The sequence below is a fragment of the Hippocampus bargibanti genome, linkage group LG04 (genome assembly GCF_051943395.1).
Source record: "Hippocampus bargibanti isolate YZ-2025 linkage group LG04, ASM5194339v1, whole genome shotgun sequence".
Lineage (NCBI taxonomy): Eukaryota > Metazoa > Chordata > Actinopteri > Syngnathiformes > Syngnathidae > Hippocampus > Hippocampus bargibanti.
The window spans coordinates 14,474,448-14,961,399 of record NC_142737.1 but is presented as its reverse complement, the minus strand read 5'-3'; the positions used below and the strand labels follow the sequence as shown (position 1 = coordinate 14,961,399).

Here is a 486,952-nt window from a genome sequence, read left to right as displayed (position 1 = left end):
AAAGCGCTTAACATGGGCAACTATCATATACAGGAAATAAAGCAGTCACAAAGATAGTAGAAAGCACCCGGAATGAAGAAGGTCTGAATCATACTGAGTCAAATGCCAAAGGGTACAAGTGAGTTTTGAGGTGGGTTTTAAGTCGGACCAGCAACATAAAAGGCTTGATCCCCTCTGAGCCTCCATTTAGTGAGTAGTTTTGCTAATCAGTGAATTCCCTTGGGAAGCAGCATTCTACTTTTGTGGAGCATTTTTACAGCTTAATTCCACAAGGACCTGAATCATAACAGGGTGTCCGCCTGTGGTCGACTGGTTGCACGTTACCACCTAAATTAATGTTAAACTGACTCATGTCCAAAGTCACCAAGTGTCTAATAATAATCCATCCATGAATTTTCCAGACCGCTTTATCCTTATTAGGATCGCAGGGGATGCTGGAGCCTATCCCAGCCATCTTCGTGCACTAGGCGGTGGACACCCTGAATTGATTGCCAGTAAACAACCATTAGGACAATTTAGAGTGTTCAATCAGCCTGCCATGCATGTTTTTTGGAACACGGGAGGAAACTGGAGGACCCGGAGAAAACTCACGCGGGCCACGGGAGAACATGCAAACGTCACACAGGGAGGCTGGAGCGGAAAACAACAACAACAACAACACTAATAATACGAGTTGCTTGTTCTGTAACCACAAAGGGACATAAGTCTTCTTGTGCCGGTCCCAAGCCCGGATAAATATATCCATCCATCCATCTTTTGCCGCTTATCCGGGGTCGGGTCGCGGGGGCAGCAGCTTCAGTAGGGAAGCCCAGACTTCCCTCTCCCCAGCCACTTCTTCCAGCTCGTCCTGGCGGATCCCGAGGCGTTCCCATGCCAGCTGGGAGACATAGTCTCTCCAGCGTGTTCTGGGTCGTCCCCGGGGTCTCCTGCCAGTGGGGCATGCCCGGAACACCTCACGAGGGAGACGTCCCGGGGGAATCCTAATCAGATGCCCGAGCCACCTCATCTGACTCCTCTCGATGTGGAGGAGAAGCGGCTCGACTTTGAGCCCCTCCCGGATGACCGAGCTTCTCACCTTATCTCTAAGGGAGAGCCCGGACACCCGACGGAGAAAGCTCATTTCGGCCGCTTGCATCCGGGATCTCGTTCTTTCGGACACAACCCATAGCTCGTGACCATAGATGAGGGTTGGGACATAGATCGACCGGTAGATTGAGAGCTTTGCTTTTTGGCTCAGCTCCTTCTTCACCACGACAGATCGGTACAAAGTCTGCATCACGGCAGACGCCGCACCGATCTGCCTGTCGACCTCTCGATCCCTTTCACCCTCACTCGTGAACAAGACACCCAGATACTTAAACTCCTCCACTTGAGGCAAAATCTCCTCCCGACCCGGAGAGGGCACTCCACCCTTTTCCGACTGAGAACCATTGTCTCAGATTTGGAGGTGCTGATTCTCATCCCAGCCGCTTCACATTCGGCTGCGAAACGCTCCAGCGAGAGTTGGAGAGCTCCACTTGAAGGCCCCAACAGTACAACATCATCTGCAAAAAGCAGAGATGCTATACTGAGGCTACCAAAACGGAAACCTTCAACGCTTCGGCTGCGCCTAGAAATTCTGTCCATAAAGGTTATGAACAGAATCGGTGACAAAGGGCAGCCTTGGCGGAGCCGAACCCTCACTGGAAACGGTTCCGACTTACTGCCGGCAATGCGAACCAGACTCTGACATCGGTCATATAGGGACCGAACGGCCCGTATCAGCCGCTCCTGTACCCCATACTCCCGAAGTACCCTCCACAGAACTCCACGAGGGACACGGTCAAACGCTTTCTCCAAGTCTACAAAACACATGTAGAGTGGTTGGGCGAATTCCCATGCGCCCTCGAGGACCCTGCTAAGGGTGTAGAGCTGGTCCACTGTTCCGCGGCTGGGACGAAAACCACACTGTTCCTCCTCAATCTGAGGCTCGACTTTCCGACGGACCCGCCCCTCTAGGACCCCTGAATAGACCTTTCCAGGGAGGCTGAGGAGTGTGATCCCTCTGTAGTTGGAACACACCCTCCGGTCCCCCTTTTTAAAAAGGGGGACCACCACCCCGGTCTGCCAATCCAGAGGCACTCTCCCCGATGACCACGCAATGTTGCAGAGGCGTGTCAGCCAGGACAGCCCCACAACATCCAGAGCCTTTAGGAACTCCGGTCGGATCTCATCCACCCCCGGGGCCTTGCCACCGAGGAGCTTTTTAACCACCTCGGTGACTTCAGTCACAAGGATCGGAGGGCCCACCTCGGAGTCCCCAGACACTGCTTCCTCCAAGGAAGGCGTGTTGGTGGAGTTGAGGAGGTCTTCGAAGTACTCTGCCCACCGGTTCACGACGTCCCGAGTCGAAGTCAGCAGCACCCCACCCTCACTGTACACAGTGTTAGTGGTGCACTGCTTTCCCCTCCTGAGACGCCGGATGGTGGACCAGAATTTCCTCGAAGCTTCCATGGCCTCACCGAACTCTTCCCATGCCCGTGTTTTTGCCTCGGCGACCACCGAGGCTGCATTCCGCTTGGCTAGTCGATACGTGTCAGCTGTCTCAGGAGTCCCACAGGCTATATAAGCCCGGTAGGACTCCTTCTTCAGCTTTACGGCATCCCTTACGACTGGTGTCCACCAGCGAGTACGGGGATTGCCTCCACGACAGGCACCAACCACCTTACGGCCGCAACTCTGATTTGCCGCCTCAGCAAGGGAGGTACGGAACATGGTCCATTCGGACTCAATGTCCCCCACCTCCCCCGGGACATGTGTATAGTTCTGCCGGAGGTGGGAGTTGAAACTCCTTCTGACAGGGGATTCTGCCAGACGTTCCCAACAAACCCTCACAACACGTTTGGGTCTTCCAGGTCGGACTGGCATCTTCCCCCACCAACGGAGCCTACTCACCACCAGGTGGTGATCAGTTGACAGCTCCGCCCCTCTCTTCACTCGAGTGTCCAAAACATGAGGCCGCAAATCCGATGATACAACTATAAAGTCAATCATCAAACTGCGACCAAGGGTGTCCTGGTGCCACGTGCACATATGGATACCCTTATGTTTGAATGAAGTGTTTGTTATAGACAATCCGTGTTGAGCACAGAAGTCTAAGAACAAGACACCACTCCTGTTCTGATCGGGGGGGCCATTCCTCCCAATCACGCCCTTCCAGGTCCCACTGTCATTGCCCACATGAGCATTGAAATCGCCCAGCAGAACAAGGGAGTCCCCAGGGGGAGCGCTCTCCAGCACACCCCCTAAGGTCTCCAAAAAGGATGGGTACACTGAACTGCTGTTTGGTGCATATGCACAGACAACAGTCAGAACCCGTCCCCCCACCAGAAGGCGGAGGGAAGCAACCCTTTCGTCTACTGGGGTGAATCCCAATGTACAGGCGGCGAGTCGGGGGGCAATAAATATGCCGACACCTGCTCTACGCCTCTCACCGTGGGCAACTCCAGAGTGGAAGAGAGTCCAACCCCTCTCGAGAGGGCTGGTACCGGAACCCAGGCTGTGTGTGGAGGCAAGCCCAACTATGTCTAGTCGGAACTTTTCAACCTCGTGCACCAGCTCAGGCTCCTTCCCTGTAAGAGAGGTGACATTCCACGTCCCCAGAGCTAGCTTCTGCAGTCGAGGGTCGGACCGCCAGGGTCCCCGCCTTTGGCCGCTGCCCAGCTCACATTGCACCCGACCCCTCTGGCCCCTCCCATGGGTGGTGAGCCCTTGAGAAGGGGGACCCACGTTTCCTCTTCGGGCTGAGCCCGACCGGGCCCCATGGGTGTAGGCCCGGCCACCAGGCGCTCGCCAACGAGCCCCATCTCCAGGCCTGGCTCCAGAGAGAGGCCCCGGTGACCCGCGTCCGGGCAAGGGAAAACTGAATCCATTTATCTTTTTCATCATATGGGGTCTTCTGAGTCGTACTTTGTCTGGTCCCTCACCCAGGACCTGTTTGCCATGGGTGACCCTACCAGGGGCATGAAGCCCCAGACAACCTAGCTCCTAGGATCATTGGGACACACAAACCCCTCCACCACGGTAAGGTGACGACTCATGGAGGGGGATAAATATATTATTATTATTATTATTATTATTATTATTATTATTATTATTATTATTATTATTATTATTATTATTATTATTGTTTCACGGTAAGATCAGAGCATTGTCATCAAATGGTGAGTTTTGCTTTTTTGAATGTCGCTGTGCCGATGACCATTTTGTGCTTGGAAGACTTTTACTGACCATCTTCATCTTTATTAAGTTCATAGAGTTGCTTGTTCTGTAGCCACAAGGGGACATCAGCCAGTGTCTTCTTGTGCCGGTCCCAAGCCCGGATAAATTCAGAGGGTAGAGTCAAGAAGGGCAACCGACATAAAAGCTTGGCCAAAACAAACATGTGACTCAAACCTTTGAAGATGGAGGACACTGATTCACTGTGGTGAGCCTTGAAGGGAAAAGCCAAAAGGAAATTATTATTATTATTATTATTATTATTATTATTATTATTATTATTATTATTATTGAAGGTTTGGTAAGCATTTCCTTTAAAAAATAACACAAAGCCTCATTTTTTGTATGAAAATGTTACATCAACTTACCTCAAAATCAGTTCAATGGTATTGCTGCCAATCTTAATGCAGAATCAAATGTGATTACACCGCTTTAGTTCACGGAAACTGCGGTTATTTAAATTGGCTCCTTCTAGTGGTTAGGATGAGAATTGTGGATATGGTATGAGGAAAGGGCATCTTACTCAGAGGGGGATCTTTACCTTGCTCAATGCCCGGGCTCCAAATTTTCATCCATCCACCCACTTTCTGAACCGCTTTATCGTCAAAAGGGACGGGTGTGGGAAGGGGAGACAGGAAAAATCAATTTCATTCAATTTCCCAAATCACCCAACTAGCATCAGTTATTACTTTGAGTAGAACAAGAGGTTGACAATCTAAAGTGGGCCATTCCATTGTATCCCAATTTTCCCCGAAGTATAATGAACATCATGAGTCAAAATAAATCTGTGACATGAATTAAAGTTGACAGTTATTCGGTTTGTCGCATACAACAGCCATTGAAAGGCAAATGTGTGTAGAAATGCTGTGACGTAGGATTGTGACTCATTCTTCAAATACGAGCCCTTATTTTTGATTGCTGCACTCCTACTCGTCTCATTTAAAATGACTGATGACAACACCGCCAGCGTCATAAACTTGACTACGAATCAGACGAGTTCATGAATAAGATTCTTCAATTTATTTTTGGACAAACTCCAGAGCATTTTGGAACCATAATTATGCTCTGTTCGACAGATTTCATGGTGGCTGGCTTTGTCATGTCAACCATCTTTCACACGCTACAAATACATTTGTGGGTTTTGAGTGACACTGCCACACATACAGTATAACAAGGGGTCTCAAACTCCCGCCATGGAGATGTTTCCTTCCTCCAACGCATCTAATTTGTATATGCACAAGGCATTTGTGTTCTGGATTTAAAAAAGTCAGACTATAATTGAGAATTCCGTCTTTTATTCCATACATTTTGATGAGGAACAAATTGGATTGGATTGGATTGGATTGGATTGGATTTGCCTTTATTAGTCTCGCAGTGGAGAAATGTACATTTCACAGCAGCAAAGTTCAAATCATTACACAGAAGTTATTTTCTAGAAGGTACTCATTTAGGTATTGGAATCTCCATTGTTAAATTAAAATGAAAATTATTTTGTATTTGGTGGCACAACCCTTACTTGCAAGAACTGTAGCAAGTTGGCAACTCATTGACTTTTCCATCCTGTTGCATTCTTCATTTGAAATGTTTTTTTTCAGGCCTCCACTCCAGGTTCATCTTTTGTTCAGAAACCTGATTTCTCCATGATACTGTTCAACAAAAACAAGAAATTAACTGTGTGGACTCGGCACACAGATAATGACTGTACCTTGACATCATGCTTAAAATTCCCGTTATTTCAAGTCAATGCTGTGCCTGTTATTTTGTACCAAAAAGACACCATTTCAACTCATCAAAATCTTTACTGCAGTTGATTTTATATACCCCTTTTTTGATTTTCAATCATTTTTTTAAATGTGGTTGTATTTTTATCTAATTGAGGTTGAAACACGTAACAAGCCTGACAAAGTAATGAGTAAAACACTGTGGCGGACCGTCAAGGCAGGCAAAGCCTTCTCTGCTGGCCTAAAAATATCTGAATCACAGACTGATGTTAATTATATTTTGTCCACGAATTCTTAAGAAATAATTGCAAATTGTCTTTGAGCTTCCTTTCATGACTGCTTCCAGAAGTGTGTTTTCATATTTAAGCATTTAACCAATCACATTTCAGCCATCATTGGTTCCCAGGGTCAGAAATCTTCCTGGACGCCTTAACAATCAGTTCTACGGGCCACGTCTGTCAAATCAAACTGTTGCTGTAACCCAGGGGTGTCCAAAGTCGGTACTCAAGGGTCGCTGTCCTGCGTGTTTTCCAGCCCTTCCAGGAGCAACGCACCTGATTCAAATAATCAGGACCGTTTTGATGTTGCTTCAGAGCTCGCTGATGAGCTGATCATTTGAATCAGGTGTGTTGCAGCCGGGTCATATGGAAAACAGGCAGGACAGTTGCCCTCCAGGCCTGGAGATGGACATGTCTGCTCTAACCAATCAGATTTTGAGTTGGCAACCTAAAAGGTAGTTTCGAAAATTATGATTGGCTAGGCACATGATTGGCTTGTCACTAGCCAATCATAGCTTGCGAAAACTTGTCTGATCACAAGCCTTGTGATAAGAGCATATACTGGCCAGAGATAGCACATTGTATCGGTAGCGAGCTGATTGAGCAAATATATTGTCTTGATTTTATAGCAGTTTCTCAACCCACAATGGCTGAAGGAGAATGTGACGAACGCTCGAGTGCTAGGAGGCAGACCTCGAGCGACGGAATCTTGGTGATAGGGAAGGACCCGAAATACACGGCGTGACAGGCTTGGATGGATCAAGAGTCTTTACTGGAAACAGCATCAAATAATAACAAACAGGGAAGAGTGGAGGAAGATAACTGAATGACAGCAGACCTGGCAACACGGAAGTGGAAACGGCAATGACCAAAAATACTCCGACGGAGACGGTAGTGAGCGGGAGACAGATATAGTCAGAAGGCACCATCAGTGAATGACACTCAGCTGTGGGAACCCAGGTGAATGACGATTGGAGGGGCCGTCTCCCAAGATAGGCGGAGGAGGTGACAGGAGGGGGCGGGGCGCGCCCCGGATGGCAACGAGATGTGACAGTGCCCCCCCCTCAAGGGACGCCTCTCGGCGGCCCACCAGGCTTGGATGGGTGAGCCGCATGGAACGCCCGGGTGAGGGATGGGTCGAGGATCCAGGAACGTGGGACCCATTGACGTTCCTCAGGTCCATAGCCCTCCCAGTCGACCAGATACTGCACTCCTCTGCCCCTGCGCCTGGAGTCCAGTATCTCCCGCACGGTGTAGACTGGTCCGTCGTCCAATATCCGGGGGGGAGGTGGGGGGGCGGGCGTGGGGGCTAAGGGGCTGGTCTCCACTGGCTTGAGGAGGGAAACATGAAACACGGGGTGGATCCGCATGGTGGGTGGTAGCCGGAGCCTCACCGAGACCGGGCTGAGGATGGCCTCGATGGGGAAGGGACCCGTGAAGTGTGGGCCCAGCTTGGCCGAGGACCCTGCCAGCCGAAGGTCCTTCGTGGATAGCCAGACCTCCTGCCCGACCTGGTAGCTGGGTGCTTGCCGCCGATGGCGGTCTGCCACCCGCCGGTTCCGGGATGCGGTGCGTGACAGGGCGTCCCTGGTCTCCTTCCAGACTCTGTGGGCCCGTCTGAGGTGATGATCGATAGACGGGACCTCCACCTGGCCTTCCTGTGTGGGAAACAAGGGCGGCTGATAGCCACAGGCGGACATGAATGGGGACCGACCTGTGGCTGCGGAGACCAGGGAGTTGTGGGCGTACTCCACCCAGGGTAGGTGCAGGGCCCACGACGCCGGGTTGTGGAGGCACACGCACCGGAGGGCCGCCTCCAGGTCCTGGTTCTTCCTCTCCGTCTGTCCGTTGGTCTGGGGGTGGTAACCAGACGACAGGCTCGCCGATGCCCCTAGGGACCGACAGAAACGCTTCCATACCTTGGACACGAACTGCGGTCCCCGGTCCGACACGATGTTCATCGGAATCCCGTGGAGACGGACGACATGGTTAACCAGGAATTGAGCCGTCTCGGTGGCGGACGGCAACCTGGTTAACGGAACGAAGTGGGCCGACTTGGAGAATCGGTCCACTACGGTGAGGACGACCGTCTTGCCACGGGAGGGGGGAAGGCCTGTCACGAAGTCGACGGAGATGTGGGACCAGGGTCTGGACGGAACCGGTAGGGGCTGGAGGAGTCCGGCCGGGGGCTGGTGGGAGGCCTTTCCACGGGCGCAGGTTGGGCAGGCCTTCACGAAGAGGGTGATGTCCCTCCTAAACCCCGGCCACCAGAACCGTTGGGCGATGAGTTGGATCGTCCTGTTGACCCCCGGGTGGCAAGCTATCTTAGATGTGTGCCCCCAGATAAGCACCTCAGTGCGTAGAGGGGGGGGGACGAACAGGCGATCCTTGGGACAGCCCCTGGGGATGGTGGTAGTTCCCTGGACTTGTTGGACTTTTCTCTCAACCTCCCACCTCAGGGCGCCCAGGATGCGCTGGGCCGGCAGGATGTTGGCGGTGGTCTCCTCCCTTTCTGCCGGCTCATGGATACGGGATAGGGCGTCGGGCTTGGTGTTCTGTGACCCTGGGCAGTAGGTGAGAGAAAAGTCAAAACGGGTGAGGAAGAGTGACCATCGGGCCTGCCGTGAGTTAAGTCTCTTGGCCGACCGGATGGCCGCCAGGTTCTTGTGATCCGTGTAGACAGTGAAGGGGTGTTTAGCTCCCTCAAGCCAGTGTCTCCATTCCTGCAGGGCCAGGACGACCGCCAGCAGTTCCCGATTGCCGACGTCGTAATTGGCTTCGGCGGGGCTGAGCCGGCGGGAGAAGAAGGCGCATGGGCGTAGCTTCTGGTCGGTGGGAGAGCGCTGGGAAAGGACGGCCCCTACTCCGGACTCGGATGCGTCAACCTCGACCGTGAACGGGAGCTCCGGGTCGGGATGACGCAGAACAGGGGGGTTGGTGAAGGCACGACGGAGGCGGTTGAAAGCCCCCTCAGCATCGGGAGTCCACCTGAAAGGGAGCTTGGTGGACGTGAGGTTAGTGAGGGGGAGTGCCTTCTGACTATACCCGCGAATGAAGCGGCGGTAGAAGTTGGCAAACCCCAAAAACCGCTGAAGCTGCTTGCGCGTCTTTGGGATCGGCCATTCCACCACCGCCTTGGTTTTGGCGGGGTCGGCCCTGAGCTGCCCCTGCTCCACAACAAACCCCAGGAACGACAGAGAGCGGACATGGAAGTCACACTTCTCTGCCTTCACATAGAGCCGGTTTTGCAGGAGCCGCGCCAGGACCCGTCGGACGTGTTGCCGGTGTTCTTCTGCAGAGCGAGAAAAAATAAGAATGTCATCCAGGTATACAAACACAAAAACATTGAGGAAGTCCCTGAGCACATCATTTATCAAATTCTGGAATACGGCAGGCGCGTTCGTGAGCCCGAACGGCATCACCAGGTATTCAAAGTGCCCTAAAGGCGTCTTGAAGGCTGTTTTCCATTCATCCCCCTCACGGATTCGGACCAAATGGTAGGCGCTGCGAAGGTCTAATTTAGAAAAAATGGTGGCGGACTGAAGGGGCGCAAAGGCCGAATCCATGAGGGGGAGAGGGTATTTGTTGCGGATGGTGATGTCGTTCAGGCCCCGGTAGTCAACGCATGGGCGCAGGGATCCGTCCTTCTTGTCGATAAAGAAAAACCCTGCGGCCAGCGGGGAACGCGACGGGCGAATGAGTCCTGCCGCTAGAGAGGAGTCTATGTAAGTGCTCAGGGCTTCCCGTTCCGGTTGTGAAATGTGGTAAAGTCTGGAGTCCGGTAATGGAGCCCCTGGCTGCAAGTCAATAGCACAGTCATACGGTCGGTGGGGCGGCAGGGATTGGGCGTTGTCCTTGCTGAACACCTCCCGCAGGTCGTGGTAGCAATGTGGCACGCCTTTGAGGCAGATGGCCTCGGGCGGGCCACCGCGGGAGGGGTTACGCCCTGCCGTAGCCGACCGCAGGCAGTTAGCGTAGCAGTAGGGGCTCCAGCCCTGAATGGCGGGGCCCTCCCAAGAAATGGATGGGTCATGGGCCTTGAGCCAGGGGAGACCCAAGACCAATGGCGCGTTCCGGGAGGGCATAACAAGAAATTGGCGGTGCTCCACATGGTTGCCTGCCACTCGGAGCTTAAGTGGGGCCGTGAGGTGGGTGACCCGGGCTAATAATCGGCCATCCAGGTCGACGATCTCCTTAGGGGGAAGGAGATCTAAAAGTCGGCAGCCCAGCAGGTCGGCCAGGTGGGGGTCGATGATGCACCCGTCGGCCCCCGAGTCCACTAGTGCCCGCACTCTTTGGGAGCTGGAGGGGCCAAATAGTTCACTCTCCAGCTCCAACCGTGTGACTCGTGTAGTGGACTTAGCCCCCAACGGATTCCGTTTCGGCGGGGACTTACATTGGCCGTGGGTCCTAGGCTGGGGGCCTCGGGTGCGACGAGCCCTCGGGTTGGCGCGGTCGTCTCCCCCCCCTATCACCATCGGTTCAAAGAGTCCCTCCTGGGGCTGCGCGCGGTCGCTGCCGGGTGTGGTCGACCGAGGTCGGCTTCGGGGTACCTCGGGCCGTCGGTCGCTCAGCTCCTTTCGCCGCTCTCGAAGACGATGATCCAAGCCGATGACAATCCCGACGAGGTCGTCGAAGGTGGTGCCGGCGTCGCGGGTAGCCAACTCATCCTTTAGGTCGGAATTCAAGCCGCGACGAAACACCCCCCTCAACGCTCGGTCGCCGTAGCCGCTGCCAGCGGCCTGGATCCGGAAAGCGACGGAGTATTCTGCGGCCGAACGGGCCCCTTGGACGCAGTCGAGGATTCTCCCTTCCGCCTCGACCTCCGTCACTGGATGGTGAAACACCCGGCGTATCTCGGCTACGAAGTCCGGATACGAGGCGCACAGCTCCGGTCGGGACTCTCGTACCGCCAGCACCCATGATTCGGCTTCACCCGCGAGCAGGCTGGTGATGAAGGCTACCTTAGCCTCATCGCTAACGTAGGCGTCAGGATGTTGTTCAAACACGAGCGCACACTGCATTAGGAATTGAGCGCAGCGCTCGGTTTCGCCTGCGTAGCGTGAGGGTTGGGGTAGCGGGGGCGTGCGCCTGCCCACGGGCGGGGGGGAAGGAACAGAGAGGGTGGCGATGCACTTTTCCATCTCCTTGAGGCGTTGAGCCAGCGAGGTAGTGGCGTAGCGCATTTCCTCAATCGCCTGGGCCAGCTGGCTCGAACGCTCCGCCTCTTGTACAAGGGCGGTAAAATACCTGTCATCGCCGGCGGGGTCCATGGGTGGTCGGAGTATTGTGTGACGAACGCTCGAGTGCTAGGAGGCAGACCTCGAGCGACGGAATCTTGGTGATAGGGAAGGACCCGAAATACACGGCGTGACAGGCTTGGATGGATCAAGAGTCTTTACTGGAAACAGCATCAAATAATAACAAACAGGGAAGAGTGGAGGAAGATAACTGAATGACAGCAGACCTGGCAACACGGAAGTGGAAACGGCAATGACCAAAAATACTCCGACGGAGACGGTAGTGAGCGGGAGACAGATATAGTCAGAAGGCACCATCAGTGAATGACACTCAGCTGTGGGAACCCAGGTGAATGACGATTGGAGGGGCCGTCTCCCAAGATAGGCGGAGGAGGTGACAGGAGGGGGCGGGGCGCGCCCCGGATGGCAACGAGATGTGACAGAGAAGAAATGTATTTGGTTGGAGATTTACTATTAAAGCTGTTTTCAAGACGGACCTTTCAATAAAAAATGGACATAATTAAGAAAGGCTGGTCAGTTATTTCCTGGCTAATGGCACCCTCTAGTGGACGTGTAGTAAATCACACCCCACTTTTTTCAGTCTGGATTGATTCAGACGGAGCACTACTGAAGGCCTAGGGATGAAATCCACAGTGGCCACTGGAAAACGTTGTAGGGGTGAGGGAGAAAAAGTTGTCATAGAAACAAATACTCAAATAGAGTCAATCTAATGTTCACTGAAAAGCGACCTAAATGGTGCCAATGTTTCTAATTGTGTTTCCGGTGAAGCTTGACTTCCCAAGAAAGTTGGTTACTAACGCCTCCAAAAGACACGCCTTTTGAGAACCCAGTGACGTCACTGCGGAGGACGGTGCGTTGAGGTGCTCACAGTTGGATAGTGACACGCTGCTCGTGGGAGGAAGGCGATATCATTATTTGCAACCACATGTGGAAAACTAATTTATGATCCACTTACAAACGTATCTTTTTTTCCCTCGTTGTGACGATAAATAATAAACACCGCCTGCAGCTCGGGCGCGCAAGAGCGGCGCAGAAATGATGCACCCATAGAACCGTGTGGGGGCGTAGCCTGTGAGCCAATGGTAAAAAGGGAGAGGGAGGCGGGTGGACACTGTGATGCTGCTCTGTGTTATCAACCGCCTCTGGTTTGTCTTTCCCCGTCCACGCAGCGGGGCTTGTCCACCTTCCTCTGCCTCCCCTACTTCCTCCTCCAGCTCGGAATTGGTCATTGACGCCACAGTCTCGCGGGTACCTCGTCGGTTCTCCAGCTCCAGGTGGGAGCAAGAGCTTCGTATTCGGAGCCATGCGCACGGCGACGTTTCTGCGTGGGTCGGCGCAGTGACATCCAGCCGCGGGGGATGGAACGCTTGTCATCACATTCCTGCAGACGCTACCGACGGTGATCGAGCAGGAGGAGGCTGCAGTGTGGACACAACACCATCGTAAATACGCAGCGTCTGATCCGAGGGAGATTGCTTCTTGTTACCAGAGGTGTCGCCTTGCGTTTCAACCTCAACAATGGGGTAAGTGATCATTATCGCAGCTGGGTTCACACTACCCTCTATGGACATGCAAAACACATGCAACCATTTGCCTAGTGTCTTTTCTTTGGGGGAAAATAATACAATGCACCTTCACATTGATGTTGGAGCGTTGTGTTTGATGACAAAATGTTGTCAAATTGGATCTTATTCCTCTTAATTAGGCATGTTAGTGAGCCAGAATTGAGGCCCAACACTGAACGTTGTATTCATTATCTTTAACTTCGTGTATTCTAATTGAATTGAGAATTTGTTGCCAAACTACGCAAGTCCAAAAGTTTTTTCATATAAATGACCTCGTGACAAATAAGTCTGCACATTGAATTCCACTACAAATCTGTAACAAATACTAATGCTAGCTTATTGATCCAAACTATCCAATTGGGTATTTTGTGTGTAGAAGCTTTATTACTGTGGTTATAGTTTTCAGGTGTGTCAAACTGCACCGTACCTTAATAAGGGCTTTCAGAATATTTTGATCCATGTAGCTCCTATGTGTCAAGTCAAGGCCCGGGGGCTAAACCTGGCCCGCCACATCATTTTATTCAGCCAAAAGCGAATCATGCATGTAGATTTCAATGATGCTTGCTAAAGCCCGAACCAAAAGTTAAAATGGTCGTATGTAAAACCCAATAACAGTCATTATTCTTGACTTCAGATTTGAAAAGTAGTTTTTCATCAATTGGATGTGCACTCTGTATCTAATATGTGGAGGGGATGAAATATTATATAATAAACGGCTACCCCAAATTGCTAACGCCCCTCTAGAGGAAACCGTAACTACAAAGTGGCACATGGCAAAAAAATGAGTTTCACCCTTGATGTAGCAAAATAAGGTTATCAAAAATCTGAACTAATTCGCTGCCTTTCCCAAATTTGGATTTGGATTTACGGTTATTAATCTCGCAGTGGAGAAATTTACATTTCACAGCAGCAAAGTCATAAAAGGAAGATAAGAAAGGGACAAAAACACAAAGTGACAAAAGAAAACGCAAAAATAGGACAAAAACAAAAAAAAGCAAGGCTCACTTGCTGACGACTGCCTACTCGAGCGCCATCTTGTACTTAAGTTATTCAAGAATTGAAAAGTGTGACATTGAGCGCCATTCCCGAATTTGTTTGGGTTTTTGTTTTTCTTGCGGGGGTGCCGACAAAGTGCTGGTCAGACCTCTGGCACTGTTTTTTCCTTTCCACGAGGGGGCAGCATTTGCCTTTTATCCATGTTCACGCTTTGTTCCAGCTTCAACTGTTGTTAGAGCGCTATATAAACCAATATGTATGTATTGCATTGTATTTTGGACAGTCGCCCTTATTTCAAGCTCATATAACTCCATACCCATATAATTTGGGAATTACTTCTTTTTTTCTGATGAAAGAAGAGAGTCTAAGGTTTCTGACACTGTCTTGAATGTTTATGTAGTCCTAAAACGGAATATTCTGTGGTTCCTGCAATTTCAGTGAAAATGACAAAAACCCTGGAACTGGAGTGGACACATTTTTGCACATCATCTGGCAGTAAATGAGTTAATGTAATGGCTGGTCCGTGGGGAAATAAAAAATATACAAGAGACATCAGTGTGTAACTGCACAGAGAGCACAAACCTCTGCCTGCCAAGGCTTCATCTCGCACACTGTAACCCTGTAAAAGTGCCTAAATGTGTAGTTGGTTTGAATGTCAACTTTAAAGGACTTTTTTGTTTTTTAACTGACACCAGAAAAACGTTTTATAGCATCTAAAATACCCAAAACACGCAGTATGATATTTTTAGTCAAATGCAAAACACCAATAAAAATGACTTAAAGTGTCCAAAATCTGCAAAAAATTGAGCTGCGAATTGGGCATTTTCAGAAAGTCCCGCCCCCAGTTCGTGACGTCACCCCAAGACGTCTTGCATTGCTAGTGAATCAAAACAATGGCTTCAGATTCGGAGAATATGCTTTCTTGTTACACATCCAGTTATGAATATGATTCAAATAGTTCTGAAAAGGAAAGCATACATGTTTGCAATCGATTAAAGAATTTATTTTTGCCATTTTGAGGCAACATTGGGGGAAAATCTCTCACCCAAAAAAAGAGGCACAAAATGGCGACCTCCTGTGGCCACCTTCGTTTCCACAGGCTGATAAATTCCTTATATGGAGCTTGGACGCCCTCTTCTGGCCTCTTGGCGGCTTTTGGGTGCCACACGAGGTCCCCAGACCAAACAGGTACAGCAAAATACATTGACGTGATGGAAGGACCGCTAAAATGCGTCTTTTTTTACGGTGAAGGGCGGTCCCTTAGTGACGTCACGTACGGACTGGTCACCAACTCAAAAACAAGACTACCTGAATATTCAGCGCGAGTCTTAAACGTAAAATATAGCTATATGCGGTGGAATCTTTGTAAAATACGCTCAGAAGAAGTCATTTGAAGCCATTTTACAAATTATGGACATAAGTTGTCCGGAGACGTCGGTTGTCCTTTAACTACACTGTCATATGACCAATTTGGATAAAATAAATGTATTACAACAACACAGGTTCTGATACTGTGTGCATACACAGCACATTTAATTAAATTTCAATGTTAAGAACTTGACGTGATGTAAAATGTCGATTCACCCCATTTTCTTTTCTAACCATATTTAATTGTTTGTTGTGGTAATTGCTAGAATCATTTAAAAAATGTAGACAGGAAGTGCCAGAAGCAAACACGAAAACTCCTTGGCGGTGGTAATAATGGCGCCTCACCATCACGCTGTGTGCTCCCAGCATACATTACAGAGAGTTATGTAAGTTTTAAACTTGGGCATCAGTCACAAAATGATTTCTTCTCCAATGTTGTCAGACATCTGTGCTGCGATTGGCTGTACATCCTGTTCCGGGCCTTTAAATGCTGGAAACACAGTCGCAACAATGCTGAACACTATTTCTGCGACTAAGAGTGGCATCGTGTCTCCATGGTAGCAACGGTGATCTTAAATATCTCCCGCAACATGCGCCCACCAGCGAGATGTACCTGCTTGGTGTGCATCAGGGCTCATTTTCATGGCTCCCACCCGCCCAACTTGAGCCCAGTGCTCCCAAACCCCCACCAGGCCTTGCTTTCATTAACAGATGTCTCCCACAGTTTAGTGGGATTAATGACCCACCGGGAGGTTGATAATATGGTGCAAGGCAAGGTGCAATTTCTGCCAAAACCCCTGCATTAGCTGTGATGCACAGAAGGCTTCTGCGGACCGCATTCACACCTCACACAGTGTGGGCAGCAGCACATCATCCATCCATCCGTCTGTCTCCCACCTAGCGGCAGCGCTTCCCGAGTTCTGTCACGCTAGTGAATAAGTTACTGTTATGCAACTGACTCAGTGAGTCAATTGATCCACAATGGAACATATCAAATGCGTTTGAGAGCACAGCGAGGCCTCATGTGTTGGTATGTACCTGCGTAAACAGGTGGAAGGTGTCTAAAAATGTTTTGACCGCCAGTTCGAAGCCCATTTTGTGTTTCACAGCCAAGCTGAATACGGTTTGTTGTTGGGAGGGTCACATCATTGCTTACATGTCAACCAATGACAAAGAAAAAAAAAGTTTGTTGCCATGGCAGCATGTGAGTATTGACGTTAGGAGCATTAGCTACACATCAATCCACAACGCTTGTCCTCATTGGGACAGCAAAACCTGAGTAGTCATCAGCCAATCACAAATAGACAACTAATTATTTACAATCAAATTCACACGTCCGGCCAATTTAGTTAGCAATACACTTAATTACACAAAGGACTCATACTTTGTTTATCAACTTTTTCAATCTCAGCCATTTTTTTTCCAAAAAGTGCAGTTTAGATGGCGGCCTTCGTGCATCTTGTCACTGAGTGCGTGCAGTACCCCCAAAACCCCTACCCCAATTCCAGTGGCGAGCCGTGCATGTCAACCCTCGGCCTTCAGTAGTGCTACGTCTGAATCAATCCACAGCTGCGAGTGGGGTGTGATTTACTACACGTCCACTAGAGGGTGCCGTTTGCCAGGAAAATTGTGACTTGAAGAAACTTAAATCCTGTCATTAAACTGTTTGAATTTTTACTATGAACGTGTGGATTCATGACAACCTCATAAAATTGCAATATTATTGGCCATTTTTGCATTTTTGGAGCTGTCCAACCTATCAACACAACAATATATTTGCTTATGCAACTCGCTACAGACACTCGCTACAGTGTGCTAGCTCTGGCCAGTATGCTCTTATCACTAGCGGGTAGTGATACTATGATTGCCTAGTCACTAGCCAATCATGTGACTAGCTAGACTAGCCTTACAGTTTGCGAAAACACTGCAAGAAGGCCCTGGGTTGCCAACTTGAAATCTGATTGGTTAAAGCAACAGTTTTATTGACACTTATTCTCTGCTCCAGGGCCTGCAAAACTGATTGTGAAGGCTATCCAGATAGATTTGTGACCATGGTAACAAATGATGGCTGAAATGTGATTGGTTAAATGCTTAAATAAGAAAACTCACATCTGGAAGCAGCACAACAGGGGAAAAGCAATGAAAGAAGCTGAAAGACAATTTGGAATTATATAATAAGAATTCATGGACAAAATATAATTCACATTAGTCTGTGATTCGGATATTTTGAGGCCAGCAGAGAAGGCCTTGCAGGCCCTGACGGCCCACCACTGCCTAATTCATACATTAGGAATTCATATCTATTTCTGGCCTTTCTAAGCATTAAGTTCATTCTTTATAATAATAATAATAATAATAATAATAATAATAATAATAATACATTTCATTTTTACCTTTCAAAACTCTCAAGGACACTTTACAGTCACAGGATATTTTTTTATGTGGGTGAGCAGCGGCAGCCACACGCGGCAGCGTTCACTCGACCCGGAAGTAACATAAAGTAAAAAAAACAGTTAACAGAAGATTATAAATCTTCCTGTGGAGTGAATGTGAGTGTGAATGGTTGTTTGTCGTTTGTGTGCATGAGCTAGAATTAGATGGCGACCAGTTCATTGTGTAGCCCGGCTCTCACCCAAAGTCAGATGATGTAGTGGAGTCAAAAGCAACCAGAGCGGGGACAAGTGGTAGACAAAATAGAGAGATGGCTCGATATTAGCAGTGGAACAAAACATATATTTAATCAATGCGTCTGACCTGCGATCAAGCTACATTGAGAGATACTGGACTGCTACACATGGGATATCATGGTATATATCAATGTAAATACAGTAAAGTCTCAAGGGAGTCCGAAAAAATATAGATATAACCGGGACTATCGATATATCCGACCCTGTTTGCATGTAATTTTCTCTGTGCGTGCATAGAAATAGTATCGATATAACCAGGACTATCGATATATCCGATATCGATATAACGAGACTTTACTGTAACAAAATAATATTGGACTCCAAAATCCATGTTATCCTTTTAAACGCCCTTTATTTTGCATTTAGGTTTGAATGTTTTTTAATGAACTTGTAATAGTTTGCATACAACATAGATGATGAGAGATCATGGTGGCGAAGAAGGAGGAGGTTTTTAAGATAAATAAAAACATTAGTTTCACATTCAAAAAATGAGTGATACATAACTGACAATATTTCTTACTTTCCAAAAGCAAGCCAAACTCCTCAATGAGCCATTCTCCTGTTTGCCGAGAGTCCTTTTCAGTGAAATTTGACTCACCTGACGAGTCCGTCATTACTCTTGGTTTGATGACGAGCCTCTTTCTGCTTACTGTTTTGAAATACAGTAAAGTCTCGTTATATCGATATTCAAGGGAGTCCGAAAAAATATCGATATAACCGGGACTATCGATATATCCGACCCTGTTTGCATGTAATTTTCTCCGTGCGTGCATAGAAATAGTATCGATATAACTGGGACTATCGATATATCCGATATCGATATAACGAGACTTTACTGTATTTGGAGAATATCAAGTTATATTTCTGTCAACAACTGATAAGAAACTAGTACTCTCTCTCTCTCTCTCTCTCTCTCTCTCTCTCTCTCTCTCTCTCTCTCTCTCTCTCTCTCTCTCTCTCTCTCTCTCTCTTTCCCCATGATTTCAAGTATGTACTGTCGGGGGAAGGTCATCTAAGACACTTTCAGTAAATACAGTAACTTGAAGCGCACTCATTAATAACCCCATTCCGCTTAATGTGAGCTCAACTCTCTCTGATGCCTTTCTCTGTGGAATTAATAATAATTTAAAAAAAGCTCTCCAAAGAAGCAAAGCCTCTTGGGTACTGAGTGGGGTTCAAGGTGTCGAAAGAATGTGTGTGCTCCTGGGGTGAATTGCTATTATGTAATGTATGTTTTACCCCCTTCAGAAGTAAGAGCAGCTGCATAGTCAAAGGGGGCAAGACTGAAGTAGAAAATAGCTTGCAGCCTTTTGCATTATATCGTGAATCGTGAAGGCAGTTTGGTTCCACAAGGAATATATTCTAAGCCCTTGCAGTGCATCATATTGACAGCACCTGTCACTGCTGCTACAGCTGTAGAGGTGGGTGTTCATATTCATGTGTGTGCGCCAGTCTTTCTGGCATGCTTTGTAGGCGACTCTCCTTAAGCCCCCAACCAAACAAGTACTTCATCTTTTGGAGGTTTGAACAAAGTGTTGCTATTTTGATTTCTTATGTAATGCTCCCACCCCGCCACACAGATTTTTTTTCCCATAGGTTCATGGATTTTTTTAACAAAAAACAAAAACAAACAAACACACAAACAATAAATAAATCTGGATGTATAAACAACTGTTTTTTCGATGAGAAGGTTTCTTCAGCCGTCATCTGTACAAAAGTGAAGGTTTCGGACGTTTCGCCTCCTATCCAAGAGGCTTCGTCAGCGAACTAAAGTCTGACTGGTCGTATCGGCCCCATATATATAACCCTAATGTCCAGACCTGGTGGCGCCGGACACAGCTATGATAGGTCCCTACTCTCAGGTTGGGGGGGGCGCGAGACCCCCCCCTGTGGCCCCACTGATTGTTCCTACATTCCTGACTAACGATTGGCCTATTACCCCCACTCCCCCCGGTATCACCTCATCAGCATAACGACCCTCATCAGCATTGCGAAAGTTGGCTAACCTGTTTTGCCTGAGCAGGCTATTGTATGAACGATCCAAATTGAACCTCACACCACCAGACCGGTTTAATGAAGGATTTTGTTGTTTTATAAGAATCGCCTCTTTTACCCCCCTTTCAAACCATCTATGTTCTTTCGCTAAGATTTTAACCTCATTGTCGTCAAATGAGTGGTTGCTAGCTTTTAGGTGCAAATGTACTGCCGATTGAGGCCCACTAGTATTATCCCTGCGATGTTGATAAAGTCTTTTTTTGAGAATTTGTTGAGTCTCCCCAATGTACTGCTCTTTACAATTTTCATTCTTACAATGTATGGAATAAACTACATTACTTTGTTTTTCATTTGGTAGCCTATCTTTTGGATGCACTAATTTTTGCCTTAACGTGTTTATCGGTTTGAAATAAGTAGGAATTTTATGTTGCCAAAGGACTCTTTGTAATTTTTCCGAAACTCCTGCAATGTACGGTACTGCTACTCCTCTCCTTTTAGAATCTTGAGAATTATTGGTTTCGTTCGCCATTCTTTCTTTCTGACATTTGTTGAATGACCACTGAGGGTACCCACAGTTAGTGAGTGCCCTCCTGATATGTTTTGACTCCTTTTCTCTACCTTCAGTGCTAGTTGGTATTAGTTTAGCCCTATGCTGGAGGGTTCTGATAACTCCTAGTTTATGTTGTAAAGGGTGGTTAGAGTCAAAAAGTAAGTATTGGTCAGTGTGCGTAGCCTTCCTAAAGACTTCTGTTTTTAGCGCTCTGTCCTCTTTTATAATTACTTTACAATCCAAGAAGGCTAGTTGGTTCTCTTGAATGTCCTCACGAGTAAATTTAATGTTGAAGTCTACAGAGTTGAGATGATCTGTGAAGGATTGAATTTCTTGTTTCTTAATTATGACAAAAGTATCGTCCACATATCTAAACCAGTGTCTAGGTTTTGTCCCTGGGAAGGATGTGAGGGCCTGTTTCTCCATCTCTTCCATGTAAAGATTAGCCACTATGGGTGAAACTGGTGAGCCCATAGCACAACCATGGATTTGTTTATAAAATTTTTCCCGAAATTGAAAATACGTAGTATTGAGGCAGATTTCTAATAATTGGCAGATGTGATCCGGTTTCAGTTTGGTTCTTTCATGCAGAGAAACATCCGCCAGCAGCCTCGTCCTCACCACTGAGACTGCTGCTGGGGTTGGGACAGATGTAAAGAGAGAAGTCACATCGTATGATGCCAAAGTTTCCTCAGGTTCCAATATGAGGTCTTTGATCCTCTCTACAAACCCTGTGGTGTTCTCTACGTGGTATTCTGTGTTACCAACCAACGGAGCTAAAATAGTTTTTAAATATTTGGCTACATTGTATGTAGAGGAGTCAATGCTACAAACAATGGGTCGGAGGGGGAACCCTTCTTTATGTATTTTTGGCAGGCCATAGATACATGGCGTGGCCTCTCCCGGGTATAATCTAAAATACATCTGTTTGTCTATATGTTTTCCTTTCTCTAGCTTTTGGAGACAGTCAATCATTTCTTTCTTGTATCTATTGGAAGGGTCCCTTTTTAGTTGCTCATACGTGTTAGAATCACTGATTAACCTATTTATTTTGTCTTCATAATCCAATGTGTTGAGCAGCACTGTGCATCTGCCCTTGTCTGCTGGCAAAATAGTAATATTTTTGTCTTTTTGTAGAGTAGTTAACGCCTTTCTCTCTTCTAATGTTATGTTGGACGGAGGAAGTTTGGCACTACTGAGAAGAGCTGATATTTTAATGCGTAGATCATCTGCCTCTGCATACGAAAGTTTGTTATTTTTAATAGCCGATTCAGTAGCTGTGATATAATCTATTGTAGGTATTGTTTTAGGAGTCACTGAGAAATTTAAACCTTTGGTAAGTACCGCCTTTTCTGTCTCTGAGAGATCTCTGTCTGACAAATTTTTGATCCAATTCTCCCTTGCAAACTGTTCATACCTAATTTTACGCGTGTTTACCAGTAGCTGAGATTGTTTCAGTAAAAGTAATTTTTGAAATTTACCCTTTTGTCTCTCTTTGGTTTAGCTGTGGTGCCTCATATAACCGGATTTAGTAAATTCACACACTTCCTGATAGATTTTGTGGGTAAGATTAGTTTGTAATCGCTGATAATAAGTTTCTATTTCTGACTGTTTGTTTTTTATCTCTATGTTAAGTCTCCTAATTCGCAAATTTAGAATTTTCTAGTATAATTTTGTTGCATTTTATCGGCTAAGTATCCGGGTTCCAGGGGTGCTTGCTTCAAGCATTTAGGAATTAACCGGCTCTGTCTACATCTAAGATTGAATCTGAGGTGGTTCTTTAAATCAGCTAATTTAAAGGTGGCCTTTTCTAAGTTACGTACCAGCAGAAGGATGTCTCTCCCAAAGTTGGCAGCAATACGTCTGTGTAAGCTCTCAGTCGTACAGGAGTGGTCCATCCAACTGTTTTATTTCAGATTGAGCTAAAATGGAGGGCAAAATGAACCATGATTCTATCTCCAACAATTTATTATTTTACTTGAATCTGAATCAGAAAGCTTTCAATAGTCCCACGATGGGGTGATTTGCAATTAGCTTTGTTAATTTCCCCAAATATTTTGACAACAAATCTTTGAAGCAACCATCATGGCAAGTTCACAAAATTCTCCCTAACGAGTTGTAATGTCAACAGAAATCTGTAAGTCATAAATTAGATGACAAAAATTTTTCATGTTGTCTGAATATGACATGAATAAATATGAAATGAATATACAGTACTTATATACAGTACAGTATAAAATACCTCAACAAATGAATGAATAAACAAATATATAAATAGATGGATAAATACATACATACATACATTAGACGGATTCAGGTAAAGGTACAGGTTTTATTTGCTCTCCCAGGGATAAAAATGGAGCTTGATCAATATATCGGGTAGGGAGACTGAGAAAAGAATGTATTATATTATTTTACAATGAAATGCTGAGGAGCATAACTGGGGCCTCAATGAGCGTCTGCTCCCGGAAGCGCCGTCGGTGTGTGTCTGATTCAAATGAAACTTTTTTTTAATTAAGTCTTTTTTTATATGAAAATTCCGTTCCTTGCAAGCTCTTTTGCAATTTTGAATTGTTCAACCTCAATCTTTTATTTCTTAGTTTGAATAATTTCTAAAGAAATCAGAGAAATACCTTTTTCTTTTGTCAATTGAAATGCAATCACACAAAATGAACATTCCACACTTATCCGCAATTGGTTAAACTATGCACAATACAGACATATTTTTTTTTCTTTAATAGTTGTACCTTTACCACACACCCATTTGAATAAATCAAAACACAATTTTGCCAGTATTCACTGGCGTGTTGCAACCCAACCTACATCGAAAACACGCAACTCTATATTCAGACTTATCGAAGTATTTAAAAATGCTTAAACTAACATAGAACTGCTCAGATGTTCAAAAAGTTTCATGCTCACCCTGGAAGATACATTAAGAAAAACTATGAAATTTAAATTTTCTCTATATAGTTCACATTCATCATATCAATCTAAAGTTTTATGTTCTTTTACTTCCCTTGCGTTGTATATTCGTGCAAATTTACTCATTCTTGCAGCCAGAAAGTATCCGAGCAGTTTATGGAATCCTTCATACCTCAAAAATGACTGCATCATCTGCTCTCTCTCTTCTTTGCATTCATCACATCACCCGTTTTTTCCCCTCCCTTCACCACACTGCCTTCAACACTCTTGTAGCATCACCTGCTCTTGTGTCACGCACTGCATCCTGCACGCCAACCAAACTCCCTCCGCACTTCCTTTTCAAAATAAAGCCATTATTTTGATTCATGAAACAGGCAAAACAAAACACCTCTTACGTGATGCTTGCGTGTAGAAAAGCATCATGTAGAATCTACACCGTGTTAAACTGCAACCGTAGTAATTCACTCAGATTTCAAATAATATCGCTGTGATTGTTCCAGTCGGAACGAAGCAGATATTTTATGCATCTCTTGTATGTGAGCTGAATCGCCTGCTTCTAATGAAGTGTCTGATGAGTATATTTTACTACTGATGACCAATGCAAGGTCATCGTGAGTGCAAATGAGGTCAGTTGTGATTACAACAGACCTCCGGGAAACTATTAGGTACTTTGGCTAGTGATTTAAAATGAATGAAAAACTGTTAAATTCAAAAGGGCACGTGATTTCTTAAAATAAAAAAAAAGATGGAGGAGGGCTTGTCCAAATCAATCCGTCATTTGAATGTACGAGTAGGTCGTTATAGCAAAACACTCGGGTGATTGCATTCATGTGTGAATCAAAGCGCAGGAATGTTGCGCTGTTTGATACGTGCGCACATGAACAGCAAGCGATGCCAAATTAGCCTGAGATTTTTGCCGAATTATGCAATGCGATAGGATGCCAGTTGCCAAGCAGCTATTGCACAGATCACAGACAGGCCGCGTTTGTGTGATTTGTGCACAGTGCAATGACTCACAGTTCCGCCACTTGCACTGCTGTCCATGATTATGATAATTTGCACTCCACAAGCAGCTTTGTGGAAGAGCGATAATCAGTTCAAATTCACTCCCGCACTTCCGATGCGCTCCCCATTTCGCCCCATCTTGCGCCTCCCGACGAACTTCCCTCTGTTTTGCTGTTGTTCTGTCTTTCCTAGTCTGGGCTAATCACACACAGGAGGGGTACTGCCCATAAATTTTAATATTCATTTATACACCAAGCCTTTGAAGTCCCCCATCAACCCCTCAGTGCAGTGTAAGCACTTCTCTATCTCCCGTTCTGCCTGCACTGCCAGCTCAGAATATCTCCCCCAGCACCCTCTGCTTTGACTGGATGTGCGCGTGACTGTGTACTGAATGTCGAATCTACTCGAAAAATCTACACAATGCTTTACAGTAGTGTCAGTGGTTCACACAACGAAACAACGTGTACATATGAGACAGATAACTGGCAGGGGTCAATCCAGACTCCTCTTTGGGCATCACTCAAAGGTCGATAAGGAATTAAATCCTGTCAGCTGAATGCATGATGGAGCTTAGATCATGCATATATAAGCTACACTGGTATAAATCCATGAGCAATATTTTTAGAAATCTAAGGTATGGGGTTCTGTGCATAGTGTCCTTTAACTCATTCACTGCCAGACGATGTGCAAAAATGTGTCCACTCAAGTGCCAGGGTTTTTGCCATTGCCACTTGAATTTAAGGACTACATAAACATTCAATGCAGCGTAAGAAACCTTAGACTCTTCTTTCATCAGAACAAAAGAGTTAATTCCTAAATTATATGTGTATGGGGTAATATGGGATGCAAGTGGGGGCGACTGAACAAAAAAATGTCCCATTTCAACTTTGATAGTTCAAAAGCAGAGTGTAGACTGGAAGGGATCAATCAGGTTCCACAAATAACCCATTGTGTAATCCACAAATAATAGTTTCAGCTGTTGTTAATGCACTATATAAACAAATATGTACAGTATGTATTACATTGTATTTTGGACAGCCACCCTCATTTCAAGCTCATATAACCCCAGACCCATATCATTTAGGAATTAACTATTGCTTTCTGATGTAAGAAGGGAGTCTAAGGTTTCTAACACTGTACTGAATGTTTATGTAGTCATAAAACTCAAGCTCCCGGAATTCAAGTGACAATGACAAAAACCCCGGCACTGGAGTGGACACATTTTTGCACGTCTGGCAGTGAGTGAGTTCAAGGCTTTCTGATTCAGATTTTAATGAATAGTACTATGATGTTTATCTTATTTTATTAGTGTTATCAGGTTTGAGGTTTCTTTTTTATCTTACAATCATCATTTTGGAGGAAAGAAAAACACTCTTATCAAGCTGACACTTTCAGCTGTCACTTGAGTCTTCGTCTGAGCTGTCACTGCTTCTTTATGATGTGTCTAAAACAGCTAAAGGGGTTGGTAAACCGTCAAAATGAGTCTGCCTGACCCGTTCAAGGCTGCGAACCAGCCACTTGCCGGCGTTGATGCAATGTCTCCCTGTTGTTGCTGCCATATTTGTGGACGGACAAGCGGGCTTACTGTACATCCTCACACACACCTGGGATGCATTGCTTTGGCAGCAGGAAATGGTTGATTGCGCAACTTCAACAGTAAAAAAAAATAAAAAAAATCGCTTAAACAAACCCGACCCGGTCGGAAGTGAGACCGAGCGGATCCCCCGGCCCCGGACAGAGCGAACGCGACTCCCGCAGCCGTGGCGTCCAACGCCGGCCTCATCTGTCGGCATCGGGCGAGGTCGCGCGCCGGGCGCGGAGCGCGGGATGATCGGCAGTTATCCAGAGTCGCCGAAAAAGCCCGGGTCGGTCGTCCACTTGGAGCCCGTGACCGGCGCTGGGGGCGAGCCCCCCTACGACCTGGCCGGCGCCCGTCGACGGAGCCGTCCGTGAGGTTTTCGGTTTCCCGGGACAGAGCGAACGCGACTCCCGCAGCCGTGGCGTCCAACGGCGCCTCATCCGACCCGTTGCAGTTTATGCTCGGCCAACGAAACAAGGGTTAACGGGCTTCGCTGTCTGGCGGCGCGAGTGAGGTCGCGCGCCGGGCGCGGAGCGCGGGATGATCGGCGGTTAGCCCTAGTCACCGAAAGCCCGGGTCGGTCGTCCGCTTGGAGCCCGTGACCGGCGCGGGGGGCGAGCCCCCCGACGACCTGGCCGGCGCCCGTCGACGGAGCCGTCCGCGTGGGTTTTGGTTTCCCGGGAAAAACCGGACGCGACTCCCGCAGCCGTGGCGTCCAACGCCGGCCTCATCTGTCGGCATCGGGCGAGGTCGCGCGCCGGGCGCGGAGCGCGGGATGATCGGCGGTTAGCCCTAGTCACCGAAAGCCCGGGTCGGTCGTCCGCTTGGAGCCCGTGACCGGCGCGGGGGGCGAGCCCCCCGACGACCTGGCCGGCGCCCGTCGACGGAGCCGTCCGTGAGGTTTTCGGTTTCCCGGGATAGACCGGACGCGACTCCCGCACCCGTGGCGTCCAACGGCGCCTCATCCGACCCGTTGCAGTTTATGCTCGGCCGACAAACGGGTTCCAACTCGGCCGTCGGGCGGCGAGTGAGGGCGCGCGGCGGGCGCGGAGCGCGGAAGGGTAAGACGACTAGCAGACCCCCTCCCGCGACGCGCACGACGCCCGCCTCGTACTCGGCCGTCGACGAGCGGGTTACTGGGCTTCGCCCAACAGACTCGGCCGTCGGGCGGCGAGTGAGGACGCGCGGCGGGCGCGGAGCGCGGAAGGGTAAGACGACTAGCAGACCCCCTCCCGCGACGCGCACGACGCCCGCCTCGTACTCGGCCGACGAACGGGTTTACTGGGCTTCGCCCGACGGACTCGGCCGCCGAGCGGCGAGCGAGGACGCGCGGCGGGCGCGGAGCGCGGAAGGGTAAGACGCATAGCAGACCCCCTCCCGCGACGCGCACGACGCCGGCCTCGTACTCGGCCGCCGACGAACGGTTCCTGGGCTTCGCTCAACGGACTCGGCCGTCGGGCGGCGAGCGAGGACGCGCGGCGGGCGCGGAGCGCGGAAGGGTAAGACGCATAGCAGACCCCCTCCCGCGACGCGCACGACGCCGGCCTCGGCCGCCGACGAACGGGTTCCTGGGCTTCGCCCGACGGACTCGGCCGTCGAGCGGCGAGCGAGGACGCGCGGCGGGCGCGGAGCGCGGAAGGGTAAGACGCATAGCAGACCCCCTCCCGCGACGCGCACGACGCCGGCCTCGGCCGCCGACGAACGGGTTCCTGGGCTTCGCGCGACGGACTCGGCCGTCGGGCGGCGAGCGAGGACGCGCGGCGGGCGCGGAGCGCGGAAGGGTAAGACGCATAGCAGACCCCCTCCCGCGACGCGCACGACGCCCGCCTCGTACTCGGCCGCCGACGAACAGGTTCGCGCGACTGACTCGGCCATCGAGACGGTCCAACGGTCGGGCGTCGAGCGAGGACGCGCGGCGGGCGCGGAGCGCGGAAGGGTAAGACGCATAGCAGACCCCCTCCCGCGACGCGCACGACGCCCGCCTCGTACTCGGCCGCCGACAAACAGGTTTCTGGGCTTACAGCAACCGACTCTCGCCATCGAGACGGTTCTCAACACTCGTGGCCTCGTGCATTCCGGCGACCAATACACACGCGCTTTCCTGCCGAGGTTAGACCGGGCCGATGCCCGACCTCGCGCGCGACGCCGGTTGGTGAGGGAGCGCCACGCCGCTCGTCCCGTCGCGCGCTCATCCGCCTCCTGGCGGGCTTATCTGCCGGTCGGGAGCGCCGAGGCGCGTCGGGCGCGGAGCGCGGAAGGGTAAGACGCGTAGCAGACCCCCTTCCGCGCCCAAGGCGACTGACGCCCGACGCCGCCTCGCGCTGAGCCGCCGACAACCGGACTCTTGCCATCGAGCCGGTACCCGGCCGTCGGGCGGCGAGAGCGAGACCGCGCGCCGGGCCTGGAGCGCGCGGAAGGGAAAGTCGCATAGCAGACCCCCTCCCGCGCCCGCCGCGCCCGACGCCGCCTCGCGCTCGGCCGCCGACAAACGGGTTACTTTACTGGGACCGACTCCGCCAGCGAGTCGGTTTCTCAACAGTGATCCTAGTCCAAGTCCTAAACCCCCGGGCCGCAGAACGGTACCGGTCCGTGGGTCATTTGGTACTGTGTTGCGCAGAAAGAATAATTTACACAATTTCTGTTTTATTTATTATCTGAGTCTGAACTATGTTTTATTTTGAAAAATGAAAAATTACCAGATTACATCCGTCTATGACTGACTCTCAACGCATGTCAAACCGCTTGTCTGGGTCACGTGATACATACTGCTAAAATTAGCCCACCGTAAGCTAGCAAAATAAGTAAAAAACAAACTCTGTATTTATCCGCCGGTCCGTGAAAATATTGTCTGAGATTAAACCGGTCGGTGGCGCAAAAAAAATGTTGAGGACCACTGTTCTACACAATACTGAGATCCAGTCTGTAAGACAGTCATGAGGCGTCACAAGGGAATGTGCTTAGTGGGGCTGCCGTGATGGGCAGTTAATCAACTCGCACGATAAAAACACTCATGCTCTCATTGTTCAATGTTGCGATGGTAAACAATCACGTGCCTTGAATGAGTGACAGTGGCATCGAAAGTACAATACAGACAAATACAAAGTCGTTTGGCATGCAGGGAGAACTTCTCTCTCACGCATCAAAATGAAACAATGCATCTGTTCACAATATGGCTGCCGACACGGATGCGTCTATCTATTTTATTATTTTGTTGATGAACGCATTATTTTGGACAAATCCGTAAAGCACTGAAGCCGCAAAATGTAACAAACAGCCAATTTGTATTTTCAAAATGGACTTGCTCTCAAACTAGAACTACAGTCAAACCTCAGTTTTCAAACGTCCCAATTTTCGACCAAAAAGTTCTTTTTTTTTATGCCTCAGTGTACAACTAAAAATCGGTTCGCGAACAAACAGAGTGCACTTAAATGGCCCACTCGTTTACCCACTGCTTCCTTATATGTCACTTACTCGTGTTGCGTCTCGTGTTGCGTCTCATTGTGACCGACACATTATCCTCGTGTAGTGTTTTATTGTGAGTAGGAGAATGGCTGCCGCAGCTCACCCGCACAAGAAAATCCAGTGACTGTAAAGTGTCCTTGAGAGTTTTGAAAGGCGCTTAGAAATTAAATGTATTATTATTATTATTATTATTATTTGTATTGTTCAGTCATAATAAAAAAATAGACATTGATCATAATGGAAAATGTTTTGGTTTTCGACCAAATCGGTTCTTGAACAAAAAGTTTTTTGAATGCCTCGGTATACAACCGAAAATCGGTTCCCGACCAAACTGAGTGCACCTGAATGCACTCTCCGCTTTCTTATATGTCACTTCCTTGTGTCGTGTCTCATTGTGACCGACGCAATTTCCTTGTATAGCGTTTCACTGTGAGCAAGCGCGTTTGTATTGTTCAATGGTGATTTAAAAAAGCAGATATTGATTACCTTGATTATATTTTTTTGGTTTTTGACCAAAACTGTTTTCGAACAGGTTTCTGGAACGGATTGGATTAGCCTTTATTAGTCTAAAAGTCGAGAAATTTACATTTCAAAACAGCAAAGTTATGAAAGGAAGTGTAAAGGAAAGGAAGAAATAGAAAACCAAATTACAGGAGCCGCTGTAAAGGCAGCCACTCTCGCGGCACCATCTTGAAGTTAAAAAAAAAACTAATAATGTGACACAACACAAAAGACACAGACAGTCATTCAATCTTAAGCACTTTCTGCTCTGCACCCTCTTTGTTACATAAAACATTTTTAGATGAAAGAGGAGAGGATCAAAGCGTCCTTTTCACCAGTGGATCAGGGACGCCATTTTGAAGTGAGCATGTCTGCTACAAGCTAAATGTTGAAAGAAAAAGCAAAGCTGTAGCATATATTGTCAGAAAAAAAAATGTCTCGCATATCCTGTCACCCGTAAATCTGCTTCAATTCTTCAGTTACAGTATATTAACCCTTTCAATTCTATGCCTTCGTGCTCTGTGCTGACGCTCCTTTCTTCTCATCGCGGGCTCCTCAACCCATGCATCCAACCAGCCCCAGACTGCTGAACAAAGTGGGGCTATGAAAAATACACCCATTAAATGTGAAAATTCAGCAATTTTGAAAAAAAATCCCAAAATGGTGAAGTTAAATGGAAAAGAACGTTAAAGTACAAATCAGTAAATAAATATAACTGTTTAATTTATTTTTTCATTTGATATTTCCATGATGACAGGTGAGGCACGGCCTCACCTGCCTCACCTGACTGCACGTCACTGGGCATATTCCTGCTGCCGAAAAGGTGCAACCGCTCAGCACAGTCTCCTCCTTGATGAATGTCATGGCCAAAAATGCTGAAAAACAATCTGTTCAATCCATTACACACGATGGACAACAACACAATGTGACAAAAGAAAACACAACACAACAAAAAAAGCAAGGCTCATGAGAGCACTTGCCTACTCTATTATGGTAAAAAAACGGAGGTATGACTGTTTTTTTTCATACAGATATTAGATTTGCTGTCTGTGGTCTTACCACAACTGCCAAGTCGGATAAATATGACTCCAGTATGGACCTTTTGATGAATGAAGCATATAATTAGAATGCGCTTCTTTGACAGGTGTGCTTTTTTTCCCCTTTGAGAGTGTTCCACAGAATCTGTTTCCATATGCAGAAAAGTTAGTCCATGTGGAAAGTGGTGTCCAGTGTGGTGTGTCTTTGGCAGTTAAGCGTGGCCTTCTGTCTATATTTAGCCCTAAACGCTGTCTTTTCTCCCCCGTGTGACCCTCAGTCCGTGATGCAGACATTCCCATATCGGCGCATAGAGAGACACCACTGAATGCAAAAGAGGGCGAATACTGCGCGGGTGTATGGTGGCGATGATGGCAGAAGTACTCTCCGCTCGGTGCACGCTTTTCTAGTCAACAGTATCTCTGCACGTACTGGACGATGCACCGTCATTGTTGATCGAGCCGGTACCCGGCCGTCGGGCGGCGAGAGCGAGACCGCGCGCCGGGCCTGGAGCGCGCGGAAGGGAAAGTCGCATAGCAGACCCCCTCCCGCGCCCGCCGCGCGCGACGCCGCCTCGCGCTCGGCCGCCGACAAACGGGTTACTTTACTGGGACCGACTCCGCCAGCGAGTCGGTTTCTCAACAGTGATCCTAGTCCAAGTCCTAAACCCCCGGGCCGCAGAACGGTACCGGTCCGTGGGTCATTTGGTACTGTGTTGCGCAGAAAGAATAATTTACACAATTTCTGTTTTATTTATTATCTGAGTCTGAACTATGTTTTATTTTGAAAAATGAAAAATTACCAGATTACATCCGTCTATGACTGACTCTCAACGCATGTCAAACCGCTTGTCTGGGTCACGTGATACATACTGCTAAAATTAGCCCACCGTAAGCTAGCAAAATAAGTAAAAAACAAACTCTGTATTTATCCGCCGGTCCGTGAAAATATTGTCTGAGATTAAACCGGTCGGTGGCGCAAAAAAAATGTTGAGGACCACTGTTCTACACAATACTGAGATCCAGTCTGTAAGACAGTCAACAGCATGAGACGTCACAAGGGAATGTGCTTAGTGGGGCTGCCGTGATGGGCAGTTAATCAACTCGCACGATAAAAACACTCATGCTCTCATTGTTCAATGTTGCGATGGTAAACAATCACGTGCCTTCAATGAGTGACAGTGGCATCGAAAGTACAATACAGACAAATACAAAGTCGTTTGGCATGCAGGGAGAACTTCTCTCTCACGCATCAAAATGAAACAATGCATCTGTTCACAATATGGCTGCCGACACGGATGCGTCTATCTATTTTATTATTTTGTTGATGAACGCATTATTTTGGACAAATCCGTAAAGCACTGAAGCCGCAAAATGTAACAAACAGCCAATTTGTATTTTCAAAATGGACTTGCTCTCAAACTAGAACTACAGTCAAACCTCAGTTTTCAAACGTCCCAATTTTCGACCAAAAAGTTCTTTTTTTTTATGCCTCAGTGTACAACTAAAAATCGGTTCGCGAACAAACAGAGTGCACTTAAATGGCCCACTCGTTTACCCACTGCTTCCTTATATGTCACTTACTCGTGTTGCGTCTCGTGTTGCGTCTCATTGTGACCGACACATTATCCTCGTGTAGTGTTTTATTGTGAGTAGGAGAATGGCTGCCGCAGCTCACCCGCACAAGAAAATCCAGTGACTGTAAAGTGTCCTTGAGAGTTTTGAAAGGCGCTTAGAAATTAAATGTATTATTATTATTATTATTATTATTTGTATTGTTCAGTCATAATAAAAAAATAGACATTGATCATAATGGAAAATGTTTTGGTTTTCGACCAAATCGGTTCTTGAACAAAAAGTTTTTTGAATGCCTCGGTATACAACCGAAAATCGGTTCCCGACCAAACTGAGTGCACCTGAATGCACTCTCCGCTTTCTTATATGTCACTTCCTTGTGTCGTGTCTCATTGTGACCGACGCAATTTCCTTGTATAGCGTTTCACTGTGAGCAAGCGCGTTTGTATTGTTCAATGGTGATTTAAAAAAGCAGATATTGATTACCTTGATTATATTTTTTTGGTTTTTGACCAAAACTGTTTTCGAACAGGTTTCTGGAACGGATTGGATTAGCCTTTATTAGTCTAAAAGTCGAGAAATTTACATTTCAAAACAGCAAAGTTATGAAAGGAAGTGTAAAGGAAAGGAAGAAATAGAAAACCAAATTACAGGAGCCGCTGTAAAGGCAGCCACTCTCGCGGCACCATCTTGAAGTTAAAAAAAAAACTAATAATGTGACACAACACAAAAGACACAGACAGTCATTCAATCTTAAGCACTTTCTGCTCTGCACCCTCTTTGTTACATAAAACATTTTTAGATGAAAGAGGAGAGGATCAAAGCGTCCTTTTCACCAGTGGATCAGGGACGCCATTTTGAAGTGAGCATGTCTGCTACAAGCTAAATGTTGAAAGAAAAAGCAAAGCTGTAGCATATATTGTCAGAAAAAAAAATGTCTCGCATATCCTGTCACCCGTAAATCTGCTTCAATTCTTCAGTTACAGTATATTAACCCTTTCAATTCTATGCCTTCGTGCTCTGTGCTGACGCTCCTTTCTTCTCATCGCGGGCTCCTCAACCCATGCATCCAACCAGCCCCAGACTGCTGAACAAAGTGGGGCTATGAAAAATACACCCATTAAATGTGAAAATTCAGCAATTTTGAAAAAAAATCCCAAAATGGTGAAGTTAAATGGAAAAGAACGTTAAAGTACAAATCAGTAAATAAATATAACTGTTTAATTTATTTTTTCATTTGATATTTCCATGATGACAGGTGAGGCACGGCCTCACCTGCCTCACCTGACTGCACGTCACTGGGCATATTCCTGCTGCCGAAAAGGTGCAACCGCTCAGCACAGTCTCCTCCTTGATGAATGTCATGGCCAAAAATGCTGAAAAACAATCTGTTCAATCCATTACACACGATGGACAACAACACAATGTGACAAAAGAAAACACAACACAACAAAAAAAGCAAGGCTCATGAGAGCACTTGCCTACTCTATTATGGTAAAAAAACGGAGGTATGACTGTTTTTTTTCATACAGATATTAGATTTGCTGTCTGTGGTCTTACCACAACTGCCAAGTCGGATAAATATGACTCCAGTATGGACCTTTTGATGAATGAAGCATATAATTAGAATGCGCTTCTTTGACAGGTGTGCTTTTTTTCCCCTTTGAGAGTGTTCCACAGAATCTGTTTCCATATGCAGAAAAGTTAGTCCATGTGGAAAGTGGTGTCCAGTGTGGTGTGTCTTTGGCAGTTAAGCGTGGCCTTCTGTCTATATTTAGCCCTAAACGCTGTCTTTTCTCCCCCGTGTGACCCTCAGTCCGTGATGCAGACATTCCCATATCGGCGCATAGAGAGACACCACTGAATGCAAAAGAGGGCGAATACTGCGCGGGTGTATGGTGGCGATGATGGCAGAAGTACTCTCCGCTCGGTGCACGCTTTTCTAGTCAACAGTATCTCTGCACGTACTGGACGATGCACCGTCATTGTTGTTTGGATTGGGAGTTTGTTTTCTCGTAACGATGGAGGACGGCCAGCTCGTTATTCGAATGCCCAGCCGATCCGGCTCTCCGGTGGACAACAGGAGTTTCAGTGCCGGAGTTGGGTTTGGAGAGACGTTGGTGCTGCGTCACAAAGAAGTTCATAACTTTTTTTTCGTCCCTTTCAGGGAGCAGCCCATTTATAGCACGCGGGCCCACGTCTTCCAAATTGACCCCAACACCAAGAAGAACTGGCTGCCCACCAGCAAGCATGCCGTTACCGTTTCCTACTTCTACGACAGCACGCGCAATGTCTACCGCATAATCAGCCTGGATGGGACCAAGGTGAGCTCAAGTCTTCTCCCTGCATTTTGCCCTTTCTTCAACTTCTGATCACTCATTTGCTTTCGTTCTCCCTTCACACAACCTTGCTCTCAAAGACGCGTGGCTCATGTTTCAGTGTGTGTGTGTGTATTTATATGTGTGTGTGTGTGCATGTAAGCACAATTTGCACACGTACTGTAACTGCAAGTCTGTCTGACTGTTGTGAGCATAAATTTACCACATTTTAACAAAATAATAATAATAATAATAATAATAATAATAATACAGTGATACCTCAGCTTACAAACTTAATTGCTTCCCAGAAAGTGTGTGTAAGGTGAAAAGTTTCTTCCAAACATTTATTTCGCATAAGAAACCATTCAAAATTAGAATAATCCGTTCCCAGGTCCCCATAAAACATAATTTTCTACTAAATAAGCCTTAAAGCTACACACAATATTCCTTATTTTTATCTATAATAAATGTTCTATTGTATTGTAATTAAAGAAATGCTGTATAATAAAGTCATTTTATTTACCTTTGTGATGGCCGTTGTTGTACAGTAGTTGCCTCTTTATGCTATCCGAGTGAAGTTGTCGTGCTCTCTCGCCGATAATACCCTCCCTCACTCACACTGTCCCCTGCTTGCTGCTTTTTGTTAATCCAAATCAACAGAAGTTTTTCAACCTCTTCTATTGCCTGAGACCGTTGCTTAGACAACACAGAAACACCCTTCGCCACACGTAGCAATGGTCGACTTAGCATCCTTGACCATAACTTGATGAAAAATGGATGCTATTTGATACAGCCAATTTCTTATACCTATGCATCCTGCAACTCATGTGTTATAAGCTGTGAAATATCTAAATAACATATTAATCATCAAATTGGCATTAAAATACTACATGTATTATTACTATTAAATTTCTTCAACTTTTGAAATTCCCGAAAGTCTTTTTACAAAATTCCCATGTGATCAGTAGGTTTATGTATATGGTTGTGAAGCTCCTCAAATGTCAAAATAAAATGAACATTGCTTTCAAAATAATTCCACTAAAGTGGCTACAAATAGCGATAGGAGGGACCACTAAAACATGGATCGGACCTTTTTTTGGGACTGTTATCTGTGAAATCCAACCACCAAGACGATCTAAATGTGGCTCTTATGTGCTTTTCATGAAATATTCGTCCATATTTTGGTTCCAAGAATCATATTGCGATCGAGCTGAGCGATGTGGTGGGACGCTTTAGGGAATAAGAAGAGAGAGGGTCAAGAAGAAAAGACACACTTAACATGTTGTGTTGATGGAAATGCAACTTCAACATTTTCTCTAGCACCTCACATCACATTAACCCGAGCAAGTTAATTGATTATGTAACTCACTCGATGTGAGTTAATCAGAATATTCCACATCACCACTGATTGATCTGCCGTTAATTAGCCCTGCTCTAGAGATGTCGGATTACAGTATGGAACACTTGAATGATTTTTCACTCTCAACGAACTGACCCAAGTGTTCTGTGTAAAGTCTTTAAATAATTCATGTCTCCACCTCCTAGCTTCATCGTGAGATATTTTTTGAGGAATCATTCCCCACTGATTCTCATAGCGATCGTTAATAGCGATAATGTTGTTATTTCCTAAATTGACTCGTTGGTTAAACGCAAGATGATACGTTCACCGTCCACTTATCAGCGGCAGCATCCATCCATCCATCCATCCATTTTCCGTACCGCTTATTCCTCATTAGGGTCGCGGTGTACTTTGTCACAGAGTGAGAGTTGTTTCCCATATTTTGCCCTTCTCACACACATTTACTGTGTTCTCTTTTTAATAAATTTGTTTCTTAATGTCTTAAATTGTAACCAACGGAGGGTGCAGTAAACGTACGGGTTCGGTACCTCCAATTTTAAGCCCAAACCATTGGAGTAGCTGGTGTTTCTTGATAAAAAAACGCACCAAAACTTGAGATACAACTCTTACATTTGATTGCTTTATATATTAGGGATTATTTTTGGGGGCGGGCCACATTTTAGTTACCATTTCCATACCTGTCAACCTTGGCTGATAATTGGCCTTATAAATGAATACAATTCCCGTATAAAAGTTGCAGTATGTCGTATATTATTTGAAAGGATAAAAATCACTACCCCAAGCGGAAATGCAGACAGCTCACCGCACATGTGCGTGTTATGCTTACATACGATTGAAGATTACTTTACTTGAGGATTACTTTTGCTGGTTTGTCGTGACAATAGTAGCGATGATCGGCGGCAGCATTGTTGTTGGCTACCAGCAGTTGAGACGAATTGGATTTGAGACAGAATGGTCTTTGGAAGATTAGTTCACAATTTAAAAAATCATGTATAAAAGTTGTAGTACGCCGTACATCACAGGTGTCAAAGTCAAGGCCCGCGGGCCAAACCCGGCCCACCACATCATTTTTTTCGGCCCGCAAAAGCAAATCAAATTTGTTAAATTCCATGATGATTGCTAAAATCTGAGCCAAAATTTCATATTTTTGGATGTCAACCACAATAAATTATTGTTGATTATTCTTGACTTCAGATTTGAAAACGAGTTATTCATTAATTTGCTGTGTGCTCTATATGTAATATTTGAAGGGATTTAAACATTCTAATGGGTTCCCCAAATTCATAACGGCCCTCGAGAGGAAACCATAACTACAATGTGGCCCGCGGCAAAAAATGACTTTGACACCCCTGCCGTACATTATTTGAAATGCAAAAAAAAAAACATAAAATACGGGGAAAACGTATACATTGACAATTATGCGTTTCACTTGGAAGGCTTTTATGAGCGGAACCACATAAAGAAGTGAGGAATAACCTTTGATACAACAAGTATTTCAGTTACTATCATGAAGGTTTTGATGCTATTAAAATATTTAGAATATATCCCCTATTACATATGAGAATTGAAAATGTTTTTCCAAAAATTTTCCAAAAAAAAAAATAAAATTTTTTTTTTCAAAAGGATCATGGAGTTTGAGATCTTTCAGATGCTCTTGCCGGCCATATATAATGCTGTGGCGGGCCATATCTAGCCCCTTAGCCTTGGGTTTGACACCTGTTATATATTGTTCAGGTGTTCCTAAAGAAATAAGAGCTAATCTTAAATCGCTTTCTCTGCTTCTCCATCTGACCCACACATGCATTCAACACACCGTAGTAAGCTCATGAAAAATGTATCAAGTGGCTTTCCTCTGTGCCGCAGGCAATAATTAATAGCACCATCAGTCCCAATATGACCTTCACAAAGACCTCGCAGAAGTTTGGCCAGTGGGCGGACAGTCGAGCCAACACGGTCTACGGCCTGGGATTCTCCACCGAACATCATCTGTCCAAGGTAGCTTTACCAACTAATACACACACACACACACACACACGCGCACACTGTCTTTCTGCTCTCTTTATGATTCTCTCTCTCTCTCTCCCTCGTTCTCTCTCTCTCTCTCTCTCTCTCTCTCTCTCTCTCTCTCTCTCTCTCTCTCTCTCTCTCTCTCTCTCTCTCTCTCTCTCTGGCTTTCTGGCTCTCTCTGACTCTCTCTGTCTGTCTTTCTGTCACTCTCTCTCTGTCTCTCTCTTTCTGTCTCTCTCTCTCTCTCTCGCTCTCTTTCTGCCTCTCTCTCTCTCTCTCTCTCTCTCTCTCTCTCTCTCTCTCTCTCTCTCTACCCGTCTCTCTCTGTCACTCTCTATCTCCCTCTCTTTCTGCTTTTCTGTCTCTTTCTCTGTCTCTCTGTCTCTCTGTCTCTCTTTGTCTCTCCCCCCTCTCTCCCTTCTCTCTGTCTGTCTCTCTCTCGCTCTCCCCCCCCCTCTCTCTGTCTCTCTCTCTGCCTTTTTTCCTGAGCCTGTTTGGCAGTTACAGTATATTAACCCTTTCAGTGACAGTGGCTACAACAGTGGACAGCTTATCACGTTATGCAGGTTACATAGGATGCATGAAATGGTTAATGAGGATTTTCTCCACATGGAATTTATGTATGGTATCTGATGATGTGTTTTCATGTGTGTCGGTACCCGGTTCTCTCCTCTGCAGTATGATTAAGCTTTGACACACTTAGACCATAAACACACTCAACAGTCTGGCCACATGCTATGTATCAGACAAAGGTACTTGTAACCAAAGCTGGACATTTTCTGCCTCATATTATATATTGTGTATTAGTAGCAGGTACGACGGTGGCCTCTCCCCCCTTCCCTCAATAGTTACTCTAAATCATTCCATAAATCCCTTCACCTTTTTTTCTTTAAATTATTTATAGCCAATGGCTCACTTGTAAATACGAGTGCATGATTTTATACACGTTGATGTGATTTGGTCAGCTGCCAGATGCTCAATTTTAATGTATGGTCGACATTTACAGCAGGATAGTATTTACGTTCGGCTTTCTTCCTCGGTAAAGTAGTAATTGATAATTCTCCCTGTATCTGAGTATTATTTTCAAATAGAATCAGTGTGGCGTGTGATCTACCCTTACACCTGACACACAACCGGATTGCAATAAAATGGAGGATAAAGCCATTGATATTCGCAATAAATTACTACTTCTACGTTAATGGGGCTTCTATTAATGATCAGCCTCTGGAGGATGATCACTTCACATACCAATCATGGGTTTCAAAATGTTTTTTTCGACACTGAATTATCCAGATGTGACTTCTCCGTGTTCACCTTTCCTGATACAATACAATCAAAATACACCCGGCTGTATTTGTTACTTCTAAGGGGGCAAGGGCATTCGGGGAGCAGGTTTGGGCACACCTGCTTTCAAAGTTACTTGGAATGGAAAGCTAATTTATGGCATTGTTATTGTGTATTAATGTGTCGCATTACTGATTGTGTGACTACTATCCAAATGCCTGCTTTGAAAAAGATAAATACAGCTGCTGGTGGACTACAACGTGGTGTACACCTCTTGGTACAGCTCATCCAACGTCTCTACGTTGCCCACTGACAACTCTAGCAATCACTTGAAAGAAAACGGAGCTATCATGTTACGCCAAAGTGGAATCCTATTGGGTTACTAGCAGCCTTTCTACCAATGGCAGACATGAGAGTAGCTCCAGCAGAGGTGTCGGTTACAGTTCTAAACCAGACTGTCCTTCACATGACTGTAGACGTCCAACAGGATGGTTGAAATATTTTCCCTAATGTCCTATGTAAAAGTCGCTCTTGTTCATTAGGAACTGATTTTTTTTCAGCTGGATTCTTTATAGCCTTGCCCGATTCTTTTGCTTCGGACTAAAATAGGCTTGTAGATCAAGCCAGCGACAAGCTGTGATTATAAAAAAATGGACGCAACACTGAATGCCACTCATCAGAACAGCTCCCAGTTGATACTGTATATTGTATGTCTAAATTTTTTTTCATTAGGGTGCATTCATTATTCACAACGAGATTGAAGAAATGGTGGACCGGTGCCATGTCTTCTTTATATTTATAGTATATTTATCTGAAATGCTTCCTCTCCCTCATACTACACCCTTTCAAAACATTGCACTGAAAAATAACCTCCTTAATGTTATATGCCGTCAAATTCATGGCCCAGGTGACCAATCTGGCCCGCCACATCATTTTCTGTGGCCCGCAAATGACACTCAGACATTGGATTGGATTGGATTGGATATGCCTTTATTAGTCTCACAGTGGAGAAATTTACATTTCACAGCAGCAAAGTGATGAAAGTCAACTTCCATGATTGATGCTTGTGAAAATCTTGCAACATTTGAAATTTTCATATGTAATAAATAACATATTGTAGTCGCCGTCATCATCATCATCATTATCATAGAATCGCAATCTTCTTTATTGGCCAAATTTGTAGAACACAAAAGGATTTTTTTCTCCGGTAGACACCCGGCACTCATATCATCATCGAAAAGACATGACAAAGAAGTATGAAGGACACTCATTACGGCTAATCTAATCTAATCTAATCTAATCTAATCTAATCTAATCTAATTCCTTTAAGTAAATTGTACTTCTCAGGAACAACTGTGAGATAATACAGTAATATTGATTTATATAGCGCTTCATCAACAGCTGAAGCTGGAACAAAGGGCTTCACATGGACAACTATCCTATACAGGAAACAAAGCAGTCACAAAGATAGTAGAAAGCACCAGGAAGTGAAACCAAGATCAAGTCGGAATCATGCTGAGTCGAATGCCAAAGAGTACAAATGAGTTTTGAGAGGGTTTTTAAAGGTGGGCAGCAAAGGGGCTTGCTGAATAACTGCACATACTGTCATGATCTGGTTGGCGACCAACGGGGGGCGCTGTCGGCCCCGCCTGCACCTGCACAGGTGCTGGTCGTCCCGATCAGATTGGCGACCAACGGGTAGCGACGTCAGCCCTGCCTGCAGCCTCGCAGGTGCTGGTCGTTTTAATCACTGACACTTAAAAGGACACCCGGCACGACCATCCGGGGTCGGTTCATTGTTTGCTGCTTGTTTGTTGCATGCATTGTGTATGTGTTTGTTTAACCTTGGCGGACTTTTACTTTTGGTCTTCTTTTGTTACTTTGTATTTTTTCTATTCAGATGATTTTGATGTTTTACATTTTGTTCCTGCTGACTTAATTTTAATAGAATTTGTCAAACAACCTCCTGCTCCCTCCTGCCTGCTTTTTGGGATCCGCACCCGCCATCACCACCTCGCAAACCGTGACACTTACAGTATGTTGTTTTAAATTTGATAGGCCTATTTTCTGTGTGTGTCTAGTTTGCAGAGAAGTTTGCAGAGTATAAAGAAGCAGCACGGCTTGCTAAAGAGAAAAGTCAAGAGAAGATGGAAATGGCCACCTCGCCCTCTCAGGTAGGTTCGATCTGTACGCAGTCATAAGAATCACAAAACAGAGATGCGTGGCTCTTGTGCCTTCTCATGAAGTGTGTTGCATCCATTTAGACGGTTGCTGGCCTTTTACAGTGCATCCGCAACACTATTATCCCCTGGGAGTGTTTAGCTCTTCTTAACTCAGTATAATGGGCGCCTTTATATTCATGAACTGAAATAAACAAAGCTCTTCCGGATGACAAGTAGCGTTCATGTGAGGTTTTTCTGCTGACTATTGCATAACAGAAGTTTGTGGGTGGAAATGAGAGAGTTTTAATGGAGAAATTGTCATTAACAGGCCTTTGTGAAGGAAGCTCGAGAAGGACAATCATTGCCGGCACCAGCATCACAATCTTGTGGAGAAATTAAAAAAAAACTCCCTCTCTGAAATGTTCCAATTTTCATAATAAAGCCTCAATTTGAAGGATTTACGCCTTTCAAAAATAAATAAATAAAACCGAGTGTGATAAAGACAATCTGAATGTGAAATCCCAATCGGTATGAAGAGTGGGAAGTGTAGCATTAGACATAATCTCTTATCTCTGACTTCCTTCTTGTCCATTACGGATGCACAAGCGAGGCCATTGTGTTCTTGCCATAAGTCCCTAATAGCTTTGTTTCATGTATGTGTAACATTTAAATGATTTGTCTACGCTTGCGTGGGACATAAAGATAAGCTGCGCCTGTTCAATTTTCCCAGCGTTATAGTTAATGACCTATCAGCATGTACAAGTGCTCATAAAGAGTTCATCAGTGTTTGAAGCAGGCGAGAAAGCACATACAAACACACCTCCATCATTTCCCCGGTGAACTATTTATGTATATGCGAAAGATTATTCATTTATGAGGTTCTCTCCTTGTCATCTCCTATAATAAAAGACCCTGGAGATTGAGTTTGTTGTTCTAGATTTTTCTGTTGTTGCACAAAGCCTTGATGAAATCCATGAATTGTGAATGTGTTCCCTTTCAAAAGTTTTGTGAACAGCGGGGCGTTTTTTTTTCCAGAGTGAAAATATTTGGTTTTGACTTCCAAAGAAGAACATGTGAGATGGAAAAATATCACAAGTTCAGCTTTTATTGTAAGATTCTTACATATGGATCTGGTACACAACTGATTGCACCTTTAGTTTGAACCCACCCATTTTCTAATGGAGCAAAATTACCGGAACACATGACAGGTATTTAAATACTCATACAGATACATGTTTTATGAATTATACAAAAAAAACAAAGCAAAAGAATCTGAGAAACACTTTGGTAACTGTAGACAATGCCACGAGTCGCGTTGCGTACCTCATTATTTAAATCTCTCAACCATTGGGCTTTTGTGAGGGGGTGGTCCTGTCTCATGAATAGGTGAGGTGAGCATGGTTTGCGTTACCGTGATGTCAGTGAGTAGGCGGATGAATGACCCAAGCCGCTTCTACTTTTTGATATAAATCCCATAAAATAGTTTTCACTTGATAAGGCAGTACTTCATACACAATAGTTCAAAGTATTGGTCAGTTAGTGGGCAGACAGGCAATCAGTAATGTAGGCTAATATTTAGCATTTCAGATCTTTATCCAAATTCGATGCTCTGCCACGGGCAAAGAAATAATTTTAATTTTAATTTTAATTTTAATTTTAATTGTTCTGTTACTGTTACTGTTACTGTTATTTTACCTTCAACACTGACCTGCAGCGTGAAGAAAAAAAATGGCTCATGCTGGAAACTTTTCTTTCAAGGAGTCTCCAGCTGGGGATCTGTCATCACCGTTGACTCCTGTGACTCCTCCCATGGAAAACATCAACGGGACAGATGAACTCTGTGACACGACCCCCAACTCAGACTCCAGACCTGAACCATCACTAAATGCGCTGGCCTTCGCTCATAGGTACGTCTCCCAAGCTGGTGTCCGCCATGCTGCACCAGACACAGGCGCCCTACTTCCCCTCTTGTCACGTTGAAACACACAATATGCATTCTTCTTTGTTGTTGTTGGGTTTTTTTTTTTGCTTGTCCGAGCCAATAAATGTTGTTTTTTAAGTTGTTGCCTTGTCAGCAAGGTGTTGCTGATTTTCCTCTATTCATCAATGCTTTCTCATGTGTTTCCCCTCAAGGGAGCAGTTTAAGACTTGTCGGGTGTGCTCTTTCTGATAGGGCAGTCATTACATGGCTGACTACTGCTGTACAGAAATACAATAAATATTCAGGTTAAAAAAGAGAGATGAGGCTAAACACTTATAAATATGCATGCCATGACTTTTGGATATGGTGATATTTGGATGCATTGATTGAACTTGTCGCTCATGGACCAATATGACTCTAAAGTGGGTCTCAAGAAATTTGGGGTGGGTCAAATATTAGATGTATACTTGTTGAGAAACTTGTATTTCTTATCATATTAGCCAACTTCAATGCGTTGTTTTTGACATCCAACTCTAATGATGTGTGTATTTATGACAGTGCATGCTGTTTTATTGTTCTTCTCTGTAGTGGTTTATGTGATTTGTGACAGTGCTAATCTGATCCAGTTCCAATGTTGTGAGATCAGATATCAAATATTTGAGTGGGATGCACTCATGAGGTTTCTGTCCAAAAAGGTGGATTGTTTTATAAGACTTATACAACATAATGTGGGCAGTGGGTGGATGGAAAAAGGCAGATCTTTCTCTCTTCTCTCTCTCTCTCTCTCTCTCTCTCTCTCTCTCTCTCTCTCGCCTCTCTCTCTCTCTCTCTCTCCCTCTCTCTCTCTCTCGCCTCTCTCTCTCTCTCTCTCTCTCTCTCTCTCTCTCTCTCTCTCTCTCTCTCTCTCTCGCTCTCGCCCTCTCTCTCTTTCTCACCCTCTCTCTCATGACAAAATTGAGCTGCTCTCTTTGTGAGGAATGTATCATTTTCTGTCACCTCACTGTAATCTTGTACCAATCTTTTCAATTTCCCTCAGTCATCTGAATTAAAGGTGTCAATCTTGTAATGTATTATCATTCAATAGTTCCAAATGAAAGTACAGGTCGGAAGGCTTTGGTGGGGATTTAATCATATGCTTCCAAATGGGTTTAAAATCTTAAAGTGTGAATGCTTTGGAATTCCCAGTATTCCATCATGAATTCTTTATAGCTCCAGAGAAGCTGTGTGCCGAGAGGGAGGCTTGTAGTGAGGTGTATGTGTGTGTGCGTGTGCGTGTGTGCGCACGTGTATGCGCATGTGTATGCGCATGTGTGTGCGCATGTGTGTACGCATGTGTGTGTGCGTGCGACCTCACTCTGGAACTCGCCATTGCAGGCTTGATGGACGTAACAAGCTAACCTCATTTTAAAGACATACAAGATGCAAAAGGTGTTGCTGCAGTATTCTACGCTTGTCTCTTTACATTACGTGCTGCACTGAAATAATTTGTTGAATTGACATGTTAAAATTCTGTAGCGACATTGGTTGCATCCATTCAAATAAGGTTTCATCAGCATGAATACGATTTTATTTTGTGAAATATTCACATTTGTCAAATGTGATTTTAATATCTATAAATAGTTTCTATACATTTTTAATGTAAATGCCTTTTTGGGATGGTCTCAGTAATATTTTAGATCAGTCAACCTTGTTTGCGCCACGGACCGGTTTAATGTCAGACAATATTTTCACGCACCGGTGGATAAATACGTTTGATTTTTACTCATTTTGCTAGCTTACGGTGGGCTAATTTTAGCGGTATGTATCACGTGATCTAGACAAGCGTTTTGAGATGCGTCAAGAGTCATAACGGATGTAAGCTGGTAATTTTTCATGTTTCAAAATAAAACATAGTTCGGTCTCAGATAATAAATAAAACGGAAATTATGTAAATTATGTATTCTTTCTGCGCGGCCCGGTACCAAATGACCCACGGACCGGTAGTGGTCCACTGCCCGGGGGTTGGGGACCTCTGTTTTAGATGATAGTTCAGCAGGGTATATGACATACTGTATTTTCTCATGTATAAGACGCACCCAGAAGCCTTCATTTTCTTCAAATCGCAATCAGATGATGATCCTGCGCCTTATACACAGGTGTGCCTTATATGTGAAGAAATATTGAGCCACAACAGGTCTCGCAACTACTGTCGGCAGCCACCGACTCTATTTTCCCCTGTAGAAGAAGTAGTGCGTCACCCCACCCTCTCCTGCAGCGTCTTATACTGTGGTGTCCCTTATATTTGGAAACATTTTATATCATTGCACATTATATTTGGAAAACCTTTCTTATCTATCTATCTATCTATCTATCTATCTATCTATCTATCTATCTATCTATCTATCTATCTATCTATCTATCTATCTATCTATCTATCTATCTATCTGCATTTCATTTCTAAACGCCATTCAAAACTCTCAAGGTCACTTTACAATCACATAATCAGTTTTTCTGTGGGTGAGCAGCGGCAGCCACACGCGCCAGCATTCACTCAACCCGAAAGTAAATACATAGAATGCTAGCTAATAGATAACTAGCTAGATAGTTAGCTAGATAGCTATATAGCTAATCGATAGCCAGCTAGATTGCAAATACATAACAAATAGACAGCTAGGTCGCTAATAGATGACAAATAGATAGCTAGGTATATATGGAAACATTTTGAAAATATACCATTCATTGGGGTGCGCCTTCTACTCTAGTGCGCCTTATATACCGGGAAATACATCCGTGTAAGCTCTCAGTCGTACAAGAGTGGTCCATCGATGAGAAGGTTTCGTCAGCCGTCATCTGTACTTCTGTACTTTAAAAAGTACAGATGACGGCTGACGAAACCTTCTCATCGACCGGGAAATACAGTCCTTCATTACAGTGTGGTGTGCTATAATGTAGACTGCAGAGGAAAAACAACTTTCATTTTGTTAAGACCAACTTTCATCTAGTTAAGACAGAAAACTGGTGAAAAAAAGCTTGTTTAAATTGGTTTATTTTGACAGAAAGAAGGAAGCCTGAAATATATATTAAAAGGCAAAATTAAATATACAGATGTCATGATTTTAAGTTATGGCGAGGAGGTTAATTGAAAATTAGAAATTTTATGTATGTATGAATGTGAGTGTGAATGTTATTTTTTGTTATTTTCTTGTTGATTGGATTTTGGATTGGATTCATATACCGTCTAATTTTTTTCCTGGTGTCTGTCAAAGGGCATTCTTCATTAATCCGCACTGATAAATAATTCATGATACAGATTCATCAAATAAAAATTTAGTTTACCCTAACTCTAAATTTTGTTTTGGATTTTATTTTTTCATTATCACAGACACTTTTTGCTAGGCAATGGTTATCGGGTTTAGTCAAAAGTCAAAGTCAAAGTCAGCTTTATTGTCAAATATGCTAATATGCATGACATACAGCACAGATTAAATTAATGTCCTCTCGGACCCAGCGTGCAAGACATGCAAGGCACTTATAACGTGGCTAAAAAGACATACAATTGACAACAGACAATACATGTAATTTCTGTATATAAAGTGAGGTAGTGTCGTATGGAAAGTGAGGCAGTGACGTATGTAAAGTGAGGAAGTGACGTATATAAAGTGACGTCATGTAGTAATGCAAAAACGAACAACAAGAAAGGGTTGAAGTGAGGTCTTGCAGAAAAAAATGAGAAAGAAGAAAAAAATAGAGTTCAGGGTGATCGTACAGCATGTAGCGTGTACTCAGAGTTCGGTGAGTGTGGCAGTGGGAAGGGGCAGGCTGGGCAGGGCTGAGAGGGAGTTGAGTCTCCGGACTGCCTGGTGGCAGAAACTGTCCTTGAGCCTGCTGGTCTTGGCTCGGAGACTCCGCAGTCTCCGACCCGATGGCAGCAGGCTGAAGAGGCTGTGGGAGGGGTGGGTGGGATCGCCAGCGATCCGGATGGCTCTGCGGGTGAGGCGGGTGTTGTAGATGTCCTGAAGGGGGGGGGAGAGAGACACCGATGATCTTCTCAGCTGTCCTTTAGGTATAAGGCCTTACACAAAACTGCAATATGTTGCAAAAACTCTGGGCTGTCCCACTGGACAGAGAAATAACACACACAAAGAAAACAATTGTAAAACAACGCACAAAATGACACCGGAAGAATATTTTATTTCGACACACTTGAACCACTGCTCTGTATTAAATATAATACAAACAAACAGAAAGACAACTGCCCCTTTTGTGTATAATCAGCATTGTATATACAATATAATACAATACATATTGATTTATATAGCTCTCTAACAACAGCTGAAGTTGCAGGGTTTTACGAATGTACTTTTTCAACTTTCATATCGAAATGGCACTCGTTTTGTGTTTGCGTGTGGAATCAGATGATTTTTTTTTAATCCAGCGTAGGCCCTTGTGTGTGAGTTCTAGGGGCAGAAGCAGCTAGTGGAGCATGTCAGACATCTTTTATACCGCTTGATGTGTTGTAGGGCTCCGAGGAGTTTCATTTCATTTTTTTTCCCCTGCCGTGGTCTTGAGTGAACGGGGGCGTTGCGTATGCCAAACGTCACGGCGCCTTGAGCGCCTTCCTCCGCTGCTGCCATGGCAACTGCTTCTTGAAAGGTGCGCAGCGAGGGGGAAGAAGTAACCTGACGATGCAGCCACGTCAGGGCACGGGTGACGCAGAAAAGAACTCCGGAATCACACACATTGAGTTGATCCTTTGAGGGTATGCCTATATAGGAGATTTAAAACACAAGACAACAATAATTGGTTGGATCAAGAATTATGGAATCACAGCAGTGTGTACAAACCATGCACGTGGTTAAAAGTGATGAATTAAAAATAAACAAATAAATAAATACCCACACAAATAACTACATAAATAAATAAATATAAACAAATAAATACCCACACTAATAAATAAATAAATATGTGAATATGTCGATAAATAAATATAAACCATACTAATAAATAAATGAATGAATAAATACATACATAATAAATAGACAAAAATAAATAGATACATAATAAATGAATATACAAACACATAAATACCCACACCAATAAATAAATAAATAAATAAATATGTAATTAAACAAATAAACAACCATACTAATAAACAAACAAACAAATGAATTAATAAATAAATATGTAAATACATAAACAATCATCCATATGAATGAATGAATGAATAGATAAATAAATAAATAAATAACCTTTTCCTTTCGGCTTTTCCCTTCAAGGGGTCGCCACAGGGAATCAATATCCTCCATCTTCAGAGAGAGGTTCATAGCTGCTCGCCCACAGAAAAACTGATCCTGTGACTGTAAAGTGACCTTGAGAGTTTTGAAAGGCGCTTAGAAATGAAATGTATTATTATTATAAATCAATCAATCAATCAATCGAGGGAGAGAGAGAGAGATACAAATAATTAAACTTTTCAAACTTTTGCATCAAGCCTGGTCCGTTGAAAATAACTCTATAACAGACAAACAAACACAACAACAACAATACAATTGAGTCAAAGTAAAACAACATCACCAATGTTATTAAACAATTCCCAAACAATAAAGAACTTACCCCCCATTTGCCCTACACGCTTCCGACATTGTTCAGAGCTCAAATTCAGCCTCCAGTCACAGTCAATTAATGGTGATAACCGTCATATTTTGCCATTTATTTCTCCATCGCTTGCTTTTTGCCTTGTCCGTCTGACTCCGTCTTTACTTCTTGACGTCCCGCCTAGCTCTCCTGTTCTCCGAGTGCCTGTGTGGGGTTTATACGTTGACTTGCCTCGGTGACAGCATGTGTGTGCGTGTGTTTCTGTCTGTCGGTTCAAATGTGTAGGACGGCGTGTCGTCTCCCTCCTATGCGTCACACAGACGCGCTCGCGCTCTGAGAGGGGGCGGCTGTTGTGTAAGAAGTGAAGGTGCCGTAGGAGTGTTGAGTGAATTAGATCAGGGATTTTTCTCCTTTACTGTTGACAGACTGGGTGCTGATGGAAATACAGTAGTGGCATTCTCCACATACACACAAAGTTATTGGACTGGATTGGATTAGCCTTTATTAGTCTCGCAGTGGAGAAATGTACATTTAATTGCTAAAAAAAAAGTTGTGAAAGGAAGAGGAAGCGAAAGGAAGAAGTAGAAAAACAAAATACTGGAGCTGCTATAAAGGCAGCCTCTCTCCCGGCGCCATCTTGAAGTCAAAACAACAACAAAAAATAAAAATAATGTGGCACAACACAAAAGACACAGACAGTCATTCAATTTTAAGCACTTTCTGCATCATTTTTGTTACATAACACAGTTCTAGATGAAAGAGGGGAGGATCAAAGCATCCTTTTCACCAGTAGATCAGGGACGTCATGGTGAAATGAGCATGTCTACTACAAGCTAAATGTTGAAAGAAAATGTGAAGCTGTAGCATCAATTGTAAAAAAAAAAAAAGTTTCACATCTCCTGTCACATGTAAATCTGCTTCAATTTTAAGCTGCGACCATTCCACATATGCCTTGGCGCTCTGCGCTGACGCTCCTTTCGTCTCATCGCAGGCTCCTCAAGCCATGCATCCAACCAGCCGCAGAGTGTCTGCTGAACAAAGTGGGGCTGTGAAAATGCTGCCCATTACAGGCGCAAAAAAAGTCCAATCACCCCAGAGCTGTCCAGCGATGGCATAGAGACATTCCTCCCAATCAAAAACGGTGCTGGCATATTCGTTCTGCCTAAAAGGCACAACCGCTCAGTAGAGTCTTCTTCTTGATGAATGTTGTGGCCAAAAATGCTGAAAAACAATCCGTATCCGTTCCACACGACGCACAACAACTCAAAGTGACAAAAAAAAAACACACACAAAAAAAACACAAAAACAACAAAACAAGCGGGGCTTGTGAGAGCACTTGCTGACAGCTGCCTACTCGGGCGCCATCTTGGACTTCTTTTAAGTGCTTTTTTTGTGCTGAGGAGAGGGTAGAACAGAAAAACTCTATTCTGAATTTGCAATTTTGTCACCCAAAACTGTTTTTCCTTCTCCCACGAGCAGGTCATTTGCATGAAAAGCTGATTCACATTTCTTCACTTTCTCCCCTTAGTTGTTTTTTTACTCTCCTAATGGATCTGGACCAGATTAGGCCTCAGACTGTCTGGGGATATAATCTCAGATTATAGTAGATTTGTCAGATGGCTACTATATGGTAGGGTTGCTTCCGGTCGTGGGGGCTACTGAAGTCTTTGTTCGCATGGATAGAGCATTAGATGTGTATTTGAATGGATGAATGAATGGTTATGGTGAGCGGATTGGATGGTTGGTTGGGCGTGGGTGGATGTATTGGTGCTATGAATGTCAGTGTCCAACTCTATCTTAATATATAAACATAGAAGGGCTGGATGACGGATGGTGGGTTAATAATGGACGGATGTAAAAATCTGTAGGTTGAGTAGATAGATGGATCATCGGCACAAGGATGTACTTATAATGAATGGATGCATTGATGGTAAATGGAATGGCTTAATGTGTACAGATGATTAGTGGATTGATAGATTGGTCTGTAGCTTGCTCAGTGGATGTATGGGAAGCTGTTGGATGGATTAAGAGAGACAGCAGATGGACAATAGAATGAAATCAAATTGGTGGATGGATAAGTGGATTGATGCAAGGAAGTCTGATAGATTACATGCACCCCCTGCGATGTTTGACTGTGCCATGTGAAATTGTAACGCTTGCTATTGACTGCCAGACTTTGTTTGAGTCAATTTGTGATTGCCGTGTATGATTTTGTCCCGCAGCCCAGCCATGACAAAACACTGGGAAGCCGAGTTGGAGGCACTGAAGGGGAATAATGCTAAGCTAACGGCAGCGCTGCTGGAGTCGACTGCAAACGTCAAACAGTGGAAGCAACAACTGGCTGCCTACCAGGAGGAGGCAGAGAGGCTACATAAACGAGTAAGCAAGGCAAGGGGGTTGGGGGGGGGGGGGGCAAGGTGACTTGTTCTTTTTTATAGGCAAAATATATTTGGTACAAGATAAAACTCTCATCGTGTGAGGCTTTGGAGAGGGAACTAAAGAAGTGTTTTGGCGTTCAGATGAAGAGCAGCTAGTCATGATAATTTTCATTAAGTTTCATTAAACCCGTGTCTCTCTATGGAGCTGAATTATCAAGTTGGTTCTTTTAGATGAAAAGGTTTCTTCAGTCGTCATCTGTACTTCTTTGAAGGTGCCGGACATTTTGTTCCTCATCCAAAGAGCTTCGTCAACGAAATAAAGTGGTGCTGGTAACTCTGGCCTTAAATATATCACTAATGGACAGAGGTGACTGTGCCAGACCTCTGCTCTGATAGGTCCCTGCTCGAAGGCTGGCAAAGCAGTAGACTACTCCCTGATGCTAATCAGATTACTCCTTGTGTTCTATCTGATGACCTCTAATGTTCTATGGCTCTGATTGCCCCATTAGCTCTAGTATCACCTCATCAGCATGACTAAGCCTACGTGGTAATGCCCTAAGAAGTTTGTTGTAAGAACCTTCTAAATTAAATGTCACCATTGTGGGACTATTAAAGGTTTTCTGATTTTAATTAAACCTCAAACCACCTGTCGTGGCGACAGTGAGGTTGCAATCTTTGAAAGGGGAGTAAAAGATGCAATTTTTGTAAAACAGCAAAACCCTTCACTACATTGCCATGGCGGTTTAAGGTTTAATTTAGACCGTGCTTACAACAGACTTCTTAGGTCATTACCACCTAGGCTTAGAACAAGGTGAAACCAGAGCCAGGGTCTGGCACCGTCACCTCTGTCCATTAGGGATATATTTAAGTCCAGAGTTACTATGACAACTTTAGTTCCCTGACGAAGCTGTTCGGATGAGGAGCAAAAAGACCGACACCTTCAAAGATGACAGCTGAAGAAAGCTTTTCATCGATGCACCACTCCTGTACGACTGAGAGCCTACACAGACATTTTGTCCTTTTAGGTGACAGAACTCGAATGCCAGAGCAACCAAAGCCCAGCCATCAAATCCCAGAAGACAGAACTCAACCAAACCATCGAGGAACTGGAGGCGACACTGAGAGACAAAGAGGAGGCGAGTTTGTGTCCAAAACCCACACGTTACTGTCTTGTTTTCCCACCGTTTTAATGTCTCTTGTCATTTTCCAGGAAATGGAAAAATTAAAAGAGGAATTGGAAAACATGAATGACCTCATGGAGCAGAAAGACACCCTCTCTCAGAAACTGGAGGTGACCCCTCGTCCTTTTGAATTATAGATGCTCATAATGTCCCAAATGTGCCCATTTGCTTTTGCTTCAAAAGGAGACGGAGCTCCGCAGTCGCGTCCTGGAGCAGCAACTGGCCGGGGCCGAGCAGCGACTGGAGGAGACACAAGAGGAGCAGGAGAATTTCAGGAAGGGTCTCCGAACGATGCTGGAGTTGCTGGATGGCAAAATCTTTGAGCTGACGGAGCTCAGAGACACCCTGGCCCGACTCATAGAGGAAGCCAGTTAAGAACAGGAGCTGCCACACATCTCCATTACAGAGCCATACAACCATTCACACGACCTTCCTCATGCACCGTGACCACGATGACGCTTGAGAGCCACTGACCAGCTGAATGAGGTCCTGCCCCTCACAGATTGGATCAAGAGAGTCATTGAAACTGAGTATCATTCCCTCTTTCCATTTTCAATTGGACATATCAAAACATCCTATATTATTCTATATTCTTATATATATTCTAGATTATTAACTGTACCGTATTGTCCGGTGTATAAAGCACACTGGAGTATAAAGCGCACCGCCAATGAATGGTGAATTTTCAAACCTTTTCCATATGTAAGGCCCACCGGGGTATAAGGCGCACCCCTAATTAATGGTGTATTTTCATTTTTTCCATATATAAGGCGCACCGGACTATAAGGCACACATTCAATGCAGTACGTAGGGGTTACGCAAGACTTCTTCTACAGGGGGAAATGGAGTCTGGCTGCTGACAGTAGTTGAGAGACCTGTTGTGGCTCAATATGACTTCATATGTAAGGCACACCTGCGGAAAAGGCACATCTTTTGAAAAACAATCAAGGCTTTTGGATGCGCTTTACACACCAGAAAATACAGTAATTTGTTATGAGTAGGTCCACTCTGTCGCCATCCACTGGTCAGTATGAGGAATATTGGCGCGACAATATCCGATAATTTAAATCAGATAAAATGTTTGGATTTGAGTCTTATGCGTCGTTCTATTTTTATTTTATTTTATTTATTTATTTATTTACATATTTAGTTATTCGTTTGTTTGTTTATTTATTTATTTGTAGGGATTTTCGATGTGCAAAATAATACAAATTCTTCTTCTTCTTCTTTATTATTATTATTATTATTATTATTATTATTATTGTTGTTGTTGTTATTTATCAGTCACGTTTTAATTTCTTTTCTTTTTTTATTGCCAATCGATAATGGAAAGAAGAGACGGTACTTGCGTTTTAAAGGGCATCTCGTTGAATTACATTTTTGTGAAGCAAACTCCAAGGCACTCTCACACACCCACACGCCCTCTCCCACACTCCCACTTACTGTGCCTCAGCGCCATCTGTTTTTTGACTGCAAGAACTACACAACATCGCAGCTTGCAGCAGCCGCATCGTGATTTTTCACTCGGCCCTGACAAACGTGGGAAGTCATGAGGAACAAAAAAACGTTGCCAAAGTTGCCAGATCTTCTCAAACAGGGACTCAGCGACACTGATTCAAAGTGACTCGACTGTACAAAGAAGCAACAGTCACCAGAGAGTGAAAGGACAACGTTCCACAAAAATGCATAGGAACATCACAGAATGCTTTCAAGTGTGGACACAAGAGCTGTCAGCCTGTCACCAAACTCCATTACGATAAGTTGATGCGCCACCAGCAGTTCTTGGTCATACTTGGATAGCCGTGGCCTTTCATATGAAAAACAAACAAAAAATATCAGTGGGGCATTGATTGACCTTTTACAGTAGATGGACACCTCGGCGATCAGAGGGGTTGATTAAAACTTCTCCATTAAAATGTAATGCAAAATTAATCATTAAAAATATTTAAATACAACACACACCACATTTTAGTGAACATTTTGGGTTCTGTCGTTGTCAATTAATTGTAAAATCTGTTTTGTTCAGCTACACAACCACTTTCTTCTTTGTCTGATCACAGACCCCCTTGCAAAATATGATACAGAGGGAGAGTACAGATTTGTGTTTTTTTTTAATCACTCCTCCATTAATCCCTGATAAACTCACTTATTCCATTTTGTTTGTTTGTTTATTTTATTTTGTTTTTGCACAAGTCACAGCCCCAAATAATATATATTCTAAGTCACGGGTGTCAAAGTCATCATTTTATTCGGCCCGTGAAAGCAAATCAAACTTCAAATTTCATGATCCTTGCTGAAGTCCAAACACACATTTCAAATTTTTAAACCACTACAACAGTCATTATTCTTCACCTCATATTTGAACACTAGTTATTTGTCAATTAGTTGTGCATTCTGTTTGTAATACGTGGAGGAGATTAAACATTCTAGTGGTTTCCCCAAATTAATAACGGCCCCAGAGAGGAAACTGTAACTACAAAGTTGGCCCAAAGCAAAAAATGAGTTGGACACCCCTCTACTAAGTATTGCTTTGGCACCATCCTGTGGAAATCAACTATGTTGAAGTGGGTTGAGGGGCTTCATGTAATGTTTTTTTTTGCCATCTTGTGACATCGATGAGAAGGTTGGATGGACCACTCCTGTACGACTGAGAGCTTACACAGACATCTTGTGACATCTATAAGTATTTTTTAACTTTTTGAGCGGGTGTCAATTACTTACACTGCTGAGCTATTGTGTGATGGACAGTACTTTTACTTCCAATTCCTCTTTTGACAATTCAGAAGGAAAAATAACACATACAAGTCCGAGAACAACCAAATTGTAACCTTAACAAAGGCTGAAATCATATGTCATCAAGCACAGCAATGAACGTGGATTAAGTAGATAGCTGGGATTCTGGGATTGTGTAACGACTCGTTGCCAAGAAGAATTCATGAAAAAAAAAAACAATCACGTACAGTGGCACTTTGGGCTAGGGGGGCTCTAATGCCCCACACAGCAAAAAAGGATGGCAGCAACATAAGATTTTAAGAAGTTAGGCTTTAAGTTATATTTTTATTTAAAGGACAACCGACACCATTTTTTTGTTTCCTGACATCAGAAAAACGTTTTATAGCATCTAAAATACCCAAAACACGCAGGCTGATATTTTTAGTCAAATGCAAATGCAAGTGTCCAAAAACTACTTCAAAATGACCTCACAGAGTTTCAGTTTCAGAAAGTCCCGCTCCCTTGTTCGTGACGTCACGTCAGGACATCTTGCCTTGCTCTAGAATCAAAACAATGGCTTCAGATTCGGAGAAGACGCTTTCTTGTTACTCATCCAGTTATGAATATGATTCAAATAGTTCTGAAGAGGAAAGCATAAATGTTTGCAATCGATTAAAGAAGTCCTTCCGTATCATTTTGAGGCATCTGGACTCCAATGTAGTGTCCCAGAAAATGCACAAGATGGTCATTTGAAGCGATTTTACAAATTATGGACAGAACTTGTCCAGAGGCGTCGGTTGTCCTTTAAAGCAGTGGTCCCCAACCTTTTTTTGCACCATGGACCGGTTTAATGTCAGACAATATTTTCACGGACCGGCGGATAAAGAAACTTTCCAAAGATGTCTGTTTTTTACTCATTTTGCTAGTTTACGGTGGGCTAATCTTAGCGGTATGTATCACGTGACCTAGACAAGCGTTTTTGCACGCGTCAAGAATAAGTCATAGACGGATGTAATCTGGTAATTTTTCATTTTTCATTTTGTGTAAATTATGTATTCTTTCTGCGCGGCCCGGTACCAAATGACCCATGGACCGGTACCGGTCCGCGGCCCGGGGGTTGGGGAACTCTGCTTTAAAGTATAAAGAGGTACCTTGACTTCAAAGTTGTGTTTGTTTCACTCGTAAATCAAGGTACCTTTGTATACATAAATTACATTCTGGAATCATTACTACGTGTCTTAGTTTTTTTTCCACCACAGTGCCATCTGCTGTTTCTGGTGGTCATTGCCCCCAATTGCCACTTGCTTGATCAAAGATGTAAACCACAGGTGTCAAAGCTAAGGCCCGGGGGCCAAATCTGGCCCACCACATCATTTTATTCGGCTTGCGAAAACAAATCAAACGTGTCCAAATATTCCCATGTAAACCACAATAACAGACATTATTTTTAACTTCAAATCTTAAAACTCGTTATTCATTAATTTGTTGTGCACTCTATTTGTATAATGTGGAGGGGATGGAACATTCGAATGGCTTCCCCAAATTCATAACGGCTCCTGAGAGGAAACTGTAACTACAATGTGCCCTACAGCAAAAAGAATGAGTTTAACACGCTCAATGTAAACCTTCCATCGCTGTTATTGTGCCACAAGGACATTTCGGAAAGCTGGATGGGGCTTCGCATCCAGACTGCTTCCGCCATCACAGGCAACTGAGCTAGCTGTCTTCCTGCCAAACTCAGTGTGTGTGTGTGTGCGTGTGTATGTGTGGAGCTTTTAACTTTGAGTCCTTCAGTTGAAAAGTGTGCCTTCCAAGCACACGCCACCTAATATACCGCATCTTTTTACATACAATGTGTTTATTTGTGCTATGAGAGTGCATATTTTTAGGGGACACCCCCCCCCCCCCCCCCCCCAAACACACACACGCGCGCATACACACTGAGCAATACCAGACTGGCTCTGCTCTATAGAACAAGTATATGTCATTCTATCAGGTACTTTTATTTCTCAAATGGACTGCACACATCATTGCAGCTAATCCACACCCGACCAACAGGAAGTGAAACCGCTGTTGACCGCTAATCTGTGTGGCAGCCTTGCTGGTCAAAGCGGTGCATCTCGAAGGGCTTTTCGAGTGTTCAATCCACTTGTTGTATCAAGTGACTTTACACCTTCGGTGAAACTGGCCACATCTGTGGGAGAACACAGAACTTTTTCCCTCTTTTTTTTACACTGGAAATACAGTAGTCGTGATGACATTAGAGATCCATATACGACAACTTTGTACTGGTGTAAATGAATGGACGGTGACTTATTGTTGTGTATTAACCCATGGAAAAGTGTTACTGTAAATTTGACTTTTTAAGCAACCCTCTTGTCTATATCGAAACTGAAAAAGCTTAACAGTGCAATACTCTTATATTTACTGGGTTAATTATGATGATTATTATCTTCTGAAAATCTTTGCCTTTTGACGTTCTCCATTTTTTTTTAAACTACACACAAAATGCTGCAACTTCTACAGTCACATCATGTGTAACCACACACTTTTTAACCACATGATGTAACTTTCACATGAGAATTCTCTATTTAAAGTAGTTAGTTGCACAGGTTAATACACTGGAATAAGGCCCATGTATCAAAATGTTCTTTTGTACTAGAACACCTAAATATAACATGCTTAAATTGCTGACGAATGCCTTTGTACAGTAGTGGATATAAGAAGCTTTTTGTTTTGTAATGTATGGTATTTAATGTAGGTGACATTATTGTATTTAGAGGTGTGAGAAGACTGGCAATATTTTTGACTATTTAAAGTAATTTTGAACTCATGATATTAAAAACATACCTCAGGATAATGGTGTTTGTACACTGGTCAGGACTTAATGAAAATGAAGAACTTTTTGGAACAAACTCAGTGGACAAACATGGAATTTGGATTCAGAGACACACCGATCAAATCGAAGAATGTATTTTGCATTGCAAGGTTTTATTTAAATGCAGGACAAAAACAAACCATCAAAATGATTTGTAAGTTTAACAGCAGAAGGAGAGCATTTGGGGCAATATGTCAAAGCATTTAAATCTTGCCGTGTGAGATGATTATCCACGTTTGAGTGCTTTTCTTTGTACTAGTATAACAAATCTCAAATGGGGGACAAATAGTCAGGCCGCACGAGTCAACGTAGAAGACGCTCACGTTTGGCTGAAGAGGAAGAGAAAGGATAATGTAGGCAATGACATGCAAAGCAAAGACATTAGCGACGTTACATTAAAAAAGTTTGTTGATAAGGAAAAGTGCTTTATAAGCCAAACCGCAAAGAATGGTTTCTGTTCCTTGACGAGTACATTTGGTGATCCTGGTCAGTTTTATGTGAGAAGAAGTTATGGAATACTTCTTGCACATCAGGTATAAGATTCAAAAAGCAGGTTGACCTCATGCATTAGATAGTGTGCTGGCTGGGACAGACAAGCCTCTTTCTGCCATTCTCGAATGCCTCAACATGTTTGGACTTTAAACGGCTTTATAATGAGAAAACTGAACTCCAGAATGGGCAACAAGCAAGAGAGGGCATGAAATGCACTCGGTTAACAGTCACATTTGTCGCAAAAGGTCATGATGAACTGTTTCAACATTGGAGATTGAAATGGATTTAACCCACTATGTCTGTGTTGTACAAGAGTGGTTCATCGGTGGAAAGGTTTCTTCAGCCGTCATCTGTACTTTTTTGAAGGTGTCGGACGTTTCGGTGCTTACAACAGAATCATTAGAGTGTTACCATGTAGGCTCAGTCCTACTAATGAGGTGATACCAGGGCTAATGGGGCAATCAGACCCAGGCACGAACATTAGAGGTAATCAGACAGTGCAAAAAGAAGTAATCAGATTAGTTTCATGGAGGAGTCTACTGCTCCCCCAACCTCAGAGCAGCGACCTATCAGAGCAGAGGTCTGGCACCGCCAACCTCTGTCCATTAGGGATATATATATAGGGACATATTTTACCAGCACAACTTCAGTTAATTGATGAAGCTCTTTAGATGAGGAGCGAAACATCCGACACCTTCAAAGAAGGAAAGATGACGGCTGAAGAAACCTTTTCATCCTTAACCCACTATACGCATAAATTAAGTCAGCATACTAAAGTGCTGAAAAGAAGCAGTGAAACTACATAAGCCCCGACCACCTTAATTTGGAGATACACGATCCTTTGACAATTGATCTGTCCATGCCATCTTGCTCTAAGCCAGTCCTTTACATACAGTCCTGCTCAAGAACATATTTTGTCGGTACGCACAGAAACATGTCCCAATAATTTTGCCCATTTCATATAGTTTCAGTCTTAGTACAATACGCGACGGAGATGCCTCTTTTAAGTAATATACAGTAAAGTCTCGTTATATCGATATCGGATATATCGATAGTCCCGGTTATATCGATACTATTTCTATGCACGCACGGAGAAAATTACATGCAAACAGGGTCGGATATATCGATAGTCCCGGTTATATCGATATTTTTTCGGACTCCCTTGAATATCGATATAACGAGACTTTACTGTAGTTACACCACATAGCCACAAATATTTTTTTGCGCACATTGGCTAACAATTCAGCGTGTGGGTAGCGTGTGAGTAACCGACTTCCAACTGAGCGTGCCTGCCTACTCAAGTGTGAGTGTGTGTGGAGAAAGAAACGAGGATTTACGTGGAAAGCCTCCCACATTCTATACAAAGATCGAGAATCTCCGACTGCTTTTCATGAAACACGTTTTGGTCCGTGAAATGACACGCCGTGTTTCTATCATGTAGCATGCAGCAGTTAAGCGGATGGTCATCCTCGCTGCTTGAGGAACATGCGGGTGATGAATCCAGAAGGCGACAGGAGAGGGGGAGGGGGGTGAATTTAGTGAGACATACTAAAGGATTTACTGCTTATGTGCAATGTCACATTCGACAAGTGGCGCGGCTCCACTACAGTGTCTGCACTACATCACTAACGTGTGACACCCACGTGCAACACCCGCTTATGAAATGCAGGGAGGAAGAGGCGACAATGATATTGTTTCATGGTCATGGTTGATCATGTGATCCTATTTTAAACCTCAGAGGGATTTGTATTCTTATAATCCATATGACCCCAATTTACAAATTGTGTCCATGGACATTTTGTTATAATGGCAAGCATTCTGTAAGAGGTTTTCATTTCATATTAACTCATTCACTGCCAGACGTGCAAAAATGTATCCACTCAAGTGCCAGGGTTTTTGTCATTGTCACTCGAATTCGAGGACCCACAGATATTTGAGTTTTAGGACTACATAAACATTCAAAGCAGCATAAGAAACCTTCTTTCATCAGAAAAAATAGTTAATTCCTAAATTATATGGGTCTGGAATTATAGGAGTTTGAAATGACGGCAGCTGTCCAAAACACAATGCAAAACATACATGTTGGTTTATATAGCGCGTGAACAACAGCTGAAGCAGGAACAAAACGCAAACATAGAAAGAAGTGAAAAACTGCCCCCCCCCCTGTGGAAAAGAAAAAAACATTGGAAGAGGCCATGCTCACCGCTTTATCGGCATCCAAGCATGAAAAAACAAAACCTGAACAAATTCGGGAATGGCGCTCTACGCCATATTTTCTATTCTCAAATAAATTCATGAATGTAAGTGAATGAGTTAAGGTTCAGTGCAGTGGGTTCATAAAACGACTGAATAACCACAAAAAAATACAGCTAAATTCCAGTTTGAAAGAATAGTATACAATAATTTGAAGCGAAATGGACGATTATGATAAAAAATAAACAGGGTGATCTATATTTGGTGACTCTTCATACAACCCCCCCTGTGATCCCCCATATTTGTGGTGTCATTATTGCTGCTTTCCCATTGGAAAGGTTCTGCCAATTCATTTCACAAGTGGTAAGTCTTAAACATTGTCTTTTACAGTTATTAAAAATGTGAATTCCGGTTACGTAATGTGGTGATGTGGCAAAGTCAAGCCCATCAAGGCACAAAAGAAATCAATTCTCAGGTTTAAGTCACCGGTCGATCTACGTCTGAACCCTCATCTATGGTCAAGAGTTATGGGTCATTACCAAAAGAACAAACGAGATTCTGGATACAAGTGGCCGAAATCAGCTTTCTCCGTAGGGCGTCCGGGCTCTACCTTCAAGATAAGGTGAGAGGTTCGGTTATCCGGGACGGGCTCAGAGTCGAGTCGCTTCTCCTCCACATAGAGAGGAGCCAGATGAGGTGGCTAGTCTGGGCTTCCCTATTGAAGCTGCTGCCTGCGTGAAGATAATGGATGAATGGCTGGTTTAAGTCACCAACGCTCAACTAGCCTGCCGTTGGGCCACCATAAAGACAACAATATATCTTGTACACACCGCTTTACATCACCAATGAACCATATTTCCAATTTCATATGTCCCATGGATGCAATATATGAGAATGATTTCGCAAGTGAGACACAAAGCTCACCGTCAACACGCATTCATTCTGAATGTCGAGCTCAATTTCATTCATTTGGCTGCCTTCATCATGTACGAAGCCATCAAATGACCATCAGTTTCTGGAGAACTCCATTTGAAATGAATGGGAACTAGTGAGCGGTGCATGCTTACAATTAATCATCAAATAAAAGAATCCGTTAGTCCATAAAAAAGTGTAAATAAGGCTCCGCGTGATTGTAAAACACTATTTACTCGAGATACTACTGTCAGGGAATCAGATGATAGGGCTTCCATTGGGACCGCTACACCACAAAAACATCGAATGGCAAAGCTACCACTTCTGGTCCAAAGCCATGCAAGCCATCTTGAAGTGGAACCGAGCCAGTGGTGCACCGTCAAGGCTTGCAAAGCCTTCCCTGTTGGCCTAAAAAAATATCTGAATCACGGACTGATGTGAATTCTATTTTGTCCATGAAGTTTTATTATTAAATAATTCCAGATTGTCTTTCTGTTTCCTTTCATTACTTTTCCCCTGTTGCGCTGTTTCCAGATGTGTGTTTTCGTATTTAAGCGTATTTAACCAATCATATTTCAGCCATCAATTGTTACCAAGGTCAGAAATCTTCCTGGACGCCTTCACAATCATTTCTGGAGGCTTTGGACCTTAAAAATCAATGGCGGTGAAGCTGTTGCTTTAACCAATCACAGTTTGAGTTGGCAACCCAAGGCCTGCTCAAAGGCGCTGACAACGTCAGTTTTCGCAAATTATGATTGGCTAGTCACATGATTGGCTAGTCACTAGCCAATCATAGGATCACTAGCTGCTAGTAATAAGCGCAGAATCTGTAGTCAGCTGCATAAGAAAATACATTTTTGTGTTGATTTAATAGCGGTTTTCTCAACCCACTATGGCTTAAGGAGGAGAAAAAATTGATTTGGTTGCAGATTTACTGTTAAAGCCATTTTCAAGACGGACTTTTCAAGAAAAAAATGGCCATCATTAAGAAAGGTTGGTCAGTTATTTCCTCCCTCTAGTGGACTTGTAGTAAATCACACTACACTTTTTTCAGTTTGGATTGATTCAGACTTAGGACACTGATTTGCTGTGGCGACCCCGAAAGGAAAAGAAGAAGAAGATTGATTCAGACTTAGCACTACAGAAGACCTAGCGATGAAATCCACGGCCCGCCACTGAACCAAGCTAATGGAAAAAGCGCCATTGGTGTATCGTGCTATCAGGTACAGAGTCAAATATGATCCCAATAGGGTGCAGCGGTGTAAGAATGTACCTTGAGGGACAGAAATCCACTCCTATTTGTGATTTGCATTTTGAGTGTCGAACATTAGCTTTCCCAGTCCGGCCCGCTCGGGCAATCCTCATCGGAGTCCGACTCCGGTGATGCCTCCTTTATTCGTCGAAGTGCTTCATAGATACTCCTGGTCAGAGGGTCTCTAGAGGATGCGATCTCCTCCTGGCCTTTCCTTTCTTGAGGGGGGACTTGTCGCAGTTTGACACCTTTGCGGATCTGGGCTAAGATGCTGTTGGAGTCGTCGTCACTCCCGGTAGCGGGAGGGACGGCACGCTGGTCGACCTTCTTCAGGTGGAAACTGCCTCTCTTTAGGGAGGCCAGCACTTCGTCCATAGGGGAACTCCCTGCGTAGAGGAAGACAGGAAACAAAGGTCTGAATCAGTCCTGACCGACGTCCAAAATGTACCAACTGAACACCAAATATGGTGGCAGTACCTCGTCTGCTGTGGGCCTCAAAGCCTGGAGTCTTCCTCAGTTTTTTCCGAGCGCTCACCAGCTGGCTACTGTCAAGGAAGCGAGGATGGAAGGGCCCGAGTGGGGAGTGAGGACGTTCCTCTGACAAACTCTGCTCCTCAGCCTTCTGTGCTTGCCTGCCCGGGCTCTCTGAGGGGGACACCTGTTCTCGTATTGGCAGGAGAGGCAGAGGAGGGGGTGGAGGTGGAGGCGAGGCCGGGGATGCCAGCAATGACGACAGGGAGCAAGGCGAGCAGAAGGAATCTGCGGGACTCGGCGCGGGCAAAAGAGGAAGCGAATGTGTTGCCAGGCCCGTGACGGGCTGGGCGGTGAGCGTGGAGCTGGGATCCGTCTGCACGCTGGTGCTGAGGCGCAGGGGCCGCTGAGACGGATCTTGTATAGCGGTGGGGTTGGAACGCTGCGCCCTTTCACCATCGCCGTCCGTTTGCATAATCCTGCCCCGGTCTCTCCTTCTGCCGTGGGCCGCACGCAAACGCGCGGACTTGAGAATCACCTGACCCGGGTAGCGCTGGACACATGGGCATGAATCTCAGATGGGAAAAGGAAGGAGAATTCCGGCTAAGGTCGTCAAATGTACCTGCTTGAAGGTGCGAAGTCTGTCAAGAGTCCTTTGTCTCTCTTGGCGCACTCTGCTACTTTTGATCTCATCTTCCTCTTCATTATATTTCAACTTTGAAAAAAAAAACATATACATACATGTTAATTCATTTACACTCAGACAATATGCAAAAATGTATTCACTCTAGCCAGGGTTTTTGTCATTTTTCACTCAAATTCCAGGGCCCACAGAATATTGAGTTTCATGACGACATAAACATTCAATGCAACGTAAGAAACCTTAGACTCTCTTCTTTCATCAGAAAAAAACAGCTATTTTCTTAGTTATATGGATCTGGAGTTATCTGAAATGAGGGCGGCCGCACAGAAGGCAAATGCTTCCCCCTCATCGGAGCGGCAAAAATTGCCTGAGGTCTGATTAGCTCTTTATAGGCAACCCAGGCAAGAAAAACAAAAACCCGAACAAATTCGAGAATGGCGCTCCATGTCATGCTTTTCAATTCCCGAATAAATTCGGGAATGGCGTTGAATGAGATAAGCAAGCGGTCGAAAGGGAAAGAAATGTCTACCTGTAAGATCTGATGAGAGTCTTTCTGTGTGCTTTGACGCATCTGCTGTTTCTTAAAGTGGTTTGCTACGCAGATCTCCTGCACAAGGACAAGTTTATTTGCACCTCTAAAAAAATTAGTAACCCTTTCAGGGCCAGCGGCCACTACAGTCGACAATTTATGATTATTGGTGCATGAAAGGGTAAAACCAGGAAAGGCTACACTTGGGATGTTGTTAGTATGTGCGTAGCACAGGTGTACACACCCTTTTGGTCTTCAGATAGGAACGCTTGGCAGTGATGCGTCCCCTTCGTACTTCCAGTTGGCGCACGCTGCCCTGAAGCCGGTGCACTTCTTCGATCTCAGCAGTGTCCTCCTCTGTTATGTCATCGGCGGTTTCAAAAGTGTCGTAGTATACCACCTCATTCTGGTGTTCTGCAAACACATACATATTGTTATGTATTGTTTTGATTCAGATTTTATTTGTTTAATTTCTTTCAGAATCACAATCGGAATGAGAAAGCCTTTAATAGTTCCACAATGGGGAAATTTGCAATCTATAGCAACAAAATTAATTGAAAGGGGTCGGTCAGGGTGTTGGGGACTGCATATTCATTCTATGTACAAAAGAAAATGTCAGGAGACTGAAATGTACCACTGCACAAAAAAGAAGATAAAATATGGAACTTTAGACCCCTTTAAATAAAGAAGATAAAATATTGAATTTTTGACCCCTTTTAACAAGAAAATTTCACTCCGATACTTATTTTCACTGCTTTAATTCAAAATTGCGGTATTTTGTGTGCACTGTACTGCTACCATTTTTTTTGTTTTTTGTTTTTTTCATTTTTTTGTTTAATATTCATCGGTAAGATAGCTTATTGTTTGACATATTATATGATCATCTAAATCATGTAAATGTAAAATCTTGTATTTAATTTTTTTAAAGCGTTAGAGCGAGGCAAAGTATAGTCCGGTGGCCACATCTGTCAGTCTCTGACCGGCCCTGACAATATCCATAAAGTCAAAGTAATTTTGAAGGTAATGTTTTTATTTTAACTCATTCACTGCCAGATGATGTGCAAACATGTGTCCAATCGAGCACCAGGGTTTTTTGTCATTTTCCCTCAAAATGCAGAATATTGAGTTATTACTACATACACATTTAATTCAGCGTAAGAACCCTTAGACTCTTTTCTTTGATCAGAAAAAAATAGTTAATTCTTGAATTATATGGGTCTGGGTTAATTCCTAAATTATATGTGTCCAGGGTTATCTGAGCTTGAAATGGGGGCGGCTGTACAACATACAATACAATATATACATAGTGATTTATATAGTGCTTTAACTACAGCTGAAGCTGTAACCAAAGCGGACATGGACAAAAGGCAAATTACACCATCTCGTGGAAGGGAAAAACATTGCCAGAGGTCTGACCAGCACTTTATTGTCACGAAGACCCGAACAAATTCTGGAATGGCGCTCCACGTCACACTTTTCAATTCCCGAATAAATTCAGGAATGGCAGCAAATGAGTAAAGGGCGTCCCAGTAGTCAAATTCCTAGTGGGGAGGTCTTGGGTTCAATCCCTGCTCCAGCTACCCTGTGTTCAATTTGCATGTTCTGCCTGGGCATGCGTGGGTTTTCTCTGAGTACTCCGGTTTCTTCCCATGCACGGTTGTCTCCAACATTCCAGAAACGTGTATGGCAGGCTGGTTGAACACTCCAAATAGGCCCTCGGTGTAAGTGTGAGCGTGGATGGTTTGTGATTGGTTAGCAACCGAATGAGGGTGCCTGTGGCAATTTACTGAAACAAGGTTTTTCATGTGGCCCCTTTGCAGAATCACAAACCAGATGAGAACAGCTTTTGCAGCAAAGGAAACCACCCGTACCTTTTGGAATGAGGACATACCTGTCATTTGCCTTCGTACGCTGTCGAGCTGAGCAGTGAGAAGCAGCTCCTCACACTGAAGGATCTCAGCTTGGATATCATAAAGTTGAAGCTGTAGCTCATAATACTGTGACTCCATCTGGTCTAATAGGGTCATCGCATCGTCACCGCTACACAGGCTCTGCATCTGAAGGAAAGCGCTTGTATTCGTGCGCGGCGAAATATTCTGGACATTTTTGCACCTTCATATACCTCCTCTCGAAGGGTGTGTTTCCTTTGCTCCAGGCTGATTTCACGGGCTCTTTGCAGCTGCAGGGTTTCCTTGGCGACAGAGTAGCGGATTCTCTCCATGCGCTCCACTGCTGCTGTCCACGAAGCTTTCCCAAACTTGCGCTGGTCCACCTTCATACGCTCATAAACACCTGCAAAAAAAACAAAGAGATCAAATAAGTAAACAGTGATTACAAGCAAACATTATTATCAAATAACAAGATCACGTTTATCGGACATATTTCACAGTGGTTTAAGGATGGTACTTGAGACATCTAGTGGTCATTTTAGGAAAATTATTTCAATTGGTGGTTGAAAGTGGTTAAAATGCAGAGGATTCAGAGCTCCACTCAAGTCTAACATCGGTATGTAACATTTTGGTTGGGCATCTTGCATCTAAGTAGGTTTTGGTAAGTAGGTCAAATTCTGCTTTTTGTCAAAGTCTCTGCCTATCCACACACACACACACAAACGATGCTGACAAATGCCGCCCAATCCGAGGGGGAGGGTGACATTGTGACGTTAACCCTGGACAATCTGCTTTGTGATCAATTGGGTGCCCTTGTTCTCAGATGCCCCTGTCAAAACATCGCTGCTGTCTGCACTGCCTCATTAAAACGCATTTGTCGTTGAAACCAGGCAGGGGTCAACCAAAGTGTAAGGTTGGCATCCCATGTGAGTGCGCACGCGTGGTATTTGCGATGTTCAACTGAGTTAATTTGATTTAATTTTAAGTATTATTTTTTTAAGTTAAATTTTTAGTAGTTATCAGAGTGGGGTTGGTCAAAAATGTAGATAATCATTTATTTATTTTTACACTTCCTGTATTTCTTAAAAAAAATAAACATGGCAAAAACTATGGGAATATTATTTTCTAAATATTTCATGTACATTCTTCCACAAATGCAGCACAAATATGCCAGCACAATTTTAGATTTAGGAGGAACCATGTGACTGTCATCACTGGACAGCTCTGAGCCGATTGTGCTTTTTTTCGCCTATAATGGGCAGCATTTTCACGGGTCCGCTATGTTCAGCGGAAAGGTCGGTGCTATTGGACAGACTGCAGCTGGATGGATGCAAGGCTTGATGAGCCCGTGATGAGAAGAAAGGAGTGTCAGTGCAGAGCCCCGATGCGTATGTGGAACTGTTGTGGCTTGGAATTGAAGCGGATTTACGTGGGACAGGAGAGGTGAGGCAATGTGTTTTCGTCAATGGATGCTGTTTTCAACAATTAGCGTGTAGTAGACATGCACATTTCAACAGGACGTCCGTGATCCACTGGTGAAACGGACGTTTTGATTTGCTCCTCTTTCATCTAGAACTGCTTCTTACAACAAAGAGGCCGCAGAAAGTTTTTGAGATTGAATGACTGTCTGTGTCTTTGTGTTGTCATATTTCTTATTTTGTTCTTTTGACTGCAAGATGGTGCTGTGAGAGTGGGTGCCTTTACAGCAGCTCCTGTATTTTGTTTTTCTACTTCTTTCTTTTCTTTCTGCTTCCTTTCATGACTTTGCTACTTCTTCTTTTCCTTTCGGCTTTTCCCTTCAAGGGGTCGCCACAGCAAATCAGTGTCATCCATCTTTGTTATATGTAAATTTCTCCACTGCCAAACTAATAAAGACTAAGCCAATCCAAATCAAATACAGGTCTTGTATGAACTGTCCACAGACTTTGAAGTACATTAACTTATTCATTGACAGATGTACAAAAATATGTCCACTCCAGTGCAAGGGTTTTTTTTGTCATTGTCACTCGAATTCCAACTTTGAATGTGCCTATGTGACTTGAATTCCAGTTGCAGCACTAACACTACTTCGGTCACCTTGTAACGTCATTCGTTGGCACTTTTTGATTGTCTGCCACCCGATAACATTGCTTCTTCGCAACCCACTGTTAATAAACCACAACCCGCAGACTATAGTTAAACCTTCCTTATTTTGCTCATTTCATGCTCATACAGACTTAAATACATTTAAAATAAACCACAAAGGCTCATTTATTCCTGTGACTGTAAAGTGCGTTTTGAAAGGCGCTTATAAATGAAATATATTATTATTATTATTATTATTAACTTCTTTTTCTGACGAAGAAGGTCAAACGTTTCTAACGCTGTATTGAATGTTTATGTAGTATAAAACTTTATAATAATAATACATAGAAATAATAATAATAATAATAATAATTATTATTATTATAAAGTTTTATACTAAATAAACATAAACATATATTTTTATTTTATTTGGTAAACTATTTTTTTTCTCAGTTTTATTCTTTTCCTCGCCAAGTCTTCATATGTTAATCTGCTTCTATAATTTTAATGTTGTGTGTATTTCAATTTCCTGTATATGATAGTCATCCATGTTAAGCGCTTTGTTAGAGCTTAAGCCGTTGATAAAGCGCATTGTATTGTATTGTATTGTATTGTATTGTATTGTACACGCGAGTTGTTCCAATGCCTTAATGATTTCGCAGTGACTTTAGCAGTGGTGCTACATTACCTTTCTGCGCTTTAGCTGTTGTCTCAAAGTATTTTACAGTGAATTCCTGGATAATAAGCACAGCTTCTTGAGCTTTCCTCTGCCAATCCGAGTCCTCCTGTTGGAGGGCATAAATTCGCCTTGGGCCCAGGTAGTCATTTTCCATGGAGATCTGAAGAGAGAAGGATAAGATTAAAATGTTATCTATTCAGCAATCAAACACATTTTATTAGGTGAAAGCAGTAGTCCATCAAAGATAAATATATTAATTTTGGATTAACTGCACGGAATAAAAATTGTTCATGCTGAAAGATAGTATGATGTCCCTTGCTGATACTACTTATCTCAGTGGCTGTGACACAGGGAAAGCATTAGACAGGGAAGTGTTGTTTGACTGAACGAGAAATAGACAGCAACAACCCCCGTATGTATCCCAATTCCTGATGGCCACCACGCACTTGCCAATAGCGTAACTGTGTCCCGTTGCTTGTACTCAGGCTGACTGCACTCATTTCCCCGAACAGTTTTCTCCTGTGTCAGTGTCACCAGAAAGTTTATCATCATAAGGGCGCGGAAAATCCTACTGGACCCTCCGCACCCTGCCCACCACCTTTTCCAGCTACTCCCCTCAGGCAGGCGCTACCGATCCATGCGCACCAAATCCAGCAGACATTTAAACAGCTTCTTCCCCCAAGCCATTAACTCTTTGAACTCTTCAACAGTAGCCAAAATGGAACTGTATAGTGCCACTTAGCAGTTTTTTTGACGACGATACTAGTGCAGTGTGTTCTACCGGAGACAAATTCCTTGTGTGTTCTACATACTTGGCAATAAAGATGATTCAGATTCTGATTCTGATTCTGATAATGTAAATAATAGCCATAAATGTGTATAATTTTGCAAGGAGCGTTTAGAAATTGAATGTAAAGCAGTGAGTTGTGTTTTAGGATCTAACACTTCTGGACAATTAAAGTATGTTAGAAAATTACACACTTCAATACAAAGCAGTTTTTGTGCTTTTAGTTTTGCATATTTTAGACTGACATTAATGATACGAAGTAACACATGCAAGTGCGTCGGTTCATGTTCCATTCCACCGTGACATATACTGCTGAGCGCAACGACTGAACAGATGGTTCCATGGTGTAATGGTTAGCACTCTGGACTCTGAATCCAGCGATCCGAGTTCAAATCTCGGTGGAACCTTGGTATTTTAAATGTGGTCGTTTTTAAGGTATGATTTTGTCATTGAAATGAAATGAATGTGCATGGTTCAATGTTTCTTTGTCTACGACTGGTTGTCAACCAGTTCAGGGTGTAGTCCGCCAATTGCCTGAAGTCAGCTGAGATAAGTTCTAGCACACCCGCCACTCTCATGAGAATAAGGAGCTCAGATAATGGATGAATGGCTCTTGAATCAAAATGGAATGGCATTACTGCAACCTGCACAGGCCTTGCTTGCTTGAATGTGAATAGCCTCTTATATACTTTGAGTACATTGATTAAGTAGAAACACTTATCAGGCTCCAGTCGTTACCTTGATCTGTTGTCTGCGCAGCATGGCTAGTTCCCTCATGTCTCGGAATGGCTGCAGCAGGTACTGATATAGTTGCGTGGAGGCTTCCAGCAAGCATCCATAGGCCTGGTCCTCCTCCTCATAAAGCTCCAACAAGTCAACCATGCTTTCCATGCTCCTATGTTTATCCAGAAGCTACACACAGACACATACACACACACACACACACACACACACGCACGCGCACGCGCACACACACACACACACACACACACACACACACACACACACACACACACACACACACACACACACACACAAGTGAAAGAAAATGTATCAAGTCATTCACTGCCAGAAGATGTGCAAAAATGTGTCCACTTCAGTGCCAGGGTTTTTGTCATTGTCACTTGAATTCCAGGACCCACAGAATATTGAGTTTTTGGACTACATAAACATTTAATGCAGCGTAGGAAACCTTAGATTCTCTTCTTTCATCAGAAAAAAAGAGTCAATTCCTAAATTATATGGGTCTGGAGTTATATGAGCTTGAAATGAGGGCACCTGTCCAAAATACAATGCAATAGATACACATTGGTTTATATAGCGATTTAAAAACAGCTGAAGCTGTAATAAAGCGATAACATGGAAAAAAGGGAATGCTGCCCCCTTGTGGGAAAAAAAACTTTGCCAGAGGCCATGGACAGCGCTTTATCGGCACCCAAATAGGAAAAACAAAACCAGAGCAAATTCCGGAATGGCGCTATACGCCATATTTTCAATTCCTGAATAAATTTGTGAATGGCAGTGAATGGGTTAAAAATGTAAGAAAACATTTATGAACTGGTCTTCTTATTCCAGCTATATTTGATCTTATGACAAGTGTGACTTTTAAATATGAAAGTCACAATCCATTCACAAGCTACCATCACATGGCTGCCTTTCCAGCAGCTCATGTATTTTGTTTTTCTACTTTCATTCCTTTCATCACTTTGCTGCTGTGAAATGTAAATTTCTCCACTGTGAGACTAATAAAGGCATATCCAATCCAATCCAATCCAATCCAATGATAGCCTACAAAAGCCATTGTGAAAAAGAATAATGTATTATTTGTCCATTATTGGAAACACACATTCCACTGGCTAAACGAAGGATCCTTTGTGTAACTGTAAATACTGACAGCACAATAAAGAGCACTCACTGCTGAATGTGATCTACTGCTGGGAATAAGATCAATAGCCACACATTTTGTTGCCAGGCTGAACAGGCTAAATGAATCCTTCAAATAAATCAACTCTCATACAGCATCGATAGGACAGCGCATGTGTGTGTGTATGCATTGTAAATTTTGTGGCCTAAATTACACTGCCACAAGTTGTACAGAAAGCAGGTATGAACAATTAATATTTGTAAAAATGTGTCTACTCCAGACATAAATCAAGCATGCCAAGTGCCAAGATGCTTGCTAAAGTCCAAACCAAAATTTCAAATTGTCGCATGTAAACCACAATAACAGTCATTATTCTTGACTTCAGATTTGAAAATTACTTCTTCGTTAATTTGTTGTGTGTTCTGTATGCAATGTGGAGGAGATGAAAGATTCTAATATTCTTTTCCTTTCGGGTTTTCCCTCCAAGGGCACACAGGGAAAGATTCTAATGTTTTCCCCAACTTCATAACGGCACTCGAGAGGAAACGGTCACTACAACGTGGCCCACAGCAAGAAAATGAGTTTGACATCTCTTGTCTAAAGCATCATGACCAATTGAATCAAGCATGTTGGATGAGGGGGAGCTCTAAAAGAGCTGGCCATGGCTCTGGAGGAACCAGGGTTCTCTGTGCCCAGCTCGCTCATCCTATTTCATCTGATATAGACTGCAGCTCCCCAGTGACACTAATGAGGATAACCAGTATAGAAAATGGATGGATGTGGGGAGTTAGACTGTGGGAAGACAGCAGCAGGCAAATCCCATTATGGAAACAATTAGAGTGAGAACAGACCTCTGCAAATGCCCAACAATCAATGTAGATCAAATACCCACTTCCTACATATACCAGAATGTTTAAATATGATTCATGTATACATCAAAGTGAAAAAAAAAAAACATTTAAAAAAAGAATTCCAACTGTTGCTCAGCCCAACGCTTAATCAATAAAAATAAATACATATCAATACACTGCATATGGTTAACTTATTCACTGGCAGACGTGCAAAAATGTGTCCACTCCAGTGCCAGGGTTTTTGTCATTTTCACTCAAATTGCAGGACGCACAGAATATTGAGTTTTACACTAAATAAACATTCAATACAGCGTTAGAAACCTTTGGCCTATCTTCTTCGTCAGAAAAAAAGTTAATAATAATAATAATAATAATAATAATAATAATAATAATAATAATAATAATAATAATAATAATAATAATAATACATTTTAAGCGCCTTTCAAAGCTCTCAAGGACACTTTACAGTCACAGACAAGCATAGGTGCTATAATAAATAAAATACAATCACAAATAGAATGCAATAAATAAAATACAATTATAAATAGAAACAAGTTAATTCCTAAGTCTTATGGGCCTGGAGTAAAATGCGGTGCAATTGGGCGCGGCTGTACAAAAGGCAAATGGTGCCCCCTCGTGGGAGGCAAAAAAATTGCCAGGGTTTGACCAGCGCTTTATCAATCCCAACCCCCAAGAAAAACCAAAATCGGAAAAAAATTCGGGAATGACGCTCCATGTCATAGCTTAAATTTCTGAATGGCAGTGGATGAGTTAAATAACTTAAAAAATATGATTATTAATTTTATTATTATTGTGAAAGCCAGTGGCCCAGTGCATTGTTATGTAAAATGATCTACAATTTTGGACAATGTTTTTTTACACACTCTTTCCATTTGGTCTTTGGCACGTACGGACGGTCTACATTGTTGCAGGTGGATGGATGGTTGGTGGAGCTGATGATGAGGAGAGAAGAGTGTCGCTGTGAATGTGTATTTGGATGTTAAAGTTGTTGGTTGCACTTGAATGCTGGAACAGCTGTTATGATTGTATTATTGTCATTGTTTCATGTAATGTGTTCCGTTGTATCATTGTTATTTAATGTTAAATGTTGTGTAAAGCGCTTTGCTACATCTGCAGCTGTTGTTAAAGAGCTATATAAACAAAAAAAGTATTTTATTTGTACAGGTTTGGATGCATGAGTGTAGAAAAAACATTCATCCATCAGGAAAAGTGGTCAAAATTTTCCACTTATTCATTTAAAGGACAACCAACACCGTTTTTTTTGTTTCCTAACTGACATCAGAAAAACGTTTTATAGCATCTAAAATACCCAAAACAAGCAGGCTGATATTTTTAGTCAAATGCAAAACACCAATAAAAATGAGTTAAAGTGTTCCAAAACTACTTCAAAATGACCTCAGAAAGTTTCAGTTTCAGAAGGTCCCGCCCCCTTGTTCGTGATGTCACGCCAAGACGGCTTGCCTTGCTCTAGAATCAAAACAATGGCTTCAAATTCGGAGAAGATGCTTTCTTGTTACTCATCCAGTTATGAATATGATTCAAATAGTTCTGAAGAGGAAAGCATAAATATTTGCATTCGATTAAAGAAGTTATTTTGTATCAATTCGAGCCGTCAGGACTGCAATGTAACGTCCCAGAAAATGCACAAGATGGTGCCCAAGCTTCGTTGGAAATGGGCTGATTTGTCTGCTGGGAATTTATGTCAACTAGAATCAAATAGTCTTGGTGAAACACAATGATTCAACGTCGCGTTATTTATGTGTTTTCCGTCTAATTTCGTCATCAACACGGATCAACACAAAGTTTTCAGATCAAACAAAGTACCCAAAAGGCGTTGTGTGTCGCTCTCTCGGTCAGGGGTGTTCCAGACGTGACGTCACGGTAGGCAACTCGAAAACAAGACTTCCTGAATATTCAGCGTGAGTCTTACAATGTAAAATATAGCTATATGCCGTGGAATATTTGTAAAATACGCCCAGTAGAAGTCATTTGAAGGGATGTTACAATTTCTGGACACAACTGGTCCGGGGGCGTCCGTTGTCCTTTAATCATTTTAGTCCAACTTTCTTAACTCGTTCACTGCCAGACGTGCAAAAATACACATTTACACAGTGCCAGAGTTTTTGTCATTGTCAGTCGAATTCCAGGACCCATAGGATATTGAGATGTAGGACTAAATAAACATCCAATGTAGCGTAAGAAACCTTAGATTATCTTCTTTCATCAGAAAAAAAGAGTTAATTCCTAAATTATATGGGTCTGGAGTTATATGAGCTTAAAATGAGGGTGGGTGCCCCAAATACAATAATATACATATTGGTTGATATAGGGCTTTGACAACAGCTGAAGGTGGAACAAAGCGCTAACATGGAAAAAAAGGGAAATGCTGCCCCTTGTGGAAAAGAAAAAAACATTGCCACAGGCGATGGCCAGCGCTTTATCGGCACCCAAACAAAACTTGAACAAATTCGGTAATGGCGCACTATGTCATACTTTCAATTCCCGAATAAATTTGTGAATGGCAGTGAATGAGTTAACATTGATATGACAGCATAAAACAATAATTATTCTTGGTTAGTCAGGTTGTCAAAGCCGTCCAGATTGGCAGCAATGGAAAAAACAAGAAAGAGTGAAAAGAAGCTCACTCTCACCTCCTGCAGGTGTTTACTTTCACGGAGAAGCACCTCTTCGTATCCACACTGCCTCAGTTCACTCAGGCTCTCATAGTACTCATCTGGGTCATCATTTTCCGTGAATAGAACCTGAGAGAGGATTTTCCAGCCGCATATATCAAGCGCATGTCCAAGGTAGAGCTGCAACTTAGAACACAGCTCATCCATCTCAGTCTCTGAGATCTCAGCCTGTCCAAACAGCACGGTCCACACCCCACTTGGCTCTTCTGGGAGGACGGGGAGGCAGAGCTCCAATGCCGAGTTGACAGAGCACAGATGCTGATGGACCGACCGGAGGTCTTGGAAGGAAAAGAGGCCTGCCCAGCTGCAGTCCTCTCTGCTTAAAGCATCCTCCAGGTCCATTGTGTCCACAGGGGGCAATTGCGGTTCTGCATCACACTTGACGTGAGATGATACATAATTGACTACTGTTTTAATCTTAACAGGGCTTAATTTGGAACCTGTGAGCTTGCTTTTAAGGCTTTTTAATGCAGCATCCCTGGCTACTGAGCCGGGGCTCCTAGACACTTTGTCCCCAGCGGGACTTCCGGGCCATTTTGTTTTGTCTCCATCCTCCGACGGGGGGTCTCTGCTGCTGGCGCCGAAGCTTTTCCTTTGCGCCGTCCTGTTGTGACATGTTATGGCAAATTTGCCTTCCACTTCGTTCCAGGCTACGATAAAGACAAATTTATTTTTCTCCTTCTCCTCGAAAGCATTTGGACGAACCGCGACCCAGCCCGACTCAAAATTATCTTCCATTGTGAATGACATATCTGCAAAGTGACGAAACTAAACCGCTATGCGTATGAAGGCATCGCCGCGGCTCTGGCGGAATCTTGACCATTTACCAAAAACTGAATGGTTTGTCCGACTATCCGTCGCTTTGGCGATTGTTTTGGGTCATTTTCATCCACTTGGATGTCAAGCAGCCGGTGTAGCTTCATCATTAGCGTAGCAGGGAGTCATCTCACGCAAGTGCGCGCAGTTTAATCACCGGGAACCGCATTAAAGACCGTGTTCCTGATCTTTCTCGCCGTAAATTTATGCTAAAGTGCTCACCACACAACCTTAAAAAGAAGAGGAATGACGCCGGTAAGAATATAAAAATAATCGCTCTCCCGTCCCGTAGACTTCTGTGCGGTTAACGTTGCATCCGAGCCAATAACGTCGACATGTTTACCTATCCAGTGCACACCAGCTGACCACCACACCACAGACCTGAAATGATGATGCTTTCAATGACGGTGGAAAACGTGGCAATTAACTTAAGTCAATAAATAAACGAGAAATTTTGACAGCGTGGAGTTGTTTTTTATTATCAATCTATAAGAATTGTAATAACAATTATTTTTGGACGCATTCTAAAAAAACACAATTTGGCTCACACTTAGTGTCTACTGGTCACATTTTTTAATCATTTGCATTTCTTTCAGATTTAAATGTATTCTTTTTTTTTCTAATACTGCTCTGGGAAACTGCAAAATGAACAAACTGCATTTATTAACTTATCTTAAAGGAAACTAACCAGTCCTTCTTAGACAGTGGGGCGGTGAGTGTCTGGCTGGTGCAATGAGACACCAGGCCCCCCAAGTGAGGATAAGAGCGCTTTGGTGAATGGATGGCTGGATGGATGAAATTAAATGCAATTGCGCATCTACTCAATAGGTGGCAGTGTCACACAGGGCAAATTAGCTTTAAGGTTTTGGCTTTTCTGCACAGCATCTTTTACCCATGCTTCCTTTTGGTGGTTCTTGAACTGGGTTCGATCTAACCCTCGGGGTTCGGTGAGTCGGTCTAAGGATCCTCCGTCGCAGAGGTCCACCGCTCAGTCCAGTCTGCAGTTAGTGAGCAAAGTCGTTGAAAGAAGGATTTGTTGAATGAGCATATAAAACTGGTGGGGTTCGGTACCTCCAACAAGATTAAGAACCACTAATTTAGATGTACTGTATTTTGATTGCAATTATGTATGTTTGTCTTTAGGTGTACATTTTATTTTGCATTTTAAGCTCTTGTCAAGTTTCTTTGAGTGTGATGAAAAGCGCTTTCAAATAAAATGTATTATTATTATTATTATTATTATTATTATTATTATTATTATTATTATTATTATTATTATTTTTTATTATCAAGCATGTGCACACAGCATAAAGCAATCTGTATGAGTGAACCTTGAATAAACGACATCAAACAGCTTTAACACGAATGAAAAGAAAAGCAGGGAGACTAAAATAACATAATTAATACAGTAAAGTCTCGTTATATCGATATCGGATATATCGATAGTCCCGGTTATATCGATACTATTTCTATGCACGCACGGAGAAAATTACATGCAAACAGGGTCGGATATATCGATAGTCCCGGTTATATCGATATTTTTTCGGACTCCCTTGAATATCGATATAACGAGACTTTACTGTAGTTATTGTTGTCAGTCGATTTATAGTTTTTTTTGTTCATAGGAATATAATGTTATCCAGAGGGCTACGTATAACAATTTATAGATAAAACAATACTATCTGCAATCATGTGGGAATGGGAAATGATAATAATAATAATAATAATAATAATAATAATAATAATAATAATAATAATAATAATAATAATAATAATAATAATAATAATAATAATAATAATAATACATTTAATTTACAAGCACCTTTAAGAGCACCCAAGGCACACTGCAAGAATCCAAACTAGGGCGCGGAAAATCCTACTGGACCCTCCGCACCCTGCCCACCACCTTTTCCAGCTACTCCCCTCAGGCAGGCGCCACCGATCCATGCGCACCAAATCTAGCAGACATTTAAACAGCTTCTTCCCCCAAGCCATTAACTCTTTGAACTGTTTCAACAGTAGCCCAAATGGAACTGTATAGTGCCACTTAGCAATTTTTTGATGATGATACTAGTGCAGCGTGTTCTACCGAAAACAAATTCCTTGTGTGTTCTACATACTTCGCAATAAAGATGATTCTGATTCTGATTTACAATTAAAAGAACAATTAACAACAGAACAAAAAACCGTAAATAAAATGATAAATAATAAAAGAGCTGATCAAACTAAACTGTGAATGCAATTTTAAACAGATGGGTTTTGAGGTGGGATTTGAAAGTTTGAAGAGAGTCAATATTACGGATGTTGTGTATCACTATGAGGGCGGAACAAAAAACAAGTTGAGACATTCCGTGTTGATATTTTTATAAACGCTAGGTGGCAGCAACTCAACTTTACGCCTGCAACGTGTTCTCGTTTGGTGGAAATTACGATATTTCATCATTTCCGGGCGGTTGAATTCAACCGAACTGGCCTATGCGGATGTTTGTAGTTGTGAAGTCGAGTTCGATGGTGTAGTGATTAAAAACAGAACGTAGTACAAAACGTTCAATAAATTGTTTACGTGAGTTGTTGCATCAGTAACACTTGGTGGCAAGTTTTTTTTTAGATTTGATCCGACTCCAAAAAGCAAAGGTAACTTTGATTCTATCTTCTTGATTCAACGATACACTTTGGTGATTTGTTTCCAGCCTGAATGTTTTGTAACGAAACAGTGATTCTCGATTCCCGCCGCAGTTATATCTTGCTTTTATTAAGAACAGCAAAATGCAAAAGATATGATCTGATAAAGCGCGCACTAACACAATGTATGATTAATTACAGTAAGTATAGTATTAAAATGAAAAACATACAGGCCATAACTATAAAACTACCGGTCGTCATTGAAAACACTGTACACATTGGTAAGATTTTATGCTGCATGACGATTTATTTGAGGCTTTCTTCACGTTAAAATGGTCGAAATATGAGATTTCTTTAAAAAAAATTAACCTTCAGTCCGTGTACTCACTTTTGGGCATCCACTAGTTGAAAATGACCGTGTTGTTCAAAGTTACTCAAAGAAAGACAATTTTCAAACTCAGTGGAAATGGTGAGTTATGGATAGAAATAACTTTGTATTTGTTTCTGTGAAGCTGTGGCACAATGGAGTCATCTGACGATATGGGAAATCAAAAGGAGGACATGCCCCTGAGCAATGGCTCCAGCAGCCAGTCAGGCACCTTACCGGATCTACTGGAGTATGCTATTGCTTCTGTTTTAATCATAACAGTATCATGCCTCATATTTTTATTATTGTTATTTACTGGAGTGTCTTTCAGAGTCAGAGAGCAGCTGTATAACCAGTGCTTTGAGATGGAAGTGCAACTTAGTAGAGGTACAGGTGTAATATTCAGCCCCTTTTGTCAAATTCCTGTTCTGAGGGGGGGAAAAGTGAATATCATCTCTTCTCTTTCAGACAAGAAGCTGAGATTGTGCTCTACGGCTGACGCGGATGCATTCTTGTGCGGGCTTGATTTCATATCTCGTCGTCCGATTGTCGAATTACAAATGCGTTTTAAGATATTTGTCTTGACAGGGCAGGCAATGTCAGCAAGCTGGAAAGAATCAAGGCACACCATTTTAACAGCACACTGGCATTGCACAGGTAAACAACTAGCTCATATTGAACTGCCAATTTGATATTCATCTCACAATAATTTTAACTATATGTAGTAAATTAGACAATCCAAGGCGGCTTGACTTTGCATTATCCATCCATTCGTCTGTCCGTTTATTTCTAGATCTATGATTTCCAAACTGTAGTGTGCAAAAGCATCATTGCCCATGTAATGTTCCGTTTTATTTTACTTTGTAAGTGACATACTTTTGCACTTGCGGCCTGGCAGTTGTGTGGTTACCACGCCGACTTCACAATGCAGAGGGTGCAAATCCTGTTCCGGCCTCCCTGTGTGGAGTTTGCATGTTCTCCTGGGCCCGCGTGGGTCCGGTAATTTGTACTGGATTCCATAAGATTGTGCAGCTGGAGCTAACAAACTGCCCTGATATTGTAAATGGCTGAAAAAAAGCACTGACCTGACATGTGTTTTAGAATGCAGATGTGGCATGCCATTGGAGAAAAGATGAAAGAAAGCAATTCAGAGACTGAGTAAGTTAACAGAAACAATAAAGTTCAATTGTGTAATGAGAAAAAAAATGCTCTGTCAGCTTCATAAACTGTTGTGCCATTTTCAGTGCATTGAAAGCCATCAGTGACCGTTGCATGATGCTTTGCTCGCATATTAAAAAGGTTCAGAAGGTAAACACATTACAGCATTTTTTAAATGGTAATATAAAGTGGAATAAGACAATGTATGAACAGGAATACTAAAAAGATAATATATACTAATAAAGGCATATCCAATATCCAATATCCAATATGTTTTCTTATTTTTCTTTCTTATTTTTAAAGGAATCAAGGTCTCTACAAGATGAAATCACAGAACTCCAGAAAAAAAGGCTTGGTTCGTCAATATGGTTGAGAACACATTTTATTCACAAAACGTGTTAGAGAAAATGTTTGTCTTGTGTTTAGAGCTGAAGCGTCTCACGCATGAGAAAATGAGGGAAATTGAAGACATGAAGCTGAAAAAAGTACACCCAAATGCAGAGAAATACAAATCTGTTTTGGAGAAGGGCTTCACTAACCTGGAAGAATTAAAAAAGATGGTCATCATTGGACAGAATGTATTCCGGGTAAAAAAAAAAACCGACTGAATTTCATGTAACTAATTTAAAATTTATCAATCGTGAAATATGCATTTTTTGTCATTTGCAGGGACTTCTGTTGGCATATAAAGTAAACTGGGTGGAGGATCCACAGCTGCGAGACATAGCCCTGACTCTGGAGGAATTCCCCATCTCTGACTAGACTAAAGGAACCCACTTGTTTATTGTGTATACGTGTATGTTTTATGTTTTTACGATTGAATAAACCACATTAAAATATACATACGGTCGTGTACATGTACTGCTGAATTGTTGTGATTGTCACATCGACTACGGCCACAAGGGGCCCCCCCCCCAAAGAATCTGAACACATCCAGCGAAGAAGAGCATCCGATGGTCACACGTGTTTACAAAATCACTTGGGAATATTTACTGTAGCATTTCTATCTACAAACGCAGCAAAATGCCGAAAGTTAAAGCGGAAAAGAAAAGCAGGAAGCATCAAGAGGTTAAAAATCAAGGTACGTTTACCCATGTTTGAAGTTAGCAGCAGCATGTTTCAACGCTAGAGATCATTCTAAAATGACGATCCTGCACTTAAAATTTGTTGACCATAACTGAGTACGATGCAGCATTAATCGTAGGCTTTATCCGAGTGATAAATTACACTATTTCAACCGTCATGTTGGAAAGATTCGCGTGTTGACATAAACGTTGAGTAATGTATCTATGGTATTGAAAAAAAAGCAGACGGCAAATGTATTGGTTTATGCGGTCTCAATGACACGACAGTACAAACTACAAGTAACTTTTGCTGTCTGATGCTGTTTAAATGTAATTCAAAGTTTCCATATCACTTTTTAAAGATGCAATTACATTTGCTAACTAGCGCCTTCGCAGCCAGAGGCTGTGCTCCACTGTTTGTCTGCAAAGTTGACATGGCAGTAGCCCATTTCCTACCCTTACAGAACACGCTCTGAGTGGGAAGACACAAGATGTACCAAATACGACTACAGTACACGTACTGTTACGATTTTAATGGTGTATCTACTTGCGGTCATGTTGGAAAAGGTAGTTTTTAACTTACCTGCGGTGACAAAAAAAACAAAACATCGGAGAGGTGTAATCGATAATCAAATGAATAAACTATTTTATGATCCAGGTTATTATTTCGGTACAGTGTTTATCTTTAACATTTCCAGATTCTGATTTCAATCTCAACAGTAATTATAATCCCATTCTAATGTAGGTCATAAAAGCAGACTGATTATGGTATCTTTTGTTTCATTAAAATGAGGCAATTGCTTCCATCAGCTTTTAGTCTAGGTTATTGCGTCCCACTGGTAACCTGAAATTGTGGCACCGTCTTGAAATAAGCTCCCCTTAAATATTTTACTACTGCTCCACGACCCACCGGCGGTGAATCACGATTGTAAAACTGAATTATGGCTCACAGCTAACCTCTGTGTTGCAGGTATTATGTTCAATACAGGAATCGGTCAGCACATTTTGAAGAATCCTCTGGTGGTCAACAGCATCATTGAGAAGGTTAGCTTGACCACATTTGTAAATGTGACAAGTTTGTTTGATTGAAATTATTATTTGACATTATTTTCAGGCTGCCCTCAGGCCAACCGATGTTGTTTTGGAGGTGGGACCTGGAACTGGTAACATGACAGTTAAACTACTAGAAAAGGCTAAGAAGGTAAGAATATTCATTTGACGTCTTCATAATATCATTCACTCCTGAAATTCGTTTTGGAAAACAATACACCGTGCAAGCTGGGATGAGGCTGACCTTGGTGCGTTGCAGGTGGTGGCGTGTGAGTTGGACAGCAGATTGGTGGCTGAACTGCAAAAACGAGTACAATGCACGTGAGTGACTGATTTTCTGGAAACACTTAAAAAGCCGATGTGTGTTTAGTAAGCATATCGTGTCTTCTGACAGACCCATGCAGATCAAACTTCAGATATTAGTTGGGGATGTTTTGAAAACCGACCTCCCCTTCTTTGACGTGTGTGTCGCCAATTTACCATACCAGGTAAACACTTTTGCATTGAGCTGAATTTTACATTTAAAAGTTGATATTTCATGTGTCATCCCAAAGATTTCATCGCCATTTGTCTTCAAACTGTTGCTTCACCGGCCATTTTTCAGGTAGAAAACTTTACTCTAAGATTGTCAAGTCACGTTTGGTAGTCGTCTGCAGCTCGTCTGTATGTGTATGTGCGTGTGTGCTTGTCCATTTCAGGTGTGCCGTTTTAATGTTCCAACGGGAGTTTGCAATGCGTCTGGTGGCTCCGCCTGGAGACAAACTCTACTGCCGGCTGTCCATCAACACTCAGCTTCTGGCTCGTGTGGACCACCTTATGAAAGTATGATGTGGACTTTGGTAACTTGATGTCTTACAGAGAAGAAACTGAAAATGTTTTTTTAATCAGGTAGGGAAGAATAATTTCCGCCCTCCTCCCAAAGTTGAGTCCAGTGTTGTGAGGATAGAGCCCAAAAATCCTCCTCCCCCAGTTAACTTCCAGGTTAAGAATTTTCTTTGTTGTATTTGGAATGCTCAAAAGTGGACATTTTATCATGAGGTCTGTTGTGTTCAGGAGTGGGATGGCCTGGTCAGAATCGCCTTCGTAAGAAAGAATAAAACTCTCAGTGCTGCATTTAAGTGAGTATGGTTGAGAAATGTTTCCAGTTCAACGTCATACTATGTTAAGGGCACAATTTACCTGTTTCCATTTTTGTGTTGACTAAAGCATTGCATATCCTTTGCTTTTCCTTTCTTCAAAACAGTTCTAAAATAGCCAAATGGAAATAGGAAATATGTTGTCTCTCTTTTCAAGTACCTTTATAACATCTCACAAACAGTTGTTGCTGATGTCACTTATTTGACTGTTTTGTGTGGATTTTTACATATTACATAAAATGACCCACAACGTAATCAACATGATTTTTTTAACATAATATGAGGTTTAAGGTACTGTTCAATTTGGTCTCGAGTTCAGCAGGAAAATCCACCTGGTTTTGTCCATCTCATGCAGCCATGCCTCCTCCTTTACTGTCGACTGAAAATGAAAATCACTGTTGCTTTGCGTTAAGGTAAAAAGTGGGCCTCAATTAGTCAATGTGACGTCGTAAATAAAGTTCTTCTCTTGGTTCAGTTCTTCATTTGTGTAGGTCTAAATATTCAATCAGCAGGAAGTAAGGTGATATACAAAAAATAATATTTATTTTTTGCTCTTCACGGGAGAGAAGGAAGCAAAAAAAAAGAGAGAGAGAGAGAGAGAGAGCGCGTCTCCAGCAGATATAGACAACAGGAGTGATGTCATTTTGAAAATGACCTATCATCTGCTAGATTCAATCATGAATATTATATTAGACTGAAACAAGATAGCTTAGAGGACAACCAACGTCACTTTTTTGTTTCTTAACTGACGTCAGAAAACCGTTTTATAGCATCTAAAATACCCAAAACACGCAGTATGATATTTTTATTAAAATTTAAAACACCAATAAAAATTACGTAAAGTGTCCAAAATCTGCAAAAAAATTGAGCTGCGAATTGGGCATTTTGAGAAAGTCCCGCCCCCTGTTCGTGACGTCACGCCAAGACGTCTTGCCTTGCTGGAGAATCAAAACAATGGCTTCAGATTCAGAGAATATGCGTTCTTGTTACACATCCAGTTATGAATATGATTCAAATAGTTCTGAAGAGGAAAGCATACATGTTTGCAATCGATTAAAGAATTTATTCCGTGCCATTATGAAGCAACATTGAGGGGAAATGTCTCACTGAAAAAGAGGCACAACATGGCGGCCTCCTGTGGCCACCTCCGTTTCCACAGGCTGATAAATTCCTTATATGGAGCTTGGACGCCCTCTTCTGGTGGCTTTTGGGTGCAACACGAGGTCCCCAGACCAAACAAGTACAGCAAAATACATTGACGTGATGGAAGGACTGCTACAATGTGTCTTTTTCGGTCAGGGGCGTTCCTTTAGTGACATCACGTACGGACTCGTCACCAACTCAAAAACAAGACTTCCTGAATATTCAGCGCGAGTCTTAAAACGTAAAATATAGCTATATGCGGTGGAATCTTATTAAAATACGCTCAGTAGAAGTCATTTGATGCCATTTTACAAGTTATGGACACAACTTGTCCGGAGACGTCGGTTGTCCTTTAAGGTTTTAACTGATCTACGTACATGTATACTAAACTAACAAACTAAACAAATAACTAAACTACATACATATGTAGAATAACTAACTGATAAGAATAAGTAGAAATGAAATCACATTGGATGTTTTTAGGGTGTGTATCTAACAGTCACTGTGGTGACATTTTGAGTTAGGAGAAAGTGGTAAAATGTCCACCCACTGAGTTAGCTAGTAAAAACAGATGGACTTTGCTGCTGAACTCATATTCACACAATATTCATCCGAATACTGTGTTTAGACTATTGGAAGCACATGCATCAGTGTAAATCCAAAACCTGCTGCACAATGGTCAACTATTAACTCATTCGCTGCCATTCCCGAATTGTTTTGGGAATTGAAGTGTGACGTAGGGCGCCATTCCCAAATTTGTTTGGGTTTTCTTGGGTGCTGACAAAGCGCTGGTCAGACCTCTGGCCATGTTTTTTTCCACGTCCATGAGGGGGTGACATTGGATAAAACCAGACAGAGGCGGCAGCTGTTGTTAAAGCGCTATACAAATCAATATGTATGTTTTGTAATGTATTTTGTACAGCCACCCCCATTTCAAGCTTAGCTAACTAGACCCATATAACTTAGGAATTAATTGTTATTTTCTGATGAAAGAGAGTCTGAGGTTTCCAACGCTGTATTGAATATTTGCGTAGTCCTAAAACTCAATATTCTGTGGGTCCTGCATTTTGAATGAAAATGACAAAAACCCTGGCACTGGAGTGCACACATTTTTGCACATGGTCTGGCAGTGAATGAGTTAAGCGGCTCAAGAGTAACACTGGATTCTTGGGTGTCCAGGTCGACCGCGGTGGAGCAGCTCCTGGAGAAGAACTACAGAATCCACTGCTCCGTGCACAATGTGGTGAGTGCACGGTGAACATTGTGCCTTTGTGATGCGCTGGTTGGAATGATAACACAGCTCATGCTTCACATCCCGACAGGAAGTGCCCGTTGACTTCAGTATCACCAAGAAAATTGAAAGCATCTTACAAGAGGCAAACTTTAGTGAAAAGAGAGCGAGGTCGATGGACATTGACGACTTCATGGTGTAAGTTGACTATTTCTCCCATTGAACTCCTTTTGGTCATCAGGTAAATGACATTCCTGCAAATCTGGACGACCTTCTTATTGTCAAAATATCACGGCTCAAAATAAGAGCTTCAATTGTAGGTCATTCCAATGGCTAAAATAGCATGTTAAAAACATTGTTGGCAATGTGTGTTTATGTCTCGAATGTGTTTCATTCATTGAATCCACTTCTATTCCTCAGATTGCTTCATGCGTTCAACTCAGCTGGGATCCACTTTTCTTAAAAGCAGACATACAAGGATTCATACCACAGGACTGCAGTATTTTTCCTGGAGCCCTGTCATGTTTTTTGTTTCATTGACAAGATATGTCAAGAACTCATATTGAGATTCTAATGCATCATCGACTGAGCATACAAGATTAATGTATTTGAGATTGCATCCATTCATTCATTTTCCAATCTGCTTATCTTCTTCACAAGGGTAGTGGGGGTTGTGGGAGCCAACCCCAGCTGTCAGGCAGTAGGTGAGGGACACCCTGAACCAATTAACTGCTAATAGCAGAGTACACAAAGATGGGCAACCATCCACTCTCACAATCGGACTTAGGGATTTTTTTTAGAGACATGTGTTTGGAATGTGGGAGTACCCGGTGAAAACCCATGCAGGCCCTGGGAGAACATGAAAACTCCACACAGGGAGGCCAGAGATGGAATTGAACCCGGTACCTCTGCACTTTTGAGTTCCACGCGACACTGGATCACTACATTGCATCTATTGGATTAATAGATATCAATACTCCTTTACAATGTTTAAATATTGTATCAGTTGTGTTTAACACACACCCCCAACACCTTTCAAAAATGAATGAATACTTAATATGCAGTATCCTATCCAGAGTTGAATATATTAAAAGTTAAAGCATAAGCAAGCTAGCTTTCTATCTATTTGAGTTACTTTCTGTTAGCGCCATCTATCTGTCTATGTATTGACTATTAGCTAGCTTTCTATCTATTTGTATCTATTTTAGTTACTTTCTGTTACCTATATAACTGTATAGCTAATCTATCTAGCTAGCTATCTATTGGCTATCTATTAGCTAGCTAGCTTTCTATCTATATGATGTACTTCTGGGTTAAGTGAACGCTGGCGCATATGGCTGCCGCTGCTCACCCACAGAAAAACTGATCCTGTGACTGTAAAGTGTCCTTGAGAGTTTTGAAAGTCGCTTATAAATGAAATGTATTATTATTTGTCTGTTCAGTCCCTCACCCAATGAGAATACTGTACTTAAGAGAACCAGTAAGGAATTTGATTGGCAAGCATTAGTAAAAATGGAGTCAGTAGTTTTTTTTTTCTTTCTTCGGGACACCCTTTGCTCTTTGCCACAACACATTACAACTTTAATGGTGTTCTTCACAATACATTTATTGTCATTTTCCCATTTCCAGTTTTTTATAACAAATTGTAACATCGGTGGAAAACGTTGGGACATTGACTTTGGAAACTATTGTCACGTAGCATGAAATGGCACATGGTGTTAGTGAACCCTGTCAAAATATTTTTTTCAGGGACACAAGCGTGAGAAACAGTTTGCTCTCGTGCATGTTCCTCATAAGTCAAAAGTGTTTGTGGGGGAAGCGGGTCAGACTGCATATTAGACATGACTATATAGGCCTATATGGCCTGTGGGACCACAGAGACGACTGACAGGTATCGATTAGCCAAGTGGAGTGGAGGCAATAACTCAGGCATGGCAGGAGTTCGGTGAGGCCATGAAAGCCGACTTCCGGATGGCTTAGAGGAAATTCTGGTCCACCATGCGGCGTCTCAGGAGGGGAAAGCAGTGCACCACTAACACTGTACAGCAGGAGTGTCAAACTGTTTTTTGTCACGATCCACATTGTAGTTACGGTTTCTCCTGGGGGGCCGTTATGAATTTGGGGAAATCATATACAGTAAATGTTCAATGCCGTTCACATATTACATACACAACACACAATAACTAGTTTTAAAATCAAGTCAAAAATATTGATTGTTATTGTTGACATGGGACAATTTAAAATTTTGGTTGGGACTTTAGCAAGCATCAAAATTTCACAAGTTGGATTTGCTTTCGCGGGCCATATTTGGCCCCAGGGCCTTGACTTTGACACCTTTAATGTAAGGGATTAGTCAATTAGCTGAATAGTGCTAGCTATCTCGCTCACTAGCTAGCTCGATAGATGAGCACAGAATTTCACAAGTTTGATTTGCCTTCGAGGGCCGAATAAAATGTGGAGGCCAGATTTGGCCCTTGGGACTTGACTTTGACACCTGTGATGTAAGGGATTAGCCAGCTAGCTGAATAGAAAAAGAGCTAGCGAGCTAGCCAGATTTTGCCCCCGGGCCTTGACTTTGACACCTATGGTGTACAGTGAGGATGGGGCGCTGCTGACCTCGACTTGGGACGTTGTGAGCCAGTGGCCAGAGTACTCCAAAGACCTCAACTCCACACATCTTGGAGGAATCAGAGTCTGGGGACCCTGAGGTGGGCTCTCCGATCTCTGTGGTTGAAGTCACCGATGCGGTTAAAAAGCTCCACGGTGGCAAGGCCCCAGAGGTGGATGAGATCCACCTGGAGTTCCTCAAGGCCATGGATGATGTGGGGCTGTCTTGGTTGACACGCCTCTCCAACATCACGTGGTCATCGGGGTGAGTGCCTCTGGATTGGCAGACCCCCTTTTTTAAAAAGGAACCGGAGGGTGTGTTCCAACTACAGAGGGATCATACTCCTCAACTTCCCAGGTAAGGTCTATTCAGGGGTTCTAGAGGGGAGTGTCCGTCAGGAAGTCGAGCCTCAGATTGAGGAGCAGTGTGGTTTTCGTCCCGTCTGTGGAAGTGGACCAGCTCTACACCCTGAGCAGGGTCCTCAAGGGTGCATGGGAAATCGCCCAACTAGTCGACGTGCTTTGTGGACTTTGTGGAGAAGACTGTGTTCCTCGGGGAGTTCTGTGGAACGTGCTTTGGGAGTATGGGGTACAGGAACGCCTACTACGGGCCGTTTGTTTCCTATACGACCGATGTCACAGTTTGGTTTGCATTGCTGGCAGTAAGTCGGAATCGTTTCCAGTGAGGGTTGGGCTCCGCCAAGGCTGCCCTTTGTCACCGAATCGTTCAAAACCTTTATGGACAGAATTTCTAGGTGCAGCCGAAGCGTTGAAGGGTTCTGTTTTGATGGCCTCAGTATAGCATCTCTGCTTTTTGCAGATGTGGTGCTGTTGGGCTGTGTGTGTCTGTGCGGCGTCAGCTGTGATGCAGACTTTGTACCGATCTGTCGTTGTGAAGGAACTGAGCCAAAAGGCAAAGCTCTCAATTTACCGGTCGATCTACGTCCCAATCATCATTTATTGTCTTGAGCTGTGGGTCGTGACTGAAAGAACGAGATCCTGGATAAAAGCGGTTAAAATGATCTTTCTCTGTAGGGTGTCCGGGATCTCCTTTAGAGATAAGGTGAGATACTCGGTCATTCGGGAGGGGCTCAGAGTTGAGCCGCCACTGCTCCACATAGATAGGAGCCAGATGGGCTGGCTCGGGCATCTGACTAGCATGCGTCCTGGACGCCTCCTTGGTAAGATGTTCCGGGCATGCCCTACTAGCAGAAGACCCGGGGGACGACCTAGGACACACTGGAGAGAATATGTCTCCCAGCTGGCCTGGAAACGCCTCGGGAACCGCCCGGATGAGCTGGAAGAAGTGGATGTGAAGAGGAAGTCTGGGGTTCCCTACTGAAGCTGCTGCCCCCGCGACTCGGCCTCGAATGAGCGGCAGAAGATGGATGGATGGATATATAGTGACACAAATCCTGACGTCATAACATCAGTGCACATGCAGACTGTACATAGTAGCCAACCGTGAATCGTAAACTGGTTTCCTGTGGCAAAAGTGGAAACCATGTCCAGAAAAAAAACAGTTCAAAAGTACAAAGAAAATAATTTAATGGGGAATGGTTAGACGACTCCTAAACATTCTCCATGAGAAAAAAAACCAAAATTAATCTATTCCTTTCCCAAAGTGTTCTTCCTAAATTTCCTAACAAGACTGTAGCGACAGGAGTCTTAACAGTTGCAATTGTTTGAGCCGGTAGGGAAGTCAGTCCTTCAATTTGGCCTTTAACAGACAAGTCGGTCTAGTGGTTCTCCTTCCACCTCCTCGGTCTTACTAAAGGGCACGTGGCCTCTTGGGGTTGATCTGCTTGCTGGCTTTCTCCTCCTCTTGGAGAGCACAGCGGAACGATTTCACTTTATCTGAAAACAAGCAAACAGGATATGAGATCAGTGATAAGTAGTCAGGGTTTCATGTGCGGTAGCTTCGGTCAAACCTCGAAGCTCGGTGAGGATGTCTATCTTCTGATCTAGGATCTTCTCCAACTGAGTGGCGTAAGATTCCACATCGTAGTCCACCTCCTCTTCTGTCATCTTCAGGAGCTCCTTCTCATCCTCCAACCACCGAATGGACTCCTGGAAATAGGAATAAAAGTGTGATGACTCATAAAGTACTTGACTTTCGTGGATGTTCTGACCTGGAAAACAGCCCGGTGGTCCTCCAGGACCTGCTCCTCCATTTCCACCAACTGAGAAACAGCCTCGTGGAAGGAGAAGAGCTGAGGAGACACTTCCTCTTCCTAGGTGACATCGCAAAAACATACCCAGATTGAGGAGATTGGGATTCACACAAAGTAACACGACAACAAAGATATGAAATGTTGCAAATACCTAGTTCAAGGAGGGTAGATAAAATCACAAGAACATGTACTATATGTCCTTCTTAGTTACATAAGTTGACTTCTCTCCACTGTTGCTTTTGTTACAGCAGATTTATAAGTCATGCATGCACTGCCAGATGTGCAAAAATGTGTCCACTCCAGTGCCAGGGTTTTTGTCATTTTCACTCAAATTTCAGAATACAGTGATGCCACGGCTTTAGCTCACAAACGTTTCGCCTCCCGAACATTAAAGTTGCGAGCATATAGTCTTGGCTAACAAAGTTGTTTTTGGCGCACGAACCAAAGCGCACAGCGCCACGGTGGCTAGCGAACAAATTTTCAGCGGATGAACATCAAACCAAAAAGTTGAACAGCGCCACGGTGGTTGGTGAATTAATTTTCATCACGCTCTTCGAGTGCGGACATGGTTTGTTATCGAGTGGAGTACTTTTGCTATGATGCGACCGAAAAAGACCCCACCACAAGATAGTGTTAAGCCTGAAAAGAAATGAAAGAAAATTACGATCGAGCAGAGGGAGATCATCGAAAACACAAACAATATCGGTCCTTATTTATTTATTCTCAGTTTTAATGGTTTCTTATGGGAAATAAATGTTTGTCAGACAAACCTTTCGCCTTACACACACTTTCTGGGAACCAATTAAATTCGTGAGCTGAGGTGTCACTATTGAGTTTTAGGACTACATAAACATTCAATGCAGCGGAAGAAACCTTGACTCTTCTTTCATCAGAAAATAAGAGTCAATTCCTAAGTTATATGGGTCTGGAGCTTGAACAAAAGGCAAATGCTGCCCCATTGTGCAAGGGGAAAAAACATTGCCAGAGGTCAAACCAGCGCTTTATCGGCACCTCCCGCAAGCAAAACCAAAACCCGAAAAAATTCGGGAATGGCGCTCCACATCATATTTTTAATTTCCGAATATATTGGGGAATGGGATCATTTTAAAATCCATAGTGCACTTTGTAACTGTTTTGGTTCAAATCTCATATTGCCTTCATTGTACGAGCAAACAAACTACAGTAAAGTCTCGTTATATCGATATCGGATATATCGATAGTCCCGGTTATATCGATACTATTTCTATGCACGCACGGAGAAAATTACATGCAAACAGGGTCGGATATATCGATAGTCCCGGTTATATCGATATTTTTTCGGACTCCCTTGAATATCGATATAACGAGACTTTACTGTACTTACATTCTGCTCACAGAGCAGTTTGAGGTCGTCTCTTTGTGGCGAACTGTTCTGCCAGTCCTCATCTAAAAAGTCCAGCTGGTTGACAGCATGGATGTTGGCACGGCCTCCTTCTATCACCTGGTTGTGGTCCACAGTAAGCTCCTTCACCCTAAAAACCAAAGCAACATTGATTTCACCGAGATTCATCATATTGACTGAGCAGGTGTTCCTCTTAAACAAGTTGGTGGCTTTTAGATGGAGGGGGTGGGGATGTTTTGGCCACATCACGTGAGCAGTGACACCATGCATGGGAAAAAACTGTTTGAAGATCTGTGATTTTGGTGAGCGTTGCTCTGTCCTACAAAGTTCATGCATACATTTTCACACCCTGTTTATTCGTGAGAGCAACAGATTCCCAACTTCCAGTTCCACTCTCATGTCATATGTGACCAGAGATGGTGACGTATGATAATCAAAAGAAAAGGAGAGGAAAAAGATGTCGCCATCATAGGCAGAAAAAAAGTGGGAGTCACAATTGGGGAAATAAAATTGTGAATCACATGCAGATGAAAGGAAAAAAAGCGGAAAGATGGATGTGATCAGAAGAAAGGGTTGGTTATTAAAATTAACCCACGTATAGAAATCTTAATGCCTATTCACTTCATTGGTTACACTTTCATAGAAAGATCGAATACAAGCACTGTGTCCGAGTAATAAGCAGAATGTCCATCAGTTATAAAATGATCATTTGACTTTTTTCTTTTATTACTGAACAACACAATTACTTAGACGCATCAATACAAAAAGGGCCACCAACAGAGACAAATGTGAGTAATTCATTTGAATCATTTTGCAAATTTCCCCATTGTGGGACGATTAAAGGTTTTCTGATTCTGATTAACTCATTCACTGCCATTCACAAATTTATTCGGGTATTGAAAATATGACGTAGAGCACCATTCCCGAATTAGTTCAGGTTTATTTTCTTCCTTGGGTTCTGATAAAGCGCTGGCCAGACCTCTGGCAATGTTTTTTGCCTTCCACAAGTGTGTAGCATTTCCCTTTTGTCCACATTAGCGCTTTGTTCCAGCTTCAGCTGTTGTGATAAACCAATATTTATGTACTGTATTGTATTTTATTTTGGAGAGCCGCCCTCATTTCAAGCTCATATAACTCCAGATCCATATAATTTAGGAATTCACTCTTTTTGATTAAAGAAGAGAGTTTAAGGTTTCTTACGCTGCAGTGAATGTTTATGTAATCCTAAAACTCAATACAGTATTCTCTGGGTCTTGGAATTTGAGTGACAATGACAAAAACCCTGGCACTGGAGTGGACACATTTTTGCACATGTCTGGCAGTGAACGAGTTAACTTTTTGTCTCGGACATCAGAGTTTCCTGATATTATTAGTGAATATATTTAGTATTTATAAATGAAGGGTATGGTTCCACTTTTTCCAGAAACATCACATTAACACATTACAATGTGTTGTTTAAAAAACAAAAAATGTCAATAAAAGCTGATGTGTTGTTGATCAGCATTATACAGCGACTGTGTGGTAGGTAAAAACCCAGTTATCCATTAATTTTGATGATAAAGGACAAAATTGAATGGCAAAAAAAAAAAACAAGAAAGGTGCAACGAAAGCACCATTATATTTTGTCCCATTTCCTCTTTTACTTAAAAAAATGCTGTTGCGATGGCATGCTATTTTTCTTGACTGTCAACGGAAAAGAGATCATTTTAACATGTATTTTTATACCGTCACATAACACCAGTGCAAACTACTGAACATATTTTTGATTTAACTGCTATATTTGATCTCATTATGCCAGTGTAACATGTATGATTAAAAGTGCATGCATTTATGTTTGTGTAGTGCAGTGCAAGCGCTTGACCTGCCGGGGGAAGTAGCAACAAAGTCATACTCAAAGGTATTGGTCGGAGAGTGCTCAGGGCGACTCCCCTGACCACCCTGAGAGAAGGGGATGTCGGACGGACTAATCCCAAACTCCTTCACTCTACGCCAGGGCGTAGAGGGGACACCGTGGGAGATGTGGGAAAAGGAGAGAGGCGAGAAGAACAAAGGGAGCAAGAGTCAGTAAAAAGCTCAGTCAGCGACTACCAAACTAGGTAAATAAAGGCAACAAGGGATAGGATCCCGCCTCCCCATGAAAATACATTAGTCGTTGGACATGAGCACCTGTTGGCGTAACGGAGCGTGTTGAGGGTATTCTCGCAGGATGTCATCCCGGGAGAAATTGTTGCAATCTGCCCATACAAAGAAAAAAAAAATCCGATGATGGCTGTGTGATGATACAGGAAGACATCACGATAGAGAGGTTACTAAATGAACTCACCATGCACGTTCGGGAATTTTCACCAATGAAAGAGTCTCGCAGGACCTGGGTGAGCTTACTAGCTCGGAATGGAGTGTGGGGCTTGTTGCGGCCGAGAGCCCTAATGCACTCCTGGAAGAGAAGGAGGGGACACATACATTTTCATTCATTCATTCTCACGAGGGTCATGGGGACGGAGCCTATCCCAGCTGTCTTGGGCACTAGGCGGGGGCCACCCTGAATTGGTTGCCAGCCAATCGCAGGGCACACAGAGACAAACAACCATCCACGCTCGCACTCACAACTTGAGACAATTTGGAGTTTTCAATCAGCCTGACACACGTTTTTTGGAATAAGGGAGGAAACCAGAGGGAAGAACATGCAAACTCCACACAGGGAGGACGCAGCGGGATATGAACTCACAACCTCTACACTGTGAAGTCAGCGTGCTAACCACTCGACTATCTGGCCTCCTATGTTGTAAAATACCACTTAAAAAAAAGAAAACAAAACAAAAAACAAGATTGCAAATTGAAGCACATTCAAAGCAAACACATCCTATGGAAATCTCCAGATACCAAGCAAGTCTGACCGCAAAAGTGAACAGCGTGCCACCGGTGTCTAATGAAAAAGAGGAATCTGTAATTGTTTTGAAGATTCCTCGATTTAGTAAGTTCAAGTATCCGGTCTCAACACTCCAATGAAAACCAAACGATTCCCATGTGACCCGGCAAACCTTGAGCGCCAGCAGACTTTTGTTGATCTCCGCACCCTCCAGGCGAGTCTGGCGGTCAGCACTTGAAGTATCAGCGCCCCTCTCGTTGCCGGCCAAGTCGATGAGGGAGAATTTGCCGTGCAGCTTGCCTTTCCTTCGAAGAATAATCTGGAAGACGGCGTGGCTCCGAGACGAGTGGGCATTGGCTGACGTCTGCCCTGATGTCCTACAGAATACAAAATCGGGATTGTTATTATGAACAAGGTCCCATATTTTGGAGTACATAAGGCGCACCCCCAATGAATTGTGTATTTTCAACCGTTTTCCATATATATGGCGCACCTTCAATGAAAGACATTTTCCAAATATAATATATAAATATATACAAGTTTTCCTAATATAAGCCGCACCACATTATAAGGCACTACAGTAGAGGCTGGAGTTACGCACTACTTCTATGGGCAGGAAATTGAGTCGTGGCTGCCGACAGTACTGTAATTTCCAGTGTATAAGGCGCACCCGCAATGAATGCTGTATTTTCAAACATTTTCCATATACATGGCGTACTAGACTGTAAGGCAAACCTTCAATGAATGAAAAAAGTTTTCCAAATATATTAATATCTAAAAGCTTTCCTAATATAAGGCGCTACAATATAGGCTGGAGTTACGCACTACTTCTACGGATGGGAAATGGAGTCGGTGGCTGCTGACAGTACCATATTTTCCGGTGTATAAGGCACACCCCCAATGAATGGTGTTTTTTCAAACTTTTTCCATATATAAGGCACACCAGACTACAAGGCACACCTTCAATGACTGAAAAAATGTTTTACAAATATAATATAGAAATATATCAGTTTTACAAATATAAGGTACACCACACTCTAAGGTGCGACAGTAGAGGCTGGACTTACACACTACTTCTTCTACGGGGGAAAACTACTTCACATATAAGGCGCACCAGCGTATAATGTGCAGGGTCATTTTTTGAAGAAAATCCAGGTTTTGGGTGTGCCTTATACACCGGAAAATATGGGGGAAACATCCGGATGGCTATTTGATATCATCGCCATAAACGGTTTCAACTTTGTGCACCTGCAGCTGTTGCCCACTTCTATGAGTTTCAGGACATCATCTGTGCATTTGACTTCTTTCTCTTGTAGCCCCACAACCTGTACTTGTTGTTTGCGGTCCTCCAAAACCCTCAGTTTAGTTTTGCGATTCAGCAGGTCAAACACCTAACACAAGATCCACAGTGGAAGGAAAAGAGTGATTAACTAGAAAAAAAAATCCAAGCGAAAAGACCAGAAAACAAATTTGTTCTCACCTTTCCACTGTAGATTTCAAAAAAGGTTGCGTACACTTGCAGCTCTAACTTTTTGTAATTGGGTTTCTTCAACATGAGAAATACATCCCGAGCTGGATATAAAGAAAGATGTTGAAAGCCAAAGTAGATATCTTTGAAGCATTGAGCCACAAACATTATGCATTCACGACTTGTGACTTACCAGCCAATGCATAAATTCCTTTTGAGCAGTCTTGGTTCTTCCCAGAAAAATCTCCTCCCATTGTCTAAAAGACAAAAGCTCTTTGAGAAATTGAAAAATGTCTTGAGATTTCAATATGTAGTCGACATTACAAGTTACTCACGTGAGTTTTACCACTTCCTGTTTGCCCATAAGCAAAACAAGTGGCCATGCCCCTTTCAAATATGGTTTCCACTAATGGTCTGGCGGTGAACCTTCGGAAAACATCATACGGACAATTTCATTATATCATTCACTGCCAGATGATGTGCAAAAATGTTTTCACTCCAGTGCCAGAATCTTGAGTTTTAAGACTACATAAACATTCAATGCAGCAGCGTAAAATTTCCGCATTGCGGGACGAATAAAGGTATTCTGATTCTGATTCTGATCTGAGCGCTTTAACAACAGCTGAAGCTGGAACAAAGCATGAACATAGAAAAAAACTGAAATGCTACCCCCTTGTGGAAAAGAAAAAACATTGCCACAGGGCATGGCCACCGCTTTATCGGCACCCAAGCATGAAAAAAGAAAACTCAAACAAATTCGAGAATGGCGCTCTGGGTCATATTTTCAATTTCCGAATAAATTCGCGAATTGCAGTGAATGAGTTAAGTACAGCTGCCATTTTCATGAAATTTTATCGATGTAGACGTTGATCATGAATGAATATCCATTAGCGGGACGAGCAAAGGAGGACGAAACCCAACCTGTAAACCATCTCATTGGTGGTGGCATCGTCAAAGGCATAATCGAAACGGAAGGTTTGGTTCTCCAGGAAGCGAGTCAGGTCCACCTTTTGTTTCGGTTCGTGTACCATCACCACATCCTTGCTGGGAATTGTGATCACATCCAAATCCTTCATGGTGAGTTCTGAAACCAAATGCAGGGAAAAATGAGTTGGCCCAGTCAACACGGTATCCACACATCGGATATGAGACAGTATACCTTTTTTATTCAGGGGACGTTTCCTCACACATACGCATATTCTATGTTCTTCGATCTGAGTGGCGCGACATGAAACATTATATTATTGAAGGGGGTGTCATTATAATCTACGTCCTTAAATCGAGCGCTTTCTTCTCACCAGATCTGCGGTGGTCAGAGGTCGGTAATCAAGACTTGCCCGGAAATCTCGAATCATGCACATGATCTCGTAATTAGGAATAGTCGTGTCCACCTCCTGCAAGAATATTTGGAGAACCAAAATGAGATCAAACCTTACATCACAAAACTGCAAAAATAAATGACAAGTTGGTCGGCATCAATTTACCTGAGCCCTCTTTTCTCTCAGCTCCTGCTGCTGAAGTCGACGCTTCTCTCTTTTCTCCTGCAGCTTCTCGACCTCCTTCACACAGTTTGACTTCCTCCTAGCTGCCACAAGAGCAACAGGAACATTTCCATTTCCCATGACGATACTTGTTTTGGTCAACCACTGCTATTTGTAAGACTCCTCTCAGACTATGTTGTCCATTTCAAGTATTTCTCTCTCTTTCATGCCCATTCTTAACACAACTCTCAGGAAACAATGAATACTATTCAGGGATCACAACAAATAATCCATCAAAATAAAATACTTTGGGGTTTTTGATCTCAAACACTGAGATCACCAGAACTCTGTCCACACCCATACATAAAAACACTGTACTGTATTTTCCGGAGTGTAAGGCCCCCCACGAATGGTGTATTTTCAAGCTTTTTCCACATATAAGGCACACTTGAGTATAAGGCACGCATTCAATGAATGACAAAAGTTTTCCAAATAAAATACTGTATGTACATATATAAGTTTTCCAAATATAAGGTACACAACTATAAGTAGAGGCTGGGGTTACACATGACTTCTACAGGAAGAAATGGAGTCGGTAGCGGCTGACAGTAGTTGTGAGACCTGTTGTGCCTCAACATGACTTCACATATAAGGTGCACCTGCGTATAAAGTGCAGGGTCATCTTTTGAAGAAAATCAAGGCTTTTGGGTGCGCCTTGTACACCGGAAAATACGGTAATGAATAAGAGGTATGTTCCAAAAGGTTTGTGTCCGTAGATAAAAAATGTTCACAGGTGTATTCGTATGAAATTTGCCTGAGATCCCCCCCCCGGCGAAAAATATCAATACATATACACAGTCAATCAGGCTTGCGTTAATAACTGTTCCCAAATTGTAATGGTTTGTGCCTGTATGAGTGTGTAAAGCAGAGGTGTCAAACTCATTTTTCATCTCCTCTACTTATTACATACAGCCTTGACTTTGACACCTATGGTCTACAGCAAGATCCACAACCATATTAACCTTGATATGAACAAGAAGTTCTTTCCTTGAATTAACTAAATCACTGCCATTCCCGAATGTATTCTGGAATTGAAAAGCAGTACGGGGCGCACCATTCCAGTATTTGTTTGGGTTTTGGTTTTTCTGGCGGGGGTGCTGATAAAGCACTGATCAGACCTCTGCCAATGGTTTTTCCTTTCAGGGGGGGGGGCAGCATTTGCCTTTTGTAGAGCTGTCCCCATTTCATGCTCAGATACCTCCAGACTCATAACTTAGGAATTAACTCTTTTTTGATGAAAGAAGAGTCTCAGGTTTCCTACGCTGCATTTAATGTTTATGTATATTATAAAACTCAATATTCTGTGAATCCTGCAATTTGAGTGAATGAGTTAATTTAGCAAAAAAAAAACAACTGCTTACTATGACTACCTGTGTTTGCCCGCACCGTTTGTTGACAGATGGCACTATTTGGTACTACTGCACTTGTGATATTCTTACGCCGCTTCACGACACTGTATTTATGGCGTCCCAATTTTTATTTTTGAATGACTTTCTCGTTGCTTTAACAGCACTGTGTCTCAAACTACTGGAAACAAACTCCTTGTGTGTTCATGCCAATAAAACAAGATTTCTGATTCTACTGCCTGCCCCTCACTCTAGCTGGCTACCTAGCTAGTTATCTATTAACTTTCGAGCTAGCTATAAGCTATCTGCTAGCTGGCTAGGTAGCTTTGTAAAGTGACATTGACAATAATAATAACACATTTGATTTCCAAGCCACTTTCAAAACTCTCAAGGTCACTTTAGTCACAGTATCAGTTTTTCTGTGGGTGAGCAGCGGCAGCCACAGGCGCCAGCGTTCCCTCAACCCGGAAGTAACTCAAATAGAATAGTAAGACAAATAAATAGAACGCTAGCTAGCAAGCCAATAGATAGGTAATAGCTAGCCAGCAAGATAGCCAACCAGACAGATAGCTAGTGTATGGTATTACAGAAAAGACAAAGAGAATTGACTTAACACAACTGAGTTGTGAAAGATGGTGATAAATGAAATGTATTCTTATTAAACTTCATTTGTGTGTGATACAAAAAAGTAGAAGAGTAATTTAAATGTGTGTGTAAAAAGGTGAGACAACATCCCGTTCTGATAACCGGAAGAGGTGAAATTAAAGCAATGGCCCTGCTTTCCTGCAAAGCACCACATTCCCGCTCCATAGAAAGCGCTGTAAAAGAGTCTTGGCCTCCTGATAGCTCCATTTCCCAAGAAGAACAGACTATCAAAGCAGAGGGATGAATAATCTCCACTATGAAATGAGCTAGGTCAGCAGCACCAAGACAAAGAAGTACAACAGCGAAGCAGCACCATCCCTTGTGTACTAATAAGATGCTGTTGGTGAAGCAGCACATGGCTAAAGGTCAACAGCAAAATAAATACAGAGGTTACTTATTTTATTATTTTTATTTCTTGCTATGCTATGCCCAAGACAATTCACCAAGTGCTTCAGAGACCCAAGAAGACCGCTCAGTGAACCAACACAACACATTCAAGTGTTTGACTGACACCCACAAATCCTCTCTGCGGGATGTGGTTTGTACAGTATCTGGGCTACATCACCAAACACCAATGACATCACATGTCTGAATAGTACCTAGCAGACATTTTGGGCATGTGTAAATAAATGTACTTTAAAGGCAAGAGGATTGTCAGATTCTATTGGGAACTATCATAGAACAACAACCAAAAATAAATACATCAATCACTGAGGGCAATGAATGGGTGATACATACAAAGTTGTCCAATTTCCTTTCTGGTTAGCAGGTGATGGTAAGACTCTGGAATAAATGTGGTCAACAAATATAACTTATTTAAATTGAAAAAAATGTAGGCAACAAACTTAACACATGAAAGCTGTATCAAGGACATCAGAAAAAAGTGATCTGAGTAAAACCGATTTTAACACCTGCAAGCCGAGCAAGGTAGCTGTAAGGTGAAAGAAAACTCCCACGTTACCATTCTGCAGCTGCTGCTGTGTGGGAGCCTGGGGGGGCTGAGGCTGCTGCGATGGAGGGGGCACGACTGATTCAGCATGTTGAGACTGATGCGGTCGCGCCTGATTCGGAATGACTGCAAAGTGAAACAAAATGACAATTAAAAACAAAGCCTAACTTTTTTTTTTGTTCGGTCTTTTCAAAAAAACTAAAATATTTTTTTTTTCTGTTTTTTTTGTTAATACTATACTCAAAATGAGAAGATTAGACATTCATCAAGGAGACGCTGCTGAGTGGTTGCGCCTTTTCGGCAGCACGAATATGCCAGCACTGTTTTTGATTGGGAGGAATGTTGATGCCATTTGACCGTCATCACTGGACAACTCTGGGGCCATTGTGCTTTTATGCGCCTGTAATGGGCAGCATTTTCACAGCCCCACTTTAGTCAGCGAAAAGGTCGGTGCTATTGGACAATCTGCGGCTGGATGGATGCATGGCTTGAGGAATCCGCAATGAGCAGAAAGGAGCGTTAGCGCAGATCGCCGATGCAACTGTTGCGGCTTGAAATTGAAGCAGATTTACGTGGGACAGGAGAAGTGAGAGTCTCTTTTCGTCAATGGATACTACAGCTTCATGTTTGCTTTCAGCATTTAGCTTGTAGCAGACGTGCACATTCCACCATGACGTCCGCGATCCATGGTAAAGAGGACACTTTGATCCTCTCCTCTATCATCTAGAACTGCTTCAAGCAACAAAGATGGTGCAGAAAGTGCGGAGATGTCTTTGTGTTGTCATATTATTTGTTATTTTGTTTTTTTGTTCTTTTGACTTCAAGATGGCGCCATGAGAGTGGCTGCCTTTAAAGCAGGTCCTGTATTTTGTTTTTCTACTTATTTTCCTTCCATCTTACTTTCATCATGTTGCTGCTGTGAAATGAACATTTCTCCAGTGTGAGACAATTAAAGGCTAATCTAATCTAATTTCATCTAATCTAATATTTGGCCTTGGCAGACAGATTATTTCTCATGACAAAAGTTGTTTCTAGTAAATGTATTCATCAGCAGACTGCAGGAGTTGGCTACTGATACCGTACGTTTGAATCCTGCATGATTTAGAGCAGACGAATACAACATCCAAGATGCTGGCTTTTGGAGGACCAGAATTGCCCACCCATGTTCTAGGAGGACACCCAACAGGTGTATATATTGTAACTTTCTCATAGATGTAATCATTTGGTTACTGTTTAAGAAGAGCAAAATAAGAAATTCACATTACAACTTAAACTATAAAATATCAGTTTTTGTCAGTCTAGGAAAAGCCAAGATGGGGGTTCTCTCAATGATTCTCAGAAACAAACCTCTGCTGTCCCTGGAAGGAGTGTCAATCTTGGAAGGTGCTATCGTCCCGCGGTTCTGCAAGCAGAAACCAAATCTTGTCAGTGAGCCATTGAGTTTTTAATGTCTGAGCCACATTCCGTTTTGATCATCTTCCGCGTTCCTCGTTCACTACCTTAATTACATACCCAGTTAAAGCCTGTGAGACAAGATTAGTGCTGATTAGAACACAGGCCTCTTTTAATCACGCCTCACCATTAGCGACTTTGTCAATGCAACAAACTGCTTTGTCATGTCGCGCCTACTTTTTTCAAACGAGTTAGAAACTCGATTACGCAAATGGAATCATGAAGAGAAAAAGGATGTTGGTTCTCACATTGGGCTCTCTCAAATGTTTTTTTTATTTGCAGGGTTTAGGAATAAGCACACACGACTCACCTTTGCTATTTTATTAACCTTCACCCCTGTGGTTGGGGGAGGGGTCTCTGGACTCCGGACAATTTCTTCGTCTGGACCCATGTCTGGGTTAAGTGTAAATATACTCTCCAAATCAATCTGACAAGAGAGGACAATTATGAGTGAAATATGAGCAAGCCAAAGCATCAAAAGCCAACCCTGGCTTTACAAGAAAGTGTCTTTATGATTTAGTTCATGCGGTTTGGTTGTATAATCATCATTAAAACTCTGACATCGTCTCCTGAATTATTCAGCTTTAGAAAACAAGGCCTGCGATGTGGCCGCTAGCAGTCACAAATGGCGGTTTACCTCTTTCCCTTTTGTGTCTCCATTCTCTATCCACTCCACCGTGACACTCTCGTTGTCATCGTTCAGGGACGTCACCATTGCCTCATGTATGCGTCCTGTACAAGAGTTAAATATAAAATTGTGACCAATTGTTGAGTATGTGACACTATAGTGGCTACTATGTTTGTTGCCGACGGGTTCTGTGAGCTCAAAATCGTGCCACATTTGTGAAGTCTGGTGTCGGTATTGGATTAATTTTGCCCTTCTGCCACCATTATACTGTATTCAGAAATTTCGAGACAATTGTGGCAGAAACAACTACTGCTGCTCCTGCTACTTCAATGACTTCTGGTATGGATTTTCAAAGTCTTTTCTTCTACTGACAGTGTTCTTTCAAAAGTCGGTCACCCAGAGATTACAATGGGGATAATGAAAGAATGGAAACTAGCTTTCCACAAAATTCCCCTGCAGGTGTTTATGTACATCGTGCAAATATAGGTCACACTCACTGCTATTGCTTCTTTACCGTGGACGGCAACCATACTCATACATGGCGCGAACTATGATTTTAAGATTGGTAGAGGCCTTACTCTGTGCTTTCATTCATCACCTTTGTGATGCATGAGGACATGGTATTCCCATTGGGCAATAAATCTTCTGCCTGAAAATTGCTATGAATCAGCTTGCTCCAGTTTTCACACATTTTCAACAGGGCTTGAGAGCTGAGTTAATTCTCATCCTATTTGAAATGATTCAGTCCTGTTCAATAATTTCAGCTCTGTATTCAACCCCATCATCCCTAAACTCCTCTTCTCCAAATTGTCCTAGCTCAGTGCCTCTCCTGTTGCTAGCCGGTAGATTATGGCTTCAAGACTGGCAGGACACAGTAGACGAGGTGGAGAAAAAACACCTCATCCACACACAATCAGCACCTCTGAGACTAAAGTTCCTGGGAATCACGGTCTCCCTGGACTTGAAGTGTGAACCCAACACGAAATGTAAATTTCTCCACTGCAAGACTAATAAAGGCAAATCCAATCCAATCCAATACAGCAAAATTCAACTGAGACGAATAATTAAGACTGCCGAGATGTTCATCGGTTCGCGGCCCTTATCTACTCATACTCATAAATCAACATAGTCGCAGGAACTAAGACAGTGACATTGTGCCAATTTTGATAATCTCTGCACCATTGTCACAACAAGTCGTTTTAAATGGTTTGGCAACGATCATCATCATAATCATTATTATAAAAAAACATAATCCTCAACAATCCATTACCCGAGCAAACAATTCTCATGACCGCCACTGAAAATGGTAAAACACTTAATAGAACTTCTTTCTGTTCACAGATGCAAATGTGTCCATGAGTTCTCGATAATAATCCGGCTCCGGCTAAGGTTAGCTTTTACCTGAATCATCTGTAATTTATAGGATCTAATTATTAATTTTACCGATACATTTTGAGCAATTTTGTTTCAACGTGCAAAATGAGACACAGCTATCCATGCTTTATTGAAATCTATTGATCAAAGCAGGCTCTCTGATCAGTTACCTGACCTCTCAAATGGTTTGAGTATTAAATATACATACACCACAAGTCTTCCCAGAAAAGTGGAAACTGCTGGAGGGAAGACAACAACAAAATATAGTCTAAGACATTATGAGAATCTTATAAAAACCATTACTGTACTTTTCTTAATTTATATTGCCATGAGCTACATCGCAAAGTCACACACTGGGCTCTGTCATAGCAGCTTATCTGAAAGGACCCCATTGTGACCACTGTGTCCCACTTTAATACTCAAACCAGGCTGATACTTGCCAGCGGTTGAAGGGGCTCAAACGAATGGGTGTATTTAACAATGATAAGACAGAGCAACAAACAAAAGGCTCGTCAGTGGCAGTTTAAGCGTCAATCGATGGCAGAAAGCCAAAATGTTGAATAAATGCCACCAACATGTTTCTTTTGTATACTATTTTAGGATATTTGTTGTTCTCAAGAATAAATATGTAACAAAAAAAGCACAGGGGGTGGTGTCAGAATTAAGGATACTGGCTACAACAGATGGGGTAGTGGCCTGAATCTGGCAAGAATCTGCCCGAGCCTCACCATCACCCCCTGCTGAGAGAGAAATCCCTGGTCAGGATGAAAAAACAGCTAACTGAGAAGTGTGCGGACGGAAACGCTTTGCTCCTTGTGCCTGCGCACCACTGCTGACACATTTTACACTTTTAAGGACTGACTGTGAGAACATGTCATTGTATTCTAAGAACAAAAAAAGATTTGAACCTGGACATTTGTGACACTAAAAGCGCAAAGATTATTGCGCTGACACCTTTTTAATTTTTCAAATATAACATTTAGATTTTCTTTTACTACGGGGTGCGGCGGGAAAAAATGCTCCTGTGCCAATTTGTACTTTGCCACTGCAATGTACGTCCCTAACCTCTTTTATTGAGGATTGCATTTGGTACAGCATGAAAGGTTTAGGAAAAAGACACGAACAAAAAAGCAAGGGATATGTACCGGTATTAGTATATTGCCTTTGACTTTAAGAATAGTCCGACTTTAATACAATTCCACGTTTTACCTCAATGTTCTGGTCATCACTAGGTTCCCATAGCAACTGCCATTTACAAGGTCGAGCTCCCTCAATTAAACAAGCAAACAGAGTACGAAAACTGCATTTCAAAGGGACGACTCGTACGGTTCAAAAATTGACACGTTGACAGATCAATGACATCCCGTTTCGGATCTCCGGTAAGAAGCCGGTCGCGTTAGCATTAGCCATTAAACTAATCCTCCGTTAATGCTGCGTAATGAAGCATTCCCCAGTTAGACTGAATGTGAGACTGTTTGAATAAAATGCGTTAAGAACACAAGTTTATGCCGGTTAATATTCTGATCGTGCTATATCCTTATCATGGCGTATTTGTTGTGATTTTGTTCAAAAGGAGGACTCCGTCTGACCGCCGTGCGGGATGAATCAAAATCACGAATGAATGAGTCTTGATGGGGAAACATAAAATATTCCATCGTGTTGTCATTTTCCCACGGCGAGCGTTAGATGTTGTTCATCAGCTGCACTCAGCAGCACCACAGCAACAAAGATCCCCAAACAACTTGGGCTAGACACTGCGTCGAAGACAAGAGCGCTCGCCTCAAACTTACCATCACTGCGCTTTATTTCCACATACGTGCCAACGGCGAGCTTCCCAAACGCCACGGCCATTCTACATTCCCCGTACAGATTCACAAGTAAATGGCTATGAAGCTGTTAGCAAGGTAGGAGAAGCCACCGCTGGGCAAATCGGGAGGGAGAGCAACAAGAGTGTTCGAAGAGACTCCAGCGCTAGGCAAGTTCCGGTGCTGCGTTAGTGCACTTCCTGTGACAACCGGAAGTAAACAAAAACAGCGCTGTCCGGTTTAGTTAGTTCCGACTTCTCACGGCACAACGTCGGTAAGTGGCTGTTCTGGTCTTTCTAAAGCACTTTATGAAATGACGCCAATGATACTGTTTAATCACTTTGATACGCTTATCAGAGGGAGTTACGAATTTTGGCAAGCGTCATGCGCCGTTTTATTATGGTGCGGTTAAAGCTAACCGTCATCATGAACTGGACCTCTATTTCTGAATTGACCTCATTTTAGAATGGGCGAGATAGAGCATTGGTCTGTATTTATTATTTGTTTAGCATGTGTACTTTTGTTGTTGATTATATTTTACAATGAACACGCTCGAAAACACATTTGTCATGTTACCCCCAAACAGTAAAAAAACCCAGGTGATTAAAAAACTTGATTGATCAAAGCTCAAATATTACATCTACATCATGTTGGACTTTTTTTTGCTTACTAATGCTGTCAAGCAGACATTAATTTTACAAGTGATCCAATTGCCACTGGTAGTTACATTCAGACTCCACAAAGATGTCAATAATAATAATAATAATAATAATAATAATAATAATTATTATTATTATTATTATTATTATTATTATTATTATTATTATTATTATTATTATTATTAATTTGCAGACTAAAGGGGGAATAAATGTAAGCAACATTTTGGACATATGTTAATCTGCTTCCAAGCTACTGTCGACTTTGCCAACTCCTCGTTGCCACACTCAATAATTGCTGCAATGTGTGCCCCCTTTCTGATCTCTCCTTCAATGGTTGAGTGTGATATAGTTCTGTATGTGATGTGACAGAAAACAAAGCCAGGGTAATTTTAACTTTATTTTGAGGCAATGCAATCAGTACAATAAATAAAAACAAAGTAAATTGAGATCAAGTTAGAAACACTGAACAACTTTATGTTGTGTGTTTAAACACCACTGCAAACTGCAACATGGTGAAAAAAGATTGTTAAATTACCATACTTGTGACAAATTATTCATCTGTAAATTAATATAATTGAACAAATCCATGTTTTATTTTCTACTCTTAATCTTTTGTGACTGTGCTTCATCTATTCAGATGCAATCTGAAATTCTTCAAGCAAGTGAAGAACATAAATTGAAGGATGGCAAAAAAAATCTGTCATCTCCCAAATCAGATATTGGATGTTCCAAATCTGTCCACTGGAAGTCATCTGTTTGTGAAAAGCACTACGGCTGCCATCCTTGTGAACAGGCTTGTATCTCATCTACCTCAGACTCATGAAGATTTTCTATATTTTGTGTTTGGTAGGCTGTCAGTTTAAAGATTTTGTCATTGATCTGTGGTCACATGTATTATTAGATTTAGCCAGTGGAGGGCTGTCTGGGCCTGCAAAGGCTTCTCTACTGGCCTAAAAATATCTGAATCACAGACAAATGTGAATAATATTTTGTCCATAAATTCTTTTTAAATAATTCTAAATTGTCTTCCACCTTTCTTTCATTGCTTTCCCCGTCTTGTGCCGCTTCAAGATGTGTGTTTTCATATTTAAGCATTTCACCAACCACATGTCAGCCATCATTTGTTACCAGGGTCAGAAATCTACCTGGATGCCTTCACAATGAGTTCTGCAGGCTCCGGAGCACAAAAATCAATGGCGATGAAGCTGGTGCTTTAACAATCAGAGTTTGAGTTAGCAACCCAAGGCCTGCTCGAAGGCGCTAGCAACGTCAGAGGGTTCGCAAATTATAATTGGCTAGCCACATGATTGGCTAGTTACTAACCAATCATATTATCACTAGCCGCTAGTGATAAGCGTATACTGGCCAGAGCTCGCACACTGTATCTGTAGCGAGCAGCATAAGCAAATATATTTTTGTGTTGATATAGTAATCATTACTACAGTAAAGTCTCGTTATATCGATATTCAAGGGAGTCCGAAAAAATATCGATATAACCGGGACTATCGATATATCCGATATCGATATAACGAGACTTTACTGTATATCAACACAAAAATGTATTGACAAAACCATTACCAAGTAATGGTTTTGTCAACCCACAATGGCTGAAAGAGGAGGAGAATAAATGGATTTGGTTGCAGATTTACTGTCAAAGCCATTTTCAAGACGGACTTTACAAGAATAGATGGGCATCATTAAAAACATTGGACAGCTCCTAAGCTAGCAAAAATAGCAAATAATATTGCAATTTTAGAATCAGAATCAAATTATTTTGTTTATGGGGCTATCATGAATCCTCATTTGCTTAGTAAAAATTCAAACAGTTTAATGACAGTATTTCTTAGGGTTCTTCAAGTCACAAGTTATTTCCTGGCCAACAACATCCTCCAGTGGACGTGTAGTAAATCACACCACACTTGCAGCTGTGGAGTGATTCAGACGTAGCACTACTGAAGGCCTTGGAGTGACATGCATGGCCCGCCATTGGATTTAACTATATTTTTCAATACACTTTGGCCAAATTTAATTTGCATGACTTTTACATCAAGCAGAATGCTGCTGTTTCTTCTTCTTTTCCTTTCGGCTTCTCCCTTCAAGGGGTCGCCACAGCAAATCAGTGTCCTCCATCTTTAGAGGTTTGATCCGCATATTTGTTTTGGCCAAGCTTTTACGTCGGATGTCCTTCCTGACACAACCCTCTGTATTTACCCGGGCTTGGGACCGGCACAAGAAGATTATGTCTCTTTGTGGCTACAGAACAAGCAACTTGCTCAGTAATCATCCCTTAATTGAAAATTTAAAACAGAATAAAAATAATTTAGTGATGAAAATCAATGATTCTCTTAGCCCTTGAGTGTAGTTGAGCTGGTTTAGTAGTTTTATGTTCCGTGGTCATGCATTTCATATGTTTTCCTGTTCCTGCTGGCATCCTAGCTTGATCTGATTGGACCTAATTTTCAAAGGACATTTTTAAACTTCCATATTGAGCATAAGGCTGAGGCATACCAAACAAAACCTGTTGCAGCCGAATTTTTGCCTGAATCTCACCTGATTTGTAATATGTTTACAATACAGTGAATCCACACCAAAATACCAACACTTCATGGTTCTTGAAGTTCTTGTAGGTCTTACGATGACCACCGTAATCGGCCACACTATGCTATAGGCCACAAACAAATTATCAACAGACACATATTTAACACTACTTATTACACTCACAACTGCCCCCCTCCCTCCACACTTGTCTTTCTAGAAGCTACTAGGTTACTCTGGTGGTCTTCCAGCTGTCAACCCCCACCCCAACACACACACACACACACACACACAAACACGCACACACGCGCGCGCACACACACACACACACACACACACACACACACACACACACACACACACACACACACACACACACACACACACACACACACACACACCCCTCCTACTTGCATCAGACTTCGCTTGGCAGTTCTCAGCTGTCTGTGCTCTAAATAAACCTTATCAGGAAGAGACCATCATTGAGAGTGGCGTTGCATTCGTCAGATATGCCTAAAATATTTGCTTTACTTCAAAGTTCCTGTGGTATTATTTTCTGTAACACAAGTACTTATAAAAGTTTGAGAAATCTTGATGTGGAGCATTTTTGTTTGGTTTTGTTTTCACAGGGAAACTTTCATCTTGGCACCTCCTGCCCCCCTGCGTTTGATATGAGTGGGCCACCGTGAGTTCGCCCACCTCATTGTGACACCAAACATAAATGGGTGTCCGAGTGGCGGCAGCGTCACATGGCACCAGCATCATTTGACTGAACTTCTACAAGAGGCGATTGGAAGAAACGCTGTCTTTAAAGAGGAGCATGGTAAAGGGTGTTGCCTATATTCCGTTTGTTTGCGTGGGGGGGGGGGGGGGTATATACTGTTAGAATGAGATCAGGAATGCAAGAGGTGTGTACATGTCCATTCGGTCAGCAGCATTTGTTTGACTGCTCCCGGCATCGTGCCCAAAAAAGGTATTGGGGTGGCCATTTAAAGTTACAGATAGCATGTGCATGTGCTGAGCCATTTGCTACTCAAGACCCAAGTCAGTAGGACACTGATTACAAGCAACGGTGAGACTCAATACATTAACCAAATCTATTGAAATAATATATTTGGTCAATTTGGATTCATATTATATTGTTTGCTGATTATTGCATTGAGTTTTGGAATGCTTGATGATCGCATGATTGTATGCGTTGTAACTAAAACTATTCTCACAGATGGGAGATCCAGTTCAGTTAAAAGATGAGGGGAACAAACATTTCCAAGCAGGCGATATTGACAAGGCGATCGAGTGTTACACCAAAGCAATCAGTCTCTGTCAGGACAAGAAAGTGCTGGCTGTTATTCACAGAAACAGATGTGCCTGCTATTTGAAAAAGGTAAGAAACTTTGTTACTACTGATATAACACTCTTTTCAAGTGTGTACTTGTTTGCAAATCAGTCTTACACATGTGATTATTTTAATATATTGCCAGGAAAAGTATTCCAGTGCAGCCTCAGATGCATCCAAAGGTATCAAGTAATAATAAATGAACATTAAAACATGCAAAAAAGCTCTACACAAATATCTTAAACCTTTGTCCTCTTCATTTTATGCAGCGATTGATGTTGATGCGGCTGACATTAAAGCCTTATACCGGCGCTGCCAAGCTCTGGAGAAGCTTGGAAAACTCGACATGGCGTTTAAAGATGTACAAAGATGTGCCACCATTGAACCCAAAAACAAAACTTTCCTGGAGACTCTCCGGAGGCTGGGGGCTGAAATCCAAAGCAAGGTCAGCATTGAATGAAGCACACTTACACGTATCTATCCTGCCACAATACATGCATTCTAAAAGTATATAAAAGTAAGCTAGATAAAAATATTTCATATTCTAATAGTGCCTTTTTGGAGTGAGATAGTTTGGTTGTGTGTACAAGATGGTGTATGCCTCAAATTGTCAATAACAAAATGAGATATGATCAAAGATTCATTTCAATCTGTGTTTCATTCACAGCTCAAAACAACATTCTCCACAGATTCAAGGGTACAAAACATGTTTGATATTCTCCTTGATAAAGAACTGGAAAAAGACAAGAAGGAAAAGGTGCATTATTTTTACTGTCAGCTTAAAATAAACCTTATCTTCACCTGTTCCTTCGATTGAATGAACACAAGATTCTCTGTTGATTTTTAGATCACAACACATACAGTACTGTTTTTCAAAATGAATAATATTTTTTTGTTGTGAAGGCTGCCAACAACCTGATCGTACTATCCAGAGAGGATGCAGGAGCAGAGAGAATCTTCCAGAATAATGGTGTGCCTTTGCTCCTCAACATGATTGAGACAGGAAAACCTGAGATGATCCTCGCTGCTATTCGTACTCTTTCGGGAATGTGCACAGGACACAAAGCTCGGGTGAGTATGAAATATGATCTACAGGATTGCTGACCATCTGAAAATAAAATTGTTTAAAGGTCCGTTCTTTTCACATTGTACTTTACAGACAATGGCCATTATTCACATGGTGGGTATTGATAAATTGTGCAGCATTATGGCGCTTGAGAATGAGGAGATTGCGTTGGCAGCTTGCAATCTTTTCCAATGCATCAATGACTCCCTCACGGGTGCTGATAAAAGAGAATACGGGAAAGAAGAGTCCTTGGTTTTAGGTGAGAGTTATAATAATAATAATACATTTTATTTCTAAGCGCCTTTTAAAACTCTCACGGTCACTTTACAGTCCTAGAATAAGTTTTCCTGTGGGTGAGCAGCGGCAGCCACACACGCTAGTGTTCACTCAACCCGGAATAACTCAAATAGATAGAAAGTTAGCTAGCTGGCTAATTGATAACTAATAGATAGTTATCTAGCTAGAGAGCTATCTAGCTAGCTAATAGATAGCTATCTAGGTAGCCAGCCACATAGCCGGCTAGATAGCCAGCTCGATAGCTAGATAGCGCAAGTGAGCAACATATCAACAAACTGGGAAGGAATTGTCTCAATGGGACATCATTTTATGCATTTTCTCATGATAGTAACTATTAATGTTTTTTTCCTGCTTGAAAAACATAAAATAAAGTTACCCGTAATTGTTATTTATCATCAATTGTAAAAGAGGATACATAGTCGTTAATGGTCTTGATGACTGCAAACACAATCCACTTGCCACTTGGAATAATAGCAAATCTTTTCAAGTTTGCAGATGAATGTTTGCATGAAATGTTGAATCTTTTTTTTTCGACACAGATGCCTCAAAAGATCTGAAGACTATTCTCCTGTCTTTGCTGGAGATGGTTGGCAGTAAAAAGGTGTCTGGCCATGGCAGAGACCAGGCACTAAACCTCTTGAGTAAAAATGTCCCTCGCAAAGGAAAGAAAGAGCAAGACAACTCAAGGACCCTCTTCACCATCGATCACGGTAAGCCAGAAGAGATTTGACTATCTACAGCACAGGTGTCAAAGTCAAGGCCCGCGGGCCAAATCCGGCCCGCCACATCATTTGTTTCGGTCCGCGAAAGCAAATCAAACTTGTTAAATTCCATGATGATTGCTAAAATCTGAGCCAAAATGTCATATTTTTGGATGTCAACCACAATAAAAGTCATTATTCTTGACTTCAGATTTGAAAACGAGTTATTCATTAATCTGCTGTGTGCTCTATATTGGATTGGATTGGATTGGATTGGATTTGCCTTTATTGGTCTCGCAGTGGAGAAATTTACATTTCACAGCAGCAAAGTTATGAAAGAAATGAAATATATATGTAATATTTGAAGGGATTTAAACATTCTAATGGGTTCCCCAAATTCATAACGGCCCTCGAGAGGAAACCATAACTACAATGTGGCCCGCGGCAAAAAATGACTTTGACACCCCTGATCTACAGGGATAAAGAAAACATGTACAGTGGGGCCTTGGCTTCTGAACTTAATTGGTTCCCAGACAGAGGTGTCAGGCGAAAAGTGTGGATCCCAAAAATTAATTTCCCATAAGAAACCATTAAAATGAGAATAATCCGTTCCCAGGTCTCCATAAAATATAATTTTCAACTAAATAAGCCTTAAAACTACACACAACATCCGTTATTCTATGTATAATAAATGTGCTATTGTATTCTAATGAAAAAAATCCACTGCACTGTATAATAAAGTCACTTTATTTACATTTGTGATGGTCGTTGATGGCTCTTAGTTGACACCTGTTGCTTTCTGACTTGTAAGGTCTTACGAAACTGAGGCATCACATTATCATTCATCATGTTGATGATTCTCATAGCCTTTTCTGGATGGAACTGTTCAATAAAAGCCTGCACATCATTCCACTTAGCCAACATTGCCTTGATGCTCTCACTTGATGCTGCAGCCATCTCTTCCTCCTCGCCCTCAGATGACAACTCCTGAATGGCTTGCTTCTGCTTGTCCTCTTGAAGGCAAATCAAATTCTCTGTGTTGAGGACCTCATTATGGCCAGCAACAAGCTCCTCGATGTCATCTGCATCCACTTCGAGTCCCATGTTCTGTCCAATGGAAACAATGTCGTCCAAAACAACAGAGTCATGAGAATCAAATCCTTCAAAGTCCCTCTCAAGGATTAATGCGGGCCACAAATTCTTCCATGCTGCTTTCAAGGATCGAAGGGTAACATCATGCCAAGCCTTGAGTCACCTGAAAGCATCGAGTAAAAAAAGCCTTTGTGTAAAGCTTTGTTGCAAAGGATGGTAGCAATGGTGGACTTCGCATATCGGTACTGGGCCGCTAAATCAGACAAACACACACCTCGTTCGTGTTTCTCAATGATCTCCTTCTTCTCCTCGACTGTAATTTTGTTTTGTGTCTTCTTCGTCTGAACACGAGCCTGTGGTGGGTTTTTTTTCGGTCCTATAACAGCAAAAGTATCTGTAAAAAAGTCCTTGGAGGCGATCGACGTGTGCATTCAGAGAAAGGGGGTGTGGAAAGGTAGGCCGGAAGGGGCGCTGTTCGGTCGTGTGCTTTGGTGTTCTTCCGCCGAAGATTACTCCTCCAGCCGTGGTGGGGCGGCGCTCGGTGTGTATCCCAAAAAGTAGTGCTTAATCCAAGGTTTAATTTTTACACAATTAATGTTCGTAAACCAAAAATTTCATAAGGGAAGGTCGTAAATCGAGGCCCCACTGTCCAGCCTAATTAACTCATTCACTGCCATTCACAAATTTATTCGGGATTTGAAATTATGACGTAGAGTACCATTTGCAAATTTGTTCTGGTTTTGTTGTTTCATGGTGCCGATAAAGCGCTGTCTCTAGCCATGTTTTTTTCTTTTCCTTTTGGCTTTTCCCTTCAAGGGTTCGCCACAGCGAATCAGTGTCCTTCATCTTTAGAGATTTGATTCGCATGTTTATTTTGGCCTAGCTTTTACGTCGGATGCACTTCCTGACACAACCCTCTGTATTTATTCGGGCTTGGGACTGGCACAAGAAGACACTGGCTTATGTCTCCATGTGGTGACAGAACATGCAACTAAAAATGCTCAGTAAAAGGCTCCCAAACACAAAATGGTAATCGGCACAGCATCATTCAAAAAAGCTAAACTATACTCACCGTTTAATGACAATTCTCTGATCTTACTGTTAAATGGGTTATGATGATAGCATGTTGGTTTAAAAAATATCAAGCAGCTAAAGCGCGATATCAACTAATATGTATATAAAGTGTTACATTGTATTTTGGATAGCCACCCTCATTTCAAGCTCATATAAGTTCAGACCCATATAATTCAGCAAATAACTTTTTTCTGATGACAGAAGAGAGCCTAACGTTTTTCATGCTGTATTGAATGTTTATGTAGTCCGAAAACTCAATATTCTATGGGTCCTGGAATCAAGCGTCAATGACAAAAACCCTGGCACTGGACACAAAAAGTGGACACATTTTTGCACGTCTTGTAGTGAATTAATTAAGCCCTCAATTTATTATCGCCGCCTCCCCAGGTCTTAAGAAGATCCTCAAGGTATGCGGTCAGGTTCCTGAACTACCCGACCAGTTGCCCTTGACCGAGAACACGCAATTGATTGCCAGTGTACTCCTCAATCGACTCTATGATGACCTCACGTGTGACCCAGAGAGAAACAACTTCAGGGACATTTGTGATGAGTACATAAAGTATGTTCATAAAATCTCTCATATCAATTCACACACCAGCTGGTTGATATATTCTGGCCTCGACTGACATCTTCCTCTATTCCACAGATCAAAAATTGACCCTAACGACATGGACAAAACCATTCATGCCATCAACGTGATCTCGGGGCTTCTGCAAGGTCCATTTGAGGTTGGGAACGCTTTGGTTGGAAGGCAAGGCATCATGGAGATGATGGTAGCGCTGTGTGGCTCTGAACGTGAAGTGGACCAGATGGTCGCAGTGGAGGCGCTCATCCATGCCTCGACAAAGATGAGCCGTGCCAGCTTCATCATCACCAATGGCGTGTCCTTGCTTAAGGACATCTATAAGAAGACCAAAAACGAAAAGATTAAGATACGATCTTTGGTGGTGAGTGGGCCTGGAACTGAAAGTAGAAAAATTACACTGTATCGAACACCTTTCACACGATTACAATGATGTGGAGTAACCCCTTGTTTTTCGCGGTTAATGCGGAGCGGGACCACACGTGATAGACGAAAAAACGCGATGTAACGAACCCTATATGCATTGGTAAATTTACATGTGTATGAGTACAAAAAAATATTTATAAGGCCATATTTAGTGGAACATAGTACAAGACATGCATAAAGAAGCACAGTAAATGTTTGTAGTACAGTACAAAACAGTAATGCAATAAAGTTAACAGTTCACTATCAACATACAATATAATATTTACAGGTACACTAGTTGTCTTTCTTGATGTAACGCAGCGTACATTCATTGAGGTTGTAATGGTGTGGTACAGCGGCATAACTTTCGCCTTCCCTCAGTTTGTCAAGTAATTTTACTTTTTCAGTCACTGTCATCCTTTTCCTCTTCTTTTTGGGTTCGCTGGATGATTTTGAACGCACAGAGCATTTAGGAGCCATTATCGGGGGTGGGAGGGCGTATTAAAGATGAATTGAAATACGAGAATATGTACACTACATAACTGTACTGTACTTTCGCGGTCTTTTTTTTTTTTGTTTGAAAAAAAATCTGCGAAGCATCAAGGTCCGCGACAATCGAACCGCGAAGTAGCAAGGGATTACTGTACTCTTTAGGCATTGAGAAAATATTTTTTCCCTTTGTGTTCGAGTAACTATTTCTCTTTTATACATAATTCCCCTTTCGTCTGCAGGGTCTCTGCAAACTGGGCTCAGCCGGAGGTGATGACTACAGTTTAAGACAATTTGCTGAGGGCTCCACTGAGAAGTTAGCCAAGCAGTGCAGAAAGTGAGATTTCACACACATCGAAGTAAAGAAAGTGAAGTCACTGGCTGTTAAAAATAATAATAATAATATATATTTGTGAAATTCATTTCATAATAACATGGACATACGATGTTGATTAAGACCTGGACAGAAGTATTAGGATACCTGACACATAAAGGAGGTAAAAATGGAAGCCATTGTGCGGCTAGTCTTCTCTACACATCACAAAAAGTTTGAAGTGTTGAGAATTTAAAGGATCCAATAGTGTCCCTGTTATTGGTCAGCAAATGTTTGCCAAAATGTTTGATAAAATCACATATCAGATAATTTAGACATAAAAACTAAGGGTCATTATTTTATTTTCCAGGTGGCTTTGCAATCCTATGATTGATGGCAAAACAAGAAAATGGGCTGTCGAGGGTTTGGCTTACCTGACTAACGATGCTGATGTCAAAGATGACTTTGTTGAGGACGAGCAAGCATTGAAAGCCATGTTTGAATTGGCCAAGGTTAAACATTGACCAATGAAACCTACGTAGATGCTAATGCTCATATGATTTGACATCTTTTGACGTCATTTGCTTCCTTGCCATGTCAGTCTCAAGATAAGACCATCATATACGCAGTTGCCTGCACCTTGGTTAATTGCACCAACACCTACGATAAGAAAGAGATCATTCCTGAACTGGTACAGTTGGCAAAGTTCTCCAAACAGCATGTGCCGGAGCAACATCCCAAGGTACCACAAACCATGACCCCTGATACACGCATTATCAACGCACACACTCTACATCCTGACTCCAAAATGATTTCAGGACAAGAAGGACTTCATCGAGAAAAGAGTGAAGCGCCTTCTCAAGGCTGGAGTCACATCTGCCCTTGCTGTCATGGTCAAAGCAGACAGTTCCATTCTGACCGACCAGACCAAGGAGATGCTTTCGAGGTATGAAAAGAATACTTTAATATTTTCTTGAGAACTTAGAAAAGAATCATCAGTCAAAAAAAAGGGTCATGGTTCCTTAACTGTAGCAGGGATGTATCTGGGCTGCGCCCTTGCGCCATTAGTGCGTTTTGACAGCCACTGGCGCAACTTTGGAACTCCACAGCGCCAGCACCGGCGCATATGTATTACGATTAGCGCATATTGCTACATGGTCTGCGCCACATATGACATACTGTATTTCTGTTACAATAGCTAAATAAACAAATGTAGTTATACAGCAATTGCAAACTGTTCGTTTTCCTTCAGAGGTTTTAAGTTTGGTCGTCTGCCATCTTGCTTTACCGATACCTAGCCATAATCACCTTGCATTTGTTTCAGTGCGTTCCAAAGTCGTGGTTGAGGACATTTCGGGCTTTTCCGTGATCCGACGGAAACTGTCGAAAGGGCTAATCAAATATTCATTTACCCATGGTGCATTGCATCATTTACATCGAACATGAGGATGGAGCATTAGAACAAGAACTCTAAAACACATTAAAAACAGCCAGCAAATGAACATGTTCTCGTTTTTTAAGAAACAATTTAATAAGTCTGCGGAGATTAGTGACAATTTGTCGCAGCAAACTGCTGTTAATTATAAATTTAGTGGATAATAGGAATTATTTCAGAGCTGTTTAAGCGCAATGGAAATCTTCAAAGCAAATACATTGGTTTAAGTAGACACTAGTAAGAAATATTGTGCTCAGTGTTTTCTCTTTGGCTTCTCTGTAATACCTCAGAATATCAAAATTGCACAGGATTGATTGTGCAGTAACTAAAGAAAACAAAAAAAGTTTGTTTAATGTATACAATCTTTCACTTGAATTAAAATTTGACATATTATTAGAAAAATAGATTTTAGTCAAATAATGGTTTTTCATTTGCAATTTAGAAATACAGTAAAGTCTCGTTATATCGATATTCAAGGGAGTCCGAAAAAATATCGATATAACCGGGACTATCGATATATCCGACCCCGTTTGCATGTAATTTTCTCTGTGCGTGCATCGAAATAGTATCGATATAACCGGGACTATCGATATATCCGATATCGATATAACGAGACTTTACTGTATCATGCTCCGATTTATGTATTTTGGTTTATTTGAATCTGTTTTTTATACTACGGCAATCTAGTTAAATCGGGCCCATTATCTTTAGAATTTGGCTCCTTTTTCAGACATAAGGGGGCCAACTGGCCCCCTTTTTTAATTTCTCAGATGCATCTCTGCTGTAGGAGTCCAGATGACAAAGAACAGACAATGAGAAATGTTGTAAAATGGATGTCATCCCAAGGTTCATTTTTATACAGCACATCAACCCACTTATAATTTTGGCCTGGATGATTCTATCCACAGGTTTCAAAATGTCTTCTTTTGTTGTCGTCTTTACTCTTAAGGGTTTTCTTGGCATTGTCAGAGGACCCCAAAGATCGTGGTATCATTGTTGCCCACGGTGGAGGAAAGGTGAGTTAAGATTTTTGGGTGGTCAACATATAAAAAGCGATTGAGATGCGCGCACACACACTTTTGGCTCTGCCCCCAGGCTTTGATCCCTTTGGCTCTAGAAGGCACCGAGGCTGGAAAAGTGAAGGCCTCTCACGCCCTTGCCAAAATTGCATGCATTTCAAACCCAGAGATCGCCTTTCCCGGTGAACGAGTAAGAAACATGCACACAATGATTATTGATACACTCTTGGGAAATGGACATCAACCATTTTTTGTATCAGGTGTATGAGGTGGTGAGGCCTTTAGTCAACCTTCTTCACACAGACAGAGATGGAATCCAAAATTTCGAAGCTCTTCGAGGCCTCACCAACTTTGCTGGCTTCAGTGAAAAACTAAGGTATTGCTACATCTTCTACCCCTTGTAATATTGTTGGATCTATTTCTTGATTACAGCTTTTATATAACGATGCCTTTTTCTTTGGGTCACTATACGGCTTTTGCAGGACAAAGATTGTGAAAGAAAATGCGCTACCCGATATTGAGAGCTATATGTTTGAGGAGCATGAGCAGATCAGACAAGCTGCCACTGAATGCATGTGCAATCTTGTGACATGTAAAGATGTAAGAGCAACAAGTAGATAATATCAACCCAGAGGGGGTTTGTTTTACATTTCGACATTTACACGACAAGATGTTTTTGAGTTTACCGACACGTAGCACGTCTTTCTCTTGTAGGTCCAAGAGCGCTACCTGGAGGACGGGAATGATAAACTGAAGCTACTGGTCCTACTTTGCGGGGAAGATGATGACAAGCTTCAAATCGCCGCAGCCGGAGCCGTGGCTATGTTAACTGCTGCGCAGAAGAAGCTTTGCACCAAGATGACTCTTGTAGTATGTTTCACAAGTGAAATGGCATGTCCTAATCAAACGCTATATATGTCTTGTGGACAACATGGCTCTGCTCACAAGTTTCTGTGCTCTTGCTGTTGTGTGGTGGATGTCATTGTACAGTAATCCCTCGCTACTTCGCGGTTCGATTATCGCGGCTCTTTTTAAACCGAAAAAATAGGGCTGCAAATGGCAGCTGAAGTCACCACAGTACAGTACTGTAAAACAACAGCGGGTCACAGAGAGCAGCCAACATAACTGTTTAATGACGTTTAATGTAAACAAAATGTTCATCACTTTGCTTACTGTACATTAATCGTCTTGACTTTGTTTACATTCATGCAATGCTGCACTGTCAACTTTTTATTTTTTCATTTGTTTTCGTGCTGACTCAGGCCGAAGCTGATTAGCCGAGAGACGACACTACTGGACTGCATTCAACCTCCCTGAATGCTTATCCCTCCTCCTGTTCTTGCATCGCGTTAGTTCAGGTTACATACTCTACACATTATCTTATATTCATACATCCTTAATACGCCCCCCGACTATGGATCCTAAATGCCCCGCGCCTTCAAATTCATCCAGCGAAGACTAATCAAGGCATATCCAATCCAATCCAATCCAATCCAAAGAAGAGGAAAATGATGACAGTGGGTGAAAAAGTAAAATTACTTGACAAATTGAGGGAAGGCGAAAAATATGCTGCTGAGGAACGCCATTAAAACGTCAATGAATCTACGGTGCGTTACATCAAGAAAGACGAGTAGTGTACCTGTAAATATTATACTTTATATACTGTATGTTGATAGTGGACTGTTTACTTTATTGCATTAGAGTTTTGTACTGTACTACAAACAAGAGTTTCTGTATATATGTCCTGTAATGTGTTCCACTAAATTTGGCCTTATATTTTTTGTACTCATACACATGTAAATTTATCAATACATGTAGGGTTTGCTACATCGCAGTTTTTCGTCTAACGCGGGTGGTCCCGGTCCGCATTAACCGCGATAAACGAAGGATTACTGTATTGCATTTGTAAAAAATTACAAGGTGCGCCAAACCCTCTGAATTGCTGCAATAACATTAAACAAGTCTCCCTCTCAACAGACCGTCCAGTGGCTCGAGATCCTACAGAGATTGTGTCTAAGCACCAACCCAATGATCCAACACCGTGGCCTCGTAACGGTGCACAACATGCTCAATTCGGACGATGGTGAGCTGGCCAAGAAACTCATAGAAAGTGAGCTGCTGGAAATCATGTCAGTGATCGGCAAGGAAGCAGACAATCCCAAGAGGCAGGAAGCCATTGATGTGGCACGGTCATGTCTGGTCAAAGCGATGGATCTGGGTCTCATTAAACCCTTCTCTACTCCTTAAACATTGACCATACACACAGCCGCGGAAGTAGATGTTGTTCTTTGTTTTGTTCGTTTGCAACTGATTTTTTCACATAGAGTTGATTAATGCGCTAAATATTGCATACATTTTTAAATTATGAACAAGAGTACACAAAGCACTGAGCTTTGCTAATGTTTAAACATTTATCATCTTCAAAATCACCTGGTTTTTATTCTTTTTGTATTTACTTTTTATTATTTTAGATTCAAGAGAAGTTCAGGATATGTATAGAATTCTAACTTGTTTACCTTGTGAGTGATTGGTTCACCTACATAGAATCTCAATACAGAATTACATAATCTATGTTGCAACGTGTTTAAATTGTGTTCAATCCATTAAACTTCTCTCATGTGACTGCTACATCTGATTATTTGAATTATCTAAAACAATTAAAGGTTTGTTCTAGTTTTCTTGTATCCTTGACCCCACACCCCTTGACCACACACACGTACGCACGCACGCGCGCACACGCACGCACACACACACGCAGCTTCCACAAAGCTTGCTGATTTTCACAATACGTAATACAAATTTTATGTATTATGAACTTGGCAATATTAACAACGTATTTGAATGTTTGCCATTACAGTGATACTTGTCGGTTGATGTTTTTTGAGATGACACTTGAAGGAAACAACAAATATTTTTTTTCATAATGTGAGAATGAATTTGCATTTCAACCCCACAGTTGAATTTTACCTTTTACGACCAGCAGGTAGCGTTTGTGAGTCTTTTTTCAAAGTTATGTCGCTTTGAATGGCACCGCGAGTGACATTCGGCGCGCGCGCACACACACTCTGTCACATGCACGCGCGCGTACGATTACATACCCACTGGTCAGACTGCCTGATGTTATCGTCAGATAGTTTGTGACAGTAATAGTTAAGTCTGTCTGATCGCGTTGGACGTACACTTGACTCAAATTTATTCATATTTTTTGGATTTGACTGAAGCGAAAGGTAGCACCAACGCCGAAGACGAAGAAAACATCCAGCCTTTTTTTTCCTGCTCTTCTGCTCTCGGGAAAAGTCGACTCGCAGGTAAGGTTTGTTTGGATCCAATAAACCAAGGAAATATTTTAACCAGAGTTGACAAAAGGTGCACGTACGTTTGTATATGACATTGTCATTGTCTCGTTTCTTCTTAATGTTTTTAGTATGGGGAACTGGGGGGAGTAGGTGAATTTACTGCTCATCAACTCTACGTATTCATATTCAATATTAATGCATCGTAAACAACATGTGATTGTTGGTGATAATCTAGAACAAACTATTCCACTTCATTATTTTTCACCTTGCTCTCGTTGAATTGAACCCATTTAGTCACTGTCCATTTCATTCAAGTCTGATTTAAAAACTCACGAGAATACTAAAGCTATCAATTTTCTCCCAAGTAGTCATTGACACTGTGACAGGGGTGTTCACAAAACAACGTTTCCTATTTATTCATTCAAACAACGGTAAACGTGTTTTATACTCACACAAAACACAAAAAAATGACTAAATACAATACGTCCCTCTCAATTTCTGTTCCAAATGTGTGTTTTTATTACTCTGCTGTTCTTGTGGATCTCCTTCGACTTTGAAGGTGTACCCAATGATGTGCTGGATGGGTGCGTTTTCTCTTATTGCAGCATCATGATTTATTCACTTAATAGTAATTGTGAAGTCTTCTCTTTTGCTTTATGTAAATGTAACGAACAGTCATGAAAACTAGTTATTTGAATTGCTTTCCCCATCAAATATAATGTCTTGCTACGGCTAATAGGATAGACAAGCTAATAATAGCAGATCGTCCAGTTCACTAGTATTTGTTGTTCACTCTCCTTGATTTCCATGTAATACATTTCGAAGTTAGATTTGTCAGAAACTGCAATTACACGGTGTCCACTGTGATGAGAAATAGTGATGAATGTTTTAGAGGAAGCCAAAGAGAAATTTCAAATTGTGCTGAAATAACACAAGGGGCTTTGGTTGCAGTCTTTACTTTCATGCATAACGACGATAATAACTTCAATTTGGGGCCAGGTAAGATGGCCTTGTGTGTTCATATCTTCTGACAATCAGAAATTATTTGTTTGCAAATGGATCGTGTAGCCCAGGAAAAGGTGTACATAATTTGAGAGGATATTTTTCTTTTACAAGCTTGTGATTCATTTGCTGCTGTGATCGTTCATATTTTCACAATGTAATGTATTCTGTATGTATATATTTATATGGTCTTGGATTCGTGTAGGACGGCATGTCTGTGGTTTCCTTTCGGAAGTTCCTGTGTTTCTGCTGAATTTGCCTGGGAGACAACAAAGTTATTCCACACTGGCTGAAACTATTTGAAATGGAAATTAGTCATGCAAATGCTCTGCTGTGTCTTGAGGGGTAAAATCTCACCTCCTGTGCCCAGCCTGTTACTCTTTAAACTCAAATGTAGTCCTTGTAAGCAGCATCTGTGGGTTATGCAATTCTTCACAGCGCAGAAAGATGTGCCACCGCATTGCGAGGCGACTTTTTTGATAGCACTAATCTTGTAAACAGGATTTCAACATTAATTTGTGTCTCAGACACATTAAATGACACTCCCATCCCTTTATTTAATTAGTTATTAGAAATTTGATAACCTTTATGAGTCTCACAATTGAGAAATTCACAGCAGCACTATTATGAGAGGAAGAGGAAACGAAAAAGAAGCAGAAGAACAAGTACAGACACTCTCCTACTTCTGGACATTCGAGTTATGAACAACGGTACATACAAGCATTTTTGCCGGTATGTTTGGGCAGATATGCTGTAAGTTAGATTTTGTATTGGGCACCTTTTTCTGAGTAATGCTTCTTTTCAACGTGAGGCACTGTGAGAGCTCTCTCTCAAACATATGTAGTATTCTCTCCAGTTGTACATGTCTTATTCTTTTCCTTTCGGCTTTTCCTTTCTGCTTTACCCATCAAGGGGTCGCCACAGCGAATCAGTGTCCTCCATCTTCATTCGCAGGTTTCATTCGCATGTTTGTTTTGGCCAATCTTGTACATCGAATGCCCTTCCTGACACAACCCTCTGTATTTATCCGGGCTTGGGACCGGCACAATAAGACACTGGCGTGTTTCCCGTTGTGGCTACAGAACAAGTAACTCATTTGTATAGAGCATTTATTTTATTAAATGTTTATTTTTCAGGACAAACCAATACAGGTTACTTATACAAGCCTTAAACATATATAAACCTTAAACATACATTCCATACAAAATATAACACAGAAGCAACTTACGAACAAATTCACCTTACGAACGACCATTCGGAACGTATCTCGTTCGTACGTTAGGGAGCATCTGTATAGGAGGTGTTGTAAAAGCCAGTCACATTCGCGGCACCATCCTGAAGTCAAAATAAATAATATTACATAACACAAAAGACACAAACAGTTATTCAATCTTAACCACTTTTCAGCAGCCTTTTTGTTGTAAGCAGTTATATATGAAAGAGGAGATGATCAAAGTGTGGATCAGGGACACCATACTAAAAATGTGCACACGCCAGCTAAGTTTTGAAAGCAAACCCGAAGCTGAAGCATCCATTGATAAAAAGAACAAGTATATTGTTAAGCCTATACAGTTAATAATAGGTGTATTTTATTTCAATTGCTGTACGTACACAATAAACATGACCAAATTTGGATTGGATTGGATGTATCTTTATTAGTCTTTCAGTGGAGAAATGTAAATTTCACAGCAGCAAAGTTATTAAAGGAAGAGGAAAGGAATGAAAGAAGTAGAAAAACAAAACCAATGTTCAAATTGAATCGTACTACATCATTTTCTCTTAAATTCACTAAAAATTCACTTGTAGCTTTGAGCTAAGTAGCTAATGTTGTATCTTGAGTTGCAAGTCACCAAACCTAAGAACCTTTTCTATTAATTAATTATAATAATACATTTTATTTATAAGCACCTTTCAAAACTCTCAAGGACACTTTACAGTTGCAGGATGAGAACACCAAATTTTTTGGGGGCAGGTGAGCAGCGGCAGCCATTCGCGCCAGAGGTCACTCAACCCGGAAGTAACACACACTCGCCACTAACTCTTTATTTATTTATTTATTTATTTATTTATTTATTTATTTATTTATTTATTTATTTGTGTGTTGATGTAGTTGTTTGTTTATTTATATGTTTGTTGATTTAGTTGTTTATTTATTTATTTGTTTGCTTATTTATTATTTGTGCACTTTTGGGTTGCTAGCCAAAATTAGCATGAAGACCAACTTTCTTTTCAGATATTACAGTAAAGTCTCGTTATATCGATATCGGTTATATCGATAGTACCGCTTATTACGATACTATTTCTATGAACGCAAGGAGAAAATTACATGCGCACAGGGTCGGATATATCGATAGTCCTGGTTATATCGATATTTTTTCGGACTCCCGAGAATATCGATATAACGAGACTTTACTATATATGAATTGGGGTGAGGGGAAGGAGATTCACAGTCCAACATCATACAAAAAATGTTGGTTGCTGAGGGATTGAGGAACTGGAATGGATTCATAAAATTGTAGTTTGTTTCGATGGTAAAACTGTTTTGGTTTGTCGTAGCATATCTTTGTCCACAGACTAAACGTCTTGCCAAGAGCCGGCACAACTATGACAAGCTGGAAGGATTTCAGTCTTGTGATTGTCGGTCAAAGAGCGCTCTGTGTGTGTACAGTGCTCCTTGGGATCTGCTGGTGATTGCAGCAAAATAACCAGATGAGAACCATTTAAGACAGTTACATACTAGTTCCCAGCGATGACCCTCATGCTTGATAATGGTGTCAGTGGCTGACCTGACTCGTGTCTCCACGCAGGGGTGTGCCCCCATGATGGGTTTTGCTTACACTGATAAAAGTGCCTCACTGTACCGTGATAGTGAAAATTTGTCATGTCATTCCATTTCTCTCACTCATCTCCATGTGTTTAGGACAAAAGGGAATGTCCATTTACTACCAGTACCTACACCAGCTCGCCATGTTCCTTGTCTTTTCTTTGTTATGCCGGCAAGTCCTTCAAAGCAGCTAAATTGGAGCCCGTCAATAAATTGGAGCTCCAAAAAAGTGACTGGATGAAGTGGATGAGCAGGCTTTGCCGTATTTCCTTCCCAAATAATTTTAGATTTCTTAGAGTACTTAATTAAAACCACGGAAGTCATTTGGCATTAGAAGCAGGACAAATTGGCTTCTAGTGCAAAATACAGTGTTTAGCTATAATTAACTATGCGCAGTGGTGGCTGTTGGAAGTGCTGTCAGCAGTTTGTGATTGGTTAATAAGTGTTGGATCTGCTCTTAAGATTGTGGCAACTCCTCAGGCTCTGCTTCCAATGATTACTCTCAAACTGGTTAATCTTGTACGGCTTTCGGTAAAGAGTACAGACACTTAAGTTGTCAGACTAAAATTATCCAAAAATGTATTTTGCTGGAACTTTGATAACAGACTTGTTTGGATGAGCTGACTAAATTTCATTTGTGAGCCCATAAATTACTACCACCCCACGAAATCATCCGCCCTCCAGCCTGCGGTGAATCTCCAAGAAGACACTTGGCAGGTCAAGTAGGGCTGCAAGAGCTTCATACATGAGTTGATAAATCGCTCCAGGCTAAGTTAGCACACATCTGTTCACTTCTGTTGTTCATCTGCAAGAATGGCAAGGTATGTTCCCTCTTATCAACTTTTATTGTCTTTATTTACTGTTGGCAACAATGGCCAAATCTTGTATAAGATATGGCACATCACAAACTACAGCAGGTGTTGAAAATGTGAAGTCACCAAAGGGACGATGAATTCCACCTTGTGACTTATTACCATTTTTTATTTACAAGTAAATGTTGAGAAAATATGCAACCTTGACTTTAGTGGAACGTTTAAAGGACAACCGACGCCTCTCGATAAGTTGTGTCCATAATTTGTAAAATCGCTTCAAATGACTTCTACTGAGCGTATTTTACAAAGATTTCACCGCATATAGCTACATTTTATATTTTAAGACTCGCGCTGAATATTCCGGAAGTCGTGTTTTTGAGTTGGTGACGAGTCCTCACGTCACGTCACGGAAGGAACGCCCCTGACCGAGAAAGGACACATTGTAGCAGTCCTTTCATCACGTCAATGCATTTTGCGGTACTTTGTTTGGTCTGAAAACTTCGTCTTGATCTGTGTTGATGGCGAAATTAGAAGGAAAACACAAATAACGCAATGGTGAGTCGTTGTGTGTTGCACCGAGCATCTATTTTGATATTCGCTGACAAAAATTCTCAGGAAAAAAATCAGCCCGTTTCCACGGACTTTGTCGCCATCTTCTGCCTCTTTTCGGTGCTACATTCAGTGCTACATTATATTCATAACTGGATGAGTAACAATCTGAAGCCATTGTTTTGATTGTCGAGCAAGGCAAGACGTCTGGCATGACATTACAAACAAGGGGGCGGGACCTTCTGAAACTGGCCACTTCCGGTTTCAAATTGAAGTAGTTTTTAGACACTTAGTCATTTTTATTTGTGTTTTGCATTTGACTAAAATATCATCCTGCGTGTTTTGGGTATTTTAGATGCGTTTAAAACGTTTTTCTGATGTCAGCTAGGAAACAAAAAAGTGATGTTGGTTGTCCTTTAATAGCAGAAGACACATTTTGGCTCTAGCATACATGTTTACAAACAAATCTATTCAAAGCACTGTCTAACATTATGCCTAATCTTATAATTTGTAGTGCAGTGGTACACTATTGCAAATATTGCAAAGTGTAAATAAAATTTTACATTTACAATTTGTCAAAACTGTGTCTCACTACAAAGTCAAGCTTTATTGTCAAATATGCTAATATGCATGACATACAGGACAGATGAAATTACTGTCCTCTCGAACCCAGCATGCAAGGTACTTATAATTACTTAACAAACATAAACATGAAAACGGCAATTTGCCGGGAGAGGGGAGCCGCTGCGTGTTCACGCGCCGCGGCTCCCCTCGTATTCTCTCGTATTGAATCTGATCAATCAATTTGCTTGCTCAGATGCGCCCATGTACTAACAATAATTTGTCCGTGGCTTGTCAGTGTGTATAAAAACATCACTGGCACCACATGACAAAACAGCACAATGGTCTCAGTTTTTTTATGCTTCAAACAACTCTCATTTGGATTTTCCCAATAGCTCGTGCTGTCATGTGGAAAGTGATTTGTGCAGTCAGGCGATTCAAGTGAATTCTACCGCCGCCAAGAACGACTCGCATTATGTAACTTGTCAAAGAGGGCTGATACACGTGAAGGAATTTTTTTCTGCTTCATGGAGCTCTGTTATGGTGCGACATGGGCATGAGAATTGTAGGACTGCTCCTTTGTCAACAGACCTGTGTCACAATTTGGAAGGAGCTGAATCTGGATGTAAAATTCGCCTTTATAATTCAACCATTTCATCATGCCTCCCTCCCTCCCGATTGTCGATTGGGTTCCTTATTAGAGCATTGATGGCTTGCTGGCATGGTGAACAGTTGGCAATGTCTCCCAATTATTCAACGGCAGTGATGTTTGTTGTCACTGTTGTCCTGTTGGTTGTTTTGGTCCTGCTGAGCCCACATGGCCAGCTTCCCTGCCATGACAGTGATAAGGCTCAGAGAGGCCCACCCAATGGGGGCCTGAGATATATGGATGACTAGTGAAAAGACAGAAAAGAAGACCCAATATAGGAACAAGCAGTAGGTAAACAATGTCAAATGTCAGCAGGGTGTTTGTATGGCATTTAAAAGAAAATCCTGGAGCTTGTGTTCTTTTCAGCAGTTACATTTGTAAGACAGGGACTTGAACACATTTTCAGGAAAATAAAACTTTCACAATTAATTGAATTTTGACATCATGTGACTTTGGGATGTCTTGTATATGTGTATATGTCAGTGGGGACCGACAATTTGGGGGGGCTTCTATGTGTTGCACTCCATCCATCCATCCATCCATCCATCCATCCATCCATCCATCCATCCATCCATCCATCCATCCATCCATCCATCCATTTATTCTCCAATCTCTTTATCCCCATGGGGGGAAGATGCTTCAGCCGATATTATTTGTTATTTAGTTTTTTTGTTCTCTTGACTTTAAGACGGTGCGGCAAGAGTGGCTGCCTTTCCAGCAGCTCATGTATTTTGTTTTTCTACTTTCATTCCTTTCATCACTTTTCTGCTGTGAAATGTAAATTTCTCCACTGCGAGACTAATAAAGGCAAATCCAATCCAATCCCAGCTGTCTTTAAGGTAGGAGGACACCCTGAACCGGTTGCCAGCCGATCACAGGGCCCAGGGGAATGAACAACCATCCATGCTCACACTCACTCCTAGGGACAATTTGGAGTGTTCAATCAGCCTGCCATGCATGTGGGAAGAAACCGGAGAACCCAGAGAAAATCCACATAGTCACGGGGAGAACATGCAAATCCCACACAGGAAGGCCAGTGCTTGAATTGAACATGGTTGCTCTGCACTGTGTGGTCGACGCACGAACCGCTGGTCCTCCTAGCTGTCCACGGAAAAGTGTATGTGATGGAGAAAAAAAAACACAAAAAAACGTAAGCATAAAGTGACACAAACATTTTTATGATGGTGACAGTTTGACCCTGATCTAGACTAATTCAATTTCTATCATTTTAAACAGAAACAAATTTGTTTACAAAATTTGTTTGCAAACGTGTTTAAAAATCAAATCAAAGGTAGACCCATGTTCCAAAACGGATTTTGTTTGACCCACTAATATGTGGCTGTAAAACAAAACAAAAAACACCTGTCTGTGATTAAAAGGTTTAGAGTAAGCTTGAACAGGGTGTTCTTTCATCCCCTTTCATATCATTGGTTAGTATATGATGTTTGACATGATGTTTTTCATGTCATGTTAGCAACTGAGACAAAGTTGTAAACGGCACATCACTGATGTCATTACTCAATATAGTTAGTCCACTCTGCAATCCATGGAATTTTCTTTTGTGTCACTTGTCTTTTTAGACAATCCTGTCTCTGTTTTCGCTCAAGTAAGCATCTGTAATTCCTCACCCTTATGCCCACGGCTTGGTTGAATTCATGTGACTTGCTGAACCTAACCCTTCCTCGTTGCTGGTCGAGCAGAATGGAACTGGAGAGGAGAACTCTGCATAGCGTATCCACTGCCCTCGCTTAGGGTTTGTTGCACTTTTTCTTATACCAACAGAATGAGTACAATCAATGGATCGAGTGTGCATGATTGTGCTTGTTAAAATAGGACCTCATTGTTTGGAGGGTAGACGACACAGCAGGGCTTGTTCTCCGCAGTGGCTTCGCTATGTATATCATCTGATGGTAGTGGTATGCAAGAAGCTAACCACAAATGAAAGACATTTTCTCCCATCTTACTCATTACTCCGAGCTCACCTATCTGTTCATATCCCTAGTGAAAGGTTAACTCTTAAGTCTTGTAAATGTCACACAAATAATGGTGGTTCAGCACATTCAGGTCTGATATGATGTTCACAAAGTCTTTTTGGTTGTTCTTGACTTGCACATTACTCACTTAGATGCCCCGTGATACATTCTGTGTAATATTGGATGGTAATTTTCAAGACAACGTGACAGCCAGTCTTCAATGTGAAAAGAACAAATAGGCTGACAGGAGCTGTTCTTGCTTAGTTTTAAGGACAGCCATGTCAATGGCATGCTTATTGCCTAAAATTGTTCTTCTTGCACTTCCTCCTGCTTTTATTTACTTTTTTTCATCTCCATAGTGTAGTCAATAAATACCAAAAACATAGAGTGCACCACGTAGAGGTCCAAAGTCCGCTAAGCCTGGATAAACCTATTGTGAACCTCCCCAAAATTTGACCACCAAACTGTTGATTGTGAATGCATTTAAAAACCGTATGTCACAGGTGTCAAAGTCAAGGCCAAGGGACCAAATCTGGCCCGCCACATCATTTTATTCGGCCCGCGAAAGCAACTGAAACGTGAAATTCCATGATGCTTGCTGAAGTCCGAACCAAAATTTAAAATTGGACCATGTACACCACAAAAACAGTCATTATTTTTTACTTCAAATTTGAAAACTACTTACTCATTAATTTCTTGTGCGCTCTATATGTAATGTGTGGAGGGGATGAAATTCCAATGGCTTCCCCAAATTCATAACGGCCCCTGAGAGGAAACCGTAACTACAATGTGTCCCGTGGCAAAAAATGAATTTGACACCCTTGCCATATGGAGATCCTCACCAATATAACGTGTTTCCTAATTGCTCCATATAAAGTAACTCTACTCCACAAAAACAATGAAGTGCCGTATTATTGTTGATTTTTTTCTGAATCTTGCTAGTCTAAACTCTGTTTAAAAGTTTAAACTGTCTCTCTCAGCATGTTTACAAGAATTGCATGAGATACAGTATTTTACTTCTGCTAATTGTATTTGTGACTAAAAATCTCTCAATTTTCAGATCTGTTTCGCCACACGCAAGGTTCGAAATTACAAAAAAAAAAAGATCAGTATGATGCAGTGCAATTCCTGTAATCAATAACTGCCAAAAAATGATTTTGTGAAATAATGATTTGGAACAACAGCACTCAGAACCAATTGTTGTTATCTCTTGGTAAGCAACGTTTTTCTCAATTCTGACTTTTTTCTCATCATACAACATTGTGCTCTTGGCCAGTGAGAGTTAATCCATCCATGTAATCCCCATGGCCACATATCATTTCATGTCAGTTTGGAATTTACTGTATTTCCAGCTAGTGTAGTAGGGCCACACACACACACGGCACCTTGTTGCTTGCTCTGTGAGCCCCAACAGAAGCACCTGTAGTATTTTCCACCGCAAGGGTAGTAACTAAGCTACTGACACACCAGACAGTGACAAGTGTTTACCCAAGTTGACAGTAATACAATGTACCGCTGCACTCAATGTATACACATTGCCTACATCGGGAGGGACGCATTGTTTGGATATATTGCACCTGCTTCATTTGCACATTTAATTTGGCCGTGGTGCTGTGGCCATGGAACTAGACCTTGATTATTTTTGGAAATAATATAGCCGGTGACCCTGAATGGGGGTTGAACACCAATGGACAGATGGAAGGAGGGAAAATTACTGTCAATTAAATTGATTTTGAAATGCTCCAAAGAACGCAAGACTCAAATCAAAGCAATTTCATTGGATTATCACACAAACGAGACACTTGTCATTACTGTGACATCTTTCAGTTTTCAGGCCACAGTGTATTTTATTTATCAATGTATTAGTTTCTTGAAATGTCAGGTGTGATGTGTGATAGAAGAGTTTCAGCTAGGATGAAAGGAAAAGTGTATAAAACGGTGGTGAGAGTAGCCATGATGTTTGGACTGGAGACAGTGCCACTGAAGAAAAGACAGGAAGCAGAGCTGGAGGTAGCAGACATGAAGACGTTGAGGTTTTCTTTGGGAGTGACCAGGTGGGATAGGATTAGGAATCAGTATACTCGATGCACAATTCATATTAGAGGCTTTGGAAAGAAAGTCAGAGAGGCCAGACTGAGATAGTTTGGATATGTCCAGAGGATAGAGAGTGACTATATCGGGAGAAGGATGCTGAGCCTTGAACTGCCAGGCAGGAGACAGAGAGGAAGACAAAAGAGGAGGTATATGGATGTTGTCAAAGAGGACATGAAGGGTGCTGGTTTGCACAAAACCGGGTTAGATGGAGGACAATGATTCGCTGTGGCGATCCCTGAAGTGAAAAGACAAAAGGAAAAGGAGAAGATTAGTTTCTTTGTTTGTTTTTGCACAATCCTATTAGCAAACAAAGAAATAACTTAAGTTAAGCAGAAACCCTGAAGTAGTTCTTGCGTAACTATGAAAAGTAAGTCAAGTTTTAAGGCGATACTCTTATCAGATTTGAATCGGGGGATTCATGTCAAAGCAAACCAATTCCTGCTTTTATTGTCATTCCCAATGATCAGCTGACCGCCAAAAGGTTATTACATTGACTTTCAGATTTCCGAAAACATTACATTTTTATCATACCAGAGAGTACATTTTTGCTCAGAGCGCATACTTTCCTTGGCAGGACGAGTTGAGCACAAAGTGGTTTTTGGACTTCAATTTAGACTGACTCAACGCAGTAGCTTTGTCTGGAAAAGCTCTGTGCAAATCTTACTTCATCTGCGTTTCAGTACATGTATTTATTTTGGAGGCTGGGCGATTTATATACAGTGGAACCTCGGTTCTCTACCAGAACCCTGTTCGAAAAGCGATTTGTTCGAACACCGAAATCATTTTTCCCATTACAAATAATGTAAATCGCGTTAATCCGTTCCAACACCCTGAATGTTTACCTTTTTAGTATTTCATACATTATTTTATGCATGAAATTGCACATTAAAATGCTCACCAACACATAAAAAGCAATGTATATCTCAGAAAATGTTAAGCAAAATGGCAAAGACACAAATAACATAAACATAAATGTAACCCAGGCTAATCGTACGTTCGCGTTATTGTAATATTCCGTACGAAGATTACGCTAACATGAACGTGTAAAAATAAAAAAAAAAGGATAAAGAAAAGAATTATGAATAGGATTTTTTACCTTTGTGGTAGTCAGCAGAAGGGGGGGTGGATGGTGGATCGTAGGTTTCGCCATGCTGTATTCCCTAGCCAGATCAGACACTCACACACCTCCTTCATATTTTGCTATTATTTCTTTCTTAAATGCAATAGTTGTACGCACTACTTTTCTTTTTTCACTTGTAGCAGCTTTGCTGCTTGCACTGACTTTTTGGAGGCATGATTAGGGGCTAAAACACTTCGTACACCTATATTAAACGCGAGAGCAAAACGCAGCACATCCGCACGCGACAACAGTTGGTCACGAAGAGAGCGATCTACACCAGTACGCCGCTCAGCATCTCACCCTCGCGCACGCACTCACGCGTCGTACCGGCGTTCGAACTCCGATATTTGTTCGAACTACGAAGCAAGAATTTCTAGAATTTTTTTGTTCAGACTCCGATTTTTTCGAACTGTGACTCGTTCGAAAACCGAGGTTCCACTGTATATTTATTTATTTTTTGTTTGTTTTGTCCAAAGCAGGTTGAATTCAACCTGGAGTGTGCATTGGGTTACATAATTACAATGAGAACTGTTGGGATGATGCGGCCACTGGTCTTTTCTTTTGTGTTGGCAAACAACAACAATGTGATGTTTGCTACAGCTTCGGGACTGTTCTGGAAAACTCTGTTTGTGGTTAGGTGAGGCTGACCCACTGAGCGAGGGTGAACAGCACTATAGAACCGCCTCTTCGCCCCGTCCAGAGAGCAGACCGTCAAACAGGCCTCTGGGCTTATTCACATTTCTCACAAATATACAATTCCAGTATGAAAGACTGGTTTAAATGTCTGTGTAAGCTCTCAGTCGTACAGGAGTGGTCCATCGATGAAAAGGTTTCTTCAGCCGTCATCTGTACTTCTTTGAAGGTGTCGGACGTTTCGCTTCTTATCCAAGAAACTTTGCTGACGAAGTTTCTTGGATAAGAAGCGAAACACCTTCAAAGAAGTACAGATGATGGCTGAAGAAATCTTTTCATCACTGGTTTAAATGTCAACCTCACCATTTTTAGAACTATCTTGATGCACTGAACGAGGTGTCATAGTGGAAAAGTGCTCTTAAGCTGCAGCTTTATGGAGCATTTCTATGCAGGTGGGGAGGTCGTTGCAGGCTCAGATTATCAGAGTTGGCTAAACCTTTCTATTTTTTATTTTTTTTACACACCTCACCTCATCCCTCTTCTACTGCAGTCCTTGCTCACTCGGATAACAGCGAGCCACATTTATCAAGCCCTTTATCAGCAAAAGTGTTCTACAACCTCTGAGCTCAAACACAATTGATACTGTTCAGACAATGGTTGCTCCAAAGTCAAATCCACATTTAAAACCATTATTGTTACCTGGATGTAAAAATCGTCTGCACGACCAGACGTAACTATCAAGTCATTTTAACTTATCAGACATGGTGTCCCTTTTTCGTAAATGACTCATAGGCTATATCAAACACCCACAAATGAAAATAATAAATAAAAAAAATCTGTCGTGTGTGTGTGTGTGTGTATACTTTATATGATGAAAAGATCCTGGCCATTCTTAGTTTGTGTTTACGCAAAAGATCAAAAATGTAGTTGTGCTTTTCAGCTTGTAAAACTGCTTCTAGTATGTCGCTCTGTAAACTGTTTAATGTGTAGTACATGTGGAGCCCATTTACAGCATTCACTGCTCCTTTATGAACTGTTAGCTTTTAATTAATGGAAACATTTCTCTTCGCCCTCGTGCTACCATTTCCAGTGGCTGTGAGCATGATCCCCCCAACAAGATCCCCCTCACCATATCCTAAGTCCACCTAACTACATCTCTGTTTTTGTACATCTCTGTTTTTATTCAGGTTTCTGACATACGTCACAACCAGTGGATCGACATTCAATTCAGCAATCCGGAGATGTTGCCTTAATAGCTTTCAAATGGCCGCATCTTTTCTTTAAGAAAGGTACTCTCAATATTTTGCATTATACTGTATGATCGTGCTACACAACTGATAGTGCACTGATAAAAAATGACCAAGATGTGATTGATTTCACAGTGGTTGGGATTGTACTGGGCGACATTCGTTCATCGACTCACTTATGAACTTTACGATGGATTCAGAACTATTGTCATTTTAATTAAACAGAAATAATTTGTAATCGCACAACCATTGATGATAAGGGGTACGTTGAAAGTAGAATGAAGACTACAAAACATAAACAACAAAACAAAACTAAAATAGGAAAAAAAAACATGTTCTTCCGTGGCCCGTGTAGCAACACTACATAAGAAGAATAGGCTCTTAAACCTCCTTAGTGGAAGTATTGGTTGTCAAAAATTCATCTGTAAAATGATCTGGTCTCAAATTGTTCGTTTCACGTCTTGTAGCAAGGCAATGAAGTAAGCGGTGCTTACCGACTTTGTCTATCTTGTGATTGAGATGTAGCCATGGCAACCTTGTCTTGTGTCACTCAGAGCCACTCTTTATTTATTTATTTATTTATTTATGTTTCTTTCCGGTTCTACCAGCTCATCCAAAGACAGTCCCACATATTAACCACAATGATGGTCCATACTCAAATAGTAATGGTCTACAACAAATGATTGAATTCATAAGTATTACTAGATATTAATATAAATATAACCTAATAGATTATTTTTATATTATAGTAACAGTTGCATTTGAATACCCTGATATGCCATAGCTAAAAGGAGAGCACATTCAGAATAAGTACCCCCCCCCCCCCAAAAAAAAAACAATTTAATAATCTAGAAAAGTTACCACAGTCTCTGATCTGAAATATTTAAAGATTTGCTGAGCAGTGTAATAAGATTCATGCTGAGTGATCCTTTCTTTCAGATGTCAACCACAATGGAAAATGGAATTGGGGCTGCTTGGAGTGCCAATAGAGAGAAAACATACAAGAAGGTAAGACCGTTTAGCTTCTAATTCATGAGCCTTTCTGTTTTGTTTTCTTTAACAAGATGTGAATTGACATCTTTATTTTTGACTAAAAACATCCAAAAGTATTCTCCCTATGCACCTGTGATTCACATCAATTTGTAGTAATGCTTTGACAACATATAATGTCCCCAACTTTGCACTGCTCTCACGCCAGAGGTCAGTCGGGCCATGTGCTGGTCACACTTTTGACGTCACCGCTGATATGAACCTTTTTTTCTCTCAAGATGCCACTCTTGCAAGGCTTCCCTCAGTGCCACTGCTTGCACACAACATATTGTAAAAAGTGGTCAAAGGTCATCTTGTTACCCGAGCAACAAAACTGCTTAATTGTTTGTGTACCATCCTCTAAAGCAGTTTGGCCTTTTAAGTGATAAATCCTCCATGCAAACAAATTCGCTAAATGTTTTTGCACAAGGTCATTTACGATGGACAACAAGTCTAAATAATAAATACGGAAATTAGAACCATAGTGTTCCAGGGTAAAAATGACATTATCGCAACACTTTTGAGGAACATTTTCACATTCTTCATGAAATAATCATCAACTTCACTGAAATTGTTGATTTGTTCATTGTGTCCACTATTATGCAAAATTCAATGTTGTTTACCAATTTTTGTCTCCATACGATTGTGGCAAAATGGAGTGCACCACTAGTTTCTAGTTTTGAAAAGAGATATCATGTTGATCTCTTCTTTTTAGCCAGAAGAAGTTGAGATACAGGACTCAATTTACTCAATCGGATTGTCATTCAAATGAAATGACCAGAGACCAAAAAACAAATCAACTGATGAATCAGAAACATGAAAAAATGATAATGCACTCCGAAGAACATTTGTGGCATTGATCGCGAACTAATTTCACTTCCAACTCCCCCACCCCCCACTTGATTATACGGTATATGGTTATGCGTTGTGCATGATGTATGTCCCACAGTTCCAGTCCACACTGTTTTTTTGATGTTTTGCAATTTCGTCTTTTCCTGTTTCACATTTTCGACAATTTTTCTTGGAGTGCAGTTTTGTAGTTCTGCTTGCAAGACGGGGGACACCAGTGCCAGGGTGCAATAACACACTTGTTTTCTCTTGCAAGACGACGTCATCTGCCTTAAAAGGCGCCATTCAGCTGGGCATCGGCTATACAGTTGGAAACCTCACCTCCAAACCTGACAGAGATGTGCTTATGCAAGACTTCTATGTAGTGGAGAGCGTCTTTCTACCCAGGTCAGCGTTTGCATATTACCAACACAGGAACTTACACCCGTAGAAGAGTGAAATTTTCTAACACAATCTTTCTATATTCTTCATGAAAAGGTTCTTGCGTAACAGCCAGACAATTGTATGAACCCAAGGTTATGTCTTTATAAGAGCCAATGAATCATACAGCTCCATTAAATTGTGAGTAGGTGGTAACTGGCTGCTCTCTGGCTGCATCAGTTTTCTATTGCAAAGTAAAAGAATGACTGCGAGAAAACCTCGATACTCCTCTCTGTGGGTTGATATTAATCAAATAAAATGTGACCTAATCATATTCAATTGAAGATCTACATAATTTGTTTGGTTTTTTTTTTTTTTTTTTTTTTTGGTGCCGACATTCTTTCACATTTTTGCACGTCTGATAGTGAGTTAAACAAAATAGACAAATTTGTGTGGAGAAAAATGGTGCCTGGAGGTTTTACTACCGGTGTGTGTGTGTGTGTGTGTGTGTGTGTGTGTGTGTGTGTGTGTGTGTGTGTGTGTGTGTATATATATATATATATATATATATATATATATATATATATATATATATATATATATATATATATATATTCACACACGTTTATATGTGCGTATATGTATATATGTATGTGTGTCTGTGTATACATGTATATGTATATATGTTTATGCCTTTATGTGTTTATATGTATATGTGAATGATGTGTAGCACCACGGTTTTACCTGGAAATGTTTTCCCTTTTTGTGGTTGCACCTGCATATGCAAACTCCATGCAAACATCCTGTCAGCTAATGTCCTTCTAAATATTGACCTTGATTTTTTGCCTCATCAAGACGCATACTTGGAACACGAAGACATTAGCTGCCGAACACAAATAGTTTGATGCGAACAATAAAGCTCTGCAGTTGAAAAGACAACTATGGGAGGCACGCGGGGGGGATGGTTTTATTTACTAATATGTGACCGTCTCAAGAGGGAGCGGACTGATGGATGTTTTTTTTCATTTCTTCTTTCCAGCTAACACTCTTTTGTGGGCCTTGTTGTTTCAGGCTCTGTCAATCTCGCTCTGGATCACTCTAAATGATACTTCACGACTAAAAAACACCCACCCACAGAAATACACAGACTCAATAATTAGACTGAAGGAAGTATTTCAATGTGTGTTGCTCAATTGTTTCCATGAGAGGCATTTGCTGACTTTTTGTCACTGCCAATTGTTCTTGTCATGACACACCAAACAGAGCAGCTACATAACACTTGGGAGTCAGGTGTAGTATTACACAGCCGTGCCTTATTTGTCCTCTTAGGGTATAGAACACCAGGACAAAACAGCCACTTACCAAGTAGTCGATTGAATTGAGTACAATATTTGAAACCACTGTGGAAGACAAATGCTGTACATTTTCCGATGCACTCATTTCAGCCTAAAGTACTCGAGAATAGTACATAAATGGTAGCATTTTTTTTCACGGTTGCATTTCCTTGTCATTCAGGTTAGGTTAGTTACAAAACAGGATTGAGCCACATTTCTGGGAAAGGTCAGCTCTAGTATTACATTTGAGACACGTTATCATGTTTTTGTGTTGTTTTGTCATCCCTGCGGGACACAAGACTCATATTAAACTGTGACAGTCGGTGAAATTGGAGAATACACTCAATCCAAATGAATGACGGTTCCTCATAATTGAGCTAACTTGCTTGTTGACTCGTGATCAAAAAGCAAAACAATGTCCACATGATGCGGTTGGAAACGCCTTGAATTCTCATCTGATTCTCTTTGTGTATCTCGCCTTATGAAAATGAATAAGACGTATTCTTGTGTTGTTGTTTTTTATTTTCTTGGTATCTCGGCTGTTTTGTTCGAATCCCAGTGAAGGAAGCAACTTGACCCCGGCACACCATTATCCCGATTTTCGCTTCAAGACGTACGCACCGCTGGCCTTCCGCTACTTTCGGGACCTGTTTGGCATCAAACCTGATGACTACCTGGTAAAGATTTGTTGTCATCCCACTAAATTCTAATTTACTACATTATTTTCCCGACTATAAGGCACACCGACTTATAAAACGCACCTTCAACGAATGACATTTTAAAACTTTTCCTTATACTGTGTAAGATGCAATGAATGACATATTTTAAAACCTTTTTCCATATATTGTATAAGGGGCTTTGGATTATAAATCACATGGTCAGCTTTCAAAAAAATTGAAGGCTTTTAGGTGTGTCGTATAATGCAGAAAATACGGTAATTTAATGACAAATTGCACCAGCTAATTCTACAGTAGAGCATTACAATGTTCATTCAAGCCTTCATGAAAACTTGTAGCATTAGTCCAAAGCTTGTATAAAGTTCCTATTTTCTGATCAAATGGACTTTTTTGTACTATGTTGTTATTTAAAAAGAAAGTTGAGATATTTAAGGTATAACAAATGCCCAAAAAAACATCCATTACATCAAAGTTCTGCTTGAAATGGATTCTCACAAAAAAAGCTCGTTTTCTAAGAATTGTTCAAATACGTATTTCACAACAAACTTACCAATGGACAGCTGCTGTTTACTGTTTAATACTCGACTGTAACCACTGTCACTATCCAATTTTGATACTTTGGCTTCACATATTTTATTTTGACTGTCGTAAATATTCCAAGACCTTGGATTTGTTTTTCAGATTTTGCAACCACCAAAATGACAACTCTTAGTTTGGCCTGCTCGCAAATCCACAAACAACTCATTTTGTTGATGTTTTGTTTTCCTTTTCAGTACTCATTAGTCAATGAGCCTCTAATTGAGCTGACCAACCCCGGAGCCAGTGGATCTCTCTTCTACTTAACCAGCGATGATGAGTTCATTATTAAAACAGTTCAGCACAAAGAGGCTAAATTCCTCCAAAGGTTACTTCCTGGTTATTACATGGTAAGTCATACACAGATTTAGTTAGTGTTACAATTGAATTACAATGTAAAGATTAAAAAGTAAAATAACTCAAAAATGTAATGTACAATCTTATTTGCATTTAAAAAAAGTTCTTATTGAGCTTTTTACTCAGTTTCATGCAGAATGTATCACGATATGCTTCCTATACTGTCATTAAAAGTACATTTAAAAACAGTTCCGAAACGAGATTTAACTCATTCACTGCCGGACACTTGCAAAAATGTGTCCACTCCAATGCCAGGGTTTTTGTCATTGTCACTCGAATTCCAGGACCCACAGAATATTGAGTTTTAGGACTATGGTACATAAACATTCAATACATCGTAAGAAACCTCGTCTTTCATCAGAAAATAAGAGTTAATTCCTAAATTATATGTGTCTGGAGTTGTATGATCTTGAAATGAGGGTGGCTGTTGAAAATACAATGCAATGCATATATATTGGTATATATAGCGCTTTAACAACAGCTGAAATTGGAACACAGCGCTAACATGGAACAAAGGGAAATGCTGCCCCCGTGTGGAAGGGAAAAACAATGCCAGAGGTCTGGCCAGCGCTTTTATAGCACGCCAGCAAGAAAAAACAAAAACCCGAACAAATTCGGGAATGGTGCTCCACGTCATATTTTCAATTCCCGAATAAATTTGTGAATGACTTAAAAGCAAAGAAAATAATGCTGACTAAAATGAAAGCGTGTGCAGTGCAATTACAAGCATGCTTTTAAAAACATTTGAATGAACCTAATGATAGTTATGGGAACGCAACATTAGATTTTAAACTGTGTTTAAAACGTGATAAATGTAGATATGTCGATGAATACTGTCCTAACCCATAGCTGTCACTTAATTTATGGATGTCTGTCACTTCTCAGAACCTGAACCAGAATCCACGCACCTTACTCCCCAAATTTTACGGACTGTACTGTATCCAGTCGGGAGGCATCAATATCCGCCTGGTGGTTATGAACAATGTGCTGCCTCGCTCAGTTAAAATGCACTACAAGTATGATCTGAAAGGATCGACGTACAAAAGACGAGCGTCTAGGAAGGAGAGAGAAAAAGCCTGTCCCACCTTCAAAGATCTCGACTTCCAGGACATGCATGAAGAAGGGCTTTACTTTGATGCAGAAACCTATACCAATCTGATGAAGACTCTGCAGAGAGACTGCCGGGTAAGTGGAATTCCTTCCACATGCCAAAGCTTTTCCTCAGTGAAAGGAATGCTGATTCGGATATCAGGTGATTTTTTTTTTTTACCAGCAGCATAATCAGAATTTCTTCTTAAGTGAAGTAATTTCTGTTGAAATAACTAAAAAACATTTCACCACATCAGACTTCTACCAATATCAGGCTGGACCCAGCTTAAGGGGGCTATCCCATTTCAATAAGTCACACTAAAAAACATATATCCTGAATGTTTGTGAGCCAAATAGTTATAGCATTGGAATACGAAAGAATCAATTAGTTTGAACAATATATCTTACCACGACAACACCATACCTACAGTGAAGCAAGCTGGGGGCACTGTCATGCTTTGGTACTGGATCTGGACGTGGGGCCTTAAAATATCAAGAAAAGCCCACTAGAACAACTGGAGTTTATTTAGGGTTAGATCAAGACGCATACAATTATAAGCCGTGTGTGCTGACTACCATTCAACCGTAGTGAACACGTTTGGTTAATTTTGAACACACCCACATCCATTATTCACAGCTTCTGTGCATACAGGATGTACAACCACGTGATTTCTGTCGTTTATTTTTATTTCCCCTCCCGAAAAGAAAAACTAATTAATTCACTTTACATTTACAGGTTGCGGGCGACATTGATTGCGGAAAAAGTTTGAAATAATTTATCTTGGTCACATATGTATCTAATCTGGTATTTGAAACGGGTCGTGTAGACTTTTTAGACCCACTTTGTTCATCCGTTCGTTTGTTCGTTCATTTTCATGTTTGTGTATTTAAAGTAGAGCATTATATGTCTTTGGTGGTTATTATTTATTTATTTATTTATTTTGTTGTTGGAGGAAAAGTACTCCACATGCTTGGGAAGTACTGTATGTGCTGATTTAAGATCCCAGTTTTCCCTCGACCTTGTGCTCTTGTCGTTTTGTGGTTGTGTTTCACCAAATGACATCTAGGCAAACATGGAATAAGATTAAGACATGAGCCTGGTAGCGTAAGGTAACTTGTGCAGTGGCAGGGAAAGTATTCATAGATATGCTACCAAGGTTTGAGTTGAATGTTATGAAAAAAAAATGTTATAGGGGTTAAAGGACAACCGACGTCTACGGACAAGTTGTGTCCATAATTTGTAAAATGGCTTCAAATGACTTCTACTGGGCGTATTTTAATAAGATTCCACCGCATATAGCTATAGTTTATGTTTTAAGACTCGCTCTGAATATTCAGGAAGTCTTGTTTTTGAGTTGGTGATGAGTCCGTATGTGATGTCACTAAAGGAACGCCCCTAACCGGAAAAAAGACACATTGTAGCAGTCCTTCCATCGCGTCAATGTATTTTGCTGTACATGTTTGGTCTGAAAACCGTGTTGCACCCAAAAGCCGCCAGAAGGCCAGAAGAGGGCGTCCAAGCGCCATATAAGGAATTTATCAGCCTATGTAAACAGAGGTGGCCACAGGATGTCGCCACTTTGTGCCTCTTTTTTTGGGAGAGAGATTTTCCCCCAATGTTGCCTCAAAATGGCACAAATAAATTCTTTAATCGATTGCAAACATGTATGCTTTCCTCTTCAGAACTATTTGAATCATATTCATAACTGGATGTGTAACAAGAAAGCATATTCTCCAAATCTGAAGCCATTGTTTTGATTCACTAGCAATGCAAGACGTCTTGGCATGACGTCACGAACTGGGGGCGGGACTTTCTGAAAATGCCCAATTCGCATCTTAATTTTTTTGCAGATTTTGGACACTTCAAGTCATTTTTATTGGTGTTTTGCATTTGACTAAAAATATACTGCGTGTTGTGGGTATTTTCGATGCTATAAAACGTTTGTCAGTTAAAAAACGTAAAAAAAAAGTGATGTCGGTTGTCCTTTAAGTAATCAATCTTTTTTTTCAATGAATTGGATTTCAACATTGTACGTTACAACTGATTTCAGGCCATATCGGGGCAAGTTGTTCCATAACTTAACATTTTCATTTTGTGTGCAAGTTTGAGAACTGTCACATTTATTATCAACTAACGTGAATAAACTCCACAGTCAATGTTTAGTCGTTCATAAACAGAGTGACACTGCTGTTATGTTGAGTGGAGGTTAAGCACAAGTGTCTTCGGGCTTCGGTCTTTGCGAGGAAACAAATATTCAGGTGACGAATGTGAGACAGCTTCTTATCTCATGAAGCTTTCCGTGGATCATTAACAGCATCACGCTGATTTTGTCCACACACTTTATTTCTCTTTTCAATGTTTTTGAGCCAGAATGACATTCTCCCCATCTTGCATAGTCAACGTTTTCTGAAAGTTCAACTTGACATGTACAGTGTACATGTCAAGTTGAACTTTGTACACGCATGCGCACATACACAGTGAGGCTTATGGTGCCCCAAATTAACAGCACTGACAAGTGTTTTTTTTTTCCTATCATGATCAATGACTTTTCCAATTTGCTATTTTACAAAACAAAAAGAAAAAAGGCTTCATTTGAAATTGTACCGTATTTTCCGGAGTACAAGATGTACCGGAGTATAAGGCACACACCCAACGAATGGTGTATTTGCAAACGTTTTCCATATCTAAGGCGCACCGGAGTATAAGGTGCACCTTCAATGACTGAAAAAGATTTTCCAAATATATATAAATAAACAAAATGTTCCAAATATTAGGCACACCACATTATCTTGTGACTGTAAAGTGTCCTTGAGAGTTTTGAAAGGCGCTTATAAATAAAATTTATTATTATTATTATTATTATTATTATTATTATTATTATTATTATTATTATAGGGCGCTACAGTAGAGGCTGGGGTTACGCACTACTTCTTCTATAGGCTGAAATGGAGTCGCTGCTGAAATTAGTTGCAAGACCTGTTGAGGCTCAATATTACTTCACATGTAAGGCACATCTTTTGAAGAAAATTAAGGCTTTTGGGTGCACCTTATACACTGGAAAATACAATAACTTGTATTTCCTCATTCGGCCTGAACAGCAAAAAAGTCACAGTTAAAAAATAATTTGGAAATGGTTTTATCCATTTATTTTATATTTATATCTGTGTGGGCATGCATCAATGTGCATACATACCACTTGTCAGGGGCCACACTCCTGGATGCAATCTATCCATACAAACAAATATAAGGCCACAGGCTCTTCGAGGCGAACCACTTTTTGTTATGTTCACCTCTTCCTGTTCTCGCCTCCTGAGCGGGAAACAAAATGCGATCTAAGCAGAATGTGTGTGTCCATTTCCATGAGTAAGCAGCTCAGCCCCTCAGCCCAGGAGAGTCTAGTCGACCAAAACACAGAGGGGAGGTCAGCGGGCACCTAGCAACAAGAGGGACGGGGAGGGCGGGGGTTATCGGGGGGGGGGGGGGGGGGGTGCAAGGAACCAGGAGGAAAGGCAGACTCTGTTTTCCTTTAAAGTGAATTACTGATAACACGTGAGGTCTTTGTGCAGAACTAGAATGAACTCTGGAGTCACATGTCCAGATATAAAATTGTAATACGTATATTGAATTACTGTATAACCCCCAGATACGCCTGTCATGCCAAGAGAATTAATATAATTCATGTTAAATGTGAATGTAAAGGTCATGTGACTATTTAAAGGCACATTTTGTGCTATTGGCAGCGATTCATTGATGGCGGCTGTGTAAACTCTCTCAACAGCGCTAACACCCATTACTTAGTTATCCCGTCTACCAAAATGCCCAAAAGACGTCATTTTCCGCTAGATTTCAAGAGGGCATGAAACAAAGGCCCAATATCTCAATCTCAATTGTTATTTTATATAGTTATTGATTTCTTTGCGAAATCCATCCATTTACAGTAAAGTCTCGTGATATCGATATCGGATATATCGATAGTCCCGGTTATATTGATATTTTTTTGGACTCCCTTGAATATCGATATAACGAGACTTTACTGTATTTCCTAAACCACTGATCTTCACTAGGGTTAGCGGGCATCCTGGAGCCTATACCAGCTGTCTTTTGGCAGTAGACAAGGAACACCCTGAACTGGATCACAATTTTATGTTCCATTAACCTGCTGTGCATGTTTTTGGAATGTGAGAGGAAACCAGAGTACACGGAAAAAACCTACACAGGGATCAGGAAAGCATGCCAACTCCACACAGGAGGGCCTTCTGGGAGCCAGAATCGAACCCTGTATCTCTGCAGTCAACCACGCCACCCTTACAAAACCCAATTCAGTAATTTATCGCTTATGTAGCATTTTACGGAATCCTTTTACCAGGTGAAAAATTGCACCTGATCCAGTTTCATTTATTATTTGAAACCCCCCAGTCAAGAGGATATTAAATTCAGTGCTTCCCTGAACAAGAGGCAGATCGAATTCTAATGAATAATGAATATCTATATTTTTCGAACACTTTCCTGGGATTGCATCTGCAGACCGTGTTAGCACATCCTCATTTTTGTGGCTTCAGACAGCCACATTTGCCCCAGACGCAAGGCAAATTTAAGAATGTGAGCAATGACAGAGGGTTGTGTCAGGAAGGGCATCCGACGTAAAAGCTTAGCCAAAACAAACATGCGGATCAAACCTCTAAAGATGGAGGACACTGATTTGCTGTGGCGACCCCTTGAAGGGAAAAGCCGAAAGGAAAAGAAGAAGAGCAATGTATTCATGCCCATGCGAAGCTTGCAGAGGCCACACCAACCGGCATAACTTCTTAATGGATCATCCTTCCTCCTTTAGACGTTGAAAACTTCTTTTAGAATTCTCTCTGCCACGCTGAATGTATTGGAAGTGACAGAGACACCGTCCGAAGCGCAAAAACATTGATATGTCAAACACAGGTACACTCTCTTTGTGTTATCGAATCATGTCTTCAAAACTAATGCTGTCTGATGATTAACTCATTCACTGCCAGATGTGCAAAAATTTGTCCATTCCAGTGCCGGGTTTTTTGTCACTCTAATTCCAGGACCCACAGAATATTGGGTTTTAGGACTACATAAACATTCAATGCAGCGTAAGAAACCTTAGAAAAGAGTTAATTCCTAAATTATATGTGTATGGAGTTATATAAGCTTGAAATGATGGTGGCTGTCCAAAATACACTGCAATACATACATATTGGTGTATATAGCACTTTAACAACAGCTGAAGCTGGAACAAAGTGCGAACATGGAAAAAGGGAAATGCTGCCACCTTGTAGAGGGGAAAAAACATTGCCGCTCTACGTCATATTTTCAATTCTCGAATAAATTGGTGAATAGCAGTAAATAAGTAAAACGAGGCCTTTCGAAGTACCGTGCACAAAAAATAGGAAGGTTAGCATTGACAAAAGTTGTCTTAACTTCATATTATTATAAAGCTCGAAAGATTTTCAGCTGGTGTTTCTGGGACAGGGACAAAAAGTTTATAGATGAAAAAAAATCACAAAAAGAAATGATCGCGGTTTACTCACAAATTACTTCTTTCTCAAGAACCATTTACCTTTTCTCTTTTATAAATGTCAACAGATGCATACACCACTTTATTTCATCTTCCGCCCATTCATGTAAGAGTATTGAATTGCTTCGCTCCTTTATATATATACTGTATAAATGTTGCTGGCATAGATCAAAGAACAGAGAACTATTTCTCATTAATAAATAATTCCCATGGCACTCGGGATAATCTCTCACAGCACACTAGTGTGCAACAGCAAAAAACAAAATGCTGACTTAAAGGACAACCGACGTCTCCGGACAAGTTGTGTCCATAATTTGTAAAATGGCTTCAAATGACTTCTACTGAGCGTATTTTAATAAGATTCCACCGCATATAGCTATATTTTACGTTTTAAGACTCGCGCTGAATATTCAGGAAGTCTTGTTTTTGAGTTGGTGATGAGTCCGTATGTGATGTCACTAAAGGAACGCCCCTAACCGGAAAAAAGACACATTGTAGCAGTCCTTCCATCACGTCAATGTATTTTGCTGTACATGTTTGGTCTGAAAACCATGTTCACCCAAAAGCCTCCAGAAGAGGACGTGGACAGTTAAGAAACAAAAAAAGTGACGTCGGTTGTCCTTTAAGTCAAATCTTATTTCCAGAATCGATGAGAAGGTTTCTTCAGCCGTCATCTGTACAATTTTGAAGGTTTCGGACGTTTCGCCTCCTATCCAAGAGGCTCCGTCAGCGAACTAAAGTCTGACTGGTCGTATCGGCCCTATTTATATACAACCAGTCAGACTTTAGTTCGCTGACGAAGCCTCTTGGATAGGAGGCGAAACGTCCGAAACCTTCAAAATTGTACACATGACGGCTGAAGAAACCTTCTCATCGATGGACCACTCCTGTACGATTGAGAGCTTACACAGACTTATTTCCAGAATGTAAAATTGTTGCTGTAGTTTTTTTCATCCTTCATACATCAACATTATTTATTAAAATCTTGGCAATAACTACTAGACAAACAGAGTTCTGCCATTCCTTCTTGATTGTGGGCCTGGCATGTGGAACATGGCCTTTCGTAGGCAAACTCGTGTGGATTAGTGTGTGTATGTTTCAGTGTGTTTCCAGCACAGCTGCAATTTGAATGAGACGGGGGTGAAGGGATGCAAATCCTTGATATTGAAAAGTTCAAAGCTTAGATAAAAGCCTGACCATTTGTTTTTCACTCATTTGACCTATTTTGTAATTGTACATGCGGGCAGGTGCATGTGCGCGTGGACGTGCGTGACCTACAAATCCACAAAATAAGTTTGCATTCGCATGCATGTGTCATGGTCTTAAAACGAAATAGGTGCTCACGGGAAAATTAAAACAGTGGCGGACCGTCAGAGCCTGCAAGGCCTTCTCTGCTGGCCTAAAAATATATGAATCAGAGACTGATGTTAATTATATATTGTCCATAAATTCTTATTAAAAAATTCCAAATTGTCTTTCAGCTTCCTTTCATTACTTTTACCTTGTTGCGCTGCTTCCAGATGTGTGTTTTCGTATTTCAGCATTTGACCAATCTCATTTCAGCCATCATTTGTTACCGTCAAATGTGTTGATCAAACTGTTGCTATAACCAATCAGATTTCGTGTTGGCAACCCAAACGGGGTGCCAATGCCTTCTTGTAGGCGTTGGTCAATGTCAGAGTTTTTGCAAACTGTGATTAGCTAGTCACATTATTGGCTAGTCACTAGCCAATCATGGTATCACAAGCCACTAGTGACAAGAGCATACTGGCCAGAGCTAGCTTACAGTATCATTCACGAGCTGCATAAGCAAATATATTGTGTTAATTTAATAGCAGTTTTGTCAACCCTCAATGGCTGAAAGAGAAAAAATGGATTTGTTTGGAAATTTGCCGTTAAAGCCATTTTCAAGACGGACGTTTCAAGAAAAAATGGGCATCATTAAGAAAGGTTACTTCCACGCAGGTACCCTCTAGTGGACTTGTAGTGAATCACAACACACTTCTTTCAATCTGGATTGATTCAGATGGAGCACTACTGAAGGCCTAGCGATGAAATCCACGGCCCACCACTGGGGAAGTTGACTTAAAAACACAGAAGTGAAAATCTGCGACATGAGTGTGTCACTTTCTTTTGTTTCTTCCAATCCGAGTGAGTAAAAGGATGTGGTCTCTTCACAGAAAGTGACAAAAGCAGTGTTGTTTTTCTTCCAACTTCCTCATTTGGATTTACAAGGGAAAAAAATATACAAAAGGAAAAGACCCTCCAAACGACCTCTTCACTAGTTTGGTCAATCATTATTAACCCCAACAGTATCTTAAAGTGGGTCAGCCACCTGATTGTGATGGTATGGATTTACCTGGTCGTTCTTATCGCGGTTTCACGGTGTAGCTCCCACCTCTTACCTCCCTCACTCACGGTTGGCTCAATGCGCGCTCTATTTTAGCCTCTCCAAGCCAAGCCTGAAGGAGACGAGATGTCGGGAGACTTTGGGAACTGGGTGAAAGGCTCCTCACAAGGGTCGCTGTGTAACACTTTGTGGAGAAACACCTTGTTTATTTGGCCCCAATCCGGTTTGAACAGAAATTTCCTCAGAGCGGTCTCGCCGCCCTTTGAGGTGATGACGCATGTAGCTGATGTTGATTTATGTGTGACATGATATGCTGTGGTCATAAATTTGTCCCATTTTGAGAATCTTTATAATAAGAATCTCTCTCTCTCTCTCTCTCTCTCTCTCTCTCTCTCTCTCTCTCTCTCTCTCTCTCTCTCTCTCTCTCTCTCTCTCTCTCTCTCTCTCTCTCTCTTACTTTATTTTAATGTATTTTACTTTGTTTAACTTCATTGTATTTTATTATATTTTGTTATATTTAATTTTAATGTTAATTTTTGACGTTATATTTTTTTATTTTTTTATTTATATTTCTTTATATTTATGTCTACTTTTTTCTCATTTTAGGTGCTGGAGAGTTTTAAGATCATGGACTACAGTCTGCTGTTGGGTGTCCACGTCCTGCACCAGAACCAGAGAGAAGGGCTCGAGCATGGCCAAGCGGGGGGTGACCGATCCAGGCCTGTGGGCCAGAGAGTTCTCTACTCCACCGCCTTGGAGTCCATCCAAGGGGACGGAAAGGCGGCTGAAGCCCTTACCACAGACGACACGTGAGTGGGCTCAAATGCAGAACGCACACATTCATACTATGTAGCCCCACGTCTGTGTAAGCTCTCAGTCGTACAGGAGTGGTCCATCGATGAGAAGGTTTCTTCAGCCGTCATCTGTACAAAAGTGAAGGTTTCGGACGTTTCGCCTCCTATCCAAGAGGCTTCGTCAGCGAACTAAAGTCTGACTGGTCGTATCGGCCCCATTTATATATCCCTAATGTCCAGACCTGGTGGCGCCGGACACAGCTATGATAGGTCCCTACTCTCAGGTTGGGGGGGGGGGGGGACCCCCCCCCTGTGGCCCCACTGATTGTCCCTACATTCCTCAGGAATGTAGGGACGAAACCTTCACTTTTGTACAGATGACGGCTGAAGAAACCTTCTCATCGATATGTAGCCCCACCCTTAATTGCCACCACTGTCCTTATATTTACACTTTTTTGTTTGATTAGTACCCAAAAAAGAAATGCCAAGTCTTTTATCACAATGTTCTATGTCTCCAGCATGGGTGGCATCCCGGCCAAAACGCACAAAGAAGAGAAACTGCTCATCTTCCTTGGCATCATAGATATTCTGCAGTCATATAGGTACGGTGGTTAGACATTAGATAATTACAATGTCTTCTATATGTATATATCTATTTTTTTTCAAATGTCATATTTTCTATTGTGTATTTTTTCATGCTGTTTTCTGGGGTTTCAAGGTGTGGAAAATGTTGTTTATGATTTAGTTATAAAGCAGATGATTCAAACCAAGCCCTTTGGCAAGAGTAATAATGCTCCATTTTGATTAAAACTACCATTGAGCAGTATGTTTATTATTCTAGTTTCTAGTTTAGTCTAGCTAGCGAAAATATTAAAATTTTGCACCACTACAAAGGACATAAATAAACAAAAAAAAGTTTCTGATAGTCAATGAAGACTGAACAATGAGTATCCAAAAGGTTAACCCTTTTGAGCAACTTTTCCCCTTTTTTCTACTACACACTGGTTTGTTTTAATTGGGGAGGGGAGTGCGGTAATGGAGAGTGACGCCTTTTAGCTCATAGGACGTCTGTGAATATAAAAGTGGCACTTGTAGTATTGGTTGCTTGCTGAGGTGAGATCAGCTCCAGTGGGATAAATACTCAAGACCCAATTATTTTTGAAAACAGACCCTTAAATGTAAAAACGTTACATAATCCCAAACAAGGTTGCACTTTAGCTAGTGGTGCCAAAAGGGGGTTGGGGGGTTTATGATTTCATGAAATGTCAAAGATTTTTTTTTAATTTTTTTTTACAATAAACTGTATTGTTGGGTCTCTGCAGATTCATTAAGAAGTTGGAGCATTCATGGAAAGCTCTGGTGTATGATGGCGTAAGTCTATGACCTCATCATACTGCCTGAAAGAGCAGCTTTTTCCCCTGTTTTGTTTAGTTTTTTATTTGAAACAAGCCTTCTACTGTATACGATCATAAAATCAACTCTGACACATTTTTTTTCTACCCCAGGATTCCGTGTCGGTGCACCGGCCAGGTTTCTATGCCAGCCGCTTTCTCAAGTTCATGAGCACTCGGGTCTTCAGGAAGACTCAGCGTAAGTTTGCCTTTCCTGTCACAAAATAGAGGAAGATGCTTTTTTTCGTAAACGCAGTCATCCAATTGACCAATGTGGCGGAACGCTATTGTGAAATTAAGCAGAGGAATAGTTCCTTGTATTGTCTTCCTGATCATGTGACTTGCTTGTGCTTAGGAAAAAATGTGAAGCATTTGGCCAACGGCATGCTGAACCCTCCCATCATAAAAATAATGTCATTTTTAGTCAAATGAATGGCTATAATTTACCATGTATGGCCAATGGACACCTGTTCAGGAACTGTTCGGGAGATATTTATGATAGTAGTTATCGCGGTTGTAGTCTGCAAAGATTCTTGTCATATTTTGGTTCCCTCATTTGATGAAATTAGAATAGTGGCAAAATTGTCAATATTTGGCAAGTACAGTGATACCTCAGCTCACGAACTTAATTGGTTCAGAGAAAGTTTGTGTAAGCCGAAAAGTGTGTCTTCCAAACATTAATTTCCCATAGGAGACCATTAAAAATTAGAATAAAAAACTACACAAAAGATACCTTATTTTATGTATAGGACAACCGACGTCTCCGGACAAGTTGTGTCCATAATTTGTTAAATGGCTTCAAATGACTTCTACTGAGCGTATTTTACAAAGATTCCACCGCATATAGCTATATTTTATGTTTTAAGACTCGTGCTGAATATTCCGGAAGTCTTGTTTTTGAGTTGGTGACGTCACTGAGGGAACGCCCCTGACCGAAAAAAAGGACACATTGTAGCAGTCCTTCCATCACGTCAATGCTTGTTTGTTCTGAAAACCTCGTGTTGCACCAGAAAGAGCCAGAAGAGGGCGTCCAAGCTCCATGTAAGGAATTTATCAGCCTGTGGAAACGGGCTGATTAATTCCTCACAGGAGCTTAGTGGCCATTTTATGCCTCTTTTTGGGTGAGACATTTCCCCCCAATGTTGCCTCAGAATGGCACGGAATAAATTCTTTAATCGATTGCAAACATGTATGCTTTCCTCTTCAGAACTATTTGAATCATATTCATAACTGGATGTGTAACAAGAAAGCATATTAACCGAATCTGAAGCCATTGTTTTGATTCTCCAGCAATGCAAGACGTCTTGGTGTGACGTCACGAACTGGGGGCGGGACTTTCTGAAAATGCCCAATTCGCAGCTCAATTTTTTGCAGATTTTGGACACTTTAAGTCATTTTTATTGGTGTTTTGCATTTGAATAAAAATATGACACTGTGTGTTTTGGGTATATTAGATGCTATAAAACGTTTTTCTGATGTCAGTTAGGAAACAAAAAAGTGACGTCGGTTGTCCTTTAAAACTACACAAAAATATACCTTATTTTCTGCATGATAAATGTGCTATTGTTTTGTAATTAAAGAAATAAACTGTACTGTATAATAAAGTCGCGATGATACCCTTACACACTGTCCCCTGCTAGCTGCTTTTGGTTAATCCAAATTAACAGACGTTTTTTAACCTCTTGTATTGCCTGAGACCGTTGCTGAGACGAGGTATCACTGTAAGTGGATTTCGTCTAAATGCATATTGCAGAAATATAAAACCAAAAATATTGACAATATCTCTGCAGATCTTATCATGTTTTTGCATCACTTCACAAAACTGTGTTTCACCCACCTTCCTTCAAAAGTACAATCATCAATCCAATGATTGATTGCCCAGCAAGTAAAAATAGTGTTTCTAATTTCAACCCCGATGAGAGCTTTTGAAGTCGATTTAGATTGAGCCACTCTCATGTGAAGATTACACCGGCTATAGACATATTTGAGATTATAAAACCACCCATCCGGGCCCCCCTGCGGGAACGAACGTGGTCGAAGTGATGATGTGAGAACTTAGCAAAGGTATTAGTCTGCACTTCAGTCTGATTCCCCCCTGACCCCCTTTTTTTTGCATTCATGTGCAGAGATTCGATTTTCCCCTTCAAAGAAGACTCGCACATCAATCCATGCTCTGAAGTCGTCCTCTCAGGAGATCCTTTCATCGCAGGTGGATGAGAGGGATGAGGGCATGAGCAGGGGGGATCGGCGGTGGGGGGCTCGCAGTCTGGCAAGTCTGGATGGAAAAGGTACATTAAAAAAGCCTAACGTTTTGTCGTTTCATCATCTGCGCACCCTGTGGTCAACTTTTATGGACCATGACAAGCACTTTGATGACACATCAGCCGTCGCTTAAAGGACAACCGGACAAGTAGTGTCCATAATTTGTAAAATCGCTTCAAATGACTTCTACTGAACGTATTTTACAAAGAATCCACCACATCTCGCTATATTTTACGTTTTAAGACTCGCGCTGAATATTCCGGAAGTCTTATTTTTGAGTTGGTGACGAGTCCTCACCCTACGTCACTGAAGGAACGCCCCTAACCGAGAAAAGACATACCTTGCATCACCTCAATGCATTTTGCGGTACTTTGTTTGGTCAGAAAACTTCGTGTTGATCCATGTTGATGACGAAATTAGAAAGAAAACACATAAATAACGCGATGGTGAATTGTTGTGTGTTGCGCCAAGATTTCTACAGTCTATTTGATGTTCGCTTACAAAAAAACGTCCCAGGAGACAATTTCGACGGAGCTTTGTCGCCATCTTCTGCCTTTTTTGGGTACTATGAGTACTAAAGAGTTTGTCACCACATTTGGATTGGATTGGATTGGATTTGCCTTTATTAGTCTCACAGTGGAGAAATTTACATTTCACAGCAGCAAAGTGATGAAAGGAATGAAAGTAGAAAAACAAAATACATGAGCTGCTCTCGGGGCGCCGTCTTGAAGTCAAAAGAACAAAAAAACTAAATAACAAATAATATGACAGCATAGAGACAATATGACAAAACAAAGACACAGAGAGACATTCATTCTTCAGGACTTGCTGTACCCTCTTTGTGATGACATGCAGCAGTTCTAGATGAAAGAGGAGAGGATCAAAGCGTCTTTCCACCAGTGGATCAGGGACATTTCTCTCCAGACGCATCTAAATGACCGGAATAAATTCTTTAATCAATTGCAAACCTGTATGCTTTCCTCTTCAGAACTATTTGAATCATATTCATAACTGGATGTGTAACAAGAAAGCATCTTCTCTGAATCTGAAGCCATTGTTTTGATTCTCGAGCAAGGCAAGACGTCTTGTCGTGACACCACAAACAAGGGGGTGGGACCTTCTGAAACTGGCCACTTCTGGGTTCAATTTGAAGTAGTTTTTGGACACTTTAAGTCATTTTTATTGGTGTTTTGCATTTGACTAAAAATATCATACTGTGTGTTTTGGGTATTTTAGATGCTATAAAAGTTTTTCTGATGTCGGTTAGGAAACAAAAAAGTGATGTCGGTTGTCCTTTAATTGGCCTGTAAAAACATTGAGAAGCTTGCATAAGAAGTGACTATTTAGTTGAATAACCTCCCCGAGTCATTTGAAGACCACTTTTCAAGGGGAGCAGTTTAGGAACATTAAACACCTCACGGCCAACTTTAGGCAAACAAGCATTCGCTTTTCACATTCAAACCTATGGAAAGCATTGAGTCTACGATGAACGAAACGTTCCTGCTATTGGAATAGAAAAAAAGGTGAAATGACAATGTATTCTTATTTATTTTAAATTAAACCTCTACTAAATATATTACACAAACACGACTTCACGTTCCAGCAATTATCCTTGCGGAATTAATGGAGCGCTCCATTGTGGTCCGCTAATAGGGCTATTTAGCTGGATGACCGGATAGATAGCTGACTATCTATTAGCTAGCTAGCTAGCTTTCCATCTATTTGAGTTATTCCGGGTTGAGTGAAAGCTGGCGCGTGTGGCTGCCGCTGCTCACCCACAGAAAAACGTATGTGACCTTGAGAGTTTTGAAAGGCGCTGTATTATTATTATTATTATATGCTATTATTATTATTCTATTATTATTATATGCTAGCGCTCCACAATAGAGCGCTAACACGCTAGCGTTACAAAAGGGGGCGCTAGCGTGGTGTCGGTCAATACTGAGCACTACAGAAATAGCACAGTCAAATAATTTATCCTGGTTTATTCATGGTTAGAATAATTTCTTGACACAATGTAAGATTTTCTACACTCTATCCTGTGATTCAATGCAACCTTTTATGTGAATACTTCTCCTTCCTGTGATCATTTCCATTGTGTGACTTTTGTGTTTCCAGCCGTGTTGGGTTCATATCATCATAGTGAGCTGGTCCCCACCAACTCTTCTTACTTCAATGACTCCTCCATGGGCACGCTGTCCTCCTCCTCCGTCTTGGTGGGCATGGACAACCAAACAGATGAAAGGTAAGGCGCCGTGAGGTTGGATCAATTTTGCTTTTGGCCAATGATGTCACTCACGTCAGCCATTCATTTTCTATTGGGCGCATCGTCATTAGGCAATGCAGCGAGGTATTCTCTAGACAACCGATGGTGCGGCACACATGCTGATAGACAACCATCCACAACTTCATCTACTCCAAAATGCAATTTAGAGTCTTCAACTAATCTAACAATAACGCCCAACATTGAATCTAATTTATAAAATAGATTAATATAGATATACAGTGCTACCTTGGCTTAGGAACTGAATTGGTTTCCAGACAGAGTGTGTCAGGCGAAAAGTGTGTATCTCAAAAATTATTATCCCATAGAAAACCATTAAAATGAGAATAATCCGTTCCCAGGTACCCATAAAACATAATTTTCCACTTTCTAATTTTCTAAACCTTAAAACTACAGAAAATATAACTATTTTATGTATAATAAATGTGCTATAGTATTATAATTAAATAAATAAACTGTACTTAATAATAAAGTGGTTGTATTTACCTTTGTGATGGTCGTTGATGGCTTGATGGAATGGAGTGGCCGGTTTCATCAGCATTAAACACTTGATGAGGAACATAGCCATCTTCTTTCACTATCTTGAGAAATTATCCCTTGGAGGTGCTTTCTCTGCGATAATTTTACCTTTTTCCTCATCAATTGTGTTCTGTTTAGCTGGGTTGATAGCTTTTTGCATCAAGTGTACAGATGGTTTGTGCGGGTTATTTGTGGAGCCTGATTGATAGGATATTTTAACCTTCCAGTCTACACTCTGCTTTTCAACTATCAAAGATGAAACGAGTCCAAATTTCACTGTTTTCTATCCATTTTCTCACCATTTCACTTTTTTTTCAGTTTTGTTTTTTTGTTTTAACCTTTGTCATCTCACTTTCGTGTGTGTGTGTGTTTTCTCACTCTCTCTGTCGTCTGCCTGTCTGTTTAATGTTCAACCCCCTCCCCTCCCCTGCTGCGTTCTTGACCAATCACGTGGCTTTAACCGAAAACTGGGGGCAGGGAATATAGTACAAAACAGTCGGCCACCATTTTCTTGTTAGGAGAACGGGCTCGTTCGCGAATAACACATCACTCATTGTGGCTGCCCCGTGTGTATCCCGAAAAATAGTTTGTATGCCAAAGTAAAGTTTTCATAAATGTAACGATCGCAAAACGAAGTTTGTAAGCCACGGGGTTCGTAAACCGAGGTATCACTGTACATTAATTAATTCATACATGAATTCATCATACCTTCAAAAACGTTCTGTTTGCCTGCGACTGCACACACCTTTCACGACATTTGTCAATTGTGACTGCATAAACAAGTTGCCACGTAGCGGTAGATGAGTCCAAATGTAATAATCATGATTCACCTCTAAATAACTGACATAGCTTAATTGCATTTGCTCCTGGTTTTATTCTGCTCTAAATTACCACACCTAATAATTATTTTGTGGATTTGGAATGACATGCAAGACATCCTGAATAATATTAGTATAGTATTTTTATGGTTTCAATCCTTTTTTGTTGAAGGCTACATTGCTTCTACATATATTGAGCATAAAGTGTGTGACACAGGCACCGCCTCTTCTAAATACTATACAGGTGTCAAAGTCAAGGCCCAGGGCCCAAATCTGGCCCGTCACATCATTTTATTCGGTCTGCGAAAGGTAATCCAACTTTTGAATTTCCATCATGCTTGCTAAAGCCCAAACCAAAATGTCAAATTGTCAGATGTAAACCACAAATTTGAAAACTAGTTATTCATTAATTTGTTTTGCGCCCTATATGTAATATGTGATGTGGACTAAACATTCTAATGCCCAAATCCATAACGGCCCCCCTAGTGGAAACCATAACTACAATGTGGCCCGCGGCAAAAAAAACAAGAATTTTACACCCTTGCCACAGTGGATAAGTGGTTCTTATTGTCATGGCGAGCAAGATTAGAACACCAGCCAGGACACCTCTCACTTTAGTTTGTAGAGAATATCATCTTAGCTTCTTTGGCTCGTCTCTATCTCTCCACTGATGCATGTTGACCACATTTGCAAAGAGTGAGTGAAAAAAACAACACGCTTCCTCCTCTCTGTTGCTTTAATTCTGTCACGGCTGACTGGCCCGCATAAGTGTAGTCTAGTACCGGTATTTGAAAACATAACACCGCCAGGCCCTGGCCTTGAGGACCAGAAGGAGGTCATGCACATGTGTGCGCAGGGGGTGCGGGTGTTTTAATAGGCGCGGCCGCACATCGACATGTCTCGTTCCCACGCCACGGTCGCTTTTGCCTTTAAGTTACACGCTTCTTATTGGCAATAAATACGTCATAGAAGAGATGACTCAGTGCCTCCACAATACGTGAGCAGTGCATGGCACTCGGTTATACGTTTCCTCCCTGCGAGCATCCGTGAAGGTGTCGTCGCTCTATTACAGGGTTTGGATTACCTCACTGGGTTTTAGTGTACATCATGAAATATTCAGGCTCGTGTTACATCAGTGGCTTCAAACTTCCCAGTGGATGGCTTCACCTCTGGCCTTTGAGAGGCGATAATGCACATTGATCCAGCAAGCCTCTTTTTTGAAAAGAAGTAGAAGCTTTTTGAGAGCCGTGCATAGAAATAAAGGATGGCACATTTTAAAGTGTAACACTTGCATATGTGAATATTGTTACCCTTGGTAGTTTTACTTTTGTAGGCAAAATTATTCGCAGAGCAAAATACAATACTGGAGTGTTCAGCTTGAGCTCTTGAAAGCAAAACAACTCATCTGCTTTCCCCGAGTGGAGAAAAGTAAAATTCATATGTTGCAGTTGAATAATAATAATAATAATACAGTGATACCTCAGTTTACAAACTCAATTGGTTCCCAGAAAGTGTGTGTAAGGCGAAAGGTTCATCTGCTGAACATTTATTTACCATAAGAAACCATTAAAAATTAGAATAATCCGTTCCCAGGTCCCCATAAAATATACTTTTCTACTAAATAAGCCATAAAACTACACAAAAGATACCTTATTTTATGTATAATAAATGTGCTATTGTATTGTAATTAAAGAAATAAACTGTACTGTATAATAAAGTCGTTTTATTTACCTTTGTGATGGTCGTTGATGTAGTTGATGATATCCAAGTGAAGTTGCCGTGCTTTCTCGGTGATAATACCCTTACTCACAATGTCCCCTGCTAGCTGCTTTTCGTTAATCCAAATCAACATACCTTTTTCAACCTCTTCTATTGGCTGAGACTGTTGGTTAGACGACACAGAAACACCCTTAGCCACATGTAGCGTACTGGGACACTAAGTCATACAAACGCACACCTTGTTCGTGTTTTTCAATGATCTCCTTCTTCTTCTCGACTGTAATTTTCTTTTGTGTCCTCTTCGGCTTAACACTAGCCTGTGGTGGGGTCTTTTCCGTTCCCATAATAGCAAAAGTACTCCACTCGCTAGCAAACCACGTCTGCATTCAAAGCGGGTGTGGAAAACTAGTCCGCCAGCCACCGTAGCGCTGTTCGACCGTGTGGTTTGGTGTGCATCCGCCAAAAACTAGTCCGCCAGCCACCAGTGCTGTGTGGTTTGGTTCATCCGCCGAAAACTAGTTTGTATGCCCAGATTATCTTCTCACAAATTTAATGTTCGGAAAGCAAAAAGTTTGTGAGCTAAAATGCTCGTAAGCCAAGGTATCACTGTACATTTTATTTCTAAGTGCCTTTCATAACTCTCAAGGACACTTTACAGCCACAGGATACATTTTTTTTTTTTCTGAGTAGAAATTAAGGGTAGCAAATATGACAAAGGGTGGCGGGTGGCGCGGTGAGGCAGTGGTGGCGCATCAACCTCACAACGCACTGAGTGCAGAGGTCGTGGGTTAGATCCCAGCTCTGGACCTACTGTATGGGGTTTGTTCTCCCTGGGCCTGTGTGTGTTTTCTACGGGTACTCCAGTCTCCCGCATGACAAAAACATGCACGGCAGGCTGATTGAACTCTCTGAATTGATCCTCGTGTGAGCGCGGATGGCTTTTTTTGTATGTGTGTGCCCTGCAATTGGGTGGCAACCGGTTCAGGGTGTCCCCCGACTACTGCTGGAAGACAGCTGGGATTGGATCCAGCACCCTGTGGCGACGCTTGTAAGGTTGAAGCGGATAGGAAGTGAAAGTGTGGTGTGGATGGATGGATGGATGGATGGATGGATGGATGGATGGATGGATAGGTGTTTTGGATGGGTGGCTGGATGGATCGATGGGTGGGTGGAAGGATGGATGGGTGGGTTGTGTGGGTTTTGGGTGGATGGATGAATGGATGGATGGGTGGGTGGGTGGGTTTTTGAATGGGTGGATGGATGTTTTTTTGGATGGGTGGGTGGGTTTGGGTGGAAGGATGGATGAATGGGTTGGGTGGGTGTGTGGGTTTTGGGTGGATGGAAGGATGAATGGGTGGATGGATGGGTTTTTTGGATGGATGGGTGGGTGGGTTTGGGTGGATGAATGGGTGGCTGCAAGAATGGATGAATGGGTTGATGGATGGAAAGTTATGTGCATGTATTCAGGTTGCACAATTTAATCCAGGTCTGCATCACATTGTAAATTGGAATCTGGAATATTAATAAACGGCGGCAAAAGCCCAAGTTACATAAGAAAACCATACAAAGTTATTACATTTTATTTTTATCAACGGTCCAACTAATTTCTTTGGCCCCTAATTAATAGTACTTGTCAATGTGTGAAACCTTCCAAAGCTGACCTCGCTGCCCTGAGTCTTGTAGATGTTCATCCAAAAGTGTTGACACAGCCGCCTGCTGGCATGCGTGCTCTGCACTTGTGGATGTGACAGGCGAGCGTTTCTTGTGTTTTAGAGAGGACGCTGGCTCAAGTTCCACATTCACGCTGGAGGACAGCGCCATCTGCCTGACGTCCGAGCAAAGCACCATGGACGTGGACCTGGACCGCGATGACGGATCGGTTCTCGACGTCTACTTGGTCAGTTGGGCCACACATAAATTGATGCGACCGCATCGAAAGTGGCCGTACAAGCTAACGTTGCCCTCGAGCTAAATTTTGTTTGGTAATAGAGCCCAAACAAAATGGCCGATTTCCATTTCTCTCAAAGACGCTTTCGATTTGAGAAGCAGAAACGTTGCTTTTGACTTTAAAATTCTATTTTGACGTTTTGAAGTTAAACAAGTTCAGTTTGTACAAACAATTGTACATTGTATAAATATTTAACATTTTTCATCTATATATATTGACAAAATACATTAAGATTCGATGACAGATGTTAACGTTTTGGTAAAATCGCTCATTTGATATTTATTTTTCTACATAAACTAAATTAAACAATCATTCAATTTGATAAAAAGGATAATTATGATAATAAACTAGTTATTTTATTATTTGATTTACATCAAACATTTTTAATATTAATATTACAATTCACATTTTTACACGTGCGTGTCCATATGAACACATAAAAAAATCTATTTCAAATGCATTGTTTCTTGCCACATTAATTATTGTCAATTATATATAATCATATTATTGTTCATTATATACTCTGAACTGATTTGATAATCTGTTTTTATTTTATTTTATTTAATACATTTATCTGCGTTCATATGAACACGCTTGGCGTAAATGGGTTAACATTCAACCAATTGTAAAAAAAAAACAAGTAAAATCATTTGTATATACATTTCACACATTAATGATGATATAAACTTAGTTTACTATAATATAGATATCTTATTTAATTGATCATATACATTGATGAAAAGGTTTCTTCAGCCGTCATCTGTACTTCTTTGAAGGTGTCGGACGTTTTGCTTCTTATCCAAGAAACTTAGTCAGCAAACTAAAGTCTTACTGGTAGTTTAGGCCCTATATATCATATATATGAGATATATATGATCATATATATTGAGAACATTTTGGAAAACATTTATTTCCATCTGGACATAATAAGCGAGTTAAGTGAGAGTGCAAGTTTAAAGTTTGTTATTTTGTGGTTCCAATATTCATTCTTTTTTTCTTCTTGTGTGTTGCAGTGAACTGAGGCTCTTCAAACCCTCCACAAGCTTCATTCACAGCCTCCTCCTCCATTTGTTATGCTGCTCCGGCAGTCATGTTGCCACTTTGATTGCCACCGCGAGGTTGACAATGAAGAGACGTCACCCGAATTGACATCTTGTGACATCACACCGTGTGAAGGCACTTTTAAGACGTTGCGTTTCATATATTTTATCATGATCTCCACAGGAACCTGCTCAATAGTATATTTATCGACTATATATTTTAGTCTGCCGAATACTTTTTTCAGCTCCGTTAGTTGCTGATCTGATGAAATGTTTACAGTAGAGCCACAGTAACAGGTCAGATCGTCACATAGTCGAAGGTGACAGAATCCCAACCACCTGAATGCCAGGGGGAGGAAAAACAGAGGAAGACTACACCATCTCCGATGAAAGAAAACAATAGTTTGGAAAACAGTTTGGACTTGAGCAAGAAGTGATGCATAGCAAGGTGGAATGGTTCACATTAGGAAAAACATTATTTTCCTTCTGGACTCTTGACTGTGCTCAGTGACCTCAGATTATTTTGATAGTTTTATTTGTATCATAGAAGGTCTTTTCATACAGAATAATGCCTCCTCTTACTAATCAGTAAGATGCAGTCCGATAACTCATCATCAGCGCTTTCCAAATGTAAATGTTGAATCACTGGATTTTGTGAGTCAATGCTATTAATTTATTATATAAATCAACATTTTATCATTTACTGAAAATCATAAATCACATGAAGACAATGCATATTTATAGACAACCCTCTGAATAAAGTGACATCAACAATCAGCATTGAGCTTTTTCTTTTCCTTAGCCAATTTTTTAAAGACCTCATGAATAAATTGAGCTTTTATTGAGTATCAAACTTGTAGAACATTGCATTTCTAGAAATCCAAAATCACTACAATGATCACGACAATGTTGCTAGACGATCACAATTTCCCATCACTGGTAAACTATTTTCAGAATGGGCCTACAGGCTACTCATGTAGTCCTGAAGGGGCGACTGGTAACCCCTGCTAAAGAGTTTTGGTCAACTTTCCTTCCACCATGGAAAAAAATGGGACATGCTGCAGCAAAATTCTGTTGTGTAGCAATTTTAATTTACATGACATTGGCAACTTGCGTTACATTTAGTGCAAATAATAACACTTCTGATGTACAACTTACACACATACAAAGTGTGTGGATTAGTGACACATTATCAAAATTAAAAACAAGCTATATTCTTCGGTGGACATGGTGCGTAGATCTTATAAATTAGTCATCCAAAATCCTTCTTAACATCTGCCAACTAGAGGGCAATTGCCCTCACAAGATGACAACATTAACAAATGCAAAACAACCCAGAGCTGTTTTGAATGTTGAGGTATGATCATGATGTGAAATGCTGAACCTCCCATCCGCACCTTCAACCACACAAAAACTCACTCACTTGCCGTCACTGATGACAAATGCACATGTGGTGGTCGTATAGTAACAATGACCAGAATCTTGCTGGTGTCTAAGGCATCCCCAGGTGTAGTTAATCATTATCAGTCACTGTGCGCTGTAGTATGCCACACAAAATTAAATAGTAGCTATGGAATGCTAAGTGTGAGGTGATATACTCAAATGTGCACTGAGACAAACTGATAAGAGACATTTCTTAGGCTGACTAAAGGTCACTGGGGATGCATTAAAAATCAAGAAACCGGCTTAACTCTTGATGAGAGAGGATTCTAAACTGGCCACCAGGTGCGAGCTGGTAAGCTGCGACAGCATCTGTTGTCAACAAGACATCTAATTCAAGCGTTTTAACAGTCAATTCACATTTGTCACTTTGGTAAACTACGTGTGTGGTTTGTCCGTACAATACGTCGTGTCCCACGAGTTGCTCTCTGGAGAAGCCATACAAATATATAGATTTCGGAGAGGAACACACAGTAAAAAAAAAAAAAAACAACAAAAGCTTGGTGGTGCTCACCCTCCAACGGACCGGCGAGCTGGGTTGACAATAGAAGGGTGGGAAGCGAAAAACACTCACTCACTCGCTCACCTCTCTTTAGCAGCAGCAAACAAGTCACGTGGATGCTATTGGTTAACCCCAAAAGACAACAAGTATGGAATCATAAGAAATGTACAAAAAAACAATGAATAACGATCATTTGAAAACCACAGAGAATGGAAACCTTACGTATAAAAGGACCCACGGATGTTAAGCTAAAAGGACAAATACTGATGGACTCAAGCCACACAAGCAGTCTCTCGTGTTCAAAGGGGGTCCTTGGTTGTCCTAGTCGGGACACATGTCTCACGCTGTCGTCTTTCAGGGCATCTGATCCAGGCTTTACCACCTGAAGGAAGTCAACACAACAAAGAACAAAATTGATGATTGAAACTGTCCAAATCGGGATGGTCAGCCCTAAGCAGTTGTGGAACTGTCGCAGCTTGGAATTGAAGCGGATTTACGTGGGACAGCAGATGTGAGACAATGGATGCTACAGCTTCGTGTTTGTTTTCAACATTTAGCTTGTAGCAGACATGCATCATTCCCTACATTACATCACAAAAGGTTGAGTAAAGGCCTAGCTAGCTATCTGTTAGCGATCTATTAGCGAGCGAGCTTTCTAACAGAGTGACTTTGCTAAATGTTAGCTGCCTATTAGCTAGCTAGCTTTCTATCTGAGTTACTTCCGGGTTGAGTGAAGACCTAGCTAGCTAATGATTAGCTGTCTATTAGCTAGCTAGCTTTCTAGCTGAGTTACTTCCGGGTTGAGTGAAGGCCTAGCAAGCTATTTGTTAGCTAGATATCTTTCTACCCGAGTTATTTAGCCAACTATTAGCTGTCTATTAGCTAGCTAGCATTCTATCTGAGTTACTTCCGGGTTAAGTGAAGGCATAGATAGCTATATGTTAGCTATCTATCAGCTAGCTAGCTTTCTACCCGAATTATTTAGCGATCTATTAGCTGTCTATTAGCTAGCTAGCTTTCTATCTTACTTCCGGGTTGAGTGAAGGCCTAGCTAGCTGTCTATTAGCTAGCTAGCTTTCTCTCGGAGTTACTTAGCTATCAAATTAGCTGTCTATTACCTACCTAGCTTTCTATCTGAGTTACTTCGGGGTTGAGTGAAGTCCGAGCTAGCTATCTGTTAGCTATCTATTAGCTAGCTAGCTTTCTCACCGAGTTACTTCCGGGTTGAGTGAACGCTGGTGCATGTGCCTGCCGCTGCTCACCCACAAAAAAAACGTATCCTGTGACTGTAAAGTGACCTTGAGAGTTTTGAAAGAAGCTTAGAAATGAAATGTATTTATTATTATTATTATTATTATTATAAATCTTCCCCAATACTGAAGATTTGTCAATTTGAGGTTAGCGTGGTCACGTGGCTCTGTAGGAGCAAATACAGAGGATACAGTACGTAGTTGAGTTTAATGAGCATAGGGAACACGTGCCATAAATGCAGCCAGGAAGTGCACATTGTAATGCAGTTTTGTACGGACGTAGCGGCGTTACCTCTCAAAACAAAATGGTCTTCCCTAAAGTCTTCTCCTGGACGTAGGAGGTGAAACGTTTGAGGAATTTCGGATATTCTCTCTTCGCGACTGCTCTGAGCACAGAGGCTGGCGCCCAACCACCGGGATTTACTGTGCGCAAGCAGAGAAACATCAGCATCAATAAATACCCAAAATGACAAAAATATTTAGGAGAGAGAATTCTGCATGTAGAGATGGGGGGGGGGGGGGGCTCTTACCATTGGCCACATAGGTGATTTTACACAAGATGTTGTCCCTGCTGATCTCTTTATCGCCCTCTGGTGGACTGACTAGAGTTTGACAGATCATGGCAACGTTGATTTTGGCTCTTACGCACCTATTGGAAGGCTGAAAAGATGCACAAATATTGAACATTAAATAAGACACGGGTACTGTTATTCAACTAGTTTATTTGATACTTTCTATCCCCGATGATATCGAAAATCACAGAGTCATTGTATTTGCAGATGGATTACCGGTAAGTCAAACCAAACGGCGATTAGGCTTTTACTTGATTAGCATTTTTCACCGATGAGGCTCGCAAAGTGCTCCACATCAAATGCTCATTTATCCACTGATGCTGCAATATCTGAGGGAACTGAGCGTTTGGAATCATGCTCAAGAAAATTTATTTGGTCTGCAGAAAGAATATTCTGTGACTGTGTCCTTAAGAGTTTTGAAAGGTGCTTATAAATGAAATGTATTATTATTATTATATAACTTTGGATATGACAACACAACCACATGAAACATGTCTCTCAAGGTAATGAAAATTAAACAGACATTTCAAAAAATTGTGCATACGTTTTAAATTTGAGTTGAAAAAAATATCTCTCTACATATTTTTTTTAATTTTCAACCGAAATTTAAAATGTTTGTGTAACTGTTTTACAACTTTTTGAGCCAAGCTTTGACAATGCAGTGATATCCAGTGATACCTAGGTGGCTGGCGGACTAGTTTTCCCCACTTACTTTCTTTGAGTGCAGACGTGGTTTGTTATTGAGCGGAGTACTTTTGCCATTATGGGAACGGAAAAGACCCCACCAAAGGCTAATGTTAAGCCAAAGAGGACACAAAAGAAAATTACTGTCGAGTAGAAGAAGGGGATCATCGAAAAACACGAAGGTGTGCGTTTGTGTGACTTGGCGTCCCACTACCAGTATGCTACGTCGACCATTGCTATGTGTGGCTAAGGGTGTTTTTCTGTTGCCTAAGCAACGGTCTCAGGCAATAGAAGAGTTTGAAAAACGTCTGTTGATTTGGATTAACGAAAATCAGCTAGCAGGGGACTGTGTGAGTGAGGGTATTATTGCAGAGAAAGCATCAGAGAAACATCAACGACCATCACAAAGGTAAATAAAAGGACATTATTATACAGTACAGTTTATTTCTTTAATTACAATATAATAACATTTATTATACATAAAATCGGGTATATTTTGTGTAGTTTTAAGGCTTATTTAGTAGAAAATTATGTTTTATGGGGACCCGGGAACGGATTACTCTCATGTTTAATGGTTTCTTATGGGAAATAAATGTTCCGCAGACGACATTTTCGCCTTACAAAGACTTTCTGGGAATCGATTACGTTCGCAAGCTGAGGTATCACTGTATAAATATCTTTTTTTCAACTGAAAGTTAAAATGTTTGTTTTAGAACTTCTTGAGCAAAGCTTTTAACGGAGTTTATGATGGGATCAGTTGCACTAGTGTGCAGTCAACTTACGGCTGCATTTTCATGGTCCACTGAGAAGTTACACACCAACCATGTGTCAGGATCGTTTTCATTGGTTGCCAGAATCTTCCTGATGGCCGACAGGTAGAGCACATCTCTCTGAGAGGCCGGCCACACCCTCTACGGCGCCAACACAAGCAGTCAATGTCAGGATGCGTGTGAATTGCGGGCAATATAAGGCCAGAGAGGAATAAACAGGATGGCTCGAAAGTGGTCAGGTTTACCTTGTGTGTCTGATAAACGATGATGGCGTTGTCGGAGAGCGTTTCCACCACATTGAAGTTCTCAATGGTAGCTAATGAAAAAACACGCAGTTGAGAATCGTGCATGGGTTGACTTGAACAGAATAGATAGTGGTGATTTGAACTTACTCTCCCAGTCCAAGCGCACTGCAGTGTCCCAGAAGTAGTGACACACCTCATGTCCCGTCACCCCCTTGACAGCATGCGTTGCTTTGAGGGGATCCAACACTATCCCGTTTTCTTCCACTTCTCTTCTGTACACCTGGAAAATATATCAACGCATAAGCTAAGTACCATTTACACAGGATGGGGTGAAATTTGGTACAGCATATGGGCACTAAGCCCAAAAATGTCCTTCCATCCACTTTTTAGAATGCTTACACTCAGTTCTGGCACAGCTGATAGGCAGGTTACGCCAATCATGGTGTCAGAGTCAATATAAACGGTTTAAAGGACAACCGACATCACATTTTTGTTTCCTAACTGACATCAGAAAAACGTTTTATAGCATCTAAAATACCCAAAACACGCAGTATGATATGTTTATTCAAATGCAAAACACCAATAAAAATGACTTTAAGTGTCCAAAATCTGAAAAAAATTGAGCCGCGAATTAGGCATTTTCAGAAAGTCCCGCCCCCAGTTCGTGACGTCACGCCAAGACGTCTTGCATTGCTGGAGAATCAAAACAATGGCTTCAGATTCTGAGAATATGCTTTCTTGTCACACATCCAGTTATGAATATTCATTTCAATTTCAAATAGTTCTGAAGAGGAAAGCATACATGTTTGCAATTGATTATAAAGAATTTATTCCGTGCCATTTTGAGGCAACATTGGGGGGAAATGGATCACCAAAAAAGGGGCAGAAAATGGCGACCGAGCTCCTGTGTGGAATTAATCAGCCCGTTTCCACAGGCTGATAAATTCCTTATATGGGGCTTGGTCGCACTCTTCTGGCTCTTTTTGGTGCAACACAACGTTTTCAGACCAAACAAGCACAGCAAAATACATTGACGTGATGGAAGGACTGCTACAATGTGTCTTTTTTCGGTCAGGGGCGTTCCTTCGGTGACGTCACGTACGGACTCGTCACCAACTCAAAAACAAGACTTTCGGAATATTCAGTGCGAGTCTTAAAACGTAAAATATAGCTATATGCGGTGTAATCTTTGTGAAATACGCTCAGTAGAAGTCACTTGAAGCCATTTTACAAATTATGGACACAACTTGTCCGGAGACGTCGGTTGTCCTTTAAATATAACCATATACCACATGCTTCTTTTTGCGCCTGTCATGGGCAGCATTGTCACAGCCCCGCTTTGTTCAACGCAAACGTCGGTGCTGTTGGACAGTGTGCGGCTGGATGGATGCATGGCTTGAGGAGTCCGCGACAAGAAAGAAGCGTCAGCGCAGAGCGCTGATGCGTAAGTGCCGCGGCTTGGAATTGGATTTACGTGGGACAGGAGATGTGAGACAATCTCTTTTCGTCAATGGATGCTAAAGCTTTGTGGTTGCTTTCAACATTTAGCCTGTAGCAGACGTGCACATTACACGATGATGTCCCTGATCCATGAGCGAAAAGGACGCTTTTGATCCATTCCTCTTTCATCAAGAATTGCTTCATGCAAGAAAGAGGGTGCAGAAAGTGCTTATGATCGAATGACTGGCTGTGTGTTTTATGTTGTGTCACATTATTTGTTATTTAGTTTTTTTTATTGTTTTCACTTCAATACGTCATCCTTTCATTTCCTTTTACTTTCATCACTTGGCTGCTGCGAAATGTAAATTTCTCCACTGTGAGACTAATAAAGGCATATCCAATCCAATCCAAAATATGCAAAGTGTGATCCTTCACGATATCTTGAGAGCTTTGATGGCTGGTCGAGCGCAGAATAAGGCAAGCGGTGGGTCTGTGTGGAACCGCGAATGTGTGTTTGGCACTGACAGTCGCCGATTGAAAGACAGGAGGAATGATACAATCTCTGCATTCAGCAGCAATTCAGGAAGCAATACAGCTTCCTGTTTACTCTCAGTCAAAATACAACCTTATTTTTTTATTATTATGTTTATAAAACCCTTTTATAAAAGCGCACGTTTAGACATTGTTGTGTGCATTAGCTAGCTGGCTGTGCGTGACTTCTCAGGTAAAGAGAACGACTCCACGGAACTTCTCACCTTCATCTCTCCTTCCTCGATGACCAGCTGCCAGTTGGCATCTCCGCCCACATCCTGAAGCGAGTACGTCATATGATTCTGCACCATCTCCTCCACCTGGGAGACAAGATTCATAATTGCATCCATTTTGATCCATATTTCTTGTTGTACAAAAACTAATAGTAGTGGTGGGATCACAAACAATAAAATAATGTTCTCATTGCATATACACTTAAAGCAGTATTTTATGCTCACTTGGGGTTTCTTTTGCTAGTTTTGGGTTTGAAGCAGTGTACAATAAACACGGTAGCTGACACCCAGTAGCTGGAATGTTATCGCAGAGGTGTTAGGAATTTGTTAAGCAAACAGTCAGTGAGCAGGAACCAAATATCACAATATTATGCACATTGAGTTTTTTTGGGGGGGTGGGGGCTGAACACTTGAACGTGTTGAAGGTTCAACAATTCATCAACTCCGCAATGAGACCCGTTTGCCAATGCAGTTGCACACAAATTAAGCAGTAACAGCATGGGAACGACTTTTTATTAGGTCAGACGATCAGTCTCGATTGTTCGACGGATTGGAATGAGGTCATGTTGTGAACATAGATTTATCATTCCTGGAAAGGGAGGTTGAGTAAAGAGAGTGATGTTTTTGTTTTCCGCTCATGCTCCTTTGGGATTATTAAGTGTACGAGCCCTTGGAAAATACAAGGACCCTCCAAATTACCTGAGTGCTGAATCTGTGAATGTCATCTGAGGCACTGACAAGCTCGACAGAGGAAAGGGAAGAGCAATGACTACGTGCCTGTGCAGCATGGAGATATTAGAAAGAGAAAAGGAATAACAAAGAGAGTGAAGCACCAAAAGCAGAAAGCCAAGAGAATCAATCATTTGCTGCTCGCGTAGGAAAAAAAGTTATAGATGATTTAAGCTCAATTGTATCCACACCAAGATAAGATGGATGTAAGTGATAGAGGCGCTTTAAAGGCGTGAGACAAGATGAGGATGAGTGGGTGTAGAACCTTGGCAGCGAATCTGTGTGTGCTGATGCTTGAGTAGATGTCGCCGGCAGGAACGGGAGTCAGTCGTGGGAGCCGGACCTTTTCAGCCTGGCACTGAAGAGCAAAAGTTTCGTCAGCGACAAAAGCAAGACATTTCGGTTGAAAAATATTCTGATTTGAAATATCGACGAGGTGGACATAGCAAGTCAATGACAGCGGGCACACGTTGGAGCAGGTCAATAAACAAAGGAAATGATGTATTGTTTAAGTCTTAAACTTTAAGAAATGCACAAGTGTACATTACTCCATCCTACAATTATAAATACCATATTTTCCAGTGTATAGGGTGCACTGGAGTATAAGGCGCACCCCCAATGAATGGTGTATTTTGAAACTTTTTCCATATACGAGATGCACCTTCAATGAATGAAAAACGTTTTCCAAATATAATCTATAAATATATAAAAGTTTTCCAAATACAGTACTGTATAAGGCACAACACACTATAAGTCGCTACAGTAGAGGCTGGGGTTGCACACTACCTCTTCTCCAAAGGGAAATGGAGTCAGTGGCCGCTGACAGTACAGACGCTTCCCAACTTACGAACGAGATACGTTCCGAGTGGTCGTTTGTAAGGTGAATTTGTTCGCAAGTTGCTTTAGTGCTATATTTTGTATAGAATGTATGTTTAAGGTTTATATAAGTATATTTAAGGCTTGTATAAGTAACCTGTATTGGTTTGTACTGAAAAATAAACATTTAAGAAAATATATGCTCGGGCACTGGACCGAACTGGGCTGGGGTGGATGCTGGGCAAGCTCTCACAGCGCCTCACGTCGGTATTAGCGGCGGAAAGAAGCAATACTCAGAAAAAAGCGCGCAATACATCATCTAACTTACAGCATCGCTATCTGAACATTTTTCGACATACCCACAAAAATGTTCGTATGTACCGTTGATCGCAACTCGGATGTTTGTAAGTAGGGGAGCATCTGTAGTTGCGAGACCTGTTGTGGCTCAATGATACTTAACATATAAGATACACCTGCATATACAGCGCAGGGACATATTTTGAAGAAAATGAAGGGTTTTGGGTGCGCCTTATACATCGGAAAATACGGTATTTAAACAATAGTCAATATGTGTTGATTCAAGGAGGAGCCTGATGTCTTCGGTCCACCTTTACAGTAGAGAAGGAGAATGCAGTGGGGGGAAACATTCCCTTCTCTTGCCTATACAACATTTGTACCCGCTGTTCAATCGCACACTAAATTTGACATATGTATAAAATACACAGATTGCAGCAAAGACAGAAACGTGAGTACAACATGAACTAAGATTGTCTCAAAGGTGATGTCACTTATGTTATCGAAAAGGGTGACATGGACCAAAACATCACACCTGCTCTTCTATCTTGTCTTGTCTGTCAAGCGCAGCTTCAACCGCATCAAAGAACTCATCCTCGTTGATCAAACTGTTGGGCCCCTCCTGAAATCAGTCAGTCCGCCAACAATCAGTAGTGCGGCAAGTATATAAGAAACATCCACCGCCAGGCACAAAAAAAATGTTTAGCATCAATATAATTCTATCTCGCCTCATAGTCCGGGCCTCCATAGTGGGACTTTTTCTTCAGTTCGTGCACAGCAGATTTATAGGCATCTTCTACCCTCCTCCTTTTCTCCAGCTCCTGACAACAAAACAAAACAAAGTATTTGTATAGGGTTGAGCAATACATGGACAAAAAATGTGGATGAATCATCTAGACATGATACATCTTTTGACTTGGTAATCGGAGCATGTTTGGGGGTGGCCCTGTCTGACACCCCTCAACAGAGAAGAGAGCTTTTGTCACCATGACAACTAGGAGAAGAGGTGGGGGTGGCTGCCCTTTGAGCCGTTGATTCCGGGAACATGATTGCTAATCACAAAGTACACATGAACCCATTTTAGAGACAGGATTTCATTGCCAATTGCTCGCCAATTGCTAAATTAAACTATCGACCTCTGTTTGTGATACGCAAACAAATATGTCCCCGTACTCACTGCATTGACAATGTCACAGAGTATTCAAGGACTTGCCGCTGATCAGAAACAAACACTGATGTAAAACAATAATAATAACAATAACAAAAATAATAATAATACATTTCATTTACAAGCGCCTTTCAAGGACACTTTAGAATCACTGGTTTATTTGCACATCCAACAAATTCAATTCAGATCTACTTAATTTCTACCTGTAGACAGACATGCTAGCGTTTCAAACAGTGTCACCAAGCACTGAACTTTGGCTGTATGGCTTTATTTTGAATGTTTTCCTAGCTTAGCCAACAAGTATGGGAATGCATTTCCATTTCTAAACAAAGGTACATGTAAAAACATAATTACATGTAAAATTGGGAAAAATATGTAGGTATCTCAAATTGTGGTCGATGAGGACAGGTAAAATTTCATTGTTAATGAAACCTGGAGACCTTTTTTAAAGTATAAGAACAATGGCACAAAAGCATGAATGAACAATTGAACATAAAAGTCAAGGCACTACCTAACTACACACCGAAGCCGTAAAGCTCTTTTTTAAGTTCATGTTGTATTTGTTTGGGGGGTAGCGGGGGGGAGTTTCTTCATTGCGTAACCAAAAAAGTTTTTTTTCTTTTCCTTATCTTATGTCAGAGGCTAACTCGTAGACTTTGGGCAAACATGTGAAAATGTCACCACGCTACAATGACCCACGTCAGACATCACAATACTGTCTGAGTTGGCGCTCTGAGAACATGAGAGGAACCTGACAAACGAGTCACATTATTTATTCTTCTTAACAGATAAATCAAACAGTTAAAGAGGCTCATACACTTACTGTTACCCCAGCATGGCTAAACAACTAATTTAAAAAGCAGTTTACCTTTTAGATTTAAAAAAAATGCATATTGTGCATTAAAAATGCAGCTAGTGCCATCAAGCACTCCGCAACTAAGCCGCCATAAAAACAGTGTGTTTGTTAGAAGGTGTCACAACTCGCCACAAATAAAATATGCACGCTTTGCTGTTCACTCGTTAGTCTCAGCCATGAGGCGACCTACTTTGAAGAAGAGGCTGCAGGTTTGTAAAGGTATCCAGTGTTGCGTCTGGTACTTGAGCACCTCTGACCGCCGTTGCGCTTTCCACAAATTTAACCAAGATGTCCGAGAAGTCATTTTTCCAAGTCGGTTTCTCTTATGGCCGCCCTTAGCTAATTTATTATTTTCCCTTAACACCCAATGGAATCTAAATCTCACAATTAAAACAACATTTGGATAAAATGTTGGTTAGTTTCACTTGAGCAGTCGAAGGTACTCCGATCTCTTCTCGGCTCTAGTACTCTTTAGGGTTGGGCAGCAAGCCATTGCACAGGAACTGGTTCGACAACATGAGCTGAGTCGATCAAGAGCAAAGAGCATTCCTTACTAAAATACACACACACACAAAAGCAACAAATGTGTGTCTTATCGGCACACAGCTCACGCTGCTGGCTTGATGGTAACTAAGGGCTTGAATTGCACTTGCATTTTTGGGTAAATGTGGGAGTTTTTTTTAATCAAAGTCCCGTTAGCAAAACATTGACATGTTCCAGCTTCATGTCATCGAATCATGTCAAAGCCCAAAGGCGTTACATCAGTTTTATCGGCTCAACACAAAGGCCAATGACGGACGGGTGAGAGGTGTTTCACACCTTTCACTTAGCAATGGCGGCTGAAACGCCCATTCAGGAAATGGTGCGCCAATGCACTCTTACAATTTGTGCACAAAAACATTGGGACACCTTATTCCCATCTGCAGAATGTGGAAAATCAAGTAAAAGAGTATAAATAGCTCGTACCTGGTCACCTATAGTTTTTACAGGACTTTGGAAAGTGGGAAATGACGCGAAATCAGCAGTCGCTGCTGTTGGCACTCGAATGTGAACTTCTGTTCCTGTTGTAATGGACCTCACAGAAAAGGAACTTCCTCAAAGCATTACTAAAAGTAAACAGCAGCTCAACATGCTTTAATAAACTTAGCATCCATCCATTATACCAACCACCTTATTGTCCTCACGAGAGTCGCAACACTTTTCAATGGAATTGAATGATAAAGTGTTTTGACTGGAGACTTCTGTGCAGTGCATCAGTACCTTGTCCAACCTTTTCTGCCAGCTGTCCTCACGTTTGACCATCAGCTCAATGCAATGTGACAAAGTAGACAGGATGCCCGCTGTGGTGGCCTTGAAGGTGATGGCCTCTCCCTTGAAGTCTATGCCATTGATGCCTTTGGGACTAGACGGGGTGAACACTGAAACAGGAAATACCAAAAACAAACAAACAAACAACAACAAGAAATGATGAAATGTGACAGATCTCTCACAATTTGATTGGATGACATTTTATGATTAACTCATTCGCTGCCATTCCCGAATTTATTCGGATTGAAAAGTGTGACGTGGAGCCCCATTCCAGAATTTGGTCGGGTTTTGGTTCAGATGCTGTTAAAACGCTATATAAATCAATATGTAAGCATTATATTGTATTGTATTTTGTACAGCCGCCCCCATTTCAAGCTCAGATACCTCCAGACGCATATAACGTTAACGGAATTAACTTTTTATGAATTATTTTTTTTTATGAAAGAAAAGAGTCTAAGGTTTCTAACACTGTATTGAATGTTTATGTAGTCCTAAAACCCAATAAATATTCAGTGGGTCCTGCAAATTAAGTTAAAATTAAAAAAAAAAAACCTGGCACTGGAGTGGACACATTTTTGCACATCGTCTAGCAGTGAATGAGTTAAATTCAGAGTCGGTTAACTTGAAGAGCACTAACGTTTTTCTTTGCTTCCGTTATTGTAACAACATTCACCGTCTGCCCTTGAGGCCGCAGGGAAGTCATCTTCATCCTCCTCCACTATTGGGACCAACAAGGTTATTAGTAGAAAATTCCAGTATTGAGTTGCCAAAATGTGCAGTGTTAGACAAGATTCAGAGAGCAACGCAACAAACTGCATGGGCATGTTGGTATTGATTTTAGTCTTATTTTTCTTCTTGCCAGAAACTCCTTTGTTGTATGTCCCATTGCAATATGAAGTCACAGTGTCATTTTTGCAAACATCGTGAAAATGAGATCAATTAAAACTGAAATAATCCCCAAATGCCACATCTTACCTCTGTCCCTGTGAAACTCATCTTTGGAGACAGCATCAGCGCAGGAGTCAAAATATTTTTGCAATGTGTCCACTTGTCTGCAAAGAATGTCCCGGAAGGTCTCCATTTCTGCCAATTTCTCACACAACCGGTGGCCCTTCTGAACAAGACGACACCATTTTAAGTTTCAGAGTAATGTGTGATTTTGAACAACCTGATGGAGCATGCAAGTGCCTACCTTGAAAGAGGATGTGGAGGTGGCAGACAAGGCACTGGCTGCTGAGGTGAGAGACAACATGGAGCCATGACGCCTCAGACTAGATTCTGAGCCATACCCAGACTCCGCCTATGGAAAGGGAAAGACAGAAACAAAGAGGCGGGGGAAAATACAATTACAAATTGAGAAAAAAAATGTCAGACCACTGGGGAAGGCAGAGGAAAAGAGATTGGACACTTTAGGTGATGTGTTTCCAAAGTCTGCAGCTTACAGAAAGACAGAGAGTGAGGGTGGAAGAGTTTTAGCAGTCAGCAGGACTGAGCAATGCTGAGTTGGACAAGAGCAGAACCTCCACCTACACAGCTAAACACTAGAGAAACAATGGGAATGACAAATATGCACAATTTGAGCCGCACCAGTGTTACCATGTGAAAATAATACCCACTCTGTCCTTTCACAAAACATCTCATCTTCAGTTACCAATGAGAAGGGGGGGCGGGGGGAAGACGACATTGGGGAGTCGGTCTGAAAACAAAATGTGTTAAAAAGGACAAAATATAGTAAATTGGCCATTTTATTGTGTTTACCAATACGTGTGCTTTTGGAGTGCCTACTTGCCGACCAATTAGAAACTTAACAAAGCAAGTCGTTTATCTGCTCCGTTTTCTAAAAGTGTCTGGAAACTCAGTTCTGCATTTTCAGTTTAAATGTAAATTAAACCACGTACATGTATGTAGAACACACACGGTAAGATCAGAGCATTGTCATCAAATGGTGTGTCTAGTTTTGCTTTTTTGAATGTTGCTGTGCCGATGACCATTTTGTGTTTGGGAGCCTTTTACTGAGTATCTTCATCTTTATTAAGTTCATAGTTGCTTGTTCTGTAGCCACAAGGGGACATAAACCAGTGTCTTCTTGTGCTTGTGCGGTCCCAAGCCCAGATAAATACAGCGGGTTATGTCAGGAAGGGCATCCAACGTAAAAGCTTGGCGAAAACAAACATGCAAATCAAAACTCTGAAGATGGAGGACACTGATTCGCTGTGGTGACCCCTTGAAGTCAAAGACGAAAAGTAGATGTAAATTAAACCTACTCATACATAATATCGATCGCGACACGAATTTCGACAAGATTAGCTCAGCACACTTTCAAGTCACGTCCTAACTACAATCTACAATGCTATGCTACTGTTGTAAAATAAGCAGCGCTGCACCGAGGTTTGCTGGACGCACAGATTAGCATTAGCTGAGAGTTAGCATGTGGTTGTGTTTGTCAAACTATATGCTGCATGATAAATTAAGAAAACCCTTAATTTGTTTCTCAATGAAGAAATGGTGCCAAATATGCAAATCTGAGTGCTAATTTCACTAGCAGAGTGTTAATCCAGTAGATTGCCGATAAAAAACAGGAGAATATGCAATCCTCACTGTCTTCCTATATGCACGTAGTCTACAGAATTCTGATTTACTTTCAACTTTTAGTTTTACACGAGACCGAACTGGCCCTTTGAAAAATAGGCTGCGTTGAGAAAAATTAAGGTGTATTAAGTAGATGTAATTTTTGGTCCTGAAGTAAGACTGACAAGAGGCATGCCACTAAAATGTTATTAGGACACAGAGAACCATTTTAAACCGCGAACAGAATATCTAAAGTCTCTTTTAAATCTGAAATCAGCTATCCCAGATGGGATGCCAATACCTTCATCCCACATGCTGCCACTGGCTGCAATATGCAAATAGAAAAGTCGTGACACATTTTGCACACGCATGCATTGAGTGAGGAGCAATTGACACTAAGTAGAAAACACACCACAGCGTTGCCATAGTGATCCTCTGGATTATTTACACGAAAAAGAGCTTTCTAAATTGTTGATGACATTTTTCACATTTGGCTGTTATGCACAGAGAAAAAAAGACAATAGATAAATTTGACTTGTGATCTAAAATCTGATAAGCAGAAAGTTTTGAGGTTTGTACTTGGAAGTGTTGGAACTGCTGTAAATGTATTAATTACGTTTTAAGGGCGGAAAGCCTGCATTTGTTTAAATCAGAATATTCAGCCTTTTTTTGTTACAGCCTGATGAGTTATTTGAGATTTAAGAAAAATCATGCAACGTAGTACGTCTGTGTAGGGTCTGGTCAATCGATAAAAATGTTTCTTCAGCCCTCATCTGTACTTCTTGGAAGGTGTCGGACGTTTCGCTCCTTAGCCAAAGAGCGTTGTCAGTGAACTGAAGTTGTGCTGGTAACTCTGGCCTTATATATATATATATATATCCCTAATGGACAGTGGTGGCGGTGCCAGACCACTGCTCTGATAGGTCCCTGTTCTAAGTCTGGGGAAGTAGTGGACTACTCCCTGAAGCTAATTTGATTAGTTCGTTTATTCTGTCTGATTACCTCAAATGTACTATGCCTGGCTCTGATTGCCCCATTAGCGCTGGTATCACCCTATCAGCATGACTAAGCCTACGTGGTAATGACCTAAAAAGTCTGTTGTAAGCACAATCTAAATTATGTTGTAAGCACGAACTACATTAAACCTCAGAAGCACCGCCACCTCTGTCCATTAAGGATCTATATAAGGCTAGAGTTACCAGCACAACTTTAGTTCGCTGACGAAGCTCTTCGGATGAGGAGCGAAACGCCCGACACCTTCAAAGAAGTACAGATGACGGCTGAAGAAACCGTATCCATGCAAAGTAGAGGCTACAGGAAGAATATCCTCAAAAGAGAAGTAACTAATACCTGCACAGCAATATTACCTTTGAGGGTAACATGCCAAATTACACACAAAACATTTGGAATTACTAGACAGGGACTGAGGAAACTGCTCAAAGCTACTTCCTAAAGGGATTACAGGGACAACAACAACATCGATGCATTTCCAAAGATAATTGAGTTCATAACTCTAAGGATGAAGACATGCAGAATGCACACAATTCAAGAGTACTGTCAAGAGAAGAGGATTCAGCATGAAACGAGCCCACCATTCGACTATTCCAACAGCCAAAGCAGAGCAGGACACTGCTGCAGTCGTGACAGCTGGCTGACCCCAACATGGCCCAAGACAGTTAGTCCACCCACACCCCAGTTTGTTCTGACAGTTTAGATGCTCCGGTCCAGTACTCCAGTTACCAAGGACACACCTCAAGAAGCAAGAGGAAGCGGTGGCGACCAAGAAGGCAAGCAATAGAATCAGCCGAGCTTATTAAATTGAGACAGCATCAACACAGCAAGCAGCAAAAAAAAGGGGGGGTGGGTTGCTTTTTCTCAGCAGAGACGTATAGGAGGCTGAAATGATGGATTCCTCAGGAGATGAAGCAGACCAGCTTTTTTTTGTCAGTTCGAATGGAGCCACACTCGCATGCACGCAGTCCACTCAGAGAAGACCACACACCCTGATGTGGGAAGGCTTTTCATCCTGCCCAGCTGTGTGTTGCAGCATCTAGTGCTGGCCCAGCGAGTGTGTGACTGCATGAGCGCAAGCCAGGGAGGAACTCCATTTGCAAGAGGAAGATGAGAGCCGTCCGGCGTTGTTTGAGTAGTAAAACCTGTCATGGGTGGGCGCTGGATGCAGCCTGCACGGTTTGTGCAGAAAGAGGGAGAGGCAGGCAATATTCTTCTTTTGCTTTACTTGTTTCACTCTTTTCGTCTGTGTTTGTTCTGATTAGCTCAAATCCAATCTCAACATGGAATGCGTGATAGCCGGCCGGCATCCTGAAGCAATGGTGGTTTAAAATGAAAAATGTTAATAATAATAACATAACAAAGGGTATTGACCAATCTTTGAGCCACACTAAAATGTAATGGTCGGATGAGTTTTATGTGTCCCTTTCGATTTGGATCGCTAGAAGAACAATAACTTAGAATGTATTATTCAACAAGAGGAGCACAGTCGTTTAGCACCACCGTTCATACGACCAAGACAAATTCTTGCCCGATTTTGACAAGTGAACAATCACTTCAAAGAAAAAAACATTGTGAAATTAGACTGATATGAAATGGAATGTCAAATAAGACATTAATATTCGCTGGTATTGCATATTTAAGATGAAACGATGAGAACAGTCCTCGGAAGTATGATGCAAATCTTGTTTTGTCCAGCGCGCGGCAGTGCAGACAAGCTTCACCTATCTCAACCTGCAAGTAATGACTAACTGAGGTTATTGCAGGGCACAGTTCAAACACAACCCAGGACTACTCGCACACTCCCACTAATAGACCAGAAACCTGCCGGCAGTCGCACTCAGCTGAAATACCAAAAGTCAGCAGCAATATCAGCCACCCGCACAACGTTTTTTTTTTTTTTTTCTTTTTTGAAAATAACTAGTAAGTGAAGCTGACCTGAGGTGAATTCACAAAATAAGCATCGCTTTTGTATATGATACTTGGCTTTTTTTTCAGACGTTATCTTAGGTGTACAAAAGAGATCCAACACATGTTGTCATGCCAAATGCAAAACACCAATAAAAATGACTTAAAGTGTCCAAAATCTGCAAAAAAAATTGCTGCAAATTGGCATTTCCAGAAAGTCCCGCCCCCAGTTCGTGACATCACGCCAAGACGTCTTGCCTTTCTTGAGAATCAAAACAATGGCTTCAGATTCGGAGAATATGCTTTCTTGTTACACATCCAGTTATGAATATGATTCAACTAGTCCAGTTATGAATATGATTCAAATAGTTCTGAAGAGGAAAGTATAAATGTTTGCAATCGATTAAAGATCAATCTTCCGGGTCATTTTGAGTGATCAAGACTGATGTGTAGTGTCACAGAAAATGCAGAAGATGGCGGCAGAGCTCAGTTGGAAATAGGTTTATTATTCAGCTTGGAATTTTTGTCAACGAATATCAAAGAGTTGTCTCGGTGTAACATACGATTCACCATTGTGTTATTTCTGCGTTTTTTTTCTAATTTCGCCATCAAAACGGATCAACATGAAGTTTTCAGACCAAACAAAGTACCGCAAAATGCATTGGGGTGATGCAAGGTATGTCCTTTCTCGGTGAGGGGCGTTCCTTCAGTGACGTAGGGTGAGGACTCGTCACCAACTCAAAAACAAGACTTCCGGAATATTCTGTGCGAGTCTTAAAACGTAAAATATAGATATATGCGGTGGAATCTTTGTCAAATACGCTCAGTAGAAGTCATTTGAAGCCATTTTACAAATTATGGACACAACTTGTCCGGAGACGTCGGTTGTCCTTTAACTTATGCATTCATTTCTTGCCTTTTCTCAAATCCTTCAATGAGTACATACACGTTAAAAGATAAAAGGTATACTGCAGATGATTACTGTATTTTAATGAGGTTCCAGGCACACAATGTGAAAACGCAATGTTATCTGAGAGTACAGTTTCAGAAAGAGATCTCAGCCTGAGTGAATGAAATTTAATTACCAATTAAAAATAACCTTTGACACACCCACAACAACAGCAACACACCACATATTTAGGTGATTCATTTTGTATCTCTTAAGGGATCCAAGTTCAGGACACAGTTAGCTATTGCAACATACTTTACAACAGCGATGTTGGCAAACTAACTGTTAGGGAGCAGCTGCGGAGACTCCAAAAATGGGGGGATACCCCTGTCTAGCACACATTTGCATTGCTTGCATTCCAATGGAAAGGAAAAGAGAGAAACGCAGAGTCTCAATGCAAGCAGGCATCTGTTTGCCACACCCTTCTCAGTGATTAATTGGACAGCCAGTGCTTGGGTAGAGTATGAGGAATAAAAGAGTATGACTCATGCAGAGAAGAGAACCACTATATATTCTATACATGTGTGATGTGAATATGGCTGGGAGACGACTCCTCTGCTTTCTGTCAACGCCCCTCCTGAAGTGTTGATGCAAAGTCTCCAAAAGTGCTATGAGGATCTGAACCATGAATCATTTTCGCAGGGCGTGACAATTCTGAGGCTTTAAACGCAGCCAATGAGCAGATAACATATTAGCGTAAAGGATTTGGAAGATCAAGAAATACAAGGAGAAAGAACATGCCAAAATCAAAGCCAACAAAGATCCATCAGTCACAGCCATGCATTTTCAAGGCGGAAAATCCAATATTGTCTGCTGTTTTTGAGAATGTTGACTGATCTATTCGCAAATATTTTCTTCTGTGACATTATATTCACAAAATTCCCCCCCCCCACAAAAAAAAAAGAAAATAAAAGACACTTTGGGACTCTTACTAGGAACAAAAAATATTGTTTCATTCTTTAATATTGGTAACCAAGTGTAGAATATGGGTTGGTTTTTGACCAAAGAGCAGAGAAAATTTGATTTTTGTGAAAAGAAACATAGCAAGAACAGTACCGTATTTTCTGGTGTATAATGTGCACCAGAGTATAAGGCGCACCCCTACTGAATCATGTAAAAATATATACAAAATTATAAAAATATATACACAATTTCCAAATATAAGGCACACCACATTATAAGGGACTACAACAGAGGCTGGGGTTACACATTACTTCTTCCACAGGGGGAAATGGAGTCAGTGGCTGCTGACAGTAGTTGGGAGACCTGTTCTGGATCAATTATTACTTCACATACAAGGAGCACCTGCGTACAAGGCGCAGGGCGATCTTTTGAAGAAAATGAAGGCTTTTGGGTGCACCTTATACAGCGGAAAGTATGTTAACTTTTGACTCAAATTGTCTGTTTTTGTTTTCGTCACAAATTTTCAAAACAAGAACAAGAAGAAAAGCCTAAAGTGGGCTTCTAAAAAAATATTTGCAAATGTAAAACTACAAAATATACTAAATAAAATATATATGCTGGTGGCAGTCCATGGTCAGATTCATTTTTTTTAATGCAGCATTGTAAGAGTCAATATAAAAAAAGCCTTAACCCGTTAATTTATTATTCATATGCCTTATGGTGAGTCTAACAAACGAGCAATTTCAAGATAGCAAAATACAGCTGTCGAGATATCTTGGGGCAGAAGAAAATTGGAGAAAATGCGAGAAGGGTAGGTCGACTCACACTAACCTTGTGCAACTCAATGGACTCGATCCACTGGAGTCTGTGCTCGGGATCTTCAGCTCGGAGGTACCACACACTGTCATTAACACTGATGTCAAATCGACACTCGTCAAACTCATGGGGCTGCAGGGACAGATCCAAAACAGAGATGTGAGAAAGTCATAAACCACATATTTAGAGGCATCAAAGACCATATATGTAAAGTGTCTGTTCATGCTGGCAGTTGCGGAATGATCGCATAAAGGCCTGCTATGATGTATTCAAAGTGGTCTGTTATGATAATGGATGCCTAGCAATGACATGTGGATTCAATTTTTCCCCCCTTTCACTGCACAATAAACAAGAATGTTAATGAGAACCTGATGTCTTATTCAGTGAACACAACTTTAAATAATAACAGAGAAACTTAGAGCTTCCTTTTGCCTGACCACGGGGTCGTCACAACCTTACCTCCTACATTCAGCCCAAATCCTGCAACTATTTCACTCCCCATTCCTTCAGTGTGCCCCACCCACCTCCAGACACCAAGCAGACAAGGCACCGAACCAAACACATGGACAGACTTCCACCGTTTCATCTGTGATTGGAATTTGACCGTTGCACTCGCCGGGCGAGAGATGCGCTCCGTGGAGGCTCCTGGTGTGAAATCAGACGCAGAAGACTAGATTCTCCTCGGCTGACATGGCCGTCAGCTGACACGACCTCACGCTGTCCACGTTTAAGTAGATTTGCTCAATAGGCACACACTGTGCTTTTTTTTCACCAACAGTTGCGCACACATAAACAGAAACTCTGAACCTGAGTATTTCTTAATCTAATCCTGCTGTAACAGGAACCCATAGATATCCATTAGCAGCAGGTCGAAATATATGATCTGTCCGCAGGCGAGGGGCACGGTAGTCACATCGAGTGTATCCAGCCGTAAAGCCATTTCAAGTTCAAAAGATCTAACTTGAGTTTTATCCGACACGGCCCATAAAGCCCTGCTTTTATAGTGCACTTTATACATCTAGCTGGGTATTCACATTCCTCTTGAGAGAACTCTACTAAACTCCACTTGTGTCTTGTGTACATTACTAGATTGCTGCATTGGATTTGCCTTTATTAGTCTCGCAGTGAAGAAATTTATATTTCACAGCAGCAAAGTTATGAAAGGAAGTTACAATTAGTAGCGCTAGGATTAGCCACGTGGGGTCAAGAAAAGCGGAAACTACACTTGATAAGAACATATAAAAATATGCACAAATATTTGTATTGTAGGTAGAGAAAAATCATTAAAATATTTTCATCTGTTGTAGACACCTGTCAACATCAATGTTACTGAGTGTACTGACTCATAGTACCTTACTGTCAATATTACCGGTATTATAATTGTAGTGAAAATGGTAAACAAAAATGTATCACATAATAGTTTCATTTGAGCAATAAAAGCGGAGCCATTTAATTGTGCAGGGTGGCGGCATGTTCATTAAAAAACACCATACTTTTTTCACCAGGGTGTGGAATTGTACCTAATCTGACAACAAAAAAATGTAAGGGTATTGGGAAACAATATGGACAGGGTGTTTGTACATTACAATAAGGAGCATGTGATTGACAGCTAACTAGTCTGTTTGTCAAATCTGAAGAAGTTGATCTTTACCTTTCCGTCTTAAGAAATTGATTAAGCAATAAATAACTTCATAGCATACTTACTGTAATGACAGCCTTACTGAGGCATAAAGAGCCCCTGCAGCCATATTCCCGTTCATCCTCTGACTTGTAGTAGCTCAAAGTGTTGTTCTTCAACACGACCCATCGGTCTTGCCATCCGTGTATGTAATTGGTCCACTACAATCAAACAATCCTCGTTAAAACGTTTAGAGTCTGCAACCACGACGAACGTACATGTAAAATTGTACTAATTAAAAAAAAATATCTGACCTTGCTCAACACGCCTCCGAACTCCACAGGTTGTGAGGATTCTGGTTCCACATCTTCGTCTGAACCGGACGCTGAGCTCTTTTCGGACATTTAAAATCCAATATTCAGAAGAATGTGTGTCTTCTTTTATAAACAGCTGAGCACTCTAGCTCAACGCCAACTTAATATAAGTCCCGAAACAGCACAACTCAAACCGAAACTGCTTTCTGTCAGATATAAACACAAACCGAGCCTCCAGCCAATAGTATGGCGTTATTTGCCTGTTAAGATTGAGGGAAAATAGGCAAAAACAGTACTTGTTGAGAATGGTGACAATCCCACCTCGACCACAACGATTTGCGAGATATGTTTTGAGAATGACGTCGACGAGCACTGTCACAAGCTAGTTAGCGTCAACGGTTAGCTGTCAAATGTTAACTTGACTTGTAACTTGTGACTGTTCCCACGCGCGCCCTCCGCAACCGACTTGCTACCAAGAGAAAGGTCGATTAAAGCCTCCGCATTACCGCCGTTGCGTGACCTCCACTAAGAAGCTACAAATGACGATGAAAGAGGCCGCATTGCTGCTTTATATCCGTGGTTTTGTTAGCAACAGCGGTACAACTCTACTAGCTTGCTAGGGGGGAGGAGCCGCAACCACGCTTGACTGTGTACCTGAAAAAGACAAGTGGCAAGCTAGCCTGGATATGTAGCGAAAGCAGATGCAGTGTCTTTCAAAATAATATTTTGCAATTTCCGTACATGAAAATATTTCGTATGCAGTTTTACAATAAAATGTGTTTTAATATGGTTTAAATCAAGTCATATTAAGGGGGAAAAGTGTGGCTAAATCCCTTAGCAGTAAAACAAATGCAATAAATAACACATAAAAGTTGCTAATGTATCAATCGCAGGCACATTTTAATCGCCCTACTCTGACCGTTACTAAGTAACAAACTACTATTTGAAACACAAATTACCGTTCATCAATATTCGACTTTATCTTGTTGCCAATGGTAGAGACTTCTGAAATGTTATTCTTGTACTTGTGTTTCAGTTTTTAATGCATCCACGAAAACGTTAAGCTATTTTACACTCAAAAATATTAATTTTGATGTCCAGCATTTCCACCGGAAAAGGAATCCTCCTATTTCCGATTACGTTTAACGTTCACGGAAGTGCTATAAACTGCGAACTGCGCCTCTGTTGTTTACACAATGTTGCATATTTTGACAGTTACCCTGTTGGTGTACTGTAAGTCCGTGATCTTGTATAATTGCTGATTAACATGAATCATATATACAAATAAGACTGGCTTTATAATGGTCCATGTACCTAGCTATACCACTGAAATGTATTATTTTTGTTAGAGTAAACAAAATACTATTTCCACTTGACGGATCAGATCATCGGGATGGAAAATGAAACCGCAGCTACTAAGGGAGAGGGTTACCTCTCCAGAATGGCCCTCAATGACAACAAAGCTGGAATGGAGGGTCTTGACAGAGATAAAATCAACAAGATCATCATGGAATCCTCAAAGGTAGTGTCACTAATCCCTGTTTGTGGTGACGCTCTTAATAGACCATCCACTAATTTCCATATTCAAAATTCGGAGTAGAAAAGTAAAAGTGTAGTGAAGTGTAAATGTTTTACAATGGTGGCTTTTTTTCAAGTGAGAGTTCTCCTTTTCAAGACTGTGTCCAATCTTGTGTAACCATGTCTTATCTCCAAGACAGTGATATATCTAGCCCCGAAAAGATTATAATTCTGTTCTTGCCGTTCACTTGAAGGGATCCAAGTTTTATGAGAATGAGCTGAAGAAAGAGCACCAGTTGAACCAGCGCATCGAGAAAATGATGCTGCATAAAGCAGATATCACAGAACAGCAGTTAAAGGCAGCCCGAGCTCAGGTAACATAATGGAAGCACTGTAAAGATTTGAATACATCACGACACAAGGCATCACTGCCCTCCTGTTAGGTGGAGATGACGGCCTCTGAGCTGGAGAAGAGTCGTGATCTGAGCCGAGTCATTGTGCATGTGGACATGGATGCTTTCTACGCCGCCGTGGAGATGAGAGACTGTCCTGACCTCAAGGACAAGCCCGTGGCTGTTGGATCTATGAGCATGCTGGTCAGTGAAAAGATTGTTATTTATGTCTTCATTCCTACCATTGGCAACTTTGTTTGCCTTTCCTGCACAATGAGATCAAAAACTAAATCATTCATTATAGAAATAATTGATTGACTGACAGCGACAATAATTTAACAGAATGCATATAATTGGGACTATTTTGTGATATCTTATAGTTAAAAGATATAGACAAAAATATATGCATTACAGTTTTGCATCCCAAAAAATTCAACCGCAATAATAATAATACTACATTTCATTTATAAGTGACATTCATAGTTTTAAAGTGCCATTCATAGTTTAAATATTGTTAAATTGTTGTATCAATCACAACAAAACCTGATTGTCTTTACTTTGGCACGTTTTTGATGCAGTTTGACTGCACCACACAAAATATGCAGATGTATATCATATTGTGGCTGCTACTTGTTATCTAATACACATGTGCATTAGTTCCATATTTTAAATATGAAATGTACTGAAAAGTAAAATATGACCATTCTACAACACAATGAGATTGAATACCATAACTGTTTGAAATTTGATGCCCCATTCAAAGCACAGCTTTTTAGATGCAGTCGTCACAATTTATTTGTTTATTTGGTAAATTTATTTCACACTTGTGTTTTTTCAGTCCACATCCAATTACCATGCCAGGAAATATGGCGTTCGGGCCGCTATGCCAGGATTCATAGCCAAAAAACTTTGCCCTCATTTAATCATTGTTCCATGCAACTTTGATAAATACAAATCAGTGAGTAATGAGGTGAGGGCGACACACTCACAAACCGTCATAAACACAACTCCCCTGCCTAAACCACTGCCTCATCAGTTTTGTGTCTCTATGTTAGATCAGAGAGATATTTGCAGACTACGATCCTCAATTCCAGCCAGTGAGCCTGGATGAAGCCTATCTGGATTTTACAGAGCACCTGGAACTGAGGAAGAGTTGGCCAGAGGCCTGTCGGACACATCGCTACAGCTCCTGGAGCATTGACATAGGCATGGATAACTATGTACTGGATATGCGATGACAAAATATGACATCTGAAATGTATACTGTTCTTTCAATGTATAGAGCAACCAGAACACCAACAGGAATCAGTGGCGAAAGGCTTCTCTCCTGTGCTGTTTGAGGAAAGCCCAAATTCCTCTCAATCCACGTCAAATTTCCAAACTGCTGATGCAACGGATAAATCCACAGAGATTTTTGGTACGTCTGTTGAAGAGGCTGTGAGAGAAATGCGCTTCCGCATTGAGCAGAAAACCATGCTGACTGCCAGTGCAGGTGAGAAGACACTAACCCTTAGATATAGTCCAGTGGAGCCTGCAAAAACTGCTTGATGTAGAACTTTGAAGGTGACCAATGAAAAATAACGACATTTAGCTCCTCATCCAAAAAGCTTCGTCAGCGAACTTTGGAGGATGTAATCATCCCAAATGGCATTGCTCATAGTGTACTGATCCTTTCCTCTGTCACATAATATTCAATTACTGGTTCTTGGTCATCTGTAAACATGATTAATTTGCCATCAAAATGTTACCCTTGTATGGCAGAACCTCGAAAAAAATCAACACAGAGTTGAATGGTGATATTTTTCCTCAAATTTCAATTTTCTTTGGATGTTAGGATTTATTAGCTGTTCATTTACTAATCTGCCATTTATTTGTGTCCCTCTCCAGGCATCGCTCCAAATATGATGCTGGCCAAGGTATGCAGCGACAAAAACAAGCCTAACGGACAGTACAGACTGGCCTCCAACAGAGAGACCATCATGGCCTTCATCCAAAACCTTCCAGTTCGCAAAGTAATAATAATAATAATATGAATAATTACACATTTCATTTATAAGCGCCTTACAAAACTCTCGAGGTCACTTTACAGTCACAGGATAAGTTTTTCTGTGAAAAACTTTTTCAGAATAAAAATCGATATAACCGGACTATCGATATATCCGATCCTGCGGCGTGTAAATTTTCTCATTCATAGAAATAGTATCGTAATAAGCAGTACTATCGATATAATCGATATAACGAGACTTTACTGTGTGTGTGTGTGTGTGTGTGTGTGTGTGTGTATATATATATATATATATATATATATATATATATATATATATATATATATATATATATATATATATATATATATGTATATGTATATATATATATATATATATATATATATATATATATATATATATATATATATACACAGTAAAGTCTCGTTATATCGATATTCAAGGGAGTCTGAAAAAATATCGATATAACCGGGACTATCGATATATCCGACCCTGTTTGCATGTAATTTTCTCCGTGCGTGCATAGAAATAGTATCGATATAACCGGGACTATCAATATATCCGATATCGATATAACGAGACTTTACTGTATATATATATATATATATATATATATATATATATATATATATATATATATATATATATATATATATATATATATATATATATATATATATATATATATATATATATATATATTGATAGATATATTGATAGATATATTGATCAGATAGAAATTATCCTGCGACTGTTATTATTAATTTATTTACTTATTTATTTATTTGTGTGTTTATTTATTAATTAATTTATTTATGTATTTATTTATTTTGAGCGCAGGTTTCAGGGATAGGGAAGGTGAGCGAAAAGATGCTGAATGCTCTCGACATCAGTACCTGTGCTCATCTTGGTCAGCAGATGGCGCTGTTGTCATTGTTGTTTTCCGAGACAGCCTGGCGTCAGTTCATTCGGGTTTATCTGGGTCTGGGCTCCACATACATAGTGAGGTAAATTTATCACTCCATTTCCTGCCCACTGAAAGTCATCATACCGTAATAGGCTTGGAGAGGAAATAACCCGCTTTTCTTTCATGTAGGAACGAAGAAAGAAAAAGCATGAGCACAGAGAGGTATATTTTGCATGATGAGTGAGTCATTTCAATCCACTTATCTCCTTGTCACTCTGTCTCCATCCTGTGTCACTATGAACAGAACATTTAAAGAACTAAACAGGCCTGATGAGCAGATATCTTTATGCAGAGAGCTGTGTGAAGACTTAGCAAAAGACCTGAGGAAAGAAGATCTTAAGGTATTGCTTGTCTGATGAGCTCATTTGATCCCCTTCGTTGCTCTGGGATTTTATTTGGAGAACACCGTGGCGCCAACATTGCTGGAAGTAACACAATAGGCATGGAAGATTAAGTGTTTTAAAGTTTTAACATTAGCTTTTGTTTCTCATTAGAAATAGTATTTGAGGGAATCCAATTGATTCTTGGGGGTGTCTCCCCATTTGTAATTCAGCATTGTATTTCTTACTACCTATTAAATTGATAAAGGAAGAGTTGGATGTTAGGCATGGTCATCACCCCCCTGCCAGGGCCCTGATGTAGTCTTGATAGCTTCAGCAAATGGATGGCCATTAAGGAGACAGCAGGAGCCACTGTCAGTGCTTGAAAATGTCTCCTAGGGAGCGACATGTTGCTGTAAAAGTGTGTGTGTGTGTAACTCACTTCCCTTTCAACTGTGTTCTCACTCTCCCAAAGGGTAAAACTGTCACACTAAAGCTGAAGAATGTGAACTTTGAGGTGAAAACCAGGGCTGTGACGCTACCGTGTGCCATCGCCACTGCAGATGAGATCTTTGCTTTGGCTAAAGATCTTCTTAAAACAGAAACAGAGAATGAAAGTCCACAGCCACTCAGACTGAGGCTTATGGGTAATTACACATTGCAATACAATAGCACTCTGACAGCAAATATCTTCGCTACGGCTTAAACATTTCAATGATTGGCTTTCTTGGATTATAAAAACTCAACACACGGGAAAATTATAGTCGGAATGTTTTTCCTGGATCCATGGGAAGAAAATGAGGAGACCTTACACAAGCACAACAACTGACAAGTTAATCCTCAAATATAAGACTTTAAACAAGTTACATTGATTTTGTTTGGGATTGATTTAATGGAAGCGTACTACCACATGTGAAAATTGTATTAATTGTTGATGTAGTGTCATATCACATGATAAAGTCGTATTTTCAGTTTATATTGCTGTCACCTTTGCCATCTCGATCACACTCTAGTTTTAAAGGACAACCGATGCCACTGGACAAGTTCTACCCATAATTTGTAAAATCACTTCAAATGTCTTCTACTGAGCGTATTTTACAAAGATTCCACCGCATATAGCTATATTTTACATTTTAAGAGTCGCGCTGAGTATTTAGGAAGTCTTGTTTTTGAGTTGGTGACGATTCCTGACGTGACATCACGTCAGGAATGGCCCTGACTGAGAAAGCGACACACAATGCATTTTGGGTACTTTGTTTGGTCTGAAAACTTCGTGTTGATCCGTGTTGATGGCGAAATTAGAAGGAAAACACATAAATAATGCGATGGTGAATCGTTGTGTGTTGCACCAAGACTACTATTTGATACGAGTTGACACAAATTCCCAGCAGACAAATCAGCCCATTTCCAACGAAGCTTGGGCGCCATCTTGTGCATTTTCTGGGACGCTACATTGGTGTCACTACCGGCTCTAATTGATATGGGAGGACTCCTTTAATTGATTGCAAACATTTATGCTTTTCTCTTCAGAACTATTTAAATCATATTCATAACTGGATGAGTAATGAGTATGTTATGTGCTTTGTTTTATTGTTTTTATTGTGAAGTGTCCTTGGGTGTTTTGAAAGGCGCTTGAAATTAAATGTATTATTATAACAAGAAAGCATCTTCTCCGAATCTGAACTCCGTGAGCCCATTGTTTTGTTTCTTGAGCAAGGCAAGACGACCGGGGCGTGACGTCACGAACTGGGGGCGGGACTTTCTGAAAATCCCCAGTTTCGAGCTGATTTGTGGCAGTTTTTGGACACTTTAAGTCATTTTTATTGGTGTTTTGCATTTGACTAATTATATCAGCCTGCGTGTTTTGGGTATTTTAGATGCTATAAAACGTTTTTCTGATGTCTGTTAAAAAACAAAAAAGTGACGTCGGTTGTCCTTTAAAAAATAGCTTTTAGTCACACATGCATACACACGGTCTTAATGTGCAATCTGAATCAAATGTGCTTTGACAATACAGCATCTGGTGAATTAACTCATTCACTGCCAAAGTGACTCCATTCCCGAATTTGTTCGGGTTTTGGTTTTACATGGGGGTCGGGGGGATGCCGATAAAGCGATGGTCAGACCTCTGGCAGTGTTTTTGCCATTTGCCTTTTGAACAGCTACCCCCATTTCAAGTTCAGATAACCTCAGACCCATATAATTTAGAAATTAACTTTTTTTTCTGATGAGAGAATATAGTCAAAGTAATTTTTCGCCGCGGGCCACATTGTAGTTATGGTTTCCTCTCGAGGGCCGTTATGAATTTGGGGAACCCATTAGAATGTTTAAATCCCTTCAAATATTACATATAGAGCACACAGCAAATTAATGAATAACTCGTTTTCAAATCTGAAGTCAAGAATAATGACTTTTATTGTGGTTGACATCCAAAAATATGAAATTTTGGCTCAGATTTTAGCAACCATCATGGAATTTAACAAGTTTGATTTGCTTTCGCGGGCCGAAAAAAATGATGTGGCGGGCCGGATTTGGCCCGCGGGCCTTGACTTTGACACCTGTGGTCTAAGGTTTCTTATGGTGCATTGAATGATTATGTAGCCCTAAGAGATGAAACGGTTTCTTCAGCCGTCATCTGTACTTCTTTGAAGGTGTCGGACGTTTAGCTCCTCATCCAATAAGCTTCGTCAGCGAACTGTGGAGGAGGAGCGAAACGTCCGACACCTTCAATGAAGTACAGACGACAACTGAAGAAACCTTTTCATCGATGGACCACTCCTGTACGACTGAGTTTACACAGATGCAGTCCGAATACTCAATATTCTGTGGGTCCTGGAAGTTGTGTGAACATGACAAAAACCCTGCCACTGGAGTAGACACATTTTTGCACGTCTGGCAGTGAATGACTTAAGCATGTTGTATGTTGTCTTATTTTCTACATCTTTTTGACCAAGTACCCAATCTCGATCAGACCATATCAGATATGATTGATGAAATGTCAAATATCCCTGGTGGAAGGTAATAAATGGCATTTTAATGTCAAAAAGAAAAAAATCATGTAGAATTAACTGTGCACAGGTGAGTAACACATTGCTATTCACTCATCCAACTCCTTCTCGTGTAGGTGTTCGTATCTCTGCCTTTGTCAGCCGGGATGATAAAAAGCCTCTGCAGAAGAGCATCATTGGTTTCCTCCAATCGGGAAAGGGAGACATCCGAGGATCCACCCAGGAATTACGTCAACAGTTTGAAGGGGATGGTCTCCAATCTTGTAGTCCTACAACACAAACGTGTCAGATTAAAGGGGAGGTTACTTGGCAAATCAAGAAAAAGGGCTTACTGGAGGACCAGCCTGTTGACGGGCCTCGGTTGTCTTTCTTTCAAAGAGCGCATGCCAAGAGATTGCAGCTTCAGGTTTGCTCACAAGAACGACAAAATGAATCATCTGTTCTTACGTTCCGAGACGAGGGTGAACATGAAAGGCCGGAGACACCAAAAAAGGGAATGGGGCCAAAACATACGACCTCACATCTTTCAGAAACAGATCCCCTTTGCCCTTCTGAGGCTGGACCGTCTACATCAAGCTCAGCATTGAATTGCCTCACCTGTCCTGTGTGTTTCGGCCATGTGATCACAGACGATTTGAATGTCTTCAACAGTCATATAGATCAGTGTCTTAGTAAAGGAGAGATCTGTATATTGAACTCAAATGCAGATATAAAGGAGAACCAGCCAGAAATGAAAGAGCAGAGGACTAAGGTACATAGGGACCAAGTAAAATATAATCAACGACCGGACCAAGAGCACTTGACAAATGATTATGTTCACACCACCACATTAATCAACGACGACAGCGGAACAGTGACCTCACACAGGCCTCGGTCAGATCATGACAAAGGTCCCTTTCTCGTCTGCCCGGTGTGTCAGCTGACCCAGGACACAAATGACCTCACTATTTTCAATTGCCACGTTGACCTCTGCCTGAACCAGGAAGTGCTGCATGAGATGGCGACCACACCCTCAGTTGAAACTGCAAACAGCAATTTCAGCGGTGAGTTCTCGTTCATTCAAATTCATGACAAATTACGATGGAATCTTCAAAGTCAAACGCAAGGTTTTCAGGGGCACCAATTGGTGTTGCCTCCGTCATGTGACAATAAAGGTTCCCGTCATTTACATATTATACTGGGCAGACTGGCATTCCAATATCACATTAAGTTCAATTTGGTTCTGTGGTAACTATCACACTTTGACATCACTAGTCCCATATAGAAAAAGCACCATTAATTCAAAAGAATAACAACAGGGTTGTTGTCCCACAGGATTTGAAGAGATATCACATTTCAGTTGAAATCTAAATAATACACTACAATACACTACACTACACTACAATACAATACATATAGATTTATACAGTGCTTTAACAACAGCTGAAACTGTAACAAAACGCTTGACTATAGACAACTATGATATACAGGAAATAAAGCAGTCACAAAGATGGCAAAAAGCACCAGGGAGTAAAACTAAATTATACACCAGGTGTCCAAGTCAAGGCCCGTGGGCCAAATCTGGCCTGTCACACCATTTTATTCGGCCCACGAAAACAAATCAAACTTTTGAAATTTCATGACGCTTGCTGAAATTCGAACCAAAATTTTAATTTGACCCATGTAAACCACAATAACAGTCATTATTTTGTCCTTCAAATGTGAAAACTAGTTATTCATTCATTTGTTGTGTGCTGTATATGTAGTATGTGGAGGGGATGAAACATTCTAATGGCTTTCTCTAATTAATAACGGCTCCTGAGAGGAAACTGTAACAAAAATGTGTCCCACGGCAAAAAATGTATTTGACACCCTTCTCATACGCCATTAGGTATTTCAATCTTTTTTGTTGTTGTTGTGTTCTCGAATTAAATATATAGATATACATCCTGTTCATGTTGAAACTGCCAATATCACTTTGGAAGGGGACTGTGGCCAATGACCTTCTTACTTATAGCAAGCCACACTGATGTGAAGCTCTTGTATTGATTCCCATAGAGAAAAAACATCTTATTTCACCCTGTGGGGCTTCTTCTTGCCAGTCTTGGAATTGTCCAAATCGCTTTTTCGCCTTTGTCTTTTCTTGTTCAAAGAACCAATTCTGGGACCGCAATTTCCTCTTAAACAATACTATCTCACAGATTGGATGCTTTATGTTTGGAACGAGTTGCTGCATGTATGGCAGTCCTTAGGTCATTTTGAAAAGTTTTATTTTTATTTCCCCCAAAGAGGAGAAAATAAAATTTGGATTGTCTGTGTTCACAGATACATGCATCCCCCCACCAAGGCAGGCAGGTAGTGGTAAAAGCAAAAGGTAAGACAGTGTGTTGTGGATAATGTCATACATTAAACCAAATAAAACAAAATGGCACAAAAAGTAAGGATAATTGTTTTTAATATATAATTTATTTATTGCTTCTTGACAATAATCTTACACCATTGGAAATGTGTATTACCCTTTTAACTCATTCACTGTCATCTTCTTTTCCTTTCGGCTTTTCCCCTCAGGGGTCACCACAGCGAATCAATGTCCTCCATCTATCCCGGTTTTGTGCATCCTCTTCTCTCACACCAGCTCCCTTCATGTCCTCTTTGACCACATCCATAAACCTCCTCTTCGGTCTTCCTCTCGGTCGCCTGCCTGGCAGTTCAAGGCTCAGCGTCCTTCTCCCGATATAGTCACTCTCTCTGTCCAAACCATCTCAGTCTGGCCTCTCTGGCTTTCTCTCCAAAGCCTCTAATATGAATTGTGCATCTAGTATACTGATTCCTAATCATATCCCACCTGGTCACTCCCAAAGAAAACCTCAACGTCTACCTCCAGCTCTGCTTCCTGTCTTTTCTTCAGTGGCACTGTCTCCAGTCCAAACATCATGGCTGGTCTCACCACTGTTATATACACTTTTCCTTTCATCCTAGCTGAAACCCTTCTATCGCACATCACACCTGACATTTTTCTCACGCTTCTTCACCTCTTTTCCACACTCTCCATTGCTCTGGACAGTTGACCCCAAGTACTTAAAATCCTCCACCTTCTTTATCTCTTCTCCCTGTAGCATCACTCTTGCACTTGGATCCCTCTCATTCACACACATGTATTCCGTCTTGCTGCGACTGATCTTCATTCCTCTCATTCACTGTCATCCCTGACTTTATTTGGGAATTGAAAATATGACGTAGAGCGTCATAGCATCATTTGTTCGGGTTTTGTTTTTTCATGCTTGGCTGTCGATAAAGCGCTGGCCATGGCCTCTGGCAATGTTTTTTTTTTCTTTTCCACAAGGGGGTAGATTTCCTTTTTTTCCATGTTAGCGCTTTTTTCCAGCGTCAGCTGTTGTTAAAGCGCTATATAAACCATAATGGATGTATTGCATTGTATTTTGGACAGCTGCCCTCATTTCAAACTCATACAAATCCTGACCCATATAATTTAGGAATTAACTCTTTTTCTGATGAAAGAAGAGAGTGTAATGTTTCTACCACTGCATTGAATTTTTATGTAGTCCTAAAAGTCAATATTCTGTGGATCCTGGAATTCAAGAGACAATGACAAAAACCTTGGCACTGGAGTGGACACATTTTTGCACGTCTGGCAGTGAATGAGTTAAGAGGTCCCACATTTGGAAGAAACATGCAACACACATATTCTGGCATTCATCAAATGTATGTAGAATAACATGACATTTTTGTGCTTGCCTGTCACCTCCAGACGAGACTCACCCTCATATCTGCCCTCAAAAAAGGCCAGAGGTCAGAGCCCTCACAACACCATTGACAAGTTCTTCAGATGATAGCACATCATACACAGGAAGTTGGAAGTGTTGGGAAAAAAATATTGCACTTCAACCTCAACTGAGATACAGTTCTTGTTGGAACCTATTTTTATTCACCTGCTCTTTTACTGTACAGTAGTCATAAAATGAATTCAAAACAAGGAAAACAATTTGACTATGTAAATATTTACGAATCATGTTTTATTCTACACAAGTGAAAACCTTGTATCATGCTGAAGTGATCATATATATGCTGATATAGTAATATTTATAACTTTTGTTTTGAAAGTGTCCTATGTAATGTATAACAATAAATTAATGGTGTCCTTCTATAAATGTGCTTGCAATAACTCTTTTTATCATTTTGTTGATATCTTTGATTTGTAAAATGTGATTGTTTATTTATTTATTTATGCATTTATTTATCCATTTATGTATTTATTTATTTATGTATTTATTCATTTATGCATATATTCATTTATTCGTTCATTCATTCGTTTATTCATTTATTTGTCCGCCCGTATGTATGTATGTATGTATGTATGTATGTATGTATGTATGTATGTATGTATGTATGTATGTATGTATGTATGTATGTATGTATGTATGTATTTATTTATTTATTGGTATTTTCTGTGTTAGATGAAAAATACCGTGAGAAACAATGTGTAGCCAGAGCAGAGTCGACCTTTGGGCCCCATTAACAGAATAGTTGGTGTGCCATGCTTCATGGTGGATAGAAAGTGCAGTACTGTAGGTAGTATCATACATGTAACTTATAGCTTTGTCTGCATAATGGGCTGCACTTCTTTATCTTCAGAATAGATTCAAATGTTTTTTGTAGAGCAGGCAGAGGTCCCCAGACAGTTTCTTCCACAGTCACATTAAAAAAAAACAATACAAACCCACTTTATTATATAGTTTATAATCTGCGTTACCTGTAATTATTTAAACACACTCCAAAGTCATTCCATGGGTGTAAGTAGATATATGTAAAGGGATTATTTGGATTTACTTATTCTTTTTAGTAAAAAATAAAATAATAACAGATTGGTGAGAAAGCAAAAAGGTCTAAAGATTTCTAAAGAAGTTTGGGGTTGCTCCCAATAGAAATGTGATTCCTATTTGTTGTAAATAGCTTCTTTGCATTTCTGCTCAAAAAGCTCTATAAGTCCATATGATCTACTTCTTCTAATTTGCACTCATTGTACAGATTCAGTCGCCTTCTTTTCCTTTTCGGCTTTTCTCTTCAATGGATCAGCGAATCAGTGTCCTCCATCTTCAAAGGTTTGACCCGCATATTTGTTTTGGCCAAGCTTTTAGGTCGGATCCCCTTCCTGATACAACCCTCTGTATTTATCTGGGCTTGGGACCGGCACAAGAAGACTTATGTCCCTTTGTGGCTACATAACAAGCAACTTGCTCAGTAAAATGCTCCCAAACACAAAATGGTCATTGGCACAGCAACATTCAAAAACACGTAGTAGTAAAAGAATCTAACTGAATTTGTCAGTGAGAGTGGCAACGCAAGATTAATGCCCTCTGACTTCAACCGCAAGCGTCCAGGTTCATTGTAGATTCAGTCGCCTATTGTGGTGAAATACACAAACAAACAATCAAAAGAAACAGTATTTTCTGCTTATTTTTTCAGATAAAAGAATAGGCCTTGGCATTTGATTAGCGTCCCATAGTGATGTGGGGGCAAATTCAGCAAATAACTCACAGGAGGTGGACCAACTCTAAACAACAAATACCTCTCGCAAGCAAAACTTTCAAGGCATTATGGTTAATCTTACACTCTTCTTCTTCTTTTCCTTTCGGCTTTTCCCTTCAAGGGGTCGCCACAGCGAATCAGTAGCCTCCATCTTCAGAGGTATGCACTAACTGTGTTTAAATATAGAGCATGCACATTAAGGCTCCTCAGGGCTCGGAACGCTGCCTACAAAGCTGGCGATGAGCTGGGCCTGAGGACAGACAGGGCCAACCTGTCACGTGGCATCAGGATGGCCAATAGACAGCACTCCAGGAGGATCGCCAACCACTTCAAAGACAGCAGAGACACCAGGAACCTGTGGCGTGGGATACAGACCATCACAGACTACAAGCCTACTCCACAGACCTGCGAGAACTCCACCACTCTGCTGAACCAGCTGAACGACTTCTTCGCCCGCTTCGAGGCAGACAACAGCACTCCAGCACAGAAGACCCCACCACCTCCCAGCGAACAGGTGCTGACACTGTCCCAGGACAGCGTGGGGCGATCCCTCAGAGGGACCAACGCACGAAAAGCCCCGGGTCCCGACGGGATTCCTGGCCGTGTTCTGAGAGACTGCGCTGTGGAGCTCACAGATGTCTTCACGGACATCTTCAACACCTCTCTGAGCCAGGCTGTTGTGCCCACGTGCCTCAAAGCCACCACCATTATCCCGGTCCCGAAGAAGTCGACCCCCACCTGCCACAATGACTACCGCCCGGTCGCACTCACTCCCATCCTCATGAAGTGCTTCGAGCGGCTAGTTATGAACCACATCAAGGCTGCCCTCCCCCCCAACCATGACCCCTTCCAATTTGCATATCGGCCCAACCGCTCGACCGATGATGCCATCTCCACTGCTCTCCACACAGCGCTCACCCACCTGGAGACCAGAGACTCCTACGTCAGAATGCTGTTCATCGACTTCAGCTCAGCATTCAACACAATCTTCCCCCAACAACTCACCGATAAACTGAGCAAACTGGGTATCAGCACCTCCCTGTGCAACTGGCTGCTGGACTTCCTGACGGGGAGACCACAGGCAGTCAGAGTTGGCGACAACACTTCCAGCACCATCACGCTGAACACAGGGGCCCCCCCAGGGGTGTGTGCTGAGCCCCCTCCTCTTCACTCTGCTCACGCACGACTGCTCACCATCATCACCCAGCTCCAACCTCTTCATAAAGTTTGCGGATGACACGACTGTGGTGGGCCTCATCAACAACGACGAGGAGACAGCCTACGGGGACGAGGTCAGCCGCCTGGCCACGTGGTGCAAGGACAACAATCTCCGTCTGAATGTGGAGAAGACGAAGGAGATTGTTGTGGACTTCAGGAGAGTGCGCCCCCAGCATGCTCCACTAACCATCGACGGTGCTGCAGTGGAGAGAGTGAGCAGCACCAAGTTCCTGGGAGTGCACATATCCGAAGACCTGTCCTGGAGCCACAACACGGCATCAATGGCCAAGAGATCCCACCAGCGCCTGTACTTCCTCCGCAAGCTCAAAAGAGTTGGAGCCCCGACACCCATCACGACCTCCTTCTACCGCGGTACCATAGAGAGCATCCTGACCAGCTGTATCACCGTGTGGTACGGCGCCTGCACCGTGTCCTGCCGTAAGACTCTGCAGCGCATCGTGAGGACAGCTGAGAAGATCATCGGTGTCTCTCTCCCCCGCCTTCAGGACATCTACAACACCCGCCTCACCCGCAGAGCCATCCGGATCGCTGGCGATCCCACCCACCCCTCCCACAGCCTCTTCAGCCTGCTGTCATCGGGTCGGAGACTGCGGAGTCTCCGAGCCAAGACCAGCAGGCTCAAGGACAGTTTCTGCCACCAGGCAGTCCGGAGATTCAACTCCCTCCCAGCCCTGCCCAGCCTGCCCCTTCCCACTGCCACACTCACCGAATTCTGAGTACACGCTACATGCTGTACGATCACCCTGAACTCTATTTTTTTCTTCTTTCTCATTTTTTTCTGCAAGACCTCACTTCAACCCTTTCTTGTTGTTCGTTTTTGCATTACTACATTACGTCACTTTAGATACGTCACTTCCTCACTTTACATATGTCACTACCTCACTTTACATACGTCACTACCTCACTTTCCATACGACACTACCTCACTTTACATACAGAAATTACATGTATTGTCTGTTGTCAATTGTATGTCTTTTTTAGCCACGTTATAAGTGCCTTGCATGTCTTGCACGCTGGGTCCGAGAGGACATTAATTTCATCTGTGCTGTATGTCATGCATATTAGCATATTTGACAATAAGCTGACTTTGACTTTGACTTTGACTTTGACTTGACGTAAGAATACGTAAGTGTACATGTGCCATACATCTGCCAAGATGTGAAATATAGGTCAAATCAATTCAAGTCAGTTTTGTTGTCAAATATGCTTTATGTGCAACATACAGCACAGCGGACATTTTATCCTCTCAACCACAGTGCAAACATACATTCAATTGAAAACAGTTAAAACTAAGGCTAGTAAAACTGAATTGCATGAAAATACATAAATATAGCATGGAAAGACATAAATATAAACAAATAAAGCAATAAATAACAATCAAAAGACAACCAACTTGTGATTGTTGCAAGTTAAAGTGAGGTAGTTCATTGTTTGATAAGATGTTTTCAAGAAACATGTTACTTTGTGTTGACGTTGAAGGGTGTGGATTTGCTCAGCAAATATGGATCAGCCCTCCAGTGTTGTGCACCTTGTCTCAGGTTGATCGTCATATCAGGTGTGACCCGTTTCTTCTGGCATTTGTTGGGTTACTGATCCCGGGACACACACAATAGAATTCTTCATTGGCTACTTTATTACATGAAGTGGTTGAAAAAATGGAGAAGAAAGCTTTGGTTTTGAAGGAAATGTTGAAGGCGCATGTTCCCAAGAGAGAGAATTTGGACCCTCGAAAGTGGATGACACAGGGATCAGTTAAGACATTTGCTGATTTAGCTCTGAACAAGAAACCAGAAGACAAGATGGACAACAGCTTTGACAACAAAGAGATGTGTGAGTACACAAGAAATGCAAACAGTGTGAGCAGATGTCCGAGTTTTCCTCACTGTATGGTGGACCGAAAAATATTCGCTTTTCTCAAAAGCCGACAGTGTGCCTTATAATCAGACGCGCCTTACATGTGGATGAATCTTTGGATATTTTAGACACAGTATTTTAAATCTTGAGTAAAGCGCTTTGTATCAGCTGCATCTCCTGTGAAAGCTCTCCATATATAAAAAGCTGTATTGTATTGTATTGTATTGTATTGCATTGCATTGTATTGTATTGTATTGTATTGTATTGTATTGTATTGTATTGTATTACATACAGTACATACACGCACACATACATACATACATACATACATACATACATACATACATACATACATACATACATACATACATACATACATACATACATACATACATATTGATTTATATAGCATTGTATTGTATTGTATTGTATTGTATAGTATTCCCCTTAGCCTAGCTCTATCCAGCGGATATACAGTATATTGTAGTCTCTAGTTTCTTCATCTTATTGTGCAGTAAAACGGTTATAAAATCGGCCATTTGTTGAAGGTAAACCTTGTACTGCGAAACGGCTTATAGTGTGGAAAATGCCATTGTGGTACTAATACGGGTTGTAGACCCTACAATACAATACAATACAATACAATACAATACAATACAATACATATTTTATTTATTGGGCTCTATTTTGTGATTGTATTTTACTTATTATAGTACCTATGCTTGTTTGTGACTGTAAAGTGTCCTTGAGAGCTTTGAAAGGCGCTTAAAATATAATGTATTATTATTATATTGATTTATATACCTGTTGTGTTTATTATTTTGCTTTGTGTTGACTAATATGTGAAGCGCTTTGTTACAGCTGCATCTGTTGTGAAAGCTCTATAGAAATTATGATGTATTGTATATAGTGCTTTAACAACAGCTGAAACTGTCATATACAGGAAATAACGCAAACCCAAAGAGCCACTGCATTTGTGTAAACTAGTATTTGTGTGTTGTGCAGTACTGCAAACGGAGAAGCTGTTTATTGAAGCAGCTAAAAGCAATGATGTCGCTGCAATGAAGACACTTGGAAAGGGGTTAAATCCGAATGCAAAGAATGTGGTGAGCCCATCTCACAATAGAGTTGAAATAACATCGCGTAGAATTCCATTGTAATTTTACTCACGTGCCATCCAGCACAATAGGACTGCTCTTCACTATGCAGTCGCTGGCAAAAACAAAGAAGCGGTTGAGTTGCTTCTACGGCGCAGGGTGGAAGTGGATCAGAGAGACAAGGTGAGGTGATGTTGTGAAGTTAAGAGTAGGGATCTCAGAGTGCACAAATATAATTGTGTCATTTGAACACATTGTTTGTGTGTGGCAGTTTGGTGTGGCACCCATCCATTTAGCTGCTTGGTTTGGCAGCTTGGATATCCTGAAATTATTAGTACGGGCTGGAGCAGAACAGAAGATTGAGAATGAGGTGATTAGAAAAAGAAGATATTTTACACCCATATCCAACATTGGGGCCGATTGTTGTTTCCAAAGACAGAAGTATTTAATGGCCCCTGTCATTACGGAGATGTAGTTTCAAAACATGCCTTTTGATTTCTATTTGCAGGAAGGACTGAACATCATGCACTGTGCTGCTATCAACAATCATACTGACATTGTAGAATACATTGTCAATGACCTGCAAATGAAAGAACTGGATAAAGATGATCAGGTATTCCGTGCGATACAAGTTAGAGCTTTTTAATAGTGTAATGAATGCAAATTAAGGACAACTTCAACATTTTTCGACAATTTCGAAAATACGTATAGCTTAGTATCCAGTCCATAAGGGCAAAACACATACGCAGATGTGTAATTATTTTGTCACGTAAAATTAAGTGCGTGGTAAGAGTGTCTCAATCATTGCCTTTCAGTCAGGCCATTGCACATTTTCCATGGCAGCAGAACATGGCTGCGTGCTAATGCTACAAATGCTAATGGAGCCGGAGTACAACATGGCCACTATGAAGGCCAACAAGGTAGGTTTGCGCGTGCATGCGTGCGTGCGTGCGTTTGTTTGCGCGTGCGTGCGTTTGTTTGCGCGTGCGTGTGCTTGTTTGCGTGTGCGTGTGTTTGTTTGCGTGTGCGTGTGTGCGCTGATGTTTGTGTGTGTGCGTGTGCCCGCGCGATTGATGCTTTCATGTCTGGGTGGATCATTGCTGCACCACAGCTCAAAGTCAAAGCCACTTTGATGCAATCAGCTCTCCTCCCTCTCCCCCCTTCCCCCACCAGAATGGAGACACGCCCCTGCACTTAGCTGCCAGGAACGGCCACTTGGATGTTGTCCAACTACTGCTGCACAGTTTTGATACCCGGGATGAAATTAATATGGTACACCATCATACAAAACACCTTTTCTATCCCAGTTTGTAACTTTGTGGTCTCAGTTGATAATCCATTTGAGGTTGGCGGGCTATTGAAGGAAAATCCATTGACAAATCTGTGCTTTCGTTTTGAATCATCAGCCCGTTTGCAACTTTCAGAATTGCAATGACTAAACTGTACAACTGAAATAACCAAAAACTGGGATTTGCATTTACTGTAGTTTTTATCCAGCCCGGCCAAATTTGACCCATTCGCTCTTTCATGCCATTCACTAACGTACGTATTTGGGAATTGAAAATATGACGTAGAGCGCCATTCCGAAATTTGTTAGGGCTTTGTTGTTTCATGCTTGGGTGCCGATAAAGCGCTGGCCATGGCCTCTGACAATGTTTTTTTTTCTTTTCCACAAGGGGTCAGCATTTCCCTTCTTTCCATGTTAGCGGTTTGTTCCAGCTTCAGCTGTTGTTAGAGCGATATATAAACCAATATGTATGTATTACATTCTATATTGGACATCTGCCCTCATTTCAAGCTCAGATAACTCCAGACCCATATAATTTAGGAATTATTTTTTTACTGATGAATGACGAGAGTGTACGTTTTCTAACGCTGGACTGAATGTTTATGTATTCCGAAAACTCAATATTCTTTGGTTCCTGGAATTCAAGTGGAAATGACAAAAACCCTGGCACTGGAGCGGACACATTTTTGCACGTCTGGCAGTGAATGAGTTAATCGCTTTAAATACACATAAATGAAAAATAAATTGTAATTAAAATATCCACGTTACCAGAAAAAAAACAAAATCTGAAGTTCAGCCTCAGTTTGTCATTGTTGTACATTCTTTGTGTGTCAGGACGGCGAGACCGCTCTGTACCAAGCTGCCGAGAACGCTCAGGAACAGTGCGTCCTGGCTTTACTGGAAGCCGGCTGCAACCCCGACATCCAAACAGCAGTACAGTTACACACTCAAAACACTTAAATCACTGCACGGGTGACATGTTTTTCATGATGCCATATAGTAAGGGAGAGGCTAACTTTTTGCGCTACATATCATTTTGTCAAATGCTTTGAAAAAAAAATCCTCTCTTGTAGACCAAATGCAGTGCCCTTCATCCAGTTTCAGAGCAAGGAGACACATCTCTTGTCCAACTTCTCCTAGAATATAAAGCCCACACGGATTTTGAGAATGAGGTGAGTAAACGGATTATATGCATTCTCGCTTCTTTGCAAGTGAATGCCATTATCAACCGATAAGTCATACATGCTCAAGGACTTGGAGGTTCCTCTTCACCTGGCAGTGAAGAACAGCCACCTTCCTGTCATCCATTTTCTATTGGAGGCAGGATGCAACTTTAATGTCACTGATAAGGTAAAATGTAATGACTGACATAGAGGATTTGTTTTTAAAAAAATGCTTACAAGAACATTCTTTGTAAACTGTCTTGTGTTAGAGGTCTCAGACGGTCTTGCATCTTGCTGCTGAACTGGCAAGAATCGATGTGGTGGAAATGCTACTGAAGGTTGGAGTGGATTTGACACTCGAAGATCGGGTAAGAATTGAAATAATACGGCGTCCTAGGGCACACACCTTAGTGGCCTTCACCTCAAGTCTCTTTCCCAGAAATGCGTGGAAACGGCGCATGTATGTCATTTACTCACACGCATGGTGAGCTAATTTGATTTCTACGTCAACACGCTTTATTGACCAAACCAGGAGCAGCTATAACAGATATAACAGTCTTTCATGTAAATCAAAGTGTCTTACTCTCACTCTTATCGACGACGCAATATTAACTCATTCACTGCCATTCCTGAATTTATTTATTTAAAAATGACCCCAAAAAAACTTGCACTGGAGTGGACACAATTTTGCACATCGTCTGGCAGTGAATGAGTTAAAAAAGACAATGTCACCATATGTGAAGACAGACAACGATTTTTATGATTTCATTTAGTTTGAACCCTTTCAGGGATGGTGGTAACTACAGTGGACAGATGATCATGTTATCAGGTTATAGGGTACATGAAAGGGTTCCCACTCGTATCCTCCTCAACACATTGCATTACAATTTTTGTTTTAACTAAGCATCCTTAAGTATGCCAACAAATTGTTTTACAAGAATGTAATATTTATAATTACTTCATACGCATTAATGATATCATCCCAGTAATTGTCTGGCACTCAAATCAATTGAGTAAATAATCACCTGCTACAGCCACTGTAGAGTACAAATGTGGTACAATAGTAAAAATCTTCAGAGTGGAAGCTTATGGCAACAAATGAGGAACATCACATCTGGTGGGTGTGTTCCCCAAACTTTATTGTGTAAAGACACTCATTCTATCAAAAAAAAAACTTGCCATCTAATGGCTAATCATTTTGTTGTTCTCCCCGTTTCTGTATTTTGCTGGTATTGATTAACTCATTCACTGACATTCACAAATTTATTTGGGAATTGACAATATGACATAGAGCGCCATTCTCAAATCTATTCGGGTTTTGTTTTTTCATGCTTGGGTGCTGACAAAGCGCTGGCCGTGGCCTCTGGCAATGTTTTTTCTTTTCCAAAAAGGGACAGCAATTCCCTTTTATCCATTTTTGCGCTTTGTTCCAGCTTCAGCTGTTGTTAAAGCGCGATTTACTGTAAACCTATATGTATGTATTGCAGTGTATTTTGGGCAGCCCCCTCATTTCAAGCTCATATAAGTCCAGACCCATATAATTTGGGAATTAACTTTTTTTTCTAATGGAAATTTGAGTGACAATGACAGAAACCCTGGCACCGGAGTGGACACATTTTTTTTGCACGTCTAGCAGTGAATGAGTTCAGAAAGATATATTTGTAATGATTTAATTATTCATAATTTTCTGGAAAACAGTCCCCCTTATATCTCACGGCACATTTGTGCACCCTGGTTGGGAATTGCTGTCTTATACAGTAGTTTAATGGTCACATCCTCCAATCAATATAAAAACTACAAATTAACTTTAAGTCAGTGATCATTCTGACACTTTCCGATATTCATTAGTTGAGGAATATCCTCCAAGGTGGTGTTGATGTTTGGATGCATCTGATTTGGTGCTCGTTTTGGAGCAGCAGGGAAAGACAGCACTCGGCGTGGCGGCCAGAGCAGACGAAGTGATTATTGTGGACATGATCATCAAGGCAGAAAGATATAAAGCATGGAAGGAAGTAAGATTTTTTTTTGTCTCTGATTACATTTCAGGTGAATTGCACTTCTGAATGGAAAACTGGTTTCATTTAAAGGACAACCGACGCCTCTGGACAAGTTGTGTCCATAATTTGTAAAATCACTTTAAATGACTTCTACTGAGCGTATTTTACAAAGATTCCACAGCATATAGCTATATTTTACGTTTTAAGACTCACGCTGAATATTCAGGAAGTCTTGTTTTTGAGTTGATGACGATGCCTGACGTGACGTCACATCTGGAAGCCCCCTGAGCGAGAAAGCGACACACAATGCATTTTGGGTACTTTGTTTGGTCTGAAAACTTCGTGTTGATGGCGAAATTAGAAGGAAAACACATAAATAATGCGATGGTGAATCGTTGTGTGTTGCACCAAGACTACTATTTGATACTAGTTGACACAAATTCCCAGCAGACAAATCAGCCCATTTCCAACGGAGCTTGGGCGCCATCTTGTGCATTTGCTGGGACGCTACATTGGAGTCCTGACAGCTTGAATTGATACGCAAGTACTTCTTTAATCGATTGCAAACATTTATGCTTTCCTCTCCAAAACGATTTGAATCACATTCATAACTGGATGAGTAACAAGAAAGCATCTTCTCCAAATCTGAAGCCATTGTTTTGATTCTAGAGCAAGGCAAGACGTCCTGGCGTGACGTCACGAACAAGGGGGCGGGACCTTCTGAAACTCGCCATTTCAGAGGTCATTTTGAAGTAGTTTTTGGACACTTTAAGTCATTTTTATTGGTGTTTTGCATTTGACTAAAAATATCAGCCTGTGTGTTTTGGGTATTTTAGATGCTATAAAACCTTTTTCCGATGTCAGTTAGGAAACAAAAACATGGTGTCGCTTGCCCTTTAATATATCAATGATTTTCAAATGTAACATATTGCAAATGTTTTTTCCTTGTGTCTTCCAAAGCTGGTAAGTACTTCATCAACCCACTGACAGGATTTAATAACTCCCTCCAGGCCCATCCAGAGTGTCATGAGAGTGTTCATAGCAAGTATCCGCTATCATTCAAACTGGACCACCGCAATGAGACCAAGCAGCTTCGCTCGATGACCTGGCACCTGGCCTACGAGCTCCTAAAGCCAAGAGACTGGAAACGTCTTGCTGAACACTGGGGATTCACTGAAGAACAAGTGATGGCCATCGAAAGGCAGTGGACGGGTAGCCCTGATTTTATTCCAATTCAATTCTAAAATAGAGATGCCTCTGAGATTACAGTTACACCATTTTCTTCTGGAGGGGGAAAAAATATGCCTCTGACCTATTTATACTGCACATGACAAAGGATAAATGTCGTGGAGTCAATATTATTATTATTATTGTGGGAAGACAAAGAATACAATTTGTGCTTGTTCACAGGTCAACACAGCTATAAAGAACATGGCAACAGGATGCTGCTGATCTGGCTCCATGGAGAGGAACTGGCAGGCGCAAGTCCTTTGATAGAACTCCATCAAGCCCTTGTCCACACAGGAAATAGCAGAGCTGCAGGTATTTTATTTTGAAATATTTTAAGTGGATTTACAGCGAAAAATCCAAATAGTTTAAGTGTTGTCACATTTTTTTTACCTGTCTTATAGAAAAGATTCGGATGGAGTCAGATAATGTCCACAGTAAGAGCTGCCAAGTATCATGATTGAGGGTTTGACACGCAACATTGTTTAATCACTTTCAAGACACACTTATACAGACATGTAGCACTAAAATAATTTATTATGTTAAAAGAAAGCACCAGGTCATATACAAACAACAGAGCTTTGGTTTGATGTTCAATGACACAATAAAAAGAACAATATGTCTTTATACATGCACCTGTTTCTAAATATTCAAGTAAACATTAAGTTCAATAAAACTCCATTTTGAAAACTGTACCTTAAAAAAATGTGTGGATGCCACCATACTTGTCAGTGAGGTTCTCAAGAATGATTGTTCAATTTCCCTTCATCTCAAAATAAAAACGAGTAAAAGCGACATCCACAATAAGAATCACAGTTGTTGCATAGTAGGTAAAACTTCATCTATTCAATAAGGTGTGGGTGTTGTAATTAGTCGACTACTTTGATAGATTGTACATTACACGTGTTGGTGTTTGTTCTGGAGGAAGTCTTCACAACAGTGGGTGTGCGAGAACCCTGTTGGCAGGGGCGAACGGATTTGGTGTGCTGTGAGAAGAGAAAATCGTTTGGGAATGACACATGAGATTCCAACATGAATGGAGAAATGCTTCATATTGTTCAGCTTCCGTACCTGTGCAATTGGTTGATGGCGTTCTACCACAATGGAGGTCATGGGCGGAGTCATACCCATCACCTGGAGGTTGCTGCGTACGCTCTTACCAGCAATTGGTTTGGCCGTGATGCGAGCCGTGATAGTTTTTGCCGGTTTCTGTTGGCCAGCTGTGACTGTACGCCCAGATCCCTAAAGAGACAATTTGCATTTAGTGATGCCATGACTGCACCGAGGCGATGGTTCAAGTCTGTGCAATAAAACAATATTACTGACAAACCCAACAGTTTTTTCCATGGGACGTTTTTCATAATTTTTGCAAACAAAAGGAGCCAGCATGCACGGCAGAACGTGAAGCACTTTTAAGTACCTTATTTTCTGAAATATAAGGCGCACCTTCTACAAATGACATATTTACAAACCTTTTCCATACATAAGGTGCAACGCATTATAAAAGGCACCTTCAATTAAATACATTTTAAAACGTTTTGTAGACATAAAGCATTATTAAGTATTATGAGGTGCAAGGTCAGCTTTTGAAAAAAAAATAGTCTTAGGTGCGCCTTATAGTGCAGAAAATACTGTAATTAAATCATTCACTGCCAGACGTGCAAAATTGTGTCCACTCCAGTGCCAGGGTTTTTGTCATATTCACTCAAATTGCAGGACCCAAAATATATGCAGTGTAAGTTAATTTTGGCCTCAGGGTACACCCTTGAGTGGTTGCCAGCCTATCATAATTAGTTCAGAGAATAGGTTGCATTATGATGCTACTTTGGGAGAAAATTAAATCTCTGAAAAAAATCATCATTTTTTTATTAACTCATTCACTGCCAGACATGTGCAAAAATGTGTCCACTCCAGTGCCGGTTTTTTTGTCATTGTCACTCAAATTCCAGGACCCACATAATTTTGTGTTTTACGACCACATGAATATTCAATGCAGCAGAAGAAACAGTCTCTTCTTTCATCAGGAAAAAAATAGTTAATTCCTAAATTACATGGGTCTGGAGTTATCGGAGCATGAAATGGGGCGGCTGTACAAAATACAATACAAAACATTGATTTATATAGCACTTTAACAACCGCTGAAGCTGAAATCTGCCACAGGGTGAAAAGGCACACCTGTTTGTGGAAACCAGTGCTGCCCCCTTGTGGGATTGAACTGTGACCTGCTGAAGGGGTAGCGAGGACTTCACCGGTGTACCACACTCCCATCTGAAGAAAAGGAGTTCAAGGTGATGTTATAAGGTTGAGAAAAGATTGAACAAATACGACATTTCTGCCATACCCTGCTGTCGTCTTCGTGGGGCCCAGGAGACTCAGGATGGTCAAAGTGAACCGGGCTACCAATAGGACCTTGAGCCATTGTTGCCGAGCCAGGCTCATCCCAAGGTGGTGGGGAGTCTTCAGAGAATAAAATAGAGACTGAAAACTCAAAACGGCAAAATATCCATCTCCTACTCAATAACTACATTTCTACCAATCGTATTTTGCATGACACTCGAACGTATTCAAATAATGGAAAATTATTTTGAGCAAATATGACAAAATTTAGAATATTCTAAAAACACATCATTGCCTCCTCCTAACTGTATTTAAGTAAATGGAGAGCACTTTTAAGAAAACTGCAAACCCTCCCATATGTTTGTTTGTTTTTTTTTTCTCCAATAAAAAAAATCAATTGTCCGATGACAAATGATTCTTTAATACGACATTCAAATTTGAGTTTGCAATTGTCATTTGTCAACTATTTCAACAAAGTGTACTAGTATTACATGTGCTGGTGTGCATTCCGGACAGAGGCCAGCCTCCAGTGGTGCAGGGAGCCTGTTGAGAGGAGCGAGGGTATTTGGAGGCGGTTGCCTGACCAAGAGTTTGCTGGTAGGAAAGAAACAAAGTAAAAATTATTCAGATTTTATACACACCATCAATATTGTTAAAGATAAAGTGAGAAAAGCAAATGAATGAAAATGAACTCATGACAATGATACATTTCACCAACTAAATGACAAGTAATTCATAGGAACCTTTGGGACTATCATAACACAGTTCTGCTGAGAGAGTTAGTGATCACTGCGGGTTTGTTTTCATTGAACAAAAGGGTCCCAACTGCCGTTTCCACTCTCAACTTACCTGTGTGAGAGGATGGTGGTAGTCTACAGAAGTGGAGCTCATAGGTGCAGCCACACTCATAGAGTCTAAATTGCTGCGTATACTCTTGCCAACATGCTGCGTGGAGCTGCGAGCTGTCAAACTTTTTGGAGGTTTTTGTTGGCTGGCTATCACCACACCACCACTGGCCTGTTAAAACGATGGAAGTATTTAGATGGAGGGGGAATGTGCAAAGCCTTTCTTTGAGACAAATGTACTCGATGTTATAATGTTGAAAATCATTTTATTACTACTTTTGGTTCTAAAATTGGGTTTCAGAAGAGTAACTGAGAAAAACGATGACTCTGTGTTACCCACCTGTTTGTGGAAGCCAGGGCCTGCCTCGTGTGGGAATAAGCTGTGCCCAGATCCAGCATACCCGGGTGCAGTGTGCCCAGGTGCGGTGTGCCCGTATCCAGCATGCCCGTTTCCAGCCTTCCCCGTTGTGGCATGCCCATATCCGGCATGCCCGTATCCAGCGTGCCCGTATCCGGCGTGCCCGGATCCAACGTGCCCAGTTGCGGCATGCCCGTATCCGCCGTGCCCGGATGTGGGATGCCCTAATCCAGTGTGCCCGGGTGCAGCAGGCCCAGTTGCGGCGTGCATGGATGCGGCATGCCCGGATCCAGCGTGCCCGTATCCGGTGTGGCCGGATCCAGCATGCCCCGGTGCTGCATGCCCAGGTGCTGTATGCCCGGTAGGGGCGAGGCCAACTGAAGCAAGCCGTGATGCAGGATGCCTTCCTGCTGCCCCTTTGGCTGCAGAGTGCCCACCTGCAGTGTGTGCAGTTGAAGTCGATGGAGAGAATTCTGTTTGTGGCCTTGGTGCTCCCAAACCCATCTGAGGAAAAGGAATGGAAGTGATGGCATATCGATCAATCCTAAACATTTTCAGAAGTCAGTAGAATAAACATTTAACATGTCTGACCAATGCAAACTATGGTACAGATAAAAGTCTTAAAGTCCTAATTCACATGAATTTAATCTAAAAATCAAAGCAAAACACGATGACATTTACAATTGGGTTACTGTATGTTAATTCAAATTGCTTTAAACAATGTCGTTGTTCCCTTCAAAACCTCAGGTGCCTTACCCTGTTGTTGCTGTCAGCATGGTGGGGAGGAGATCTTGGACGGTCAAAATGCGAGGGGCTACGGGCAGGACGTGGCTGGACCTGCGCCGATGCAGAACCATCAGGATGATGATCATTATCATCATCATCATCATTATTATTAGGAGGTAAGTTGAGATCTGTTAGTGAGCAAAAGTAGACATTTAGACAGTTAACTCATACACTGCCAGACGTGGAAAAATATGTCCACTCCAGTGGCAGGGTTTTTGTCATTGACACTCGAATTCCAGGACCCACAGAATATTGAGTTTTAGGACTACATAAACATTCAGTATTGCGTTAGAAACCTTAGACTATCTTCTTTCATCAGAAAAAAAGATGTATTTCCTAAATTATATAGGTCTGGAGTTATATGAGCTTGAAATGGGGGCGGCTGTCCAAAATTCAATGCCATACATATTGGTTTATACTACAGTATATAGCGCTAACATGGAAAGAAGAGAAATTTCCTTGTGGAAAACAAAAAACATTGCCAGAGTTCATGGCCAGCGCTTTATCGGCACCCAAGCATGAAAAAAACAAAACCCGAACAAATTCGGGAATGGCGCCCTATTGTCATATTTTCAATTCCTGAGTACAGTTGTGAATGAGTGAATATATAATGCAGTACAGTATTGCTGTGTGGGAATTAGACTGAAACATATTTTATTCATAAAACATTTAAACATCTTTAACCAAAACCAAGCAAAAATGCACCACAATACATCCTACTCGCCATCTGTGACATTTTCTTATTCTTTGCAATGTGCATCAAATACTGTCAGAATCAGAAAACCTTTAATCGTCCCACAATGGGGACATTTGCAGTCCACAGCAGAAATTTGAAAAGGGATGGGTTGGGGTGAAAGGATAGAAAAACAAGATATTCTAAACATAGTAAAAATGTCAGCAGACTGAGATATATACTGTAAATGTGCAAAACCGTTTCATAAAAAAACCGCACATAGTGCAAGTATCAAGAAAAGGTATATTGGCATACCATATTCACCCGGGTCCGCGGGTGCTCCGTCTGTGGGATTAAATAAGTGGAGTGTCTCCATGTTGAGAGCGCAAACCCCCCTCATGAGCGCTTTCCTCATACACACTTCTCTGCGTTCTCGCTCAACTTGCAGTCTCTGGATCTCGGCCTGTGCCTTATCAAGAGCCTCGTTGTGTTCTGAGGTCAACTAAATAAAGGGAGAATGGTTTCAGTTATCTGGTTCGACCAACATGAAGTAGCGTTAAGATCCTTAACATAATGATCTACCTCGACATTCGTCAAGTGCAATTAATTAATCTACAGTACTTAAGAAATGTCACCATGACCAAAGTACTACTATCCATAGCCCATACTTACCGTCCGAATCTGTGCCTCGTAATTTTCCGAAAGCTGGGTGCACACTTCCTCTGCCTTTGCGCGACATGCCTGCTCTATCCTGATCTTCCACTCTTTTTGAGTGAAGCAGTGCCATGCTAACAACATCTTCCTTTTCAAACGCATATTGTAGTGCTGCCGTGCCGTCTTGAAAGCTTGGGCCTGAAAAGGAATCCACAGGACAGCAAACAAACGATTCAAAATTTTCATCACAACCATATTTCATTTTTAGTTTTATCGAACAACGTGAATGAGGTCACCAAAACAAATACTCCCAACATTATTCAGATTGGTCTGTGTAAGCTCTCAGTCTTACAGGAGTGATCCATCGATGAAAAGGTTTCTTCAGCCATCATGTATGTAAAAAGCTAAATCCTTCATTAAACCGATATGGTGGGATGAGGTTCAATTTGGATCGTTCGTATAGCCTGCTTAGGCAACATAGGTTGGGCAACATTAGTAATGCTGATGAGGTGATACCAGAGGGAGTGGGGCAATCAGGCCAGTCGTTAGTCAGGAAGGTAGGAACAATCGGTGGGGCTTCAGGGAGTGGTCCTCTGCTCCCCCCACCCTGAGAGTAGGGACCTATCATAGCAGTGTCCGGTGCCGCCATGTCTGGACATTAGGGATATATATATTTAGGGCCGATACTACCACTAAGACTTAGTTCGCTGAAGAAGCATCTTGGATAAGAAGTGAAACGTCCGACACCTTCAAAAAGTACAGATGACCGCTGAAGAAACCTTTTCATCGATTATTCAGATTGATTTTTCTGTACAGTATTTAAATCTGCTCAGTATTAAATATGGATAAAGTAAGAAAAGGAAGACAATTGTGAATATTTCCTGTTTTGGCCCTGCGTGGACATGGATTAAAAGTCATCTTGAATGTATTCATGCAAAATTAATTTTCAACTCATCAATATACATCATGAACATGGATGAGATTGAAGGAGAGGAAACCAGTTTTGACCCCATTTCTATTCAGTGAAATGTTCCATTTGAAAATGACTTGTACACAAAAAAGTGTGAATGCTGTGGACAAAAAAAATACATTGAAAAGAAATTTATAGTAATGGTGACATAGAGTAAGTCTGTTTACCTCCTCTTTGGCGTCGATGTGCTGAAGTCTCCATTGGGTGAAGGCTTTCATCTTTTCAAGCTTCTGTTTTTGTCTGCTCAACACCACACCCAAATTTCTAATCATCTAGAAGAAGAGACAGTATGGAACAATAAGACCAAACAAAGCTGTTGCTCTTCATCTTTATCATACAAACAAGGAAAAGGATGCAGGTTTGCAAAAAAGAAGCCATTATGGTAGAATGTTATCATATGCAATGCTCAGTGTAGTCACCTCGTCCTTTCTCTTGTTGGAAGTATCATACGTGTGTATCATTTCCTTTAGGCTGTCCATCTCACCCTTCAAGTTGTCTTTTTGGCCTAAATGAATCTCCCTCTCCCTCTGCAACTCTCGCTTGTGTTGATCTACAAAGGCCACCCTCCACTTCCTCAGCTCCCTCAGCACATTGGTCTGATTGACACAGAACAGGAGGAAAGAGTATATGTCAGTTGTAAGGAAATTCTGTCAATGGCGACGCTAGAGTGTCTTTAGTAGTCTTGCAGTGAATCGGGTATGCTTCAAGTCTTGCCTGATAGATTATTTATTTTTGATAAACACAATTTTTCTTCCATTTTTTTTAAAAAACAGGTATTTTTGGGTAATGGATCTCTCTTAACTATCCACGGATGTGATATTGAGTGTGTATAGTGGTTTATCGATACAGTATGTACACTAATGCCACTGATTGACTGTCGACCAGTACAGGGTTTACCCTCTATAAATGGAATGGCCAAGCTATTTACTAGAAGGATCTATCTATCTATATATATATATATATATATATATATATATATATATATATATATATATATATATATATATATATATATATATATATATATCCTGTAACTAATTTACATTTACTTTACATAACTTTGTATGGGGGGTGGTGTGTAAACATCTTGGTTGTTGAAAAGAAATGTTGACTTTGAAGGGTCCACTGGATTAAAAAAAACAATCACTTCTGAAATGACCTTCACAAATTGTATGAATGCATCGCAACAATGCATTCTGAGACCCATTTGGAAGGAAGAAAAGGAGCAAGCTGTGTCTCAAAACTGACCTTCAGTTTTTGGGTCCAAGTGTCAAGAATGTTTTCCATTTTGCTAATTTTCTCGTCTGAAATGAAAAGCTCCACTTCGGTGCACCCAGTGTACCCTTGGTTGTTTGGCTGCGCACTCTCAAAAGCATCCTGTAGCCTGTCTGGGCTTTCGAAACCTCTGGTAGTACTGATCCTGGTCTTCTCTATCAGCCAAATCAAACAAAAACAGAACAGTCAAATGCTAATATCCCGTCGCAATAGGTAAAAGTCCAATGAGTGAAACTCGTGCTAGTGGGTGAAAGACGACAGTGCAATACCTGCTACTTGTAAATTCATCTGTGAATTGAGATCCTCTGAAGACAAACGTGAGACATCTCTCCCCACCAGGCCAGCAACAGCCGCAGCCTGAAATCTTGGCGAAGCCACTGCACTTTGTAGCAGCTCCTCATATTCATCCTGTTGAAGCACAGAACAGAGAATCGACTGATTGCTATTTCCGTGTTTAATTTGTTTTCATGCCTACTGAAATGTGAATTCTCATTAATAAAAAAAAATATTAGAATACATAGCTGTTTTACATGAAGCTCAGGGGAGGCAGAGTTGCTACGGTATGTTGATTCCGTAGGCAACACTGGGACGCTGGCCTCTTCATCTGAAGACATCTAAACGGAAAAGTAAGCCGCAGGAGGAGGATAACTTCATCATTCTGGTAAACCTGTGCCGTAAATAGCAGTCAAATATGACTGCTATTTAGTAGCTTTAGTAGCTTATTTCAGAGTGAGGATCAAAATGACTATGATCTATTCAATCATCAAGAAAGGGGAAGAAGAAAATAAGATGACTAACAGTACAAAAACTTAACACAAAGTGAAATGAACGCTCATTAATTACTTGTATTCAAAGTGCCACAAATCTTGTGGTTTATTGTTTCCCGGACTCGCTGTTCAGTCTTGACAACGCAACGTACCCGAAGAGAGGGAAATAAATGAATATTTGCGCTTTCATTATGGCGAACCAATATGTATAAAGGATAAGAGAATATTTCCGAGTTTTACCTCCTGGTTCTCCCGTCCGTTGATACACGCTTGCTAAGTCGTTTGAAATCGAGCGACTCCTCAATAACAGAATATGTGATTGGGCTGTCTTGGATCAAAGCTCAATACGCGTACCTCTGATTGGTTGCATTGTTTCCTGGTAACGATAAGCGGAAATACGCTTGCGGAGCTCAAATCCGTCAGACGTGTCCTGTTTGGGGCAGGCGCTCCTTCGTGCATTGTACAACAGTATGTACTATAATTGTAAAACAAAACAAAAACAGATAGGAGCGTTTATTGTCCCCGCAGCCACTAAATGAATTACACTCAAAGGAAATATTTGACCTCGAATTTTTATATATACTTCACTAGTGCGCCTATTAACAAATATCGCCCACAAGATTGGGAAATAGGCATAATTGGATCTGAAATTGGGAAAGGGGAGAACACGTATACTGAATACTTGACGATTTACACTTGAGAATAGGGGGAAACCAAAACACGCCTTGGCTCCTTTTGTAAAAACAAAAACACACACAAACTACACAGGAACGGAGGGACCCAGATTCAAAGACACGACCTCTGAACTGTGAAGCACTATGAGACATGCTCATAAGTCGATCACACTGTTTCACAACTGGCGAGTCGTGGATTTCATCGCTGGACCTTCAGTAGTGCGACGTCTTAATCAATCCACAGCTGTGAGTGTGATGTGATTTACTACACGTCCACTAGAGGGTACCGTTGGCCAGGAAATAAATTGTGACTTGAAGAAACTTAAGAAATACTGCCATAAAACTGTTCGGATTTTTACGATGAACGTGTGGATTCATAATAACCTCATAGAATTGCAACATTATTTGCTATTTTTGCTAGCTTAGAATCTGTCCAACCTTTCTTAATATTATATTGTTGAAAAGTCCATCTTGAAAGTGGCTTTAACAGTAATGTGCAACCAAATCAATTTCTTTTCCTTCAGCCATTGTAGGTTGACAAAACCAATATTAAATCAACACAACAATATGTTATCTTATGCAACTCTCTACAGATACAGTGTGCTCGCGCTGGACAGTCTGCGCTTATCACTAGCGGCTAGTGATACGATGGTTGGCTAGTGACCTGCCATTCATGTTACTAGCCAATCATAATTTGTGAAAACGCTGATGTTTCCAGTGCCTGCACGGAGGCCTTCGGTTGCCAACTTGAAATCTGATTGGTGGAAGCAACAGTTTCATTGATATTGATTTGTATGCTTCAATGCCCACAGAACTGATTGTGAAGGCCTCCAGATTTCTGGCATCAGATTTCTGACCCTGGTAACAAATGATACATGAAATGTGATTGGTTAAATGCTTAAATACAAAAATACACATCTTGAAGCAAAACAATGAAAGGGAGCTAAAAGACAGTTTGGAATGATTTAATAAGAATCCATGGACAAAATATAATTAACATTAGTCTGTGATTCAAGTATTTTTAGACCACCAGAAATGTTTATTTCGAAAATTATAACTGCTTTCAAGGCCTTGACGGCTCACCACTGCGCTTCACCATATTGCTGCTGGCATTAATTAGTGCAATTTGGATCTGGTTAACACGCAGTGGAACAAAGATGCTCAGTATCAAGTCCATTCCAATCTGTGTTCAAAAGCTTTTAGTATATGAACCAAATTTCTACAGTTTAGCTGGTGTATATAATGTACAGTCACTGTATATTATAAACACTGTACTACAGTGTTTATTTTATTTTATTTTCATCAAAACTGTGTGCATAGGTGAGGCACACAGTTCTCCTGCCTCATGACAGGGGGCGCTGGTGATTACAGATTCTTCTTGCGACTCCTCGGCTGCAGAATAATAGAATTAGTGACAGCAAGCAACAGTAAACAGTTAGCAAGTTAAGTGCAACCATCCAGTCATTTTTTCGTGTTGCTCGGCCTTATTTTCAGAATGGTGGATTACATATCTAAATTGAAAGAATTTTCTAAACTGGACTTTCAATCGAAGCAGGAGATAATAATCAAAGGAAGACCAACACCGGACTGTATAGCTCACAAACGGTGAGGGATGAATGTAAATCTCCTGGACAGCTTCTCAACTTTTTGGCCAAGAAGGATCTCATTGAAACTATTCCTGAAGCGACAAAGTTACTCCAGCTCATGCTCACTGTTCCAGCTACTACAGTATCAGTGGAGCGGTCATTCTCAGCACTGAAAAGACTGAAAACATACAGTCGGAAGAGTGATCTCCATTGAAACAGAGAGACTTGGACTTCATTTATAAGTAAAGGTAACACGATAATAACGTTTTTTTTAATTCTTTTTTTCTATGCTACAGTTTGTATACAGTATATGAAGAATGCTGACATGAAATTTTAAACAAAATGCGTTAACTGTTGCCAATCAAATGGTGAATAAGCTACTCTGTGGAGTTCATATGTTTGTAAATCTGACTGTGATGACGTCAGTGCCTCACCAGCCATGAACCACACGTCACTGAATGTCGGTGTGTTCCAAATGGAGCATACTCCACTTCTCAGAGTTGTATTATCATGCAAAACTCTGAGGTCACCTTTAGCTTTGTTTTAATTAAGTAAATGGGACTTAAAATATTAAAAGCAGCCACAGTTCAGCATACTTATTTTTAAATCCCCTGTTGTGATGATCTGGACACAGTTGTATTTCTTTCCACCATGTGAATCAAAATGGTACTCTTTAACTTCCAGAGTCGTATTGGAATCCCCAGTGTTTCTTCATCCACCATTAACGAGGAAGTCTGCTGCTATGTAACAAAATGTATAAACAAGCCCAAATGCAATGTTCTTGGAATAGCTTTTATTTTAAGGTCATAGGTCAGCGTTTATGGTAGTGTATGTTCTCTAGTTCAGTGTTTCACAACCAGGTGGTGCGTGGAAGTATACAAATGTTTATTTCCAAAATTATAACGAAAATATCCTAGTCAGCCAGTCAATAAAGCTTTATTAGTATCGTGACATCTTTATTATTTCTTTTGATTTCCTATTTTTAATTTTATATTATTCATATATTTTCAAGGCACCATATTTACTTTTTATTTAAAGTTTTATTTAAAGTTAAAAAGGTATTGCCCGAGAGGTAAATATTGAATTAAGGTGATAAATTCTAGTTATTTTCACATAATGATCTGGTATTTAACATTTTCCTTTTGGGGAATCATCAAAATGTCTGAGTGATGGGGGAGGACAAAAAGGTTCAGGGGTACGCCGGACAAAAAAAAAAAGGGAAAATTGATCTTCTTAGTGTCCTTCTGTAGTTATTTTTGATTCCTGTTGCACTGCTAAAATAACAACTTTGATGGGGGGCCTTTGTACAGATCCATATTTCATCTGTCAGTATGATATGATTTATGGACGTTGGATTTGTTTAAAAACAAAAATAAGATTTCTGAATCACCAAGTCAGGATCTTCATCCCAGAACACGTTAAGGCAATATCTTAATTAAATCCTGCGGGGGGTGGGATTACGTGAGAAGGAGGGGCGGGGGGTATCGGTTCTCTAAAAAGCAATATGGGAAACGAGCCAGGGAGATCATTACCAATCAGCCCGTGTGGTTTTTACATCCCTGTGCATTGTTCCATGACAGTTAAAGCGCTCAAACTCAAATGAGAGCTGCAGATGAAGTCAGGGGCCTTGGGGTTCTGGTTTAAAAAAAATGACTTGCAATTTTTTTTTCGTGTTTTAAAGCTAAATCCATTTTGACAACAGACCCAGTGATGAGGTCAGAGTTTGGAAGGGCACGTGCCATGTTTCTGACAGAAAGGCTTTGTGAAATGGGCAGCATATTAGAGAAACCCGACAATACCTGCTGCCTGCTATAAATTTGATTTACCATCTCTCTGAGTTGCTAGCAGCCGAAAGGGATATCGGCTCGAGTGTTCAAGATTGCCACACACTTGTGTTGTCTCTTGTGAAGGATCTCGACAAACATACTGTGTCTCAAAAAGTGAATACTCCCCATCCATCCATCCATCCATCCATCCATCCATCCATCCATCCATCCATCCATCCATCCATCCATCCATGCATCCATCCATCCATCCATCCATCCATCCATCCATCCATCCATCCATCCATCCATCCATCCATCCATCAATCTTCAACACCTCTTATCACGATTTACAGTGCTGGAGCTGACTTCGGGTGAAAGGTCGACTACAACCTGAACCGGTTGTCAGTCAGTCGGGCAAATATGGAGTCGCACAACCATTCAGACCCACACTGGTGGTGAGTGGTAATCTGACCTGTGCTCGCGCACAGGTCAGGTTGGTATAGCACACTGGTTCTTAACCTGGGTTCGATCGAACCCTTGGGGTTCGGTGTGACGATCTCAGGGCTTCGGCGGAGCTTCCGCTGACACACTTCCGTTAATTACGGAAACGCAACATTTCGTCCGGCCTCAGAGGTCGTTTCGTCCATTTTTATGTCCGTTTAGCAATCGGTAGAGCTCCGGGAAAAACAGAGAAATACCACAGGAAATCGTGGGAGCAGTATAGAGTCAGAAGCGTACCAAATCGGAAAAATGAATACAGAGCGAGAAGAAGAGAGGCCAGAGAGAGAGAGAGATGGAGAGACAGAGAGAGATACAGAGTGAAAAATAGAGACAGAGAGAGAGATAGGGAGAGAGACAGAGACACAGCAGAGAGAGAGAGAGAGAGAAGGAGGGAGAGAGTGGGTTAAAGGGAGGGTGAGAGAGAGACAGAGAGAGGACGGTGAAGAGAAGCAGAGTGAGAGGGCGGTAGAGAGAGGGTGAGAGAGGGGAGAGAAAGAGACTGAGATAGACACAGAGAGAGAGAGAGAGAGAGAGAGAGAGAGAGAGAGAGAGAGAGAGAGAGAGAGAGAGAGAGAGAGAGAGAGATTTTTTACGTTCTTAAAATCATGCCCAGGTGCTCACAAATTGGGAATATCTCCATTGTGAGACAAATAAAGGTTTTATTACCTTCAAAAAAGAGGCCAACTGGTCATGTGCATCCTCGTTGAGCCATGCCCCTCAAAATATATTAGATCCAGATATAAATTCCAAACAATAAAATCAGAAAATTTAATCTGCTATGTCATATTTATAAATATTTTCAGTATGCAGCAAAAATTGAGTAGTTGTAGGGGATTGTACTCACTTGAGTTCATGAGAAGATGCAATGTTTTCATATTTTAATCCTGCATAATCTCATACCAAACCATTTTTGCTTCACGTGCAACTCCAAACACGATAGACATTCTCTCACTTACTCATGACATTATATGACATCAACATCAACAGTTTTTCATGCCTATCACATCCAATGTAGAACTCTGGAAATCAGAAATGGAGTGTCTTTTCACAAATCAAAAGACAACTCATCATTGCATTATGCCTGTATTATTATATGACAAAAGATAACACAAAGATTTATGCGAAAGGACGGGAAATTGCCTGCATTCACATTACATTGTACAAAGTGTGTGTGTGTGTGTGTGTGTGTGTGTGTGTGTGTGTGTGTGTGTGTGTGTGTGTGTGTGTGTGTGTGTGTGTGTGTGAGGGTCATTCTGCTGTCCTGTACATTAAGCTAAGTGCCTCTCTGCTCTCCAGCAGTACTAAATGGAGCCTTATGGCTTGGGGGCTTGGAGGAGTGGGGGGTGCCCCAATCTCAGGTCACTGCATCTGGCAAAGGGAAAAAAGGAGGAGGGGAAAAAAAGATCCTTTTTGTATTTTTGTATTGGGTGAATCTTTTTGTTTATTCTATGTGATGTTTATAATCCTCCCCAGCATGCCTAATATGATGGAAGCCAGAGCAGAGAAGCATTTAAATAGCCCATCCAAATTCTTACATACTTTGAATTATTCACTGCTGTGAACAATTGACTTTTTTTTATGGATAACTTGTATGATTTTTATGAATAATGTGTATGATTGTACAAGTCAGGCAAGAGTTGGGATATCCTGAGTTATTTATTGCAGGGAACATAGACAAACATTCACGTTTTCATCCAAGGACAATTTAGTTTTATTATGTGTAAAAACAGTACCAGTAATTTTATAAAGATAACAAATCAATCAGATTACCAATTAAAAAAAAAAACTTGAAGCAAATGAATGAGCTATGGTTGTCATGATCTGGTTGGCGACCAACAGGTGGCGCTGTCGGCCCCGCCTGCACCTGCACAGGTGCCGGTCGTTTCCAATCAGTCACACTCAAAAAAAAGGACACCTGGCACGAACATTCGGTGTCGGGTAATTGTTAAATGTCATTGAATGCTGTTGAACACATTGTATGCTGTTGGAAGCAATTGTATGCACTGTGTGCAGTGTATGTGTTTGTTTAATCTTGGCGGACTTTTAATCTTGGTTTTCTTTTGATATTTTTTATTTTTTCCATTCAGATGATTTTGATGTTTTACATTTTGTTCCTGCGGACTTTATTTTAATACAATTTCTCAAATACAACCTCCTGCTCCCTCCTGCCTGCCTTTTGGGATCCGCACCCGCCATCACCACCTTGCAAAACCGTGACAATGGTAACTGAAATCAAAAGCTCAAGCTGATGGGGTCTGTTGCTAGAGGTGCTGCGAATGGCTCAGGGTTATTTAACTCTGGTAAGAGACCACCACGAGCTCTATTGGTAGGCTTCTAATGATAACGTTAAATCGTGTCAATAGAATGAAGAGACTCACAACATTAAGTGATCAATGATCTTTTCTCTTTTAACTATCGGCCGGACGTGCTGTCTCAAAGGGCTGCGCTGGCCGGCTTACATCCCCCAAGTGTCACATCAGGAAATTGTCACATGGGGACTGGTTTAATGAGGAGAAATTCTCCCCTGAGGTATGACACTTCTGTTGTTCGACCACTTAATGGCCAAGATTTGATCAAATGTGTTAGTTTTGCACATTAGGCATTACGGATTATTCAAAATTGTTAGAATAATCCCATTTACATAAATTCTGCATACTAGGATAAATGCATACTATAGGATAAATCCCCCAACCCCTTTGTTGTTATTATTTAATGGCATATTCAAGATGTGTACGCTGTGTATCTATTCTTTCCTCCTTCATTTCACACCCTATCGTGCTCATGGCACGCCCAAGGATGAAACTATTGAACACAAAACTTGAACTCACCAATTTTTAAATCATTCACTTCCATTCCCAAATTTATTCCGGAATTTTTGAAGCATGACAGAGCGCCCGAATATGTTCGGGTTTTGGTTTTTCTTGCGGCGGGGTGCAGATTAAGCTACGGTCAGACATTTGGTAATGTTTTTCCCTCCCACAGGGGGCAACATTTGCCTTTTGTACAGCAGCCCCCACTTCAAGCTCAGATAACTCCAGAGGCAAATAATTTATGAATGAAGTCATTTTTTCTGATGAAAGAAGAGAGTGAAAGATTTCTTACGCTGCATTGAATATTGATGTAGTCCAAAAACGTAATATTGGATTGGATTGGATTGGATTTGCCTTTATTAGTCTCGCAGTGGAGAAATTTACATTTCACAGCAGCAAAGTTATGAAAGAAATGAAACTATTCTCAACTCAATACAGTTACATATATCACATATGCTTTTTATACTTGCACTATTTACAGTTCTTTTTAGGAAACATTTTTTGCACCATTGTACATCAAAGTGTATAAAACAGTGGTGAGACCAGCCATGATGTTTGGACTAGAGACAGCGCCACTGAAGAAAAGACAGGAAGCAGAGCTGGAGGTAGCAGAGCTGAAGATGTTGAGATTTTCTTTGGGAGTGACCAAGTTGGATAGGATCAGGAATGAGTACATTAGAGGGACAACTCATATAAGAGGCTTTGGAGAGAAAGTCAGAGAAGCCAGACTGAGATGGTTTGGACATGTCCAGAGAAGAGACAGTGACTATATCGACAGAAGGATGCTGAGCCTTGAACTGCCAGGCAGGAGACCAAGAGGAAGACCGAAGAGGAGTTTTATGGATGCGGTCAAAGAGGACATGAAGGTTGTGAGAGAAGAGGATGCACAAAACCGGGTTAAATGATTGATTCGCTGTGGCGACCCCTGAAGGGAAAAGCCGAAAGGAAAAGAAGAAGTACATCAAAGTGAAAAAGTCAGTCAGCTTTATTGTCAAATATACTAATATACATATACATATATATATATAATATACATATCTTCCCCCCCTCCCAACCCCATCACCCTTTCAATTTTGCTGCTGTAGATAGAACATTTCCCCATTGTGGGACTATTAAAGGCTTTCTGATTCAGTAAATCCTGCAATTTGAGTGAAAATGACAAAAACCCTGGCACTGGAGTGGATACGTTTTTGCATGTCATCTGGCAGTGAATGAGTTAATGTGCGTATATTTTTACTTTCTATTTTATATTTATACTTATATTTAATGATATACTTTTTGTCTTAGAATGGCTCACTAGCTCCTGTAAATTGGGAATTTCTCAATTGTGAGACAAAAATAAGGTTTTATTTTATCTTATCTTATATCACGTATTTTCATTCAAATGTCGACATTTTTAAAGCAGTCCTCAACATTCATATTTAGGGGCATTACTGAGTAATTTTTTTTCAGTGGACCACTTCCAGAGATCCAGATTGCCATCTCTCTTGGATCTACCATCCATCCATCCATCCATCCATCCATCCATCCATCCATCCATCCATCCATCCATCCATCCATCCATTCAAACCTCCATTCCAAAAATATTTTGGATGTTTTCAAATCCAAAGTGTAGTTTTGATTCGAACGCAATATTATGCCAGTTCCAACCAGTTTAAATGAAACCTATTTTTATGTGCTTCGCGTTTGCCCACGTCATCTCGTCACCTAACTAGATTGTTCCATCAAATGGAATTACCAGCATCACTCAATGAAATGCAATTATTGATTACGTTGCTCTCTTCCCTGCATCCATCCCTGTATCCCACCCTCTGCCTCCCTCCTCCATCCCTCTGCTTCTGTCTCCTCTTACTGAAGTACTGCAGCGAGAGAGCACTGCGTCGGGGAGGGAGGGAAGGGGGAATCACGTTGTTCACTTCATTTACGTCGGATCCACTTCTTTGTTGAAGAAATACCCAGGAGATTTAGTCAAGATGTATCAAACAACGGCTTTTAGGAAGCTCTTGCTACTTTTGTTACCATAAATGAAGGTAAGTCTTTTTTTTCATCATCTTCAAGTTGATAATCCCACTCGTCTTATGTTTTATCCTATGCAGCCAAATAGTTAAAAGAATAGCAAGTATTTCTTTCTCCCCCTATCAGTGTGATAGGGGGAGATTTAATCCGTAATAGAGGGGATTTTTTGTTTGTTTAAATAAGAGAAATTGTTTAAGATTTCGTGAATCATTTGTTAAAAGTTGCATGCAACTGTCATCATTTGTGAAAGTGAGCTACGGTTTATTTAATTTGACACCTGAAAATTTGAGTTTATTTACGCTTTTCATTCCGGGTTAAAAGGATCATTATGACTCAGTCTCGGAATTGCTCGTGTCTGCCATCGTGTAAAGTTTAAGACTGTCTTTAATTGGAAAGATTGTTGATGGGTTTCGCTGTGTATCGGTCCATTCTCTGATTTCGGTGAGATTACGATACTTCCCGCTTGATCGGCGCAGAGTTTTTCGGTTGTAGACCAAAGCAATGCAGTCGCCTGCCCTGGGGCAGTTGGAGCACTCTGCCAAAGGAGGATAGGATCCGCGTGCGGGGAACTGACTCATCCATGAATTGCACCTTGTGAGGCAACAATTGACATCCTTGCGATCGCTGAACTGGAAAACCTGTGGCAAAGTGCATTGTGAGCAATGGGAACATTGTGCTCCGGTTGTATTTATAGTTACAATGTTTCTTCGACAAGTGTCATTGTATAAAATCTCACACTGGATTTGGAGTTTTAACATTGTGTACAATGTGTGCAAACAAAACCAAAAGCATTACAATTTTATACAAATCTAGAAGAGAATACCGATTGCATTTGAGTCACAGCGGAACCGTTCCTCCCCATAACACAAATGTTGTATCCCATCCATTTGCTTTTTGCATTTTACATTGTCTCCATGAATCAGACTCCAGCCTACCAACTACCAAACACAAATACAGCACTCGACATTTTGTCCCGGTTTGCGGTGGATTGATTTTCTACATTTTGTATTTCAAGTCGTGTCCCCGATCCAAAATGGCCGCCCCCCAACCCCCTGGACCCATTATTTCATAGAGGAAGATTACTAATATTCTTCCCAGTTTGTTACTGGTTCATATCAGAGACATTTTTCCACTTGCACAATCAACATGGCTAACTGGAATTCAGTTGATCATACCTGACCTGTCCCTTTTTTGTCTTCTTGAACTATAAGCATCATAAAAAAAAACTCACAAGCGACTCACTTCTCATTTCACTCATGTTGATAGCACACTGCCGGTAATGCGATGAAGCAGAAACAAAAGCACCAGGAAAATAAAAGATTGTTTGACAGAATAATGGAGAGAAAAAAATCTCGAGATTCAGCAGATGTTTCATTATTTTGTTTAGATCCTGCTTAATGACCCCCTTCACCAAATGGCTTGAAGAGTTCTTGCATTTATTCTGAAAATGCGCCATGCCTTAAACCTAAAATGGAAAGAAAAAGACAATGGTTCACCAATGCGGTCCACATGGACACCAGGCAGCCCAACCCACCAAGGACCTCATGAATAGCTGACAAGTGACGGGCCATTGGGATTTCTGATTAAAACTACAGAAGTGATCGTTTGACAACATGAACGCAGACAGCCATCCATTTTTTTTTCAGATTGTGTTGCGTAATAATTTTTTACCTGTTTTGTAATTGTCAGACGAATCAAGTGACTTTGTGGAAATGACAATCATCAAATAATAAAAATAGCATATAACAAGAATGATTTTAGAGATCATTTATGTTGAAGTGTGCATCAAATTGGCATGAGTCAGTACCCAAGATGTACGCTAATCAAGAAGGTCCTTTTTTTGTTTCAAAATGTACCAACATTATAAATACAGATTTTGCACATTTGTACTTGCGTAATCAGCAAAACACATCTCATGGCAGGCACACGGTCTTCATTTCTCAGCTCATTCACTCATTCATGACTTTTTAATTCATCTACATGATGGATTGGCATGTCATGTGAGATATATGTGTATGACTATTTATTTAAGCACTCAATTTTCTCATGGGCGGTTACTGATTTAACAGATTTTTTTCAGCGATTTTAGTGAAACATATTTTTACATGTCACTGTTTAGATGTACATGTATCTCTTTTGTTTGTGCCAAAACCCCTCCAAGGCCCCTTTGAACACACAAACACGAACATGCTCATGCAGTAATGCCATCACCGTTTGATGAAATCTCAAAATGGAAGACGTTCTATTCTCGAAGCGCCTTCTCAGATGTGGCCACCGCTTTTCTCCATTGATGAGATTACTTGCTGCATTGCCCACTTAGAGATTGGAACTGCTCCTAGCTGATACTAATAGAGCAAACCAGCTGTCAGGTGTTCGCGCTGGTTGGTGAGTGTTTTTCAAAGGTCAGGAGTTGTACGAAAAAAGATGCATTTGAAATTCCCCAATGAGTTATCTGTAAGATTGGTGAAATACTGTAGATCATGATAGATGTACTCTGTCTATCGTCAATTTAACTAATTCACTGCCATTCATGAATGTATTCGGGAATTTAAAATATGACGTTGAGCGCCATTCCCGAATTTAGGTACCGATAAAGCGCTGGCCATGGCTCCAGGCAATGTTTTTTCCTTTTCCACAAGGGGGCAACATTTCCCTTTTTTATATTTATATATATATATATATATATATATATATATATATATATATATATATACAGTAAAGTCTCGTTATATCGATATTCTTGGGAGTCCGAAAAATATCGATATAACCGGGACTATCGATATATCCGACCCTGCGCGCATGTAATTTTCTCCTTGCGGTCATAGAAATAGTATCGTAATAAGCGGTACTATCGATATAACCGATATAGATATAACGAGACTTTACTATATATACACATATATATATATATATATATATATATATATATATATATATATATATATATATATATATATATATATATATGTATATGTATGTGTGTGTGTGTGTATACATATATATATATATGTATATATATATATACATATATGTATATATATACAGTAAAGTCTCGTTATATCGATATTCAAGGGAGTCCGAAAAAATATCGATATAACCGGGACTATCGATATATCCGATCCTGCGCCGAACTGCATTAAACAAAAGCCGCCAAAAGAGGGCAGCCAAGCGCCATATAAGAAACGGAGCTGGCCATTAGCTCCCCTTTTTTTTTGGGTAAGAGATGTTCCCCCAATGTTGCCTCAAAATGGCACATCTAATTCTTTAATGATTGTAAACATGTATGCTTTAATCTTCAGAACTACAGTGTATTTGAAACATATTCATAACTGGATGTGTAACAAGAAAGCATATTATCCGAATCTGAAGCCATTGTTTGGATTCACAAGCAATGCAAGACGTCTTGGCGTTAAGTCATTTTTATTTGCATTTGAATAAAAAGTGACATCGGCTGTCCTTTAATACACAGTATGGAATGTTAATAATTTTCAAAATCATCGCGCTTCAGCAGACAAAACAAGAAACATTGTTGCAAAAAACGATTGCATTCATATACAGTACAGTGGGCATGTACATTACACAACAGGGAAACTGCAACACTTACATCTTACTGTATTATGTATACAATTTAAAAAAGTCATCAATCTTCTTCTGCTTCCCATTTTTACCTTTTAACACAAACACTTCAATCTCATCTGCTACACACGAGCTAGCGTCTGAAAATGAAAATGGCTCTGCTACACGGGTGCTGGGCACGTAACCAAGTCACCTGACCAAGTTGACCAATGGCGCGACCGATGGCGTGTCACGTGACAAAGTCACACGGCCAAGTCGACCAATAGCGCGACCGATGGCGGCTCATGTGACCAAGTCGACCAATGGCGCGACCGATGGCGGCTCACGTAACAAGACACGTGACCAAGTTGACCAATGGCGCGACGGATATATCGATATGAACAACAAAAATGGCCGGCGGGGGATGAAAAGGAGCACCGTAATAACCGGATTATCATAATAACCGGGTATCGTACTAAACTGTAGTATATATACATAAAAAGACTAGAAATGTGCAAGGGAAATGAAAATAGTATCGTAATAAGCGGTACTATCGATATAACCGATATCGATATAACGAGACTTTATTGTATATCTCAGAATCATCTTTATTGCCAAGTATGTAGAACACACAAGGAATTTGTTTCCGGTAGAACACGCTACACTAGTATCGTCGTCAAAAAAACTGATAAGTGGCACTATACAGTTCCATTTTGGCTACTGTTGAAGAGTTCAAAGGGTTAATGGCTTGGGGGAAGAAGCTGTTTAAATGTCTGCTGGATTTGGTGCGCATGGATCGGTAGCGCCTGCCTGAGGGGAGTAGCTGGAAAAGGTGGTGGGCAGGGTGCGGAGGGTCCAGTAGGATTTTCCGCGCCCTTGTTCGGATTCTTGCAGTGTGCAAGTCCTCGAGAGTGGGTAGGGCGGTGCCAATGATTTTTTTCCGCCGTCCTAACCGTCCGTTGAAGTCAGATTTTGTCCATTTTTGTGGCGGCCCCGAACCAAATGGTGATGGAAGAACACAGGATGGATTCGATGACAGCTGTGTAGAAATGTTGCAGCACCTCCTGTGGCAGGCCATGCTTCTTTAGCAGCCTCAGGAAGTACATTCTCTGTTGGGCCTTTTTCAGAATAGAGTTGGTGTTGACCTGCCACTTCATGTCCTGGGAGACTGTGATTCCCAGGAACTTGAAGGTCTCAACGGTTGACACAAGGCAGTTGGATAGTGTGAGGGGTAGGTGTGGTGATGGATGTTTCCTGAAGTCCACGATCATCTCAACTGTCTTGAGCGTGTTCAGCTCCAGGTTGTGACGGCTGCACCAGAGCTCCAGCTGCTCCACTTGTTGTCGGTACGCAGACTCGTCGCCGTCTTTGATGAGACCGATGACCGTGGTGTCGTCTGCGAACTTTATGAATTTGACAGCTGGGTGCGTTGAGGTGCAGTCGTTTGTGTAGAGAGAGAAGAGCAATGGAGAGAGGACGCATCCCTGCGGGGCTCCAGTGCTCGTGGTTCGTGTTGTGGATGCTATATTTCCCAGTCTGACCTGTTGTGTCCGTCCTGTCAGGAAGCTGAGGGTCCACTGGCAGATCGTGGGGGACACACCAAGCTGGAGAAGTTTGGGGATGAGGAGTTCTGGGATGATGGTATTAAACGCAGAGCTGTAGTCCACAAACAGGATCCTTGCGTAGGTTCCTGTGTTGTCAAGGTGGTCGAGGATGTGGTGCAGTCCGATGTTGACTGCATCCTCCACAGACCTGTTTGCCCGGTAGGCAAACTGAAGAGGATCTAGCAGAGGTCCGGTGATGTTCTTTAGGTGGTTCAGCACGAGGCGTTCAAAGGACTTCATGACCACAGACGTCAGAGCGACAGGTCTATAGTCCTTCAATCCCGAGGGTGCTGGATTCTTTGGAACTGGGACGATAGTAGACTGTTTGAAGCAGGATGGGACTTCACACTGCTCCAGGGATCTGTTGAAGATTTGTGTGAAGACCGGAGCCAGCTGGTCAGTGCAGACTCTCAGGCAGGAGGGGGACACTCTGTCAGGTCCTGCAGCTTTCTTGATCTTCATCTGCTTGAAGAGCCGTCTAACGTCCAGTTCGTGGATCTGTAGGGCAGAGGGCGGAGATACCGTAGTTTCTGGTAATGGTGGGCAGACCGCGGAAATGGGGGTGTCCTTTTCAAATCGGCAAAAGTATGTATTTAACTCATCAGCCATACCATTGTTGTACACTGCTTGGGGGGAAGGTAAACGATAATTCGTTATTGCTTTCAGGCCATTCCACACCGATGCAGAGTCGTTAGCGGAGAACTGTTTGTTAAGCCTCTCCGCATAACTTTTCTTTGCAATGTTAATTTCCTTCGTCAGCCTGTTTCGGGCGAGTTTGTAAACTGCTCGATCGCCGCTTTTAAATGCGGATTCTTTCTCTTTCCTAAGCTGCCTGAGTTTGGGAGTGAACCATGGCTTGTTGTGCGTTAGCATTAGCTTGTGGCGCGATGTACACGGCAACGAGAATAAAGGAAGCGAACTCACGTGGCGAGTAGAATGGCTTGCAGTTGAGAGACAGCGATTCCAAACCAGGGCTGCAGTGTGCGTCGAGCATCGTGACATCGGTGCACCATTCTTCGTTGATGTGGAAGCATAGTCCACCGCCTTTGGATTTCCCCGATTGCTCCGTGTCACGATCGGCCCGAAGGAGACGGAATCCGGGTAGGTGTAGCGCGGAATCCGGGTGGCGGTCACTGAGCCAGGTCTCAGTGAAGCACAGCGCAGCAGAGCGGGCAAACGTTTTATTGGTCTTTGTGAGAAGCAGAAGTTCGTCCATCTTGTTTGGTAGTGAGTGTCGATTAGCGAGGTGGATCGATGGGAGCGGCGTTCGAAATCCACGCTGCCGTAGCTTGACGAGCACGCCGGCTCGCTTCCCCCTCCTACGCCGGCGTCTCAAAGCTCCGTACAGAGCTGCTACGCCGCTAGCGAGCAGCCCCGAAAAACCTTGTAGATTTTGGTGTGTCGGTGAAAATAGTCCAAGAGTGGATTCCCCAATGCTCAGTAACTCTTCCCTCGTGTAACTGAGTCGCGTAGGGTCGCAAAAAAACAAATGAAAATGACAAAACCAGGAACAATACTAGGGAGCGTGTGACCGAGGCTGCCATCCGCGGCGCCATCTTGTATATATATATATATATATATATATATATATATATATATATATATATATATATATATATAGTAAAGTCTCGTTATATCGATATCGGATATATCGATAGTCCCGGTTATATCGATACTATTTCTATGCACGCACGGAGAAAATTACATGCAAACAGGGTCGGATATATCGATAGTCCCGGTTATATCGATATTTTTTCGGACTCCCTTGAATATCGATATAACGAGACTTTACTGTATATGTATATATATGTATGTATATGTATGTATATTGTCACGGTTTGAAGGTGGTGATGGCGGGTGCGGATCCTAAAAAGCAGGCAGGAGTGAGTAGGAGGTTGTTTGACAAATTGTATTAAAATAAAGTCAGCAGGAACAAAATGTAAAACATCAAAATCATCTGAATGGAAAAAATACAAAGTAGCAAAAGAAGACCAAAAGTAAAAGCCCGCCAAGGTTAAACAAACACGTACACGATGCATGCTGCAACCAAGCAGCAAACAAACAATGAACCGGCACCGGATGGTCGTGCCGGGTGTTCTTTTAAATGTCAATGATTAAACGACCAACACCTGCGAGGCTGCAGGCAAGGCTGACGTCGCTACCCGCTGGTCGCCAATCTGATCGGGACGACCAGCACCTGTGAGGTGTAGGCGGGGGCGACAGCGCCCCCCGTTGGTCGCCAACCAGATCATGACAGTACCCCCCCTTCAAGGGGCTGCTTCCAGAAGTCCCAACAGTATCCCAAAAGGTCCACTCGCCAGGGAACGGTCAGTGGAGAGGGCAACCGCTGCCTCTCCAGCAAACGACGGGCGGCGGCCTGATGGGAACGGGACTCGGCCTGGGGTGGACGAAGACGCGGCACGGATCGTCGTGGGCGTGAGTGCGATCCCTCTCGCACGTTCACGCGACGGCGCATGGCTCTGCGTGGACGTCGAACTGCCAGGCGCAGAATGGCACCCCGTACGGCCGTATGGGACCAGGTCTCGGTCGGACGCCGACGTGGGCGTGAACTGCCCGGCTCCGGGGGAACGAGACCAGTCCAGAGTCGCTCCGGGATCCAGCGGTGAGTGGGGTCTCGGACTGACGTTGACGCGGACGTTGCACGGCTCGTCGTGGATGAGACTCAAATCGTCATGCACGACGACAGCGTGGCTGGACGTGGGCGTGCAATGCCAGTCACCCAGGGTCACCCTGGACGGCCACCTGGAAAGAGGTCTCGGCCGGACGTTTACGTGGACGTTGCGGCTCGTCGAGTGACGCGATTCAAACGCGACGAGGCTTGCGCTAACGTGGACGTAGCAATGCCAGGCACAGGGTGGAAATGAGACGGGTCCGATGCACCTGCGGGATCCGATAGTTGGCCGGTTCATTCTGTCACGGTTTGCAAGGTGGTGATGGCGGGTGCGGATCCCAAAAAGCAGACAGGAGTGAGTAGGAGGTTGTTTGACAAATTGTATTAAAATAAAGTCAGCAGGAACAAAATGTAAAACATCAAAATCATCTGAATGGAAAAAATACAAAGTAGCAAAAGAAGACCAAAAGTAAAAGCCCGCCAAGGTTAAACAAACACGTACACGATGCATGCTGCAACCAAGCAGCAAACAAACAATGAACCGGCACCGGATGGTCGTGCCGGGTGTTCTTTTAAATGTCAATGATTAAACGACCAACACCTGCGAGGCTTCAGGCAGGGCTGACGTCGCTACCCGCTGGTCGCCAATCTGATCGGGACGACCAGCACCTGTGAGGTGTAGGCGGGGGCGACAGCGCCCCCCGTTGGTCGCCAACCAGATCATGACATATATGTATGTATATGTATATATATATGTGTGTGTGTAAAACCTCCACATTAATTGCGACTAATTCATTACAACCTTGTCATGTGTTACGTTTTTTTCATCGCTATTAATCTCTTTCATGTTTTGGCTTTCTGGAGATTGCATGTTCTTCCAGCAGCTGCGTGGGTTTGCTCTGGGGATTCCAGGTTCCTCCCACATTCCAAAAACATGCGTAACAGGCTGATTGAACAGATCCAATTGTCCCTAGGTGTGCGAGTGAACGTGCATGGTTGTTTGTCTGTGTGTGCCCTACGATTGGCTGACAACTGGTTCAGAGTGTCCCCTGCCTACTGCCCGAAGACAGTTGGGTTAAGGTCTATGTATAAATATCTAAACAAAACAACCAGACTAAACTAACAAATTAATATAAAACAAGGCAATATATAGTACAGCTGTCACGTTTCGGTTTGCAATCAACGGGTGGCCGTGTAAGGCCCCACCTGCAGGTGCACAGGTGTTTGTCATTTTAATCAGTGGCAGTTAATAGGACCCCCGGCACGACAATCAAGTCTCGGGTCATTGTTTGTTTCACCCTGTCAGGTTTTTTCTTGTCATCTTTTATTCTTTGTTTTGTTTGTCACTTTGGATCTTTTTTGATCTGATGAATTAGTTGTTCGAGATTTTGTTCCTCCTGACTTTATTTAATACATTTAGTCAAATACACCCTTCTCCTCACTTCTGCCTGCATTTTTGGGTCCACCACCACCCACCTTGTAAATCGGCAATGAAAATATAAGGCCCCCTTGGTGGTGGGAATTATAGGTGAGAACATGAAAGATGGCAAATCTGCCCTACTGCCCTGCTGTCTTGTTTGCAAGTGTTAGTCTGATTGTGATTGCCCCTGTTGCTACGCGCGCAGTCGGGAGCCTCTTCTGCTGCGGTCAGGTGGTCTTCTGTGAGCTCTGGTGTCTTCTGAACTACATCACGCCTGACAGCACACCTCACCATGCACTCCATTGATTTTCTGACAGGCAGACACCACCAGGAGCCGTGTGAGCATGCTTATCAATGTGCATAGACTCAAGGGTTAAAAAAAAAAAATACAAATAAAGAACAGTGAGTTTAAGTGACTTGGCCTAATCTTGCAGCAATCTATGCAGCGTGACCATCATGGGTTTGACACAAATTCAAGATGACTCTCTGGAGACATTACATTTGATATTTTGCCAGAAGTTTTCACCATGTACACATGCTCAGAAGTAAAAGCCCATTTACTCTCCTCTTTTAAATTGATAAAAGAGCACGAAATTGCTTTTTGTTGACACAAAAACTGCTGAAATTCGATAATTTCTTGAAAATGTGATCATTTTTAGCATTTTTCCTTTTTTTTCCTCCGTCACTGTATCTGGGATGAATTAGATTGAAAGTTTGTCTCACTGTGAGACACGTTGAATCCATTTTGAACACTTTCGTTATAATAATGTATTTGCTTGATTAATTACACCACACCAATTTCCTAAAAGCTGCCCTTTCTTACGACCATTCAAACCATCGCCGATGCCAATGGCGACATTAAAACAAAGATTGGTCCTTGGTCATAACCACAGAAGTCATCCAATGAGCCAAAGAGATTAGTGGAGTCACCTTGAATCAGCAGTGTCATTTTGTCCAGTAAAATTGCATTATGGGAGCTGGAGCTGGCCCAGTGATTTGTGTTCTCCTGACAGGGCTTCAGTGTTCATTAGAGGCTGTGGTGAACAGCCCTGAGACGCAAGTGGAGGGGGCCCTCTGGACAGCTCTGCATGCCCTACACTTAAGTCAGTCCAGAAATGATTTAGCCTTATGTCAATTCAATGTAAATAAGTGAAGAGCTCTTTTCCAAAATGCTATAAATCCATATTCTGAGAATAAAAATACCCAGACCAGCTAATTTTTAAACCTAAAACAATTGTGTGTGTGACTCCAAATGCTTTGACAAATTTGAATGGAGTTAATACACAGTCACTTGGTAATATTGACCTTTTCAAAAGCGTGTGGGTTGTGTGTGTGTGTTTCTTTTTATGACATACAAAAAAACCTGTCAAGTGTTTTAGTTTAAAACAAGCATGACAGGTAGGTAAATGGCAAGCTCTCCCCTTGCGGATGGTGGAAACAGATGCATCCACGCATGTGTTGTAGACAATCTTGTAACCTCAATTGGGTGTCTATGTGTGACCAAATTGTCAGATGTGTTGGGGGCGAGGCAGCCCGGAAGTGCAAAAATAATCACTTTTCAGGAGACCCCATAACAGCTTGTTTGTTCAACCCTAAACCAAAACTTAAGATTGGTTGAAAAGTGTTTAAAATAGGAACACATTCGTATATATTGATTCAACATGTGAATTTAACCTACATTTGACGTAGGAGGTTTTTGGCCTGACACCAATGAGATGCTATGAACAACCTGTGCACTTCTGTATGGGAATGCAAACAAGTCCATTCACACTAATAGAACGAACAACTCATCAGAGAAGCAACAACCTCTCAATGTATTTGCTAAACAGAGAAGTACTGTACAAAAAAGGTGCATCCCCACCCGAGGCGTATTTCCATTCAATTACACTGTAATGTAATAGACACCATTACAACTTCAGTTTTTATGTATGCGTTCATCTGCCATAAGGTAATAAGAAGGTAACAGTAGGCCAGACCTCCAAAATTGAATTTTAAATTACGATTCATTGTGAGAGTGAGCATAAAATTACATTACACTGGGGTGTCCCTCTCAGTTGTATTGACTCAGAAAGGACCTGTCCTATTTGGGTTATTATGAATACAAATATGATGTCTGTTTGAAATGTACTGTTTTAAATGACAAGCGTTTTGCAACATGAAATCGTAATTCAACCTCAGTGGTTTATGGTTATGGTTGGATTGTCACTCCAGTCAAAGTAAACCTTTTCGTTATTTATTTATTTATTTAAATGACAGAGAACAAAACATGAGTCAGCAAATTCTGCATTCTTTGTTTTGAATGCTTTGTTGTTTTTACCAAAAGGCAAAGCATGAAATAAGGAAGAGCCATCCATCCATGCATCCATTCATCATCTGAATCGCTCATCCATGTGAATCCTGGATGACATGACATTTTCGGAGTGATATCAAATCCAAAATTATCTTGTCTTTGAAAGGCCTTTGAGAATGTGAGTGAGGTTTCACAGTTATGGATCGGAATGGGGTTTGGGGAATATGAATTTTTTTTACTTCTGTTCAAATTAGCTTCACTGTTTTCTTTTAAATGACATGTCTCTTACACTTGTCCACCGCTCTGAGCTTACTTTATGATTAGAACAGTGTTTTTTTTCCTCCTGTGGTGACAGCGCACTAATGAGTTGTGGTCCTTGCTGCTTTTTCAGACCTACTGAGCTGAGCATTCCCAGTGCAAACCTGTTCTTCTTCCCTGTACACAACTGCTTTAGCCAGGATGGAGGACACTTACAATAACAGGAGTTCCCTGGTTAAAGGGGCCAAGGATATGGTCAAAGAGGCAAAGCGGCAGGCGGGAAAGAAAGTCAACAAGGTGGTCGACCGCGCTGCCGATGGGTATTCATCCCACCACAACTATTCACGATTCCAAGATGATGCCGATGATGACGATGAGGATTTCTATAGGAATCCACCCAGGCAAGATGGGGAGAGTTACCATGACAATGACGAAGGTTCCAGTGACGCCACGGAGGGCCACGACGATGAGGATGAGATCTACGAGGGCGAGTACCAGGGGGTTCCCTCCACAGGCGACAGGAAGCAAAAGGAGGGCCAAGTGGCTATTGGACAACCGATGTCGGACGCAATGATGGACAGAAAAGAGCTGGAGCAGGAACGACAGGCTGATGAGGAGGAGCTGGCACAACAGTACGAGCTCATCATCCAAGAGTGCGGCCACGGGAGGTTCCAATGGCAGCTGTTCCTGGTTCTCGGACTGGCCCTCATGTCAGATGGTGTCGAGGTGTTTGTGGTGGGCTTTGTGCTTCCGAGCGCCGAAACAGACATGTGTGTACCTGACTCCAGCTCAGGATGGTTAGGTGAGAAAATCTGTGTGTCTATTTATGTGTGTATACTGTATATGTTTGCATTTTATGTCTCTTACATTTGCCAGCTACAAACAAAAAACATTAGAGGGATGGATGAATGGATTAGATTGGATTTTCCTTTAATAGTCACGGAGTGGAGAAATTTACATTTCACAGCAGCAAAGTTATGAAAGTAAGAGTGCGCGGGTCCGAGTGTACGAAAAATGCGCTGCCCCTCACTTCCCAAGCTGTGCACTAGCATAGCCGTTAGCCGTGCGTCGCTTGCCTCGTTTAGTCCGATCGCCGTCAGATATGTCGTGAAAGAGTCATACCAGCGGGACCATGGGACTGGTGGCTGACCGGGGAGCGCGGGAAACAAAAGGAGGGGGGCTGTGTAGAAAGGAAGAAGTAGAAAAAAAATTACAAAACCTGCTGTAAAGGCAGCCACTCTTGCGGCGCCATCTTGAAGTAAAAAAAAAACCTAAATAACAAATAATGTAACACAACTCAAAAAGACACAGACAGCTACTCAATTTAAGCACATTCTGCACCCTCTTTGTTCTATGAAGCAGTTCTAGATGAAAATGTCAAATCAAACTGTCCTATTCACCAGTGGATCAGGGATGTCATCGTGAAATGTGCATGTCTCCTACAAGCTAAATGTTGAAAGCGAACACAAAGCTGCATTCCTGTCCCATATTAATCCGCATCAATTCCAAGCCGTGACAATTCCACATACACATTGGATGAATCCAGTAGGGGAATATTGAGTTTTAGGACTATATAAACAATCAATGCAGCGTAAGGAACCTTAGAATCTCTTCTTTCATCAGAAAAAAAGAGTTCATTTCTAAATTATCTGGATCTGGAGTTATATGAGCTCGAAATGAGGGTGGCTGTCCAAAATACAATACAATGCAATACATACATTTTGGTTTATATAGCGCTTTAACAATAGCTGAAGCTGGAACAAAGCGCTAATATGTAAAAAAGGCAAATGCTGACCCCCTGTGGAAGTTAATAACATTGCCAGAGGCCATGGCCAGTGCTTTATCGGCACTCAAACAAGAAAAAACAAAACCCGAACAAATTTGGGAATGGCACTCTACGTCATATTTTCAATTCCCAAATAAATGTGTGAATCACATTGAATGAGTTAATAATCAAGCCACACCTCCCTTTGAAAAGAACCAAAAATATTACTACCAATTGCATGTACTGTGTGCAAGCATGTCATGCTTCAGTCTACTGTAAATTTGTGTCACGTATGAAAAGAAGTTTTCCAGTCCACAAATCTGGTATCAGGCTTAAGAGGGTTGCAAGTATTGCTGCTGTCCTAGTGTGTTGAGCAGCAGCCCCAGCAGTCTTGATGACTGTAGGTGTATAATCCATCACCACAATGTCGTGCACAGGGGATGACTCACTCACTCACTGAGTCAGCGTGCCAGAGTGGCACACATAAGAGTTTGGGATGAACTGTACATTGAGGATGTGCTGTCGTTTGGGTCCTCACGCATTGCGGTTAGGCTAACATTCTACATTTTATGAATCCAAAATCAATGAATGAATCCAATGAATCAATCGAGCACTTCATTCATCGCAATTCTTTGTGTTTAAACAATTCTGCCGGAGTCCTCAAATATATGATTGGGTGAGTTTGGTATTGAGGCACATGACCTCAACCCCCTTAAACAAGAAGTAAGACATTACAGAGGTATGAAATAACTCAATCTGGGCTCTTTACTCTGTTATGTGACCTACTATCGTTTGTGAGCAGATTGGATTTGGATTGGATTGGATTGGATTGGATTTGCCTTTATTAGTTTTACAGTGGAGAAATTTACATTTCACAGCAGCAAAGTGATGAAAGTGATTCTTTATGGCTTTTATTCTATCCCTGTGGTTGAGATGTTACATCTTTAGTTGTCTGTCCCTTTTCCAAGTATCCATGCAAGCTCTTTTCTTTCTCTCTAGTCAAGCGAGGTCTCGTAGGCATTCACGCTGGATGCGCTCAGCTCGCCCTTGTTCGTGACTCCATCCCTCACCCTCTGTCGCTCCCTGTCACCCTCCTTCCTCATGCTTTCTCTTTTACCCCATTTGCCACTCTTTGTCCCCTCCGACCGATTGCCTAGAGGCTCCTTCCTGTTGAGGTGAACAAGAGTGGTGTATGTTTATGTGAATATATTGTCATAGTACATTTTAACATAGGTAACCTGTGTTACATGATTAGTAGCACCCGGATTTTCAGTGTAAATACACTTTCAAGCAACAAAAAAAGCAAGATAATTGTTGTGCTGTATGTAATAATAATAATAATAATAATCATCGTCATCATAATCATACATTTTATTTCAAGCGCCTTTCAAAGCTCTCAAGGACACTTTACAGTCACATACAAACATAGATACAATAATAAATAAAATACATTGGATGGCTTTAAATGTAAACAGAAGTATTTTCAATTCGATATGAAGTTTAACATGGAGCCAGTGGTTTTAGCGATGATCCGGGCTGAGGAATTTTGGACTAGTTGGAGTGTATGGAGAAATTTTTGATTGACACCGAAAAGAAGTGAGTTACAATAGTCGAGACGGGAGCTGACGAGACTGTAGATAAGGATAGCAGCGGTGTGAGGGGTAAGAGGGGGACGGAGACAATTGATATTACGGAGGTGGAAATATGCACACCGAGTTATGTTATTTATATGATAAAGATAGTGAGCTATCGATGATGACACCCAGACTCTTGATCTGAAGAGACGGGGACACGGTTGAACTGTCAATGGTGAGAGAGAAACTGTTTGCTTTGTGTAGGGTGGATTTGGTACCGACAAGGAGAAGTTCAGTTTTTTTCACCATTAAGTTTGAGGACGTTATGGGAAAACCAGGATTTCATTTCTGAGAGGCAAAGTTAAAGGGATGAAGGTGGAAGAGAGGCGTTGGGTTTGCTGAAGAGGTAAAGTTGGGTGTCATCCACGAAGCAGTGGAAATTAATGCCAAAATTGCAGAAAAAAACACTTTAACAACAGCTGAAACTGTAACAAAGAACTTAACATGGATAGCTATCAAATACAGGAACTAAAGCAGTCACAAAGATAGTAGAAAGTCAAATGCCAAAGAGTACAAGTGATTCTTGAAGCGGGTTTTAAAGATGGGCAGCGAGGGGGCTTGCCGAATGTTCACTGGCAGGTCATTCCAAAGTGTGGGACCAGCAACTGAAAAGCCTTGATCCCCTCTGAGACTCCGTTTAGTTTTTGGCACATCTAATGTCTGGTCAGCAGACCTGAGGCGTCGGGAAGAGGTGTAGGGGTGGATGAGCTCGTAGAAGTAAGGAGGAGCAAGCCCATTTAAAGATTTGGAGACAAATAGTAAGATCTTGAAAAGAACTCTAAAATGTATAGGGAGGCAGTGAAGGGATGCTAGAGTATGAGTTATGTGCTCTATCTTATGAGTACCAGTCAAGAGGCGAGCAGCAGCATTCTGGACCAGCTGGAGACGCTTCATGGAGGATTGGCTGATTCCAATGTTAAGCGCATTACAGTAATCGAGCCGAGATGTGACAAAGGCATGAATGACTGCATCGAGGTAATGATCAATGATCAACACCTTTGCCTATTTTCAGATATGTTACAGATCTGAATCAGAATGAATGATTTTCTGTTTCCTGAAGTTAATGTTTGAAATTATGATTACACGCAACCAGTCTTAATCCCATTTATTCATTAATCTGCAAAATAATCAACGGATGAATCAGTCATGAAAATAATTGCTTGTTACAGCCCCACAGTAGAGCTCCATGTGACTACCAATGCTATGAGGATGCAATGCAGTTCTACACTAAATTGAACATATGAATGTTAATTGTATTTAAATAAGAGTATGATCAGATACGAAAAAGTTAAATGTACACCATGAGTTCATGTTTGGTGAACAGCAGGAGGAAGGCTTTTAGATTGAGAGATTTACCCAGTTAAGAGAAGTCATGGAGGAGGGAGAAGTGAGAATCAGAGCAGGATGGTGGCACACTGGTCCTATTCAGCACACCACCATTGATAGTGAGAGGCTTTGCCATCATCTCAAGCACAAAAAACAAAAAAACTCACCGCCCTATCATGATTTATTGGTTCTCGTGAGCTATATTTTTCACCATGATATACTCCCGCGCTCCTCCCTCATCTTTGTTGTCACTTCAGAGCCCCTTCACTCCACTCATTTTCAGAATATCGTCTTTTCATCCTGTTTTTCTCTCTCTCTCTCTCTCTCTCTCTCTCTCTCTCTCTCTCTCTCTCTCTCTCTCTCTCTCTCTCTCTCTCTCTCTCTCTCTCTCTCTCTCTCTCTCTCTCTCTCTCTCTCTCTCTCTATCTATCTATCTATCTATATATATTTTTTTCTGTCTCTCTATCTCTCTCCCTCTCTCCCCCCCCTCTGTCTTTCTCTATCTCTCACTTTCTCAGTTTCTCTCTCTCTCTCTCTCTCTCTCTCTCTCTCTCTCTCTCTCTCTCTCTCTCTCTCTCTCTCTCTCTCTTTCTCTCTGTCTTTCTCTTTCTCTCACTTTCTCTGTTTCTTACTTTCTCTCTCTTTCTCTCTCTCTCGCTCTGTCTTTCTCTTTCTCTCACTTTCTCTGTTTCTCTCTCTCTCTCTCTCTCTCTCTCTCTCTCTCTCTCTCTCTCTCTCTCTCTCTCTCTCTCTCTCTCTCTCTCTCTCTCTCTCTCTCTCTCTCTCTCTCTCTCTCTCTCTCTCTCTCTCTGCCTCCATCTGTCTCGCTCTGTCTCTCTCTCTGCCAGCCCCTCTGCATGGTGCTCCAGGGTCCAAGACCATCTGAGCATAGCTAAACTGCGGTAAAACCGACAGTGCCACTGCAGAGATTACCAGCACTTGTGCACTGCAGCTGCCCCAACGGGTGGCATTGTATCTATGTGTGGGTGCAGAAGGCGTCAGGGTGGTGGAGCCAAAGGGGATTGGCCATAAATGTCAGTCGGTAGTCAACCATATCCAACAACTCTCTCCTATTAGGGCATGATTTGATTAAATGGAAATTATTCTCACCTGTTATTGGAATGGAGTCTGGACCATGGCCGATGCTGACAAATTATTTTTTTTCTTTTAGACTCTGCATTCAAGGTCCAATAGAGAGCGACTGTCGTGTGGATCCCATTCCGCAGTGGTGGTAGGGGGTGGAAGCTGGGAATCCAATGCATGACCCATGATGCAGTGCAAACATAATTAATTTTCAGTTTGATAATGTTTATTGTAAATGTTGACAAAGAAAAATACTGTTTCAAGTCATCACAGTGGTTGATTGGTGAGCACGTCCATCTCACAGTTTCGAACTCCCAGGTTAAATTCTGGCTTTGACTTTCCTGTGATGAGTTCTCCAAGTACTCCAATTTCCTCCCATATTTCAAAAATATACAAGACACTCGGTTTGAGTGTCAATGCAAATGGATGTTGGTTTATTAGTGAGCCCTGTGATTGGCTGGCAAGCAGTTCAGAGTGTCCCCCGAAGACAGCTGGGATAGGCTCAGGCATACCCATGGCCTTTGTGAGGATAAGTGAATTAGAAAATGGATGATTGAATGGGTGTTTCTGTTTAGAATGTTAAACTCATATTTGTTTCCAACATGTCTCAGTGTATGGAGATATTAATGTATATCAGTGGTTCTTAAACTGGGTTCGATCGAACCCTAGGGGTTTGGTGAGTCGGTCTCAGGTGGATCCACTGCCGTAGAGGTCCTCCCCTCATTCTGCCCTGCAGTTCGTGGGCACAGTTATTGAAAGCGTCCTGCTCTGAGATTTCCTACCGATCTGCTTTAAGGTCGCTGGTTTCTGCAGCAGAGTGAGACCTCACTATCAGGCCGCTTGAAGAGGGCTGTATATGTCTGAGTGAGACTCCCTTCTTGATATTTTAATCCATGCTATGTCGGGCAAAAAAAAAAAAGAAAAAGACAGTGGTCAGACAATATCATATTTTATTTTTTATTAAAGAAGGGTTCGGTGAATGAGCATATGAAACTGCTGGGGTTCGGTGCCTCCAACAAGATTATGAACCACTGATCTATATCATTCAGCTTTCATTGATGCTGATTTATTCAGACTTGTCCTTTTATTAAGTTGTTGCTATATTTTCCATCATTTGCATCAGACTTATTTTTAACTCCACACTGGTGTGAAGAACAAAAAGTAGAATTTTATGGGGTTGAAACGGATTCTGTGATTTTCCATTCATTATAATGACAAATATAACCTTGCTTTAATAACGGGCACATGGAACCACTGTTCCATTGTATTTTATGTCTTCACAAAATGGTACTGGTAAATGTTTACATTTGGCATTTCCGGACTAATAATATCAAAATAGATCTGGAAGCAGACGCGCAGAGAGAAGAAAAGGGAGAGAACAAGCACTGCATTATATGATGTATTAAAATTATGTACATATGAATAAAGCAAGGAGGCTGTTTTGCATGATGCTGAAGCACTTCTTGATGCTGAGAGCAATGAGCATCAAAGCATGAAATAAGAGAAATATTGAATGCAACTCAATTCTCCCAACAACCTCCCGGGGAATTGGAGGATGTTTCTCAGAGTGTATTAGGTAGGCAAACATTAGAATCCATTTTTTCATCTCATTTGTCATTCCGACTTCCTTCATACCCATCATTACATTCACAAAGATGCTTATATTTAAAGGACAACCGACGCCTCCGACATGTTGTGTCCATAATTTGTAATCACTTCAAATGACTTCTACTGAGCGTATTTTACAAAGATTCCACCGCATTTAGCTATATTTGACGTTTTAAGACTCACGCTGAATATTCAGGAAGTCTTGTTTTTGAGTTGGTGACGATACCTACCGTGACGTCACGGGAGGTATTGTCACTGACCGAGAAAGCGACACACAATGCATTTTTGGGTACTTTGTTTGGTCTGAAAACTTCATGCTGATCCGTGTTGATGAAGTTGAGGAAAACACAAATAACGCGATGGTGAATCGTGTGTTGCACGAAGACCACTATTTGATACGAGCTGACACAAATTCCCAGCAGACAAATCAGCCCGTTTCCAATGGAGCTTGGGCGCCATCTTGTGTATTTTCTGGGACGCTACATTGCAGTCCAGATGCTCCAAAATGACACGGAATGACTTCTTTTATCGATTGCAAACATGTATGCTTTCCTCTTCAGAACTGTTTGAATCATATTCATAACTGGATGAGTAACAAGAAAGCATCTTCTCCGTATCTGAAGCCATTGTTTTGATTCTCGAGTAAGGCAAGAGGTCTTGGCGTGACGTCACGAACAAGCTGGCGATTTCCGGCTTCAATTTGAAGTAGTTTTTGGACACTTTAAGTCATTTATATTGGTGTTTTTCATTTGACTAAAAATATCAGCCTGCGTGTTTTGGGTATTTTAGATGCTATAAAATGTTTTTCTGATGTCAGTTAGGAAACAAAAAAATGGTCTCGGCTGTCCTTTAAAGTTGTGTCTTCCCTTGGAATGGATTCTGTAATATTCATTCATTGTGCCTCAGCAAATTTACCAACGGACAACCAATTATACCAAAAAATGCACACACAAAAACCATTCGGAGTCCCGGCAGATTGTCTGAAGCAAATCTAAGTTCCCTGATTTTTTGTTTTGTTAATAGAAAATATATAATATCCTGTTAATTTTAACCATTACAATATTAACAGTGGACATTTTTGTTAAACTCATTCACTGCCATTCACAAATGTATTCGGGAATTCAAAATATGATGGAAAGTGCCAATCCTGAATTTGCTCGCGTTTAATTTTTTCTTGTTTGGGTGTCGATAAAGCGCTGGCCATGGCCGCTGGCAATGTTTTTTCCCTACCCACAAGGGGCAGCATTTCCCTTTTTTTCCTTGTTAGCGCTTTGTTCCGGCTTCAGCTGTTGTTAAAGCGCTATATAAACCAATATGTATGTATTGCATTATATTTTGGACGTCAGTCCTTATTTCAAGCTCATATAACTCCAGACCCATATAACTTAGGAATTAACTCTTTTTTTTTCTGAGGAAAGACGAGAGTCTAAAGTTTGTTATGCTGCATCGAATGTTTAAGTAGTCCTAAAACTCAATATTCTGGGGGTCCTGGAATTAGAGTGACAATGACAAAAACCCTTGCACCGGAGTGGACGCATTTTTGCATACATTTAACACGACCCAACTTCACGGGATGGGGTTTATGAAACAAAGGCAATCTTTTTTAACTCATTCACTGTCAGACACGTGCAAATACGGAAGAGGATTAGGGCCACTGAAGAAAAAAAAAATACGGTTGGCAAAATTCTGACTTTAATCTCAGAATTCTGACTTTAAAGTCAGAATTATTTTCGTTGCGACTTTAAAGTCAGAATCCTGACTTTATTCTCAGAATTCTGACTTTAAAGTCAGAACTCTGACTTTGTGACGTTCGTGGAGCTATTCAATTTTGGCCCTGTCAGCGTGTACAGTACGTTAAGTGTGGCTTGGAAGACAAGACATACAGTAATGTCATCACCTATCGACTTTTTGCGTGGCTGAGGAGTGTCGGAAGACATCCTTTCTCTTTTGGAGGAGCAGAGGGTGAGTAAACTACGGAAGAGGATTAGGGCCACTGAAGAAAAAAAAATACGGTTGGCAAAATTCTGACTTGGAAGTCAGAATTCTGAGAATAAAGTCAGAATTCTGACTTTAAAGTCGCAACGAAAATAATTCTGACTTTAAAGTCAGAATTCTGAGATTAAAGTAAGAATTTTGCCAACCGTATTTTTTTTTCTTCAGTGGCCCTAATCCTCTTCCGTATTTGCACGTGTCTGACAGTGAATGAGTTAAAAAAGATTGCCTTTGTTTCATAAACCCCATCCCGTGAAGTTGGGTCGTGTTAAAAGTAAATAAATACAAAAAGAATTCAATGATTTGCAAATCATGCTCAACATATATTTAATTGAATGCACCCGAAAAGAAGACGTTGAATATTCAACCTACAACATTGGAGACCCAGACCGTTGATCAGCTGATGTTAAAAGTTGATTGAATTGCTAAAAACAATCAAGTTCGCTGTTTTATGAATCAATAGAAAAATTGCATTTTTATGCAATGGTTGCCATGTGTTTTCCATTGCACCCTTGAATCAGTTTCACCTTCAACTTGAGCTCACCTTGACTGATGTGTTTTGACACACCGACAGAATATCATCAGCCAAAACCAAGTTTTTTGATGTCGCACCAAGGCTAGGCTAAATCAGAAGTTCAGCTTTTGTTTTTCTCACGTCAATGATGCTTGTGCATGAGCTGTTCCATTCACACAGTTCTCTAAATATATTTTTTCTCTCTGTGGTTTTCCAGTCAGCTGCAATTTGTCTTTAAAATACGCTCAATTGAGCTGATGTGTATCGATTTTGTCTCTGTTCTTTGTCTGCGGACTCATAAGACGTCTGGGATTTGTTCTAGTTGAAATCAATGGCGGAGCAGTAGTTTGTAACCGGACAAAATGCTGAAGTTTCATCAATTAAAATGCCTTCCTGTACGCCTTTATCATTTCAAATATGTTCTTCATTGATTAGCTGACTATAGACAGAATGTCAGCTTGAAGCAATACTGCGTTATTTTATGCCCCATCATGTGCACCATGGGAAGAAGACTCTTCCCAGTCACCGGCTGCAACTTTAGGAACCATGATTTCATCGAATAAGTGGAAAGTAATATTACTACAGTGAACAGGATTTATTTTTAAAATTCTGGTGAAAGAATTGTTCCATGAACCCAGTGAGTACTGCTGATGTGGCAGCTCAAGGAGTATTTTGCTACTATCTTTGTGACTGCTTTATTTCCTGTCCATGTTAAGCGCTTTATTACAGCTTCAGCTGTTGTTAAAGCGCCATATACTGTAAATCAATATGTACTGTATTGTATTGTAACTCATCAGTACTCGTAGCTAGATTTTTACATTTTTCAGTTATTTCGTGCCTTCACAAGAGTTTTTTTTTCTCTGTATGTTATGACTTTTTTTGTTTTAGAAACTTATTGTGGAAGTAGTTTGCAGTAGCATATCCAAGATGGCGCCCGAGTAGGCAGCCTCAGCAAGTGCTCTCATGAGCCTTGCTTTTTTTTGGTTGTTTTTGTCTTGTTTTGTGTTTTCTTTTGTCACTTTGAAACCAACCAAAAGAAAAGTCAGTGCTGTTGGACAGTCTGCGGCTGGGTGGATGGATGGCTTGGGGAACCCGCGATAAGAAGAAAGGAGCGTCAGCGCAGTGCGCCGATGCGTATGTGGAACTGTTGCGGCTTGGAATTGAAGCAGATTTATGTGGAACAGGGGATGTGAGATAATCTCTTTTCGTCAATGGATGCTACAGCTGCGTGTTTGCTTTCAACATTTAGCTTGTAGTCGACGTGCACATTCCACCATGATGTCCCTGATCCACTGGTGGAAAGACGCTTTGATCCTCTCCTCTTTCATCTAGAACTGCTTCATGTCATCACAAAGAGGGTACAGCAAGTCCTGAAGAATGAATTTCTCTCTGTCTTTGTTTTGTCATATTGTCTCTATGCTGTCATATTATTTGTTATTTACTTTTTTTTTGTTCTTTTGACTTCAAGACGGCGCCGCGAGAGTGGCTGCCTTTCCAGCAGCTCATGTATTTTGTTTTTCTACTTTCATTCCTTTCATCACTTTGCTGCTGTGAAATGTAAATTTCTCCACTGTGAGACTAATAAAGGCATATCCAATCAATATATTAGTTGCACTACATTATACAGGGACAGAGAGCCGTCAATATTTCCCTTTTCACTTTTTTAAAGAGGTAAACAATATTTGTTTATAGATATAGCATCATCGTTGTCGAGCACCGGTGTCAAAGTCAAGGCCCGGGGGCCAAATCTGGCCCGCCACATCATTTTATTCATCCTGCGAAAGCAAATCAAACGACATTTCAAATTATTGTATGTATACCACTATAGCAGTTATTTTTTATTTCATATTTGAAAACTAGTTAATCATTAATTTATTGTGCGCTCTAATTGTAATATGTGGAGGGGATTAAACATTCTAATGGCTTCCCCAAATTTATAACGGCCACTGAGAGGAAACCGTAACATTGTGGCCCGCGGCTAAAAAGGAGTTTGACACCCTTGTTTTTGAGGCAATGCAGCCACTGAGAAATCGCAAGACTCTCAAGCCATTGCTTGTGGCCACAGAAAACAATATTAGCTTGCCCTGAGATGACTCCCAACCTTTCTTTTGGCCATTTAGCATTTAGCGACTGACCTCTCTTTGTTCCGTGATGTTGTTTTTTTGAGTTACAGTATACGTGACACTACAGTGTACTGCCCTGCTCTTTATTGGGGCCAGCATTGCTGACATCATGCGCCGAGATGGCGTGCAGCAAGCTGGAGAGAACATCGATAAATTCGTTGCATAATTGACTGTCCTGTGTAGGTTTGCTTTCATTTGTCAACTGCTTTTAATGCACTGCATGTAGGAGGCAGCGCAGGTGCTTTCTTCTTCAATTTGGCGTCTGTCTGCCTATACCACTAAATCCTTTGATGAAGATTCAAGGATGCAAGATATAAATGATGTTTTCTTTGAAATTATTATGCACAGTTTCTGCATTGTTACGAATGCATCACATGTAAAATTTGGCACAATAAAGAGTTTGACGGGGGCAGGACAGATATTGTTCTCAGTTCAGGAAAGTATCTCTGCAGACGGTATTGAGAGTATCATCATATCAAGCAAGACGTGATGTTTGAGACCCACACTATCCAGATTAAGTAATTCTCCGTTCAGTTGGTTATCATAATGATCAATGGACAAATAATCTTGGAGTGAGAATCCCATTTTTTTGATAAGGGTTATTGAACGAGTCTTAATGTATTGCTTCCCTCATTTTTTTCATTGATTACAGTTTTACAATATAAACAACATCAAAGTCAGCCTTGAGTTTCCTTTTGGAATCAATATTTTGTGTGGCATACTCCATAAAAATACACAGTTGAATGCCAATTAGGTTTGTCAATGTGCAAAAACAAATTTCATTTTTCTCGAAATGTCATTTCATTCTGCAATGAGAACACACACACACACACACACAGACGCACGCACACACACACACACACACACACACACACACACACACACACACACACACACACACACACACACACACACACACACACACACACACACACACACACACACACACACACCAGCATAATTTCATTTCAAAAAAAGGAATTAAAAATCACCAGCACCCAACTACAGGTGAGAATAACCACAGAAAATTTGGGACTTATTTTCAAAGAGGCATCCTTATTCATATAGGCATTGTTTATTAACTCATTCACTGCCATTTACAAATTTATTCGGTATTTGAAAATATGATATAGAGCGCCATTCCTGAATTTGCTCAGGTTTTGTTTTTTCATGCTTGGATGCCTATCAAGCGCTAGACGTGGCCTCTTGCAATTGTTTTTATTTTCCACAAGGGGCAGCATTTCCCTTTTTTCCACGTTAATGCTTTGTTCCAGCTTCAGCTGTTGTTAAAGCGATTTATAAACCAAAATGTACGTATTGCACTGTATTTTGAACAGCTACCTTCATTTCAAGCTCATATAACTCCAGTTTAATATAATTTAGGAATTAACTCTGTAAAGTTAACGCAAAACGCTGTATTGAATGTTTATGTAATCCTAAAGCTCAATATTCTGTAGGTCCTGGAATTCAAGTGAAAATGACAAAAACCCTGGCAATGGAGTGGCCACATTTTTGCATTGGCAGTGAATGAATGAGTTAATTTAAATTATCTGAAATGCAGGATACGATGAAAGGTTATCATGTGAGTACTCACACAAAAAGCACTTGAAATAGGATCCAATTTCAGCATTAACGGCTCTTTGTTCATAGACAGCACATCTGCTCTCGGGCTGAAGAAGTGGTGCTCTACATCATATTTTCACTTCCCAAATAAATTTGTGAATGGGTTAAGTGTTGGATGGATTCAGACGTAGCACAACTGAGGGCCTAGGTGTGAAATGCATGGCTCTCCACTGCTTTTCATGCACCCTGTAACATTATAACGCGTTAAGATGTCCACTGTAGTCACTGCTACTCTTTTTGAAGATGCCCTTAAAAAGAAACTCAAGTTTTGTCTCTCTGCTTCTCATTGCAGGGAGCATTGTTTACCTGGGAATGATGTTTGGCGCATTCTTTTGGGGAGGAATGTCGGACAAAGTTGGCCGCAGACAGTGCCTCCTCATTTGTATGTCTACAAATGGCTTCTTCGCCTTCCTGTCATCTTTTGTCCAGGGTTACGGCGTCTTCCTCGTTTGCCGCCTCGCCGCAGGGTTCGGGTAAGACTGCTGAGTTTCGGGGTCACGCGAGCGTCAATTCATTTGCTGAAATGCTTTGGGAAAGTCAAGACAGGGATGTGTGCATTTTCGTGTTGATTTTATATCCCTTTTGTATCAGGTTTTGCGGTTTTTATCCTCATTATTACTCACTTTACTGGCAAAAAGCTGCAATCGAACTATGCAGCAGCACAGGGACTTCAAAACACTTTTAATATACATCAGTTGTTTTGCCCTGAGATATGTACTTTGGTTGCAGGTGCAATGCAATGTGAATTATATAGTTTTATTGCGAAGAAAGTACACATTCTGCTGCTGTCATATTTTTTTTCTTTTGCAGATGTCGGAAACAAATTCATTTATTGTCGCTATGTATAGTATTCTGGTTGAGAAACAGTTGTGACTACATATCACAATCAATAACCACAACAACAACCACAATAATAATAAAGTATTAATATTATTGGGAATAATAATAATAATAATAATAATAATAATAATAATAATAATAATAATAGTTATTATTATTATTATTTATTACATAAACGACATGGTGTATTTTTCAAAGATTGGTTGCTCAGAAGACTTTAAATGGTTTGAGAAATCTACTCTCGCTACAATAGTAAATATGTGTACTAAGGTAGTGATGTTGTAACTGTACCTTTGGGATTACTGCAGTGATTATAAGATACAGTATTGCTTACTGTAATTAAAAAATATCACTACAACCTTTAAAGGACAACCGACGTCACTTTTTTGTTTCTTAACTGACATCAGAAAAACGTTTTATAGCATCTAAAATACCCAAAACACGCAGTATGATATTTTTAGTCAAATGCAAAACACCAATAAAAATGACTTAAAGTGTCCAAAAGCTGCAAAAAAATTGAGCTGCGAAATGGGCATTTTAGCAAGTCCCGCCCCCAGTTCGTGATGTCACTGCAAGACGTCTTGCATCACTGGAAAATCAAAACAATGGCTTCAGATTCGGAGAATATGCTTTCTTGTTAGACATCCAGTTATGAATATGATTCAAATAGTTCTGAAGAGGAAAGCATACATATTTGCAATCGATTAAAGAAGTTATTCCCTGTCGTTTTGAGGCAACATTGAGGGGAAATTTCTCACCGAAAAAGAGGCACAAAATGGCGACCTCCTTTGGCCACCTCCGTTCCACAGGCTGCTTTTGGGTGCAACACGAGGTCCCCAGACCAAACATTACAGCAAAATATATTGACGTGATGGAAGGACCGCTACAATGCGTCTTTTTTCGGTAAGGGGCGTTACTTTAGTGACGTCACGTACGGACTCAAAAACAAGACTTCCTGAATATTCAGCGCGAGTCTTGAAACGTAAAATATAGCTATATGCGGTGGAATCTAATTAAAATACGCTCAGTAGAAGTCATTTGAAGCCATTTTACAAATTATGGACACAACTTGTCCGGAGACGTTGGTTGTCCTTGAAATTAAGTCAGGTTGCATAGTGTGTGTCATGTTAAGGTGTAATACAAATTATATTATGATAGAAAAGCCTTTTAAGCCCTGTTCTTTCATTACGGAACACGAGGAAATCACATCATGAAATTAAGGTTGAAAAAAAAAAACATGTAGCTACACTGTGCATTGCAAATCTCTAATTTGCACTTTTCTGTGCTTCTTGCAGGATAGGAGGTGCAGTGCCTATTGTCTTCTCTTTCTTTGCAGAGGTTTTATCCAGGGAGAAAAGAGGAGAACATCTGAGCTGGCTATGTATGTTTTGGATGATTGGTGAGATCTACGCATCCGCCATGGCCTGGGCCATTATACCGCATTATGGTGAGTTTTTCTGATCACACTCACTGCAATAAGTTAGATTGAAGATACACTGTAGATTAAAAAATGGTTAGAGACTCGCCTACTCACGATCTGAATTATGAGTTTTAAAGATAGAGACAAATCTGATTTTAACGGACCGGTCATCACACATTTACTTCCATACCTTGATTTATTTATTTTTTAATGTAGGAGCATTTGTTTGCGTAATACTTTCTTTCAGAAGAGACAGGAACATAGGGTGACCTATAAGAGTAGAGGCAGAAGTACACAGGTAGACTACATTTTGTGTCTACGGCGCCATCTGAAGGAAATCAGTGACTGCAAAGTAGTGGTTGGTGAGAGTGTAGCCAGACAGCATAGGTTGGTGGTGTGTAGGATGACGCTGGCAGTGAGGAAGATGAAGAACCCAAAGGCTGAAGTGAGGACAAAATGGTGGAAGTTGAAAAAGGAAGAGTGTTGCATAACATTTAGGAAGAAGGTAAGACAAGCACTGGGTGGGCAAGAGGTCCTTCCAGATAACTGGCAAACTACAGCGAACATAATCAGAGACACAGGTCGGAAAGTACTTGGTGTATCGAGTGGGAGAAAGGTAGATAAGGAGACTTGGTGGTGAAATGGGGAGGTGCAGGAGTGTATACAGAGAAAGAGGTTAGCAAAGAAGAAGTGGAACACCGAGAGGACGGACGAGCAGTACAAGGAGATGCAGTGCACGGTAAAAGTAAAGGTGGCAAAGGCCAAACAAGAGGCCTATGATGACTTGTATGCTCGGCTGGACAGCAAGGAAGGCGAGACTGATCTTTACAGGCTGGCAAGACAGAGAGACAAAGATGGTAAGGACCTGCAGCAGGTTCGGGTGATAAAGGATACAGGTGGCAATGTATTAACAGGTGCCAGTAGTGTGATGGCAAGATGAAAGGAGTACTTTGAAGAATTGATGAATGAGGAAAATGAGAAGGAACAAAGAGTAGAAGACGTGACTGTTGGGGACCAAGACGTAGTAAACATTAGCAAGGATGAAGTGAGGGGGGCGCTGAAGAGGATGATTTACCAATTGAGATATGGAAGTGTCTTGGAGAGGTGTCTTGGAGAGGTGGCGGTGGTGTTCCTGACTGGGTTATTCAACAAGATCTTAGATGGTGAACAGATGCCTGAAGAATGGAGACAAAGTGTACTTGTGACCATTTTTAAGAACAAAGGAGATGTGCAGAGTTGTACTAACTAAAGAAGAATAAAGTTGATGAGCCATACAATGAAACTCTGGGAAAGAGTAGTTGAAGCAAGACTAAGAGCAGAAGTGAACATTTGTGAGCAGCAGTATGGCTTCATGCCAAAAAAGAGTACGACAGATGCAGTGTTTGCTTTAAGAATGCTGATAGAGAAGTACAGAGAAGGTCAGAAGGAATTGCATTGCGTCTTTGTAGATCTGGAGAAAGCGTACGACAGGGTGCCCAGAGAAGAGCTGTGGTATTGCATGAGGATGCCTGGAGTGACAGAAAAGTATGTCAGAGTGGTGCAGGACATGTATCATGACTGTAAGACAGTTGTGAGGTCTGCTGTCGGTGTGACTGAGGAATTCAAGGTGGAGGTGGGACTCCACCAGGGGTCAGCTCTGAGCCCCTTCTTATTTGCTATGGTGATGGACAGGCTGACAGATGATGTTAGACAAGAATCTCCTTGGACCATGATGTTTGCAGATGACATTGTGATCTGTAGCGAGAACCGGGAGCAGGTGTCAGAGAAACTAGAGATGTGGAGATATGCCCTGAAAAGGGGAGGAATGAAGAACAGTCGCAGCAAGACGGAATACATGTGTGTGAATGAGAGGGATCCAAGTGCAAGAGTGATGCTACAGGGGAAAGAGATAAAGAAGGTGGAGAATTTTAAGTACTTGGGGTCAACTGTATAGAGGAATGGAGAGTGTGGAAAAGAGGTGAAGAAGCGTGTCCAGGCAGGCTGGAGCGGCTGGAGAAAAATGTCAAGTGTGTGTGATAGAAGGGTTTCAGGTAGGATGAAAGGAAAAGTGTATAAAACAGTTTATTTTTTAGATACACACTTTTCGCCTTACACACTCTGTCAGGGAACCAATTCAGTTCGTAAGTTGAGGTCTCACTGTATTTTTTGTAGAGATGCATTTTCTGGCCTAGTAACTGGCCTAATCCCGTTCCGTAACTTGACAAACAAACAACATTCACGTAAAATCGCATTACACTGCCAAAACAACGCTTCCAGACAATCCTTATCTTCCTTTCTGTCACTTAGTCACATGTTACACGTTTCATGTTCCCAGGCATTAAATAAATTTGAAATTGATGTTGGTTTTATAATTATTTCAATGACTGTCGATGATATATTTTTTATGAAAATAAGTAAAAATGTCTGGATAATTTCCGACATTGTCGCTCAGCTCTAACAGAAACACGCGTGTGCCGTGGTGTCCTGCTTGTGAAACGTGGACTAAAAGCATCAAGCTCAGGTGATACGTGATGAGATATTACACAGCACTGTTGTCTCTCTCGACACAATCAACTAAATAGCATTGATTTGCTCAGAGGGTACAAAGTACAGAGGTTTCAAAGGTTAACTATATGCATGAAAGCTTCGGAACGGACATTTTGTCAGTGCGGATGATATGTTTCATTAGTGCATTGTTGCATTTAATCTCACACGTTATAATTCAGTAAATAACTGCAAGAGCTTTCTCACTTTCTCATTTATTTTCAGACTTTTTTGAAACATTTTATCTTCCAATGAGTCCGTCCTCTCCTTGTTTTGTTGGCTCTGTCAAACTCTGTCCTTCCTTTTATTACCTTCTCCTCTCTTTCTCTGTCTCCCTCCCTCCCTCTCTCTCTCTCTCTCTCTCTCTCTCTCTCTCTCTCTCTCTCTCTCTCTCTCTCTCTCTCTCTCTCTCTCTCTCTCTCTCTCTCTCTCTCTCTCTCCCTCCTACCCATCTTGACAAAGTGTTCTTCTTGATCAAGCATAATTAGGTTTTTCTCCTTGCTTGACCAGGACAAAGCTCGGGCTCAAGATGATTTATGGCCAGACCATGCTTTGGCCCGCCTGTGATATATGTGTGTGTGTGCGTGTGTGTGTGTGTGTGTGTGCGTGCGTGCGTATGTGTGTGCGCATGTGGGTGTGTGTGCATTTGGTAACTGTGCCTCTTAATTTCACGATACTATCACATCAAAATAGAGTACCATGAATACAATACAAACAATACAACTGGATGAAAATGTGACACATACTGTACTTCATCTACATTTTTTTGGCATTTTACTCAGCATGATTCATCTTAGTTTTTATCCCGGTGCTTTCTACTATATTTGTGACTGTATTTCCTGCATTATAAGATAGTTGTCCATGTTAAGCACTTTGTTTCAGCTGTTGTTAAACGCTATATAAAGCAATATGTATTATAGTTGTGTTAAGTTCATCCTGTCTACTTGATATCTAATTTACAACAGATTATTTTCTTACAGACAGTGTTTTTAAGGTGTTCAATTACCTGACATGTTTCGGCGTATGCTTCCGCCTCCGTCAGAGTGTCACGGATGTTGTTGTGACGCGCCTTTTTCAGCTCAAAGTATACGCCAAAAACATGTCAGGTAATTGAACACCGAAAAAACACTGTCTGTAAGAAAAGAATCTGTTGTAAATCATGCATCCATTTTCCGTACCGCTTATTCCTCATTATCGCGGGGGGTGCTGGAGCATATCTCAGCTGTCTTCGGGCACCAGCCAGTGGACACCCTGAATTGTTTGCCATCCAATCGCAGGGCGCACAAAGATGTACAACAGTCACCCTCACACCTGCCATGCATGTTTTTGGAGTGTGGGAGGAAACCGGAGGACCCGGAGAAAAGCCACGCGGGCCCGGGGAGAACATGCAAACTCCACACAGGGAGGCCGGACCGGGACGCGAACCGGCGACCTCTGCACTGTGAAGCTGGTGTGCTAACCACTCGACTACCAGGCCGCCTGTTTTAAATCAATATGTATTATTGTATTTTATTGTACTGTATTGTATCTAGAGCAGTTCAGAGTCACTGTTTGTTTTAAATAAAATGACAAATCATATAAGCTCAATACATAATACTCAACAGAGGCAGAGTTATATGTGCAGGTTGATACAGTGTTTTGCTAGCTAGTTAGCGATAACGAGTTTTGACCTAACCAGTCATCGAGAGGACAGAAAATGCTGATGTCATGAAGATGGTTGAAAAAACAGATCATTTGCTAATATTGTTTAAATTAGATTGCTTTGTGTTAGGTCTAAAATGTAAAAATCGGGCAAGAACAAGGAATGATGCAGAAAGATGCTTGAATCTTCGGACAAAATGGGGACTGGCCTGCACCAAGATGGTACGGGCAGGCGCGCCCTGCTCCCGCAGTGACGGACGGTGGGGGCAAGAGAGCGTTGTAGCTGTTTGAGAGAGCTTTTATTAAGATGTGACGCAATCTGGGCGGATGTGACATAATATAATGAAACGAACGTTTAAGAAAATAAAATGATGTTTACAATGTGTATGTATTGCGACTTCCCTTAACAGCTAGCCTATCTGAATGTGAACGTCCTGGGCAGATTGGATTAAAATGGCAGCACATAAAAGCTAAAGTCTAATAGGACATTTACGTTCACATGCTGAAATTCAACGCAGTTAAGGGTCAAGTGAAGACTAGTAAAGTCACATGTATTTACTGTATATAGCCTTGAATAACAAACAGTCCCAAAGGACTTCACGTGGCCACAGTTGACAAATATTCCCTGATCTTAACCCGCCGGAGGATAGAGAAAAACTCCCAAGAAAACACATACAAAACACATCTGGAGGAACACGTGAGAAATGTTGAGAGAGAAATGTAACAAATTGAAAAAAAAGGACTATCTATAAATGTAATTGTAAATAAAGCAGGATTGGTAGTGGTGAAGGAAAGCCAAGTTGGTCAACCAGTCAATTATGTACAGAATCCTCGTAATGAGATTTCCAATAGCATTAGTGAAACACAAACCCCGAGGGTGAAAGAAGATAAGCTTCATTTCTGTAGAAAAGCCAATCACTGTTGAACAGCTCCATCCTTTCTGGGATTCCTCCGATCATACGCCCTGTGCAGGCTGAAGGAGACAATCATGAACTCCAAAATAAATCATTCCTGTGTGTTTGTCAATCAAAAGGTGAGATTCAGCCAGTTTGACAATATTTTGTTGAAATAAATCTCAATCATTTTTATGCATCCACTCAAATTCTATATAAAATCATGAAATGTTGAAATAATATACAGTAAAGTCTCGTTATATCGATATCGGTTATATCGGTAGTACCGCTTATTACGATACTATTTTCATTTCCCTTGCACATTTCTAGTCTTTTTATGTATAATTAGTACCGTTTAGTACGATACCCGGTTATTACGATAATCCGGTTATTACGGTGCTCCTTTTCATCCCCCGCCGGCCATTTTTGTTGTTTATATCGATATATCCGTCGCGCCATTGGTCAACTTGGTCACGTGTCTTGTTACGTGAGCCGCCATCGGTCGCGCCATTGGTCGACTTGGTCACATGAGCCGCCATCGGTCGCGCTATTGGTCGACTTGGCCGTGTGACTTTGTCACGTGACACGCCATCGGTCGCGCCATTGGTCAACTTGGTCACGTGTCTTGGTTACGTGTCACGCCATCAGTCGCGCCATTGGTCGACTTGGTCAGGTGACTTGGTTACGTGCCCAGCACCCGTGTAGCAGAGCCATTTTCATTTTCAGACGCTAGCTCGTGTGTAGCAGACGAGATTGAAGTGTTTGTGTTAAAAGGTAAAAATGGGAAGCAGAAGAAGATTGATGACTTTTTTAAATTGTATACATAATACAGTAAGATGTAAGCGTTGCAGTTTCCCTGTTGTGTTATGTACATGCCCACTGTACTGTATATGAATGCAATCGTTTTTTGCAACAATGTTTCTTGTTTTGTCTGCTGAAGCGCGATGATTTTGAAAATTATTAACATTCCATACTGTGTATTAAAGGACAGCCGATGTCACTTTTTATTCAAATGCAAATAAAAATGACTTCACGCCAAGACGTCTTGCATTGCTTGTGAATCCAAACAATGGCTTCAGATTCGGATAATATGCTTTCTTGTTACACATCCAGTTATGAATATGTTTCAAATACACTGTAGTTCTGAAGATTAAAGCATACATGTTTACAATCATTAAAGAATTAGATGTGCCATTTTGAGGCAACATCTCTCACCCCAAAAAAAAAAGGGTGCTAATGGCCAGCTCCGTTTCTTATATGGCGCTTGGCTGCCCTCTTTTGGCGACTTTTGTTAAATGCAGTTCGGCGCAGGATCGGATATATCGATAGTCCCGGTTATATCGATATTTTTTCGGACTCCCTTGAATATCGATATAACGAGACTTTACTGTATATGAAATAATCGACTGTTTCGAAAAGTAGCAGTGAGTGTCTCACTATTAAAGCAGATTATATTTTGTGATTAATCCTCAAAAGACATTTTTGTCAAACCCCCCCCCCACCCCCCCCAGTGCACCCCCGCTACTCACCCCCCACCATCCCCCTCAAGCTTCCTGACTACCACCTACGCCTGGTAATGGATAATGGCACTGTTCCCCGTGGAGAAGCATCTCCATGAGACACGATGTGTCAAGAGACGTGGGAGGTCATGGCTGGCACTGCTGCATGATTTTTTCCCCCTGACTTCCTCACAAAACCGATGGCAATAACAGCACATTTAAGTTGTTTTTACATTGTGTCTAGTTGTTGGTTTTTCGTACAGTTTACACACTATGTTTGGTTTGAACAATTTATCTTAACATTCTAAGCAATGGATATTCATTTTTGTCAGCTGGTAGAAGCTCCAACCTGCCGATGATCCTCTTGATAATAAAAGCGGTTCAAATAATGGATGGATGAATGAACGGAAAAGCACTTTTATCAAATCAACAATTTGATAAACATTTTTTCTGTATCAATAGGTCCCTATGCCTTCTATATGCCTATCTATATTTTGTTTGTTTTTAATAGAGTAGTACGTCTGATTACAAACATCTCTTTATATGACATTTATACGAAACGGGATGAGGTCATTTACATGGGAAATGCATCTCTACTTGAGAAAATAGCATATTTTCCAGTGTATAAGGTGCACTCAAAATCCTTGATTGTCTTCAAAAGATGACCCAGCGCCTTATAAGTAGGTGCGCCTCATAGATGAAGTAATATTGACCCTCAACACTGAGAGTTTTGAAAGGTGCTTCTAAATTAAATGTATTATTATTATGAACAGGTCTCGCAACTACTGTCAGCAGACACTGACTTCATTTCCCACTGTAGAAGGAATCGTGTGTAACACCAGCCTTTACTGTAGCACCTTATAATGTGGTGTGCCTCATACTACTTACATTTTTTATATATTATACATTATACTTGGAAAACGTTTTTCATTCATTGAAGGTGTGCCTTTTAGTCCGGTGCGCCTTATATATGAAAAAGTTTACAAATCCACCATTCATTGAGGGTGCACCTTATACTCCGGTGCGGCTTATACACCGGATAATACGGTAATTGAGAAATTAATTTTATAAGCAAAGGTACCACTGTAGATCATTTAGATATCTGCATGTGTGTGTGTGTGTACCAATAATACATGAGGTAACGGCTAACAGGCAAAGATCAAGTGCAATAAAATGTAACTCAGCTAAAAGCACTCAATTTCTTTCCGACACATTCAATTAACGGATAGCAATTCACTTCTTGGATCAGACATTCATCCGTAGTGCTAAACAGCTCTTTCACATAATTAATGGTGCGTCCATGTTTGCAATATGATCTTAGCAGATAATGCGGAGCCTCTTAATTTACAGCCTTTTGCCATCGTGACGCTTGGCAAAATAAACCCAGTCCATGGTTGACTTGTCTCTGTCTTCAGTAGACACCCACAACCTTGACTGTGCTGTGTCAAATGTTCATTTTTCCATTGTCTCGTCATATATTTCCCCATATATGACCTATAGGGAAAGAAAGCCAATTAAAAACACATGCAGCATACAGTATTTAACTCATTCACTGCCAGTTGTGCAAAAATGTGTTTTTGTCATTGTCATCCAAATTCCACGACCCATAGAATATTGAGTTTTAGGACTACATAAACATTCAATGCAGCGTAAGAAACCTGAGACCAAGGGTGTCAAAGTCCTTTTTTTGCCACGGGCCGCATTATCATTCGGCTTTCCTCTTGGGCGCCGTTATGAATTTGGGGAAGCCATTAATATGTTTCAATCACTCCACATATTACATATAGAGCACACAACAAATTAATGAATTACTAGTTTTCAAATTTGAAGTAAAAAATAATGACTGTTATTGTTGTTTACATTGGACAATTTAACATTTTAGTTCGGACTTTAGCAAGCATCATGAAATTTTGATTTGCTTTCGCAGGCCAAATAAACTGACGTTGTGGGCCAGATTTGGCCCACAACGCCTTGACTTTGACACCTGTGTCTTAGACTCTCCTCTTTCACCAGAATAAAAGTGTTAATTCCTAAATTTATATTTTTATATATAGTTTATATAAGCTTGAAATGAGGGCGAGACTGCAACACATACATATATGTTGGTATATATAGCGTTGTTGGTATATATAGCGTTGGTATATATAGCGCCAACAGCTGAAGCTGGAACAAAGCGCTAACAAGGAAAAAAAGGGAAATGCTGCCCCTTGTGGAAAGGAAAAAAAACATCGCCAGACGCCATGGTCAGCGCTTTATCGGCATCCATGCAAGAAAAACCAAAACCTGAACAAATTAGAAATGGCGCTTTACGTCATATTTTCAATTCCCAACTAAATTTGTGAATGGGAGAGAATGAGCTAATCGTGTAACTTAGTTGTTGTTGGTTGATATTGTGTCATGTCCTAATCCCCAAGATTCTTCTTTTAGTCCATTCTGAGTGCCATTGATGCCGTGCGTTGTTTGCAGGATGGAGTTTCAGCATGGGCTCAGCATACCAGTTCCACAGTTGGAGAGTGTTTGTAGTCGCCTGTGCTCTGCCATGTGTGGGTGCTGTCATCACCCTTACCTTCATGCCTGAAAGCCCCAGATTCTACCTTGAGGTACCTCAAAGCTTTGCATTTCTGCAAATTGGTTACAAACCAAAAGTTCAAGCTTGAAATGATTCCCGAAAATCTTGCCGACACTGCAATATGTTTTACTATCAACATTTTCATTCAACGCAATATCAGTGTAGCAACGCTCCTACTCTACTCCAAACTGTTGCTGTTGCTTAGTAAGCTGCTGCTGATGCTGCGAATGTATTTTCTGTTTCTCTGACGCGTTGCCTGCTGACAGGTGGGGAAGCACGACGAAGCCTGGATGATCCTCAAACAAATCCACGACACCAACATGAGAGCGCGTGGACAGCCAGAGAAAGTCTTCAGTGTGAGTTTTATTTCTTGCTGTGGTTTAGTTTCTTGATGCTTGAAAGGAAGCAAAGAGGCTTATTTTCCACCACAGCTGGGACAGGTTTTACCACCCTCTGGCTCTCTTGGAGGGATCACATCTGCTTGATGACATTATTTTTAAAGCAGTTCTGTGTCATTCAGGCTTATTTGCAAACAGAAGTTTATGTTAAGTAGTTGATGCAATCAGCTTCGGTGGCATCATTTTCATTTTACAAGCGAGAAAGTCCGAATCAGCCAATGTTATTATATATTCAGCGTGAAATTTTGAGTAAGCTGAAAAGAAGTTCTTAAAACAAGTGAAGGTTCAAGTTAAATTAAAAATTCCCACTACAATTACAACTCAGAAAGCAGATCTACATATAGGTAGGTTAGACAAATGTGAACCTTATTCACTCATTCATTACCATTCACAAATTTATTCGGGAATTGAAAATATGACGTAGAGGTTTTTTTTTCCTTGCTTGGGTGCCGGTAAAGTGCTGGACAGACCTCTGGCATTTTTTTCCCTTCCACAAGGGGGCATCATTTCCTTTTATTTCCATTTTAGCGCTTTGTTCCAACTTCAGCTGTTGTTAAAGCACTATATAAAGCAATATGTATGTATTGCATTGTCTTTTGGATAGCCGGCCTGGAAGCTAATATAACTCTAGAACCATATAAATTAGGAAATAACTCATTTTTCTGATGAAAGAAGAGAATCAAAGGTTTCTTACGCTGCATTGAATGTTTATGTAGTCCTAAAAATCAACATTCTATGGGTCCTGAAATTCGAGAGACAATGACAAAAACCCTGACAATGGAGTGGACGTGTCTGAAATTGAGTTCTAAAAGAAAGCACACAGGCATGGGAGAACATACAAACTCCACATATTTGAACCCACAATCATTGAATTGCGACGCTGATGTACTAACCAGCTGCCTATGATGCACAACATCATTTTTTACTAAGGTAGAAGAAATGATCCCATAAAATATGAAGAATCAAAAGTGATTGATGATGGTTATTTATTTATTGCTCAGGTTAACAGGATAAAGATCCCCAAGCAGCTTGATGAATTGATCGAAATGGAGTCGGCATCTGGAAATCCAGTTTCCAAGGCTGTTTTCCGGATGAAGGCTGAAATCCACGGCGTGTGTTCTTACAGCGGTTTATATTCTGTCCATTTTTTGTCCCCATGTCAGATTTATCTTTGAGCTGACGTCAGAATTCATTTCTTGTCCTTCTTCAGATTTACTTGAATCTCATGAAGTGCATCAACTACCCAATGCGAGAAAATATGATGCGACTCGCCATAGTGTGGTTCACGTTGTCTTTTGGGTGAGCATTCGAATGGCATTTGTGATGGAGAAAAATTTCCGAGCTCAAATAAAAGCAATTGCATATCTGTCGTCTTGAGTTCTCTCCACACTGAAAAGATGCACGTTGGCCAAATCAATCACAGTCTTGGGATCAATGCGTATCAATTGGAGCTGAGAAAGATAGTGTTGAAGGATGTCGGGGAGTAAAAACAACATAAGATAGTCAATATAGTTCTGATTTGCAGGTATTATGGTCTGTCTGTCTGGTTCCCCGATGTCATCAAACACCTCCAGGAAGATGAATACGCCTCCAAAGTACAAATCCACAACAACGAACGCATCGAAGACTTCACCTTCAACTTTACCCTAGAGAACCAAATACACAAAAATGGTCTTTTCATCAATGATCGGTAAGCCAATGAGATTCGAGGGTTTATAAGGTTTTCTATTTTCCTCAATGGCAGTAGTCGGTTTTCTCATGTGGGAATGATCTTAAACAGTTCTGTATATTAGCACCGAAGCAGTCAAGAACTGATTGTCCTCCCTCACTCCACGTCAGATTTACCAACATGAAACTCAAATCCGTCACCTTTGTTGACTCCACCTTTCGCAACTGCTTCTTTGACGACGTCACGTCGGTGAGGTCCCTTTTCCATAATTGTACTTTTATCCACGCATTCTTCTTTAATACAGGTCAGACTCCTCAAGCGGTTCTTGTTGTCTGATTTCGGGGTGACACTGTGATTTGATAAGGTGTTATTTATCCGTGCGTGTGCAGACATTGATGACTCAAAGCTGATCGATGGCACCGAGGTGGTCAATAGCACGTTCACCCACAACAAGACCGGATGCCAGATGACATTTGATGATGATTACAGCGCTTACTGGGTTTACTTCATCAACTTCTTGGGAACTTTGGCCGTTCTACCGGGGAACATCGTGTCTGCTCTTCTGATGGATAAAACAGGCCGTCTATCCATGCTAGGTATGTCAGGTGTCACGTTTCGGTTTGCGGCCAATGGATGGCACTGTAGGGCCCCGTCTGCAGCTGCACAGTTGTTGGTCGTTTTAATCAGTGGAAGTTAAAACGAGTCCTGGCACGACCATTCAGTGTTGGGTCATTGTTTCTTTCACCCCGTCAGGTTTGTTTCATCTTGTCATATTTTACTCATGGTTTTGTTTACTATTTTGGACCTTTCTGTTCTGATGACTTTGTTCTTTGAGATTTTGTTCCTGCTGACTTTATTGCATACAATTTGTCAACTGCACCCTGCTCCTCCCTTCTGTTTGCATTCTTTGGGGTCCACCACCACCACCTTGCAAATCGTGACATTGGGCAGGTTTTTCTTAGTCAAACTATGATCACCCACCCTCCATCATGGGGAGTGAAGAGACGTGTTGATTCCAAACCCGGATCGCAATAAACATTACTTCTTAACCCATCAAAGTACCTCGTGGTTCCTTACAATGTGTTTTTGTGCTTTAGGTGGCTCCATGGTGTTGTCGGGGATCAGTTGCTTCTTCTTGTGGTTTGGCACCAGTGAGTCCATGATGATTTTCATGCTGTGCCTTTACAATGGCCTGAGTATCTCTGCCTGGAACTCTCTGGATGTGGTCACGACTGAATCTTTTCCTACTGCTAGGAGGTAAGTCATCCTGTAATACTGTATATGATATCTGCCACATTGGACATTAGGTTTTACACCAAATGTATGTATTTATTTCTGTATTTATGTTTATGTATTTATGTGTGTATTTATTTGCTTACATGTTTATTTATTTATTCATTGACTCATTTATTTATTTATCTATCTGTTTATTTAGTTAGTTTATTTATTTATTTATTATTTATTTATTTATTTAGTGGGTCATTCATCCATCTATTTTTATTTATCTATTTATGTATGTACTTATTTGTCTATTTATGTATCTATTTGTTTACTTTTTTATTTATTTATCTAATTATTGATTTATCTATCAGTTTATTTATATAAATATACATCTATATGTATTGTATTTTATTGTATTGTACTGTGTTATTTAGTTATTTATTTATTTTGCCTAACACAAAAAAATCAGAGGTAAAGTCAATGGTTTGAATCTCACAGGAAGCCTCATATAGGATCCAATGCTTCTATTGAGTGGTTGAAATATCATCTGTTGAAATATCAAGCCATTTATACATTTTGAAAAGGATCTGAATCCAAAATGTAGAGTCGGCGCTGACACAGATTACACACAGTACACGTCTCTTATTCTTTCCATGTTTTTTCCCATCTTTTCCCAAATCACTCTGCAGGGGAACAGGCTTTGGGTTCTGCAACGCCCTGTGTAAGATGGCTGCAGTCTTGGGGAACCTGATTTTCGGTTCTCTTGTTGGCATTACAAAAGCCATCCCTATCCTGATGGCATCATCAGTTCTAGTGGGGGGAGGTCTGGTTGGCCTTCGGTTGCCTGATACCAGGGCAAATGTCCTTATGTAATACGAGCTTTATAGGACAACTTAGATAAAACATAGAGCTTACTTGGCTAAGAGATCATTCTGGCAAAGGAGATTAAGCGGCTTCGATCTTTCATGCAGTGGATATAAAAAGTCGGCACACCCAAATATAAATACAGTACTATCATTTTTGTGATATAGATAAAAAAATAGATCAACCTATGTCATTTAAAAGGTTGTTCCACAATTAATGTAATAACTTTAGCAACTCCGTTGACAAAAAGGAATAGTTTCAAGAGGGGAGGTAAAAGTAAATGATTAACATGATAAAAAATGAAAAGAGATTGCAGTCGGCACTGGCCTACACCTATTTGTAATTAATCTGATTTCCCCCTAGTATATTTCAACTCTTCTAGTAAGCTTTTTTGTAGCCACTTCTTCGCGCATATGCAAAGAGCTTCCATGACATTTTTCCAAAGCTGTCAGTCTAGAAAAGGGTGCAAAAGAATTTTCCAATGAAGGCTTTAATTATACAATAAAACATGCTGAAGATCCTCTACCAGTGGATCAAACATTCTGGCAATCTAGTTAATTCTCTACAAAGCCACATCGCCAGTTGCACCAGAAGCTGTAACCACATTGAGTTGTTTATTTGTACTTCTATTGCCCCAAAAAATCAACCGGTTTTGGGGTTGTGTTAGTGGTTATATTAATGGTGTGAAAATTTTGAAACGATTGATATTCGCTTCATCCTTACATCAGAAAAACAAACAACACCATTTTAAACGGATAACTAGGCTATTTTGTACAGTCAGTCAAGCTTTGCAACAATTTAAGCAAAACCTTCATAAAGACAAAATTCCTCACTGGTTAATTTGTAATTTACTCCATGTTTGTTTGGGGGCATTTAGCAAGAGCCAGGCTAATGTATTCACATTTGAGAATAAAAGTTTGGTTTAATTTTGTTGAAGGAGATATCCCAATTCCAGCCAGCATCTTCTATGGTGTTAGCGCGTCACTTTGGCTAAAGGCTTTTAATATTAGTAGTCTTATTACGAGGAGCCAGATGGGGAGAAAAGTGCAAAACAGGCTGTAATGAGCTCAGCCATCCTGCTGTGTGATAACGGGGGAATAGATGATCAGACAGAGCGGACACGCAACGCACATGTGCGGCAGCTGGTTTTCCCGCAAACACCTAACATGTTGCAGATGGTCAGGCACAGTGCAGACAGGTGCAACATAAAAATACATGAAAGCTCACACATTGACACACCTTCAGCTTGGAGTGTACCCAACATTTGCTGCCATGGTCTGAAACTTCTGAAAATAGATGTACCAATCGTATTAAACAAAAAAAGGCATAAAAACGATTTTTTTTCTTTCCCTTGTTAATTGACAATAGAGTATCCACTTGTGTCATTGGAATGATTGAGCCATACGGTGAAACCAAGCCATGTGTAATTATTATTATTATTATTATTATTATTATTATTATTATTATTATTATTATTATTATTATTATTAAAAATAAGAAAAAAACTCCAGATTTTGCTTTGTGTAGCTCTGTTGTGGCAGTTACCCACAATCATGACAACAAATACTAAATGCCTTTTTAAATGTGCCTCTCCTGAGCTGGAGCAGTCTGCCCACAGTCATGTGGTGTATTGAGGTTGTACGACAAATAATGAACGAGTATATATACATTAAAAGCCATTGTCACATGTCTGTGGTTTTATGTTTTATCCTGTAGGACACAGGTGTCAAAGTCAAGGCTCGCGGGCCAAATCCGGCCCGCCACATCATTTTTTTCGGCCCGCGAAGGCAAATTAAACGTGTTAAATTCCATGATGATTGCTACAATCTGAGCCAAAATTTTATATTTTTGGATGTCAACCACAATAAAAGTCATTATTCTTGACTTCAGATTTGAAAACGAGTTATTCATTAATTTGCTGTGTGCTCTATATGTAATATTTGAAGGGATTTAAACATTCTAATGGGTTCCCCAAATTCATAACGGCCCTCGAGAGGAAACCATAAGTACAATGTGGCCCACGGCAAAAAATGACTTTGACACCCCTGCTGTAGGACAAGTCAATTCAAATTGATCTAAGACTACTAATATTTCCCAATAAAACTTTTTTACTTTAATTTATGGTCATTCCACATGATTACATTTGTACCTAAAGATGGAGTCATTAGATTCACTTAATAATCAACAAAATGTGTTTACTTATACACAAAGTGTGCTCTCATATGTCACTATATGTTTTAAATTTTAATCCACATAAAATAGCTTCCCAAATTGTTACATCAATCCTCTTATACAGTTTCTTCCATTATGGCTCCACTATGTTTAACTGCAAGATTGGATTGGATTGGATTGGATTTGCCTTTATTAGTCTCGCAGTGGAGAAATTTACATTTCACAGCAGCAAAGTTATGAAAGAAATGAAAGTAGAAAAGCAAAATACATGAGCTGCTGGAAAGGCAGCCACTCTCGCGGATAAGCCACATATGTTCATGCCATGACTAGTCGCTGATCAACCTGTTGGAGAGAAATTTATTTTGTGTAATTTCTTTTATTTGATGTATCGGGGTATTTATTAAATGTACTGTATCTATCTATGATAATGTGTGCGCGTGCGAGTGTGGAAGCATGCATGTGTATGTATTTCATCATCGTGCGTAATTGTGTGCATTCCAGAGTGTAAATAATGTACATAATCAAAGCTGTTATTAGTGGAGGTATGGGATTAATAGGGTTTTGATTGCATTATGTGCCGGCTGCTACGTCCATGATGTGCACCCATTGTGAGTCCTTGGCTTCAAATCTGTAGAAAATTGTGATTCTCTCCCACTCTTATATCCCTGTGTGTGGGTGTGTGTGTATGTGTGTGTGTATGTGTGTGTGCGTGCGTGCGTGCGTGCGTGCGTGTGCGTGTGTGTGTGTGTGTGTGTGTGTGTGTGTGTGTGTGTGTGTGTGTGTGTGTGTGTGTGTGTGTGTGTGTGTGTGTGTGTGTGTGTGTGCGTGTGTGCGCATGTGGGTGTGCGGTTACTTGCATGTAGAAAGTCTATTATGTGAGATTTTTGTTTTTATTCTGACTCTTTCACCAGATAAAAGCTGGAAATCAATGCTTGTTCAAGAAAAATGTGAATGTATCAATCTTGTGAGTTCTGTCCAGCCATTTCATTAAGGCAATCAAATATATGTGGATAATAAAGTTGTGTGTATCATTGTGACAACTGGGCCTGACTCATTGCTGCAAGTAGCTGTAAAAATATGTCACAAAAAAGGATGGAATTGCAGTCTGTGTTGCTTTTGAAAATATATGCAATAAAATTTAAGTTCTCTTGCAAATGATGCTTTGTACACCCCCAACCCTCATCAATCAGTATGATTCAGAAGTACATGACACAATTTTAGATTTGATTGGAGTACTTGCCAAATGGAGTAAGAGTAAGAGTAAGAGTAAGAGTAAGAGTAAGAGTAAGAGTAAGAGTATAAGAGTAAGAGTAAGAGTAAGAATAATAATTTATTTCTACGCGCCTTTCAAAACTATCAAGGATACTTTACAGTCACGGACAATATTTTTTTATGCGGGTGAGCAGGGGCAGCCATTTGCACCACCGTTGACTCAACCCGGAAGTAACACAAACTCACGCCACTAATGTGTGTGTACTGTATATAGACAGACAATACAATACAATACATCCTAATGTAGTTACAGTATTCCCTGCAGGTGGTTTGGAGTATAGTTCATGATCCATTATGAAACCCACTATCAATGTGTTTCGACTCGTGCACTATTCCATATGGCACTGCTACTGTACTGTATAGTATTTAGAAATGGCATCCAACAGGAAATGAAGACATTTCTATCACAACTGCCATCAGCAGTCCGGCCTTTACACGACACACACGGAACTAGAGATATTACAGCGTTATAGATTTATCACGTTCCGCCACTATTATGTCACTATTTGCACAGTAAGAGTCACAATTTCCAGCATGTAGGGCAACATGGCAACAAAAACGCCAGGATTCGGCATATGGCTTTGATTTTAATTAACAAATGCTGCCACCTAACGGCTACACATTGCATAGTTGAGAGTGGCAAATTGAAGGATTTTGTACTATGGTTATTTAAAAAAAATATAATTTTAAATTAATAATTCAAATGCTCACGAAAGCATTGTAGTCCTTTCATTTACATTTATGAAATTGGTATCTGCATTCACTCTTAAAAAACAGTGCAATTATAAATTAATTGGGTTATGTTTGTTTTCTGGTGTGGTAGAAGTAGAAGCAGTTATTACACTAAAACATAATGTGGTAAAATTGATTTACTATTTTGGCTATGGAAGTCCAGAAGTAAATGAATAACTAGGATATCCTAGGAACTAGGATAACTTTAGGATATATTTTTTTTAACTGAATGACTCCAACACTGATTTCAGGATATTTGGCCATTGTCCTGATCGCATTCTATTGTAGTGCGGTGTTTCCGTATTTTTACGAAGGCTTTGAACGCAACATAATGCCACTTATTGACCACGATGTGGCGCAAAAGAACTGTCACTTCCTCTGCTGTCTGGTACACACACATGTATGTCTGAACCTTTTACGTTACTTTCAACATCATAGTCACTTTATAGAGGAGCCACTTAAAAGTGGCGCACACAATGGGAACTGGTGGTCACAAGGGAAGGTTGTAACGATTTTTAGCTGTTTATTTGGTTTGTTTCATAAATACTTATAATTCGGCGTAATTTAAATCGTCTGGCACACCTTATCGTGCGTTTGGACTTTTTTCTGAATTGTTGGATCTGCGCGTTGACGATCCTTGGGGGGGAAACGAGGCAGGATGAATAATGAAGAAGCGGCTGCTCCCCACAAGCCACGCTATGGAAGTAAGTGAATTTTCATTCAATTGTATTTTATTTTTCTATTTACAAACATTTCGGTGAGGAATTGGCGAGGGTTGTCTTGTTTGATGAGCAACAGGTGGTTGAGCAGCGCCTGCAACAGGGGGTGTGTCTGCACAATAAAAGTAAAATTCAAAATAATGTTTAATGCAACGTTGGAAGAATCAAGAAAGACTTATGCCTCTGTTGCGTATTGCGTTCCACTGTATTTTGTTTAAAAACGGCAACAATACACGTGCGGCGGCTACTGGGCTCGATTTCGAGTTCACTTCAACGTCTTTTATAAACTTTTGCACCATATCAGCCATTCCGCACATACGGTCTGTTCACATAGTTTAAACATTAACTTTGCTGGACTGTAGTGTTATGTGTTTTTTAATAAAATCAACACATCACATGGCTTCGTGGCGCCGAGTAAGGTCTGACTGTAGTTTATCTTGTCAGTGTAAATAGGAGGGCAAAGTGCAAATTTTAAGAGATAAGACCAATCAATTAACACATCAGCTTAGCGGTGGAGGTTTGCATCATATATATGCTACGGGGGTTGTGCCTTCAACGGAACAGCACAAATGTTAGTTTAACAGAAGGGTAGCCGAAGCTATCTAAAACTTCACATGCGTCGTTCTAATTTGCATGTTGTGTCAAGAAACAATGAGAATGGTCAATCAAAATGAATATAATGATGAACAGCCAACCACTTTGATTGTATCGATCGCAAAAAAAGACAATAATCCATTTTCTTCAGTGCTCCACTCACTATTAGCTAAAGTGACGCTGCAGCTGAAAAACAACATGAGTCAACAACATGGAGCCAATAACTGAAGTCCCATGATGATGTGCACACAAAGGCAGCAAACCTCATCCTGTGGGTTAAATATAACAGTATAGTAAGTGCAGGAAGTGTGCACATTAGTCAGTGTGTAATAGGTTCCCTTGGACCTTATTTCCACTTTAAGAATTAAGTACAAATACATACATTCACTTCCTAATCACCCGCAGATGTACACACTGTGGAATATCCAACATGGACACCCCGAAGAGCGATAAAATGTCACTTCTAACTATTTTTTCTTCATGAAACTTCACCTCAATAAGAGACAAGGCATGTGGGCCAAATACGTTATGTTGCCTCTGACCGCGATTTATTTTTCCCTGACTTCAAACCAAAATCATTCACCATACAAAACATGACTGGGAGATGACCGGGGCTCGCCTTGCAACTCGTCTTTAAACTGCAGCACACCTTTTTCCTGATGGACATCTGTTTTATTTTAGACTCCGTTATCTGTTTATGTTTATACAAAAATACTATGTGTTGTTCTTCAGTCCCCCTCTTTCTTTTGTTACTTTGTTGTGGCAAACATTTTTACTGCTCCCCCATTGTGATAGGGTATTTATGATCATCCTTCCGTTGTGCTATACCCCAACTCCCTCCATACCTGTGTTTCAACCTACAGTATACCTGTCTCTCTGCTGTCATTATAATTAGTTTTTCTCAGCATTGAATCATACTCAATGTAAATGTGAGTGGCTGCCTTTCCAACAGCTCATGTATTTTGTTTTTCTACTTTCATTGCTTTCATAACATTGCTGCTGTGAAATATAAATTTCTCCACTGCGAGACTAATAAGGGCAAATCCAATCTAAATCCAAATATGAAACAAAAAAGGTAAAATATTCTTACATAAAGGACAACCGACGTCACTTTTTTGTTTCTTAAGTGACATCAGAAAAACATTTTATAGCACCTAAAATACCCAAAACACGCAGTATGATATTTTTATTCAAATGCAAAACACCAATAAAAATGACTTAGTGTCCAAAATCTGCAAAAAATTGAGCTGCGAATTGGGCATTTTCAGAAAGTCGTGACGCCTAGTTCGTGACGTCACGCCAAGACGTCTTCCATTGCTGCAGAATCAAAACAATGGCTTCAGATTCGGAGAATATGTTTTCTTGTTACACATCCAGTTTTGAATATGATTCAAATAGTTCTGAAGAGGAAAGCATACATGTTTGCAATCGATTAAAGAATGTATTCTGTGCCATTATGAGGCAACCTTGAGGGGAAATGTCTCAATGAAAAAGAGGCACAAAATGGCGACCTCCTGTGGCCACCTCCGTTTCCACAGGCTGAAAAATTCCTTATATGGAGCTTGGACGCCCTCTTCTCGCGGCTTTTGGGTGCAACATGAGGTCCCCAGACCAAACAATACATTGACGTGATGGAAGGACAGCTACAGTGCGTCTTTTTTTCGGTCAGGGCGTTCCTTTCGTGATGTCACGTACAGACTCATAACCAACTCAAAAACAAGACTTCCTGAATATTCAGCACGAGTCTTAAAACATAAAATATAGCTATATGTGGTGAAATTGTAAAATACGCTCAGTAGAAATCATTTGAAGCCATTTTACAAATTATGGACACAACTTGTCCGGAGACGTCAGTTGTCCTTTAACGATGGTTACTTCCTGGTTTTTGTTGTTCCATTTCCCTCCCGTTGTGATCATACAGTCCGTCTCTGTTGAGGAGAGTGTGCCGGCATTCTTCTTAGTTTTTTTTTTTCTGCAAACAAGCGATGCACTGGCACTTAGTTCCCGCTAATTGTTACCATGGGCCAGCAGCTCAAAGGGGATGTGTCATATCTGCTTGTTGTTCATATATGTGGTACAAGTGATGGCAAAGATTAGATACAGGGTAACCATAAAACCGGAAATGAAACTTGACATATTTTATGCAGTTATGAACACTAAATCTCGATTCCCACATCTCAAGGGGTGAATGGTTTTACTTATTTGTGGTATAATTTTGTTTTATTAAGTTTTCTCTTTATGAAGGGTCAACTGTTAAGAATGTGAAAATACAATCTTCTGTGATTGATTTACAATGGTAAATGTTTGACCTCGCGGTCAATTGATCAGTTTTCCATTGTTTCCACTGAGGTAAACGTAAAAATTTTGATTTCACTTGAAGGTTAAACTGTAATTGACATGTCAGCTATGACTGTTGTTTGCATGATTGAGTAGTGATTTGCGTGTCTGGCTTGCAGATGACTTTTCAAGGTTTACTCAAGCTTATGTGCGGTTTGTATGCTTTTCCTCATGTGTGTCTGGGTTTTATCCAGCTACTCCACATTCCAAAAGCATGTATGTTTAATTGTGTATTAATTGAAGACTCCTGCCAACTCTCAAAACGTTTATGAAAAAAGCTATCTTTAAAAGAATACACTCAGTTCAGAAAAATATGTTTTCTTATATATGTACAGGAAATATAAAACAAAAGTTGATTTTACTCTTCCGTGGGCCATTTCATTATTTAGGCTAATTAGTGAACTGGTTTTACCTATGTGTCTTGCACCAGACAGCAGTGAGCACACAACCAGTGTATGACTATCCCAAATGTGAAATTTTATGTGTACATTGTGCTGACCTGGCAAAACATGAGGTACACCGACCTGCCTGCGCAACCTAATGACTGCCAATGAAATAATATTTTTTGATGTGAACATTCTGATTAACTCATTTACTGCCATTCATGAATTTATTCGGGAATTGAAAATATGACCTAAAGCACCATTTCCGACTTTTTTCGGGTTTTGTATTTTCATGCTTGTGTGCCGATAAAGCTAAAGCTATATCCTCTGGCAATATTTTTTTCTTTTTTACAAGGGGCAGAATTTCCGGTTTTTCCCATGTTAGGGCTTTATTCCAGCTTCAGCTGTTGTTAAAGCGCTACATAAACCAATATGTATTTACTGCATTGTATTTTGGACACCCACCTTCATTTCAAGCTCATAACTCCAGACCCATATAATTTAAGAATTAACTCTTTTTTTTTTTGGTGAAAGAAGAGAGTCTAAGGTTTTTTTTTACGCTGCATTGAATGTTAATGTAGTCAAACTCATTATTCTGTGGGTCCTGGAATTCAAGTAATGACGATTAAAAACCATGGCACTGGAGTGGATACATTTTTTTCACGTCTGTCAGTGAGTTGAAAGATTAGTATATTAAAAGTCCAAGAATTCAGGAGATAGATCAACCCATTAGATTTGGCCTTCACTAACCCAAAGGTGGTTGTATTACTGCTCTGTAAGACACACTCATTAAGATTCAGGTAAATAAGGTCAAGTCTCAGCAGAAGTCACTTGTTAGTGAAGGTGACTTGGCTCCGCCCATTTTGCATCCCATGCACAGCAGTTCACTAAATTGTGGGATGAAACTGACTTCTCCTGTGCAAATCCACAATCCACTGGAACCTCTTTTGGCAAAGATTGATCAGTCACTTCTGTTAGTGTCCCAAAAGTGTTCTGATATGCATTGATTTTGTTCAAAAGATGACACTGCACTTTATACTTGGGTGAGCCTTATATGTTAAGTAATATTGAGGTCTTGTAACCACTATAAGCAGTCATCAACACCATTTCCCCCTGATGAAGAAGTTGTGCGTAACCCCAGCATCTATTGTAGCTTTATAAAGTGGTGTGCCTTAAATTTGGAAAACTTTTATATATTATATTTGGACAACCTTTTTCATTCTTTCAAGATTCACCTTATAGTCCAGAGCGCTATATATTGAAAAAAAGTTTGAAAATACACAATTCATTGGGAGTGAGCCTCATACACCGGAAAATGCTGAAATCAGAAATGAGAAGAAAAAGCGGTCACCAATTTATCACTCAAACATTAAAAAAACTACAATTAAAACTGAAAAATACTGCTTTAAGTAACTGTTTTTGCTGAGACAAATATCTTCCAGACAAAATGAAAATGTAGCTTACGTAACCTCTGGATTGTTGGGATCTCTACAGGAACTTTTCCTTCCTGACTACTGAGCAGAAGTGCAGCTTTTTAGTGAATGAAAGACAGCAGAAGCAATATGTCATCATATGTGGGAAATAAAGGGTTGATTCATACTTTGGTGCTTCACTTGGCCCATTGTGGATGTCAACCCAGCCCTTTTCTCATTATTTTTACGATTAATGTCCAGGAAGCACACCTCCCCTATATACATGATCAATTAAATTTTAGTCACTCACAACTGTGGTTCAGTATAATATCTGGCAATTTTGTTATAAGAAAGTGAGGTAACAGCATCATTTGATTTTTGCAGCCATTCAAGATGACGAAAGGCTGTCGGCCGAGGAGATGGATGAGAGGAGGCGGCAGAACATTGCCTACGAGTACCTGTGTCACCTGGAGGAGGCCAAACGGTAACATATCAATCGCAACTGTGTGAGCTGTGCAAAGTCGCTCAAGGAGAAAGCATGCTTGCATGAAGCTGTCGGAACAGGGAGGCACAGAATTAGCATCCATGTGAGATGATTAAACGCGACTGCAGACGCTAATGTGAATTGTGATGACTTTGCGGAACAGATCTCTTTAACAACACACCAATGGTAATGTTTGTTGGGACATGTACCACTTCTTTTCATGCCATTCATTTCCAAACAAAAAAACTTTAACCAATTTTTGACATTTGTCATTCTACATTTTACAATAACTCTTGACTGAACATACACTTGGACTTTGCCTTTCTGACTTGCCTTGTCATCAGATTGTCAGTTTTCTGCGACCTTGCCTATGAGTGCAGGCGTCATTAGCGGTCTTGTGAACCTAGGTCAGTGTTGTCCAAACGTTTTGCCAAGGAGGGCCAGATCTGGTGTGTTAAAAATGTAGGGTGTGGGGGCAACCTTGGCGGTCGTTCGTTACATGTAACATCTTCTTTTCCTTTCGGCTTTTCCCTTCAAAGGGTCGCCACAGCGAATCAGTGTCCTCCATCTTCAGAGGTTTGATTCACATGTTTGTTTTGGCCAAGCTTTTACGTCGGATGCCCTTCCTGACACAACCCTCTGTATTTATCCGGGCTTGGGACCAGCACAATAACGCACTGGCTTATGTCCCCTTGTGGCTACAGAACAAGCAACTCTTATGAACTCAATAAAGATGAAGATGCTCAGTAAAAGGCTCCCAAACACAAAATGGTCATCGGCACAGCAACATAAAAAAAACCCAAACTATACTCACCATTTGATGACAATGCTCTGATCTTACCGTTAAATGGCCATCTCTTTACATATATAACATCAATTAATTTAAATACATTTCAGCCAGCCATTCTGCGGCTCACATTTGCTTTTTCATTTTAATTTCAGCTATCTTAACTCATTCACTGCTAGACGATGTGCAAAATTCTGTTTATTCCAGTGCCAGGGTTTATGTCATTTTCACTCAACTTGCAGGAGCCACAGAATATTGAGTTTTAGAACTACATAAACATTCAACGCAGTGTTAGAAACCTTAGACTCTCTTCTTTCATTAGAAAAGAAGTTAATTCAGAAGTTATATGGGTCTGGAGATATTTGAACTTCAAATGGAGGCGGCTGTCCAAAATACAATGCAATACATCGAGATTTATATCGCGCTTTAACAGCTGAAGCAGTGACAAAGTGCTAACATTGACAAAAGGCAAATACTGCCCCCTCATGGGAGGGAAAACATTGCCATAGTTCTGACCAGTGCTTTATCGGCACCACACGCAGGAAAAAACATGAACAAATTCGAGAATGACGCTCTGTCATACTTTTCAATTCCCAAATATATTCGGCAATGGCAGCGAATGAGTTCAGCATGTGTTTCGGTTCATTTGAAACATGCATATCAAAATGGAATTGACATTGAGAATTTAAATTAAATAATTTCTTCACTTCACTTTTTTTAATAACATTTTTGGAACAGTTGAACAGAAGTAATGGTTCTTTTTTGATTGTCACCATTTTAGTAAATTGGGGGTCTCATTAACTCAATATACTAATTTGCTGTTCTTAATTGAGCCTCGAGAAGGCGGCACTTAGCACACACAGGTAACAGGGCTACTGCTTGCTACTCTACATGCGTGCCAGACGTTATTGATTTTATGACGTAGGCTGTGGGCTGGATGAAAATCGACCATGGGCCAAATTTGGACCCCGGGCCGGACTTTGGACATGTCTGACCTTGGTTATAATTTTGTTTTGAGTGCGCTTGATCAACTTTGTGGGAGTCTTGCTTTGCTGTCCCGAGAGGCTTTCAACCATAACATCTGCTTCCTTCCAACGCGACGGTTCCATTCTCTAACTTCCTCTACTACTCACTTAACTTCACTCCTTGTCATTCATAAAACGGAAGAATTGTTCCCTTATTCAAGGGTGTCAATTCGGATTAGGATTAAGATTTCGAATGAAGCGAGGAGAGCAAGGGATAAAAAAAGGCTTTACACTTTGGGGTCAGCAGTCGATGTACTCCGAGTCAGACTGGACTCCACCCGTCTCCAGTATAATATATAGTTCAGATGAGCATTTGCAAGAGGGTTTTCTGAGTTGCAAGTTTCCATAGGGACCTGCCCTGATGCACAGATTAATTCTAGAATGCTCGCATGGTCGAAGACCCGCGCCTTGCTTTTGCCCAATGGAGTCATCGAAAATGATTTATCTTGGTTGATTTATTTTTGCCAGCTTCATGTAAAAATTTAACAATGAAATGTTCCATTGCATGGCACAAGGTACAATTACCCCTGGATTGGCTTGCTGCAGAATAATAGCCTTGAGTTGAGCTAAACACATCCAGATTTTCACATTTTACTTCGCAAATGTGTCCCTAAATTATCAGGTCATCATTCTTTCTGTGTCTTTACATGACATCGTGTGCCTTTTTTGTTTTGTGTGCTGTCATATTGTCCCCTCGTGGAAATATGTGCTTTCAGTGCAACATCATTGTGGTTGTGCCACTGAGAGGAAAAATCTTGTGGCACACAAATTGTTGCTTGGTTTTTCTTGCTTCGCCACAGGTTAGACAATGACAGGAAAGTCTGCTCAGATAGCTGCAAACTCGGAATTGGTTCGTCTTCCTCGGGGAGACGTGCTCCCTTGCTTTGTTTTAAACACAACACGTGATCTTTCACAAGCAGGATGCCCTTTTTTGACTGTGTTCCTGCCAGACGCGATGCCCTCAGAAATCTTGAGTGTCTCTGTATGTGCCTTAAATTCATTTGTTCCATTATTTGATTTCTTATTTTTGACGTCTGTCATCGTAATAATTAGGAGAAAGACAGCATACAATGTTCGTTGCGCCGCAACCATGAACATGATGTTTTCATTCGTTATTGTTGGATTGATCCTCTCGTTTTCAGACATCTTGGGTGCATCCATTTTGATATTATCCAGCCCTCTGGAGTTGACGCCAAAGTACAGTGGCAGACCGTCAAGGCCTGCAAAGTCTTCTCTGCTATTTAGGCGCCGTCACAATCACTTCAGCAGGCTCTGGAGCATAAATTAAGTGTCGATGAAACTGTTGCTTTAACCAATCAGATTTCTAGTTGGCAACCCAAGGCCCGCTGAAAGTTGCTGGAAATGTCAGTTTTCGCATACTATGATTGGCTTGTCACTAGCCAATCATAGTGATAAACATATACTGGCCACAGCTAGCACACTGTTTCGGTAGCAAGCTGCATGAGCAAATATATTGTGTTGATTTAATGGCAGTTTTGTCAACCCACAATGGCTGAAGGAGAAGAAATGGATTTGGTTGGAGATTTACTGTTAAAGCCAATTTCAAGACTGTCTTTTAAAGAAAAAATGGACATCATTAAGAAAGGTTGGTCAGTTATTTCCTGGATAATGGTACTCTCTAGTGGGCTTGGAGTAAATCACACCACACTTTTCGTTGTGCGACAACAAGGGCACTTTGATGATGATTCCAGTTGACGGCAGAGGTCAGGAAATCTCAATGTTTGCACCATGAGGTGCCTGAAAACAGCTTGATTCGTTAACTGAATTCTTTATCCATTCATGCCAAATTTATCAAAATATTGTTTTTAGACTAAAACATATTGCAAAGAACACGTATGACGTGACTTCCATGTTAATTAATTTTCATCCGGCACATGTACAACTTACACATTTGGTAAAATTTGTAAAAAAAAGTTCAATTTTGACAGTACCTCTGGTAACTTAAAATCTTTAATGTCAATTTAAGATATAGATATATTAACATTGTTTTTTGAGAAAGTTGGTCTTCAAGCAATCATGTTATCAACGCGTCATGTCATCAACCCGTCACTTCGCTTGCTATCGCGGCATGCCCAGGAAGCCCGCTAACCTGGTTTTTGGGTTTGGTCACATGATCTCGCACATATGGCAGATTAACCTTTAGTGTGGGAGTAAAGGCATGATTGCTAAGTGACAAAGAGAAGAGATGGTTCGCCTGAGGCAAAGCCACTGAGCACTGTCCAAGTTTCCATTATTCTGTTGCGCCAGGAGGTGGGGAAAATAGACATAAGTCCTCGCTTTCAGCTGCAAAGGTTTGCAGCTCTGTCTTGAAATATGGCATCACTCCAGCCAGCCTGATAATGTGTAACAGATTTTCAAACCAGCATCATTCACAACTTAACAAATCATTTACCAACCCTTTAAAAGAAAATAGTCACCGGTGCCAGGGGAAATCTGCTGTTCACATATCAGGTGAAACACAGTTCACATATCTTTTACTTCAATATTTCTCCTTGGGTGGTGACCACATTTGGAAACATCACAAGAAATGATGGAACCTCTCAGTTCCACAATAACTGTAGCCGACATCTTGGATAAATTACCAGGACATCTTTCTTGCCTAAATGATTTATTATTTTCATCTCAAACGAATGCGAACATTCAGGCTACTAAACTGTACATAATGCAATCATGGTGAACATTCTAGCTTCTCAACAATATTAAACAAGACTTTGACCAAAGCGTCAGTTGTGTATAACCCCTCCCAATACTACCACTATGTTTTCTGAACGTTTACATCCCGGGTGTCAAAGTCAAGACCGGGGGCCCAAATCAGACCAGCCATATTATTTTCATAACGGCCCCTGAGAGGAAACCTTGACTACCATGTGGCCCGTGGCATGAAAATTAGTTTCACACCCTTGATTTAGACTACAATTTTTGTGTGTTAGGTGGATGGAAGCTTGCCTGGAAGAAGAGCTCCCCACAACCACAGAACTAGAAGAGGGACTGAGGAATGGTGTCTACCTCGGCAAACTTGCCAACTTCTTTGCACCCAAAATGGTAACAGTAAAAAGGATCTATGACAGAGATCAGGCTCGGTACAAGGTATGTTAGTATTTTTTTTACTGCCCTACTGTAGAATATTATAATTACATTTCAGTGAATTTGGGTCACGTTCCTTTGTATGAGATCCATTTTTCCCTTTTTTCAGAGCACAGGATTGCACTTCAGGCACACTGACAACACGGTTCAGTGGCTCAGGGCTATGGAGTCAGTGGGCCTACCAAAGGTCAATAGTGTGCACACCCAAACACTGTTTTCCTATTCTTATAAACACCCACATACTTTACCTCCAGAATAGAAACGGTCTGTCCAGTACACAATCTGAATTGACCCCAACGTCTTTACATAAAGACATTTATTACAATCGGTTGATTTGTTGAGGTTGCAACAAATCCAAAAGCCTCATCCAAAAGTAATGGAGAACCTGTGTGTACGTGTTCGATGTCGGGCACATGCACTGCATATGTAAATGGGAAACATAACATAACATTATGCCAGCCATTCGGCGAAGGGGGATTTCTGTGTTGTGTCACACGCACTGTAAATAATTCAACATGTTGACAAGGTGATGAATTGTCATGACAGAATGGAAAAGTCCCTGATCAGTGCAGAAGTAGTTGATTTTGGGCCATGTTTTTTTTCTTTTGGCAGAGGAGGCTCATGATCTTTTGCTCGCCAATTGTCTGAAACTTAATGTGTAATGCATAAGAAGAAAATGAAATCTGAATAATTGATTCATTCGGGCATTATGTGGCATAAAGCCCCGTCTTTTGATGGGTTGCCGCCCCAACTTGGTGCAATAGAACAGTGGAACATTATTTGGAAAATACATCAACTACTCAGAACAATAAATTGCTTATGTTTTCAGATTTTCTACCCAGAAACAACAGATGTGTATGATCGCAAAAACATGCCTAAGGTGGTCTACTGCATACATGCACTAAGGTAAGAATTCATTGGAAACTTGCCACTCATTAAGGCACTAAATCAAACGTTAAGCCGTCACACGCTAGGTGTCAATTGATGTCCAGAACAGGATGTATGTCACATATAGCAGACCAATGAGCAAACACAACTACCTCCCTATATTCCACCAACATCTTGACTGAGCCATCAACTAATCCGAGACAGGATTGTATCCAGCAATACTGTAATCCATTCGAATAGCATACGTTTTTGCTTTCAATGTGTTTGGATGCCCACTTGAAAGTGGATGATCTTCACCTAACCCGGCTGCAAAGTCATAGGCTGACAAATTTGAAGTCCGGTGTTTGTTTGTCCGCCATGTTGCCGTATAAGATTGGGAGTACACTTCCTGCAAACATTTGTAACTATTCACCACCCGCTCAGGTAAAAACAATGGACAATTTGTGGTTACTGGAAAACTATCGATTACATAACAACGGGGTTGGAAATGAACAATGTCAAACTTTTCAAAAACTGGCAAATAAAAGACCCACTCAGTTGTTTAATTTCTTGCTTGATAGGTTGCAATGTCTTTTTTAAAATCTTTTCCACCTTTTAGTTGGGTGCAGTAACGTAAAGGACAACCGACGTCACTTTTTTGTTTCTTAACTGACATCAGAAAAACGTTTTATAGCATCTAAAATACCCAAAACACGCAGTATGATATTTTTATTCAAATGCAAGACACCAATAAAAATGACTTAGTGTCCAAAATCTGCAAAAATTGAGCTGCGAATTGGGCATTTTCAGAAAGTCCCGCCCCAATCAAAACAATTGCTTCAGATTCGGAGAATATGCTTTCTTGTTACACATCCAGTTATGAATACGATTCAAATAGTCCCGAAGAGGAAAGCATACATGTTTGCAATCGATTAAAGAATTTATTCCGTGCCATTATGAGGCAACATTGAGGGAGATGTCTCAACGAAAAAGAGGCACAAAATGGCGACCTCCTGTGGCCACCTCCGTTTCCAAAGGCTGATAAATTCCCTATATGGAGCTTGGATGCCCTCTTCTGCCGGCTTTTGGGTGCAACACGAGGTCCCCAGACCAAACAAATACAGCAAAATACATTGACATGATGGAAGGACCTACAATGCATCTTTTTTTCGGTTCCTTTAGTGACGTCACGTACGGACTCGTCACTAACTCAAAAACAAGACTTCCTGAATATTCAGCGCGAGTCTTAAAACGTAAAATATAGCTATATGCGGTGGAATCTTATTAAAATACGCTCAGTAGAAGTCATTTGAAGCCCTTTTACAAATTATGGACACAACTTGTCCTGAGACGTCGGTTGTCCTTTAAAGCATGTAAAATAAGGTTCCCTGTCAATGCTGCTCCACCGTTGAGTAAATTCTATGTTCAAATATATTTGTAATCTTCAGGTTCATGACTTGAGTGAATGAAGTGTTAAATTTATCTGCCTGCCCATCTGGTCAACAGGACAGATATCAAGATAGATTACGTGAGCCGTTTGGATTGTGTTTCTGTCAGGTCCTTTGAGATTTTAGTTTCCTTCCCAATTTATGCACACACGACTTCTTCCTTCCTGCGACTCCAGTAGGAGTCCCAAACGGCTGCTGTGCTTCGTTGTGCACAAACACGTGGATATATGGAGTCAAAGCAGCAGATGCGGTGAAGGAAAAAAAAAACGTTAAAGAACAACAATGTAAATATGCACAAAAATGATTTCATAATAGAACAGATGTTGCTGGTTTATAAAAAAAAACAAAACGGCTTGATGAAGAGAAAAAATACCATTAGGATGCGTCGATTTTTGGGGCCAGTTGTTATGAGCGATTGATCACGTTCCAATCTTCCCAGTCACTGTTTTTAATGCTGGTCAGCTGTTTCAGTGTTTGTCTCTCATAATGAATGAAATCATGTCCATGTGTCAGGAACAGAGGCCATTTCATGTTTGCTTAGACTCTCCAACCAAAGTGCAGAATAATCTGCCTCTGCTGCTATTGTGTGAATGTCCGCACTTGCCTTAAGTATCCATAATTCATTCGGACTTATCAGGTACCTGCCGGCCGATGAAAATTTGATGATGGTTGCAGGGACCCACCTGTTGAAATAATTGACCAGGCGACAAGAAGACATGACTGAGTACCTGGTGTCCTTGTTTTTATTGAATCCCGAGCCAACACTACCTCCCTGTGGTATTTGTGTGTTATTGGCTGAAAAAAATCTCCATAATATTGCCAACTATGAATAATCTTGATTAGTCATGGAAAAGAATACAAATCTTTCCGTTATTTATTGCTGCTGTTCGTAGCTGCAGATTGTCATAAGCTTGGAGCGCTTGCTCAAGTTTAAGGCTAATCTTGTGCACATTGTTTGTTTCAGCTTGTACTTGTATAAACTAGGCATTGCACCACAGATCCAGGACCTTTTAGGGAAGGTGGCTTTTACAGGTAACAACAGAAATATACTGTGCATAAAATGGAATAGAATTGGTTGTTTTGAATTAGAATCTTAGTCCTGCTCTTGAGTTAATTATAATGTAGTTGTTTTCTTTTTTCAAATTCACACGAATTGCTGAACATCTATTGGTCTGTATGCGTTTCCCAGAGGAAGAGATCAGTAACATGAGGAGTGAACTGGACAAGTATGGTATCCAAATGCCAGCTTTTAGTAAAATTGGCGGAATCCTAGCCAACGAGCTCTCAGTGGATGAAGCAGCGTGTAAGTCATTGACCTCATGTCGCCATTTCTACCCAGTGGACATTGACTGCTTTGTTATGCACACACAAATATTGTTTTCTTGCTCTCGTCCTTAGTGCACGCAGCTGTGTTTGCCATCAACGAGGCAATAGACAAGGGTCAGGCATCAGCGACCATGTCTGCACTGACAAATCCAAACGCCATGCTGAGGAACACCCAGGAAGCTCTGGCACAAGATTATCACGACACGTTGAGCCAAGCCAAGACTCGTAAACAAGATCAGTCCTCAGAAAGTGTAAGAATAAGAAAGTAGTTGATTGTAGTTAGTGATTGCATTTTTTTTTAAAATATGACCTAAAGTGAACATCCCTCTGTAAATTTTGAATCTAAACAACCCTATATTTGATCAGCAACAAGTGTGATTTCATGCATTCGGCTGAATGCGTTATTTAATGAGAAGTGATATAATGCTAAAATGTCCTGGATCAATAAGGGGACACAAAAACTGCATCCGCACTTTTGTTGTGTCCCTTTTATCCAGATTACCGTAAATGGAATGGATTTAGCCCATTTACGCCACCCTACTGATTGATGAGTTTACAGCTGCAGAAAGTGAATTTCTTAGTGGTTGTTGAAACTATCAATGTTGTCTTTTGCTTCTGTTTGCTCTGTCTTCATTCGCCAAACAAAACTCTGCTTACTCAGGGTAGTGTTTGAACATAAGACGTCACAACTTGAAAGTCTTCAAACACAAAGCAAACGATTCCAACGGCACTGTCGAATGGAATCGACTGTAGTGGCCCAGAAATCGGTTGCCCGCAAAGACTCGCTCGGTGAGCCTTGCCAGCACATTCCAGCTGCTGCAGTGTCAGCTGTACTTCACCAAATATTAATACTTGCACTGCAAGGCAACTTGTCTCCGTTTTCCTTTTTATTTTTCAAGACACCTAAAAGAAAGGGAGTTTATATTAAAAAATGATATCTCTATATAATATAATAATATATACACACACACACACAACCATGCCAAACTGATTGGTATGAAAAATGTCATTTTGTTTTCTTTTTTCCCTAGTACTCCACATTTTCTAGTGAGGAAAGGGATGTTTATGAGGAGCTGCTAACACAACAGGAAATCCAGAGCTGCATAGACTTTGTCAACAGTAAGGACCTCCATGATCATAAATGCTGCTGCATCAGCCTATTTTTTTAACATTCAGTGCTTTATACGCAAAAGTACATGCAGCTGTTTCTAAAAACATGAACTGGGCATGTGTTCGAAAATTCTGTTCCATTTATTGTTTTTGTTTGCAGTCCAAGATGCCGTGAGGGAGGTAAATCAGGCAGTGTGTAGCCAGAATGGAGCTTCTCTTATGGCTGCACTGAGGCTACAGGCGCTGGCCTTGCTCGGTGTGCAGGACATGAACCACAGATGGTACTTGGAGCAATTCACCTCATATTGTCTGCACAAATCCAAGGTGCCCTGATTTTGATGGTCTTTGCCACACAGTCTGCAACTTCACATAGTACTGTATTTAATGTCCAGACCATACACACTGTTAAATAAAAACATGAAACGATATGAAGGATATGATCTTCCAAGCAGTAATTCAAAGTAGGACTGAATTACCGGTAATTACAATTGCATTAACATCACAGTGTAGTTGAATACTATGTTTTGCTTTTCTACTTTCATTTCTTTCATAACTTTGCTTCTGTGTAATGTAAATTTCTCCACTGCGAGACTAATAAAGGCAAATCCAATCCAATCCAATACAATTTTCAAATCACAAAGGGTACACAAATTCAAATTGTTGCAAAGCATTAAGGATTTTTTTTTTATTAAGGATGTACCTACCACAAATGCTCCCTTGCTTAATTTATCGTAAATATCCCTTGCTGATGATTTTGCTCCAGTTGTCGCTTGTCCATACACTGTTCGTCATGTTGCACAATGCAATGTTTGCCTTGCGTCGTCTGCTGCAGGCCACATGAACTCCTCTTTCCACGATGCTTTTAATAATAATAATGATGCATTAATTTCTAAGCGCCTTTCAAAACAGGGCACTTATAATGTACGTTTACGTTTTGTAGCGTCATAAATTTTGTTAGCTTCTTTTGAATCTTTCTTCTGGGGCTTCTGTGCATCTACTTTGGAAAATGATATGCAAATGCACAACCTTATAATGCTCGGGAAAGTCCGGAAGCACGAAGCAGGCTTCTGATTGATGAGAACGTTTCTTCAGCCGTCGTCTGTACTTCTTTGAAAGAAGTACAGATGACGGCTGAAGAAACCTTTTCATCGATGGACCACTCCTGTACGACTGAGAGCTTACACAGACGCAGGCTTCTGATTGGCTGCCGTGCCGAGTAACCAAATTGCTAAACGAACCAAAATTCCAAAATTTCCAAACCGAACGAGGATTTCAAAAATCTGAATAATTTATTCAGATTTCGAAATCTTCGTTTAAACGTTTACTTTCTTGAATAAAGCAAACGTTTGATTTTGATCTTGAAGTTGTTGGCCACCCGGGCGGAGATGTTTTGTAAGTTGTACGCCCGACGTAAAAGTTGCACGCCTCGGGCGTCCGGGCAGACGATTTTTCAGACACTGCTGTTACACAGTAAAAAATGCTCAGACATGTAAAGGGATTTATGCGGCATGAAAGGTATTTGTGCCCCTCATTATACATTACAGTGAATCTGAAAAAGGGTACATTACAAATAAATAAATAGGATATGGAATCTCTATATTGAGGAGAGAACAATTGCAATATGGGTTCTTTTCTGACACATCCTTCAGCCTCGTGTTATCTGCTGCCACTCACACTAATCGATTCAGTAACACTAATGCTTTGTAAATGGCACAGCCACCTTATGGCGAGTCAATACATTTTCATATATCAAATATATTTGTATACTTTGCACTAAGTACAGTTCTTTTTATGAAACTTTTTTTTTGCAATTTTACATTTCAGTCTCATGACATTTTCTTTTGTCTTTGGACACCCACCCACCTCCTTTAATTTTGCTGCTGTAGATTGCTAATTTCCCCATTGTGGGACTATTAAACGGCTTTCTGATTCTGGTTAATATTCCACTCAAACTTAAATTTAGACAACGCTCCATTCATGTTAACCATCATTTTGATATTCCTGTAAACAATTTGACTAATTGCAGGATGAAGACAAGGCAGTTCTGGTGGATAAGGAGGAGATTCAAAGAGTTTTAAACTCTTGCAATGACTTTGCAGAAGCTGAAAGGCGAAGTAAGCACCAACACACCTGTTCGCGCAGAAGAACTTCTCAGGTCTCCCTGTGCCCACAATTCTACGTCTTATCATTTAATCGCCTTGTTTTTCTGCGCAGAACTTGAAGCGGTTTCAACAATCAATACTGCCATCCGCTTTGGCGATGCGGCGAAGACTGTGCAGGAACTCATGAACCCCGAAGCTCAACTGCCAATCGTTTACCAAACTGCTGCCAGTCTCTATCAAAATGAACTTTTTAGTTTGCAACTACAAGGGGGGAAGGTAAGACATGACTTTCTTGCTCTGACGTGGATTCGTCGCTACATGTCGTTTGTCTGTCAGTGCGGTTAAATGTCAATTCATGTGTTTGATTCCAACAATGTATGTTGCATTCAGTCCGGCCTAGGTCACGAGGAGTTGAATGTGGCTGTGGAAATGCTGTCGGCTGTAGCTGTGCTCAATGAGGTTCTGGACACCAATGACACGCAGGCTGTGATCGAGCAACTGACAGATTCGCCGCTGGGGTTCACAAACATGGATCAAGACAACCTAAACAGGTCTGTCAATGGGTACATGATTGGTAGTGGCAGCGAATGAGTTAAATGTTGAAATTGTGCTGAGGGCCAATGAGGCAAAATTGAATGAAATATTTATTGGAAATTCTACAATGGTCTCTTTCCTCAGGTATGCTGACGCCCTCGCCAAGCAACGGGCGGAGTCTCTCGCAAAGGGCCTAGAGTTCCTCACTTGGAACGACGTTCAAAAGTGCATTGACGCTGTCAACGTTCAGGTCCTAGAAGAGCACGAACGTAAGAACCTCAGACAATTTTCTGATTGCTAAACAAAGTAGTATGTTGCACTTGATTAGAAACTGACACATTCTCGACATGAGCTAATCAATAAGGTCTTCCATCTTTCCATCCTTCAAGGAATCATAGCAATAGCTGAGATCAATGAGGCATTGAACTCCGGTGATCATCAGCAGACACTTGTAGCCCTGCTCCTTCCCACTGCCAAGTTGACGGGGGTCAACCCAGTCACAGCCAAACACTACCACGATGTCCTACACAATATCAAACAACGCCTCTGCCAGGTAGTATGTATTATGTATTTATACCAAAACTTGAAACTAGCAATTTTTGAGTTGTTTTTCTTACCTGCAAGATGACGGCACCAAACATCACTGTTGGATTCAGAGCAGCTCTCATTATGAGCAAATGTTATCTCCTACTTTGGGTTTAATTTTTTTGGGAGATTATTTGGAACATTTATTATTTAAAGGACAACCGACATCACTTTTTTGTCGGTGAGGGGCGTTCCTTCAGTGACATAGGGTGAGTATTCGTCACCAACTCAAAAACAAGACTTTTGGAATATTCAGTGCAAGTCTTAAAAGGTAAAATATAGCTATATGCGGTGGAATCTTTGTAAAATATGCTCAGTAGAAGTCATTTGAAGCGATTTTACAAATTTTGGACACAACTTGTCCGGAGACGTCGGTTGTCCTTTAAATTCCAATTCCACAATATTAGTGTGTCAAGCATAGGTCAGAGCTTCAATCCACGCTAAGGCCTTCCTGTGTGGAGTTTGCATGTTCGCCCCGGGCCTGTGTGGGTTTTCTCCGGGTACTCTGGTTTTCTCAGACATTCCATAGACACTCCAAAAATTTCTCTAGGTGTGAATGTGAGCGTTGGTTTGTTCGTCTCTGTTTGCCCTGTGATTGGCTTTCCCCCCCCCTACTGCCCAAAGACAGCTTGGATAGGCTCCAGCAACGCCCCCAAGCGACCCTTGTGAGGATAAGTTGATGGGAAAGTGAATGGATAACTGAATATTACAATACTTCGGACTTTGTCGGCATGCAAGAAAGAAACTGGCAAGATATTCAGTGTTTGTATCACAAAGGTTTTTGTCATCCACGACAATGAAACTGCAATTATAAACCAAATCTAACCCAAATCAGTAAGTATAGTTGTCACATTTCAAATGTATTTAGTCTAAAATATTAATGTGGGTGTGTTTGTGTGTATATACAATATTTCTATTTTAAATAGTAAATCAATGTTTTGCATTTATGCCATCTTACCACACAATTATCATTTGGTTAACTTGAGAAAGAAACTATTCTTTCAACATTCCAGTCGAAGTGCTGTACATACAGTACATTTACTAAGAGACTTTAAACAGTCTATCCTGTTTATTTCCCAGTGCGGGATGTTTCCAAGATTGTGATTCCCCGCTGTGACCCAACAATGGTTCTGTCGGGCGAAGCCGTTTCAGTCGCATATCTTAACAGCCAGCCTCTCCGGGATCCTGCGGATGGAACTGAATTGTATCTCTGATGTCGCCGATTTAGAAATGAGCAAACACAGGAAGGGGTCCAAACAACTATGGAAGCAGCAGAGACACACAACAAATCTGTAATATCCATACAGTTTATCATCCCCGATGGAAAGCAGGCGGGCGTAGTGTGCGATATGCAGGATCCCGCTGGGCAAGAAACACACCACAAATATGATGAAAACCAGAGTGCTGATCTTGATAAACGCTCTCCAGTTACCCCCGGATTGTCCGAGATGGTGGACCACCGACACATGTGCATACATGGATATCAGAAATGGGATTACAAAGCCCAGAAAAACGAGCATCAGTCTGTAAGGCACGAGCAGTGAATGTGATTTTTCTTCCAGGGGAAGTACGTCGTGGCAGGTGGTAACTCCCACCTCAGCAAGCCAATAGCTCTGCCTCACTAGTAGCTCTGGTAGGATAGCCGCTCCAAATAGGAACCACACGATCAAGCAAGCCCAGACCGCAAGCACGGTCTTGGCCAGCCGTCTGTACAAGAAGGGCTTGACTACAGCCAGATAGCGCTTCAGACTGATGCAGGCTATTGTCTGTGCTGAGCAGTAGACGTTGCCGTAAAACAAAGCTGTCATCAGCCGGCACGAGACTTCCCCGAATGCCCAGTTGTTTCCACTGAAATGATAGTGAATCCGCAATGCCAGAGAAAGCAAGAGCAGCAGGTCCGACAAGGCCAAGTTCAGATAAAGCACAACGGTGGACAAGGACTTTGCTCGAAGTCTCAGACTGAGGAAGGTCAGAATGTAGGCATTGGAGGGGATACCCACAATCATGGCCAAGATGTAAGCCATAGGAAGGACCCAGGTGCTTAAGAACCCTGTGGTGTAGGCCGTTGCGGCGCCGTCTGGGTCCACATCCAGCCAAGGATCTCCACTCAGGTGGACACCAGCGAACGGCTGCTTTGTGAGATTGCGTTGATGTAACTTGCCCTTGAAAGATTTTGGGGACACTTCAGGTTGTGTGCTGTTTGTGGTTCCAGTTCTATTCCCTACATGGGGGGGAAAAGGCTATATTTATTAAGAGCTCCAACAATCTTTTTTTTAACTCATTCACTGCCAGACGTGAAAAAATGTGTCCACTTTAGTGCCAGGGTTTTTGTCATTGTCACTTGAATTCCAGGACCCACAGAATATTGAGTTTTAGGACTACATAAACAATCAATACAGCCTTAGAAACCTTAGACTCTCTTCTTTCATCAGAACAAAAAGTTAATTTCCAGCTGATTTGGTTCTGGAGATATCTGTGCTTGAAATGGGGGCGGCTGTATAAAATACAATAGATTACATACATATTGATTTAGATAGCACTTTAACAACAGCTCAAGCTGGAACAAAGGAAAATGCTGCCCCCTTGTGGAAAATAGAAAAAAAACTTTGCTAGAGGTCATGGCCAGCGCTTTATTGGCACCTAAGCATGAAAAAACAAAACCCCAACAAATTCGGGAATGGCGCTCGACGTCATACTTTTAATTCCTGAATAAATTCGTGAATGGCACTGAATGAATTCAACAAATATTTCTCGGGACAAAAAAAATAATAACAAAAGCGCTATCCTTGAACCATTTAGTTTGTATAACTGGAGCTCATGAGTAACAAAGAAATACAATTTATGGTTGTCATTTTTCAAAAAATCTTATTTAAAACACAGTAGGTTGTTTTAACCATAGTCACTTATATTTTTAGAGTTATCACAGACTTAATGGTTTGCGTAAAATAGTCCCAAGGGTAAGCAGTTTCCAATAAACAACGGAGGGTAAATATAAGAATATACTTACCATCAGCCTGGACGGTCTGCACAGCCATTAGACAAATGATAAATCCAACTAAAATATCCGCCATATTTACAGAATGCAGAAAAAAAAGGAATATTGTTGGATTTAATTTTCCACTAAGTTATCCACCGATAAACTTTGTTTTGACGCATCGCCATAGCACAACTGTCACTGATGCCTACTCAAGCTTGGCTATTTCAGAGAAGACCAAAGAAAGGTCCGCCTGTTTGTTCGCTCCTGCATGCACGTTTCCTGTCCTGCCTTGAAAACAAAATACCCTGCTGCCTACGTCAGCAACTGACTCACTGGAGTGGGACGGTACAAGTTCAGAGTTTAGCATCTGCTGCGATATTTCAACATGTCATTAATATAGTTATTATGTAATTTATGCAAAGTTGTGCTTTCTGATTTAGCATTAGTGATGAATATTGTGTGACAAAGTATGTGTCACTTTGATTTAAGTTTCCTGATGCAGTCATTGAATTACTGTCTTTTTGTTTGTGTTGCAATAGAAATCGTTTTGCAGAAAAGACAATTAGCTTTATTTCCCTCCCCATATTCTATTGATGAATAATGAATTGTGCTTCAAATATCCTGTACGTGGTAAATCGTGAGGGAAATTTCAGTCACCGCAGTTTTATAAAAAGACCCAAGCTAATGACCATTTCCTTCCTGCCAGTGGTCAGGGATAGCTTTATTCCCGCTCGGGAGTTTGCTAAATTTAGCATCAAGAGTTCGGCCCCGTAAATGTTTTTTATTGGATTGTTACCAAGTAGTAGAATGGGACAAAGATGGTTTCATTTCAGCAAACGGGTTGATTATGCAATTGTTTTTAACGATGACCACACTTGGTTGAAAATGTCGCAATTTATGGTATTTTGTTCAATTGCAGAACTCGGGAGATGAATCTGCCGTACTGTGGCTGGATCAAATCCAAGAGGCAATACATGATTCCAACCAGGATGCCGAGGAGGCACTCACAAGTGAATCCTTATTTTTTTATGTTTGCTTTTTAAAATTGCCGCTCTTTTGTTTCCCCATTTATTTAAAGTTATGCAATTTTTTTTTTAGGATTTTGCTCTGCCTGACCCAAAATATCAGTGTTTTTTTTTTTTTTTGCATGAATGTTGTGACATGCGTTTGTGGTATAAAGCGTTTAATTTGTCTGCTGGTTGTGACTTTTCTGTCCTTTTTCCACATCCACCCCATAGAATAGAGCATTAAACCTCCTATTCTGTGAAACGTTCCTTCTGCCCTTTACCGATGCTATGTTTGATGTAACTCCTCCTCCTTTGACACATTCATCCTCTGTTTTGACAGTGGCTGAAGCAGTTGCTGACATAAACGAATTGGTGGCCGAGGGTGACTCCCAAAACACACTGCAGGCTCTGCGATCACCAAATGCAGGGCTGAGATTGGTACTTGCCGAATGCGCTGATCTTTACCAGGCTGAACTGGAACAATTACAAGGAAAGATGGCACCTCAAGGTAGTTAATCTTAGAAATCTGCATTTGGGTCGGAACCCCTTTCTCCAAATTCGATACATTTTTCTCTTAAGCTGGCACTAGGAGCGTGTGGGTGAAACATCGCATCAATGATAGATATGACTACTACTATAACCTGGAGACTGGACAAGGTGCTTGGGAGGAGCCAGAAAACTTTGAAGACAATCATGGCCACCTCAGTAAAGAGGAAATTCAGGTACTTTGCCGCCCACCCATGATGCAAGTTTGTTCATTTGATGTTGCTATTAACTCATTCACTGCCAGACATGTGCAAAAATGTGTGCACTCTATTGCCAGAGTTTTTGTCATTGTCACTCGAATTCCAGGACCCACAGAATATTGACTTTTAGGATTACATAAACATTCAATCCAACCTTAGAAACCTTAGACTTTCTTCTTTCATCAGAAAAAAAGTTAATTCCTAAATTATATGGGTCTGGAGTTATATGAGCTTGAAATGAGGGCAGCTGTACAAAATACAGTGCAATACATACATATTGCTTTATGTAGCCCTTTAGCAAAAGCTGAAGCTGGAATGAAGCACTAACATGGAAAAAAAAAGGAAATGCTGTCCCTTTGTGGAAGGTAAAAACATTGCCAGAGATCTGGCCAGCGCTTTATCGGCACCCAAGCAAGAAAAAAACAAAACACAAGCTAATTCGGGAATGGCCCTCCATTTCATATTTTCAATTTCCGAATAAATTCGTTCATGGCAGTAAATGAGTAATTTTTTCCCCCCACATAGATGGCAGTCAGTTCTGTGACTGCAGGATATCAGTGGGAACAATTGTGGTTGGCCAATGAGTCCTTAGTAACGCGGATGCAGGCGAGGATCCGAGGTTTTCTGGTGAGACAAAGACATGCTCAAAGGATGGAGTACCTGCGTCAACAAGAACCTCATATCGTCAGGCTCCAGGTAGTGCCCATGATCGTTGTTGGGTCCTGTTTTTCCCCCCTAGGCAATTCACATTCAATTATAGTGATTTTTAAATGAGACTGCTGCCATTACCTAATAAGTATTGCATTTACACTTTTTATTTTTATTTTGCTTTTTTTTCCAGGCATGCTGGAGAGGTTACAAACAGAGAAAAATGTACACGGACAGGATGAAACTGCTTCATACAAGTGTGACCTCAGTTGTCAAGGTGATGCTTTGATTAAATGCGGCCTTAGAAATTGCAATTCGCCTCAAATACATTTTGAAACATTGACTAACGTGTTGTTTTCCTTAGATTCAATCTCTGGTTAAAATGTGGAAAGCCAAACGTGAATACAACCAGCGTTTGCAATACTTCAAAGATCATGTGCGTAACACCTGATTCCGTGTGTGTTCCTCCAGTCAGCATGTTTTTTTGTTGTTGCTATTAACCCTGTTGAGGCAATGCATTTACTAGGATTTTTGCTCATAGGAGAAGGACATTGTGACTATACAGGCTTTTCTCAAGGCGAATAAAGCAAGGGAGGATTATAGAACCCTGAGTAAGTCAACATCACAGCATGCATATCGGACTCTTCGCAAAATATGTAGCTTGAATTGTTATTTGAATGGACACTTTTCCACGGATTTTTGGTTGTATTTCATTTGTTTCTGTCTCATTCCCATGTCCACTAACTAAGCTGGCGCCAAAGACCCGCCCCTATCAGTGGTGCGCAAGTTTGTCCACTTGCTAGAACAAAGCGCTTTGGATCTGCAGGAAGAGCAGGATGTGACACGACTCAAGGAAGAAGTGGTCACCAAAATTCGCTCCAATCAGCAGATGGAGCAAGATTTGAACCTGATGGACATCAAAATCGGGTTGCTCGTGAAGAACAGGATCACGCTGCAGGTGAATAAATCTCTTTACTATTTACGCAGATTGGAGGATATGTGTGAAATATTAAGTGGATATCGCCATCTGTCTTGCCGTTTGTGCTGAAAGGATGTTGTGAGTCATAATAAGAAGATGAAGAACATGAAAAATCAAACCAGTGATGATGACGTTGCCACAGCAGACAAACTGGGAATAAAGGGGTTAAATAAAGGAAAGCGGAAGAAACTGGAGGCCTATCAACACCTCTTTTACCTCCTTCAGGTAATGCGTCAGCCTTTTCCTGTTCGGTTATCTCGGTTTCTCAAACCCAACAACCGTGTTCGATGCACCCTTCTATTCCTTCCACAGACCAACCCGTCCTACTTGGCGAAGCTCATCTTCCAAATGCCCCAAAACAAATCGACAAAGTTTATGGACACTGTGATCTTCACCTTGTACAACTATGCCTCTAACCAGCGAGAGGAGTATCTGCTGCTCAAACTCTTCAAAACTGCTCTCGATGAAGAAATCAGGTAATGCATGCGATAGTCTCACCTAAATTTGGGTTGTCAGTTTGACTGATTTTCCATCCATCCATCTATTTAGGTAGCTACTTAGCTCGCTACTTAGCTAGCCATTTATTGGATTGGATATTGGATTAGCCTTTATTCGTCTTGCAGTGAAGACATTTCCATTTCACAGCAGCACATTTTGGAATTTAATTTATTTATGTAGCTATTCAGTTGGCTATTTATTTATATAGCTTTTTATCTATCTATTTATTTATGTACCAAAAGCTATTTCATTATGTATTTGTTTTTGTGTGTTTATTTGTGTATGTATGTATGTATGTAATTATTTATTTGTGTTTTTCTTCATGCGGTTTCCCAGGTCTAAGGTTGACCAAATTCAGGACATCGTGACAGGAAATCCCACTGTCATCAAGATGGTGGTCAGCTTTAACAGAGGCGCGCGAGGCCACAACACTTTGCGACAACTTTTGTCTCCTGTTGTTAAAGACATCATTGACGACAAAAATCTTGGCATCAACACCAACCCTGTGGATGTTTACAAAGCCTGGGTCAACCAGCTGGAGACAGCCACTGGAGAAGTCAGGTTGGAAAAGAACTATAGTCATTCGATGGGTCAATGACAAGGATGGGATCAATTGTTGTTCTTTAAAACACGATGAGATTACATCTGCTCAGAATATCAAATGTTTTACGGGTTTACAGGAATGATTGCCACTTCTACATGTTCGCACTCTCATTGAATCCAAATAGTTTTCCTGTTAAAGCAGATGTTGGCACATTCCGCAGATGTACATTCTCAACATTATAATCTGCAACAAAAATGTTCACAGCTGTCCGTGTGTTGTTTTTGTCTCAGCAAATTGCCTTATGAAGTGACTCCCGAGCAGGCTATGGCACACAAGGAAGTATGCAACAGACTCGAGGCTTCCAGTCTGGCACTTCGCTCTGCAACAGATAAAGTTCTTAACTCAATTGTGTCCTCGCTGGATAATATTCCGTAAGTTTTGACACTGGGAAATGCTCAGTCTATGTCCTCCAAAACTATTGTGTGTTGCCAAAATAGCGTTTTCAGTTCATACAAAACTAATTCCAATGATTTTTGTTACGTTGTGTTCAACATACAGTAAAGTCTCGTTATATCGATACTCAAGGGAGTCCGAAAAATATCGATATAACCAGGACTATCGATATATCCGATCCTGCGCCGAACTGCATTAAACAAAAGCCGCCAAAAGAGGGCAGCCAAGCGCCATATAAGAAACGGAGCTGGCCATTAGCTCCCTTTTTTGTTCCCCCAATATTGCCTCAAAATGGCACATATAATTCTTTAATGATTGTAAACATGTATGCTTTAATCTTCAGAACTACAGTGTATTTGAAACATATTCATAACTGGATGTGTAACAAGAAAGCATATTATCCGAATCTGAAGCCATTGTTTGGATTCACAAGCAATGCAAGACGTCTTGGCGTGAAGTCATTTTTATTTGCATTTGAATGACATCGGCTGTCCTTTAATACACAGTATGGAATGTTAATAATTTTCAAAATCATCGCGCTTCAGCAGACAAAACAAGAAACATTGTTGCAAAAAACGATTGCATTCATATACAGTACAGTGGGCATGTACATAACACAACAGGGAAACTGCAACGCTTACATCTTACTGTATTATGTATACAATTTAAAAAAGTCATCAATCTTCTTCTGCTTCCCATTTTTACCTTTTAACACAAACACTTCAATCTCGTCTGCTACACACGAGCTAGCGTCTGAAAATGAAAATGGCCCTGCTACACGGGTGCTGGGCACGTAACCAAGTCACCTGACCAAGTTGACCAATGGCGCGACTGATGGCGTGACACGTAACCAAGACACGTGACCAAGTTGACCAATAGCGCGACCGATGGCGGCTCACGTGACCAAGTCGACCAATGGCGCGACCGATGGCGGCTTACGTAACAAGACACGTGACCAATGGCGCGACGGATATATCGATGTCAACAACAAAAATGGCCGGCGGGGGATGAAAAGGAGCACCGTAATAACCGGATTATCGTAACAACAGGGTATCGTACTAAACGGTACTAATTATACATAAAAAGACTAGAAATGTGCAAGGGAAACGAAAATAATATCGTAATAAGCGGTACTATCGATATAACCGATATCGATATAACGAGACTTTACTGTATAAACAAAATACAATGATTTTAGAATCATGTTTATTATTGAATAAACTACAAAAACAATATTCCATGTTTGCACTGACAAACGTATTTTTTTTAGCAACTAATCAACCAACCAATCAATTTAGAAATTTACGGCTGCAACATGTTCCAAAAAACCTTGTCAAAAACAGTTGGCAAAACCGACCCATGTCTTTTTCGAAGTGTACCACTAGATGGTGGTCATGTTCAAACAGGAATCTGTCTGTGCTTCCTTGCCTTTTTGAATTGTGCAAAATTTGGCATTGATAGCCATCGGTAATGTTGTAATTTTTCTATGTATGAATACCTGGCAACAATTTTGAGCTCTCATCGTCACTTGTTTTGCATGCAGTTATGCCATGAGATATGTAGCAAAGGTCCTGAAGAACTGCCTCCACCAAAAGTTTCCAGACGCATCAGAAGATGAGCTGCTAAAGGTAGAAGCCTTCAGTTATTTACTTGTAGCATTATCTTAGCATGCCTGTGACAATTGACATCGTCTTCCCAACCCAGGTCGTCGGAAACTTGCTTTACTACCGTTACATGAATCCTGCGATCGTCGCTCCCGATGGCTTTGACATTATTGACCTGTCAGCGGGAGGGCAGCTCCACGTGGACCAGCGACGCAATCTTGGATCTGTGGCAAAGATGCTCCAGCATGCTGCCGCCAACAAGCTGTTTGAGGGCGAGAATGCGCACATGACACCCATGAATCACTTCATATCGCAGACATATGAGAAGTTCCGGTGAGAATGTAGAATTTATTTTACCAAAGGAGTAATGCTGAATTCTTACACATGTATAAATGTGGACTTTTTTCCTCAACCATAGCCATGAGCCCTTTCATGCAAGTGTTCCAGTCAGAAATATGTTTATAACTGACAGACAGAGACGGAAATCAATACGCACTTGCTGAGTCAACGTTTGCAAGATTGGTACTTAAAGAAATCTGCTTGAAAAAGATGTGAAATTTGCCCGATGGATGTGACAAAAAGTCGCTAATTCAAGCACAGAAGAGTGCGAAGACAGGAAATTGATTGGGATTTGGAGGGTGATTGGGGGGGGGGGGGGCAGTTCTTGTATATATATAATTGGCACCAAATTATAAGCCTTCAGAGATCTCCGTCTCTTGCATATTCTCCATAATTTACCATCAAATAAACAAAAATCACGTTATCCACAGGTGTCAAAGTCAAGGCCCGGGGTGCAGATCTGGCCTCTCACATCATTTTATTTGGCCGGCGAAAGCAAATCAAGCATGTCAAATGCAATGATCCTTGCTAAAGTCCAAACCAAAATTTCAAATTGTCGAATGTAAACCACAATAACGGTCATCATTCTTAACTTCAAATTATAAAACTAGTTATTTAGTAATTTGTTGTGCGTTCTGTATCTAAAATATGGAGGAGATGAATTCTAATGGTTTCTCTAAATATGTAACGGCCCCCGAAAGTAAACTGACTACAATGTGGCCTGCCCCTGGCAAAAAATGAGTTTGACACATATGTGTCAAATAATAATTTAATCATATAATAATAAAAATAATAATGTAAAAGCTGGACAATTTTGCATCAATGCAAGTTCTATCTGTTCCCTAAGTAGGCCTATTCCTGATTTCTGTTTTAGGGTGTTTTTCCAGTCTGCCTGTGATGTCCCTGAACCCGAGGAGAAGTTTAACATTGATGAATACTCAGACATGGTGACCCTGAGCAAGCCCATCATCTACATCTCCATAGAGGAGATCATCAACACACACTCTGTAAGTTTCATATATCAAATCAAAACTGCCGTTTGGCTAACAACATCCTCAAAAGTACCTTTCACATCTGTATCAATGTAGCTTCTTTTGAAACACCTCGGAGCAATCTCACCAGACCCCAACGACTTGTTGCACGAGCTCTTAGAGGATTTGGGAGATGTCCCCGACGTAGAGACGTTACTTGGTACCTCGCGTTTATACTCCCCATTTGGATACTCAGTGTCTCTTCTCCAAAATGTCAGTGTCAAATACTTTCTTCTTCAAATGAGGCGAAGGAGCCACTCAGAGCAGTGACGCAAACAGGGATGCCGTCCTCAATCAGCTGGCCAAAACGGAGATCTCACTCACTCTGACCAGCAAGTTCGAGCTGCTTGAAGGGGATGACAAAGATTTGAAGAGTCTCATGACCAAGTGAGTTGTTTTCAAAATTTACATAGCGAGTATGAGAGAAAATGGACATGTCACAGCCTCTCATGCGAAAATGCGCAAATTATTTATCCGGACGGTGTTATTGAGACATGCTCCAATGTTTGGGACTTTGGGGGAGGAGAGGTAGGGTCCTTTATTGTTCTACCATGACAATTTCTCAGTGCACAAAACTAGGTCCAAACGATGATGTCACGGAAGAACATGACAGCCACATAGTCAAACCAACGAGACCAAGGAGAGTAAAATTGATTTAGACAGAGAAGATTGAAATCTACTTAAAATAAAAAGGGTGGTGGTCATATTTCCTTCAATTTTCACAACTGTATTTTCTGGAATATAAAGCGCACCTTCAACAAATGACATATTTAAAAACCATTTCCATACATAAGGTGCACCACATTATAAGGGGCACCTTCAATGAATGGCATATTTCAAAACGTTTTCCATACAGAAGGCGCACCGGATTATGAGGCGCATGGTCAGCTTTTGAAAAAAAATATATGGGTGCACCTTATAGTGCAGAAAATACGGTAATTTGTCAGATTCTTGCGTACATGAAATATAGATTCCTCATGGACAGAATGATGCTATGATGAAGTTGTTGTTCTGTCTTTGTCCCTTATATGGCTTTTTTTTAACATCACCCCCACCATCCTCACCACAATATCGCTTTGTGACGCAACGTTGTCTTTCCTGCATTTGAGTCATTTCCTGTCCAAACAGGAAGAAGCTCGCCGGAGGCACTTATCATCCCCATAAACATGTATCCATGTATGTGTGTAACACGCTGCATTAGAAAGATGATTTCATCATAGCCTTGAGATGAGGACTTTTCATTCTGTTTGGAATCCATATGTAGATTTGTGTATTCAAAGTAATAACAACCACTATAACCGAGTTATATGGAACCTTTTAACAGACTCCAGAGCGTATTTCATATCCAAATGAAACATGGTTGGTTATCTTTAAAGCTGTAGTTCTCGGTTAAAAAAATTCTTCTGCATTGCTAGAAACCTAAAACCGGGCAAATCAGCAAATATCAGAATCAGAATCATCTTTATTGCCAAGTATGTAGAACACACAAGGAATTTGTTTCCGGTAGAACACGCTGCACTAGTATCGTCGTCAAAAAAAAAAAAAAAAAAAACTGCTAAAATAATAAAATCGTGTTTTTCTTTGTTGGCTTCTTCAATCTGGATGAACAAACATTTGGCGCGTTTTCACATAATTGCATCAGTGCAGAGCGCCGATGCGTATGTGTGGAATTGAAGCGTACGTATTTACGTGGGCCAGGAGATATGAAACAATCTCTTTTCGACAATGGCTGCTACAGCTTCGTGTTTGCTTTCAAAACTTAGCTTGTAGCAAATGTGCACATTTCACCATGACATACCTGATCCATTGGTGAAACGGAGGCTTTGATCCCCCCTTTCATCGAGAACTGCTTCATACAACAAAGAGGGTGCAGAAAGTGCTTCAGGTTGAATGACTGTGTCTTGTCACATTATTTGTTACTTTTTTTGTTTTTTTTATATCAAGATCGCGCCGTGAGAGTGGCTGCCTTCATAGCAGCTCCTGTATTTTGCTTTTGCTGCTGTGAAATGTACATTTCTCCACTTGAGACAAATACATGCTAATCTAATCTAAATGTCTGCCGCTGTCTTTGTAGGACGAAGAAACTTATCGTGGACGTAATCCGAATTCAACCCGGAGAGACTTTGGCTGAAATTTTAGAAACTGTGGCCACAGCTCGTCAGGTGCCATTTTTTTGTGCCATTATTTTTTCCATTTTTGTCTGAATGGTATTTTATTTTTACGATAAGAACCTCAAGAAGAAAGTAGTAAAACAGTATAGTATTTGCATGCACAAAATACATTTTAAAGATGTACAGAATGCATGATAAAATGTAAATGATAAGATATTAGCATATAGGCAACTGCATATATGCTGCACAAGATGGCAGTGCTATTTAAAATGCGTGAGTGGGGGATAGTTGATGTTTTCAGGTGCGTATATCTAGTAGCCTGACACCAGTCGGTAGGAATCGGCGGTGTATTAATCTCTGGCTGAACGGGTTGCCCAGTGCTGTCAGGATGGCCTGGAGGGGGATGGGAGATCTGTCCATTGTCACTTTTAGATTGACTAGCAACCTCCTGTTGCCTAACTCCTCCAAAATGTACAGGGAGAAGAACTGGCCCTGTTGGGCTGAGATGCTTTATCAGCAGACGGTGCCGTAATGAAAGGCTGAAGCCACCGCAGAGTCATAGAAGGTCTGAAGGAGTGACCCTTGAACCCCATTACCGTAATGTTTGAATTTTGTTCCACAGGAGTCTGAGCATACCAAGATAGCGGTGCGACGGGCGGTTCAGGACGCTCAGACCCCTGATGGGCTAAAGAGCAGCCCGGCGGTCCTGGAGGACAGTCAGCTTCCTCTGGAGCAGAAGAAACGGAAGATCCTGAGGAACCTTCGGAACCTGGAGCAAGCCAACCTCGTCGCTGCCACAAACAAATACCAGGACGTCATCAATGACATTGCGAAGGTGTGTAAGCAGCTTACTTAGAAGCAGCTACAGAAGCCACTGAAGTCGTAGTCATCCTTTCAACCTCTGATCGCCAGGATATTCGCTACCAAAGACGCTACCGGCAAAGAAGGAAGGCCGAGCTTGTGAAACTCCAGCAGGCGCTTTTGGCACTCAATTCGAAAACGACCTTCTTCCAGGAACAAATGAACTATTACGACACCTACATCAGGACATGCCTGGACAACCTCAACCGCAAGTGAGCCTGACGACCTGCGTGGATGGTGCGGCGTGGTTACGGTCACACCGCTTATACGTCACTGTGTTGTGCCTGGCTAGGAATTCTCGCAGATCCATCAAGGTGGACAGCAAAGCGGATGAAAAGCCCGGCAAAAGGGGGAAGCCACAATCTTTGAAGTACACCGGAGCGAGGCTGCATGAGAAAGGAGTCATTCTGGAGATCGAAGGGCTTCAGACCAACCAGTAAGTCGAGAAGTTCAATCATTGTCATCCATTGGGAGATCATCAAAAGTCACTCGAATGGTCTGAAAATGGATTCATACAAAATGGATCGTGGATAAATGGATCGTTATTCAACTCCCCATGTCTGTGAGATATTGACATTTGATGGCAGGTTAAGCATCACCTCCCTATTTCTCCACTGTGAGACTAATAAAGGCATATCCAATCCAATCCAATCCTATTGGAGATCAGTCAAAGCCCCTCTAAAAAAATCTTTGCATTTAATACGCCTTTCATTTTTATTGCTTGACACTCTTGACATTTACGTTAAATCAGACTGAGCTGTGACTTTTGAATTGTCTGCCCAGATCGTTCATCTACAAATCAAATCCAACACCGTCGTTTTGAATTTCCTTTTTCCTTATAACTTATTCACCGCCATTCGTGAATTTATTTAGGAATTGAAAATGTAACATAGAGCGCCATTCTCAAATTAGTTTTGGTTTGGTTGTTTTTTCTTGCTTGGGTGCCGATAAAGCGCTGGCCAGATCTCTGGCAATGTTTTTACCTTCCACACGGGGACAGCATTTCCTTTTTTTTTCATGTTAGACATTTGTTCCAGCTTCAGCTGTTGTTAAAGCACGATCTAAACCAATATGCATATATTGCATTGTATTTTGGACAGCCACCCTCATTTCAAGCTCATATAACTCCAGACCCATATAATTCAGGAATTAACTTTTGTTCTCATGAAAGAAGCGAGTCTAAAGTTTCTAACGCGAATTGAATGTGTCTGTGTAAGCTCTGTCGTACAGGAGTGGTCCATCGATGAAAAGGTTTCTTCAGCCGTCATCTGTACTTCTTTGAAGGTGTCGGACGTTTCGCTTCTTATCCAAGATGCTTCGTCAGCGAACTAAAGTCTTTTGCTGGTAGTTTCGGCCCTATATATATCCTTACTGTCCAGATGTGGCGGTGCCGGACTCTGCTATGATTGGTCCCTGCTCTCAGGTTGGGGGGAGCAGGGGACTACTTCCTGCGGCTCCACTGATTACTTCTATTGTCCTGATTGATTACTTCTATTGTCCTGCCTGAGTATGAGGTCTACGACTGGCCTAATTGCCCCATTTGCTCTGGTATCTCCTCATCAGCATAACTAAGCCTATGTTGCCTAAGAAGTCTGTTGTACGAACGATCAAAACATGGCGGTTTAGTGAAGGATGTTGCTGTTTTATGAAAATAGCTTCTATTACTGCCCTTTCAAACCATCTATTTTCTTTCGCTAAGATTTTAACCGCATTGTCATCAAATGAGTGGTTGCTAGCTTTTAGATGCATATGTACTGCAGATTGAGGCTCACTAGTATTATCCCTGCGATGTTGATAGTCTTCTTTGAGAATTTGTTTAGTCTCCCCAATGTACTGCTCTTTACAATTTTCATTTTTACAATGTATTGAATAAAAGCAAAGACTTTAGTTCGCTGACGAAGCATCTTGGATAAGAAGCGAAACGCCCGACACCTTCAAAGAAGTACAGACGGCTGAAGAAACTTTTCCATCGCTGGATTGAATGTTTATATAGTCCTAAAACTCAATATTCTGTGGTCCTGAAATTTGAGTGACAATGACAAAAAACCCTGCCACTGGAGTGGACACATTTTTGCACATCTGGCAATGAATGAGTTAAAATGGGAAAGTGTTGATGAAATTATTCCCATCAGGAACGCGTCATCGTATCATCCGGAGTTAGATGATTTTACGGGAAACCATAAGTCCATTCCCCCTCCAGTGTTACTGCCTTGACATTTTTTTCATCGGTTATCTTTTGTTGCCAGGTTCAAAAATGTCATGTTTGAAATTTTACCAAGTGAGGAAGTTGGAGATTTTGAGGTGAAAGCAAAGTTTATGGGCGTTGAGATGGAAAAGGTTCAGCTTCATTTCCAGGTAAGCAAAATTCCATTACCTCACATTCACACTACACACACAATGACTTTCATGCAGACAGCTTGATTTATTTAGTTATTTATGTATTTATTTGTTTATTTATTTATTGTGCTTGTAAATACTTGTAGCCGAGAAGAACCTGTTTGTCAGTTACTACGAATGCAAACCTGTTTTTTTTTTTTTTTTTTTTTTTACCAGGACCTTTTACAGCTTCAGTATGAAGGCGTGGCGGTTATGAAGATGTTCGACAAAGCTAAAGTCAACGTGAACTTGCTCATCTTTCTCCTAAATAAAAAGTTTTACGGAAAATAAAGAGAAATACGGAATATAGGGAAATATTTTGTGCCTTGTGACAGCGCTCTGTTTGTTCAACAAAATTAAGTTTGTTGGAAAATGTACATGATGCTTTTTTTTTCTTTTGAGTAATTTAATGAAGCTGTTCATTTCTTTTTTCCTTTTTTGTGAGAGCTAAATTTAACGTATTTTAATTAGAAATATATTGTTTTCTTGGCAAGAGAAACACTATTGTTTTGTTGTTACTTGTATGTTGACCATGGAGTTGTATTGTTGAAATGTTATAGTACACCAGTGCCTTTTTAATTAAAGCAACTAAATAATCATATTTTAATTAATAAAACTTTTAAATGTTGCAACTAATGCTTTTTTTCATATGTGTTGTTGGTGGATGTGATTTTGACCACCAATGTATAGAAACCATTTCTATTTAGCGGGAAACCCGCAATTCTACTGTTTTATCATTCAAGACAACCGACGTCTCCAGACAAGTTGTGTCCATAATTTGTAAAATGGCTTCAAATGACTTCTTCTGAGCTTATTTTACAAAGATTCCACCGCATATTGCTATATTTTACGTTTTAAGACTCGCGCTGAATATTCCGGAAGTGTTGTTTTTGAGTTAGTGACGAGTCCGTACGTGACGTCACTAAAGGAACGCCCCATGACCGTAGAAAAGACGCATTGTAGCGGTCCTTCCATCACGTCAATGTATTTTGCTGTACTTGTTTGGTCCCGGGACCTCGTGTTGCACCCAAAAGCCGCCAGGAGGCCAGAAGAGTGCGTCCAAGCGCCACATAAGGAATTTATCAGCCTGTGGAAATGGAGGTGGCCACAGGAGGTCACCATTTTGTGCCTCTTTTTTGTGTGAGATTTCTCGTGACACATCCAGTTATGAATATGATTCAAATAGTTCTGAAGAAGAAAGCATACATGTTTGCAATCGATTAAAGAATTTATTTGTGCCATTTTGAGGCAACATTGGGGGGAAATGTCTCACCCAAAAAGAGGCAGAAAATGGCCACCAAGCTCCTGAGAGGAATGAATCAGCCCATTTCCACAGGGTGATAAATTCCTTACATGGAGCTTGGACGCCCTCTTCTGGCTCTTTCTGGTGCAACACGAGGTTTTCAGACCAACCAAGCATTGACGTGATGGAAGGACTGCTACAATGTGTCCTTTTTTTCGGTCAGGGGCGTTCTTTCAGTGACGTCACGTACGGACCACCAACTCAAAAACAAGGACTTCCTGAATATTCAGTGCGAGTCTTAAAACGTAAAATATAGCTATATGCGGTGGAATCTTTGTAAAATACGCTCAGGAGAAGTCATTTGAAGCCATTTTACAAATTATGGACACAACTTGTCCGGAGACGTCGGTTGTCCTTTAAATGACACCCCAAGGTACATTCAGTATTCATGTCAGAATTTATGTAGTTTTGTTAATGAAGTTTGCTATAAAGTAGAACTGCTATGTCACACCTTGCTGTTAATATACTGTTCATATATATATATATATATATATATATATATATATATATATATATATATATATATAAATTGGTTTAAAAACAATATAGAAACAACCCGGAACAGTTTGTATTCATGACAAGTAAGAAAAATATATAGAATCACATGTGACATTGTGGTAGTGTGCTTATTGTGAGGGTTTATTGGGGAGGAGTCAAAGGGAGTGTGCCAGCACTCTTGACTGGACTATATTAAAACACACTCATCACACTTGCATCACTCCTGGTTGACTGGACCAGTATTATTACATTAAAAAATGCTTCGAGGCAATGCTTCACCCGCAGGTCACTTGTTGGTTTGGCTGTTGGTGGCGTTTTCACTTCAGAGCTCTGCACTAAGCATGCACAATGGTAAGTTACATTTTTATTTACAAAAAAATGTGCCTGGCCTACTATCAGTGGCTTATGGCATAATTCATGCAAATGCATATATTATAATGCCATGTTAGTATATTGTGCTTTCAATGAAATTCTAGCCTTAATATTAGATAGCCTTGGCCAATGACACGAAATTGAAACAAGCTGCAATCTGTCTCAAGTAAAGATAATGGATGTTCATTCAACACTTGGTTACCTTCTTTTATTTTGGCTACAAATTGAACCAAAGAGTTTTTAGTATTATCCATTGCAGCAAATTCAACCAGGACTAGGAATTAAATTGTCAAACGCACTACAGTACTTGTTTGCAACCAGAAGCGTTGTTAATTCCGTTAAATGCTGAGTGGTCAAAGGACGTGACCTTTACTATGGGAAGTTAGATGCGCACACATTTTGGCGCTGTATTGCCACTCGGTGTCAATGTTCTACTCAATATAACAAGAGTATCAAAATAGAAGTTGAGAAAGTTCCGCCACATCCTTTTTAATGCCAATAAAGTAAAACACAGGAAGTCACTGGTGGATGGTCGTTTTACAATACATTTTATATTTGAGTTAGTGATGTGTGTGAGTGTGTTACTTCCGGGTTGAGTGAAGATGGCTCGTGTGGCTATCGCTACTCACCCGCAGAAAAAAATATGCAGACTGTAAAGCATCCTTAAGTGTTTTGAAAGGTGCTTGCAAATTAAATGTATTATTATTATTTGAAGTTGTCTACTTCGATCCCAGCTGTTTTTATTTCCTTTTTTTTTCATGTGGCAGAGTAAAGAGGGGAAGAACAAAAAGCAACTCATATATTCTGTTTTTTCTACATAGTGTTTTTTAATAAAAATATGTATGTTTACTTGTATAAAATAAATTACACACCACATTCTACAAAATGGTAAAGAAACAAAACACTTGCACCAGGCAGTATGACCACTAGAGAGACCCCAAGAGCACCAAACGTTTGATGGATAATGACGTACAGCAGTGGTCGGGAACCTATGGCTCGCGAGCCATATATGGCTCTTTTGATGATTGTGGCTCTTTTGATGATTGCATATGGCTCTCCGATAAAACTAAAATATGTATTTACTTTTTCGTTTCGTTTTTTTCCCCCGTTCATTTCCCGTTGGCGCTGCAGTTGGCAGAAAGCGCAATTTTGATTGGATGACACTGACCTAGAATGGCCGAAAGCGCCATGTTGATTGGATGATAGTGGCCGTCATGTTGAAACAGGTAAACGCCCCTTTAAATGAGCCCAACGAGTGCACTTCAGCGTGAATGCACTGGTGTGTGTGCGGGGAACCGCATCGGGTGGGAGTGAGCTGGGGGGTGACGCAGACTCCCTGGAAGTGTGACAGCGGGCGTCTGCGAAAGTCTTCAAGCCGACTTTTCGATCACCGAATGCGGGCGTGCACGGGGGAATCTCGGCCTGTTCCTTTTGAAATATTTTCAAAGTGTTTGAGCTCCAGCAAGACGGCGAGGAGAGAAAATGTTCTGATTCTTATTTGCAATGAAACAGTCGAATGTCAGTGACATTTTAACAAGCCCCATGCTAACGTTAGCATCGACATACTTCTGTGAAAAGTGAAGTAGATTGCAGATAGCAAGTGTGGAAGCTTATGAGCAGTGTGCAGGCTAACTAGCAGTAACTTCGCCTCTGGATCGGCAAATTGAATTTCATTCCGATCGTTTTCCTGGAATTTTACCAAACACGAGGAACGGAAAACCATTCATGTTAACGGTGAGTACTATCACAGTTATTTTAAATAATGCATTCTGATATTTTGTTGAAAAGTGTCCGCGCGCACGCGAGCGCTTGTATGTGCGCGCGCGAGCGTGTGGCTCTCGCTGAAAAACATTTCTAAATATTTTACTTTTATGGCTCTCTTAGTCAAAAAGGTTCCCGACCCCTGATGTACAGTATTTGTGTTAAGGTTTTCCTAAAGCTTGTGTACACGTCATATAATTTTCAGACCTTTTAACTTTTAGCATTTTTTTTTTTACTCCGGATATAATAATCTGTTTTTAAACATTTTAACTCAATATATTTGTGGGACTGTATGTTTTGTTGCACGTTGTTTACCCTTCATATAATTTTTTCGAATTATATAATAATATATAATGGAACAAAAAACCTCAATGCGTGCTATTTTTCTTCCTAACATTGAAGAATCTGGGTTTTACCCACGGACCTTCTCTGGCGGCACTAAGGACTACATGGACCTGTCCGTATTTGACGTCTTCGGTGATGACACCGGTTCCGGCTCGGGTTCCCAGCCCGAACCCGTGAGACGACATCGCGTCTCACATGGTCATCCTCACAAGCACTACTTTGTCTCAGAGGAGGCAAAGCGTTTCCTGCGCAGTTGCCTAGCCACTGCCTTCGTCCCGACGGTCTACACATTTGTCTTCATCATCAGCGTGCCCCTCAACCTTGTTGCCATGGTGATGTTTGTGTACCCTGTCCGTCCCAGAAAACCCGCGATTATCTACATGCTGAACCTAGCATGTGCTGATCTACTCTTTGGCCTGCTTCTCCCTTTCAAGATAGCCTACCATTACCAAGGCAACAACTGGACCTACGGCCCGTTCATGTGCCGGGTTGTGACTGCAGCCTTTTACTGCAACATGTACTGCTCGGTCCTGCTCATGACGTGCATCAGCATTGACCGCTTCCTCGCCGTGGTCTACCCCATGAACTCACTGACATGGCGCAGCCGTCAGACGGCGTGGGCCGTGTGCGCAAGCATGTGGCTGCTGGGCCTCACAGGAGTGGCGCCTCTCTTGGCCTCGGATCAGACGGCGTACTTACCCCAATTGGATATCACGACCTGCCACGATGTGCAAGATTCCAAGAGACTGCAATCCTACTATCGATACTTTTTCCCCATCTACTGCTCCGTTTTCTTCTTCGTCCCGCTTATTTTCACGGTAGCTTGCTACGTGTGCATCATCCGGGCCTTGGCGGCCTCCAATGTGGAGAACCGGTCCAAAAAGACACGAGCAGTGGTCATGGCTGTGGTCGTGCTGGTCATGTTTGTGGTCTGCTTCACCCCAGCTAACATTATCTTAATGGTCCATTACATCAAGGTCAATCACAAGTCCAACGACAGCTCCTACCGGGCCTACCTTCTTGCTATGTGCGCAGGGAGCCTCAGCTGTTGCCTGGACCCAGTCCTCTACTACTTTGGTTCATCTCAATGCAGGAAACGGGTCGTGGCGCTGTTCAGATGTCAGCGTCCGCATCAGATCCCGAGCAGTTCGCGAACGCAGAGCAGCAGAACCAGCGGGCGTAGCGACAGCAGCAAGCCGTGCAAATTAGAGGTTGTTCAAAACGGGTCGGGGGGGCAGTACTCGAAGCTGGACATTTAAGGCTTCTTCACAAAGGAAACTGTAATTTGTCACAAGATCTGTTTTATTGTACAGTTGGTGGTTGTTGAACAATGGATTTGTTATGTATAGGCTTTCTATGTATCGCGTATCAATCTTTCATTTTGTATCATAAACATAGCTTCGCTCGATAAAGCTTAGCTGGGAGATAAGGTCAAACTGTATTACAGTCAAATTGTATTACAGAGTAGCTAAAACTAATCGGCTCGGAAGAGATACACTTGTGTAACAATGTGATTTTATATATATATAGTGATACCTCAGCTTACGAACGCATTAGCTTATGAACTTTTCGCCTTACGAACATTAAATTCGCGAGACTAATCTTGGCATACGACCTACTTTTCGGCAAACACACGGAGCGGCACAATGGCTGGCGGACTACTTTTCCACACCCACTTTCTTTCTGTGCACTCAGTGCAGACGTGGTTTGTTATCGAGTGGATACTTTTGCTTTTTTGGGACTGAAAAAGACCTCACATCAGGCTCGTGTTAAGCCGAAGAGGACACAAGAAAATTACGGTAGAGCAGAAGAAGGAGATAATCGAAAAACACGAACGAGATGTGCGTTTGTGTGACTTAGTGTCCCAGTACCAGTATGCTAAGTCGACCGTTGCTAAGTGTGTTTCTGTGTTGTCGAAGCAACGATTTTAGGCAATAGAAGAGGTTGAAAAACTTCTGTTGATTTGGATTAATGAAAAGCAGATAGCAGGGGACAGTCCTTATGGAAGGTGACTCTCCTTCCAAACAGTAACTCCCTCCTCCCACTCCATTCCATCAAGCCATCAACGACCATCACAAAGGTAAATAAAACGGTAATTGTAATTCGGTAATTACAATGCAATAGCACATTTATTATACGTAAAATAAGGTATATTTTGTGTTGTTTTAAGGCTTATTTTGTAGAAAATTATGTTTCAGGGGCACCTGGAAATGGGTTATTGTCATGTTTAATGGTTTCTTATGGGAACGAAATGTTTGGCAGACGAACATTTTGTTGAATGTGTGTGTGTGTGTGTGTGTGTGTGTGTGTGTGTGTGTGTGTGTGTGTGTGTGTGTGTGTGTGTGTGTGTGTGTGTGTGTGCGTGTGTGTGTGTGTGTGTGTGTGTGTGCGTGTACGTGTGTGTGTAAACAGACTGGTCAACAGCAAATTTTCATCGGAGGTGGTTAAACGGATTTTTAACACTGATTTTAAAAATGTCTATTTTTTCTGGCCTGTCAAATAAAATACAACTCATAATTATGTTTAAAAAGACAGCGTACAACATTCAACAATTTTCTATCCTTTTTTTGTCTAGGAGAAATCACATGGCTCTACCGACCAAAAGTCAGGTGTCCATTTTTAATGTGCCAAACATGTTTCTTTGACCTACAAGGAGGAATAAAAGTTTAATTATGGATAAGAGTCTACAATTTGGGGTCTAATTATGTTATGAAGGTGTATCCAATGGTATGACATTCACCCATGCTATACACATGCTCCAGGACATGTTCATGGAGGGGAGCTATGAATAGATCATACATTTGATAGGAGCAACTATACATTTCCAATGTTTCCCCTCATCTTCAAGTGTCTCACTCTGTGGTTTGCTTGTCATCAGGACATAGCTCTGGAATAAGAAGACAGATAAAGACAAAAGGAACAAAAGTCAAAACAAGTCATCTCCATCTTATCAAAAACAAAAACACTCACCTGTGATTCCGTCATATTTATGGAAATTCTCCGGGAAGTTCAAACAGCTAATTTGTTTCTTAAACACTTCGACATCTTGGGGATCAATTGCTCCACTCCGTGCTGGAAAGGTTGTTATTATTCATTTTTAAAAGTCACTTTGGATTGCCTCATGAACGAAGGAGGGAGAAATTGGGAAAGTTGCATGCTTACTGAACTGCAGGATGAAGCGCCCGGTGACATCGAGGTTTCGGAAGCTGCCTTTCCACAGGAGGCAGTTGGAGCATGTCCTCAGGATGTAACCTTTGTGGTCGGCGAGGTTTTCTTTGGAAAATATGCACATTGTGGTCATGATCCAAAATTATTTACTTTACGTCTGTCACAACAGATAAGATATTTTCAGCTCATAAAGGAGGCATGCCATTACTGTGAACTAATGAAAGAGGTGGATTAAAAAACATGTTATACAATAGAACACAATAGCATGCAACAGAACAAATTAAAATACATGGTGGTTCTCAAACAATATCAGTACTTATTTACACAATGCTTTATTAACGGGAAAAAAATGCTTGGCCAAAACAAACATGCGGATCAAACCTCTACAGATGGAGGACACTGATTTGCTGTGGCGACCCCTTGAAGGGAAAAGCCGAAAGGAAAAGAAGAAGATGAATCCATTTCTTTATTAATTGATTAACATATCGATGTATTTATTTGTGCATTTATTTATCCATTTATTTAGTCATTTATTAACTTATTGAGTTATCAATGTATTTGTCCATTTATTTATTAATGTCGACATAATTGTTTATTTATTTTAATTTACTTCTTTCGCATAACAAATTACAAAAAGCGATTACACAGTATTGACCCAATGCTTTAGGTAATAATTGAACCTTTCCAACCTCTATCCATTTTTATACAGGATGATATCCACAATATAATGTAACAAAATTTTTTATCTGTACTGCTTTTTCGAATAATTCGGTCACCTCATTTCAAGGTCACGTTGTTTTGGTTTGAATTAACCACACTTTCAGCCATCTTGCAATCCTCACTTACTGCGAAATGTGGTGGCGAGTTCAACAACAGTTACGTTGACTTCCTCGAAAATGCACCGATTGCTGCGAGACGACAATCTCATTATTACATGCATTTTGTTTTTCAAACCAAGTCTCGCAACTGCATCAAGCAACTTACAAGATGTAATCGCCAAATCGCAATGACACCATGTTACTTTCTGATGTCGGTGACAAGTCGATCCAGGAGCTTTTCAAAGAGGCTAACGCCTGGTGGTATGGCAGGGGGTCACCAGCTCCCATCACATACACCCATTTACCAAATACCTGCAGTAAAAGACATACTATTGTGTCAAACACAAGGTCCTTGGGCCACATCCGGCCCACCGCTTACATTTTAAGTGGCCCACAAAAGCAAATTAAAGATTACGATGTCCATGATGCTGGCTATAATCTGTACCAAAATGTAAACTGCTATGTAATGTAATAAATCTATTACCAAACCTTCATTGCAGTTACTTAAAATTTAATTTTATTTTGAACTCATTCACTGACGATGTGCAAAAATGAGTCCACTCCAGTCCCATGGTTTTTGTCATTTTCACTCAAAATTGCAGGACCCAAAGAATATGGAGTTTTAGGATCACATAAACTTTTAATGCAGCATAAGAAACTGTAGACTCTCTTCTTTCATTAGAAAAAAAAGTTGATTCTTAAATTATATGGATCTGGAGATATCTGATCTTGAAATTGGGGTGGCTGTACAAAAGGCAAATGCTGCCCCCCTCGTGGGAGGGAAAACTTTGCCAGAGGTCTGACCAGCGCTTTATTGACAACCCCTGGCAAGAAACAAACAATGGTGCTCCACGTTATGCTTTTCAATTCCTGAATAAATTTGGGAATGGCAGTGAATGAGTTAACGTAAAGGACAACCGACGTCACTTTTTTGTTTCTTAACTGACATCAGAAAAATGTTTTATAGCATCTAAAATACCCAAAACACGCAGTATGATACTTTTATTCAAATGCAAAATACCAATAAAAATGACTTAAAGTGTCCAAAATCTGCAAAAAAATTGAGCTGTGAATTGACCATTTTCAGAAAGTCCCGCCCCCAGTTCGTGTCTTCACGCCAAGACGTTTTGCATTTCTGGAGAATCAAAACAATGGCTTCAGATTCAGAGAATATGCTTTCTTGTTACACATCCAGTTATGAATGTGATTCAAATAGTTCTGAAGAGGAAAGCATTCATGTTTGCAATCGATTAAAGAATTTATTCCATGCCATTTTGAGGCAACATTGGGGAGAAACGGATCACCAGAAAAGAAGCACAAAATTGCGACCTCCTGTGGCCACCTCCGTTTCCACAGGCTGATAAATTCCTTATATGGAGCTTGGACACCCTCTTCTGGCGGCCTTTGGGTGCAACATAAGGTTTTCAGACCAAAGAATACAGCAAAATACATTGACGTGATGGAAGGACTGCTACAATGTGTCTTTTTTTCGGTGTGGGGTGTTCCTTTAGTGACGTCACGTACGGACTCGTCACCAACTCAAAAACAAGACTTCCTGAATATTAAGCGCGAGTCTTAAAACGTAAAATATACCTATATGCGGTGGAATCTTTTTAAAATACGCTCAATAGAAGTCATTTGAAGCCATTTTACAAATTATGGACACAAGTTGTCCGGAGACGGTTGTCCTTTAAAGGAAAATGGAAATTATAATATTGCCCATGACAACAAAGGAGTTTGACACCAAAGTACAGCATGAGTACAAAATACAAAAGTTGGAATTAAAAATAATCAAAAATAGCCAAACTCAAAATATCAAGGCAAAAGCTTCAATTACAATTTTTGTTGGGGGATTCAACAAAATTATTTGAAGCTTTGCTGTTATGAAAATTGTACTGTGTTTATAAAACGGTTGTAACAGTGGTCAGTACAGTCAAGAGCCTATCAAGTTAACAGATTTACAGCTTTAATAGTACTATTAAAAAAAAAATATATATATATATATATATATATTCATTTTTTTCTGGTGTAATATGAATTGAAGCTAATCCTATCACAAGACATTTGGATACAAAAACTTCATTTACCATCTGCGGGTCCTCCGGCAAGAAAGGTTGGACCAGGTCCTCGCAGTCCGGTGCGGAAGCCCCACAAAGTGTAGCGAGAGCGAACAAAAAATGAAAAATAGGCCAAGTCATGGTCTCACTGCCGTACGAGGACTGTGTCACTGCCCAATACTGATCTCTCTCCGGGTTCTCAAAAAGTAAAAATGGGGTGGAAATTTAAGCACAAGAAGGAAAGCAAGGATGTGTCCTCCATGCACAATGAACTATTCACCAAGCGTTCAATGACCATTTCAAAGGTCCTCTGTCGTTCTTGAATGGGCTTCTGGGCAAAGCGCCACGACTCCATTTTGGATTAATGGGGGAAAAAAATCTCATTTCTGTTGTGTAACGAAGGTTGTTTTCCCGCAAAGGATTTGTGTTTGGGTGATAATGTGGCCTGGATTACCAGGCAACGGTTTTTGTTGAAGTTTCTTGTAAAGAACAATGTGTCTGATAGAGATTAGACAGAATAAGAAGTTATCATATTTAAAAGTTTCATGATGTTATATGCTTAGCCAACATGTGAGACTGAATAGACAATTGAAGCACAGACACCCTGGTCAACAGATACAGCAAGTTAAACTGTCAGAGATCTGGCCTTGCACAGAATTTAGTACTTGGGATACTCCTTTATCACTAATGTTATTTACAACTTGAACATCCTGCACAGGAAGTGCTCATTAGCCAGGTTACAAATTTATCAGCTCAAGGAAAAGAATGTTTTATTGCTTACAGCTGTTGGGGCTCTGAACGTTCCAGGGGCGTGGTATTATAATCAATAAAACTATGTTTTACTAATGTATCACTTTAATTTTCATGTACTCTCAATAAATAGCTTGGCAGAGGGCCGCAGAATTCAGACGTCTGTCATGAATGGCTGCGTCTCATGCCAGCAGCAGGGACAATCTTTCTGGGTTTGAGTCTTCGTCCACAGTGTCTGACTGTCGTATCTCCGACAGTGTCATGTATTTTTTTTTTCATACAGAATCTGTTGAGAAGAACCCCACAGAGAGGAATTGCATTTGTTTAATCCCACGACAATTAACCAGTGTTCTCTGCCATAATATGGATGCGGAGGTCCATTTAGCGCCTACCGCCCGAAAAGATAAATCAACAAAACGTTTTACATAAGATTATTCCACTTCACAGAGTCACATGTGAACATTTAGTTTGCTTAGTATGATATATTTGTCTGATCAAGTGCTACATTTTACTACGCAGAACCGGTAGGCTCTTCTCCTTCACTGGTCACACCAGTCTTCCTGTCATCCGGACAGAGATCTGAAACCAGACCGACCCAGCTATGATACAGGAAAGTTACTTAGAAGAGATGATATAAATGTAAAACAACAACAAAAACGTACCTGAGTCCAGCAGGTAGAATTCTGGGGGGAAATTCAGACACACGGCCTGTTTCTTGAAGGTCTCCAATTCGGATGGTTCCAGTTTACCAGTTCGGGCTTTGAAAGGTATCAACAGAAAACAGGGTTGATTCTTTTCTACAGTAATAAGTGATGGCACATTTGAATAAAGACATACTGAAAAGGAAAAGATATCGGCCCTTCGATTTGCCATCTGGGAGGAGGGTGGTGTCTTCGGACAGGAGGCAATCGGAGCATGTTGTGTAATATTTGCCCTCATGGTAGGAAGTATGGTTATTGATGTTAACTGTGCGGACATGAGGAGAGAAAAAAAATAGCAGCAAGCATTAGCCTTCATAAGATACGGTGAAGTGCAGAAGTATTTGGAGAATGGCACATTTTGCTTTGGCGCACCACACCACATTGAAATGGGTACAATGGGTACTTTTGAATATCAATGGGTAATTTTAAAAAATTTGAATGGGTACTTTTGAATATGTTTCACAAACATATATAAACATACATCTTGTTAAATATTTGGAGAAATGTACATAATGGTATGTAGGAACGTATGAGAGCAGATATAAAAAAATCCTCACACAAAATCTAATGCCAATTTTTGCCATTTTGGAGGAACTGCGTTTGAGTGAGATGAAGCGCCTCACAGTGAGCTTTGCCACCATTTGGTGACCTCTATTAGGCAAACATTCTTTGTAGTGTTGTGTCAAATATTTTGATTGTCAAGGCAAAAAAGAAAAAAAGGAGTGCACATAATGATTGACTTTATATGCGCCAAATGCTTCTGGCTGCAACACAAAAGGAATAAGAGATGATGCATTCAAGTACCGCATTTTCTGCACTATAAGGTGCATCAAAAATATTTTTTTTCAAAAGCTGACCATGCGCCTCATAATCCGGTGCGCCTTATGTATGGAAAAGGTTTTTAAATATGTCATTTGTTGAAGATGCGCCTTATATTCCAGAAGATACGGGAGATATGGACGATCCTTACATGTGGCGTGACTGGTCATTCCAGAGACGGTGACATCAGCAGACCCCTGAAGGCATTTATTGTCATTCCTGGATGATCATAGGGGAATGCGCAATAAGAATTGATCCGTTTGGAAGCAAATATTCCAGCGAGTGTGCTTACAGACGGTCAGCCCAGTAGAGGGAGATGGTCCCACTCTGGGAGGATGGCGACAATTCGATCCAGGAGCTGTTCGCTGCCAACAGGTCACTCTTCAGGCCCGGTTTGTCCCATGAGCTCACATGAAGAATCCATTTCCCGAAGATCTGAAACAGACCACATACTGAGCTAAGTAATGTTTTTCTAATGCGTATTACAAAACAACATTCACAGATGTAAAGAATGTTAATCATTGGGAACCACTTCATCATCAATGGGAAAAATTAGATCATCCATCAGCTCTCAGGACACCTATTTGTCAGTCCAACCTTTTTTTTTCCCACGCCGGACATCACCAGTCGGTCAGCTTGTCATGTTGTTTTAACCGTAGTACTTCTTAAATTTCACTGTTCTAGTAGTCCATCTATTGTCAGTATACTCAGTCCGTTAAAAAACACACAAAGAAGCAAAAATTACCTAAATTAATACCCCCCACCCTAAAAAAGTCATAGTCCAACAAATGATCGATCTAATTTTATCGAAATTCGTATTGGCTTCTTCCTTTTTCTTTTTCTTCTTTTACGTCTTCTTCTACTTCGTCAGGAATAATATCACCAATATTTACAAGAAAATCATAACTATAATGTTTTATATGCAAATGAATACACAAACAAAATATTAGTCTCAACGATGTTTTTTTAAGTCAGTGGTGTTATCAAGTCCCGCCTTCACGGACATCACAATCCCCATAGAGATCCTACAAAATGACATGAGTTCCCGCTCGGACTAACATAGACAATATTGTCAATGTAATATTCCTAAAGAAAAACGCTGTCCATCAGCGACAAAGTGAGATGTCTGTTTATAACTAATCTTGTGGTGACGTTTATACCGGGGATGAATCTCCACTTCCGTCACTGTCAACCTTCCGTCAACCTTCGTTCTCTGTCAATCGTCAGCAAAACAGGTGTCCGTCATTAACCTACTGACGGACCTTTTGTTACCACTGCCAAAATTATATATTAATTATAAAAAATAGTAAAGTAAAATGGGAGCGTGAAACTACCAACACTAAATAACTGACGACCAAAATGCAAACCCTCCCATCTGACACAAGGGTGTCAAATCGTGGTCCAGAAAGCAAACTCTGCCCGAGTTTATCTTTCGCCATAGGTGCTGCTCCTTGATTGGTCTGGTCAGCAGCAAAAGTGCAATTCGACAATATTTTCTCAATGAAATATTGACAACAACTTAAAATAATCTTCTTCGTGTGTGACATCGGACAAGATGTCAACAATGGAGGAGCTTATAAATGAAGTCAATATATTTTCGTCGTTTGACTTTTTTTGTTTCGTTTAAAACTTTCTCCTATTCCAATAACTCTTGAAGGGTGAGTAGTTTTACTTTATTTTCGTTTGATTCATTTTTACATTACAATATCAAACTTCTTTTTTTTCCCATTACATAACAGTAAACGATAACAAAATGTTGCAGATTAATTTGCAGTTAATATAATTTTTAACACGGACAATTACAGACAGCCGCAATTTAATTAACTTAACATTATTTACACTGGGAAAATTATTTTTCAAGTCAACCAGCATCTTAGAAGTCCGCATGTTTCACTTTTTGGGTTCCACTACAGAGACTCATTACCACTAATATAGTGTGTTATGATAGGAACATAATGTTATTTAACCACGGACACAAAGAACACAAAAGTTAGCTCTTTCACAAATTGAAATAAGATGATTTTCATTTCAAGATGTCATCAACAATTACTTACATAATCCTGCAGTAAAATTAACTCTTTCATCCACTCTGCAACACGATAACATGTGCATGGTGGTAATTGCTGTCCTTGAAAGGGTTAACGTTGATTTAGTTAATTTAAAGTAACTCATTATATTCTGAAAGTGTACAACATGTCATGGCTGGTAATTACTTCCTTGCAAAGAGTGTGTATTTGAAATGAAGACAAATAACCAAAGACCTTAACCATACGTGAAATTAAAAATGAGAACAGACGCAAAAGCTGTGAAAGACCACCGGACGCATTGTTCCAGTTTTGAGCACACTCAAATACTCACAGGGCTGTGGGTGTCCAGCTGCAGAGGTTTAACAAGCTCTTCGCAGTCAGGTTCAGATGCAGCGCACAGGGAGGTGAAGACAAGCAGAACGGCCAGCAACTGGGCAGACATGGCTCAAGATGCGAGGTCACCACGGACTGCGAGGATCTTAGAGAGGCTGCCTGTGAGTTGCCTCTCAGGGAGTTGTTGTATAACGGTGGGCTGGAACACACACACACACACACACACACACACACACACACACACACACACACACACACACACACACACACACACACACACACACACACACACACACACACACACACACACACACACACACCATCACCTCTCACATTTGATGGCCAGTAGCCAGGAGTCTCTTGTGTCCTATTCATCTTGTTGTGTAACAGCCGACTGACAGTGTATGAATAGGAAGCCTGCTTGCAACAAACACACTGTGTTGTGAAACAGTAAGCCCTTTTGGACCCCTGGAGGGTGGGGAGGGTCAAAACTACATATCAAGCATTAAAAAAATGCAAAAATATATCTATCTATCTATCTATCTATCTATCTATCTATCTATCTATCTATCTATCTATCTATCTATCTATCTATCTATCTATCTATCTATCTATCTATCTATCTATCTATCTATCTAGACAGACGTGTGTGAATATGTATGGAGAAAAAAATGGTATTACACTCTAAAAATTGCAGTAATGCTAATAAAGACTACAAAAGGCATCCATGATATTGGCAGAGACACTATACTCAATACCTTTAGAGACAGTGTAGCATCCACATTTTTGAAGTAAAATTGCTTTCAGGCCAAATTTCCTTTTTTTCTATTGCAGTTTAATGGGACAATGAATTCAGTGCATGCTCCGACGTTGGCGATCACGTTCACATAGTGATGCGATAATTACAGTCCAAAAGGCTCAGTCATTATACGTAATAATTTTGGCTCTCAAGTGCCAAAGTATTCCATAATATCCCACATCAGGTCACATGGACCACTGTAGTCACAACACATGAGGAAAATTAATCACTAAACACACAAAAGAGACATTGGCCGAGGGAAGAGAAGCTTTATAACAGCATATCCAAAACCATGAAATACTTCTCTGTATATTTACAAAAACTGAAATATAAGAATAAAAAAAAAAGAAGTGAACACATCACAATTGGAATTCAACATACTGCCACCAAACATGGTTCGATTTACAAATGTGCCATCTTGTACCTGCACCTATGGCTTCATACTTGTTAAAAAAATGTTGTCACATTGCATCATCGTCATTATCATCATCAGACCATCTTTTCCAATAGCAGTTCGAATTTTCATTAAATAATCTGAATCATAATATCAAATACACAAACAAGACAGAGAGCTACATTTGTGGGCTGTACACTTTGCAGTTAGGAATGAGTAATCCAGGATGTTCACAGGCATGTGGACCTTTTGTACACCATAAATAAAATATTTCAAAAAACGTATTTGAAACAATCCCACGTTCTGTACCAATGCAGCCTTTTCGTCCACACTGATGTCACAGTTTATCGGATGATGAGTTGAAGTTTTCAATACGAAATATTTTTGCGTTCTCTCATATACAAATAGCCAATAGAAATGCACATGCGCAGTTGCAGCCATGAATCAACTTGTAGTGAATATTGTTCATTATTTGGCATCACAATTCAGAAAGCACACGATCGGGGCCACATTAAATAAAAAGAATTACCGATTAAGACAAATTAACTCATTCACTGCCAGACGTGTAAAAATGTGTCCACTCCAGTGCCAGGGTTTTTGTCACGCTCACTCGAATTCCAGGACCAACAGATTATTGAATTTTAGGACTACATAAACATTCAATGCAGCGTAAGAAACCTTAGACTCTCTAATTTCATCAGAAAAAATGAGTTAATTTCTAAATGATATGGGTTTGGAGTTATATAAGCTTGAAATGAGGGCGGATGTCAAAAATGCAATGCAATACATACATATCGGTTTATATGGCGCTTTAACAACAGCTAAAGCGAGGACAAAGCGCTAACATGGAAAAAGGGGAAATGCTGACCCCTTTGTGGAAAGGAAAAAAACATTGCCAGAGGCCATGGGCAGCACCCAAACAAGAAAAAACACAACCCGAACAAATTCGGGAATGGTGCTCTGTCATATTTTCAATTCCCGACAAATTCGTGAATGGCAGTGAATGGGTTAATATTACATTATTTTTATCTAAAGCTGCTTTTTAGAGTTAAAAAGGAAAACACATCTTGGTATGTTACATTTTGAAGTACACCGTGTGACTGTAGGACAAACAAATAGAGAAAAGTCAACATTCAAAGCGGCAGTAAATCAAATAAACGTCGAGGCAATGTGTCGTTAATTCTCTTATGAGAAACACTTATTTAAAAAAGTTATTAAAAAAAAACAAAAGTTGATGGTGGAAATCAGATACAGAAGAGTTAACCATGTGAACTGCGTTTAAATTTTCAAATAAATAGGACGCTGGCCGTCTTGTCAGCAGGGTAGGAAAGGTCCACGCTCAAACAACCTTAAATGTTCCTGCATGCGTCTCCATTGTTTCCTTTATACAGTCGCATAGTTGCAGAAAGGGGAATCGATATTTGGCCAAATGGTTATTTGGAACGGGGCAAGATAGATAAGACAAACATTGGGAAAAAGCGGGGTCGTGTTCGGGCAAAGGCCACCCCGTGATAGGAGAGGTCAAAGGTGAGGATGAGGAGTCACAGGTCGACGTGACATCAGATGTGATCCGTTGCTTTTTGCTCAAAGGCTGGGAGCAGGTAAGCTAGCGGGCTGCTGACCTCATCTTCACACGCTCATGGTCATGTTTGGAGAATACTGTGGAGAGGCATGAAAGATATCCTGTCAGACAAATGGATCTGATGTTGCTCTCAACTGGGGTTCACCACTACGGTGATTGTGGCTTTTTCTGTGTACTGTCTTTCTTTATAAATACATCTCATGTTTCAATTGGGGCACATGCGTGCAGTTTATGTATGTACAAAATGTTTTTTCCTTTAAAAATGTACTGGGTGAGGCTTATAATAGGTGCACTCTATAGTCCGGAAATTGGTTCAAGTTTGACTTCATGTAACGAGAGCAAGAACAACTTTATTGTGTGACCACTCCAATCCGTTTTTTATTTATCCCCACGAGGATCGCGGTGGTTGCTGGGGCCTGTCCCTGAACTGGTTGCCAGCCAATTGCAGGGCACATAGAAACAAACAACCATTCCAATTCACAATCGCAACTCGGGACAATTTTAAAGTGTTCAATCACCCGGAAAAAAACCCAGACAAGCACAGTACAAAGATGAAAACTCCTGCAGAAATTGAACCCGGTATCTTTCTACTGGGAATTCGATGTGCAAACCACTCAATGTACAGTATATCATAGAAATGGATAGATGAGAAGGTTTCTTCAGCCGTCATCTGTACAAAAGTTTCTTCACTTTTGTACAGATGACGGCTGAAGAAACCTTCTCATCGATGGACCACTCCTGTACGACTGAGAGCTTACACAGACGCATAGAAATGGATACAATTTTAGTAGCCTGAGTTCATATAGGTCTGAGATGGATTAATGTTGTCAGAAAAAAACAACCGTGCTTGTGGCATTTTTAACTCCTTTCATGCACCCTATAACCAGAAAACACGATAACCCTTCCACTGTAGTAACCGATGTCCCTGAAAGGGTTAGCATTGTTGCTCTCTGACTTGACAAACTCACACTTTCACTCTGAAAAGGGTTGAGGAAGTTTCCGGTCATCTCTCCATCCTCTCTGGGGGTTCCTGGCTGGTTACTCATACTCAGATTACCTGGCGAGTTCTGAATAGACACAACAAGCTAGATAATAAAGAGCACTTGCCTTCAGTAACCGTCAGGGTGTTTAAAATATTATCTTACCTTTGGGAGACTGTCCATATCGCCAGACCCTGAGTAAAGTACATGACATGAGTCATTAACATATTTCTCAACTAATTATTTGATAAATGACATCCCTTTGTTCTTGTACCTAATGATCCATTCATGTGATGAGGCTCCATTCCAGCCATTCCCCCTAATGAGCCGTCGCCTCCAGCCCCCATCGGGAACTGGGGACACGCGTGCAGCGGAAAGTGACGCTCAGGTCACAAAGATCACAAAGTGACAATAATAGCTTCTGCAATCTGGTGCTAAATTGAAGCCGGGATCACACAGATGTGGTAAAAATAGCAAGAACTCACATTTGGTCGACTGCCACCTGGGGGACCTGTGCTGATCATAGTGTACATGTTGTCTCCAGAGTTGGTTGAATCTGTTGGGGGGGGGGGGGGGTGCAAAGTGATGATAAAAGGAGGAAGTGACAAGTACACAGACGACTACTTGCATATCTTACCTGCTGGACTTGGCATGATGGGGGTCCCGGGTGGTCCTCCTCCTCCCGGAGGTCCCTGAAATGTGTTTTTAAAAAAACGATGAGAACCATTTCGGTATGCCTCAGAATTCAGGAATGCCTGATTAGTTATTTTCCATGCATATCTTGAGCTCAGGAAAATGTTTGTAATGATATAACACTATTTTGCATAGATGCCAACCTGCCGATGGGTCACGAGTTTCCAGGCACTCCCCTAATTACGAACATTTGAGTTGCCAACAACGGTACATACGAACATTTTTTAGAGTCACAGATGGAGTATTCTCTCCAGTTGTACATGTACATATTTTTATAGAGCATATATTTTATTAAATGTTTATTTTTAAGTACAAACCAATATAGGTGGCTTATACAAGCCTTAAACATACTTATATAAACCTTAAAGGACAACCGACGCCTACGACGCTTTGGTGCATTTTCTGGGATGATACATTGGAGTCCAGACGGCTCGAATTGATACAGAAGGACTTCTTTAATCGATTGCAAACACTTATGCTTTCCTCCTCAGAACTATTTGAATCATATTCATAACTGGATGAGTAACAAGAAAGCATCTTCTCCAAATCTGAAGCCATTGTTTTGATTATAGAGCAAGGCAAGACGTCCTGCCGTGACGTCATGAACAAGGGGGCGGGACCTTCTGAAACTCGCCATCTCCGAGGTCATTTTGAAGTAGTTTTGGGATACTTTAAGTAATTTTTATTGGTGTTTTACATTTGACTAAAAATAATAGCCTGTGTGTTTTGGGTATTTTAGATGCTATAAAACGTTTTTCTGATGTCAGTTAGGAAACAAAAAAATGGTGTTGGTTGTCCTTTAAACATACTTATGTAAGCCTTAAACATACATTCCATACAAAATATACAGTAGCACTGAAGCAACTTATGAACAAATTCACCTTCAGAACATATCTCGTTCGTAAGTTGGGGAGCGTCTATTTCAAAATCAGCAAATAAAATGCATTTGGTCGATTTCGCTTGGTTCAGAATGACTAACCTGGAGCGGCATTAATTTTCATTCGGAGTCAGACATTTTTATGGAACTATTTGACATGAAATCGATCATACACACATTTGAAAAAAACGTGTGGTGATTTATGTTTTGTTTGACACAAAACTCCAACTGACAGTGCACTAAGCGGTTTTTCAACTACTTTTAACTCATTTGATGCCATTCACGAATTTATTATTTGTCTTTCATACAGCCACCCACCTTTCAAGCGCAGATAACTCCAGACCCATATAATTTAGGAATTAACTATTTTTCTGATGAAAGAAGAGAGTCTAACGATTCTTACGCTGCATTGAATGCTTATGTAGTCCTAAAACTCAATATTCTGTGGGTCCTGTGATTGTAATAAAAATGACAAAAACCTTGGCACTGGAGTGGACACATTTTTGCACATCATCTGGCAGTGAATGAGTTAAAAAGTGGTCATGATTGACCAGGCTGGCGCTTATTGTGAAATAAGACTAGTTGTAGTGCATGTGTATTTATGTTTTCTAAATTTCTGGGAGAAACAAATAAAACTTACAGCATATTTACATACTGTAAAAATCGAACCCTCGAGATTAACAATACATACCACATAACTACCTGGAGATGCGGACGAATAAGGAGTCTGGAAAGACATGCAACAACGGCGTAAACAATACAAAGTCATACATATTTATTTATACCGTGCTTTCACAACAGCAGCAGGTGTTACCAAGTGCTTTAACAATTTAAAAAAATGTTCAATGAAATGTGAAGATGAGTGGAACAAGTGGAACACTCACAGAGTTTGAATTTGGAGGATTTGGCCAGGGTCTCCCACCTCCCGGCCCCCTGGAATGCACAGACACACTTGAGTCTCAGTCATTGCTTCAGACACATTGGACTGACTTGGCAAAAACACACTCATTTATAGCCAGAGAGAACACACACACACACACACACACACACACACACACACACACACACACACACACGCACACACACACACACGCACACACACACACACACACACACACACACACACACACGCACACACACACACACACACACACACACACACACACACACACACGCACACAAGCACACACGCACGCACACAAGCACATACACAATGAAGAAAAAACAGCTTAGCTTTTTAGCTGTTTAGCTTTCGTATTCAGTAATTAATGATTCAGTAATTAATATTAATATTAATATTAATAACACCAAATATATAAATGTTACACAATATATTACAGTTTGAAATCTATTATTATTATTATTATTATTATTATTATTCACTGTATTATGTTCATACTGTATGTTTATTGAATTCATATATTGTTTATTAAACAAATCAATAATAATAATAATATGAATATGAATGTGAATATAAATAGCACTAAATATATAAATGTGACATAGTATATTACAGTTTGTAATCTATTATTATTATTATTATTATTATTATTATTACAGCGGTGCCTTGGCTTACTAACTTAATTGGTTCCCAGAGTGTGTAAGGCGAAAAGTGTGTATCCCAAAAATTAATTTCCGATAGGAAACCATTAAAATGAGAATAATCCGTTCCCAGGTCTCCATAAAATATAATTTTCAACTAAATAAGCCTTAAAACTACACACAATATACCTTATTCTATGTATAATAAATGTGCTATTGTAGTGTAATGAAAGAAATACACTGCACTATATAATAAAGTCACTTTATTTACATTTGTGATGGTCGTTGATGGCTCTTAATTGACACATGTTGCTTCCTTACTTGTAAGGAAGCAACTTACGAAACTGAGGCATCACATTATCATTGATCATGTTGATGATTCTCATAGCCACAGACTTTTCAGGATGGAACTCTTCAATAAAAGCCTGCACATCATTCCACTTAGCAGCCATCTCCTCCTCCTCACCCTCAGATGACAACTCCTAAATGGCTTGCTTCTGCTTGTCCTCTTGAAGGCAAATCAAATCCTGTCTTGAGGACCTCATTATGGTCAGCAACAAGCTCATCGATGTCATCTGCACCCACTTCGAGTCCCGTAGGTGCTGGCAGAGATTTTATTTCAACAAAAGGCGCGAGTCCGATGATTCCACGGACCCATAATGACAGGACAAAAGAAGGCGGGCGGGGGCGATCCGTCCAGCCTATCAAGCTTGGCAAAATAAAATGGCACACGGGGGTGCAAAAACTCGCGATCCCAGAAAGCAACAAACTTACGCCCGAGGTGTCATCATGTCACTGGTGAGGTGATTAGGGGATTGACAGCAGCTGGCGGAGGTTGGGAGCGGCGGCCCCACCCCAGCTGTCAACTCGCACGTGACAAGTTCGGTGTCATTAGTCACATGAAAGCATCGAGTAAATAACGCCTTTGTGTAAAGCTTTGTTGCGAAGTATGGTAGCAATGGTGGACTTAGCATATCGGTACTGGGCTCTTTATTTGTAGAACGGTAGTAGAAATTTACTCTCAGGGAAGTGACACACAGTGTGGGAAATGTGTCAGGCTGAGATTCACATGAAAGCCGCAAAACGCCCACCTTGTTCGTGTTTCTCAATGATCTCCTTCTTCTCCTCGACTGTAATTTTGATTTGTGTCTCCTTCGGCTGAACACGAGCCTGTGGTGGGGTCTTTTTCGGTCCCATAACAGCATAAGTAGCGTTGAAGACAATCGACGTGTGCACTCATAGAAACGGGGTGTGGAAAGGTAGGCCGGCTGGGCGCTGTTCGGTCGTGTGCTTTGGTGTTCTTCCGCCGAAGAGTACTCCGCCAGCCGTGGTGGGGGGTGTGTATCGCGAAACGTAGAGCTTAATCCAAGGTTTAATTTTCATAAATTTAACGTTCGTAAACCGAAAAGTTCGTAAGGCAAGGTGTTCGTAAACCGAGGCCCCACTGTGTACACTGTATTATGTATTATTATATGTATTATGTATTATGTATCATTTTGCTGCTGTGAAATGTAAATTTCTCCACTGTGAGACTAATAAAGGCAAATCCAATTCAATCCAATGTTCATACTATATGTTTTTTGAATTCATATATTGTTAATGAATTAAGTAATAAATAAATCAAGAAGAAGAAGAATAGATTAAAAACTATTATATACTGTATTACGTTCATATATTTCGTGATATTCATGATGTGAGGGTTAAACTCATCAGGAGGTAGACTTTTTTTCTGAAACATCCTAACTATGAATCTTTACAAAATGAGAATGAATAATTATTTTATGATTAAAACAACTATTAAAAATATTCGACACATTTATATTTTTGTAAAACATCAATACAAAAGCATGTCTGTTTGATTTGTACAACTTACATGTTGAGACCCGGCATTCCAGGCCCAACAAGTGCATTCAGTGGCGGCCTCATTCCTCCTCCGTAGCCCTACAAACATGAGAACCGAATCAGTGTTTAAGACTAAAAGAGAGCCGCCAACCAGGGATCACACACACACATACACACCTGCGGCCCGAGGGGCACCATGCCCCGAGGTGGCGTCATCCGCTGCATTGGCCCCCCCATATTTGGGTGACCTAGAACACAGAAAATACAATTTACAAGTGTCCTTCCATGCATGCTTGGATCTACCTGGACTCACCTTGCTGTCTTGTGGGGTCCATGCCACTGGGCAACATAGGCTGACTTCCTGGCACACCACCAAGCCCCTGCAGACGAGATCCAATTCGTCATTCGTATCACGTCCACGAACGCAGATTCCCTTTTCGTCTTTGTCGCTGCTGTGTTTGAGCCTACCAAGAGAGGGCGCTGTGCCACGTACCTGATTAGGTAATCTGAGAGGTGGTCTGGGTCCTCCCGGGTATCGAGGGGACATAAAAGGCTGTAACAAAGAGATGCGAATTGAGGTTGAAACCAAAACAATGGCAAAGTTGAAGTGCCATGCATTTTAGTAACTCTGCTCTTTTCGTTTGCCGCAGTGTGACGCCAGAGGTATGTATTGTTTGCCTTTAACTGAGAAAATGACACCAAAATGACATAATCACACACGAAAAGTATTGCAATCAATGACACCATTAAAGTAATAACGCAATTCAAGACAGCAAAACACAATATGAACATCGAATCATTATTTTTAACCATTCTAAAATGATTGACAGTCGGTTTGTTAGGAAAACAAACTGAACTCATTATTTGGGAACGTATGTGCAGGCCAGCATACCCGTCGAAAACCCAAATTGAGACTCAAAACCCGACCAAACTCCAGGACATCGAGATGGACGTGCTAACTGGCAGGTCGCTATGTTGTACAGTGAAGGAAATTATTTCTCTTACTTTTATTTCATTTGGTAAAGGTGACCACGAGGAATGCCACTCACACCATAATGCCGTGTAGTACCACACGAGAAGTAGTTTTAGATCTTACCACAAGGAGGCGACAAAGCTTTTGTGTTTGCGATCTGGCACTCATGTCACCATCAATGCACTGGTTGATACATTTCCCTGAATTCAATGCAGCCAATGTGGGTTTCGTTACCACTCTGAAGGTGTGAATGTTTGTATGAGTGGTTGTCTGTTTCTTTACGTGCCCTTTGACTGGTTAACGTGCCCTGTGACCAATGTCCTGCATCTTTTCCAAATCTCTTTGTAGCAAAACACCTGATTCAAATGATCACATCATCAGCAAGCTATATGGAAGCATGGCATTTACCTTGTTCATTGTAATTAGGTGTGTTGCAACAGGAAGACCTGGAAAACATCCAGGAATCGAGTTTGACACTTACTGTCTTTGCTAAGGTATAGTCGGTCTTTTTCCAAGCATTAACTGGGGTACACCTTGCAAATACACAAATGGAGTGGTGTATATTTATCTCTATCTTTTCTCATTATGCTATCAACAAATGAATAGTAAGTCGAAAGATATTAATAGTGAAGAAAAAGAGTAAATGAATCAATCGTGCATCTTAAAGCACAGGCGTCAAAGTCAAGGCCCGGGGGCCAAATCTGGCCCGCCACATAATTTTCTTCGGCCCGCGAAAGCACATCAAATTTGTGAAATTCCACAATGCTTGCTAAAGTCCGAACCACAAAGTCTAATTGCCCCATATAAACCACAATAACAGTCATTATTTTTTACTTCAAAATTTAAAAGTAGTTATTCCTGAAATTGATGTGTGCTCTACATGTAATATGTGGAGGGGATTAAACATTCTAATGGCTTCCCCAAATGCATAACAGCCCCCAAGAGGAACCCGTTGCTACAATGTGCCCTGTGGCAAAAAAATGAGTTTGACACCCTTGTCTAAAAGTATATATAGTAGGTGGAAATGACGTGGTTCACTCTTTTGTGATGAACTGCATGAGAAAATAGTTAAACAGTTAATGTACAATGTTACAAAATCAAGCAATTTGGGGATTTTTTTTAATCTGTGGTCTGTAATATCAGAATCTGGAGTTATGACGACATATTAAGTGGTAAGACCGAAAGCCAACTTTGAATGCCCTTGACCTACAATCCTTCAGGCGGCACTGCATCGAAAACCAACATCAATATGCAAAGGATATCACCACAAGGACTTCGGAACACTTCAGAAAACCAATGTGAGAAAATACATCCGCAAGTGCAACTTAAAATTCTACCATGCAAAGCAAAAGTCATTTATCAACGTCTCCCAGAAACGCCGCCGGCTTCTTTGGGCCTGAGCTCATCGAAGATGGACTGATGCAAAGTAGAAAACAGTTCTGTGGTCTGATGAGTCCACACTACCAATTGTTTTGGGAAAGTGTGGATGTTGTGTCCTCCGGGCCAAAGAGAGAAAAGAACCATCCGTACTGTTCTGGACGCAAAGTTCAAAAGCCAGCATCTGTGATGATATCGTGCTGTTTTAGTGCCAGTGGCATGGCTAACTTGCACACAGTCAATGCGTTATTAATGATGAAAAGTGCCTTCAGGTTTTGGACAAACATGTTGCCATCCAAACAATGCCTTTTTCAATGAAAGACGATGTCAGCAACATGACTTGCAAATCATTGTACTGTATTCTGTTGTAATTTATTTTTCAACACTCCATTTCAACTTAATTGGGAACAAGTTTGTAATTTAGTCAATACACACAAAAAAATCCTGGGTCTTTGTCATTGTCACCTGAATTCCAGGACCCACAGTATATTGAGTTTTGGTACTACATAAACATTCAATGTAGCGTTAGACACTTTAGACTCTCTTCTTTCATCAGTAAAAAATTGTTCATTCCTAAATTATATTAGTCTGGAGTTATATGAGCTTGAAATGAGGGCGGCTGTTCAAAATACAATGCCTATACATAGATATTGGTTCATATCGGGTTTTAACAACAGCTGAAGCTGGAACAAAGCGCACACCTGGAAAAAAGGGAAATGCTGCCCCTTTGTGGAAAGTAAAAAAAAATTGCCATCGGCCATGGCCACTGCTTTATCGGCACTCAAAGAAGAAAAAACAAAACCCAAACAAATTCGGGAATGGCGCTTTACATCATATTTTCAATTCCTGAATTAATTTGTGAATAGCAGTGAAGGAGTTAACTTCAACAGCTACTTTTTGAAAGTTGCAACTCAAGAAAGGCCCGTTACAGTTACTGAGCTGCATGTCAGATGCTAGCATCAGAGATGGGTTAATGAAGACAACTAATCAATGAGCACCTGGCACACTCACCATCATGTACTCACTGTATAATTTTTGCAATACGCTCACCTGAAAAAATCCTGGTGGGACCGGACCCACGGACATGCCATCTCCTGGGGGAAGGTTCCCGAGTACGGGACTTGGGGCTGCTGCTGCACTCTGAAAAATGAGAGTAAATAACGAGATACCTCGTTTATAGAGTGCAAGGTACTTTTGGATTGGATTGGCTGCAATATGGAGTCGGATGTCAAATTTACTCAAGCATGAAAAAACAAAACCCGAAGAAATACGGGAATAGCATCCTACGTACATATTTTCATTTCCTGAATACATTTGTGAATGAGTTAAAGTCACATACATGTATACGCACGGACGCTACATTTTATGCTTAGCATTTTGTGTGTGTTCACTTCTAAACATTTAAATATGTTAAAAGTTACACGTGTTTAAAGTATGAGTTCAGGTATTTTTTTTTTTATTGTTCAATATCTTCATTTTTTTTAATCACAGTTTCACCTGGTTCTGGAATGTATATCTGGAATCGGGAAATAAAAACAGTTTCTCTCAGTAAGAGAATAGTCATAATAGTCAAATAGTTAACAAAACAAGTTCATTTTTGGATTGGATTTGCCTTTATTAGTCTCACAGTGGAGAAATTTACATTTCACAGCAGCAAAGTGATGAAAGGAATGAAAGTAGAAAAACAAAATACCTCTTGCGGCGCTGTCTTGAAGTCAAATGAAAAAAAACAAAACAAAACAACAAATAATATGACAGCACAAAGACAATATGACAAAACAAAGACACAGACAAAGACAATCCATGCATGTTGTTTTTTCTACCTTGTTTGCCACATTTGAGCCCCTGTCAACCTTTTCAACCAATGCCCTCCTACCATCTCATCTTGACATGTTACTACAATGTGAACAGTTACATCTCTGATGATGACATTGGAACATGGCGTCTGGTGTTTTTTTTATCAGCAAGTGTCTTCCCACTCCCCTTTTGTTCTTCAGTGATGACTTTCCCTCCTCACCAAAGGCAATGGACGGAGGTGGAAGTCACCCCGATTCTCTGAAGTTACGGCCTGCTGACTTTGCAGGTCGCAGAGGAACAGGGTTTAATCAGGGCTGAGATAAAAGCAGACTGACGACACACTCAAATTCTCCTCGGCTCCACCAACCACCCGAATTTGCTATTCCCTCATTTTTCCACATTTTCTTTCACATTTCCTCACACTGTTCACTGCTGATGCAAACCAAGCTTTGGGAGAAAATGTGGATGTGGATACAGACGTTGTGGAACACGTAACGACATCAAGAGAGTAGCTTTTGTGAGTTTTCATCCATTTCATTCTCATTTTCTTGCACCCTGGATTACCCAGAACGCATCTGCACCGTGGCAGCCTGGAGGTTCGCTGAGTTTGCCTTCATGCTCAGAGAGAGAGGCAGAAAGAAAGAGAGAGAGACAGAAAGACAGACAGACAGAGAGAGAGAGAGACTGAGAGAGAGAGAGAGAGAGAGAGAGAGAGAGAGAGAGAGAGAGAGAGAGAGAGAGAGAGAGAGAGAGAGAGAGAGAGAGAGAGAGAGAGAGAGAGAGAGAGAGAGAGAGAGAGCAAAATAAGGACAAAGCGGAGAGAAATTGTGAGTTTGCAGCCTTGTTGGTGTGCACTTTTTGTTTGTTAGTGTACCTATTTGTGTGTGTGTGTTGGTTGGTGAAGGAGAAGAATATCTCTCTGACCCGCTGACAGTGAATTTTGTCTCTTCAAATGTGTGAACAAAGAGAGAAAATAAGAATAAAACCAAGATGTCTGCCTGCCCCAAAGACAAGCAGCAACATTCACCAAAATCCAAAAATTGTACCCTTTAGAATTAAACCAAAAATTCTTGTGCTTTTAAAATAAAAGTACTGTATTTTCAGGTGTATTAGGCGAACCCAAAAGCCTTATATGTGAAGTAACATTATGCCACAACAGGTCTCACAACAACACTCAGCAGCCACCGACTCCACTTCTCCCTGTAGAAGAAGTTGTGCTTAAACCCAGCCTCTACTGTAGCGCCTTATAATGTGGCATACCTTATATTTGGAAAACATTCGTATATTTGGAAAACTTGTTTTCATTCATTGAAGGTGCGCCTTATAGTCCAGTGTGCCTTATATATGGAAAAGGTTTGAAACTACACCGTTCATTCGGGGTGTGCCTTATACACCGGAAAATAAGGAAATATTTGGGAAAATGCAACATTTACTGTCCACCGTCTCAAACGAATTTATTCATCAATAATTTGCGTAGATGTGCTAAGTCATGTGAAGCAATTTTACATTTAGCGTATTTTACATACTATAAGTCTTGTAAAACTATGAAATTCTATTAAAATCAGATAGTGTGCCTTATGTATGGATCAATATTCTGTTTTCTTGGATGTAGTATTTTAAATATTCTTTAAAGTGCTTTGTTTCAGCTCTAGCGGCTGAGAAAGCTTCATTTTGTATTGTATTGTATTCCCTTTACGTCTGTGTAAGCTCTCAGTCGTACAGGAGTGGTCCATCGATGAGAAGGTTTCTTCAGCCGTCATCTGTACAAAAGTGAAGGTTTCGGACGTTTCGCCTCCTATCCAAGAGGCTTCGTCAGCGAACTAAAGTCTGACTGGTCGTATCTTATATGTTAGTCAGGAATGTAGGAACAATCAGTGGGGCCACAGGGGGGGGTCCCGCGCCTCCCCCAACCTGAGAGTAGGGACCTATCATAGCTGTGTCCGGCGCCACCAGGTCTGGACATTAGGGATATATAAATGGGGCCGATACGACCAGTCAGACTTTAGTTCGCTGACGAAGCCTCTTGGATAGGAGGCGAAACGTCCGAAACCTTCACTTTTGTACAGATGACGGCTGAAGAAACCTTCTCATCGATGTATTCCCTTTAGTGTCGTTCCATCTGAAGCCAGAATTGTAGCTTCCATCAGAAGTGTCATACTATTCCGTGTGCCGTATATATGAAAACCATTTTTAAAAAGACCATTAATTGAAGGTTCGTCTTATACTGTGAAGCCCCTAATAGTGTGTAAAATGCGATATTTTCGGTTCACTGTTAAAAAGGACTATGTCGGAAACCTGAATTACAAAATGTGTTTGGCATTCATCCATTACAGTATCACAATCATCGGTTTCTATGTTGAATTCTTAAAGCTCTAATCAGAAGAAAATATTTGTTCATTTCAAGCACTTGTCAGATCATAACACGAAGTAAACTGCAGTCACTTTTTATTGCTGTGTTTGTGAGTCATAACAATCCTTCCTATTCTACTAAAAGCGTAATTGTTTTAATAACATTCACACCAGTAAGAAGACACTCGAGGTGCCTCAAGAAGAAGACAATGGAATATTGTATTATATTGTGTCTGTTGACGCTAGAATCATCAATATGTAAATTTGGCCATCACCAATGGCTTGTGCAGCTAAGGTTAAAAACATTCATTTGATAAAACCACATCCCTGCAGCAACGTTACTGAGGCTCACTTTCCAGAAGTGATCAGATTTTACCTTTATTAGCCATTTAAAGGTAACTTTTGGTGCAGAGCCATTAAAGAAAAGAACAAAAAACAGGGCTACGGTAACTCTTTTTCTGTAACTTAATCAACTCCTCCTATTTGCTAACCTAATTCAAAACAGCCTAAGGGAAACTAAGCTCATCAGTTAGTACAAAGCGAAACTGCGGCTTACAAGGGGCGCTCAAGACAATCGACACTGCCATACAGACAACGGTTCTTTTTAAAAAGTTTGGTGGAATTGTACAAAAGTGATATTTTTTGAGGGTATCCTTTGAATGGATTGGATTAGCCTTTATTAGTCTCGCAGTGGAGACATTTACATTTTTACAGCAGCAAAGTTAGGAAAGGAAGATAAAAGGAAAGAAAGAAGTTGAAAAACAAATTACAAGAGCTGCGAGTAGGGCAGCTACTCTCATGGCGCCATCTTGAAGTCAAAAGAACACAAAAACTAAATAGCAAATAATATGACAACACAACACATAGACACAGTCATTTAATCTGAAGCACTTTATGCACCCTCTTTGTTGCATGAAGCAGTTCTAGATGACGGAGGAGAGGATCAAAGCGTCTTTTTCACAGTGGATTAGGGACGTCATGGTGGAATGTGCGCGTCTACTACAAACTAAATGTTAAAAGCAAAAACGAAGCTGTAGCCTCCATTGACAAAAAAAATTGTCCTGCATCTCCTGCCCCACGTAAATCCGCTTCAATTCCAAGCCGCGACCGTTCCACATACGCATTGCCGTTGCGGGCTCCTCAAGCCATGCATCTATCCAGCCGCAGACTGTCCAACAGCACCGACCTTTCCGCTGAACAAAGCGGGGCTGTGAAAATGCTGCTCAATCGCCCCCCAGAGCTGTCCAGCGATGACAGTCAAATGGCACTGACATTCCTCCCAAATCAAAAACAGTGCTGGCAAATTCGAGCTGCACAGTCTCCTCGAAGAATGCCGTGACCAAAAATGCTGAAAAACAATCCGTGACCAAATCATCATCCCTCTGTCCTTATTCATGCAATCATCCTTTGACGTATGAGGGACGGAATACCCATTTCTGACTTTTTCCTCTGTCGGTATGCAACAATGTTTTTATATTCCACTGAAATATGGCCATTGTAGTTTTATGGGATTTGGATATTGTTGTATTGCAGCCCTGTAGAATGATTGTAGAAGAGAAAGCCGTCTCTTCATTAGAATTACAGTTTGTGGCACAAATAATCTTACGTACCATGTAGAACCCAACTTGCTGTTATATTGAATCGGCTTGATTTCAAAGCTGATCCCGTGCTCCCCCGTGGAGGATGCAAACATTTGTTAGGGGGAAACGGGAGCGTAATTATACAGTACGGCACTACAGGATAAACTAATCAGACAGCACACTACATTCACACGGCACTAATGCAATCACTGCTATGTCCCAGTAATACATAATGAGATAACACATGCTATATGTTTAACACTTGTGTACCATAGTGATGTGTGTGCATGTGTGTGTGTAAGAGCAGAATCATTTCCATTCTGCTTTAGAGAGTGAGCAACACTATGAGAGACACTGCGTGAGTGGAATGTCAAATATTTTTCTCTCATGTCTCTTTCTGCATCTCCATTTTGCCTTTTTTTCTCTCCTCGCCAAAAAGTGGGTTGCTTTTTGTCAAACCTTAGAAGAGCATTGTTCAATGGAAAAAAAAATGTGTACATAATATTCTTGTCATTGATGGGCGTTGGGGGATGAAATGTTTTCATCGCCATGCAACTCAAATTGTATTACCTCTGTGTCCATGCCTACGCAGTACACACACGATCGGGGCCGGAGATCAAATAATTTATATCACCTTTATAAGTGACCACAAATGATGACATTATCAGGGTCATCACCTCATTCCAAATATGATTTTAATAATAAAATATATATCACATCAGCAATTTGAATTAACAGCTTCCTCAACACTATTCTACTATCCAAAGCCAGACAAAAACTGATCTGAAGAAAGCCATATACGTTTATTTCACCCAAATTGGACTTTTTGCACAGTTTAACTCATTCACTGCCAGACGTGCAAAAATGTGTCCACACACTGCCACGGTTTTTGTCATTGTCACTCAAATTCTGGGACCCACAAAATATCTAGTTTTAGGACTACATAATAATTCAATGCAACGTAGGAAATCTTAGACTCTCTAATTTCATCAGAAAAAAGAGGTAATTCCTAAATTATATAGGTCTGGAGTTATGTGAGCTTGAAATTAGGGCGGCTGTCCAATATACAATGCAATACATATACTGTATATTGGTTTATATAGCGCGTTAACAACAGCTGGAGCTGTAACAAAGCGCTAACATGGAAACATGGAAATGCTGACCCCTAATGTAAGGGAAAAACATTGCCAGAGGTCTGACCAGCACTTTATCGGCACCCCAGCAAGAAAAACTAAAACCAGAACAAATTTGGGAATGCGCTCGACGTCATATTGTCAATTCCCGAATAAATTAAGTAAGTCAAAGTGGTTATAGCTTCTTTCACTCTTTTCGTGGCCTAAATTTATGAATTAATGTATTACAAAAGTGTTTAAATTTACAATAATTATTTTATTTAAATTGCAAACCATAAGTAGTAGTACAAGTTTTAATTTGATTTGTACACCTTCATGATAAGAGTTGCATGTGATGGAAAGTAATGACAAGACAGATTAGTGAATAATCATGAATCCTGTCACAATAAACATGCTAATCGGCTCAGTTCATTAAGAATCCAAATAAAATGCCATCGGAGTAAAGGCGGTTAATTGCTAGTGACCCCATTAAGCCACACGGGAGCCACATTAACGTCAGTTCTTTGAGCGGCAAAAGTATTTCGCCGTTTGCCCTGTCCATCAAGAAATGATGGACAGGCTGTCTCGAAAGTCAGCATGCTTGTTGTCACTGGGACATAAATCCATGATTGGCACTTGGATGTAATCTGACACGGCGCCATGCGGTCTATGTCAATTCAAAGCAAGGCCGTTGGTTTTAATTGCACCGTAATATATTGTAATGTACAATAATCTGCAGATTGAAGCAATAGTTCGGGCTTTTTATTAGCATTTTAATAGTGAAAGGCCATCATTTTTTAAAGTCAGAAGGATGCAAATACAGTATAAAATAATAAAAATAAATTGTCATTGGCTTAGCATGACATTTAGTTCCAAACGACATGCTTTCTTGTAGGTACTTAGTCTATCATCTCAGACTGTACATTAATCAAAACGACACACACATCCTGAACCAGCCGCATTTGACCTGACCTATGAGAAAAAGTTGTCCTCATTCAGTCACGTGTCCATCATTTTCTCCACTGCATCACGCATGACCATAATGTGTATGTTGGCAGGGGGGCATAAACACCTTCAACAAAACATTGGACATCAAAGGTTTTGTGTGAAGACTGCGGGTTGAGCTCTCCGAACGAAACGACAAACAGGAAGGGACTCCATATCTCCTCCCTCTTTAACGCTCTCATGATTCTCTAAAATGCCATTAGTCCACTTCCTGAGCGAGAGAGCGAGAGTAGGATGGAAAGAGGAGATGCTCCAAATTTGACACACACGCCCCCACACACACGCACACATATAGCAAACAACTCCCTTTTGATAAAAATTAAAATGCTCTCTAGCACTCCAATGTTTTTTATGAGCAACACATGCCAGACATGACTGTCACATTTCAGTTTGTGATCAACGCGTGGCACTGTCGGGCACCGCCTGCAGCTGCACAGGTGTTGGTTGTTTTAAACAGCGGTAGTTAAAAGGATTCCCGGCACGACCATTCCATTGTTTGTTTCACCCTGTCAGGTTTGGTTCATCGTGTCATGTTTTAGTCCTGGTTTTATTTGCTATTTTGGACGTTTTTGTTCCAATGACTTTGTTGATTGAAATGTTGTTCCTGCTGACCTTATTTAATACAATTTGTCAAATACACCCTGTTCCTCCTGCCTGTCTGCTTTTTTGGACCAACACAAACTTGGAAATCGTGACAATGACAGGAAATAACAACAATTACAACAAAAAAATATCCTATTTTTGTTGTGTAGGCATTGCTTGGATGCAATATTGACCTGGCCTTCTCGTTGTTCAGCCCTGAATCCAACAGAACTGAAAAGTCATGTCACATCCACCACCAGACACACTTCCATTAATTATGAATTTTATTGATGAAATTTACTGCCTGTGAGCAAATTTTTTTGGGGCACTTTAATTTATTAGGCACTGTCATTCTGTCTTCAGTGGTTTAGTTATTTGGGTTTTCGTTCTTCTTTCATATCCTGTTTGTTCTTGAAATGTGTGTCTGTTTATGTGTGTGTGTTTAATTGGATAAATGGATGGATTTGCCTTGATTAGTCTCACAGTGGAGAAATTTACATTTCGCAGCAGCAAAGTGATGAAAGGAATGAAAGTAGAAAAACAAAATACATAATTGTGGACCCCAAAAATGCAGGCAGGAGAGAGGAGCAGGGTGTATTTGACAAATTGTATTATATAAAGTCAGCAAGAACAAAATGTCAATCAACAAAGTCATCAGAACAGAACGGTCCAAAGTAGCTAACAAAACCGAGAGTAAAACATGACAAGATGAAACAAACCTGACAGGTAAAACAAACAATGACCCGATACTGAATGGTCACGCTGGGAGTCCTTTTAACTGATTAAAACGACCAACAAGTGTGCAGCTGCTGGCAGTGCCAACCGTTGGTCGCAAGCCGAAATGTGACAATATCTTTACAAAAAAACAATATCAATATTAAAAGGCTCACAAAACCTGGAAATATACATAAATAGGTCCCAATGTCTCTTCCTATTTTAGGATTTTTCTTAACCCTATAAATGTATAAAGTGATGTTTTACAGACAGTTGTTGGCTTGGCTTTACTGTGACATGGGAAAATGTAATTATTCTGCATGCCTTTTAAATGTTGTTGTTTGGCATAACAGCAGTATGAAAAATAGGTCAAACTGTAAACATTGGTACAACAATTTTACAGAAAATAATGTCATTAAATTCTAACAGTCCTAATTCTACGACTATTATGACATTTCAAGATGGAAAGAAAACCTGAAGGGATAAGATTTCAATTGATTTCAGTCCAGAACAAATCTCTGGCCCCGGCAATTTCTCCCATCTTTTCCATTTTTATCGCCTCGAGGATAAAATGAGCCCCTCACGCCGCCATTATAGCTGATTATCAGCTATAATGGCAGCACAATGCTAATCTACCTGACTTCACGAGGCAATTACAGGTAGGGCGCTATCAACTACTCAGTGGGGGATGCGGGTATACCTCTTGTTTATCACTGATGTCATTATCGACCCTTGTAAACGTCTCTGGCCAGTGACGGCCCATTGTGAGATGTGAGGTGGTGCTGCGGGCCGCTGCGCTGTCAGATACACGCAACGGGCGGAAAATGATAGCCAGCGTGGTTCTGGAGAGTCGCACTTCAGCACAAGTCTCTATCTCACTTGGCTTCACCGCGCTACGGGGGGGGAGATAAGAGGGAGAGACGCAACAGAGCGAAGAGGAGGAAGATTACAGACATAGTTTGGGAACAAGAGGATGCTGTGTCATGCTGTGTTATATGCACACACACAGCCATTAATGTGCATTATAGTCATAAGAGTAGGGCGGTGTTGTGGTAACTGTTGCTGTCTTTCGTGCAGATAGCACAAGTTTGATTCCCGGTCGGTGACGCATTGCTAGATCTAAACTCGTCAGTGAGTGCAGCCAATGTAAAAAACGTGCCACCCCCAACAAAGAAAAAAAAATCATGATTAGAACATTAATGTTCACACCACTAAGTGGGAATTGAACCCACTTCAAAGTCGGCTTGTGAACATTTTGAACAGTTGCCAAACTTGAGGGGGTGGGCCAAATACAGCCCAATTTTTTTTGGCTCACTAAAGGCAGTGTTTGAAATAACGTCTGCCCGGAGGCCCGGGACGTACAACTTTAACGTCGGTCGTACAACTTTAACGTCGGTCGTACAACTTTCAAAATGTCTCGGCCAACTTCTTCAAGAAAAAATAAATAGATCTTTTTCAAATCAAACGTTTTATCCAATAAAGCAAAAGCTACAAGCAAATCGCTGCATACTGGGCATGGCAGCCAATCAGAAGTCTGTTTCGTGCTTCGGACTATACCGTGACTGTAAAGTGTACTTGAGAGTTTTGAAAGGCGCTTAGAAAGAGCAGTCCACCTGGCTTTTAGCAGACAACACAACGCAAACATTGCATTGTGCACCATGACGACAAATGACAACTGGAGCAAAATCTTCAGCAACAGATATTTACCATACATTAAGCAAGGGAGCATTTGTGGTAGGTACTTCTTTAATTAAAAACATCCTTTATACTTCGCAACAATGTTTTTTTTTTGCGATTAGTCGTCGTATTGTGTTTCAAGTTGCGAAAAATGGGGCAGGAAACTTTATGGCCGGGCAGGCAACTTTTCAGAGTTGTCTGCCCTGGTGTCCGCTAACTTTTTGTCATGAGTTTCAGACACTGCTAAAGGACGTAAAATGTTTCTATGTAACGTTTCTTGCTGAATAGATTTGTTCTTTTCATTGAGGAACAATATTTTTAAAACAAATTGCAATCACTTTTTTTAGAATCTTCCCAAATTCCAAACAGCTCCCGATAGTGTTATTATCTGTCTTAATCTTGAACATGCAAAATTCATAAAGCAATGCCTAGAAAGGCCCAACAGATAATCTACTTCCTGAGGCTGCTGAAGAAGCATGGCCTGCCACAAGAGGTGCTACGACACTTCTACACAGCAGTCATCGAATCAATCCTGTGTTCTTCCATCACCCTTTGGTTCGGGGTGGCCACAAAAATGGACAAAATCCGACTTCAACGGACAGTTAGGACGACGGAATAAATCATTGGCACCGCCCTACTCACTCTTGAGGATTTGCACACTGCAAGAATCAAGACAAGAGCGCGAAAAATCCTACTGGAGCCTCCGCATCCTGCTCACCACCTTTTCCAGGAGGCGCTACCGATCCATGTTGGTGCGCATGGATCGGCAGACATTTAAACAGCTTCTTCCACCGGTCCATTAACTCTCTAAACAGTACGTCTGTGTAAGCTCTCAGTCGTACAGGAGTGGTCCATCGATGAGAAGGTTTCTTCAGCCGTCATCTGTACAAAAGTGAAGGTTTCGGACGTTTCGCCTCCTATCCAAGAGGCTTCGTCAGCGAACTAAAGTCTGACTGGTCGTATCGGCCCCATTTAAATGCAAATTTCCCCATTGCGGGACGAATAAAGGTATTCTGATTCTGATTCTGATTCTGATTCTGATTTATATATCCCTAATGTCCAGACCTGGTGGCGCCGGACACAGCTATGATAGGTCCCTACTCTCAGGTTGGGGGAGGCGCGGGACCCCCCCCTGTGGCCCCACTGATTGTTCCTACATTCCTGACTAACGATTGGCCTATTACACCCACTCCCCCCGGTATCACCTCATCAGCATAACGACCCTCATCAGCATTGCGAAAGTTGCCTAACCTGTTTTGCCTGAGCAGGCTATTGTATGAACGATCCAAATTGAACCTCACACCACCAGACCGGTTTAATGAAGGATTTTGTTGTTTTATAAGAATCGCCTCTTTTACCCCCCTTTCAAACCATCTATGTTCTTTCGCTAAGATTTTAACCTCATTGTCGTCAAATGAGTGGTTAGTAGCTTTTAGGTGCAAATGTACTGCCGATTGAGGCCCACTAGTATTATCCCTGCGATGTTGATAAAGTCTTTTTTTTGAGAATTTGTTGAGTCTCCCCAATGTACTGCTCTTTACAATTTTCATTCTTACAATGTATGGAATAAACTACATTACTTTGTTTTTCATTTGGTAGCCTATCTTTTGGATGCACTAATTTTTGCCTTAACGTGTTTATCGGTTTGAAATAAGTAGGAATTTTATGTTGCCAAAGGACTCTTTGTAATTTTTCCGAAACTCCTGCAATGTACGGTACTGCTACTCCTCTCCTTTTAGAATCTTGAGAATTATTGGTTTCGTTCGCTATTCTTTCTTTCTGACATTTGTTGATGTTGATGTTGATACTCTAAACAGTAACCCAAATACAATGGGGCCTCGGTTTACGAACACCTTGCCTTTTGAAATTTTCGGTTTACGAACGTTAAATTTATGAAAATTAAACCTTGGATTAAGCACTACTTTTCGGGATACACACGGAGCGCCGCCCCACCACGGCTGCCGGAGTAATCTTCGCCGGAAGAACATCAAATCACACGACCGAACAGCGCCCCAGGCGGCCTACGTTTCCACACCCCCTTGCTATGAATGCACACGTCGATCGTCTTCAACGATACTTTTGCTGTTATGGGACCGAAAAAGACCCCACCACAGGCTCGTGTTCAACCGAAGAAGACACAAAACAAAATTACAGTCGAGGAGAAGAAGGAGAAATTGAGAAACACGAACGATGTGTGCGTTTGACTGATTTAGCGGCCCGGTACCTAAATGCTAAATCTACCATTGCTATCTACCATTGCTACTTCGCAACAAAGCTTTATACAAAGGCTTTATTTACTTGATGCTTTCACGTGACTAATGACACCGAACTTGTCACGTGCGAGTTGACAGCTGGGCGGGTCCGCCGCTCCCGACCTCCGCCAGCTGCTGTCAATCCTCTAATCACTGACACTGGGACATTTAAACGAGTCGCTGTCACCAGTGCCGGATGATGACGACGCCTCGCGCCTCACCAGTGTCTTGGACTTGCCAGCACAAGAGTGTGCTTCGCCCGAGGTGATTGTTCCACTTACATGAAGGAATTTCATTCGTATAGATTAGATTAGCCTTTATTTCCCCTCGAACAGACTCCTGTGGCAATCATGTTTTCATTGGGAATTTTTCATCTTTGACTTTTGTTGACATCACCTCGCTGGATCAATTAGCCTGTTGTCATTCTAACAGCTACTTGTCTTCCTTTGCCCTCCGTTACAGTAACCTCCCCTTTACACTCTGCCCCCCCTCACACCCCCAACAGTTGAGGTTAAGCAAGGCGTGCATATGTCAGCAATCAAACACACGCATCCATCCACCAACATGTCCAGACGTGCACGTCATATGACTCGGTGTGAAACTAAGCCCCTGGGAGACTCGCTGGTTAGTTAAGACTCAGCGCAACGGAAAGGAGAAAAAGGGGTCATTAGCACCCCCCCCCCCACACACACACAAAGAAAAGAAAGGGAAGTCATATAAAAAGGAAGGAAGCCGAACTTTTTGAGTCATACCGAAAGGTGATTGTGAAAACCCATTCCATCCCATAGTTCTCCATGTCACCCCCCACCAAACCCACCCCACCTTCCACTCAGCTCCCCATTGCCATGGCAATGATGCTACAGTGAGTCACCTGCATATCTCCCTCTTCCTCCTCCTCTTTCTTAACAGTGCCAAGGAACACTGGAGGATGGAGCGAGTAGGAGAGAGACGGCTCTGTTTCCTTGGCAACAGACTTGGGGTCTCCGCATCGCTCCCCTTGGTTCACAACTGCTTGGGAGCAGTTTGCTACCCGCAACGCTTTGAGACAAAAGAGAATTTCATTGTCGTAATCCGAAAACACGTGCCACAAAGTCAAAAGTCTGAATTTTTTGTTAATCGCCCAAACAGGATGTGGATTTTTTTACAACACTGGTAAAAACCAACCAATTGCAAAATAAATAAATATAAAATAGAATGTATTCAATCTTGAGACAAGGAAAGCTAAAAGTGGATGACTATAAATACTCTAGAGCACAGGTGTCAAAGTCAAGGCCCGCGGGCCAAATCCGGCCCGCCACATCTTTTTTTTCCGCCCGCGAAAGGAAATCAAACTTGTTAAATTCCATGATGATTGCTAAAATCTGAGCCAAAATTTCATATTTTTGGATGTCAACCACAATAAAAGTCATTATTCTTGACTTCAGATTTGAAAACGAGTTATTCATTAATTTGCTGTGTGCTCTATATGTAATATTTGAAGGGATTTAAACATTCTAATGGGTTCCCCAAATTCATAACGGCCCTCGAGAGGAAACCATAACTACAATGTGGCCCGCGGCAAAAAATGACTTTGACACCCCTGCTCTAGAGCAAGATTTTGAGGATCATTACTTCTCTGCTCCTAATTATGGTTTGCTGCTAATGCAACATAATATGGTGTAATCTTCAAATTGCTTTGACACTGATTTTAAAGTAAATGTTAGGAGAAAACAACAAATTAGATTTTGACATTTCTACAGAAGAGGTGGCAATTTCAAAGACTTAAAACGATAACACAAACGTGAGTCTGATCATCTTTGACATTCTGGCGGGAAAAAAAGTATTATCATAAAATAATTTTTAGGAAGACAATTACTTTGTATTACAACAACCTGAAATAATAGTGTCAGTCTAAACGCAAACAGTGAAGAAAAACATCACTTCAGTGCCAGGGTTTTTGTCATCGTCACTGGAATTCCAGTACCCACAGAATATTGAGTTTTAGGACGACATAAACACACCATTAAAAACTTTAGACTATCTTCTTTCATCAGAAAAAAAAGAGTTAATTCCTAAATTATATGGTCTGGAGTTATGTGAGCTTGAAATGAGGGCAGTTGTCCAAAATACAATGCAATTTAAACATCTTGGTTGATATAGTGCTTTAACAACAGCTGAAGCTACAACAAGGGACAACTTGAAAAAAGGGAAATGCTGCCCCTTTGTGAAAGGGAAAAACTATTGCCAGCGCTTTATCGGCACCCAAACAAGAAAAAAACAAAACCTGAACAAATTCGGGAATGGCGCTGTATGTCGTATTTTGAATTCCCAAATAAATTTGTGAATGGCAGTGAATGTGTTAAAATGCTCTTGCTTGGCTCATGTGGTTGTGAATTTTGTTTTATGTTACAAACAGCATCCTTCATAAATATCAAGACTAGATAATATACCATAAGTAATGCTGTTTCATTCGCTTTGCGTACACACCCAAGATTGTGTGAGAGAGTTTATAAGGCCGGACACTGTGAGGCATTGCATTTTTATCAAACTAGGCTGCTCTCTGCTTTGTGAGGTCTCCTGTTCGTTTCGAACTGCCACGTGTCTGCCATCCCCCACACTGATGTTGTGCAATGAGGGCAGGTAGCACAATTGCTACCTTCTGTACCATCTTATCTACCCCTCAATCCATTTTCAATACCACGTATTAACATTGCAGGTGATTAGGATGTTATTTAGCTTTTCCCATCGTGTATGTACCGGAACCCAAAAATTATCTCCAAGATTATTTATTTAATCAATGCAATTTCTAATCTCCTTAATTCATTCACAGCCAGATGATGTGCAAAAATGTGTCCATCCAGTGCCAGGGTTTTTATCATTTTCACCCAAATTGCAGGACCCACAGAATATTGACTTTTTTCTTCATAAACATTCAATAGAGCGTTGGAAACATTAGACTCTCTTTTTTCATCAGAAAAAAATAGTTAATTCCAAAATTATATGGGTCTGGAGTTATCTGAGCTTGAAATGGGGCCGGCTGTACAAAATACAGTACGATACATGTTGATTTATATAGCGCTTTAACAACAGTTGAAGCACTAACATGGACAAAAGGCAAATGTTGCCCCCTTGTGGAAGGGAAAAAAACATTGCCATAGGTCTGGCCAGCGCTTTATCAGCAGCCCCGCAAGAAAAACCGAAACCCGTATAAGTTCGAGAAAAGTTTCTCCACGTCACACTTTTCAATTCCGAAAAAAATTCGCGAATGGCAGCGAATGACTTAATCAGAGATAGTCATATCTCTGACACTTAACAACCTCAGGGCTGACTTGAAGCCAGTCACAAGAAGGAGTCATGCAGATTTCCTATACCGACATTCCTCTGAACTCTGCATTTTCTTGTACCTACCAAAGTCTCAACTGCAGGATGGGGACTGAGATGGAGTTTGGTGAAACAAAACGTGGCTTTTTTTGCATTTGATGGATTTACAAAGAAGATTTATCTTTGCTTGTCTTTCACAAACCATTCCAATTCTAGGACTTAAAGGTTTATTTTGCATAGTTTATCCCCACTGGAACCCATCAAAATGAGGAAAATCGTGAAACCAAATTTACACCAACCAAGCCCTGATGTCTGTTACTGATCATATTTTGGACTTAACTCATTCACTGCCATTTCCAAATTTATTTGGGAATTGAAATGCGTGTGTCATTCCCAAGTGCCATTCCCAAATTTGTTTGGGTTTTGGTTTTTATTGCCAATTTGAGTGAAAGTGACAAAAACCCTTTTTGGGTTTGGCAGTGAATAAGTTAATCTAAAAAAAACAAATTGTACACTGCCTTCACTTTTTCTATCTACGAAATGTTGTTATTCCCAATCCTGTAATTGAGAAAAATCAGAGATTTCTGGTCTTACTTGGCTGAGAGTTCCTGTCTTTGTTGGAGTTTCATCTCTTGGCACGCTCAAAAATAAAATACATGTAACGTTTTGAACCTGTTTTTTTCCTTTTTCGTTACTTTAGTTTATCTCCTGCAAATAGGTTTTCAACGAGAAGCTCTCGTCCGTTATTATGCACGTTCTTATCAGAGCTTGCACAGCACAACCAGTAAAATTGTCAGACACTGATAATCTTCTCAATCCAGAAGTTGGGTATCACGCTCATTTTGTCATCCTCGCAAGAATCTCCGAACACTCGTTTGCTTCACGATCGTGGACTGCTCGTTTCCTCCAAAGAAAATTAACTAACTTATGAAATCATAAGCACGGTCCTATCAGAAACAGTGTGCTGAGTGCAGACCTTATGCACTCGCCAAAGACACAATGAAATATTGTTTGTATAGTTGCCAAATTGCTGCAAAATATCAAATTTGTTATAAAAGTAACCTCTTAAATTTGTTTTTGTCATGATCTGGTTGGCGACCAACGGGTGGCGCTGTCGGCCCCGCCGCCTGTACCTGCACAGGTGCTGGTCGTCCTGAGCCTTGGCGGACTGCCATGTTCAGATTGGCGACCACCGGGTAGCGCTGTCAGCCCTGCTTGCTGTCTCGCAGGTGCTGGTCGTTACAATCAGTGACAGTCAAAAGGACTCCCGGCGCGACCATTCGCTGTCGGGTCATTGTTGAATGTTTGTTGTATGCAATTGTATGCATTGCATGCTGTGCATGTGTCTCTTTAACCTTGGCGGACTTTTACACTTGGTTTTCATTTGATACTTTGTATTTGTCTGTTGAAATAATTTTAACGTGTTAGATTTTGTTTCTGTTGACTTTATTTTAATACAATTTGTCAAACACAACCTCCTGCTCCCTCCTGCCTGCTTTTTGGGATCCACATCTGCCATCACCACCTCGCAAACCGTGACAGATTTTTCCACAATTTGAAATCAAGAATAGACTTGATCAGTCATTTCAATGCTACTCGACTACGACATTTGCAGCAATTTTAACGGCAACTCTAAAACTACCCTCTTCAATGAGACCCACCTCATCCGGATAAAGCATTCCAAAATAACTTGTTTTCATGACATCATGGCCTCTCGCAAATGGAATCCATTCATTTACTTTTGAGAATACAATTTACAAAGCACTTAACAGAACTGCAAATGGAGAATCTGATGCCCGAGAAGCCTTCACTGAAGTTAAAAATCAATAACATTGCATCTCACTTCACTCCGTTTCAATGTTCTGTCTTTCCCTGGAAGGAAAACCATCACTGATGTGTTCTACAACAGCATAGTGACATGATTTCTAAACGTCGGACTTGAAAAAGTATTTTCTACAACAAAATATTGATAATTATTTTTGAAAAAGAACAAAAGTTGATCGGGATTAATGCCAAACATTTACACCATTATTAACTCATTCACTGCCATTCACAAATTTATTTGAGGATTGAAAATATGACGTGGAGCGCCAGTCCCGTTTTTTGAGTTTAGTTTTTTTCTTGTTTGGGTGCTGATTTGGTGCTCTCCTTGGCCTCTGGTAATGTTTTTCCCTTCCACAAGGGGGCAGCATTTTCATTTTTTTTATGTTAGTGTTCCAGCTTCAGCTGTTATTAAAGCCCTATATAAACCAATATGTATGTATTGCAGTGTATTTTGGACAGTCACCCTCATTTCAAGCTCATATAACTCCATACCCATATAATTTAGGAATTAACTCTTCTGTTCTGACGAAAGAAGAGAGTCTAACATTTCTTACGCTGCATTGAATGTTGATGTAGTCCTTAAAGTCAATATTCTGTGGGTCCTGGAATTCGAGTGACAAAGACAAAAACCCTGGCAATCGAGTGAACGCATTTTGGACATGTCTGGCAGTGAATGAGTTAAATAGGACTTCACTCACTAATTAGCTACGTTTAGGTAATTGCATTCACAAGGTTCAATTAAAATCTGCATCAGTGTCAAAGTAAAGAAACTATAAAATATATCTTGCTACAATCAGATTTTGAGCATTTACCTTCTTTGGGTCTACCTCGGCGCCAGATACAGTATCTGAGTAGTGCCTCCGATTGGATCTCAGTGTCAGTGAGGAATTGAAAGTGTTTCTTAAAATTGACCTCAGTCTAATTACAATTGCTCCAATTGTAAATATGCGATTACCTCCCCACAGGAAAACCCAAAACAGAGACCTTACGGTCGAACGTGAACGATTTTTTACTTGATGCTCATCACAACAGAAGAAACGATGGACCATGATGTTGTTTAAGATTTCCTTAATTGTTCGTTGCAGAGGTTGTTGAAACATACAGCACATTTATTTTTAAATTTCATGTCTCTTTCTCATTCTAGCTTCTTTCCTGTCCCCGAAAAGAGAGGTCACGCTGCCCTCCAGCTACCATGCCTGCAGCCACGGGATGACATCATCACATAGCTGCCTCGTCCTTGCAGTGACTATTCATCAACCCGATCATCAGCAGCATCACCTGGCTACACACACACTAGCAGAATGGCACGCGGTACACGCACGCACGCACACACACACACACACACACACACACACACACACACACACACACACACACACACACACACACGCACACGCACACGCACACACACACACACACACACAGACACACGCACACACACACACACACGCACACACACACACACATATGCTGTATATAATTGCCCAAGTTGAGAGCCTGCTGCAACTCTGCAGGGTACGAAGAGTAAAAAAAGGAAGGATAACGCAGAGAAGGCAATGTAGAAAGTAGGAAGATCCTGCTGGGGTAGGCAGAAAGTCCTGACCTATGAACTTGCTACTATACATCTCCATAAAGCCCAATCCAGACAAATGTGATGAGTCAGACCAGAGGATACTCAGGACAGAACAGGGCACTGAAGACCATCAATGCATTTGTCCTCTTAGAACTTCCCCTGAAGCAAAAAAAAAGCACACATACAGTGTGTCCTTTTCGTTTGACGCCAGTTCTTACATCTGAAATTACCTTTGACAGACCTCTCTTTATTCCTATTGCTAGATGACAAACACTGCAGCAAGTGGAAGAAGAACACTCAGAATGTAGAAAAAAATGGGGGGTTGGACTTTTCAGATGTATATACAACAGATGGGTGCATTATATTTCCACTTTAAAAATGCAAGTACAATGCTCATTTTTTTGCAGTACTTGAACAACTCAAGCACGCTTGATTAATTTGCGTGCATAGTGGAATGCACTGATACATTTAAATGTTAACTAATTCACTGCCAGACGTGCAAAAATACAGTAAAGTCTCGTTATATCAATATCGGATATATCGATAGTCCCGGTTATATCGATATTTTTTCGGACTCCCTTGAATGCGTATGTGGAACTGTTGCGGCTTGGAATTGAAGCAGATTTATGTGCAACAGGAGATGTGAGACAATCTTTTCATCAATGGATGCTACAGCTGCGTGTTTGCTTTCAACATTTAGCTTGTAGTCGACGTGCACATTCCACCATGATGTCCCTGAGCCACTGGTGGAAAGAGGCTTTGATCCTCTCCTCTTTCATCTAGAACTGTTTCATGTCATCACAAAGAGGGTACAGCAAGTCCTGAAGAATGAATGTCTCTCTGTGTCTTTGTTTTGTCATATTGTCTCTATGCTGTCATATTATTTGTTATTTAGTTTTTTTTTGTTCTTTTGACTTCAAGACGGCGCCGCGAGAGTGGCTGCCTTTCCAGTAGCTCATGTATTTCGTTTTTCTACTTTCATTCCTTTCATCACTTTGCTGCTGTGAAATGTAAATTTCTCCACTGTGAGACTAATAAAGGCATATCCAATATCCAATATCCAATATCGATATAACGAGACTTTACTGTATGTCGACTCCAGTGCCAGGGTTTTGGTCATTGTCACTCAAATTCCAGAACCCACAGAATATTGAGTTTTAGGATTACATAAACATACAATACAGCGTTAGAAACCTGAGACTCTCTTCTTTCATCAGAAAAAAAGAGTTAATTCTTAAATTATATAGGTCTGGAGTTAAATAATCTGGAAATGAGGACGGCTGTCCAAAATACAATGCAATACATACTGTACATATTGGTTTATAAAGCACTTTAACAACAGATGAAGCTGGAACAAAATGCCAACATGGAAAAAGGGACATGCTGCCCCCTTTTCGAAGGGAAACAATATTGCCAGAGGTCTGGCCAGAGCTTTATCGGCACCCAAGCATGAAAAAAACCCCCAGCAAATTTAGGAATGGCGCACTACATCATATGTTGAATTCCAGAATAAATTCGTAAATGGCAGTGAATGAGTTGGACTAAAAATGTGTACCGTATTTTCTGTTGTACAAGGCGCACCGAAAAGCCTTGATTTTCTTCAAAAGATGACCCTGCGCGTTATATGCAAGTGCGCCTTATATGTGAAGTAATATTGAGCCACAACAGGTCTCGCAACTACTATCAGCAGTCACCGACACCGTTCCCCCCTCATAGAAGTTGTATGTAACCCCAGGCTCAACTGGAGTGTCTTATAATTTGATGTGCCTTGTATTTGGAAAACTTGTATATATTTCTATATTATATTTGGAAACGTTTTTCATTAATTGAAAGTGCGCCTTATACTTATTATAAAGAAGTGAAAGTACACCATTCATTGGGGGTGCATTTTATACACTGGAAAACATGGTACTTTTAGTCTTAATCACACCCCGATTCTAATTTAAAAGGACGTGGGGCTTAGTAATTGACTGGCAGAAGGAGCTAACACGTGACCAGGACACACCGGTGACAGCCAAAATGTACCGCCCCCTCAGGAGTGTTTTTTGTGATTTCCAAATTGTCAAGTAGTGTACTAAAACTATTTTCGGTTGGTTGATAGTCTGTACACTGTGTGAAATCTATCACGGTTGCCTTGACAGTGAAGCATGTTAAGTTAAAGGACAACCGACACCACTTTTTTGTTTCCTAACTGACATCAGAAAAACATTGTATAGCATCTAAAATACCCAAAACACGCAGGGTGATATTTTTAGTCAAATGCAAAACACCAATAAAAATGACTTAAAGTGTCTAAAAACTACTTCAAATTGAACCCAGAAGTGGCCAGTTTCAGAAGGTCCCACCCCCTTGTTCGTGGTGTCACGACAAGACGTCTTGCCTTGCTCGAGAATCAAAACAATGGCTTCAGATTCGGAGAAGATGCTTTCTTGTTACTCATCCAGTTATGAATATGATTCAAATAGTTCTCAAGTGGAAAGCATACATGTTAGCAATCGATTAAAGAATTTATTCCGTGTCATTTTGATGCACCTGGACAGAAAGCACCTCCTGGGAATTTTTGTCAGTGAATATCAAATAGTTGTCTCGGTGCAACGCACAACGATTCATCATCACGTTATTTAAGTGTTTTCCTTCGAATTTCGCCATCAACATGGATCAACACGAAGTTTTCAGACCAAACAAAGTACCGCAAAATGCATTGTGTGTCCTTTCTCGGTCAGGGGCGTTCCTTCCATGGCGTCAGGAATCGTCACCAACTCAAAAACAAGACTTCCTGAATATTCGGTGCAAGTCTGTAAAATATAGCTATATGCGGTGGAATCTTTGTAAAATACGCTCAGTAGAAGTCATTTGAAGTGATTTTTTAAAATTATGGACACAACTTGTCCAGAGGTGTCGGTTGTCCTTTAAGTGTAGAAACAGTTTGAACATGTTTTTATACAAGACAAAACAGTTTGCAACCGTAATGAACCCTGACGAGATCCCAGCATTCTCTGCAATCCCCCATCGGTGAGATGCCACTTGCATTTGTGCCTCTTGCTTTTTGATCAGAATTGTGCATTCAGCTTCAAGGTTTATTCAACACAATGTGGCGTTCAACGGCTGAAGAGCTCTGACTTTGGACACAAAGACTGAGGTTCAAATATTGGTCAAGGCAAATTGTAATGTTCACCTTACATAAGACACGTAATAAATGGGTCTGTTAGCGTGGATGAGAATGAATTGTAGAGGAAACCGTGCCAAACATATCATGTGAATACCTTGCAGTGGTGCCCTCTGACTGGGAAAAGTTGAAAGTCACCTTTTCCTGTACCATATTTTCCGCATGATAAGAGAATGGCCTATTTTTCATATTCATATTCATATGTTCATATATAGGGCGCACCACATTATAAGGTGCATAGAATAGATGCTACAAAGGCCGCGGTTGTGTTATGCATTCACTATATGGAGCTAGGCTAAAAGGAATCCAATACAATACAAAATAGTTTTCACATCCGCTTTGATAAAAGTGTTAAAATGATCCTGACTGTAATGAAAAGATGAAATGATCTTGATTAATTATGTGATGTTGGTCACACGTCATGTGAATATATCAGAAAAGATCACGTCACGGGTGACCAGAAATCTTCAATCGAAATGATTTCAGTCCTTTTGCCAAAAAAAGGTCTCCACATACGCTTGCCGTAAATGTCAACAATTTGCATTTTGAAATTGGCCCAATCTTGACTTGACCAGTGATTTTTTTAGCCCCTTACAAAATACAAGTTGTGTTTGTATAGTGTACTATAAACACGTTCTTGTATTATCTGACAAAGTTGTTGCATAAATGACAGAATTAGTTGCAACCAGTGGTCAGCTTTTGTTTTCATTATTTTTGCTACGGATGTGATGAAAAAAACTTTACAATGTGTCAATGATTTCCTGTGCTTTTTCCAACCACAAGATGCCCATTCATAAATGCAAATTTTCATTCAGCTCCAAATTTGACCAGGGCATGAATAATTGGAGCTGAACTGTCGTTCATGTTCAGTCTCTGTCTGGCAATTCATACTCATCAGGCATCAGAGACTCTCCTGCTCTGTTCCCAATTTAAAAAAAACACTCATCTTTTGAGATCATGGAAGTTTCATGGCTGCAGTGTCCCAATAGAGCGTTTGCTACGAATGAAGTTTTTTTTTTTGTATTTCTCTTAAGCCTTTGAAAAAATATTCTTGCACAATGGTGTGTACTTTTTTAGAGAATGTTTGTATACTTTGGAGGAGAAAATGTACTAATGCCATTAAATGTGTCATGATCTGGTTGGCGACCAACGGGGGGCGCTGTCGGCCCCGCCTGCACCTGCATAGGTGCTGGTCGTCCCGATCAGGTTGGCGACCAACGGGTAGCGACGTCAGCCCTGCCGGCAGCCTCGCAGGTGCTGGTCGTTATAATCACTGTCACTTAAAATGACACCCGGCACGACCATCCGGTGCCGGTTCATTGGTTGTTTGCTGCTTGTTTGCTGCATGCATCGTGTACGTGTTTGTTTAACCTTGGCGGACTTTTACACTTGGTTTTCTTTTGCTACTTTGTATTTTTTCCATTCAGATCATTTGGATGTTTTACATTTTGTTACTGCTGACCTTTAATTTAATGCAATTTGTCAAACAACCTCCTACTCACTCCTGCCTGCTTCTTGGGATCCGCACCCGCCATCACCACCTCGACAAAATGAAGTAAAACATCATTTTTTATCCCCCCCTCCAGGTAATGTGGCACCATAAGGAGTAAAAATAACGATGACAGAGTAAAAGTCATGCTTTGAGAATGTCTACTCACGTAGTCATGGAAGGCCTTGGCCTCACTGGAATGGTCACATGTGTCTCTTCTCTCAGGGGCTGCGCAGTACAGATCCCAGAAAACACTGCAACACACAGCACTTCCCATTTTAGCTTATTTTCCAGTTCGACATTCGTCACATAAATACAATAAGATATTTCTTCCACGTAGAACATCTTAATTCAGTGTAAGAATCCAGGAACATCGCAATCTGGTGACTTGTTGGTGCTAAATCCTCATCAAAGATTTGTCCTGTTCATATTTCACCGGTCCCCATAGGAAGAATGACAAAGTGACGGACTGTCAACGACAGATTAGATAGGCTTGACGTAATGATGGAACAGACATTGATGGACAGGTGGCGAATAGCGAATGTCGAATGAAGGACCAAAAAAAAATTACCGACGCACCCACCTTGGGTGTTTGGTTGATGAGACGTTAGACAATAACTTACCACCACCAAGAGTGGAGAAACCCGGGAGGTTCGCCTAATGTGATGTTCTTCTCCCATCGGATCTAAAAAAGGGGGAAACAGAGCAAGTTGTTTTAGTGAACATTGAAAAGAAAAAAAAGCTACCAGACACAATGTTACAGTCTGTCATGTTGCACTCTTTTGCTAAAAAAAAGAAAGAAAGAAAGAAAGAAAGAAAGAAAGAAAGAAAGAAAGAAAGAAAGAAAGAAAGAGAGAAAGAGAGAGACAGAGACAGAGGGACTGACAGAGACAGACAGATGCAGAGAGAGAGACAGACAGAGAGAGAGAGACAGAGTGAGACAGAGAGAGACAGAGACAAAGAGAGCGACAGAGAGACTGAGACAGACAGACAGACCGACAGACAGCAGACAGACAGACAGACAGACAGACAGACAGACAGAGAGGCAAAGAGAGAAAGAGAGAGAAAGACAGAGACAGAGAGACAGAAACAGAGAGAGAGATGGAGACAGAGAGAGACGGAGACAGAGAGAGACAGAGAGAGATGGACAAAGAGACACAGAGAGAGCCACAGAGACAGACACAGAGACACAGAGACAGACAGACACAGAGAGAAAGAGAGAGAGAGACAGAGAGAGATAGAGATCTTAAGTGGATAGGTCAGTTTTTGTCTGCAAACTCCATCTATTCACAACAACCTGAGGGTGTGTTGGGATGAAATGAGGTAATAGACATGTACCAGCCTGAGAAGCACATTTAAACACCCCCAAACACACATCCTATTATTTACCAATCCTTCTTAAATCTCCTAATCTTCATTCCTCTTTGCAGAGGAATGAAGTTTCCCCAAGAAATGACTGCTTTTTCAATTTTCCAACTGCTTAAATGATCCTACAGAAAGGAGAATTCTAACTGCTTAAATGATCCTACAGAAAGGAGAATTCTACCACCTGAATATGAAGTAGAACACATTATTAGCTTTCCTTCTCATCTTTACATTGGAAGAAGAAAAACACACAAATAAAAACAAACAAGCACGTTAGAGTTAATCCGGGATTGTTGTCTTTGCCAAATAACAACAAAACAAAACAGAATTAAAAACAAAACCAAGTACTTTCAGAGCATGTTTTTGTGTCTATTGTTTAGGTACGGAAAATGTAACTAATAAATCCGCGAGAGAGGATTTATTGGTGTCTGTTGAAAAGTCCATGGCAATGTCAGTAGGGTGCAGAGGGAGTTCAGACACACAAATCACAGGGGGATATACGGTCATGTATGCACTGACTCGGTGAAGGTCATTGACTAACACGGCAATGACGTCAACTCGTATACTTGAGCTTGATAGATGCTCACACACCGTGCATATAAAGACACCCACACACACTAAAAGTCTGCATCATCATCATCATCATCATCATCATCATCATCATCATCATCATCATCATCATCGTCATCGTCATCGTCATCATCACAATATCGGTCGATTCCTGGCACCCTGATTTGTCTTGGTGCTTTCTAAATGATCTAAACTTTTAGTCTGGATAAAAGTAGACCGAGTCATCTATTTTGCCAGACGCAAGATAGATAACAGGAAACAGTGGAACGTTGCAATTTTTTTAGTCAGACTGTCCTGACCTCACATGCAGGTCACACAGTCTTTGGAAGGAATGCTTTGCTTTTGAAGCTCATTGGTGAGGGAGTGAGGAAGGAAGTGTCTCGCTTGCTTTGCATGTTTCGACAGCTCAAGCGGAGACGTTTGTTGACGGGCAACATTCGTGTGGTATGTAGTGCGGCGACAAGTTACTCAAATGGAAATAAAGGATTCGAGTCATGTGCCGCTCAAATCCGTTGATTTATAATACTGTCTGTGGTGGAAATGCGCTTGTCGGGGAAAAATATTAAACAGCCAATTATTAAAGGACAACCGACACAATTTTATTGTTTCCTAACTAACATCGGAAAAATGTTTTTTAGCATTTAAAATACCTAAAACATGCAGCCTGATATTTTTAGTCAAATGCAAAACACCAATAAAAATTACTTAAAGTGTCCCAAAACTACTTCAAAATGACCCCGGAAATTGCGAGTTTCAGAAGCTTGTTTGTGACGTCACGCCAGGACGTCTTTGCCTTGCTCTAGAATCAAAACAATGGGCTCACCGAGTTCAGATTCGGAGAAGATACTTTCTTGTTATTGATATGATTCAAATAGTTCTGAAGAGGAAAGCATAAATGTTTGTAATCGATTAAAGAAGTACTTGCGTATCAATTCGAGCCATCAGGACTCCAATGTAGCGTCCCAGAAAATCCACAAGATGGCGCCTAAGCTCCGTTGGAAATGGGCTGATTTGTCTGCTGGGAATTTGTGTCAACTAGTATCAAATAGTTGTTCGGTGCAACACACAATGATTCACCATCGCGTTATTTATGTGTTTTCCTTCTAATTTCTCCATCAACACGGATCAACGCGACGTTTTCAGGCGAAACAAAGTACCCAAAATGCATTGTGTGTCGCTTTCTCGGTCAGTGACAATACCTACCGTGACATTACGGTAGGTATCGTCATCAACTCGAAAACAAGACTTCCTGAATGTTCAGTGTGATTCTTAAAATGTAAAATATAGCGATATGCGGTGGAATCTTTGTAAAATACGCACAGTAGAAGTCATTTGAAATGATTTTACAAATTATGGACGCAACTTGTTTGGAGGCGTCGGTTGTCCTTTAAAAGTTAAATCTATTCAGTCTTTGATCGAACCACTATGAAATGAAATTAGAACATTGCAAACCATTGCATTCACGCAATTCAGAATTTAAATGCAATTTGGGGAAAGGGTCAAAATGTCAACACAAATCTAAATTTTGAAAGCCATTTTCTGGAGACGTCAACAACAAAAAAACATCTGAGTACATGGTATTTAACTAATTCACTGCCATTCCTGAATTTATTCGAGAATTGAAAATACTACGTGTAGCGCCATTCCCTAATTTGTTCGGGTTTTGTTTTTTTCTTGCGGAGGGTGCCGATAACGCGTTGGTCAGATCTCTTGCAATGTTTTTTACCTTCCACGAGGGGGAAGCATTTAACTTTTGTACAGCCAGCCCCACTTACACCTCATATTACTCCAGACCCATATGAGTTAGGAATTAACTCTTTTTTTCTGATGAAAGAAGGGAGTCTAAGGTTTAAAACACCGCATTGAATGTTTATGTAGTCCTAAAACTCAATATTGTGTGGGTCCTGGAATTTGATTGAAAATAACAAAAACCCTGGCTCTGGAGTGGACACCTTTTTGCACGTCTGGCAGTGAATGAGTTCATCAAATTAATATTTTCCACTTTACAAAACTATATACTGTATCTGTATCAAAAAGTATTATATTGGAGAGATATATATTTGAAGTCAATAGCATTTTTACATTTGTTCATTAAAATTTGAAATGACGACAAGGCGCTCCGTGAAGCAGATGCTCTTGAAATCTCGAATGTAATCTTTTTTTTTTCCGGGGCAGCTTCTATATTCTGTTCTTCTTGTCATAAATTAGCGGCTATAAATTGGGAATTTCTCCATTGTGAGACAATTAAAGGTTTTCTTTTTCTTATTCTATTATTGTAATCCCCCTGAATCATATTACATCACATCACACATATTGCGATCCTGATTGAATTTCCACTTATTGCAGAAATGCTCACTTTTTTTCACAGCATTTTAAAATTGTATGTTCCTTTTTCTTGATCAAACAGTAACTTTTCTCTCATAATTGCAAAAATTAGCACACCCATATTTTGGGGAAACGTGGACAGTTTCTGGTGTGTAAGGCACACCCGAATTTGATTTTCTTCAAAAGATGACCCTGCGGCTTATACCCAGGTGCACCTTATATTGGATTTGATTGGATTGGATGTACCTTTATTCATCTCACAGTGGTGAAATTTACATTTGATTACCTTATATGTGAAGTAAGATTGATCCACAACAGGTCTTGCAACTGACTCCATTTTCCCCTGTAGAAGTTTTGCGCAACCCCAGCCTCGACTGTAGCTCTTTATAATGTGGTGTGCCTTATATTTGGAAAACATTTATATATTTATAGATTATATTTTGAAAATATTTTTCATTCATTGAAGGTGCGCCTTATATATAGAAAAAGTTTGAAAATGCACCATTCATTGGGGGTGCACCTTATATTCCAATGTGCCTTATACACCAGAAAATATAGTATATATGGACTTCCTGAAGTGGCAGATAGCCAATAAAATATGGCTGAACTCGTGTGCTAGTTGAATACAGTACTGTGTTTACACTTGTTGCACGCTTAGCTAATGCATTCCCACAAATGACACCACCTATCATTTTCATGTTCCATACGCGGGGAGGGAAGAGCGAAGACGGCGCGTGTTTTTTGTGCATGCGCGCACACGTAAAAGTCAAATCAGTGCCAGCGGTGATGTAACCGTTTCCATATTCCATCTCTTTGTTGTCTTCCCACAAGTCTCGATTCACAGACCTCTAAAATGGTCATTTACTGTTATTTAGGCAAAGCCTCCAGAATCTACTACCTCCCCTAACCACGCCCCCCTTTCACCTTATCACCTATTCACTTCAACCCTCTTCCATTGGAGGAAGAGTAATAGTAGGAGAGATATGTCAGGGAGGAAGGATGAAAAATAACCACAAAGGAAAAATTAAGCTTTTGAGGAGATCAGTGAATGACGTCATAGAAAAATGAAAGCATGCCTAACGCTTTCTGGCTCGGGTTCCGCTATATGCAACGCAAGTGTTAAAAAAAGCTTATCTGATGCTGCCAACGCCTTGGATCAGCACTTTCTGCCCTGGCTAATTCAATCAGCTGTTACGCTTACCGGACACAGCACACAAGGGTCAGACTGATTTGTCAGAATGTTGTCAACATGTACGACATTAACATGCACAGCGTCCTGGTGACTTACCTCTGAGAGGAAAGTCTGTGCTGACTTCTGGGCTCCTACATGCAGCAGGTACTCGTACACGTACAACGCTAACCTGCACATAAAGCATAAGGGTGATAAGTCACATAGTGTGATACTCGTGTACATTTTTATTAGTAAAAACATGAGAAAGCTGCGCGATGCAATTTGCAATGGCGCCACGATCCCATCACACAAAGTACAAATCACATGAGACCCCCAAGACAAAATAACACGAAATCGTAAGAAAAGTAATACATCCAACTTGGTGTGAGTCATTTTTGGTCTTGTTTCAAGGACAGGTTTATTTTTAAACAAATTGAGAATATGAACAATGTCAATGAACCTTTCACGTCTGGCGGTGTAATTGGATTCCAAGTTAATTAAAATTACAATGTCCCGAAACAGGAAAACGATTATAGAGGAAGAAAAACAATTGCAGTGCAGATTCAACTGAAATAAAGTCATTCCAATCAAATAATAAACAAATCATGAAATAATACAGTAGTGGTCGAATGGCAAAAGTGCAACTTGGAAGTGCGGATCTTTGTTTTTGTTTTTTTTACAATTGAAACATCCATTGGAAAAGGATACATTCTTTATATCTCTTTTGTCTTAACAAAAAAAAAACAATAATGGAAGTAAATGTTTTGGATGCAGGGCAATATCGATTATGACAAAGGGTTTAAAAGAGTAAGCAGGGATGGACTGAACATTAATTAGTCATTACATTACTTATCAGCCTGGCAACAGTGTGGAGGAGGCCATCATCCGCCTCCTTCACACATTAATGGACCACCTGAAGGAGGCTCGGAGCACTTTGGAGAAAATATTCTTTTCATTGCCCAGTTTTCACAATGGTGGTCCATCAGCTCACAGTTAGGATTACTGATGACTTCAAAAACTGACCAATACTGTACCGGGGCACCACAAGGAACACTTCTAGTGCCCTCCGCTTTTCACCCAGTACAGACCAGACTTCAATTGAACTACACCGCATGTGTCAAAGTCAAGGCCAGGGGGGCTAATCTGGCCCATCACATCATTTTATTCGGGCCATGAAAGCAAATCAAGCTTGTGAAATACCATGATGCTTGATAAAGTCCTGACCAAAATTTCGATTTGTCCCATATAAACCACCATAACGGTCATGATTTTTTTTACTTCAAATATGAAAACTAGTTATTCATTAATTTGTTGTGTGCTTTATATGTAATATGTAGAGGGGATTAAACATTCTAATGGCTTCCCCAAATTTATAACGGCCCCCGAGAGGAAACCATAACTACAATGTGGCGCGCGGCAAAATAGGACTTTGACACCCTGGTCTAAAAGTATACACAGTAGGTGAAAATGACGTGATTTCCTGACTTTCACCCGCAGATTTTGTCATTTTTTTACCAAATTTGACCGGTTTTGTGCGATTGTGAACCAAAATTGGTGCCAGGTCACTGGAAAAACCAAGACACTGGTGTTGGATTTTAGCAGCGATACGTCTGTGTAGGCTCTGAGTTGTAAAGGAGTGGTCCATCGATGAAAAGGTTTCTTCAGCCGTCATCTGTACTTCTTTGAAGGCGTCAGACGTTTCGCTTCTTGTCCAAGAGGCTTCGTCAGCAAACTAAAGTCTTTTGCTGGAAGTTTCGGCCCTATATATATATATATATCCCTACTGTCCAGATGTGGCGGTGCCAGACTCTGCTATTATTGGTCCCTGCACTCAGGTTGGGGGAGCAGAGGACTACTCCCTACGGCTACACTGATTACAGTGAGACCTCACCTTAACTTAGGATCGTCACAAACATCACAAATGTAAATAAAGTGACTTTATGATACAATGCAGTGTATTTCTTTCATTACAATACAATATCACATTTATTGTACATAGAATAAGGTATGTTGTGTGTAGTTTTAAGGCTTATTTAGTTGAAAAGTATATTTTATGGAAACCCGGGAACGAATTATTCCCATTTTAACGGTTTCCTATGGGATTTTTTTTTTTAGATACACACTTTTCGCCTTAGACACTCTGTCTGGGAACAAATGAAGTTCGTAAATTGAGGTCTCACTGTACTTGTATTGTCCTGACTGATTACTCAGACAGGACAATACAAGTAATTTCTTTCGCCTTAAAAATGGTTGTGGTGTTACATAAAGGATGGGTATATGGAAGACAGGTATTTACAAAGAGGAAAAGGAAACAACGAAAGAGATCATGCCAAGTATTAAAAAAAGATTGAAGGGGTAAATTCCATCTCTACCTTCCAACTTGATTTAAATGCATGGTAACTAAGCACACATAAATCAGGCATCAACCTCACCTCTCTCTGCCTCAGTCCTATCTCTTTTTTATTATTATTAAGCACAGAGCAACATTGGGCAGAGCTGGAGTAGTACTGATAAGCAGGATGCAAAACAAGACACAAGGACACTTTGTTGGAATTTAATATCGACCAAACGTGATCACGTTGCTGCTTCTTTAAAGACACGTAAAAAAAGGCTTGGGGAACGTTAGCCTAGCTCACGCTACTCCCTCGTTGTTAATTTCCCACTTGTTGGCTTGATAAAAAGCTCTTTGCGAGATGGAAGAGGGTTGATGGACAGTCAAAGTAGAGAGCCTCGATAAGCTTTAAGGATTAGAGGAAGGGGGGACTGTTCAAGGTTAAGAATGCTCCACATTTGATGTAATAAAGTGACAGAATTTTGGCTCTTGCTATTAAACAAACTGTCAGCGTGAACAAACTTCGCATTAGTAATGACAATAAGGCTGCTGCTTCAATTCCGACAGAATCCCATTAAATTAAAGCTTTTGTTTTTGGATAAACTACACATTTGTATTGCATATCCTTCCAGCCTGGTAACCTGTATTCGACTTAAGAGGACCACTTATCGTTAATTACAACTTTAATCAAGGTCAAGGACCCACCGCTTTCACCTTGTCTTCATGAGTGAGAGGTGACCGGGTAGAATTGGAGGAGGTGAACCGGCCTTAAACTCCCTGCCTGACCTTTATCTCTCTCATAGTGAAGTGTTTATGTACATTGTGACTCACATCTAATCAAATTCATATTTGGTTCCGGCACTTATCCTGCCTGCTGCAGCTACTGTGGAAAGAAAACAGGCAACGGGAAAAGGCAGGTGACTTTATTTAAATAAAGGTAAGAAATGGAAGTGTCTCGTAGAATTTGCATCAAGTCTCACCCAAAAGAAAGATTTTCATACAATAAGAAGGCCTTTAAAAGTCCCACAATGGGGAAATTTGCAACACCGCCACGACCCGGTTGATTGCAGTTTTGACTGACTGATTGATTGATTGATTGGATTTTTCGTTTAAAAAATGGCCTCAAGAATGCTTATCCTCGAAATTTGTCTTGACATGCAAACAAGCAAATGTGCAAAAAAAAAAATAAAAAAAATGATTGGAGAGCCTGCGATGGGCTGGCAACCAATTCAGGGTGTCCTCCGCGTTGTGCCCGAATACGGCGGTCTCGGGAAATGGATGGATCGAGGATTAAAGAGCGCAATGTGAAAAAAATATAAATTACGTCATCAATAAATTGTCTTTGACTCCACATTTATCAAGTTATGGTTGACTGCAGAAAATTGTTGGACGATCGCAACAGGCAATGGATCGTCGCAATTTTAGAGCTGTTTGTACATTAAACATTGAAAAAAGTAAGTGCTTAGCATGAAATTAGTTTTCTTTTTGAAATGGGACAGTTCCTATTTCAGTTCAGACAGTTATTAAATTTCCCCATCCATCCAACTACCCATTATCTTAATCGCTTCAAACTCACAATGGTCACCGGTGGTGCTGGAGCCTATCCCAACTGTCTTCCGGCAGTTGGCGGGGGACACCATGAACCGGTTGTCAGCCAATCGCAGGGCACACCGAAGCAATTAAAGTGATACCTTGGCTTACGAACTTAATTGGTTCCCAGACATAGTGTGTAAGGCGAAGTGTGTATCCCAAAAAATAATTTGCCATAGGAGACCATTAAAATGAGAATAATCTGTTCCCAGGTCCTCATAAAACATAACTTTCTACTTTCTAATTTTCTAAGCCTTAAAACTACAGAATATATAACTTATTTTATGTATAATAAATGTGCTATGGTATTAAAATTAAAGAAATAAACTGTACTATACAATAAAGTCATTTTATTTACCTTTGTGATGGTTGTTGATGGCTTGATGGAATGGAGTGTCCGGTTTCCTCAGCATTAAACACTTGATGAGGAACGTAACCTTCTTCTTTCACCATCTTGAGGAATGATCCCTTGTCGGTGTTTTCTCTGTGATAATTGTATCTAGTTCCTCATCAATTGTGTTCTGTTTAGCTGGTTGATAGCTTTTTGCATTAAGTGTACAGATGGCTTGTGCAGGTTGTTTGTGAAGCCTGATTGATGGGATATTTTAACCTTGCAGTTTACACTCTGCCTTTGAACCATCAAAGTTGAAAATCTCTCACTGTCGTCTGCCTGTCTCTTTAATGTTTAGACCACCCCCCTCACTGCTGCATTCTTGACCAATCACGTGGCTTTAACCGAAGTCTGTGGGCAGGGAATAGAAGACAAAAACAGTCGGCGGCCATTTTGTTGTTAGAAGAACGGGCTCTTTCGTTAACGACACATCACTCATCGAGGTAGCTCCATGTATGAAAACAGTTCGTATGCCAAGTTAAAGTTTGTATGCCAAGGTAAAATGTTCATAAATGTAACGTTCGTAAACCGAAAAGTTTGTAAGCCAAGGGGTTCGTAAACCAAGGTATCACTGTATTCACACTCACACCTTGGGACAATTTTGAGTGTTTCGTATTTTTGGATTGTGGTAGGAATCCAAACTACCTGGACAAAACCCTCGCAGGAACAGGGAGAACATTGCACAACCAACTCTACACATCAGTACTGTGAGGCCGACGTGCTAGTAAAATCACTTCAAAGACATTGACTCAAGAATTTTTTATATTTATAACCAAAGTCTGCACAAAAACACGAGTTTGACTCCATCCAACGGAACATATAAAACACGTTGAAACTCAAAGGTCATTTTTCATTAGGCTGTAATAGAGAGTCTCATAGGACTGCTATGTGACACACTGAGAGAGACGATCGGAAAGACCCAGAGAATCCACATTAGGAGTACAGAGGTGAAGGCGTCTCGCTGATTACATGAATATTTGAGAGTGAGAGCTCAGCATCTTTGAATTTTAAATGTTGGAACTGTGCATTAAGCTGCAGCTTATTTAATACCCTGCTGTGATCTCGTTGTATGCTTCAACACAAACATCGACTCTACTTCAACACTAAGGCTAAACTAGGCTTCATTTGGTCAAACAAAAAGTGAAAAACTAAATGCTCATTAGTGCTATTGGGTGTCAAACTCGTTTTTGTTGTGGAGATTGTTATGGTCTTTCTTCAGAGGGCCTTTATGACTGTGACTTTGGTTTGACCACCTCCACATCTTAAATACACATCGAACAACGAATTGACGGATAACTTGGTTTGAAATCAGAAGTCAAGAACAATGCCTTGTACAAACATTGTTATTTTGAGTTAGATATGACAATTTGAAATTTTGGTTCAGACTTCAGCGAGCATTAGGTAAGTTGACATGCTTAATTTGCTTTGAGGGACCAAATCAAATCATATGGCAGGCCAGATCTGGCCCCTGGGCCTTCACTTTGTATGGCAATTATATTTGTACAGGTTGGGAATTTGTAGCATTTTAGGTTAGTTCGAACAATGCAGCATGTAATCCTAGAACAAGTGCCAAAGTCGAGGCCCGGGGGCCAAATCCGGCTCGCCACATTATTTTATTCGGCCCGCAAAAGCAAATCAAGGATCTGAAGTTCCATGATGGTTGCTAAAGTCTGAACCAAAATTTCAGTTTGTCATATGTCAACCATAATAATAGTCATTTTTTACTTCAAATTTGAAAACTATTTCTTAATTAATTTGTTGTGTGTTCTATATGTGATATGTGGAGGGGATGAAACATTCAAATTCTTTTCCTTTCGGCTTTTCCCTTCAGGGGTCACGGATGAAACATTCGAATGGTTTCCCCAAATTCATAACAGCCCTCGAGAGGAAAGTACTGTCCACTGTGGCCTGTGGCAAAAAAAGGAGTTTGACGCCCTTGTCCTCGAATGAATCTCGGTTTGGATGTTCAAAAACTTTTAGTATTCTCTGCCAAATGCTGAACTGCCCAAAATAAATAAATAAATAAATAAATAAATAAATAAATTGCTATCAGTTAGTAAAACGCAGCACCAGGAAATTGTCTTCGTGTCTTTTATTTAATTAATTAATTATTTTTGTGTCTTTTCATGTCCCATCTCAAAACCCACCTATTTACAATTGCCTTTTCTGTGTATCTCTCTCTCTCTTGTTTCTATTTATAATTGTATTTTATTTATTGCATTCTATTTGTGATTCTATTTTATTTAGTATAGTACCTATGCTTGTCTGTGACTGTAAAGTGTCCTTGAGAGCTTTGAAAGGCGCTTAAAATGTACTGTATTATTATTATTATTATTATTATTATTATTATTATTATTATTATCTGAAAATACGTTATGATGAGAAGTCTACATACAATAAGACATTGGGATTTTCCATGCAATGAATTAAACAGGAGTTACCCTTAAAGGACAACCGACACCATTTTTTTGTTTCCTAACTGACATCAGAAAAACGTTTTATAGCATCTAAAATACCCAAAACACGCAGGCTGATATTTTTAGTCGAGTGAAAAACACCAATAAAAATAACTTAAAGTGTCCCAAAACTACTTGAAAATGACCTCAGAAAGTTTCAGTTTCAGAAGGTCCCACCCCCTTGTTTGTGACGTCACGCATGGACGTCTTGCCTTGCTCGAGAATCAAAACAATGGCTTCAGATTCGGAGAATATGCTTTCTTGTTACTCATTCAGTTATGAATATGATTCAAATAGTTCTGAAGAAGAAGGCATAAATGTTTGCAATCAATTGAAGAAGTCCTTCTGTGTCATTTTGACACGTCTGGACTGCAGTGTAGCGTCCCGGAAAATGCACAAGAAGGCGCCCAAGGTCCGTTGGAAATGGGATGATTTGTCTGCTGGGAATTTGTGTCAGCTCGTATCAAATTGTAGTCTTGGTGCAACACACAACGATTCACCATCGCGTTATTTATGTATTTTCCTTCTAATTTCGCCATCAACACGGATCAATACGAAGTTTTCAGACCAAACAAAGTACCCAAAATGCATTGTGTGTCACTTTCTCGGTCAGGGGCGTTCCAGACGTGACGTCACGTCAGGCATCGTCATCAACTCGAAAACAAGACTTCCTGAATATTCAGCACGAGTCTTCAAACGTAAAATATTGCGATATGCGGTGGAATCTTTGTAAAATACGCTCAGTAGAAGTCATTTGAAGTGATGTTCCAAATTATGGAGACGTTGGTTGTTCTTTAGGCAAAAACGTGTCAGACAAAACCTGGGAACAGCTTCAAATGCGCCAGCATTAAAAATGCTGATCTCGCAGTATCAAACAACAAACCACCTGTGGATGAAGCGAGTCTTGGCTGTTTTGCCCCTTGGTTTTCGACAACTTCAGTCCGAACAGAAAGGGACCCGCACAAAAGACTGCGGTGATCAAACCAGTATGCCCGCTGAGGACAACCCCTGCGAGTGAGGGCCAAACACTTTCCCTGATTAATCAAGGGTCGCAGCACGGCTTTATGTGCCATTAAGAGCTGCGCTAAATGACTCCACTTCATTCATTAAAGTGGAGCATCGTCCGCGGGTCAGAGCAGGGCCTCCAGGAAGGCAGACGGATATGAGAGGGGCGTCGGGCCACAGAGCAGGAGAAAGGCAGGTGCAACGAGGCAAGATGAGCAACAACAAATATAGACCCATTACCATGCTGAATAATTCATTTTCAAAAGTGGCGCTTCAAGAAAACATCAGCAGAAAAAACAACAACACAACAACCTTTGGTATCTTTTTTTGGAGTGAAGAGTAGCTTCAGAATATTTATGAACAGTCTAGGAATTCTATCTACTCCTCTAGAGGCCAAAACATTCAATGAGGAAAATCAGGCTGCAGCTGATTAATCCCCGTGGCATTATCATTCCACTCAAGTATAATTGAATCTGCACAAGGGATGGCAAAGGGGAAAGCAGAGTCACAGTAGCTGCTGTGTTTACTATCTGAAATAAAAGTGCAACAAAATGATGCATACCATCTGACAGGGATGGCGAGAAACCAAAAGGCAAATCTGGTGCAAAGGAATGGGTCTTCATAAAGAGATACATGTGAGCGGTAATGTGAAGGAAAATGAGCGAGTGAGACAAAATGAAAAAGATGGCGGGAAAGAGAAGGGGAGGAGAAAGAAAGAGAGAGATAGTGATGGAAGAGGGAGAGAGAAAGAGAGTGAGAGAGAAAGAGAGAGAAAGTGAAGGAAGAGAGAGAGAGAAAGAGAGTGAGAGAGAGAAAGAGAGAGAAAGTGAAGGAAGAGAGAGAGAGAAAGAGAGTGAGAGAGAGAAACAGAGAGAGAGAGTGATGGAAGAGAGAGAGGAGAGACTGATGGGAGAGTGAGAGAACAGGGTAGAGAGAATGAGAGAAAGAGAGAGAGACAAAGAGAATAAGAGAAAGGTAATTGGAAGAGGTAATTGGAGAGAGAGAGAGAGAGAGAGAGAGAGAGAGAGAGAGAGAGAGAGAGAGAGAGAGAGAGAGAGAGAGAGAGAGAGAGAGAGAGAGAGAGAGAGAGAGAGAGACACGATGGTTGAGAGAGAGGAAGAGCAAGAGAGTGAGAGAGACATGTGGGTGGAGAGGTGATGGGACAGAGAGAGGTGATGAGAGAAAGGTTATATGAGAGAGAGACAGAGAGAGAGCGAGAGAGAGCGAGAGAGAGAGAGAGAGCGAGAGAGAGAGAGAGAAGGAGAGAGAGAGAGAGAGACAGCAAAGGAGAGAGACTGAGAGAGACACGATGGTTGAGAGAGAGGAAGAGCGAGAGAGTGAGAGAGACATGTGGGTGGAGAGGTGATGGGACAGAGAGAGGTGATGAGAGAAAGAGGTTATATGAGAGAGAGACAGAGAGAGAACGAGAGAGACCAAGAGAGAGAGAGAGAGAGAGAGAGAGAGAGAGAGAGAGAGAGAGAGAGAGAGAGAGAGAGAGAGAGAGAGAGAGAGAGAGAGAGAGAGAACGACAAAGCAAACAGGACAGTAGGAGAAGGTGAGAGAGTAAATGATTAATGAAAGGAGCAGGGAAGCATAGCAAGATGGGGTCGAAATAGTGCACGGGCGCAGCCATGCCTCTGCCTGGGCGCAGGACTAAGGAGCACAACATTGTAAACATGCCGACACGTTTAGCAGCGAGAGCCTTGGAGTGGAATGTTGATTTCAGGTCCATGCATAGAAAAGTGGATCTGAGAGGATGCCATTCAAGACGTTAAAAGCTACGCACAGGGTGTTTTTATTTTTTGTTAGGTTTTTTTTTCCTTCAACTATTGGCTCCACATTAATTATTTAAGCTTTTTAACACTTTTGTAAAGGTGAACGAATGTTGGAGAAAAAAAAAAATACCTGTATTACTCCGGTCTCTCAATTACACCGTGTGTCCTCTGTCTTATCATAATATGCTTTTTGATTAGTTGGTGTGACCATTGGTGCACGCGTCAAACTCACAGTGCAGAATTCGTGGGTTCAATCCCCACTCCGGGCTCTCAATGTGAAGTTTGCATGTTCTCCACGGGCCTGAGTGGGTTTTCTGCGGGTACTCCGGGTATTTCCACGTACTAAAAATTTGAATGGCAGGCTGATTGAAGACTGTACATTATCAGTCGTTGTGTGCCTGGATTGCTGTTTGTCTATGTGTGTCCTATGATTGACTGGAAAACCAGTTCACGGTGTCCCCCGCCTACTCCCCAAAGACGACTGTAATGGGCTCCACCACGCCCCGCCATCCTAAGAAAGGCCCAACAGAGGATGTACTTCCTGAAGTTGCTAAAGAAGCACGGAACTGCCATAGGAGGTGCTACGACATTTCTACACGGCTGTCATTGAATCAATCCTGTCTTCTTCCATCACGGTTTTGTTCGGGGCCGCCACAAAAAATGGACAAAATCCGACTTCAACGGCAACGACAGTTAGGATGGCGGAAAAAAATCATTGGCACCACCCTACCCACTCTTGAGGACTTGCACAATGCAAGAATCAAAACAAGGGTGTGTAAAATCCTACTGGACCATCCGCGCTGTGCTCACCACCTTTTCCAGCGACTCCCCTCAGCCATTAACTCTAGAAACAGTAACACAAATATAACTGTATAGTGCATCTTTGTAATTTTTTTAATGATGCTACTCGTGCAAGGTGTTCTACCAGAGACAAATTCCTTGTGTGTTCTACATACTTGGCAATAAAGATGATTCTGATTCTGATTCTGATCCTTGTGAAAAAAAAAGAAAAAACAGTTCCGAAAACAATGGATGGAAGTTTGTTGTCTTGTCTCGTCATTCTCCTACCTGCTTTATCGATCAAATCGATGCTTTCAATTAATCTCCAAATGGCTCTGCGCCATGTATATCTCTTTTCACCGATGCATCCTTTATTGGCATTTTTGCTGATGATCATAAACTGAATCTATAGTCTCCATTACGCTTTCCAAAGAATTCCCCAAGGTCTGACTAATGGTTTCAGCTAAATGCAAGCAGGCTGGTCGTGAAATTCCTATTAAGTGTTTTCTCTCAGAGGTTCCTGCAACAGACTTGGGATGTAGTTGAGTGATGGGAGGAGCAGGGAAAAGTTCACTTCGGCTTTGAAGATTAGCGAAACGTGTCATAATCCCGAATGGAAAGAATCTAAGGGGGGAAAGACATTTGTACTCAAATAAACTTTGTTTCATCTGCTGATGTTCCATGTTTTGTCTGCACCGAAATTGTTTTACGCACAGATTTGCTGAGCAAATGTTTGTTGTAGTCTTGATCCCCTCCCCTCCACATACACACACACACACCCATCTCACGTCCACATCACATACTGAAGCTCTTAGTTGTGATTGAGGAGCGTACTGCTCTACTTCCACAGGCCGGTGGAGTTCAAGCACAACATCATACTGCACAACTCTGCGGTGCACGCCCCCACCCACCCCTAGTCACCCCCCTGCAAAGGGAAGAATTCTAAAATTCTCAAGTGGAAAGGTCACACGTGAGAGTTTAAATCCAAAGAATGAAGTTCATATCCTGATGGGGAGGAATAGTCGTGGAGTCATGTGTTCTTTGGCTCACCTTTTGTTTACGTTTCATTAACTTTAAATCCTAGAATTTGCCCACGGAACTACCGGTAACTTGGGGGGGGGGGGGGGGAATAAAGCAGTAAAGAAAGCCCAAAAGGGCTTTCGTGTGTCCTTTTTTTAAATATACTGTATATATTTTTAAATGAATTAAAATGTGTTGTCAGTTGTATTAAAAAAAATCTATACAAAATAGTGCTAATTTGTCCTGTTGGGGAAGTGGCAAAAATAGTTTGAGAAATTTTCGGGGGAATACTGTAATTCTCAAAGCCAACAACGATAGTATTTTCCGCACTATAAGGCGCACCTAAAAGCCTACAATTTTTTCAAAAACTGACCAAGCCATTTATAATCCAATACACCTTGTATATGGAAAAAAGTTTTTAAATATGTCATTCTTTGAAGGTGCCCCTTATAATCCGATGCGCTTTATAGTCCTGAAAATAAGGTACATTATGCTGAATATTTTGCCGGTTAAATTTGTGTTAGTGTGTAAGTGTAAAATCACACTCATTCTTGACAATGGGGACATACTACACTGAAAATGCTACACCCCAGAAAAAAAGGTCACTTAAACCTTAAAGCACGTTCCTTACTTTGCATGCTAACTATGCAAAATCTACTGAAACAGCCCGAAACAGCTCGATTTAAAAAGAATGATGAAACTCATTCACTGCCAGACGATGTGCAAAAATGTGTCCACTCCAGTGGAAGGAATTTTGTCATTTACACTCAAATTTCATGACAAACAGAATATTGATTTTTAGGACTACATAAACATTCAGAAGAAACCTTTGACTCTCTTCTTTCATCAGAAAAAAAGAGTTAATTCCAAAATAAAATGAATTGGATTCGATTGGATTTACTTTTACTAGTCTCGCAGTGGAGAAATTTACCTTTCACAGCAGCACAGTTATGAAAGGAAGCTGAAAGGAAAGAAAGAAGTCAAAAAATAAAATACAGGAGCTGCTGGAAAGGCAGCCACTCCCGCGGCGCCATCTTGAAGTCAAAAGAACTAAAAAAATAAAACTAAATAACAAATATAACAACACAAAGACACAGAGAGTAATTATTCTTAAGCACTTTCTGTTTCCTCTTTGTCACAGGAAGCAGTTCTAGATGAAAGAGGAGAGGATCAAAGTATCCTTTTCACCAGTGGAATAGAGATCTGGAGTAACGGAGGCTGGACAAAAGGTAAATGCTGCCCTCTGTTGGAAGGGAAAAAATTGGCAGAGGTCTAACTAGCGATTTATCGGCAGACCCGACAAGAAAAACCAAAACCCAAACAAATTAAGGAATGGCGCTTCACGTCATGCGTTTCAATTCCCGAATACATTCGGCAAAGGCAGTTAATGAGTTAAATTACCAGTACAGTACATTGATTTCAGTCCTCGTACAAACTTCTTATGCACATACTCAGCGTCTCTTTATGAAAAGGATGTTCCTGATCTTAATTAAGTAAATACATTTTTTACCACCAAATCATCTCAAAACGTTTTCATTTCAGATGGGAACAATGCCATAACACCAACAAATGCCAACAAAAACTTGGCTGTCCAGAAGGGAATAACCTAAACTCACTTTTCACCAGCAACGCCCATAAACAAAGCCACCACAGATAACAACGTGCATATCAAGTCTTGTGAAGATACCGCAAGGACCACAAGTTTAACTGTGGCTACAAACCTCCACCCTGGTGCGCAGTGTACACACCCAAAAACATGAGCAAAGACAAATATTTAATTAAATTGTATAATATAGAAAATTGAATTATTTTGAGACTATGGTCGCCATAAACAGATTATAGACATTTGGGCTACGTAACAAACTAGGGATATGCATTTTTAACTAATTAATTGCTAAGAATTTGGTGGAGGGCGGCAAATTAAAGGTCGTCCATCCATTGTCCAAACCGCTTATACTCGCGACAGATTATCTGGAGTGCATCCGGGCATCTTCAGGCTGAACCGGTTGCAGGCCAATCGCAGGGTACACTTAGACAAACAACCATCTGTGCTCACAATCATAACTACGGACAATTTTAAGTATTCCATTTATCTACGATGCGCATTCTTAGAAAGTGGGAGGAAACTGGAGCATCCGGAGAAAACCCACATAGGCAATCGAAGAACAAGCACATTTCACACAGAAAGCCAGAGAAGCAATCAAACCTTGCACCTCTGCACTGTGAGGCCGACAAGTTCACGAGTCCATACTGTGCAGCTACAAATGAACGTGAACTACTCAATTACAACCAGCAGAGGCGCTGTTGATTCAATTACTTTTTAGTAGAACACGATGAGATTTACTGTAGCTTCTGAATTTTCATACAGACCCTACCCACTCTATGGAGACACTATGAGGAAATTTTACCATGAAATTTTCACCCTTTAAATGCACCGTGTAACCCATGGTATCCAAGTCAAGGCCCGGGGGCCAAATCTGGCCCAGGACATCATTTTATTCGGCCCACGAAAGCAAATCAAATGTGTGTGTGTGACATTCCATGATCCTTGATAAAGTCCGAACCAAATTTTTAAATTGTCCTATGTAAACCACAATAACAGTCATTGTTTTTGACTACAAATTTGAGGGGATTAAATATTCTAATGGCTTCCTCAAATTCACCACTTTGCTGCTGTGAAATGTAAATCCCTCCACTGCGAGACTAATAAAGGCAAATCCAATCCAATCCCTGAGTGTAAACTGTGACTATAGCATGTCCGGCGGCAAAAAAATGATTTTGACACCCTTACTGTAAACTGATAATATGATAAACTGTCCACTTCAGTAGCCTCTGTCTCACAAGAGTTAAGATTGACAGACTCATTTAGGTGGCCGGTGAGGAGTTAAGTGTCTGCATGAGGGTGGAAGCTGCCACCCCTTGACGCAATGTAATATCGCCAATGCCAACATGCGCACAAGCACGGAATCACCCTGAATATAACAATAAGAGAACACGAGTATTCCCATTTCAAGAAACTGATTAAACCAAACACTTTGACAGATGAATCAATAATGACTTGACTCCACAAATAAAAGCAGAATGTAAATCATCTGCGCTGATGCTGAATCTGTAATTGGCACGAAAACGTGGTAGTTATTCTATAAAACACTGTGAATGACAAGATCGATTGCAACAACTACTTGTTGTAAAGACTCGCATTAATCTTCAACAGAGCACACCGGTGAATCTCTGCAACTCCTGAGTACTGTCGCTTGATAGGTTGGCGGGGTTTTACTGCAATACTGGCAGGATGCAGAAAATCACTGTGGCAGGAATTAAGACTTGAGCAGACAACACAATGAGGAAAGACACCTCTAAGCAATCACCCTCACACAAAGAGACTCAGCGAAACAGTTGTTGTTCTGTCAGCAGCGGCGACTCGACTGTCTCCCAGCGCAGACAACAATGCCTGGTGCTGAGATAACAGGAAATGCCAGCTTATCGTCGTGCAGAAGCAACAGACGCAAACGGTGAGCAAGCAACAGACTAATGCCATGATATTTAAACCAGATCGCGGGTTTATGACGTGAGCAGTTTTCTACAGAAAGGATAAAAAAAACAAGGGATTGAAAAGATGTTGAGTGGAACACAAGCAAAAACGAATGCCTACTTTCCTTGATTTTTAGTTTTATTTCATTGAGTTTGATTTGTGTAGATTGAGTCACCTCTCATGGGAAATTAGTTTAATTTCACACATGGAGGAACACAAATGAATTTTTGGAGTGACTTCCTTGTTCAACTTTGTCTCCACAATATTCTAGTAAAACTCCAATTCGACAATGCTAATAAAGTTGGAGAAACTGGGAGACTACAGTGAGGGATTATGTCACATTAATGAGTAGTCTATTCAAAAGTTTGCCCTTTGGAGATTCTATTCAAAGACAGAATGACCTTCAAATTTACAGTGCGGCACCCTACTGCATTCAAGAACCAAACAGGAACGCTTTTCTGTATGAAAATGTTGCTGGGTATCTGACATTAAATTTGACTTATAAACAGTCAATGAAGCTCAACTACGTAGTTTTTCAACGCCTTTGTTACTTCATTGATTGATTGCCTCAGGGATAAGCGCTTCAGAAAATGACTGAATGTTTGGAAGGACGGGTTCTATCGTTCTACAGTGAATGGTGGGGATTCCTGATGGTTATCGTATCTATTTTAAATTAAGTTAGTTGCTGCATTTCCATTAAAGCGTACCAGCGGCGGGCCGTGGATTTCGTCGCTAGGCCTTCAGTAGTGCTACGTCTGAATCCATCCAGACTGAAAAAGGTGTGGTGTGATTTACTACAAGTCCACTACAGGCTACTATTAGCCAGGAAGTAATTGACCGACCTTTCTTAATGATGTCCATTTTTTCTTGAAAGGTTTGTCCTGAAAATGGCTTTAACAGTAAATCTCCAAGCAAATCCATTTCTTCTCCTCCTTCAGCAATTATGAGTTGCCAAAACTGCTATTAAGCCAACACAATATATTTCCTTATGCAGTTCGCTACCAATATGGTGTGCTAGCTCTGGCCAGTATGCTAATGTCACTAGTGGCTTGTGATCAGAGCAGTTTTCACAAACTATGATTGGCTAGTGACTCGCCAATCATAGTTTGCGTGAATTCTGACGTTGACCAGCACCTTCAAGAAGGCGTTGGTACTCATTTTGGGTTGCCAACTCAAAATCTGATTGGTTAGAGCAACAGTTTGATCAACACTTATATTATTCAACAGGGCCAGCAGAACTGATTGTGAAGGCGTCTAGGTAGATTTCTGACATTGGTAACAATGATGGCTGAAATGTGATTGGTTAATTAAATATGAAAACACACATCTGGAAGCAACACAACAGGGGGAAAACAATGAAAGGAAACTGAAAGACAATTTGGAATTATTTAATAAGAATTGATGGACAAAATATAATTAACATCAGTCCGTGATTCAGATATTTTTAGGCCAGGAGAGAATGCATTGCAGGCCCTGACGGTCCGCCAAAGGCGCCTACGGATATTTGATATGTTTTCAAAAAAATGGGATTTGAGGCTTGGCAAGTGTTTTGGAGACACTCCAACTTTTATCTAGCTTGAGGTTAATGTTAGGCAAAGTCAATGCTAAGCTAATATTAGCCCATCTGTCCAGCTGCCAAATTCACTGAATGATTTCAGTGAATTTGTCTCAATTTAAGTTCTGCAGTATAACAGTGAGAGATTCTTTTTAAAGTGTAGTTGTAGTTGTTATCATTCTTCTTATTATTGTTGTATTGTTGACTAATTTTACATATAAATGAGATTTGCAAATGTTGAGCTGGAAATTACCTGTTCAGGTGTGGCACTAGTGCATAAATTCAAAAACAAAACTTATAATAGACTCCCAACATAATTATCATAACTTGTCTTTGCAGGATATGTTTTTTCTTTGACTTAAGCGTGTTCAAACATGCCCGATCATGTTATTTTCGGATTAGTGACTTTGAATAAAATATCCTTCATTGAAATTCACAAACAATCTGCACCATCACACTGGCTAAGACTAAATCTGTTCCGTCGTAAAATCCTAACGGGAAACCTGATGCTTTGGGATGTTCTGTGATACATCCATCTGCATGTTTCAGTGCAATGTGTAGAGAAGAAATCCAAACCATCAACTCAGAAAAATCTGATGAATGTAAGAAGGCTTCTCTCATTTTTCAGTTTAAATGCCATTCATCACAGGATGAATAAGGCTTAAAGGACAACCGACACCACTTTTTATTTTTAGTGAAATGCAAAACACCAATAAAAATGACTTGAAGTGTCTAAAAAGTACTTCAATTTGAACCCGGAAGTGGCCAGTTTCAGAAGGTCCCGCCCCCTTGTTCGTGGTGTCACGCCAAGACGTCTTGCTTTGCTCGAGAATCAAAACTATGGCTTCAGATTCGGAGAAGATGCTTTCTTGTTTCTCATCCAGTTATGAATATGATTCAAATAGTTGTGAAGAGGAAAGCATACATGTTTGCAATCTATTAAAGAATTTATTCCGTGTCATTTTGAGGCACATGGATAGAAATGTAGCACCCAAAAAAGGCACAATATGGCGCCAAAGCTCCGTGGAAATGGGCTTATTTGTCTCCTGGGAATTTTTGTCAGTGAATATTAAATAGTTGTTCAGTGAAACACACAAGGATTCACCATCGCGTTATTTGTGTGTTTTCGTTCTAATTTCGCCATCAACACGGATCAACACAAAGTTTTCAGACCAAACAAAGTACCGCAAAATGCATTGAGGTGATGAAAGGACTGCTACAGTGTGTCCTTTCTCGGTCAGGGGGCGTTCCTTCCGTGACGTGAGGACTCGACACCAACTCAAAAACAAGACTTCCGGAATATTCAGTGCGAGTCTTAAAACGTAAAATATAGCTATATGCCGTGGAATCTTTGTAAAATACGCTCAGTAGAGGTCATTTGAAGTGATTTTATAAATTATGGACACAACTTGTCCGAGGGCGTCGGTTGTCCTTTAATTATTTTGGACAACAAAATGGTGAATTGTCACACCTTGCACTTTAAATTGCTGCTATGAGAGAATCCACACTAATCATCACTTCCAAGGCCACTCTCAATCGTTTACAAATGCGCAGTCATTTCTCATTTTTTGGCAGACCGCTCCACAACCGTAGCTGTAGGCTCATTTACCTCAAAGAATGCTGATTGGTCTGATCAATGTTGGACATTTCCACAAAATGTGCAGGATTACTGCCGCCGATTTTTGACATAACATTACCCTGAGCGTTTGTTTTCACTCATCCATTCCCGAATTGAAAATATGACATGGAGCGCCATTCCCAAATTTGTTCGGGTTTTGGTTTTTCTTGCGGTGAAGTGCAGATACAGTGCTGGTCAGACCAGCAATGTTTTCCCTCCCATGAGTGCATAGCATTTGCCTTTTGTACAGCCACCCTCATTTCAAGCTCAGATAACTCCAGGCCCATATAGATTAGGAATTAACTTTTTTTCTGATGAAAGAACAGAGTCTCGTGTTTATTACACTGCATTGAATGTTTATGTATTCCTAAAACTCAATATTCTGTGGGTCCTGAAGTTTGAGTGAAAATGACAAAAACCCAGGCACTGGGGTGGACACATTTTTGCACACCGTCGAGCAGTGAGTTAATAGACAGGCGTGCATGCAGCGTAACAAGTGGCACATCTTGATATTAGTCTAGTTACCATGTTTGGGAATTTAATAAGCCAAAATGTGGGTATTGCAGTGGAGTAAGGGCCCACCACCGGCACACTTGGCGAATTATTGTGAGACAGTTGACTGACCATGGCACACCTATGGGTGTGCTATACAAATACTGTAAATTTAGGCTGGGTCATAACCTAAGTAAGAAAGTATAAACCTGACCTTGAAGATTACTCAGCAAGGTTATGTACTGTGTTTTTTTTGTTCTTCAAATGTCACCACGGATTTAATCGGCATTGGAGGACGGACACTTTTCTACAGTCAAGTGAGGATGGTAAAGCTATAAAATAAAAGGTGGGAGAGATGTAGGAACACGAATGGAGGGTTATGCAGACGTAATAGTCAGAAGCAGGGGGAGAAAAAAAGAGTGTGTATGTCTTAAGCAGTTTCTAAGCCTGTCTGTCATGCATGCTTAACCTTGCACTCGCATCGGTGCGATGCTGCTTGCATATCAATGATGATGGAATATCAGCAGCATTTGTCACAGAAGCAACAGAATCTATGATGGCAAATGCACACTGGTAATCATTGGTTAAGATTGAAACATACACGACGGGCTCTATCATTGTTCTCAATGGACAACAAGCGTGAGGCGCAAGCTTACTGTGCACATCCATCTATGTGCACAGTAAGTTTTCTTTCTTTTGGTATTTTGTTGGACTTTGCATTGGTAGGCTGGGGCATGGCGGGGCATTTGCACCATTGTGCACCATTGTGTGATGAAATGTAGCATTTCATTACATCCATCACATATCGGCATCTTTCATTTGACAAAAATAGACTGGAGATGGTCAGTAATTGGAATTGGGACGTAAACTGCGAGATCTCCCTTTGCGGATGATGCAGACAATTGCACCCAGGATATGTGTGTCCTTGTGATACCAACCTGCATAGGGTTGTAGCACAGTCAGGGCAATGCTATTAACTCATTCACTGCTAGACAATGTACAAAAATGTGTCCATTCCAGTGCCAGGGTTTTTGTCATTTTCACTCAATATTGCAAAACCTACAGAATATTGAGTTTTAGGACTACATAAACATTTAATATAGCGTTATAAACTTTAGATTCTCTACTTTCTTAAGAAAGAGTTAATTCCCATGTTATATGTGTCTGGAGTTATCTGAGCTTGAAATGGGGGCGGCTATACAAAATACATCCATCCATTTTCCGTACCGGTTATTCCTCATTAGGGTCACGGGGGGTGCTGGAGCCTATCCCAGCTGTCTTCGGGCACGAGGCGAGGGACACCCTGAATTGGTTGCCAGCCAATCGCAGGGCACACAAAGACGTACAACAGTCACTCTCACACTCACACCTAGGGACCATTTGGAGTGGTCAATCTGCCTGCCATGCATGTTTTTGGAGTGTGGGAGGAAACCGGAGGACCCGGAGAAAACCCACGCGGGCCCTGGGAGAACATGCAAACTCCACACAGGGAGGCCGGACCAAGACGTGAACCAGCGACCTCTGCATTGTGAAGCCGGCGTGCTAACCACTCGACTACCGGCCGCCTATACAAAATACAATACAATACAATACAATACAATACGTATTGATTATATACGTATTGATTTATGAAGCTGGAACAAGGCAAGGCGCTAACATGGATAAAATGATACTCCCTCATGGAAGGGAAAAACATTGCCAGAGGTCTGACCAGCTCTTTATCGGCACCCCCGCAAGATAAACCAAAACACGAACAAATTCGAGAACGGCACTGTACGTCATACTTTTCAATTCCCAAATAAATTCTGGAATGGTAGCAAACGAGTTAAAGAGAGGGGGGGAGGTGCATCGCTGGAACGTCCAGAGCAGTTTAGCATTTACAAACATGCTAACCTACACTTGCCCCAGCATGAAAATTGAGATGTGCCCCTGAATGCATTTAACAATTATAAAGTTCCATCAGAATTTATAATCAGCCTTTTTTGCCACCATGAGAACTTACTATATACTCAAAATACACCATCCAAATTCTGACGCACAACAGTTTAAATTAAGTAACACCCTGTCATTATCAACTCCCCAAAATCCCCAATACGTGAATTTGTTCAAATATAATGACCATTCCACTGCCATTGTCTCCAATTGTGTGCTTTCCATCCCGCAGTTATCAGATGATCTGCATGCATATTTATAAATACATCAACTAGAATTGATCAGTACCTCCAAAAAAAGCAAAAGATGCAATACAGGATTTGAACTGCCTGGAAATGTAGCTTCTGTTGATGTGACGTATTGTTTAACTTTGTAACAAAATGTTACAAACTTACGACTGACAAATATATAGCAACAATTAAGTAATACAAGATATTCTTAATCATGGGTAACTTCTGAAGCAAATGTCATTTCTTTTTTTTATCAAACAACATGTTGCTGTTTTCCTCCACTATCAAGCATGTGTGGTGCAGATGTTTGTTTGAGTGTTATTTCCACAATTTAAGCTCAAGTTACAGGAAGTGTTCCAAGTGTGTGTGTGTGTGTGTGTGTGTGTGTGTGTGTGTGTGTGTGTGTGTGTGTGTGTGTGTGTGTGTGTGTGTGTGTGTGTGTGTGTGTGTGTGTATGTGTGTGTGTGTTTGTGTGTGTGTGTCTGGCATGCCGCTGTGGTTAACAGTAGAGCCATGCACATGCGCCGTCTCCAGTATGAAACGCAAACCTTCCCAAGTAAACCACAAATGCTACCGGTAACAACATGGCCAATGGCAACAGAACAGACTTGTGACTATTTCACGTTACAGTGGAGTCTTCTTCAGGGAAAAGTGCAGGCGTGCCTTACCAGAGCCAAGTGACAGTTAGATATATTCAAATGGAGGTAAATTGGAGAAAAGTGAGAAGCGAAATGGTACGTTTCTAATTAAAACAGAAGCACTTGAGGACACCCGCCAACTCCTGAAGAGACAAACATTGAGACATTTACCGAGCCATCTTTTCGAAGGTGTGACAGAAGACTGTGAGGATGTGCAGACCCTCACCACCTTTCTTCCCCCTCTTTTCTCCCTCACATGCTATGTGATGCCGAATGAGCTCCTCTTTGTAGCCTTGATCCATTCCCAATGACCCAGAGGCTTACAGTACCCCTCTTCAGGCTCCTGTCTGTTGACTGACAGATCTCCATGTCCCGTTTGTGCCTGTGTTCTTCAGAGGAATACTCAACGACAACATCCACCTTCCATGGGATGTCGTGACTGACTTTGATACTTGTGTGTTACTGGTATGCTCCGGGGATGCCAGCGGATAAAAGACGACTTTAGCATGTGGCGTCAGTGTGTTTAGCAGGTTCAAATACTTCTACAATTTTAAAAGCCGTCGTCATCATTTGTGTTTTTCACATGTGACAGCATCGAGACAAAAAGATGGCTTTTTGTCAACATTAAGAGACATATTGTTTTATGCTACAGTCCCTCGAAAGTGGGGGCGTCAAACTAATTTTTTACTGAATGTTGTGAAACCGTATAAAAGTTTCATTACCTCCACACATTCCAGGTACGGTACACAACAAATTAGTGGATAACAAGTTTGAAAATCAGTCAAGAAAATAAACATCAAGAATAATGTTTAGTTCAGCCATTGTTTGCGTGAATGTAATGAGTACGTCATGAGATAATGCTTGCAACATCTCTATGTAATGATGGATCACATATGATAGTTTAAACCTTTGGTTGAGACTTTAACTAGCATCATGGAAAAATTGACATGCTTGATTTGCACTCACGGGCCACACAAAATGATACGGCTGGCCAGATCTGTCACATTTTAGTTTGCGACCAACGGGTGGTACTGTGGAGCCCTGCCTGCAGCTGCACAGTTGTTGGTCGTTTTCATCAGTAGCAGTTAAAACAGGGGTGCTCATTACGTCGATCGCGATCTACTGGTCGATCGCGGAGGTAGTACTGGTCGATCGCAGCGTGACAGTAAAAAAAAACATTTGTCAGCCTATCAAAAGTCCCGTCACTTGATTGACATACAGGGCAACCATTCAGAACTGAATTTTTACCTTTAGGTCGCCGTGCATGCGTAAACAACGGCGCTAAACGCAGCAAAATTTACAAGCTGGTCCGCGAATTACCTCAGATTTTAAGCCCTTGCTAAAACATATGCTGATCAAAATGAGTGCAAAAGCGGGACCAAGTAAGGGGGCAAAACATATTACTTTCATATGGAATGGGAAAATGTGGAGCGGCATTTTCGGACTGTTCATGGAAAATACGACATTGACTTCCCGCTGAAAAGCCAGCTGAGAAAGAAAACGGTGGACGAACTAAAATCCCAGTTGTCCGGACAGCAGTCATTTTTCACTCAACATACTTCAAAAGCGAAAGCCGCCACCGAAGCATCGTTGCGGGAGAGTTACGCCATCGTTAAAAACAATAAGTCCTTCCAAGACGGAGAGATGGTAAAAGAAGCATTCGTTGAAGCAGCTGACTCCTTGTTCAGAGACGTTAAAAATAAGGCACAGATATTATCTTCAATCAAAGCTCTGCAGCTGTCAAGACAAACAGTTACACGGCGCTGTGAAGCCACGGCTGAGGATTTAACCCAGCAAATGTGGAAAGACATCGGAGATTGTGAGTGTTCTCACTGCTGAAGTCCAGGGCTCATGGACAGTTCTGTAACTTACTCACAGAGGAAAAGTACCCCAACATGAGAAAATGTGCTACCTCCTTGACTGCATTTTTCGGCTCCACTTATTTATGTGAGTCAGTCTTTTCCTACATGAAGATCATTAAGTCCAAATACCGTTCCACCATGACTGATGTACATTTGGAAATGTGCTTGAGGCTGGCTGTCAGCAGCTACTGTCCGGACTATGCATCCCGGGCTGATTCAATTCAGTGCAAGTCATCAAAGTAAACTCAGGTAATTACAAAAAAGGTTAATAGTTATTTATCATGTTATGTATATGTAGTTATTATGTATGTTGTGCAATATTGGCTTATTCAGTTATGCAAGGTACATCAACGAAAGGTACATACAAAGAATCCTTAAAATATTTGAAAATAATTATGTTTTGCATTTTTGTCGTGGGTAGATCATTTTGACTTGGTAGTCTTTATAAGTAGCTCGTATGCTGAAAAAGTGTGAGCACCCCTGAGTTAAAAGGACTCCAGGCATGGCCGTTCAGTATCGGGTCAGTGTTTGTTTCACCCTGTCTGGTTTGTTTCATCTTATCATTGTTTGCGCATGGTTTTGTTTGCTACTTTGGGCCTTTTTTTGTTCTGATGACTTTGTTTGAGATTTTTTTCCTGCCGACTTTATTTAATACAATTTGTCAAATACACCATGCTCCTCCCTCCTGCCTGCTTATTTAGGGTACACCACCACCACCACCTTGCAAAGTGTGACAAGATGTAACAAGAATTCAGAGAATTAATTTGCTTCTGCTTTCTATCGTTGAAAAGGTTTCTTCAGCCGTCATCTGTACTTCTTTGAAGGTGTCGGACATTTTGAAGGTATCGGATGTTTCGCTTCTTATCCAAGCTTCCACAGACCTTCTGCTTTCTACTTATACAGGTAAACATTTTACTTATTGTGATACACCGTGCTGGATACGTAACAATTACCGGTAAAGTTAGTTTTATTATTATTATTATTATTATTATTATTATTATTATACAATAATACATTTCATTTTAAGCCCCTTTCAAAGTTATCAAGGACACTTTACAGTCACAGACACGCATAGGTACTATAATAAAACATTAGTTTAAATTTGCATTTATTATTATTTTACCTTGGCATACAAACTATTTTTCGGGATACACATGGAGCTGCCACAATGAGTGATGTGCCGTTCACGAACGAGCCTGTTCGCCTAACAAGAAAATGGTGGCCACTGTTTCTGTCCTCTATTCACCACCCCCAGTCTTTGGTTAAAGCCACGTGATTGGTCAAGAACGCAGCAGTGGGGGATGGGGTTACAGACAGAGAGAGAGTGAGGCTGTTCTCCAAAAACAAAATGCCACGTGATTGGTCAAGAACCAAGCAGTGGGGAGGGGGGGGTTAACTTTAAATAGACAGGCAGACAGAGAGAGAGTGAGAAAACACACACACACACGAAAGGGAGAGGACAGAAAACAAACAAAAGTGAAATAGTGAGAAAATGGATAGAAAACTGTAATTTGGACCAATTTCAACTTTGACAGTTCAAAAGCAGAGTGAAGACTGGAAGGTTAAAATATCCCATCAATCAGGCTCCACAAATAACACGCATAAGTCATCTGTACACTTGATGCAAACAGCTATAAACCCAGCTAAACAGATCACAATTGTTGAAGAACTAAATACAATTATCACAGAGAAAGCCCCGACAAGGGATCATTCCTCAAGATGGTGAAAGAAGAAGGTTACGTTCCTCATCAAGTGTTTAATGCTGAGGAAACCGGACACTCCATTCCATCAAGCCATTAACGACCATCACAAAGGTAAATAAAATAACTTTATTGTACAGTACAGTTTATTTCTTTAATCATAATACTATAGCACATTTATTATACATAAAATAAGGTATATTTTGTGTAGTTTGAAGGCTTAGAAAATTAGAAAGTAGAAAATTATGTTTTATGGGGAACTGGGAACGGATTATTCTCATTTTAATTGTTTCCTATGGGAAATTAATTTTTGGGATACACAATTTTCGCCTTACACACTCCGTCTGGGAACCAATTAAGTTCGTAAGCCAAGGTCCCACTGTATATGCAAAGCAAAATCTGTGTTCTATCGCAAAATACTGCATTCACAAAAAGAAAACAAATAATCCTCAATCCCAAAAGGATTGCATTAACAATGGAATGGGTATTGCTTTGAAAATATTTACAGTACAAAATGATACTTGACCCATTTACACCATGTGTGTTCATATGAACACAGATAAATTCATTTTTAAAACATCAAAATAAAATCAAAACAGAGTATCAAATGGGTTCAAACGGAGTATATAATTAACAATAATATAATTATATAAAATTAACAATAATTCATGCGGCAAGAAACAACAGCGCATTTAAAAGATGCATAAATTTGAAAATGTATCGGTGTTCATATGAACATGCTCGACGTAAATGGGTGCCAGGAATATTAAATATTAAATGAGTATACACGAGGCATTATTCTTATGGCTAACAATATATGCATGCCACTAAAATGGGTTTGTCATATTCTGATTACCTGACTCATGAGGAAAGCTATGGTAAAAAGCTTCCAAAATGATGGAGTGTTGTTTTTCATTGTTACAGAGTGCAACCACAACATAAAACTAAACATTTTTTTTTAAACAGCTGATTTATTAACATTTGTATTGAAATGTATGACATTTTTGCAGATTAATGTGGATGACACTTAAAGTGATGCTTTTAAACCATTAAAAAATGAATTGTGATTTTCAAATTGTTACTATTGTGGAGTGTCACTGGTTACAGCTGCGTAATAATGACCGACTATTGTCATTCCCGTTCATTGAGGCAGCATGGAGGACAGATGGAGATTGATTATGAGGGATGAAACATATGGGGATAGTGCTGGAAACAGACAGCTCAGCTGGGTTTACGGATCTGCAAACATTGTGTGTTCACTGCTGTTCTCCAACACTCACATTGCTACTTTCTCTCTCACATGCAAGGCCTGCTGCTTTTTAGGCAGATGGATCAAACGGAGAACAGTCTGCGCCCACCAGATATCCCCTTCAACAAGTTTGCATCTGTCACTTTCATTGATAATAGACACTTGTTCAGTGGCTCTCGCAACTGGTCAACTTATGTTAAAATGTGTCCAATCCAATGAATGCCAGGGTTATTGTCATTTTCACTCAAAATCCAGGACCCACAGAATATTCAGTTGTCGGACTACATAAACGTGAAATGCAGTGTAACAAACCTTAGACTCTCTTCTTTCATCAGAAAAAAAGAGGTAATTCATAAATTATATGAGTCTAGAGGTATATGAGCTTGAAATGGGGGCGCTGTACAAGCGGCAAATGCCAGAGGTCTGATCAGCGCGTTATTGGGACCCCCCGCAAGAAAAACCAAAACTCTAACAAATTCGGGAATGCCGCTCCACGTCATATTTTCAATTCCCGAATAAAATTGGAAATGTCAGTGAATGAGTTAAAAAAAAGCAATTGTTTCATACTATGTTGGATTTGATTGGATAAGCTTTTATTAGTCTCGCAGTGGAGAAATTTACATTTCAATGCAGCAAAGTTATGAAAGGAAGATGAAAGGAATGAAAGAAGTAGAAAAACAAAATACAGGAGCTGCTGTAAAGGCAGCCACTCTCGCGGCGCCATCTTGAAGTCAAAACAGAACAACAAAAAACTAAATAACAAATAATATGACAACACAAAGACAATATGACAACGCAAAGACACAGAGTCATTCATTCATTCTTAAGCACTTTCTGTACCCTCTTTGTTCCATGAAGCAGTTCTAGATGAAAGAGGAGAGGATCAAAGCATCCTTTTCACCAGTGGATCAGGGACGTCATGGTGGAAACAAACAATTGTATGTTAATGCCAAACCAGGCACATTGTGACAATGACAAGAATCTGACCAATATGAGCGTCAGGGTCCGAGGGTCTCGTGTACCTGGTATTTTGTCCAAAAATCGGTTTGCTACCCTATATTTTCTAATAGGTGGTTGAGCTGTGGAAGCGGACAGTACTTTGAGCTCATCTGCACACCCAAATGCCAACACATGTAGAATGATTGTCCTCCGCCCCACAAAGTCCTTTCAGTTCATGAAAAATAGCCGTTAGAGGGGGCTACAAATTGTTTCGGGGCACACCAAGACACAGGTCACATGTTACTTACTAAAGCAGCACTGTAGATATCAGTACTAGTATCTACCAAAAATAGTTATCGGTTTCAAAACAAATGACACTTTTGTTCCACTGATGACAAGTTTCAGGATGTAGAAACAGTATTTTCCGGTGTATACCGTGCACCGGTTTATAAGGCACTCTCAATGAAGGGTGTATTTTCAAATCTTTTCCATATATAATATATAGAGTAATTATATAAATGTGTTCCAAATATAAGGTACACCACATTATAAGACGTTACAATTTTTTCCATATACATGTATAAGGCACATATATAAGGCAAATATAATATATAAATATATAAATATGGAAAGGTTTTCCAAATATAAGGCACACGATGTTATAAGGCGCTGCATTAGGTACTGGTGTTATGCACTACGGGGTGAAATGGAGTCGGTGGCTGCTGACAGTCGTTGCGAGACCTGTTGTGGCTCAATATTACTTCACATATGAGGTGCACCTGCGTATAAGGCGCAGGGTCATCCTTTGAAGAAAATTAAGGCTTTTGGGTACTTGCTACGCTTTCAGTTTAAAAATACAAGTGTCAACCGCTAACCCCCATGAAGGCAGCACTTCCTGGAGAGCTTCGTAACTATGCAACCTAATTGTACTTGTTCATTGGCAATGGAAAAAAAAACAATGCAGATCTGCTTATCTGTTGGATTAGACATTGTGTTTCAGACTGAGGAGACTGACAACTGCAGCCCCCTCCCCACCGCCGAGCACACATGTAGACACATGAATGTGCACTGCCTGTGTGTGTGCGTGCCATTTCGATTTCATTGGAATGAAACTCATTCCATTACAGCCGGAATAGCAGCCTATATTTTTTTCTGTGGGAGACACTCCCAACATGCAATGGGGCGCCTCATCCTGCCCTATGCTGCAATGGAGTTTATAAGCGTGTTGGTTCAGAAGTTGCGAAGTGGGTGTGTGCACATGTGCACATGCATGCACGATTTATGTGTGCATGTGTGTGAAATTATGATCAGCCACAGTTCCATATAGTCTAGTTATCTAAACTTCAAACTAGACTAGACGTCAATTATTATTTATAATCAGTTGGCGTACAAATATTATATAATATATAGTATTTCTTTTTTCACTTTCAACACAGTAAAATTATCATTTTAATTGCCTTGAAAGTTACGGTGTACTGAGTGCAAGTGTGTGTGCGTGTGTGTGTGTGTGTGTGTGTGTGTGTGTGTGTGTGTGTGTGTGTGTGTGTGTGTGTGTGTGTGTGTGTGTGTGTGTGTGCATGTGTGTGTGTGTCTCACACTATGCAGCTGTAATGTAAGGCAAACTCTTTGCCACCAAAAAGCCAGACCTATCTGGACTTTGTCAGTGACACGTCGTGTTAAACCCGTTGAACAACTGCAGTCCACAACGTGCGGCCATGTACTGTCGCTCTTAATCGCAATTGAGTGCAGGTTTTTACACAGGGACTGCCAGACAGACAGACAATACCTTAGCTGTGTTGCTCTATATGCCAGGGGTCGGGAACCTTTTTGACTAAGAAAGCCATAAAAGTAAAATATTTTGAAATGTTTTTCAGTGAGAGCCGCACGCACGCACGCACGCACGCACGCACGCACGCACGTGCATCCACTTTTCAACACAATGTCAGAATGTATTATTTAAAACAACTTTGTGATAGTACTCACCATTAACATGAATGGTGTTGCGATTGATAAAAAAAATCCAGCCAAACGATTGGAATGAAAGTCAACTCGCCGGGTACATACGTGAAGTTACTGCTAGCTCGCCTGCACACGGCTCATTAGCTTTCACACTTGCTTTTTGCTGTCTCTCGTCGAAGTATATTGATGCTAATGTTAGCATGGGACTTGTCAAAGTGCCACTGACATTCGACTGTTTCATCGATGGTATTGTTTCATTGCAAATTAGAATCAGAAGCTTTTCTCTCCACAAAGGCGAATCCTTTGGTTTATTCAACCTGAAGTGTACGATATTTTTTTACTCGTCGGACTCATTTAAAAGGGGCGTTTACCTGTTTCAACAACAGCCAGTATCATCCAATCAAAATTGCGCTTTCCTCCAACTAGGTCAGTGTCATCCAATCAAAATTGCACTTTCCGCCAACTGCCGCCCAAACAGGAAATGAACAGCGAAAAAGAAAGAATATGTATTTAGGATTATCGGCGAGCCAGATACAATCATCAAAAGAGCCATATGTTGCCCGACCCCTGCTCTATGCGAATGAATAATAATAAAATAATAATAATAATAATAATAATAATAATAATAATAATAATTATTATTATTATTATTATTATTATTATTGCTGTTGTTGTTGTTGTTGTTATTATTGTTGTTATTATTGTTGTTATTATTATTATTATTCACTTTTTGAAGACAATATTTGTGCAAATATTGCATAGTATCAACAATAGATTTTTGAAATTTTTTGCTCAAATTCGTGGCTTGCTTGGACTTACTTATACAACCGTAAAATACGGTACTTCGGCAAAATGAGCAAGGCTGAGCTGCTCTGTACCATGCTGATACGCATGGTACATGTCTTTTTGCCGCAGCATGTTTGGAAGAGGAGAACTTAAATCCGATAATTGCTCATGCACAAGTAGGTGCACATGCAACAAGTTGTATAACTTCCACATTACAAAATGAAAAGATAAAAAAAATAAGTCAGTGATTAAAAAAGAAGCAGTTGTGCTCATCAATTTTCTTATTTGAGGAGCAACTTGCTCAATTTGAAGAGTATCTCTTGTGTGTGTGTTTTTTTTTTTGCAGGGACCTGAAGCAAGGGGTTGATTAAGTGAGAAATATAAAATGTGATTAAAAATGTACAATTTATTTCCTTTTTTTTTATATAAAAACAAGTTTGTTCTTTCTTTTTTTTTTGTTTGTTTTCAATTCGCGTTATAAAAACAAGCGAATTGCAATTTCTAGCTTTTAATGTTTCAAGTTAAACGGAATTGGCTGTATGGTCATTTTGCACAGCTAATGAATTAAACTTTTTTTAATGTATTTTGTTGATAGCATTCATTGTGCAAATCTCAAAAGTCACTTTTCCATTAGTCCCACTCTACACTGAAATGGCGGCCACGCATGGCCTGGAATGTTTCTTTTTCCATTAGACATTTTCGGGGCTGAGTACTTCCAATGCAACTGCTTTTCGAAACCATCTCAAAGATCGTGTTCAAGCGCCAGTTGCCTGGGGTACGAGCGGGAGCCGTTTCATCACCGTCATTTGATACGCAGCAAGCCACTCTGCTGTCCATGCTCATTTCCGGACGTTTAGACATATTGCCCACTGTCATAAAATCACATTATAATAGTGGTGGGCCGCCAGGGCCTGCAAGGCCTTCTGTGCAGGTCTAAAATGTCTAAATCACAGACTAATGTTAATTATATTTTGTCCATGAATTTAATTAAATAATTCTGAATTGTTTTTCAGCTTCCTTTCATTACTTATGCCCTGTTGCGCTGCTTCCAGGTGTGTGATTTCATATTAAAGCATTTCACCAATCACATTTCAGCCATAATTTGTTACAATCAGTTCTGCATGCTCTGCAGTCTGGAGCATACAAATCAATGGCGATGAAACAGTTGCTTTAGCAGTTAAAGCAACTGTCAGATTTCGAGTTGGCAACTCAAGACCTGCTGGAAGGCGCTGGAAACGTCACAGTTTTCGCAAAATATGATTGGCTTGTGGGCAGCCCGGTAATCGAGTGGTTAGCACACCGGCTTCACAGTGCAGAGGTCGCCGGTTACAGATACATGCGTGGCAGGCAGATTGACCACTCCAAATTGTGAGAGTGACTGTTGTACGTCTTTGTGTGCCCTGTGATTGGCTGGCAACCAATTCAGGGTGTCCCCCGCCTCGTGCCCGAAGACTGCTGAGATAGGCTCCCCCCGCGACCCTAATGAGGAATAAGCGGTACGGAAAATGGATGGATGGATGGATGATTGGCTAGTCACTAGCCACATTTTTGTGTTGATTTAATAGTGGTTTTGTCAACCCACAATGGCTGAAGGAGGAGAAGAAGTTGATTTGGTTGCAGATGTACTGTTCAAGCCATTTTCAAGACGGACTTTTCAAGAATAGATGGCCATCATTGAGAAAGGTTGGACAGCTCCTAAGCTGGAAAAAAATAGCAAATAATATTGCAATTTTATGAGGTTATCATGAATCCACACGTTCATCGTAAAAATGTGAACCGTTTAATGACAGTATTTCAAGTACAAGTTATTTCCTGGCTAACGACATCCTCTATTGGACGTGTAGTCAATCACACCACACTTGCAGCTGTGGATTGATTCACACATAGCACTACTGAAGGCCTACGTTTGACATGCACGGCCCGCCACTGCATTATATATAATAGTGTGTAACAACAACACCGAACCATAATGACAATTCCATATGTACTAATGGTTGCATTTTTGGTGTATTTGTCATCTAATCACAAGCTTGCTTAATTGGTCTCATTAATTTAAATGAGAAGTGGACCGAGTGTCTTTTCGTTGATGGTGGGCATTTGTTTGTGTTTTTTTGGGGACAAATGGAAAAGTGGCAAAAGTCAAAGTTATGAAATTAGGATGACATTGTGAAAGCAAATAACATTATTGGTATTTTAAATAGATTTAGTGGAAATATTATTTTATTTTATTATACATTTAATGCAATAGGCCACACCTCCTGGCTGACACATTGTGATGTAAATTCATTTATTTCCAGTTCCTGTTCTGTTTAGCAAATACGATTTTCTCCCCATAGTTTTCTTCCCAAACATTTTGAATTTGCTTGCAATTTTCCTTTTCAAAGCGGGATACGCTCACTTTTAATGCAGTTCCAGTTCCTTTCTCCTAAACAAGCACAATAAGAAAGCGCACGCTGTCAGCCACAGCTCACAATCAGACACTCACATGCCAATTAGATACCTTGAGCCTGTCAACCCACCCTTCCACCAGCTCGCCATGCAGCAACTTCCCATCAGTATTTGCTTTTTAAAAGAGACATATCCAGCACACCGATACATTTCATTCTTGTTTTAATGAGTTTGAATGTGTTAAAAATGTGTGGGAGGGATGAAACTCTCTAAAACAGTGTTTTGTATGATCCCTCATTATCGAGGATTTTCACCAGTTATGGCTGCTTAATCTGAATAAATTATGTTACACTCTAATGTATTAATATTTGATTACCACTTCATAGCAGCATTTTTTTCTGACTGGACAAGCAGGAAATCACAACAACTATTACAACTACTCAGCAGGGATTTTGTTTCTGCCGAGTATGTTATAATAACATTTGCATACAACTGTAATGTAAATCCATATTCAGATTATTTTTGTATCCTTTGCAAGTTTCTACATTCCCAGAGAATAAACTGTGGCTCTTGAAATGCATATGCAACATGTGAGAGTAGGTGGAAGACACCACGACGCCGAGCTAAAAGCACCTGGTTGCCATGGCAGCCAATGAGATGAGGAATTGACAGCCAGTTACCTGTCAATTAATCCCAAATCTTTGATTGCCATGTTTATGAAAGTGTAAACGTTCACGTCTACACTCTGATCTGCACTTACACACTATTTGGAACGCCTCATGATATGACCATGCGCAGTTATTCAGCAAATGGCAACCTCCTAAAAAAAAAACACTAACATAAATCAACACATCTCACCAATAAAAATCAAACATTATGATCCTCATAAACTTAGAATTTATGGGCAGTTTTACTGGTGTAGCTGATCAGAGCGACGTACACGTCATCTGTTACCACCTTTGTTGTGGCTATCTTCATCTGGTTCACTAACAAGCACGTATCACTCAAATAAAGGTCATTTGGGGGCAATGATGACCTATTAATAGTGGTGTTGGATGTTATTCTTTTGAAGTCAAGTCTTTTTTGTCAAGTCTTTGATTTGTTACCCAAACATGAGAGGCTTACTGACATTTGTGGCAATGAACTCATTCACTGCCATTCACGAATTTATTCAGGAATTGAAAATATGACGTATAGCACCATTTCTGAATTTGTTCGGGTTTTCTTTTTTCATGCTTGGGTGCCGATAAAACTCTGGCCATGGCTTCTGGCAATATTTTTTAACTTTCACAAGGGGGCAGCATTTCCCTTTTTTCCATGATATCGCTTTGTTCCAGCTCCAGCTGTTGTTAAAGCGCTATTTAAACCAATATGTATGGATTGCATTGTATTTTGGACAGCCACCCTCATTTCAAGCTCACATAACTCCAGACCCATATGATCAGTCTATTAGTATTTTTTTCTGATGAAAGAAGAGTCTAAGGTTTCCAACACTTTGTTGGCTGTTTATGGAGTCCTAAAAAAATGTATGTTTCTCCACTGCGAGACTAATAAAGGTAAATCCAATCCAATCCAACTCAATATTCTGTGGGTCCTGGAATTCAAGTGACAAGGACAAAAACCCTGGCACTGGAGTGAACACATTTTTACACGTCTGGCAGTGAATGAGTTAAAAAGTCCCATGTGGGGAACATTTGTGCTGAAAGGCAAAACGCCTTAAATTGAATCTCAGGTACACTGAGTTATTTTAAAGACACATTTTATGGGCATGCGCGGCAAGGACACGCGGGACACATCAGATGAGCAGTTGTACGGAGGTCAAACACATTTAGATTACTGACGCACGTATGTTAGCGTGCACGGGTCCACCCCGAGGTCATGACTACAACCCAATGAACTAATGATCCAGCAAATTCCATCACCCAAGCTCATTCTCTCTCTCTCTCTCTCTCTCTAATCTGTTGTTGCCCTCGCTCGTTCTTTGATGGCCCGCTGTGCCGCAGAAATGAGAAACAACGGCTCAGCAGCAGCAGTCGGACCCGCTCTGCCTCTCTGATACACGCCACTGATAAACAAGGCAGCTTGTTAAGAACGAAATTAATCTCGCCCTTGCCTGCCTTTTGCCTTTCGCAGCGTTTCCATCTTGTCAGACGGTCCTGTCTCTTTTTCTCAGCTTTGGTACTGGCGCACAAGATAAACCTTCCCTTTTTGTGCACAGATAAGTACAAATTGTACATAACGGCTCTAGTTAAATTAAGAAGCCAAGTTAGCAAGAGCTTATTCATTCTCAGTCTAGACCACAACATGCTGAAAGTATGTGATACAAGATTTTTTTACTGTTTGGAAAGCCAATACGGGCGCCCCTGTGTTTACAATGGTGTGCCTACATTAAGATAAACATTTTTTTTTCAACACTGACACATTTTTTTCTTACTAAGACCACATTGGGTATCCCTAGTTTCAAGGAATGCTCCCTCTCATAAGGCAAAAAAATAAACGATATTTTTTAACCCTTCCTGGGACAATCGTTCCCACTGTGTGCAGTTCATCGTGTTATCAGGTTGCAGGTTATCATTTTTGGTGAATAAATTGGTGAATTATCCATGCTTTCTTTTTTCAAAATCCTCATTTAGGGTCGCGGCTGAGAGGAACTTTGGGTGAGAGGCAGGTTACACCATGGACTGGTCGCCATTCATTCCCTTGATACATTCAAATGACAATTACACCAAACATTCACACCTACAAACAATTTACAGACCTCTATTAACCAAATAATATGTTTTGGAAATGTGGGATGAAGCTGGAACACCCGCAGAAAACCCACACAATCTCCATTCGGGAAAACCGGAGACAAAACTGGAACCCTGAACATCAGAACTGTGGGACTCCGCTAAGCAAATGTCTACTGTGCTATAAAATCAGAAATACTTTAAATCATTCACTGCCATTTAGGAATTTATTCGGGAATTGAAAATATGACGTAGAGCGCCATTCCCAAATTTGTTTGGGTTTTGTTTTTTTCATGCTTGGGTGATGATAAAGCACTGGCCAATGCCTCTGGCTATGTTTTTCCCTTCCATAACGGGGCAGCATTTGTTATTTTGATCATGATAGCGCGTTGTTACAGCCTCAGCTGTTGTTAAAGCCCTATATAAACCAATGTACGTATAGGTAGTGCATCGTATTTTGGACAGCCATCCTCATTTCAAGCTCATATAACTCCAGACCCATAAAATTTGGGATTTTTTTTTTTTCTGATGGAAGGAGAGAGTCTAAAATTTCTAACGCTGCATTGAATGTTTATGTAGTCCTAAAACTCAATATTCTATGGGTCCTGCAAGTTCAGAGACAATGACAAAAACCCTGGCAATGCAATGGACACATTTTTGCACATGTCTGGCAGTGAATGAGTTCAAGTTAGGAGTTGACCAGTAAACTTGAGCCATGTGGGATTGTGTGATAACCCTTGCACAATTTGCAGTAGCTTTAGACAGGAAATAAATGTATCCAGAATTGTAAGAAATATAAACTTCTCAATTAATAGGTAGATTTTAGATTACTTTCGCACATTATTTTTACCTCTTTAGAAAAGTGTTTTTTACTGGCGCTGTTCCCTGACCGCAATACTTGTGTTCAGTTCTATGGCATTGAAGCCAGTTTTCGTTGTTCTCTTGAGCAAGGCAGTTATTAATGAGGTACTTCTGAATTTTAAATTGAGGTGATAAATAAATTATATAAGGAAGTCAAGGGAAGTCAAGCGCCTAAGGGTAAGACATAAAAGTACAGTACAAATGTGCTGACAGAAGTTTGGTTAGTCAGTGCTAACCAAACCCAAACATAAGGTTTTATTTGGAAAACAATGTTTACCTTAAAAAGAAAATGTGAAGCTTTTCTAATAACATATAACAGTAATACATGCACACTAGTGAAAAAAGCAAAACTAATAATAATAATAATAATAATAATAATAATAATAATAATAATAAACACCCTAATTGTTAAAAGATTGTTATTTGTTGTCTAACAAAAACATGCACTTTCAGCGAATAAAAAAGTACACAAATGCACTTTGGAGAATTCCGAGCAGCCGTGGATGCAACAGACAGATGCGCGCACTTCCTCCATGTGCATCCACGCACTGACAACCGGTAGTTTCTCTTTCGTACGTTTGACAGCACTGTTATCAGCCTGCATATCAAAGCGCGCGCAAAAGCGATTCACAAGTCCATCATGAGCACACCAAACGAACCGGTAAAACGCATATCGAAGTCTACACTACGTTGTCAATAATCAAGCAAAAATAATAATAGTAATAATAAAGATGTCCAAAGTGTCAGCTTTTCCCGGAATAAAGCAAAGAGTCAACTTTCCAATCCAGAGCAGGGAACGGCATGCCACGGCTCCGAGTGTGACTGTTTGCGCGCGGCTGCACGCGCATATCACTCCCCGCCCCCTCCTCCATCAGATTCCGTTTCCTCCCCCCATCAAGAAAACTTACTTTTCTCTGGCTTGGCTGTCGGACGGCACGTTGCTACTCTTGCCTTTGGCGTACATGCTTGCAGAGAGCTCCGATTGTCACGCACCTGTCAACCCATCACAACCTCCTTGGGCACAGCCCCGTCACCATGGCGACACGAGCAGCGTCCTCACCTATTGGACGCTGTATCTCGCAGGACCGCCCACTCGCTGATGCAAAGGTGGGTGAGTGACAACAAGAAAGCCACGCCTGTTCAACTAAACTCCGCCCCTTGGTCTTCCTGTCCTGTCTGTCTTTCCCCTTCTGATTTCCATTTCTGAGGTCTGTCTGTCTTTCTGTATATCCGTCTGTGCGTCTGACTAGCAGTCTCTCTGTCTGTCTGTTTGTCATTTCTTTCCTGATTGGAAAGGGTCTCACGACGCACACACATATATATACACACACACACACACACACACACACACACACACACACACACACACACACACACACACACACACACACACACACACACACACACACACACACACACACACACACACACACACACACACACACACACACACACACACACACACACACACACACACGCAGACTAGACGCAAACACACGAATACACGAAACCTCACGCTCACGCACACGAGCAAGCAAGCACGCACGCGCACCCGAGTCCTCCCTCCTCTGTCAGTGCAAAGGGGAATTTGAAACCGTCCAACAACTTGCTTTGGCTGCTCATTTTTACACTCACACACTCTACCTATACGTACATGCGCACGTATAATGGGGTGTACGTGAAACTCTGCGTATTCAGGTAGCGTCACAGCTGTGTTTATTTACATACATATCGATGAGAAGGTTTCTTCAGCCGTCATCTGTACAAAAGTGAAGGTTTCGGACGTTTCGCCTCCTATCCAAGAGGCTTCGTCAGCGAACTAAAGTCTGACTGGTCGTATCGGCCCCATTTATATATCCCTAATGTCCAGACCTGGTGGCGCCGGACACAGATATGATAGGTCCCTACTCTCAGGTGGGGGGGGGGGGCGCGGGACCCCCCCCCCTGTGGCCCCACTGATTGTTCCTACATTCCTGACTAACGATTGGCCTATTACACCCACTCCCCCCGGTATCACCTCATCAGCATAACGACCCTCATCAGCATTGCGAAAGTTGCCTAACCTGTTTTGCCTGAGCAGGCTATTGTATGAACGATCCAAATTGAACCTCACACCACCAGACCGGTTTAATGAAGGATTTTGTTGTTTTATAAGAATCGCCTCTTTCACCCCCCTTTCAAACCATCTATGTTCTTTCGCTAAGATTTTAACCTCATTGTCGTCAAATGAGTGGTTGCTAGCTTTTAGGTGCAAATGTACTGCCGATTGAGGCCCACTAGTATTATCCCTGCGATGTTGATAAAGTCTTTTTTTGAGAATTTGTTGAGTCTCCCCAATGTACTGCTCTTTACAATTTTCATTCTTACAATGTATGGAATAAACTACATTACTTTGTTTTTCATTTGGTAGCCTATCTTTTGGATGCACTAATTTTTGCCTTAACGTGTTTATCGGTTTGAAATAAGTAGGAATTTTATGTTGCCAAAGGACTCTTTGTAATTTTTCAGAAACTCCTGCAATGTACGGTACTGCTACTCCTCTCCTTTTAGAATCTTGAGAATTATTGGTTTCGTTCGCTATTCTTTCTTTCTGACATTTGTTGAATGACCACTGAGGGTACCCACAGTTAGTGAGTGCTCTCCTGATATGTTTTGACTCCTTTTCTCTACCTTCAGTGCTAGTTGGTATTAGTTTAGCCCCATGCTGGAGGGTTCTGATAACTCCTAGTTTATGTTGTAAAGGGTGGTTAGAGTCAAAAAGTAAGTATTGGTCAGTGTGCGTAGCCTTCCTAAAGACTTCTGTTTTTAGCGCTCTGTCCTCTTTTATAATTACTTTACAATCCAAGAAGGCTAGTTGGTTCTCTTGAATGTCCTCACGAGTAAATTTAATGTTGAAGTCTACAGAGTTGAGATGATCTGTGAAGGATTGAATTTCTTGTTTCTTAATTATGACAAAAGTATCGTCCACATATCTAAACCAGTGTCTAGGTTTTGTCCCTGGGAAGGATGTGAGGGCCTGTTTCTCCATCTCTTCCATGTAAAGATTAGCCACTATGGGTGAAACTGGTGAGCCCATAGCACAACCATGGATTTGTTTATAAAAATTTTCCCGAAATTGAAAATACGTAGTATTAAGGCAGATTTCTAATAATTGGCAGATGTGATCCGGTTTCAGTTTGGTTCTTTCATGCAGAGAAACATCCGCCAGCAGCCTCGTCCTCACCACTGAGACTGCTGCTGGGGTTACTTAGCGGATACTTAGCCGATAAAATGCAACAAAATTATACTAGGAAAATTCTAAATTTGCGAATTAGGAGACTTAACATAGAGATAAAAAACAAACAGTCAGAAATAGAAACTTATTATCAGCGTTTACAAACTAATCTTACCCACAAAATCTATCAGGAAGTGTGTGAATTTACTAAATCCGGTTATATGAGGCACCACAGCAAAACCAAAGAGAGACAAAAGGGTACATTTCAAAAATTACTTTTACTGAAACAATCGCAGCGACTGGTAAACACGCGTAAAATTAGGTATGAACAGTTTGCAAGGGAGAATTGGATCAAAAATTTGTCAGACAGAGATCTCTCAGAGACAGAAAAGGCGGTACTTACCAAAGGTTTAAATTTCTCAGTGACTCCTAAAACTATACCTACAATAGATTATATCACAGCTACTGAATCGGCTATTAAAAATAACAAACTTTCGTATGCAGAGGCAGATGATCTACGCATTAAAATATCAGCTCTTCTCAGTAGTGCCAAACTTCCTCCGTCCAACATAACATTAGAAGAGAGAAAGGCGTTAACTACTCTACAAAAAGACAAAAATATTACTATTTTGCCAGCAGACAAGGGCAGATGCACAGTGCTGCTCAACACATTGGATTATGAAGACAAAATAAATAGGTTAATCAGTGATTCTAACACGTATGAGCAACTAAAAAGGGACCCTTCCAATAGATACAAGAAAGAAATGATTGACTGTCTCCAAAAGCTAGAGAAAGGAAAACATATAGATAAACAGATGTATTTTAGATTATACCCGGGAGAGGCCACGCCATGTATCTATGGCCTGCCAAAAATACATAAAGAAGGGTTCCCCCTCCGACCCATTGTTTGTAGCATTGACTCCTCTACCTACAATGTAGCCAAATATTTAAAAACTATTTTAGCTCCGTTGGTTGGTAACACAGAATACCACGTAGAGAACACCACAGGGTTTGTAGAGAGGATCAAAGACCTCATATTGGAACCTGAGGAAACTTTGGCATCATACGATGTGACTTCTCTCTTTACATCTGTCCCAACCCCAGCAGCAGTCTCAGTGGTGAGGACGAGGCTGCTGGCGGATGTTTCTCTGCATGAAAGAACCAAACTGAAACCGGATCACATCTGCCAATTATTAGAAATCTGCCTTAATACTACGTATTTTCAATTTCGGGAAAATTTTTATAAACAAATCCATGGTTGTGCTATGGGCTCACCAGTTTCACCCATAGTGGCTAATCTTTACATGGAAGAGATGGAGAAACAGGCCCTCACATCCTTCCCAGGGACAAAACCTAGACACTGGTTTAGATATGTGGACGATACTTTTGTCATAATTAAGAAACAAGAAATTCAATCCTTCACAGATCATCTCAACTCTGTAGACTTCAACATTAAATTTACTCGTGAGGACATTCAAGAGAACCAACTAGCCTTCTTGGATTGTAAAGTAATTATAAAAGAGGACAGAGCGCTAAAAACAGAAGTCTTTAGGAAGGCTACGCACACTGACCAATACTTACTTTTTGACTCTAACCACCCTTTACAACATAAACTAGGAGTTATCAGAACCCTCCAGCATGGGGCTAAACTAATACCAACTAGCACTGAAGGTAGAGAAAAGGAGTCAAAACATATCAGGAGAGCACTCACTAACTGTGGGTACCCTCAGTGGTCATTCAACAAATGTCAGAAAGAAAGAATAGCGAACGAAACCAATAATTCTCAAGATTCTAAAAGGAGAGGAGTAGCAGTACCGTACATTGCAGGAGTTTCTGAAAAATTACAAAGAGTCCTTTGGCAACATAAAATTCCTACTTATTTCAAACCGATAAACACGTTAAGGCAAAAATTAGTGCATCCAAAAGATAGGCTACCAAATGAAAAACAAAGTAATGTAGTTTATTCCATACATTGTAAGAATGAAAATTGTAAAGAGCAGTACATTGGGGAGACTCAACAAATTCTCAAAAAAAGACTTTATCAACATCGCAGGGATAATACTAGTGGGCCTCAATCGGCAGTACATTTGCACCTAAAAGCTAGCAACCACTCATTTGACGACAATGAGGTTAAAATCTTAGCGAAAGAACATAGATGGTTTGAAAGGGGGGTGAAAGAGGCGATTCTTATAAAACAACAAAATCCTTCATTAAACCGGTCTGGTGGTGTGAGGTTCAATTTGGATCGTTCATACAATAGCCTGCTCAGGCAAAACAGGTTAGGCAACTTTCGCAATGCTGATGAGGGTCGTTATGCTGATGAGGTGATACCGGGGGGAGTGGGTGTAATAGGCCAATCGTTAGTCAGGAATGTAGGAACAATCAGTGGGGCCACAGGGGGGGGGTCCCGCGCCCCCCCCCAACCTGAGAGTAGGGACCTATCATAGCTGTGTCCGGCGCCACCAGGTCTGGACATTAGGGATATATAAATGGGGCCGATACGACCAGTCAGACTTTAGTTCGCTGACGAAGCCTCTTGGATAGGAGGCGAAACGTCCGAAACCTTCACTTTTGTACAGATGACGGCTGAAGAAACCTTCTCATCGATGGACCACTCCTGTACGACTGAGAGCTTACACAGACATACATATCGATGTAAACACATGTATGAGTGCCTGACTACATTGTGGTATAAGCGACTTGTGGAAGGTGGAAACGTGATGAGCTGAACAATCACCTCTTGAAGCAAATACCTTGTGACAAATGTGGCAAATGTGAGAGTGACAAGCTGTAACCTCTGAAAGGTTGAAAATTATATTGGTGTGATGGACAGTCATGGACAAATGTTTGCATTTTTTTTCACAGCAACCTCACCTACCTGTATTATTTTTGGGGGGTTAGGAGGAAGCAATCTCTTCTTCAATAAGGCCTCTTCAGGTTGAAATCTGCAGATTGGCTTGACTAGTTTAGTCTGGACGACACCATCCACTCATTTGATGGTTTAGCAAGTAATTTTTCAGAGCGGGGTTGTCAAACTCAGGTCATGGAGGGCCACTGTCCTGCATGTTTTCCAAGTCTCCATGTTGCAACACACCTGATTCAAATGATCAGATCATCAGCGAGCTCTACGGAAGTGAACGTGCCCAATTGAGTCAAGTGTGTGAACGAAGTTTGACGTGTACAGTAGTTCAGAGTATTCAACATTGTTGTTTTGCTCGGGCCAATGTTTGGGAAATGTCTGTAGTTGATTTTTTTTATCTTCTCTGAACTTCATAATTGCCTGTTTGGTGACATTTCTAACTGAAGGAATTGTATTCATTATTTGAACAACGTAGATCTTTAGACTTATAAAGACTTATATAGACTTATAAAGACTTATATAGACTTATAGACAATAAAGAACATTTAGGAAAAGTTGAAAGCAACCAACAAACAAGTAAACGCGGATCAATAAGAAACAGCCACAATGAACGATGACACTTGAGACAACAGTAGGTCACAAAAGAAAGTAAAGTAAGTAAAAACAAAATTGCTGACTGTCCAGCCTTGCAAATTTCCCCATTATGGGACTATTAAAGGCTTTCTGATTTTGATTCAGACACAGTGCGGCAGCATTTTGTCTCCCGGTTCCTGCAATGATGTCTTGTCACTAACTACTGTCTTCTCCCTCAAGTGACAAATGATTTGAATTTACGCCACAAGAATGCTTCTCTCAAATTATTATCTTCTCAAAACATCCTTCCTGTTGTGAAATAGTGTACAAAAACAATATTGATACCATAATTAAATATAGTATAAAGAACAAAGCAGTGTGCATCATGATGAAACTGTTTGTGTGTCCAGCCTGACTACTTGGGGGCGGTAAATAATACAAATTTGTCAATTGCACAGCACATAATTACAAAACAAAACATCCACGCTCACACTCATACCTCGGGACAATCTAGTGTTCAATAAGGGTGCCATGGCTGTTTTTTGGATTGCAGGAGGAAACCGCAGTCAAAGATGTTTGTTTGGACACTGTGAACAAAGGCTTGAACACAGGAAGATTGCCTTTTACTGCTGGCAGGGGACGTAGCAATTATTGACCGACGCCCAACTGATGCAGCCCTCTGCCAAGCTATTTATTGAGAGTATATGGAAAATTTAAGTGATACATTAGAAAAACTCTGTCTTCTTGATGTAAATACCACACCCCTGTACGTCCCAGGCACCAACGTCCATAAACCAACAGAACATTAACATTTTAATGGGTTGTCTTTCCACAAACTGATAGATTTGTAACCTGGCTAATGAGCTCTCCCTGTGAAGGAATTACCAAATCCTAAATTCCACCCAAGGCCAGATCTACCTGAGGATGACAGTTTAACAAGCTGTGTCTGTTCACCTCAGATTGACCCCAGATGTTCTGTGCTTTGTGGGCCTTGTGTTCAGCCAACTAAGCACACAACAGCATGAAACTTTTAAATACGATAGCTTCTATTCTTTTTTTTTTTTAATACGATAGCTTCTATTCTTTCTATTTTCTATCACCAGGATTCGATGATATCAATGGTTACATGATGGTAACAAAAAGCAAAGTTAGAATAACACCTTGCCACAACAACCATAAACATATATCACAACAATGAAGACATTTTTACATGAATGCCTCATTGTCTTTTCAAAGGCAGAATTTGTACCTCACAGTGTTTTTTGAGAAGTTTATTAGTCAACCACATGCTATCATTTGTTTTCAGGATTTGCAGGAGGGAATAGTTGCTATATCATGCTGTCATCCTTCTTTGCAGCCAACAGTGTGGAATCCATTCCACAGGTTATCACAAATCCACTGAGAGGAAAAGGGACATGAGATGAACAAGCTGGACAACAGCATGGAACCATTCAGCATGTGAAACAAACACTCCAGGGTGTTTGAAAGGGGCTGATTCACAAACAGTAAGCTCTTTGCAGTATGTGTGTGCAGGTGTGCGTGCGTGTGTGTGTAAGGATGCTGCACAGGGACAGCAGTGTTTATGCTTACGCAATGCTCCTGCGATGTGACCCACTTGGAGTGGATGTTGCCTTGTTCTCTTCTGTTATCTACCCCCCCCCCCCCCCCGCTCCCTCCCCTCGACCCTGCAACTCGACTCATCTCTATCAACACACCCTTCTCCAGCCTCCCTCACATCCCCTCCCAGTGCCAAATTAACCCCTTTCCCCCAGAGACAGTTCTATTTCTGACAATCAGAACTTTTGCTTTTGGGATGAGTCCCTCTGGGTTGATCACCATGACAACCACTCACATGCAACAGCCACGTGTTTGAGAGGATGGGGAGGAAGACAAAGGAGGAGGGGGAGAAAGAATAAGAATGATGATGGGCAAAGAGGGGTGAAAATGTGACTGGGGGTAGTATTCCGTGAGATAAATACTGATCAGGTCATCAAAAATTATGTTCCCAGTGCGTCTGAGTGAGCAACCTTTTTTTTAACAAAGTTTTCAAATACTTGCATATTTAGATGGAAACTGAGAATGTCTGAAGAAAGTATGCAAGAGACACCATAAAAATGACTTTTAAATGGACAAAAGATCATCTGTACTATGCTGACCTTGAGGCAAGGCAGCTTTATTGCATCTTTCATACACAAGATATCTCAATGTGCTTCACATCATCGAAATCAAAACATTTACAAGCATTCACAACCAAAAGCATTTCAGACATTTAAAAGCACAATAGTTTAACACATGCAGGTGAAAATTAGACATTTAAAACCAAAATACAGGACCAATAAGTAGTTTCAACTCTAAAAGTACTTCACCATCATGGGTGCAACCTAATGGAGCCAATGCCATCCGAATTTGTCACACCAATACTTCTTGGACTGGTCAAAATTTCTCATGTGGTGGAAACAAACAACCCTTACACCTGTAGAAAATTTACAGCAGTATGTCCAAAGTCCAGCCCGGGAGCCAAATGCGGCCCGTTGTCAATTTTCATCCGGCCCGCAGCCTCTCCGTCTTCTTCTTTTCCTTTCGGCTTTTCCCTTCAAGGGGTCGCCACAGAGGCCGCAGCCCCCATCATAAAATCAATAATATATGTGTCTGTAGAATTAATACATCGGGCAGAAGCGCTGTTACTTGCGTGTGCTAAGTACCGCCAATTAGGAACAGCAAATTAATATATGAGAAATTGACTGAATCTTCTTCTTTTCCTCTCGGCTTTTCCCTTCAAGGGGTCACCACAGCGAATCAGTGTCCTCCATCTTCAGAGGTTTGATTCGCATATTAGTTTTGGCCAAGCTTTTACGTCTGATGCCCTTCCTGACACAACCCTCTGTATTTATCTGGGCTTGGTACCGGCACAGTAAGACACCGTCTTGTGTCGCTTTGTGGCTCCAGAAAAAGCAACTCTATGAACTCAATAAAGATGAAGACGCTCAGTAAAAGGCTCCCAAACACAAAATGGTCATCGGCACAGCAGCATTCAACAAAAGCAAACCTATAATCACCATGACTGAATGACAACCCCAATTTCTAAAATGGTGATTTTCTTAATTTTTAAAAAATTTCTCAGGTGACATTTAAAGGTGTTAAAATTGGAAGTTATGTCAATATACAATTACATTTTTCAATGTCAATTACATTTTGATATGCATGTTTCAAAAATTAAAAAAAAACAATATGAAATGCAGAATGGCTTGCTGAAATGTATTTAACTCATTTGCTGCCATTCACGAATTTATTCAGGAATTGAAAAATGTGACATTGAGCGCCATATTTGAATTTGTTCAAATATTGGTTTTTTCTGGCGGGGGCTCCCGATAAAGCGCTGGTCAGACCTCTGGCAGTGTTGTTTTCCTTTTCACAAGGAGGCAGCATTTCCCTATTTGTTACAGCTTTAGCTGTTGTTAAAGCAATAACCAATATGTATGTACTGCATTGTATTTTGGACAGCCGCCCTCATTTCAAGCTCACATAACTCAGATAACTCCCGACCCATATATCATTTTTTTTCTGATTTAAAATAGAGAGTGTAAGGTTTCTAACACTGCATTGAATGTTCATGTAGTTCTAAAACTTGATATTCTGTGGTTCCTGTAATTTGAGTGACAATGACAAAAACCCTGGCACAAGAGTGGACACATGTTCGCACGTCTGGCGGTGAATATGTTAAGATAGCTGAAATTAAAATAAAAAAAGCAAATGTGAAACACAGAATGGCTCGCTGAAATGTCCATTTTCCGTACCGCTTATTCCTCATTAGAGTCGCGGGGGTGGGGGGGGTTCTGGAGCCCAACTGTCTTCGGGCGAATCGCAGGGCACACAGAGACAAACAACCATTCGCACTCACACCTAGGGACAATTTTAGAGTGTTCAATCTGCCTGCCAAGCATGTTTTTGGGATGTGGGAGGAAACCGGAGGACCCGGAGAAAACCCACACTGGCCCGGGGAGAACATGCAAACTCCACACAGGGAGGGCGCAGCGGGACGCGACCCAGCGACCTCTGCACTGTAAAGCCGGCGTGCTAACCACTCGACTACCGGGCCGCCTAACTGAAATGTATTTAAATTAATTGTTATTATGTGTAAAGAACGTCTGCCAAGGTAGCCCCCCTCTTCATTTTTAACACACCAAATCTGGCCCCCTTTGAAAAAGTTGAGAAACCCCTGATTTACAGTCTTCAATGAACCAAACATTCATGTTTTTGGAATGCATGAGGAGACCATCATACCCACAAAAAAATAAACCCACACTATCATGATGTGTGGGTTTATATCACACAGAGCCTATATTCGAACCACCACCCTCAGAGAGGAGAGGCATATAATAATAATCTTCTTCTTCTTTTACTTTCGGCTTTTCCCTTCAGGGGTCGCCACAGCGAATCAATGTCCTCCATCTATCCCGGTTTTGTGCATCCTCTTTTCTCACACCAGCTACCTTCATGTCCTCTTTGACAACATCCACAAACCTCCTCTTCGCTCTTCCTCTTGGTCTCCTGCCTGGCAGTTCAAGGCTCAGCGTCCTTCTCCCGATATAGTAACTCTCTCTCCTCTGGACATGTCCAAACCATCTCAGTCTGGCCTCTCTGACTTTCTCTCCAAAGCCTCTAATATGAATTGTCCCTCTAATGTACACATTCCTGATCCTATCCAACCTGGTCACTCCTAAAGAAACCCTCAACATCTTCATCTCTGCTACCTCCAGCTCTGCTTCCTGTCTTTTCTTGAGCTGCACTGTCTCCAGTCCATACATCATGGCTGGTCTCACCACTGTTTTATACACTTTTCCTTTCATCCTAGCTGAAATCCTTCTATCACACATCACACCTGACATTTTTCTCCAGCCGCTCCAGCCTGCCTGGACACGCTTCTTCACCTCTTTTCCACACTCTCCGTTTCTATGGACAGTTGACCCCAAGTACTTAAAATCCTCCACCTTCTTTATCTCTTCTCCCTGTAGCATCACTCTTGCACTTGGATCCCTCTCATTCACACACATATATTCCGTCTTGCTGCGACTGATCTTCATTCCTCTCCTTTCCAGGGCATATCTTCATATCTCTAGTTTCTCCGCCACCTGTTCCCTGTAGAGGCATATAATAATAATAATAATAATAATAATAATAATAATAAATACATTTCTTTTATAAGCACCTTTCAAAATTCTCAAGGTCACTTTACAGTCACAGAATAAGTTTTTCTGTGGGTGAGCAGTGGCAGCCACCAATTTCCCATTATGTCCGTATCCTGCATGGCCCAATATTTTATAATGGAAAAAAGCTGAAAAAATGTTGGGCATTTCAATGATCCAAAATCCAATTTAAAATGCTCAAATGCTCAGATTGTAATTTGTTGCTCCAATAGAATCTTATCTACCCTTAAATCCAGAAGAAATTCGAATAATCTGACCTCTATTTTAACTAGATTGCAGCTTTTCATTTATTGATAGAGTGGTATGCAATTAAGCCTAAGAAAAAGGTCTCTACCCTCCAATTTTGCTTGTTCCTATTTATTTTGCTTTTCTTCTGTCTTTCAGTCCAACCATGAGATTCCACCTTTCACTTTTCCTGCATCTGTCAGGTCATCGTTAGCACGTTGCGTGTGTGTGTGTGTGGTGGAGGGGTGAACAAAATGCAAATTCATATTATGATTTCCCTCCCTGTGGTGACTGTCTACCATCTGGCTGTTATACAGTCTGACAAACAATCAACTCGGCATAGTAGGTTACGCACATTATAATCCAACACAAAGAATAATTTTTCACTTTCTTGGTACGCGAATGTTTTGGCATGTTGGTGTAGCTCTGTAATTGTATATTTCCACTGAGAGTGTCTTTTTGCAAAGACACTAATTAGCAGCCGATTAAAGTTGACGCATACGCAATATGCACCTTGTCATATTGTTTCCAAACAATTCAGCAACAATTGTGCAGTATGATGATAGCCTCTGTAATATCGCTCATGAAAGTGATTGATTTGACAGATTTCCAGGTCATTGAACTACGGGTCATCCCATCACACACATGTACAACGTCCATTGTCAAATGTGCACTTTCAAATTTAGTTCAGTAAGACGAGCATTGTTGTTACGTCCTGCCTTGTAGGAAGTAATATGGAGCATTGTTCCCTAACCTCTGCTGAGCCAAGGCACATAAGATGAATACAGTGGACAGTTTATCAGGTTGTTAGGTTATCATTATTTGTGCAAGACAGGGTTAAATTCGAAAAATACCGGCAAATAAATGCTATGAACAGCATCCAAACTGGATTGGATTAGTCTTTATTCGTCTCGCAGTGGAGAAATTTACATTTCACAGCAGAAAAGTGATTAAAGTAAGAGGAAAGGAAAGTAATAAGTAGAAAAACAAAATACAGAGCTGTTGTAAAGGCAGCCACACACGCAGCACCATCTTGAAGTCAAAACAAGAAAAAACAAAATAAAGAATGCGACACAACACAAAAAAAGACACAGACAGTCATTCAATCTTAAACACTTTTTGCACCCTATTTGTTGTTTGAAGCACTTCTAGATGAAAGATGAGAGGATCAAAGCATCCTTTTCACCAGTGGATCAGGGACGTCATGGTGAAATGTCTGCTACAAGCTAAATGTTAAAAGCAAACACAAAGCTGGAACATCCATTGACAAAAAGAAATGTCCTCACTTCTCCTGTCCCACGTAAATACGCTTCAATTCCAAGCCGCAACAGTTCCACATACGCATCGACGCTTTGCGCTGACGCTTCTTTCTTCTCATGGCGGGTCCGCAAGCCATGCATCCATCCAGCCACAGACTGTCCAACAGCACCGACCTTTCCATTGAACAAAGTGGGGCTGTGAAAATTCTACCCATGACAGGCGCAAAAAAGCACAATGGCCCCAGAGCTGTCCATCGAAGCCAGTCAAATAGCACTCCCAAACAAATAAACAGTCCTGGCATATTCATGCTGCCGAAAGGGCGCAACCGCTCAGCACAGTCTCCTCCTTGATGAATGGCGTGGCCAAAAATGCTGAAAAACAATCGGTATCCGTTCCACACGACGCACAACAACTCGAAGTGACAAAAGAAAACACAAAACAACAAAAAAAGCAAGGCTTGTGAGAGCACTTGCTGATGGCTGCCTACTCGGGCGCCATCGAGGACTTCTTTCAAACTGAAAAGCCCACATAAAAATTATTTGATGTAAGGCCAAGTCTTTCCACAGACACGACCGAATATCGTCAATAATTTTCAGACCAAGTTTCTACAACACACCTGATGGCCGCTCAAGGCCCATTATTGATTGAAAATGACTGATATTGGGATCAAATGAAGATCAATTTGAACTATTTTTATTACAACAAGTAAACCAAAAAACAAGGTGGTGTGTAACCATATAACAATTTCCAGTGAGTGGGAGGAGCTTCTTTCTGTTTGGCATGGTTACATGGTTCAAGTCACCTAAGAAGCATCACAAGAGAAAAATGCCCAGCATAAAAAGCAAAACACTTGGGCAACTCTGCTCGCCAGTGTGTACACGAAGCTCACCAACTCGTCCGCAGCACACAGCGAGAGAAACGTAAAATGCATGAGACTCCGGCGGTCCAGGCGCAGGGGTGTCTTGAAACTGCCTGTTCCATTAGGAAGTTCCCTCCCGCCCCACACCCCACCCGCATCCCCTTTCTCCTTTCTGCTGATGAAGAAAGTGTCCTAACTGTGGCTTTTCTTAATGATGGAAAAAGTTACCAACCCTGCATAGAAGGCTGGCGAAAACAAATCTGGAAGTAATGAGAACATTAACACTCCCCACACATCAGCCCGACAGACAACTTCTTTGAGGGTGACATCACATTGGTGACGTATAGCCCGCAAATCTGGCTTCATTGGTTTCCAGAGATCTATTGACAATGGTTCTCGTTTGATTTCAAATCATGTAGTCAATATTCTCAGAATGTGGAATATCAACAGCAGTTGCTAAAGAAAGAAGATGATAAGGTTCAGTACTTCTTTGAAAGTGTCGGAGGGTTTGCTCCTCATCCGAAAAGCTTCGTCACTAAAATTGTGCAGCTGGTATCTCTGGGATATATATATATATATATATATACAGCAAAGTCTCGTTATATCGATATCGGTTATATCGATAGTACTGCTTATTACGATACTATTTCTATGAACACAAGGAGAAAATTTACATGCCGCATATCGATATTTTTTCCGACTCCCGTGAATAGCGATATAACGAGACTTTACTGTATATATATATATATATATATATATATATATATATATATATATATATATATATATATATACGAGACTTTATATATATATATATATATATATATATATATATATATATATATATATATATATATATATATAAATATATATGGTATATCTCTATATATATATATACAGCAAAGTCTCGTTATATCGGTATCGGTTATATCGATAGTACTGCTTATTACGATACTATTTCTAAGAACGCAAGGAGAAAATTTACATGCCGCATATCGATATTTTTTCCGACTCCCGAGAATATCGATATAACGAGACTTTACTGTATATATATAGGGCCAGAGCTACCAGCACTATCTTTTAGATGCACTAATTTTTTTAAGGCAAAAATGGATGCAGTAATTTTTTTAAGGCAATCGGTTAATCAGTCAGGACAATAGAAGTAATCAGTGTAGCCGCAGGAAGTAGTCCTCTGCTCCCCCCAACCTGAAAGCAGGGAGCAATCATCTGGCATCGCCACGTTGGACAGTAGAGATATATATAGGGCCAAAACTACCAGCAAATTTCAGTTCGCTGATGAAGCTTTTCGGATGAGGAGCGAAACGTCCCACACCTTCAAAGAAGTACAGATGACGGCTGAAGAAACCTTTTCATCGGTGGACCACTCCTGTTTGACTGAGAGCTTACACAGACATAAAGAAATAAGACATCAATCATCCGGGGTTACAACAATCCATTTTCCTCTTTTTGGAATTTATTCATATGATCAGAAAGTTTTGGGATGACACTGAAAATGACAAAAACGCTACTTGAAGTCAACTTGGAAAAATGGGAACATTAATAGAAAAAAATCAAGTCTGATAGCACCAAAATTATCTCCTAAAACTTTTTTTTCAACAATGACAGTCCAGTACTTTACACTAGAAAAAAAAATCTGAAGATTTGCTAAAGTAGAAAAAAGAGTCATGGAATACATACAGCTACTCATCCTGTCACATCATTCGCATAGACAGATGAGAAAAAAAATGTTATTTCTATCCATTTATTGTGCTAAATAAATTATTCATTTTTTTCATGAAACATGAAATTGGAAACATTTTCCAGAGAGTGGTGGTCAGTGGACCTTTCTCCATGGGGAGATATACATATTAGATCAATCCGCTACACAGTGACAATTATTGAAGAGATTGGAGGAATGGGGTGAGGGGAGGAGCTACAAAAATAGTTTCTCCATCTACAGTTCTACACCCATCCATTTCTTTACTGGCCAACGCTTTATCGGCACTCAAGCATGAAAAAACAAAACCCGAACAAATTCGAAAATGGCACTCTCCGTCATATTTTCAATTCCCAAATAAATTCGTGAATGGCAGTGATTGAGATAAATATGGGTAGTGAGGCGGGCTTGCCGAATGTTCAGTGGCAAGTGGTCGATTAACAACTCGGGCAGTATAAAGTCATTTATAAAGGTCGACAAATTCTACTTCCACTACTGAAATACAGTAGGCTGTAACTCTAGGACCTTTTTTTATTGGCAATGATGTTGATTACGAGAGCAATTAGGCAGCTGTTGAAAGATTTGTTATGAATGAGGCCTTCAAGCTTTTGTCCTCACCAGATGTTTGATAATGATGTAGGTGAGATCATTTTATTGTACTTTATATGCAGGAATAGCCACCCAATACAAATCATGTTTACGATGCAGATTTGTACATAACACAGACAAAGGAAAAAAAAACACGAGTTACAGCACCTCTGTTGCACAGATGATTCAAATGCCGTAAAGGGGTGGACTCCAAGTTACCGTGTTTTCCGGTGTATACGAGACACTGAATAATATGGAGGGTGGTCATTGTGATGAAGATTTAATATTCCCGCATCAAAAACAATGACTCTATTTTTTTCTTATGTTCCGTATTTTCAGTTGTATAGTGCGCACCTCAGTATAAGGTGCACCCCCAAGAAATGGTGTATTTTTTTCCATATATAAAGTGCACCTTCAATTAATGAAACAAGTTTTCCAAATACAGTGATACCTTGGCTTACGAACTTAATTGGTTCCCAGACAGTGTGTAAGGCGAAAAGTGTGTATCTCAAAAATTAATTTCCCATAGGAAACCATTAAAATGAGAATAATCCGTCCCCAGGTCCCCATAAAACATAATTTTTACTTTCTAATTTTCTAATCTTTAAAATTACACAAAATATACCTTATTTTATGTATAATAAATGTGCTGTGGTATTATAATTAAAGAAATAAAATGTATTGTATAATAAAGTCGTTTTATTTACCTTTGTGATGGTCGTTGATGGATTGAAGGAAAGTGGCCGGTTTCATCGCCTGATTGTGTCACGCTTTGCAAGGTGGTGATGGCGGTTGCGGTTCCCAAAAAGCAGGCAGGAGGGAGCAGGAGGTTGTGTTTGACAAATTGTAGCAAATTACATGCAGGGCTGACAGCGCTACCCGTTGGTCGCCAATCCGAACGTGGCAGTCCACCACTGATTGGGACGACCAGCACCTGTCCAGGTGCAGGCGGGGCCGACAGCGCCACCCGTTGGTCGCCAACCAGATCATGACAGATTGATGGGATATTTAACCTTCCAGTCTACACTCTGCTTTTGAACTATCAAAGTTGAAACGAGTCCAAATTTCAGTGTTTTCTATCAATTTTCTCACCATTTCACTTTTGTTTTTTTTTCACTTTAGTTTTTTTGTTTCAAGCTCTGTCGTCTCCCTTTCGTGCGTGTGTTTGTTTTCTCACTGTCTCTCTGTCTGCCTGTCTCTTTAATGTTGAACCCTGCCCCCCCCCCCCCTCCTCATTCACTGCTGCGTTCTTGACCAATCACGTGGCTTTAACCGAAGAGGCCATTTTGTTTTTTTGGACAAACGGCCTCACTCTCTCTCTCTCTCTCTCTCTGTAGCCCCCACCCCTTCACTGCTGCGTTCTTGACCAATCACGTGGCTTTAACCGAAGACTGGGGGCGGGGAATATAGGACCAAAACAGTCAGCTACCATTTCCTTGTTAGGAGAACGGGCTCCTTCGCGAACTACACATCACTCATTGAGGCAGCTCTGTGTACGAAAAAAGTTCCTCTGCCAAGGTAAAGTTCGTATGCCAAGGTAAAATTTTCATAAATTTAACGTTCGTAAACCGAAAAGTTTGTAAGCCAAGGGGTTCGTAAACCGAGGTATCGCTGTATAATATATAAGTACATAAAGGTTTGCCAAATATAAGGCACAGCACATTATAAGGTGCTACAGTAGAGGCTGGGCTGCTGAAATTAGTTGCGAGACTTTTTGAGGCTCAATATGACTTCACATATAAGGCGCACCTGCTTCTAAGGCGCAGGGTCAACTTTTGAGGAAAATTAAGGCTTTTGGGTGTGCCTTATACACCGGAAAATACGGTACTCAAGTTCAACTGTCATGAGCAGAAATACACATTGCATCCTTATTCCCACCTAGTCTTAAAACAAAAAATGGTGGTATGCAACAGAGCATTTAAATTCTTGAACAATTGGAGGGATGAAATCTTTGTTTCTTTTCTATTTTTTCCCTTCAATTTTTTCTTTTTTCTTTCTATCTTTCTTGTGTTCTTTATATGACTTTAATATTTTCTTTCTTTCCTTTTTGTTTAATTCCAAGCAGGTTTCCCCATCTGTGCAACTCCTGATGATCTGAGCTGGGCGGCACGTGTGCTGAATGCAAAGTGCTGATGTGTATAAGAAAAGACAGCAATAGTCTATCTAAATTTATTCTAAAACAACGGCCATCCACTAAGCTCTCGCTCAGTGGATTTTTTTTTTCATTATTGCTTCTAAGTTAGGACTGAGCACATTTTGACTCATTTAGGGATTTAAGCTTCTCAGATATACACGATTCACCTCTCAAAATTTGACACCAGCAACATTTTCCATGGACAAGTCATCGATATCAATAAATATAAATTACAGGAAGGTGGTTTTATACAGCCATTTTTTGAGAAAGAAAAAAACTTGAGACAGCTTGTTATCAAATGCATCTAAATGCAGATCAAACATACCTGTGGTGAGATTTCTTCCTTACTCTTGCTCTATTGTGATTATATGCCTTTAAAAACACATGCTTGCACCCCTGAGTCTATATGCTTTGACACCAGGGCGCCTCAAAAATGTTTCATATGGGAAACACCATTCACCCTGATTCCATCTTTTAACCTAAATGATAGATGATCCGGCATCAAGGTCAGGGCGGAAGGTTGTGTGCCCATATTAACTGCCCTCTTCTAGCAATAGACTCCTGCGTTGAGAAGGCTTCCATTGGCTCAAATGTAAATGCAAAATGACTGTGACTCTAGGATTGTGACAGATTAAGGGAAAGCCCCGTTGCAAGCAAATGTCAAGTGGAGGCACTAAGCCTTCACCGACTTACCTAATACTGAACTATATTCAGTTCAGCGAATATGGTATAGTCATGACCCAGTCTATCTGTTGTCATATTCCAACTGTATCTTATGCGGTAAATAATAACAGGATAAAAGGAAAGAAAGGAAGAACTTCATATATTAGAGAGCTCAGCTCTGGTATATTCCAAATATCCTTGTATAGCCTGACAGTATGGTCCAACTGCAACATGTTTATCCAACACACACACACACACACACACACACACACACACACACACACACACACACACACACACACACACACACACACACACACACACACACACACACACACACACACACACACAGGCTTGGATGCATTGGACTCACTTAGAGTCCACGTGACTTAATAGCCCGTAGCAGTGGGCTATATAAAATAAATATTCTTTCATGGCTGCATTGTTCAAACATTTAGTATCTCCTCTCCATTGCTTTTTGTCAGCAATTCAACATAAAGAGGTTGGGAAAAAAGAACATTGCGTTTCATTTTCCATTATCAGGATAAAAAGGTAGACATTAACTGAGATAGAGCCAGAAGATGGTGTTGAGGGTGCTGAAAAGAAGCAAGTTGAGTGGCACGGAAAGCGAAACAGAGAAAGAGGCAGTGGAAGTGGAAGAAACTGGCTTTCAAAGTTGGGATGTGAAGCAGGTAAGAAAGAATGATGAAGATTCTGAGAGTGAGGAGGCTGAGAGTGAGGAGGCTGCGAGTGAGATACGAGCAGTGTGAGAGACGAGACAGAAAATATACTGGAACTCGCTGTGCATTTACAAGCAGTGAACCATCAGGATTGTGGCATTGCAAAAAATGTACCTGACAAATGAATGTGCACAATTGGATGAGTGCATGTGCGTGTTTACTTTTTATTTCAATGATATTGCAAGTAAGATTAAAGGACAACCGACGTCTCCGGACAAGTTGTGTCCATAATTTGTAAAATGGCTTCAAATGACTTCTACTGAGCGTATTTTACAAAGATTCCACCGCATATAGCTATATTTTATGTTTTAAGACTTGCGTTGAATATTCAGGAAGTCTTGTTTTTGAGTTGGTGACGAGTCCGTACGTGACGTCACTGAAGGAACGCCTCTGACCGGAAAAAAGACACATTGTAGCAGTCCTTCCATCACGCAATGTATTTTGCTGTACTTGTTTGGTCTGAAAACCTTGTGTTGCACGAATAAGCTGCCAGAAGAGGGCGACCAAGCTCCATGGAAGGAATTCATCAGCCTGTGGAAACGTGCTGATTAATTCCTCACAGGAGCTTGGATGCCATTTTCTGCCTTTTTTTGGGTGATACATTTTCCCCCAATGTTGCCTCAAAATGGCACGGAATAAATTCTTTAATCGATTGCAAACATGTATGCTCTGCTCTTCAGAACTATTTGAATCATATTCATACCTGGATGTGTAACAAAAAAGCATATTCTCCAAATCTGAAGCCATTGTTTTGATTCTCCAGCAATGCAAGACGTCTTGGCGTGATGTCACGAACAGGGGGCGGGACTTTCTGAAAATGCCCAATTTGCAGCTCATTTTTTTGTACATTTTTGGACACTTTTTATTGGTGTTTTGGGTATTTTAGATATATAAAACGTTTTTCTGATGTCAGTTAAAAAACAAAAAAGTGACGTCGGTTGTCCTTTAAGGCGCATTTTCTACGGATTTGGAGGAAATTTACAAAATGAACATCTTTTGAGTGTAGTGAACATTTAAAAATATTTTTTTCTTTTTCTTTTTTTTTAGTTTGTCATCAAGCTACAGTACATTCAAAGAGAATATTAGTCGAGCTACTATTACAACAGTTTGTGTGGCAGTCTTGTTTCTCACTGTGTTTTAAAAGCGAGTTTAGATGGGAGATCGAGTGGATTAGATTTTGAGAAACTCGCTTGTTGGCTGACAGATTTGATCTTGAAAAAGCTAAACATTTGACCTCACTTTGACGGACATCTCGATGCCGCAGCGTCTATGTGATTTCAGTCTGTCATGCTTAATCATTTTTTTGCACATAAATGTTTTGCCAACGCGGGCACAACATTTATGTAACAGAGCTTTGCTGCCAAAAGTTCCAGGTGTGTCTCTAGGAACCTTTTCAGCTTGCGGAAATTTGATTGATTTTACTAGCATACGAAAATCAGTATTTGTTGCAAATCCTTTTTACCTTTCACACGACAAATATGAGCAATTTAATGTTCAAAATGATAAACTGGTAAGCATTTCTTATACATCACCTTTTGCTTTTAACTCATTCACTACCAGACAATCTGCAAAAATGTGTTCACTCCTGTGCCAGGGTTTTTTGTCATTTTCACTCAAATTGCAGCAAATTGCAAAGAATATTGAGTTTCTATTCAATTCAATGAAGCATAAGAAACGGGTCAGGAGTTATATGAGCTTGAAATGGGGGAGGCTGTATAAAAGATAAGAGAGAAAAACATTGCCAAAGGCCTGACCAGTGCTTTATCGGCACCCTCCTCCTCCCACCCACAAGTAAAGCCAAAACCCGAACATATTCAGGAATGGCACTCCACGTCATACTTTTCAATTCCTAAATTAAATTAAATTAAAATTAAATTAACAATTCCGGAATGACAGTGAATGAGACAAGACTGAATAAGTAAACACTGAGGATACAAATTTTACGCTTCATAATGCATGAAACATTTTCAATAGGAGACAAGACTGGATTGCTGGCAGGCCATTCTAGTACGCACACGATTTTACTACAAAGCCACAGTTTTGTAACACGAGCAGAATGTGGTTTGGCATTGTCTTGCTGAATTGAAAAAAAAAAACATTAAAAAAACATTGCTATAAGCATTAATTGTGCCTTGGCAGATGGACTCACCATGCGATAGGCACTAACACCCACATACCATCTCAGATACTGGCTTTTGAACTTTATCACATAATGGATAAGCCTTTTTCTTCTTTTGCCCAGAGGACACAATGTCCACGGCTCCCAAAAATGATTTGAAATGTGGATTTATCTGTTAACAGCACATTTTTCAACTGTGTTAGTTCATCTCGGACAAGTTTGGGCCCTGAGAAGCAAGTGGTACTTCTCTGTGTTGGGGATGCTTCTCGCGGTAGTGGACCATCAAGGCCTGTCAAGCCTTCTTTGCTGGTCTAAAAATATCTGAATCATGGACTGATGTTAATTATATTTTGTCCATGAATTCTTATTAACTAATTCCAAATTATTTTTCAGCTTCCTTTCATTGCTTTTCCCCTGTTGCGCTGCTTCCAGATGTCTGTTTTTGTATTTAAGCATTTAACGCATCACATCATTTGTTACCAGGGTCAGAAATCTACCATGACGCCTTCACAATCAGTTCTCCGGGCCCTGTCGCATCAAATGTGACGATCGTACTGTTGCTCTAACCAATCAGATTTCGAGTTGGGAACCCAAAAGGGGTACCAACGCATTCTTGAAACTATGAGTGGCTCGTCACTAGCCACTCATATTTTGCAAAAAACTGCTCTGATCACAAGACGCTAGTGAGAACATACTGGCCAGATCTAGCACACTGTAGCGAGCTGCATAAGCAAATATATTATGTTGATTTAATAGTGGTTTTGTCAACCCACAATGGCTGAAGAAGGAGAAGAAATTGATTTGTTTGGAGATTTTCTGTTAAATCAATTTTCAAGACGGACTTTTAACAATTGAAGGACTTCACTCCTGAAGGCCCTGTGATAAAATCCACTGCCCGCCACTGGCTTCTCGTATATCTCTTTTAAATTCAACGTTCACAAGTGGAGTATTCCAAAAAGTTGTTGTTTCAGGTATCAAATTCGAAATCAGATGGTACTATAGTTACAACATTTTACATGCATTCCAAAGTAGTACAAAATCATGACCATGTTCTCAAATCTTAGAGGCATCTAAAAGACTGTTCATACTGTCTTGGCCTCTACAGCACAGCACTATTGCGTTTTTCTGCTTCACTGCCTGCTTTAAAAGAAGCAGAGTTGCTCTGTTCCTAGTCGAGGTCTTTGCAAGGTGAACGGTAATTGCTGAGGGAGGATTTAGCCTGACGTTGGAACAAAGCGGCTCTTTTGTTTTAATGAGACAACACTCCATTCTTTGAGAACCACACTACAGAAATTAATCTGACACACAAATGTAACATGTAGTTTGTGTTCTGGTGTTTTTATTAAGCATGCGAAGAGAGAGTCAACTGCTCCGCGATGTAGCTGATGTTTCATATTCCTTAAACAGGGAACTCTGTGCTTTTAAATGCCACATCCCAATTAATTTGCACGTTTCCTCTCACTAAAGGCCACACCACAAACAGACGCTTTTTTTTTATTCCCCCCAGGAAAAATAACTGGTTTACTACACTCTTGTGTGCTATCCACCAGCACACATTACTTGCACGGCACAAGTAGCACCTGAAAATCCCAAGTGCTGCTGTATCTAGTGTGGAGAATTCTGGAGCTAAAGTCGCATATGTCCCCAAAATAATTATGCTTTGAAAGTACATAACCATTTGTTTGAGACTTATAGTTATTACTTTTTTTTTGCGAACATGTCGTACCTGTACCTTTTCGTCACTGCATGGTTAATATGACACAATTCAGATTTTTTTTTTTTTTTTTTTAATGAGGTCGGTGATACAAGTCATTACGCCTGTTGGTGTAATCAAGCTTTTGTACTGAGGGAAGAAAATTACTCCAATTATATCCTAAATTCTGGCAGTATAGTCAGCAAAATTAACATCACATCACCATGTACAATGGCAAGGATCACGGTGATCAAAATGTGCACCCAAAGATATTAATGCGACACAACAAATGCGCACCAATTTTTTTTTTTTTTTTACTTCGCAGCTCATGTATTTTGTTTTTCTACTTTCATTCCTTTCATCACTTTGCTGCTGTGAAATGTAAATTTTCCACTCTGAGACTAATAAAGGCATATCCAATCCAATCCAATCCAAATCCAGCAGACATTTAAACAGCTTCTTCCCCCAAGCCATTAACTCTTTGAACTCTTTGAACTCTTACAACAGTAGCCAAAATGGAACTGTATAGTGCCACTTAGCAGTTTTTTTGACGACGATACTAGTGCAGCGTGTTCGACCGGAAACAAATTCCTTGTGTGTTCTACATACTTGGCAATAAAGATGATTCTGATTCTGAAATCATGTACGTATTTACTTAGTGATTCCTGTTTGACTGGATCGTCCAAACTGTACAATTTGGTAGGAGGGACATTACAATGCATTTGTTTTCCGGGACTTGGCCCATGAATACCTTTGAGTGACTATTATTGAGTATTATATCATCATCATACCAAGACATATCATACTTCCAAAATCTAGGTCAATTTTGGAAGTACTGGCCTCGTCTGAATGAAATATTATCAACATACTGCGTTTTCAATTCACCGTGGTGAATTGGCTTATTTGTGACTCTTTTTGGCAAACCGAATAACTAGTCTACGTAAAATGTACCTATTACATGATATACTGTATATCAATTGCTCTAACTATGACACATTAAAGTAAAACCGACAACATTTCTTTGTTTCCTAACTGACATCAGAAAAACGTTTTATACCATCTAAAATACCAAAAACACAGAGGCTGATATTTTTAGTCAAGTGAAAAACACCAATAAAAATTACTTAAAGTGTCCAAAAACTACTTCAAAATGAAATCAGAATGTTTCAGTTCCAGAAGGTCCCGACCCTTTGTTCGTAACGTCAAGACGTCTTGCCTTGCTCGAGAATGAAAACATTGGATTCAGATTCGGAGAAGATGCTTTCTTGTTACTCATCCAGTTATGAATATGATTCAAATAGTTCTGAAGAGGAAAACATAAATGTTTGCAATCGATTAAAGAAGTCCTTCCGTGTCATTTTGAGGCATCTGGACTGAAATGTAGCGTCCCATAAAATGCACAAGATGGCGCCCAAGCTCCTTTGGAAATGGGCTGATTTGTCTGCTGGGAATTTGTGTCAGCTAGTATCAAATAGTAGTCTTGGTGCAACACACAACAATTCACCATCGCGTTATTTATGTGTTTTCCTTCTAATTTCGCCATCGACACGGATCAACACAAAGTTTTCAGACCAAACAAAGTACCCAAAATGCATTGTGTGTCGCTTTCTCAGTCAGGGACAATATCTACCGTGATGTCACAGTAGGTATCGTCACCAACTCAAAAACAAGACTTCCTGAATATTCAGCGCGAGTCTTAAAACGTAAAATATAGCTATATGCCGTGGAATCTTTGTAAAATACGCTCAGTAGAAATCATTTAAAGTGATTTTACAAATTATGGACACAACGTGTCCGGAGGCGTCAGTTGTCCTTTAAAGACGCTATCAAACAATGCAGAGGAGCAGTTAGCAATAGTCGTCAACCAGCATGAAAAGAAAAATCAGTAAGCAACATAATTGCGATCATCCTCATATTTTAAATTCCATCCATTCATTATCCAATCCACTTCCGTGAACCTCTCTGGTGGATAAGGTTCACCAGAGTAAAAGGCGGACCCCCAATGAATGTGCATTTATGTTCCATATATGGCGCACCAGACTATAAAGTGCACCTTCAAAATAATGTGCACACCACATTATAAGGTGCTATATACAGTAGAGGCCGGGTTACACACTACTTGTTCTACAGGGGTAAATGAAGTCCATGGCTGCTGACAGTAGTTGCGAGAACTGTCGTGGCTCAATATGACTTGACATATAAGGTGCACCTGTGTATGAAGCGCAGGGTCATCTTTAGAAGAAAATCAAGGCTTTTGGGTGCGTCTCATACACCAGAAAATACGGTACTTTGGTGGCACCACTTTCCTTTTTCGTTTCAAAGCAGGCTGAATTATATCCTGCACAGGGTTCACAATGTCGTAAATTTTCAGTAAATCCAACAGTTTTTTTCCCCACTCATTCGGGTCAGAGATAGATGGCTGCAGCTATTTTTTCCTAAAACATCCTCTACATATTTTTTTTTTCTTTTTGATACACACAGAGGACTCTGATTGTTTGTGGATGTAGCAGACAATGGTAAAATCAGAAATATAAAACTAGGTGAGAAAAATGACCAACAAACTGAGAGTTCATCAGTGTTGAGTTGACAAAGAGCTCATTTGTGACTGGTTGTCACGTCTTTCAGCGCCATTCTGAGCCACCTCAGCATTGACGCGCATTGTTTGTAGAGGAGAAAGCTATCAGAGGATCTGCACAAGATTAGGGCTGGCAACTGTTCCCTCAGTGGTTTCCTGTTTTGCCACAAGAATTCTTTTGGTGGGCGCAAAAAGAGGAAAAAAAAGCAGCAAAACAACACAAATTGGAAGCTTAACTCTTCCCTTTCAGTTTTATGCTTCTCAACTTAGCCAAGCGTAAAGATCATCTCGACAAACAATGATAACTTCAAACCACAAAATCTTCACTAGAATCCCAAGTTTCTGATTTTAACCCCAAAAAAAGTGTTTCTTTTTTTCCTTCTACTTGGTTTCCCTCCACATTTTTTTCCCTCACGGGTTACATGGTATCCCTTCCTTGCATCTAAATTGCAAATGGCAGCAAAGCCTCTCAATGTCATTAGAACTGACCCTGTGGATTAACTGGAGGAGAGAGACGGTGTGTAGAAACGACGGATCAATAAACAGAGCTTATTCTTGTGGTTATTTTATCTCACTTTGGATTTGGAAATATTCGCTGAAATATCCACTCTGTTGCGGTATCAAAAGCATAAAATGACAGCAGGATAATTCTCCCACACAAAACCCTTGAGCACATTTCCTAAATTCATCCATAGCTCAATTTTCTTCAGCTTTTCAAGGTCAGAGGTGAGTGAGAACCTTTCATTGGTCATGATGGACTAGTTATCAGTCAGTAACATAGAAAAACAGTCAATTTTGCATCTTGGGTACTTTAGAGTCTCCGAGCAACCTGATCTTTGGGATGTGGAATAAAAGTGCAGTACTCACAAAGAAACTGCCATGATGAGGAAAAACTCCTCAAAGAAAAGTCTAAACTCAGACTTAAACACGTCATGGGACCATTTCCAACTTCTTTCCATTGTAAACACCCCATATATGGACTGATGTGACTTGACTTTAAAAGGCTCTCAAGAAATTTTGAACAGATGGAGATTTAGCAAACTTTCTATTTCAGCGTTGCAAATATTGGACCGACATGTCTTTATTCTTGCAAGGATTTGTCATTCTGATACAGTTGCAATAAGCATTTTATGTCCGTGTTTGTGCACCATAAACTATAAAAGTGCAATTAATTCCAATTCTTGTAATAAAGGCATACTGAAAATATAGTTTGGAAAAGCCACAATGTCTTTAAAAGAAGAATCTGAGAAAAACGCACACGCACACATAACACGCGCATTTACACACACGCGCGCTCGCACACGAAAATATTCAACGAGATTTGAAAGTCAAGTGAAGACAGCGATAATGTAATAAAGTATATAGTGCCATCTAGTGGGAAAATATATAGACAGACGGAGAAGGTTGCTTGAAATGGGAGCTTCTCACAAGTGTTCTTGGACGAAGTGAGAGGGGTGGTTATATCCAGAGTTCTTGTTTCAAGGGTGGGGGTTTGGTAATCACTCATCTACAACAAGAGCAATTGCACTCAAAATCAAGCAGGAAAAGGAAACAAATTAAAAAGGAACATTTTGCTGAGTTTAATTTAATGCAGCCTACAGCCTGTTTCTTTTTCATCCATCTGCTGTGGCTCTCCGTGACTGTGAATTATATATTATATATTATATATTAAATTTTAAATTAGGAATAAAATCAGTAATAATTAGTTCGGAAGTACACTTTTTTCAGAGTTTTTTTTCTTTTCCATGCAGTAATAAAATTGATTTTGGAAATGTAAATCATCCATCTATTTTTCTTCACCTGCATGTCACGGGGGCTTCACGTTGTGTTAAATGAAACAGACCGAGATTTCATTTTCCGTTAGTCACTTTGGGACTACAGATTTCACATTTATTTTGCTATCCTACTAATCCTAATCCTACTGGACCCTCCGCACCCTGCCCACCACCTTTTCCAGCTACTCCCCTCAGGCAATCCAGCAGACATTTAAACAGCTTCTTCCCCCAAGCCATTAACTCTTTGAACTCTTCAACAGTAGCCAAAATGGAACTGTATAGTGCCACTTAGCAGTTTTTTTGACGACGATACTCGTGCAGCGTGTTCTACCGGAAACAAATTCCTTGTGTGTCCTACATACTTGGCAATAAAGATGATTCTGATTCTGATTCTGATTCTGATTCTATATATACTCTCTTGTTTATTTTCGCTTGTGATTTTTCCAATTGCAACGTCACTATTTATTTATTTATTTGCTTGACTAGGTCTTTATTTGTTTATGTGTTTATTTGACTATTTTTTATTTATTATTCATACATTTATTTGTTTGTTTATTTGTTGATGTATTTATTTATTTACATTTATTTATGTATTTATCTCATCTCATCTGATTTTCCGTACCGCTTATTCCTCATTAGGGTCGCGGGGGTTGCTGGAGCCTATCTCAGCTCGGGCACGAGGAGGGGGACACCCCGAATTGGTTGCCAGCCAATCGCAGGGCACGCAAAGACATACAACAGTCACTCTCACACCTAGGGACAATTTGGAGTGGTCAATCTGCCTGCCATGCATGTTTTTGGAGTGTGGGAGGAAACCGGAGGACCCGGAGAAAACCCACATGCAAACGCCACACAGGGAGGCCGGACCGGGACACGAACCGGCGACCTCTGTCTGCACTGTGAAGCCGTTGTGCTAACCACTCGACTACCGGGCCGCTATGTATTTATTAGTCTGTTTATTTATTTATTTATTTATTTATTTATTTATTTATTTACGTATGTATTTATTTGTCTATGTATTTATATAATCATTTATTTATTTATTTCTTCGTTTATTATTTGTTTATGTCTGTGTCAGCTCTCAGTCGTACAGGAGTGGTCCATCGATGAAAAGGTTTGTTCAGCCGTCATCTGTTCTTCTTTTGAAGGTGTCGGACGTTTCGCTTCTTATCCAAGAAACTTCATCAACAAACTTTGCTGACGAAGTTTTTTGGATAAGAAGCGAAACGTCCGACACCTTCAAAAGAAGTACAGATGACGGCTGAACAAACTTTTTCATGATTTGTTTATGTATTTAATTGTTTATGCATTTGTTTGCCTATTTGTTTCTTGATCGTTGTATTCATTAGTGTATTTGTTTATTTGTTTTGGAACGACTTAGGCACCTTTACCAGAGCACCACCACTTTGTGTCGAAGTTAGTAAAATGCAACCCAACAGTTTGTTTACGTTTATTGTACACCGTGGAGTAACAGAAATGATATATGGACACGGTTTTGTAAATGTGCCGGAATTGACTAACAAGGTTTTGGAACCCAGGCACTGACGCCGGTCAGGGAAGGCGGCCCAACTAGCCCCGCCTACTCCATATCTGGTCTGCGCAAGTTTCCGGGTTGGGCGTGGTGCGTTTGATGTAACGAAACTGTCGGTTTGTTTTCTCTTCGCGTTGTCGTTTTAATTTTTTTTAAAGTATATATTTTTTGACCTCACAAAAAGAAAGCTTACCATATGCCGTCGCTCTCAACAAACGACACGCCTAACAGGAGATACGCACGAAATGGTTGATTTCTTGTACAATTGTAACTTTTGAACCCAGTGGTGTGAACGATGTTTGAGAAAAATTTTAAGGACTTTAACGTTAATTTTAACGCACTGAATGAGAGCAACACTTTCTCGAGTGGAGATGTGATGACTGGGCAGATTTCCTTCGAGCTCTCCAAGGCGACAAAGATAAGATCAATCACAATGTGTGTGACGGGAAAGGCAGACGTCCATTGGTCTTCCGGAAGTGGCAAAAATAGAAGGACGTATTATGCAAAGATTGACTTTTTTAATCTCAAAAGCATGATTTTGCAAGAGGGAGGTAGGTGCCTGCCTTTCCGCCGCCCTCTGCGCCACAACATCGTAAACTACAGTACAGTACTGCACTCACACTAGCGATAGCGATCTCATACAATTGCCGTAAACATAAATCCTGTACTTGGACCACAATGTGAATTTTGCAAGTGCTTTGCTCTCATTACTGGAGGAAGTGTTTGAAACATGTAATCTGGAGGAAGTGTTTGAAACATGTAATACCTATCCAGGGGATGAAAACATGAAAATGTAAATTGGTTACTGTGATACATTATGTCAACCAAATAAATTGGGAGAGAACAACTTGAATCTCTGCAGATTTAGCCTGTGTTAAAAATAAACACAACACTCCTTTTCCTTTGCAGCTGTTGGAGGCCCTGCTCCTCTTCCTCCTGGCAGGCATGTGTATTCATTTACATGTCAGATTCCACCAGGGTAAGAGCCCTTGTGATAGTTAAGAGTACGTTATCTTCTTTTGTGTATTACCGACGGTGCTAAATTCATCAAAGACTCTAAATTAGTGGTGTCCAGACGACGGCCGGGGTTTCTCATTCTTTTTTTTTACGTCCCGAAGAAGCATAAAAAATAACTTTTGCCACAGACTACAATCTTGTTGGGTTCCCTCAACTACTTTGACTGCAGCAACTCATACATTAGATTTATGGAGCTTTTCTAGAAATTCAAATAAATTACTAACAACTAAAATCGTCACAATATATCTTTTTATCATGTTCCAATGGGCCTCCAGAATAACATAAATCAAAATTTGATTTGCGAAGTAAATATTTGCCTTTTCATCGTATTATTGACAAATTTGCAAAGTATGGAGCAGATTTACAAAATTACTGTGTTTCCCAGTGTATAATGTGCACCCAAAACCTTCATTTTCTTCAAAAGATGAAATGTGAAGAAGTATTGATCAACAACAGGTCTCGCAACAACTGTCAACAGCCACCATTTCCCCCTGCAGAAGTAGTGCGGTAACCCCATCCTCTACTATTGCGCCTTATAATGTGGTGTGCCTTATATTTGGAAATCCATCCATGCATTTTACAGACCACTTTATCCTTATTAGGGTCGTGGGGGGTGCTGCAGCCTATCCCAGCCGTCTTCGGCCATGAGGCGGGGGACACCCTGAATTGTTTGCCAGCCAATTGCAGGGCACACAAAGACAAACAACCATCTGCGCTCACATTCACACCTAGCGACAATTTGCAGTGTTCAATCAGCCTGCCATGCATGTTTTTGGAATGCGGGAGGAAACCGGAGGATTCAGAAAAAACCCACTCAGGCCCTGGGAGAACATGCAAACTCCACACAGGCAGTTCGGACCGGGTCTTGAACTCACAACACCTGCACTGTGAAGTCAGCGTGCTAACCACTCGACCACCCATATTTGGAAATTCTTTAAATATTTATATATTGTATTTGGAAAACGTTATTCATTCATTGAAGGCGCGCCTTATACTCCGGTGCGCCTTATACAGCAGAAAATACAGTATTTATTCATTACTAAAAAAACAACTTTATTTTTCACACTTGCAAGTAATTTAAAAATGAAGATGCATTGTTGTGTTGTATTGTATCTTGGGGTGGGGGGCCCTCTTCATGACCAATATATTTCATTGTCGGAAGCAAAAAAACCACCAATATCTAATGTCGAGGTTTCTCTTTTGAAGTGATGGAATAAGGTGTAAATAGTTGTTGCAGTTTTATCCACTGCGCATCCACAATATCAGAGTCCTGTTCAAATATATCCCAAACAATTGAACAAATCAACTTAATAGGTTGCTTTCCTACACGGAGTGGATTTTAAAGCAAATTATTAATGATTGCTATTCAGAAGTGATGACTTTTGTCATGTCATGTTCATCAATGCAGAGACTTTCCATCCAGTTTCTGTGGACCTCATGGACAAATCATCTACAATCTGACAGTTAGCATTGACAGGCCGTGGCATCTGTCAAAGGATTTTGTGACACAGTTGAACTTTGTGCATCATGTTGATTCCAATCAGCCAGAGCTTATGGTAAGTTTTAGTTTACATGTTCATCATTTGATTTTGCAGTTTTAGAAAATGGACTGCTGCATTTTACACACCAGAGTTGACATTAGCTGCAGGACACAAAGTGTGAACATCCAATTTGCTAATATGCAAAAGGTTGGCGGAGGAAATGGAAATAATCAGTTAAAACTGAAAGGATCAGCCACTACACCAATCGACAACACTCGACTCTGCATAAGTAAGAATATGGCATTGACTTAATAGTTTTGAGGTCAGGGTTCCAGTTTTCGGGTCTCCTATGTAGTGCTTGCCTGTTTTCCCTTTGTACTGAACATCCCATATTTCAAAATGATGCGTTTAATGTTTATTGAAGATTCTAACTTGTCATTTGGTATTTCAGAGTAATCTGCTGTTTTTTTTTCTGTTTGTCTATATGTGTACCAAGAGACAAAAGAATTCTGGTACCATGCTGTCGTTTCACGTAGATTGGTCGAAATCATTTCTATTTCATGTTCTATAGTCATTGTGAAATTCTCATTGCTCTTTCCATCATTGGTTACCATGTAGATCATGGTGTCAAAGTCGAGGGCCGGGGGCCAAATCTGGCCCGCCACATCATTTTGTTCGGCCCAGGAAAAGCAAATCAAATTGTGAAATTCCATGATGCTTGCTAAAGTACGAACCAAAATTTCAAATTGTCTCATTTAAACCACAATAATAGTCATTATTTTTTACTTCAAATTTGAAAACTAGTTATTCATTAATTTGTTGGAGTGCACAACAAATTAATATGTAATATGTGGAGTGGATGAAACATTTTAATGGCTTCCCCAAATTCATAACGGCCCGCGAGAGGAAACCATAGCTACAATGTGGCCTGTAGCTGCTCACCAAACTGAACCCTCAGCCTCTATGGTTTGCTGGCATCCCGCAAACCATATGACTGTGTTTTTGTTGAAAACTTTGAGGTATATTTTCCACCCAGGTTGTGACCTTGTACTAAGCGTTTTTTTTTTTTTCTTCTTTCCCCAGGCTCCCCTCTCAGGTTCCAACAGCATGAACGTGTGCTCTCTTAGTTGTACTTCCGGTTCGATCACAATGACAGCCAGCTTGGGAAAGAAAGGCTTCACACGAGGTAATGTTCAAACCATCCCACCCACCCATTTGTCTATTTGAAACTCCCACTCGTGTAATTCAAGTTGACACACTTTTTGCAGGTGAGACCATCCAGTTAATTTGCAACTTTAGTAACGCTTCATCTCGTACGGTGATTCCTAAGGCCAAGCTGAAACAGAAGCAGCAATATTACACACGTGAAGGGGTCCAAAGAAGGTTAATTGTGAAAAAATTGGACTCTGTGACTGGGCTGCCAATCAGTGCTCACGCTGCAGAAACACACACTGAGATGCTGCTGACCATTCCCGCTGAATTATCACTCACCATCTCTAACTGCAGCCTCCTACACGTTGAATATGAAGTTGAGGTAAGAATGACCAATTGGAATAACTTTTCAGTCTTCTTGAATACAGGCTGTTGATCATTTCCTGTTTTGTGTCCCTTGCAGCTCCACCTTTGTCAAAGAGCTTCCCCAAACCTCACCTTGCTGTTTCCCATCGTACTTTGCGATATCCCTTTACGTCCACATTATTTTGACTAACCTTTGGAAAGTACTTTTTATGATATGGAGATGCAGTGCTTTCGAGTTTGCATTTCAGGGGTCTTGCCGTGTCACTGGAAATGCCTTCTACCTCAAAGTTTTTCCTCATGACGCTCGTCCAGTGTCATTTCCTTTTCCATTTGGTTTTATTGCAATATCAGCGATGCGCACTTTGTATTGAACAAACTTTGGGACAGCCCTAATTTATATACAGTAAAGTCTCGTTATATCGATATTCAAGGGAGTCGGAAAAAATATCGATATAACCGGGACTATCGATATATCCGACCCTGTTTGCATGTAATTTTCTCCGTGCGTGCATAGAAATAGTATCGATATAACCGGGACTATCGATATATCCGATATCGATATAACGAGACTTTACTGTATATCTAATATATATCCTATATATCTAATAATGTTCGATTTTAGATTGAAGTTGTATGTATTTAATGTTGCCCATTTCTTATCGTGCTGAAATAAGGCAGCTTACATATACAGTATGTGAAGCTGCGTACATATATGTACGTATATACGTATATGTACATGCTATACATATACAGTATGTGATGTGTTAACCAGTCGGCTACCATTTACCAGGAAGAGGAAAAAAACTATTCTTTGTCCTTCATCTTGTCATTTTAAGCTAAGCCAAATGCTTACCCTGTTTATTTATTTCTTTTAATTTTTTTGCACTATTTTTCAAATACTTTGTAGGATAGGGGTGCCAAACTAATTTTTTGTCATGGGCCACATTTTCGTGACAGAAGGCCGTTTTGACAGTGAAAACATAAAGAAGTGAATCATAATGGCTCATTCAACGATTGTTGACGTTAGTGTGTAATGTGGGGTTTGGTTACAAGAAAATGAATCCAATATCTTGCTTATTTGTTACATATGACAAGTTGATTTTTTTTTTTTTTTTTTACAGATTTTCGCAATAATTGTAGATGTTGACATGTTTGATTTCACGGGCCACATAAAAATCATTTTATGAAGGGCCAGATCTGGCCCCCAGGCCTTGAGTTTCACACCACTAATATAGAGGGACTAAACCATGATTGTGATTTTGCCTGATATACATAAAATAGAGAAGCTGCATATATACCTTGAATGTTTAGCATGGATGAAATTAATAAGAACCATATTTGTGAACCTAATACAATCTTTGCAATTTCACAGCTTTACACTTTACATACATATTAGTAATCAGCTATTGAATCCCAAAACATTTGCGTTATACTGTATAAATCAATATGTATTGTATTTTAATGTATTGTATTTTCATTATAATATGGCTGCACAGCTTTTACTTTCACTTCTCTCACTGTGGCGATGCGTTTTTTTAATGTTGTCAAAGTTATATTGTATACTGTAGTTTTTTCCCCCAGAGTGAAACATACCAAAACGCATTTCATCATATTTTGTACTTTACAGTGTTAAAACATTTTTTTTTACCCCTGCATCATGTTGTTTCCGTTCCTTTGACGTCATCACGTTGTCTGCTTTTGAAATGTCATTTACGGCATCAACAAAGGGTAATCCACGTTGCTAACACATGGGGGCAGTGTTTCTGCTTAAAGTACTTTAATCGATCATCCATTCAAATCAGTTGAATTAATTGTATTCATTGCAATCATTTGTTTGGTTAGATTGGTTTTGCAATCTGTTGTATATTCCGCTGTATAGATTTTTGTAGTCCATAATACAGAGAAGCCTCCCAAAAAAGTTAAGACTGGGAATGTAAAGAGTGAATACATGTGGGAATTGATTTTCACTGGATTAACGAAGGACACGGGAACAAGTATGACCCATCAAGTATAAATAACACCCTGTAAAATTAAAGTTTAATCATTACCCATAACTCCTGAGCAGAAAGCTAAACCTTGCTCCTCATATCTCACTTGACACAGAGGTAGCGTCGATTAACCGTCAGATCTTTAGTCATGCAGTACGTCATGTCAAATAATGTGAAGAATTTTTTTGTGGAATACAACCCAATTAACCGAAGCAATTCGTTCAGCAGCGGGGATTACATCGCAGGGCAAGTTGCATTTGAACTGACCAGAAATTGCAAAATAGATTCGCTTTGGGTCAAGATGAAAGGAAAAGCAAAAGTTAAATGGATTGAACATTGTGGAAAAACAGTCGTGGTATACAAAAACAAAGAGAAATACTTCAGCATCAAGACATTTGTCTTTCAGGATGGCTATGGTGAGTCAGTAATCTGTATTTTGTTAGATATGAAATGAAAGACACTTAAAATCATGTGTACGTTTTTTTTTTTCATTGCAGCAGTGGCTTTGTATTTTGTTTACATCTGAAATACTCTGTCAGTGTGTGTATTTTTAAAGTTGTAAGGCAGGGGTGTCAAAGTCATTTTTTGCCGCGGGCCACATTGTAGTTATGGTTTCCTCTCGAGGGTCGTTATGAATTTGGGGAACCCATTAGAATGTTTAAATCCCTTCAAATATTACATATAGAGCACACAGCAAATTAATGAATTATTCGTTTTCAAGTCTGAAGTCAATAATGACTTTTATTGTGGTTGACATCCAAAAATCTGAAATTTTGGCTCAGATTTTAGCAATCATCATGGAAATTAACAAGTTTGATTTGCTTTCGCGGGCCGAAAAAAAATGATGTGGCGGGCCAGATTTGGCCCGCGGGCCTTGACTTTGACACCTGGGTTGTAAGGTCTCCTGTTCATTTGAGTGCAGCCAACTTTAAGCGAAATATAAAGTTGACCCACGCGATTCGCCTCCGCAGGCCACCTAAAATTAGGACATGGGTCAATCTGGCCTGTTGGCCTTTTTTAACCAATCTTTATGTGCACCGTAAAGTATTTTTTAAAGCTAATTACGTAATGTTCAACATGTACATATGTCGATACTGTATTATAGTCTTCTTCTTTTCCTTTCGGCTTTTCCCTTCAAGGGGTCGCCACAGCGAATCAGTATCCTACATCTTCAGAGGATTGATCTGCATGTTTGTTTTGGCCAAGCTTTTACGTCGGATGCCCTTCCTGACACAACCCTCTGTATTTATCCGGGCTTGGGACCGGCACAAGAAGACTTATGTCCCTTTGTGGCTACAGAACAAGTAACTCACTCAGTAAAAGGCTCCCAAACACAAAAAAATATTCACAAATCCCGGATACTGTATTATGGTGATTTCTACTATATGAATAATTACTTTATAGGAATACAGTAAAACATCTGCCTGAATAATGATGAACATGGGTGCTTCAATATTTTGGTGGTACTTGTACAACTATAAGAATTTTGGCAATGGTACCTGGAGTAAAAAAAGGAGAGAGAGAGAGAAACAGGGAGAGTGCGAGACAATGAGAGAGAGAGAGAAATACATAGAAAAAGAGAGAGAGAGAGAGACTGCTTCAAGCAGTTCCATATATGCCTGAACAGGATAGGCATTCCAGAATGTATAGATAAAAATGCAATAAAAAAGTGTGATTACAGAGTAGCATAGCAGTTTGACATTTACATTTTTCAGGTAATAATGTTGTCACTCAAGGTTCCCACACGTACCCATTCACCTTTCAAATCCCCCAACTGTAAGTTTTATTTCTGCTTCAAATATTCTAATATTAATTTAAGGTCCTGCAGATGTGTTGACATGTTGCTAAACGTTTGGCCAACTTTGATCTCCGCCAGAAACCTGCCATCTTCTTTCAAGGGCTCACATCGAAAAATCAAGTACACTTTGGAGGCGAATCTGAGCAGATCGATGAGAAGTGACTGCAAAGCCAAAACTCATTTCCATGTCATGAATAAAACACACCGTGACTTGTTTTTAATGGTACTTACATCTCACAGGACACAATACATGATCAAGTTTCTTTGAAACTCTGGCATAAGCACCGTCTAACATGTTGACAATCCCCATTCTTCTCATTGTCACCATCTTAGTCTTCACAGCAAGGAATTGCTGACAAGAAAATGAAATTCTTCTCTTCAGGAACAGTTCAAATGGAAGTAAATATCGAGAAAACTGGCTTCTTTCAAGGTAAGAGATTGTCTTTGAGGGCACTTTTAGAAGTACTCCCTGGCACCCAAACACGACACTGAGAGTGGGGGTCTTTTGGGGGCACTCCGTTGCATATAAGAAAAACTAAGTGGCATATTTGAACAACACTGAATATTCCAATAGTTGGGATGAAGCAGAAGATGCTCAATAATGTACCCATCATAACCTAAATCACATTTACTGGCATTGGTATAAAAAATGTACACACCCTGTTCAAATTTTGTTTCATCGTGGAATTTGACCAAACCTTTTCGACATTCAAAAGACCCAAACGCTGTACAACTCATTTTTATAAAAGATAATTAATTGAGCATTTTTACAGGATAAATTTAAAGGAGAACCGACGTCTCCGGACAAGTTTTGTCCATAATTTGTAAAATGGCTTCAAATGACTTCTACTGAGCGTATTTTACAAAGATTCCACCGCATATAGCTATATTTTACACTTTAAGACTCGCGCTGAATATTCAGGAAGTGTTGTTTTTGAGTTGGTGACGAGTCCGTACGTGACGTCACTAAAGGAATGCCCCCTGACCGAAAAAAAGACACATTGTAGAAGTCCTTCCATCACGTCAATGTATTTTGCTGTATTGTTTGGTCTGAAAACCTTGTGTTGCACCCAAAAGCCGTCAGAAGAGGGTGTCCAAGCTCCATATAAGGAATTTATCAGCCTGTAGAAACGGAGGTTGCCACAGGAGGTCGCCATTTTGTACCACTTTTCTGGTGATCGTTTCTCCCCAATGTTGCCTCAAAAATTCTTTAATCGATTGCAAACATGTATGCTTTCCTCTTCAGAACTATTTGAATCATATTCATAAATCCAGCAGACATTTAAACAGCTTGTTCCCCCAAGCCATTAACTCTTTGAACAGTAGCCCAAATTGAACTGTATAGTGCCTCTTTGCAATTTTTTTGATGATGATACTAGTGCAGCGTGTTCGACCGGAAACAAATTCCTTGTGTGTTCTACATACTTGGCAATAAAGATGATTCTGATTCTGATTCTGATAACTGGAGGTGTAACAAGAAAGCATATTCTCCGAATCTGAAGCCATTGTTTTAATTCACTAGCAATGCAGACGTCTTGGCGTGACGTCACAAACTGGGGGCGGGACTTTCTGAAAATGCCCAATTCTCAGCTCAATTTTTTGCAGATTTTAGACACTTTAAGTCATTTTTATTCGTGTTTTGCATTTGAATAAACATATCATACTGCGTGTTTTGGGTATTTTAGATGCTATAAAACGTTTTTCTGATGTCAGTTAAGAAACAAAAAAGTGACGTTGGTTGTCCTTTAAGCTCTTAATGTCACTGCCATGTCATATTTTCTCGGCTTTATTGGATTGGATTAGCCTTTATTAGTCTCGCAGTGGAGAAACAAATAATGACAACACAATGACACAGACAGTCATTCAATCTTAAGCACTTTCTGAACCCTATTCGCCGTATAAAGCAGTTATAAATGAAAGAGGAGAGGACCATAATGTCCTTTTCACCAGTGGCTCAGGGACCTCATGGTGGAATGTGCACGTCTGCTACAAGCTAAATGTTGAAAGCAAACATGAAACTGTAGCATCCATTGACAAAAAAAGACTGTCTCACATCTCCTGTCCCATGTAAATCCGCTTCAATTCCAATCCGCGACAGTTCCACACACGCATCAGCACTCTGAATGTTCACTCTCTTCAATGTGTTCCATGATTTATTGAATACTTGGCAATTCTTTCGCGCTCTTCAGCTGACCGATAACGTTTCTTGTGCACCGAGATCCCTCCACTGATACGAAAGCTTTCTACGAAATGTGGCTTGTGGCATAAAACATGATTGTTAAAATTGTGAAGAAAAATCTTATTTGAACAGCTCAACTTTATCAAGAGTCAATCCGGTGCATTTTATATTGTTAGTAAGTCTGTGTTGACTTGCATTTAAGATGAGCTTGAATGTTATTTTGTAATTCATAGCACAACGCTGTCATCGGTTCTAACTGGGTGTGCACAATTATGCAACCACATTATCACAATTGCTTTCATTCTTTTTTTTTTCAATTCAATTGTACAGGTATTAATCATAGTGAAAGATGGCTGCAGCTGTACGAGGGACGCCATGGAATTTTTAAATTGAATTGTGTGTTTAAACAGCACTGTGCACGCAACACCACACCGTGAAATCAAATACTACCTCAACTTACCCAACTCAAAAACAATTGATTTGTTTTGTGATGAAAGAGATAACAAACACACATATCTAATGTCTTTATTTGCAGGTGAAGGCATTAAGGTGGTGGCCTATATTCTAAACCGATCATCTCGTGACATTAGGCCCAAATACTGTTTATATCAGAAATACAGTTATTTTGCAAGGAGCAAAAGAAAAGTAGGAACAAAGAACATCCTAAAAGAGGTGGGCGAGTCCATCCCTCCTTCCACGGGTCAATCTGTAACCAGGATCATCAGCATCCCTCCCACGACATGTGTGTCCATCTTAAACTGCAACATCATCAAAGCAGAATACCGACTCAAGGTGTGTGTGATGTTTTGACATATTTACAATATGGTGTTCATATAATCGAGGTAGCTACAATACCGAGGCTTATTATTCCGACCCATTTGGATTTTTTCACATTTCTAAACTTTACAACCACAATATGGATTTTTTTTTATTGAGATTTGATACGATCAACCAGCACAGAGCATCATATAGTTGTGAAATTATATGCAAATAGTACACAGCTGTTAGTAAAATTTTAATTCTAAAATCAAAATGGCTACATCCAGTCAAAATATGTACCTTCAAAAAGATCGATAACAAATGGTCAATGGCTGTTACTTGATCTATCTATCTATCTATCTATCTATCTATCTATCTATCTATCTATCCATCCCTCTCTCTCTCTCTATCTATCTCTCTGCCCCTGCTGCTGCCTCTGCCGGTCGATCGATTGATTGATTGATCGATCGATCAACTTTGATTATATTACAGTAGCTACGTAACTTTAGAAGGGAAAACCTCCTAGCAAACAAACCATGCAAAATAAGTCATTCAAATCATTTCATATAATATTGCATTTTTTTCTTTCATAATGCTAGGTATACCTGGATGTCAAGTATGCGTCAGACCCAAAGATCAAGTTCCCAGTAGTTGTCTTGCCGTCTCTCCAGGGATCGGTTGAGCAGCAATTACCCACAAAGCCCGGCTTTGAACACAATACAAACATGGGTCTGAACATGAACTTCGGCTCATCAACCCACACTGAGGATTGCATGAAACCACCCCTCAACAAGGATTTTGACAAGAAATCATAGAAGCTACCCTCATGGTCACAGTGGATCAATTGGTGAGCCCATCACAGTCATATGTTTGGTGTTACATTCTCAAGCATTGGACAATCTAAAAGGCAACTGACATGTGACCTTGAGTACCATAAGTGGGAGAAAACAATTGCAATGGATGGATGAAATTTAGTCAGTTATTGTTAGAGTTAAATGATGTTATTTTACACACTTGTGTTAAATTACATTATCGTCAACCAAATAACAACGCAAGAGTAGAAAAGGTACCACGACTTATATGCAATGGGGTGTTTAATCACACAGTCATTTTTATGTAGATATTTGTATTTTGCTATAGATAATGTATTAAAATTCTGAAGAAATTATGAAAATACGTATATACTTTTTCAACATTGTCAACTGTCCAAAATCCCTCCACGTTGTTGTAATTTTGTGCAATAATGTTGTAATGGTAAGGAAACATGATATTTCCTTCCACTGCTATAAAGATGACTGTCAGATCTACGTTCCACTGAGCAAAAAATTATTGTTTTCATTAAGGCCACTTTTGTCCTGCCTGGAGGAAATCAAAACCTGGATGGCACAAAACATCTTCAATAAAAAGAACACAGAAGTGATAATGTTTGGTCCCAGTGGCCCATGTACATCTCATCCTGTAGACTAGGGCCCCCTGGCCCCTTATCTAAAGTCAACAGTCTTAAACTGGACAGCGACTTTAAAGTTGACCGACAAATTGGTGCTGTTGTTAAATCCAGCTTCTTTCATCTTATGGCAGCTGGCTAAAATAAAACCTCTCATTTCCCATGAGGACCTTGAAGCAGTAATTCATGCCTTTGTCACATCTCGGCTTGATGACTGTAATGCGCTTTACTTAGCCTCTGTCTACTGGCCAACTTGGAGGTAAGCAAAACCTACGACCACGACCACATCCAATAAAAAGTCAACAACAATCACCAAATTATCGAGGTGATAACTTTCTAATGCGCTTTACTTATGAGTCACCCAATCCTCCATTAAGCGTCTCCAGCTGGTCCAGAATGCTGCTGTTCACCTCTTGACTGGTATTCGTAAGAAGGATCACATAATTCCCATTCTGGCATCCCTTCACTGGCTACCTATACATTTTAGAGTTATTTTCAAGATCTTACTATTTGTCTTCAAATCTTTAAATGACCTCACTCCTGTCACATCTCGTTGCCATCCGGGGCGCGCCCCGCCCCTCCTGTCACCTCCTCCGCCAATCCTGGGAGACGGCCCCTCCAATCATCGTACACCTGGGTTCCCTCAGCTGATTGTCATTTCACTGATGGTGCCTTCTGACTATATCTGTCTCGCGCTCACTACCGTCTCCGTCGGAGTATTTTTGGTCATTGCCGTTTCCACTTCCGTGTTGCCAGGTCTGCTATCATTCAGTTATCTTCCTTCACTCATCCCTGTTTGTTTTTATTTGATGCTTTGTCCAGTAAAGACTCTTTATCCATCCAAGCCTGTCACGCCGTGTATTTCGGGTCCTTCCCTAACACCAAGAGTCCGTCGCTCGAGGTCTGCCTCCTAGCACTCGAGCGATCGTCACAACTCCTCCTTACTTTACCGAGCTTATCCACCCATGCACACCTTCCCGACACCTCAGGTCTGCTGACAAGACATTATTAGATGTGTCCAAAACTAAACAGGGGCTCGAAGGTAATCGAGCCTTTTCCGTTGCTGGTCCCACTCTCTGGAATGACCTGCCATTGAATATTCGGCAAGCCCCTCTCTGCCCATCTTTAAAACCTGTCTCAAAACTCACTTCTACTCTTTGGCATTCGACTCAGTATGATTCCGACTTGATCTTGGTTTCACTCCCTGATGCTTTCTACTATCTTTGTGACTGCTTTATTTTCTGAATATTTTAACTGTCCATGTTAAGCGTTTGTTGCAGCTTCAGCTGTTGTTAAAGCGCAATATAAATTAAGATGTATTGTATTATTGTATTTTAATGTGCTTATGTTTTGTCCATTTCATGGCAAATGAGGGCTTGACATTTTCCCCAAACTTTCCTGAAGTAAATATTCTGCCCTACTTTCAGCCAGGCTCCTACACGTGTAGTGTGGTTGGTTTTATGGGCTAAATCTTGACCACGAAATTGTACGCAGGATATTAAGATTGGGCCATTTTTAAATCACGTATTGATAAGAATCAGCATTACACGTTGATCAAAACGTTCATAGAAAAGCCAAGAACGAACATCATTGCGTGATACGAGTAACTGAAGTGAACAAATCGAGGGTGGAGGTGGGAGTGTTAGAGTTATCCAGTAGACTCGCCCATTGCGGAAGGGTTGTTGTTTGGGAGATAGCGAGTTCGTTTAAAATCATGCCGGGCACAGTAAAGAGCCTGAAAGTTACTTATAACAATGACAGTGAAAAAAATGCTTTTACTAATGGCGACACCGTGACTGGACAAGTGGTTTTGGAAGTGACCAAAGATATCAAGGCGGAGTCGCTTTACGTGAAATTTAAGGGCAAAGCCGAGGTGTTGTGGACCGAGAGACACGGCCAAACTACTGTCACTTACCATTCAAAGGACAAGTATTTCAGCATCAGACATTACTTTATTCGAGATGAAAAAGCCACCGGTAAGTGTTTTTATTGTATTTTTGGGAGGTAGGAGGGTGGTCGATGATGCATTGCTGTGCAGATCTAAACTTGAATTATTTGACATTCCTAAAGGAACCATTTGTACTTAACGGGAAGTGCTATAATTGGAACAGGCTGTGCTGCAAACGCCGTTATTTGTTCATCATCGGAAAATAAAACTTTCTCACTCATAGTTAAACCTGTTTTTTCCTGCATTCGTTCATATCTTAGAGTAAACGTCCGTATGGAGGTTTGTTTTTACAAACATCTTGAAGTACACTTTTGAGATGACAGGTTTGTTTATCTGGCAGCCGTAGTCGTGTTGTATGAGTAAAAATACCTAACGCAAGTCTCTTAAAGGACGACCGACACCAGTTTTTTGTTTCCTAACTGACATCAGAAAAACGTTTTATAGCATCTAAAATGCCCAAAACACGCCGGCTGATATTTTAGTTAAATGCAAAACACCAATAAAAATGACTTTAAGTGTCCAAAATCTGCCACAAATCAACTCGAAACGGGATTTTCAGAAAGTCCCGCCCCCTGTTCATGACGCCACGCCAAGTCGTCTTGCCTTGCTCAAGAAACAAAACAATGGGCTCACGGAGAAGATGCTTTCTTGTTACTCATCCAGTTTTGAATATGATTCAAATAGTTCTGAAGAGGAAAGCATAAATGTTTGCAATTGATTAAAGGAGTCCTCCCATATCAATTTGAACCGTCAATGACAGCAATGTAGCGTCCCAGAAAATGCACATTTGTCTGCGGGGAATTTGTGTCAGCGAATATCAAATACTAGTCTTGGTGCAACACACAACGATTCACAATCGCGTTATTTATGTGTTTTCCTTCTAATTTCGCCATCAACACGGATCAACACAAAATTTTCAGACCAAACAAAGTACCGCAAAATGCATTGTGTGTCGCTTTGTCGGTCAGGGGCGTTCCCTCCGTGACGTCACTCAGGGCATCGTCATCAACTCGAAAACAAGACTTCCTGAATATTCAGTGAGAGAGTCTTAAAACGTAAAATATTGCGATATGCGGTGGAATATTTGTAAAATACACTCAGTAGAAGTCATTTGAAGTGATTTTACAAGTTATGGACACAACTTGTCTGGGGGCGTTGGTTGTCCTTTAACAGTAGAAAGAAACAAATAAAACTTAAGGTAATCTTGTAGAATTTTACTTTACACTTAAAGTAGCTGACATTTGTTGTTAATCATGTACCTCTAACTCGTCGGTCATTCCGAAATTGATGATATTATACATACAAAATGCTACACACCATTTCTGAAGACAATTACTTGTCCTGAGAAAGAATGGTTGAAATTGTTTTTTAAAATACAAAAGAAATCTGCAAATACCCCAAATTATGCCATTTACTCACGTCCAACGCTCATATTTACCACATCGAATCGAAACAAAAACACAGTTCAAGTGAAATTCAAGTTTTCTACTTAGAGTATTGTTTTTTTTTCATTGTTTTCTTTTGTGATTGTGGTCACAATTGTTTTAGTAAAAATAATCTTTCAAACAAAAGTTATTAGTCATTCAACCTTTGTCCCACAAAATGAATGCAACCGTGTTGCCATAACCTTTTTAGCATGGTAATCGAAGAAAGACCATGATTCACATGCTACGCTAGAACTGACATAATGGGTTTTTGTTTGTATTCTCAGCACGTTAACATTTTTACATCTACTCCTTACTTAGACTTAGAAGCATATTATTATTATTATTAGTAGTAGTAGTCGTAGTAGTAGTTGTAGTTGTAGTTGTAGTAGTTGTAGACAGTTGTCCATGTTAAGAGCTTTGTTACAGCGCTATATAAATCAATATGTATTGTGTAGTAGTAGTAGTAATAGACTAGGGCGTCATTGTCGCCACCATCGCCGCCGTCGTAGTCACAAAATCAAAACACCGAAGGCTTATTTTTCAAAAACTGGTGAAGACTACAAGTCCTCCAGTTCTGGAATGACCCATACCAACAAACATCAACGAAAGTATAGAAAGAAGGTTTCTTCAGCCGTCATCTGTGCTTCTTTGAATGTGTCAGACGTTTCGCTTCTTATCCAAGAGGCTTCGTCAGCGAACTAAAATTTGCTGGTAGGTTTGGCTCTCTCCATATGTATATCCCTACTGGCCAAACGTGGCGGTGCCAGACTCTGCTATGATTGGTCCCTGCTCTCAGGTTGGGGGGAGCAGAGGACTACTCCCTGTTACTTCTATTGTCCTGACTGATTACTTCTATTGTCCTGCCTGAGTGTGGAGTCTACGACTGGCCGGATTGCCCCATTTGCTCTGGTATCACCTCATCAGCATAACTAATCCTATGTTGCCTAAGAAGTCTGTTGTAGGAATGATCCAAGTTGAACCTCACCCCACCCTGGCGATTTAGTGAAGGGTTTTGCTGTTTTATGAAAATCGCTTCTTTTACTCACCTTTCAAACTATCTAATTTATTTCGCTAGGATTTTAATCTCATTGTCGTCAAATGAGTGGTTGCTAGTTTTTAGGTGCATATGTACTACAGATTGAGGCCCACCAGCATTATCCCTGCGATGTTGATAAAGTCTTTTTTGAGAATTTGTTTAGTCTCCCCAATATATTTACAATCTTTATTTTTACAATGTATTGAATAAACTACTTTGTTTTTCATTTGGCAGCCTATATTTTGGATGCACTAATTTTTTTAAGGCAAAAATGGATGCAGTATTTTTTTTAAGGCAATCGGTTAATCAGTCAGGACAATAGAAGTAATCAGTGTAGCCGCAGAAAGTAGTCCTCTGCTCCCCCAACATGAAAGCAGGGAGCAATCATAGCAGAGTCTGGCATCGCCACGTTTGGACAGGAGAGATATATAGAGGGCCAAAACTACCAGCAAATTTTAGTTCGCTGGCAAAGCCTCTTGGATAAGAAGCCAAACGTCCAACACCTTCAAAGAAGTACAGAGGACGGCTGAAGAAACCTTCTCATCGATGGACCACTCCTGTATGACTGAGAGCTTACATAGACGCATGTATAGAAAGTATCATACATAAAACTAAAATGTAAAAGCAGGAGCTATAGGATTGAAATTATTTCTGTGTTTATTAATCACAAATAGTGTTGCACTACATTGATTTCATGAAAGTACTCCCACCTCTTCCCATTTTCAGTCATTTGAAAACTGTAAATTGTGTTCTTCTTATCAGACGATGATCAATCTCTACTGACCAATCAGCATGGAGAAACATGTATGTATCCAACAATTTTGTTCGGCTTGCAAGGCATGATCGGTTTAATGTGTAACGGTTCATCATTTTATGTGTTCTGTTTTTCAGGCGGTAACTTCCTTGCCGCAGGATCTCATGTTTTCCCCTTCACATTTCAGTTCCCTTTGCAGTAAGTCCATCTTGTAACTGTGCTTAGTGAACAAAAAGACAACAAATATTTTTGACGATCGGATTTTTATGAGTGAAATGGTGCTCTAATGATGTGCATTAGGGAAATGCCCTCATCCTTCACCGGGTCTGTTGGTAAAGTTGTTTACCTGCTGGAAACCAGACTGAATCGATCCATGAGGATACGCTCAAAAGATACTATCAAAATTCCCTTTGTCACACAAGCGGTCTCCAACACGTTACAGGAAATCATGGTAAGTGGATAGTTGCATTACAAATGACATACATGAATATGTTAATCTGGTTCATCAATTCTCTTTAACCATCTCTATAAAGCTCTAATATGCCGAGAGGGCAACCACCCCGCCTCTGATGCCAGGGGCAACAATGCTCCTTTCATCTTATTTTGTGCAAATTTTTCAAAAAGTAAGACAGCAATGCACTGGAGTTGGATGTTATAGCTACTTGTTTTCTGCTTAAACTACTAACTTTACATCTCTTTACACCGACCATCCATGTGTGAATCTCTGAATACTCGTGGGGTGTTTTAACACTATATTATTGCACACTTCTACAACAAAGGTCCTAAAGATATTAATATAATGTTATGTCAATAATAATGATCAAATAAAATCATTTAATTGTTTCATTGAACAGATACACTCCTGTACTTCTTACAGATGGCCTTCACACTTGTGTTTACTTTTTTTTGGAGTAGCAAAAGACACAGTTGATGACTTTTACAATAGGGTTGTGAACCTTTACTTGTGTTGTTTTTTATGCGCTTAACAAAATACAGTACAGATGGATTATTTTGAGAAATGCAACAGCATAGTGAATACCGCGGTACATTCTTTTCAAAATTCCTCCTCATAAAAAAAAAATCCCTCCCAAGTCCAGTGGAAGACGCAGTCCGCCAGACTTCAGGCATCAAAGTGAAATACTGCCCAGTGTTGTCAATTTATTATTGGATTGGATTGGATTTGCCTTTATTAATCTCATTGTTTTAACACGCCTCGTACCATTAAGTTGTGATTTAATTATTTGTCATTTTAACACCTGAGGACATTTTCAGGTGTTCAATTAACCTATAGTCATATTTGTTAGAATGTGGTAAGCTACAAGAAGACCACGCAGACCATACACAGGAAGTCCAGATCTGTGATTTGATTACGAACCGCATAACAGTGAGGCCGATTTGCTAAAAAGTCAGCCATAATGTGTCAAATTAGCCCCCACTTTGCTTCTTTATTTGCTGTTGTGAAATAAATGTCATTTAGACTAAAGCTCATACAGCAAGAAAACAATCTTACTTTACCACAGGTCCGTTCCCCTTCTTTTTTACTGGACACTGTGTTGCATGTAGAATCCCATGTAATTTATCGTCAACACCACCCATCATGAAAATACATGACATACCTGGTTAAAAATAACATGACAAATGGACATTCCTCAGGTCTTAGGCCATGTTCAAACTGCTTTGCAGACACCAATTAGTCAGTGCAGTCGGCATCGCATCAAGACTCCAACAACAAAAATAGTGAACGCTGAAATATGGCATAGGAATATGGGATGGGAATTGAAAATATGACGGGAGGGCCATTCCCAAATTTGGTAGTTTTTTTTCCTTGCTGGGACTGCTGATAAAGCGCTGGTTAGCCCTCTAGCAATGTTTTCCCTTCCACGAGGGGGCAGCATTTCCATTTTTTTTTTCATGTGAGTGCTTTGTTCCAGCTTCAGCTGTTGTGAAAGCCCTATATGAGTCAAAATGTGTGTATTGCTGTTGTATTTTTGACAACCACCCTCATTTCAAGCTCATATAACTCCAGGGCCATATAACTTAGGAATTAACTCTTTTTTTCTGATGAAAGAAGGGAGTCTAAGGTTTCTTACACTGCATTGAATGTTTATGTAATCCTAAAACTCAACATTCTGTAGGGCCCGGAATTTGAGTGACATTGACAAAAACCCTGACACTGGAGTGGACACATTTTTGCCATGTCTGGCAGTGAATGAGTTAAATATGTTTTTCTCACCAAGTAAAAAGAAATAAAGCCCCAAGACAAAATCGGGAATTACTTTCAAATCTACCCCAATGTTTAGTCATTTTGCTTAGGTCCTTTTTACACTGTCTGAGACCCTCACCTCCCTCGAATGTGTTTTTCTTCAGACACCTCAGCACGAGTCGAAGGATAAAAAGATGCATTTGTTCAACTCCGGAACTGTTGCTATGGATGTCGACATTGAAAAATCAGGTTTCTTCCAAGGTAAGTGCACTAACAGTGACATTGAGTAACGCTACCCAAAAGATCTGGGGCGTAAAGGGCTAAATCCATGCTGCTCTGGGTTTCAGGAGAAGGCATGAACGTTTTAGCCTACATTCAGAACAACTCCCATCGTGAGATCAAACCCAAATATTGCATCTACAGAAAGCATAGCTTCTTTGCAAGCGGAAAGAGGAGACTTGACACCAAAGACCTCTTGAAGGAAGTGGGAGAGGCGATTCCTCCGTCGACCAGCCAAACAGTCAAACGAGTCATCACAATCCCTCATGACATGGAACCGACCATCCTCAACTGTAAAATCCTGAAATCAGAGTATCGACTCAGGGTATGTCTTTTCTCCATCGCATCCATTATCTGTACCGCTTTATCCTCATTAGGGTCACGCGGGGTGCTGGAGCCTATCCCAGCCGTCTTTGGGCACTAGGCGGGGGACATCCTGAATTAGTTGCCACCCGATCGCAGGGCACACCGAGACAAACAACCATTCGCTCTCACACTCACACCTAGGCATAATTTAGAGTGTTCAATCAGCCTGCCATGCATGTTTTTGGAATGTGGGAGGAAACCGGAGGACCTGGAGAAAACCCACCCGGGCCCACGGAGAACATGCAAACTCCACACGGGGAAGTCAGACCGAGTCTTGAACTCACGACCTCTGCACTATGAAGTCAGTGTGCTAACCACTCGACTACTGGGCCACTGAGGTTTTTTTTCTTCACCTAAGCCACTTTAATTCTATGCTAATGACCATAGAATTAAAGTGGAATTAAAGTGGCTTTAATTGGCATCTCATAAACACATGCAAACATTTATGGAATTTGGCCCCCATAACTATCATTCAGCATAATTAACAAAGGTTAATCTACCGGTAATCTAATCTCATGGAATGTAATCTAAATTTAGTTTATTTTACTTTACTTTACCTTACTTTACCAACTCTACTCTAAATTGGTCCTGATCTGTTTGAATTGCTATATGGAGGAAATAACATTTATTTTTGTTGTCCAGGTTTCAGAGCTGATAGTTTATTGAAGCAAAGCAATGGTTTTGTCCTGTAAATGTTCGCACTTCCTGAAAAAACAAATTAATTACTTTGAAGAAGATTTGCTGGAGCCAATCGCAAAAGGGGATCGATCCCATCATGATTAAAATGTCTGATTTGTACAGCTTTGATTCGACAGCAACAACATGGCCCAAAAGACTGATGTCAATGCTTTGCAGCCCATCAAGACTGAATATCAAATTTCTCACGGGACCCCCTTTTCCACAGGTGTATTTGGATGTGAAGTACGCATCAGACCCACAAATCAAATTTCCCATAACCATCCTTCCAGCTTCTCAAGAATCTGCCATGGCAGCAAGCTTGCCGTCTACCTCTGCAGGATTTGGATTTGGATCGTTTGGATCCCAAAACCCACCAGCCGGGGACACTTTCAATCCCCCACCTCCTTATGAATTTTATAAAATGTATCCTTCTTTGACTTAACGGATTTGGGTGGGAAATGTCACTCGCCACACTTCGGCTACTTACTGCTCATTTCAAAGTTGTATTTAATGTAAGATATGTTTTAGGTGTGACAGAAAAGTTCTAATATCATTTCATATTTTCCTGAGATTGCTCTTTTTGCTCATCTAACAGAAATTACTCCAGCCATTATCCCACACTGGTTGGTTGGTTGGATTTTCATCCCTGTACTAATTGTTTCAAGCTAGTGCGTCAATGTCTTTGTCGGAATAAATCCCTTGTTTTCCCTATCTGAGTTTGAATAAATGCATTCATGCATTCTTAAAAAGATTAGTGCTCGCTTATGTGGTTAGTTAGAGGCGTGGCTGAAAGTCTTTTGTCTTGGGGTCACGGGTTTAAAATATGTTTCAAAAGAAAGTCATTATGTTTCAGATAGTTTGGTCATTTTGCGTAATCCATCGGGTAACTGTTACAGAAAAGAAAAAGAATTGTTAAAATTTGAGACACCGTGATCTTACATGAGCAAAAGTAGGAAGGCGTGTGTGTTTGACTTGAAAAAATATAACTTCATGCAAATATGTACATTGGTTGCACAAGATTGAAAGGTGCTAAAATGGTATATCGTTTTCAAGAAAAGAGGAAAATTGCATCAGTATACTACATTTAATTCACGTGCAACCAGTGTACATGATCAAACTAAATACGTACTTGTTTATCTGGTTAATCATAATTTTTTTGTGCTAATCTCAAATCTTGTCTTTTTAGTATGACTGTTTTAATCCTCCATACGCTTGCGAGCACATATGTATTTTATACCTTTAAAATGTCTAAATATTTCTCCTCTATAGAGATTTTTAACACGTATGATCCTGGAAACATTGTCGGTTGCTATTAATTCAGTGAAATGTAGTTGTCACTGAATGCTATCAAATTTATAAGAGGTACTGTATTTTCCAGTGTATAAGGTGCACCAGAGTATAAGGCGCACCCCCAATAAATAGTGTATTTTCAAAAATGGCGCACCTTCAATGAATGACAAAAGTTTTACAAATACAAATATATGTGTATATCTATCTATCTATCTATCTATCTATCTATCTATCTATCTATCTATCTATCTATCTATCTATCTATCTATCTATCTATCTATCTATCTATCTATCTATCTATCTATATATATATATATATATATATATATATATAGCCACCATATATATATATATATATATATATATATATATATATATGGTGGCTTAATATTACTTCAGATTTTGTATAAGGCGTACATGTGTGTAAAGCGCAGGGTCATCTTTTGAAGAAAATCAAGGCTTTTGTGTGCGCCTTATACACCGGAAAGTACAGTACTATATAAATGAGGATGTCTTGTATTATATACTTAGGCAAATGTTTTTTCTTTGTATTTGCGTATGTTGTAAAATACAAATGTATGTTTGTCATATTTGGAGTTCAAAATTAAAAAAATATCTCTATCGTCTAAAAATAAAAGGAAAGTGACTGCACACTATTATTACTATTTTAAAATTCTCTGGGTGTGTGTGTGTGTGTGTGTGTGTGTGTGTGTGTGTGTGTGTGTGTGTGTGTGTGTGTGTGTGTGTGTGTGTGTGTGTGTGTGTGTGTGTGTGTGTGTGTGTGTGTTTGCGTGGGTGTGTGTGCGTGTGTGTGTGCTTTTACTTGATTTCGTGTTTTTTTTTGCAACCTGACTCATCCAAATCCATTTAGTTTAAAATGCAAAAAAACCTGAGGAACCACAATATGTCATACACCTCGGCTGATGAAGTGATAAAAAGCACATTTGCGTGTCAATAGAGCGCGTTCTCTGCAGGTAAGGCAAAACTGCTGCTCGTTTGTAACATTTGACGTACGTATCTTTCCGCAAAATGACCATTGTTCATTTCTCGATTGAGTATGATGCAATTAATCACCAAAACATCTTCACAAACGGTGATACCGTCAAAGGAAGAATCATTGTGGAAGTGTCAAAAGAAACTCGAATCAAATCGCTGACTTGGACAGCAAAAGCAAGAGGAGAGGCCCATTCCTCCAATGAAGACAGCAGTTTCAGTGTTTACGAGAAATATTACACGATTCAACGTCAACTCTTGGAAGAAGTAATACAAGATGGTAATGTATGTTTTTCCTTTTTCCCACCAAGAGGTATTTTCCTGGTGAAATGACTTCACTATCATACTTAAAATAAACCTTTCATAATAAAATATACAGGTGAAACATTTGACAGTACCAAAGTTATCACTCGAGGAAGACACATATTTCCTTTTTCCTTCAAGATTCCTGACAGGTATTTGTCTATTCCCGTTGGTCCAGGTGAAGACTTGATTATTCGCCATTTGTTCATTTTTAATTTTCCTCCACAGAGAAATACCATCATCCATCAAATGCGCTTTATGTGAAATTGTTCATAAATTGAAGGCAGAGCTCAAACAACCAATGAAGCTGCTCAAAACGGCTGAAACTCACTTCAAATTCTTTTCTCAACCAACTATGGATATTTCTCGACATATGGTAAGAATTATTACTATTATTACTATTATTATTATTAATAGTATTACTATTATTACTACCATTATTGTTATTATTATTATTATCATTATTATTCGGCCAAACATGGCGGTGCCGGACTCTGCTATGATATATCCCTGCTCTCAGGTTGGGGGGAGCAGAGGACTACTCCCTGCAGCTGCTCCACTGATGGTTCCTATCGTTCTGACAAACGACTGGCCTGATTGCCCCACTTCGACCAGTATCACCTCATCATTATTACTAATCCTATGTTGCCTAAGCAGGCTATTGTATGAACGATCCAAATTGAACCTCATCCCTCCAAACCGGTTTAATGAAGGATTTAGTTGTTTTGTTGCTGTGCTGATGACTATTTTGTGTTTGGGAGCCTTTTACTGAGCGAGTTGCTTGTTCTGTAGCCACAATGGGACATAAGTCTTCTTGTGCCGGTCCCAAGCCCGGATAAATACAGAGGGTTGTGTCAGGAAGGGCATCCGACGTAAAAGCTGGGCCAAAACAAACATGCGTATCATACCTCTGAAGATGGAGGTTACTGATTCGCTGTGGCAACCCCTTGAAGGCAAAAGCTGAAAGGAAAAGAAGAAGATTCGATGAAAAGGTTTATTCAGCCGTCATCTGTATTTCTTTAAAGGTGTCTGACGTTTTCCTCCTCATCCGAAGAGCTTTGTCAGTATACAAAAGTTGCGCTGGTAAAGCTGGCTCTCTATATATACATCCCTAATGAACAGAGGTGGTGGTGACAGACCTCTGCTCTGATAGGTCCCTGCTCTAAGGTTCGGGGAGCAATACACTACTCCTTGAAGCTAATCTGATTACTTCTTTTGTTCAGAACAAAATAAGTAATCCGATTACTTCTCGAAGCACTTTAGAGCAGGGACTTATCAGCACAGAAGTCTGACACCGCCATCTCGGTCCATTCAGGATATATAGAGGGCCAGAGTTACCAGCACAACTTTAGTTCACTGACGAAGCTCTTCGGATGAGAAGCGAAACGTCCGATACCTTCAGAGAAGTACAGATGACGGCTGAAGAAACCTTTTCATCGATGGACTACCCCTGTACGACTACACAGCCATATCGTTGTTATTATTGTCATTATTATTCTATTGTTAGGGAGGTAGATGCAATGAACGTTAACTCTTTGTAAGAAACACTGACGTAAATTAACACGAGGTTGTTTTTTTCAGGTGCCTTGGTATGGATGCAGTCAGACAAATGTCAAATTGTTTGACTCTGGAACAGTTACGATGGATGTCTACACTGACAGAACAGCATACAAACAAGGTAATCAATGTATATGGATCCATGTAAAATTATTGAACTCCAGCAACATTTCAGTTTTTGGTCACCGCTATTCACATGTGGACACCCAGAGGTGGGTTAATAGAATCATTTTAGTGTGTATTTTCGCCAGTGGCGGACCGTCAAGGCCTCAGTGTCATTTTGAGGCATCAGGGGGGGGGGATGTCGCACCCAACTAAACAGGCAGAAGATGGCGACAAAGCTCCCTGGAAATGGGCTCAAAAATTTTGTCACAACACACAAGGATTCACCATCGTGTTATTTATGTTTTCCTTCTAATTTCGCCATCAACACAGATTAACACGAAGTTTTCAGACCAAAGTACCGCAAAATGCATTGACATGATGAAAGGACTGCTACAGTGTGTCCTTTCTCGGTCAGGGGCGTTCCTTCCGTGACGTGACGTTAGGACTCGTCATCAACCCAAAAACAAGACTTCCGGAATATTCAGCGCGAGTCTTAAAACGTAAAATATAGCTATACGCGGTGGAATCTTTGTAAAATACGCTCACTAGAAGTCATTTGAAGCGATTTTACAAATTATGGACACAACTTGTCCATAGGCGTCGGTTGTCCTTTAAGTCTAAACAAACCATACTACTTATCTTTGAACCATTATGAACTTTGCTTCCTTTCCTTTGCTTTTTCTCACCATAGGAGAAACACTCAAAGTTCGAGCAGAAATCCAAAACATTTCAACACGTTCAGTGACGCCAACTTTAAAGTTCTACCTCAAGGAAAATTCCTTTGGTAATGAGCTACAAAGTAGCGTTGTGAAAAAGATCCTCCAGATGAAGTTCAAGGCTGTTGCGGCCAGTAGCAAAGACACGGTGATGAAGGAAATCCGTATCCCCAGAACACTACCACCCTCCATCTTGAACAGCTCCATTTTCCGGCTAGAATATAAACTGAAGGTAAACTAGTACTACACAAGTTCAATGTTAACATGGGGGCACTGCTCTTATTTTCTCTTTCTGCTCTGGTGTTAAATTTTGTGTAACGAAAAAAAATGTGACGGAACCAGCCCTATCAAATTGTTGATTTTAGATAAATAGCATTTATTTATTTGTTTATGTATTTATTATTTAAATATTTTTTTTAAAATTTGTAATTTTAATTTTGTATTTTTTCTATTTTGCTATTTGCTATTTTTTATTTATTTGGTTTGAAAATGTTTAAAAAGCACAATTTTGACAGGTATGTCTGGATATCAAGTTCACAATAGACGATGGGATCACAATTCCAATTGTTGTCCTTCCTGACATACCACATCAGCCAAGTTCATCGGCATTTCCTGTCGAAGCGTCTGAGAACACCAACCCCCCGACCTTGAACAGCACACTCCAACAAAATGCAACACTTCCGCCTTTGGACTCTCCTCCTTCTTATGAAACCTTGTTCCCTTCCTAGTGCGGTTTCTGACATAAATGGATGTCGGCCGTTTCAAATAAACAAAAGACAATGAAACACTAGAGCAGGGGTCGGGAACCTTTTTGACTAAGAGAACCATAAAAGTAAAATATTTAGAAATGTTTTTCAGTGAGAGCCACACACACACGGGCGTGCGCGCACATACAATCGTACTCATCGTTAACATGACTCTTTTTCCGTTCCTCGTGATTGGTAAAAATCCAGGCAAACGATCGGAATGAAATTCAACTTGCCGGTCCAGAGGCAAAGTTACTACTACCTAGCCTGCACACGGCTCATAAGCTTCCGCACTTGCTATCTGCAATATCTTCTCGCAGAAGTATATTTACGCTAACGTTAACATGGAGCTTGTTAAAATGTCACTGACATTCGACAGTTTCATCGATGGTATTGTTTCATTGCAAATTACAATCAGAACCTTTTCTCTCCTCAAAGCCCAATGCTCCGGTGCATTCAAGCTGAAGTACACTCGTTGGGCTCATTTAAAGGGGTGTTTACCTGTTTCAACATGATGGCCAGTATCATCCAATCAAAAAGGCGCTTTCGGCCAACCTAGGTCAGTGTCATCCAATCAAAATTGCACTTTCCGCCAACTGCAGCCCCAACAGGAGATGGACGGCGAAAAAAACAAGAATATGTATTTAGTTTTATCGGCGAGCCATATGCAATCATCAAAAGAGCCATATATGGCTCGCGAGCCATAGGTTCCCGACCCCTGCACTAGAGACTCGCTGCAAGATGGCAGGAAATTATTACACTTTGCTGCACCTCGATGCGGGTGTTCTCTTTTTTTGACGTTGGTCGACGAGCTTTTAAATCTCGGTTCTTTTCTTCTGAAACACCAGTTTTGCCTTGAACATCCGTGCGGCTCTTCAGGCTTAGCTGTGGAATTACCGGATTACGTCCCCAATTGCCCCCATATTTTGAATGTTATGGACATTAATTGTGCGTTCAAATGAGGAAAATGTCATGATCTGGTTGGCGACCAACGGGTACCGACGTCAGCCCTGCCTGCAGCCTCGCAGGTGCTGGCCGTTTTAATCACAGACACTTAAAAGGACACCCGGCACGACCATCCGGTGTCGGTTCATTTTTTGCTGCATGTTTGTTGCATGCTTTGTCTGCAATCGCATGCATTGTATGCTGTGCATGTGTTTGTTTAACCTTGGCGGACTTTTACACCTGGTTTTCTTTTGATACTTTGTATTTTTTCCGTTCAGATGATTTTGATGTTTTACATTTTGTTCCTGCTTGCTGACCTTTATTTTAATACAATTCGTCAAACAACCTCCTGCCTGCTTTTTGGGATCCGCACCCGCCATCACCATCTTGCAAACCGTCACAGAAAAAGATTCTCGCGGCCAGAAAACCCAAAATATTAACTCATTCACTAACTCAAAAGCATGACATGGAGGGCCATTCCTGAATCTGTTCGGGTATTCGTTTTTCTTGCGGGCAGGTGGGGCTTATAAAGTTCTGGTCAGACCTCTGGCAATGTTTATGTAGTGCTAAAACTCAATATTTTATGGGTCCGGCATTTTGAGTGAAAATGACAAAAACCCTGGCATTGGAGTTAGACGCATTTTTGCACATCGCCTGGCAGTGAATGAGTTAAGGCAAAGGTTGAACGAAGGCTTGCCCCTATCACATTTTTAAATGAAAAGTGCAATTAATTATTTACAAAGTTCTCCAAAATTGATTATTGAAATTTAAAAAAGTGCCAATTTCATTTTCCTGGACCATATTGACATTGCCCCTCTTTTGACAAACTAAATTTGTGGTTTACAGTTATAACATGTTTATCGTAGTCAATGGGGACCAGCACCACCCACGATATGTGAAAATCCATGAAGTGGGGACACACACAAGCACGCACAGACACACACTCAAACACACGCACACACAAACACAGACACGCACACACACACACACACACACACACACACACACACACACACACACACACACACACACACACACACACACACACACACACACACGCACACACTAAATGTAAAGCTTGGATCAAGGCAAGCACTTGATTAGACCGTCAGTGCTCGGAACCAATCAAGCTACAGCCATGTACAAAACTTCTTCATTTTTTTCCTGAACGTTTTTTTTTCCTGAAAAAAATCCACGATGCACTGAAACAGCGATAAGTAAACCGCAATGTGGTGGGGATCATTGTAATTTAGATTACGATTGATCTCAATGCTTGAGTTTTTCCTTGTGTTATGACCATTGTGGTTTGTTTTCTACCATGAGAATTTTCTATTGTCATAAAAAGGTATTTTTTAAAGAATGTTGAAAGAAAGATTGGAAACCGCAATGAGAAGAGATGACTTGAATACTACACCCAAATCCTTTATTGTGTTATTGTTCCCCCACTTGTTGCTGAAGAGACAGCAAATGACAGCATTTTAATAAATCAGAACAAGCTAATTTGATTTGTAGAAATGAAATCTAGTGTAATAGATAAAGAGGCATTGTTATCCATTCAAGGATTGTGGTAGGGTTGATCAATGGTCACATTTCTCAACATTCCTGCTGCAAACAAATCGGTTGGTATTGGTGCATATATCTGTGTCCCAGAGTGGATCTGGAAAGAAAATATAATGAACAACAATGCACACTCAAATCAAACATTGCAGATATTGATAAATTGGAAGTAATCGGCAATTCACCGCCATCATCAATCTCAACGCAATTTCCGGGCTCCGTGTTACTTTTGAAAGCGGTGAAACCAACGTCTGAGCCATCGGTCCAGAAGAAGTGATCATCCTGCAAGGCAAGGACCGTCCGTGTTTGTAGAAATCAAGCCAAAAACGAGTTGCATGCCTCTTAGTTTGCCGCAGGATGTTGCATCAAGATGTTTTTGTCCTATGCCATTTTTTCCCCCATGCTAAAAATAATCCTCAAACTAGCGCCACTGTCAAAATCGCCCAGTTGCCTCTTCGTCCATTTATTTACTCAGAATTTGAATTTCATCTTTTAAATTTTATATCTTATGTGAAAATATCTGTGGATGAATTGACTCATGTAATGTCTTGCCATCTGGCTGCACACCACACACTGTACGTTCAAAGTTGTTGTACAGTGATACCTCAGTTTCCAAACGCTTTAGCGCACAAACCTTTCGCCTTACGAACATTAAATTCGCAAGAATATAATCTTGGCATACAAACTAGTTTTCGGCGGACGAACCAAACCACACAGGTGGCTGGCGGACTAGTTTTCCACACGCCCTTTGAGTGCAGATGTGGTTTGCTATTGAGTGGAGTACTTTTGCTATAATGGGACCGAAAAAGACCCCATCACAGGTTCGTGTTAAGCCGAAGAGGACACAAAAGAAAATTACGGTCGAGCAGAAGAAGGAGATCATCGAAAAACACGAACAAGGAGTGCGTTGTGTGATTTAGTGTACCAGTATGCGAAGCCATTGGGTGCTTCTGTGTTGTCTAAGCAACTGTCTCAGGCAATAGAAGAGGTTGAAAAACTTCTATTGATTTGGATTCACAAAAAGCAGCTAGCAGGGGACATTGTGAGTGAGGGTATTATCGCCGAGAAAGAACGGCAACTTCACTCGGATACCATCAAGAGGCAACTACATCAACGACCATCACAAAGGTAAATAAAACGACTTTATTTTAGAGTAGTTTATTTCTTTAATTACAATCCAATAGCACATTTATTATACATAAAATAAGGTATATTTTGTGTAGTTTTAAGGCTTATTTAGTAGAAAATTATGTTTTATGGGGAAGGTAAATAAAACTTTATTATATAGTACAATTTATTTCTTTAGTTACAATCCAATAGCACGTTTATTATACAGAAAATCAGGTATATTCTGTGTCGTTTTAAGGCTTATTTCGTACAAATGTATGTTTTATGGGGACCTGGGAGTGGATTATTCTCATTTTTAACAATACATTTTTATGTAATTGCTAGCGACCTAGCTTTTTATTGATTTGAGTTATTCCGGGTTGAGTGAACACTGTCGCGTGTGGTTGCCGCTGCTCACCCACAGAAAAACTGATCCAGTGACTGTAAAGTGACCTTGAGAGTTTTGAAAGGCGCTTACAAATGTATTATTATTATTATTATTATTATTATTATTATTATTATTATTATTATTATTAATGATTTCTTTTGAGAAATAAATGTTTGGCAGACGAACTTTTTGCCTTACACTCACTTTCTGGGAACCAATTAAGTTCGTAAACTGAGATATCACGGTATTTGAGATTTTTTATGTCTCATACCATGTAGGGTCTTCTCAAACTACAAAATGTTTCATGCAATAGATTCTAAAGTTGCTGTTTGCTCTTTTAAGAATCCAAAAAATGTTTCACCCCTAATCCCTGGTGTAGTCCAATCCAGACGTCAGCAGAATTGTCCGACGTGGCAGCCTGAATCACTTGGAGAACTACGGCGTATTCCAAAATACTCTCAATGGAGGCCAGATTCCCACCAAGAATATTGCAGACCCTCTAGAAGAAGAAACGACCCAAGAGAAATAAGAAAACATTTCATTCCGCACAAGAACATTTTCAGGCTTGGGCTTCCAGCCTATTCTGTTCATGGCGGTAACAACCACATTCAGACTCATCGGTGACATTTGTTAGACAAATAGATGCATTACTGTAAACGTCTTGTATACCTCTGCATCTAAAAACGCTCTTGGCTCATCTTGAAAGATGAAACACTGGTCATTTATTTGAGTCCAGCCTTTAGGACATTGATTATCTGCAACACAATTGGGATTGGGAATGTCCACATGAATGGTTTGTCTTTTGTTGTTGTTTTTAAGTGTCATTCAGAAACTAACCTTTCTTCTTATCACTTCCTCTACTCTGTGAACATGAAAAACATATTGTTCAAACCACGGGAGAAAATGAACACCAGTGTAGACAGCAAAAAAATACATAAAAAAATCAAAATGCATTTATTTTGACTTACATACACCAGTCCGCTGATCCCACAAAGGAGAACAAACAAACGAAGAACAAAGGCCATCTTCTCAATGATAGAACAATACACTCACTGTATGTGACAAAAAAGGGCATATCAGAGGTAATTGGGTTTCAAATGCGGGGTGTCAAGGTGTGCAGTCTTACCTCTGAAGTCGCGAGATTCATTGCTGGGAAATGACATGGAACCTTTTTATATCAGGCCAACATAATTAAAAACAAAACAGGCGTCTAAGTTGAAGTCTTAAAATAAGGGAGAGGCTAAAAGTCATTATTGTCATTCCAACCTACCACTTAGTCATTTTGACACTTCACCACACACTCGACAACATCAGAAAGGTTTTCATAATAAAAGAAAAAAATTGGCACACACCAGTTCATGATAGAACATTTCGGAAAGCACTCAAGGGCACAGTCTCCAACCCCGGGCCGCGGACCGGCACCGGTACGTGGGTCATTTGGTATCGGCCAACACGGAAAAATAAACCTCTGTTTATGCATCGCTGAAAAGGTTTCTTCAGCCGTCATCTGCACTTCTTTGAAGATGTCGGACGTTTCGCTTCTTGTCGAAGAGGCTTCGTCAGCGAACAAAAGTCCGTTTATGTATGACTCATGTTTTATTTTGAAAAAGGACTGCGTCCTTTATTCCATCTACTTATATGTCACTCTTGACACAGGTGCATTTCTCGGCCGAGATATAGATTGACACTAAAATTAAATCTGAGAATTAGTAAAATTATAAAATAAAAACAAACATTTTTAGAAGGTGTCAAGGTGAAGGGAAAGGCCCCCCCAGGAGAAGGAAGAGGAGCCTGTGACTTTGAAGAAAAAGAAGGCTATCCTGTATTTAATTGACAGTACAGCATAAGGAGTCCTACTTAACATTTGGAATAATCTCAGCGGGAGATTCCCCCGCGCCCACTCTACATAACATGCAGCGGTTGTAGTTTTTATGCACTTTGTATTTGGGACATCTTATTTTGAAGGCACATTAAAAGTTACCTTGGATTGGATTGGATTGGATTTGCCTTTATTAGTCTCACAGTGGAGAAATTTACATTTCACAGCAGCAAAGTGATGAAAGGAATGAAAGTAGAAAAAAGAAATACATGAACTGCTGGAAAGGCAGCCACTCTCGCGGCGCCGTCTTGAAGTCAAAAGAACAAAAAAAAAAAACAAACAAACAATATGACAACACAAAGACAACATGATACAAACAAAGACACAGAGAGTCATTCATTCTTCAGTACTTGCTGTACCCTCTTTGTGATGACATGAAGCAGTTCTAGATGAAAGAGGAAAGGATCAAGGCGTCTTTCCACCAGTGGATCAGGGACATCATGGTGGAACGTGCACGTCGACTACAAGCTAAATGTTGAAAGCAAACACGCAGCTGTAGCATCCATTGACGAAAAGAGATTGTCTCACATCTCCTGTCCCACATAAATCAGCTTCAATTCCATCCCGCGACAGTTCCATATACGCATCGCAGTGACGTGCGGTGAGGTTCATGGCTGGTGAGGCACTGACGTCATCATAGTCAGATTTACAAACATATGAACTCTACAGAGTAGTTCTTTATGTATACAAACTGTAGCATAGAAAAAATAATTAAAAAAACGTTTTTATCATGTTACCTTTAGTCCATGCGCCGCTCCTTCTGAAGAAAGGCATCGATAACTTCTTTGTAGAAGCCTTCCTTATCTTTCTTCAGTTTTAAAAGTCTCTCTGTCTCGACGGAGATCACTGCCAGTGAAGAAAGTCGTCCTTGATCAGTCCTGTTCCGACTGTATGTTTTCAGTGCTGAGAATGACAATCTCGTCTACTTCTCCAGCAACAAATGGGGCTGCACCGATCTCCTTTTTAATGTCATTTCTAATGACATCACCAACTGCTTCAATTAAATCGTTCTGTATTCTGTTTCACAGGCTAGAAAATATAGTGGATGTCCCAAAATGACTCGCTAGCCTGTCATCTTTCTGAGCGAAAGCATGTAATAGTTCAACATAGTTGCCACGATGAGCAGAGCCTTTACTAATTTCCACGAAATGCCAGCTGTTGTTTGGCAAGGAAGCAGGTGGCATTGATGAGATCTTTTAAAATCTCCCGGTTCTCCTTTACCTTAACATTGTGGATGCTGATGTTGAGTCTTCGCTCATTTTTGATGAGGCTCCGTTGTAAAATTTTCAGGTCGCAATATCCCATTTGAGTCCAGACATTGTCACAGAAGGCAGGAAAAGCAGAAAAGGCGGTTTCTTGCTGGACATCCACACAGCCAGCCTTTTCGTGTGTACCAGTCCGCCTGAAAAGAGCGAGTATTGTGTCCCGTTGTCTGAAGCAAACCTTTTAGCTCCGGTGTTGGTCTTCCTTTAATTATTACCTCCTGCTTCGATTGAAAGTCCAGTTTAGAAAATTCTTTCAATTTAGATATGTAATCCTCCATTCTGAAAGTGAGGCCAAGCAACATGAAAAAATGACTGCAGGGTGGCACTATACTTGCTAACTGTTTACTGTAGCTTTCTGTCTCTAATTCTATTATTCTGCAGACGTGGAGTAAGAAGTATCTCTGGAATCACAAGCGCCCCCTGCCTGTCATGAGGCCGGAGAACTGTGTGCCTCACCTACGCACAGCGTTTTGATAAAAATAAAACAAAATAAACACTGGAGTACAGTGTTTATAATGTACAATGACTCTACGTTATATACACCAGCTAAACTGTAGAAATTTAGTATATATACTAAACGTGTTTGAACGCTTTGATAGCGATATGCAGAGGGACAGCAATGTGGTCTCACTGCAGACCAAGTCAGCACAGTAAGCATAGTGATTGCGCAATCCATGGTGAGGATCAGCCGGCTGGTGCCTCACTGCTCGTCTCTACTTAGTATTTGAACGGTAAATGTGAAAATTCAGCGATTTTGAAAAAAAATCTAAAACGGTGAAGTTAAATGGACAAGAACTTTAAAGTACAAATCACTGAATCCATATAACTGTTTAATTTATTTTTTCATTTGATATTTCCATGACAGCTTTTCATGATGACAGGTGAGGCACTGCCTCCACTGACTGCACGTCACTGACGCATCGGCGCTCTGTGCTGACGCTCCTTTCTTCTTATCGCGGGCTCCTCAAGCCATTTACCCATCCAGCCGCAGACTGTCCAACAGGACCGACCTTCCACTGAACAAAGCGGGGCTGTGAAGATGCTGCCCATTACAGACGCAAAAAAAGCACAATGGCCCCTGTGGTGTCCAGCGATGACAGTCGAATGGCAGCGACATTCCTCCCATTCAAAAACAGTACTGGCATATTCATGCTGCCGAAAAGGCGCAACCGCTCAGCACAGTCTCCTCCTTGATGAATGTCGTGGTCAAAAATGCTGAAAAACAATCCGTATCCATTCCACACGACGCCCAACAACACAAGGTGACAAAAGAAAACACAAAACAAGACAAAAACAACCAAAAAAAGCAAGGCTCATGAGAGCACTTGCTGACGGCTGCCTACTTGGGCGCCATCTTGGACTTCTTTTAACCTTAACGACCAGAGTGTGTTTCAGTCAGGTAGGACGTTCCTCTTCCCATGATTTTCATGCAGGTCGTATCATATTATTTTGTTGTTTGCCTGTCACACTTTAAAGGCCAGTACCAAGCACAGAGAAAGACAGAGAAATTCACTTGTGAGAAACGTAGCCTTCTTTCACCATCTCGAGCAATGATGCCTTGGAGGTGTTTGCTCTGCGATAGTTTTGCCTTTTTCCTCATCAATTGTGTTCTGTTTAGCTGGGTTGATAGCTTTTTGCATCAAGTGTACAGATGACTTGTGCGTGTTATTCGTGGAGCCTGATTGATGGGATATTTTAACCTTCCAGAAACGAGTCCAAATTTCACTGTTTTCTATCCATTTTCTCACCATTTCACTTTTGTTTTTGTTTTTTTTTTTTGTTTCAAGCTCTGTCGTCTCCCTTTCGTGTGTGTGTGGGTGTTTTCTCACTCTGTCTCTATCGTCTGCCTGTCTCTTTAATGTTTAACCCCCCACGCCCCACTTCTGCGTTCTTGACCAATCACGTGGCTTTAACCGAAAACTGGGGATGGGGAATAGAGGACAAAACAGTCAGGCGCCATTTTCTTGTGAGGAGAACGGGCTCGTTCGCGAACGACACAACGCTCATTGTGGCAGCTCCGTGTGAATCCCGAAAAATAGTTTGTATGCCACGGTAAAATTTTCATAAATGTAACGTTCGTAAACCGAAAAGTTCATAAGCCAAGGAGTTCGTAAACCGAGGTATCACTGTATTTCAAAAACGATGTTTCGACCGCCAGAAGCAACAATGACCTGACAAAGTTTATTTGCCTCCAACATCCAACAGATTGTCACTGCCAAATTGTGAAATGCATTCATGTCCGCACAAAGTTCATCAGCCAATTACATCTGGCTTAGTCAAGTAACTGTCAAACATTTGCATTCAACTATATGTGAATTATGCGGCCTTTCAAGAAGAGTCCAAACACACCCATGACTAAACCTGCCAACATTCCAACAACCTTTGGGATTTTCTTTTCAACTGGTTACAGCAATAGCAACCGTATTTCTCCTTACAGAAGTAGTCTGTAAGTGTAAGGCATACCTGTCAACCTTACTAACGGGTCAATTTTTCCTTACTGAGAATAAAAAACAAACGCGTGTGTAATATTTCATTACGCAATTTTATTCACAAAATTTCACATGTAAACATGAATACGTTTAACAAGTTACAACATATTTCTAGTAATAATCAAATATGCTCTTTGTTGTAGAGTATTCTGGCTTTTTGTGATAAAAAATATTAGAATTTGTGTTCTCATGATGTATAATAATTATTTTAATAATTAATTTATTTTAATAATTATTTTCACTTTTTATGAGTAATAATAATAATAATAATAACAATAATACATTTCATTTATAAGCACCTTTCAAAACTCTCAAGGACACCTTACAGTCACAGGAGTACATTTGTTATAATTAACATTACTGCTAATACTTAATGAAGAAAACATAATCAAAAATGTCTTATTTAACATTTTTTGTGTTTCTGGGACAGCCTCAAGTTGTGAAGGTAGTTCAACAGGTGCACTCACCGAACAGACAATGCACACTTTTCTAAATTTTGACCACTCGCATGTTTCTTTCATAGTATCCATTCAATAAATAAGGATTTGTTTTTAGTTTAAGGACTTCTAATACAGATTTTTTTTAATTCCAACATAGTCTCCCTCAACTGTCACAATGTTTTCCCATTTGTGCACATGCTTACTGTATTTTCCGATGTATACGGTGCACCCAAAAGCCTTCATTTTCTTCAAAGGATGAGGTTTGCCTTATACGCCGGTGTGCTTTATGTGAAGTAATATTAAGCCACAACAGGTCTCACAACTACTGTCAGCAGCCACCGATTTCATTTCCGCCTGTAGAAGTAGTGCACGGTCCATGCTGGGATATATAAAATGGTGTTTCATTTCAATAATCTCCTAAAATTACTTTTTAAGGTAGAATTTTTTTTTCTCAGTTTCACCATAATTTTCCATTGTTGGCACAATGATTACAAATGGAAATGTGTTTTTTGCTCGTTTTTGCATGGTGTCTCAAGAAAAACAAAATACAGTAAAGTCTCGTTATATCGATATTCAAGGGAGTCCGAAAAAATATCGATATAACCAGGACTATCGATATATCCGACCCTGTTTGCATGTAATTTTCTCCGTGCGTGCATAGAAATAGTATCGATATAACCGGGACTATCGATATATCCGATATCGAAAAGCCAAAATATTCCATGAAAACCTCTAAGGATCATAAATGTCTTATATAAGAAAGATTCATTCATTCATTCATTCATTCATTCATTCATTCATTCATTCATATTCCGTTTCAATTAATTCTCACGAGGGTCGCGGGGGGTGCTGGAGCCTACCGCAAACGTTTTTGGGCACGAGGTGAGCGACACCCTGAATTGGTTGCCAGCCAATCGCAGGGTACATAGAGACAAACAACCATTCGCACTCACACGCACACCTAAGGACAATTTAGAGTGTTCTATCGGAATGCCATGCATGTTTTTTGGAATGTGGAAGGAAACCGGAGGACCTGGAGAACATCCCCTCAGTGTGAAATAATATTTGGATTCGAACTCACAACCTCTGCAATGTGAAGTTGGCGGGCTAACCACTCGACTACCGAGCCGCCCTGGAACATTGGTAATTTCAGAAAATTATATTAATTACTGTATCGTGATCAACTCTGATAAATCCTTGGAATATTTTTGAGCTCATAAAAATGCAAAAAATACCGCATATTATACTATTCTACAATTTCTATTTTCATGTTTGACATAAAAAAACACATTTATAGTGAAATCTGAGTGTTTTGTTGACATTCCCTGTTAGCGCAATACCATCTAATGTATGCTTTATTCATTACAAGCCCCACTGACATTCGACTGTAATGGATGCTACAGCTTCATGTTTGCTTTCAAAACCTGGCAAGTAGCAGACGTGCGTGCACATTCCACCACGGTGTCTCTGATCCACTGATGAAAAGGACGCTTTCATCCTCTCCTCTTTCATCTCGGACTGCTCCATGTAACAAAGTGTTTGTCTTGTACTCAAACATCATAGTGTACATGGGGAAATTCGTTCAGATTGCACAACTGTCAATGTTTTTATGTTTCTGTTGTGTTTATTATTTTGCTTTGTGTTTCCTGTTATGTGAAGCGCTTTGTTACAGCTGAAGCTGTTGTAAAAGCACTATATAAATTAGGATGTATTGTATTGTATGATATGGTTTCATTGCAAATTAGAATCACGGCAGAACCTGTTCTCTCCACAAAAGCGATTCCTTCGGTCCATTCAACCTGAAGTGTACAATACATTTTTTTTTTAATTCAAATGTGGACATTAACCTGTTTTGACATCAACGGCCACCTATCATCCAATCAAAATTGCGCTTTCAGCCAACTGCAACCCAAACAGGAAATGAATAGCGAAAAAGCGAGTACCGGTATACATATTTAGTTTTTATCTGCGAGCCAGATGCAATCATCAAAAGAGCTATATATGGCTCGCGAGTCATCTCTTCCTGAACCCTGGTCTAATGGGTCCATAACGTAACCACACGTCTTATAATAATAAGAAATTTTATTTTAAGTGCCTTTCAAAGCTCTCAAGAATTTACAGTCACAGACAAGCATAGGTACTATAATAAATAAAATACAATCACAAATAGAATACAATAAATAAAATACAATCACAAATAGAATACAATAAATAAAATACAATTATAAATAGAAACAAGAGAAAGAGCTACACAGAAAATGCAATTTTAAATAGGTGGGTTTTGAGATGAGATTTGAAGGTGGGAAGAGAATCGGTGTTACGAATGTTGGGAGGAAGTGAGTTCCAAAGTTTGGGGGCAGAGAAGCTGAAAGCTCTGTCCCCCATCATGCTGAGACGGGGAGGGGAGGTGCACACAGAGGTGGAGGGAGGAAGAGGATCTGTGGTGTCTCCTATTCATTGAAAACTTTTTTAAACATGTCATTCATTGAATATATATGGAAAAAGTTTGAAAGTACACCATTCACTGTGCTTAAAGTCCAGTGCGCCTTATACATGGGAAAATACGGTATATCTTTGGACTGATGTATCACCCCGTCGCTCACAACACTTGCTGCTGCATTTTTCCTTATTGTTTTCTCAACCCGATCGTGACAAACAAGAAAAACAGGTTTTGTGTCTTTATTCTCCCCATCACATGTTAGTCGCCGTTCTGTCACCCGAGCCAGATGCTTTGTTTCTGCTTAGATTGCCCGGAGGCTCTCGTAATTTTTGCTTGTATCTGTTTATACTTGTTTCTGGAAAATGGCCATTAAAAAATTCTCCATTGAATATGACGCCATCAATAGCCAAAACATCTTCACCAACGGAGATACAATCAATGGAAGGATCGTCGTGGAAGTCTCGAAAGAAACATCAATCCAATCGCTGACGTTAATTGGAAAAGGAAGTGCAAAGGTTTGCTGGCATGAATATTACGGGCAATCTAGCCACTACTACTGGTCCAATGAGAAGTATTATGAAATCAAACAACGTATTTTACGAGCCGGTAATGCATGCTGTAATCATTTTTTTTTTAATCCACAATGTTGGTCATGATCTTTTATTAAGATAAAACACAAATTAACAGACATGTCTCATTCCCCCAGGCACGGATATTATTCCCAAAGGAAGACATGTGTTCCCCTTTTCCTTCAAGGTCCCTGACAGGTACTATATATCATATTGCACTGTGCTTATTTACTTATAGCCGCTGAAGTTGCATATAATTGTATTTATTAGGAAAATGTCATCATCCTTCAAATCATCCATCGGTAACATTGTTCATAAGCTTAAAGCTGAGCTGAAACAATCAATGAAGTTGACAAAAAAAGCAAAATCCCACTTCACGTTTGTTTCCAAAGCTGACATGACCATACCTGGACTTATGGTGAGAAATTTGCAACAGGAACTGATCCCAATTCGTACTTTGAAAATACACACATGTCCATCTTTAATTCAAGAAATGAATCTTTTTTTTCTCTTTCAGGAACATCAGCATGATTGCACGGATAAAAAAAAATCTATGTCTTTGGTTCTGGAATCATTGCAATGGATGTTCACACACAAAGGATGGGATATTACCCAGGTTAACATACATACAATGTATTTTACCAAGTCTTGAATTGTTGAAAATCTGTCATTCAAGTTGACTCATTGACGGCCATACGGTCTGCAAAAATGTGTCTTCTGTAATTCAAGTTAACCGAAGCAAATTTGTTTTTTCAAACGCGTGTGTCTCAAACTGTTGCAATTCATATAAACCCTTTCATGCACCCTGTAACCTGCATGTTAGCATGATGAAGTGTCCACTGTCCGATGCACTGTCGCTGAAAGTGCCAAGGAAGGAGCACAAAACCAAATAGGTTTGGGCTCCCGGTTTATAGTATGAAATGTGAAACAGGTTTGTTTCATGTTTCATGAGAGATTTGTCAACATTTTTTTTTTCGGGAGTTATTATCTGTAACCAACAAAGTAGGCTACAGACATTTGTCCCGTTACCTGCAGTGTACTGTCCACAAGTGTCCAAAAAATGAAGTCAAGTTGACAACTGTGCCCACTGGTGCAACAACACATGCTTTTTGTCTTCCCATGCAGGTGAAGCTCTCCAAGTCAAAGTTGAACTTGCCTTGCTCGAGAATCAAAACAATGGCTTCAGATTCAGATGCTCACACACATGCTTCACATGCTTTATTGTTACTCACCCAGTTATGAATATGATTCAAATAGTTCTGAAGAGGAAAGCATACATGTTTGCAATTGATTAAATAATTTCTTCAGTGTCATTTTGAGGCATCGTCTTAAAACGTAAAATATAGCTATACGCGATGGAATCTTTGTAAAATACGCTCACGAGAAGTCAATTGAAGCGATTTGACAATTTATGGACACAACTTGTCCATAGGCGTCGGTTGTCCTTTAAATCTAAACAAACCATACTACTTATCTTTGAACCATTATAAAATCCAAAACATTTCAACACGTTCAGTGACGCCAACTTTAAAGTTCTACCTTAAGGAAAATTCCTTTGGTAATGATCTACAACAGGGGTGTCAAACATACGGCCCGCGGGCCGGAACCGGCCCCCGAAGAGGTTCGATCAGGCCCGCAGGATAATTTGAAAGTGGAAAAATGCATAAAAGACATGGAATTAATATTTTTGATTCACTGCAATTCATGGATTATCCGCTAAGGGGCGCACTCTTTCCATCAGAGTAGAAGACACGCCGCATCACTGAGAGAGACTGAAAACAGCCGACGGTGTCAATGCGCCATCTGCTGCTTGTTACGACGTTGTTAACATCTTGGTCTCTACCTCTCCGCTACACCCTCATTAGCCAAAATGTCGTTATCCAAACGGAGAAAAGTAGATAAGGAGTGTAGAATTTTCAAAGAAAAATGGACCACCTCCTATTTATTTACAGAGATGCACGGACAACATTTGTGCTTGGTGTGTTTGCAACAAGTTTCGGTATTGAAGGAATATAATATTCGACGCCACTACGGGACTCATCACAGCGAAAAAATATGACGGGTTGCAAGGACAACTGAGAAGAGAAGAGATTAACGAATTGCTGGCGGGTCTGAGGAAACAGCAGTCAACTTTCATCCGGAGCCGAGAAGTCAGTGAAGCAGCGGTAAAAGCCAGCTACCTAATTGCTAGTGAAATAGCATTAACATCGAGGCCCTATTTCGACGGTGAGTTTGTTAAACGATGCATGATGAAGGCGGCTGAACTTGTATGTTCCGAGAAGCGACAAGCTTTTGCCAATATTAGCCCGACGAGGAATACTATAGCAGAGAGGATTTATTGCATTTTCCGTGGCAATTGACGAGAGCACTGACATCACAGACGTGGCCCAACGGACCTTATTTATTCGAGGAGTTGACGAGACATTGACTGTTAATGAAGAGTTTCTTGAGTTGGTGCTAATGATGGACACCACAACAGCCGAGGACATTTTCGGCTCTGTCGTTGCTGTATTGGACAGAGTTGGAGTGAACTGGTCCCGCGCTGTCAGCCTGGCTACAGACGGGCCGTCATCCATGGTCGGAAAGAAAGCAGGTGTCGTGACAAAGTTCAAAGACAAAGTACAAGCCCTTAATGGAGGAGATCGTTTCTGGACAGTTCACTGTATTTTGCACCAGGAGGCATTGTGTTGCAAGTCGCTGAAAATGGACCACGTCATGGGGGTGGTTGTGCGCACTGTAAATTTCCAGAGGTCTGAACCATCGTCAGTTTGACAAACTTCTCAGCGACAGCAACATTACCCACAGCCTGCCATACCACACTTTAATGTTAGTCAGCACCTTCAAAACAAAAGTTCTGTGATGGAATTCTACTGTTCATACAACTCCATATATTTTCAGTATGTATTGTATGTGTATGTATGTTTCATGTATGAAGTTTACAGATTTACAGGACACGTGAACACTTTCTTCATTACAAATTTAGAATCACTCCCCTTAGTTTGTAAGGTGTACGCAGGGATTACATTTAGATTTTATATGCGTATGTGTAAGTGGTTTAAAAAATCCCTTTCTTTAAAAGTCTCATTTAATCTTAAAGTGCATTACTATATTTTTCAGTACAAATTAAAGTTGTGTGCCTTTGTATAATCCTTGGGATCAATTGCAATGCATATTTGTGAATGATAAAAGTAAATTGCACATTTGTCTAAGGAAAGATGAGGTGTTTCATGAAATGTTTTGTAAAAGGATAATTCATTAAATGTCAATATTTTCCTAATGTTCTTGTGCTTCTTTACACCAAAACAAAGGAAAGACATGATATTTTTGCTATTTTTAGCAGAGTATGGTATAATTTTAATGGTCCGGGCCACTTGACATCTCCCTAGGCCGTATGTGGCCCGCGATGCGAAATGAGTTTGACACCCCTGATCTACAAAGTAGCGTTCTGAAAAAGATCCTCCAGATGAAGTTCAAGGCTGTTGCGGCCAGTAGCAAAGACACGGTGATGAAGGAAATCCGTATCCCCAGAACACTACCACCCACCATCTTGAACAGCTCCATTTTCCGGCTAGAATATAAACTGAAGGTAAACTAGTACTACACAAGTTCAATGTTAACATGGGGGCACTGCTCTTATTTTCTCTTTCTGCTCTGGTGTTAAATTTTGTGTAACGAAAAAAAATGTGACGGAACCAGCCCTATCAAATTGTTGATTTTAGATAAATAGCATTTATTTATTTATTTATTTATTTATTTATTTATTTATTTATTTATTTATTATTTAAATATATTTTTTTTAATTTTTAATTTTAATTTTGTATTTTTTCTATTTTGCTATTTGCTATTTTTTATTTATTTGGTTTGAAAATGTTTAAAAAGCACAATTTTGACAGGTATGTCTGGATATCAAGTTCACAATAGACGATGGGATCATAATTCCAATTGTTGTCCTTCCTGACATACCACATCAGCCAAATTCATCGGCATTTCCTGCCGAAGCGTCTGAGAACACCAACCCCCCGACCTTGAACAGCACACTCCAACAAAATGCAACACTTCCGCCTTTGGACTCTCCTCCTTCTTATGAAACCTTGTTCCCTTCCTAGTGCGGTTTCTGACATAAATGGATGTCGGCCGTTTCAAATAAACAAAAGACAATGAAACACTAGAGCAGGGGTCGGGAACCTTTTTGACTAAGAGAACCATAAAAGTAAAATATTTAGAAATGTTTTTCAGTGAGAGCCACACACACACGGGCGTGCGCGCACATACAATCGTACTCATCGTTAACATGACTCTTTTTCCGTTCCTCGTGATTGGTAAAAATCCAGGCAAACGATCGGAATGAAATTCAACTTGCCGGTCCAGAGGCAAAGTTACTACTACCTAGCCTGCACACGGCTCATAAGCTTCCGCACTTGCTATCTGCAATATCTTCTCGCAGAAGTATATTTATGCTAACGTTAACATGGGGCTTGTTAAAATGTCACTGACATTCGACAGTTTCATTGATGGTATTGTTTCATTGCAAATTACAATCAGAACCTTTTCTCTCCTCTAAGCCGAATGCTCCGGTGCATTCAAGCTGAAGTGCACTCGTTGGGCTCATTTAAAGGGGTGTTTACCTGTTTCAACATGATGGCCAGTATTATCCAATCAAAAAGGCGCTTTCGGCCAACCTAGGTCAGTGTCATCCAATCAAAATCGCGCTTTCCGCCAACTGCAGCCCCAACAGGAGATGAACGGCAAAAAAAACAAGAATATGTATTTCGTTTTATCGGCGAGCCATATGCAATCATCAAAAGAGCCATGTATGGCTCGCGAGCCATAGGTTCCCGACCCCTGCACTAGAGACTCGCTGCAAGATGGCAGGAAATGATTACACTTTGCTGCACCTCGATGCGGGTGTTGTCTTTTTTTGACGTTGGTCGACGAGCTTTTAAATCTCGGTTCTTTTCTTCTGAAACACCAGTTTTGCCTTGAACATCCGTGCGGCTCTTCAGGCTTAGCTGTGGAATTACCGGATTACGTCCCCAATTGCCCCCATATTTCGAATGTTATGGACATTAATTGTGCGTTCAAATGAGGAAAATGTCATGATCTGGTTGGCAACCAACGGGTACCGACGTCAGCCCTGCCTGCAGCCTCGCAGGTGCTGGCCGTTTTAATCACTGACACTTAAAAGGACACCCGGCACGACCATCCGGTGTCGGTTCATTGTTTGCTGCATGTTTGTTGCATGCTTTGTCTGCAATCGCATGCATTGTATGCTGTGCATGTGTTTGTTTAACCTTGGCGGACTTTTACACTTGGTTTTCTTTTGATACTTTGTATTTTTTCCGTTCAGATGATTTTGATGTTTTACATTTTGTTCCTGCTTGCTGACCTTTATTTTAATACAATTTGTCAAACAACCTCCTGCCTGCTTTTTGGGATCCGCACCCGCCATCACCACCTTGCAAACCGTCACGGAAAAAGATTCTCACGGCCAGAAAACCTAAAATATTAACTCATTCACTAACTCAAAAGCATGACATGGAGGGCCATTCCTGAATTTGTTCGGGTCTTCGTTTTTCTTGCGGGCAGGTGGGGCTTATAAAGTTGTAGTCAGACCTCTGGCAATGTTTATGTAGTCCTAAAATTCAATATTCTATGGGTCCGGCATTTTGAGTGAAAATGACAAAAACCCTGGCATTGGAGTTAGACGCATTTTTGCACATCGCCTGGCAGTGAATGAGTTCAGGCAAAGGTTGAACGAAGGCTTGCCCCTATCACGTTTTCAAATGAAAAGTGCAATTAATTATTTACAAAGTTCTCCAAAATTGATTATTGAAATTAAAAAAAGTGCCAATTTCATTTTCCTGGACCATATTAATTTGACCATATAAATTTGTGGTTTACAGTTATAACTTGTTTATCGCAGTCAATGGGGACCAGCACCACCCACGATATGTGAAAATCCATGAAGTGGGGACACACACAAGCACGCACAGACACACACTCAAACACACGCACACACAAACACAGACACGCACGCACGCACACACACACACACACACACACACACACACACTAAATGTAAAGCTTGGATTAAGGCAAGCACTTGATTAGACCGTCAGTGCTGGGAACCAATCAAGCTACAGCCATGTACAAAACTTCTTCATTTTTTTCCTGAAAAAAATCCACGATGCACTGAAACAGCAATAAGTAAACCGCAACGTGGTGGGGATCATTGTAATTTAGATTACGATTGATCTCAATGCTTGAGTTTTTCCTTGTGTTATGACCATTGTGGTTTGTTTTCTACTATGAGAATTTTCTATTGTCATAAAAAGGTAATTTTTAAAGAATTTTGAAAGAAAGATTGGAAACCGCAATGAGAAGAGATGACTTGAATACTACACCCAAATCTTTTATTGCGTTATTGTTCCCCCACTTGTTGCTGAAGAGACAGCAAATGACAGCATTTTAATAAATCAGAACAAGCTAATTTGATTTGTAGAAATGAAATCTAGTGTAATAGATGAAGAGGCATTGTTATCCATTCAAGGATTGTGGTAGGGTTGATCAATGGTCACATTTCTCAACATTCCTGCTGCAAACAAATCGGTTGGTAGTGGTGCATATATCCGTGTCCCAGAGTAGATCTGGAAGGAAAATATAATGAACAACAATGCACATTCAAATCAAACATTGCAAATATTGATAACTTGGAAGTAATCGGCAATTCACCATCATCTTCAATCTCAACGCAATTTCCGGGCTCATTGTTAGTGTTGAAAGCGGTGAAACCAACGTCTGAGCCATCGGTCCAGAAGAAGTGATCATCCTGCAAGGCAAGGACCGTCCGTGTTTGTAGGAATCAAGCCAAAAACGAGTTGCATGCCTCTTAGTTTGCCGCAGGATATTGCATCAAGATGTTTTTGTCCTATGCCATTTTTTCCCCCATGCTAAAAATAATCCTCAAACTAGCGCCACTGTCAAAATCGCCCAGTTACCTCTTCGTCCATTTGTTTACTCAGAATTTGAATTTCATCTTTTAAATTTTATATCTTATGTGAAAATATCTGTGGATGAATTGACTCATGTAATGTCTTGCCATCTGGCTGCACACCACACACTGTACGTTCAAAGTTGTTGTACAGTGATACCTCAGTTTCCGAACGCTTTAGCGCACAAACCTTTCGCCTTACGAACATTAAATTGGCAAGAATATAATCTTGGCATACGAACTAGTTTTCGGCGGACGAACCAAACCACACAGGTGGCTGGCGGACTAGTTTTCCACACGCCCTTTGAGTGCAGATGTGGTTTGCTATTGAGTGGAGTACTTTTGCTATAATGGGACCGAAAAAGACCCCATCACAGGCTCGTGTTAAGCCGAAGAGGACACAAAAGAAAATTACGATCGAGCAGAAGAAGGAGATTATTGAAAAACACGAACAAGGAGTGAGTTTGTGTGATTTAGTGTTCCAGTATGCTAAGCCATTGGGTGCTTCTGTGTTGTCTAAGCAACTGTCTCAGGCAATAGAAGAGGTTGAAAAACTTCTATTGATTTGGATTCACAAAAAGCAGCTAGCAGGGGACATTGTGAGTGAGGGTATTATCGCCGAGAAAGCACGGCAACTTCACTCGGATATCATCAAGAGGCAACTACATCAACGACCATCACAAAGGTAAATAAAATTTTTAATAAAACATTTTTATCTAATAGCTAGCGACCTAGCTTTTTATTGATTTGAGTTATTCCGGGTTGAGTGAACGCTGTCGCGTGTGGTTGCCGCTGCTCACCCAGAGAAAAACTGATCCAGTGACTGTAAAGTGACCTTGAGAGTTTTGAAAGGCGCTTACAAATGTATTATTATTATTAATGATTTCTTTTGAGAAATAAATGTTTGGCAGACGAACTTTTCGCCTTACACTCACTTTCTGGGAACCAATTAAGTTTGTAAACTGAGATATCACGGTATTTGAGATTTTTTATGTCTCATAGCATGTAGGGTCTTCTCAAACTACAAAATGTTTCATCCAATAGATTTTAAAGTTGCTGTTTGCTCTTTTAAGAATCCAAAAAATGTTTCACCCCTAATCCCTGGTGTAGTCCAATCCAGACGTCAGCAGAATTGTCCGACGTGGCAGCCTGAATCACTTGGAGAACTACGGCGTATTCCAAAGCACTCTCGATGGAGGCCAGATTCCCACCAAGAATATTGCAGACCCTCTAGAAGAAGAAACGACCCAAGAGAAATAAGAAAACATTTCATTCCGCACAAGAACATTTTCAGGCTTGGGCTTCCAGCCTATTCTGTTCATGGCGGTAACAACCACATTCAGACTCATCGGTGACATTTGTTAGACAAATAGATGCATTACTGTAAACGTCTTGTATACCTCTGCATCTAAAAACGCTCTTGGCTCATCTTGAAAGATGAAACACTGGTCATTTATTTGGGTCCAGCCTTTAGGACATTGATTATCTGCAACACAATTGGGATTGGGAATGTCCACATGAATGGTTTGTCTTTTGTTGTTGTTTTTAAGTGTCATTCAGAAACTAACCTTTCTTCTTATCACTCCCTCTACTCTGTGAAAATGAAAAACATATTGTTCAAACCACGGGAGAAAATGAACACCAGTGTAGACAGCAAAAAAATACATAAAAAAATCAAAATGCATTTATTTTGACTTACATACACCAGTCCGCTGATCCCACAAAGGAGAACAAACAAACGAAGAACAAAGGCCATCTTCTCAATGATAGAACAATACACTCACTGTATGTGACAAAAAAAGGGCATATCAGAGGTAATTGGGTTTCAAATGCGGGGTGTCAAGGTGTGCAGTCTTACCTCTGAAGTCGCGAGATTCATTGCTGGGAAACGACACAGATCCTTTTTATATCAGGCCAATATAATTACATGTTTAAAAACAAAACAGGTGTCTAAGTTGAAGTCTTATAATCAGGGAGACGCTACAAGTCATTATTGTCATTCCAACCTACCACTTTGTCATTTTGACACTTCACCACACACTCGACAACATCAGAAAGGTTTTCATCATAATAGAAAAAAATTGGCACACACCAGTTCATGATAGAACATTTCGGAAAGCACTCAAGGGCACAGTCTCCAACCCCGGGCTGCGGACCGGCACCGGTACGTGGGTCATTTGGTATCGGCCAACACGGAAAAATAAACCTCTGTTTATGTATCGCTGAAAAGGTTTCTTCAGCCGTCATCTGCACTTCTTTGAAAATGTCGGACGTTTCGCTTCTTGTCGAAGAGGCTTCGTCAGCGAACAAAAGTCCGTTTATGTATGACTCATGTTTTATTTTGAAAAAGGACTGCGTCCTTTATTCCATCTACTTATATGTCACTCTTGACACAGGTGCATTTCTCGGCCGAGATATAGATTGCCACTAAAATGAAATCTGAGAATTAGTAAAATTATAAAATAAAAACAAACATTTTTAGAAGGTGTCAAGGTGAAGGGAAAGCCCCCCCAGGAGAAGGAAGAGGAGCCTGTGACTTTGAAGAAAAAGAAGGCTATCCTGTATTTAATTGACAGTACAGCATAAGGAGTCCTATTTAACATTTGGAATAATCTCAGCGGGAGATTCCCACGCGCCCACTCTACATAACATGCAGCGGTTGTAGTTTTTATGCGCTTTGTATTTGGGACATCTTATTTTAAAGGCACATTACAAGTTTCCTTAACGACCAGAGGGTGTTTCAGTCAGGTAGGACGTTCCTCTTCCCGTGATTTTCATGCAGGTCGTATCATATTATTTTGTTGTTTGCCTGTCACACTTTAAAGGCCAGTACCAAGCACAGAGAAAGACAGAGAAATTCACTTGTGGGAAACGTAGCCTTCTTTCACCATCTCGAGCAATGATGCCTTGGAGGTGTTTGCTCTGCGATAGTTTTACCTTTTTCCTCATCAATTGTGTTCTGTTTAGCTGGGTTGATAGCTTTTTGCATCTAGTGTACAGATGGCTTGTGTGTGTTATTTGTGGAGCCTGATTGATGGGATATTTTAACCTTCCAGAAACGAGTCCAAATTTCACTGTTTTCTATCCATTTTCTCACGATTTCACTTTTTTTTTTCAAGCTCTGTCGTCTCCCTTTCGTGTGTGTGTGGGTGTTTTCTCACTCTGTCTCTATCGTCTGCCTGTATTTAGTTTTATCGGCGAGCCATATGCAATCATCAAAAGAGCCATGTATGGCTCGCGAGCCATAGGTTCCCGACCCCTGCACTAGAGACTCGCTGCAAGATGGCAGGAAATGATTACACTTTGCTGCACCTCGATGCGGGTGTTGTCTTTTTTTGACGTTGGTCGACGAGCTTTTAAATCTCGGTTCTTTTCTTCTGAAACACCAGTTTTGCCTTGAACATCCGTGCGGCTCTTCAGGCTTAGCTGTGGAATTACCGGATTACGTCCCCAATTGCCCCCATATTTTGAATGTTATGGACATTAATTGTGCGTTCAAATGAGGAAAATGTCATGATCTGGTTGGCGACCAACGAGTAGCGACGTCAGCCCTGCCTGCAGCCGCGCAGGTGCTGGCCGTTTTAATCACTGACACTTGAAAGGACACCCGGCACGACCATCCGGTGTCGGTTCATTGTTTGCTGCATGTTTGTTGCATGCTTTGTCTGCAATCGCATGCATTGTATGCTGTGCATGTGTTTGTTTAACCTTGGCGGACTTTTACACTTGGTTTTCTTTTGATACTTTGTACTTTTTCCGTTCAGATGATTTTGATGTTTTACATTTTGTTCCTGCTTGCTGACCTTTATTTTAATACAATTTGTTAAACAACCTCCTGCCTGCTTTTTGGGATCCGCACCCGCCATCACCACCTTGCAAACCGTCACAGAAAAAGATTCTCGGGGCCAGAAAACCCAAAATATTAACTCATTCACTAACTCAAAAGCATGACATGGAGGGCCATTCCTGAATTTGTTCGGGTCTTCGTTTTTCTTGCGGGCAGGTGGGGCTTATAAAGTTCTAGTCAGACCTCTGGCAATGTTTATGTAGTCCTAAAACTCAATATTCTATGGGTCCGGCATTTTGAGTGAAAATGACAAAAACCCTGGCATTGGAGTTAGACGCATTTTTGCACATCGCCTGGCAGTGAATGAGTTAAGGCAAAGGTTGAACGAAGGCTTGCCCCTATCACGTTTTCAAATGAAAAGTGCAATTAATTATTTACAAAGTTCTCCAAAATTGATTATTGAAATTAAAAAAAGTGCCAATTTCATTTTCCTGGACAATATTGACATTGCCGCTCTTTTGACAAACTAAATTTGTGGTTTACAGTTATAACTTGTTTATCGCAGTCAATGGGACCAGCACCACCCACGATATGTGAAAATCCATGAAGTGGGGACACACACGAGCACACACAGACACACACTCAAACACACGCACACACAAACACAGACACGCACGCACGCGCACACACACACACACACACACACACACACACACACACACACACACTAAATGTAAAGCTTGGATCAAGGCAAGCACTTGATTAGACCGTCAGTGCTGGGAACCAATCAAGCTACAGCCATGTACAAAACTTCTTCATTTTTTTCTTGAAAAAAATCCACGATGCACTGAAACAGCGATAAGTAAACCGCAACGTGGTGGGGATCATTGTAATTTAGATTACGATTGATCTCAATGCTTGAGTTTTTCCTTGTGTTATGACCATTGTGGTTTGTTTTCTACCATGAGAATTTTCTATTGTCATAAAAAGGTATTTTTTAAAGAATTTTGAAAGAAAGATTGGAAACCGCAATGAGAAGAGATGACTTGAATACTACACCCAAATCCTTTATTGTGTTATTGTTCCCCCACTTGTTGCTGAAGAGACAGCAAATGACAGCATTTTAATAAATCAGAACAAGCTAATTTAATTTGTAGAAATGTAATCTAGTGTAATAGATAAAGAGGCATTGTTATCCATTCAAGGATTGTGGTAGGGTTGATCAATGGTCACATTTGTCAACATTCCTGCTGCAAACAAATCGGTTGGTAGTGGTGCATATATCCGTGTCCCAGAGTAGATCTGGAAGGAAAATATAATGAACAACAATGCACATTCAAATCAACCATTGCAAATATTGATAAATTGGAAGTAATCGGCAATTCACCATCATTTTCAATCTCAACGCAATTTCCGGGCTCATTGTTAGTGTTGAAAGGGGTGAAAACAACGGCTGAGCCATCGGTCCAGAAGAAGTGATCATCCTGCAAGACAAGGACCGTGTTTGTAGGAATCAAGCCAAAAACGATTTGCATGCCTCTTAGTTTGCCGCAGGATATTGCATCAAGATGTTTTTGTCCTATGCCATTTTTTCCCCCATGCTAAAAATAATCCTCAAACTAGCGCCCCTGTCAAAATCGCCTTGTTGCCTCTTCGTCCATTTGTTTACTCAGAATTTGAATTTCATCTTTTAAATTTTATATCTTATGTGAAAATATCTGTGGATGAATTGACTCATGTAATGTCTTGCCATCTGGCTGCACACCACACACTGTACGTTCAAAGTTGTTGTACAGTGATACCTCAGTTTCCGAACGCTTTAGCGCACAAACCTTTCGCCTTACGAACATTAAATTCGCAAGAATATAATCTTGGCATACAAACTAGTTTTCGGAGGACGAACCAAACCACACAGGTGGCTGGCGGACTAGTTTTCCACACGCCCTTTGAGTGCAGATGTGGTTTGCTATTGAGTGGAGTACTTTTGCTATAATGGGACCGAAAAAGACCCCATCACAGGCTCGTGTTAAGCCGAAGAGGACACAAAAGAAAATTACGGTCGAGCAGAAGAAGGAGATTATTGAAAAACACGAACAAGGAGTGCGTTTGTGTGATTTAGTGTTCCAGTATGCTAAGCCATTGGGTGCTTCTGTGTTGTCTAAGCAACTGTCTCAGGCAATAGAAGAGGTTGAAAAACTTCTATTGATTTGGATTCACAAAAAGCAGCTAGCAGGGGACATTGTGAGTGAGGGTATTATCGCCAAGAAAGCACGGCAACTTCACTCGGAAACCATCAAGAGGCAACTACATCAACGACCATCACAAAGGTAAATAAAACTTTATTATATAGTACAATTTATTTCTTTAGTTACAATCCAATAGCACGTTTATTATACAGAAAATCAGGTCTATTCTGTGTCGTTTTAAGGCTTATTTCGTACAAATGTATGTTTTATGGGGACCTGGGAGCGGATTATTCTCATTTTTAACAATACATTTTTATGTAATAGCTAGCGACCTAGCTTTTTATTGATTTGAGTTATTTGTGGGTTGAGTGAACGCTGTCGCGTGTGGTTGCCACTGCTCACCCACAGAAAAACTGATCCAGTGACTCTAAAGTGACCTTGAGAGTTTTGAAAGGCGCTTATAAATGCATTATTATTATTATTCTTATTATTATTAATGATTTCTTTTGAGAAATAAATGTTTGGCAGACAAACTTTTTGCCTTACACTCACTTTCTGGGAACCAATTAAGTTCGTAAACTGAGATATCACGGTATTTGAGATTTTTTATGTCTCATAGCATGTAGGGTACAAAATGTTTCATGCAATAGATTCTAAAGTTGCTGTTTGCTCTTTTAAGAATCCAAAAAATGTTTCACCCCTAATCCCTGTTGTAGTCCAATCCAGACGTCAGCAGAATTGTCCGACGTGGCAGCCAGAATCACTTGGATAACTACGACGTATTCCAAACCACTCTTGATGGAGGCCAGATTCCCACCAAGAATATTGCAGACCCTCTAGAAGAAGAAACGACCCAAGAGAAATAAGAAAACATTTCATTCCGCCCAAGAACATTTTCAGGCTTGGGCTTCCAGCCTATTCTGTTCATGGCGGTAACAACCACATTCAGACTCATCGGTGACATTTGTTAGACAAATAGATGCATTACTGTAAACGTCTTGTATACCTCTGCATCTGAAAACGCTCTTGGCTCATCTTGAAAGATGAAACACTGGTCATTTATTTGGGTCCAGCCTTTAGGACATTGATTATCTGCAACACAATTGGGATTGGGAATGTCCACATGTATGGTTTGTCTTTTGTTGTTGTTTTTAAGTGTCATTCAGAAACTAACCTTTCTTCTTATCACTTCCTCTACTCTGTGAACATGAAAAACATATTGTTCAAACCACGGGAGAAAATGAACACCAGTGTAGACAGCAAAAAAATACATAAAAACATCAAAATGCATTTATTTTGACTTACATACACCAGTCCGCTGATCCCACAAAGGAGAACAAACAAACGAAGAACAAAGGCCATCTGCTCAATGATAGAACAATACACTCACTGTATGTGACAAAAAAGGGCATATCAGAGGTACAGTAAAGTCTCGTTATATCGATATTCAAGGGAGTCCGAAAAAATATCGATATAACCGGGACTATCGATATATCCGATATCGATATAACGAGACTTTACTGTAATTGGGTTTCAAATGCGGGGTGTCAAGGTGTGCAGTCTTACATCTGAAGTCACGAGATTCATTGCTGGGAAACGACACGGAACCTTTTTATATCAGGCCGACATCATTACATGTTTAAAAACAAAACAGGTGTCTAAGTTGAAGTCTTAAAATAAGGGAGAGGCTACAAGTCATTATTGTCATTCCAACCTACCACTTCACCACACATTCGACAACATCAGAAGGGTTTTCATAATAAAAGAAAAAAATTGGCATACACCAGTTCATGATAGAACATTTCGGAAAGCACTCAAGGGCACAGTCTCCAACCCCGGGCCGCGGACCGGCACCGGTACGTGGGTCATTTGGTATCGGCCAACACGGAAAAATAAACCTCTGTTTATGTGTAACGGAGTTGTACATTTAGATTATTAAATTATGAAGGAAGTGACGCAACGGCGCACAGTGTGGCACCATGTCCCGTCCATAGTTTCTCGAACAATCTCGAGGAGATTCAGGGTGAGTCGCAATTTTCTGTTGGTCTCTATTAACTCGCAATTTCATGACAATATCTTATTTTGTTTCCCCTTTTGTACTGTCTAGTGTTATCTAATTACAGTAAAGTCTCGTTATATCGATATTCAAGGGAGTCCGAAAAAATATCGATATAACCGGGACTATCGATATATCCGACCCTGTTTTCATGTAATTTTCTCCGTGCGTGCATAGAAATAGTATCGATATAACAGGGACTATCGATATATCCGATATCGCTATAACGAGACTTTACTGTAGTTCCCTTATTCATTTCGAGTCCAGATTACTTTTTGTGTCATTATTTACTTCACGTTTTGTCGAGTGGAACTTTGGAGCACATGCGCTTCATAGTGCTTTTCTATTGCGCAGTTAATCACAAGACGAAACCCATGCGACTTCACCCATCCCTTCTGCCATACTGTGTTGCAGGTAATAATTGTTTCATTTCGTTTTTATTGAACAATATTTAGGTTCTTGTGTCGTGTTTCATTTGCCCGTGAGTGTCCGTGGCGGGTTGAACTGTGCGCCAGCAATTACAAGCGCACCGCGTGTTCTGCCGAGTCTCCGCCCATGATGCGTTCAGGGACATCTTGTAAATAACATCGAACTTGTGTTGTATTCTCTTTTGCTGTAAATAACCACTATACGATCACACGTTGTTAATTCTGTTTTGTTATCTACAATGTTTTGCATTTGAGAACAATCTCGAGGAGATTCAGGTTAATCACAAGATGAAACCAATGCGACTTCACCCATCCCTTCTGCCATACTGTGTTGCAGAAATAAAAGAAATAAAAAGACACATCCACGCGTCTGGTCTTATTAATACGGCAGCATCGTGGAGATGAAGACAGTCACTGTTGTGACACCCGTCACATATGTATCACTGAAAAGGTTTCTTCAGCCGTCATCTGCACTTCTTTGAAGATGTCGGACGTTTCGCTTCTTGTCGAAGAGGCTTCGTCAGCGAACAAAAGTCCGTTTATGTATGACTCATGTTTTATTTTGAAAAAGGACTGCGTCCTTTATTCCATCTACTTATATGTCACTCTTGACACAGGTGCATTTCTCGGCCGAGATATAGATTGCCACTAAAATGAAATCTGAGAATTAGTAAAATTATAAAATAAAAACAAACATTTTTAGAAGGTGTCAAGGTGAAGGGAAAGCCCCCCCAGGAGAAGGAAGAGGAGCCTGTGACTTTGAAGAAAAAGAAGGCTATCCTGTATTTAATTGACAGTACAGCATAAGGAGTCCTATTTAACATTTGGAATAATCTCAGCGGGAGATTCCCACGCGCCCACTCTACATAACATGCAGCGGTTGTAGTTTTTATGCACTTTGTATTTGTGACATCTTATTTTAAAGGCACATTGAAAGTTTCCTTAACGACCAGAGGGCGTTTCAGTCAGGTAGGACGTTCCTCTTCCCGTGATTTTTATGCAGGTCGTATCATATTATTTTGTTGTTTGCCTGTCACACTTTAAAGGCCAGTACCAAGCACAGAGAAAGACAGAGAAATTCACTTGTGAGAAACGTAGCCTTCTTTCACCATCTCGAGCAATGATGCCTTGGAGGTGTTTGCTCTGCGATAGTTTTACCTTTTTCCTCATCAATTGTGTTCTGTTTAGCTGGGTTGATAGCTTTTTGCATCAAGTGTACAGATGACTTGTGTGTGTTATTTGTGGAGCCTGATTGATGGGATATTTTAACCTTCCAGAAACGAGTCCAAATTTCACTGTTTTCTATCCATTTTCTCATCATTTCACTTTTTTTTTTTGTTTCAAGCTCTGTCGTCTCCCTTTCGTGTGTGTGTGGGTGTTTTCTCACTCTGTCTCTATCGTCTGCCTGTCACTTTAATATTTAACACCCCCACCCCCCACTTCTGCGTTCTTGACCAATCACGTGGCAGCTCCGTGTGAATCCCGAAAAATAGTTTGTATGCCACGGTAAAATTTTCATAAATGTAACGTTCGTAAACCGAAAAGTTCATAAGCCAAGGAGTTCGTAAACCGAGGTATCACTGTATTTCAAAAACGTTTCGGCCGCCAGAAGCAACAATGACCTGACAAAGTTTATTTGCCTCCAGCATCCAACAGATTGTCACTGCCAAATTGTGAAATGCATTCATCAGCCAATTACATCTGGCTTAGTCAAGTAACTGTCAAACATTTGCATTCAACGATATGTGAATTATGCGGCCTTTCAAGAAGAGTCCAAACACACCCATGACTAAACCTGCCAACATTCCAACAACCTTTGGGATTTTCTTTTCAACTGGTTACAGCAATAGCAACCGTGTTTCTCCTTACAGAAGTAGTCTGTAAGTGTAAGGCATACCTGTCAACCTTACTAGCGGGTCAATTTTTCCTTACTTACTGAGAAAAAAAACAAATGCGTGTGTAATATTTCATTACGCAATTTTATTCACAAAATTTCACATGTAAACATGAATACGTTTAACAAGTTACAACATCTGCCTTTTAGCCAAGTGGTTACTGCGTTTGCTCACCCTCAGAGTGGTTCTGGGTTCGATTCCTGACTCCGTCCTTCCTCTCTAGGGCGGCCCGGTAGTCGAGTGGTTAGCACACCGGCTTCACAGTGCAGAGGTCGCCGGTTCGCGTCCCGGTCCGGCCTCCCTGTGTGGAGTTTGTGTGTGTTCTCCCCGGACCTGCGTGGGTTTTCTCCGGGTCCTCCGGTTTCCTCCCACACTCCAAAAACATGCATGGCAGGCAGATTGACCACTACAAATTGTGCCTAGGTGTGAGTGTGAGAGTGACTGTTGTATGTCTTTGTGTGCCCTG

At 41.0% G+C, this 486,952-nt stretch overlaps 26 protein-coding genes, 1 long non-coding RNA gene and 1 other non-coding gene across 53 annotated transcripts; 16 read left to right on the top strand and 12 right to left on the bottom strand.

Moving 5' to 3' along the window:
* The first annotated feature begins 12,613 nt into the window (after positions 1-12,613).
* On the top strand, positions 12,614-58,510 carry homer1b (homer scaffold protein 1b). Of its 2 annotated transcripts, XM_088994261.1 has the most exons (9): positions 12,614-13,040; positions 34,927-35,083; positions 38,301-38,432; positions 41,810-41,902; positions 43,649-43,797; positions 51,608-51,764; positions 52,789-52,899; positions 52,974-53,054; positions 53,128-58,510. In XM_088994261.1, exons 1-9 carry the CDS (start codon positions 13,036-13,038, stop codon positions 53,317-53,319), a joined length of 1,077 nt encoding a protein of 358 aa, XP_088850387.1. In that variant the 5' UTR covers positions 12,614-13,035; the 3' UTR covers positions 53,320-58,510. The 2 variants fall into 2 exon arrangements, with proteins under 2 accessions (XP_088850387.1, XP_088850385.1); XM_088994259.1 differs by lacking the exon at positions 12,614-13,040 and having other exon boundaries at positions 34,580-35,083.
* On the bottom strand, positions 46,767-49,695 carry LOC148899181 (uncharacterized). Of its 3 annotated transcripts, none has more exons than XR_016114695.1 (4): positions 49,404-49,695; positions 49,040-49,302; positions 48,294-48,555; positions 46,767-47,907 (listed from the first exon to the last, which is right to left on the bottom strand). It is a non-coding gene; the product is annotated as an uncharacterized LOC148899181 (long non-coding RNA). The 3 variants fall into 3 exon arrangements; XR_016114697.1 differs by having other exon boundaries at positions 46,768-47,803; XR_016114696.1 differs by lacking the exon at positions 46,767-47,907 and having other exon boundaries at positions 47,962-48,555; positions 49,404-49,693.
* Positions 58,511-58,629: 119 nt separating the features above from the next.
* LOC148899178 (junction-mediating and -regulatory protein-like) lies at positions 58,630-77,045 on the bottom strand. The gene is made up of 10 exons (XM_088994258.1): positions 75,833-77,045; positions 71,184-71,357; positions 69,668-69,818; positions 67,149-67,318; positions 66,918-67,083; positions 65,271-65,440; positions 65,027-65,104; positions 64,477-64,569; positions 63,861-64,407; positions 58,630-63,769 (listed from the first exon to the last, which is right to left on the bottom strand). The coding sequence occupies exons 1-10, from the start codon at positions 76,622-76,624 to the stop codon at positions 63,459-63,461; spliced, it is 2,652 nt and encodes an 883-aa protein (XP_088850384.1). The 5' UTR covers positions 76,625-77,045; the 3' UTR covers positions 58,630-63,458.
* On the top strand, positions 70,781-70,852 carry trnaq-cug (transfer RNA glutamine (anticodon CUG)). Its single transcript has one exon. It is a non-coding gene; the product is annotated as a tRNA-Gln (tRNA).
* A 2,115-nt stretch (positions 77,046-79,160) lies between the features above and the next one.
* On the top strand, positions 79,161-81,681 carry cenph (centromere protein H). Its single transcript, XM_088995490.1, has 10 exons — positions 79,161-79,324; positions 79,825-79,929; positions 80,011-80,066; positions 80,148-80,193; positions 80,268-80,336; positions 80,781-80,837; positions 80,924-80,987; positions 81,141-81,192; positions 81,264-81,424; positions 81,507-81,681. The coding sequence occupies exons 2-10, from the start codon at positions 79,835-79,837 to the stop codon at positions 81,597-81,599; spliced, it is 693 nt and encodes a 230-aa protein (XP_088851616.1). The 5' UTR covers positions 79,161-79,324; positions 79,825-79,834; the 3' UTR covers positions 81,600-81,681.
* Positions 81,682-81,786: 105 nt separating this feature from the next.
* dimt1l (DIM1 dimethyladenosine transferase 1-like (S. cerevisiae)) lies at positions 81,787-87,574 on the top strand. Its single transcript, XM_088994257.1, has 12 exons — positions 81,787-81,918; positions 82,872-82,945; positions 83,016-83,102; positions 83,211-83,272; positions 83,346-83,439; positions 83,506-83,555; positions 83,650-83,773; positions 83,840-83,932; positions 84,005-84,069; positions 86,410-86,473; positions 86,553-86,659; positions 86,882-87,574. Exons 1-12 carry the CDS (start codon positions 81,861-81,863, stop codon positions 86,922-86,924), a joined length of 921 nt encoding a protein of 306 aa, XP_088850383.1. The 5' UTR covers positions 81,787-81,860; the 3' UTR covers positions 86,925-87,574.
* A 471-nt stretch (positions 87,575-88,045) lies between these two features.
* Positions 88,046-106,872, bottom strand: LOC148899175 (kinesin-like protein KIF2A). 3 transcript variants are annotated; one of them, XM_088994246.1, is made up of 22 exons: positions 106,683-106,872; positions 103,528-103,622; positions 103,201-103,317; positions 102,786-102,840; positions 101,451-101,564; positions 101,228-101,272; positions 98,442-98,542; positions 98,256-98,351; positions 98,117-98,171; positions 97,879-98,041; positions 97,293-97,383; positions 97,151-97,214; positions 96,970-97,061; positions 96,738-96,880; positions 95,662-95,866; positions 94,947-95,057; positions 94,790-94,857; positions 94,485-94,607; positions 92,606-92,753; positions 91,201-91,302; positions 91,000-91,138; positions 88,046-90,925 (listed from the first exon to the last, which is right to left on the bottom strand). In XM_088994246.1, the coding sequence occupies exons 1-22, from the start codon at positions 106,741-106,743 to the stop codon at positions 90,840-90,842; spliced, it is 2,274 nt and encodes a 757-aa protein (XP_088850372.1). In that variant the 5' UTR covers positions 106,744-106,872; the 3' UTR covers positions 88,046-90,839. The 3 variants fall into 3 exon arrangements, with proteins under 3 accessions (XP_088850372.1, XP_088850373.1, XP_088850374.1); XM_088994247.1 differs by lacking the exon at positions 101,228-101,272 and having other exon boundaries at positions 88,047-90,925; XM_088994248.1 differs by lacking the exon at positions 94,485-94,607 and having other exon boundaries at positions 88,048-90,925.
* unc45b (unc-45 myosin chaperone B) lies at positions 106,856-122,375 on the top strand. Of its 5 annotated transcripts, none has more exons than XM_088994243.1 (22): positions 106,856-106,971; positions 107,994-108,149; positions 110,521-110,714; positions 111,114-111,275; positions 111,373-111,409; positions 111,497-111,672; positions 111,895-111,984; positions 112,131-112,298; positions 112,387-112,552; positions 113,130-113,300; positions 115,845-116,016; positions 116,104-116,404; positions 117,177-117,271; positions 117,618-117,759; positions 117,849-117,989; positions 118,066-118,193; positions 119,632-119,698; positions 119,778-119,891; positions 119,962-120,077; positions 120,184-120,301; positions 120,416-120,571; positions 121,679-122,375. In XM_088994243.1, the coding sequence occupies exons 3-22, from the start codon at positions 110,712-110,714 to the stop codon at positions 121,946-121,948; spliced, it is 2,793 nt and encodes a 930-aa protein (XP_088850369.1). In that variant the 5' UTR covers positions 106,856-106,971; positions 107,994-108,149; positions 110,521-110,711; the 3' UTR covers positions 121,949-122,375. The 5 variants fall into 5 exon arrangements, with proteins under 5 accessions (XP_088850369.1, XP_088850368.1, XP_088850367.1 ...); XM_088994242.1 differs by having other exon boundaries at positions 107,994-108,202; XM_088994241.1 differs by having other exon boundaries at positions 107,994-110,714.
* A 409-nt stretch (positions 122,376-122,784) lies between these two features.
* Positions 122,785-164,318, top strand: pip5k1bb (phosphatidylinositol-4-phosphate 5-kinase, type I, beta b). 3 transcript variants are annotated; one of them, XM_088994254.1, is made up of 15 exons: positions 122,785-123,009; positions 136,402-136,503; positions 137,401-137,469; positions 138,596-138,726; positions 140,593-140,710; positions 141,484-141,636; positions 142,529-142,828; positions 151,223-151,425; positions 151,929-152,012; positions 152,733-152,781; positions 152,916-153,000; positions 154,928-155,089; positions 157,182-157,308; positions 162,177-162,300; positions 163,365-164,318. In XM_088994254.1, exons 3-15 carry the CDS (start codon positions 137,401-137,403, stop codon positions 163,365-163,367), a joined length of 1,608 nt encoding a protein of 535 aa, XP_088850380.1. In that variant the 5' UTR covers positions 122,785-123,009; positions 136,402-136,503; the 3' UTR covers positions 163,368-164,318. The 3 variants fall into 3 exon arrangements, with proteins under 3 accessions (XP_088850380.1, XP_088850381.1, XP_088850382.1); XM_088994255.1 differs by lacking the exon at positions 122,785-123,009 and adding an exon at positions 127,420-127,644; XM_088994256.1 differs by lacking the exon at positions 122,785-123,009 and adding an exon at positions 131,007-131,147.
* Positions 164,319-164,460: 142 nt separating this feature from the next.
* On the bottom strand, positions 164,461-186,946 carry LOC148899172 (ceramide transfer protein-like). Of its 3 annotated transcripts, XM_088994253.1 has the most exons (18): positions 186,317-186,946; positions 186,089-186,223; positions 184,400-184,516; positions 177,422-177,529; positions 177,205-177,343; positions 176,867-176,947; positions 176,182-176,339; positions 173,626-173,718; positions 173,433-173,519; positions 172,053-172,145; positions 171,758-171,835; positions 171,050-171,145; positions 169,002-169,134; positions 168,855-168,925; positions 168,622-168,750; positions 167,114-167,243; positions 166,876-167,006; positions 164,461-165,715 (listed from the first exon to the last, which is right to left on the bottom strand). In XM_088994253.1, exons 1-17 carry the CDS (start codon positions 186,404-186,406, stop codon positions 166,879-166,881), a joined length of 1,866 nt encoding a protein of 621 aa, XP_088850379.1. In that variant the 5' UTR covers positions 186,407-186,946; the 3' UTR covers positions 164,461-165,715; positions 166,876-166,878. The 3 variants fall into 3 exon arrangements, with proteins under 3 accessions (XP_088850379.1, XP_088850375.1, XP_088850378.1); XM_088994249.1 differs by lacking the exon at positions 171,758-171,835 and having other exon boundaries at positions 186,317-186,945; XM_088994252.1 differs by lacking the exon at positions 171,758-171,835 and having other exon boundaries at positions 177,205-177,340; positions 186,317-186,945.
* Positions 186,947-187,483: 537 nt separating this feature from the next.
* polk (polymerase (DNA directed) kappa) lies at positions 187,484-198,671 on the top strand. Of its 2 annotated transcripts, XM_088994239.1 has the most exons (14): positions 187,484-187,838; positions 188,089-188,208; positions 188,278-188,430; positions 189,065-189,196; positions 189,282-189,432; positions 189,509-189,718; positions 190,114-190,238; positions 191,073-191,239; positions 191,329-191,361; positions 191,444-191,540; positions 191,995-192,166; positions 194,644-195,570; positions 196,832-196,880; positions 198,276-198,671. In XM_088994239.1, exons 1-14 carry the CDS (start codon positions 187,710-187,712, stop codon positions 198,355-198,357), a joined length of 2,547 nt encoding a protein of 848 aa, XP_088850365.1. In that variant the 5' UTR covers positions 187,484-187,709; the 3' UTR covers positions 198,358-198,671. The 2 variants fall into 2 exon arrangements, with proteins under 2 accessions (XP_088850365.1, XP_088850366.1); XM_088994240.1 differs by lacking the exon at positions 189,065-189,196.
* Positions 198,672-202,854: 4,183 nt separating this feature from the next.
* On the top strand, positions 202,855-214,338 carry ankdd1b (ankyrin repeat and death domain containing 1B). 3 transcript variants are annotated; one of them, XR_016114692.1, is made up of 17 exons: positions 202,855-203,122; positions 204,152-204,252; positions 204,328-204,426; positions 204,515-204,613; positions 204,752-204,856; positions 205,059-205,163; positions 205,417-205,515; positions 206,366-206,464; positions 206,605-206,703; positions 206,783-206,881; positions 206,964-207,062; positions 208,611-208,706; positions 209,702-209,903; positions 210,102-210,233; positions 210,323-210,355; positions 212,079-212,206; positions 214,206-214,338. XR_016114692.1 is itself a non-coding variant. In XM_088994235.1 (15 exons), the coding sequence occupies exons 1-15, from the start codon at positions 202,948-202,950 to the stop codon at positions 210,376-210,378; spliced, it is 1,665 nt and encodes a 554-aa protein (XP_088850361.1). In that variant the 5' UTR covers positions 202,855-202,947; the 3' UTR covers positions 210,379-210,763. The 3 variants fall into 3 exon arrangements, 1 of the variants encoding a protein (XP_088850361.1); XR_016114693.1 differs by lacking the exon at positions 210,323-210,355; XM_088994235.1 differs by lacking the exons at positions 212,079-212,206; positions 214,206-214,338 and having other exon boundaries at positions 210,323-210,763.
* Positions 204,888-461,222, bottom strand: LOC148899157 (ladderlectin-like). Of its 2 annotated transcripts, XR_016114694.1 has the most exons (8): positions 461,188-461,222; positions 461,030-461,113; positions 460,899-460,923; positions 460,731-460,816; positions 460,423-460,560; positions 458,752-458,848; positions 458,533-458,666; positions 204,888-204,901 (listed from the first exon to the last, which is right to left on the bottom strand). XR_016114694.1 is itself a non-coding variant. In XM_088994238.1 (7 exons), the coding sequence occupies exons 2-7, from the start codon at positions 461,084-461,086 to the stop codon at positions 458,587-458,589; spliced, it is 483 nt and encodes a 160-aa protein (XP_088850364.1). In that variant the 5' UTR covers positions 461,087-461,113; positions 461,188-461,222; the 3' UTR covers positions 458,407-458,586. The 2 variants fall into 2 exon arrangements, 1 of the variants encoding a protein (XP_088850364.1); XM_088994238.1 differs by lacking the exon at positions 204,888-204,901 and having other exon boundaries at positions 458,407-458,666.
* Positions 210,769-218,868, bottom strand: poc5 (POC5 centriolar protein homolog (Chlamydomonas)). Of its 2 annotated transcripts, XM_088994234.1 has the most exons (16): positions 218,824-218,868; positions 218,347-218,430; positions 218,086-218,224; positions 217,790-217,971; positions 216,961-217,137; positions 216,709-216,813; positions 215,590-215,769; positions 215,233-215,419; positions 214,215-214,372; positions 213,441-213,962; positions 213,105-213,272; positions 212,747-212,849; positions 212,260-212,375; positions 212,094-212,186; positions 210,990-211,160; positions 210,769-210,904 (listed from the first exon to the last, which is right to left on the bottom strand). In XM_088994234.1, the coding sequence occupies exons 2-16, from the start codon at positions 218,428-218,430 to the stop codon at positions 210,788-210,790; spliced, it is 2,502 nt and encodes an 833-aa protein (XP_088850360.1). In that variant the 5' UTR covers positions 218,824-218,868; the 3' UTR covers positions 210,769-210,787. The 2 variants fall into 2 exon arrangements, with proteins under 2 accessions (XP_088850360.1, XP_088850359.1); XM_088994233.1 differs by having other exon boundaries at positions 210,778-211,160.
* sv2ca (synaptic vesicle glycoprotein 2Ca) lies at positions 227,810-270,363 on the top strand. The gene is made up of 13 exons (XM_088994232.1): positions 227,810-227,950; positions 239,829-240,497; positions 253,656-253,836; positions 255,499-255,650; positions 264,646-264,779; positions 265,015-265,104; positions 266,148-266,258; positions 266,357-266,445; positions 266,672-266,836; positions 266,986-267,119; positions 267,205-267,411; positions 267,913-268,072; positions 268,726-270,363. The coding sequence occupies exons 2-13, from the start codon at positions 239,897-239,899 to the stop codon at positions 268,907-268,909; spliced, it is 2,208 nt and encodes a 735-aa protein (XP_088850358.1). The 5' UTR covers positions 227,810-227,950; positions 239,829-239,896; the 3' UTR covers positions 268,910-270,363.
* iqgap2 (IQ motif containing GTPase activating protein 2) lies at positions 273,503-308,700 on the top strand. Of its 2 annotated transcripts, none has more exons than XM_088994230.1 (38): positions 273,503-273,780; positions 278,906-279,005; positions 283,769-283,925; positions 284,032-284,109; positions 284,752-284,828; positions 287,202-287,269; positions 287,427-287,540; positions 287,636-287,814; positions 288,595-288,682; positions 288,834-288,997; positions 290,700-290,787; positions 290,888-291,051; positions 291,166-291,326; positions 291,454-291,578; positions 291,699-291,862; positions 295,791-295,881; positions 296,219-296,386; positions 296,458-296,600; positions 297,150-297,320; positions 297,466-297,549; positions 297,637-297,708; positions 297,814-297,883; positions 298,022-298,230; positions 298,324-298,476; positions 298,564-298,727; positions 299,086-299,310; positions 299,584-299,724; positions 301,290-301,374; positions 301,451-301,683; positions 302,564-302,696; positions 302,778-302,880; positions 302,966-303,107; positions 304,795-304,882; positions 305,454-305,666; positions 305,744-305,904; positions 305,985-306,128; positions 307,939-308,047; positions 308,246-308,700. In XM_088994230.1, the coding sequence occupies exons 1-38, from the start codon at positions 273,735-273,737 to the stop codon at positions 308,357-308,359; spliced, it is 4,989 nt and encodes a 1,662-aa protein (XP_088850356.1). In that variant the 5' UTR covers positions 273,503-273,734; the 3' UTR covers positions 308,360-308,700. The 2 variants fall into 2 exon arrangements, with proteins under 2 accessions (XP_088850356.1, XP_088850355.1); XM_088994229.1 differs by having other exon boundaries at positions 291,699-291,865.
* Positions 291,872-295,758, bottom strand: f2rl2 (coagulation factor II thrombin receptor like 2). Its single transcript, XM_088994231.1, has 2 exons — positions 294,902-295,758; positions 291,872-294,115 (listed from the first exon to the last, which is right to left on the bottom strand). The coding sequence occupies exons 1-2, from the start codon at positions 294,963-294,965 to the stop codon at positions 293,043-293,045; spliced, it is 1,137 nt and encodes a 378-aa protein (XP_088850357.1). The 5' UTR covers positions 294,966-295,758; the 3' UTR covers positions 291,872-293,042.
* On the top strand, positions 310,081-313,696 carry f2r (coagulation factor II thrombin receptor). Its single transcript, XM_088994225.1, has 2 exons — positions 310,081-310,220; positions 312,405-313,696. Exons 1-2 carry the CDS (start codon positions 310,127-310,129, stop codon positions 313,604-313,606), a joined length of 1,296 nt encoding a protein of 431 aa, XP_088850351.1. The 5' UTR covers positions 310,081-310,126; the 3' UTR covers positions 313,607-313,696.
* On the bottom strand, positions 314,953-319,313 carry LOC148899164 (uncharacterized). The gene is made up of 6 exons (XM_088994228.1): positions 318,421-319,313; positions 316,500-316,645; positions 316,362-316,423; positions 315,510-315,620; positions 315,318-315,419; positions 314,953-315,234 (listed from the first exon to the last, which is right to left on the bottom strand). The coding sequence occupies exons 1-6, from the start codon at positions 318,529-318,531 to the stop codon at positions 315,200-315,202; spliced, it is 567 nt and encodes a 188-aa protein (XP_088850354.1). The 5' UTR covers positions 318,532-319,313; the 3' UTR covers positions 314,953-315,199.
* LOC148899163 (uncharacterized) lies at positions 319,451-323,194 on the bottom strand. The gene is made up of 6 exons (XM_088994227.1): positions 323,019-323,194; positions 320,953-321,095; positions 320,812-320,879; positions 319,978-320,106; positions 319,803-319,898; positions 319,451-319,719 (listed from the first exon to the last, which is right to left on the bottom strand). The coding sequence occupies exons 1-6, from the start codon at positions 323,127-323,129 to the stop codon at positions 319,652-319,654; spliced, it is 615 nt and encodes a 204-aa protein (XP_088850353.1). The 5' UTR covers positions 323,130-323,194; the 3' UTR covers positions 319,451-319,651.
* ssbp2a (single stranded DNA binding protein 2a) lies at positions 324,074-400,849 on the bottom strand. Its single transcript, XM_088994224.1, has 17 exons — positions 400,658-400,849; positions 364,048-364,120; positions 359,123-359,184; positions 358,669-358,753; positions 335,130-335,219; positions 332,223-332,282; positions 332,043-332,109; positions 331,907-331,977; positions 331,761-331,828; positions 329,230-329,278; positions 329,037-329,072; positions 327,413-327,467; positions 327,261-327,331; positions 327,050-327,128; positions 326,941-326,969; positions 326,764-326,862; positions 324,074-325,872 (listed from the first exon to the last, which is right to left on the bottom strand). The coding sequence occupies exons 1-17, from the start codon at positions 400,711-400,713 to the stop codon at positions 325,843-325,845; spliced, it is 1,080 nt and encodes a 359-aa protein (XP_088850350.1). The 5' UTR covers positions 400,714-400,849; the 3' UTR covers positions 324,074-325,842.
* Positions 429,560-435,003, top strand: LOC148899161 (arrestin domain-containing protein 3-like). Its single transcript, XM_088994223.1, has 6 exons — positions 429,560-430,030; positions 430,389-430,458; positions 431,905-432,052; positions 433,061-433,163; positions 433,246-433,511; positions 433,593-435,003. Exons 1-6 carry the CDS (start codon positions 429,775-429,777, stop codon positions 433,683-433,685), a joined length of 936 nt encoding a protein of 311 aa, XP_088850349.1. The 5' UTR covers positions 429,560-429,774; the 3' UTR covers positions 433,686-435,003.
* Positions 435,763-442,199, top strand: LOC148899160 (arrestin domain-containing protein 3-like). Of its 7 annotated transcripts, none has more exons than XM_088994218.1 (6): positions 435,763-435,899; positions 436,623-436,787; positions 437,199-437,504; positions 437,615-437,711; positions 439,996-440,252; positions 440,819-442,199. In XM_088994218.1, exons 1-6 carry the CDS (start codon positions 435,891-435,893, stop codon positions 441,032-441,034), a joined length of 1,050 nt encoding a protein of 349 aa, XP_088850344.1. In that variant the 5' UTR covers positions 435,763-435,890; the 3' UTR covers positions 441,035-442,199. The 7 variants fall into 7 exon arrangements, with proteins under 7 accessions (XP_088850344.1, XP_088850348.1, XP_088850342.1 ...); XM_088994222.1 differs by lacking the exon at positions 435,763-435,899 and having other exon boundaries at positions 435,938-436,787; positions 437,199-437,259; positions 437,360-437,504; XM_088994216.1 differs by lacking the exon at positions 435,763-435,899 and having other exon boundaries at positions 435,938-436,787; positions 440,819-441,066; positions 441,563-442,199.
* Positions 443,308-451,903, top strand: LOC148899159 (arrestin domain-containing protein 3-like). The gene is made up of 7 exons (XM_088994214.1): positions 443,308-443,639; positions 446,837-446,878; positions 446,966-447,026; positions 447,129-447,279; positions 449,196-449,292; positions 449,379-449,635; positions 450,581-451,903. The coding sequence occupies exons 1-7, from the start codon at positions 443,378-443,380 to the stop codon at positions 450,794-450,796; spliced, it is 1,086 nt and encodes a 361-aa protein (XP_088850340.1). The 5' UTR covers positions 443,308-443,377; the 3' UTR covers positions 450,797-451,903.
* On the top strand, positions 452,018-458,273 carry LOC148899158 (arrestin domain-containing protein 3-like). The gene is made up of 6 exons (XM_088994236.1): positions 452,018-452,917; positions 453,017-453,092; positions 453,169-453,316; positions 454,522-454,618; positions 455,294-455,550; positions 455,834-458,273. The coding sequence occupies exons 1-6, from the start codon at positions 452,674-452,676 to the stop codon at positions 456,044-456,046; spliced, it is 1,035 nt and encodes a 344-aa protein (XP_088850362.1). The 5' UTR covers positions 452,018-452,673; the 3' UTR covers positions 456,047-458,273.
* Positions 461,223-468,889: 7,667 nt separating the features above from the next.
* Positions 468,890-473,249, top strand: LOC148899156 (arrestin domain-containing protein 3-like). The gene is given in 10 exon segments (XM_088993829.1): positions 468,890-469,180; positions 469,281-469,341; positions 469,414-469,561; positions 469,661-469,684; positions 469,687-469,759; positions 470,269-470,292; positions 470,633-470,701; positions 471,979-471,994; positions 472,582-472,729; positions 473,037-473,249. Coding segments are annotated over 10 exon segments (1,020 nt in total). The 5' UTR covers positions 468,890-468,936.
* Positions 473,250-475,534: 2,285 nt separating this feature from the next.
* On the bottom strand, positions 475,535-478,012 carry LOC148899155 (rheacalcin-2-like). The gene is made up of 7 exons (XM_088995489.1): positions 477,993-478,012; positions 477,834-477,917; positions 477,703-477,727; positions 477,535-477,620; positions 477,227-477,364; positions 475,876-475,972; positions 475,535-475,790 (listed from the first exon to the last, which is right to left on the bottom strand). The coding sequence occupies exons 2-7, from the start codon at positions 477,888-477,890 to the stop codon at positions 475,711-475,713; spliced, it is 483 nt and encodes a 160-aa protein (XP_088851615.1). The 5' UTR covers positions 477,891-477,917; positions 477,993-478,012; the 3' UTR covers positions 475,535-475,710.
* A 2,941-nt stretch (positions 478,013-480,953) lies between these two features.
* LOC148899154 (rheacalcin-2-like) lies at positions 480,954-483,743 on the bottom strand. The gene is made up of 7 exons (XM_088995488.1): positions 483,674-483,743; positions 483,413-483,469; positions 483,282-483,306; positions 483,114-483,199; positions 482,806-482,943; positions 481,309-481,405; positions 480,954-481,223 (listed from the first exon to the last, which is right to left on the bottom strand). The coding sequence occupies exons 1-7, from the start codon at positions 483,692-483,694 to the stop codon at positions 481,144-481,146; spliced, it is 504 nt and encodes a 167-aa protein (XP_088851614.1). The 5' UTR covers positions 483,695-483,743; the 3' UTR covers positions 480,954-481,143.
* Between the last annotated feature and the right edge of the window lie 3,209 nt (positions 483,744-486,952).

What these genes read in the sequence shown, in the direction of transcription:
- homer1b (XM_088994259.1), top strand. Translation starts at nt 34,781, where the DNA reads ATGGAGGACGGCCAGCTCGTTATTCGAATGCCCAGCCGATCCGGCTCT. An exon ending in CACTGAGAGACAAAGAGGAG is followed by an intron (nt 52,900 to 52,973) that starts GCGAGTTTGTGT and finishes GTCATTTTCCAG; the next exon opens with GAAATGGAAAAATTAAAAGA. An exon ending in CCCTCTCTCAGAAACTGGAG is followed by an intron (nt 53,055 to 53,127) that starts GTGACCCCTCGT and finishes TTGCTTCAAAAG; the next exon opens with GAGACGGAGCTCCGCAGTCG.
- LOC148899178 (XM_088994258.1), bottom strand. Translation starts at nt 76,624, where the DNA reads ATGTCATTCACAATGGAAGATAATTTTGAGTCGGGCTGGGTCGCGGTT. An exon ending in AAAGTAAACACCTGCAGGAG is followed by an intron (nt 71,358 to 75,832) that starts GTGAGAGTGAGC and finishes GTCTGTGTGTAG; the next exon opens with CTTCTGGATAAACATAGGAG. An exon ending in ACTCTCATCAGATCTTACAG is followed by an intron (nt 64,570 to 65,026) that starts GTAGACATTTCT and finishes TTTTTTTCAAAG; the next exon opens with TTGAAATATAATGAAGAGGA.
- cenph (XM_088995490.1), top strand. Translation starts at nt 79,835, where the DNA reads ATGGAGTCATCTGACGATATGGGAAATCAAAAGGAGGACATGCCCCTG. An exon ending in AGCACACTGGCATTGCACAG is followed by an intron (nt 80,337 to 80,780) that starts GTAAACAACTAG and finishes CATGTGTTTTAG; the next exon opens with AATGCAGATGTGGCATGCCA. An exon ending in ATATTAAAAAGGTTCAGAAG is followed by an intron (nt 80,988 to 81,140) that starts GTAAACACATTA and finishes TTATTTTTAAAG; the next exon opens with GAATCAAGGTCTCTACAAGA.
- dimt1l (XM_088994257.1), top strand. Translation starts at nt 81,861, where the DNA reads ATGCCGAAAGTTAAAGCGGAAAAGAAAAGCAGGAAGCATCAAGAGGTT. An exon ending in TCAACAGCATCATTGAGAAG is followed by an intron (nt 82,946 to 83,015) that starts GTTAGCTTGACC and finishes CATTATTTTCAG; the next exon opens with GCTGCCCTCAGGCCAACCGA. An exon ending in CTCCCCCAGTTAACTTCCAG is followed by an intron (nt 83,933 to 84,004) that starts GTTAAGAATTTT and finishes TGTTGTGTTCAG; the next exon opens with GAGTGGGATGGCCTGGTCAG.
- LOC148899175 (XM_088994246.1), bottom strand. Translation starts at nt 106,743, where the DNA reads ATGGCCGTGGCGTTTGGGAAGCTCGCCGTTGGCACGTATGTGGAAATA. An exon ending in GGAAATAAAGCGCAGTGATG is followed by an intron (nt 103,623 to 106,682) that starts GTAAGTTTGAGG and finishes ACTCTTGTACAG; the next exon opens with GACGCATACATGAGGCAATG. An exon ending in ACAGCAGCAGCTGCAGAATG is followed by an intron (nt 101,273 to 101,450) that starts GTAACGTGGGAG and finishes CATTTATTCCAG; the next exon opens with AGTCTTACCATCACCTGCTA.
- unc45b (XM_088994243.1), top strand. An exon ending in CCTCTTCACCATCGATCACG is followed by an intron (nt 113,301 to 115,844) that starts GTAAGCCAGAAG and finishes CCGCCTCCCCAG; the next exon opens with GTCTTAAGAAGATCCTCAAG. An exon ending in ACCAAGGAGATGCTTTCGAG is followed by an intron (nt 118,194 to 119,631) that starts GTATGAAAAGAA and finishes TTTACTCTTAAG; the next exon opens with GGTTTTCTTGGCATTGTCAG.
- pip5k1bb (XM_088994254.1), top strand. Translation starts at nt 137,401, where the DNA reads ATGTCAACCACAATGGAAAATGGAATTGGGGCTGCTTGGAGTGCCAAT. An exon ending in CTCTGCAGAGAGACTGCCGG is followed by an intron (nt 142,829 to 151,222) that starts GTAAGTGGAATT and finishes TTCTCATTTTAG; the next exon opens with GTGCTGGAGAGTTTTAAGAT. An exon ending in GGTCTTCAGGAAGACTCAGC is followed by an intron (nt 153,001 to 154,927) that starts GTAAGTTTGCCT and finishes ATTCATGTGCAG; the next exon opens with AGATTCGATTTTCCCCTTCA.
- LOC148899172 (XM_088994253.1), bottom strand. Translation starts at nt 186,406, where the DNA reads ATGTCCGAAAAGAGCTCAGCGTCCGGTTCAGACGAAGATGTGGAACCA. An exon ending in TCGGAGGCGTGTTGAGCAAG is followed by an intron (nt 186,224 to 186,316) that starts GTCAGATATTTT and finishes GTTTGATTGTAG; the next exon opens with TGGACCAATTACATACACGG. An exon ending in CCTCCACATCCTCTTTCAAG is followed by an intron (nt 177,344 to 177,421) that starts GTAGGCACTTGC and finishes CGTCTTGTTCAG; the next exon opens with AAGGGCCACCGGTTGTGTGA.
- polk (XM_088994239.1), top strand. Translation starts at nt 187,710, where the DNA reads ATGGAAAATGAAACCGCAGCTACTAAGGGAGAGGGTTACCTCTCCAGA. An exon ending in TCATCATGGAATCCTCAAAG is followed by an intron (nt 187,839 to 188,088) that starts GTAGTGTCACTA and finishes GTTCACTTGAAG; the next exon opens with GGATCCAAGTTTTATGAGAA. An exon ending in ACAAATCAGTGAGTAATGAG is followed by an intron (nt 189,197 to 189,281) that starts GTGAGGGCGACA and finishes TCTCTATGTTAG; the next exon opens with ATCAGAGAGATATTTGCAGA.
- ankdd1b (XM_088994235.1), top strand. Translation starts at nt 202,948, where the DNA reads ATGGAGAAGAAAGCTTTGGTTTTGAAGGAAATGTTGAAGGCGCATGTT. An exon ending in AACAGAAGATTGAGAATGAG is followed by an intron (nt 204,614 to 204,751) that starts GTGATTAGAAAA and finishes TTCTATTTGCAG; the next exon opens with GAAGGACTGAACATCATGCA. An exon ending in CCACTATGAAGGCCAACAAG is followed by an intron (nt 205,164 to 205,416) that starts GTAGGTTTGCGC and finishes TTCCCCCACCAG; the next exon opens with AATGGAGACACGCCCCTGCA.
- poc5 (XM_088994233.1), bottom strand. Translation starts at nt 218,430, where the DNA reads ATGTCTTCAGATGAAGAGGCCAGCGTCCCAGTGTTGCCTACGGAATCA. An exon ending in ACGAGGCACAGATTCGGACG is followed by an intron (nt 215,420 to 215,589) that starts GTAAGTATGGGC and finishes CCCTTTATTTAG; the next exon opens with TTGACCTCAGAACACAACGA. An exon ending in ACCACCATCCTCTCACACAG is followed by an intron (nt 212,850 to 213,104) that starts GTAAGTTGAGAG and finishes CTTTCCTACCAG; the next exon opens with CAAACTCTTGGTCAGGCAAC.
- sv2ca (XM_088994232.1), top strand. Translation starts at nt 239,897, where the DNA reads ATGGAGGACACTTACAATAACAGGAGTTCCCTGGTTAAAGGGGCCAAG. An exon ending in GGCCATTATACCGCATTATG is followed by an intron (nt 255,651 to 264,645) that starts GTGAGTTTTTCT and finishes CGTTGTTTGCAG; the next exon opens with GATGGAGTTTCAGCATGGGC. An exon ending in AGGCCGTCTATCCATGCTAG is followed by an intron (nt 267,412 to 267,912) that starts GTATGTCAGGTG and finishes TTTGTGCTTTAG; the next exon opens with GTGGCTCCATGGTGTTGTCG.
- iqgap2 (XM_088994229.1), top strand. Translation starts at nt 273,735, where the DNA reads ATGAATAATGAAGAAGCGGCTGCTCCCCACAAGCCACGCTATGGAA. An exon ending in CACCTGGAGGAGGCCAAACG is followed by an intron (nt 279,006 to 283,768) that starts GTAACATATCAA and finishes TTTGTGTGTTAG; the next exon opens with GTGGATGGAAGCTTGCCTGG. An exon ending in AAGATCAGTCCTCAGAAAGT is followed by an intron (nt 287,815 to 288,594) that starts GTAAGAATAAGA and finishes TTTTTTCCCTAG; the next exon opens with TACTCCACATTTTCTAGTGA.
- f2rl2 (XM_088994231.1), bottom strand. Translation starts at nt 294,965, where the DNA reads ATGGCGGATATTTTAGTTGGATTTATCATTTGTCTAATGGCTGTGCAG. An exon ending in GCAGACCGTCCAGGCTGATG is followed by an intron (nt 294,116 to 294,901) that starts GTAAGTATATTC and finishes CCCCCCATGTAG; the next exon opens with GGAATAGAACTGGAACCACA.
- f2r (XM_088994225.1), top strand. Translation starts at nt 310,127, where the DNA reads ATGCTTCGAGGCAATGCTTCACCCGCAGGTCACTTGTTGGTTTGGCTG. An exon ending in TGCACTAAGCATGCACAATG is followed by an intron (nt 310,221 to 312,404) that starts GTAAGTTACATT and finishes CTAACATTGAAG; the next exon opens with AATCTGGGTTTTACCCACGG.
- LOC148899164 (XM_088994228.1), bottom strand. Translation starts at nt 318,531, where the DNA reads ATGACTTGGCCTATTTTTCATTTTTTGTTCGCTCTCGCTACACTTTGT. An exon ending in GCGCTTCATCCTGCAGTTCA is followed by an intron (nt 315,420 to 315,509) that starts GTAAGCATGCAA and finishes CAACCTTTCCAG; the next exon opens with CACGGAGTGGAGCAATTGAT. An exon ending in TAAATATGACGGAATCACAG is followed by an intron (nt 315,235 to 315,317) that starts GTGAGTGTTTTT and finishes TTCTTATTCCAG; the next exon opens with AGCTATGTCCTGATGACAAG.
- LOC148899163 (XM_088994227.1), bottom strand. Translation starts at nt 323,129, where the DNA reads ATGTCTGCCCAGTTGCTGGCCGTTCTGCTTGTCTTCACCTCCCTGTGC. An exon ending in AATGACCAGTCACGCCACAT is followed by an intron (nt 320,107 to 320,811) that starts GTAAGGATCGTC and finishes ATGTCCGCACAG; the next exon opens with TTAACATCAATAACCATACT. An exon ending in ATTCTACCTGCTGGACTCAG is followed by an intron (nt 319,720 to 319,802) that starts GTACGTTTTTGT and finishes GTCTGGTTTCAG; the next exon opens with ATCTCTGTCCGGATGACAGG.
- ssbp2a (XM_088994224.1), bottom strand. Translation starts at nt 400,713, where the DNA reads ATGTACGCCAAAGGCAAGAGTAGCAACGTGCCGTCCGACAGCCAAGCC. An exon ending in CACAGACTTTCCTCTCAGAG is followed by an intron (nt 359,185 to 364,047) that starts GTAAGTCACCAG and finishes CCCCTTTTTTAG; the next exon opens with ATCCGATGGGAGAAGAACAT. An exon ending in GGAATGCCGGGTCTCAACAT is followed by an intron (nt 329,279 to 331,760) that starts GTAAGTTGTACA and finishes TGTGCATTCCAG; the next exon opens with GGGGCCGGGAGGTGGGAGAC.
- LOC148899161 (XM_088994223.1), top strand. Translation starts at nt 429,775, where the DNA reads ATGTTTGAGAAAAATTTTAAGGACTTTAACGTTAATTTTAACGCACTG. An exon ending in CATGATTTTGCAAGAGGGAG is followed by an intron (nt 430,031 to 430,388) that starts GTAGGTGCCTGC and finishes TTTCCTTTGCAG; the next exon opens with CTGTTGGAGGCCCTGCTCCT. An exon ending in ACATGTCAGATTCCACCAGG is followed by an intron (nt 430,459 to 431,904) that starts GTAAGAGCCCTT and finishes TCATCAATGCAG; the next exon opens with AGACTTTCCATCCAGTTTCT.
- LOC148899160 (XM_088994216.1), top strand. Translation starts at nt 436,569, where the DNA reads ATGTCGATACTGTATTATAGTCTTCTTCTTTTCCTTTCGGCTTTTCCC. An exon ending in CCTTTGTGGCTACAGAACAA is followed by an intron (nt 436,788 to 437,198) that starts GTAACTCACTCA and finishes TACATTTTTCAG; the next exon opens with GTAATAATGTTGTCACTCAA. An exon ending in ACCGTGACTTGTTTTTAATG is followed by an intron (nt 437,505 to 437,614) that starts GTACTTACATCT and finishes TCACCATCTTAG; the next exon opens with TCTTCACAGCAAGGAATTGC.
- LOC148899159 (XM_088994214.1), top strand. Translation starts at nt 443,378, where the DNA reads ATGCCGGGCACAGTAAAGAGCCTGAAAGTTACTTATAACAATGACAGT. An exon ending in ACACGTTACAGGAAATCATG is followed by an intron (nt 447,280 to 449,195) that starts GTAAGTGGATAG and finishes GTTTTTCTTCAG; the next exon opens with ACACCTCAGCACGAGTCGAA. An exon ending in AATCAGAGTATCGACTCAGG is followed by an intron (nt 449,636 to 450,580) that starts GTATGTCTTTTC and finishes CCTTTTCCACAG; the next exon opens with GTGTATTTGGATGTGAAGTA.
- LOC148899158 (XM_088994236.1), top strand. Translation starts at nt 452,674, where the DNA reads ATGACCATTGTTCATTTCTCGATTGAGTATGATGCAATTAATCACCAA. An exon ending in TCCTTCAAGATTCCTGACAG is followed by an intron (nt 453,093 to 453,168) that starts GTATTTGTCTAT and finishes TTTCCTCCACAG; the next exon opens with AGAAATACCATCATCCATCA. An exon ending in GGCTAGAATATAAACTGAAG is followed by an intron (nt 455,551 to 455,833) that starts GTAAACTAGTAC and finishes CAATTTTGACAG; the next exon opens with GTATGTCTGGATATCAAGTT.
- LOC148899157 (XM_088994238.1), bottom strand. Translation starts at nt 461,086, where the DNA reads ATGGCCTTTGTTCTTCGTTTGTTTGTTCTCCTTTGTGGGATCAGCGGA. An exon ending in GGATCAGCGGACTGGTGTAT is followed by an intron (nt 460,924 to 461,029) that starts GTAAGTCAAAAT and finishes TCATGTTCACAG; the next exon opens with AGTAGAGGAAGTGATAAGAA. An exon ending in AGGAAGTGATAAGAAGAAAG is followed by an intron (nt 460,817 to 460,898) that starts GTTAGTTTCTGA and finishes ATTGTGTTGCAG; the next exon opens with ATAATCAATGTCCTAAAGGC.
- LOC148899155 (XM_088995489.1), bottom strand. Translation starts at nt 477,890, where the DNA reads ATGGCCTTTGTTCTTCGTTTGTTTGTTCTCCTTTGTGGGATCAGCGGA. An exon ending in GGATCAGCGGACTGGTGTAT is followed by an intron (nt 477,728 to 477,833) that starts GTAAGTCAAAAT and finishes TCATTTTCACAG; the next exon opens with AGTAGAGGGAGTGATAAGAA. An exon ending in CGTTGAGATTGAAGATGATG is followed by an intron (nt 475,791 to 475,875) that starts GTGAATTGCCGA and finishes TTTTCCTTCCAG; the next exon opens with ATCTACTCTGGGACACGGAT.
- LOC148899154 (XM_088995488.1), bottom strand. Translation starts at nt 483,694, where the DNA reads ATGAATCTCGTGACTTCAGAT. An exon ending in TGAATCTCGTGACTTCAGAT is followed by an intron (nt 483,470 to 483,673) that starts GTAAGACTGCAC and finishes ATCATTGAGCAG; the next exon opens with ATGGCCTTTGTTCTTCGTTT. An exon ending in CGTTGAGATTGAAAATGATG is followed by an intron (nt 481,224 to 481,308) that starts GTGAATTGCCGA and finishes TTTTCCTTCCAG; the next exon opens with ATCTACTCTGGGACACGGAT.